The following is a 548,679-nucleotide window of genomic DNA, read 5'->3' as shown; positions in this document are numbered from 1 at the left end:
CCCAAGAGCTGGGTTCTGAACCCCGGTGTCCTGGCCACGTCCCAGCTCCGCTCAGTCCATTCTGCCCCTCAGCCCTGCCTGCAGCGTCAGCTGGACGCCATCCCCTGCACTGAGCCCCGGCCTGGACTCTCGCGCGGTGTTGCTGTGGGCCTGTCAAACAGCTGCCCCTGCCCTGCCCTGCCCTCCCCAGAGGTGGCTGCATTGCAGCAGTGAAGAGTAAAACTGATTAACGACATAGATGTGGCTGCCCCTTTGCAAAGCCCTTTGTGTTCTCGCTGGGCCTGGGGGCTGCAGAATCAGCCGACCGGTGCCCCCCGTCTGCGGCAGGGCTCACACGTCACCCCTTGCCTCAGCACCTCGCTCGAACAGAAAGTCTCTGTGTCACTCAGCCGGTGCTTTTCCCAGCTCTGGTTTCACACGCAGACAATTTGGGCCGGATCCTCCAGCCGCTGAAGTCAGGAAGAGCTGGGACGCTGCCGTCACTGGCAGCAGGGTGGGGCCCGTTCCCCCAGGGGGAATGTAAGAAAAGAAAATGGGGGTGTCCCACCCACACCCCTGGGGCTCTGGCCCCTGATACACCCCCCCAAACACACACACCCAAACACACCCCAAGATCTTTGCCCTCCACATCCCTGGTGCTTTGACCCCACTACAGGACCTCACACACACACACACACACACACACACACACACACCTGGGGCGCTGCCCACCAGCTGGGAGTTCCCATTTGCATTTGGCTTTCGTGTCTTTTTTCTCTCAAAGACGTCCCGGAGTAGCCAGATGAGTCACCTGGCCCCGCCCTGGGCACCTGCCTTCACTTGGCTCTGAGCCGGTTTGCAGTGTGTGGGAAGAGGCAAGCAGGAGGGAGGGTGTGGCTGTGTCATCTGCACCCTGTCCGGGGGGCAGCCCCACCCTTCCCAGGCACCGGACGGAGGGGGGCACAGGGGAGGTGCCCACCAGGCTCTGGTTATCCAGGGTGAAATTGGGGGTGTCGTACCAGTGCCGGGGGGGGGGGGGTGTTGTGAGCCCACTGGGTGGGGTTTGCAACAAACGAACTGTCAACCCCAGATGGGATTAAAGCAACAACGGAGCCTGCAAACATCCCCTGTGTTGCCCCTCAATCCTTCCCCGCAGCCCCCCGCGATCCCAAGGGATTAAAGCTTTTCAGCCAGTTTTTCCACTGAGGCCTGAGGGGACAACTGCAGGGACACCCCCACTCTGCTCTCGGGGTGAGGTCCTGGCACCCCAGCTGGGGGCAGGTGGGCTATGTGGGACCAACCGAGATTTGAACTCAGCTTGCTGGAGTCCACCGCGCCGTACACCACGGGGACAGACGAACGCCCAGGAACAGCCAGCCCCCCCCAGCGCTAGGCGTTCGCCCACCTCCCACCCTGAGCATCCCTCGCCCCAGCCCAGCAGATGAAGAGCAAACAGAGACGTTTAATGCCCAGTGCCTGGGGAGAAGAACGAGAAGCCGGATACGAGTCAGCAGTGTGCCCTCGCTGCCAAGAAGGCCAGCGGCATATTGGGCTGTATAAATAGGGGCATTGCCAGCAGATCGAGGGAAGTGATTATTCCCCTCTATTCGGCACTGGCGAGGCCACTCCTGGAGTGTTGTGTCCAGTTTTGGCCCCCCACTACAGAAGGGATGTGGACAAATTGGAGAGAGTCCAGTGGAGGGGAAAGAAAATGATTAGGGGGTGGGGCACGTGACTTACGAGAAGAGGCTGCGGGAACTGGGGTTATTTAGTCTGCGGAAGAGAAGAGTGAGGGGGGATTTGATAGCTGCTTTCAACTACCTGAAGGGGGTTCCAGAGAGGATGGAGCTCGGCTATTCTCAGTGGTGGCAGATGACAGAACGAGGAGCAATGGTCTCAAGTTGCAGTGGGGGAGGTCTAGGTTGGATATTAGGAAACACTATTTCACTCAGAGGGTGGTGAAGCCCTGGAATGGGTCCCCTAGGGAGGTGGTGGAATCTCCATCCTTAGAGGTTTTTAAGGCCCAGCTTGGCAAAACCCTGGCTGGGATGATTTATTTGGGGTTTGTCCTGCTTTGAGCAGGGGGTTGGACTAGATGCCTCCTGAGGTCCCTTCCAACCCTGATATTCTGTGATTCTAAGGACCCGTGGCTGCCTATGTCCTGGGGGACGCACTGCAGCCCGGCTGGTGCTGCCCGTTCCCAGGGACCCATGCGTGGCAGCTGGCATCAGGGCAGCATCTCCTCCCTGTGCAGCAGATTCCTCTGTGTTGTTTGCTCCTAAAACACACTGGGAAATGATCCCACTGGACCCCCCCGAGACATCGCACCCCCCAGAGCCACAGGGAATACTGCCTGTCAGCCACTGGGCCCAAAGCAGTGAGCCTCCGGGCCTCTGCTCCCACTGCAGCCAAGCGGTGGCTTGTTTGTCAGTATCTCGCCCCCACACAACCTGAGGGGCTTAGCCCCAGCACCAGGCTCAGCAGGAATATCCTTGGGGCTGCCCCATACCGGGACAGGAGAGGCCACGGGGCCCCAACCCTAATGCCAGCTCTGCCACTCATGTGCTCCCTCTGAGCTTCAGTTTCCCCATCTGGACAAAAGGGGGTGACAATACTGTGTGGACAGGAGGAGGTTGTGAAGATGAATTAGCAGAGAGAGGCAGACCCCGGGCCTGCCTTGCAACACTTCCCCCCACCCCCACAGGTCCAGACTGCCCCAGCTCGGCCTCTCCCTATTAGCCAAAGCCCACGGGCCTGGGCGTCTCTCTGTTGACTCCAGTTGGCATCAGGGGGCCCGGGGTTTATTACAGGTGCTCGGAGCGGGGGGGTCAGTGCACAGGGCCTTGGGGGGCAGCTGCACCCGCTCTGAGCCCCTACGTGTGATGGGGACTGGCCTGCCGAGCTCACGGCTGGTGCTAGTGTTTGCTGACACCTAGTGGAGGCACTAGAGCATGGCAGGAGCTCCATTTAATAGTGCATCAGGTGTGTGTGTGTGTGAGAGAGAGAGACCCACTGCTGCCTTCTGCTGGATGGGATCACAACTGCCCATCCCTGTGTCATAGCCCCTATGTTGCAAACAACAGATGGAGATTCTCCATTAGCTCACGCGGCAGGGCCCTGGCTTTTAGAGCTGGGGTTGTGGGCCCGGTTCCCGGGGGTGCCCCATCTGCACCGTGCAGCAACAGCCCAGCGGACTGCGGCGTCTCCGTGGCTTCGCGAGGCCCCGGAGGGCTGAGTCCTGCCGACAGAGAGGAGCCGGGGCCACGCCTGCAGAGCGCCCCCTGGAGGTGTAGAGCTACAGTACGGCTGGAATAGCTGAGTCCAGGCCAGGGTCACGGGTCACACCTCAGGCACTGCAGGCTGGGGGGTGGAGGGGATCACAGGCCCTGCCTGCACCCAGCCTCCCCCAGCTCCCAACTCAGCCCCATGGGCCAGGCCAATAGAAAGCTCCAAGACCAGGCCCGTCTCTCCTGGCAGGAGATATTTAGGCCCTGGCTGTCCCTGGCCTGGTTGTGACCCCACACACACACACACACACATCTCTTGGGGTCCCCCTCTGTGCTGGAGACCCCACATCCTTCCCTGGGGGGACAGAGCACAAGCCCCCAAGAATCAGATGCTCCTGTTCAGATCCCTCCCCCAGCCGCCAGGTCCCGCCTATCCCAGCCCCCCTCTGCGGGTGGGAGCCAGGGGGCGTGCTGCACCCTGGGGATCCAGCCCCCTCAGACTCTGCATTTCCACCTGTCCAGAAGGGAAATGACCCATCGCTCATCAGGCCCCCCATGAAGGGACCGGAGCCTTTATTACCGTTAGTGAGGGGAGTGGGGAGGGGCTGGGAGCCAGGACTCCTGGGTTCCGTTCCCAGTTCTGGGAGGGCAGTGGGGTTGAGTGGGTTAGAGCAGGGGAGCTATGAGCCAGGACTTGTGGGGTCTGTGTGGGGAGGGGGATGGACTAATAGCTAGAGGGAATGGGAGTCAGGATTGAAGGGTTCTGTGCCCAGCCCTGGGAAGGAGCTGATGTCTAGCAGTTAGAGTGGAGGGCTGGGGAACCAGGACTCCTGGGTTCCATCCCCAGCTCTGCCCCTGACTCACTGTGTGACACTCAGGAAATCGCGTCCCATATTGCCTCAGTGTCCCCCTCTGTACAATGGGGGTAACACACGATAATGACCTGGGCTACAGTGTGTGCACCGCTGCCTCCTGCTGCATGGGGCGAGAACTGCTTACCTGTGTGTCAAAGGGCAAGTGTGTACATTGGAGAAGGTTCAGTGACGTGCCAGGAGAACAATGAAAGGATCAGAAAACCGGCCCTACAGTGACAGACTCAAGGAGCTCAGTGTATTTCGCTGCACGCAGGGAAGGGCCAGGGTGACTTGCTCACAAGTACCCACAGAGGGAACAAATATTTGACCAAGGCCTCTTCAGTGCAGGAGAGGAAGGTCTAAGCCGACCCAGTGGCTGGAAGTGGAAGCGAGACGACTCCAGACTGGAAACAAGACGTACGGTTTTAGGAGGGAGGTGGTTACAATTTACCAATTTATGGTCAATTCTCCATCGCTGCCTGTGTTTCAATCGGGATGGGCTGGTTTTTAGCAGCTCTGCACTGGGAATTGGGGTCCGGCCGTTCTCGGGCCTGGCCTATGCGGCTGGTCAGATGAGCCAGTCCCAGTGGCCCCGTGGGGCAGTCCATGGAGGCCCTTTTGGAGCAGGGGACTCTGGGGTCTCGCCCTGCTACCAGCTGAGAGGGTTCTCCGGCACAGCGGGGTCAGGGACACGGGCCCCGGGCTGACGGTGATATTCTCCGACCTCGCGGGCTCAGCTAACGAGCCCTGGCACGGCGCTATGAGCTCCTCGCCCGCCCGGGGGAAGGCAGACACAGACACCGATCCCACTCCAAACTTTATTGTTATGAATTTCACAGTCTGGGTCAAGCGCCAGCCCCTGGAGGGCGTTAGGGAAGGTCAGGCGAGGCGCATGGGCCCCACAGAACTGTTGCAATGGTCAGCAAAGGGGAAGGACAGATTTCTTACCAGCTCGGACGGGTTGCTTTCTAACCAGCATGGGGGTTGGAATCCCGAGCCAGACAGAGGTCTGAGAACGGGAACCATTCAAGTCATAGATGGGGGACAATGCCCTGGAACCCCCATCTGGGGGGCAGCCCGGGGGGGGCTGCAGGAAAGGCACTGAGGGCAGAGTTTGGCACAATGGGTCCAAGAAGGAGAGTCACCAAGGGGCTGCATCCCTCCCTCGCCCCGGTCTGGGCCTAGACCCCCAGCCAGTCCCACGGGGCTTCTACACAGAGTGACACGGCAGGAGACAGGAACGGCTGGGAACTTGGATTGTCCCACTCGGGGCCTTGGTGGAGGGCTGGGGGGAGGATTTTACCCCTCCCTGCCAGCACAGATCTCTCCAGCCTGGAGCCAGGCAAGGCTCAGCACTCAGCTGCAGACCAGGAAGGGTTAAAACCAGCACAGCCTCCGAAGAGCGAGAGAACAAAAGGGCCCCATCCCAGCCCTGCAGGACCCCGGTACACCAGCACCCTGAATCCTGCAGGTGGCTGTGCCCTCCTCCCGAGGGGTTAGCCCAGCCCCAGTGCCACCCCGGGGCGTTTGGCGGGAGGGCTGCAAAGGTCAATACAGCATCAGCGAGCTACAGGGGGAGCCTGGGAAAAGCAGCGACCAGGCTGTAACTGACTGGCATGTGCGTGTCTGTGTGTCTGCGTGTGTCCCTGCTGCCCCACTCCTTTCTGGGACAATGCGAATCTGCTTTCTTGGCACGTCAGACCCACTGCAGCGTGTGTCACATAAGCCCTGTACTGCAGAGAGCCACAGGCGATTCTCCTCCATTACAGCTCTGTGACTGCCAGCACCACGGGCCCTGGCTCAGGGATGAGGGTCCAGGAGGCCATGGATCTGCCACATGATGCAGCAGGTGGCTTGCTAACAAGGCCAGGAGGATGGTATCTCTGCTGCCCTGCAGGCCACCCCAGCAGTGGGGGGAGGGAAGAATGAGCCCCTCGAAGGCAGCTGCCCTCAGTGCTGGCTATTTCCCTGGGCATCGGTGTTAGCCAGGGCAGCGCTGGCTAAGGGGGATGGCTGATGGAGTGGGGGCTGAGCCCCAGCTGGCAGGAGATCCGCTCTCCCCAGGAGGAGCCGGCCTCAGAGGCGTCGTGGGGGGCAGGGGATCACTCATGGCCTCGGGAGAAGCAGCAAAGGAGGAGCTCCGAGCTGGGATCTGGGGGGCTGCCGGCGCCCTTGGGCCACGCTACTTGGTGAACTTGGTGCCGTGTTCCTGCTGGCGGATGAGGCAGGCGATGGGGCCGGCGATGCCGCCGATCAGGGTCCAGTACTCCTCGAAGCTGATCAGCCCATCCTTGTTCTCGTCCAGGTCACAGATGAGCTTGTCGGCCGCGCGCTTGTTCCCGGTGTCCTGGGAAGAGAGCGCAGAGCCGTTCGAATGCCGGGAGGGGCTGGGGAGCCCGGGGGGCGGCACTCGCCAGCCTGGCGCCTAGGTCAGCCGCTGCCGGGGCACCCCCCTCCCGAGGGGCAGGGAGCTCAGCACTGGAGCTGCGGGTGGGGGTCACCGAGGTCCCTCCTCGGGCTGCCAGCAAGGAGGCTGGTTGGGGACAGCGTGAGGTAGTGTTGGGCTCACACTCGCACACTAGGATTCCCCGTGACGGGACCGGGCACTGCCCATGGGCTCACACTCACACACTAGGGTTCCCCATGGCAGGGACTCATGCTGCCCATGGGTTCACACTCACACACTAGGGTTCCCCGTGACGGGACCGGGCACTGCCCATGGGCTCACACTCACACACTAGGGTTCCCCATGGCAGGGACTCATGCTGCCCATGGGTTCACACTCACACACTAGGGTTCCCCGTGACGGGACCGGGCGCTGCCCGTGGGCTCACACTCGCACACTAGGGTTCCCCGTGACAGGACCGGGCGCTGCCCGTGGGCTCACACTCGCACAATAGGGTTCCCTGTGACGGGACCGGGCACTGCCCGTGGGCTCACACTCACACACTAGGGTTCCCCGTGGCAGAGGCTCCTGCTGCCCATGGGCTCACACTCACACACTAGGGTTCCCCGTGACGGGACCGGGTGCTGCCCGTGGGCTCACACTCGCACACTAGGGTTCCCCGTGACGGGACCGGGCACTGCCCGTGGGCTCACACTCGCACACTAGGGTTCCCCGTGACAGGACCGGGCGCTGCCCGTGGGCTCACACTCGCACACTAGGGTTCCCTGTGACGGGACCGGGCACTGCCCGTGGGCTCACACTCACACACTAGGGTTCCCCGTGGCAGAGGCTCCTGCTGCCCATGGGCTCACACTCACACACTAGGGTTCCCCATGGCAGGGCCTTGTGCTGCCCATGGGCTCACACTCACACACTAGGGTTCCCATGGCAGGGCTGGGTGCCGTCCGTGGGCTCACACTCACACACTAGGGTTCCCCGTGACGGGACCGGGCACGGCCCATGGGCTCACACTCACACACTAGGGTTCCCCGTGGCAGAGGCTCCTGCTGCCCATGGGCTCACACTCACACACTAGGGTTCCCCATGGCAGGGCCTTGTGCTGCCCATGGGCTCACACTCACACACTAGGGTTCCCATGGCAGGGCTGGGTGCCGTCCGTGGGCTCACACTCACACACTAGGGTTCCCCATGGCAGGGACTCATGCTGCCCATGGGTTCACACTCACACACTAGGGTTCCCCATGGCAGGGACTCATGCTGCCCATGGGTTCACACTCACACACTAGGGTTCCCCGTGGCAGGGCCTCGTGCTGCCCGTGGGCTCACACTCGCACACTACGGTTCCCCGTGATGGGACCGGGTGCTGCCCGTGGGCTCACACTCACACACTAGTGTCCCCCTGGTCTCACCGTCAGCATGTGGTTGAGCTCCCGGCTCAGCATCTTGCGGAAATCCTTCTTGCTGATGCGCCGGGGTTTCTTGCAGCACCCGCTGGCGTATTTGTCAAAGTTCTTCACCAGCACCTGGAGGGCCCATTCCAGCTCCGACGAGTTGCCCGACATCTCTGTCTCCTTGGTCCCTGCAACGGTAACGGAGCCGATGCCTGAGCAGGGCAGTGGGGGGCTCATTGTCCCAGCACCGGTGCAGCCGGGCATTAGCACCAGTCTGTGCTGCCTGGTGGGCATCGGTCACCTGCTGGGAAAGGCCGAGTGCCGCAGACGTGGCAGTGACCCCAGTTCTATGGAGCAATGGACGCAGGGCTCTCATTTCCAGGGTGTCCCCGTGAGAGTTCACCTGATCTGGGCCGTCTCTGATCTTGGTTCACCCTGGCCCATCCCTGGTCAATATCCCTCTGTATACGGCCCATAGTATAACCTGCCTGCACCTCTCAGTGCTGCAGGGCTCGTTATTCTATGGGCCGTATACAGGATGTGTGCCCAGAAGCTGGGCAGCAGGGCGCTGTGCCAAGCACGCCTGGCAGTAGGAGCTGGTCCCCTTAAAGCAGGACAAGCCCAGTGTGTGACCCGGTCATTACAGGTGGAATACGGACTCAGGGATTTCAAAAGGGGGTGCAGGGATGGACTGTACAGATGTTAGTGGGGAGGCTGCTGGAGGCGTTGGTGGGGAGCAATCAGGGGACATGGGAGATGCTCGGAGGGAGCAGGGGGTGGGAGGCGCTGAGCCAGGTGGAGGTTTGAAGGGGAGAATGGGGCAGGGAGAGGGAAGCAGAGAAGCCGGGTCCAAGCAGCAGGAGAAAGTGCAGGCCCCCACGGTCATGCTGCTGCTCCCAGTGAAACCCCGGTAAATCCGGCATCACCGGTGTCAGGACAGCTGCTTGGCCTGGGAGCAGAGCCTCTCTCAGGTTACTGCCTTTGTCTCCCTCTGCGCCACCCGGCAGATGCAGCCACTGCACCCCTGGATGGCTCAAATGGGAGCAACAAGAGGGGGTCTTTCACCCCCGTACCGTCCCCTTGCCTTATGTCCTTCCAGCCCCATGCCGGAGGCTAGCGTGCGAGCCCCTCCCCAAACCAGGGGGCAGCAAGAGCAGAAGGGGCTTGTCCTCTTTCCCAGTGAGTCTGGTTCTCCTTAAGGGAGAGATCCCAGCCTGACAGCCCCCCCACCCCAGCTGCTGCCCTCTCCCTGGGAGCAGGAGGGGAGCGCCGTCTGGCTCCCATGCGTTGATCTCTTCACCCTGGAGCAGCCCGGGGCTCAGCCAAAGGGGAAAGGGACAAGACGGGGCACATCCGGGAGTTGGGCCTGGAGGATCATTTCCATGGTGCGGAGCACAAAGAAACACCCAGGGAGAAACGGAGTTGGGGGTGGCTCCAGCCTGGGAACTTGGCAACAAGGCTGAGCTGACAACAGGGCCCCAAGCGAGCCGCTGGAGACAGAGCCAGCAGCCCAGGGTGAAATCACTGCTGCCAACACTTGCAAGTTTATCGCGGGTCCTTGGTCCTGCCTCGGGGTGGGGGGCCGGACTAGTGGCCTCGCGGGGGCCCGGCCAACCCTGCATTGCCAGGAGTCTATAATCAGTGACAATTCCAGCCGTTTTTAGCTCTTGGGGCTGTACGGGAGAGTGGGACAATGTGCCCCGGGGGTGCCCCAAAGGCTCCGACACTGGACAGTGAAGAAAAAAAACCCAAATGTGGGGGGCGGGGGGGATTTTAATCTCAGCATTTTTAAGGCAATCCCATGGTTTTGGGATGTTTCCAGCTGGCAGGCCGGGGGAATTCTCCGGCCTGGGTTACACAGGCACTCAGGCTGGATTTTGTTAGCCGTCCCTTTGGGGTTTAGCATTTGATGCCGGGATCTGTGACTGGGGTTCTCTGGCCGGGGTCGTGCAGGTCACACGGGATAATCAAATACTCCCCTCTGGCCTCACCCTTGTGCATGAATCTATGAACTCCTCTGTGCTACAGCACCTCCTCAGGCTGCGATGGGAACAACACCCTGACCCCTTTGGAGCGAGCGTACAGCTCCCAACCCCTGCCGCTGACTGGCTCCTCCCCTTTCCTGCCACTCCCGCCTCCTTTCCCCCAGGGTCCTGCCTGCTCCTAGCTACCGATGACAACAATAATTACCCGGCTGGCGTCACCTGCTGCCCAGCGCTCATCTGAAAGGAACGAGGCTGGTTCCCAGCGGATCAGCGAGGGCGGCAAAGGAGGAGGAGGGGAAGATGCAATGGGCTGTAATTACCCACCAGTCCTTGTCTTGCCACACCGCCCTGGGTGACATCCCACCGGAGATGCTTCATGCCAAAACCCTCCCGCCTGGAACCCCCCGCCCGGCCCGGCCCAGCCCAGCGGCATGGCACAAGGCAGGGCAGGGGATGAGGCAACCCTGATTGCACGGGGGAAGAGGGAGCCGCCCGGGGAATTGCAGCCCTGGCACGGCCCCATTGCAGCCAGCGGAGCCGCCCCTGCGTGCGCAGGGCGAGGGGCAGAAGGCCGCCGGAGACCCAGCTCCTCTCTAGACACTGGCTCACCCAGGGGGAGCAGATCATGCAGGCAGGGGGAAGCTCGCCCTGCCCCTAGTTGGCTGTGCTGGTTTGTCCTGCTATGCGGGAAGTGCAGGGGGGCGGTGCACCGGCCAGGCAGCGTGGCCTCTGTCCGCAGCAGTACCAGCGCCTTGGGCAGGACGCAGAGTCTAGTACGCGAGGGTCTTTACCTGCTGCTGCCAGGCGGCTCTCAGCTAGTCCTTTCGCCTGCAGCCGAGCCAGCGCCTGAAAAACCCCAGCCTCAGCTTGGATCCCTCTGGGGGGAAAGACAAGCCCCCTGGGGAGAGAGCTCCGCTCTGCCCCGTCCTCTGGAGCTCCCGGAGCCCGGGGCGCGCGGCACACTCAAGCCGACAGGCAGGGCTTGCAGCGCGGCGTCCGCATCCAGCACAGGATGTGCGGGAAGGGAAGTGCATCCCAGTGCTCGCCTTTCCTCTTTCCTGCCCGCAGGCAGCCACTGCCAGGGGCCGGCCTGCTCCGGCCAAGCGCACCGCCCGTCACCGGGCAGCACACTGCCCAGCCAAAGGCGTGCGGCCATCCCATGCTGAGACCCGCCGATTGACCCCGCTGAGGATCTGCCCCTAGCGTCCCAGGGCCCTCACCTCACCACTGTCACCCCATTGGCTTCCGTGGGTTTGCTGGGTTCGGCGAGAGCAGGACCCAGCTCAGACGAATTGGGCACAGGAAGGCGGCTAGTCCATTGCCTCTTCCCTGCCGGCACACGGTCGCCCTCTCCTGGCAGTGTCTCCCCCCACTTCGCCCTGCTCTCGCTCCAAACGCCCCATGCGATGCACTCTGCTCCAGGAGGGAATCCTCCCTAGGCCATGGCCTCGCCACGGGGACACGGCTCCAGATGAAGTGCTTGCATTTCCCTTTGCTCTGTTCCTAGGGTGCCTTTTCCCGGGCACACAAGTGCCAGCTCCAGCCCATTCCTGCCCGTTACGTCCCCTCAGAGCCCCCAGGGGAGCTCCCAGTGAGGCAGGAAGGGATGGGGCTGGAGCAGCGGAGCCAAAGCCTGTATTACAGGGGCCATGGTGCACCAACACCTGGCCACCCCCGATGGGTGACAGACAGGACGGGGTAGGAAGCTGTGACATCAGCCCCACACCCAACAGGACAGGGCATGGGGACAGATGCCCAGGTCTGGGCTCAGGGTCGGCTTTATCTCTGGGGCAGGGCTTGGAGAGTCACATGCCAGCAGAGCGCGTTACGACTCCCTCCAGCCTCAGAGGAAAGCCACCCACTGCTGCCAGCAGCTAATGGGCTTGATCCCCCAGCTCCGGTGGTAACGCCCTGGGCTTCGCAGGGAGCGGTTGGGGGTCAGTCCCTGCTGCCAGCCCACCCAGGAGCGGAGAGCAGAGGAGATGTTGCTGCTTTAGAAAACATCTCAGTGAGAGCATCCCATGGAGACCACTAGCACACAGCCTATTCTGGGGTCCCTGCACTTGCTCCCCAGGTGAGGTGCTCCACCCCAGAGCCTGCATCAGAGACACTCTCTGTTAGTGCTGGTCATTCTGCTGCATCTGCCAGAAGCTGGGAATGGACGACAGGGGATGGATCACTTGATGAGTCCCTGTTCTGCTCATTCCCTCCGGGGCATCTGGCACTGGCCACTGTCGAAAGACAGAATACGGAGCTAGATGGACCATTGGTCTGACCCAGTATGGCCGTTCTTATGCTCTTATTCGCCTCCTGTTCGTTTCTTTCACTGCTGGCAGCTGTCCCTTGCTTGGGCTCAGATCTTCTCTTCTCTGTTTGCACCAAACATCTGGGACCAGATCCTGCACTGGTGTAAATCAGCATCCTTCTCCAGAAGTCAAAGACCTGTCGCACCCTGGCTGAAGTCAAGGGAAATATGCCGATTTACACCAGCAGTCCAACTGGCCCCTGATCTTTTATCTTCTGCTTGTCCTTCTCGAGTCCCTATCTCCTTGCTCTCTGTTTCCCCAGCTCTGGTCACTCCTTCGAAGTCTCCAGTTGTCCTCAGCCAAGGCGGGCCATGGCCCCCCAGCTGTCCTGAGCTGTCTTGGCAGCTTTCCATTCATCTTGTGCCCATCCAGCCCGGAGAGTCTCTTGCAGGAGAAGCGTGATGAGGTTTGGGCCGACACTGTCTCCGTCACTCCAGATCTGAAGCTACGCACCAGGATCCCATTCATAAAGGCTTGGCCTTCAGCGGCCAGAAGCGCCACTCACTGGGCTCCTCCTGGCAATGGTTTGATGCGCCTGCATGGCGGGGCTGTTCCAGGTTAAGCCAGCTGGGCGGGCGGGCCCTCTGCCAAACCACCAGGCCTGACCAGAGCCTTCTGGGACCCCTGAAGCAACCAGCGCTCACTTGCTGGAAGTCGGACTTTGGGGTAATTCCCAAACACGGCACTGCCTTGTGGGATGGAGGGAGGGGGACTGAAGTGAGCTGCTCCAGCAGAATTTGGGGCTTGGTTTAACTTCAAACCAGCCCTGTCCTTGGGCAGGAATCACCGAACCTGGAAGGTGGCCAGCTCTGTGCCGTGACGTACCATGTGCCGCACCCAACCGAGAGCACCAGCGTTGGCTGCCCTCTGGCATCCAGACCAGGGGTGGGATTTAAGGCTGCATGGAGCCCTGATCCTGCAGAGCCCCCCTTCCCCCCCGGAAAAAGACTCATCTCTGCAGCCCGCTCCTCCTCCCTTCCTGGGATGGAGTCTGCCTCCCCACCCCATCCTGCCCCCCATGGACTCTCCTCTCCCTCCCGCTCCTGCTTCTTGTGCTTCGGTCCAGCCCAGCAGGCATCCGCTGGCAGATCTGCCACTGACGGCTCGGTGTGTGACTCATTGCCCTGACCGCAGGACCCGGCTCTAAACCAGCCTTCCTTGGTTGAGAGCAGCGAAGGCCAGGCACAGCAGACCCCGGACTGATGGGGCTGGACTTAGCAAAGGCTTTGTCCTCAAGCGCAGGATTCCCTACCCAGCTGCTTCTGCTGCAGATACCCATCCATCTAACTATTGCATTTCGAATGCTTCCTTCGCTGTGCTGCCGAGCCCCCAGTTGCATCCTTACACCAGTCTGAATTAGGCCCACTATTAGCCAGTCTTACCCAGTAGACATTACAGCTGGGCAGAGAAGTCCAGCTGTCACATGGGTGTGGGTGTGGGGGAGCTGACGACTCTAGGCCCCTTGGCACAGTACAGGGGACCCGAGCCGGGTTTCTGAGCCCACCTAGGGCTGTGCCCATGTGGGGTGGCGTGGGGGCACTGGCCAGTGGCAGGAGAACTGTGTTAGCTGGTGGAGGGCGGGGGCAAGCAGCGAGGGTGAATGGACGCCGACAGGACGCGGAGAGGTTCATGCTTCTGTGTGAATTCTGCAGGCGGCGGCGGCGGGAACTAGATCAGATAAGCAAGCTGGGACCTGCCGTTCCCCAGGGGAAGGCGGCCGGTTTCCCAACACCCCTCGTCTCGCCCTCTTCTTCCCGTGCCCGCCTCCCTCTGGCGCCGCGACTCTGTTCCTCCCGCTTTCTCTCGTTCACAGTCCGCTCTGCGAGCGCACAGGACCCAGCCCGGTACAGAGCAGCATCTGCTCACGCCAGGGCTGCGTTGGCACAAACCTCAGCCCCCAAATGTCCCCAGTGTCGAAGGATGGGTCTGGATTTGGTCCCAGAGCTCCCTGCGTCCCGTCCCACCCCCAGTCATACTGACTGACCCCAGAACCAAAGGGTCATGAGGCTGAGGGCACAAAGAAGGGCTCACTGGTGCTGGGGCATGGAGACTAGGAGGAACTGAGGTGCACCGACGCCTGAGGCCCCTGCAATGGAAGGGAAGTGATGGGGGAGAGAGACCCAGGTGATCCTGGGGATCTCGATTGCTCATGGCACCCTGCCCCTGGCCCGCAGCGGGCTGAAAGGCGCTATGCCTCACCTCCCTCTCGCTGCCTCTCACCCCACCTTCCCTTCCAGGGGGGCAGTGTGGGGCTGGGAGCCAGGAGCTGCAGAGCCCCCCGGAGCCCCTCCTGGTTATCACACGGACGGACTGTGCCCTCGGGGCGAGTCACTTAGTGCCTCCATGGCCTGGTGTGTAACTTGGGGAGAAGACAAGGAATCCCCCTGGCTTCCCGGGCTCTGGCTGGGCTAAGGACTGTGAAGCACTTTCGCGTTCTCACCCGCTATCACAGCCAGGGGATTATTGTTCGTTTTCATGCAGACCCATTTCCGGCTCGTGATAATAATGACCAATAGTGAATAAGGAGAAGCTCTTGCTTCAAATTCTGCCTACCCAGAGGTCATCTCATTGTTGCCAGATCTATTGATCTATCACCTTCCCAACATCTGTCTATCTGTCCTCAGACACACCCATCTCTCCATCCCACACCCAGCACCATGGGATCTCAGCCCTAGCTTCCATACACCCCTTCTCGCTTTCGGTCTCTCCCCTTTACTCCTTCCTTCTCTCTCTGCCCCATTCCTGTTCTCTGACGTCTCCTCTTCCCCGCTGCTCCAGAGCGGGGCCCACTCCTGGTTCCACAGGTGCGTCCACACAGCCCGCAGCAGTGTGCCAGCCCGGGCCGAGGGGTCGGGCTCGCGGCCCTCAGGCTAGCACTCTAGGACCAGCTGGGCACGCCGGGCTCTGAACCTGTGGCTCAGGCTGGGGCTCCAAAGCCCTGGTTCAACTCAGAGCACGAGCCCGAGTCCCGCTAGCCTGGGGCGGCCCAGCCAGGCCGTGTCGACGTGCCCGTCGAGCCCTGCGCTGGCACGTCCTGCTGCTGTCGACAGGACGGTTTGCTGCTGGGCCTTTAATCAGGAAACAGGGCAAGATCATTCCTTTTCCTGGCCCCGGCCCGCTTACCTGGCATGGCTGCAGTCTGCCCTGCCTCGCGCAGGGCCCGTCTGCCAAGAGCGGAGCTCGCTGTGGGTCTGGCTCTCCCCTTCCGCCTGCTCCTGGATTTGCAGAGCAGCCAGGCTGAAGAATGTGCCTCCCACGCCTGCTCTATTCTGCGCACGTCTCGCGAGGCCTCGTCTTGGCTTTTAAAGAGACACAGCCCCACTTGGCAGAGGCTGACATTCCGGGGGCGTTCCTGCCTGGCTTTGGGGCTCCCGGAAACGGCTTCAGGAATTCAGCCGATTGCAAAACACAGGCCTAACCGTCTGAGCAAAGCAAGCTCCTTCCCACGGGTGATGCACAGCATCGCTCCCGTGAGGCCCGGAAAGCCTGGTCTGGACACAGAGGTTCCACCAGCATAACTTTCCTTGTGTGAACGGGAGCTACCAAGTGGCCAGACCCATTTCTCCCGTCTGCAGCTCCCTGGCCCTAGATGGGCGGATGCAAGCCATGCAGCTGTGTCTGGGTGGGAGTTGCACTGATCGGGTGGCAAGGCAGACATATCCCACAGGGCATGAGTGACCGCAGAAGAGAAGACAAGGTCAAACTGCTGTTAAGTCAATGGCAAATTTCTGTTCACCTCAGTTCAGGAAGCAAGAGACACTTCCCTAGGACTGCCCATTGTCCTGCTGCTCTGGGCCCTGGCCATGGCTGGTGCTTGGCGCTCCAGAGGAAAACGAGGAAATCCCACAGTTAGAAAGGTTGGCTCAGATTCTGATCCCAGTAACGGAGGGGTGAATAAGGGTAACACCACTGACTTCAGCAGAGCTAGGACCAGCTTCTCATCCCAGTTACACCAACGTAAACTTTAGGCAACACCATCCAACTCAGGGGCAGCGCATGTCAAATTCACCCATGTGAAACTGGAGCAATTCAATTCGCAACAGTGGAATCCCTCTGAATTTGCACTGGTGTCACTGAACTCACAATGGGGCCCTGTGGTTTGAGGACAGAACCAGCCCCAGTCAAAGCCCTGCTCCCCCAGAACCGGCTAAGCCAGACAAACCATAATTATGGGCTTTTTCAGTGCTGGCCATTAGGCAGTTTACAAATCAAAGACTTTGGGTGCATTGGAGTGCCTCTTGGCCGGCATTCGCACTCACAGGCTTGCCTATGTAATTAACTGCATTTAGCAAGTTGTGTCCCTTTGTACGTCGGCTTTAGAAACGCAGAGACGAGATGCTGAGGTTAGATGGGTGAATTTCTTCTGAGATGCAAATTTGTGGGTACAAACTGGGCCACTTGGGTAAAAATACAGGGCTATTAACCTGGGGGAAAAAACAGATTTTGTTTGTGCAACATCTTGCCAGATTTTTATGTGTGACATAAGTTTTAAAGGAACAAAAGCTCGTCATCCTCTGAATGTGCCATCCCATTCATGCAATACACCACAGAAGGGCGGAAATCCTGTCCTGATCCCTCCAGGCAAGCAGTTCACGCCTTGAATCATGAGGTTTCGTTACTCCTCTGTCCTTGGCAGTGTCATAACTGCATCCAGCCCTTTATTTTAAAAGCCAGCCTGGGGTGGGTGTGCTCAGAGTAGTTGCATATGCAATAAAATTCCCAGCCAGCTGGTTGTCCATTGAGAGAACTTTTCTCACTGCTGACCCAATCCACTCACACCAGCTGGAAGGGTCAAAACCAGCTTTGGATTCTCCTCAGTGGCCCTGACATGAAGTGAAGTCAGAGAGGCACTGGGGGTCTGCCTGCCTGGAGCAGTTTGCAGAGCTGGGTTCTTGGGGTGCCCAAATCGAGCCACCAAGGGCCAGGTGTTTGAAGAGCTTGGGGCTAGATGTTCAAGTGCTCAGCACCTAATGTTCTCAGCCCTTGGGCCCTGGTGCATCTGGGCCTGGGACCCCAACCTGCACCCAACTATGAGCTGACCCCTAAGGGACAGGTTTTTCAGGCCTGTTAGGCTCCCCCACCACTCCAGCTGAAGTCAAGGGGAGCTGCAGGTGCTCGGTACCCAGCTCTTAGGGTCAGGGGGGTCCATTAGGGGCTCAGATAGTGCCTGCCACCACGGGGTCCCGATCCCCTGTTGTCATCTCTTGGAAAAGCTACTGCCGTACAAACAGTAAGAAGAATTAAGAGGGCCCTTTCGATCAGTTGCCTCCGTGACCAAAACCGGTTACGGGCAATTTCCTGAGAGCTCCTGGTGAGGCTGAAGGTGAAGCTAAGGGCAGGTGCTCATAGGGAAGTGGATTTGTTATTATTCTTTGTCTGACCATAGCTAGGATTACCATACGTCTGTATTTTCCAGGACATGTCCAGCTTTTTGGTTCTTAAATCGCCATCTGGGAGGAATTTTTAAATATCTAAAAACGTCCGGGATTTTGCCCTTATTATTTTTCCCCAAAGAAGAGTTGATCATTCAAGAAAGCGAGTGAACGTTGATCATTCAAGAAAGAAAGTGAATGCTGATCACTCGAGAGAGTGCCCGCTTTTCCCCCCTCGCTCCCAGCGCTTGCGCTGCAAAACAGCTGTTTCATGCGGCTGGGAGGGAGGGGGGAGAAGGGGAAAAGCGGCGTGCTCAGGGGAGGAGGCAGGGCCGAGGCGGGGATTTGGGGAAGGGATCCAATGGGGCAGGGAGGGGGCGGAGTTGGGGCGGGGTCTTTGGGGAAGGGGTTGGAATGGGGGCAGGGAAGGGATGGAGTTGGGGCGGGGCCGGTGTCGTGAGCAAATACTCCCTCCCCTCCCCCGTGGAGTATCCTCTTTTTTCAATGTTCAAATATTGTAACCCTAACCATAGCACCCAGGGGGCCCCCGTCAGAGACCAGCACCCCGTCGTGCAAGGTGCTGTACAAAGGCCGATTCTGCATTTCTCAAGAGGACGGTGAGTGCGGAATAACAAATGTTCTCCCCATGTTGGGAGACGGGGGCGTAGAAAGGCACAAGAGCCGCACACCGGCACAAGCACACAGCCATTCCCATTAACGTTCAACACACTGAAGTGTCCAAATACGGAGGGCGCGGAGAGCCACAGCTGACTCACCGGTATTTATTGCTTGCCCCCTGACTGGGGCTGGCCCTCATTTTTCATCCCAGGGCCTCCAAAGACTTTCCAAATGTTCCTCACGGACGGCTCCTGGGGCAGGTGACTATTGCTGGAGCCGTTCCTGGAGAAATAACTTGTAAGTAAGTGGCTGAACCAGGAGTAGAATCCAGGAGCCCTGGCTGCTGGTCCCCTGCTCTATCCATTACACCACACTCCCCTCCCAGAGTTGGGAATAGAACCCAGGCATCCGGCCTCCCACTTCCCCCTCCTCCATCTCTAACCATCTGGCACTAGTGTAAATGGCGGATTCTCTGTAGCTTGAAGCCTGTCAATCATTACTGAGGACTTCAGTAACTGAGCCAGAGGTTCTGGGTCTATTACAGGAATGGGTGCATGAGATTCTGTGGCCTGCAACATGCAGGAAGTCAAACCAGATGTTCACGATTGTCCCTTCTGACCCTTCAAGTCTATGAGACACATTCCCTGTCTATAAAAGAAAAGGAGGACTTGTGGCACCTTAGAGACTAACAAATTTATTTGAGCATAAGCTTTCGTGAGCTACAGCTCACTTCATCCGATGAAAGCTTATGCTCAAATAAATGTTAGTCTCTAAGGTGCCACAAGTCCTCCTGTTCTTTTTGCGGATACAGACTAACACGGCTGCTCCTCTGAAACATTCCCTGTCTATGTAATTAAAGATACCCCACACCCTTCTATTTTAAGTTCCATTGATTTATTGTCATGGTAGCAACAATAAATATTCATTCTCATTGTGAAATGTGCCCCGCAGCGAGAGAACAGTCACACACAGCCGGTTCCAGGTGAACTGGGTCACTACACCCATTGACATGCTGCAGGAGCACCCGACACAGGTGTGACCGGCCAACCCTTCCCCAACCCCCTTGGGCTCTCCCATGTGCTCCAGGGAGGGCCTAAAGGGAGTTTCCTCTCCACTGGGATGGCTTTCTATTGTATTGGCATTGGCAAATAATGTGAATATAGTGACTCAACCCCACCTCCTGCAAACTTGGCTCCCCCCTCAGGTGTCCAGCCCCCAAAGTCTGATCTGCGAAAACACCCATCAGTCAATCGTGCAATTGCAAGGTTCACATGGGACCACAAGGGAAGGGTCAGCTCAGCGGGCGAAGGAGGGTGTCTCGGCGGGATCTCAAACCAGACAGCCACGGGGATGGGGATGTTCCCCACCCGGACGCAGTTGGAGTGGCACTGCTCTTCCACAACCTAATTTTGCTGCCAGGGGCCCCATCCTGCTCCCCCCAAACACCAGTGAGGGGGTGGGAGCTGTGGCTGGCCAAGGACGATTCAGCCTCTCACCCTCCCCAGCCAGGACCCAGTTGACCCAATGTGGGCTCGGCGCAGGTTGTTTATTCTGGTCAGTGCTTTGCCCCCCGGTTGCCACAGGAGAGCTGGGCACAGCTCCGAGGTCTCAGGTGGCAGACGCCGGGCACCTTGCTGGGTCTGGGCCCCGTGTGGGGAGGGTCGGGCCCCCTGAATTCCACCCGGGGCATGAATGATCCTGAGACACGGCAGGAACTGGCCCCTCTGCTGGGCTCCATGCTGAGAACACACAGAGCACCGGGCATCACACGGCTCCCCCCTCCGATGGCCACAACCCGGGACTGGGCGTCACCGGAAACTCGGCTCCCAGCCCCACCTCGGAACGCAGCCCCCGGGGCCCGAACCTCACTCACCCGCAGCTTGGAACTCGGGTCCCTGGACGTGGTTTGGAAGATGGGCCCCAGGCTCGCCCGTCCCAGCTCAGGCCCAGACCCTGCCCCTGTCCTAGGGCAGACCCAGACCCCCCCATCCCAGCTCAGGCCCAGACCACCACCCCCAGCTCAGGCCCCGACCCCCAGCTCCCAGCTCAGGCCCCAGGATGCCCTCCCACAGAGCCAGCAAGCCGACCGGCAGCCTGGGTTTTGTTCCCTGGCTGAGGCCGGGGTTACCCCGCCGAGTCCCTCCCCGGGCTCTTCCCCCCGCGCCGGGGATCCTGCTGCAGGCTGGGCTCTGTGCTTCCCGCTCGCCGACACAGACCGGAGAACGGGGCCTTGGCGATTTTTTTTCCAGTTGTTTTTTTTATTGATTTATACAAAAACCTTAGCAAGCGACACAAGCGGCTGCCGGACCGGCTGGGGATGGCAGGAGGGGGAGGTGTTTTCTCCCCAGTCCCAGGGGTAACAGTCCCAGCTCAGGGAGGAACGCTTAATACCAATAATACTGTGCCCCGTGTCTGGAGCCTGATGGTCCCCTCCCCCCGATGGGCTACAAACCAAGGTGCAGAGGAGGGAAGGGACTGGCAAGGCCAATGGCAGAATCAGGAGTAGCACCCAGACGTCCTGGCTTACCGCAGGTCCCCTGCTCTAACCACTAGCCCTGCTAGAGAGGGACTAGAACCCAGGAGTCCTGACTCGCAGCCACCCCCTGTGGTCACCACTGGCCTCTGCTTCCTTCCAGCGGAAAGTTCAACCCCCACCCCCAGGATGCGCCTCGGTGGGGTCTGGGGTCAGAGGTGGTGTCAAGCGTGTCAGGGGTCCGTAGAGAGCAGGGACGCTGGGGTGCGCAGTGCCCCTCCCACCCCGCAGAGCCGTCACGTGCTGGGGCTCTGTTACAATTCTGAGTGTCCAGTTGTCGGGGTGGGGGGCGCTTGGGGGTGTTGCATGCTCGTCGTGCTGCAGAGGGGGGTGGGTCATGCTGCGGGAGGGTCTCCCACCCCCACCCCCACCCCCACCCCTCAACCCTGCATATGGAGCTGGGACCACAGTGTCAATCTAAAGAGCCGGGGTAGCCCCCTCAACATGGAGCCAGCTGAACTGGTAGCAGAGCCCCACACTCCATAGACAAATCAAAGATCCCAGACCCACAACAGCCTCATGTCACACCCCGAGCTGCCCTCCACCCCTCCCTGCCTCCCACCCACCTAGACGCCTGGTCCCACACCTAACCCCAGCTCCTGGCCCCCTCCCCTCTCTTTCTAGCCCCCCTCCCCATAGGCTTGAGTAATAGTTTCCACCCGATGCAGTGAGCTGCCCCAGGGTTGGCAGGGCCAGGTGGCTGTCAGCCGCTTCCCAAACGCCCCTCCCTGGAGATTGGCAGCGACCTGTAGGAATGGAGGGGCCAGTGCCCAGCTCTGAACTGCTCGGGGCAGTGATCCAAGGAGAGATCCTGGAACCAGGGAGAGGAGGAGGAGAAGGTTCCAGGGCTGGGCAGATGGAACCACAGACTCTAAAGGTTCCGGAGTAAAGTAGCTAAACCCCCTGCACTTTAAGGTACCAGAGCTGGGGGGAACCCCCCCCAAGAATGTCAAGGTTCTAGAGCAAAAGAGCTAGAAAATGGCACATTTTAAGATTCCAAAACTGGCAAGGTTCAAATCTAGGGCTTAAAGTTCCTCCACTAAAGGGATTGATGTCCGTGAATTTAAGGTGCCAGAGCTGGAGGACAACACCCCCCCACCCTCCCACCCCCAGCATTTGTAGGTTCTATCGTAAGGGTGAATGAAAAGCTTCTAGAGCAGGTGAGCAGAGGGAGGGAGGTTTCTCGATCAGGCAAGATGGGCCCCAGACTGAAAAGGTTCCAGACTCAGAGGAAGGGAGAGAGAGCCCAGAATGAAGAGGTTCCCGAGCTGGGGGAAGGAGAGAGGAAACGTGCCGCAGAAGGATTAACACTGCATTTTCAACACAACACATCATGGCCGACAGTCTTGCTCGCTCGCTCTCCATGCAGATGGTCTGAGGCCTCACGGTCCGTGTCTCCCCTCAGGCCTGTTACTTCTTCACTCGGCAGCCTTTGGCTGCCTCCCCGATGATGGCCCAGTACTCGCCGAACTCCAGCTTGGCCTCATCAGGGTCCCCAAGGCACTCGATCTTCTCATCCAGCGAGCAGACATGCTGTGAAGGAGAGCGGGGCGAGCCATCAGAAACCAGCAGAGACCCTGGGTGTGGGGAGCAGGGAGCCACCCACCCAGATGGGAAGGGGGATGGGAAGTGGGGGTGCAGTGAGGGAGGATGTTATTGGGGTGGGTCTGCTGGAAGAGATGGGGGCGCAGTATGGTAGAGGTAGTGAGGACGCAGCAGGATGGGGCTGTTGCTCAGATTGTGGGGTTCAGTGGGGAGAGAATGTTGCATTGGGATCTGGGGGGGCAGTGGGGTCAGGGTTCGTAACACCACCTCAACTTAGTGGGCAGCCACGTCCCCCACCCTGCTGCATCACCCCCACTCCACCACGCATGGTCCCCCCTCCCTGAGGGATTTAGCCCCTGGCGTTCTCCACCGTGGCTCTGCTCCAAACCCTGGACATCAGTGGCCTGTCCCAGAACCGACAACCTCCCAGCCCTGCTGCGGGGTGGGGGCGGTGCTGAGGGCTCCCCTTACCTGCGATAGCTGAGGCAGCTGATGCACCACCAGCTCCCTGAGCTCGTTGGGGGTCAGGCACTCCTTCCGCCCCTTCACCGCGTAGCGGTGGAAGTTGTTGATCACGATCTCGATCGCCCTCTCCACGTCGGTTAGCTCCTGGCTGTCCTAGAGCCCACAGGCAGGAGGGGGAGACGTTTAGCGGGGGAGGAAGCAAGGAGACCCAGCTGTGACGCAAGGAGCGGCTCGAGACCAAGGGAGAACATCCCAGCCTCACTCGCTGAGATCCCAGGGAAGATCAAAGGCTGCCCAGATCCCACATCAGCCTGGCTGAGCGATCTGGGGCTGGCTCTGCCTCTTCCCGGGAGCCGCAGTGGATCAGCTCAGTGCTCCGTCTAGGCTGGCATCTCCCCACCCTGCCGCACCACAACCAATGGTCCGTCTTCTCTGACACCCCTCCTCCATGTCTCACCAGAACCATGGCCCCCCTAGTCAATGGAGCTGGTTGACACCAACTGAGAATGGTCCTACCTCCTGCCAGACCCAAATGAGAAACGCTGTCCACCTCGTCCAGCCTGTTGTCCCCAGCAGTGGCGAGTGCTCGACGCTTCGCCTAGCTGCTTCAGGACTCTGCCAGGAGGGAAAATTCCCACCTGCCCACCAGCTGCTGATCAGCTTTGCCCTGAAGATCGAGAGCCCTTGGTACGTTATCCTAGCTCCTGCCTAAGCAGACGTGGTTCCATTGGGCTGCTGCCAAGAGCTGCACCCAGAATTGAGACTGGATCCTTCTGGCTCGCTGTACAAGGAGCAGATGGATCAGTCCCCATAGGGATGTTGGTGCCCATCTGAAATGGGTTTTAGCTTCACCCATGAGTAGGGCACCTAGTATCTACCAAACAGAGCACGGCACAGTAGTCCTCTCTTCCCCCCAGGAGGCTGAAATGGGGGGAGGGGAGCAGTTAAAGATGACCAGATGCATCCCTCGGAAGGTTTATCCGGAGTTTCTTCTGCCGCTCTCACAAATTCCCCAAAGCTGCATGTCAAGGGCAGAGCTGCCGCAGTTTGCTCCAGCATGGAGGTTCTCCCCTTTACGCACAGCTGAGTCCGTATCTACCAACTAAGGGGTTAGCTATTAAAAATGACAGACCTTCAGAACAGCTTTGAGCAGGTCTCCTACAGGGACCTGATCCTTCCTAACAGGAGCTCAGATCAGGGGAGTGGCCAAATCCTCAGCTGGTGTAAATCAGCATGGCTCCTGGCCTCAGCACTGATCCCAGGGCTCTGGGAATAACCCTCCCATTGGAACGCAGAGCAAAGCAGGAGACTTTCAAGGTTGTTTCCTTCGTTCCTTTGGTTAGTTTAACAGTTGCTGAAACAACTTTTAAACCAACCCAAAACAATGTGACCTTTAGCTTTGCAAGAGCTGGGAAATGCCCCCTGATTTGCCATGCTTTCAACTGGCCACGGCAGCCTGGGAGCCCCGCTCTGCGTGGGACTCACGAGAAAACAGCGTCTCAGATTTAAACAGGTATCTAGATGCTGAAGATACTTGAGACCAGACCCTCAGAACAGCTGATCCAGAGCCCACTGGAGTCCGGGGGGTCTCTCCACTGGTTTCAATGGACTTTGGATCAGGCCCCTAGAGAGTTCCTTTTTTCATCCTGAAGTCACAGGAGCTAGAGATGGGAAAGACCCCAGAAGTCCCATCTCCCTGAGCCAGGGCAGGACTGTTCCCAGTGCACTGCTGGTCCCAAGTGCAGGTGAGGATCCAGGTCCCTTCAGATACATCCTCCAGAAAAGCACCCTGCACAGCCAGAGGGATCCCATAAATTTTCCCCATGGGACGCGGGATGACGCAGGACGCGCGAAGGAGCTAATGGCTCTTTCATTGACCTTGCGCTTCTTGTGACAGTGGCACTGGCCCATGCTGCCTCTCTGCGGCACTCCGGTTCCTTAGCTCCCTCTCCTGCTTGGCTTTCCCGTGGGATGCTGCTGGGAGCGGTGCAGGGGGTGGACCGGGCTCCTCCTATGATCCGAGCTGAGTCAAGGCGTTGGGTGAACTCCCAAGAGCTGGCTTCACATCAGGTGCTGGGGCTTTGCTGGTGTGGGAGAGAGAAGGGGGGAAAGCCCCGGTTAGTTCGCAGCTCACCCCTGATCTTCCCTCCGAAGCTGGAGTTTTAGATCTCAGGGCAGGCTGGAAGTGCACAGCAAGGAACCGCACTCTGGGATCGCAGGGAGCTGCTGAAACATGTCCCATGCCTCTCCCCTCGCAATGTGTTGGGGCAGAGCCAGAGGGGAGCATGTGGGAGAGGCGGGGGGGAGGGGGGGGATACCCAGCAGGTGCGATCCCCCAGCCAGAGTCAGGAAGGGGCTGGGAAAGGAAGAGGCCACTTACCTGCTCCAAAGGCTCTTCTGGGACGGGACGGGGCGGGCCGGTCCCCCGCCGGGTTTTATACCGCCGAGAGGTGTGAGTGGGAGACACCTCACCAAGGTATCCGCAAGTTATGGCTGTGGTGCAAGGTGTCTCATTTCATAGCCTGGCACGGGGCCAGCGTGGGGCTGGGGCCCCTCCCACTCCCCGGCCAGGTTTGCCATTCCCAGCCCGAGTCACCACCCAGCACAAACAGTACCAGGGACACGGGATGCGCCAGCTTGTGGGGGCAGCTCACCTGCCCCCACTCCCCCACTGCAGAGACACAAAGGGGAACCTGGGAGCTGGGCCCTGGCCAGCTTCGAGCCCAGCGCCCCGGCCGTGAGCTAGCCTACGCTGGCAGAAGGCGTGTTCCTGGCGTGCAGCCGGAGCACCTGGAGCCGGGATTTCGTCAGTTTTCCCTAGCGAGGTGGGTGGGGCCGGCTCAGGATGTGAATGGGGGACCGCTGGGGCCAGGCCAGGAATGGCCAGCAGGGCTGGGCAATGCTGACCCTGAGGCCCCAGCCCAGGGCTAGGAGGTGCACTGCTCTCAGAGGCAATGCCTTCCATGGGAAACCTAAAACTCAGAGCCACTTGTGTTCACTGAATAGCCCCTGCCACCTGGGTGTTAGCCCCCACGGCCTGGCCAAATACCAGTGTAAGTGACTGCAGCCAAGCTAAAACTCCACATACTTTCCCCGGGCTAAGGAGTCTTCCTGTCCTGTCCTAAGCTGCTCTGGCATGGTGTGTTCTGAGGGGCTGGTAACCAGCTGCTGCCTCCACCCCAGAGACAGCTGCATCTTAGCAGAGGGCGAGGGGTCCCTGTGCGAACAGCTGCCAAGTCCCAGGCCCCAGGCGGCTGCCTTTCGGGCGGTGGCCATAGGGAGCGTGCGGGGGGAGGCCCTGTGGGTTCAGCGCAGTGGGTCAGAGAACTAGCAGGGTGGAAACTGGCTCCTGGCCCGTGGTGCTGGAGGCTCCTCCGGGATGATCGCTCCTCTCAGCACAACGGCTGCCCCAGCAAGCCACTCTGGGGGGCCCCGGTGTCCCGGTCTGCCCAGCGTGCAAAGGGCTGGCTGGCGAGACTTGTCCTTCATGACTTCCCTCTGCTACCCAAAGGCCCCATCCCTCTCCTTAGCCCATCCCCACTGGCACTGCCTCCCTGGCACTTCTCTGTATGTCTGAGGGGCCAGAAGTAGTGGCTAGAGCAGGGGGGCTGGGAGTCAGGACTCCTGGGTTCCTTTCCTAGCTCTGGGAGGGGAGTGGGGACTAGTGGCTAGAGCAGGGGGGCTGGGGGTCAGGACTGATCTGCCACCAGTTCGCTGTGTGACCTTGTGCAAGTCGCTTCGCCATCTGTGCACAGGACAGGGCTAATGGCTCCTGGCATGGGGGCTGGAGGCTGGGTGAATTAGCCAGGCTGAGTCTGAGCTGAGCCCCTGGGCTCTCGGGCACTGTCAGGGGTCTCAGCCCCAGACATCGTCACCCATGGCTCAGTAAAGGTCCCTTGGAGAATGTGGCCAGGACCCTGGGGAGTGGGGGGGCAAGATTGCTGCTGAGGATTTCAGGGAGGTACCGGGAATCTCTGCAGCGACTCAGCGTCCCCTAAGACCTGGTGGGAGAGGCCTGGCCAGGGAAGTCCTCCCCCTCCCCCCTCCCCCAGAGACCCTGCCCTCCCATCGCCTCCCAGCCCCTCCGGCTGCTGAGCTCCGGTTGTGCGGGGCAAGGGCCTTGCACAGAGCCAGGAGGTGACTGGGCCAGGGAATCACAGCCGCCTGGAGCAGGACACCCAGCCCCTCCTTCGCCCTAAGGAACAGAGCCATGCTCAGCCATGGAGGGAACGCTTTATTCATGGCTGGAGTGAGCAGGTCGGCGCCGAGCAGCCCAGGATGCCCCTCCAGCCCTCCCTGCCCCTGATCACTTCTTCTTCCCCACTTTCTCCTTTTTGATGTCCTTGGCCAGCTCCCCGATCAGCCGCCAGTACTCGCTGAACTTCAGCTCCTCGTCGTTGTTCACGTCCAGGCTGCTCATCTTCTCATCCAGGGAGCCCACGTCCTGCGAGGAAGGGCAGGGGAGAGGTGGTCAGCGCCAAGGGACCAGCTGGCTGCAATCGAGCAAGGCCAGGAAGGGACAGAGCCCAGGGGGTCAGACCAGGGTGCACGTGGGGAGGCATGGGGCCTTGCATGCCTTGCTCTGCCCTGCAGCTGGGAGGGATCACGTTCTACAGGCTCCTGGTTGAGGGAGGGAGGCATCTCCACAGCTGGGCACAGCTGCCCGCTGTCCCCAGCCCCCAGCGCTGAGCACCCCAGCAGCAGGGCAGAGCACACTTCCTTTCCTCCGTGCCCAGTGCCGATGGGGGTAGAGCACGGGAGCCGGGGGGCAGGCGCAGGCACTCGCAGGTCCCGTGGTTAGAGCAGCAGGACCGGCGGCAGGCGGCTTCTGGACTCTGGGCTAGGTGGGGTCCCTCTGGTACCAAGGTATCAGTTAGACAGACTGCAAGGGGGATAAAGAGAGGGGTTTGTATGGGAATAGATAGATAGATAGATAGATAGATAGATAGATAGAGGGGGTGTATGGAGATAGATAGATAGATAGATAGACAGATAGATAGAGGGGGTGTATGGAGTTTAGATAGATAGATAGATAGATAGATAGATAGATAGATAGATAGATAGATACTGTCTCACCCTGGTGCCTTCTGAGACCTGGCTGAGAGACCAGCACACGCAGGAACTTTAATTATTATTTTATTAATTAACCTCCCTGGAAACCAGACGCAGCATCAGCACTAAGGGGAAAGACATTAGAGCCCTCACAACCCCACCCCCCCGCAATGCTCCCCATCCTCCCGCCCCGAGCGCCACCCCTAGCGTAGCCGTTCCTGCCAGTAAACGCCCTCCCGCCCCATCACACATGCCCCCATCACACGCACACCGTTGCCCCCCCACCCTCCGCTGGCACCTTCATGAGGTTGGGCAGCTGCAGAGTGACCAGCTCCTTGAACTCCCCAGCCGTCAGGGTCCCCTTCTTGCCCTCCCGGGCCGCGTAGGTGAAGAAGATGCTGACAATTTTCTCAATGGCCGTCTCCAGCTCGGTCAGCTCACATGCGGCCATGGTGCCGAGGAGAGCTGGGCTCCACTGCCCGGGGCGGGCGGGGCAGGTGGGAGGCGGGGGCACCTTCAGCTCAGCCTGGCGCAGCTACTCCGAACGGTTAGTCTCTGCGGGAAAACGGGCCAGACAGAGCCTCGCCTTAGAGCCAAACCCAGAGCTGTATAGCTGGGAGCATAGATAGATACATAGATAGATAGATAGATAGAGGGGGTGTCTGGGGATAGATAGATAGATAGATAGATAGATAGATAGATAGATAGATAGATAGATAGATAGATAGATAGATAGAGGGGGTGTCTGGGGATAGATAGATAGATAGATAGATAGATAGATAGATAGATAGAGGGGGTGTCTGGGGATAGATAGATAGATAGATAGATAGATAGATAGATAGATAGATAGATAGATAGATAGAGGGGGTGTCTGGGGATAGATAGATAGATAGATAGATAGATAGATAGATAGATAGATAGATAGATGCGGGACCGGCTGGCTCTCGGCCCCGATAGGACGTTACCAAGACGTTCCCCTCTCGCCCATGTCAGCAGGGACAGTGAGCCACTCGGATGGGATGGCTCTCTGGCACATGTGTGATGAGTTTGGCAGGTCTCTGTCCGGTTCTGAGCGGGCGGGTGTTGCCGGGGCGTGAGCGGCATTGCGGTCCGGCTCCCAGCCGGGCTGGATGCGCTGGCTGACCGGCGCACACTCACCCAGCCTGGCTCAGCTGCATGCTTACATCATCCCCAGCCAGAGCCAGCCTGGCAGACAAAGGGCCCCAGTGTGCAGAGGGGTCCAGCCTGGTGCAGCCCGACGGGGGGGGTACCAACAGCCTCGCTGGCTGGGCACAGTGCCGGGGGCAGGCGATGGGACATGGCATCTCCGTCCTTGGGACTTAGGAAAGTGCCACTCCTCTGCCCCCCCCCACATCCCCCCAAGTGCTCTCCTGGCCAGCTCACCACCGCCTGGACACAAGGGCCTGGCACAGGATGGCTGTCATGAAGCCAGACGACAGCCTGAGCTGCTGGGGCCCTGGGGCGGGAGTTAGGGTGATTTGGGGGGCTCAGCTCCTGAACTTCCCCTGACGCCCCCCCAGACTTTCCTCTCCTCTTGGAACCAGACACAGTTAAATAACACAAAGGCCCCAGGCCCTGAAGCAGCCGCACAAACACACCCAGTTCCAGGCACCTCTCCCTGGGCAACACCCTGCCTGGGCTGGGGAGGCAGAAGGGGGCGAATCCAGACCAGGGAGGGGAATTGCCACTTACCCTGGTTTGCCGCTTGGGAGGAAGCTGCAGACAGGGAGGGCTGCGTCCCCTAGCGATGGTTTTATACCCGGCCAGCGGGGAGGGGGAGCGGGCAGCTGGCCCTGGGGGGCAGAGCTCACCGTTCCAGTAGTTAAGCAGAGCGGTGTAGTGTTTCCCATTCCAGTCGGACAAACGCCGCCCACGTCCCAACCCGCCCCCCCCTTCTTCAGTCAACATCCGAAGTTTAGAGCAAGTCACTGCCCACCCCAGCGAGCGATCGGTAATATTGTCCCGGCCAGGCGGTATCTAGGGATCTAAACGCACACCCCTTGCCAGAGACAGAGAGAAGGACAGACAGACAGCGGCGTCTGGTGGATCAGGGCTAAGGCCGGCAGAGGCGAGGGAAACGGGAGGATGGGAGCGAGTTAACTCCAGGGACTCCTGGCAAACGCAGGGGAAGGGCTAGTGCCAGGAAACTCTGCTTCACTTTGTGATGCAGGGGGATGTGCTTGCAGCAAGGATAAAAGGCAACCAGTGTTTCCCTGTGACAAACCCCCTCCCCTGGTAGCTGACTACCCCTAGCAGGAGCCCAGATGGACAGATTTCATGCAGACCATTCTTGCTTTTGCTTCTTTTTTTGCCAATGACAGGCCTGGCCCAAATCACTGGATTCAGTTTCCCTAGGTTCTTGTCCTGGCTACCTGCCATCTAGTCCCCAAAACCTCTGAGTTGTTCAAAAGATCCCAGCTCTGAGTCTGCATCGGCCTCTCTCGCATTTCACCTGCCTCCCAGGGCCAGAAGGTGACTAGTTAGCTTCACCTGGGCCTCACTCAGTCAGTTACACTCTCTGGCTCTTGCCAGGTGCCGCCAGGTGCCACCATCAGCTGCAAACCCAGCAGGGGGCACAAATTCAGACCCCAAACCTGAGAGAGTTTTGATTGAACTGGTTTTTGACTCCGTGAAATCACCTCTGTTCATATTAGGCTTTGAAAAATTCATTAGCCTGAGTTAATTTGGGGGTTCAAATTACGCAAGCATTTCCCTTTGATCGTCAGTTATTTATGAGGAGCATCGGCTTGAACGCATTCCCTTCCAGCTCAGGAATAAGGCGCTCTCCCTAACGTGGGGCTTTGCCCCGTTCCAGACGCTGTTCCCAGTGGCGAAGGGAGCCCTGGCGGGAAACGGCCAAAGGACTGGTCTGACTGAACAATAGTGTTCCTCTTGTTGGCCTCCAAGTGCTTGAGCGGGAAAAAATCACTAAACCCTGAAATTCAAAACTGGCAGCCTAGCTGGTGCCCCAGGCACCCGGCAAGAAGATGAGCCACACTGAGGCATGCCCGGAAGAAAGAGAGGAGCCCAGCTGTGCACTAGACTGGGAGGGCGTTTCCCAGTGTTTAATTTGTGCCAGGGCTTGTCAGGGCTGAGCCCTGGTACCTCTGGGCCTGGCAGTTCAGAGCCCCGGCACTGCTGGGCCTGGCAGTTCAGAGCCCCGGCACCGCTGGGCTTGCTGCATCACTGATGAATGTAAACTATTGCTTCAGCCCCAGCCCCTCTTTCATTACAAATTAAGCCCTGGCATTGCCACATCAGAGTGACAGATCCCAGGGTTAGGCCGGCACTGAGAGCTATTTCTGGAGGGCAGGGACTGCTCCTCCCTGAGACTGACTCCAGAGCATGTGCCCAATCCTGGCCCCTGGGGCTAAGGTGCACAATGACCATCCTCTTTGTGAGGGCCGCGGCTCGAAGCCCGGCGCCGCAGAGTGGAAGCTGGACACAGCACGTGCGGCTCGGGCTCAGTAAATAGTCAGTGTGGGTGCAGGCCGGAAAAATCAGGGGGAAACTTTCTCAAGTCAAAATTGACCCAAATTCACCCATTGTGTCACTCGCCCCGAATCTGCATTTTTCAGTGATAAGAATTTCAGTGCACAAAAATTTTGCCCAGCTACAACCATACGCACGAGCCGCCACGGTGTGAGCTAAAGGACTGAGCACCCCCGGGTGGGCTCATCTGTGGGGAAGGCCTGATACACTTCTCTGGGCGTCATATGTGCCCCGTGCGCGTGAGCCTCACATTCAGGGGCGCTGGGCAGAGCCTCGTAGCTTCCCACCCTGGGGAAAAGGTTACCCGGCTGCTAGACCTCGACCCGAGGCGCGAGACGGGAACGTGGGGCCTGTTCTCCGGCTAGTCCATCCTGTTTGAACTTCTCCAGACTGCCCTGACCCAGAGGCCTCGCCCCAGCCGGCAGCCAACTCCCTTAGTTAGAGGGAGTGGAGTCCCTGGCCACTAGCAAATATTCACTGAGCCCTGGGGCCTCCGAATCCCCCAGGGCCCAGCCAGAGGGGAAAGGCCAAGAGGCTGCATCTGAAAGCAGGTTGGCAAAACCAGGCCCGAGGCTGTTTGCTGATCTTATGGAGATGCCATCCCCATAGCCTCTGCTCTGGGCTGGCCATGGGTGCTCTGGCTCCTGCCAGGTGACCTGGGTCACTTTGGCTGGGATTTGCTGGAGCAATGAGGAATTTGTAGCCAGAGATCCCAAGACTGGGCCGTTCCGGAGCTCCCACCTGCTGAGCGGCCGGCTCCAGCCATGGAGAGAAGGGTGGCAAGTGCCCGTTCGGGTGGTGACAGCGCGTCTCAGCTGGGAGGGCCCCAGCGAGTGCCAGGCCAGGGGTGACCCCAGGCCAGAAAGAGACATGGGGCAGCAGGCGTGACAAGGACCTGGGGGTGGGAGAGGAAGGGCAGGGACTCAGCCCTGCAGAGATCCTGGGCTGCCCCATTGGAACACGTCCCCATTGAAGGCAGCGCCCCGGGCTGGGTTGTGATGCCAGTTACCCCAGGGTAAAGCGGGAATCCTCCGGATTAAGTCATTTGGAGCAGAATCCAGCCCGTGGGAGGAGGCGGCGTGGGAGGGGTCACAGCTGGGTGCAGAGCTCACGGCGTGTGGGCGGTGAAGGGAGGTGGCTGGGGAGCTGCCTCTCAGCCTGAGACCAGCAGAGGTGGGGCGGCCCACGGCGGCTGCTGGGGTACGTTAGTGGGGGGCTATTTGCTCGGACACTCCCCGCGTTGCTGGGCCCCAGCAGAGAGCCACAGCCTGGGCCAACTGGGGGAGGGGCGCGGCCCCAAGTCAACCCAGACTCCAACCACGGGAAATTTTCCAGCATTTGTCATCAAGAAATGGAGCAACCGGCCCCTCCTTGCCCTGGTGCGCACGCCCAAGCGCTCGTACCTTCCCACCCGCCCAGGCGTGGCGCTGGGGGAAGGTTCCCCGGCACCTTGCAACACAGCCCATGGCAGCCTGCAGGGGGCGCCACACTGGTGGCAAGGTGGGGTGGCCCCGGATCCCCCACTGCCTTGGGTGGGATCCTCCCCTGGGGTCGATCCGTGTTGCTCCGGTGAAGCCGGGAGCTGGCGCCGCGCAGCGTGAATGTGAAATGCCCCCGGATCCGAACACTCCTCTCGCTCGCTCCCGCACAGCACAGAGGGAAAGGGCCAGCATCGCACGAAGGGCCACGGAGAATCGGGCCCCCGATCCAGGCAGTCAGGCTTCGTAGCTTTCCCCCCAGTCCCCGCACCCCTGGCCATGGCTACTGTGAAATCCTGCCAGTCGCCAGCAAGGGGCTGCGTGGTCAGGTAGCTAAGGACCCTGTACTCGGTCTCAGGAAGGGGGGTCCATACTGGGCCGGTCTCTGTTTCTTTGGGTGTCAGGTCCCCACCTCTAAAACAGGGACCATAAACCAGCCTTTGCCTGCTTAGATTCTTCAGGGCAGGGCCGGTCTCTTGCTCTCTGTATGTGCAGTACTCAGGACAAGGGGGCCTGGCCGTGGCTGGGAGCTCCCAGTGCCAGGGCTTCGTGATACTCAGTGACGGGGCAGCGATTGAAATCCTGAGCCGTGCTCTGATTCCGCGCTCCTTGGCAGGGATCAGGCCTCGCTTTCTCACTGAGCCGGGACACACTCAGCTTTTCCATGAGACTAGGGAAACCCAGACACGCACACGCCTAGTTCTGTGTCCCACACAGAAACCTCGCACACGCACACAAACACACACACGCTGGCTCATCTGGATGCTGGACCCGCAGTCGAGTTTGGCCAGTTGGTCCCCATTCCAAGCAGCCAGCGACATCGGTGCTGGATACGAGACAACGGCATGATCAAAGGGTGATCAGCCACGGGAGAGCTGGCAGTTCCTGACGAAACCCCTGGCGTGAGTCAGAGTCACACGGGACTGGACCAGGTTGTCAGATGAGTGACACCCTGATTCCAGGGCTCACCCCCCGTGAGTAATGCCATCACCCTGTTGGAATGGATGGACAGCTCCCCGGGACCTGACCTGGGGGAAGCTGTGAGCTGTCAGGGAGGGAAGTGACACAATCCAGAAAGGATGCAGCCTAACACCAGGTTAATCTTCACCCCGGGAGGGTCGTGACTGAACCTCCAGGGAGGCTCCGGACATTAGAAGATCCGGGATTTCCCCTCTCCCCAGGGAATCCCCAGGGCGGGGCCAGGAGAGCTGGGCCATATGCTGTCTCTGAGCTTGGCACAAATTCCCTGTGGCCATGGGGACGGATGGCTTGGGCCCGGGGGAGGGTGATGGGCCATGAGGAGTAGCTGTCCTTTGAGACACCTGCCGTCCCCTACCCCGCACCAGCCGCCCTGCCAGCCCCTGCGTGACGCAGTTAATGTCTCAGCCTTCTTCTTGCCTGTCTCCCCTCATTTGGCAGTGGACACCTGGGCCCAGTTCTCAGGAACACCATTCCACCATCGGGGCAGGGAAAGAGCTGGGGGAATATAAGCCACCTTTAGCATGTGCTGTGTCCTGTCATGAAAATGTGCAATCAGCCGTACTGGGTCAGACCAATGGCCCATCCAGCCCAGAGTCCTGTCTCTGACAGGACCGGTGCCAGGTGCTTCACAGGGAAGGAACAGAACAGGCGATTCTCGAGTGATCCGTCCCCTGGCTGTCGTCCAGTCCCAGCTTCTGGCAGTCAGAGGTTTAGGGACACCCAGAGCAGGGAGTTGTACCCCGGACCATCTTGGCTAATAGCCGTTGATAGACCTATGCTCCATGAACTTATCTCATTCTTTTGGCCTTCACAACATCCCCTGGCAATGAGTTCCACAGGTTGACTGGGCATCTACACAACCACAGTCACGCGAGCTGGGGTCAGGGGCTGGCTGCCGTGGGCTGGGCAGCCCCTCCCCCTTTGCCTGCATGACTAGGGAGAAGGCTGTAGGGGGCGATCTCCCTAGGACCCCACCCAGGACTTCATCCTGCACTTTTCCGATCCAGTGGGGCTGAGGGCACAGCCTTATCCCCTCAGCCCCGTCCGTCCCGTCTTCTTCTCCCTTTCCTCGCTAACCCCTGGGCAGCGATGGGAGGAAGCACCCAGACAGAGGCTGTGAGCCAGGGCCCAGCACAAGGCAGGGCCTGCCTCCTACCAGTGCTCGGGGGGGCAGTGGGGATTCCCAAGAGCGGGGTCTCAGTGCCAGGTGGAGGGAGCTTGGTTTAACATACTCTGGGGCAGGAAAGCCGGATGCTGGATGGGGAGGACACTAGGGGGCAGCAAACTGGACCAGGCTGTCCCACTACCAAAGCTGGTTTCTTAGGGGGTAGGGGGTCCAGGGGAGGGCTCGGAGCAGGGGCCCTGGGGCAGGAGAAGGGCGCTGAGGTTGCAGAGAGGTAGAGATCCCAGGCCTGACGCAGAAGCACAATACCAGTCCAGCAGCCGGAGGGACGGGTACAGAGCGAGCGGCTTTGGCCGGAACGTGGCTGCCAGCAGGTGGGCATCCAGTGGGATGAGGCAGTGACCGGGTCGTCTCTGATCATGCTCCAACGGACAAGCGCCCACAGCATTGGGCCCATCAGCAGCCTGACAGGGCCACACAGACTGGTCCAGGGGGTCCTGCTGAGGCAGGGCTGAGGCCTGAGGGGTGCTCCTGTTGCCATTGGCTGCCCTGGGCATGCACCGAGACGTCCATGCACCCAGCACAGCTGTCGGACCCCCAAGAGGAGGGGAAGCATGGTTAATGGATTGCACACAGGGGTGGGCATCACAGATTCCTGGGATCCTTGCCCACCTCGCAGTTTGGCCCTGGGGGAAGCCCTTCTGTGCCTCGGTTTCCCTAGCTGTAACATGGGGCTGAGTTCTAAAGCTGTCAGGAGGGCTAGCGAGGGGATGTTTGCAGAGGATTTTGGCAGGAAAGGAGCTAAGTAAATCACATTATTATTTCCTCCCATCTGCCCTGGAGTCACACACAGAGACACAACCCCTGCCCAGCGTTTGGGGTCTGTAGCTTGTGGGGATAAATAAAGCGGCTTTGTATCGTTTTGCTTCCCTCAGCCATGAATCCAGGGTCTGTTAGAGCCCAGCAGGACTCTGAGGAAAGGGCTGGGCTGGGTTTTCTAAATACACAAATAGGCTGTTTATTTTCCAGCAGGTCGAATGTGAACTCAAGTTCCCAAAAGCCACAAAGGATTCAGCCTCTCATGACCCTCTGCAGCCTGGGGGAATGAGCCTGCCATCCCGGGGCGATATCGGTTCTGGGTCAGCTTCTCCAAGCCTCCCAGGTGTAAAACCAGAGCAAGTGACATCTTGCCTTCCTGGCCCAATCAGCCAAGCCCAGTGCTATGTGACTGCCAAACAGCTGCCGTGTTCCGCCCCAGAGGGGGCTGCACTGCAGTGGTGGGGCCATATGCTGCAAAGCACTTTGGGACCCTTTCTGGATGAAAGGAGTCTAATAAGGATCAAGGTATTTTCCTTCTCTCCCCGGCCCCTTGCCCTAGCTCCTCCACTGCCCTGCAGGCTCCCAGCATCGGCTGAGCACTTCTGGGGCAGTTTAGCTTATTTAGGCCAAAAGAAAACAAAAAGGAAACAAATAAACCTAGCGCAAAGGCACAGTGTGTTCACAGCACTGCCCTCCCCTTCCTAACCCAGAGGAGGGGCCAAGACAGACAGCTCCTCAGCCAGGGTACTCGGGCAAAGTTCGGCTGGTGTGCACCAGGTGAGGATCAGTCCCAGTGTCACCCAAGGACTGCGCATTCAGGCCTCTGACACAGTCCTTCAGCACGAGCGTAGGGCAATGTTTGGGGCCCCGGCCTCCAGCGCCCGCACCTTGACTCATCATTTCCACAAGTGGGTGAAAAACGCTCCCCAGCTGAGCTGCGTTTTACAGCCACTTCGCACGGGCGGGAACGATTGTGCAAGGTGCAAGGGGGCAATGGTGAATCGGGCCTTTAGTGCCAGGTCGCTGGCTGGACTGACCATCCCCAAAGGACTGAGGCTGCTAGAAGTGGGGGCTAGCCCTGAAATTTCTCCTCTCCAAACCCCAGAGCGGCAAAACCTCCTTGTGGTTCAGGGTGTGCATGCAGCCACCCCACTATGGATCCTGCTGCATAACAGCAGCGGCTGCTCCCCACACTGATCGGGGAGCCAGCCAAGCTCACCCAGCCCAGGCATGGGCAACAGGAGCGACTGGTTTATCTGGGTCAGTGCGTAGCAAGGCAGAGGCTAAAACCTGTTCCGAGATACCGTAACCTGCTTGGCACGTCAGGCTGAGCTCCCCCGGGAGCTCACACTGATAATTGCTTCTCCCAGTGATCTGCCAGTGTGGGCATGTTGGGGATGGAGTTTCTGCAGCAGTTTTGCCAGGCTGATGTGCCAAGGCGCTGCACCCTTGGGAGGAGCTTTAGACAACAGCTCCTGATGGGCTGGATCCCGTGGGACAGGCCAGGAAGCCAGGAGACCCAGCACAGGGGCGTGTTTGTTCAAGGTTAGATTCTGAGCTCAGTTTTCCTGGTGTAAAGCCAGAGACATTCCACTGGAACTCAGTGGGGTGAGTCAGGATTTACACCCAGATCAGAATCCAGCCTGGAAGGTTGAACATTTGAGGCAGAGATTTTTCAAATGTGCCTAAAGGGTTTGGGGGCTAAAATGCTTGGGAATCAGGAGACGTCCGAGGGCCTTGGGCGGCTCTGGGACTCTCAGCCCTGCTCCCCGCTCAGAGAGGGAGGATGGTCTAGGAGTTCAGGAACTATCGTCAGACTTGCGCTAAAACCAAGGCTCAAGTCCCTGTGTGCCACTGAATTCCTGCGTGAACTTGGTCCACTCACTTACCTAAGAAAGTATTTAGCTTAGTCTGGTAAAAATTATGCCGTGGTTCTAGGCACTGACCCAAAACCCAGTGCAGACAAGGGGGTTGGGCAGGCCATGGGGGGCTTTTGGTGGGCATCAGATCTGGCCCCTTGTGTCTCTGCAGTTAAGCCCATTTCTGTGTGTGTTGTGATAGGGTCCCCGTTGCCAGGCACTGACCCGTCTGCATACAGGGAATTTCACCCCTCCAATGCCAGGGCATAGGTCCTCTCCCATTCTTCCCCAGCTCCATCCAGCCGCTAAAGGCCGGGACAGCTGTGAACTCGCTGCATCAGAGACAGGTGTGGGGTAAGCCCAGGACATGGAAGCAAGAACCTCCTAAGTTCTAATCCTCACCTGGAAATCCTCCATGGCCGAGGGCGAGTCATTTGACCAGCTAGTGCCTCGGTTTCCCCATCTGTAAAATAATAATAACAGGACGGAACTTTAATTAGTTGGCATCTGGAAGATCAAACACCGTGTTACAATAATCCTCTGCCCCATCAGGTGAAAGGGTTCAGACAAACAGTACAGTACTATCACCTTTCAAGGGAGGGGGGAACAGGCACAGAGAGAGGACGTGACGCGTCCTAAGTCGCACAAGGAGTCTGTGGCAGAGCTGGCGTTAGAACCCAGAGCTCCCAGCATTCCTTCCCAGGATCAGGAAGGGAACCCAGGAGTCCTGGCTCCCAGTCCTGCGCTTTAACTGCTAGACCTGCCCCCTCTCTGCTTTACTGCTCTAAGCCGAGCCTTCCAGCCATTCCAGCTTGGGGGCATTAAGCACTGAGCGGGTAACAGCCTTCATAGGGTAACGCCTGAGTGTCCACCCCCAGCACCCAGCCGGCCGCCGGACACCCCACACCTGGCCTGGGCTCTCCCCTCCTGCATCCTGCCCCCCAGGGCCAGACAGTCGTAACTCTGAGGTTCAGAGGTTCTGGGAGGGTTCCAGTCTCTGGCACCAGCTGGGCCCTGCCAGGGCATTTCCTCCTGCGGTTCCCGGCCTAGCGAAGACGCCAATGCCCCGTATCTGGTTCCCTTTCCAGGGCCGGATTCTCAGCTGCATTAGTCCCGCGAGCCAGGGAGCCGGGCAGTCTGGGCCTGAGACGTCAGCAGGGCTGGGGGCATTGGGGTGCTGGGCTGGGGGGGCCCAAGAGAGAGATTCTCCTACGTGGGGCTGCCGCTGGAACTCCCAGCTCCTGGGCTTCCTCCAGCCCTGCGCCATGCATTGGAGCCGGGCTCCAGGCCGGGAGCGGGACACAGAGCGAGAGTTTTCTATCAAGAAACAGAACGGCTCGGGCTCGCAGGGGTGCCAGCGGGCAGCAGAGCCTGCCAGCCAGGCAGAGAAAGCAGCTGTTGGTGCAGGCTGAGCCAGATCCCCCCCCAGCTCTGTCCAGCTGCCAGTTCCCCTTCTTAGGACATGGGCTGGGACGCGAGGGCGGTGGGAAGGGGGCCGGGGGCCCGCGGCATTCAGGCTTAGCGCACGCCGCAGGCAGGGTCACTCCGGCAGCAGCCTGCTCCCACCCACTAGTAAGTGGCAAACTACGACTCCCAGGCAAACGGGCTGAGGGGGGACGCTCAGGCCCGTGGGGTTTGCGGCAGGACAGGCAGGGGCATAATCCTGCTCTCACTCGCCAGGGGGTGACTAGAGCCAGTGGACTTGGGGGGGTGAACAAGGAGGGGACTAGGGGGCAAACGGGGGGCTCAACTAACTGACGGGAACTGGAGGAGGCAGGCCGGTGGTGTTAGCTGGTGAGGCTGGAGGGCTGATTGTTTCCGTGGGCTGGGGGTGCTGCCCAGTGTGTCTATGAGCCAGGGACCCACGGAGCTGGCGTGGGGCAGGGCCCACAAAGCGTTCAGGCCGCTCCTGCTCCCATGTGTGGCAAAGCCCTTGCTGGCGCCGATGGGAGCAGGAATGTGGCCCCATTTCGGGGGAGAATGGGAGCTGGTGGGTGGCAGGGCCAGGTATGAGTCGGGGGGCAGGGCTGGCAGGAGGAGGCGCTTGCGAATGGGGTGAAAGGAAGGTCGAGGGGGCTGTGCTTGCAGCATGGGGAGAAAGAGGGATCCCCCTGCTTTTGTTCCCCTTGAGCCCCAGAGCTTTGGGTTGGGAGAGTGGAATGGGTCTGCCAGGGAGAACGGCCCCTGGAGTACGATCCCTGGCACCTGCCCACCCTGGGCCCTGGGGCAGGAGCCCCCCTGCCCCCCACTGCCCACCCTCCCTGGCCCTGCCCTGGGGTATGACCACCCCCAGTCCCTAGTGTACTCTCTGGCTGCCACAGCCAGCACCCCCTGCACTGAGGGGGCCTTGTCTCTGGGGGGGAGGCATTCCCAGGGGCAGTTCCCACCCCCCTCCGCTCCCTCTCCTTTGCCCGGGGCCAGTCTCCAAAGGGCCTGAGACCGAGCTCGGGTTTTGCTGACTTCATTCAAGCCACAGACTCAGGGGATACCCCCCATACCCTCTGCCCCCCAGCTTGGATGACTGCAGCCGCCTCCCTCCCACCCGGAGGGTGCGGTTCCCCCCGCACCCCCGCAGCCGCCCCGCCCCTGGCCACACCAGGAGCAGCACCAGCCAAGTGGGCAAGTGGAAAAGCAGCCCAGTGAATGAGCTCTGTGTCAGGCTGCAAACTGCTCCCCTGCCCCCCGCCCCAGCCCCAGGGGGAGGGGGAGGCCAAGCCGGTCTGGCCCCACAGCGGGGCCCAGCTGGGCTGCCCTGGCCAGGGGACCTCCCAGCCCAGATGTGTGGGGAATGAGGGGCTCCATCCTGCCTGGCGCTGAGGGGGGATCTGCTCTGTGCCTCACCCCTATGGTACAGGACACCCAGATGGGGGTCAGCACCCCAGCCGGAGTCCCTGCGCAGGATCCCAGCCACAGGCCCAGGGAGCAGGCTCAATCCTGCACCTCCCAGCCTGGGGACTTGTCTTTAGACCCCTTTGGGGAATGTGTGTGACCCAGCGAAATGCCAGCCGCCTGCTCCTGCCCCATCTGGCCATGCCGCACGCCAGACAGGGCAGGGAGAGGGAGGGTGGGGGGCTCCGGGGGCTGTCAGTCCAGATTGGGTCTGGGGGAGGGGGAACAGAGGCGGAAATTGGGGGGAGTCAGGTGGGGGACCTATCGGTCCCATCTCCTGTTAGAGCCAGAGCCCGGGCACAGCCCAGCAGCCCCTCCTGCCCCCCTGCCATGGGGATCTGGACTTTAACATGTACCCCGCCAGGCAGAGGGGGCTGGAGTCCCCAGACAGACAGCAGGCGTCTCCTACTCCCAGAAACCTGCTTCAGTTTCCCGGTGCTGCCCGTCCCCGTGGTGTCGGAGCTGGTGTCCCACAGCTACAGGTGGGAGGCCGCCGGGGACGATGACGTACGTGGCGGGGGCAGGTTGTTGGTTTTTTAAAAGGTGCAACTAAATATTGTCCCCGTTTGGGCTGCGCCACCCCGTCCTTTGCTCCTCTGCTTCAACTCGAAGCTTTGTGAGGCAGGGGCCATGCCCCCGCTCTGCCCCCAGCCCAGCAGGGCCTCGGGTCTGTGCACCGGTGCCCTCCCCTGCTCAGCTGTGTGTCAGAGTCTCTCTAGTACTAAAGGAGATTCTCCCTTTGTTCCAGTGGCAGCGGCCTAGCCTTACGGGGCAGGAGGGCGCGAGCTGTAACTTGGCTGTCACTGCGACGTTCTCAGGCACCGTTGGGGTGCCGGGAGGTTTGGACGTTGTCTTATGCTGCGGGGTCCCAGAGCACGGTACAGGGAGGCCGGGGGGTGCCGAGGTGCCATGGGGCTGAGCGGGGTCTAAAGAGCCGTGATCGCGAGCCGAGTAGATTAGACAGCAGCGCTGCAGCCGGCTGCGAGATGCAGCCACCTCTGCAGTGGAACGCAGGGGCGGTGCTGGCCGGGAGGAAGCACGCCGTGTGTGACCGAGCCCGCAGGTGGGGACCCAGGATATGATGAGCTCCCAAATTAGTGTCTGCATCGGAATTCAGGCCAGCCAGCCGGTTTCCACCCGGGCTCTTGAGCAACAGAGCCACGGGCTCAGGGCCTCCGGTGAATGTCTCATGGGAAACAACGGCATCTCCTGCCGCACAGCGCCCCCAGCGCCACGCTCCGGGTCAGCACTGACTGCCAGGGGAGAGCGCCCCCTACGGACCCCCACCCCACCCCACTCCCTGCCGCACAGCGCCCCCTAGCACCACGCGCCGGGTCAGCACTGACTGCCAGGAGAGAGCGCCCCCTATGGACCCCCACCCCACCCCACTCCCTGCCACACAGCACCCCCTAGCGCCACACGCCGGGTCAGCATTGACTGCCAGGGGAGAGCGCCCCCTATGGGACCCCACCCCACCCCACTCCCTGCCGCACAGCGCCCCCTAGCGCCACACGCCGGGTCAGCATTGACTGCCAGGGGAGAGCGCCCCCTATGGGACCCCACCCCACCCCACTCCCTGCCGCACAGCGCCCCCTAGCGCCACACGCCGGGTCAGCACTGACTGCCAGGGGAGAGCGCCCCCTACGGACCCCCACCCCATTCCCTGCCACACAGCGCCCCCTAGCGCCACACGCCGGGTCAGCACTGACTGCCAGGGGAGAGCAGGTCTCCCTCCTGGGCTCTGTATTTGCAGCAGAGGGAGAGAGGGGGATCCCCTGCTCTTGCTGCTTTCGACCCCCAGAGCTTTGGGCTGGGAGGGTGGAACTGGCTCCCAAAGGGACGATGGCCCCTGGGGTATGAGCCCCCGTTCCCAGCCCACCTGGGCCCTGGGGCATGAGCAACCCTGCCTCTGAGCATGAGATCAGGTATTGGGGCAGCCCCCCGGGGTATTAGGGCTTGGGGCTCACCCTATAGGTGGATCTGAGGGCAACCAGGGGGCCACCCCGATCCGGAGCGGTGCGACAACCACGTCCCCCGGCAACACCCCTGTGCCCACCCGGCCGGCATTTGTCACAGGCTCCGTGTCTGTAACAGGAGCTGCGCCGAGCCCACTCTAGCAGCTGAGCGCCGGGCCAGGAATCTGGTTTCCTGGCTCTGCTGTTACCGCAGCAACCTTTCAAGCAGGGATTTTTTAATTTGACAAGGGGCCTTTATATAGACATGCAGCACTAGGCCGAGGGGGGCTCGGGCCCGTTACCCGATAGGGCCCCCCCGCCGCACCATGCCGGCTCCCATTGTCCAGCAGGAGCCGCCAGGAGACATCCGATAGTCGGGGCCTTATCAGCACCGGGGGCAGCGTGAAAGCAGCAGGATGGGTTACAGGCGTCTGCGCCACCGCGGCTGGCACCGGTTCAGGGCAAAATCTACCAGAGTGTTCCATGGCACCAAGCCACGGTACTGGAGTAACACTCGGACAAAGTACTGGAGTAACAGTGCTGGGCCGTCTGGCGCAATCACCCCACGAATACAGTAGTAATGCCGAGCCAAGGTACTGGAGTAACACTCGGACAAAGTACCAGAGTAACAGTGCTGGGCCGCCTGGCGCAATCACCCAACAAATACAGTAGTAATGCCGAGCCAAGGTACTGGAGTAACACTCGGACAAAGTACTGGAGTAACAGTGCTGGGCCGCCTGGCGCAATCACCCCATGAATACAGTACTAATGCCGAGCCAAGGTACTGGAGTAACACTCCGACAAAGTACCGGAGTAACAGTGCTGGGCCGTCTGGCGCAATCACCCCACGAATACAGTACTAATGCCGAGCCAAGGTGCTGGAGTAACACTCCGACAAAGTACCGGAGTAACAGTGCTGGGCCGTCTGGCGCAATCACCCCACAAATACAGTAGTAATGCCGAGCCAAGGTACTGGAGTAACACTCGGACAAAGTACCGGAGTAACAGTGCTGGGCCGTCTGGCGCAATCACCCCACAAATACAGTAGTAATGCCGAGCCAAGGTGCTGGAGTAACACTCGGACAAAGTACTGGAGTAACAGTGCTGGGCCGTCTGGCGCAATCACCCCACGAATACAGTAGTAATGCCGAGCCAAGTACTGGAGTAACACTCGGACAAAGTACTGGAGTAACAGTGCTGGGCCGCCTGGCGCAGTGACCCCATGAATACAGTAGTAATGCCGAGCCAAGGTACTGGAGTAACACTGTTGTGCTGGCTGCAGTAATGACCCCAAATACCATCACAACCCCAGTCTGCTGCAGACCCCAGCCTGCTGCCGTCCAGGGTCCCCAGTACTGGAGAACCGTTGAGCTGGCCCCAGCGGCTGGGGATTCGAGCTAGACAAATGCAGGCTGGAAATCTGGTGCTGCTCGTTAACGTTGAGGGTCCATTAGCCAGTGGGACAATTTACCAAGGGCCGGGGAGATTTTCCATCAGTGGCCATCTTTGGGGTGTTTTCCTGGGGGCTCTGCTCTGGTTCCAGCAGGAACAAAGGCAGGGAAATCCTCCGGCCTGGGCTGCACAGGAGGTTGGACAAGAGCGCAGGGTCCCTTCGGGCCTGGGAATCTGTGCAGCTGCCACTTGGATCCCAGGGCGATGGTGGAGGAGAGAGGCCTGTTCCTGCAGAGCCAGCAGGGCTCCTGGGGTTGAGGCCCCGCTTTGAGGAATGGGGTCAGTGGGATCAACGCAGTTGCCTGCGCCCCTCACAGCTGTTAAATGGCCCCAGATCGCTGAGGGGCTGCTCACGGATTAGCCCCATGGAGCCCTTCATGCGCCTTAGTTGGCCCTGGTGGCGGGAGGGGGGCGCGCCTTCAGCGTCAGATGTTTAATGATTTGTGCCCCCATGGATTGTCTTCTCTTCCGAGGCACGTGTGTATTGTCTTCTGAGCCCGACTGAAAACTCGAGCCCCCGCGTAGGCGCCTCTGGGAGGGGCTGAGACGAGGCAGAGCACGTGTGCCCATGCAGGGAGAGGCGTGAAGCACACGTCGCTCCGTGTGCATGCGTGTGTGTGCGCACGCGTGTTACCGGCTGTGCAGCACCTAACACGGACAAACCTCCCCCGCTACAAGCGGGCCCCTCCGCTGTCTCTGTCCCTTTAAATCAGGGGAGCACTGGACCAGCATCGCCAGCCGGGCAGTCCAGTCTCTGGTATCAGATCCTCCTGGAGGGAGGGGGGCTTTGCTCTTATTTAAAGTCACTGACCAGCCAACTCAGGCTCACTCTGCAAGAGCGCTGAGCCAGCCGGCTGTGCAGGGGAGCTCAGGTGAGCCCAGGGGCCGGACGGCTGTATGGGGAGGGGGAAGCCCAGGTGAGCCCAGAGGCAGGTGGCTGTACAGGGGGGAGTCCAGGTGAGCCCAGGGGTCGGGTGTCTCTACAGGGGGGAGCCAAGGTGAGCCCAGGGGCCGGGCGGCTGTTCAGGTGGGGCCCGGGTGAGCCCGAGGCCTGGCGGCTCTACAGGAGTCAAGGGCTACGGCCAGTGATTCCCCACGGAGCTGTCACCCCTGCTCTGATCTGCCCCCCTTTGCTCTGGTTGGGTCAGGGCTTTGCAAGTGGGGCCGGCAGCTGTCTGCCAGCTCTGCACACAGCCAGGCAGGTGGAGACCAATAGCTCTGGGTCAGAGCTTGCTTTGTGCAGGAGGTGGGGACAGGGGCAGCGAGGAGTGGAGGGGGCTCCGAACCTGTTTGTGCCACGGGCGCCGTCTGACCCCTCAGCTCCACAAGGGCCCTGGACAGGAAGGCCCCACCTGGGCAGCTGCCACTGCTGCCCCAAAAGTTGCCCTGGGGGTCTGGCGGGCTGCAGGGCCAGATCCTGCCCTGCCCCCCACGGGCCCTGTTCCTCCTTCCCTGGCACCTTGTGTTGGCCTTTCCGCCACAACAAACCCTGTGGCAAGAGAACGGGGCTGACACCCACGCGGTGTGGGGCAGGGGGTCTCCTGGCCCAGTCCCGGCTCGTGGCTCTTTGGTTCCCGGCAGGCAGGGGCGCCCGTCCCCAGAACCGCAGCCACTACTCAGGCCCCACGTTGGCAGCCTCTGTGAAGAGAGCAGGGGCTGGCTGGGGCCCACAGGCCGCTCTCCCCACCCGTGGGTCCCTCCAGGCATGCTGGCAGGGAGGGGCTGGGCCCCTGCTCCTTGGTAGCCCTTCCCCAGCCCCCCATCTGCGCCACCCAGACCCTGGGCTCCTCAGCCCTTCGAGGTGCTTCTTGCAGAGCCGGCACGATGGCGTCTGAGCTGGAGCGCGCCATGGAGGGGCTGATCGCCGTCTTCCACAACTACTCGGGCAAGGAGGGCGACAAGCGTAAGCTGAGCAAGAAGGAGCTGAAGGAGCTGCTGCAGAAGGAGCTGGGCTGCTTCCTGGAGGTAGGGACCAGCCCCCCAGGCCCTGTGCTAGCCCCGGGGGTGGGCAGTGAGAGGGAGGGAGCAGGCAGGCCTAGGGGACCGCCCCAGGCACTGGGTGCCCCTGCCATTCCAGCACAGGGACCACATGATGGCCTCTCCCCTGGGCCGTCGCTCCCCCGCGGGCGCTGGCCTCCCCTCTCGTGGGTGGTCGCCAGGGGCCGAGCAGGGATTTGAGACGGCAGAGCCATGCCAGGGCCCGGGACAGGACTGTTGCTCCCCCAGGCATGGGCCGGAGAAGATTCCCACATGCCAGGCGCTGGGCTCCCAGCCCCTCCCAGGCTGACGGGTATCTCTGGTATGAAGTTTCCCAACATTCCTCTCGAAAGTCCCTGGCTCCTAATTGCTTCTCCTCCCCCACTGCAGCTCTAAGCCTTCCCCTCCCCGCTGACCCCTGCCCTCTCCTCCCCCAAACTAGGGCCTCTCCCATCCAGGGCCAGGCGGATAGTCCATGCCTCCAGCTTCCCAATCCTTCTCTCTGGCTTGTCCTGAGCACAGGACAGGGGCCTCTCACTGGGGATCCCCCCAGCCACCTGGGCCCCTTTCCCCTCCCATAGAAGCAGCCCCCCTCCCTGGGCCCCACGTGCTAACCCTGCCTCCCCTGGGGGTGTTTCTGCTGCAGACCCAGAAGGACGCGGGCACCGTGGATGGCATCATGCAGGAACTGGATGAGAACGGTGACGGGGAGGTGGATTTCAAGGAGTACGTGATGCTGGTGGCCGCTCTCACCGTGGCCTGCAACGCCTTCTTCTGGGAGGACACCTGAACGGGGAGCCTGCACCTCCTGGAGTCCCCTAGAGCCACACCCCACACTCCACCCCCGTTTTGAGCCAGCCACCGGCATCCCCTCTAACCAGCTAGACAGAGCTACTCATTAAAGGCACCAAACCCACCCCAGTGTCCTGCCCCTTCCTCTGAGCCTGGGAGTGATGCTGAGCAGCATGGGGAGGGGGACACTGCTGCAGTGGGGCTGGGGGAGTTTTGCGGTGAGGAGGACACTGCTGCAATGGGGGTGGTGGGGAACTCCTGGTCCCAAGGTCGACATTATCCCTGGTGTTAGAAAAGGGTGGAGGCCATGCCCTGGCCCATGGGGCTGGGCTCAGGGCCCTCAGCCTCGGGGTTCCCTGCAGGGCATGAGCCATCCATTTCCAGGACAGTGCCAGGTGAAGGAGAGTCGCCCCTCCGGTCACCCCAGCCACCAGTGAGACCACACACACCCACCCCGCCCCACTCTCCACACCCCTCCCCACTGCTCTCTGCACCGGGCCTCTCAGACCCTCCTCCTCTGACCCATAAGCCAAGCAACCACCCCCCTCCCCAGGCCTTGTTTCTTCACTTGCCCCTGCCTCAGTGCTGGGAGCACAGGCCCTAAGCTCTGGTGTAACCCAAGTGCCTCAGCCGGGATCACTGCAGAGGCAAGTTTGGCCCTTTCTCTTCCCACATTCATGCCCATTCGTAGCTGGCACCACATGGCCCAGGGCCCACCAGGCGGGACCCCTGCCCGAAGCAGGCCGGTCTCTGCAGGAAAGGGAGGCGGGAGCCTCTTGGGAGGGAAATGGGGACACAAGGGGGATGGCTAGAAAAGGGGGCAGGAGAAGCGTGGGTGGCTGGACAGCCTCCTGCTGGGGTGGTAGGAAATTCACAAACACAGTGCTGCACCCATTTCCCAGGGGGAAGAACCCGTTCTTAGCTCCTTTCCCAAGGGCCGGGTGCGGCCAGGAGCCCAGTAAACAGCCTCCTCTGACTGGTACCCGCTGTTCCGCTGCGTGGCACACAGCGCAGGGAGTGCCACCTTGTGGGCCTAGCAGGGCTGACACTGAGCATGACGGACGGACAGCTCCAAAGTCGCCCACCCCTTCTGTGGATTTGACACTTCTCTGGGACGGTGCCAAAGCACTTTGCAAACTAGATACCGGTGCTGCTGAACTGCAACCACCTCTGGGGTGGAGGGTGATCATCTGGGCACAACAGTCAGGAACAGAGTGGGAGAGTCTACACAAGAATAAGGCGGGGGGCGGGAATCTTTAGGAAAAATGCCCTGGCATCATTAATGTCTGTGCAAAGCTTACAGGAGCTCAGCATTGACAAGCTCGTCAGAGGCAACCAAACTGCACAGAGATTGATGTGTCTGCGAGCAGAAAGCAAAAGGACTGGAGAGAATCGGGTGGGATTTGAACCTGTGAGCCCAAAGAATCTGTTGCTGAGCTCTGGCACCCCCCGTTCTTGGTAGCAGGTTCTCATCTTCCCTTCCCAGCCTTTGCAAAAGAGAAGCTCGAAGCCTGTGATGCAGAAAACGGCATCGAACTCCTAGCAGCAGATGATAAACTGATCCGTCACAGCCCCAGAGACAAACCCACCCCATTTCAAGGGAACACATGTACTCGGTGGGATGTGATAGTCCTCTGACAACAACGGTAAGCTAGGAGTAAACCCACTCCAGGCAGTGGAGTTCCGAAGCTGAAGGATCAGGCCCACTAAGCAGGAAAGAACGTTATGATCCATTCAAGGGCTTGTTTAAAACTTCTTTTTAAATTGTTTTTCCATAGTGCAAGCAATATTAACCATGATGCCCAAGGCCGTGTTGCCAAGTAGGGTGATTTTATCATGAGCCTCCTGATATTTGGTGTTTTTCTTAAAGTCCCGGCTCCCAGAGTTAGGAGATGGCAGGACGCTCTCAGCTTTCGTTTACAGACAAAAATCCTCGGGGTTGTGGAAAAAAGCTGGAGAATGGGAATCAATGCAACCCTAAAGGCTCCAGAACCAGCAGAGAAATAGAAAGAACCTCACACTGATTATGTTTTAAAATCTCGGCATTTTTAATCCAAGCTTGAGGTTGGCGCTAATGCTGCGTGTGTAACACAGATGACATTCTTCACCACAGCCTCTCACTTCCGCAAATACAAAGCCACAAGCACAGGAGAGGGTGCATTCTCCCAGGAGTGCACAAATCTTGATTAGAAACCGATGTGGCCACTGCAGCTGAAGGAACAGAGCGCCGGAGCACTGACGTCTGCCCACTGCAGTGCTGGTGCACATGTGGAGTAATTCAATGGGGATCAACATCCATGTGAGTAAGCCTTATTTTCTTTTTTGTAGTTGTTACCATTTTGCTGCCAGTTCCACCCCCTTGGCAGGCCCAGAATGGTAAATGGGCTGGCGCCTTTGCAAGTTGAGACTTTCTCCTGATGATTGGCATCTCATGCACCACATTCAAAGCCTTCATTTTAAATAAACCCACGTTGTTTTGAAGAAAACCTGCAAACTGTGAACGGAGTGTAACTGATGCATCGACCTGTGCCTGCGTTTGCAGACAGCCTAAGCCAGTAGCTCTGAGAGAGGTCAGCTGTCCAGCTGACACAGAAGCACAATGAGGGGTTTGTATCAATGCTGCTAGCTGGTTTGCTGCTGAGCTGAGTAGGCTGGAGGAATTTCACATTAGACAGATCTGTACAATCAACTGGACTTATTTTGGTGTCACGAGCGGGCAATGCTTGGGCCAAGGACTTCCAACCCCTGAGCCGGGTAGGGTGAAGGGCCACAATCATCCGTCTGATAGATAACACACAGGAAGCGCAGGCTTCATCCACTCAGCGTGCTAATGACCCAGCCCTGGGGGATCCCCTTCTGGGAGCCCGAGGGGGAGTTCAGTCCCTGAGGCCTCTGCTGATGGTCGTTCTCACCTGGGGCTGGGTCTGAACATGGCCCTAGAGTGAGATCCTAACCCGGCCCCTGACCCTGGAACGGCTGCGGGGGCACGGCCAGAGCCGGGTGCAGGGCAACTGCTGCGGCCAGGTGACCCCGGCCAGAGCAGGGGGACCCCCCTACCCAGCTGCTTCCAGAGGGGCCACACCCCAGGCCTGCCCCAACCAGGCTCCCCCCACCCCACCCCACCCCACACCCGCCTCGGGGCCACAATCCCTGACCCCCCCTTCCAGCCCAGGGTACCCCCCGGCTGTACTGGGGCCCTGCCCTCTGCCCCAAGTGCCCCCTATATCCCACCCTGCCCCCCCCCGGGGCCCTCAAGCCCCCCCCACTCAGATCCAAGGCTCCGCCCATAAGGCCCTCCCAGGCCCCGCCCTCTGCCCCAAGCCCCGCCCCCCAACGGCCCCACCCGAAAAGGGAGTGGTCACGTGGCGCAGCCCCCCCCTCGGGGGAGGGAGAGAGCGGGAGCGATCACGGGGTACACGGCCGCGCGAGGGGCGAGCGGGGTCACGTGGGCGCCTTCTCGCGGCTGCGCAAAACGCGGCGGCCGGTGGCCATTTTCCCCGGCGCGGCGCGCGGGTGGAGTAGGGAAGGAAGCGGCGGCCATTTTGTTTTCGGCGCTCGAGAGTGAGTGCGGCGGGAGCGGGCGGAGGGGACGGAGCCCCACGGAGCCAGCCCCACCCCCGCCCCGCAGCCCCGCCCGGAGTCCTGGCGACCGTCTGCTTCGGTGACAGAGGGGCCGCGGCGGGCAGGGGGGGCCGCGGGGGGGGGATGCTGGGGGCCCGGCTGAGGGGCAGCCGGGGGCTGTGATCACCGTGTGGGGCCCGGCACGGCTCAGCGTCGCGGCTGTGACAGGCCGCGAGCCGGGCTCCGGCTGGGGGCCCTGCCGTGCCTCGCCCCTGGCCTGAGAGCCCGGGGAGATCAGCCCAGCAGACCGACCCCCCCCCAACCACTGCCGCCCCCCCACGCTCGGGGCCAGCGGCCTTCCCGCCCTGCGAACCAGGCCTGGGGCTGGCCTAGGCCAGGCCTCCCTGCCCCCCCCGCCCCCGGTGGTGCCCTGCGGGGGGGCTCCGCAGGTCGCGCCTTGCTCCCCGTCTCCGCGACTCGGGCTGGGCTTCCAGCCTGGGGGGTGTGACTGGGAATTCAGCCCAGGCGCGGAGCCGAAGGGCGGGCCCACAGTCACACCTCCCTTGGAGGCCACAGCCTTCCCCGGGCTTTGGGCCCTGCGCGGGCGATGGTTCAGACAGCACGGGCAGGGGCGGTGAGATGCCAGCTGTGGGGCTCCCCTGAGCCCTGGGAGGGGGGTTTTCCGGTTGGGACCCATGTTGGACTCTTTGTGAACTGCCTGTGTGGGGACCTCAGTATCTGAGCGCATCCCAATCCCAGATGGAAGTAACTGCCCTGCTGCTCTCCGAGAATAGTCCTGGCCAGACAAGCTGTGGAAATAAGCCGTGTTTCTGACGGCTCGTGTACTTCGGATGCAGCGTGGAAAGGGGCCCATGACTGCTCCTATAAAAAGCAGAAACGCTGAATGAGGTTACAATGTGTTTGGTGTGCAGTTGTGGGCCATAGCCTTCTTCTCTGGGCCATCAGCCTCGTGCAGGGACTGCTTGCAGAGAGAGGAGCATTGGCATAATTGGCCTGGGTCTGACGACTGATGCCTCAGTTCCCACTGAGGTAATAACTTGGATAGAGGAACTATTGCATCCAGAGCCTTAATGCCTAGTGTGTCAGAAACTGAATCCAGAATCAGAAAGATTAATTCCTACTGCTCTCCTGCTTAGAAAAACATAACCTCATTTCAGAGTAACAGCCGTGTTAGTCTGTATTCACAAAAAGAACAGGAGGACTTGTGGCACCTTAGAGACTAACCAATTTATTTGAGCATAAGCGTTCGTGAGCTACAGCTCACTTCATCGGATGCAATGAGCTTATAACCTCATTGAAACCAGCCAGTTAGAAATGATAGAGCTTCACCAGGCTGTTATTGGCATACATAGGTGAGATCTTCACTGAAAGTGGAGTTTAATGTTTCTGTGGCATTAGTCTGAGACACAGTTGAGAGATGAGACAGCGTAACTCACTAGTTTATTGAAACTTACCTTTTAGGACATTTCGCGATGCCATGAAACGTCCTGCTAGCGCAATCACATCACTGATTTACGTGTTTCTTGGCTGTTTCCACACACACAAGTTTGGCTTGGAAAATCTAGCCAAATAACTTCATGGGCCCGGTTCTTCTTACTAAATCTGGCTATTGTTAATTTCAGACGATCGTGATCTGAAGATGGCTGCGCAGTCAGCGCCGAAGGTTGTGCTAAAGAGCACCACCAAGATGTCTCTGAACGAGCGGTGAGGAAGTCAACAGCAACTTCAGCTCATAAGAAATTTTTACTTAATTATCACTGTGTCCAGTGTCCAAAACCAACGTGGTTTCTGCCCTGTTTTAACCTAACTAAAAAAAGGCAGGTGGCTATGCACCTCTGTCTTAAGCCGCAACAAATGTGGTACACAAGGTTAAAAGGGCAATTATTCTGGAGGATTTTGTCAGTAGCTGTTAATATTAAACTCTATGAGACGTAAATGTGGTGGGATGTCTTATAAAAAAAAGAGAGAAACCTCGCACCCTCCCTTTTTCTTCCACGTTTTTACATTTTATATAGTTGACACTGCAGCATGGTAGCATGTTACCGAAGCTGCAGAAGGCTTGCTGCTTTGTCCAAGGTAGACACACGCATGTGGTCTGGCCTGTAAGAGGCACGCGGCAGGCCACCGAACCAGCCCAAAGGCCCTATAACAATGTTCTTGGGCCTTGTAAGAGACAAATGCTTTGCTTCATCTCCATCGCTTTCCTTTCTTGGCACTGCTTTCTTTTTTTTTCCTCTCTCAAAGAGCCTTCTGCTCTTTCATGTCATTAAGCTTTTGCAAATCTTTATTGATGAACTAACAGTGAAGCTTCTGATCATATTTCACTTTCTCACTAACTCACTCTCAGATTAAATGTTAATATCATTAAGCCAAGAAGAAATGAAGCCATTTATATGCAGTCCCTATTCCAGTGTGCACTGCAGTGAGCAGTAATCTTAGCCAGTGCTTGCGGTTTATGGCCGGGCAGGCAGATAGTTAGGTATGGTACAGGAGAGTTACCTGCCTTTTAATTTTGTTAGTTCCGGCCAGACTGCATTGAGCACTTCGTGATGCTTAATTTCACTGTCATTTGTAGCTATTGGGATACTGCAGAAACTGATTACTGGTGAGGAAGCTTACATTCCTGGTGGTATGTTCATGCCACATAATTTTTAAAGGCAGAAAAATCCCTAATACACCAAAGAAATTCCCAAATGCCAAAGAAATTGTATTCTAAATGAATGCACTCAAATGGTGGCACCTCTTTTGGTGATAGAACTGTCCTCCTTATAAGTATTATGCCAGACCCTTGATTCTCTTTTGTCAGAGTGACACAAGTCTCATAAATATGCTTACTGCCCTCAAACTATTAAACAGTTTTCCCCCCTAAACTATCTGTCTTGGCTTTTACAGGCAGATTTCAGTTTGCTTTCGTGTTTCTTTGTAATGTCTTCTCCTGTCTCTCATGGCCATTTCTGCTTGTTGCTTGTTTTTCATAACTTCTTCCACCTTTAAAAGCAATAACTTAAAACTTTTGAATTAATATGTTGCACTTATCCAAATCTGCATTTCCTATTCTAGCACGTTTGTGGAAAACGAGGAATACATAACTCGCATATGACATGATCTAAGTGTACCACTTTTTACATAAAGTTCATGGGATCTGGAGCTCCAGTCTTGAGAGCCATGAAATGCCATAAATGTTTGTAATAAAACTTTATTTAAACACCCATTTTGTTCGACCTTGAAGCTTTACTAATATGCTGAAGAACAAACAGCCGATGCCAGTGAATATTCGGGCTACCATGCAGCAGCAGCAGCAACTGGCCAGTGCCAGAAACAGAAGACTGGCCCAGCAGATGGAGAATAGACCTTCTGTTCAGGCTGCCTTGAAGCTTAAGCAGGTGAGAGAAAGTGTCTTATTCCACTGCAGACAGTTGGTGATGCCTGTCAGCAGCTGGTGGCTTTTCAGGATATGAGAATTTTTCAAGATGTCACTTGAAAGTAAGAGCTGAGAATGTTTGGAGGGACTTCAAGAGAATTTCAGATTGTCACTGCAGATAAGCAATGCTTTATATTTATAGCCTGTTAATACTGCTTAGTTCAGTTAGTCGTGTCTTCTGTTGGTTATTGTTTGTTTAAATCTCCTCCTTTGCTGTTTTTCCAGAAGAGAGAACAACCTGAAATTTCACAGCTTTTTCCCTCTCCCCCACATAAATGGTCTGATTCCAGTTTTCTGGATCTGCTGAATTCTTAATGCCTTAATCTAGCTGCTGTTGTGTTGCAACATGCTAGCTCTTGTTCCCTGTTCGTGCTTTTTTTTGTTGTTTTTTGAGGGGGCGTTGTGCCCGTTGTTTTTTTCTTTTATGCTATTGCCAGCAGTTGTCTGAACAAGAACTACACGAATTAAAACTGAGTTCTTGGTTTCTCATAAATTCTTGCTAAGGTAACAAGAATCTTACTGTTCCTGTTATCCACATAGACTGACCAGAGCCATATGCTATTGAGCAGCCCAAAAGTTGGCTTCCATTTGAATGTCCAGTGTGGAACAGCAGATCTGAGAAAGGTGTATTCATAGTGAGTTGTACATCACATTTAAAAACAGTGTGTGTGCATTGCTCTATGCTCAGTGAATGGGGTCTGCTAGATGTGAGCCCTTCTTGATAAGATAGTGATTAGAGTATGGTGCCCAAGAGGCAATTAGCAATGTTACTGGTGCCGAAGTGCTTCTTATCAGAGTATCTTGAACTGTAAAGAATGTACCGTGTTGTATAACCAACCATCTGTTAGAGCAGAGAAAGACTTGGAGAGATTCTCTTGAAATTTGTATACATATGATGCATGGAAATAATTAAAGCATGGGTCTGGAGGGTCCTGCTACACTGCTTTGTGATAGCTTTAAATAGCAGTTCTGCATGACTCGAATACAGTAGTCATTAAATATAATCCCAGACACCTTTGGGCACTCTAGGAGAGAACTGTGGAACGTTCCTATTTGAGTGGCTTTGTCACATAACTGCAATCTTTATCTTACTCTTGTGCTGGAGTTTGGTGTTTGTTCTTTCATGAAAGGAATGTAACTGCATTGCACTCAAGCCCAGGAGCCTACTGTCCCTAAAATCAGAACCAGGTACTAGTAAGAGAAACTTTCTGTCTGGAGCTTCTAAACAAAAGCTATATGTGAATAATTTATGGTTTCCATAGAAGGGGTTTTTAGTATAATCTCATAAGGGCTTCACTAGTGATATAAAAGGATAGGCCAGTCTCATTTTATAAAGTACACTGTCCCCTTTGTTTGCTGTCAGTGAGTGGCTGAGTCTGTGTGAGGAAAATACAGACCCTCTCGCTTTACTTCACTGGCACCTGTTTCACTTTTTCATTGGAACCGTTTACACACATGTACACACACGCTATATTTTAGGATTAAACACTCTTATGGATCTTGCTGAGCTGTTTAAGAACAAAATGTATGTTGAGTTTGAGGTTCATGTTGGAACTTCTGATGGAAAAGAAGTTGAGGCACAGCTCCTTCTCAGTCAGCATAGGTTACGGTGGTCCAAAGCTGCCTGTAGAGTCCTAGAGCACAGCGTGCCTCTAATGCCCTCTCTTGTGTTGAGGAACTTGGGCTGCATGGAGGAGCATTATGGAAATGCATATAAGTAAATCTAGTGTGGAGGTACAGCCAGCAGATCAAGTGGAACATTGCATGCTAGGACTGGTAGCCTATATTGGTAGCTCTGTGTATGACAGCTACAATGTGTTCCTCTGGGAAAACGTGGAGACTCTAGTGTAGTTTAGTAGTGTTAGGGTGCTCTTCAGCAGTCACCACCAATTGACTTTGGAAGGTCTGTTCACTGGTACGTAGGGGAACTGGGACTGTTCCTCTGGAGGAGCATCCTGTGCAGAATATTAGGGTCTTGTGCGCCATTAGGGAGGCCATGCAGTCACAGCTATGAACTCTCAAACTCAGCACCCACGCTGCTTCGCTCAGGACAGCACCATTTCCCCTAATGCATGACCATCCCTTCCTGTGTTTCACCAAGTGCGAACCATTGTGCTTCAGTGTCCTATTCCAATGCAGACAGTATAAGGGGCAGGTTTGGCTGTGCAGGGTAAAGGGTTTGGTGTTGTAGACCTGTTGTGGTTCATCTAAAACTGTGAAATACCTGAAATCTTATGATTGTACTCAAAGACAGCTGGTATGTAACATCATTCTAGTCTCTGCTGGCGACTCTCCAGAGAAGTTGGGCCAAAGCAGCCTTAAAATTTGTTATACCATACATTTGGTTCTTTGTGTCTAACGCAAACAAATCCCCAAATTAAGGCTGAAATATATTGGGCTGTGTGGTATAAACTGGGTCTAAGTGTTTCCTTAACTGCCTTGAACTGAGTTATTGGTCATTTGAGAGGAGAAAACAATCTTGGTCTTAACTCTTGGCTCTTGTGGTTTTTAGGTTGAAGCTTAATGCAGTTGTTTTGGAGAGGGTTAATATTCCTGTTTGTGCTAGCTTATAAAGACAAATATGGAAGGGTTTAGTCTCTGTGGATGTCTGGGGAAATCTAGACATAAGATTTTTCCAGTGAGATCACTGGATCTGAAACTTTAGGCATATAATTATCAGAGGGTGAGTGCAAAGGTCTCCTGGTTGTAGACTATCTAACTTTTTCTCTTAGGAGTTTGCAACAGGCTCATCACTAGTGCCTGAGCACCTTTCTCAAATAGAAAGCTGCAGCCCACCTTGGGGATTAGATGTCTATTTCACTTCATAGCTGGGCTTACACTTGACAGACTGTCCCTCTCTAGACAAGATCTTTCTTGAGACCTAAATACTTTGCATGGATCTTGGGCCCTGTATAGATTCTGCTCCCCCTTTTTCTGGTGGAGGTATCTGCTTCCGTCTATGCCGGTTGCATGATAAGTCCCTGATAGCTACATGACTTTCCTGTTTTTAAAAAAAAATTTCATTCCAGAAGAGCTTAAAGCAGCGCCTGGGTAAAAGTAACATCCAGGCACGATTAGGCCGGCCAGCAGGACCCCTGGCTCGTGGAGCTGTTGGAGGACGAGGGCTACCTATGGGTCAGAGAGGTTTGCCACGAGGAGCCATGCGTGGTGGACGTGGAGCGAGGGCGTTGCTGAGAGGAGGCATTCCCCTCAGAGGTGAGTATATTGTTAATATGGGAAATAAAATATCCCCAGGGGTGGATATTCAGTGACTTCTTGCTAAGTTTGACAGCTAGCTTCTTGTTTTGATTACCTGCTTGACTTTTTTTCCTCACCCTATTAAAGGTCAGAGTTTACTTCGTGGAGGACGTGGTATATGCCCTAGGATGGGCCTGAGAAGAGGTGGCGTTAGAGGTCGTGGTGGACCTGGGAGAGGTGGTCTAGGCAGAGGAGCCATGGGTCGTGGAGGAATTGGTGGCAGAGGTTAGTGTGCTGACATTTGGGAAGGCATGAGGGCATTGTTTAGAGAAGAACCTGAAGCAGCCTTTAACTTTCACCTTCTTGGTTAAAATATAATGTATATAAGCACTTGTGAAGTAGAATCTCCTCCATAAAGATACACTTGTTTGATAATATGCTGTACGCTGGATACAAACACATTCTATTTTCATTTTCTGAATTGTTGGTTTTAGCAGCATTTGTGCTGAAAGGCAAGATCCTAGTTGGTGTCCCTGCTTCCCAGAGGGTTCTGGATAGTGGTCGTGAAACTGACCAGAGTCTTGTCAGTGTCATGCTCCTGCTAGGTGAGGCTTTGAGTAGTGGCAAAGGCACTGGTGCAATTTCTGTACATCTGACTCTGCATTGTTTAACTTTCCACATCGGAATGAAGTGTAACCTTCACAACCATATGGTGCTAGAAACACATTCCTTAAATAAAAGTCTGTTATGCAGAAACGGAGGGATTAGCCCTCCAACCTTTACAGGGAAGCTTCCTACTTGCTGCTTAAGTGGCATTTTTTCAGGCCCTGGTTTTATTAGTTCACTGGGAGTTTGAAACGGAATCTGTTTCTTAGATACTCGGTTCTTTTCATAGTGCAAAGTATTAAATTACGACAGTCCCCAAATGGGATTGGCACTAGAACAAATGTAGGTTGCAATCGCAACTGACCTAGTGGAATCATTAATGCCCAAACCAGGGAATTCTCAAATGGGACATCACAGCAACCAGAGCTCACTGAGCCACATTCTGTGGCTTTTTATTTTAGCAAAAGGCCCACTGATTTCTTTGCAGCACCTGTGTTCCTAGATGCTGTGGCAAATGGCAGGTAAGAACCTACAACTTCCTTGCTTTTGTGAATTAATATTGGAGATTAAACATTATTTCCTAGTCTTCCTGGTAAAATGACATTAATTCAGTCATAGTGGACTGCCAAAACAGGTCCCTCAGAACTAGATTGACACCGAATGTAAATTTGGTGGGATAGATATAGAGCAAGCTTATTCCTAATTGTTAATGGCATTGCTGCTTTCTCTAAAGCTTGGTAGGAGGGTGGTGGGGAATAAAGGCTAATTATACTTGGCTAGTAACTGTCTAATGCATCAAGGCACTAATGTATGTTAGGGATTAATGCCAGGCTAAAATGGTACCAAGCAATGTAAAGTGTACCATAGGGCTACCTTATGGACCCTGCCTTTGATGCTGATGGGCATGCACAGCCCAGTACAAGACTGCGACTTCAAAAGCCATCTTAGTCAGTGGAGTCTTCGCTACTTTTAAAAGTAGACAGTAAACAAAGTACCTACACTGTATGGGCTGCCACTGTCTCCTGGATGACTCGGGCTCATTAGTGCTTTGATATGTAACAGGTATACAAAAAATAGTCCCCACCAACTGTTGGGTCTGCTTAGGCTCAGCTGCAAAAACATTCTTGGTTAAGTCTTGCTCAGTAATTCTAGATTACTGACATTGCAGTAGCCGGGTTGTGTCAACACTAGATTATTTATACTTATTAAACAGGAAGTTTTCCCCTTTGAACGTGACAAATAGTTTGTAACTTGCCCGCAAGTAGGAAGTCATTAGTTCTCATACTACGTAAAGTAGACGTGTATTTAGAGTGCAGTAAACATATGTGGTGCCTTACAAAACGGGTTTAAAGAAAGGTCTCCCCTCCCAAGAGTTCGGTGTGATTTAGATAAACTTGCTGATAGCTCAGGGAGACATGAGAGGCTCTGTGAGAAGGAGACCCATGAAAATGGGTTTAAAGGGGGAAAAGAAGGTGCTTGTCACACCGGAGGAAAGAAAATATCCCATGCCTGGGGTGGGGGTAGCGTGGGAGGTAATAGGATATGGAAGAGTATAATGAGCAGCTGAGGTTGCAGGGTGAACTGAGAGCAGAGATACTTGGGGGAGACAGTTCTCCAGAGATTTGAACAGACACTTGATGCACAAGAAGAGAGACAACCAGGGGAGTGACTTCACCGAGGGGCTGATCTGGTCAGTAGCAGAAGCGGCACCGTTGGCCACCAGCCTGTCTCCACCTTGCATGTGGCTCTCTTACGTACCACGTAGTGCACAGTGTGTCACTCGGTGGTCTCTACACTGAGCATTGTTATGGACCTGAGTGGCTGCTTCAGTGGCCTGCCCACCCAACTGTGTTGCCTTGCCTAGGTAGTATGGGATGGCTGAGTTGAGGGCACACAGGCTGCTGTAGCTAAACTCTTACTAGTGGGATAAGGTCAGATCCTTAATATGTTTGTTGCTCTTTCTGTCTGAGTCTGGTGGTGCATTTCAGTGTAGTACATAACTGTAATCTCGTTTCACTGTAAGGTCGTGGCATGGCAGGCCGGGGAAGAGGGGGCTTTGGTGGTCGTGGCAGAGGCAGAGGACGAGGAAGAGGGTCTGCACGTCCTGCATTGACCAAGGAACAACTGGACAACCAATTAGATGCTTACATGTCTAAAACAAAAGGACACCTCGATGCTGAGCTGGATGCTTACATGGCTCAGACAGATCCAGAAACTAATGACTGATGGTCCTTCTGATAGACTCTCATTGAAGTTAATGTGTATGTCAATGCCCATAAGCTAAAAATGGAAAAACCTGATTCATGCTGGAAGGACCTGCAGGAACAGGGGCGGCCCTGTTCTACCAAGAGATCAGATTTTAGTGTGTTCCTCTTACATTTTTATACTATATGTTGTATGAAACCTTTTTTGGATTGTTTTTTATAATTTTTCCTAACTACTCTGAACATGAATGTGACAGACAAGCTGCAGATACAGCCACTGACATCAGTGCTGGTGTGTGCTCAGCACGCCAGCCCAGCTGCGATGGCACACTACGTTCCTTTGTGCTTATGAAGGGGAAAAGTTGCATGTATGCCACAATCTGTGCTTCTTTAGGTGAAGTGCTCGTTGGTGCTGAATACAAGCTATGGGATCACATGGTTATATGTGCCTATTACTCTTAATGGTTTGTTTCAGGATAGGAGTTGATCCCATAGTGTAGCTAAAGGGTAAATATCTACGTTTGCAGTTTTATTGTTGCAATAACCTCATTTGAAGTAAACATAGCAAAACGTCTCCCTCCAGGACTGCCTAATCAATCAAATTCAGGTTAAGGAAGATAGTGCTTCTTTATTGTAGACATGTCAATCTTTTATTTTGTACCAAAAGTTCATCCCCACTGGTTGCTAGCATTCTAACAGTAGTACAGAGAGGATTTTCTAGGTTAAAGGCTGTTTTTCTGATAAAATTTGAATTTCATTTGTATCATGTTTGAAGGGATGGCACTAATGGCTTCTGTGTACCAAAATCTAGAAAAAGAACGAGCTTTTGTTTTAAGGATCTTGAAACAAGCACATTAATGACGTCTGTGAAAGAAAATCATGGGTAGAATAGTCTCTCCAAAATAGTGGGTCCAAAACTGGTTTTATCAACAAGTGCTGTTACCTTTCAGTGTAACCAAAACTGAATTTTCAATCCAGACCAACTTTGGTGACTTCTATGGCGCATTTAACCTAGGTTGGCTTTAGAAGTTGAGAAGGGGTTTGCTTCTCTCCCCCCTCCCCCCCCCCGGAAGATTTAAGTTCAACCATCCTGTGAACTGTTCCAGTTTCAATGGAATCTTGTATTTCTTGTTCGTTGTGACAAAGGAGAAACAATTATAAAAACAATATGTGGACTTTGTGGATTTTTTTTAGGTGCGGTAAGTTGTAAGAATGGTATTCTCAAGCATTAATTGTTGATCGTAAACTCTGTGGGATGATTAACTTTTCTAGTGGGTATGAGAAGACAATAAACTATCATCCTCTCCTGAATGGAACATCACAACTACGCTTAGAAAACATTCTAGGTTAGAATACATTCCTAAAAGAGCTTTCTCTCCACTGGCTGGCAATCCATTGTAGCTGCAATTTCATTAAATCCCCAGTTCTCCTGGTATAGATTGGAGGGTGGGGAAGTGCCTGGTCCTCACTGCCTGCAAACCTTTGTTATGCATGCTATTGCTTATCTAGGGCTTCCAGCTAACTTGTACAGGATGTCCTCGACGTTCGACTTACAAGACAAACAGAACTTGTAACATTTCTGAATTGACACCCTGATTCAACTTACGACAATAGGTTTTGACTTTACGACGCTCGGTCCTGCAATGGAGTGGGTTGTGGTTATGACGTTTCGACTTACGGCACAATTGTCAGAAACCAGTTGTCATAAATCCAAGGACTGCCTGTATACCAATTCAAAGGAGGAGACTGACACTTCTCTTCAGCTTTCCTTGATTATCCCAGTGTGTCTGGCTGTGATAACTACTATAATATACAAGGGCATTCAGACTGCCAACTACCTTATCACACACATTAATGCTGTGATGTAACTTAGCGTTTGCACTTTCAGCAAGGATCTGCTTTACTAAACTACTACACATGGGGCTAGTACAGATTTCAGTATTGCTATAGGATGTTTCTTCCCTAACCTCCAGTTAGTCCTGTGACCTATTCTCTTGAAAATACTCTGTCCCCATAACTCCTGCTGACTGTGCTTTAAAGTTGCCAGTTGAAGGTATCATATCATTTTTAACCAAGTATCTTAATCATTCATTAAAGGGACACTTTAGGTGCTAACACTACCCCCAAACACTTATGATGTTAGATTTTTTTAACATATTACTAGAAATACAAAATTTTAGAAAACCAACCCTCCTTTTGAGTGGCAGAGACTGCAGGAGAGGTTTAGATGCAACCATCACAGCGCTATGCTGCTTCATGAATGGGAATATGAAACCTAAAAGGTTAAATTGACTGGGTTATGAGAAGGGAGACACTATAAATAAGAAAAGGAGGACTTGTGGCACCTTAGAGACTAGCACATTTATTTGAGCATAAGCTTTCGTGAGCTACAGGAATGCATCTGATGAAGTGAGCTGTAGCTCACGAAAGCTTATGCTCAAATGAATGCTAGTCTCTAAGGTGCCACAAGTCCTCCTTTTCTTTTTGCGAATACAGACTAACACGGCTGTTACTCTGAAACCTGTCACTATAAATAAGAGATCAAACTCTTCACTGTACCCAGTGCATTCTTACTGTTTGTTCCCTTAAATTGTTTGAACACCTAGCTGAAATACTCCATGAACAGAAAGGAGCATAGGGTTCAGAACAACGCTACCGTGCATGAAGAGCAGGCCCCCGCGCTACCCAGAATCTCTGTACATCCCATAAATTCTAAACATTGAAATGATAAACACTGAATGAGCTTGCCTGATTTATTCCAGTCACTAGGTGCTGCTGCAGCTCTGCCAGTCATGTAACATGTAAGAAGGCTTCTCGAAGCTTGTTCCAGCCACGTTGTCCCCACATCTCTGGCTTTCTGAACAATGTTTGTTTCATGGTGGATTGGGTTCATAAGACACATATCCTCCCCCTTCCAAATCTATGTCACATCCGTGCCTTCAAACTGATAGAGTAAATTCCCCTACCTGAACCTCACGAGAGACTTTACTGGATATTTTTAGTTTTCTTTTGAGAGGGCTGGAAGCGAGTAGCTTTAGGGTTTTTGTTTTTGTTTTTTTCATTTGGCAGGGAAAAGGACTTGCTAATGGGCTATGGAGGCTCTGGGTCTACACTGAGAAAAGGAGGACTTGTAGCAACTTAGAGACTAACAAATTTATTTGAGCATAAGCTTTCGTGAGCTACATCCGATGAAGTGAGCTGTAGCTCACGAAAGCTTATGCTCAAATGAATTTGATAGTCCCTAAGGTGCCACTAATACTCCTTTCCTTTTTGCAGATACAGACTAACATGGCTGCTACTCTGAAACCTATGTACAATGAGATTCTGTTGAGTAGTTCCAACCACATAAGGATCTGTCTAGGAGACTCTGGCAGTCTTAACAGGGCTCCTGAAGAAGCAATAGGCATGGGGACTTAGTTATCCCGGAGGTGTCTTCCTGCAAGGCTGGACCTGCCGCTCCTCTTGTTCTGTGGATCAGATGGGCTCACAGGGATGCAGCTCTCATCAGCTCTAGCATTTTTATTTAAAAACAAAAAAGTGAAGCAGGTCGTGCCAGCAGGGCCTAGCTGTCACTGTGTGAACACCACTCTCAGCGGGGGCCAGACGTGTAGAGGAACTGAGGAAGGGCCTGTGGGGGCTAGGAAAGCTGGTGGGTATGGCCATTGTGCCTTTACTTCCATATCAGCCTGCGTATTGGTCCCTGACAGGAACCTGTCCCTTGCTTCTGCTATAGGGCATGGTGTGTTATGGCCTCAGCTCTCCACAGGTGAAATAGAAACAACCACACAGCTTAGCCTGAGCCCTCAGACTTGGAATTGCCAGCCTGGATCAGACCCTTGGTCCATCTAGTCCTGTTGCCCGTCTCTGACAGTGGCCGGTACCAGCTACTGCGGAGGAAAGGTGCCAGAAGACCCAGTGAGGGGATAACCTGCCCCGGGACACTTCCATGCGAACACCCCATAGTTACAGGCTGGCTTTGAGGCCAGGAGGATTCCGAGAACAAGGATTTTTAATGACAAGAGTGGGTCCCTCCGCCCTCCAAACACGAGAAGCCCTGCTGAGCTCAGTGGGACCACTCATGCATGAGACATGTCTGTGCTGGATTTGTGCTGGAAACTACAATGCCTCATCTTTGCTTGGCTTTTACCTCCTGTGTATAATTACCACAGGGGAAGAACATCCTTTGCCGCCTCAGGAAGACCAGGACTTAGGCATGATCTGAAGTTCTCCCACCATAGGCATGGGAGATAGGAGAGTGACTTTTTTACTGCCCTAGCCCGGCGGCAGTTCTGCTCGGTTACTGTGCTGTGCAGATAGATGGACTTTTCGGCAGATGGAACTGCAGCCACAGGGGAAGGTTTCGCAGTGTAACTACCCGTGAAACCCTCCCCGGTGCAGACAGACAGGCCTGAGTCTATAACTCTGCCCTTGTCTCACTGCTCTGAATTATTGGCAACAAAAGTTGCCCAGTGAAAATAAAGTGTCAACAATGTAAGTGGAGAAGCTGAAACTGCAGGAGAAGGGGATAGCGCTGGCCACCACCCCCTTGGGCTCCCTGCTGCTCTCCCTTCCCCTCTCAGCCTTTTGGGTCGAAATCTGGACTAAACCCCACTGTTGTTAGGGTCCCTCTGGTCTGCTGGGGCTTTGGAGCAGCCCAGGTGTTGCCAGCTCTGCAGGGAGCAAGGAGGGGGGTCCTGCCATGTGAAGACCATTCCGGCTCCGGGGCCAGGTGGAAAGGTGACCAGCAGGCGCTAGAGCCAGGCAGCTACAAACTGCTGCTTTCCCCCATCGTTCTGCAAGTGGCCCCTCTCCTGATCTGGGTCCCCTGGCCTAAGTCCCCTCCAGTGCAGCCTTCAGCTGCTCTCTGCAGCCCTGCCCCAGATGCGGGGTCTCTCCCCCATCCAGCCTTGCTGCATGCCCCCCTGTCCAGCTCCAGAGCCTGGGTTCCCCCTGCCTTACCCTGGGTCCCCCACCCAGCCCTGCTGCTAGCCCCTCTCACTGCCCCCCTGCTCAGCTCCAGAGCCTGCCCCCCAGCCCTGCTGCTAGCCCCACTCACTGCCCACCGCTCAGCTCCAGAGCCTGCCCCCCCAGCCCTGCTGCTAGCCCCCCAGCCCTGCTGCTAGCCCCACTCACTGCCCACCGCTCAGCTCCAGAGCCTGCCCCCCAGCCCTGCTGCTAGCCGCTCTCACTGCCCCCCCGCTCAGCCTTAGAGCCTGCCCCCCCAGCCCTGCTGCTAGCCCCACTCACTGCCCACCGCTCAGCTCCAGAGCCTGCCCCCCAGCCCTGCTGCTAGCCTCTCTCACTGCCCCCCAGCCCTGCTGCTAGCCCCACTCACTGCCCCCCCGCTCAGCTCCAGAGCCTGCCCCCCCAGCCCTGCTTCTAGCCCCACTCACTGCCCACCGCTCAGCTCCAGAGCCTGCCCCCAGCCCTGCTGCTAGCCCCTCTCACTGCCCCCCAGCCCTGCTGCTAGCCCCACTCACTGCCCCCCCACTCAGCTCCAGAGCCTGCCCCCCCAGCCCTGCTGCTAGCCCCTCTCACTGCCCCCCAGCCCTGCTGCTAGCCCCACTCACTGCCCACCGCTCAGCTCCAGAGCCTGCCCCCCCAGCCCTGCTGCTAGCCCCCCAGCCCTGCTGCTAGCCCCACTCACTGCCCACCGCTCAGCTCCAGAGCCTGCCCCCCAGCCCTGCTGCTAGCCCCTCTCACTGCCCCCCCCCGCTCAGCTCCAGAGCCTGCCCCCCCAGCCCTGCTGCTAGCCCCACTCACTGCCCACCGCTCAGCTCCAGAGCCTGCCCCCCCAGCCCTGCTGCTAGCCCCCCAGCCCTGCTGCTAGCCCCACTCACTGCCCACCGCTCAGCTCCAGAGCCTGCCCCCCAGCCCTGCTGCTAGCCCCTCTCACTGCCCCCCCCGCTCAGCTCCAGAGCCTGCCCCCCACAGCCCAGAGGCATCTGCTCTCTGCCCCCCCCCCAGCTGCCCGCCCCTTGCAGCCCCCCTGGGGCCCAGCCCGGCGTGGGGCGGGCTGAGAAATGTGTCAGTCTGGGGAGCTGGCAGCAGCCCCGGCTCGCTATGGTAGGTGGGTCGCTATTGGCCGGGAGCCGGGCGACCGCCCGTCACGGCGCCTCCCATTGGCTGCCGGGCTCCAGCGCCTCACGCGCTCCGGCTTCTCCTTTTGTTATTGTAGCGAACAAGTTGCGAAGCGGGGCCGGGCCGGGGGCGCAGCCGGGGGGATGCGGCGGGCGCCGGCGTGAGGCGAGACGGGGCGGCGGTGAGTACCCGGCCCGGCCCGGCCCGGCGCCCGACAGCCGCCCCGGGCCGGGACCTCCTCCCCCCGGGCCGCGCGACCCCAGATCTGCCCCCTCCTGGGGCAGGGACCCCCCCAGATCTGCCCCACCCACCTCCGGGGCAGGGACCCCCCAGATCTGCCCCCCTCACGGGGCAGGGACCCCCCCAGATCTGCCCCACCCACCTCCGGGGCAGGGACCCCCCGGATCTGCCACCCTCACGGGGCAGGGACCCCCCCAGATCTGCCCCACCCACCTCCGGGGCAGGGACCCCCCCAGATCTGCCCCCCTCACGGGGCAGGGACCCCCCCAGATCTGCCCCACCCACCCCCGCGGCAGGGACCCCCCAGATCTGCCCCCCTCACGGGGCAGGGACCCCCCCAGATCTACCCCACCCCCGGGGCAGGGACCCCCCAGATCTACCCCCCCCCCGCCCACTCCCTTCAAGGGGCAGTTTACTCCTACCGCTGCCCAAACACACACACCCTAGGGTCAATGCAGACTCCAGATCTGCCCCCTCCCCCAGGCCAGCCCTGGTACATCACGGCTGAAACCCAGACCCTCCCCCATCACTACACTAATGCATCCCACACGCAGATTGAATGAACCCCCAAACCCAGCCCTCCTACCATGCAGCTCCCAGCCCTGCTCCCCCCAGGTGTCTTAATGCACGCCCAATCCAGCCCACCCCTCCCCCAGGGGTAATACACCCCCAAGCCCAGCCTGGCCCTCCCCCAGGGGTCATACACCCCCAATCCCATCCTGCATACGATGCAACCCCCAGCTCTGCAACGCCCCCCAAAGTGTAACGCACTCCACACCGAGCCCACGTACCATAGAACTTCAGCCCTTGCCAGCTCCTCGGGTGTACTGCACCCCAAAACCAGCCCAAGTACAATGCAGCCTCCAGAGCCTGGATCCCCCCTCCCCCCACACACACACACATGGGTCCACTTCCCCTTACCAGCTATCAATGGGGCACCTGGATCCCTCCCTCTCCACTGGCCCAGGTGCAGCGTGGCTCTCTCAGCCCTGGATCTCCTTCCCCACTGGCCCAGAAGTGTCCCCCAAGACCTGGCTTTCTGTGGCGGGGCAGCCCTAGGGACAGTCCCAAGTCCTCTTCTCCTCCTGCCAGCTCACTGCCTGTAAACAGGGGGAAACACCCACTTCCCGGGCTGCTGGAGCCCAGCCTGTCGCCTATCACCATCCCCCTGGAAAGGGACAGGGCAGCAGGCTTCACTACCAGGTACCTGACAGACCCCACGCCCGGGAGGGGCAAAGTAGCCAGGGGCCCATGGCGGGAGGGTGTCTGGGTCACTTTGGGGAAAGGGGGGGCACATAAAGTTCCAGAAGTTGAGCTGCGTCAGGAGCAGCTTGGTTCCCCCCCCCACAGGCTGTCCCCCTCCCCTCCCCTCAAGTGAGCCAAGGCATAAAGTGTGGGGGCCCCCCTTGGGGAAGGGTATTAGGGTTCACTGTTCAAAAAGGTGGGGGTGTCTTGGTTTCCCCTCCCTGCCCCCCCTCGCCACAGGACCTGCAGGGGTTGGAGTGTGTGTGAACCACCAGCTCATGCTGAGACACTGGGGGGCTGCATGGTATCCCCCCCAGCCCTGTGCCTGTCCCTTTGCCCTTGGGATCAGCTGGGAGTGAGCCAACAGGATTGGGGGGGGTGGGGGGGTCACAGCAGTAAACAAGGGGGCGCCCAGGTGCAGGACCTGGCCGGTTGTTTTCCTTCTGCTGTGGGGGGGAGCAGGGAGGGTCCGTGTGTCTGGGCAGAGACAGAGGGACGAGTGGGGGGGGGGGTTGCATTGCAGTGTTGATATCCTGGTGGGGGGGAGAATGAGCCCTGACAGGTTTGTGCAAAGCCCTGAGCCAAGTCCCCTCAGCTAGGGCAAAAGCCCCGCGCGGCAATGCCATGACCTGCGGGTCACGCTGGGGCTGGGGGGTCCAGTCCCTGTCGGGGTGAGGGGGGACGGGCCCAGCTGAACGCAGAGTTCTGATTCTCCTCCATGCCTGGCCCAAGGCAGCCGCGGGACCCGAGGTCCCGCCCTTGCGGGGCCGGCACAGAGAGCGCACGGTTTACGGGGTCGGCCTTCCGGGCCCCCGGCCGGGATGATCCATCCTCTGGCATTCTGATATTTTGGGGGAGGGTAGGACCGGCTGGGAAGCTACCCCCCTCCCTCTGCTGCCACTTGCAAACCCGACCGGGATGGGGCTGAGCGGTTTGGAGGGGGTTCACTGGGGGCGTTGTGCGTGGAACACCCCTCCCCTCCTGTGTCAGGCTGTGATCCCTGGGGGCAGGGTATCCCATCACTGCAGGGATCGGGCCCCTTTCTCTGCCACTGTCAGAGACAGGATACTGGGCTAGGTGGGCCCCGGTTCTGATCCGATCTGGCAGCTCCTGCTCATGGGTGGACTCTTTGTTTAAAATCCCTTCCTTGGAAAACTGTTACAATTGCAAAGCGTTTGTGGGGGGTTGGGCAGAACAGGCTTGTGCCTCGGTTTCCCCATGTGTAAAACAGGGGGATAATCCCAGCATCGTCTGAGGTAGCGTGATGAGACGTGTGGAGTGGATACAATGGGGAAGCTGGGGCTGGCGGAGCGCAGCAGCAGGTCCCTCTTGGATTCCCTCATTGTCTGGGATCGATTCTCTCCCCATCGCCGGGGTTTGGTGTAAATCTGACCTAGCTCGCACAGTGGAAGGAGCTAGTGCTGTGGTTGTTTGAAGGGAATCTCTGCTGGCCACTAGATCGTTTTGACCTAGAAAGGAGGGAAGCAAGCCCTGGAGCTAATCATGAAGCTTTTAATGTTCACCCAGTGGACGATGGGCCGGTGGAACTCATTGCCACATGGTGTCACCAAGCCAGAGAGCTGAGCAGGATTCAGAAAGGGGTCTGGCGTTGACGTGGCTAACGGGAGCACCTGCAGCTTGGCCGACGACCGCTAGAAACCCACGCGTTAATCCACCAGCCCCGAACGGGTGGGCAGGGTCGCTGGGCGGGTGAGCCCGTGAGTCAGGAGTTCCTGTCTCCGAAGCATGTGGCCCAGTGATCACTGTTCAAAAAGGAGTTGGCATTGGGAGCCCTGGGTTTGATCCCACCTCTGCCCTGCTGGGTGAAGTCACTTCATCTGCCCCACGCTTTGGGGCTCTGCCGTAGTGAGTGCGAGGGGCTCATTCCAGTGGGGGCGAGATAGGCCCCCAGGGAGAGAGCAGCTGGTGCTGGCCAGGCCGCTGGCCTGGCGGCCGTTTGATCGGCAGTTTCCGAGTCGCTCCTGAGCCTGGATTTTTGCTTTTCCGGGCTGATCTTCCCTGCCCGGTTGGGGTGGGCTCTCGCCTGGCGTCTTCCAGACAATCGATGCGGCAGGATCCAGCCAGGAAACTTTGATGGGGGCGAAACAGGAGCTCTGCTGCCTAATGTGTCTGCTGTGGACCCCGGGGCGCCGGCCAGTCACGCTGGGGACGGACGGGGCTGTTGCTCTGGGCTGGGGCCCGGGCCAGCCCTGGCCTCCCTGGCCAGAGGATTCCTTGACGTGCAGTGGCAGCTTGCAAAGCCCTGGTGCCCGGGCCCCTTTACCTGGGTGCCCTCGGAGAGCAGGGAATAGCGCTGTGGGTGAGGTTCAAACCCTTGACGGTGCAGTGCCGGGTCCTGGGCAAAGGCTGCGTCTGCGGCAGAAGCCAGCATCTCTTACAAAGCCCAGCACCGGAGCGCGGGAGGCCCTCGAGTGGGAGCTTCCCCACCGAGACATCGGAGCCCTGGCCTGGGGAGCTGCGGATGGGAGCTCGGCCCTCGGGGCCCATCCTGGGCTCGCTGGGAGCAGGGCTGAAGGGCTCGGTCCTGTCAGATCTGCACTGTGCCGCCTGCTGCCCCGGGGCTGGGCCGTGGTGAGGTCAGAGCGGGGCTGGAAACACCTGTGTTGAGACCCTGGCTCCGGCACTGACTCAGGCTTCGGCCAGGCCGGACTCCCAGCCGCGTGGGCCGAGGCACGGGGAGGCTCCCCCGCAGGTTAACTGGGGCAGCTTGACGGGGGCTGCTGGCCAGCCGCTTTGTCCGGGCAAGAGTTTTAGAAGGTGCTAATTAGACCCGAGGGGGTAGCTGCCCTTGATCCCCCGTCTAGACAAGGCCCCTGTGTCAGCGCGTGTAGGCTGCAGCTGGCTCGTCCGTGCTGGGGAGCGCGCTGCAGCCGACAAAGGGCCCCCCGTTCCGGAACAGGAGCGTCCCCCCGGCACACGCGGAGCAGCTTCTTCCGGTGAACTACCCAGCGCAGACAAGCCCTGACTCCCAGTGCAGACAAGGCCTCGCTCTGCAGCCTTGGCAGGTCCCTGCCCTGCTCTGTGCCTCAGTTTACCCATTTGTGGAAGGGAGATGAGGGGCGCCTGTAGCTAGCGAATGGCTGGGCACTGACTTAGCTCACGTCCCTCCTGCTGTGTCAGAACTGGGGGTCCCCCTCCCCGAATCCCCACCATAGGCTCGCTGGCGGAGCAGGAAGGACGGCCCAGCTCGCTGGGGCTGGGGGGTTAGGGTGGAAGCTCTGGATGGGGGAGTTGCATTGGCAGGGTGCTGGGCGAGGAGGGGAGCTGGGAAGCGTCTCCTTCCTGGAGCAGTGCCGACAGCTGGGGTCCCCCGGGACACCGTCTCAGGGGCATCACTTGTGGGCAGAAGCCCAGCAGGTGACTGGGCAGGGGATGGTGGGCAAGGGGCCATCAGTCACCCCAGGGGGGCGTGCAGGCCGTAGCATGGCAACTCGGGGGATGCTCTGAATACCGGGGCCCGTGGGATCAGAGCATGGGGCCCCCTCACTGAGCCCAGGCTGTTCTAACGCCCTGTCCCACACTGAGATTCGGGTCCCCGTAAGGGAGCTGCAGGGAGTGGGGTGGGTGGTGCCCCCCCCCCGGCACTGACCCCAGTGCCCTGGCTTGGTGCTAGGGGGCGCTGTGCTGCAGGGAGTGGGGGGTGCTGGTAGGGGTCGCTCTCCCCAGCCGTCTGTGCTGGCCCGGGCCCTAGCGGGTGCAGGGAAAGGGGTGGGGGCTGGGTCGGGGGTGATCTCCCCTGGCAGGCAGTCCTGGCCCAAGGCGGTGCAGGGAGCGGGGCCCGGTAGCAGTCGCTCGGTTGCTGCAGGGAACATGTTCTGGTTCGTTGAGCTGCGTGTCCGGGATCCCCAGCGCGTCTCCCGAGAAGCGAGGGGTTGGCCCCGGTGCCCTAACCTATTTCCTGCTGGAGAAATTCCATCCTGCCTTGCTCAGCCCCTTTGCAGCTGCAGCTGGGTACAAGATTTTTCTTTCTCTTCCCCTTCCAGCCCGTGGTGCTGCGTCTCTGTGGGCCGGCGCCCAGCGAATGCCGTCTGCCCCGGGGCTGGCTGCAGTTTAGCAGCAGGTTCATGGTCTGGTAGCGTGCAGCGGAGAGGGCTGGCGCTCTGGAGATTGCCCCGTGCCAGGCGGGGGAAACCCGGGTAGTTCTCGCCTGAGCCAGTACTTAGCCCTGGCCTGGTGCTGTCGGAGGACTCTGCCAGTGCTGGTGTAGCCCCTGGGTGCTGCCCCGTGGTGCGTCGGCTCCCCACTTTACAGTGGGGAGCAGAGACTCCTTCAAGGCACCGCACATCGCTTCATTTCCCTCCACGCAGCACTTGGCTTGTGTGCAGTCCTCCCCTGCCCCCCTCTCACATCGCCCGCCCCCCAGCGCCTCGGGACTAGCCCCCCAAGCATGGATCCGCAAACCGCTCGGGAGCCTGCGGTGGCTGCGGGCGCCGGCTGGCTGAGACCCGTGCATGCCCGCAGCTCGCCTTGCTGCTTGTGCGGAGTGCGTCACTCGCGGGACAGGTGAGCGCTGAGGTGCCAGCACCTCGGGGCTTGCTCGAGACCAGGTGGTTCTTAGGCCGGGGTTAGATGATGGGGAAACTGAGGCACGGGGGGGGGGGGAACGTGACCGGCCTGAGGCTGTGCAGCCGATCGGTGGCAGAGATTGGGCTTCTTTCCCTGCTTGTCCCTTAGCCCATGCAGCAGCCTGGCTGGGAGCTGGGGTGGCCCGAGCCTTGGTGTGGGACCCAGCAGCGCACCCCCCTGGAGTCCAGCCGCAGACAACAGCCCAGCTGAACTTGTAGCGCTAGGGTGCGGGGGGCCCCTGGTAGCTGCGGGGGGCCGGGGGAGGGAGAGCTGGGACACTTCGGCTCCCGTCTCGGACAAGTCGAGCCGAGCGAGGGTTAAAGTTTTGTTATGTCTGCTGCGTGGCCAAGGATTTTCCCAGGGCCTGGAGCGGGGCCTGGGTGCGTCGCGCCCGCCCGTGACTCAGAGCTGCAGGGCGGCCTCGGAACAATAACAAAACTCCTTTTGGGGAGTGTCTGGGGCCGCTGGGCTGGGTCTGGAGCCACGGACGCTGAGGGGCCCCCGGCACCCAGACACTCCCCCCCTCTCTTGGCGCGGCAGGGCTGTGTGCTGCGTGGCTGAGCTACACTCCCCAGGAAACCCCTCGCTGTGGCATTCCCGGGGCTAAGCAGCCCAAGAGCCTCCTATGCAGGGCGTGTGCCGCATGCCCCACGGCGGCTCAGGGCCCAGAACCCGCCCCCCGGGACCAGGGGTATGATCCCCCCGCGCACACTGACACGCGTTCCCTCCGGACCCTCTCTCCCCCCTTCCCCCCTTTCGTCCTCTGCGTCTTGCCCGCGTCCCGTCGGGCAGGGACGCGCCCTGCAAGCTGAGCCCGCACCGGCCCCACTGCACCCCCAGCCTCGATTCAGGGGGGCGAGTCTCACATCTCCCCTGAAGGAGCTGCATCTACTGCCTGGGATCTGCGGTTGGGATTGGGGCCGGTAAGTATCGGCTGAGTCGAGCAATCTGCTCCGGAGGGACAGTTCAAGCCACGTGGTTGATATTCTCTTCCCCCAGGCCCTGGGTGGTTGGGCCCGGCAGCCGGGGTTCTCTCCCGGGCTCTTCCACAGGCTTCCTCTGCCCTTGGGCATGGCCCGTCTCTGAGCCTCCGTTCCCTGTCTGTGAAATGGCGGGATGACAGCCTGCCCCTGGAACGAGGTTCTCACTTCCCTGGGGATGCTCTGCCGTGGTGCTGGCGAAGCGGTGGCCGAATGAGGCCGGGATCCCAGGCTCTCTGCATCACCCCTCCCAGGGGCTCCGCTGGCCAGATCAGGGCCCTGGCAGCCGCGGTGGACCCAAGGGGCAAAGGAACCTCGCTGTTCTCGCTCCCCGGGTCAGCGGGTCAGCCCTGCCTTTAGTCATCTCCTTGTTTGTCCAGCACCAGGCGTTAACCCCTTCACAGCCACTGGCTCGTGCCATGGCAGCCGGCGAACGTCGGCTGGCTGGGCTGGGCTGCCTGGAGGAGCCAGTTAAAGGGGTGCGGATGGGGAGAGACTGGGGAGCTGTGGGGGGAACCCCATGGAACCCCTCTCTGAGAAGCTGTGTAGTTTGCAGGCCTTTCTCCCCAGCCTGGCCCTGTGCAATGCCTGGGGGAAGGGGGGACTTTTAGCCTTAATTCACCTGTCCCGTTGGTGTCAAACTGGCATCACCCTGTTGCTTATAGGGGCACCGCTCCTGATTGGCAGTGGGGACGCCGAGATCCGGGTAAGGCTCTCCGCCTCCAGGAGGGGGCACCGCGGGTTACGCACCAGCCCGGGCTGGAGCGTTACAGGCAACTCTGACTGCACACCCCGGGCTAGCTTCCTCCTGACTCTGGGCCCGGGAAGGTGGGGGAGTCTCTTCCTCCAGGGTGCGGAGCTGTGAGGAGCCCCCCACCCGTCTCAGTCCCTCCTGGCCCTGTGGGCCCATGCGCAGCGGCCTGGGCACAGGTTGCAATCTGACCCATGTGTGCAGGTGGCTAGACTCAGGTGGGGGCTTCCAGAGGCCTTGTGGGAGGCGGGTCAGTGAAGAGATGTTTCCATCTGAGGTCTTCTCTCCCTGCCCAGCAGTGTCTCAGATCAGATGGAAACCCAGGTCCTGATCCTCGGCTGTCGCAAAGGATCCCAGGGCCCTTGTCCCAAATGCTTGAGGTGTGACCTCTCCCCCCACCCTGGATTCCCTCTAAAACCACTGCATTCCCCTGTCCCTCCCTGCCCTGACTGTGGGCTGTTCCGAGCGGCGGCTGCACCTCCCGAGAGGTGACTGCATTACATTGGCAGGGGAAGTATTTCCAGAGCATATTGGGGTGGGGGGTGTCTTTCTGGCTGGAATACGGACGCCCAAGGAAAATGGATTCGATTCAGCTGGACTAGACTGTAAATCCTCAGGGCTGGGATATGGCACGCGAGGACCCCGCTCTTGGGGCTTCTGTAGTGGGAATAATTTATAATTATAGCAGCCCCTTGAGTGCTCCGAAACCCCTTTGCTTAAGGCAGCGGTTCTCAACCCGGGTACACGTACCCCTGGGGCAGGCCGGGATCTGCCAGGGGGTACGTCAGCTCAGCTGGAGATTTGCCTGCTTTCACAACAGGCTACGTGAACAGTCCTAGCGAAGTCAGCACAAGCTAAACGTTCGTACAGACCATGACTTGTTTAGACGGCTCTGTGCGCTGAAGTGTAAGTACAAGATTTCTGTCCCCGGGGAGTCATGCTATAGCTCGGTGGTACCTGAGACCGTCAGCAAGTGTGCGGCCACAGCGCTCTGTGCCACTTCTGTGTTTTCATGTCGGATTTTGTAAGCACCCCCCTTTTCTAAGTGAGGTGAAACCTGGGGGTAGGCAGGACCCATCAGGCTGTGGACACGCATGGCGTGGTGTGTGCTGGGCGGGGGACGCCCCGGCGAAGATCAGGGCCCGCTTCTGGGCAGTAGAGAGCGACAGCAAGACACGGCCCCCCAGCCAATGAGTGTACAGCCCGGGAAGGTGGCACGGAACAGGTGGGAAACTGAGGCGCAGCGAGGTTAAGTGAGTGGCCCAGGGCCATGCAGGGAGTGTGTAGCAGAGCAGGACTCAGACTCCAGCCTGCAGGTCCCAGCCCAGCCGGCAGTGCGTTGTTGTGTTGTGTTGCCCACCCTGCGCCAGGCTGGGGAGGGTCTGAGGGCTCAGGACCACAGCTGCTGGGCCCGTGCAGCAGCTCAGGGGGGTGTGATTTGCTCCTGGTGCGCATGGATGATGTGGGGGAGGCCAGCCTGTCTGTGCCCTTGACTCCTGCGTGAGCTGGGCAGGATCAGCGCAGACCCCGGCGTCCCCCTGCCCTCAGCAGCCCAGCTGGCGGGGGACGTGTGACGGGCACTGGGGGAGCGTCCCGTGCCGGGGGAAGGTGTCTCAGACAGTGCAGGCAAGTGAATGAATGAGCCCTTCCCCCCTCACCCTCAATGGGCCTCCTGGGAACCCCAGACCCGTCCCCTTGGACTGCGGCGGGTGCTGGGGGGGGAAGGGGGTCTTCCCGCTCTGGGTTCCTCTGTTTCCCTGGGATTGTGTTAGCCAGGGGGAGGGGTCCAGCTGGGCCACCTCGACTCCCAGCCCTGTGTGTCTATCAGACGGGGTAGGGGCTGGGAATGTGAGATTTTTTTCATGGGGGGGGGTTCTGCTTAAATTCCCATCTGACAAATAGAATAGAAACATAAAAAGTGCCCCCCCCACAGCAGAAGAGACGGGGCGTCTCAGCCTTGGGGCTCCCTGCAAGAGGTCGTTCCTTCTTAAACCCTAAATCTGGGCCGCAGGCACTGAAAGGCCCGGGGGGGGGAGAGCCCAGCGGGAGTGAGCGAGTGACGGGTTAACGAGCGCGTCCCCCCCACCCCGGCCCTGCTCGCTGTGTTTAGTCTGCGCCCGCCCGCAGCCCTCCCCCCGGCCGAGCAGCTCCATGCGCCGCACACACGCTCGCGCCCCGGCACGGGTTCTGCGGTGGGCTTGGCAGAGCCGACTCCGGCCCGAGGTGAGCGATTTCCCGGCGCAGCCGGCGTCGGAGCATGGCTGCCGGGGGGGCGGGGGGGTGGGTTTCCCGTCAGGGCTTGGCCCGTTTGTGACCAGCGGAACTGGGGCCCCGTCCTGCCCCCGAGGAGCAGAGCTCTGGCTGCTGTCCCGGGATGATTGCAGAACGCCCTGTTCCGCCCACGACGGGGTCCCAAGTGAGCGCATGGAGCTGGGACGGGATGAGACGCCCCCACCCCAGTCGGTGTCCCAGGGAAACGAGGCTGTTGCTTCGTTAGGGAAGACACAGGATTGAAATGCAGGGGGCTCTGCCTAGTTCAGGGCACCCTTGTGCTCTCCACTTCCCCCAGCAGGGCCAGATGCTCCTGGCCACGCACACAGCCAGGCTGGTTCTCTGCCCTGTTCCCCTTGTGCCCACAGGGCGCCCAGCCCAGCACTCGAGAGCAGTGGGGAGCCCTCTGCATGACAGGACAAGGGGGTCGCCTCACACCCTCTAGCTGGGGATAGAACCCAGGAGTCCGGGCTCCCAGTGCCCCCCCACCCATGCTGCTCTAACCACTAGACCCCACTCTTCTCCCACAGCTGGGCAGAGAACCCAGGAGTCCTAGCTCTTAGCCCCCTGCTCTAACCACTGCATAACCCACTGTCCCATTCGGCACACTGTGCCGGAAATGCTCTGACATGCCCTGTACGTGGCCGTCTGTCTGTGGGTGCCGGGGCCAATCCTCTAGTGCTGGGACCCACCCGATCCCCCACCCTGTGCGATCCCTGTGTAGGGGGACGCCCCCCCATCCGCTCCGTCAGGCTGTGCGAGCTCTGACCCGCCCGTGACCTTCCCCGCAGACCCAGTCTCCCTTTTAATGTGGTTAATTCCCGTCTCGGCGTCTCCCCGCGGAGCTGGATGCACTGGCGAGGAGGGGCTGTTTGCTCCTGTTTTCCCTAATTCTTTACAGTCTTTCCTGAGAGCCGGGGCCAGAGACCTCTCCTGGGCCCCAGCAAATCCAGCCCCTCCGGCTGCTCCATCCCCAGAGGCAGGATCCAGCGTGGGCTCAGTGTAACGCCTGGGCACTGTGCTGGTCTGCAGCCTCCGGGGTTAGCTTTGCTGCAGGTTGGCCTGTCCATCCGTGGGTCTGTCTGTGGCTGTCCAGCGCCAGCGCAGCTCATGGTTATCTGTCTCCCTGCAATGTCTTGGGGCCCCCGCCTAGGCCGGGCACCACACAGACCCTGGGCCGGGGTCAGGCCACCGAGCCAGGCTGGGCACTATGCAGACGCTGCACTGGGATCGGGGCCCCTGGCCAGGCTGGGTGCTGGGCAGACCCTGCACTGGGATCAGGGGCCCAGGCCAGGCACCACACAAACCCCACGCCAGGATCGGGGGGGTCAGGCTGGGCACAGCACAGACACAGAGTGAGACCGTCCCTGCCGAGAAGAGCTGGCAGTGTGAATAGATACAGGGAGGGAGAACGGAAGGAGCATTATGGGGAAACTGAACACCAGAGAGGTGCAGCGATGGGCCCAAGGTCATTGGCGGGATGGGGCTGTGGCAGGCTGGGAAGCCCCCTTTGCCCCAGTTCCCTGCGTCCCTCTCCCAGGGCTGGGAGTCGGTTGATGGACATCAGGCAGCCGATCCCTGGCGCTGCAGTTACCTGGGGCGTCGGGGAGGGTCCCGGTGCGGGTTGCGTGTCCCTCGTTCTGTCTGGGGGGCAGAGCCGCAGGGTCTGCACAGGGCAGCCATGGCCGGAGGCTCCAGCACTGAGGGGCGGCCCGGTGAGGCAGAGCTGGGAGTGGAACCCAGGAGTCCTGATTCTCCAGCCACCCCCTCTACCCACTAGAGCTGGGGCTCTGGGAGCTGAAGCTCAGCAGAGGAGCGGGGCTGTTTCCTGGCTCTGCTAGGAGCCTTTCCCCCCATCCTCGGGGCACGGGGCCCTCTCCGGACCTTGCTGGGAGCTGGCACTGCGGTAGCCTGACCCGGGCGGGGGCTTGGGCCCGGCCGTGTCTCCGGAAGGCTCGGGTGTGTATCTGGCAGGGCCCGTGGGTCGGGGGGCTGCCTGCCGAGACTGGCATGTTACCCGGTGGTCCTGGCGCCCAGGCCGCTGCTCCAACCACTCGGCCCCCCTCCCCTCCCGGAGCCGGGCGGCGGTGGGCCCGGGGGTGACGCCTGCCCTGTCTCTGCAGGCCGAGCGGCACCATGTCCCTGAACGCCCCCACCAGCAACGACGCCTGCCTGAGCATCGTCCACAGCCTGATGTGCCACCGGCAGGGCGGGGAGAACGAGACCTTCGCCAAGCGGGCGATCGAGAGCCTGGTGAAGAAGCTGAAGGAGAAGAAGGACGAGCTGGACTCACTCATCACGGCCATCACCACCAACGGCGCCCACCCCAGCAAGTGCGTCACCATCCAGCGCACCCTGGATGGGCGGCTGCAGGTAAGGGGGCTCCCCGCACCGGGAGGGCAGAGAACCCAGGAGTCCGGGAGCCCAGCCCCCCCCCCCCCAACCACTAGACCCCACTCCCCTCCCAGATCTGGGGATAGATCCCAGGAGTCCTGGCTCCCACCCCCTGCTCTAACCCACTAGACTCTACTCCTCTCACAGAATCAGGGAGAGAACCTAGGCGTCCGGGCTCCCAGCCCCCCTGTTCTAACCCACCAGCCCCCACTCCCCTCCCAGAGCCGGGGAGAGAACCCAGGAGTCCTGGCTCCCACCCCCCTGCTCTAACCCACTAGACTCTACTCCTCTCACAGAATCAGGGAGAGAACCTAGGCGTCCGGGCTCCCAGCCCCCCCTGTTCTAACCCACCAGCCCCCACTCCCCTCCCAGAGCCGGGGAGAGAACCCAGGAGTCCTGGCTCCCACCCCCCTGCTCTAACCCACTAGACTCTACTCCTCTCACAGAATCAGAGAGAGAACCTAGGCGTCCGGGCTCCCAGCCCCCCCTGTTCTAACCCACCAGCCCCCACTCCCCTCCCAGAGCCGGGGAGAGAACCCAGGAGTCCTGGCTCCCACCCCCCTGCTCTAACCCACTAGACTCTACTCCTCTCACAGAATCAGGGAGAGAACCTAGGCGTCCGGGCTCCCAGCCCCCCCTGTTCTAACCCACCAGCCCCCACTCCCCTCCCAGAGCCGGGGAGAGAACCCAGGAGTCCTGGCTCCCACCCCCCTGCTCTAACCCACTAGACTCTACTCCTCTCACAGAATCAGAGAGAGAACCTAGGCGTCCGGGCTCCCAGCCCCCCCTGTTCTAACCCACCAGCCCCCACTCCCCTCCCAGAGCCGGGGAGAGAACCCAGGAGTCCTGGCTCCCACCCCCCTGCTCTAACCCACTAGACTCTACTCCTCTCACAGAATCAGGGAGAGAACCCAGGAGTCCTGGATCCCAGCTCCCCCTGCTCTAACCCACTAAACTCTACTCCTCTCACAGAATCAGGGAGAGAACCCAGGCGTCCTGGATCCCAGCTCCCCCCTGCTCTAACCACTAGACCCCACTCCCCACCCAGAGCTGGGGAGACAACCCAGGAGTCTGGGCGCCCATCTACCCCACCGGTGCCCCCCAAACCAGGAGACCTGCTGGGGAGGTCTGGACGGGGGGGTTCAGGGTATAGTTGGGGGGGAAGGGAGGGCGGCTGCCGGCTGGAGGAGCGACAGGGGTGTTGGGTGCAGGGAGGCTCCGTGGCGCAGCCGGGCACCGCGGGGGCCTCGGGCCAGGAGCAGCGCGGGGGCCTGGGCTCTTGCTCGCTTGCCCTGGGTTTTTGTGACTGGCTCTCAGGGTCGGGGGGTCGAGGCCCCTGGGAGCCGGGAGGGCAGGGGGCTGAGAGCGGGATAGGGGGTGAGGGGAGGAAGGGGGCTGGCACTGGGGGAGCGCCCCTGGGGTGCCTTGGGGCCGGGCGGAGGCCACTCTCCCTGTGAGCTGCTGGCTCCGGGTGCCCCCCTCCCCTCCCCTGGCTCTGCGCCGGACCCCCCCTTTCCGGGATGAGTCACTGTCTGGCAGCATCAAAGGCAGCAGGAGGAGGGGGGTGGGGTCTGCAGTCAGCAGCCGCGGGCCAAGCTCATGTGGGGCAGCCCCCCCACCCCGGGGGGCCGGCCAGTGATGGGAGCCAGGCACCGGCTGAGCTGGGAGGCCCAGGAGTCTTTCCACCCTCCCTCCCCCCCCGTGTTTTCCCCCCTCCGGAGGAGATGGGCTGCCCCAAAGCAGACCCCTCATCCCCCCGCCCCCCCCCGCATTGCACTGCCGACCCCCGCCCAGTACAGATGGGCTCCCCTGGTGCAGGGGGGGGGGGACTTGTCTCAGTTTTCCCCTCTTGGCCCCTGGGGGAGGGGCTCTGTAGCCTGGGGTGGGTTGGGGTGGGGTGGGGTTCAAGCAGCGCCCCCTAGTGGCTCTGCCGGGGGCAGGGTGCCGAGGTGCTGTGCCCTCCCAGGGGCAGAGGGGTGGGGGGCAGGGGGCTGCCGCGGGCCCAGCAGAGCTGCAGCCCCTCTGCTGACTGGGGCTGAGGGGTGGGGTCCCTGGGGGGTGCTCTGTGAGGTGTCGGGTAGAGGGGGAGCCACGGCTGTTTGTAGGAGGTGGGAGCAGGGGAGGGGGCACTTGGTGTGGTGGTTGGGGAGGCTGGTTCCTGGTGGGGGGGGGGTTGCAGGGGGCAGAGGAGGAGAGAGCTCTGTGATGGGGGAGGGGCACTGCAGGGGGTAGCAGGGGCCAAAGGGGGAGCTCTGTAATGGGGGAGGGGGCCCTCTGGGGAGGTGTAGGAGGGGGCAGTGGTGGGGGAGGGGCAGCTCTGTGATGGGGAGGGGGCCCTGCAAGGGGGTTGTAGGGGGCAGTGGTGACAGGGGAGGGAGAGCTCTGATGGGGGAGGGACTCTGTGTGTTGGGGGGTGTAGCAGGGGGCAGTGATGGAGGAGGGCCCTGCGGGGGGAGGTTACAGGGGGCAGTGATGATGGGGGAGGGGCACTGCAGGGGGGTTGCAGGGGGCAGTGATGGGGGATGGGCAGTGCAGGGGAGGATTGCAGGGGGGAGGGGCCCTGCGGGGGGGAGGTTGCAGGGGGAGCTCTGTGGTAGGGGTGGGGCCCTGCGGGGGGGGGGGGTTGCAGGGGGCAGTGGTGACGGGGGAGGGGGAGCTCTGTGGTGGGAGAGGGGCACTGCAGGGGGGTTGCAGGGGGCAGTGGTGGGGGAGGGGCCCTGCGGGGAAGGATTGCAGGGGGGGGAGGCCCTGTGGGGGGGGTTGCAGGGGCAGTGGTGACGGGGAGGGGGAGCTCTGTGGTGGGAGAGGGCACTGCAGGGGGGTTGCAGGGGGCAGTGGTGGGGGAGGGGCCCTGCAGGGAAGGATTGGGGGGGGGAGGCCCTGTGGGGAGGGTTGCAGGGGGCAGTGGTGACGGGAGAGGGGGAGCTCTGCAGTGGAGATGGGGTCCTGCCGGGGGGGGGGGGGGTTGCAGGGGGCAGTGGTGATTGGGGAGGGGGAGCTCTGTGGTGGGGGAGGGGCCCCTGCAGGGAAGGATTACGGGGGGGGGAGGCCCTGTGGGGGGGTTGCAGGGGCAGTGGTGACGGGGGAGGGGGAGCTCTGTGGTGGGAGAGGGGCACTGCAGGGGGGTTGCAGGGGGCAGTGGTGGGGGAGGGGCCCTGCAGGGAAGGATTGCGGGGGGGGGAGGCCCTGTGGGGGGGGTTGCAGGGGCAGTGGTGACGGGGGAGGGGGAGCTCTGTGGTGGGGAGGGGCCCTGCAGGGGGGTTGCAGGGGGCAGTGGTGGGGGAGGGGCCCTGCAGGGAAGGATTGCGGGGGGGGGGAGGCCCTGTGGGGGGGGTTGCAGGGGCAGTGGTGACGGGGGAGGGGGAGCTCTGCGGTGGAGATGGGGCCCCGCGGGGATGGGGGTCAGGACGGCGCCACCGCAGCCCTGTGACTGGATGGGTTTTGACACGTCCTCACAATAGATAAACAAAGCCTGGGCGAGGGGTGGGCAGGACTTGGGGGGCGGGGGGTGTCCGATTACGTCTGGAGAAGCGGAGGGGGGGAGTGGGCTGCACAGCCCCAGCTCCTGCCTGTGTCTGCAGGGGCCCTGGGGCTGTACTGGGGGGCGAAGGGGGTGGGGAGGGAGCACCGTCCCATCAGGTGGGGGAATGCCGGGGTCTGTCTCTCCTCCCTGGTGCCCATTCTCCAGCAGCCCGGCCTCCACCCCACCTTGTGCCCATCGCCCGCAGGCAGGACGCCAGGGTCCCCTCGGCACAGGTGCTGCGAGGCTGCCTGGCTATACGGGGGCAGAGGCTGAATCTAGCCCCCAGTGAAAAACATGGATCTTGGTGTTCCACATCCCAGAGCCAGGGATAGAACCCAGGAGTCCTGGCTCCCAGCCCCCGCTGCTCTAAACCCCCCAGACTCCACTCCCTTCCCAGAGCCAGAAATAGAACCCAGGAGTCCTGGCTCCCAACCCCCGCTGCTCTAACCCCCACCCCAGACCTCTCTCCCCTCCCAGAGCTAGGTTAGATCCCAGGAGTCCTGGCTCCCAGCCCCCACTGCTCTAACCCCCACCCCAGACCCAACTCCCCTCCCAGAGCCAGGGATAGAACCCAGGAGTCCTGGCTCCCAGCCCCCACTGCTCTAACCCCCAGACCCCCCTCCCCGCGCTGGGTTAGAACCCAGGAGTCCCGGCTGCCCGGCTCCCCCGCTCTCCGCCCAGGTGGCCGGCCGGAAGGGCTTCCCCCATGTGATCTACGCCCGGCTCTGGCGCTGGCCCGACCTGCACAAGAACGAGCTGAAGCACGTCAAGTTCTGCCAGTTCGCCTTCGACCTCAAGTACGACAGCGTCTGCGTGAACCCCTACCACTACGAGCGCGTGGTGTCGCCAGGCCTGGGTGAGCGGCCGGGTGCGGGGCCTGGCACGGAGCCCGTGCCCCTGGGGATGCAGGGCCGGGGGCACCGGGCTGGCTGGGCCTGTCCGGGGTGGGCATGGCAGGGCCTCCAGGGCTGCTGGACTTCTTGGTACCTGGGTATCAGGGTTGGGGGTGGCGCAGCTCCCAGAGGTTGGGGGGAACATCCCCCCCTTTCACGTCAAGCCCTCTGGGGAGCCGGGAGCCAGGTGTGGGGGGCTCTGGCAGTGGGGGAGCCCACGGTGCTGCTGGGGTGCATGGAGCCCCCACCCGACCATGCGGAGGGAGCCGGGGGAACGGCACCACAGGGCCTGGAGCAGCGGGTGCCCCTTGCACTGGGGGAGGCCGTTCACAGCTGGCCCCCAAGTCGTGCACTGGCTTCCCCCCGATACCTGGCTAATGCGCCCTTCTCTCTCTGCTGCAGGTCTGAGCATCCAGAACACAGGTGAGGGGCCTGGTGTGGGGCTGGGCCGGGGCCGTCACTGCCGGGGGGGCTGGGAGGTCCCTGCAGAGCCTCCCCACCCCTGGCTGCGTCTCTCCTGGGGGGGCCTGGGGTGCCCCTGTGACATGGGGAGGGCAGAGCCCCAGCGGTGTGGAGCTGGGGGTCCCTGTGACACGGGGGGGAGCAGGGCCCCGGGGGGGGGAGGGAGCAGAGCCCCAGGGTGTGTGGGGAGCTGCGCGTCCTTGTAACGCTGTGGGGGCCCCGTGATGGCAGTCACCCCCAGCCCTGCAGGCAGTGACCCCATGGTTTCTCCCCCCACACCACAGCACCCCCTGCCCGCCTGGTGAAGGAGGAGTTTGTCCATGACTGTGTCCAGATGGAGGTGCCCACGGGGCTGGGCTCCCCCGCCAGCGACCATGGCCCGGGGGCCAAGCACCCACCCCGGGGGATGCCCCCCGCTGAGTCCTACTGCCAGCCGCTGCCCCCCCTCCAGCTGCCCGAGCCCCCCCGTGCCCCTGTAAACATCTACCCCACCCTGCCCATGTCACCCCCGGGTGAGTACAGTGCCAGGCCCTTCTGTGGAGGGTGGGGAGAGCCCCTGGGCTGGGAGGGAGCTGCTGGGGGGGCAGGGGGGAGTGTTGGGAGGAGCAGATTCTGTCTCTCTGGACTGGCCTGGAGCCCGGAGGGCATCCCAAGCGCCCCCCATCCCCTGCGTTAAAAGCACAGACCCCAGAAGGGCCGTGACGGGGTCCCCTGCCCAGCGGGTGGCACTCAGGCTGGATTGGGGGGCGAGTCTGAGAATGAGGCAGGGGGGCTGTTTGCCCTTGCCCCCCGGGGTCCCATCTCGGGCGGACTAGGGCAGGTTTGGGGGGACGGCGGCCGGTTGATCGGTGTCTCTCTCCCCCCGCCTCCCCAGCAGTGGCCTCTGGGGGCCCCCTGCTGTCCATGGCACACGGCGAGGGACTGCAGCAGATCGCCTCCCCGCGCCAGCCCATGGCGCCCACCCCACCCCCGGCCCCACCAGCCTCGCAGCAGAACGGCTACCCCATGCCCCCCAAGCAGTCCTACCACAGTGAGTACCGGGCCCCACTCAAACTCCCCCAGGTCGGCCGCAGCGCAGGGGGACCAGCCGGCTGACTCCGGTTGGCAGAGGTGGGGGGCCACCCCAGTGCTGCCCACAGCCAGCAGAGGAATCGCTGGAAAGGGCCTGGCATGGGTGTGCCCCAAATTCCTCCCCCATCTCAGGGGTGCAGCACAGAGGGGGGGTGTCCCCGGGTGGGGGGGGCAGGGCATTGGGCTCTCCTGCATGGGGCGGGGTCCTCACTCTCTGCCCCCTTCTCAGGCAAGACAGCCAGCTGGACGGGCAGCAGCACCGCGGTCTACACCCCCAGCCTGGGGGGCCAACAGCCCACCCCCCGCCGCCCCCTCCACCACCGCCGCAGCAGAACGGACGGAGCCACCCGCAGCCCCCGCTCCATCACCCCAATCACTACTGTACGTCGGGCGGGGGGGCAGAGCGCTGGGGGGCGGGCCCGGGGGGGGGGTGAGCCTGGCCCTGGTCCACGGCAGTCAATCGCTCCCTATTTCCATAGCCCCCCCCCGGCGAGAGAAACGCAGCCACGCCTGGGGAGGAGGGAGCGAAGGGGAGGGGCAGAGCCCTTCGCCTGCCTCTTACCTACACGCCCTGCTGGGGCTGGAACCCGGCACCAAGGCTCAGGCCCTGCCGCTGCCCCCAGGCCAGCCCCAGCTGCCTCCGCTCCCCCTGCCCCCCTGTGTGCCCTGCCTGACCGATTCTCTGTCCCCCCAGGGCCCCCGCACCATAACGCGGCCCCCTACCAGCAGCCCGTCTCCAGCCACCCGGGTAAGTGACACAGCCACGGATCCCCCCTGCCCCCGCCAGGCCTCCCGCCTGCCCCCCCGCCCCCGCCCCCCCCAGGCCTCCCGCCTGCGTGACCTTTGCCCCCCGCAGGTCCGGAGTTCTGGTGCTCCATCGCCTACTTCGAGATGGACGTGCAGGTCGGGGAGATCTTCAAGGTGCCGTCCAGCTGCCCCGTGGTGACGGTGGACGGCTACGTGGACCCCTCGGGGGGCGACCGCTTCTGCCTGGGGCAGCTCTCCAACGTGCACCGCACGGACGCCAGCGAGCGGGCCAGGTGAGGGGGAGGCGGGGGCAGGGCGGCGCCCCCCGGGCGGGGCCCCCCCTTCCCCCCCCGGGCGCCGGGCTGAGCCAGGCTTCCTGTGCCGCAGGCTGCACATCGGCAAGGGGGTGCAGCTGGAGTGCCGGGGCGAGGGCGACGTCTGGATGCGGTGCCTGAGCGACCACGCCGTCTTCGTGCAGAGCTACTACCTGGACCGGGAGGCCGGGCGCGCCCCGGGCGACGCCGTGCACAAGATCTACCCCGGCGCCTACATCAAGGTATGGGGGGGGGGCACTGCCCGGCAGCTGGGGGCGCACAGAGCCTTTGGCCCCCCCCGGGCTCTGCCGCGCCCAGCGTCCCCCCCCCCCCACGTGTGGGGCCATAGCAGCCCCGCCCCTCCCCGTCCGGCGCTGACGCTCTCGCCCCCCCCCCCAAGGTGTGGGGCCGTAGCAGCCCCGCCCCTCCCCGCCCGGCACTGACGCTCTCGCCCCCCCAGGTGTGGGGCCATAGCAGCCCCGCCCCTCCCCGTCCGGCGCTGACGCTCTCGCCCCCCCCCCCAAGGTGTGGGGCCGTAGCAGCCCCGCCCCTCCCCGCCCGGCACTGACGCTCTCGCCCCCCCCAAGGTGTGGGGCCGTAGCAGCCCCGCCCCTCCCCGCCCGGCGCTGATGCTCTCGCCCCCCCCAGGTGTGGGGCCGTAGCAGCCCCGCCCCTCCCCGCCTGGCGCTGACGCTCTCGCCCCCCCAGGTGTGGGGCCGTAGCAGCCCCGCCCCCCCCCACCCGGCGCTGACGCTCTCGCCCCCCCCAGGTGTTCGACCTGCGGCAGTGCCACCGCCAGATGCAGCAGCAGGCGGCCACGGCCCAAGCGGCGGCCACGGCCCAGGCCGCGGCAGTCGCGGGGAACATCCCGGGGCCTGGCTCCGTGGGCGGCATCGCGCCGGCTGTTAGTAAGTGACCGGGGCTGGGGCCTGCCAGCGCTGGGGCCCGGTCCAGACTGGGGGAGGGTCTGGCAGCTGGGTGTGCCGGGGGTAGAGCGGGCAGGGGGCTGCGTGGCCATGGGTCTGGGAGGTGCCACTGGGAATAAGGGAGCAGCTGGGGTCCTAGTGGGTGGTGGAGGGCAGGACTGGGAGCCAGGACTCCTGGGTTCTCTTCCCAGCTCTGGGAGGGGAGTGGGGTCTGATGGGTGAGAGCGGGGCGGGGCTGGGAGCCAGGACTCCTGGGTTCTCTTCCCAGCTCTGAGAGGGGAGTGGGGTCTGACAGGTGAGAGCGGGGCGGGGCGGGGCTGGGCTGGGAGCCAGGACTCTTGGGTTCTCTTCCCAGCTCTGGGAGGGGAGTGGGGTCTGATGGCTGGGAGCCAAGACCCCCGGGTATGGCTCAGCGGTGGGGAAGGGGCCCGAGTCCTCCGCACTCTGGCCCTGCCTGTCTCTCCTTTGCCCCCTCCCCAGGCCTCTCCGCTGCCGCCGGGATCGGTGTGGACGACCTCCGGCGTCTCTGCATCCTGCGTCTGAGCTTCGTCAAGGGCTGGGGGCCAGACTACCCCCGCCAGAGCATCAAGCACACCCCCTGCTGGATCGAGGTGCACCTGCACCGGGCCCTGCAGCTGCTGGACGAGGTGCTGCACACCATGCCCATGGCCGACCCGGGGCCCGTCAACTAGCGGGCTGGCGGGACAGTGGCTTCCAGCCTCTGACGTAAAGGGCCGGCGCTGCCTTCAGTCAATGAGCGTCCGTGGGGCCTTATCTTACCATGTGGGGTGCCAGGACTCCCCCCTCCCCCACGATTCTGCCCCTCCCACTGAGCCCTGAACCGGCTGCCACCCAGGAGCCAAAGCAAGCCAGCCCCGGCTTCAGGGAGTCTCTGGGCTCTGTCGAGACTCTTAACAAGGGAGCAACCGCCCCGATCTGCTGGTCCCCTCTGGGCTCTGCCACGGCTCGCCCTGGAGACGTGGCACCTGGGGGCGTGGGCACGCCGACAGGCCAGGGACTGTCTAGCCTGCTGGGTCTCTTCCATCTCTGTGATCTAGGAGGCGAGGAGCCAGTGACGTTTTATCCTCCCCTTCCCTGCTCCATCCACCCACCCCATCCCTCCGCTTCATCTCACCCCTTTGCCCAGCACTCGGCCAGGCGGTGCCCTGCGGGGAGCGGGTTGTGGGCAGTCACTCTCCCTCCCCATGAAACCCCTCCCGGTCACACTCGCTTCTTGGGGTGGTTTAATTTAATTTGTAATAAAAAGCCAAATAACTAGGGCCCTACCAAATTCACAGCCATGAAAAACGCGTCACGGACCGTGAAATCTGGTCTCCCCCCATGAAGTTGGGTCTTTTGTGTGCTTTTACCCTGACTATACAGATTTCACAGAGGAGACCAGTGTCTCTCAAATGGGGTCCTGACCCAAACAGGAGTTGCGGGGGGGGGGTCGCAAGGTTATTGTGGGGGGGCTGCGGTACTGCCACCCCGACTTCTGCGCTGCTGCCTGCAGAGCTGGGCGGCTGGCGAGCGGCAGCTGCTGACCGAGGGCCCAGCTCTGCAGGCAGCAGCGCAGAAGTCGGGGTGGCAGTACTGCAGCCCCCCCGCAACTCCTGTTTGGGTCAGGACCCCGACAATGACAACACCCTGAAATTTCAGATTTAAATAGCTGAAATCATTAAATTGATGATTTTTTAAACCCTATAACCGTGAAATTGACCAAAATGGACAGTGAATTTGGTAGGGCCCCACAACTAACTAAAAGTACCAAAAATCCCAGCATGGCACTGCCAGGGCCTGGCCCCCTTCGCCCGCTGCAGGGAACATGGTTGTGGCCAGCTCTGTAGGTGCAGCTTATTGGCTCTGCCGTTCCCAGGAGCGCCAGAGGTCGGCTGGGTTTGCACCATGGGGAGCGTCTCACTCACGGGCCAGGCTCGGGGAAGGAGCCGGGTAAGTGGTCCGATTTCCTCCCATGCACTGGGCCCTCCATGAGCTGGAATTCAGACACTTCATGTGGCTTTTTTAATCGTTATTTAAATGATCTGGGTTTTTTCCACTGGTCTCATGTCTGCTCCTTCCCGCCAGGGCGCGCTGGGGCGTGGGAGGGGGAGATAAGCTGGTTTCTTTCCCTGCAGCGGAGGCCGCGACAGGGGCAGCCACTCAGACCTGGTTACCTGGTGCTTTCTGTTCTTGAAGCTCTGTCCCAGCAGCTGCTCCACCACCCTCTCCCCGCTCCCAGTGAGCCACGGCCTAGCTGGGCAGGGAGGCGAGGTATTCGGGTCATGCTGCAGAGAGGGAGACAGGATGCCTGGGTCCCATTCCTGGGCTCAGTCCCATGGGAGCAGAGCAGAGCCTAGGGCTGTCTGCCCTGGTGTCCTGTCTGTGCCAGCGGCTGGCTGGGGGAAGTGCAGGACCCCTGCCCTGTGGGGTCACCTGCTGGAGCCAGGTTCACGCCCTGAGACAGGAGCTTTTCTCTGGGTTATTTTGTGTAACTGGATATTTCTGTTCTCCATGAAACTGTCTGCATCCAGCTGAGTCCCTAGCCTAAATGAGAGCTTGTGGCAGAGAGTTCCAAAGGCTAATTGTGCTAACTCTGCTACGTCAGCCAGTGGCCTTCTTTCCTCAGCAGCACAGAGCGAGCCAGGCTCCTGAAACCTGCCACCCCCTTCCTGCCCCTGGCTGCCAGTGCTCTGTCTACTTTCAGTCCTGCTTGGCTGCAGAGTGGGTCTGACAGGACGGGCCCCGGGCTGGGCGGAATCCGCAGTCCTCTCATGACAGATGCTTATAGAGCCCTGGGCCGTGGGGCTGGTCTGTTGGGGGCTGGAGCTGTGGACAGGCTCTGTGCAGTTTGCAGGAAGCTCCCCGATTCCATGCAGCCTGCAAACATTGCAGCGGGGCCAGGCAAGGAGGCTGCCTGGCCTGAAGGCTTCACTGACTCCTGCCCAAGGATGGCCCCCAACAGGCAGATCAGCCCTGGGGCAAGGAAAGCAGCACCAGCTGTGCCCTGGAGCCAGCCAGTGCTGCACAAGGCCAGCTGGCAGGAGCGGGGACGCGAGGCCTTTAAAACACCGGGGAAGAGGCTCCAGAAATGTTTTCCCTCCTCCAGCCACAGGAGGCTTGTGCCTCTCTCCCAGCCGGGAGGCGCCCTACCGGCTGCACACACCCCCGGCCTGTCCCCCAACAGCTGCTGGGGGCCGTGCTGCATGTGATCAGGCGGCTAGTGTATCAGCGCCCCACGGGCAGCTATGGTTCCTTGCCTAGCCCCCCGCCCACTCAACATGCTATAAAAACTGCACAACCCACCTGTGCCACAACTTTTCCTGCATATAAAAGGCAGGGCCAGCATTTGGAGGTAGCAAGCAGGGGGCCTAGGGTTGCCAGCAGGCCGTTAAAAGTCCAGTTGGCAGCGCAGCAGGACTAAGGCAGGCTCCATGCCTGTGAGCGGTTCCCAGAAGCAGCCAGCATGTCCGGCTCCTAGGTGCAGGGGCAGCCACGGGGGTCTGTGCACTGACCCCGCCCTGAGTGCTGGCTGCGCAGCTCCCATTGGCCGGGAACGTGGCCAATCAGCGCTGTGGGGGCGGTGCCTGCAGGCAAGGGCAGCTCGCAGAACCTCCTGGCTGCACCTATGCCTAGGAGCCGGACATGCCGGCCGCTTCCAGGAACCGTGTGGAACCAGGGCAGGCAGGGAGCCTGCCTCAGCCCCACTGCCGCCCACCAGGAACTGCCTGAGGTAAGCACTGCCTAGCTGGGGCCCGCACCCCGAACACCCACATCCCAACCCCAGCTACAATCCAGCACCCAAACCTCCTGCCCCAGCCCTGAGCCCCCTCCTCCCTGGCCCCACCCCAGGGCCCACACTCCCAGCCGGAGCCCTCGCCCCCTGCCCCAGCCCAGTGAAAGTGAGGGGGGGAGAGTTAGTGACGGGGGGCCTTGGGGAAGGGGCGGGGCAGGGGTGTTCGGTTTCGTTCTGGTAGAAAGTCGGCAGCCCTAAGGGGGCCCCGGGGCCATGCTAAGCTGCTCAGGGGCTTGGCTTCGGCTTTCTGCCCTGGGCCCCAGGGGGCTAATGCCGCCCCCCCCCCAGTAGGGAAATCTGGTAGGGAACCCCAGGGGGGCAGGGCCCAGATGTGAGGGGGGCCTGGGGAGGATGCCTGTGTGCTCAGCGCTGCACTGGGGGGGCGGGGGAGCTCCTACCCAGGGGGGCAGCGCTGGCTCTGGCTGCGGGGGGGGGCGCCCCCCCCCCCGAGGAGTATCTGGGCTGTGAGTTCTGACCCCTGGGGAACTACATTTCCCAGAGGCCTTTGCGACGGGGACGCAGCCCCGGGACTGCATTTCCCGGCGGGCCCTGCGCGGGCACGCCGCTTCCCGGCAGGCTGCGCGGCGGCGGGCGGGGCGATGGCGGCGCTGCCGGGGCCTGGCGCGGGGACCCCGGGGCCCGGGGCTCGCGACCTCTTCGCCGAGGGGCTGCTGGAATTCCTGCGCCCGGCCGCGCGCCAGCTCGACTCGCACGTGCACGCCGTCAGGTGCCTCTTGGGGGGGGCGAGAAGGGGGGGAAGTGCTGGGAGGGGTTGGGGGGCTGGATGACGGGAGGTGCCTGGAGGGGCGGGAGGGGGCCGGGGCCCGGGAGGGGCTGGGGCACTGGATGAGGGGAGGTGCCTGGGGGGGGGGCAGGAAGGGGCTGGGGCCGGGGCCAGGGACGGGGGAGGTGCCTGGGGGGACGTGGGGGGGCTGGATGAGGGGAGATGCCTGGGGGGGGCGGGAGGGGGCCCGGGAGGGGAGAGGTGCTGGGAGGGGTTGGGGGGCTGGATGACGGCAGGTGCCTGGGGGGGCGGGAGGGGGCTGGGGCCCGGGAGGGGCTGGGGCACTGGATGAGGGGAGGTGCCGGGGGGGGAGGGAAGGGGCTGGAGCCAGGGAGCGGGGAGGTGCGGGGAGGAGGGAGGGGTTGGGGGGCTGGATGACAGGAGGTGCCTGGGGGGGCAGAAGGCTGGGGCCCGGGGCGGGGGCTGGGGGCAGGCTAGCTGCAGCTGGGATCTCGCCCCATCAGCGGGGCTGAGCTCAGTGCCGGATGGTGTTGGGGGCCCAGGGTTGAGCCTGGTGCTGGGGGTGTTGCCCAGGCTGGGGGTCACCCAGAGGCTCCCCAGGGATGGGTCTGTGCAGGCCTCACTGGGAGGTTGTTTCTGGCTCCCCTTTGGCGGACCGGGGCCAGGGGGGCAGCCCCCTCTCGGGAGCAGCGCTGACTGATCGCCTTTGTGCTTCCCCAGGGAGAGCCAGGTGGAGCTTCGGGAGCACATCGATAACCTGGCCACAGGTGAGGCCACAGGGCAGCACCCAGCCCGGTGCCCAGGGAACAGCAGTGGGGCTGGCTGGGCAACGGGCGTGTCCCGCTGGGTTCGGTGCCGGCTGAGCGGCCTGAAGGGGGTGCAATCCCCAAGGGGGGGTGGTTTGGCTAGAGTGGGGCACATAGGGGAAGCAGAAATGCAGTGCGGGGTGGCACCGAACACAGGAAGCCAGGCTGAATGTCAGGGAAGGTAACTAATGGCAACAGGTGTTGGACAGGGGACACGCTTCCCTAGGGAAGCCCCGCTGGCTGGGAGCCCCATGCTCAGGCTGGCTAGCCGTAGCCCGGGGGAACGGATTGCAGGGCCAGTCCTGCCCTGGGCCCGGATGTGGCTTAGCAGGGCCATTCTCTGGCTGTGAAGTAGCAGGAAGGGCCTGCTGTGTTCCGTGTGGGGCTGATTCAGGTGGGGTTTGGGGACGGGGGGTTCCCACTGGCAGTTCAGTATCCCTTCCCTCAGAGCTTTGCAGGATCAACGAGGACCAGAAGGTTGCGCTTGACTTGGACCCATACGTGAAGAAGCTGCTGAACGCCCGGCGCCGAGTTGTGCTGGTCAACAATATCCTGCAGAATGCCCAGGTGGGTACGTGGGACCCTGCTGGGCTCTGCAGCTGCGAGGGAGTCTGAGAACAAACCCCCAAGCTGTTGAGGGACTCTGAACTGATCCAGCTGCCACAGGGGACGTTGGAGGGTCGGCCTGGAGTCACTTCAGGCACCCCCCACCCCCGGCTGATATGGAGGGGCTGAGAGTTGCACTGACTTCTCCCAAAAGCTGCTCCACGCGCTCAGCCGTGAGTCTGCCTGGCTGGCTCAGGATGGCATCTGCAGGCCTTGGGGACACCTCTTGGTGTGGCATCTTGACGGAGCACGAGTTACCGTCATCGCCTCCTTGGGGCCCCCCCGCAGAATTCGCTTGCTTCTCCTGCCTGAACAGCCCCACTGCTACTCTCTGAGGATTACTGAGTGGGGGGAGCATCCCCTTGTGCTCGGCCCTGCCCCAGAGCCCCGGGTACTGCACTGAGAGCTGCCTTTTGGGAATCGACCAGTACTTTCAGTCCCCCAGAGGTAGCTATTTAAAGATGGAAATGAGCAGCTCCATGTTCTGAGAGAATCCCTGGCTCCTGGTTATCAGCCTGGGTCACTAGCCCATGTGTTCTAGGAAGTATAGAGGGCGATACCCTCCAGAGCCTGCATATGGGAAGGAATCCATTTCAAAGGGAGTAGGAGACTTCACACTCATGCAGCTGTGGGTCTGGCCAGGGCTACAGGGGAAGAGAGGCAGCGTTTCCTTGGCTTAGGCAACTGACCAGGGGCACGCTGCTACATGAGCATTACCTCCCCCGCCCCCCCTGCAGGAACGGCTGAGGAGACTCAATCATAACGTGGCCAAGGAGACTGCGCGCAGGAAGGCCATCCTGGAGGCATCAGGCGGCTACCCCCAGCAAGTGAAGCGTGGGGAGAGCCTGGCTGGACAGGCTGGTGCTTTGTGACTTCTGCCAAATGGATTCTAGAACTGGTACTATGAGTGGGGGCGGGGGGGTGAGAGTATCTGGCCCTGCAGGAACTGGTCTACCATCTTACATGCAGGGCTGAAGTTACTGGGGGGGACAGCATGGGAGAGATGCACAGCTGGGTGTGGGAGGGGGGAAAGAGAGCTGTTCCTCCTGCTGCTTTCAGGGAGACCTCAGCAAGCTGGGCAGGTGGCCCTTTGCTGGCACTGATGCTTTCGTTGTCATCCACTGGGGTTGGGGGAGGTAGGCAGCACCTGCAAGTGCCTCTTTCATGGTATCAGACCAGCTGCCCCCAAGGTCCATGTGGGTGGCTTGTACTAAAATAAGCGCCATTCGTAGAGCGGAGGGACCCCTGTACAATGTATTGCTAGTCTTGTAGCTGGTACAGTAATAAACTGCCTAGTGCTTACAAACGGTGAGTGATCTGGGGAGTGCTCCTCCGCTAGAGCTGGTTGGTCACGTCCTGCTGTACAGACTGTCCTCTCCCGCCCGGGGGAGGGCACTGCTTTGACAGAGGCAGCATTCTCTAGAGCCAGGTGGCCAAACTTACTGACCCTCCAAGCTGCATACAACAATCATGAGACGTTCAAGAGCTGGGGCCCACCTGCCAGGGCTCAGTGCTTCAGCCCCACACCCCCTGCCCCACCACCCCGCTGCAAGGCAGAGGTCTAGAGTTCCCCCTCTAAGTCTGGTAGGTGGAGAATGGGGGAAGGCATGGGGAGCTCCACAAGCCCCATTTCAACTGTAAAAGAGTCGCACAAACCACAGTTTGGCCATCCCTGCTCTAGAGGAAAGCAAAAGCCTTGCCCAAGTACAGAGTGTCTCAGGACTGTCACAGCCCTCTTAGCGTCTTTTCATGCTGGCTGTAGCCGTGGAGATCCAGCACTAGCTGGGCAGGCTGCTTTCCCAAAGCCCGCAGTGGTGAAATGCAGCTCTTGAGTGGATGGATGGACCAGTTTCAGCTCCTCCAAGATCTGGAATGCCCCCCCTTACAGAAGCCTCCCACTGGGGAGGGGAGAAGGTTGTTTGCCCATACACAAATTAGAGCGGAGAGGCGCTTAAAAGGAGGAACCATTTTAACATAACCTATAAAAACCAAAGACAAAATACAAAGGACTGTTCATGTCGTTCAACGGGACAGGTGGTTGAGGACCTAGACGAGATTCTTCAGGTGCTTCGGCCAGCAGGATGCTTTACAGGTGAGGGTCAACCTACAAGAGCCAAGCAAACACCACATCAAAATGCAGTGAGGCAGGAGCTTGTACCAGCCTTTGCAGAGTGCTCATGTGCAGAAAGGAGTCTTGCTCTGCCCCTGCCTGAGAGGGGCAAGATCTCACTAATGTAAGAGAGCAGCAGCTGGCTGTCTCCAGTGACTTACAGCAGCTGAGATAAGCTTCTGTCACCTCTTTCCCATATGATTACCCAATTCCCAGGGAGCTGGCCTGATCACATTAACTGTGGCTCACTAGCCAAGCAGAGAGAAGTGCCCGATAGTCCTGCATCACAGCCAGTTTAAGCTTAGGGACTTCCCTACAGTGTTAGACTCAGATACTGCAGGTAAGCCACCTGAGCTGGCTTAGATATGTGCAAGCAGCAACAAGTTGGACTGTTAGTTTCCACTTCTTATGGTCTCAGGCATTTTAGAAGTGGCATGGGGATGGTGCAGCCCCAGACACTGGAACCAGGCTGAGACCCTTGAGTTCCAGGTGGAAGTGCCCCCCAAATACATCTGTGTGGGCAGCCTCAGACTGACACCACCTGGCTGTCTTTACCTGGGCAGGTCACTCCTGAGTCTCCATGCTCTCCTCCTCCTCTCCTGCAGCTGTTTCTTCTTGATTCTCCTCTTCCTCCTCCCCTTCCTTCTTCTCTGGAGGCTTCTCATAAGCCTTCTCTGAAGGGGTGACTATCACCCCATCCCAAGTGGACATTTCAGAGGCCAGGTCTGCAAAGCAAACAGAAGAAGTCATGTCAGCAGGCAGCGCAGGGGCGTGCCAGCGTAAGATCGCCAATACCCTAACCCCAGAGCATTCCTCAGAACAGTCCAGTAACAAAGAGGGGGACCAGCTGAAGTAACCCAGAGCCCCCTGCCATTTCTCCTCCCGCTGCAGCTGTTACAGGAAGCTGACAGCAGACCCCTAGTGACTTACACTTACCAAGTGGCATCAGCAAGCCCCTTACATTCGCCCCCTTCTTTCCTCAAGGGCAAGCTGTCAAGGCAAGAGGCTGCTCCCAAGTTCTAGCAACAGCCTCCACCATGCAGGGACCAGGCATATACTTGTCAGGTCACTGGCTGGGTTTGCCTGCATGCTTGATTTGCTGAGTCTGACTAAGTCAAGCCATATGGGATTGGTCTCTTCTGCCAGATGCTCAGGTAAGCCCCCACCCCCGCCAGAATTTCCTTAAGTCTTCAGCCTTCCACATCCTCCCTGCGGTGTCTCCAAATAAAGCCCCAGCACTTCCTGGCCGTGCTGACCAGCAGTCACAAGCCACCAAGCCCCTACTTACAGCTGGCATCCCCCTCTTGTCCAAGAATCTTCCTGTAACCTCCATGCGAGAGGATTCGGACGAGCGTCTGTGCCGTGTAACACACCATGTCCTATGACAGGGACATAGAGAATGAATGCACATGCAGGAGTCCCCCCGCATTGGGGAGTTGAGCCTTTCTGACTTGCTCTCTTGCTGGTCTTGTATATCAGATACATCATCCAGGCATTAGAGCGTTTGGCTCAGCCCATGAGATGGCCTGCGTTACAGGCTCCTGGGAAAGAGGCAGTAGCTTTCCAGTAGTGCATCACGCACTCTCAGCGTGGCCTTGTTTTAGCCATAGGAGCCTGATCTTACTGCCCCATGCAGAGGGACCATGCTGTAGCAGCTCAGCTGGGGTAACCTACTTGAATGCATCCGATGAAGTGAGCTGTAGCTTATGCTCAGATAAATCTTAGTCTCTAAGGTGCCACAAGTCCTTTTCTTTTTGCGAATACAGACCAACACGGCTGCTACTCTGAAACCAACTTGACAGTGGCAGCGCTGTGTGTGTGTGTGTGTACACGTACAGGGCTATGGCTTGGCTCTCCTCTCCCCAGGACGGGGTGATACGAAGACTTTTGTTTGCTCTTCCCTCTTACAGTTTAATTTTAATTAAGACTTGGACTCTGCTGGTCTTTGCTTTTACTCAGTGAGGCATGCTCCTGTCTACGAACTGCGTCCCACCACCAAGACTGGCTGAAGTGGCAGCTTCCCAGACTATTGCCTCAGGGGTCCTAAACCCTCTTTCACGCTGCACCCAGGGTCACAACACCCTCCTGATCTAACCCCAGTGACCGGAAGGGTTGAGCCCCAGGCTGGAAGCCCATGGGTGGCAGCTGAACTAGCTTGAGGGAATAAACGCAGCCAGAAAACCCACTAGCGCACTAGCTCCAGGTCTCTTGGAGTTTTGCCCCTTTACAGAATGCCATGGGGCCAGGATATTCCCACGACCCCAGCCTCAGGGAGGCTGCATGCACAAAGATTAGTTCACCTGTTGTTCGAGGGTCATGACTGTATGGACTCTGAAGTTTCCACTCTCACAGGGATCGGTGATCCCAACAGATCCAGGGAGGAACAGCCCAGCTGCCAGGATCTGAAGGCAGCGCCTGTAGGGCAGTCAGGTGTTAGCAACTCAGACAGTTCTACACATTAGACACTAATCCCCAGCATATTTGCCACAACTGTCTCGCTGAGCCATGGGGTGAGTAGCCAGCATGGCATGGAATAAGTTTAGCACTAGGCTCTAAGGAAAGTGGTCCAAGGTAACACACTCCTAACATGGCATAAGTGTGTGTGTGGCAGCAACTCAAGGTGTTCTCAACAGGCCGTGAGTTTGCTTTGTCACCATATTTGAAAGGATTTAGACCTGAGAGCTCAAGGTAAGAAGTCCTGTGTTGATGGTACTGGCCAATCCCGCAACTGGATACACACAGCAGCAAACTGCTGGTTTCAGGAGGTTCTGCAGAAGTGACAAGGGTGTTCACGCAGCATGAAACAGTCTTGAGAAACCAGAGCCCAGAGCCCAAAGCACCAGCAGCAGAGGCGAGATTTCCAAGCTGACATTCGCTTTATCTGCGGCACACATACCTGTATGCGACGTTGAGAGCTAAGGGCTGCCTGGTAGGGTTGTTCATCACAGCATAGTGTCCCTGAAGGTAAAGGAAGGAAGGAAGGAAGGAAGTTGTTAGACACAGGGAGTGTTTATGAAAGATCAGTTTTAAAGCTCCTGCTCCTGCAGGAAGCGACAAAATCTGTGGGACTTGACTACTTGAGCTGCAGACCCACCATATCCTTGAACATTGGCCAGGGAAGTCACAGTAGCAGAGCAGATCAGGGTGAAAGTGTCTGTATGGAAACTGCTTTTTAGATCAAAGCCCCGTCCACTCACATACCAGAAGGTCGAGGATCCATGGAGTGAGGGGTTCGAAGCCAGGGAATCGGATTCTCAAGTCCTTCAGCAATCGGATTAAGACTTTCACCCTGGAAGAAAACGTTTTAAAGGACAATGCTCAGAGGGTTTCACAGGGCTCGGACCTCTTGCTGGCTGCCAAGGCCTGTCTAGAGTATTAGGGATGGGGCTGCTTTCGGGGCCTGGGCCCATGCACTGCACCTCTGCCCAGCATCAGCTCTGGAAGAACCCAAAGCTTTTCCTCTACCAGTTACTCTGCTAGCTAACACTTCGTTAGAAAGGGTTGGCCATGCAGGAGCAGGGGAGGCAAATGCCCATGCGCGGGGTGGTGGCCTGGGTGGATCCAAGTGAAGGCAGAGTGCTATGTCCCTGCAGTATTAGAGCTGGGCTTGATCTCCGGTGTTATATCCCTGTCTGGCTAGACAGGGCTCCGGCACATCACTACCTCAAGGAGTATGGGACTGGTGATGAAAGCCCCTTCCCCAGAGGGGAAATAGCCTGTTCACTGCAAACAGGGAAGGCTAGGTCAGTAAGGCCTCCCAGCTGCAGAGAAACTTACGTGGACTGAGAAGCGTTCTCTTCAAACCAGCGAGCGTGTCGGATGGCAGCCAGAGCGCTCTGCAGCACTTTGATATCCACTGGAAGAGGAGAGACAGGCAGAGTTTGATTCAGAACATTTGAGGAGTCAGCCCACAGTAAAGCAAGCTCCTCCCCTTGCTCCTGTAAACATGCTCTGGATTGTCACTGCTGTGGGGCACAGAATCATCAAGCAAGCTGTAACCCCCCCCCCCCCGCCCCCCAAAAAAAAAAACCCCTCCAGCAGGTCTCTGGGTAAACAGGGTGGTTCTGCAGTGGACAAATAGAAGCTCCCCATCCCCTCACACTAACTAAGCAGCCAAATAAGTTCTGAGAGGTTTCCTTACAGTGGAGCTCTGGGTCCAGCTTGCGAAGGTTGGGGGGCACGGTGGTAATGAGGATCTTCACCGTGGCATCAGCAGAACTAATCTCAAAGCCAGTCTCGTTGGTTAACATGGTCAGGACTGAGGGAGAAAGAGAGCAAGACAGTTACTCAGAAGGGGTCGTGAGACCCCACACAGCTGAGCCCAAGACACAGAGGGCAAATAGAAGCATGGAGGCTGGTCTCAGCCTTGACATTACACTGGATTTCCCTTAGCTGTCTCAGCTTTGCACTGGTTTGTGCATGAAAGAGCCCCAGCCACAGGGAGCGTCTCCCTATTTATCAGAGAGCATCAGTGTCATTGCTTATCCTGCTCACCTGCGTCCCCTTCATGCTGCAAGTTAAGTTACTGACCTTCAGTAGGATCCTGTGCTCTCAGGCTTTCCACCACTTTGTTTCCCAAGGCTGCAACAGCTTCCACTAGAGAGAGAAATGGAATACAGAGTTACGTTCATTCTGGCCACCACTCCCAATCAGCCACAGAGGAGAAGCCAATACTTACATGTGGGCAAGATTTTCAGGATCACTACCAGATCGGCCACGTTGTGCCCCGTTGTCATGGTGCCCTTCTTGTAGGACCCCACTTGGCGGACTTCTTCGATTTGCTGGTTTGTGGGAGCAAACCAAGAGTTAACAACAACTCCTCTAATTGCATGGTCCCCTGATGCACCCTACCCTCCAGAGGTGAGATGGACTCTTTAATCAGACAGAAGAAAACCAGTTTAATATCAGTTATGCCTCTAATATTCTGATCTTGTACTGAGGCAGAAGCAACTCAATCAGAACATGACAGTCTCCTTGATCTGCCAGCTCATCTTGCTGGATACATTCTCCAAACAAACTCGTCTGACTCACCACTTCGAAAGTTCCTGGTGCTACAATCAGGTTGTCGATCACATTGTTTATTTTAGTCACCAGAGAAAGAATGGAAGCCTGAAAAGGAATCAGAGAAAGTGGTTGTGGCATCAACAGACTGGAGTCTGGAAACACCAAGCTAAATACACAAGCTTTGGAAGGATACGACTTAGACAACCCCAGTACAAGGGATGTAACAGACAGGTTAGTTCAAGTATGTTTAGAAGCCACTTTCCAAATAACGTTGCATTTTCCCTCACCATCATCCTACTGCAGACTACAATACCTACCCCAGGACATGCATCTCCCAGGTTGGGGTTAGAGGAAACAGGCTAGGGAGCTAGCCCTCCCTTTATATGAGGATCATTTCTTGTACTCATTACAACAGTAACAAAGTCAATGCTCTACTAAAAGCAACCTGGCAACACCTTGAACTCTGACATGTTTCCAGTGGCAAGCACCCAGCATGCATGTTTTATTAACCTGTTCAGCAGAATTGGGAGCCAGATCCTGGTTTCTCTTCAGCAAGGCTTCACTGAATGCCGTCTCATCTGGGGCAGGTTTCACACGAGGGAAGGCCATTTCACACTGAAAGGGAGTAAACAGACATCAGACTGGTGTCGTGCCAATGAGACAAGGTCTTCAGAGTGTCTCATTTATCAACAAGAAGATACGATTATTCCATTTAACTCCACTGTTTACATCCATTAGTCACTTCAGAGTGTTACACTGTAGCAGCCAAGTTGGGCATTTCGTTTTTAGTGGAGCACGGAAACCTTCAGTCCTGCCTACATGTCTTCACTGGGGCTCAAACAACAGAGAATCACTAGAACTGGTGCACTAACACCGCAAAGCATGTGTTCTACATAGAGCTGCTTGGGAACCAAAAGCTATGAAAAGAGAGTTGAGAGAGGCTGGATTAAAAAAATTCTGAAGGATCCATCCTGAAAAGCCTTATTATTAAGAGGCGGCAAAAAAGGAAACCGCATCAGCTGCTGTACCCGAGCTCGGAACAAGGGTCCCTGTTTGCATATATCCAAACCTTGTAACTGTTGTGACAGGGTGTACAGCCCAACCTTTGAAGGCAAGGAAACCATTAATCCCTTCTCCTTGGCAAGGACCCCACCTGTGTATCTTTACTGCAGAGGCACTCAAGAGAGGATGGAAACAGCTGTAAGGAAGAGGAAACCTCCCCAATAAAAGGGATGGAGGCAGATGAAGCAGTCCTGTTAATCCTGAGAAGGGCCAAGACTGGGAAGAAGTCTGGAGGATACACTGATTTCTTCTGGGAACTTGGCCAAGGTAACTCATGCTTTGTTTGGACTACAGGCAGCAGAGTTGGGAAAAGATATTTTCTCCCCTGTTTGGCTCTTAACTGGTGGGCCGTATGTCATGATAAGAACCAGCCCTCCCCAGTCTGTTTATCCTTCACCTTGTGTCTCCACTGCCATTTGCCACACCCTGACAGACACACTTGCCACTTATGGTCCCTTTGATTACTTCAAAATTAGCCAAAAATCAAACAGCAGGTCTGGCTTTCAGCAAACTCCCTGTCTCATATTAGACTACTAGCAGTTAAGCTATTAGATGCCACAGCCTGCATGGTTTGTACTGGGAACTTTATGGGTGTGTCTTCACAGCAGTTTGCTCAAGTTACCCCTAACTTGATTCTTGTCCACACACAGGAGTGTCCAGCTCAAATTATGTGGTGTGGTTTGAGCTCCCAGCTAGCCCATGAATGGTTAAGTGCAGTGGGGATGCCACAGCTCAAATTATAAAACAACTCAGCAGCAGCTAATCCAATCACTCTGGGTAACTGAATGTTTTGAAGTGTGGCTGCTCTCAGTCTCAGTAGGGCTATTAAGGTAAACTAGCCCAAGTGCAGTTAACTGCACTTGGGCTAACTGTGCTGTGAAGACACACCTTAAATCAAGTTTATTTTTAAACCAAGAATATAATTGCAATACCACATTCCTACACCTGGTTTATACAGCCAATACCATGGACTGCCTTAAACCAAGCCAGGTTACTCACCACATAGAAGTCAAAGGGGATGTGTGGCACAAAGGGCCTGAACCTAAAAAAAGAAAAAGCCAAAGACAAGTTCTTATTACAACGTTAACCACTCACTGCTAGGTGATAATGGGGCAGACACCGTACACCAGACTGAACCACTAGTCCATCAAATCCTGCTCCCTGGTTAGGAGGGTTTCTAAAGAAAAGTAAACCCTTCTTCCCAGCCTCTCATGGGAGGACTTCTTACTCTGCTGGACAAGCTGAAATTCCTTTTTACCTGGAAAAAGAAAAGGAGGACTTGTGGCACCTTAGAGACTAACCAATGTATTTGAGCATAAGCTTTCGTGAGCTAAGTGAGCTGTAGCTCACGAAAGCTCATGCTCAAATACATTGGTTAGTCTCTAAGGTGCCACAAGTACTCCTTTTCTTTTTGCGAATACAGACTAACACGGCTGTTACTCTGAAACATGTCTTTTTACCTGGGAGACAGGAAGTTGAACACAGTTTAATACATTGGTTTAGACTCTTGCCATAGCAGAGAATGGGGCCATCCAAGATTCACCAGCAATGTGCAGCAGTATTACTAGAGAACATTGTTTGAACCGAGGGGTTGTCAATCAAATGTGTAGCAGTTTAGAAGGGATCCCACCTAAGCAAAGCTCTTAATAAGCTTTAGGACAGCTCTAGCCTGTGCAGTATGTAGTTAGAGGTCTCATCCACACACAGGATCATAGCGTTAGGAAGATTATGGGGTTTTGCTTCATAGCATATGAACAAAGCTCCTCTTTCCCTCTACCTCCTACTGGTTTGCAACAAGTTGGCGGCCGGCCATGAATCCAGAAGTGGCTGGGTATTTTGCCTGTACAGCATGAAGAGCCAGCAGGCCCAAGGGCGAGGACCCACCGCACCTCCCCGCTGGAGGAGGACACCAGATTTCTGGACGGCGATGCTCACAGCTGCCAACCCAGCCCCCCGCCCTCCCCAGGGCTGGTTCCAAGAGCCCCCCCTTCACGCAGAGAGCGGCACTTACCCGCTGCCAGGGCCACCCCTGGAGCCAAAACGCCCGCCACGGCCACGGCCTCGATCACCCCTGGGGAAGGATGACAGCCCCACATCAGCAGGGCGAGGGGCCCGCAGACCCCGCCCCAGGGGGGCAGCCCCGCTTTGGGAGAGGAACTGCCCCCCCACCCATTCCATGGGGGCAACTCCCCCACTGGTCCTCTCCGTAAACTCCCCATGGGGGCAGCCCCTGGATCCAGTCCCCTCCCCCCAGCAACCCTCTCCCTCCCCGGGGCCAGCCCCTCCTCCCCGCCCTAAGCATCTCCCTCAGGCAGCCCCAGGATCCAGCCCCCCCCACCCCCGAGCATCTCCCCTCAGGATCCAGCCCCCCCCGCTCCCTTCCCCCCAGGATCCAGCCCCCCCCCCGAGCATCTCCCTCAGGATCCAGCCCCCCCCCGCTCCCTTCCCCCCAGGATCCAGCCCCCCCCCCCGAGCATCTCCCTCAGGATCCAGCCCCCCCTCTCCGGGCCCCCCGCCCATGGGCTGCAGCCGGCGGGATCCCTCCCCCGGGGCTTGGGGGGGACCCGAGCCTGGCCGCCCCTCACCTCATGGCGCCCGCTGAACCCGAACAATGGAAGCCGCCGCTGTGCAGAGGAGACGCCGCCGGCCTGCGCTGCGCACCCTCCAACAAGCCGCCCGGCTATTGGCTGCGCGTCGCTTCCCGCGCGAGCAGCCCCGGAGGCCCCCCCCCCTCCGATTCCGGCGTTGCCATTGGTCTTCTCACCCATCCGTCGTGACGCGCCGAGAGTCGTCAGAGGGTTGGCCAATCACAGGCCGGCCCGGGGCGGGACCGAGACGGGGCCGTTGGAGCGCTGGAGCGCCGAACACCTTGTGGTCTCTGCGCGTGCCCCGAATGGCCTCGCTCTGCAGGGACGGGTAATGACCGCTAGGTGGGGGTGTGCAAAATAACGGGTGGTGGGAGGCACACAGGGCGCCGAGTGCGCATGCGTGGATGTCGAGCGCTGGAACGCACAGCTATATGTAGAAGTTTGAGGGGGGAGTTGCTAACGCAGCAGAGTGGCGCAGCGGAAGCGTGCTGGGCCCATAACCCAGAGGTCGATGGATCGAAACCATCCTCTGCTAGGTTGTTTTTGTTGGTTTTTTTTTTAGTGCAGGGCAGTAACGGGGCCCTATTTTACTCCCCGGGCGTTTTCTTGTGACGTCACCACCATGCAGGCCTTTGGCTGTGACATCATCGTTTTGAAGGTGTTCAGGTGCAACATCATTGCCAGTGTAACTGAGCTGCGGTGTTTGGATGTGATGTCATTGCACTGGTGTTTGGGTGTGACATCATTGTTCGGGTGTGACATCACTGTGTCGGTGTCGCTGTGCGACAGCGTCTGGGTGTGACATCATTGTTCGGGTGTGACATCACTGTGTCGGTGTCGCTGTGCGACAGCGTCTGGGTGTGACATCATTGTTCGGGTGTGACATCACTGTGTCGGTGTCGCTGTGCGACGGCGTCTGGGTGTGACATCACTGTTCGGGTGTGACGTCACTGTGTCGGTGTCGCTGTGCGACGGTGTCTGAGTGTGACATCACTGTTCGGGTGTGACGTCACTGTGTCGGTGTCGCCGTGCGACGGCGTCTGGGTGTGACATCACTGTTCGGGTGTGACATCACTGTGTCGGTGTCGCTGTGCGACAGCGTCTGGGTGTGACATCATTGTTCGGGTGTGACATCACTGTGTCGGTGTCGCTGTGCGACAGCGTCTGGGTGTGACATCATTGTTCGGGTGTGACATCACTGTGTCGGTGTCGCCGTGCGACGGCGTCTGGGTGCGACGTGGTGGTTCCTGCGGTTCCCGCAGGTGATTTCACCGCAACTGAGAGCCCGCTGGAGCTGCTATACAGGCCATGAAGTGACCCACTGCCACGGTGCCTGGGCTAAGGAGGGAGGGAGGTCAGCGGGACCTGCACTCCATACCAGACGGGGGCAGCACCTCCATTCCCCCTCGCAGAGATCTCGGACCCTGGGATACGAACTCGTGCAATTTTACCACCACAGTGGGTGGTTTTTTTCTTAAAGCCCCAGCTCCTGGAGTCAGGTGATGGCACCAAGCATCTCAGCTTCCTTTTAAAAGTAGTAAAACAAGCTTCTAGCCCTCGTTGCTGAGGAGAAAAGCTGGAAAACACAGCCCAGAAGGCTCAGAACCCAGAAGGCAAATAACACAAACCCAATTTAATTTATTGATTTAAATCTCATGGGTTTTGGAAGCCTTGACTCATGATTTGTGAACACCTGGGGGTTGGAGAAGCTTCAGGCAGGGCCAGGGCAAGGATCCTGGTTATTTATTATTTATTTAGTGGCTGGTATCATGCTGGTGCCTTGGAGCTCCAGCCACAGACCATGTGCCTATGGTGGCAGGCGCTGCACTTTCTGTACATTTTGAATTGACGGCTAAACAAGTTGGAGAATACAAATCTGCTTTGGATGGAGACAGAGCCACTGATGAGAAAGTGAGGGCAGGAGATTAGGGGGCAATCAGATACTTGTAGCATAGAGTGGGTCCCAGATAAAACCGGGGCCCCATTGGGCTGTGTGTTGTACAACCATCAAAGAGAAACAGTCCCTGCCCCAAAGAATCTGCAAGCTAAACAGACAAGACAGACACTCGGGCTGGGCCGGCAGCCTCTTTCCTACCCTGTGAGAATGTTGGAAATACTGAAAAATGTTCCCCTCCCAAACTGGGGCAAAAAAGTCAAAATCTTGACATTTTTCACCAACCAAAACAAATCTGAAAAAAGCCCATTCTATTCCGGTCACTGGCGATGCGTCGATTCAATCGGCGTAAACATCCAAACAAGATGTCGTTGCAGATCAAACGGCTCTGAAACGTTTTGTTTCAGAAAGATCGGAATAGGACATGTCGACCCTTTCAGCGCTTTTCCCCCCACACAAACGTGTTGAGCTGGGAGATCCCTCGCAGCCGGCCCTGTTCTGTCAACGGGTTCGGGTCTCATGAATTGGCCTTTTCTGGCAAAAAAAAGTTTGTCTAAAACTTTCCAACTGGCTGGGATCCCGCCCGCGTAAGCTGTGTGTGTCTGGTGCCGACAGACCTCTGGGTGGCGCCGGGACACCACAGAACATCTGCTCAGTCCAGCCTGTGGATGCCCCTTTGCTCCAGCTCCTGGCATCTGAAGTGCCAGCAGCTGGGCATTGAAAATGGCCACGTTGGGGGCTTCTTCCCTGGGCATCTCCGTGGGGACAAGTGGGACTTGGGAGCATGGGGGACCGTGGTAACTGTGCCGGGGTTAGAGAGGAGCCGCGTAGACGCAGCACTGGGGAGAGGTAAATCGGGGGGGGGGGGAGTGAAGTGCATTGTGTCACCCAACAGCCGCCCCCCCGGCTGGCAGGGAACGACATTCCCATGCTGCACCCAGGGGCGCGCCTCCGGGAGGGGCCCAGGGGCCGAGGGGGCTGGGCTTGTGGAGAGCCGACGCCAGTTGGACAGGGGGGCACCGGGCTGGGCATCTTCGTTCCCCCTCACCCCACCCCCTTTAATCAGGAGGAGAATCTGCTCCCAGCTGTCCCAGGCTCCTGGCCACTGACCTGGGTCCCAGGCTGGCTGTCGGCAGGACCAGCTGGCAGCCGAGCCTCTGATGCCTGCCCCCGTGCCTCAAACTCTCCCCTTCTCCCGGGAGTGGCTCCTGCCTGAGCCCATCTCCCCTGTCCCCGGGGCCCAGGTGGGTTGGATGGGGTAAAATCGGACAAATTCCCTGCTCAATAACCGGCTCCCTGGAGCCGTCTGTCACGGGGGCAGCGCCGGCTGATCCACAAAGCCCAAATAACCAGCTCTCCCTCCCTCAGCCCCCCCCACCACCACCACGGAGAGTGACGTTGGAGTCGTTTATGCCCCCCCCGGCGGCTAATGCTGCAGGCCCCCCCCCAACCCAGCCTCAGGGTCACCTCTGCAGGCTGGGTGGGGGCCACCGGGGGGAGCGGGGCCAGCGACGCATTCTCAGAGCCCATGGGTCTGACTTCAGAGCAAGCAGGGCCTGTGGAGGAATGGGCCACACATCCCACGGCGCACCCTGGAACAAAAGACCATGGCAACCTGACCAGGGATCTCAGAGCACTTGGGAGCCATGACATCACTCCCAGCACCACTCCTGGAAGAAGGGTTTGTGTCGTGAGGATATTTCATTTGTGGGGAAACTGAGGCAGGGGGAGGGGAGGGGAAGGGGCTCACCCAAGATTAGTCAGTGGTAGGCACTCAGAAAAGAACCCAGGAGTCCTGTCTCCTAGTCTGTTACTCTAACTACTGGACCCCACTCCCCATAGATGGGAAGAGAACCCAGGAGTCCTGGCTCCTAACCACCCCCCACAACCACAAGACCCCACTCTCCTCATGCAGTCGGGGTAGAACCCCGGGGTCCCGGCTCCCAACCCCCACCCCATGCTAACAAGACCCAGGTCCCCTCATGGAGACAGGTCCTGGCTCCCTCTCCACTGCTCCTTCCACTACACACACTTTCCATGCAGCATGGGCCACGCTCTTCGAAGCCTGCTCAGCGTTATCTACTCACTCCTCTCTCTAGCACTGGTGCTGCTCAGGGTGCTTTGAGTTCTCCCACTTCCCAGCAGTTTGCAGTCCCTCAGAGGGGAGGGAGCGACTTTATTAACTGTCTCCCAACATGCAGCCCCCCTCTTGAGTGCAGGGTTGAGGTTGCATTTAACAAAGAGCTGCCTTTCTCCACCTGCTTTTCCCATTCAGCCAGGAACAAATTCTCCCCAGACAATACGGACCCGGCGGTAACTAGATAAACGCCTTGGAAACGAATTTACTTCTTTGCATGGAAAGCCCATTTGCATGGCAAACACTCCGGCTGCCCATTGCTGTTAATAACCTGCCCTGACACAGGTTCCGGCCTCGCTGCAATGTTATTGTATCTCTGCCTCCCCCAGCCAATAATTGGCTCCATTAACTCCCTGTCCTCTAATGGGGGATTGGCTGATTACGGCCATATCCGTGCCCCCGCTGAGCCTTGTGGCACATTCCCCGTGTCGCCGTAAATAAACTTCCCCAGGGGGGCTAGTCTCTGGACTGCAGTGGCAGCTAGAAATTCCAGCCAAGATCGGGACGCCTGTTGCTGCAGACACAGCCTGGATAGACTGGCTCTCGGAGACCGCGATGCCCCAGGGCAGGACGGTAAAGGCTCACCCAGCAGGGTTGTGGCAGACCAGAATTACATCCTCTTGAGTCTCAGACCAGGGCCCCTCTGACTTTCCTGGGCTTCTCTCTCTGCTACCTCCTTTTCAGCACACCTGGGGTAGGAGGTAGCCGCCATGTCTGCTTCCTGGCTCTCCAGTCCAACCCCACCCCCCCGCCATGGGGCCCAATCCCCCTCTTCCGCAGCCTCGCTCATCACCAGGGGCGCTCCTGATTTGCCCCGGGGCAAGTGAGCACCAGGCACTGAAGCTGCCCTGTGGTCTGCATGCCGTGTCTGTGTGTGTGTGTGTGGCCCCTGCGTGTCTCTCTGGGGCAGTGCTCAGCCATGGGGGGGCAGGTCTCGGAGTCCCTGCAGGCTGCCTTTGTGCGCGGCTCCCCTTGAGGGACCCCTCCCAAAGACTGCCCTGGACTCAGTCCTGCCAGCCCCCAGTGCCCCAAAGCACCAGCCAGCTCTCCCAAATCATGAAGTCGGCTCCTCGGATTCCCCTTCTTGGTGCTGGGGCTGTCAGGGCTGCCCCTCTTTCCCGTTCTCCAGCTTATTCCCTGCACTCACAAGGGCCAGAACCACACTTGGATTTCACACATGAGCTGGGAGTCTCCTGACTCCAGGAGCTGGGGATTTAAGAGAAAACACCAAATATCATGAGACAATCACAAGAGGTGGTGATGCTGTACGTCTGGGTGCAGTAATAGCCGAGGCGGAGAGCTGCAGTGCTCACCACTGCCCCCAGGAGGCGAAGGAGAGCTGGAACCTGGGGCCAGCGGGGGGGGGCACCCAGCAGGATCAGGCCCCACTCCCCTTCCTGGCCCGGATCGGGCCCCCACTCCAGCCTCCATGGAGGGCTCTGGACGCTTTATTTTCCTCAGCCCCGCCCCCACCCACCCCCCTGGCCCTCCTCTGCTCCCTCCCCCCATTGTCCCCCCCAGCCCCTTCTCCCCACACCCATCCCATTGCCCCCCACCTCTGCTCCCCGGCCCCAGCCTCTGCTGCCCCTGACAGTCTCCATCTCAGGCACTTTGGGATCCTTTGGCTGCTTGCTCTGTGTGAAGTTTTATAAGCAGGGGGAGCCGGGAGCGTCTCCTCGACCCCCCGCCTGAGGCCTGCCACCAACTAGGCCTCTGCTCACCCACACGCTGTCCGTGCCCTCGCCCGGGCCCCGAGAGCCCCAGGGCAGGCGGAGGGACGTGGGGGGCACCAGTTCTTTCCCTTTCACCCCCGGGCGGGAACGCTGCCCACGTGGGAGGAGTGGGGCAAATGGCGGGATCGAGCCACACTCCCCAGTGCGGCTGGGAATTGCCCTTTCCCCATGGGGCCCTCCCCCCCCCGCTCTGTCCCCCCGCCCCCCACATCTCATCCCACCCTGTCCCCGTCTCTGCCCGTTGAGATTTCCCTACACCCCCCAACTTCCCTCCCCCACCCCGCAGTGGTCAGCAAGTTACAGGCAGTGTTCCCAATTTAGTCGTTTTCCAACCCCCCCCCCCAAGCCCTTCCAACACCCCCTCTCATTTCAATTCCCCCATGGGCAATTTCAATTCCCCCATGAAAAACCCCATCCGTGTCCGGCAGCTCTGCTCAGTCCTGGGGGCGACCAGCGGGGGGCCAGCATCCATCTCCTCCCCCCCCCACCGGGCTTTGGAAAATCGCCCCCCCGCACCCCTTCCCTGTCCCCTCCCTCGGGCAGGTGCTCCCTGCCTGCGCTGGGGGGGGTTCTGGGCAGGAGGGGGTTAAGGAGCCGGGCTATGATAACAGCCCTTTTGTCATTGAATGAGGGGAAGGAAAAGACTGCCTGCCTGGGAGATAATCAGTCACTTTCGGCACCGGGAAGCGAAGGGAAGCGAAGGGAAGGGAGCTCCCAGCGGCTGGAGCCCAGGGCAGCGGGGGGGACGGGGCGCGGAGGGGCAGCGGGCGCGGGCAGCCTCGGAATTCCGGCCATGGTCCCTGGGCAGCCCGCCGGGGTCTAGGGGGCTGGAGCTGGGGGCTGCGCCTCAGGGGGCTGGGTCGGCCCGGGGGCAGCGATGCGCCGGTGACGCCATGCGGTGGGCGCTGGTGGTGCTGTGTGGGGTCCTGTGCCAGCTGGGCGGGTCGCAGGGCCAAGGGGCCAACCTGACGGTGGCCGTGCTGCTGCCGAAGCATAACATGACCTACCCGTGGGCCTGGCCCCGCGTGGGCCCCGCCATCTGGCTGGCCATCGACCGGATCAACCGGCAGCCGGACCTGCTGCCGGGCCACACGGTGCGCTGGGTCTTCGGGAACAGCGAGGACAAGCACGGCGTCTGCTCCGACCGGGACGCCCCCGTGGCCGCCGTGGACCTCAAGCTGACCGACAACCCCGACGCCTTCATCGGCCCCGGCTGCGTCTACAGCTCGGCGCCCGTGGCCCGCCTGACCAGCCACTGGAAGCTGCCGCTGGTGACGGCTGGGGCGGAGGCCCACGGCTTCGACAACAAGGAGGACGTCTTCGCCCTGACCACGCGGGCCGGGCCCAGCCACCGCAAGCTGGGCGAGTACGCCGTGGGGCTCCAGCGCCACTTCAACTGGACCCACCGCGCCCTGCTGGTCTACTCGGACGAGAAGCTGGACGACCGGCCCTGCTTCTTCGCCATCGAAGGGCTGTACGTGCAGCTGCCCACCTTCCGCAACCTCACCGTGCTGGACATCTCCTTCAAGGACGGCGACGAGGCCAACTACACCTTCCTCATCCAGGAGATCAAGCAGAAGGGCAGAAGTAAGTGAACCTCCCCGCCCCCCCTTAGAACGGCTGCTTCCAGGGACCCCCCGCCCCACAGTGCCACAAGCCCCCCATGCAACTTCAGTCCATCTCCCTATTGCAACGTCCTCCCGCCCCGCAGCCCTGCCTGCCACTTCCGTGCGACTTCGCCCCCTGCTCTGCGGTGCAGCTTCTCACCACAACACCCCCGGCAACACCCCCGCATGGCACTCTTCTTCAACCGAACAATGCCAGGGCCCCCAGTGCAGCGCCACCGCCTTAACGCACCCCCCCAACGGAAACGCTGCCCCCCTTCTCCCAGCCCCCCACGTGGAACAAATCCAGCCCCTTGGATTCCCAGCAGGCCGGGGAGAAAGTTTTCTCCAAGTTGCTTTGTGTTAACTTTGTGGTGTGCTGCGGCTCCAGCCAGCCCAGCGCAGGGTCTGGTTCCCCAGCTCCCTGCACACAGAGTGGGGGAGCCAAGCGGTGTTGGGGGTGGCTCTGAATTGGAAAAGGCAAGGAGCTTGCTGGGATGGGGCTGACGGGTTCAGCCGCCCCTTTGAAATGTACAACCCTCCCCCCGGGCAGTGAGAGAGGGGAACTTGGACAGGACATGTTGGGGACCCCTCCAAGCCCCAGTCTAGAGCCAATGGGAGTCTGGCTGCAGGGAGATGGGGTGCGTTTGGTCTGCTCCCATCTGGCCCTGGTTTGGGGAATTCTGCTTGGGGGTTTGAGTCTGACCCCAGCCAAAGCCACTCGAGGTGCAATCCACCCGTCAGGTCCCCTCTAATCCCCCAGGACAGGACCCTTCTCAACCGTCCGGTCCCCAGTGGTCTGTCCCAGCAGCAGGGGGCTGGCTCCCCGTGGGAGATGTAAGGGGATGCAGCTCCCGTGGGACAATCCCCCTGCCGGAGCCGTTCCCCAGCTACTGCAGAGTGCAGGGCAGCTCACTAACTCGGGGCCCAGCACACAGCCCCTGGGGCGACCCTGCAGGGCCGGGGGATTTTTGCTGAGCATCTTTCATTCCAAACTCTCCATCTTCACCAACGCCCCAGGCTGGCCACCAGAAGGCAGGTGGGCCCCAGCCTGCTGGGGTGCAGTGGGCAACTGCAGGCAGAGCCCAGTCTGGGGCAGGGGCACCTGCTGGGGAGACAAGCTCTGAATCCCCCCAGTCCAGATGACTCTTGTACACATGGCTCCTGGCTCTAGGGGCCTGATCCAAACCCTGTTACAGGAGGAGACATTCCAAGGACTTGGATCTGGCCCTGACAGCATGGAACTGGGCTGGTGCCTTGGCTCAAACCTGCACACTGGGGAGGTGATCCACAGATGGGCCGTGAAAGTTGTCCCCCCCCACCTCCCACCATGTGTCCAGCCGGACCACGGAGCCCTGGGCATGGGAATGTTCTAACTTTCCAGCTGGCTCGGAGACGCGCTGCATGCCCCGGGCGAGCGTGTCTCTGTGCATGTGCGGGTGCGGAGACAGATTGATTTGCAGGGCGCCTGGAAATCCCTTTGCCATGGAAAGGCGCGGAACTGGGCCCTTGACAGAGAATCTTCAGTTTTTACATTTTGTGAAAAAAAAAAAAAAACCAGATACTGTAGAACCCCCTTTATCCAAGCCCCCGTTATCCGGCGCTCCCTCGGGCAGGGCTCGGGCTTCAGCTGTCAGCCCCGGTTCGGCTCCTACGCAGAGCTGGATAATGGAGGCTCAGATAAACGGGCTTCTGCTGGGTGTCCCTAAAACCTTGTGTTCAGCTGATCCCTGGGTGTACTGCGGCTGGGGACCGTGAGGGTCAGCACTTCCATTTCACCATACGAAAACATGGCTATGCTGGGGTTTGTATTGGAGAATGTTGGGTTTTTTATCACAGAAAACTAGGGTTCCTGGCGATTAGGCAGCCTGTGTGCTACACTGTCTTGCGCGTGTGCATGTGTTTGAGTGTACAGTGCGTATGCGCATGCAGAGGGATGGATTCAGACCGGTGTGGATTTGTGCGTGTGCTTTCCGGGGCGGTTGGGGCAGGCTGATGGATCGCCTCCCTTTTAGGGTTTATTGGACCCGGACCCTCACTGGATTTCTAACCCACCGACTCCTGGGCACCTGGCACTGAAAAATCGTAGCCCCAACCTGCTCCTTGCTCCTGCTGGACAAAGTCTCTGACCCCGTGGCCTGTCCCACAGAGCCAGCTCCTGACCTGGCTGGGACAAAAGGCAGGAGACCTGGCCGTCTGGAAGTCAAAGCTGCTATGGCAACCCCTGGCCTCATCTGCCTGGCTGCTCCCAGAGGCCTGCCCGGCCCGGGGCTGCGCGGTACAGCAGTGAGCTGCGTCAGCACCTGCCCTGGGTTTGTGCCGATGTCATTCAGAGCAGGATCCGGCCCCCGAGGCTGTGAGCTCTGTGGGCCAGGGGCCGTCTCCGTGCTGTGTCTGTACAGCGCCTGGCGCTGTGGGGCCCAATCTGGGACCGGGCATCCCAGCGCTCCCCGAATACACCTAATGACAGCTGGGAGGAGCCGGGGGTCAACAGGCGATGGCTCCAGCCCAGGTCAGAGCAAGGCATGAATTCCTGCGCGTGGGGAGGGGAGTCGCTGCTCAGATAGCCGGCGGTGGGGGGAGGGCTGGGATCAGCAGAGACACCCTTGGCGGGGCAATAGCCTGGTATATTCAGCCTCCCTGTCTCCGCCCAGGTGCCTGGCTCCTGTGAGGCCCGGCTAGGAAGCCTGATCCTGGGTGACAGAGCAGCCCGTGACCCCCCTCCCTTCCTGCACAGTAGCCAGGCAGGAGGTGCGGATCCTTGGAGGGACAAGGGGGGCAGGGATCCCGCTCAGGGAGTGGAGCAGAGTGATGCCCCCCCGCCCATCTGACAGCCGGGAACCCCAGCGCCATGGTGGTGGGCTTCCAGTGGAGACGCTGTGATAGCTGGAAGGGAGAGCACCCGTGTGGCTGGGCCGGGGGGGGGGGGGGAAGAGGGGGCAGAGCCAGGTGATGTTATTCGTGGAGGATTTCCTAAGGGTGCCAGTGGATCACGGCCATTCTAACCCTCGCGTGAGGGTCGCGGCTTCCTCCCAGGGTGCGAAGGACTGAGGACTCTGCGGGGGTGCTAATTTATGTCATTAACCCTCCCAGCTCAACCTCGGGGCTGAGCATCTACCATCGGGGCCAGATTTACCAAAGAGCCTGGCCCCCAGCTGGCCCCCAGCATGCCGGACCCTTCTGCAGCAGAATCGTTTTGAGACTCTGGCCCTAGAACTTGCTCAGTCCCCAAAAAGCAGCCATGTCTGGGGTGGGCCTTGGCAGCTGCGTACCAGCCACATGGCAACACTGCCAGATGTTTTAAGACAGGAAGTGAAGAAGACTCCTGTAGTGGGGAGTCCAGGGAGGCAGAGGCAGGATGCAGGCCAGAATTAGGGGTGATTACCTTGTCTCCAGGAGGAGGGGCACTTCCATGTTTGCAGCTGCAACTTCTTTAGCCTTCTGCTCCCCTGAGTAGGCGTGGCAGTGCCGGATTCCCACCCGAGCTCGCAGAGGAGCACTTGTGCCATTTATACAGGGGCGCAGAGCCCATTTACTCCCATCCGCCTCTTTCTCTGCTTTGTTTCCTAACGTGTGGGGGTTTCTGTATGCCTTCCACAGCTCACCCATGTGTCCTGGGCCCTGTTGTGCAGGTGCCAGGGCTTGTCCAGCAGGAAGTTCCAGGTGGCCCTTTAAGGAGTCCCTGGCCCTTTAAGGGGAGATGGGCACAGCCCCACCTGTGACCCACTTAGTTCATCTCCCAGGTGGATACAATGAGCAAAGTCACATGATTGGCAGGTCAGGTGGCTAACTCAGTCCTCTGGGGGTGGAAATAAAACCAGGTGATCAAGAAGGACCTTGGGGGAAGTGGGGTGTGAACGTGAACGTGAACCAAGTCCCGTCCCGTCCCGTCCCGTCCCGTCCCGTCCCGTCCCGTCCCGTGGGCTTGCAGAGGATTCAGGGTGTAGGCAGTAGGAGCCAGCAGAGAGAAAATTCTCTAGTGGGAAGAAACCACAGCAGGTCCAGGGCTCAGCTGGGGAGGAGTTTGGGGGTTTCTTGGGAACTTTGTGATTTGCCCCAGGAAGGGCTGTGACCTGACCCAGGGAAGCCTGTGGTGACATTATTCAGTAGCTCTAGAAGGGGAAACTGAGGCAGTGCCCAGCCTGGAACCAGAGTGGCTAGGTGTGGTACTGCAGTTCGCTCTGGCAGGCATGGCTCTGTGGCAGGAGTGGGAGAGACCCAGAGCTAGATCCTGATCTCTACTACCCGCTTTAAATCCACAGCCTGGTTCCTGGGTTTGCTCTGGATTTGAACAGGTGTCGCTGAGCCTGGGATCAGGTCTGTTGTGTTTAAAGAGCTGTAGTGAAGCCCCAGGTCCCTGGGCCGGATCCTCAGCTGGGGTCAACAGTGCTGCTCCATTGGCTTCAACGGGTACTGTCTGCCAAACTCTGCCCGACTGTGCTAGGCCTGGGGCTGGAGCTGCCCCGATGGGCATGAGATGAGCAGTGAGTTCAGCGGCGCTGGGCGCGGCGTGGGGGGCCCCCGGGGGCAGGCTGGCTGCCTGAGCCCTGCGGAGCTCTGTCTGTCCCTGGTGTCTGTATTTCACGATGTTCGTTCTGTGTCTGCCTGGGTTTGTTTTGTCTCGTCGGCTGCTATTTCTGGGGCCTGGCGCGCTCCCTGCCCGGCTTCGCGCTCCCTCCAGGGACCTTTCCCAGAGCCTGTCGCTGTTGCTGGAATGGGCAAGGAGCAGCCCCATGGAGCCTTGCTCAGCCCTGCGGCAGGGGGGTGCGTGGGGTGGCCCGGGGCTGTGACAGCCCCGGGGCAGGAGCTCTGGGCTGGCTCTCCCACCTCTCTGCTTTCCCCCCAGCAGGAGGCGGTGTCCTGGGCAGGGTGCTCACCCCCTCCAAAGCTGCCGCCGGGAGCAGCCACAGGAGATGCCCAGCATCAGGGGCACAGGGCCCCAGGCTCTGCCCACAGGGCAGGGCCGCCTTCCACCCACTGCCCTGCCAACGTGCCCTTGCCCCACCCAGGACGGACCCCTCCAGGGCCTGTCGGTCTCCCCGCGGTCGGAACGAGCTGGGACCTTGCCCCAGCCAGTCTCCTCTCCCTGCCCTGCGAAGGAGCCGGGCCCGCGGGGCAGGGCCGGGCGCTGGGCGAGCTCCACGGATAAATCGCTGCCTGGAGCCCGGGCTGGAGGGGAGGAGGCGCCGAGTCAGCACAACAGGAAGCCTCAGGGCTGGCGCCCTGGCTGCGGAGGGGCCGAGCGTTGACTCGGCCTGGTGGGGCCCCGCTGACAGAACGCGCCCCCCTGACCCCGGCCGCGCTGGCTGACCCGGCGGCAGGGAAACAACGCGCCGGGCTGCGCGCGGCCGGAAAATAACAGGATGTTCCCGGCCAGCTGGGGCCTGGGGGAGGGTGGGCTCCGACCCCCTCCCTGCTCCCCATCCCTTGGGTGCTGGGCCTTTCCGCATCTCCGCCAGAGCGAGATCGCTGCTCGGCTTCCTGGCCCCGCGTCTCGAGCGGCCCCAGCCCGTCAGTGCTGGGCGCTCATGCCGGTATCGTCTCCGGGGCGGCCCCCCGGGCTGGCTGGGCTGGGGGCGCTCTGGCCTGCCGCTCGTGGCACGGCTGCCCCCCCGGGCACAGCGGGTGTAAGCAGCGCTGCGGCATTGCATGCCCATGGGCACAGCTGCCAGGGGCTGCGGGGAGTCGGGGGCCCCAGCTCCCCCAGGCCTCAGCCCTGCCCAGAATGGCGGCTGTCCTGGCGGTGATTGGGCTGGGCGGGTGCCACCCTGGCTGCTGGCACCAGTGGGGGACTCTAGGGTTAAGCACCTGGCATGGTGTCCCCGCATGTGCAGCCCACCTCTCCCTTGGCCTGCTGTTGCTGAGACTGGTGCTAGCCACCGGGACAAACACCAGCTGTTGCTAAATAGATCTGGGTGGGAGGCTGAGCAACCGGATGGGCTGTTTCTGTTCACAGCCCTAGGGCTGGGGCTTTGCCTGGGGCCCCACCTCTCCGACCGGTGCCCCCTGCCCGGCCCAGGCGAGGATTGTGCCAACCGGGAGAGCGGGCAGGGGGCTGCTGCCCACAGCTACAATTTTATGATCTACTTAGTCCTGCCAGGAGTGCAGGGGCCTGGACTGGACGAGCTCTCGAGGTCCCTTCCAGTCCTGCGATTCCATCCTATGGGGGCTCCCACCCGCCTTTCAAGGCAGGGAAGTGGAGTTTGTTTCACACACTCATTTGTGACCCTCCCAGCAGTCCTGGGCGTGCCCCCTTCATGGTGGGGGGAGATTGGGGCACATGCAGGGAAAGGGACCTGCCCCCAAATCAGAGTGAGCTGGGGCTAGAACCCAGGAGTCCTGGCTCCCAGTCCCTCCCCTCCCCTGCTCTAACCACTAGACCCCATGTGATGCAGCAGGGAGGGGGGAGTGTTGACCTGGGAATGTGGCAGGGGAGTTTCACTGGGGTGGGAGACCTGAGAGCCTGTAACCTGAGCCGGGAGGGGGAGGGGGAGGTGACACCTCTGCCCGGGAATGTGGACAGAGGCTGCAGGAGGGAGCCTGGTGGGGGGGGTGGGGGGGTTAGTTTCAGTTTGGGGCTGGGTGGAGGAACGCAGGGAACCCCAGGGCTGGGGTCTAAGCTCCCTGCTCCCCCAGAAGGACTTGACTGAGGGGTCCTGGTTGTACCCACAAGCTCTGTTTTGGACTGTGTTCCTGTGGTCCAACAAACCTTCTGTTTTACTGGCTGGCTGAGAGTCGCGGTGAATCCCAGGAAGAGGGGTGCAGGGCCCGGACTCCCCCACACTCCGTGACACCCCACTCCCCAGCCAGAGTCAGGGAGAGAACCCAGGAGTCCTGGTTCCCCATCCCAGTCATTATATGGCACTCACATCCAGCGGTAGGAATAGCACCCCCCACCCCCATTCACCGTCAACCCTTTTGTGGTGTGTAGCTCTGGGCACCTGGACATCCAGGCCCAGCCCCCTCCCTCTGGCGCTGGCTGCATCCTGGGGACCTGGCACAGCCCTGGGCCCTTGTGAGGCGGGCTGGGGAACAGCTCGTTAAGCTCAGCTCCTCCCGATTTCACAACCTCACGTGGTGTGAAGGGCTCCCGGGGGAGGCGGCTCTGGCAGCTCGTGGCAGCGTGGGGGGGCCCTGTTGTCTTTCCAGCTCAGCAGGGGAGGAATATGGAGAAAAGTGCAGGCGAAACCCTGAGGGTTTGGCTTCCTGGCCATGCCTGCCGAGCACCTGGACCCTTGCTCTGGCGGGGGCTAGCAGCCAGCCCTGGTGGCTCCTGGCTACTCCAGCCGTGGCCTCTGCCACCAGGGGGCACCGTGGGACACAGGGCAGGAGGAGGGTGGGTGTGTTGGTCCCAGACCGGCCCCTGCGCCCGGCCATGCCCCACGGGGGGTCCCTGGCTCTCTGCTGGCCAGCCCGCCGGAGGGGGTGCCGGGGCTGGTAACCTGCCTGCCCAGCTCCGGTCCAGCTGCTTCCCCTCTGGCAGCAGAAGAGGGGGGAAGAGGGGAGTGTGAGGGTCAGGGCAGGATCTCGGGGCACATGGGGGTCCATGCATTGCTCCCTTGGCTCTGACCGCGCTGGAGCTAGAGAATCCGGGCCAGGGTCCCCTCAGCGTCCTTGGAGCCACCAGCCTGGCCCAGCCTCCCCAGGACAGAGGAGCCCCGGGCGAGACAGGGCACGTGGCTCCATGCGCCTAACCCCATCCTTCCCCCTGCAGTCGTGTACGTCTGCTGCTCCCCGGACACCTTCCGCCAGATCCTGCTGCAGGCCCGGCGCGAGGGGCTCACGCAGGGGGACTACGCCTTCTTCTACATCGACGTCTTCGGAGCCAGCCTGCAGGGCTCCCGCTTCCCCGACCCCCAGAGGCCCTGGAGACGCGGGGACAAGGACGACGCCAACGCCAGGGAGGCCTTTAAGGTGAGGACTGCCCAGGATGGAGCCCTCTAGCCAGGTACCTGGGGAGGCCAGGTGCCAAGTGCAGAGCCCAGTTTGGCTTGGAGCTGGCCAGGGTCTTTGAGGAGAGGCCAGCACTGGCTGGGCCTGTTCTAGGTCACCACACTAGCACCATGGGCTCAAAGAGTGTTGGGTAGTAACTACTGCAAGGGGCTGGGAGCCAGGATGCCTGGTTCTATTCCCAGGTCCACCACCAATTTGCTATGTGATGTTGGGCCCGGCTCTGCGCCTCGGTTTCCCCATCTGTAAAAGAAGGGCTAGTGATCCTGCTGCCCACTGGGAGTGCCAGGGGTTTTGAGTCCATGCGTGAGGCCCTTGCAGGATTACTGGGGCAGCTCTGCCAGCCCGTAGAAGCAGGGAGGCCCAATGATGCCAGGGGCTCTGCATTCCAGGGTGGAAGGGGGGAGAACCCAGCATAGGAAGCAGCTGAGGTGCAGCCCAGGGGACTTTACAGGAGCCTCGGCCGCTCGTGACCTCCCAGGCTGTTGAGCTCCAGCGGTGGTGGGCACCTGGGGTAGTGCTGGTACCTAGCTCGGGAGCTGCTGTGGTCCCGGGGGCCGAAGCAGCGCGGCTATGGAACTGGCCCAGCTCCCTCCGTCCCCCTTGCAGCCAGAACATGCCGTGTTTGCGCCTGGCACGGTACGGTTACACTGGCCGACGCGCTAAGGTGCACCCAGCTTCACCGGTATAAAGGTGCTGCGGGCAGGTTCCAGGGCAGTGCCCTGCCTGGGGGAGGGGCACTGGGCTGACGGACTCAGTTTGCGGCTCTGGAGCCTGGGTTCGAATCCTGCCAAATGCACTTGTGAAATGAGTTTGCTGGGCCTTGGCCCAGATTGCCCCCTTACCCCAGCCAGGCCCCTCTGTTGCCCGAGAGACCAGGGGCCGTGGGGGCAGCTTGTGCCCCCCACCCTCCCTGCTTCTGGCCAGCCCCTGCCTGTTTGCTCTTTGCTCTCCGCGAATAACGAGGAGGAAGGAAGCAAGATAATTTCCCCGGGTCTGAGCGCTGCCAGGGAAGGCTATTAATAGCCCGGGGGCGGGAAGCTGCCCCAGCCTCCCCAGGGAGCCCAGGCCTGGGGGGGCCGAGGGAGCCTGTGGGCTGCGATTCTGGAAGCAAGATGAGGCGGAGGAAGGGGCCAGACTGGCAGACCTGGAGGCTTCTGCCCACAGCCTAGGGGAGCTGGGCAGTGGCAGGGGGAGTCCCTTGGAGGTGCCAGCTCACCAGCCGGCCCAGCCACCCTCCTGTGGGGAGTCCTGGCACCCGCCCACCTGTGGGGCTGCAGGTGCCATGTGGGAAACCCAGGCCCATCACATCCCACAGGCCTCCTGCCGGGGGGCGGGGGTGCTGCCCGCTCTCAGCCTCTCTCCCCTCTCCGCCCCCAGGCAGTGATGATCATCACCTGCAAGGAGCCCGAGAACCCCGAGTACCAGCCCTTCCTGGAGCAGCTCAAGCAGGGGGCCCACACCCACTTCAACTTCACCCTGCAGGACGGTCTGGTAAGACCCCCCTGCCCCCAGCACCGCCCGCCCCTCCTTGGCCAGAGACAGCAGGGCCGGTCAGCAGCCCAACAGGGAATGGGTGGGGGGGGACAGAGACTCGCCCGCAGTCTGGGCATGGGGTGGCCCAATGCAGAATGGGGCCTGTGGGGCAGCATGGGGCACCCCATCTCCCCCCCCGCCAGCCCATTGGCACCGCCCCAGCGGTTCTGAGCCGGCCCGTCCCTTTCAGATGAACTACATCGCAGCTGCCTTCCACGACGGGGTGCTGCTGTACGCCCAGGCCGTGAACGAGACCCTCCAGCAGGGCGGCACCGTCCGGAACGCCAGCGCCATCACCCATCACATGTGGAACCGCACCTTCTATGGTGAGCACCGCCGGCTGGGGCCCCACCTCGCCCTGGGGGCTGGGCCCTCCTCGGACCCCGCCCCCCGGCCGTATGGATGCAGGAGTCTCCAGTGGCTGCCCCCGGGAGGGCCCAGACCCCCTCCTGCCCGAGCCTCACCCTGGCAGGGGGCAGAGACCCCCTTCGTGCAGCCCGAAGCCCTGGGGAACTGCTAGGGGAGAAAGGGGGTCCTGGGGGGACTTGGCCTGAGACTCCAACGGGGGGCATCACTCCCCTGGTGCTGGGCACAGAGCCAGCTGCCCCCCTGCCCTGCCCAGCACTGCCACACGGATCCTTTCCCTGAGCTGCTGGTTCCTCTGCTCTGGAAATTCCAGGGCTGGTGTCGTTAGGGGCTCGGGGCGTGAGCTGGGCTGGGAGCCGCTGGGCCGGGAGCCACTGGGCCGGGCTACTCGGCAGGAGATGGATGGGCTGTGGAGTGACGGAGCCACTCCCCTCACAGCCCTGCGCCCACGCCGGGGACCCTGCCGGAAAGCATCCCGAATGCCCTGGCCAGGCTCCACATGGGTCCGCTCCCCCTTCTGGTGGGGCCCCTCCGCCGTGGGGCGGAGGAGACGCTGGGCTGCCGGAGGGTCTGTCAGAAGAGCCACAGCCCTGGGGCCTGCACTCTTTGGAGTCAGGCCCCGGCCGCTTTCCAACATGGGGAGGGGGCGAAATTCCCCAGCAGTTCCAGCGGCATGCAGGTTTCTCCTTTGCTTTTTAGCCTGTACTGTGTGGTGTTGCTGCGCTCTACCCCAGAGGCAGCTGCATCTCAGCACCGGGCAAGGGATCCCTGTATAACCAGCCTTTGCGCCCCACCCCAGAAGGGCTGCATCTCAGAGCCATATGGTCCCTCCGATATCCCCTTCTCCATCTGTAGCCTCAAAGCCTGTCTTTTCAGGCCCTTCTGCCCTGTGAGCCCTGGGTGCTGCCCTGCGAGGGGGCTGGTCCCACGCTCTCTCACCCTCCCCTTCCCCGCAGGAGTCACCGGCTTCCTGAAGATTGATGAGAACGGAGACCGGGAGAGTGACTATTCGCTGTGGGACATGGACCCCACGAGCGGCATATTCCAGGTCAGAGGGTGTCTGGGCCCAGCCTCCCAATTCTGTCCTCGGCAGTCACCCCCGAGGCTGGGCTGGGATGGCTCTGAGCCGAACCCAGGGCCCAGTTACCTGGGGGTTATAGCTGGCGGGGGTAGGGGGTGATGGCAGTCTGGGACCCTGGGGGGTTCCTGCTGCTGGCCCCCTCCCAGAGCCCCCCTCTCTCGCCCTCTGCAGATCGTCTACAACTACAATGGCACCACCAAGAAGATGAGCGCAGTGCCCGGGTGTGAGATCCACTGGCCGGGGAAGGGTGTGCCCAGGGATGTCCTGCCCTGCGGCTTCGACAACAGCAACCCCCTGTGCCGCAAAGGTGGGGCCAGCGTCCCAGCCCCCCCGGCCCCGGGCTTTGCAGAGCAAGTTCTGAGGGTTTCATTCCCTGGCCCAGGCCCCTGGAGCGCCGCCAGCAAAAATACCTTCCCGCAGGCAGAATCCAGCCTCCCCCGGCAGGGAGGGGCTGCGCTGGGCCGGCTGCATGAAAACAAGCCCCTCCAGGCAGCCTGGCCGTGTGGCTTCATTTCCCACCCCCCAGCAGGCTTTGCACCCCATACAGGGGTGTGGGGAGCGGCCCCCTTCCCACAAGCCCAGCCTAGGCTCCTCGGCAGCAAAGCCGCGAGGTGGGACAAGTCTCCTCGGTGTTTCTCTGCACCTGGTACCCTGTGCCCCCAGAACGGGCCCAGCAACTGGGCACGCTCCCCCTGCTCCACTTTGGGCTCTGCTGCCTCGTGGGTGTTGCCATGGGAACTTCCCCAGCTGAGACCCCCCCAGCAAACTCCCCCGGCACAGATCAGCACATACAGCCCCTGGGCTGGATTCGAACTCAGGACTCCGAGCCAGCCGCTCCCCGCCATCGCCCTCCTCCCTTGTTTTGCAGCCAGCTTAACCACCCTGGAGATCCTCTCGCTCATGGTGAGCCTCGTCCTGCTGAGCATCACCATCACCTCCTTCTTCATCTACAGGTGCGGGGGAGCGGCCCTGCACCCCAGGGCTGGGCCAGGGGATGCGTCTGGCTGACCTTGGCCAGGATGCAGGGACGGGGATATGGGGGGATCGAAGTGATGCTGGAGAAATACTCCTGCTTTACAGGCAGATGTGGGGGGAGGGGACACCAGGGGGTGGAGGTGGGCTTGGGGCTGGGAGGGGGTATTTGTCCTGGGGTGGGGCAGCACCTGGCCCAAGGGGGTGGTTGGCCATGGCTTGGGCAGGCGCTAGCACTGTACAGATACCCAGCAGCGTGGGGGGTACTGGGCATCGGGGGGCACTGGGAGCTGGGCTGGTGCCCTCTCACACTCCCCCCCCCGGCGTGTCCCGGCGCAGGAAGCTGGAGCTGGAGAAGGAGCTGGCGGCCGAGCTGTGGCGTGTGCGCTGGGAAGACGTCCAGTCCAGCAGCCTGGAGAAACACCTGCGCAGCGCCGGGAGCAAACTGACCCTGTCGCTGGTGAGCCCCCCGGGGCTCGGCCAGCCTGGGGGAGGCGGGTGTGGATCTGAGCCCGCCTGTCTGGCTGGGACCCCGGGCCGAGCAGCCCTCCTGAGAGACCCCCTCTCCAGCCGGCACCGCATTGCGGGCATCTCTGGGTGAAGGCAGCGGGGCCAGGGCCCCTGGTTACAGCTGTGGATCCAGGGCGGTTAATTAAAAGCAAATCCCATCAGGGAGCCCTGAGCAGCTGCTGAGCCAGGCCAGGGGTTGGAGGGAGCCACAGGAGGGGGCGGGTGGGGCTGGCTCTGAAGTGGTGATGGGGGGGGGGTCCCCACAGCCTGGTGGGGGGCCCCCTCCAGCCACTGTCACCCTTCCAAGCCATTGCCCTCCGCTCCAGCCCTGTCCCCCTAGCAGGCCCGTGGCCAGCAGGGCAGTGGGGGTGAGATGGGAAGGAGGGTTCCGCGAGGGCTGTGAGGGGGGGTGCCCCAGAAGTCCTGGGGTTCCATTCCCCACAGGAGGGGGTGCGTTGGCTCTGCCCCCTGCCCTGCCGTCCCCCCTCACACCGGCTCTTGCTTCCGCGCAGAGAGGCTCCAACTATGGCTCCCTGCTGACCACGGAGGGGCAGTTCCAGGTCTATGCCAAGACGGCCTATTACAAGGTGGGTGCGGGGATCCCGCCTGAGCACACGGGGAGCAGCCAGGAACTGCGGGGAGCGGGGCGGGGTCATGGGGGCACTGCGCTGCAGGGAGCGGGGCGGGGGTCAGTAGGGGACATGACGCTGCGGGGAGTGGGGCAGGGTGCGGGGTGCTGCACTGCGGGGAGTGGGGGGGGTGTGGGGTGCTGCACTGCGGGGAGCAGGCGGGGTCAGTAGGGGGCATGGCGCTGTGGGGAGTGGGGCAGGGTGCGGGGTGCTGGGGGTGCTGCACTGTGGGGAGCAGGGGGGTCAGTAGGGGGCGCTGTGGGGGGCGGGGTCACGGGGGCACTGCGCTACACGGAACGGGGCAGGGTGCTGGGCCTAGTGGGGCGCTGGGGGTGCTGCACTGCGGGGAGCAGGCGGGGTCAGTAGGGGGCATGGCGCTGCGGGGAGTGGGGCAGGGTGCGGGGTGCTGCACTGCGGGGAGTGGGGGGGGTGTGGGGTGCTGCACTGCGGGGAGCAGGGGGGTCAGTAGGGGGCATGGCGCTGCGGGGAGTGGGGCAGGGTGCGGGGTGCTGCACTGCGGGGAGCAGGGGGGTCAGTAGGGGGCATGGTGCTGCGGGGAGTGGGGCAGGGTGCGGGGTGCTGCACTGCGGGGAGCAGGGGGGTCAGTAGGGGGCATGGTGCTGCGGGGAGTGGGGGGGGTGTGGGGTGCTGCACTGCGGGGAGCAGGGGGGTCAGTAGGGGGCATGACGCTGCGGGGAGTGGGGCAGGGTGCGGGGCGCTGGGGGTGCTGCACTGCGGGGAGCAGGGGGGTCAGTAGGGGGCGCTTTCCCCTGGCAGTCAGTGTCCATAAATGTTACAGCTGCCCGGGGGGGTACAGGACCTACCCCCATCTGAGCCCCCCATGCCTTTCTCCAGGGGAACATCGTGGCGGTGAAGCACGTCAATCGGAAGCGAATCGAGATGACGCGGAAGGTGCTGTTTGAGCTGAAACACGTAGGTGCCCGGCCAGCGCTCGGCAGGCGGCTGGGCTGAGGGGCTCGGCGCGGCTGGCTCTGGGCTCAACCTGAGCGGCATCGTCTGGGGCTCAGCGGGGGCTGCCCGGCTCGCACGACGGAGGATCCGGGCGGGCTGGCACAGGGGCCATGTTACCCACCTGCCCACATGCACGACAGGGCCTCCCCGCCGAGCAACCCTGAGCAGGAGGCTGGGCTGGGCTCTCTTCCCTTCCTCCCCCTGCACAGGCCCCAGCTTGCGGGGGGACCCGGACATGGCTCCCAAATTCTCTGGAGGGGAGGGGGTTGGTGGGACCCCTCCCTGCCCTGGGGCCCAGCTCCCCACTCCCCTGCAGCAGCTATTCACTGCCAGAACGTAGTGTGTGTGTGTGCGGGGGGGTGAGGTCTGATCCCGCGGCATCTCCATTGCTAACGATGCTTCTGCCTCTCGTTAGCGCCTGGGCCTGTGTTTGGAGAGAAGAAAAATAGCTTCCCCCCACCCCCAAGCCTCATGCCAAGAGCCTCTTGGCAGCCCCAGGCCCAGGCTGCAGCCACCACGTCCGGAGCGGAGCCTCTGGGCGCGAGTCCCATCCCCACCCCGGGGGCTGCGTGGGGGAGGAAAAGGGGGAGCGCGGGAGAGACGTGCACTGGGAGATGCTAGCACCCCTTGCTCTAGCCCCCCGCGCCACGGGGCCGGGGCAGGAGCTCTGCCCCAAGGCGGAGAGGGGTCCAGCCTGCCCTGTGCTGGCTGCAGCCCTGAGTGAGCCGAACATCGGGCCTTGCCCTGGGCCCTTCCCGCTCCGCCGGGGGGCCCAGCCCAGAGCCTTCCCTGGCTGCGCACATGCATGTGCGGATTCACACGTACATGTGCAGGGTCACACGTGCACACACTGAATTCTCGGGCTCCGACTGGCCCCTCCTGTTAGACCTGGCAGCCTGCTGCCTCCTGCGGGCACCCGGAGGGCGAGGCAGGTCTCTGGCACTTGCAGCTGCCCCCCAGATCCATGGGGCCAGTCCAAGGCACTGGGAGAGCCCCCTCCAGCCTCTGTGACCTGCCTCTCGGTGCGGGTTGATCAGTCCCTAGCGGAGGATCTGGGGCGGGAGGGGTCAGCGCAGTGTCCTGGCCCGTTGCTGACCCTGCAGCCACTGCCCCTGGGGAAGGCAAGAGCCTGGCGTGTCCTGCACCCCTGGCTCTGGGCCCCGTTCTCCTCCATGTGCAAGGGCTCTCCCAAGCTGCCCTGCCTCAGAGCCCCCACGGGCCAGGAGAGCTATCCCCCTGGGGGTCCCTTTCACTGCTGCTGCTCCCTGCACCCCCTGCCACCCCCCTTGGCACTGGCCATGCAGGAGGCTCTTAATGGGGATGGGTGGGCGCAGACAGACCCTGTGGTTCCCCCCACCCCCGGATTCTAGGCTGCCGTCCCCAAGGAGGGGCTGACTCCCTGTTGCCCTGTCTCTTCCACCCCTGTTGACACCAGGGTGCAGGGGGGTGAAGCTGCTGTAAATGGCTGTGTGAGGAGCAGGGGGCCTCAGGACAAGGCCCCGGGGGGTGAAAGGCAGCGCTGCGGGTCCACGTGTGGAACTCACTGCTGCAGGACACCTGGTGAGCTGGGACTGAGCCAGCTTGGCTTCCAGCCCGGGGAGGTGTGAATAAGCAGGACCTGACCCCGTAGGGACACGGCTCCGTGGGAGGTGTCTCGGTGCCAGTGCAAAGCCCTAGTGTAGACGTGCGACGGCACTGTGAGGCGTGTAGCGTGTGTGCACTAGGGGGATGGCGTCTGTGCAAAAAGGAGCCAGGGCACATGGACCCTGTCACTAGCAGCTGCTGCTGGCATCACAAGGGCCATCGAGGCCCCGGCCCCCGGTGTCAGGACGGATTGTCCCGGCACTGCGAGGTGCGCTGGGCCGAGTGCCGGAGCAGGGGCCATTCTCAGCTGCAGCCCGAGGCAAAATGCCCCCCCTGCACCCATCAGCCCAGCAGGGCCTGGCCACTTGGCCCAGTCAGTCTGCCAGTGAGGCTGGCGGGAGACAGGGCTGGGCAGGCCAAAGGACTGTCTTGGATGGCAGCCACTCCTAGGCTTCCCCCCCAGCCCCAGTAAACTCCTCGGGGCACCAGCAGGAGGTGTCGTCGCACAGGTGGGCACTTTCTGCGCTATGTGCTGAGGGGAAGGACCCGCTCCCTGGCAGGCAGGCAGGGCTGGCTCAGGTTATCTAGGGGGCTCTGCCACGCACAATTAATTACTCGTTAGCAAGGAAGCAGCAGGGAAGCCACTGTCCTTTGCTCGCTCATTAGAAATCAACCTGAGCCACGGTGCAGCAATGGCGGGAGGGGAAGCGTCCTGGTTGCCGTATGGGGTGCTTGCCAGGCCCCATGCGGGGGCAGTATCCTCCCCACTTCTCAGATAGGGAAACTGAGACACGAGGTGGTTAAGGCCCGACTTTTGCTGGGGATTGAGGCTGGTTACTAACACTCCACTTCGGGCGCCTGGAGTCCAGCTTCCCTCCCTTCCTCCCCCGCTCAGACCCATGGGAGCTGCTGGGCGTTATGAAAGCTGGTCCCTGGGCCCGGGCACCAGGCGCTCCTGTCGACATCAGCTGGAGCCCTGGGTGCTCGGGACCTGTGAGTTGCGAGGTGCCCCTCCCCCACGCCACACAGCCTTGGCACCGCAGCTGGGGGTCTGGGGCCAGGGCAGGGCCGGCAGAGTCTGCAGCTGGATGGGACTTCACTGGGTGGACGAGCGCTGCCCAAGTGCAGGGCAAGGCCTGGCCCCTCAGGGCTCTGGCCCGCTCGGCAACGACCCAGCAGGCCAGGCTAGGAGCTGGGCTAAACAAGCCCTCGGCCTTCTGTGCGGGCTGGTCTCCCCCAGAGCAGGCTCCTGCACTGGGCGGGGGGCTGTCCGTCCCACTCGGGCTCCGGAGGATGGGGATGGAGACTCCATAACCCCTGGCCAGGGCCTGAGGGCGCTCTGACGATGGATCCTATCCAGACTCGGCGGCTGTGTGACCCATCTGGCCACCCGCCTCGGAAAGGGGGCGCATGGGATATGGATTTGTAACTGAGGTGGGGCAGCGCTCTGGCCTGGGGCAGGCAACGTGATTACAACGCTTCCCCCTGGCCTCAGAACCGGGATCTCTGCTGCTTTCCCTGCTGAGCTGAGGGAGGCCACGTCTCAGCCCCTTTGCAGGAGCTCATGACCCCTGTGCGGCCCTAGAGCCATGACTGCAGCTTATGGGCCCTGTTCCCTTTCGGTCCCGGCTCCGGGGGAGACGCTGACCATGGCGACACGGCTGTGGGGCGGGGAGAGCTCCCATGTTAGAGCCACCCCAATCCATGGGGCGTCCATCCGAGTGTGGCGGGTGGGGTGAATTCCTGCAGCTTCTCACCGAGCCGGGATGTTCCCTCTGCCCCCGCACATGGAGGAAGGTTTTAGCACATCGGGTCTTTTTAAATGTATGGGCTGGCCGGGGACCCTCTGTCCCTGCGCCGGCTGTGGGGAAAGAGCATGCAGGGGTTGAGCCAGAGGGAGGGGTGGGGAGGTGACAGGCCGAGAGGAAACTGGCCACGTGTTCCACAATCCCTGTGTCCTGTGCACGGCCCAGCTTGCAGGGTGCTGCACTGCATCTCTGGACATCTGGCTGCAGCTGGAGATGGGGCAGGGGGTGGACGTTGCATTGGGTCATTCCTCTGCTTTTGGGACTGGAATTCAGCACAAGAAGTTGGGGCTGCTGATCATGGAGCGACCTGGGAACCCACCCCCACAGCCCCCTGCTCGGCTCGTAAATATCACGCACTTGGATGCCGGCCAAGCAATTTCCTGCCCACCTGACTGGCCTTCTGAATCCTTCATTAGGCTGAGCAGAGGCTTCCACCGCAGCTTCTGCCTTCACGGCTGTGTGGCTGTTAAACAGCTGCTGAGCCTCACCCCAGAAGTGGCTGCATCTCAGAGCCAAGTGAGGGGTCCCTTGTATAAAGAGCTGCCATACTCCCCCTGCCCCACACACGCCTTTCAGAGGTGGCTGCATCCCAGGGCTGGGTGAAGCAATGCCTCTGAGTGGCCTGCAAAGCACTCTGGGATGAAAGACCCTATGGACTCCAAGCGGCCTTCCCATAACCCTGCCTTCTCCATCCCCCTGCAGATGAGGGATGTCCAGAATGAACACCTGACCCGCTTCATCGGAGCCTGCACGGACCCTCCAAACATCTGCATCCTGACGGAGTACTGCCCCCGTGGGAGCCTCCAGGTATCACCACACAGGAGCTATGGGGCAGAGGAGATGCAGTGGGGTGTAGTGGATGGGACTGGGAGCTGGAACTCCTGGGTTCTCTCCTGGCTCTGGGAGGGGAGTAGGATCTGGTGCATTAAAGCTGGGGGGGAGCTGGGATCCAGGACTCCTGGGTTCTCTCCTGGCTCTGGGAGGGGAGTGGGGTCCAGTGGGTTGGACCAGGGGTCCTGAGAGCCAGGACTCCTGGGTTTTCTTCCCCACTGAGGTGGGGGGGCGGTTCCGTGTGGCAGCTGGTGAAGGTTTGCCTGGTGCTGAGCAGAGCCCGGAAGGTGTTGGGGCAGCAGGGGAGGGGCCCGAAGGAGCCCCCGGCCCGATGCCCAGCGCCCTGCATGCTGCCGTTCTCGGGTGGGGTCGCCAGGCTCCGATCTCCTTGGCGACGGGGGGAGGAGAAGGGCTGCGACCCCTGCCTCCAGGGTGTACTTGGTGCCCGGCGTCGCAGCAAACGTGCAGAGCCGTGGGCAGGCCTGTCCGTGCCCCATCAGTGCCCACGGGAGGGGGGCCCAAGCGCGGCGGTCACCGCATTGGGAGGGTCACGCTTTGCAGCAGCGATGGCGGGGGGCGGTGTCTGAATTGAAAGGAGGGGGCACGGCTGGGCTTCCCCCGTCCCCAGGGCCCAGCGAGTGCTGGCGAGGGGCGCGGGGGCTCTTTCCAAGCGGGATGATTTATGGGGGGAGGGCGCTCCCCTCCCCCGTTTCCTCTCTCGTGGCCGGCCTGGATTGCTGGCTGCATGCTCCAGCGCAGAAGCAGCTCCTCTAATGACTGAGAGAGAAGCCCCCCCCCATTCTGGGGGTCCCTGCTGGGTACCCCGCTTGCTGTGGGGGTCCCTGTCGGCCAACCAGGCGCCATGGGGACATGCCCCCTTATTCTCCAGCTCTCGCTGTTGAACACGGGGAGCCGTACAGTCCCCCCGGCCCCTCCGCCCGGCCTGCCACGGAACCGCAGCGGCTGGCCGAGCCCCGTGCATGCCACGGGCACTTTGCACCAGCGCAGCCCCCCGCGCCGGTCCCGGCTGCACGTGGCCCTGGTTCAGTTCCAGGCCCAGGCCAGGGGGTGGCCCCCGGATAGACCCGCCAAGCCAGGTCCGGTGCCCACCCCCACCCCCATTACCCCACCAGTGCCACTGCCAAGGGCTGGTGGGGAGCCAGGGCTGTCGGCCCTGGGGGGCGGTTCCGGAAGGATCCAGAGCCCTAGTTGCTCAGGAAGAGGGCTCGGACCCCTCAGCTGGGAGGAGGGAGAGTAGCTCAGCGCCCCCCCGTGCTTGTCCCTGTGCTGTGCAGGACATCCTGGAGAACGAGAGCATCACGCTGGACTGGATGTTCCGGTACTCGCTCACCACTGACATCGTTAAGGTAACGGTCGGCCCCCTGCCTGCCCCCACAGCACCCGGCCCCCTGCCTGCCCCCACAGCACCCGGCCCCCACAGTGCCCAGCCCCGTGCCTGCCTCTGCAGCCCCCAGCCTGCCCCCACAGCGCCCTCTCCAGCTCTCTGCAGCGCCCAGTGCCCACACCCAGTCCCTTGCCTTCCCCGTGGGGCCTCTGACCCATGCACCAGCTCTGCAGCCCCCGTGCTGTCCCCCTGGCAAGGCCTGGCAGGGGATCTGGACCTCGCTGCAGAAGGTCCCAGGCTGAGGCTCCGGCATCCCTCCCCCGCTTTTCTGCCCCCCCAGGGGATGCTGTTCCTGCACAATGGGGTGATTGTCTCCCACGGCAACCTCAAGTCCTCCAACTGCGTGGTGGACAGCCGCTTCGTGCTCAAGATCACGGACTACGGGCTGGAGAGCTTCCGCGTGGCCCCCGACTCCGACGACTCCCACGCACTCTTCGCCAGTGAGGGCCGCGGCGCCCTGGGGGCCCCTGGAAACGGGGGGTCCCTCGGGGGTGGACACAGCCCCAGCTCTAGCCTGCTCACCCAGCCTGGACCCCACTGGGTCTGGCCACTGGCTGCCCCATTTCCCCCCTGCTGGGCCCAGCCACGGTCCCTCCCATCCCTCCCTGCTGGGCCCAGCCATGCCCGCCCCCAGCCCTCACTGGCCACCCCATTCCTCCCCCCCGTTCGTCCCAGCCACTGCCCCCCTCACTGGCCACGGCCCCCAAACCCCATCGGGTCTGGCCACTGGCTGCCCCATTTCCGCCCTGCTGGTCCCAGCCATGCCCCCCGACCCTTACTGGCCACGGTCCCCCCACGCCCTCTGACCCTTGCCAGGCACAGCCGCGGCCGACCCCCGCCGGGCCCACAGTCGCAGGGGGCAGCTAGTCCCGGGGAGCTTGCCCCAGGCCCTTCCTCTGAGACAGGAAAAGGGCTCGGCTCCAGGCCAGGTCAGTGGTTCTCTTCCCCCCCAGCCCCGGGCTGGGGGAAGCCCTGCAGATCCAGGCCCTCCAAGCCCCAACCCGGCTGGAAGGCCCCACAGCGCAGGAGGGCAGCCAGGCCAACCCAGGTGTCTTCCCTCCTGCCGGCCTGGCCATGCCCCTCTCCTGTCTCCACCCCCCGCCCTGCCTGACCCTGTCTCCTCGCCCCCCAGAGAAGCTGTGGACGGCGCCCGAGCTGCTGCGCATGGAGGTGCCCCCAGCCCAGGGCACCCAGAAAGGCGACGTGTACAGCTTTGGGATCATCCTGCAGGAGATAGCCCTGCGCAACGGGGTCTTCTACGTGGAGGGGCTGGACCTGAGCCCCAAAGGTGAGAGTTGGGGGAGGGGAGCCCTGCCTGGGGGGGACAGACCCCAAAAGTGAGAGTACTTGTCGGGGAGGGCTGGTGCCCCAGAGCAGAGGGAGTGCCCTTTGGGGGGCTCACTCGTCTGGCTGTGTAAATGGGGCGTTTCCCCCCTCCCCGGCTTGCCCGGCTAGGGGCAGTGTGCTGGGGGAGGCCGGGGAGCGGAGTGCCCGTGGGGCGGGTGCTGGCTGGAATCCTGGGCTGAGGGAAGCTGGGCTTGGCCCCCCCAGGAGAGCCCATATGTGGGGCAGAGGAGGGGGTCTGTTCCCTGGACAGGTGCCAGGAAAGCAGGGATGAAGCAGAGCAGGGGGGTCAGCCAAGAGCCCCAGCCTGCCAGCCAGCTGGAAGGCAGTCAGGAGGGGAAAGCGGCAGAGCCAAGCAGGGAACCCAGGAGTCCTGAGTCCCATCCTGTGTGTTCAGCCCTAGAGCCAGGTGGGGCATTGATGGGAGGCTGACGCGGGAACACATGAGCCTGGGCCGTGGCCTCGGGGGGGGCATATGGGGCCTGTGCCATGGGGCCCCTGGCTCACCCCCCTCCACCCCCGGCCCACAGAGATCATTGAGCGGGTGAAGGGCGGCGAGCGCCCCTACTTCCGGCCCTCCGTGAACGTGGCCTGCCACATCGAGGAGCTGGGGCTGCTCATGCAGCACTGCTGGGCCGAGGACGTGCTGGAGCGGCCGGACTTCAACCAGATCAAGATCCTGCTCCGCAAGTTCAACAGGTGAGCGGCCCCCCCGTCACTCCCAGCCCCCTCTCACCGGCCACATCACCCCCCCCCCGTCACTCCCAGCCCCCTCTCACCGGCCACCTCAGCGACCCCCCCGTCACTCCCAGCCCCCTCTCACCGGCCACATCACCCCCCCGTCACTCCCAGCCCCCTCTCACCGGCCACATCCGCTCCCCCCCGTCACTCCCAGCCCCCTCTCACCGGCCTCCGCTCCCCCCCGTCACTCCCAGCCCCCTCTCACCGGCCACATCACCCCCCCCCCGTCACTCCCAGCCCCCTCTCACCGGCCACATCACCCCCCCCCGTCACTCCCAGCCCCCTCTCACCGGCCACATCGCCCCCCCCCCGTCACTCCCAGCCCCCTCTCACCGGCCACCTCAGCGCCCCCCCCCCGTCACTCCCAGCCCCCTCTCACCGGCCACCTCAGCGCCCCCCCCCCGTCACTCCCAGCCCCCTCTCACCGGCCACATCCGCTCCCCCCCCCCCGTCACTACCAGCCCCCTCTCACCGGCCACATCACCCCCCCGTCACTCCCAGCCCCCTCTCACCGGCCACATCCGCTCCCCCCCCCCGTCACTACCAGCCCCCTCTCACCGGCCACATCACCCCCCCGTCACTCCCAGCCCCCTCTAACCGGCCACCTCAGCGCCCCCCCCGTCACTCCCAGCCCCCTCTCACCGGCCACATCACCCCCCCCCGTCACTCCCAGCCCCCTCTCACCGGCCACCTCAGCGCCCCCCCCCGTCACTCCCAGCCCCCTCTCACCGGCCACCTCAGCGCCCCCCCCCCGTCACTCCCAGCCCCCTCTCACCGGCCACCTCAGCGCCCCCCCCCGTCACTCCCAGCCCCCTCTCACCGGCCACCTCAGCGCCCCCCCCCCCGTCACTCCCAGCCCCCTCTCACCGGCCACCTCAGCGCCCCCCCCCGTCACTCCCAGCCCCCTCTCACCGGCCACCTCAGCGCCCCCCCCCCCCGTCACTCCCAGCCCCCTCTCACCGGCCACATCACGCCCCCGTCACTCCCAGCCCCCTCTCACCGGCCACATCCACTCCCAGCCCCCTCTCACCGGCCACCTCAGCGCCCCCGCCCCCGTCACTCCCAGCCCCCTCTCACCGGCCACCTCAGCGCCCCCCCCGTCACTCCCAGCCCCCTCTAACCGGCCACCTCAGTGCCCCCCCGTCACTCCCAGCCCCCTCTCACCGGCCACCTCAGTGCCCCCCCCGTCACTCCCAGCCCCCTCTAACCGGCCACCTCACCCCCCCCCCGTCACTCCCAGCCCCCTCTCACCGGCCACATCACCCCCCCGTCACTCCCAGCCCCCTCTCACCGGCCACATCCGCTCCCCCCCGTCACTCCCAGCCCCCTCTCACCGGCCACATCACCCCCCCGTCACTCCCAGCCCCCTCTCACCGGCCACCTCAGCGCCCCCCCCCGTCACTCCCAGCCCCCTCTCACCGGCCACATCACCCCCCCCCCCGTCACTCCCAGCCCCCTCTCACCGGCCACATCCACTCCCCCCCCGTCACTCCCAGCCCCCTCTATCCGGCCACGTCAGCGCCCTCCCCCCCCCCAGTCACTCCCAGCCCCCTCTATCCGGCCACGTCAGCGCCCTCCCCCCCCCCGGTCACTCCCAGCCCCCTCTATCCGGCCACGTCAGCGCCCTCCCCCCCCCCCCGGTCACTCCCAGCCCCCTCTATCCGGCCACGTCAGCGCCCTCCCCCCCCCCCGGTCACTCCCAGCCCCCTCTATCCGGCCACATCAGCGCCCTTCCCCCCCCCCCCCGTCACTCCCAGCCCCCTCTAACCGGCCACATCAGCGCCTCCCCCCGCGTCACTCCCAGCCCCCTCTCACCGGCCACATCCGCTCCCCCCCGTCACTCCCAGCCCCCTCTCACCGGCCACATCAGCCCTGCCACAAGCCACAGACTCCTCAGTCAGACCCTCCCCACTGCCCCCGACGCCTCCTCCAGGCACAGGCCCCGCTCAAGTCGCCCAGCCCATAGAGGGACAGGTGGGACTGGGCTGCCCCCCCCACCCAGGGCTGCAGGTCTGGCCCTGCCCCTGGAGCCTGCCCCCTGCTGGCTGGTCGTGGGGTGTGTTGCAGTAGCCCCGGCCGCTTCCACCCCGGTTATTCCATCGAGTCCCTGTCCTCGGGTGGGAGAGGGAGCAAGCGGGGGGCTGTGCTGGCTGCATGGCTGGTGTGGGGTGCCCCACCCCGGCGAGCTCTGGAGGAGAGAGGGTCATTCCCGCGGCCCAGCATCCTCACGGCCCGTGCGTTGCAGGGAGAACAGCAGCAACATCCTGGACAACCTGCTGTCGCGCATGGAGCAGTACGCCAACAACCTGGAGGAGCTGGTGGAGGAGCGGACGCAGGCCTACCTGGAGGAGAAGCGCAAGGCCGAGGCCCTGCTCTACCAGATCCTGCCCCAGTGAGTGACGGGCCGGACCCGCCCGCCTGCCCCAGGCAGGCTCCTTAACCCCCCGTCCTCCCGAGGGCACCAGGCACGTGCCAGGCCTCGCGCCCGAGACCAGATCCTAGACTGCCCCATTGGCACCCAGGCTCCACCCTCAGCCCCCCCAGCGCTATGGGGGCCTGCTCCTCCTCCCCCAGCCGGGGGGGGTAACCCCACTGTTTGCCAGGGAGCCCCCCAAACACCTGGGCATCCAGGCCCCTTCTGCCCCCGTCCCTCACCCCGCTCTCCCTGTCCCCCAGCTCCGTGGCCGAGCAGCTGAAGCGCGGGGAGACGGTGCAGGCTGAGGCCTTCGACGTCGTCACCATCTACTTCAGTGACATCGTGGGGTTCACAGCCCTGTCGGCAGAGAGCACCCCCATGCAGGTAACCGGCGGGGCAGGGCACGTCCCCGTAGGTCGCTGGGGGAGGGCTGTGGTGCTCCCCCGGGGTCTCTGGCCCAGCCGCCTGGGCACAGCCGCTGGTTAGCCCCCAGCGGGTTGGGAAGGGGAATCCTACCTGCGATGACAGTGCTGGGGAGGAGGAAGGCAGCAGGAGAGAACTGGCGGAGCTTGGATCTGGCCAGGGCCCCCCGTCCCGGGTTCAAAGCCTGCCCTGGCGGGAGAGCTGTGTGGAGGCTGAGGGGCCAAGCACGGGGCTCTAGGCGCAGCAGGGCTGGCGGTGCTTGGAGCCCTGGCTCCCGCCCCCACCGGCGGGCACAGCCCTCTGCTTGGGCAGAGGTGCCAGGCTCAGTCTCCAGGGTGCCCTGCCTGCATCCCTGCTTCATCCATCAGCAGCCCGGATCCCCTGGGCAGGAGCCTGCGTCCCAGGGGAGGGCTCAGCGCCACCCCCCGCCCCCGCCTGTCTGTCACATCTCTGGGGCTGGTGCGTGAGGGGCGGAAGTGCTCACTGCCCTGGGGGTGGGGGGGATCAGGCCAGGCCCTCTCACCTCCCCCTCCCACCCTGCTGCGTGCGTTGCAGGTTGTGACCTTGCTGAACGACCTGTACACCTGCTTCGACGCCATCATCGACAACTTCGATGTCTACAAGGTGAGGGGGGGGCTGCGGGGGGCCTGTCGAGGTGGGGTGGGGATTGCTGGGGGAGGGGGGTCTGGCCGACACCCGCCTCCACTGAGACTGACGGTTCTGGCACGAACAAAGAGCTGCTCCCCTGCCCCGGGACAGCCCCCCTCATGCTGCCGCTCTGGTGGAGATGCCATCGCCATTGCCGTGACGTGCCCCCAGCTCTGCCCTGGGTCTGACGCCGCCCCCTGCTGGCTGGATCTGCCCTCCTGGCCCTTGAAATCCTCACTCCGGAGGCTGCTCCACGCCCCGCAGTCGTGCCCCTGCTGCTCTGTCCAAGGAGCTGGAACTGCCCCCGAGGGCCAATGCCAGTGAGCAGAGGAGCTGCCAGGCCAGCCCAGCCCAGTCTCCTGTCGCTGGGAGGAAGGGGCAGTGCTGGGGTAAGGGGGAGTTTCCTCCAGACCCTGTCGGCTGGGGGCAGCTCATGGCCAGAGGCAAGAGGACGCATCAGCCGAGTACAACGCTGGAGGCTCCTGGTCTGCTGAGGTTTCCTGGGCACAGGCATGCACATGCCCATGCACACACACGCACACGTGTGCACCCCCTCATTTCCCCCGGGCTCAAGCCTCACAACACGGCCCTGAGGGAGAGGCATCCGGGGAGGCGGGGGCAGCGTGTGCAGCTGGTTTGCCCCAGGGCTGTGCTCTCTTCCTCCCCTCCCCCCCCCGCAGGTGGAGACTATCGGCGACGCCTACATGGTGGTGTCGGGGCTGCCGGTGCGCAACGGCAAGCTGCACGCCCGCGAGGTGGCCCGCATGTCCCTGGCCCTGCTCGATGCCGTGCGCACCTTCAAGATCCGCCACCGGCCGGACCAGCAACTCAAGCTGCGCATCGGGATCCACAGCGGTGAGCCGGGGGGGAACCGGCGGGGAGGGCCTTGAGCAAGGGCAGCATGGCCCCAGGCAGCACCAGGCAATGGGCTGCAGGGAGCCCCTAGGGTATCCCCCCCTCACGCACACACTGGGGAGCACAGAGGGCAGCAGGTGCTCCCTCCTGCCCCTCCCCTTGCCATGCAGCTCTGCAAGAGCCTGTCACGCTCTGACCCTAAATAGACTGGGCCATTTGCATGGGACTTGGAGCCAGGACTCCTGGGTTCTATCCCCGCTCTGGGAAGGGAGTGGGGTCTGTGATGGGTTCGGTCACAGAGACTCCCCTCGAGACTGTCACTTGATGAGCTGGGGTACCACTGAGAACAACCTTCCTGCCAGAACAGGTGCTCTCCACTCCTGTGCTGTACTGTGCTGTGCTGGAGCTGACTGACACTCCAGTCAGCTCCAGCACAGCCCCAGAGGTTGAGCCACGCCTCTCTGCAGTTCACTGAAACTGACATTCACTCAGCTCAGGGGCTTCTCAGTTAACAGGGACTTTCCCAGCGCCCAGTGTTCAGCCTTTCTGGGAGCCTGAACCCCAAATAAATCCGTTTTACTCTGTATAAAGCTTATACAGGGTAAATTCATAAATTGTCCACCCTCTATAACGCTGATAGAGAGAGATGCACAGCTGTTTGCTCCCCCAGGTATTAACCACTTACTCTGGGTTTATTAATAAACAAAAGTGATTGTATTAAGTATAAAAAGTAGGATTTAAGTGGTTTCAAGTAATAACAGATAGAACAAAGCAGCAAAGAGCCCTGTGGCACCTTATAGACTAACAGACATATTGGAGCATAAGTTTTACGTCTATTAGTCTATAAGGTGCCACAGGGCTCTTAGTCTGGATCTGTAAAAGCGGCAAACACGGCTACCCCTCTGATACTAGACAGAACAAAGTAAGTCACCTAGCAAAATAAAGCAAAAACACGCACTCTAAGCCTAATAAAGTAGAAAGCTGAATTCAGATAAAATCTTACCCTCAGAGATGTTCCAATAAGCTTCTGTCACAGACTAGTTTCAGAGTAACAGCCGTGTTAGTTTGTATTCGCAAAAAGAAAAGGAGGACTTGTGGCACCTTAGAGACTAACCAATTTATTTGAGCATGAGCTTTCGTGAGCTACAGCTCACTTCATCGGACTCCTTCCTAGTCTGGGCCCAATCCTTTCCCCTGGTACAGTCCTTGTTAGTTCCAGCAGACATCTCAGGGGGTAAGCAGGGGTTTTCTCATGACTGGCAGCCCCTTTGTCCTGCTCCACCCCCTTTTATAGCTTTGGCACAAGGCGGGAATCTTTTGTGTCTCTGGGTCCCCACCCCTCCTAAATAGAAAAGTGCCAGATTTAAGATGGATTTCATTATCAGGTGCCATGGTAAGACCCCTAGTCTCCATTCCCCATGAGCTGACCCACATGTTACTTGAAAGCCTTCCTGTGTACTAAGGCCATTTACGACTGATTGTTTCTGGAGTTCCCTTAATGGCCTCCAATTAATATGTTTACATCAGTGATACAACTTCATTTCTTATTCTCCTAACTCCAGACACAGAAGTAATACACACAAACAAATAGGATGAACACACTTAGTAGATCACAGGCTTTCTAATGGCACCATACAAGGGGTATTTAGCATAAAGCATATTCCAGTTCTGTCATATTCATAAGCATATTTCCATAAAGCATATGGAGTGCAATCTCACAGGGTCTAGTGGTTAGAGCAGGACTCCTGGGTTCCGTTCCCAGCTTTGGTAAGGGAGTGGGATCTAGTGGTTAGAGGTTGGGGGGACTGAGGGCCAGGACTCCTGAGCTCCAGTCCTAGCGCCACCACCGGCTGGCTGGGGACCTTCCCTGCCTCACCCAGGGAGCCGCTAGCGTGCGAGGCCCTTTGTACAAGCCCAGCACTATCAGTGCAAGGGCTGGTTGATTTGAATGTATGTGATCCGGGCAGGGGAGGGGTGAGCCCTGGTGGGGGACGAAGCAGCCCTGGGTGCAGCCTTCAGGGGGGTGCCCAACACTCTCTGTCCCTCCTGTCCCAGGCCCAGTCTGCGCGGGGGTGGTCGGTCTGAAGATGCCCCGTTATTGCCTCTTTGGGGACACGGTGAACACAGCCTCACGGATGGAGTCCAATGGGGAAGGTAAAGGGGCCAGGCACAGGACTGAGCTGTGGGGGGCAGAAGGGGGCACTGCGTGGGGAGGGTGGTGCCAGCAAATGGGGGGCAGAGGGGAGGACTGGGTTGCGAGTGGGGAGGGGTGCTGGCGAGCAGGGGGGCCACCAGAGTGGAGGGGTGGCTGGAGCTGGCTGGACTGGGCCAGTCGTCCTCCCCAGGAGCTGAGCTGAGGCCGGGCAGGTGGCTGCAGGGAGCTGGAGGGGGCTGTGTCTCTGCCCGGGGGGAGACGGGGACGGCAGAGGGGCAGGGCGGCCGTGTCCCTGCACCACCCACAGCCCCATGTCTGTGGTTCCAGCCCTGAAGATCCACCTGTCGTCGGCCACCAAATGCGTCCTGGAGGAGGTCGGATGCTTCGAGCTGGAGCTGCGCGGGGACGTGGAGATGAAGGTGACGGAAGCATGGCCTCCCTCTGCCCCCACCAGCCTCATCGCCCCCCACTGGTCCCCCTGCCACTGTCTTCCCCTGGGCACTACTACCCGCCCCATGGAGTCCCGTTCTTGGGCACTGCCATCTACCCCCTCCCAGGGACACGTGCCCCCACCCTCGCTCCCCTCCCTCGAGCCCCACCTGGGTCGGGCCAAGCAAGGGGGGGGCTGCCCCAGCCCCAGCACCAGCCACATCTCCTAACACCTGCCGGAGCAGACTCTGCCCCTGGTCTGCACCTTCCTCCCAGGCCAGACTGCCCAGGGCCCTGCCTGGGGCAGGCATGGGGGGGGATCCCCCCAGGGTACCCCCTGAGCTTCCTCTCCTCCCGCAGGGCAAGGGCAAGATGCGGACATACTGGCTGCTGGGTGAGCGCATGAGCAGCACGCGGGGCTGACCTGCCCGCCGAGGGACCAGCATCCACCCGCGCGCCGGCCCGTCCTGCTTCTCCTCCGGGCACCGGCCTCTCCCACAGACGCCCCAGCCTGGGGCTGAATGGGGCCCTGCAGGGGGGGCCCCGCTGATCCCAGCAAGACACGGGGGCTGGGTGTGGACCCAGCCCTCCTAGGGGGCCTCCAAAGACACTTCAAACAATCACCCCCCGCCAACAGTCTCTGCTGCCCGACAGCCTGAGTCGGGTGAGGGGGAAGCAGAGAATGGTTGGACTGAACCCTGGGGGGATGATACCCCTGCAGCAGCATGGCACCCCCAGCCCCACCCAGTGCCCACGCCCGCCTCCCAGTGCCACTGGCTCGTGAAAAGCCCTGGAGTAGAATCACCGGCCCATCCCCATTCCCAGCCCTGAGCCCCGGTGCTGCCCCTGCCCCGCTCTCTCTCCACCCCTGAGGTGAGGCCCCTGAGCCGGAGCCACATCTCAGGAGAGGATCCCACCCCTGTGAGCCCAGAGCCTTGCACCCTGGTGGGCCTCTCCCCCAGGCCTCGCCACGCTCATCCCCGGAGCCGCGGGTGGGGAGGAGCTGTGGGCCAGGGAAGGAGCCGGTGCTGCCCAGCACCTGCCCTTTCACGAAGAGTGAGGGGGGCGCACACAGCTGGGCATCACCCCCCACACACACCCGGGGTTGGGTGTCCCTGTCAGGGCCTTGTCACCAGAGCTCTACTCTTTGTAATAAAGCCTGTGTATCTCACACTCAGCGTGATGGCTCCCGCGGGCCCTGGGGGGAGGCAGGGCTAACCGTCTGGAGCGGGGAGGCTCCTGGGGGGAGGGAGGGCTAGCTCTGGGGCCTGGGATCGAGGTGTCCTGCCTCACAGGGAATGGGATGAACGGGGGAGGGGGCAGTGGGACACCCGCCTCCACCAGCTTTGCAGCACCCCCACTCCTGCCCAGCCAGGGCCCTCCCCGCTACACCTCCTACCCTGATGTGTCAGCGCCCCTGATCCTGACCCCCCAGGACTGTAGGGGCACCCCTCTGCAGAGCCGATCTGGGAGGCTGGCTGGGCATGTGGGACACTGCGGGGAGGAGGGGCTCAGCCCAGTCTTGCCCCAGGAGGGGCAGGCAGCCCCCGCTCAGAGCCGGGAAGCCCTGGCCTCTGCCAGGAATGCGAGGGAGGCAGCGGGACTGAGCAGGCACCTCCGGCCCTGCCAGGAACGCACAGGCCTGAACGGGCCGTTCCCTGGGCTCGTTTGTCAAAGTCAGCAGCCAGGCCAACAGCAAAGCGCCCCCCCTTCCCCCGCCCCGCCTGGGTGAGCGCCCGGCTGGCTCGGGGCCTGGGGCTCAGTGTTCCCATTCAAGAGCATTTGTGCACTACGGGTCCCCAGGACTCTGCCCTGTACCCCCCCGCTCCCACCATCTACCTGCTCCTGTAACCTGCCCCCAGTAGGCACACGGAAATCCCGTGAGAGTCTCTTAGCTCCCCCGACTGGTCACTGGGGTCGTGGCAGGAAACCGGGACGAGTGGCGAGGGCGGCACGTTTGGCACCAGGACTCCTGGGTTCCATACCCAGCTTTGGGGTGGGAGGGGTGTGCGTTAGAGCAGGCGAGGTGGGGGTGGGACTCCTGTGTTCTGCCCTGGTGCTGGGTGAAAGAGGGCTCGAGTGGGGGTAGGGAGTCAGGACTCCTGGGTTCTGGCCTTAGCTTTTCTGCTGACTGACTTCTGTGCTTCGGTTTCGCCACCTGTAAAGTGGACTAATGACGCCTTCCCCTGAGGCCTGGGAAGGCTTATCCATCAGCCTCTGGGCCCCAGCCACGTGGGCTGCAGCGTGATGGGGAGCTGTGGCAGCCCACCCCGCTCCCCTGCAGGCCACCGCCTCAGGCACTGGGCAGCAATTCCCGGGAGCCCTCACCCCAGCTCAGAGGCAGCCGCTCCCCCATCCCAGGTGGGGCCCCGGCAGTTAAGCAGGGACAGGCTGCATGGAGGACATCGTGGGGGACAGCCTGGGGCCTGGAACGGCCAGAGCAGCCCAGCGAGCGAGCACCGAGGTGGGGACGAACCCTGGCCTCGTAGGGGCAGCGCTGGGCACCAGTGGGGCCGGACGCGGCCTCCCCAGCGGCACCCGGCAGGCTGGGTCTGTAACACGCTGTACCTGCCGAAGGGCAGGGCTCGGGTCCCCTGGCCCAGACCCATCCAGGGGTTGCCCTTCTGCTGTCCTCAAGCAGGCTGGGATGGGGAGCCTGACCACGCCTGGGGTGGGGCGGGGGGAACCGCCAGGGAGCTGTGGGGCTATTGTGCCGCCGGAGGGTGAGGGGAGAATGGGATCTTGAGGCAGACAGACAGACAGCAGGCGGCGGGGTGGGGGTGGGGGGGCGTTCCTGGGAGCCTGGGCAGGTCAGAGGGTGAGGGGAGCTCAGCCAAGGGGAAGAGCCTGGCCCCTGGGATCTCAGGGCTCGCCTGCCCTAGGGAGCGGGTCCTGCTGAGCCGCAGCTGAGCTGAAGGGACCCAATCGTGCCCAGCACCGGCCCAGCCCAGAGCCTGTGGGCCCACAGCAGGCACTCGGGGGGCCCAGGGCTCTAGGGTGAGCCGGGAAGGAAGTAGCTTTGCCAGCCATGGGCCCCTGACACCGGGCAGAGAAGAGCCACCCGCTGACCCTGTGACAATGGCAGGAAGCCTGGGACCACGCTGGGGGAGGCTGGCTGGGGGAGGGATGGGCTGGGGGCTGTGATTCTTACAGCTGCCATGGGGGAGTGATTGGGGGCATGATCCCAGAGCCAGACTTTTGCTCCCACTGCAGTTTGCATCACAGCCAGGCCGGGGTCCTGTGTGGGGAGGGGGAGGCAATGAATTGCCCTGATGGAGCATGGCTGGGGCCAGCACCCCGCCAGCTGCAAGGGGGACCCTGCCTGGGATCATGCTGTGACTGGGCCCTCCTGGGACATGACGTCCGCTGGGCACTGGGGCCTCCTGGGATGTGGCCCTAGGCCTACTGCAGCATCAAGTCTTCTGGGCCCAGGAAGACGGGCACGGCCCTTGGCCAGGCTCAGCCTGCCCCAGGCAGGCTCCCCTCATGCATGGCCCCAGCTTCCAAGGGGACGGGGCTTGGTCTCCGCGGCCCAGGCAGGCTCTGGCCTCTCTGTGGAGGCGGCTGGCAAAGGGGCCAGTCGGCACCAGCAGTGATGGTGGTTCAGGTGACATGGGCACTTTGCCCCCCAGGAAGGGGGCTGAGACCCACACAGGGCCACCAAGCGGCTGCCAGACAGGCCTGACTTTCAGCCCCTATGGGCCTGTTCCGGACTGTCCTGGAGGCGAGGCGCTGCACCCTTGGACCCCATCTCTCCCCCCACCCCCAAACAGCTATAGTTTAGGCCCTCATGGTCAGATCTCCCTCATGCCTTTGCTGTCCCTAAGCCCCCTCGAAGTCCCCCTGTGCCCACCCAAGGGAAAGCAGGCATGGGTCGGGCAGGGACGCAGCGGCCTGCGATCGGGTTTATCGCCCCGGCTGTGGTGCTCTCTGTTGTGCCTGGCCTCCTCCCGCACTGAGTTGTTCACTCCCCTTCTGGCTCCCACTTCCCTGCACTCCTGTATCTGATCAGCGCTGGGACGGAGGGGAGGGGAGGGGAATGAGGTTATGTGCAAAACAGGCTCAGCTGGCTACCCTGGGAGGGAGCCAGGTGGGATCCAGCGAGAGCAGTGAGTTTATCCCTGCAGCCACTGTGCGGTGCCAATAGCCCTGCCGGGGGCAGCCCCATGTCCCATGAGGCCACAGAATTGTGGCATGTGGTGAAGAGCCATGGCTGAGAGCTGCCAGGGAGGGGGGGTCAATGCACAGCCCTGTGTGGATGGGCGTGGGTGAGTGCAGAGTGCTGGGGAGGAGGGAAATGCAGAACCCTATATGGGCAGGGGTCGTCAATGCAGAGCGGTGTGTGGGCGGGGTGCGGTCAATGCAGAGCCCTGTATGGATGGGGGGATAGGGGGTCACTGCAGACCCAGGGTGGGGGGCGTCAGTGCAGAGCCCTGTATGGATGAGGGGATGGGGGTCACTGCAGACCCTGGGGGGGGTGTCAATGCAGAGCCCTGTATGGACAGGGAGATGGGGGGTCACTGCAGAGCCTGGTGGGGGGTGTCGGTGCAGAACCCTGTATGGATGGGGGGATAGGGGGTCACTGCAGACCCAGGGTGGGGGGCGTCAGTGCAGAGCCCTGTATGGATGAGGGGATGGGGGTCACTGCAGACCCTGGGGGGGGTGTCAATGCAGAGCCCTGTATGGACAGGGAGATGGGGGGTCACTGCAGAGCCTGGTGGGGGGTGTCGGTGCAGAACCCTGTATGGATGGGGGGATAGGGGGTCACTGCAGACCCAGGGTGGGGGGCGTCAGTGCAGAGCCCTGTATGGATGAGGGGATAGGGGGTCACTGCAGACCCCGGGGGGGGGTGTCAGTGCAGAGCCATGTATGGATGAGGGGATAGGGGGTCACTGCAGACTCCAGGGGGGGTGTCAGTGCAGAGCCCTGTATGGACAGGGAGATGGGGGGTCACTGCAGAGCCTGGTGGGGGGTGTCGGTGCAGAACCCTGTATGGATGGGGGGGGTTGTCAGTGCAGAGCCCTGTATAGATGGGGGGATAGGGGGTCACTGCAGACCCAGGGTGGGGGGCGTCAGTGCAGAGCCCTGTATGGATGAGGGGATAGGGGGTCACTGCAGACCCCGGGGGGGGTGTGTCAGTGCAGAGCCCTGTATGGACAGGGAGATGGGGGGTCACTGCAGAGCCTGGTGGGGGGTGTCGGTGCAGAACCCTGTATGGATGGGGGAATAGGGGGTCACTGCAGACCCAGAGTGGGGGGGCGTCAGTGCAGAGCCCTGTATGGATGGGGGCGGGGTGTCAGTGCAGAGCCCGAGGGGCGGGGGGGGTCGTTGTCAGTGCAGAGCCCTGTATGGACGGGGGAAGGGGGGTTAGTGCAAAGCCTTGGGGGGGGGCTGGTGCAAAGCCCTGGGGGGGCAGTGCAGAGCCTGTGGGGGGGTCAGCGTAGGGTGACCAGCCAGCAAGTGTGAAAAACCAGGACGGGGGGGGGTAATAGGAGCCTATATCAGACAAAGCCCCAAATCTCGGGACTCTCCCTGTAAAACCGGGCATGGGGTCAGGGGCACGGAGCAATGGGGGGGATAAGCATACAGCGCCCTGCACGCGGCGGGGGGGAAGGGCACGCGCTGCGCTGCGCGGGGGAGGGGAGGGGGAGGGGCGCTCAGAGCCCCAGCCCCAGCCTCGCGCCTCCCCCGTCCCCGGCCTCGTCGAGCGAGACGCTTCAGCCCTACGGAAACCCCGCCCCTCCCTCCCTATTGGCCAGACCGCCTCGCCGGCCCCGCCCCCAGCTGTGACGAGACGTTGGGGCGGAGCCACCTCCCTCCCCCGTCACTCGGGGGCCTCTCCCCGCTGCCATTGGCCGGCGAGGGGCGGAGGGGGCGGGCCTTCCGGCGCGTGAGCCGCTTCCTCCCCCGCCCCCCCCCCCGCTCCTAGTGGCTTCCGGTCTGTGCTGTTGGGTGGGGGGTGTGGAGGCGCCTGCCCCCCCCCGGTCCCCTCAGAGGAGACACCCCCCCTCGGGGAGAGAGAGCCTCTCCCCCGCCAGTCCCCTGCTCCTCCCCCCCAGCCTGGGGACCTGCCCCCTGCGGGCCCCCGCCCCCCATAACGCCGGCCCAGCCCCCCCGAGCAGGAGCTGAGGGGCGCCCCAGGCAGGAGAGAGGGGACCTGCCCCCCCGCAGCCCCCCCCCGCACCCCCTTGAAGGTGCCAGGCAGGTGCTGGGAGGAGTCTGGGGGCTGAGAGAGGAGCCCCCCCATCCTGCCAGCGGGGGAGGCGGGGCAGCCCCCTGCAGCCCTCACCCCCTTGGGCAGAGCTGCGTGGGCCCCAGGGCTGTGAGCGGCAGAGGGGAGCCCCCTGCCAGCCATGGAGAAGGGGAAGGGGGGAGCCGCCGCCGCAGGCGGAGGAGGGAAGTTGCTGCTCTCCACCATCCTGGACGCCAAGGATGAGTTAGAGGAGGTAGGTGCACGTGGGAGAGGGGCCTGTGCGGGGCGGGGCGGGGGCTGGGGGCAAGGAGCTGGGCGGGGGGGCCTGTGCGGGGCGGGGCGGGGCGGGGGCTGGGGGCAAGGAGCTGGGCGGGGGGGCCTGTGCGGGGCGGGGCGGGGGCTGGGGGCAAGGAGCTGGCCGGGGGGCCTGTGCGGGGCGGGGGCTGGGGGAAGGAGCTGGCCGGGGGCCTGTGCGGGGCGGGGGCAAGGGGCGGGGTGGGGGCTGGGGGCACGGAGCTGGCCAGGTGGTCGGGGCGGGGCAGGGGCTGGGGCTGGGGGCAAGGAGCTGGCCAGGTGGCCGGGGCGGGGCTGGGGGCAAGGAGCTGGCCAGGGGGCATGCTGGAGAGGGGGCTGTAAAGGGTGGAATGGAGGCTGGGCCTGGGGATTTGCTGTGCTTGGACACAGTGGTTCTCACTCCCCAGTGCGGTTCCTCCACCTCAGCTTTTCTTTGAGGAGAGAGTCAGCTGGCAGTAAGTTGCAGTCTGAACCCAGTGTGTATTTGTGTAAAGCCCCCTCGATCTTGTCTCCGTTGCACTGGTGGGCAAGCGGTAGCATGTTGCCTGCTAATGTTCCCAGTGGGCAAGTGGTTCTTCACTTCATCTTTGGTTTCTCCACCTTCACTGGGGGCAGGCCCTGCTGCTTCATGTGTGGGCACTTTGGAGGGACAAGGGCTGTGGAACAGGATCATAAAGTCTGCTTCGGACTTCAGCGTTGACAGGATTCCTCATCTTTTCTTTCTGATAACAGGAAAACTGTGTCATCCCGGAACGTATTTCTACTGACTGCCAAAGCATTTTGGAGCCCTAGCAGGACCCAAAATATGAGACCTTGAAATCATGTCATTCTGCTCATTGTCTTGCTTTTTTCTCCACCATGGATAGGTGGTTAGAGAAGCAGTGGGAGTCAAGACTTTTGGGATCTGTACCCGGTGCTGAGGCATTGTAAATAGTGGTTAGAACAGCTGAACAAGTTCTAGGTTTTATTCCTGGCTCTTCTTTCAGACTTTCTGCCTGAACCTTGGGCACATAATCTCTCTGTACCTCAGTTTATTCATCGGTAATGCAGGTAACTATTATTGTACCTGTCTCACATGGGTGTTAATTAATGTTCATAAAGCATTTTGAGATCCTCTGAAAGGAGCTATTGTAGGGTGAAGTACTATCACTTTAGTTGTGACATGATTTGAGCGGCTAATGTCTCATGAACTACTGGACTTGCAGAGCCAGCTTTTATTTACTATGAGCCAGGAGCAAATGTGTTAAGGACTGTTGAAACAGTGCCAGCTAAAATCATATTGGAAATCAAGTAGAAAAGAAAGACCCAAAGGTATCTGGAATTACTTGGTTTCAGGTTTATATCAACTTGCTGGGCCTGGAAACTCCCGTACCATTGGTAAAACTCTCAATTGTCCCTGTATATTCTTGGTACTAGTCCAGATCTGAATAAAAGATCCCAGTCCTCAGAGCAGTGCCACTTTTTGTGCCTGTCAGAGCTGAAAACTCAAATTCTCCTTGAAACCTCACCAAGGACTCTCTCCGGTGCTTGTCTGGAATCCATGTAGCACTATTATTTAGTGTTCTGTAGTGCCTCTTCTCCATGGATCTCAGGGCAGTACAACTCTCAAACCTTGCCCATCCAGTGAGGTAGGTATTGCTATTTTACAGCTGGGGAAATTGAGACATGGACAGGTGAAGTGACTTGTTCAAGGTCATAAAGTTGGGTAAGCACCAGAACTAGGAAGTGAATCCAGAAGTCCTGACAAATGGTCCCCTGCTTTAATTGTTAGGAATCTCTCCTTTGTGCATGTATTTTAAATCACTAAAACAGTTAAAGAGACACCAACTTGAAATTCAGTCAGTTTGTAAGAAATGAGTTAAAAATAATGTCAGGTATTACACCTGCTCCTGAGTCCCCCAGCCAGTTTTAGTGGTTTTACTATCACGTTTTCATGTTTTGTTTTGTTTTTTCAAAAAAAATCCTCTTCCATGCAGCGGCATGTAAGACTCTCACAAATGGGGAAACTGACTATAGGGGGGAAACGGGGCTCACATGCAGTGCTGTCAAATGTCCAAAGTCAATATGGTGGCAAACTCGAGAAGTGTCTTTTCTCATCTTCTCATTATAATAATGTGAGATGCTGATTATAACAACAGTAGGTTAAGCAAAGGTTTTGGAGGAGTGTTGTTTAAGGTGACAGTGTTCCTCCAAAACATATTACATATGGTATCATAAACTAAAACTCAGAGAGAAAGCTGACCTCTTGCCAGCCTGCTGTGAGTTCTGATAAAGGAAACACAGCTCATCACTGGACAGCATGCTTTTAAAGTTGCTTTAAGGTAAGGGTAACATCTTTCTTTTAGACTAACCATTTAGCCACTCTTCAAGTTTGTGTGTCTCCTATTTATTGTGACAGGGAGTTTCACTCTCTGTGTCTTAACTCTCTTCTAACACACAGTCTAGTGAGGTATCTGCAAAACGTCAGCTCCTGCTGAGAGAGAAATACCAAGACCCTTTCTCTGCTATGGAGATACTGAAACTAGGGGTGTGTGGTGGGGGAGGGGGGCGTATATACACGCACACACAGGTTTGTGTATATGCACTTTTTTCTGTAGCTAAAAAAATGACTCTTCTAATATTGATTCTGCAGTTACTCCAAAGTGTATAGTCACTTCCCTGGTGACCTATCAGGGTAGAGAATAACTGTGTGAGGTGTAACCATATCTGTTGTCTTTTCTTTAAGATTGATCCCCTAGAGTTAGTTGCTATATGTATTTGTTGTTTTAGTGTCTGGACAGCGCTAGTCTTCAAAAATATTCATGGATTTTAAAGCCAGAAGGGACCACTGTGTTCATATGGCCTGATCTCCTGCATAGCAGAGACCACAGAATTTCACTTGGTGAATCCTGCACTGGAGGGAATTATTCTTCCTCCTGTATAAGTGACATTGTCAAGCCCAGTGACTTGGGGTTCAACTGGAGCATACTGTTAGAAAGTCAATCAGTCTCCATTTAAAGACTGAGTGATGATGAGCTTACCCACTCCTTTGGGAAGCTGTTCTGGTAGCTAGCTACCTGCACTGTTAATATTGTCCTACTTGCAGTGTGAATTTTTCTGACTTCAGTTTGTGCTCACTGGATCTTGTTCTGCCTTTGCAAATAACGGAAATGAGTCTACCTGAGATCTGGGCTTTCAAATTTTTTTGGTCCTCTCTGATAGTTCTGTAGATCAGCCCTGAAAAAAGCCTTACTGAAATGCAGTGTTACCCTTCCGCACTTGTTGGCCCATGTGTGTTCATTTGCATCACCCTAGAAGGCAGACTGTGAAATGGAGATGTTCCCCTTTGCCAACAGCTTCCTCCTCATTCATATTAGCACATGGGGGAGGGGGGAGAGTCATTAGCCTGTGCCATAATTAGCCTGGCAGATTTGCATTTTAAAATGGTGCTAATCCGAAAATGATTGTGTAGAAATAACCCCTTCAGATCCTGCACATCAGCTCCTGGAGTCGCATCTGGCAGCTTTCCCTGGCACAAACAAGTCATTACCCGGCTAACTCTGCAGGAGAGTGAGACAGGGTCCTTTTGTCTCACTTCTCACAGGTGGAGTGGGTGGCTGTGTTCCAGTTGCAGGGTCTCTTGCCAGTGGTGATGGCAGAGCCAGAAACATTCCAGCTGGGTCTTCAGATCCTGCACTGAGTTTGTGGCACTGGTAGTTTGAATGATTGGGCCAAGTGACAAGGGGCACATCTGCCCTTGAAAGCAATGCGCCTGTTTATGCCAGGGTTTAATCTACAACTTGCACAGCAAAATACTGGGCTGGAGAGATGACAACCTTAACTGCAGTGGAGCTGCCTCTCCACTATAGTAAGAGCTGAGGCTTAAGTAGGGGGACCCTGCAGGGTCATTTTTATACTCGGGCTGTAGCTACACTGGCCAAAACGGGAACCGGGTTTGCCCACCTGTATAGCTCCCTGTGCAGTAACAGCTTTTCCTGTTGTCGGTGGAGCTGCGCTGCTGGGGCCATTATAGACCTGTCTCGTTCTCTAACTGCACATCATTCCTGTTCCACTGCTCAGATTCTTCCTAATTCTCGGTCACTGACCTGCTAATCAGGCCCTACCGGCACTACAAAAATAGCCATGTGAACATGGTTGTAGCTAAAACATGCTGCTCCTTTTCTGTGTGAACAGGAAAGAAATGCATTAACCGTATTCTAGCATAGGTAGGACATGGTTTCTGAAGGGTGGTCATAGCGTGTGTGTGGTTCTGTGTACCTAGGCAAGAATAAAGGATGTTTGACGATGGTGGATCTTGTAGTGTGGACGGGGCATAATCCAGCACTAGCTCTTCCCCTCTAATGTCTGCCTGGTTACTGCAGACGTACGCTCGGAAGGATCTGTTGTCCTTGTGGCACGTGCCTGGAGCCCCTCAGGTGAAGTCAGTGAGCGGCTCTGCACGTGCACTGGGAGGTACCTACAATTCTTACATAGTACTAGTTGGAAACGCTGGTTTGAAATGAGAGCACGCCAGCCTCCGGAAGTTCACGTCCAAACTACCCCAAAGACGTCAGTCAGTTGGTGCTCTGGGAGGATTAACTTGCAAAAATCCAATTAAAATAACCCCTGTGGATTTCTCTGAGGTCGAGTGGAAGCTCTTGCCACTCATGGCTCAGACTTTTGCCTCTTGCACTGTTATAGCTTCGCAACAGCAAGTGGGTCTTATTAGGCCATTCCAGTGCAGTGCCTTGTTCGGGAAGGAAGGGAATTGGGTTTGGTTGTGATCAGTGGCAGCTGTCTGGGGTGCTGCAGAGCCAGCATGCTCTCTCCTTCCCTCATCCCCACTCCAGCCCAATGCACAGAGTGATTCTGAGGGTGTGTCTACACGGCACACTAGGTCTAGGTCTGTGACCCAGGCTTGTGGACTCGGTGTTTCCAAGCCCCTGCTTCAGTTTCCACACTGCATTATAAATTTGGGTTTACAGGTGCTGGACCTGTGTGTCACAGCTGTGCTAACACATCCATACTGCACTAAGCAGCCCTCCTGACTCAGCTCTGGGGCTTGACCTGCATCCACACTGCAAAATGACAGGGCTTGGACCTGAGTCACAACAGGACTCGGGGTCTGATCCACCCCCCGGCAGGTCCCGAGTTCTTTCTGGTGTGACTATTCTGATGTGTGTAGCCAGAAGGGGGGCTTAGGCTCAAACCTGAGTCCGAGCCTGGCCTTAGTGGGCAGTGTAGGCACTCCCTGAGTGGCTCCAGAGTGGGACCCATCTGTCCCCTCAGTCAGAGCGATGTTTCACTGGGGTGTGTGTGGAGGGGTTAGGAAGGTCTGAGCCAAGACAAACGTCCTTCCACTCAGAACCCCTAGACCTTGTTTAAATTCTGAGGCCTTGTGCAACAAATGGGAGCGCTTAGCCTGGCTTTGTTCATAATGGAATCTGCACCTCCCGTAGACAAGCCCCTGTAGAAAGCCTCCACTTGAGGGCACCCGCAATGTCCTCCGTACAATCTTGTCATGTCTCTAAAGAGCCACCCCCATAAGAAACAGGGCTCTTGTTGCCAAGGCAGGGTTCATGGGCTCTGCTTAGATGCCACCTACCAGACTAACTGAGCTTTGTTCACCCCAAAGTCTCTGCTTTTCCAATGTTTCTAGCACCTTGCTGGCTGTCCAACTCCTTTCCTGTGGCAGAGAGTCGTGCACACGGCTTGAGAAGCTTACGACACTTACAAGCCAGTGTTCTGAGTTCACTAGACACTGCCTTTGTCAGATGTTTGTCCCTTTCCCCAGTGCTGACTCCTTTCTGTTGTTAAACGTTATTTGAGCACTAGGAAAATAGTTTCATGTACTAACCTGTCCCCACTTCCCTGGCTAGTTCTTGCAGTTTTACAATCACATTTTGCTCTATTTTAAAATGCTTTCCTCTCCCCTGTTGCTGTATACAAGACCCACAGCAGCAAAGGAAGCTGACTGGCTGACTACAGAAGGCTGTGCACCCAATGCTGTCAAACGCACAAAGTGAAGTGAAATCACTTGTCGTGATTTTCAGCAAGTCACAAAAGTTCCGACGCAATCATCGCACTTTATTGATGTTCTCCCTTGAGCTGCAGTAGATCTGTAAGGCCTTTTCACCTCTCACTCCAATACCAGCGTGAGTGCCATGGAAGTGCCTGTCTTGGGGATTTGGAGTGGGCCAGGGTGCTTAGCCAGAGCTTCTGCACCGGACGTGCAGAAACTGTCGTGACGCACTTACCAGCCGAGTGCCAAATGCTCCTGCCCTCTGTTGATCATGACGACAGGAACAAACAAATGTTTTACTTGCTTGGGGTGAGCAGTCTGCTCCTTTCCATGGATAGGCAGGTGAGCGGGGCTCAGCGGGCTGTGGATGGCCTCAGAGAAGGATGGTGCTGTGGGTGAGGCACTGGCTTTGGACTTGGAAGAGCCGAATTCCATTCCTGTCTTTGCCACAAACTCCCGAAGTGACCTTGGGCAAATCACTTAACATTTCCATTCCTCAGTTCCCCAACTTCAAAATGGTGACAGCGGTGCTCTCTTCTGCGCCCTCCCCTCCCCCTGTCTTGTCTACTGAGGCTGTAAACACTTCTCCTGAGGGACTGTCTCTGACTGTCTTCACTGGGCCCAGCGCAGGGCCACCCTGCTCTTGGCTGAGGCACGCTACTGTAACACAAGCAAGAGGCATAACAGCAGTGCTTGGAGCAGGGTACGTCCCACTGGAACAAAAGTCCTGAGTGTCACTCAACGTTGTGAGCGGTGGGCAGTGGTGGTGGTGCATATGTATTTATTTGTATTTCAGTCATGCCTACAGGCCCCAGTCCAGGGTCAGGGCCCCATTGTAGTAGCTGCTGCACCACACGTGAGAAGCCAGTCCTCGGCTGTTGTCGTAGAAGACAGTTGTGACAGCTGCTAGAAGACCTTGTGGTGCGTTGAGAGGACATGAGCGGCTGACAGCCCCCTTGGAGGTGTGCGTCTGCTATGCTTTCGTAGTCAGACTCTGCTCCAGAGTTACCATCAGGGTTTTGCAGTGGCAAATTAACCGAGTTTTGCCATGTGCTGGGCAGTCTGGCTTCGAGTCCTTCTCGCTGTCATTTCATTAGCTGGGACATCCGCATAGAAACTTTTGCTCCTGCGGTTTCTTCGCACCAGAAGCTACTTACGAAGTTAGTAATTAAAATGGAGGCCCTTGGACTCCGGCACCTTGCCTGAGTGCTAAAGTCACATAAAATGAAAGCGTCTTGTCTGTCTGCAGTGGGTCTTCAAGGGAACTCCACTTGCCGCTCAGTAAGGGGCACAGCTCTACAGTATATGCCCAGAATAGTCTTTGCCACGGTCCGCGAATTGTAGCTTCAGAGAGAATTGAACGTGTGAGACTATAGCTCTGCTCTCAGAATGGGGACTGACGTCCCTATGTCACCTTGGCCTGTGTGTCATGTTTGTTGGCCCAAATCCACATGATGCCATTAGCTGGCTCTGCAGGTGGGGGAATGGCAGTGGAGTATTTCCAACACAGACTAGGAATAAATGAGCAGCTATGAGACAGTAGCTTCTCCAGTCAGCGGCTGCTTCTGGGGCCCTGGCGCAAGGGGAGAATGATTATCATACTGGTTTTACTCTCCAGCCCCTGTGGCCCCCATCGCTGGTGTATATGTGGTGTCTTGAGCATAGATGGCAATGGTCTCCCATCGCCTCTCTCATCACACTTTCCATGGCAGCAGGAAGTGAGAGGGCCCAGGTTTTCAAAGCTGACTAGTGATTTTGGTGCCCAACTTGACACGTCCAAGTGGCCCTGTTTTCAGAGACAGGAAACCAGTGTGTTTGGAAAGTTGGGCCCCTTAAAGGCGTCTCAAATTAGGCTCCCAAAATCACTCCTGGGACTCTTGGCCCCCCTGTTTTGTTACTTGCACAAGGCACCCCGAGTGGCCGAAGAAACGGGGGCTCTGAGATACCTGTTCCTGCTAGCTGGTGTATGGATTTGTTTTCTCTTTTTCAGAGACTAGAGAGGTGCATGGGCATTGTGACATCACTGACCAATGGGGTGTCGGAGAGGGAAGCTAACGATGCCCTAAATGCTCACGTAAGTGCCAGATGTGGTTTTCCATTATCTGTTCTGGGGTAAGGCAGGGCGGTAGATGAGGGTTTGTGGGGGGGGCTACTCCTTCCAGTTTGGCGATGACCCATTCATGCAGCATAACCCCACGTAACTAAGTTTTACTCCAACTCCATAAAGCACGCGTTCAATATAAATACATTATTCCTTAAATATCATCCACACATACATCTCGCAGTGATTGTGTCTTGGCAAGTTACAAGCTTTCTGTAGATACCTTACATGTTACTCTTTACGGATAAGTATTCTGTAAGACGTGTTTGGTGTAGTGAGTTTGTCAGGTCTGAGATGAGAGTTGTTTGCAAAGAACAGGGGACCCTTTGCCAAGGGGTTTCTTTGTCACAGAAGTTAATCCTGACAAGAAGAAATAATTCACCCAGAGGCACCTCCACGAGACGGCAGCCATGGGGGCTGTCGGCCAGCCAATGTGTAACCCTGCTCAGAGTAGTGGAGCGGGCGCTGTGCCACCTTCACCAATCTGAACACTGACCAGAAGTTCTCCAGAGTTTTTTTTTTAAGAAAAACGCTTACTCCATGTGTAGTAAAATTCTCTGGCAGCAGTGCCCCGCTGTGTTTCCTTGCTGAAACCTGGCTGACTTTTTTTCTCTTCCATCATAAGCCCACCCTGTAAGGTTGCTTGTGAGTGCTGGACAGCTGGTACTGATCTACCACGAGAGAGGTGCATATGCATGTTTGTGAATACACACTTGCTTATGTGGTGATGGTGAAATGCCTGTGATTGCAGTTATCATGCACTTTTTTGCACACTCCCTCTTCATACATAGTTTCTCTGCTTGAGCTCCTTGGAATCCCCATTCCCAGTGGTACAATCTTCCCACTGCACTTGCTTCTAGTCCTGAAAAGTTCCCACATCATCGCCTGCTCCCTGATGATGTTGCTGTGAAGAGAACACTCCGGTAATTTTTAGAGGTTCTAAAATGTGTTGGCTGCAGTTTTCTCCCCCTCTTTGGCTAGCTGGAGTCATGGCACTAGGGGAGCCTGGCTTAGCAGGAGGAGGGATGCAAACATGGGACCTGCCAAAGCCCACTGGTGCTAGTGGGAGCCTTTCCCATGTGGCTGAGTGAGCAGTAAAGTGTGTCTCACACAATCCTGACACACCTCTTGTGAAGCCCCAGGTGTGACGAGGGTGCCTCACGGGGTGGCCCTGAGGCCTTCAGGGTGATCCTATGGAGTAACCTGCATCACGCAGGTGTGGCCTCGCTGCTTGTGAGTAATGTGGGCATCCAGAAGTCCTGCCAGTAAAACCTTCAGACCACTCCCCACCGCCATGGAGTCTCTCACTTAGGAAGAGCATTGAAGCATTGCTTGAACTACGTATTTTAACTCCAAAATATGTGTGCGTGCAGGAGATACAGGCACAGGACTCAATGGACTTTGCCGATATGAACGATGGGGAAGCTCTGTAACTTTCTGCTGCTGAATTCCCTGGGGGCGGCTGTGCGCTGGTATGGAGCGTCCCTGTCCTAGAACTGAGAAGAGCCTCTCACATCGTCAACACCCCACCTGAGCGAGGCCTAGTGTTGCTCACCCGTGTTGCTTCCCTTTCCCCTTGCAGGTGTGTAAAGGAGCCCCTCAGCATGAGGAGATCTGTCTGGGCCTCTTCACCCTGGTCCTCACGGAGCCTACTCAGGCACAGAAGGTAAGGCACGGTATGCCCAGCTCCTGCCTTGGGATGGCTTCTTTCACTGGGCGCTCTGCTTACCAGACAAGACATTTCTAACTGTGGCAGCTTTCCAGAGGTGCCTGCAGGCACTGAGGGCTCCCTGGGCTGGTGTCCTCAGCTCAGTGAGCGATGCTGATGGTATGGAGGAGATTACTCTGCTCCTACTGTTCTACTTTCAGTGTGTTTACATGGCACAAACATTGGCCTTTGTATTTCAGCAACAGCAGCTATGCTGGGGGATGCTAATGCTGTCGTACCAAGGAACGGAGGCTTGGTGGCAGTATCTTTGGCAGCTTTTGGGTTAATTGTTTTTGGTGGGGATGGTGGTGTCCTAAATAAACGATGGGAACTGGGGAAGGCTGTTACCTCCTGTCTCTGCGGTTCCAGAATGGAGATGTTTCTGGCTGGCCAGATGTATTTGCGTACAAAAGTAATTATCTAAAATCTAGATAATAAACAAATTCATTTCATAAGCAAAACTGTGTGTGAGAAGCCCGGCTCTAATAAGTTGGCAAGCTGGATTTTATTTTTAAATATCTTTTGGAATGAGCTGTTAACAGCTATTTAATTTCCTGGATGCAGGTTAGACAGTGTTGCTGCAAACCAATGAAGCGTTTTGGGAATGAAATCGAGCGTGATTTTTTTTTTCTTGTAGAAATTGTGACTGCGTTGTAGGTAGAAGGATTTAGTAAAGGGATTTGCCCTGCTTTGCAAATGCAGTGAAATGCCATCCAAATACTTTGAGATGCAGATTGCGAACAGCTTCTCAGCAGGAGTAGCTAAGGCACAAGATGGGCAAGTGACACTGCCAGAAACACCGGGTCATGTGGTGGTGTTTGAAACTCCCATCCTGGGCTTCTCTTCATGCAGCCTTTTGCACTAGCCACTGACTGGCACTGCCTTTCTGCTGTAGCCTGCCTGCCTGGCCACCGTAAGCAGGGACCTGGAGGTAAAAACAAGAGTACAGCTTTTTGCTGCATTATTCGTGTTACAAACACACAGTAAGGGACAGTCACTTGTTCTGAAGAGCGCAGTCCAAGTGAAGATGAAAGGCAACAAGTGTGTATAACAGACAGAGAGAAGAGGGGAAGGGTAACAGTGCTGGGGAGATCTGATTAGAGAGCCGAGCTATTAGCTGTGTTAATGAAATGGGTTTGCTGTCTAGTAATTGGATTGACAGGGAAAGCAGCTCCTTGTTGAACCCAGTCAATCATTTCCCCCTTTTCTCCTGTCACTTCTTTGGAAGCCTTGGCTGTCATATAGAAATGAAGAACATGAGTCAACAGTGTGTGTTTTGTTTAAACATGGTCCTCTTGTTTGTCGCTAGAACAGCCCGAAAATGGGTTTGAAACTGTTTTCTGGTTTAAAATCAGTGTACACCTGAAATTGCTGGTGTTGCTGGTTGCTTGGGGAGGGAGTTTTCGGATGCAACCCCTTGGAGATTGTGGTGGTTCTCCTGAACTTGAAAATATTCCAGAGCATCATGATTCTCCACGAAGTGAGGTGGCCAGTGGATGCCGTGTGAGTGAGTGGGGAGGTTCCCCTCTGAAGTACCTGAGGTACCTGGAGTGACCAGCGCTGGAGTAGCACAGAGGCCCTGAGCCAGTTGAGAAACGGGAGCAGTGGAGCGTGTGCATGTTCGGGGGGAGGAGGTGTCTCTCTCCAGCTCGGAAAGGTTATTGTTGCTGCTGAGGTTTGGCTGCATGACTGGATCAGCGGGTGTCCCAGGCCTTTCCCTGGGGTCCTGGAACGCTGGCACGGGTCCTGCTGGCTGCACGTTTGGAAACGGGTCATTGGTAGTGTTCTGTCATGGAGTCAGGGAACTGCCCATTCTCTCAGTACCATGACACATACCGAGGGCTTTCACTTGCTGCATTGGCTCAAAAGCAGCCCTGGAAGGGCTGGGAGTCAGTGATGCTGAGGGGTGTTTGGTTCGAATGCTGTTCAGTGGATAGGCAATGTGCAGCATTTAAAGGGATTGAAGTAAACTCTTGAGGCAAGGGCTCTTTGTGGTCTGGTGTGAGCAGGGCTGAGTGGCCAAGTGTTAGGGATGCACTGTAATTGGACTAAGGGTGACTCATGCAATTTTCTCTCTTCACTGAGCCAGTGCTTTAAGGCTCGGGCTCTCTAAACCAGGGCCATAGCTCCACCTTCACCACTGACCCAGGACTGCTAAGCGGGGGGGGTGTCTCTTTCAGTGGAGTTGTAGTTATGTCCCCAAAATGACTCTTCTTAAAATACCAAACCAAACAACTTCCCTCCCTGATCACTAGACCCCCCCACACACACACCCACACTCTTTGCTGATGCAAGCAGGCTTCCCCTCGGCTGAGCTGGGTTCTGTTCCGCCTCTCCCATCAATCACCAAAGCTGCTTCCAAGTCCTGACTCAGGAGTTGCTGGTGCAGCAAGGACACAAACCGATTCTCCCCGTCAGGGCTGCACATGTGGTGCCAGGGCTCAGAAAAATCTCGACCAGGCTGGTTCTGAACTAGGCCCCAGACAGCTACTGCAGTCTCAAATATCACGTAACTGGTGCCTGCCTCCCACAGCTTCTTCCTCTGCTCCAGCTCAATGGCCACCCCAAAGTGTAGGCTAAGGGCTCACCGCAGTCCGCATGCTCTGGTGTGGAGACTATGTAGTCTCTTAAAGGGTTAAACTCTTCCAACTGGAGTGAAATCCCTTCTGGTGAGTTGTGATAAACAATCACTCCGGCAGGGCAGGGGTGTCGTGGCACCTCTGCCACCTGTACCCGGTCGAAGGGGTCTCCAGTCAGACTCTTCCTTGTGCTTGCAGCACCAGTGTCCTCCTTCCCTTTAATCTGTGCTGTGCCCATGGCTGCCCCACTGCGCGGGGCAGAGCGACACTGGGCAAACAGTTCCCACCTGCTCTGTCTTCTCCGCGCGTTCCTTTGTGGGGAGGGCAGTGAGGGGCAGAGCCTGCGTCTGTGACACCGTGCTGCTGACAGGCAGTGAATCGCTCTGCCTCGGCGGTGGCAGTGGAGGGCACAGCTGCTGCTCATGGCCCTACTCATTAGCCACCTGGCTGGCTCTGCTGCTTTGGTCAAGCACATCCCTGTTCTTAAGGGATAATTGGATCAGCCAGCGGGATGGGGGCGGGGTTCTGTTGTGGTCGGTTATTGCCTCCTTCCTTCCCCCCGACCTAGTCCCCAGCAGGCATCTGGAGCCAGGACTGCAGAGTTTTATTTCTGGCTTTGCCACTGGCTCACTGCATGACCTTGGCAAGGACCCGCATCCCTCTGTGACTCCCATCTCTGTCTGTAAAGGGGGGATATAGCTTGCCCAGCTGATAAGGGACTTGTGTGGCTCGCTGCTTGGGGCAGGCTTTGAGATCCTTGCATGAGGGGCAAAGCTCCCTTCCCACAAAGCTGACAGGTTCAGGAATCCCTTCCCCCATCACAGAAGCACAGTCAGCTCTCGTGGGGCCTGTGACAGCTGCTCACCAGAGCCCTGCAACTGCTCAGGAGGGAGAATTGGCCCGGGAACCCCCTGGGGGAATTGGTTGGTGGAAGGTAACTCCTGGCATGGAACGTGGCCAGGATGCCAGGGTTAGCGGCCACAGAAAGGGTGTGGGGTCTGTAATGATCACAAGAGCCAGGGCCATGGTATCGTGTCCCCTGCAAAAATGGGGATGTGCTGCCTGAGGATTTCTGGGTGCTAAGGCCGAGGGGCTGGAATACTTTATTAATGTCTCCTGCTCTTTATCTGCAGTTTGACCCCCCGGAGACTCCACCCCCACCCCACCCCACATCTCTCATCTTCGTTTCCTTACTCCCAAATCTCCTTGGTATCTGTTGACACCTGCGTAGCCATGGTTGGTAATTCCTGAGCTCCAATGGGGCTGCGGCTGGAGGCGTGCAGCTGCGGCTGGAGGCTGGCTGGGCGCACGGACTCTGGCCGTTTGGGGGGAGTTCAGACACCAGTGGGGCTGATCTGCAAGTCTCACTCATTTAATTTGTGTTGGCTGGAAATGTGGCTGACATGGTACTTGCCATTCGTTGCCGCTGCCTGAATTGGGCATCCTGCGTGCTGGGGCCTCTCGCTAAACTTGTTTTGCTCCCCATTCCTCCCAGCGTCCCATCCACCCTGTTCTCTGATGACAGTGCTTCTTTGTGCTGGCTCCTTTGGTCATCCCTTCCTGCGTCCCAGTTCCACGCGTTGGTATCCCTTTCTCTCCTTCCTCGCTGCAGCCCCAGCATTGGCTGGTGAGGAGACAAGCGCCAAAAGCGGGCTGGACCTACAACTTCCCCTGCTTTTTGTGGAGACCTTGTTAAAAGACAGCTCTGTGCCTCCCACTGCTGGCGTGGGAGGCTACCGACACCTTGTTGGCTGATTAAGAAGAAATGGGATCACAGCCGCCCCCTTCCCAGCCTGCTGAGGATCAGCTGAGGGATGCAGCCCCCCACGCTGGCAGAGTTTAGCCGTGGTAAACTTGTCCAGCTGTGAGCCAGGACACTTGGCCCTTCAAATATCCAAGTGACAGCGGATGATGTGTAAGAAGCTGCCTCCTCCGCCCTGTGCCCTTTTGCTTTAATTAACTTCTGCTCTTGGACAAGAGGGCAAATAGAACCTCTCCCCCGAGTTTGAAGTGCCCATTTTCCCTTGGGTCTCCATCACGCGCCCCCCTCCTGCTGGCAGGGGAGGCTCTTCTGCATGGCCTGATTTATCTGTTTAAACTGCACATCCATCAGGCTGTTCCCTTCCTATTAATTAAATGGCCTGTCTGAGGGGGTGGCTCTGACCCGCCGAGAGCAGGGACGAGATGATGAATCACTTGCATCCTTGAAACTCATCTGGCGATTCAGGTTCCCTTCCCTTGCCATCCAAGCAGGGTCGCTTCTCCTCATGCCACACACCCTTTGCTCCCCATCCTGTGGTCAAGACAGGTGAACAAGGATCCCATCTCATCTGCTTGGGTCTCTGTGGGTGAGACATGGAACTCCAGGGACTGAGTAACAGTGCAACTTGTACTTACCGTCCGACTTCCAGTTCCAGACCTGCTCTTAACAAACAACTTTCATTTCCCCAAACCCTTTGGGACCCATGTGGGGTGAGAAGCTGAAATATAGCAGGACCCGTTGGGTGGGCCGGCTGCATCCTTCCCCACGGCACCAAAATACCCAGCGCTCAGGCAGTACCTTCCGAGTCTCTGTTCTTGCTGCTCCCCCCTCCTCTGGGGCCTTTTAGAAACAGGCCCCCGTCACACAGAATGTCCTCCTCCAAGCTTGGTCCTCCCATTTTTAGAGAGTCAGGAACCGGTCAGGGGTCTCTTGGGCTGGGCTCCATGGGTGTCACGTCACAGTCCAAGTGAAGGCTCCCTCTGGGCTTGCACTGCGGAGCTTCGAGTGTGTTACCCCCCTGGAGCATGGCCACAAGGTAGCTGTCACAGGGAGCCGTAGCTATATGAAGCCAGCAAGTTCAAGTCCTGGAACCTCAGCAAGTTTGTCTTTCAGAGCAATTCTTTGAACCCCACTGTCCTTGGGTGTCATGGTAAGGGTTTCCTTGACCATACAGCTTCCTTGGGTCACTAAGTCAGCGTGCCCGGGGTTAAATGCAGATAGGCCTCACCTCTGGGTGCGGGGAGGGGAAGCTCACAGCAGCAGGAGTATACCACACAGGAGAGGAGTCTGAGAAAAGCAGTTAGACGTTACTGACTGAGAAGGAAAGATACTAGAGAGACAAGGCGGGTTGGGTGATATCCTGAGACAATGCTGCGTACAAGGAAAGGCCAGATGTGGATCTCATGAGCACTACTAAGGACACGGGGACATAATTGTCTGCGAGGGGAAATGCCAGGGGTCACTGAAGGCCTTCAGGGGACTAGTAGCAGAGTGTCATGGGCTGTAATCAGTGATGAGCTGCCAAAATCTTAACAACCGGTTCCCTTCTCACCCCATGAGGGGGTGGTGGCCCCCCCCTCCACCCCCCAGGACTCCTGCCCTATCCATCTCCCTCCCCTGTCCCCTGACTGCCCCCAGAACTGGGCAGGAGGGTCTTGTGGGCCACCGTAGGGGGTGCCCACCCTGCTCCTAAGAGCCAGAGGGACCTGCCAGGGGGCGAGGTGGGGAGTCCCGGTGGTGCTTACCTGGGGCGGCTCCCAGGAAGCATCCAGCGGGGCGGGGTAGTGTAGCTGGGGGGGAGCAGGGGGAGCGGCCACTCCCCCCACTGATCACATCAAAAGTGGCACCTTAGGCACCGACTCCGTGGGTGCTCCGGGGCTGGAGCACCCACGAGGAAAATTTGGTGGGTGCAGAGCACCCACTGGCAGCTCTGCGCCCGGCCCTAGCTCACCTCCGCTCCGCCTCCTCCCCTGAGCGCGCTGCCCTGCTCTGCTTCTCCGCCCCCAGCTTCCCGCGAATCAGCTGTTCGCGGGGGAAGCCTGGGAGGGCTGAGAAGCAGGCGGCGGCTTCGTGCTCAGGCCCAGGGAGGCGGAGGTGAGCTGGGGCGGGGAGCGGTTCCCCTGCGCCCCCACCTCCCCTGGGTTACCTGCTGCGGCGCGGGCGGCGCGTTCAGGGGAGGAGGCGGAGCAGAGGTGAGCTGGGGCCGGGTGCGGGGCGGGGAGCTGCCAGTGGGTGCTCTGCACCCACCAAATTTTCCCCGTGGGTGCTCCAGCCCCGGAGCACGCACGGAGTTGGCGCCTAAGGCGCCACTTTTGGCCGGTTGTTAAATTTAGAAGCCCTTTTAGAACCGGTTCTCCCTCACGGGACAGCCAGTTCTAAAAGGGCTTCTAAATTTAACCGGTTCTAGCGAACCGGCTCCAGCTCACCACTGGCTGTAATTAAGGACAGGAAGAGGTAAGATCTGCACCAGGAGGGGTGCTGACTCTGGCATAGTCCTGTGGGAAGAGGTAGCAGCCTGGTCATCTGAGACTGGACAAAGCAGTAGGGAGCTTAGCGTGTAGTGTAGTCCCGGACCAGCGGATCCCATCAGCCCCTTCCATCTCTGCGACTTGCAGGAGTTGCAGTGGTGTGTGTTAAGTTGAAGCCAGCGAGGCAGCTGCCTGAGGTTGGCGTTAAAGGCCAGTGTTCCCTGGGGAGGCAGCAGGCGGCTCAGCGGGCTGGGCCCTGGCTCCTGTTTACGGAAGCTCCTTCAGCATCTCAGATTGATAAAAAGCCACACGAAACCTCCACCTGTTGCGTGAGTGTTTTATCCCTTCAGGTGCTGCATGAAAGGGGGGGAGCACCTGAGCGTGGGGAGTCCAATCAAAGAGCTCTTCCCGGGCCTCATTAACTCTCCAGAGGAGAATGATGAGACCACAGCCCTGCTGTCCGGAATAGCATGACATTTAACAGCACAAATGAACATTCATGTGGAATGACTTAGCAAATTACTTCCTAATCACCCCCATCCCACTGCTCGGAGAGGAGGCAAGAGGAAGCCAGGGAGAGCTGTCAGAGTTGGTTACACCTTGGCCGCTTGCTTTTGGGAAGGCCCTTCCTTTGCTGAGAATGTGACGCCTAGAATTGGCTGTCTTCAGGGTGTGCCCTGGGCGAGGGGGGGTCAGGATTTCAGTGGTATGGGTTAGTCTGTGAACTGAAGTTAGGCTAATTTAACAGCCCATCCCCTGGTCTCTGCTTGATGAGTGGGAAGCCATCCACGGCTAGCAGTGATGTGGGAAGGAGCAGGTGGCATGGGAGTAGCCTGCTTTCGCTGCTGCAACTCTGGGCACCACTGGTTAGCCAGAGCCCTGTCGTGCTTTGAGCTAGTTACCCTGACTGATGTAGGTGCAGCATCAACTGGGGCTGGTGTCTGAGATCCAGGAGTGGTGTAAGGGGGGAGGCTTTGGGGACTGGGATGTGTGGGGTTTTTTTTACTAGGCCAGACCTCCATATGCGCTGTCCTCTGCGCCACAAGTGGAGAGGCTGAGGACTAAATGGGCCACAGACTGAACTCCCGTTTCACTTCTAGCATTGGTCTCAGCAGGGCAGGGCAGAACGTGGGGGGCAAGAAGCGTGGGTGTGGGGCGCTGTGGGCCCCAGCTCCATCGATCCAGCAACTTTCACCATCATTGTGAACCAGCCTTGCCTTTGGGGGGAGTTCTGAGTGCAGGAGAACTGGGCTAGCCCATGAACCAGTGATTAAAGGCACCAGCACAGAGGCTGAGAGGGGACTCGGGTGGAATAAAACTCTAGCTTGGTGTGACAGCAGCTAGGCCAGGTCTGAGGGGAAGGGAGCTTGGCTCTCCAACACAGAGACCCGGGTTATTCCCTCTGCCTGGATCCCCGGGGATGCTCCTGCTTTACGTGCCGATTTTGGTGCTAGTTTATTGAGTGTCCCAAGCCCTCAGCCAAGATCAGGGGCTTTATAAATCAATCCGTTCGTTATGCTGCTCAGGTGGAGTCACCTGTACCCATCTCCCCCCACGTTGTCTCTGCTGCAGTGTTACCGGGACCTGGCGTTGGTGAGCCGAGATGGCATGAACATTGTTCTAAACAAGATCAACCAGATTCTTATGGAAAAATACTTGAAGCTGCAGGATGCCTGTCGGACTCAGGTGAGAGGGGAACTGCCTTGGAGTCGAACCTGATATCGGCCCTGGTGAGAGCGGAAAGGGGACAAGGGACTCAGCATCTTGGGGTTTGGTGACAGGATTGGAACCATAAGCAGGCAGGGAATGTGGAGGAAAGAGCAATGTTAGATGAGTGTGTCCCCCCCCCCCCCCCCATGGCTGCTAACACCCTCTTAGATGTGACCCTAGTGAACTTGGGGCTGTGGGGGTCTGTCTGTCTTGTGCCACAGAGGTGTAGTCATGGCTCTGTGGCCAAGGCTGTGCCGGGATCTGCGCTTGAAGCCGCATCAAATTCCCCCTCTCATGCTGGCTCTGTTCTTCTCTGTCTCCAGCTGGTGTGGCTGCTGCGGGAGCTGGTGAAGAGCGGGGTGCTCGGGGCAGATGGCGTCTGCATGACCTTCATGAAGCAGATTGCAGGTGAGTGCCGCCTTGGGCCGGGTTTCTGCAGCAGTAGGGACTGGCCCCCATTGCGCTGCACTGCCCCAGGGCCCTGCCCAGCTATGGCTGCACCAGCAGGGGACCCACCCCATGGCAGCTGGAACACAGCACGCTGCCTTGCTTGGGGTCTGTGACGCCTTGCCCGAGCTGGGCTGGGTCTGGGCTTGCAATGGAGGCAGCTCACGCCCAGCTCTCAGAGCCTCGCTTTGCAGCAGCGGTGCATTTCCAAGAGCCGGCTAAACCTACCTGTCAGGGGATGGAGAGGCTAGTGGGGCTGCTGCTTAGGCCTGGGAATCTGCGTCCTCCCTGTGAGGGGTTAATCCCTGGGTTAGGCCAGCAAGAAGCAGGGTGAGGTTAGGCAGCCTAGTGCCAATAAAGTCTCTGGAACAGCCAGTGGGCGTGTGGATTCCTCAACTTGTCAGCATCTCAGCTCCTGTGGCCTGGCACAGTAGGACCACTGAGACCAGCTCTGACCCATCTCTGACATACGGGCAGCCAAGGGGGGTGCTCGCATCCCCTGAGCTGGGACTCTCCCATGCAGGACCTGTAACGCTTCCAGAGGGGCAGGGCCAGGGCCTGGCCATGTGGTAACAGCTCGTTTGCTCCCCCTGGTTCTCCGTGTAAACAGCCCCCTCTGTGCCATTCCAGGTCCACAGAGCAGTACCACCACACGTCAGCGCTAGGCACCTACGTCCAGGGAGGAGGAATTTGCATTGCATAATAAAACTTGACATTTCATTTTTATTGTCTACATCTATGACATGGGGCTGGCCCAGCTGGCAATGGAAACCATCCCCTCAGCTGCAGGGAGGGGGAGGGCAAGGCTGGGTTGGAGGGGCCAAATGCTGAGAACGAACCAGCCCCCCCCACCCCCCATCCTGCCCCCTTGCACAATGTAATAAACATGGTGATGGTGTCCCTGTTTCCCTTCAGTTGAGACTCCCTGTGCGGGGCCCCATTCTACTCTGACGCTGCTGTCCTGCATTTTGCTATTTTTATGATGCCTTAATTGTTATGATCACATTGCAATTGCTTGCAGCGTGCCTCATATGCGCTTCTGTATTTCCAAACATCTGAGTACAGCTCTGGGCTTCTAGCACCGTTAGCAGAGTACTCCAGCTTCATGCTGGCGACTTGCTGGGGATCTCATTTAGAGGGGAAGTGAAGGCAGCTGTGAAACATGTCTGGAAGAAAGGGAAAGTTGATAGTAAGGACTTTCCCTCAGGAATTGTGGAAAATTGATAAGGGAAGCAAAGGGACACAAGGAGAAATCTGTGGCCCCAGAGTTAGGGACAATAAGGTGTTTTTGAAATATATTCGGGACAAATAGAATCCTGACAATGATATTGCTCCATTACTAGATGGAAATGGTAGAATTATCAATAATGATGCAGAAAAGGTAGATGTGTTCAATAAATATTTCTGTTCTGAGTTTGGGGAAAAAATAGGTGTGTCTCATCATATGGTAATAATAACACTCTTTCCATTCCACTAATATCTCTGGAGGATGGTGTACAGAAGCTACTAAAGTTAGACATTTTTAAATCAGCAAGTCCAAATAACTTGTATCCAAGAGTTTGAAAAGAGCAGGCTGAAGAGCTTTCTGGACTGTTAACATTGATTTTTAATTAGTCTTGGAGCACTGGGGAAGTTCCAGAAGTTTGGAAGAAAGCAAATGTGCCAAGTTTTTAAAGAGGGTAAATGGGATAATCCAGGTAATTATAGATTTAGCAGCTTTACGTTGATCTCGGAGCGGCTAATACGGGATTCAGTCAATGAAGATAGCACGCGTTAAAGGTATTGAACATTGGCTAAGCATTAGGTTTCGGAATGACAAGGTGGGTGAGGCGATATCCTTTATTGGACTAATGACTGTTAGTGAGAGAGACGAGCTGTCAAGCTACACGGAGCTCTTCGGGTCTGGGAAAAGTTCTAAGAGTGTGTCAGCTAAATACAAGATCAAAGAGAGAGGTTAGCATAAGTAGCTAGCTCATGTTCTAAGAGACCAGTGTGTGCTAGCTGTTTGATCTTGTATTTAGCTGTGACACTAGTGCCTTTCCCAGGCCTGAAGAAGAGCTCAGTGCTGCTCAAAAGCTCTCCTGTCTCACCCGTGGAAGTTGGTTCAGTAAAAGATATTACCTCGGCCACCTTGTCTCTCTCACATCCTGGGACTGACCGGCGACAACAGCACTGCAGGCAGGTCTCAGAATGTACTTGCCACTGAGCGGGTGTGTTTCCAGGGGGGTCTGGCAGGGATGAGTTCTTGGCCCTGCGTTTTTTAACATTGTAATCAATGGCCTGGAAGAAAACATAAGTTGATCACGGAGAAAGCTTGCTAATGACATACCAATTGGGGGAGTGATAAATAATGCAGAGGACAGGTCACTGATTCACAGCGATCTGGGCTGACCAGCTTAGGATGGCTAAATATAAAAGTATACATCTAGGAATAAAGGCCAGGCTCTCTCTCTCCCGGGAAGCAGTGTCTCAGACAGATTTGGGCATCGTAGTGGACAGTCAGCTGAACCTGGACTCCCAGTGCGACGCTGTGGCCAAAAGAGCACGTAAACAGGAGAATCTCGAGTAGGAGCAGAGAGGTTATTTGAGCTCTGTATCTGGCACTGGTGGGACCATCGCTGGGATCCTTGGGATCCAATTCTGGTGTCCACAATTCAAGAAGAATGTTGATAAATTGGAGAGGGTTCAGAGAAGATCCCCGAGAATGAGTAAAGGATTAGAAAACCTGCCTCGTAGTGAAAGACTCAAAGAGCTCAATCTATTTCAATTAACAAAATGAAGGTTAAGGTGTGACTTCATTAGTCTGTAAGTACCTACGTGGGGAACACGTGTAATAAGGGGCTCTTCAGTCTAGTAGAGAAAGACATAACATGATCTAATGGCTGGTAACTGAAGCTAGACAAACGCAGACTGGAAATAAAGCGCAAATTTTCCACAGTGAGGGTAATTAACCATTGGGGCAATTTACCAAGGGGTGTGGTGGATTCTCCATCACTGGCGATTTTAAATCAAGACAGGATGTTTTTCTAAAAGCTCTGCTCTAGGCATTATTTTGGGAAGCTCTATGGCCTGTATTATCCAGGTCAGACTAGATGATCACAATGATCCCTTCTGGCCTTGGAATCTGTGAATCCAAGACAAGACTTTGCACTCCCATCAGGCCTTTAGCTGAAGATCTCAGAGCGCTTTGCAGACATCCGCTAAGCTTTGCAGATTTTCTGGCCCAGAGAGAGGTGACTTGCCCAAGCTCATGAGGTGACTCAGTGGCAGAGCTGGGAATAGAACCCAGGAGTCCTAGTCGCCTGCTCTACTCACGATCCTACATTTATGCCTAAATACATGGAGCAGTGTTCCCCATTTTCCTACCCGACCGATTGCTTTCCTGTCCCAGGCATTCTCTAAAGTGTCTGGTTCTTACTCCCCCTCTCCCCTAAACACCAAATCTCTTTCCTTTCTGCCTCTCGCTCTGTTTGCCAGAAAGGTCAATATTGACTCTGTGTTCCAGAAACCGACAGTTCCTCTCTCAAGCATGCTCTAGGAACAAGACCCCCTCCATTTTTTGTATACAACAGAAAATGCTGGCAATCACCATGCTTGTTTCTGGGAACATGCTGAACACGTGCTTGGAAGCAGCCAGGTACTTCTGTGGCAGGCAGGATGGGCCAGATGCGAGGCTTGTACTGAGCTGGGGAGGAAAATACTGTCATTATGGTGCTCTGCCTCGCAGGGGCTGGGGCAGAGACGGTGGCTGGTTGGGATAAAGCTGACATCACAGACAATTACATCAATTAATGTAAGTAGCTGTTTGCTCCCATGCTGTGCTCTTGGTTGCAGGTGGGGATGTGACGGCAAAGAATATCTGGCTGGCAGAGAACGTCCTTGAGATACTGACTGAGCAAAGGTATGGTGCGGTGGGAGGCAGCAGTGTTGCTGGGAGCGGTTTTCTGACTGGTGGGAGCAGCGGGCTGGCCTGTGATGGGGAGAGCTGGGGAGAACTGGCTCTTTGGTCATCCGTGGGGCTAATGGAGACCTCCCTGCTTGGGCATGGCAAGGGGTGTGTTAGGGGTTTTGTGTGTGGGGTGGGGTGGGCGGGGACATGTTGATGGCTTTTCACATAGGTTGGCTTGTGGGCTGTCAGCTGGGTGATGCACTGGGGTTGCAAGGAACTGACCCTGCCCCTCTGGACTGGATCTGGCCAAAGCAGAACATGGCTTCGCCTTGAGTCCATGGCAGGGCATGGACCTTGTTCTCCTGTCATGAAATCCACCGCATGGCTGCAGCACGCCCCGTAAGCACGAAATCCTCGTTCCCAAGCGCTGGGGCCGGCAGCGTGCACCAGCTGTTGGTGTGTTGGCTGCCTCCCGGGTGTCCCGCTTGGCACTACTGGCTGTTACCTCTTGGGTGTTTTGTAATGCAGCTGGCAATGCCAGGCAGGATCAGACCATCAGTTCTTCTAGTGTGGTGGGTCACAGAAAGCTGATATCCCATAATGCTCCTAGCCAGTTGTGCAATGTGCTGCCATGATGCCTTCCCCCTGTATGTGACCAGCTTCCCCCTGAAACAATGGGACTTGGTCACCTTGTGCCATGGACAGAACATCCAGGACTCTCTGGGGCAGTTTCCTAGCAATATTTTTCTCCTGACTTTCCAGAGTCCCGATGGAGGGTGTTCCTCTTAGAGGAGTGGTTTGGAATTCATTGCCCAAGAGCTGATCTTTGTCAGCTTCCTGTGCTTAAACAACAGCTCCCCGCTTCGCTGGGGCTGCAACCTTCAATGACTTGCTGTGGCCAGGCAATGGGGAGACGTTGTCCTACGGGTTCTGCATTGTCCTTTGTTGGTAAAGCGGGGGCTAGTTGATGATAAACAGACTTGGTAGTGTAGCCCTTAGCTGGGCGGTGGTGTTACTTTTAAATAAATGATTGATTTTCACAACTCACTGTTTATAATAACAGCAGTTCTCCTGAAATTACTGATTGCTGCGCTTAGCAATCATGGTTCAGCTCCCGCGTACCACTGTGCAGGCGGCCTTTCCCTACACGCTGCCACGCAGTGCCATCTAGCGCATCTGCTACAAACCTGCAGGGCTGGAGGGGGCCGAGGCCCGGGACTTGTTGCTATGGCCTAGAAACCAGTTGGGAGTTCTTAGTCCGCGTGTTTATGTAACCATTAGCGGTCAGCACTTCTAGGGCTTCCCTCTGCCAGCTCAGCTGATGCACCTCAGTCCTGCCCCTGCCCCCAACCCCTGCTGTTCTGTCCTTGGGCCCCAGCATTGCCCTGCCAGTTCCTGTCCCAGGCACTGTGGCTGCTCTGCTCCAGGGGCTCCTCTGAAGCAGGCTGCACATCTTGCCAAATTATGTTATGGTTTTGCTTGCGAACAAATGACTAGAAAATGTTTGCAAGGGGAAAAGCAACTTCTCTCCCATGTGATTCAAAGCCACATTTGGACTGGGATGTGCAGGAGCCAGCCCAGCACATTAAATCACAGGAGATTTCCCCTGAGGGTAGGAGTTTGTCAGGGAAACGATGTGAGGGGAAAGGCTAAGCCCTTTTTGGAGGCATTGCTTGATTTTCCACAGCACACGCAGGTCAGAGAATGTCTGAGCACAAACAGAGCTGAGCCCTGGGAGGGAGCCTGCAGGGAGAACCTGCAGCTCTTTGCTGGGATTTATATCCTTTGATTTGGGGGAAGCCAAGACTTTAATTAAACAGCACATGAGAAAAATCTAATTCTGCATTCAGAATGTCGACTGCTTTGTTTAATTAAATACAGCAACAAGAGAGCCACTCCCTGGGCTCTGGCTGGCTTGGAGAGGAGGCGAGCCCGCCACTGCTGCTACACTGGATAATTTAGCCACTGGCCGCTAGTGGCCAAGCGAACGTGACGCTCATTTGCTCTGCCTGCCAGATCCATTAATCCTGGGGCTGCTGGCGGCTTCTTGACCCCTTTTGAGAATGGTTTTATATTCGTCCGCATCTTGGTTGGGCGAGGGGAGGAAACTGACCTGACAGCCTACCACGCTTCGTTCCTTAATGATTCCAGGCACTGCCCAGATGCAACCTCAACCTCCGCTTCTTGCTGCCAGTCCAGACAGCTCGACTGCCTGTTTAAGCTGTGTGCGAGCACAGGGGTTAGGGGCAGTCTAGAGTGCCTGGGAAAGCAAACACTAGTCACATCTTCCGGGGCTCTTCCCCCCACCCCTCCTGGGTGATTTAGGGCAGCTGACTCATTTGCCATTGAACCATTATCTCCTGGAGTTACAGCTGCAGCATACGCAGTGACCCTTGTGCAGGGCTCTGATTTACAGCTCTCCGAGCTGAGCAATGGGGGTGATTATCAATCACGCTAAAGGCACCGAGCTATTCTGGCCCATTCCCAGTTCATGGCTGCAGATAGCAAGGCTGGGTAATTTACTGGCCGGCAGTGTTTGTCATTGTGTTCAGGGAATCGGTTCTGATGCTGCAGGGGTCCGGAGGGAATAGTTCACTCTAGGTAAATGGCAGCATTATGGAATTACAGAAACGTGGTTCTTTGTGGTGCTGGAAGCAGGCAAGAGCGTGTGAGGGGACAAAGGTCTCAGTCCCAGAACTCCTGTGTGCCTGTCCTCTAGAGCCTGTTAGGGCCCGGGGCACTGCACAGGGAGAGTGGTCAAAGTAACTAGCTAGATTGGCAGCAAAACCTAGTCAGCTGCTGGCCTGGCTTGATAGAATGCATCTGCTTCTGGGAGACTCCAGCTTTGGTCCCCCCAGGCCCGGCAGACCAGGAGTGTCACTGTCTGTGCAGCATGCGAGGGCCCATCCTTGTCGGAGGCTGGAGCCGGTTGCCCGGGTTAGAGACCCGGGCGCTGTGAGTGGGGCAGGTGCAATACACAGCTAGGACTTGCACTGGAGGGAAAGGCCTGTTTGGTCTCCCAGCCCCTCCTGCTTCTCTGGTCCCTGCAGCACTGACTCCAGTGTGTTGCCCAAATGTCTCTCCTCTGATGCTGCTCCCAGCCGCTCTGCTACAACCTTGTGCATCTCCCTGGTGGTTACGCCGTTCTCAGACACAGCCGCTTACTCCGAGTCCTCCCCCGTCCCCTCGGTGCTCCCACCCTCCTGTTCGTTTGCCTTTCCTTCTCCTCGCGTTCTTGCTCAGCCAGGTGAGGAGGGCACCTAGCTTGGTAGCTGGCGTGTTACTGAAGGCTGCCGGAGCCATTCTCGTTGTGCTCACTGAAAATACGGGGACAAGCACAGCCTGCTCCGGTGCTGCCACTCATCCCATAGCCCTGGGGATCCGGGTCTTTCGGCAGCGCCACATTGTTTACCGTAGGATGCACGTAGTCCGTGAGCGGGGAGGCAGCCCAGAACTGCAGCCTGACGAAACGAGGAGCTGCTGTTCGAAAGCTGATGCTTCGTTAACATCAGTAGCATGTGACTGTCTGGTCTGGACCCTCACAATGTTTGCTGGCTCCATCTGCTCTGACAGGCTGAGCTGGGAAGAATGAAAGCTCATCTTGTGCGATCTAATGCCGGCATTGGATGTCTCTAGTTCTGTTTACCCTGCGTTGTGTGCACTGGGTCCTGGCTATTGATGCCATGAGAGAGCTGCTGGGTGCAGAAAGTTACACTAAGGCCAAGTTTCCCTATGGCCCAGCAGCTGATTCCCCTTGTCACTGGCATACCCAGTTACCCTGCAGGGTGCCCCAGCTGGCCCGAGGTTGCATGGCTCTGTCAGTGTATGCAGAACTGCACACACAGGGAAACCCACCCTGCCCCAGCATGCTGGCCATGAAGATAGGAGAAGCCAGGCAACAGCTTGTGAGAAGGCTCTTGGCAGAGAGGGGAGGGGTTGCTGGCAGGGCTGGGGTGTGGCGGAGGGGTAGCACTTGGTGGATGAGGGCACAGATTCATAAATCCTAAGGTCAGAAGGGACCACTATGATCATCTAGTCTGACCTCCTGCACAATGCAGGCCACAGAACTTCACCCACCCTCTCCTGCGAAAAAAACCTCTCACCTATGTCTGAGCTATTGAAGTCCTCAAATTGTGGTTTAAAGACTTCAAGGAGCAGAGAATCCTCCAGCAAGTGACCCGTGCCCCCTGCTACAGAGGAAGGCGAAAAACCTCCAGGGCCTCTTCCAATCTGCCCTGGAGGAAAATTCCTTCCCGACCCCAAATATGGTGATCAGCTAAACCCTGAGCATATGGGCAAGATTCACCAGCCAGATACTACAGAAAATTCTTTCCTGGGTAACTCAGATCCCACCCCATCTAACATCCCATCACAGGCCATTGGGCCTATTTACCATGAATATTTAATTTCCAAAACCATGTTATCCCATCATACCATCTCCTCCATAAACCAAGACCAAGTGGGAAGCATGATGGAAGGCACAAAGCTGGGGCCGGGAGGAGGAGGAGGTACCGATGTTCTAACACTAGCTAAAGGCTAGCTGAGCATAGGGCTGTGCCATCTGCTCTTCATGCGGCTTTAAAAAGGCCAGCTGTAACTCAGTCCCCAAGTGGGGGACCCTGCACACTAATGCTGGATAAAAAGCCTGTATCCCTGTGTGGTGAGTGCTTCCCCTGGGGGTGAGCCAGGCTGAGCGTGCGCCAACTCCTGGTTGGGAGGGGGCTGGGAGATGCAAGAAGCTGGATTTGATGGGCCTGGGGTCCTAACAGATAACGGGTTGCAGGGTAGAGGTGACTGGCTCTCGCTATAGTCCGGGTAAGTTGTTTAGTCCTGCTCCTGACCCCTTCCGGGAAAGCGTGTGATCCAGTGTTTAGAGCAGGGCTGGGGGGTCAGAACCTGCTGAATTGTGTGACCTAGGGGAAGTTGCTTCCTCCCATGCCTCGATTTCCCCATCTCTGGGATGGGGATTAATGCTAACAGAGCGCTTGACAGGTCTTGGGTGGAGAGGAGGGTGGTGCTGGCTCAAGGTGCTGTCCCTTGCTTGCTTCCAGAGAGTGGGTGCTGAAGAGCAATATCCTGATTGCCATGGCTGTGTACACGTACCTGCGGCTCATCGTGGACCATCACGGCACCTCGCAGCTCCAGGCCCTGCGCCAGAAGGAGGTGGACTTCTGTATCTCCCTGCTCCGGGAACGGGTGAGGGGCTGAGTGATTGGGGTGCTGATAGCGGGAGAGGTCCCCCTCCGAGGGAGTGCCTGGGTGCAGTTGTGGGGGTGGGGGGGACCTGTTTGTCCCAGCAGACACCTGGTTGTGGTCCTTCCTCTGCCAGGAGCCTGAGCCCTGCCAATCTGTGTCCCTTTTCAGCTTGTCCCATACAGTTGGGGGGTGTCTGGGGTGCAGGCAGCGGCACCTGCAGCTGCTGTGAAATCAGAAGCGGTGGGCTCTGCTCCCTGCATGCCTGGCTGGAAGTTTGCCCATTGGTTGGCGTGTTCTCAGCTCAGCTCTCTTCCCCCTGGCACTGAGAACAGCTGGTTTTATGGGGCTAGTTCCTGTGGGGCCTCTGTCCCAGGTCCAGGCCCATTTCCCTCAAGCTCATCACAGGCACCGATGCCTTCTCATCGTCCAGCTGCAGCCCCCCAAAATGCCAGCATCTCTGTGGTGTGCAGCCAATCCCCACCCGTGCTCTAGAAGCCACAGAACCCCCGGCTTGGCAGAGGAGGCTGGAGGACTCCGGGGCCATGCTTCCCTTCAGGGTTATCAGTCCTGCTGGCACGAATGGCTCTCTGCAGCAGGTAGGGGTCAGCCCCTGTGCCCCACATCTGTCTCCCCTCCACCCCCCGCCTTCTCCTGATGCTTGAGCAGTCACGCCAGCTCAAGGGCTGAGCTTCAGAGACTGTCCACAGTTGTGGAGATGAAGCGCTAGATTTACGGCCCCGTTGTTTGTTTTACACCAGAGAACATTTTAAAATAGCCATTGACCTTCCCTCCTGTCACCCAGCCCCTTTAGAACCTGCTATCTTCAAAAGCGGAGCAGCCTGCCAGGGCAGGAGAGGAAATGTTGTGCAAGAGTGAACCATCCAGAGCCTGCTCCCAGGTTCAAGAACTGAATGTTCCCGGTGCCTCCCCCCACCCCTCCCCACAGCCCCCTCCTCAGGAGCAGGTAAACAATACATGATCTCTCCTCTCCCTTCCCCAAGTTCATGGACTGCTTCATGATTGGCCGGGACCTGGTGAGACTCTTGCAGAACGTTGCTAGGATACCCGAGTTTGAGCAGCTCTGGAAAGACCTTATCCACAATCCGCAGGCGCTGAGTGCCCAGTTCACAGGTAGGTGGGGCACAGAGAAGGTTACCCGGGCACAGCCAGCAGCACCTGGAGCTCTGCCGGGGCTCTCTGGCTGCAGGTCAGCTGCGCGTGACATCCCGCATCTGTGCGTACACACCTTTGCATCCTCTTAGATGCACACAGCTAGGCACAGCCAACCACGAGGGGCAGGCGATTGTGAGTGAGGACTGTCAGCACCGCTTAGCCTGCGCTGCTGGACTGTGGGCAGAGCAATGTGGGGAAAATCCAGTGCAGAAGCTGGACGTCCCGGTGTCCCCCAAGGGCTCGTTCCCCTCCAGCAGATCCCTCCTCCTCGGGGCTCCATGACTCACCTGGGGCCGAACGTAAGTCCTCAGCAGAGTTCGAGCAGCTGGCTGCTTCTCAGCTCCGATATCCTGGTCTGTTCTGCTGGGCCCTCAGAGGAGAGGGTTCCCCTGCGCGCACACCTCTAAAAGGCCATTCATGAGTCCAGCTCTGGCAGAGCCAGATTCCCCTCCAGAGCCACTCTTGGCCAGTGCTTAAACACAGTAAGTTGTGCCCTGCCTGCTGCCCCCTTGGCCGTGGGGATTACGGAGCTGGGCTGCAGCCTGGGCTGGGTCTCCTGCCACAGGCTTTGTCTCCAAGTGGCTTCCATATTTCCTTACATACCGCAAGGGCCTGGTGCACATCTGGGCTTTGAGTCTTCCAGATGGCATGATCAATAATTCAGCCAGCTTTAATTACAAAGGCAGCCAGACCCCAGGAAAACATGGTGCAGTTTGATTACATGTTCTGGACTTAAAGCGTCCTTCATTGTAATTAATATTTTTAATTGTCTGAACTGAAAACAAAGCTGAAGGTGGATCCCAATGATAGAAAGCATCTGAGTTCTGCAAACTCCCCGGGACAGAGTCCTGGGGAACCTTTGAAATATCGAGCGAGGGCAGCAGATGCTGCTGTGATTATCTTTCCCCAGTATGCTAGCACACCTGACGAGCAGGAACACTCCGTTACAGAGCTCCCTGCACAGGCCGGATTAAAATAGCCTTGTTTTATTTTAGATCTTTATATGTCTCAGTATAAATTATTCTTTGCTCTGGAGGTCGTCTCCTCGTTAGCTGTCTGCAGCAGTTCTAATGAGCTTTCTGAAGGAGGACTTGAAAGTCCGCTATCCCAATGCCTTGTCCTGGGGGGCCGTGTTAATGGCACTTTAAAGAACTCTGGTTCCACTCAGGCAAGCTCGCAACATGTGTCTTCTAATCAAAACCTCATTAAGCCTCCTGATCCCAGCCTCCTTCCCCTTTGGCAGCCTCGGCAGAGAGGCCAGGGGCTGAAGGGGGTCCCATAACTGAGCTCCCCTCACCCCTGAAGGAGGGTCCCTGGGTGTCAGGGCTGGGACGCTGTGCTGGAGGCTTTGGTGTGCGCAGCCCTGCCCATCCATAGGGTAGGGAGAGGTCCTCAGTCTCCAGGTGCTCAGCCCTGCATCTTTTTTCCGCTCTAAACTCCCTGAGAATTTACCCCGACCACCAACTAGTTCTCCCGCTGAACATTGAGGCTGTTCGTCCCTGGAGGGCCTGGGCACTTCACAAGCGCTACTCCAGCTTCCCAGCAACTCCCTCCTCACCCAGGGAAATCAGTCAGCAACTGTCCCCATTTCCATCTCCTCTCCACAGCAGCCACACAGCTGGCGCCTCACCATAAGGTGTGTCCCCCGTCCTGCCCCGCCAGAACCTTCCTACTGCAGTTTGCCTTGGTGGGTGTTTGGTTTTGGACTGCTGCTGTTCTCTGCCCTTGTGCGTGCTGCCGAGAGCCTGGCCTAAGCACTCGGCAGGACCGCAGTTCCCTCTGGCAGCTGGCTATTTGCGTCTGCTTTCGCATTTGATACTGACTCAATCCCTTGTGCTGCGAACCTCACCCCCTGACTAGTGCAGGCTGGCCAGGCCCAGGAGAGCGTGCTGCGAAGTGCTGGGGCTGGCAGAGAAGGGAGGTCTTGGCCCTGCAGGAGAGCTGGGGATGCAGGGAGCTGCGCTCGTTCCCTCCCGAGCGCCTGGTGGGTGCTTGGAGCGTTTATTAAGCAAGGCTTTTTTGAGGTTGCCTTTCCCTGATGTGCAGCTCACTCCATGCAGAGCTCCTTCTCTCCGTTTGGGCTCTGTGACGATGTGACGCAGCAGGGAGGGGGGAGTGTTGACCTGGGAATGTGCCCTGGGGACGGGAGACCTGAGAGCCTGTCACCTGAGCCAGGAGGGGGAGGGGGAGGTGACACCTCTGCCCAGGAATGTGGACGGAGGCTGCAGCAGGGAACCTGCTGGGTGGGTTTAGTTTCAGTTTGGGGCTGGGTGGAGGAACACAGGGAACCCCAGGGCTGGGGTCTAAGCTCCCTGCTCCCCCAGAAGGACTTCACTGAGGGGTCCTGGGTGTACCCACAAGCTCTGTTTTGGACTGTGTTCCTGTTGTCCAATAAACCTTCTGTTTTACTGGCTGGCTGAGAGTCTCAGTGAATCCCAGGAAGAGGGGTGCAGGGCCTGGACTCCCCCACACTCCGTGACAGGCTCTGAGCTTGTAAGCAGGCAAAACTTTTCTCCTCCTCTCCACCCGCCCTCTGGAGGTGAGGACGGGGTTTTGGGTGTATTGAAATGGTTTCAATGCCAATAGACCAAAGTGCACCTGGTGTCCGTAACTCTGACCCCTTGCACTCGCATCAGAGCGAGCAGATCTGTAAATCAGTCAAGTCCTGCCAAGGAATGACAGGCCTTCTCTGCTGCTATCACGGCTCCCTTTCTCACACCTCGCCTGGCTCTGGCCTTTGGGACCTAGTTCATCTATACCTCTCTTCCCCCTTTGTCTTCCGGGGGTTCCTCTCCCGTCTAGCCCTGAGGACAAGCCGGGGTTAAACTGGACCCACATCCCCAGTGCTATGGGACAGCCGTGCTGTAGGGTCCCAAATGAATGCTGGTGGCTGGGATTGGCAATGGAGCAGAGAGCTGCTGTCGGCCTGCTGGCTTGTGGGCAGCTGAGACAAGCTGGCGGCTCTCATGGCAGACAGGTGGCTGCGTCCCAGCTGACAGTCGCTGGCAGCCTTGGTGGAGAGGGGTCAGAGTGAACGGGCTCCGGAAACAGCTCAGCAGTGGAGTAGGTGGAGCTTGCAGCCCTTCCGGCCCTGCCGTGCTTGTGCTGTGGCTGACCCAAACCCTGCAGTAGGCAGGCTGTCAGCATCTCACTGACCTAGGAGCACGAGTTCCACTCGCAGTCCACCGCACGCAGCCCCTGGAGAATGCCTCCGGTCTGTGCCGGGACTGACCTGCGTCAGTGCTGTGGTCTGAGAAAAGCCAGTGCTCTTACGTTTGTCCTTGTGACAGGGAACCTATTTACCCCGGTTAAAACCCAAACTGTCCTCGTGCTTTCTCCCAGGGGTGCTCTAGAAGGGATGGGGAATCTGCTCTGCTAACAGGACTTCTGAGTTCCGTTCCCAGCTCTGGGAGGAGCATGGTTTAGTGGTTAGCGCAGGAGCCTCAGCGAAATCTCCACCCCTTCCCGATACCCAAAGCTCTGGTCTAACAGGAACTTTCGGAGCCACTGCAAGGCCAGGAGTCAGTGCGGACAGTGGGATCGGCTCTCCACAGGTGCCATGGTGAACTGGCTGGGTGTGCGCAGGTACAGACCTCTTGGCTTTTCTTCTTCTTAGGTGTCCTGCAGCTCCTTCAGTTGAGGACCTCTCGCAAGTTCCTGGCCTGTCGGCTCACCCCTGACATGGAGACGAAGCTGCTCTTCATGACGTCCCGGGTAACAGCTTTGCTCTTCCAGAGGGATCCCAGCCGGCGGAGAGGGGAGGGGGAATCAGGGTACCATTGGTCACAGTGGAATTGGGGGTGCATGAGCTCTAGAGGGTGGGGGCCCTTGGAGAGCTTCTATCCTGTCCCATCCATCCTCCTTCCCCAGTTGCTCCTGGTGCAGCCAGCTGGGTGAAGGCCAGTTTCTGTGCAGGTGAAGTTGCAGGCAAGTAAGTTTGACCTTAGCGCTGGGGAAGGTGCCAGATTGACAGCTCTGGAAAGCAGAGGCCTCCGGTAATCCCCAGAGCCAGCCCGGTAAGAGCAGAGTCCCTCCAGGCTGTCCTTTGGAGCGGTTCAGCCCTGGGTTGAAGAGACCACCCTGGGGTTGGGAGGGTGCTTCACAGCCTGGGACCCAGGTAGTCCCCTCTCTACAAGGGGGCCAGGGCAGAGGTTGGACGGGACGGGGAACAAGAGATCAGCTGCCCCGGCCTGGTCTGGATTTAACCCAGTGACTGAGCGACAGCTGCTGGTTGCCGTGGACCCACTGGGGTCAGCAGAATGGGGGAAGTGGCGCCCCCTTGGCTGGGCCTGCTCAGCCTTTCCCTTTGTTTTCCAGGGAAGCTGGTTCTTCAGCCAACTCCAGCTTCCCCTGAGAGAGGGGTGTGGCAGGAGGAGAGCGGGTGGACCAGCTGATTTGCTCATTGCCAGCCATGTAAATCTGGAGTCACTCCTTATGACTTCATTGGCGTTGCTCTGGGGTAAACCAAATGTCGCCAAGAATAGAATTTGGCCCCAGATATAGAAAGGCTTCCCGTTGAGTGTTTACTTTGGCTGTCTGGTTAAGTGGCCTTTGATTGGGCCAGGCATAGCCTTCTAGCCCCTTGTCAGTGTGTGATGCCGCGGGGCGGGTGGAGGAGAGCTCATCCCTCTGCAGCTGCAGTTGTTTAGCTGGTGCTGGTTTCTGCATGGCTGGGGTAGCAGGGCCCGGAGTAGCAAATCTCTGCAATGGGGGAGACATGGAAGCTGGAGTCAGGAGTCTGGGGTTAAAAACATGAGCCTTCTCCACTCTGGCCACCGTATGCCGGCGGAGGGAGGGAAGGGTGGCTGGCCAGTGCTGAGCGAAGCATGCCCGAGACACTCATTAAAAGGCATTACATTGGTTTGGCAGGGGAGCTTTGCTGCAGGCTGGCTGGTTTCTGGGGGGTTGCTTTTTCTATATGGTTGCTGTGTGGTGGGTGAGCTGAGCTCAGCCAACCTGCAGCCCCTTCCCAGAGGGAACAGGAACTCCACAGTGACACCAGGGTTAGCCTTTCTTGGTGCGCAAATGCCAGGCAGGGTTTGTTTCCCCTTGGAAGCGAAGCTCATCTCTTCCCCGTGCTGCGGCAGCTTGCTGTGGGAAGGAAATGAACTTTGAAGGTCTGAGTGCTGGACTTGGGTCCTGGAGGGTGCATTGGGGTGCAGGGCGTGTCTTGGCAGAAAGCTCAGTTCTGTCCTTCCTGTTGGAGAAACCTGCCCTTGGTGCATGGGGGATGGTGGCTGGAGTTTCTCTGGGGCCCTTTTGTTCTTCAGTTTCTGCTGATGCTGCCTGGGGGGAGGGGGGGGGGCTGTTTGTGCTGGAGAGTCACTGCAGCTACTGTTGGCCACTCACAGCCTCCACTGGATTGCAACTGAGGCAGCTCCGAAATGAAGGCTCTGTGTCCCAGGCCTGTCCTCCCAGATACTCGTGTCTCTGAACCAGACTCCGTGTGTCTGCCCCTACCTGTGTTTCTCCTCCCCCTCCAGGTGCGGTTTGGCCAGCAGAAGCGGTACCAGGACTGGTTCCAGCGGCAGTACCTGTCCACCCCAGACAGCCAGTCCCTGCGCTGTGACCTTATCCGCTACATCTGTGGGGTGGTCCATCCGTCCAACGAGGTGCTGAGCTCCGACATCCTCCCTCGCTGGGCCATCATTGGCTGGCTGCTCACCACCTGCACGGTAAGCGTGTGGGGCAGGGCCATGTCCCCCACTGACTCATCCACGCACCAGGGAGGAGGGGGTAACATACCCAGTGCTGATCAGAGAGCCCAGCCTGCTCATCGCTGTCTGGGCAAGTAGCTGGGGGAGTGTGCATGACAGAGACATGGGTTGGATTTTCCAAAAGGAAGCTGGATCTCTGTGTCCCAGCAAGGAGGGCTAGGATTCCGGACTCCTGGGTTCTTAGCCTGGTTCTGCCCCTGCATTGCTGTGTAACTTTGGGCAAGTCACCCGCACTGCCCACTGCACTCCCGGCCTCATTCATGCCATGTGGCATTGCTCTGCCTACAGTCCAGCAGCCATTTCTCCAGGGGCTTTGCGGGATCCTGCCCAAATAGGCACTTGTGTGGCTCTCTGTGAGACGCTGGTAAGGCCCAGAGCGCTGCCGGGAACATACCATCCTCTCCCCTCAGCTGCTCGCTGTTTGTTATCCTGGCCAGCACCGGGATTGAGCATGTCAGACACAAGCCATGACGGGACAGCTGCTGGAGGGGAGATGATTATCCTTTCGAAGGGGGCAATGCAGAGAATGAACACGGGAATGAAAATGTACCCACTGACCTGTCCTGGTGGGGCCTGGTCATGGAGCCGCTCCTGGGGGAGGCGGGGTAGCAGACTGCAAAGAGCTCCTGGCCCCACTGGCCCTGTCAGGTGCATCTGGACGTGCTGCCGGTGGAAACGGGGGTCTCAGCTCTGGCTGAAGGCAGCTTCAGAGCAGGCACGTTCCCTCCAGGATTCCCCAGCCGCAGCTCTGGCCATAGACCCCAGACCTGACCTGCAGTGTCAGCTCTGCTGCTGGCTGCCCTTTGGGCAGGCACTGTCATCTCTCTGCCTCAGTTTCCCTATCAGGTTAGTGACCTGCCGGGGAAGCCCTGGGAGCTCCCCTGCTGGAAGGGGCTGTAGAAATGCCGTCTCGCTCCCAAAGCAGAGCGAGGCCTCCTCTCTGGGTGGCGGGGTGGGTGTGGAGATTGGGGAGGAGGGGCAGGGAACAGTTGCCTTTGCCCCAGGCCCATGCTGCAGTTATTAACACAGAACCATTCACCTCCAAGCACTTTTCAAGCTTGAATCCTCCCACCCCCTTGGGAGGGAGGGGATGTGACCCCCAGCTCCCAGACTGGGGAGCTCTGTGCTGGGCCCAAGGCTGCAGAACGGAATGAGAGCCTTGGAGCTAGGAACAGAACCCAGGAGTCCTGGCTCCAGCCACCCTTCCTTGTTTTAAAACAAGGCAGGGGCAGGGCCTGGCAGAACCGGGGCAGCGGAAGATAGGTGGGGGCGTGGGCCAGGGGAACGCTGCTGCTATCCTGATCACGTGGCTTCTCTTCCCCTAGTCCAACGTTGCTGCTTCTAATGCCAAACTTGCCCTGTTCTACGACTGGCTCTTCTTCAGCCCCGAGAAGGACAACATCATGAACATAGGTACCGTGTGCTCGCTGACTCCCCGCCCTCCTCTGGGGACAATGGACCAGCCCTCTTTCCCTCCCCCCCTCCCAGCGCTGAACTCTCCTGCTTTCCAAGCCAATATTGAACTTTCCAGAGTGGCCTGGCTCCACAGAGCCTCTAACCCAGAGCCAGGTGGGGTCTGGCCAGCTCGAGGGGGTGGCCTGGGAGAGGGAATCTTCCGCCTCTCCCTCGTTAGGGACTGACAGCTGTCCCCAGCGGTTCCGTGACCCTGCCTGAAGTGAGTTCATTCGTTCTCAGTCCATTCCTAGAGGGACAGGCGCCTCTGCAGCTAGCCCAAAGTGGGTCCCATCCCACATGCCCAGTGTCTGTGGGGAGGAGCCCCCTCGACACAGGCCTCTACTCTGCACAAAGCAGTAGGAAGGCTGGTGAGCACAGGATGGTATCTATCTCCCCTGGCAGTGTGCAGCCCAGTCCTCTCCGGAGTCCGGGCCCCTGCAGCCAAAGCCAGGAGCTCTCCGCTTGGACAGCGGTCAGGGAGGGAGTTCCAAAGCGGGCCATGATAACGGGGTCTGTTAGCTTGCTAGAGCCTGATAACTTGTCTCCAAACAGCCCCACTCCGCCCCCCGGCCCTGTTTGAACTCCTGCAAGGCTTTGCAAGCTGGCACGAGAGCTGCTTTGATGGAGCCGCTTTGAGCGGTGGTTTCCATGCCTGCAGCAGCAGACGTCTCCTCTGGGCTCTGTGGCTGGCCAAGGAGCACCCCTGCCTGTGTGGGCCAGAGCGTGGGGGAGGGAGAGAGGCTGGCTGGCTGGCTGATCACACAGCCTTCCACTTGAGCCCCAGGGTGGGGGGCTGCTGGGATCCACTGGAGTAAGGGCAGGAGTGACAGCAGATGGCACTGCTCTGCCCTTGGTCGGGTCAGGGCCTGCTTGGACCCGAAGCACACACTCTAGGGAGGTGGGGAGTGCAAATGGGGTTGGGGTGTATAGGAGCCAAATGGGGCATCTTGCCCTCATTCTGGGTGAGTGGAGGGGAGGTTTTGCTGAGCCCCGTCTGCCGGTGTCTCCCGTTCTCAGCGGGGGCCCGTGGAGTACTGGCGCTCAGTGTGGAGTGAAGGGTGACCAGTTTCCTGCTCTCTGCCTTCCAGAGCCGGCTATTCTGGTGATGAATCACTCCATGAAGCCCCACCCTGCCATCACAGCCACACTGCTGGACTTCATGTGCCGGGTAAGCTGCAGAGACACCCTCCCCCAGCTCCCTGCACCTGTGCTGCCCGGCTGGTACAGTGGGACTGGGCTTGCAAGGGGCCGCTGTGAAAGCAGCTCTTCTGACAGGCTCAGTTCTACCCCCTGCCCGCCCTGGGACCTTTCCTAGCCACTGACAGGACAGAGAGGACCCTCACTGCATTGACAGCGATGTCCTTGGGCAGGCAAACCAGCCGAGCAGGTGTGTGGCTGAGCCGTCACCCGCCTCTGCTGAAACCAGCCCCAGCCCCGCTCAGTGGGGGGCTATTGGGAAGGCCCCTGCTCCCAAGAGCTTAAAGCAAACTCAGGCCCCAAGCGGGGTGATGACTCAGACCCAGGAGGCCCCCTGAGGATGGTGTACAGGAGAGGCACTGGGGAAGGGGGGAAGGCAGGGGGTTAGTGCTTGGCCCACGGGGTGGGAGGCTGATCTTAGCATAGGGGACAGCTGGAGAGGTGTGAAGGGGCAGCGAGGAGAGCAGTGGGGGAAGGATGCAGAGGGGTGGAGGGCACAGTCCAGACACCCTTGGAGCTGCCATTCTGTCTGGTCACTGGGGCGGGGGGATTCCCTGATGTCCCCCCAGCCTGTCACTCGGATTCTGTGAAGGTTCCCGGGGGCTCCCTCTGAGAGATCTGAGTTGTGGCCCCTCACTGCACTGTGATCTGACCAGCTGCCAAGGCTGGCAGCGCCTTGGCACTGCCCATCACTGCCTGGGGCTATTTAGTGGCACTAATGCATCTTAGCGCAGGTCACCGGGTTTGCATTTAGCCCCAGAGCAGAGGCCGGCAGCAATTACAGGAGCTGTCATCCAGCTGGAGAGGCTGCTCTGTGCTGTCCTGCCCTTTGCGTGCAATTAACCTTACTGTCCACGCCTCGCCTCGTTAGGGAGTGCAGGCTCAGCCCCTGCAGAGAGTGTTGTCTCCAGGGGGTGTCGGGATAGGAGGAGGCTGAAGCTCCATCCCCCAGAGATGGGAAGGATGTAAAAACCTAGAGGGGATCATGGAAGAGCTGCCGAAGTGCCCAGCTGGGTAGCCGGTGGGGCAGGCAGCGCTGGCTGGGTTCACGTGGCATGTGGACACAGCAGTGAGCCAAACTTTGCACATGGAGTCTCCACACTAAAGCTCGCCAAGTATTTTCAATCCAAGGAGCTGGTGTAGAGAGGGGCCAGCCCGGGGCTGCAGAGCAGCTGTCTTTGTCACACTGGCAGCCCCGGGGCAGAAGGAAAGGGGGGAAATGGGTACCTGAGAGGCTCAGAGTAATGCCTCCCTCTGGCTATTGTTCCCAGCCCTTCGGTGGAAGCATTGGGCTCTAGTGGGTAAGGTCAGGATGTCTGGGTTTGATGCTCCCTCTCAGCCTGCTGTCGTGGCCACGATCCACAAGAGCACTTGCCAAGCATAGCCTATGTGGGTGTTTGCCTGTCGCTACCGTCACCACTCCCTGTTCTGCAGATTCACTCCCGACCCCAGGGGCCTGCCCCTCAGAATGCTCGGCTCTGCAGTAAAACCGGCCGAGAGCAGCGAGGGGCAAATTCCTACATGGGGTCAGGATATGCTGCTGCAGAGTCACCCAGCCAAGTGCCTCTTTACTAACCTGGCATGGGCGTTGGGATGGGCGAAGGAAGGGGAGATGGGAGTAAAACCCTCTCCTGCTGCCTCCTCTCAGTTCAACGGGGTGTGTTCGTCTGCTGCTCATGTGGCCAGGGCACTTTGATTCCAGACAGGCAGTGAACTGGCCTCATGACAAGCTGCTAACCCCCCTCGGCTGGCGGGGCTGGGTCTGCGGCCTCCCAAACGGCGGGACCAGCCCAAGGTCTCGGGGACCTGCACTAACTCTATTTTCTCCACCCCACTTTCAGATCATTCCCAACTTCTACCCGCCGCTGGAGGTTCACGTCCGGCAAGGCGTGTTCAACTCCCTTACCCACATCGTGGAGAAGCGAGTCCTGGCGTAAGGAGTCATTCGGTTCAATACAATCACAGCTGCGCTGCCCTGCCCTGCCCAGGCTCCGTCTGTCTCTCGCCTAGCAAAGACAAACCTCTCACGGCTCCTCGCAGAGCAGGGGAACTGATTTGGGTTATGGCCTGTGGCGTAAGACACAGCCATGGATTTATCCTGCCCCGGAGCGAGGGTCCTGAGATCCACAGCTCAGGCCAGGGATGGGTTAGATGAGCTCCCGCCCTCTCAGGGGGACACAAATGTCTCCAGTAGGCACATGCCACTGTGCTGCCAGATGAACACGCATGCAGGTACCTTCCTCACATCTGCTGCCAGCCTGCAAACATTGTAGCCATTAGCAACAGCTGGGTTCCCCTGCACCTGGCGAGAGCCCCCTGCCCTCCGAGCGGAGTTACAAACCCCACCGGATCCATAGGCAGGAAGGGGGACATCCCAGGCCTGCAGCTCACACAGCAGAGCGGTCTTGTGGAAGTGAGGCTACACCCAGCCCCAGGGGGGAATGAACCAGCCCAGGCCCCTGACTCGTCCCCCGACCAGCCAGCTTGTTCCTAACGAGGGAGCTCCTGTGCGGTTTGTCACTGTGGGGACTGAAAGGCCCTGAGATGGGGTGGGCGGAGCTGTGTGGGGGGTGGGCGTGCTGCCCTCAGTACAGAGCAAGGGGCAGGCAGCAGGGGTGGGAATGGGCTGCTGCTAATCTTGCTGGGGGGCAGGGAGGGGATGCTGCCGGACTGGATGAGGCATCTCTGGCAAGAGAGCTCTGTGGCTTTGGCCGAGTGTCGGGGGACAGAGCTGGGCTGGACCCATTGCGTCCATGGCAGAAGCAGTCCTGAGATGCTGCCAGAACTGGAGACCTGTCTGTGCCAGGGCCTGGGGCTGGGAACTCAAGTCCCCCAAGCTGGAAGGCCAAACCAAGTGGCCAGAGATCAGCGCAGAGTTGTGAAGAGCCAGTACCCAGTGCTGTTCCCTGTGCTCTTCGCTCCTGCCCTCGAAGGCAGGGGACTCGGTGGCCATGGGGCTACAGCAATGCAGCAGCAGTTACACCAGCACTGTCTCCTTCCTCCCCCTCCCCAGCCCGCCCTGGGAGCAGATGGTGGTCGCCAGCAGCAAATGCCCACCGGAGTAGTTTTCTGAGTGTGTGGGCAGTCGATTCTCTCTCTTGGGGAGTGCCCAGGGCCGAGCTAGTGGTCTCAGGGCATCAGAGCTGAAGTGTGTCCCCAGGCACGCCGGGTGACCAGCGGCCAGGCAGGAAGGGCCAGTGCCAACTGATCCTTCTTCTGCACTGAAGTCTGACCTTCCTCCAGGGCAAGGGAGCCTGGGCCTCTGCCACCAGCCGCAGGGCCTGGGGGCTCCTGCTCTGGGCTCCCAGTTCCAGGTGGGAGGTGTGGGGAGCCAGCTGGTTTGGTGCATGGGCAGGATCGGGGAATGCATCTTGGCTTGGACATTTCTCATCCCTTTCCTCCTCCCCACACAGACCCCTGGCCCCTCTGTTTGACAACCCCAAGCTGGACAAGGAGCTCCGTGCCATGCTGCGGGAGAAATTCCCGGAGTTCTGCAGCTCACCCTCACCGCCTATCGAAGGTAGAGCACCCGGGTCCTACAGGAGAGCGCCTCTCGCTGGGCGGGGCGGGGAGCTTTCCTGGCCAGGTCATGGCTCTTGGAGCTGCAGACTCACTGAGGCAGCTCTACACTGGGTGGCTGGAGCTTTACAGCCATGAATCTAGGAACCCAAGAGCAATTTTCAGAGGTGCCAAGCCCCAGAGACCAGCTGAATGCCATGGGAGCTGCGGGAGCTCAGCACTGCTGAAAGCCAGGCTCTTGGGTCAAAGGTTTCAAACTTGGGTGCCCATCACTGCCAGCCCTTTGCCCTGGATTCCACTCTGCCTCGCGTCTCATTGGGCACTGCCAGCCAGGACTGGCCTCGGGTTCTCCTGCTGGCCTGGGTGATGGCTAAGCAGGAAGGGTGGTGCATGGTGCCAGTACCTAAGAAAACTTCTGTGCTCTGTGTGGGGCTTCGAAATAGTGTCCCTGGGTTGGGAGCACCCCCAGGTAAACTGCAGGGTCTCTCACCAGCACTGCCCTCTTCCCAGAGAGCTGCGGCCTGGCCCCAGGACTCTGCCCTGCCCGCAGGGCGCTATGAACGGCCAGGGTAACCCAGCTCCCATTCTGACTCCTGTGCCTTCATTTTTGCAGTCAAAATTGAGGAGCCAGTTTCCATGGAAATGGACAATCACATGTCTGACAAGGATGACAGTTGCTATGACAATGCCGAGGCTGCCTTTAGTGATGATGAAGAGGACTTGAATAGCAAAGGTGAGAGGCTGTGGACGGCAGGGCCACCTGCACCAGGAATTGGCCAGTAATGTCCTCCAAGTGCTGCTGTATTTACTCAGTGCAATTAGCGGCCTCTATGCGCACCGTTGTCTCCCCAGCGCACTCACTGGTTCCTTTCCTTCCCAGTGACCTGGCCCTGAGAACAAGCCGTGAGCACGGTTCCCAGAAAGCCACTTCTCCCTGCAAACAGCACGGTCGCTGAGCCCAGGGCAAATCTGTCCCTGCAAACAGGGCACGGGGGGCAGAGCTGCTCCTCTGTGCAGGGGGCCCTGGGCATTTACCGAGCGCTCTGCAGTCATAAACCAGTGCCGGGAAGCTGACACCTGCAAGCACTGGGGAAGGTCACATGGGCCTGGGCTCCTGGGGTCCCTGTTTCCTGAGTCTTAGCGTCCCCAGGGCTAGCATTTCCTCCGCTTTCCTTGGAGGCTTTCCTAGGCCCTCCTGGCTCAGGCTCGAGTGCTCTGACTGGCTTCTGAGCCTCCCGCTGAAATGGGAACCAGGCTGGGCCGAGCCGTGGTGCGCTGTTTGCTGGGGAACCGGCTCACTCCTTTCTCAGGCAGCCCTTTCCGGCCCCTGACAAAGGCTTGCACATGTGGTTTTTGTTACACGCGCGGCAGGCCTCTCTGGGAATCTGGACCTGGGCCATGGGCTGGCTGGTCTGTTGGAGGCCAGAATTGCTGCTCTCAGAAGCTGCAGGCACCTGGGATCATTTCTTCTGCTGGCCGTTGGTGGAACAGCTCTGCAGTCTCCCCAGCGCTCTGATTAGAGAGATGTGTTGGGGTGGGGCGGGGTCCTGAGAGAGAGGGGTGGGGCAGCCCAGGCTGAGAATAAGCCGGTTGCCTTTTGCCGTGCCGCAGGCTGGTGCCCCACAGAGCGCTGGGCATGCTGGCCCCAAATCCACACACACAGGAAGCTTGAAAGTGCGATCAGTTCCCTTGGACCATCTGATCCTCACAGCTCCATGATGTACCATCTCTGCTGCGGCCTTCGGCGATTAGAGCCGGACGCTGGGAGTGCTGGGCTCTGTCCCTCACGCCACCGCTGCACGCTGTGACTTGGTGCACGTTGCTGAACGGGGTATGGGTGAGGGGCAGCTGGGATACCTCAGTTTACCAATCTCTGAGCACTCCCCTTTACCTACCCTAGGGGTTGTGAGGCTTCTGACTTAATAAAGCACCTGGGGGTCTTTGGATAACCAGCAAAGTGCCAGTATTTGGGGATGGGCCTGACCCAGAGCCCCAGCTCTGAATGCCTTGGGATCCAGGTCCCACCTCCCACCCGCGGTGTCGTAACACCTCGTACCCTGCTGAACGTGGCGTGCGCCTGTATCCAGCAGTCCCGCTCTGAGCACAGGGGTGGCACGGTGGTTTCCTTTGGGTCTGGGTGGTGGCTGGTGCCCACCTCTCAGGTTTGCGGTGGTGCCAGCACGTTACAGACCTCGACACGCAGGCAGCTCGGTTAAACCTCAGTTGTTTTCTCCACTGCAGGGAAGAAGAGGGAATTCAGGTTCCATCCAATCAAAGAAACCATCGTTGAGGAGCCCGTTGACATCACCCCTTTCTTGGACCAGCTGGATGAGTCTTTGAAGGATAAAGTCCTGTTACTGCAGAAGGGAAGGTGGGTCTTGGCCAGTCGCTCTCTGTTCTGTGTCGGTCTCCTCATGCAGCAGCATGCGGGATGCTCCAGCCCTGTTGAGGCAACGCTGCAGACACTTGAACCAGAAGCCCTTGTGGGGCATTTATCTCCTCTGCGATGGAGGGCTTGTCAGAAGGAGGTGTGGGGGTCAAGTCTGTGAGCTGTCTTTTATTGGGGGGTCTCCCTCAGGCACTGGGGTCCTGTCCAGGCACATCAGAGCAACCGTCTCGGAGCCACTCTCTGTGGGAGGCAGCAAGGGATGTTGGCTGAGAACCCTGGAGTCTCTGTCCCCAGAACAGGGGCCGCCTCAGTGCTCTCCTGTCGTGCCTGGAGCCTGCTCCCTGTCTCCAGGGCCACACGCAATCCTTGGTGCCCCTAGGGAGCTGGCTAGTGCCAGCTGTGCTGGTTTTTCTTCTGTGGGCAGCACCTGCCTCATAGGGCCTGGGTTTATCCCCCCGCCCACGTGTCCCAACCGCCGCAGGGCATCCGGGGCTTAGGAACCCGGGGCAGGCGGTGAAAGGCTCCTGCAATCCTCCATGCAGATGAGGTGCCATGGTGGGAGGTTTGATTTTTCCCTGGTTAGCTGGGCGTGCTGGCCGTTGGGGGTATTGCTCCCCAATCACTGCAGATACTGGCCGATCCGGGTCCCAGATAGCCCTCTGTCTCAGGGACAGTGCCCGGGGCACCCCTGGGAGAGCAGCTCCCTTCCCTCTGTCCCCACGCCCTGCAGAATGCTCTGTCTTTCCTTTTGACCTCAGCGTCCTTGGAATTAGCTCCATCTCAAGCAGGCTGGTGAAGCTCTTTGCTTCCCAGACCCAGGCTCGGCGTGCTGATCTCGCTGGCAGCTTTAAGTGCATTTAGTCTTACGCTGTTAGTCAGCTCATTTGTATGCCTTTCCATAAAGTGTCCAGAATGCTTTTGTAGCTAGGTCTTGTAGCAGTGTAGCATGTTCTCTCCCTGCTGGCCTCTGCAGTGTGCGCTTGTAGGCATGCCTCCCTGCCCGTGCTGGAGCAGGGCCTCTGAAACTCCCCCTTCCAGCTCTGGGGTCCTTTGGCCCCTGCGCAGAGCCGGCTGGGTACAAAGCACCATTGTCTCCACTCTCGCTATCTCCCGCTGTAACTTGGATTGCCTCTTGTTTTTGTGCTGCAGCGATACGGAAGCCCAGTGTGAGGTCATGCAGGAAATTGTGGATCAAGTCCTGGAGGTAGCTGCACAGAGCCGGACGCGACGCTCTACCACGGGCTGGGTGACATGAGAGCAGCTGGGGGGTGGGCCTCAGAGATGTCGCTCCATGATCCAAGCAATCACGTTTCCCCTTGGAAATGTGACTAAGCAAAGACCTCCTGGAAGCAGCACCATCCTGTGGGGGAAGCACGCCTGTGTGAAGGTGTCTCGGTCCCGCAGAGCAGCGCGGGGGCCCCGGGCACGCAGCCAGAGGCTGGGGGGATTGCACTGTGTGGGAGGTGAGGGTAGGCAGCCTAGTGCCCAGATGCCCTTGTGACGGGCACACTGGCAGTGCTTGAACAGCTTGCGTCTCAGAGTGGCGTATTTACCACCCTGAATGCTAGTTATGGCGAGTGCCCCTGGGCGCTGAGCCAAGGGGGCGTCCTGTCAGTTTTGCTTATCTCAAGGATCCACATGATAGATCCCCCCTGCTTTGATAGTGCTGGGCTTGGGGCACATGTCTGGGTGAGAGCCCAAAGGAGCTCCCAAGGGGCCTCAGCCAGCCTGGGGTCATGCTGGCCACTTGCCAGGAACCTAGCACGTCCTGAATGGGGCAGATTTCCTCCCCCTCGCCTTCAGCACACAAGGCTCCATGCCAGTGCCTGCTGCAGCATCTGCAGGCCACGTCTCTGACCTACTCAGGGAGGCTGTGTTCGAGAGCCTGGTGTGCTGAGCCCATGCAGGACTGGAGAGTCCTCTTGCCCACTGCGTGGCTCCGTTTCCGGTCGCCGTTTGCAGTGGTGGCCTGAATTACCAGCCATTAGTGGCTGAGTGTCTTGCAGTGATATTGAAGTGCTGCAGACCCAGGCGTCTGTGAGGGGCTCGTCTCACTGGTAACCAGCTCTGACAGCCGGCTCTTGTCACTGTGCCTTGGCAACAGAATGGATCTGGTGGCACTCAGGCCACGAGTTCCCGGCAGCCAGTATGTCTTGCCATGTACCGCAGTGCCAGGCCCTCCCCCTGCCCCTTGCGACTGGACCTGAGCTGGTGGGTGACGATCAGAGATGGCGCTTCGTTTAAGTGACTTTTTCTCTTTTTCCTCCTTTCTTTCCCCCAGGAGGACTTTGACTCAGAGCAGTTATCCGTCCTAGCATCCTGCCTGCAGGAGCTATTTAAGGCTCACTTCCGCGGGGAGGTCTTGCCAGAAGAAATCACAGAGGAGTACGGATTTATTTTTCTCTGTCTCATCCTTTCACGCTGGCAGTTGGGTTTTTCCCACTATAACTTCCGCTGCTCCCACTGACTGCTCCGCAGGCCCCAGCTTCATGGAGCAGAGGAAACCCCGTCGGCGTCTGGCCCAGCGTGCGCCACCAGAGCTGTCGCAAACGGCACAAAGGCAGAGCAGACAGCTGCAGCGCCCAGGGCGTGAATGAGGCCGTTCTCCCGAGTGCACCACGTACCACCCCCCACCACGCTGCTTAGCATGAGCGACACGTGGCAGTTAGCACCACACCACTGGGAGTCCCCCAACTCTTGCTGCCTGGGGACCCCAGATCCAAGTACCCCACCTGCCACCTCCTAGGCTGGGCCCGTAATTCCCTAGTCTTCCCCCTGGTTGTAGGAGTCAGGACTCCTGGGTTCTATTCCCTGTTCTTCCAGTGGCCTCTAGCACCTCCCCTCTCTGTGCCCATTCGATGGGGGTTACTCCACTGGCCAGGGGTGCCAACGGTCAGACCCGGAATGCTTGGGAGGGCAGTGAGGTGCCCTTGAAGGGCAGTGTATTAGACTGTTAGCTTCCTCTAGCCCCAGGTGACGGTTGCCAAGTTGTCATGGCCAGCCGGCTGACGATGCACTTTCCATGCAGGTCTCTGGAGGAATCGGTGGGGAAGCCGCTTTACCTAATATTTAGGTGAGTCTTTCTGAGTTTTAACTGATCGTGGTTAGGGTTTTCTCTGGTGTCTCCCACAATTCTAGCTGAACTCTGCACAGCTGGGTTTAATACGGTCACTGCTGCTCTCTGCCCCCTTGTATCCCAGAACTGTAGGGATTTCCTGCCACGTGCTCTCAGGCCAGGACAGCTCCAGGCGCTGTCTGCAGAAGGCCATGCAGAGGCACCCAAGAAGAGGATGCTGCGTGGCAGTGTGTGTCACGGAGCACTTGGGCCAAGCCTCCAGCTCACGGCCACAAATGGCAGCTGAACAGTGGCGATATCCTGGGCCACTGCTGACCCAAGGCTGCATCTGTGCTAGTTACCCGCTGTTGAAAATGCCTCATTAAGCTGCAGTGATGCCAGCCCAGGGATTCCTGGCTCTTGGAGCTGTGATTAAATAGCAGCTGTGTCCTAATAGCCCTTTCCCTCTGAGTGGGGACTTCTGGGGGCAGGGGGTGAGCACCGTGGAGTCTCCAGTCCCGTCGCCTCCCCTCAGCCCTTCACTACGGGGAGAATTTAGCTCCGTGGATCCTGTTTAGTGAGGAGTTTTCAAACAAGGCCTTGAAATCCCAGCTCCTCCCTGCTCTGCACAATGTCAGATTCTTCCTACGAGTCAGGCCTTGCCCTGAGTCTCCCCAGGCACTGTGCCGCATGCCAGCAGCCACCCTGGGGGGACAGTGTCCTAGCGGGGTAAGACCTCCCCTATCAGATCAGGCCTGTGGACCGTGCAGGACCAGGAATCGGGGTTCCCTGTGCCAGCTGCACAGGGGAACCCTTGCGCTCGGCACAGGGGTCTCTCACATCTGAATGTAACTGTTCTCCTCCCGCCCTGCCCCCCGCAGGAACCTCTGCCAGATGCAGGAAGACAATAGCAGTTTCTCTTTGCTGCTGGATCTCTTGTCTGAGCTCTATCAGAAACAGCCGAAGATTGGCTACCATCTTCTCTACTACCTGAGAGCAAGGTAGGGGCGGCCGGGCAGGCCAGAGGCAGGCTGCGTCCATCATGGGCCCGGCTAGGAGTGCTGTGCGGGTGGCTCTCACTAAACAATCTTGCTGTCACCCGGGGAGCGTGCTGCGGGGATTCCCGCCCAGCCAGGCGGCTGCAGGGGCTTCTTGTCTTTGCAGTTCAGCTCGTGTTGGGTTCGTCCTGGGCCCTTCCTCCCCTCCCACCCCAACCCCTGCTGAGCAGCCTCGTCCGCAGGCACAGCCTTCTGCGGGGCTGAGTCGAGCTGCTCCTCGCCCAGCCCCAAGCAGCAGCCAGACAGAATCCCTCCCTGGAGTCCACTCCCCGGGGCAGCTCACTCATGTTGCCCTGTGGCCCCTCTAGCAAAGCAGCAGCAGGGAAGATGAACCTGTATGAGTCGTTTGCCCAGGCCACGCAGCTGGGGGACCTGCACACCTGCCTGATGATGGACATGAAGGCCTGCCAGGAGGATGACGTGCGGCTGCTCTGTTACCTCACCCCATCCATATACACCGAGGTGAGAACCCAGGCCGGGTGGGGGGCCCCCCAAGGTCTCCGCTGCAGGTCATCCCGGTTAGCTCAGGGGCATGAGGCGGCCTGAGCTAGGATCTTGTTAGGTCAGCGGGGCCAAGGCAGCCCTGGGCCACACGGGATAATTCATCCGCCGGGTGCTTGGATAGGGGCTGCAAGCAGAGGTGCTGGCAAGTCGGTAGGGAATGGTCTTCTCTCAACTGCAGAGCCACGCCCGGCGCAGCGAGAGGGCTCAGTGCTCCTGCAGGAGCGCTGCTGTTTGAACTAGACCTTCAGTCAGAGTCCTGACGGCTCCCACGTGCGTGAAATCCCCTGGTGCTTTTCGTAGGTATCAGGGTGTTAATCTTGCACTCCTGAAGCTTTCCAACTAGACACAGTTCTGTTCTGCACTTCCTGTCTTACTCTGTGTTGTTTGGCTGTTAGCAGCTGCCATGTTACGCCCCAGAAGTGGCTGCATTTCAGCTACGGGTAAATCGCTTGCTTACACTTGGCAAGGTTTGCGAGTGGTGTGGGTAAAGGTGCTGTAGAAGTGGAAGCTAATTAAGAAGGCTCACTTCCCTCCTTGGCCTTTCCCAACCAAGTCTAGCCACGGAAAGGTGAAACCTGCCAAGCTGCAAGTCCCTGGCCGGTCCCTGTCGCACATTCTCTAGGGCAGTGTTCAGGCCTTGACTTCCTTTTCACTCTGAACCCAGGGAGCGAGTTTTCTCCTGGCCTGTCCCCATGTCCTTGCTGTCAGCCAGCTTGTGGTTCTAAGCAGGCGTCTCTGCGGGGCTCGGCTGTGGGAGCTCCAAGCTGTTACTTCTGTCGCTCAGCAGCACGGCAGAGCTGGTCTGTTCTGTGGGATTCCGTGGGACAGTCAGTATCCGAGACGGGAGCTGGGCTTCTGCATGGCCCCACGTCTGTGCCAGCTAGGTGGGGCTCAGGCTTGGTTCACACGGCTCATCCCAGGCTTGGCCAGCGCAGCAGTTGCCTTTCCCCTGCCAGGATGATGATGGGGGTTTGGCTCTCGGCTCCAATCCCTAGACTCTGAGGCTGCAGTCATTCATTTGAGCTGATCCCAGGGAGCAGAGGGTGAGAAACCACGGGGCTGGAATCCACCCAGCATCCTGCTCCAGTGCTGCAGGGAGCTCTGGCTCAGCACTCAGCGGGGTAACTTGACACGCTGAAACTGACACGGGTCACATTTTTGAGTGTGCTTTTTAATTCCCTGGGAGGAGCAAGCTGATCGCCCCCCCGCCCCCACCCCAGCCCCCTGCTGGCTGACAGGTCAGGAACATCTGCTGGGCGTTAGGAAGGGACCAGCCTGGGGAGAGTCCAGCCCACGCTGTTCTGTGGGGAAGGGGGCGTGAACGGGGGGTGAAATGTGGCCAAGGGAGAGGAGAGAAAAAATATGGAAAATAACAAACCTTGGGGAGGGGTCTTGTCTCTCACTCACTTCCCTGTGCAGCGCCCCTCCCCCAGCATGCTCAGAAAGGGGGCCCCGCACTTGTGATGACAACCAAGGAAAACCCCTTGTGAATCCTGTGCCCCAGGGCTGCTGCGGGCCAGTGTGTCTGCTCAGATCTTCAGGCCCTGTCCACCCTGGGGTCAGACCCATTCTACTCCAGAGAGGGGCATGGCCAGCACCACTCGGGCACAGCTGCCTTGAAGCAGTGGGCCAGCTGCCATCAAGCGGCCAGGGCCTCTGAGCCGTGCCAGGATTGCTTGCTGCTACCCGCCATCTGCCCCGCTCACTTCTGCCCTTTCCTCGTGGTGTGTTTTCCCTGCAATTTCACACACACACACACACACACACACACTGCCTGGGAGCTCTGGAGCAAACGAAAGGCTGTGACACTAGCAGATGTAGGGGAAATATGGGGCTTAACGAGATGCCTCTGGCCCAGCTGATTTCCCCAGGCAGCCGCATGTCTGCTCGGGTCAGCGCAGCCAGGGTTGACGTTAGCTGCTCCTTGGGAGAGCTCCTCTGAGCCATGCTCTGCAGCCTCTGTGCTCTCCCAGGGCCTGGTTTGCAGAATTTAATGCTGAGCGAACCCACCTGCCTCCCATTCTGTGCAAACCCAGACAAAAGGATCAGCTTGTCTCTCAGCCCTGCCGCGCTGCTTTGCTAACCCCTTCCTGCTGGCCGTCCCTTGGCCTGGAGCGCCCCCTGCTCTGCTCAGGGAGGGACGCAGGCAGCGTTCTCCCCTGGGTGCAAGGTGGGGCGATGCTGCCGTGAGTCGGGGTGCCGGTCTCTTTCAGCCTCAGCCTGGACCCGTGAGCCAGCCAGGGCCCCCAAGAGTTTCGTGCAGGTCCAGTCAGCTCCTGGTCTGCACAGGAGCAACATCCAGCCCAGCTGACTGCAGGGCATGAATGTGGGGTAACTGCATTGTCCTTGGACAGGGGCGATCTCTCCCCCTGCTCCTCTCAAGGCTGCAAGTCCGCTTCTCCCTGGGCTCCTCTCCTGAGCCCCTGCTCTGCTTGCAACTCTTCCAGTTCCCTGACGAGACCCTCCGGAGCGGGGAGCTGCTGAACATGATTGTCGCCGTCATAGACTCGGCCCAGGTAGGAGCGGGGGCTCTGCACTGGCGGGGAGGAGCGCCAGCTCTCAGAACTGGGGCAGGGAAGGGCAGCATTTGTCTCCTTCTCTGTACCAGGAGCACATGGGCTGAGCTCAGCATGGAGCTGCAGAGAGGCAAGGCGGGATGTACCATTCTGGGAGCCAGCTGCCATCTCCTGGGGAGCCTTTTGCACCCCTTCATTGTCGGGAGGGGCAGAGCCCTGGGCTCTGTAGCAGCCGTTCTAAATCCACGGGGCTGCCTCATTTCCCTGAGGGGCCGGGCCGCAGCTTGCAGGGTCGGTCTGTTAAATCCAAGCCACGTCCTTCAAGGGATTGTCAAGGCCTGGAGCTGCTGCAGGGAGGCGGGGGTGGGAGCGTGGAGAGGGATTTGGCTGGATATGTTCTGATCCCTGTTGAGCTGCAGCTGTGTGGGAACGGCGGGTGAGGGGGCGGGAGGAGAAGGCTGCTGCAGAGCTAACCCTCCTGTGAGAGGAGAGCTGAGCGAAGGGGAGTCCCCCAAAGGGGCAAGACATAGGAGACTGTTGGAAGCCTCCCATAGATCCCGTGGGAGCTCTGGTAAATGTGGCACCCCAGCCAGCCCTTCCTAGCGCTGTGAGCGACAGGCCGTGGGGCCTCCGCTTGGCTGGCGAGCGCTGCGTGAGGAGCAGGCGGCTCTAACCCTACAGCACTGGGGCGCCTTCACACAAGCTTGTGCTGCAGACGCCAGGATGTTTCCGCACACCAGAGATAGGTCGCCGTAGCCTTGGGTCAGGGTCCCCCCAGCCGGCCGGGGCCCATGATCTGCAATGAGATGGCCCAGCTGCCGCTCCTTCCCCTCGCCGCTGCCTGGATGAGGCCTAGGCCGCGTGGTCTGCATCCCTGCCACCTCCTGGTGCCGCTCCCCTCCCAACGCAGGCTGCAGCAGTACGTGGCTGGGAGATGGGAACCGACTTGACTGATGCAACTCGGGTCCCATGCAGCAGCACTGGGGGGGCAGTGCTGCTGGGAGACCATCGCTCCAGGCAGCCGCAGGCTGGGGGAGCCCACTCTGGTTGGGTTTGGGCCCGGGCCATGCTCACCCCTGGCCAGAGCTGGCTTCCCCCGTACTGATGTGACAATCCAGAGAGCTGAGCCCTGCTTGGAGACCCTCTCCCAGCAGCAACGCTCAGGAGTTGCCATGACATCAGTTCAGAAGAACCCAAAAATAGTCCATGGGAGGCCGGCTGGGGAGAGGGAGGTGGGCGCAGTCGCTGGCGAGAGCCAGGCACTGAATACTTCTGCTGTCTGGGTGCGTCTGGAGCGCGATCTGCTGATAGCCCTGGAACTTGCCCTATTTATACATCAGCTGAGTTTTCAAAATGGCTCGGTAGCTGCTTTCCTGGCCAGCTCTGCCTTTCCCAGCTGCAGCAGGGCTGGCGCTTCAGCCAGGGAGTTTTGCTTGGCGGGCAGCTAGATGGTATCAGGTATGGGAAAGGCTTGAGTCATGGTGCCCGACCCTCCTGTGGCTCGGCTCGACTGGCTCCTGTCACTGCTTATGGGCTCCGTCGCTGTCTGCAAAGCACAGCCCTGTTTTCCCAGCACACGGTGGTCGCATTTCCTCTCCCCTCCCTTGTCCAGTTCGTTCATCCCTTCCTCTTATTCTTCCCTGCTCGCTTCATCTGTTTCCCTGCAGTCCCTGGGTGGCCCAACCTGTCTGCGAAGGCAGCCTGGCAGGCAGAGTCCTGGCCTCTCCCTTGGAACTCAGCACTGAGAAACCTCCCAGCCGACGGGGATTCGTAACACGACAGACAGGGCCTCTGACGGACACGAACGCAGCAAGGGGCAGGCGGGGAGAGGAGGGAGTGCTCTTGGCTCTCCTAGGAGGCCGCAGGGCCATGGCTGCGACCAGCTGCAGCCCTTTGTCTTTGGAGAGCAGCTTTCCCGGACCACTGTGCGGAGCCAAGCAATAGCATGGGGAGAAGGGGCATCAGTAGCAAGCGCGTGAGGCGTAGGGGGAGACTGCAGGCATGGCAGAGGAGAAGGCTCTTGCCCCAGTGGGGGAGAGGGGGTGGGAGAGGAGCTGGGGAGTCGTGCTGGCAGCTTGCTGTAAGTGGGGCTAAGGGAAGGGCGACTTGCAGTCGGACCGTGAGCCGCTGTCCGTGGCCAGGTTCTGCCCATGTGCTTGCATGTGAGTGTTCCCGTGGGTTCCTGCTGCAGACAAAATGGGCGGGGTCCATGTGGCCCCTGGGGCTGGGCTGGAGGCCCATCTCTGTCTGCACCTAGCGGGGACCCAGCCCTTGAGAGCGGGAACGACGTGTGATTGATTCCCGCCATGCCCTGGGGTCCAGCTGTGGGTCTCATTCCCTCCCCCAACTGCTGGTCCCCCTCACCCCTGCTGGTATCTGCCATGTTCTGTGCAGCAGGCTGGCTCCCTTGGCTCTGCACCGCCTGGGGTTGAGGTGTGAAACCATGAAGCTCTCTTGGGTCTCCCTGGAGCTGCCTAGAACGGCTCTGATTTACGAGCCACCTGCGCTCGGGAAGGTTTCCACTGCGCTCGGCTGGATCCCTGTTTTCGCTGGGGGGCCGTTCGTGTGTGCCAGATGGGCTGTGCTGGGGCTGCAGTTCCTCTGCCGCTTCCTGCCATCTGGGCTCTCCAGGGCTCATCTCTGTACGGCCAGGGCTGATGGTGCTGCACCAGGCGAGCACCGTCCCCCGCAGCTGACTGCCACGCCACCTGCTGCTGCTGGGAAATCCCACCACTCCAGGGTTAACGTCATGCTGGCCTGGCCCCCTCCTGCACACAGCGCTCTGGCTCTTTGACACCCCCCTCCAGCTCCAGGCCTTCCTGCACTTACCCCGCTGTGCTCTGCTTTCCAGCTGCAGGAGCTGGTGTGTCACGTCATGATGGGGAACCTGGTGATGTTCCGAAAAGATTCGGTGCTCAACATCCTGAGTGAGTAGGACCCCCCTCACCCAGGGGTGGAGGTGGGCGTGGCTGTATGGGGAGGGGCGGGGCAGGGAATGAGGTAGGGTGCCATACTTGGGAGGTGAACACGAATGCAGCTTAAACATTCACCAGCAGCCGCTCATCTTGTGCGGCAGACTCTGGCCCCAAGCTGGGCAGAACAGAGATCTCTTCTCCCTGCTGCTTTACTCTGGGCTGGCAAAACCTCTCGCCACCTTCCCATGACCCCCAGGAGCTGAGCCAGCCTGTGGCTCCTTCCCTATTGACATCACCCTGGGCATCGTGAGTCCAGACGCGCTCTCTCTCATGCCCAGCCCTGTGGTGTCGGCACCAGGCAGCACCTTCTGAGCTTTCCTGGGCCTCTTTCAGACTGGAGATGTGCCGGCCAGGGCTTGGACCATGCTGGGGCGGTTCAGCTGATGTCTCCCTGCTTCCTAGGCAGCAGCTCCAGCAATGCACGTCCCGAGGCTCTGCTCCCAGCCAGGCAGGGAAGGGTGCCTGGTGCATGGGCAGGTGGGGCTGTTGTTTCTGAAGCCTGTAAATCAGCCTCCACTCGGCAGCGTGTAATGGAGACGTGGCTGGCCAGTGCTGTGCTCTCGGGACCAAGGAGGAGGTGGCTTTCTCCCCTGGCGCTGTCAGACCTTCGTGGGTGGCTCTTCGTCCGGCGCTCCCTGCAGCTCCCTGGAATGGCATGCTCCTGCTACTTGCAAAAGCCCCGGCCCTGGGAGCGCTGAGTCCCCTTCCCAGCTGGGAGGGCCTGCTCACAGATCAGGACCATGGGCGGGCAATGCTGGGAGCTCCAACTGGACCCAAAGGTGGCATGAGGACAAGGGGCCGGAGCCCTCGCTGACCTGGACTAAAGCAATGGGGGGGTGCCCCCCAGGTGGGGGGAGGAAATATCCCTCCCCTCTGCACTGCAAAAGTCATACAGTCTGTTATAACACTGCAGGTAACAAGGTCCTGGTAAAGAGATGCCCAGGCATGGCCTGCCAATGCAGGAGCCTGGCAGCCTGGGGCAGCTGCGGGCAGCTCTCAGGGCTGGGACCGTGGCACCAGCTGCCCGGAGATTGGCGTTTCCTCCTCAGATCCATGTCGTCTTAGCTGCACTCCTTAAAGGCTCACTACCCCGAGCAGGCTTGTTGGATTAGTTGTTTGATCTGAGCTGTGAGCTGTGCTGATGGGTTTAACCAGGCTCGAGACAAAAGGCTTGGCTAGCCCCGATTCTTTGCAGCGCCAAGCCCTCGGTAATTCAGAGACATGCTGAACGGCATGGGGCAGGTTGTTAGTACCGGCTCGGCATGCTCTCCATCGAAGGCCTGGGCTGTGGTCAGCGAGCTCGGATCATTCTCTCTCTCTCTCTCTCTCTCTCTCTCCCCCTCCCTCCCTCCCTGCGACAGGCTGCCAGAGCCTTTCAGGGGAACGTCAGGGAGAAAGGAGGGAAGGAAAACCCCTCCGCTAGTCCCGCCATCTCCACATGTGCACTCAGCCGCGGGGTTTCTAGGGGGCTCAGCCTGTCCCCTCACAGACCCGGGCCGGAGCCAGTGCTCGGAGTGTCCTGGACCTGACTAGCCCTGTTTGCAGTAGTCTGCCCCCATGATGTTAGCAGCTGATAAGCTCTAAGTGCCTGGCCGAGGCTTTCCATTGTATATGGTATCAGCTGTTAGTTCTGGGGGGTCCCCAGACAGCAGCTGTCAAAACCCTGTCAGGCTGACAGGTGGTGGGAACAGTCAGAGGTGGACCTGTGGTCTGACCCTGTGCGTCAGGGTCTACTCCTGTGAAGCATGGGGGCTGGGGTCCCCCTCGTGTTTGCTGTAGGACTCAGACGTATTCGGAAAGGCCAGCAGGGACACTGCATATCCAGTCTGACCCGTGTGTACAGCACGGGCCCGAGGACTGCCCTGATTTAACTCCTGGGCACCCTGGAACAGAGCTTTCAGAAAACCACTGCTCTGGATTTCAGATTGCCAGGGCTGGAGAATCGCCTGGCTGGGTGGGTCCAGGGAGCATTTACCCTCCGTCCCTCCCGGTTAAAAAATTGCACCTTAGTTTGATTCTGAATCTGTCTCGATTCAACGTTCAGCCGTTGGTTCTTTTTCATCCTGTGTCTGCTGGGTTGACGAGCCCAGGGTTGTGTTCCCCACTGAGGGAGTCGCCCCCAAGCCTGCTTTGTTAAGCTGAGACTGAGTCGGTGACTGAGAGACATAGTCTGTGGCTCTGCTCTGAACCCTCTGCCAGGATCCTGACCTCACCCCCCCCACACACACCCATTCGCTCCTTGGAGCCCCCTGAGCAGCGGGAAGGGCCCTGGCCAAGGAATCACTCTCCCTCTGGGGGACTCCCCTGGGGGGCAGAGAAATGCTGGGCCCAACAGTCCCACCCTCCTTTCCCTGGGCTGGGGTTTGGGGCTGGGACACTGACCGTTCCCAGCCTTTGCCTGTAGCCCAGCTGGTGGCTTCCATGCCCAGACCTCACCCCGCAGCCCCAGGGCTGGGTGCTGGATTTCTTGGGAGGCTGAGACTGTTCCTTCATCACTGCAGGAGCAGGATGTCCTGGTACCAGGGTCATCGCCAGCCCCTTCCCCAAGCCTCACCCCTGAAGGGTCCAAGCCCCTTTGTCACCTGTAATTAACCCTCATGCTCCTTGCGAGAGCTTTGCTCCTGAGCGACTGGGGTCGGTGCGATCTGCCCAAACCACTCGGCTTACAGGGCCTTTTTGCACTCTGCTGAATATTGCATTTCACACACGCCCCACCTGGCTCGCAGCCAGCAGGCAGATCATTAGCATTCGGAACATTGCACAGCACAGGGACGATCTCCTGGCTCATCTGCCGCCTGCACCCTGTCACGGGGGCCTCTTGCGCTTGGCTGGGAGTGCCTGCAGAGCCCTAGTGTCCAGGCTGGGACACTGAAGGGGTAAGAGGTTCCCGCAGCAAGTGCCTGACGAGGAATCTCTCCCGCCCCTCTGGTCTGTTTAGCTCTGGACCTGGCACAGCAGGGAAGGCTCCAAGCAATGCTCCAAACCCCCGGATTAAAGAACCCCATTCATTCCCTCCCTCTGAGACCCTGGGGCTTTGAGCCATTCAGAACTGCTTGAGTGACCCTGCCTGCTGGCACCCCGTGTTTAAGCCAGCACAGAATGCTCAGGCTCTGCTTGGCTGCTGGAATCCTGGATCCCTCTGCCAGGGCGTGGCACAAACAGACAAGGAAAGGGCCACCCACACTCCCCTGCGAGACTTCCCTGCAGCATGCAGCCCCCTCAGTCACATCTCTGCCCTGCAGCTCATGCTTGTCCTAGGCCCCTGCTGCCTGCTGGAGCTGTTTTCCCTGCCTAGGGGCAGGGCCCTCCCCCCCTAACGAGTGCTCTGCTTCCCCCTCTAGTTCAGAGCCTGGACTGGGAGACGTTTGAACAGTACTGCACCTGGCAGCTCTTCCTGGCACACAACATTCCCCTGGAGACCATCATCCCCATCCTGCAGCACCTCAAGTACAAAGGTGAGCCTGTGCCCTGCATGTGTCAGAGACACAATACGATCCCGGGGTCCGATCCCAGCTGGGTCCGTCCAGCCTGTTCCCCTGCTCGGCAGCGTGTGCATGCCTTCGGGGAGAGGAAGCGTGCAGCCCTGTGGCCCTGCCACAGGCTGAATGGGCGGACCTCCCGAGGGGCCCTGGGGGCGGGTGACAGGAGCTGTGGGCATGTCTGCTCAGGTACTGGGCGTTCGTTCCCGATACCTGCAGCCAAGGGTTCTGAGCCCCTCAGCATTCACCGTGGGTCCCAGCTATCGGGAACAAACTAAGTCCCCTTGGTTTTCTTTGCAGAGCACCCAGAGGCACTGTCCTGTTTGTTGCTGCAGCTGAGGCGAGAGAAGTATGTATGCAGTGTGGGGGGTGGTATGAGCGTGCTGTGCCATGTTGGGGGGGGGGGGGTGTATTTTGCTGGGCCCTTGAACTGGGCTCTCTGGGGTACTTCGCTGGGCCCTTGAACTGCAGAGGGCAGGGGTTCCCAAAGGAGAGCAGGCCAGAGCAGAGCGGCCTCTCTTGGCTAATGCTGGGCAGGGCCAGGCATTACGTGGCCCCGGGTGCAGCAGGCAGGGGGCGCTGGGGGACACCAGGGGGCCCTGCCCACATGCAGTTTGCTGCAGGATCAGGGCTTGTGTGTAGGGCTCATCAGGCTGCTTGCTGGGACCACATGCATTGAGTCCTGCCCGTTCTGCTCTGGGAATTCCTGGCTGGGTCGACGCCGGGTGGCAGCAGCAGCCATAAGGGCAGGGAATCGCAATGAGCACACCTGTTTCCTTTTGCATCGGAATGACCCTTGGAAGACGCGCTAGAGGGTTCTGGGGAGGAGGTACTCCCCGGGGCACTCCTTATCCCCAGCCTCCCCTGCCCCGGTGCGTTGGCCCACAGCCGCCCCCCCGGGCTGAGGGTCCCTGAGCTGGGCTGGAGTAACAGGCAGTACCTGCTCCGGGGAGCGCTGGTGAGGAAGCCGCACCACTCCTCCATTCATTAATCAGAGTGTGCGGAATGATGGTGACAGATGGAACATTTAATTTCTCCAGCACATGGGGGCTCCACTCCCTGCACTCCAAGGAAGTGATTGCTCCCCTGCGGCTTGGCTCTAATCAATCCAGATTGGATCAGCGCAAGAGCTGCCGCCTTCTCATGTCTTTAAGGTGGTCCTGAAGAATCCTGCTCTTCAAGTGTTCAAAATGCCGGTCACAGGCTTTGCAAGGCCAGGCAGGGTCCAAGCAAGGGCTGCAGGCATGTCCTGGCCCTCCTGGGCAGTGAGTGAGGCTGCATACTGTGTGCTGCAGTGTCTAGGGCGGGAGGTGGGAGGACAGGCCCTGTCCCTCCCTCCCTCCCTGAATTCCCCCCTCTGGCCCCCTGTCTTTGGCTGCTCAGACCCGCACCGTCAGTCTGATCTCTGCCTGCGGATTACAGAAAACCCCCTGGCTCTTCCCTGGCAGCCCCAGTCTCCAAGCCCATTACCCTTCACAGCACCTCTGCAGTGGATATCCTTCCCATTTGCAGAGGGGAAACTGAGCCCCGGAGAGGGGCGGAGACTTTGCCAGGGTTGAGTCGGCAGCATAGCTGTGATTTGAACCCTGGAGTCCTGGCTCCCAGGCCCTAACCCCTCTAAGCACCAAACACCTTCAGTTTGTGAATGCTTGAGACCCCAGGCAGGAAGGATTAGCAAGAGGGAGGCTTCCTGGGGCCAGCCTGTCTGCCTGGGGCGGGGGCAGTTGCTGGCCACTGGGGAGTTCAGCTTAGTTGACATTGGGCTCAGGTGCCGTGTCCCAGTATCCCGGCCAGCGCCAAGGGGGAGAGGGGTTGCCTTCTGCCCTCAGAGCTGGAGGTAGGGTGCAGCTGGGGTGGGGGGGTCCAGCCCTACCCACCACTGGCCCTTCCTGTCACAGCCCCGCCCACATGGCTGATGTGCATGGACCGCTCCAGAGAGGCTCCCAGCTGGGGCGGCAGAGGGGCCGCAGGTCCGTAGTGACGTCTCTCGGGAGAGCTCTGTATATTGCTGGAGCTGGAATAGCAGGGTGCTGCAGGCTGGGATTGACGGGCATCAGCAGGGCGATGCGGCTGCCCCTGGGAGACTGATCCCAGACCAAGCTGCAGGGCCACTCTCCTGAAAGGTCCTTGGGGTGTCCACCCCCGGCTCTCTCTTGTTGGGGGTTTGATCTTACACTTGTCCCCAGTCTCCTCTGCGTGGGAAGGCAAACAGCCTCCTGCATCTGGGGGCAGAGGCTCTGTTCTGGGCTGTCCTCTCCCCCTTGCTCAGCAGTAATTGGCAATGTGATTCTGCCCAGCCCTGGGGAAGCATTATCACTGGCTGCATTCCTCTTGCCTGCTTCTCAAGGGACACTTCCCCCCTCCCCCCGAGACCGCTTTCAATTTCCTGCGCGGCTGGCGCAGCGTTCACACCGGAGGACCTGGACGGGCAGTGCGAATGCCACTGGCCGCTCCTCGGGGCTCTCGGTTCATACTGGTGATCCTTGCTGCCGGGCACCCTTAACCATGGGGCTAACCCAACTGTCGTGCCAGCCAAGCTGCCCACTCCCTGCCCTTCAGTTCTGTGGCAACTTGGCAGGTCAGGGAGACTCAGGCAGGACTGGGGAGAGGTGCTCTCCGAAGGGAAGGGGCAGCAAGGTTACCTGCCCTGTGCCTACAGAGTGGGGCTGGGGCTTAAGGGTTCCTGCCATGCTGTCAGCACCTGAGCGGGGCCTGCTGGGGCTGGGCTGGGGCATGCAGCAGAGGTCGGAAGCTTGGCTTTGTCAGCGTCGTGGCCTCCACCAGACAGGACCAGTCTCCTCCCTTCCCATCACACTGGGGCTGGCACCTACTTGGCACCAGACACACTGCCTGGTAAGGCTCATCCTGCCCCCAGCGTCTCTTCTGGAGGGCTGAGGACAAGGCACGGCACAGCTTGCGCTGAGCCTGCACATGAAGCACGTCTGGCACTGGGCAGAGGGCGTAGAGTCAAGTCCTGGCTCAGGGTTGATCCGCGGTGTGACCCTAGACAGTCACTTTGCCCCACACCTCCGTTTGCCCATCTGTAAAATAGGGGCAGTGGTAATTTCCTCCCTGCCGGGAGTTGAGAGGCTGAATGAATACTGAATGCATACCACCGGCAGCCAGATGCTCCCCTTTGCTCCAGAAAAGAAGCACCTGAGGCACCAGCAGTGCTGACGTTCTCCTGGGTCTCCGTGTCAGTGCTGGGCCGTTTCTGTCACCGGGCACCTCTCAAAGCCGGAGAGCCACCTGTCTGCCTCCCACATGGCGCAGTAGTAACCCTGCCTGGACACTCATCTCTCGGGCTCCGTGCCTGCTCTGCTCACCTCCCATCACTGAGCGAAGAGCACTTTATTCCTATTCATTAATGCCGCATTTGGAGCTGGCTAATCTAATCCCGGCTCTAACTTGTACTAGCCCAGCCCAGCAGTCCCGAATGCACAGGCGCGGCAGTGGGAGAGCGTGTTGCAGCGAGGCTGGCGCAGGGATTCTGGGGAGGTGCCAGGCTGCTCCATGGGGGCTGGTCTCTTCCGTATCTCAGGGAAAAGGGCTGCGTGAACTCCCTGCCACACAGCTTTGCGTCTAATGCACCTGGTCCCCGCCCAGCTGGAAGTCTTGGAGCCAGAGCTGAGCTGGGGAGCTCTGGACTAGGACAGCAGGGAAGCCCGCCATCCCCTGGAAGCCCTGGGACCTCAGAGCCAGAGGGCCATGCCGAGTCCTAGGGAACTAGCAATGGTCAGGGTTAGTGCTCCATTGATGGGCAAGGGGTGCCGGCCGCCTGCCGCGTCTCAGGGCGGCGGGGGTAGGATTTGATGTGCCGAGGCTTTCCAATCACCCCCCTTTCCCTTTCCCTTTCCCTTCCCGTGGCAGGCCCAGTGAGGAAATGGTGAAGATGGTGCTGAGCCGGCCATGCCATCCGGACGACCAATTCACCACCAGCATCCTGCGGCACTGGTGCATCAAACACGACGACCTGCTGGCTGAGCACATCAAATCCCTGCTGATCAAGAACAACAGCCTGCCGCGGAAACGCCAGAGGTGAGGGGTGGGGGGGGGGTCTCGCTTCAGGGAGCCTGTGGCCTGGCCAGGTGGACACGGGCGCTTGTTTTGGGTGAGGAGATGTCCCCCAGCCTGGGCTGGCCCAGCAGCATGGGCAGGGCATGTCCCCATGTTTCAAGGGCCTGTCCGGAAATGCCACCCGCTAAGAACAGGAGAGAGGCCCCCAGCCTGCGCTGGCTTGGGACAGCTGTCAGGGGCATGCTGCGCTTGTGGCTTCTACAGACACAGCACCGGCTGGGAGGGCTGCATTCTGCCGCTCAGCTCCTGTTGGCAGCTTGCAGCGCCCGTGGGGCATCGCTCCCATCGGCAGCAGGACAGCTCCTGGCGGGCGTGGACACTCCACTGGTATGGAGGGACCCAGGTCCATGGGCTGCAGGGTTTCCCTTCTCCCAGACTTGCTCTGCCCTTCGTCTCAGCGCCCCAGCACACCCTTCTAGGAAATCCCTCTCCTCCAGCCTGCCCTGCAGCCAGGGGCAGTATCTGAGCTGCCGTTAGCAGGGGTCGCTGCAGGGATGGCCCCTCTCCACCGGCCCTTCAAGCCAGGCTGGGCTGGCCTTGCCGGTGCTGGCTCCGCAGGAGAGCAGGGTGAAGTGGGTCAGGACATGCTTCACAAGCACAAGAGCCCTGGAGTGTGTCTGAGATTCAGGGACACGCAGCTACGTCCCTGAGCTGGCTGGCGTGGAGAGAGCAAGGCCTGGGCCGGCTTGGGGAGCAAAGGCCTAGCGCAGGTCGCACCAACGCTCCCTGCAGTCCCAGCTCAGGAAGCGGCTTATGTGAACCCAGTGGGGCCGAGCCTCTGCCCTGCCTTCCAGGAGAGTCTGAGCTGCGTCCCCCTGGGTGGAGCTGAGCCAGGGTGGCTGCAGAGCGGTGACCGGGACAGGGCTCAGACCAGGAGCTCAGTGCTCAGCCAGCCTCGTCGTCGTCGTTGTCCAAGAGCGAAGGCAAGCCGTGGGAATACCCTCCCCACACCCTCCCGGCTTGCCAGGACCCCAGAACCTGCCTCCACCTTCCCCGCATGCATTCCCAGTTGCCTCCAGGCAAGGCGGAGCGCAGCCTGGCCATGGTAACCAATAACTAAACTCCAGGCAGGTATTTACAGCAAACAACTGGCTGGCGTGCTCGGGAGCATCCCAGCGCCTCCAGGCGGGTGGGGCTGCAAGGTACCGGCCAGCCTCCCACTGCTGTCCTTCCCCGCAGCTGCTCGGGGGTTCTCTTCCGGGGCAGAACGACCCCTTGGTTCTCGCTGGATTCCTCTGTCACAGAACAGCCCCCTCCGGGTGCAGCTCTGTGCCTGTGTGGGGGGAGCAGGCTGCAGCACCAGAGCCCACGCAGAGCCTGCCTCACTCTCCTGTGTGACCCAGCCCCATATCCGGTGCTCTTCCTCCCTCCCTCCCTCCCTCCCTCCCTCATTCCACGCTGGGTGAGCAGCCCGGGGGGCTTCCTGCCTGTATCTGCAGCCTGGGCAGGCCTGGCCCACCATAGGCCTAGCGAGACCCCTTTGGTGGGCAGCGAGATTGCTGACGCTGTTGCCATGGTGCGGGATTAGACTAGAGGTGCCAGGCCTTGTGCAGTCAGTGTCCTGAAGCCAGCGTGGGCACAGCTGCCGCTCTCCAAGGCTTGTCCTGTGGCCACCGCATGTCGTGCCTCCACCCAGCTGAGCCGATGTGCAGCTGATGCCCAGAATGAGCCGCTCTGCTTTGCAGTGGGCAGAGAAGCTGCTCTTTGATCTCGCTCCCTCTGCCGTCAGCCTGCAGGGCCTTTTATCCTGAACTCATTGCCCGCCTCGTTTGGGGGAGAGTGTTTGTGACGAAGCGGGACTGTTCTTAATGTTTCCTCTGAATATTGTGGGGGTGCCTCAGTTTCCCCTAGGCAGTTCTTAAGTATCTAGGGGGTGGGATAAGGGGGTATGATCATTGCAGAGCTCTAGAGGGCAGGTGTGTGCAGGGGTCTGGAGATAGAGAATGGCCGACACCCTCTTTCCTGGCACCTGATGGCCTGGGCCCTTCCCCCCTGCAAGGTGAGAGCTAAAGTGTTGGAGAACAAAGGAATCCGGTAACCTCCTGGCCGGGGAAAGGGACAAAGCCCAGAGGAGGGGGGGCTGGAGAGAGTTTCAGTTTTGGGGCTGGCTGAGACATGGAGTGAAGGGCAGAAGTGGTTGTCTGGCTCACTGCCCCACAAAATGGACCCGGCTGAGGGGTCCTGTTCTCTGCACCTACAAGCTCTGTGTTAGACCATGTTCCTGTCGTCTAATAAACCTTCTGTTTTACTGGCTGGCTGAGAGTCCCGTCTGACTGCGGAGTTGGGGGGCAGGACCTTCTGGCCCCCCCAGGACCCGGCCTGGGCGGACTCGCTGTGGGAAGCGCACAGAGGGGCAGAGGAGGCTGAAGGCTCTGAGGTCAGACCCAGGAAGGTGGAGCCGGGTGAGCTGTGTGTCCTGCAGACAGGCTGCTCCCCGAGATGAGGCTCCCCCAGAGTCCTGCCTGGCTTCGTGGGGAGCAGCTCCAGGGCATCGCCCGGGGACACCGTGACAGCGTTCCGCTCCTGGCAGGGGAGGCAGTGTGCCGTGCTCACATTCGCTGTGTCACAGGCTGGGCCGGAGCTCAGCGTTCTCCAGCACCGGCCGGTCATTCCCGAGCATTCACTAGCTAACGGGTCGCTTGTCCTCCAGAGGAATGCAGCTGCCTCGTGGGTGGAACATGGCAGAAGTTGAAGAGTGCACAACGGTTTAGGACAGGAAGTGAACAAGGACTACCAGTCCCATCCCCCCTCCCACCCCAAAACCCAGAGTGACTTGGGCCCAGTGCTTGTGTGTCTGTTCACACAGCTTTTCTCAGCCTGGCTGGCCCCCAGCAGCGTGCCTCCCAGCAGCAGTGCCCTTCCCAGCCAGAATCTCTCAGCCTCACTTGCCAGTTCTGCCCCCGTGGTGTGGGGTTCTCCTGGGCTGGCTCAGGGCGGACCCGGCTTGTGCTTGGAGCATTTACATGGAGAGGATCCCATGGGGCGTGCAGGCCCCATGGGCGCTCCAGAGAGAGACTGGTGCTTTGCAGATGCCCTGGTGAGACCTCCCCTTGCTGCAACGCTCTAGCAGTCCTCACCTCTGGCAGCCTCAGCTAGGGAGTGGAGAGGAAAGCAGCAGCCCTGCGATGCTCCCTGCACAGGAAGTGGGTAACCCTGGCAGGAGGCCATCCTCAGGGTTGGGGGGCCGGGGGCCTGGCACTGCTGCAGGGAGTGGACGCACCAGGCTGTCACTACTGGACACCATGGTTCAGGCTGCCTAGTGCAGGCATGACTGAAATGAGCTGGTTGATCTCGGTCCTTTGAGAATATTTGTTGTGGCCAAAAACAATCACATGGTGGAGATTAATTCTGTGCCTGAAACTGGACTGTCCCGGGGTGCTTCAGGTCAGGGCTGAGTTGCATAGGTGGGTTGAGAGTATCTGGGCTTGTTGGGGTCCAGATCTGGTGCTGCGGGGGGGGCATGTCAGGGCTGAGGTGTGGGGGGGGGCTCTAGAGGGATGCTCTGCAATTAGAACCCAGTCTGAGGAGGGAATCCTGTGAAATGCTCCCAGCACATCTGAGTGAGTAAGGGACGAGGCTCGTCTGCATTGGCAGCAGCCTGCATGCAGCCACCGTCCCCAGGTCGCTGCGGGACCACACTCCCCACAGAATGCAGGGGTTGGAACGGAGCCCTGCTTGTTTTCACAGGCGCCGGGCCCTGCAGCTGCCTCTCCCCTGTCCCATGTCTGGCATGCGCTGGGCTTGCCGGCTGGATCTGCTGAGTGCTGGTGTTTCCTCTCCTGCACCGTCTCTCCCAGGGCGGCAGAAGGGGCCGTGGTTCGTGCGTGTGTAACGGACATGTGTCACTGCCGTGTCCTGCAACCCCTCTGAGCTGGGCATGGGGTCTGGACCCAGCCTGGCCTTTCCCATTCGGGCAGGGGCACAGTTTGGAGATGCCTGGCAAAAGCTCCATTCTCTAGCCCAGGCAAAGAGCTCTTGGGATTCCCATCCCCCAAGCGCCAGCACTGGAGAAAGGGCCTGGCTAATAGGCTGCAGGCATCACCTCCAGGGGGCCCAGCCCTTCCCTAGCCACTCCACTCTGGTTCTGGAGGGATCCACTCGAGGGGAGTTGGGTCCCATTCAGTCCTCGGCCCCTCCAACACCACGAGTGCCGAGAGCAAGCCTGAGAGCTTGCAGAAAGCCCCCAAACAGCCACCAGATCAGCTGGAAATACCGTGCCTGGGCCAGGGAAACGGGCAAATGTCCCCTTGTCCAGTCCTGCTCCCCGGAGCCAACCCCCACCTCCAGGCCAGCTCCTGACGAGGCGGTTTGGGGGTGTCTCTGTTGGGGGAGAACAGTGCCCTCCACTGTCCTCCCCGGGCTCTGCGGGCGCAGAAGGGACATCTAGTGTCCTAAAGAGGCACTACCGCGGGGCGCAGCTCTGAGTCTCTGGACCCGCTCCCTGCAGTGCGGGGCACGGTCCCTGGGCTGGTGCCGGGCAGCGCTGCTCGGGGAGTCTGGCTGCGTGGCCAGGGCATGGTGCTTGTGCTCCTGGGAGGAGAGAGACAAGCTCCCAGTTTCACAGCTCTCTCCCCTTGTCATGCCTTGATCAGTGTCTGTACCGCAGAGGCTCCAGGCCGCCCGCTCAGGGACCCGCTGGGCTAGGCGCTGTATGGCCCCCGCTACCCCCCCTCTATTCCCCCCCACCCGAGGAGCGGTTCCTGTGGAAATCTCCAGCTCCATCCGTTCAGTTCCATTTCCCCTCGTTAATTAGCAGTGTTTGATAGGTGATCACCAGGGCGTTTTTCATTATTTTTTCTGGGCTCAATAAATTGGCCGTTCTAATCCCAGCTAGCGAGCTCGCCAGCCAGCTGCCCCCTGCGGCTGTGATACCAGCGCGCTGGCACTGCGAGGGACACTGCATCCCCCGGAGCCTGGCTCTGAGCACAGGGGTGCTGCCAGGGAGCTTTGGCCCGGGACCCCAGGGCCCTGCTGCAGCGCCAGGAGGGGCCGAGACTGAGCCCCGGGGCAGGATTAGTTCCATGGTTGCTGGGGTGCAGTGGCCTGGCATTGAGCAGCCTCTGGGGATCAGAAGAGCCTCCAGGCGCCCCAGCTTCACAGACCAAGCCCTGGGCTCGGTCTCATGCCAGGTGCTGAGCCTGCCTTCTCCCCCACCCCTGCCTTGGGGCTTCTGCAACGGCCTGGTATCTGAGCGAGCAGGGAGCAACCTGGTGTCAGAGCAAGGCCCTGCCCCACCCTCTTGGGGGACATGGCCTGCCCTGGCGAGGGAGGGACCCCAGCTACAAGCGCTGGGCAGAGGGGGGATCCCCACGGCGCCCTGAGCACTCTGGGACAGTGGGTGGCTCTGGGGCCCCCCAGGGACTAACTCTGCCTCTCTTACCCTGTCCTCAGCTTACGCAGCTCAAGTAGCAAACTGGCCCAGCTGACGCTAGAGCAGATCTTGGAGCACCTGGACAACCTCCGGCTCAACCTGACCAACACCAAACAGAACTGTATGTGGGCCGGGCCGGGCTCTTCTCTGCGTCCGGCGGGAGGGGCTGCCTGGCCACCGGCGGGCGGAGCTGGGAGATAGGGGGCAGGCGACAGGTTGCAGCATGGTTGCTCCTGAGTGCCTGGGATGGGGTGAGGCCGTCAGGGTCCGGGACCCTGTGGTGCTCTGTGCCGTACAGACACGTTGCTGGAGCCCTGAGCCGCTGCAAGGTGATGGGCAGCGATGCTGCAGGGTTTCCTTTCTTAGCACCATGGCTGGAGGGGCACTGCCCTCCCCTTCTCCCCCCATGGAATCGCTGGCCCCAGCCTGGCTCGGGTCAGCAGAAACTGGGAGGGACATCCAGGCTCTGGCCTCTGGTGCTGCCTCCTGGGACAAGAGCGCTTCCTTCACCCACTGAGCTGGGATTCTGTGCTGTGGGGCTTGGCCCCTTCCTCCTCCACGTAGTCACCCAGCCCTGTACACGTGGGGAGCCAAGGTACAGAGATGGGACGGAGCCTGGCGGGTGGGACCCAGCCATCGGTCGGTGCTGGAAGGATGTCCCTCCAGACTCGGCCAGGCAGAAGGGCTTGCTCCATGCCACTGGCCAGCAGTGGGGCTGGTAGGGTAGGACTCTGACTGCCTTTCCTCTCCCTGCCTTCCAGTTTTCAGCCAAACGCCGATCCTGCAGGCGCTGCAGCACGTCCAGGCCAGCTGCGATGAAGCCCACAAGATGAAGTGAGTGCAGCCCCGTCACCGACCTGCTCACTGCCCCCGGGTGCAAAGCAGGGTGGCTCAGTGGGGTGTGCTGGGAGTGCACCCAGTCGCAAGCTTCAGCAATAAACTCAAGCTGTGCGTTCCAGCCCAGGCCCCCTCGTGCAGCCAGGCAGGAACCAGCCTGCGTGTGCCCCGTGTGTTGCTATGGGGCCTGGGGCTGTGCTGCTGGCTCTGGGCCTGGAGATGCGGGGCGGGGAGAGTCCCCGAGCTGCTGCCTCTGCTTGGCCCAGAGACATGGGCTGGGCCCCGGCATTGCTAGCCCGTTCCCCTTGTGCTCTCCCAGCCTCAGGACCCAGGGCTTTGCGCTGTCCCTAGAGTCCGGGGCTACGCACTGGGCTTCACGCAGCCTGTCACCCGGGGCAAGCGGGGGTGACGCGGGGTGTCCAGAGAGCTGGGGCAGCACGGGGGAGTGACAGGCCAGGAGGGAGCAGAGCTGGGGAGCTAGTGCAGCTAAGGGGACCTGAATTGCTCTGCCCAGCTCTGGGGTGGGCTGGGGGCGCCCAGAGCCTGACCCCACCCTGCTTGCTCTCGGTCCAGGTTCAGCGACCTCTTCTCCCTGGCAGAGGAGTACGAGGACTCCTCCAGCAAGCCCCCGAAGAGCCGCCGGAAGGCTGCGTTGTCCAGCCCCCGCAGCCGGAAGAACGCCGCCCAGCCAGCCAACAACGAGGAGGAGTCTGCCTCCAGCAGCGCTTCGGTGAGTGCCGCCCCAAGGGGCCCTCTGGAGAGCTGGGGCACGGCACCACGCGGGGTCCCGGCCATGGAGCAAGGGACGGCTGGGCACGTCCAGGAGCCCTCGCCCCACTGGGCTCCGGGGCAGGGCTGCAGCGCGCTCAGCGGGGTTCCTGTGCTTTCCCTGGCTCCTTCCCCTGGATAGGGGGCTCCTGCTCCCCTGTACCTTCTTCCTCTGGTAGGGACAGGTTGGCACTGCCTTCAGCCATGCCGACTCCGGGGGCTGCTGCTGGACACGGCCATCGCGGCCCCACAGCTCTGCCACAGCCCTGCACAATGGGGCAAGGATCCCACTGACCCCAGCCTCACCGGCAGCACCCACGGAGGGCCACCCCCACCAGGCCCTGCCCCTCTGCCCGCCCAGCAGTGTCCATGACTGCTGCCAGCACCCAACTGGGCCCTGCCATCCCCACCCCCACCGGTCCCTCCCCCTCTGCCCTCCCGGCAGTGCCCATGACGGCTGCCCCCTGCTCTCCCTTTCAGGAGGAAGAGGACACCAAGCCGAAACCCACCAAACGGAAACGGAAAGGCTCGTCCGCCGTGGGCTCGGACAGTGACTGAGGGGCGTGGCCCCGTGCCCAGCAGCAGCCGCCCCTGGTGGTTGTGGAGCAGCTGGGCAAAGCTGTCCCCAGGCTGGGAGCGAGCGAGGCGCCCGCTGCGTGTCTGTGGCTGCACCCGCCACGTGACTGCAGCCTCCTGCCAGCAGCACGACGCTGCCAGCCCGGCCCCACCGGGCGTGACTTCAGTCCCTTTCTAACGGAATTGTGGGGTGACCGGCTGGAGCGAGCGCCCCTCTCCGTGGCCTCTGGGCGCCAGGCCGAGGGGCACGGCCCTGAGTCCCCAAGAGGGGGCAGCCAGGGTGATTCCAGCAGCAGGCGTGCCAGGCCCCTGCGTGCCGGGGGCTGGACAGGAAGCCAGACAGGCTGCAGAGCAAAGGTCTCCTATTTTCATATAAGTGTAAATAAATAGTGAGAACTGGCTTGCTGCTCCGAGACGCTTCCAGGAGAGGACGGCCTAGCAAACCAGCAGGGAACCCCAGGCTCACCTGTGCCATGGCAGCCAACGGCCTGGGGCACCTGCCCACCGTTCCCTGGCCATGCTGGGTTAGTTCCCACCTGTGATTTTCACCACAATCCAGAGCCTGGGCCCCGCAGCAGCCTTTAGCTCCTGCCCCGGAGCGGGCACTGCCCAGGAAAGCACAGCCGGGGGGCAGAGACCAGCACCCAGGGCCCATTCGCTGCTAGTGGGACGAGCTGGGGCTGGGAGTCCAAAAAGAGCCAAACCCCATGAGCAGCCACTGCCCCCCAAGCTCTTCCCTGCGAGCCAGGCCCCCCAAGCTGGGAGAAGGAGCAGAGCACAGACCCAACCCCAATGGGCTGCACCGGTGCCGAAGACACCTGCTCGGCAGCACTGTTCACAGGCAGGTGGCCAGGACGCGAGGCTGGTGATTCAAAGCTCTTTCCCCAGAGAGTTTCACCTTTTAAAGTGTTTTTAAAACTACAATAAAACTGTCAAATGTTTTGTACCAAGTGCCCGTCTTGCCTGATGGTTTGTGCCTGTGGGCAAGGCAGAGTGGCTGGCACAGGACAGGCGAGTATTGTCCTCGCCGGAAAACCCACGGAGGCCCAGCCAGCTTGAGGAGACTTGCCCAAGGTCCCGCAGAGAGGCCATGCCAGAGCTGGGAACAAAACAGTCATCCTGGCTCCCAGCCCCTTGCACTAACCACTGGACCCCATTCCCCTCCCAGAGCTGGGGAGAGAACCCAGAAGTCCTGGCTCCTGGTCGGTGTCCTGCTCTAGCCCCAGGACGCTGCTGCCCGGCTTTGGCAGGCACAGGAGACAAGCCGCTCCGGCAGCGCATGGGGTCGAATGGCACCAGGGCAGAGGCCCTCGGTGGGCACTGCGCCGCCTGGAACTCAGCCTGTGAGTATTGCCACTTCCTTGCTGTGTGGTGGGTTTAGACGTGGCAGGCCCCTGTGGTGCCCCCGGCCCATCCCTCGGGCCGCTGGCCGTAGCCCTGTTGTTAGCCCAGCCGTCACGCCACGCATGTGCCATCTCTCCCCTCCTCCCTTCCAGGGCCGCTGCCCAGCCCAGCTGCCAAGGGGAAGAACGTGCCAAACTCCCTGCTCAGGACAAGCCAGCCCCTTCCCGGGGCAGGCTAGGCAGGGACTGCCCGGGCCATGGGGGGAAGCGGGGCAGTGGAAGGCCTGGGTACGAGGAGACTCTGGGCTGTGGGGCAGGGAGGGAACACAACTGGCCTGTGCTGGGGAGGTTCTTGGGCCTGTGCAGCCCGCTGCAGCTCTGCTCGCAGCTATTGCCGACATCAGGGCCCGGCCCAGGCTCCCTGGCAGCCCGAACTGCTCGAGCGTGGGCTGCTCACATGTTTCCAGCTGTGGAAGCCGCCTAACCTTTCCCCTACTTCGTCTGGTTTCAGCTCCAAGCCACAGACCTCCTGGCGCCCGCCACTCGTGTGTTTCTCCTGCGAGCAGCAGACGTTGGGAATGCGGCAGGAAAACCCCCACGCTGCCTTCTCCTGCTCAGCCCTGCTCCGAAGCTCCCCCGCCCGCCCCGGGGTCGCGAGCTGCGGCTTGTCGGCCCCCCGCAGAAAGGCAAAGGCGTTTTTCACCTTCCCAGCCCCCTCCTCCCTGCAAAGTCCATCTGGGAATCAGAGCTTCAGAGGACAGGAGCCTAGACGCAGGCAGACCGAGGGCAGGGACACGGGGGCGGCCATGGCCATTTGCACAGCGCCTGCCTTGGGGGGAGGCTGCAAAAGCTGCTTGAAACCGACTGGGGGAGGAGAGGCGTAGAGATGCATCAGCAGGCACAACGCGGGTGCACCGCCCAACCCGGGGCCGAGGGTGGCCATGTGGGGGGGGCCTTGCTATAGCTAATCCCGCCTGGCACCGTGCCCTCGCGGTTACCCCTCTGGTTTGCACAGGGGTTACTTAGCCACCCCAATCCACGAGGCAGATCCGCGTCCCCAGCCACGAGCCGGGCATGGACAGCTCGCTGCAGCCAGCCAGAGATTTCTCATGTGGCTCCCATTAGGAAAAGCTGTGGGAACCCTGGGCTTTGCCACTGAGCCGAATGCAGCCCCCAGGCCGGCTGGGCGTGAGCTGGGGAAACGTTCCCTGCTTTCCGCTGACTCACAGGGCTGGGCTTGGGGCTGGCCGAGGAGCTGGGAAGGGTGCAAGGGCTGTTTGCTCCCAGCTGGGGCTGCACGTGTGGCAGTGACTGGGCCAGGGTTCAGGTCAGCCCAGCCTGTGCTGCAGGGGGTGCCTGGAACTATCCCCTCGGCCTGGCTGCGTCGCCAGCATCTCGCTGGGCCTAGCTCGATGCTGGCAGGAAAACGGCCTGGAGCCAGGGTGAGATAAGGGCCCCTGACGCCACCCAGACAGTGCAAGACGGTCCCAGCCCCGAGGAGCTCAGCCCTCGGATGCAGGGCTCCTGGGCCTGCCCGGTTTACAGCCGGAGCGCTGCTCCCCGGGGCAGCTCTGTCCCTCTGCAGGCCCGGGCTGGGGCCGCCTCCCCCTGCTCAGACCATGCGCTTGGGCTCTGCAGCGCCTCTTCCGCAGGGTTGGTTCCCCTGGCTGCCCGACAGCCGGACTCCCACATGCCCCCAGCTCCCGCTGAGCCCTCCTCCACGGCAGGCCTGTGCTACTCGCTGTCTGTAGCCCTTGGCCCTGCTGGGTTTGGCTGCTCCCAGAGTCCTCTAGCGCTGGGCCAAAAACAAGGATCCAGGACTTCTTCGCAGTGCAGGGCCCTGTAAGGGGCCCAGACCAGCCCCCTCCCTGCAGCGGGGCCGGGGCCGGGCCCAGCCCCACTTCTCGGGCCAGGGCAAGATGGGGCAAAAGCTTTGCCCAAAGTTTCCTTGTTGCAGCCAACCCAGTGCAGCACGGCTGGTACCTGGGCCCTGCCAGCTCCGGCTCTGCAGGGGACGTGGGTGCTCTTCTCCTCACGTTGGCACCAGAGTCAGGGCGCCACATCCCTTCCTGTCAATGCCTTGGCAAACCCCTGCCCAGGCCAAGCACAGAGGGACACTAAAGCAATTGGGGGCCGGTTAAATACCAGGATTTTGCTGGGCAGAGGAGGGGAGGGTCTGGTGTGGCCCCATCTCCACAGTAGCCAAGTCCTTCCCCATCTTCCCAGTGTTTAGTACCTGCCCAGGGAGCTGGGCTGAGCCGAGCCCCTGTCTCCCAAGGACTCCCAGTGCCCATGGGCAGATGGCACAGGGCGCAGAGGGGTTACAGGCATCCCCTGGGTCTGGGCGTGACAGACCCCTCCCAGAAGGTCTCTGAAAGCCAGCATCACATGGGTCACCGCAGGCACTGCCTGGTGTCTGTGCTGCTAAGGTGGCAGGAGACCCGTGTGCATGCTGGAAATTGTGCGCTCGGGCCTTGTGCTTAAAGGGAGCTCAGGCCAAAATCCCAGGCCCTGAGACAGGCTCTGCCAGCCGGGAGCTAAGTACCGACCTGGCTGACCAGGGTGTGGCATGTGGTTTATGCAGGAGCCTGGCTGGCCCATGGAGTCAGCTGCCAAGGAAGAGATGGCAGGGGCCTCCGGCAAAGAACGTACCTGGCAGGGACAGATGGTGGGGACCCTGGTTGCAGGTACAGAGCAGAGTTCTGGACCATCTGGTCTAACGGAGCAAGGGGTGCAGAGAGAGGCCCTGCCACCCGGGAGCGGCTCTAGGCCCCAGGAAAGCAGGCACGTGCTGGGGGTGGCACATTTCCAGGGGCGGCATTCCAGCCACCCCCTCTTTTTTTTCGGAAAAATCCACCAATGTACGGAAAAAAAAATACAGGAAGATCAAAACCATCTCCAGTAATGCGATAGGAGCATGACGTAAAAAATATCGTGTCACATCTTGACACGGTCACTCATAACGTGAATATGTGTAAATGTGTAAGCGTTAATGGTTCTTGATCAACTAAATCAGGAATCACAATTACTTGTGTGTACATTCGTGCCAATTTCCGTGTCACAGCGATGCCAGCAGCTAAAGGGCTCAAATGCTGGGACGAAAACGACTTTCCGGAGCTGCCTACTGGCCACAAAGAGAGAAACGACAAAAAGCATTAGAAAAACTCTTTTGTACTCCAAATAAGTATTTTTTAAAAGTCGACAGTCAAGGAGAAAGCTCTAAGCAATGCCTTGAAAGTGATTCTTCACCAACTGATGAAGACCAATCGAAGCAAAGATTATCTTTATCAACTGATAAAGTCGAACAACAATCCGACCAAAGATTATCTTCCCTACCTGCTGAAGACGGATGTTTCTATTGTATTTTGGAGGGTGCTGTAACTTCCACTGCAGAATGATTTTGTCAGTTACACGGTCACTGTGAAACTTTTGCGTTTTTATAGGATATTGGAAATATTAAAAATCAGTTTTCCCAAGAAGACGCCCTGAAGCACGGCCAAGGCCTGCGTTTCGCGCTCGCTGCTGCGGGGGGCCGGGGGGAGTAGACCTGTGTGATGAAGCAATAGCTTTATCTGAGCGAATAAGCCCTAAAACTTCTCCTCTGAAAGTGTGAGAATTTCTAGCCCGAAATGATTTTTTCTCTCTAAGCACCGCGCTAGCAAACAGGCCCTCACAATTCTTTTCATCGCTGAGACGCTGGGTGCGGGGGAGACGCTCACGGGTTTCATTACAGGGTATCGTTGAACCCTAAGTGTGAGTACGCTAGTTGGAAATTGTTTTATTTCACTAACTATAAATTCTCGTTTTTCATTTTAAACACCACAACACTGCAAAGTGCAAACTGTAAAAGCCACACCAAGCCTAGAGCCAGCCCTGCTGCCCCCCACCCGAGGGAGACACTGCCCGCGGGCAAGGCCGGTGGAGAGGAGGGTCTCAGCCAGGCTGGGGAGAAGGACTTGGGGGCAGGCAGGACCCCAGTAGCCAAGCGGGGTTCGGGGCCCTGTCTGGGTAGGATTGGGTTTGTGGGTGCCCCAGGGTTTCCATTAACCCCCCTGGCTTTTCCTCCCCTCTCTGCTGGGTGTGGAAACTGGATTCTTGTTTTCCCTGGAAGTCCAGCTGGGCGCCAAGTGGCCGGGGTCGCCCCGAAGCGGCTGTGCTGTCCCGCTGGCCCCAGGGGAACGGGCCGGGCCAGGCCGGGGTGGCCCGTGGCTGGCGTGTATCTACAGCGGGGTACGGCAGGGCTGGCACTGCCCAGGCAGGGGAGTTGGGGCACTGCCCAGCCAGGGGGAACCAGGCGCCTCCCAGCCCTGTGCGCCCCCGGGAGCTCTCAGCTCCCCCCTTCACAGCTGGGACCCGAGCCCCCCAGATCCCCGGGGCAGCGCTAGGCCCCTGCCCTAACCACGGGGCCCCTCTCCTGCGCCAGCTCCCGCCGGGAACGGGGGGCGCAGAGCCGGCTGGCTACTGGAGCGACCCCCGCCCGGCCCTGCTCTGAGCCCCCCGGGGGCGCGCCCAGCCTCCGGCGCGGGGCCCGGCCCCCTTCTCCTCCCGGGGCGCGCAGGCTCCTGCCCCGCCCCTGCGCGCCCCCGCGCCCAGCCAGCCCCAGCCCGGCTCCGGCGGCGGCATGTACCTGGCCGGGGTGGCGGCGGCCGCGGCCGCGCTCCTGTGGCTCCAGCGGCGGCTCTGGCCGCACCTGTGGGCGGACGCGCGGTTCCTGCTGCGGGCGCTGCGGTGCCAGCGCCGGGTGCTGCGGGGCGCGGCGGGCTCCAGCCTGGCCCAGCGCTTCGCCAGCCTGGCGCGGGCGGCGCCGCAGCGGCTCTTCCTGCGCTTCGAGGCGCAGAGCTTCAGCTACGGGCAGGCGGAGCGGGCGAGCCGGCGGGTGGCGAACGCGCTGCGCGCCTGGCGCGGCCCCGGGGGGCCCCTGCTGCCCGGCCAGACCGTGGCGCTGCTGGTGGGCAACGAGCCCGGCTTCGTGTGGGCCTGGCTGGGGCTGGCCCGGCTGGGGGCCGTGCCCGCCTTCCTGGGCACCGGCCTGCGCCGCGGGGCGCTGCTGCACTGTCTGCGGGGCTGCGGGGCCCGGGCGCTGCTGGTGGCGCGCGGTGAGTGGGGGCGCGCGGGGGCGGGGGGGGCCCGGGGGGCGCGCGGGGGGGACCCGGGGGGCGGAGGCGGGAGATGGAGGAACCAGCCGTGGGGGGGAGGGGTGGATTGTGGTTCTCTGGGGGGTGTCCCAGAGGTCACTTGATAAACTAGCCTCACCCAAAGGATCATCGTGGGACGGGACCCCCTGCCCGGTCTGGGTGTTATGGGGAGCAGGGGAGCAAAAAGCTGCCCACCCCGACCCTTGCCACGGGACCCGGCTTCCTGCTGTGACCAACTGCGGGCCCCTGGGCAGCTGCCTCTGCACCCTGTGGCCCGGCTGGGGACTGGACTGGCTCCTCCCCACCCGCCCAGCCGGGCAGCCCCAGAGCCCCGAACATGGGACGTAGTTGGGGCCAGGTTTTGGAGAGAGCCCAGCGTGGGGCCAGGCAGGTGCCCACTGAGTGCCGGGGAGGTGTTGGGTGCTCTGTACCCGCTGGGTGCCGGGGAGGTGTTGGATGCTCTGTACCCGCTGGGTGCCGGGGAGGTGTTGGGTGCTCTGTACCTGCTGGGTGCCAGGCAGGGGCTGGGTGCTCTGTACCTGCTGGGTGCCAGGCAGGGGCTGGGTGCTCGGCCCTTGGAAATCTCTCCCCAAATGAGGGGCGAATGCTGGGTGCTCTGGGGTCCGAAGGGGGGACAGGCAAGGCCCGTGACTCTGCAGGGGCCCCCATGAGCCCCACACCGCTGGGGCTGGGCCTGAGAGGCGGAGCAGGCAGGGTCTCCAGCCAGCGCTTTCAGCAGGGGCTTTGGGCTCCCAAGTGGAGTCAACGCTGCTCCCTGTGCAGCCTCCCTACCTGGGCCCCGAAACCACAAGGCCTGTGTGAAACCCTTGGCCTGAAACCTTGGCATTAAAGCTCCTGCGGGCGCTGCTGCCCCTGGGCTGGCTGGGAACTGAGCCCCTGCGGTGGCTCCTTGGCCTGGCTCTGAAAGCCCCAGCTCCTGCGGGGCCAGGTGCTCCTGGCATCGCCCAGTCGGGCAGGCAGGTCTCTCATGTGTCCCTGGCTCCCCAAAGGCCCCGGGTACAGAGGCAGCCTCCTCACTGGTCACCATGGGCAGGGGCCCAGGGTCTGGGGCCCGGTGTCTGCACTGCGTCGATAGGGCCAGGGCCTGTGTGGTGCCATGTTTGCAAAGTCGCCGTGCCACGGGGGATGGGCACTGGCTCTGTCTGTGCAGCACCCAGCCCAACAGGGCCCTGCAACCTCCCCCGGGGCCCAGCAGCTCGGCCTGGCCGGAGAGGGCCCTGATCCGGGCTGACGCCTCTTGTGTTGCCTTGCTATAAACCTAGGACTTGACCATGGCTCTGCTCAGGCCTGGGCAGAGCCAGGATCTCGTTAATGTCACTTCTGCAAACTCTTCGCCAGGCTGGGCTGGAAAAACCTTTTAAAGGAAGTTTGAGGGAAGTTCTCCCGTGTGCCCCTCCCCCCACATGCCCCACCCTTCCCCCGCCAGCCGCTGTGCTGTGGCAGGAGGAAGTTTTTCCAGGAAGATGAGCCCCAGCCACGTTGTTTGACTTCCTTAAAGCCGAGAGCCCCAAGTGGGTGGATCCACAGTCTGGCTCCTTGGACCCACAGCTGCCTGGGCCCAGCACAGAGCAGGTCCCGAGCGCTGGCCGTGCTGGGGCTGGGGCTGCTGTGGGTCGCTGGCGTCCCACAGCCCCAGATGGGTTTGTTAGTGCTCCTGTCCCTGTGAAGTGGGGCGCTCTGTGCAGGGAGCATGGATGGGGGGGGGAGCTGGCTTTGAGGGGAATTCGGTGCCTGGAGGCCCAACCAGGACGTGCCAGGTGCGGGGCGTTAGGATGAGCCGGCTGGGGCAGGACAGAGTCGTGCGGTGTTTGCTGTGGGGCCGGGTCTCGGCGTAGGCAGAGTGGGGTATCCCTGGGGGCCGCCTGGCATCTGGGTCTGAAATCAGGGCACCCTCCTGGCATTGGAGCTGGGCCAGGAGCCGCATTAGCTCCGCGATCGTATCGCCCCTCTGCAGAGCCCTGCCCCACCTGGGAGCAGCTGAGACCCCCCAGCTCGGTTCACACGGACAACTTGAATAACTGCAATTAACGCAGCAACATGGCGCCTGGCCCGAGCCACCCTCTGGCGTTGCCTAACGAGCTGGAAGTCATCACAGTAATTGCTACCGCTCCAGGGCTTTAATGATGATTTAATTGGTGACAATTTGGCATCCTCCGTGGGGCAGGGAAGGCAGCCGGACGGGACCGGCGGGGGCAAATCCTGCCACGGCTCAGCCGGGCGCAGACGCTGCGTGGCCTGGAGCTGAACCCGCGCTGGGGAGCTCACGAGAAACACGCGGCTCCATTGCTGGGGGCAGACAGGATCCCGAACCCACTCCCCTCGGGTCAGGAATGGCCGGATCTAGCCCTGAGCCGGGCCTGGGCCAAATCCGCAGCCGGTGCAAATCAGTGATGCCCTTCGGCCTGCAGTGCGCCAGCGGGGCGGAGACCGCGGGGACGGAGAGTTTAGAGGGGAGAAGCCTTTGTCCCACTGAGCTAACCCTGCTCCAGCCTGGCCTGGCGCACTGGCCCCTGCCCTGCTGGTGGGCTCTGGTCCCCCTTGCCCGCCCAGCCCCTCGTCCCTGGCATACAGCTCTGAGCACAGCCTCTCTCCTCGCCCTTGCGAGACGGCCCATCCCTCCCCATGTCTGGGTCCGGCTCCGTCCGCCCGTCACTGCTTCATGGTGCCATTTTCCGGCCCTCCCCCCATGGCTCATTACTCTCCTTTCCCCTTAACGACGGGGCACCGCAGAGGGCGGGGGTCTCGCCCCAGCCACGGGGCAGGGCCCCTGGCCTGTGAATCGGGCATTGTCTGCAGCCCTGTGCGGTGTCTGCTCCAGTCATTGGGTGGGGTGAAGGAGGCCCCATCTGGGGCAGAGCCAGCCGGCCATGACTTTGGCACCGGGCTGTGGCCGTCTGGCAGCTACACCCCAGGACAAACAGATGGCCCTGCCCCGGAGCTCATGCTCTCCCCCTCCCCACAGATCTGTGTGACGCTGTGGAGCCCCTGCTGCCCACCCTGCAGGAGCTGGGCATTGTGGTGTGGGTGTGGGGCCCGGGCCCCTGCCCGCCGGGGGTTACCAGCCTGCAGGAGCTGGTGGAGGAGGCATCCGAAGAGCCGGTGCCCCCAGACTTATCCACGCCCAGGGACATGATGGACACCTGCCTCTACATCTTCACCTCGGGCACCACAGGTGGGGCCCCACCACTGCCCCCAGGCCCAGGGCTCCCTGCAGGGCAGGGGCTGTGGGTCCAGAGTGAGGGGCATCCACAGCGTGGGCGGGGGTGGGAAAGGGTCAGCCTGGCGCTCTCTGGTGCCTGCAGCCTCTGCCCCTTCCCAAGCCCTGAGGTTGCAGGAGCAGGGCCCAGGGGCTGTCTGTGCCCACTCCGTGCCCCGATGCAGGGATCCCTGCTCTGGCTTCTCTGTGCATCTGGGGAGCTCCCTGGCATCAGGTGGCTGTGGGGCTGGGATGAACAATGGGGACGGCGGGGGGGGGGGCTTCGGGGCCCCGGCTCTGCAGCTGTGGGGGGATGGGGCAGTTTAAATGCAGACCACTCAGTGCCATCGGGGCTCAGGCCAGCTGCTGAGCAGGGCCCGAGGGGAGCAACAACTGTGCGGCATCCCTCAGGGTGGGAAGCCGGGGGGGGGGGCGTGTGCCCAGCTTGAGGGGGCCCATCTGTGGGGACTCACCCGGAGCAGCTGGGGGCGCGCTGACCTGACCCCACTCCCCTGTGGGTTGGGCACCGGGGAGCCAGGAGCCTGGCCTGGGGCATGGGGCACGGAGTGATCCCCATCTCCCCCCACCGCAGGGCTGCCCAAGGCTGCCCGCATCAGCCACCACAAGTCCATCATGTGCCTTGGCTTCTACCGCCTGGTGGGGGCCTCCAGCAAGGACGTGATCTACGTGGCTCTGCCTCTGTACCACATGTCGGGCTCCCTGCTGGGCATCGTCGGCTGCATCGGGATCGGTGAGCAGGGCAGGAGGGGGCCTGTCTGGGTCTGGGCTTCCCCTGGGGGCGGGGGGGGGGGGCTTGGCACCAAGGGGAAAATAATCCCAGCTGTCCATACCCGCTGGGGGGGGTCTGATGAGCTGTTCCCTCGCAGGAGAGAGGTGCCGGAGCTGCGTAGCTCCCTGAGCAGGGACGCGAACGGTGTTAGGAGCAGTTGGGAAAGGGACAGATAAATAAGTCGGAAAATATCCCAATGCCACTGTAGAAATCCCTGGGCCACCCACACCATGAACACAGCCTGTGGGTCTGGTCGGCCCATCTCCACGAAGATGCGTTAGAATTGGAAAAGGTGCCGAGCAGGGCAACACCACGCTCCGGGGGCTGGAGCAGCTTCCATCTGAGCAGAGATGAGTCAACCTGGGACTGTCCAGCTCAGAAAAGAGACGGCGAAGGGGGGGATATGCTAGCGGTCTATAAAATCATGGCTGGGCCGGAGACAGTGACTAGGGAAGTGTTATTTACCCCTTCACATAACACAAGAACCAGGGGTCACCCAAAGAAATTAACAGGCAGCGGGTTTAAAACACACATGGAAATACTTCTTCAGACAGCACACAGTTAACCTGTGGAACTCATCGCCAGGGGATGTTGTAAAGGCCAAAAGTATAACTGGGTTCAAAAAAGAATGAGAAGGTCATGGAGGATACGTCCATCAGTGGCTGTTCAGGGATGCGGCCCCCTGCTCTGGGTGTCCCTAAACCTCCGACTGCCAGAGGCTGGGTCCAGGTGACAGGCAATGAGTCACTCAAGACTTGGCCCGGTCTCTTTGTCCCTCTGAAGCGCCCGGCACCAGCCGCTGGCGGAAGACGGGGCACGGGGCAGCTGGACCATTGGTCTGACTCAGTCTGGCCGCTCAGATGTTCTTAAGCTTTTGAGGCTCATATTCCAGCAGGAAGGGGGGCCCCTGAGACTGCGGGGGCCCATCTGGGCCAGGGGAACGGTGCTGCAGCCGTTAGAAACAAGGCCACTGAGCTCAGCGTATCCATCCCTGGCTGCCTTGGGACCCGCCGGGCACCAGCCCCGCAGATCACCATAGTGGTAACAGTGACACTTTGCCTGTCCCAGGGCGCTGGGCTCCTCGCCAGCAAGGCAGGGTATGGGCATCGAGAGAGGCTGGGACAGAACCCAGGAGTCCTGGCTCCCAGCCCCTCCCCCTGCCCTACCCCACTGGAGTTCATTCCCCTCCCAGAGCTGGAGACAGAACCCAGGAGTCCTGGCTCTAACCAGTAGGCACACTGCCTTGGCCCGGTGTCACTGTGGCCTGAGTGGGGAGGGTTGGCACCTGGGCCGTGGTTAGGCAGGGCCTCGGGGCAGCTCTCTGAGGGCGCTCTCCCTGCCAGGTGCCACATGCGTGCTGAAGAGGAAGTTCTCAGCCAGCCAGTTCTGGGGCGACTGCCAGCACTACGGGGTGACTGTGTTCCAGTACATCGGGGAGCTGTGTCGCTACCTCGTCAACCAGCCCAAGGTCAGCGCCAGGAGCTGGGGGACCACGCGGTGCCAAGGATCGGGGCCCCCTGCTGGTGCTGGGCAGAACTGCCCCTGCTGGGATTTGTACCCAGTTCCCTCCTGGATGCCCCCTTCTTAACGGTACTGACCCCCCGAGCACGGCCTGAGGCTCCCCAACCTTGGGGTGGGACGGGGCAGCTGGTCAGCACAGGGCCAGCAGGATGCCCAGAGCTGCGGGCACCATACGAGCACAAACCCTCCTGCCCACTGGGGCAGACGGGCAGCAATGGAGGCCTGGTAGCGACAGGGCCAGGATCAGACCCTGCGCTGGCAGCAGGGCTGGGAGCCAGGATGCCTGGGTTCTGTCCCCGGCTCTGGGAGGGGGGTGGGCACCAGAGGTTAGAGCAGGGGGGGCTGGGAGCCAGGGTTACTGAACAGGTTAAGATCCTGCATTAACCTCTGGTCTGGGGGGGACGATCCCCTCGCTGAACCAGAGCCCCCCACTCCCGCCCCAGAGAGAAGGGGAGCGGAATCACAGCCTGCACCTGGCCGTGGGCAGTGGGCTGCGGCCCGACGTCTGGCGGGAATTCCTGCAGCGCTTCGGCAACATCCGCATCGTGGAGACCTACGGCATGACCGAGGGCAACATCACCTTCTTCAACTACACCAGCACCCTGGGGGCTGTGGGGCGCGGCAGCTTCCTCTACAAGGTGAGCGGGGCAGGGCCATCGCTGGGCAGGGGCTGCGTGTCGGGAGTGAGGGGCACCGGCAGGGCAGGGGGGGGCAGTGGCTGGGGGCTGCGGGTCGGGAGTGAGGGGCACCGGCAGGGCGGGGGGCTGCGGGTCGGGAGTGAGGGGCACTGGCAGGGCTGGGGGCTGCGGGTCGGGAGTGAGGGGCACCGGCAGGGCATGGGGGGGGTCTCTGACTCTCTGCGCCCCTTTCAGCTCTTCTCCCCCTTCGAGCTGGTGCGCTACGACGTGCTGCAGGGGGCGCCGGTGCGGGATGCGGCCGGGTGGTGCCAGCGCGTCGGCCCAGGTGAGTGGCAGGGGCTGGCCGGAGGGGGGGGAACCGGCCGGCTGAGGCCCCTGCTCACCGCTGCCCCCCACAGGCGAGACGGGGCTGCTGATCGCGCCGGTGACGCCCCAGAACCCCTTCCTGGGCTACGCGGGCGGCAGGGAGCTCTCGGAGCACAAGGTGCTGCACGGGGTCTTCACCGCGGGAGACGCCTACTTCAACACGGGCGACCTCATGGTCCACGACGCCGCCCAGTTCGTGTATTTCCGGGACCGTACCGGGGACACCTACAGGTACCCCCCAGAGCAGCCCCCCTGCGCCATCCAGAGACCCTCCCTCAAGGATCCAGCCCCACCCTGTCCAGAGAGCCCCCTCCCGGTGCGCGCACCCCCTGTGCAGTTTGGGGAGCCCTTCAAACCCAGCGCCCCAGAGGGCAGGGCCCGGAGCCGCTGGTGTTTGTCCCTCTGGGGCCTGACGGGCCTGCTGGGTTCGGCCTCGTGCACAGGGGACTGACCCAGGTGGGCCCAGAACCTGGCCTGGCAGGATCCAGGTGCTTCTCCCAGTCCCCCCAGCGGGGGGGTCCCCGGGCGTCGGGGGCTCTGGCTCTGCCCCGCTCAGGCTGCGCTTGCCCCCAGGTGGAAGGGTGAGAACGTGGCGACGACGGAGGTGGCCGAGGCTCTGGCCGCGCTGGACTCGCTGCAGGAAGTCAATGTCTACGGGGTCGCTGTGCCAGGTACCCCCCCAAGCTGGGTTCCCCTTTCCCCCGCTGCCCCTCCCCTGCAGGCTGCTGCCAGGGGCTCCCCAGGAAAACGGGAAGCTGGGGGCGGGGTACAGCTGCCTCCTGGAGCCCAGTGGGAGAATGTCGGGGCGGGGAGGTTCTGTCCCTTCTGCCCCCCCCCGCACACACCAGTGTTCATTGCTCCCCCTCTCCCCCAGGGTACGAGGGCCGGGCTGGGATGGCTGCCATTGTCCTGCGGCCAGGCTGTGAGCTGGATGGGGCCCGGCTGTACAGCCACGTGGTGGAGTTCCTGCCCCCCTACGCCCGCCCCCGCTTCCTGAGAGTGCAGGTAATGCCCGCTGGGCACCAGGACCATGGCGGGGGGAGTTCAAACACCACCAGCCTCCCTGTCAAAAGCTTGGAAACGGCACCCCTGGGGCAAGATGCGACTGCCTCTGGGGTGGGGTATGAGGGCTGTTTGGGACAGGAAGTGACAAACATCCTAAATCCAGATGGAGCTGCAGCGGTCACCTCATTAAAGCCCCAGACAACACATAGCAACTGCCCCTCCCCCCCGAATTGCCAGAGCGCCCCCCCGCCCCCCAGGGCACCAAGCACAGCAGCTTGGGCAGGGTGAAGCTGTATGGGGGGGGATTCTGGCAGCTTAAAGACCTGAGCAAAGATCCAGGAATCCAGGCCAGGGGGGTGTCAGCCAGCAGGAGCCCCCAGCCTCTGGCACTCGCACCCGGGAGCTCTGACGCCCCCTTGCCTCCAGCAGTCCCCCCCGTCCCTGCAGTGCATCCTACGCCAGGAGCAATGCCCCCTGCCCCCAGCCGCGCTCTGACATGCACGTCTCCCCGGCAGGATCACCTGGCCACGACCCAGACCTTCAAACAGCACAAGGTGCGTCTGGCCAGCGAGGGCTGCGACCCCACGCGCCTCCCAGACCCGCTGTACCTGCTGGACGACGCCTCGGAGGCCTACGTGCCCCTGACCCCGCGGCTCTGGGAGGGCGTCATCTCGGGGGCTGTCCGGATATAAGCCCCCCGCCCCACCCGCCTCGGGTGCCCTCTGGCTGGGGGTCACCTGGGGAGACTACAAGTCCCAGCATGCACGGCTCAGCACCGTTGCATGTTGGGAGCTGTAGTCCCCCCTGGCCGCACCTGGGCGCTTTGCTCCCTGCCGCTGCTTGACCAGGGCCAGGGCTCTGGGGTGCTGCCTGCCCCCGGGGGGCAACAGGGGGAAACAGGGCTCAGGTGGCTGCAGGGAAGGATTTTCCCCCTGTTGCTCCCTGCCCCCACTGCACCCCATGTTTTTCACCTCCTAGCCCCCCATCCCCTGCGCACACCCCACTCCTCTGCCCCAGGGGGCTGGAAGCTGGGAGCTTGGCTGTCTCGTCCTGGCTCCCCCATGCCTGTCTCCAGCGGGGCGGCTCCATGGGTGCCGGCTGGGAGCTGTGCCTGGGATTTGCTGGGCGGTGCCCTCCATCCCCCCTCCCCGCACTCGGGGGCGGCTCTCCCCTCACAGGATCTCGGCTCCGGACGGGCTCCCGGCCTGGGGTGTTGGGGCAAGGGAGCTGCCTGGGTGCCGCAGGGTCACACAGCGTGGGGGGCGCTGGGCGGGGACCCCAGGGATCTGGATTCGGATCCTGGCTCCACCGTGACTTGGGGTGGCCTCGGGCTGGTAGCTGAGCTCCCAGCTGGGCCTTGGGGGAACGGCGCTGCCTCCCCGCAGCCGGATCTGGCTGGGCTGTTCCGACTGCGAGATGGGCCGGCAGGGACCGACACTGGCTGCAGCCTGGACACTTTGTGTCCGAGGACTCGCCAGGCGTCCTTTGCTCGGGGCCCTGGGGTTGGGGAGGGAGATGACCAGGGTGGTGGGAGGTGCCAAGGGGGGGAAGTTTGTACTTTTTATACCTTTTGGCAAATAAAACATTTTTAACAAAGCTTGTTGCTCTCTCGTGCCCCCCCCCCTTTGCCCCTGGAGCTGGGAGCCCCCCTTTGCCCCCCAGTGTCTCCCTCTGGCCCCAGTGTTCTGACCCCGCAGCTGTGGCTGGGTAGGGTTAGGGTGCTTCAGTTCTGCAGGTTTTGTCTGCCTGGGGTCAGTTTAGGGGCCCCCCAGAGGCTGCCCAGGGAAGGGGGATGCAGAGAAAGGACCCAGGCCAAGCCCAGAGCCTCATCCCGGGCACCTGCATCTCCCCCATGGCCTCCAGTCTCCGGCCTTGGACCCGTGGGTGGAGGGGGGCTGGAGCGTCCCCAGCAACCCCCCCCCCTCCGTGCCCAGCCCGCCCACGGGTGGCAGGCAGGGACGTGATCGGGCCACCCCCATGTTCCAGGCACCCGCCTGCACATTGAACCTGCCCTGGGCTGGGCTTGGGCAGTAGGTTGCACCCTGGTCCATGGGACACAATCTCCTCCCCGGCAGCCTGCTAGACACTAGAACTGAGCCCCACGAACCTGGGCCCTGCCAGGGCATCACTAGGGCTCCATGGAAGTGCCCCCTCCCCCAGCCCCTGCATATGCACTGGGCCTGCTGGCTGGGTCCACCCTGTGGAACTCTCTGCCACTGGAGACATGAATGAGCAAGAGCCACGTGGCAGTCGGACCGTGGCCATCCCCAAATTAGCCCCTGTGCATGCCCCCCCGTCCCACCCACCCTCCTCAGCTGTTCGGACTCCTGCAGGCTCGAAGGGGGGGTGTCTCTAGGCCAGGTACCCTGATATTCTGTGGCCATACGTGCCCCAGACAGATAGAGGCCTCTCCCCTCTGGAAGCCTCAAGGGGGGGAAGCTGCAGAAGGGGGGGCCAAGGAAGCAGACACGAACTCCACCCCCCCTCTGCCCCAAGGTTAAAGCTGTTGGCATGAGCCCCGCTGTCCCCAGAGGGAGGGAAGAGGAATCTGCCCCTTGTCCTGACCTCAGCGGCCTGGGGTGGGGGTCCCTGCTCGCCCCCCCAGAGCAGCTCATGCAAATGCTGCCCCCACCCCCACAATCCCCAGGATCCATGCCCTAGGCTGGGTAAATCCCCTGATTTCAACCCAAACTGCGAAGTGGGGTCAGGTTTGCTGGGTCTGGGATAGCAGGGGGCTGTGGGTCGGGAGTGGGGGCACTGGCAGGTCCGGGGGGGCGGGCAGGGGGCTGCGGATCGGAAGTGAGGGGAACCTTTGGCCGGGGTGACAGCTCCTGGGGTAACAAAAGAGGCTGGTTCTTAGGGGTCCCGCCAGAGAGGAAGCGTCTCCCCCTCCCGCCTGGCTCCTGCAAGGAAAGTTGCGGGGGGGGGGGGGTGTCAGTGTCCCCACGAGGCCGCAGTTCCCCAGTTTCCCCACTAGAGGGCGCCGGAGGCTGTTTGCGAGGACCCTGGTTTAGTTGGGTTTGATGGGGGGGGGGGGGGGGGAGGTGCAGGGTCCAGGTCAAATTAATCTCAGGCAGAACCCGGGGCTGAAACCTGCCCGGGAAACTCCCACCCGCCGCCCCGCCGAGCCCCTGGTGCCCATTGCAAAACCCACCAGGGCTGGGGGGGGGGCAGGGCTGGGCTGGCGGGGGCTGCGGGTCGGGACTGAGGGGCACCGGCAGAGCTGGGGGGGGGCAGGGCTGGGCTGGCGGGGGCTGCGGGTCGGGACTGAGGGGCACCGGCAGAGCTGGGGGAGGGCAGGGCTAGCAGGGAACCGTGGGTCGGGGGGAGTCTGTCACGTGCCCCTCTTTCTGCTTCTCCAGCGCAGCGAGGTTTGGGGGTGCGGGGTCTCTGCAGAGAAATCCCCCCCCAGGAGCCTAGCGGGGTTGGGGGTCCCAGGCAGTGGCGCTGCGGGAGAACGTGGTTGTGACGGGGCCTGGGGCAGCTACTGGCCTGAGACCCCCCTCCGGCTCCCCCCTCACCCCGGTGTCAGGTGGGGCGGGCTGGGGGCGCCCTGGCCCTGAGGGGGGGCGGGGGGGTTGTTGCTGTTGGAACAACTGAGCTGCGGCACAACCGCTGGGTGCCCCCCCCGTGTCCGTCCCCCCCCCGCAGGCAGCGACGCCCCATTGCATGAGTACCAGACGGGCCGGTTCTCCAAGCCCCTCGGGGGGGACGAGTCCAGCACAGGGGACATCTGGCAGCCCCCCCACTCGGTGAGATGGGGGGCGCGGTTCTGAGGTCTGGGGGGGCAGCGGAGTCCTCCCCTCCCCCAGCTTTCGGCAGCCCCCCTAATCCTCCCGGCGTTGGGGGTGCGGGGGGCCGAGGAATAAAATTCACCAACTGGCCCCGGCGGCGCCCTGCAGCCTGGGCCCCAGGGACGGGGGGGGGCAGTATGGACCCCCCCGTCCTTTATCCCACTCTGGGGCCTCCTCCCAGAGGCTCCCCACACACACCCCGCCCCGCTGTCCAGAAGCCAGAGTGAGGGGCACAGGGAGGAGGCGGGGCTGGAGCGAGGGGGCGGTGGGCAGCCCCCCCCCCCGCCGCCGGCTCCCTGCCATAAAGGGGCCAGCGGCCCCCTGCGCCCCTTTGTCCGCGGAGAATGGAGCTAACCGCTGGCGAAAGTGACACCGTGAATGGGGCGCGGATTAGGGGCGGGGGCCCGCCTCCCTGGGTAACTGCCGGGGCTCGGAGTGCAGCTGATGGGATGGGGGGGAGATCCGGGACAGTGGCTCCCTGAGCCGAAGCTGCTGGCGAGGGGGGCGCCGGGGGGCGCCGGGGGGGTCAGGCCCAGCTTTGAATGGGACCGAGCCCCAACAGGGGGAGACCCCTCCCCTCTTCCCCCCCCCCCCGAGCCTGGTTCATTGAGAGAAACGCCCCCCCTCCCGCGCCGGCTCCCTCTCTGGGATCCTGACTCCGGGCCTGATTTCCGGGGTGCTGCAGCCCCCCACGCCCCCCACTCTGGCAGGAGCCGGACCTTGGCTGCGGAGCTGAGCTGGGATCAAGGGTTTGTTCTGAGATTTGCGTCAAATCCACGGGAGCGCCCCCCTCCCAGAGCCAGGGACAGAACCCAGGAGTCCCGCCCCCGCCCCCCCAACATCCTAGCTGGGCCTGAGTATGTGTGCCCCCCCCGCCCCCAGCTGGGGCCAGGGTCCCTGCAAACCGGCCTGGAGCCGCTGGTGGCCGGGCAGACGGAGGGGCTCGGCCAGGCCTCTTTCACCCCCCCGGGCCAAGCAGCCCCTGGGCCGGCCCATGGCCCGGGGAGCGCGCGGGCGGGGCTGGGGGTCGCTGGCTGCCTGGAGCGGCGGGGGCGGGGGAATGGTCCCCCCCACCCCCCAGCAGCACCTCTCTGGGCCAGGGCAGATTTCAGCACCTGGGACAGCGGCCCTGCCTGGGCTCCGTCGCCAGCGCCCCTCACCAGCGCCCCAGGGCTGCAGCGGGGCCCCGTAGGGAGGATCCACCCCCCCTAAATCCCCACCAGAAACGGGACCCACAGCGGACGGAGCCGGTGGCCCCCTCCATCGGCTCTCCAAACACAGAGATCAGCTTAACGCCCGGAACACGGGGTGGGGGGTGTTTACTCCGCCCCCGCCCCCCCAGCCCCGTGGTTGGATTAAGCCAAACAACTAGAAAGGGCCTAGCCCGGCGAATCTTGCTAAAGTCTTGGCTTTAGAGGCATCCCGTGGCGGTGAGTTCCGCAGGGTAATTTCGAGGTTGCGAAGACAGTAGTAACTCCTTGTGCGGCCTCTCTGCTCTCCATCGCCCGGCCCCTGCTTCCAGCAGAGCAGGAGAGATCGGGGGGGCTCCGGACCCCGACCCCGGACAGTTAGTCCCGAGTTTGTCCCTAAAATACCCCCCGCCTCTGGCTTCCCCCCATCCCGGGCCCCCGCGGCCCGCCTCTGCACCCCGAGGCCCTCTGCAGCTTTGGGGGGGGGGAGGCTGCCCGGGGAAGGCTCCTCCTTCACTCCGCTGTTTGTTTGCTCCCCTCCAGCCCTGGCTGCACCCCAACTTCCCGGGGGAGTCTGAGCCTGGGGCGGCTCCAAGCTGGGGGCACCGGACCGGGCCCCCTCCCCCGCCAGCCCCCGGGGACGGCAGGCTCCGGTGCCGAGTGAGAGGCGCAGCCGGGGTCCCCCCCGAACCCCGAGCCTCGCAGATCCGGACTGGGGCGGGGCGAGCCCAGCCCGTCACCTGGTGCCGCGCTGCCATTGGGCGGCCGCTCCCTCCCCAGCCCCCGTCCCGTCCCGTTCCCCCCGGCCGGCCCGCGGGCGGGTCAGTGGGCGCTGGGCGGCTCCGCCAGCCGGCGGGGAAGTTACGGCGGCGCCAGGGCGGTCGGGGGACCGGACCGGACCCGAACCCGAACCCGAACCGGAGGCGGCGCGGAAAGCGGCAGCGGCGAGTTGGAGAAAGTTTTCCCGGCGCGGGTCCCCAGGGCCCGGCCCCCCCGCGGCCCCGGTCTCTGAGCCCCCCGGCCGGGACCCCCCTCCGGCCGGGCCATGGCCCGGTGGCGGCTCTGCCTGGCCGGGCTGCTGCTGCTCCAGGGCTGCGGTTAGTGGCGGGGGGAGCCGCGGGACGGGGCCGCCGGGGGCCGGGCAGCGATTGCGGGGGCAGGGCTGGATTCACCCCCGTTCACCGCCCCGAGCCGGGGTCTGAGCCCGGGGCCTGTGGGGCAGGATCGGGTCCCAGGGGGCATCTCTCCCCGCACACCCAGGCCGGTGGGTCCCGGCTCGGCCCCGGCCGCTCCACGCCAGGGGCCTTGGCCAGCGCTCAGGGGCCCGTCTACACTAGTGCCCGGGGCCAGCCAGTGGGAAAGCCCCAAAAGACGGGGGGGGGGCTTTAAACCGCGTGAGCTGGGGGTGACCCCTTGCGGGCCCCGGAGGCCGGGGGGGCGCAGCACTAGAACAGAGGGAACAGGTGCCCCCCCCACGCGCTGTAGGTCTGACCCTGTGCTGTGGGGCAGCCAGCTGGGTCCGTCCCCAAGCGCCCACCCCCCGCCCAGAGATGCTGTCTCTGGCTGGATCCCCAGGCTGGGGACACCTGGGGGGCAGGGGGCAGGAGCCTGCCTGGCTCTAGGCAGAGTGTGGGGCAGAGGGCGAAGGGGGCCGGAAGCCAGCCGGGCTCCCCTCACCCAGAGACAGTGGGGCGCTGCCTGTTTGTCCGCGGTGTAGGTTTGGGGATCCCCCCAGGCCCATGAGGACTGCTCAGGTAGCCGGAGTGGGGGAGCAGTACTCTTCCATGGACCCGGGCTCTGCGAGGGGAGCGGGGTCTAGCAGTTAGAGCAGGGCTGGGAGCCAGGACTCCTGGGTTCTCTCCCCGACTCTGGGAGGGGAGTGGGGTCTAGTGGGTTAAAAGGGGGGCTGGGCACATTTATGAGGCTGGTATTAGTTAAGCAGCTTTGAGCCCCTCAGGTGGCAGGCACTAGAGATGACGAAGTGGGGGTGGGGCCCCACTTTTTTCTGTCACCCCATAGTTCTCAGTGTGTTTGTACTGGGGGGCTAGTTTCCCCCTTCCCCCAGCCTGTCTGATGTGGCAGCGTTAATCCATATCCCATTGTGGCCCAGTGATGGGGGGTCTGGGCTGGCTGAGCCCCCTTTGGATTGGGGGGATGCTGCAGCCCCAAGTCCCCACCTGTGCTCCCTCTTCCCCTGCCCCCCACAATTCTCCACTGGTGCTCGGGACCCCCAGCCTGGGGGCAGCGCCAGGGTGTCGGGGAGGGGACAGGGCGGTGATGGATTGGAGGGAGGGCGAGCGCCTTTGAGTGATGGGGCGAGTCATGGGAACCTCACCCCGAGTGAGCTGGTCGCGTGGGCCAGGCCAGCCAGGCAGATGGGCCGCCGGGGCCCCTGTCAGGCAAGGTGGGGGTGGGGGCTATTGTGCCTGCCAGGAGCACAAAGGAGGTTGCCTCCACACCCTCTGACCTGCCCCATTGTTTCCCTCCCAGGCGGGGGCCCAGCCCCACCACAGGGCCTCCCTGCCCCCAGCGCAGTTGCTAAGGCCAGGCTGAAAGGCAGCATCCATCAAGATGTCAGGCTGGCAAATCCCTGTGTCCCCCCCCCGCCCACTCGCAGCTCCATTGTCACCGAGAGTTACCTGCCCCCTCCCACCCTGGGAGCAGGCGCGGGCACCTGGGGACAGGAGCCAGGGGCTGCCCAGCAAGAGTCGAGAGAATCCCAGGGATTGTGGAGCTGGAAGGGGGGCACGGCGGCAGAGATGGGCCCCGGGGACGGTGAAAGGCCCCGGGGACTCGGAGCACAGGCCGGCGTACTCTGCGCCCAGCAGTGAATGGCCCACAAGCCCCTCCCCCGAGGAGCCGGGTCTCTGGTGGCAGAGTGAGAGCCTGGGGGACTCCTTGCCACAGGGCCCCAGCGAGGCCGGGAGCTGAGCAGGGCTCAGAAATGGCTCCCACATATCAGCGGAGGGCAAGGCACCCAGAGGAGAGCAGTATCTGTGGTCTCATCCAGGCATTAGCCGGGTGGAGAGGCAAACACCCCCTGGCACACCCTTACAGGGCCTCCTTCCCATGCCTGAGGCAGATGGACCGGCCCGCTTGGGTGCCAGGAGGGGCTAGGGTGCAGCTGGTCGTTACGGAAGCACCTGAGTGTGCATTGCTCCAGCAGAACGGTTACACGCTCCAGGCTGGTCCGTGCTGCGCACACAGCTGTGGCTTGCTCTTGGGGGACGGGGGGACGGCAGTGGCATGTGTATTTTGTGCACTTGCATGAATTACACAGGTGTGTCATGCCATGTGCATGGGGGGGTCACTGACCCCTTGAGCACGGCTCTTGGGGTGTTGTGTCTGGCCTGCCCATTGGGTGCACACGCTGCGAAGGTACGTGTGTGCATTGCACGCCGATGGGGGGGTGCATGTTCATGCCACACATGGGCAGACACTGCATCCGTGTGCTTGGTGTGTCAGTGCGTGAGCTGGGCACGTTTCCCTGGGTGCCCCAGGCCAGCTGGTCGGGGCAGAGTGTGGGGCTGAGCTGTGGGTCTGTGGGAACCCCAGGCATCGACTCTTGGGCTCCAGCGCAGGCAGGTTTGGGTAGCTGGGGGGTGGGGGGGCGCATGGAGAGTCCCACTTGGAAACCCTGGAACTGCTGCTCTTGTGGCCCAGCTCTACCCCAGCGTCACGCCCCGCCCAGCCCTTCAGCCAGGGCTAAGCAGCTGGGGGAGCCTCAGCCCCGGGGCCACTTGGCAGCCAGGCCAGAGGCAGGGCGGGGATATGCAGGGGATGAGGGGGGGCCGGAGGGTGGGGCTGGGCCAGGATCTTTCACTTCCTGGCCTGTCCCACTCTCTGGCTGTGCAGCGTACAAGCAGCTGCCACGTCCTGCCCCAGAGGTGGCTGACAAGGCAGGCCTGGGGGGCGTGAGACTCCGCTCAGCGCTGTGGGGTGACTCAAGGGGGAAGCTGGGCTGGGCACTTAGGGAGAGCCGGGGGGAGGGCGGGTGGGTGGAATCTCTGGCACTAGACGGAGGGATGGCAAGCAGGTGAGGAGGTGGGTGTGTGGACGAGGGGAGCTAGCCACGGGCTGTAGAGATGGTGGCCAGAAGGAGGGGTGGAGGTGTCTGTGCAGACCATGGGTGGAGGGAGGGCTAGCCGGGCAGGTAGGCGGGTCCTGGATGGAGGGATTGAAAGGTGCGGCTGGATGGAGGGTTGGCTGCAGGGCTGTGTATGGTGCTGGAGGGGGTGGATGGAGGTTACAGATCGAAGAGAGGGAGGGGAGGACAGAGGGAGGGGAGGGGATGGAGGTGCCGGCGGGAGGGGTGCGTGTGACTGGAGAGTAACAAACCCACCCTGGGTTGATCCTGCTCCCAGCGGCCCAGGAAGCTAGGGCCCAATCCTGCCCCATTGCGGGCATTGCCTGAGAAGTGCTGGCCGTGGGATCCAGCCCCTGGTGCTTTGCAGGCTCCGTGGGGCCCTGAGGTCTAACGGCTGCTCCCCACAGGGCTGGGCCGCCCCTCGGAGCTGGCGTTCCTGCTGGAGCCGGCGGACGTCATCGCGGTGCAGGAGCGGCCCCTGGTGCTGCACTGCCAGGTGGAGGGGGAGCCGCCCGTCAGCATCTCCTGGCACAAGGACGGGGCGGCTCTGGGCAACGACAGCCACACGGCCGTGCTGGCCAACGGCTCGCTGCGCATCGAGAGCTTCCACCGCCGGCCCCGGGGCGGGGGCGCCGCCAACCAGACCAGCGTGGGCGACTACAGCTGTGCTGCCCAGAACCGTGACGGGCTGCTGATCAGCCGCAAGGCCCGCGTGCAGCTCGCCAGTGAGTCGGGGCCGGGCACGCGCCAGCCCACAGCCCGGCTCTCAGTGCCACGGGCCATGGGCCAGCCCTCGCGGCTCCAGTCGCCACTGGTGGATGTTGCACGTGGGCCCAGCCCTCTCAGACCCTCCCCAAGGGTTTGGGGTGCAGGGCTGGGAGGGGCGGGTGTGTCTGGGCTCCAAACCCACTCGGGGGAGGGGGGTCCCAGCTGAGCTGACTGAAGGCGGAGCCCTGGTCCCACCCCCCACAAGCTTAACATGTTGTGGGTGCCTCAGCCCCCCTGCCTGTGGGTACATGGGGTGGGGGGTGAGCTGGGGCTGGACCCTCCTTTGCTCCTTCCTGCCTCTGCCTTCTGCCATGTGGGGCCCTGAGAAGCCAGCTCCCTGCTGGGTGCCCCCCAGGCTCAGACACGGGTCAGCCCCCGTCCCCTCACCTGGCATGTGGCAGCCGCCCCAGAGTCCTGCATCGGGATTGTGCAAGGCGGGGCCTGGAAGGGCACTGCTCTGAGGGAGAGCGCAGTGGGGGGTGACTGCAGAGGGGAGATGGGGGGCCAGGACCTGGGAGGGGGAGCACCTGTCTGTTGGGGTCAGTGTCCAGAGAGGTGCCCGGTGGGGGGTGTCTCTGCCCTGACGGGTGCCTCCCCCCACAGCCCTGTCCACGTTCCACATGCACCCGGCGTCCATGGCGGTGGAGGAAGGCGGCGTCGCCCGGTTCCAGTGTCTCATCCAGGGTGTGCCCGAGGCCACCATCACCTGGGAGCACAACCGCACGGCCCTGCCGCACGGCGACCACCGGTGAGCCCAGCTGGGGGGCTGAGAGCCACGCCCGGCCCAGCTGGGGGCGGGGGGGGGGTGACAGTGGGACCGGGCTGGTCCAGCTGGGGGGGAAGGAGGGGCTCTGCGAGCTCTGCACTGCGCTCCCCACACAAGGGACTGGGGCTCAGCTCCCTGCCAGGCTGCCCCAGGTCTTAGCCCCTGCCCTGGGCACCGGCTCCGCTCCTTGACCTCTGCACTCCCCCGCAGGTTCACCCTGCTGCCGGCCGGCATCCTGCAGATCGCCGGGGTGCAGCGAGCCGACGTGGGCTCCTACCGCTGCGTGGCCAGCAACATCGCCAACAGCCGCTGCAGCCAGGAGGCCCAGCTGGCCATCAGTGGTGAGCGCGGGCCCGGCCGGGTGCAGGGCCACCAGTAGGAGCCCAGACAAGGGGTTAGAGCAGGGGGGCTGAGAGCCCGGACTCCTGGGTTCTCTCCCCAGCTCTGGGAGTGGAGTTGGGGCTGGCAGCCTGGACTCCTGGGTTCTATCTCTGGCTCTGGGAGGGAGGTCTGGGGGGTTAAAGCAGGGGGGCTGGGAGCCCGGACTCCTGGGTTCTCTCCCCACCTCTGGGAGGGGAGTGGGGTCTGGGGGGGTTAGAGCTGTGGGGGCGGGCTGGGAGCCCGGACTCCTGGGTTCTATTATCACCCTCTCTCCCTAGTCTCAGCCCCCAAACTCTACAAGGAGCCCATGATCCTGTCGGGCCCCCAGAACCTGACCATCACAGTGCACCAGACGGCTATCCTGGAGTGCATCGCCACCGGCAACCCGCGTCCCATTGTCTCCTGGAGCCGGCTCGGTGAGGGGGGCGCCAGGTTGCTCCTGGGGACATGGTCGGTTTGTGGGGGAAGTTTCGGGGGTGGGGGCTGGAAAGAGCCCTTGGAGATCACAGGGTGACACGGGAGAGGGGGTGAATATTGGGGGAGCTGAGGGGGGGCCCGTGGGGCTGAGGGATGAGTGCCTGGGGGATGCACAGATCCCCTGGCTGACAGACCACAGGGAGGGGAAATGGGGCCTTTCCCCCACAGGGACATGGCCCTGTCCCCCCTCACCCCGGCTCCCCCCACTCCCAGATGGGCGCTCCATCGGCGTGGAAGGGATCCAGGTGCTGGGAACTGGCAACCTCATGATCTCAGACGTCTCGGTGAAACACGCCGGGGTCTACGTGTGCGCTGCCAACCGGCCTGGCACCCGCGTGCGCCGCACAGCCCAGGGCATCCTCATGGTGCAGGGTGAGTCTGCTGGGGCTGCGGGTCGGGAGTGAGGGGCACCTGCTGGCCTCCCGGGACGGGGGCTGGTGAGGGGCAGAGGCCCGCAGGGAACAGACGGACACAGGCCAATGGAGGACAGATGGCTTACAAATGCCTGGACAGACAGTCAGCCCCCGAGCCGGCAAGAGCAGATGGGGGAGGGACGGGACAGGACAATTCGCACTTGGCTTTGTGTGAGCAATGGGGCAAAGGTCGTGGGAGGCGTGACCCTCCCGTCCCCTTCCTGGTGACCTCTTCCTAGCCACCCCCTTCCCCAGGCTGCAGAGGGGCTGGGAACCTGCCGAGCCCCTTCCCGCAGCGGGGGGCTGGCATGGGAATAAATCACCTTCAGCAGCTGGCCTGGCCGGCCAGCCAACTACTCCTCCAGCCCGGGGTGGGGGGCTGGGACTGACTGGGACCCACGGCTGCTTCTAGGGGCGTGATGCTGGGATCAGAGAGCCCAGGGCTCTGGCAGGGGAGGGGCCCCAGGGATTGGGGGCTCCCCCTGCCAACCCCAGCTGGGGGGCAGAATTCACAGCACAGTGGGGGCAGGAGCCCCCCCCACACACCCCAACTCGGACAGGGCTGGGGTCCGATTCCAAGCAGAGCAGGGGAGGTCAGTCCAGTGATCTCCCCCATGGGCAGGGACCCTGTTTTGGGGGGCAGGTCCCAGGCTCAGCCCAGCCCCTGGCCCCTCTCCCAGTGCTGGTTGGTGGAGCAGGGCTGAAGCCCAGGGCGAGGGACACAGCCCCCCCGCCCCCCCCAGAAGATGGGCCCCGACCTGCTGCCGCTGGCTTTGTGCGGCCCGGGCTGCTGCCTTTGCTGGCGCTGATGAGATGCAGCCCTGTCACAGCGGCTTAGGGGGCCTTTCTCGGCGCACCAGCTGGGCCCTGCGCCGGTCTCACGGCAGCCGAGGGGCGGCTATTGTGGGGCTGAGGGGCTCAGATGATCTGGGGGAGGGACGCTCGGCAGCTGGGAGCCAGGGGCTGCAGTCGGGGGGTGCAGGGGGATTTCTGCCCGCCCCAGGCCGATGCCTTGATGGGCAAGTCACCCAGACAGGCCAGGGCCCACGGGCCAGTGCATGAGATTGGAGGGGGTCCGTGCTGCCCTCCCCAGGCCCAGCCCCACTCCCTGGGGTGCCAGCGGCTTGCTGGGGCTGGGTGTTGGCCACAGGTCACCGCCCGGCCCAGCTGGGGTCACTCCAGGCTCTGCCCAGGCCCTGGCCGCATGGCTGGTACCTGTTCGGCATCTGCTGGGGTCCTGGGGGGTCACTGTGCCAAGGCCAGGGGTGGGAGTGCGGGGCTCCCCCCACGGGAGGTAGGTGGGCGGGGCAGGGAGACTCAGGAGCTGGGGTGGACGGGGGGGAGGCAGGGGCAGCTTTCCCCAGTCCGCTCCCCACCCAACACCCCCCTTCCCCGCAGCCCCCCCGGAGTTCGTGCAGTGGCCCCTGTCGGTGTCCAAGCCGCTGGGCAGCCACGCCATCTTCACGTGCGTGGCAGAGGGTGTCCCCGAGCCCCACCTCATCTGGCTGAAGAACGGCAAGATCCTGGTGCCGAGCGAGAACATCAAACTCACCCACAACAACAGGTGAGGTGGGGTGCTGGTCCCGATCCAGCCCCAGGGCAGGGAACTAGCTAGCTTGGGGGGTGGGGAGGAACTGGGGCATGGTGCCCTGGCCTTCCAGGGGGTGCTGGCTCCAGGGCGGGGAACCGGCTGGCTGTAGGGCAGGGAATGGGGCACCGTCCACAGGGCAGAGGACCGGCCGGCTCAGGGAGGCAGGGAATGGGGCACCGTCCACAGGGCAGAGGACCGGCCGGCTCAGGGAGGCAGGGAATGGGGCACCGTCCCCAGGGCGGAGGACCGGCCGGCTTGGGGGGCACGGAATGGGGCACCGTCCCCAGGGCGGAGGACCGGCCGGCTCGGGCGCCAGGGAATGGGGCACCGTCCCCAGGGCGGAGGACCGGCCGGCTCGGGCGCCAGGGAATGGGGCACCGTCCCCAGGGCGGAGGACCGGCCGGCTCGGGCGCCAGGGAATGGGGCACCGTCCCCAGGGCGGAGGACCGGCCGGCTCGGGCGCCAGGGAATGGGGCACCGTCCCCAGGGCGGAGGACCGGCTGGCTCAGGGGGGCAGGGAACGGGGCACCGTCCCCAGGGCGGAGGACCGGCCGGCTCGGGGGGCAGGGAACGGGGCACCGTCCCCAGGGCGGAGGACCGGCCGGTTCGGGGGCCAGGGAACGGGGCACCGTCCCCAGGGCGGAGGACCGGCCGGCTCAGGGGGGCAGGGAACGGGGCACCGTCCCCAGGGCGGAGGACCGGCCGGCTCAGGGGGGCAGGGAACGGGGCACCGTCCCCAGGGCGGAGGACCGGCCGGCTCAGGGGGGCAGGGAACGGGGCACCGTCCCCAGGGCGGAGGACCGGCTGGCTCAGGGGGGCAGGGAACGGGGCACCGTCCCCAGGGCGGAGGACCGGCTGGCTCGGGGGCAGGGCTGATCCCAGCCCCCCCCCCCCCCCGGCTCCCCCAGCACCCTGCTGCTCCAGGGGCTCACGGTGGGGGATGAAGCTATCTACCAGTGCATGGCTGAGAACAGCGCGGGCACCAACCAGGCCAGCGCCCGCCTGGCCCTCACCCTGGCCCAGGAGCTGCCCAGCTCCCCCGAGGGCGTCCGGGCCGCCGCGCTCTCCACCACCTCCATCCAAGTGTCCTGGCAGGAGCCCCCCCCGGAGGTGACCGAGGGGCTCATTGGCTACGTGCTGCACATCCGCAGGGCGGGAGGTGAGCGGCCCTAACCCCCCACCCCGTGCCCCCCAGAAACGCCCCCCCGAGCCCTCACTCCCCCCCGGGCTCCCCCCAGTTACATTCCCCCACCTCCCACCCCGCGTCCGTCCCGCCAAGCCCCCAGGCTGCACCCCCCAGCCACCGCCAATTCCATGCCCTGAGATGACCTCCAGTGAACCCCAGTGCCCCCCCGGCCCTGAGCCTGACCCGCAGTGAGCCCCCAGCCCCCGCCAGCCCCCAGGCCGCGGCAGCCCCCAGCCCCCGCCAGCCCCCAGGCCGCGGCAGCCACCCCCTACCACCTCCGCCTCCGAGCCTGCTCGCCGCTGGGGGCCAGCCAGGCCTCGGAGCCCGTCCTGGCCACCACCATGGGCAGCAGTAAGAGCCCCCCCGCCGGGGAACCCGAGCTGCCCCCGTGCCCCAGCCTGACCCTGGGGGGCACTGGGCTGCAGGGGGCGGGGTGGGGCTCAGCAAGGGGTGCTGAGGAGTGGGGGCGGGGCTCAGTAGGGGGTGTTGGGGTGGGGGTGGGACTCACTGGAGGTGCTGAGGAGCGGGGGTGGGGCTCGCTGGGGGGCCCGGGGGGCTGCAGGGGGCAGGGGTGGGGCTCACCGGTGCTGGCCCCAGTACGGCACTAGGGGGTGCTGTGCTCCACTAGGTGCCCCCTTTCCTAGGTGCGCTACACCCCAGTTCCTGAGCCCTGGTCACAAAGGCCAGGGTGCCCCCCCACCCCAATGCCTGGCCTAGTCCCACCGTTGGGGGTCTGGCTGCTCCCACACTGAATCCCCCCTTGTCACGGGGTCCCTGGGCGATGCTCTGGAGCTGCTCCCCACGAAGCCAGGCAGGACTCTGGGGAAGTCTCCTCCCTGGGAGCAGCCTGTCTGCAGGACACACAGCTCCCCCGGCTTCCACCTTCCTGGGTCAGACCTCGGAGCATTCAGCATCCTCTGCCCCTCCCTGTGCTTCCCACAGCCAGTCCGCCCAGGCGGGGTCCTGGGGCAGCCAGAGGGTCCTGCCCCCCAACTCCGCAGTCAGACGTGACTCTCAGCCAGCCAGTAAAACAGAAGGTTTATTAGACGACAGGGACATGGTCTAACACAGAGCTTGTAGGTGCAGAGAACAGGACCCCTCAGCCGGGTCCATTTTGAGGGGCAGTGAGCCAGACAACCCCGTCTGCCCTTCACTCCATGTCCCAGCCAGCCCCAAAACTGAAACTCTCTCCAGCCCCCCCCTCCTCTGGGCTTTGTCCCTTTCCCGGGCCAGGAGGGCACCGGATTCCTTTGGTCTCCAACCCTTTAGCTCTCAGCTTGCAGGGGGGAAGAGCCCAGGCCATCAGTTGCCAGGAAAGAGGGTGTCGGCCATTCTCTGTGTCCAGACCCCTGCACACACCTGCCCTCTAGGGCTCTGCAGTGATCATACCCCCTTATCCCACCCCCTAGATACTTAAGAACTGCCTAGGGGAAACTGAGGCACCCCCACACTATTCAGAGGAAACATTAAGAACAGTCCCACTTCGTCACACCCCTTCAGCTACAACTGGCCATAGGATCCTGCTTCCTCTCCTGTCCCAGCATGCTGGGCAGCTAGCCAGCAGCTGCCATGTTCCACCCCAGAGGTGGCTGCATTTCTGTGCTGGATGAAGAGCTGTGAATAAGCGCCCTCGCCCTGCCTCCTTGAGGGCTGGGGGGGGGGCTGTCCCAGTACCGGGTGCTGAGCCCCACAGTCTGTTCAGTCCCCGCAGCCCCCAGCTTCTTCACCAAGGTGCTCAACACCAGCGCGGTGCAGGTCTTCTGGGCGCTGCCCCCCCAGCCAGGCCGGATCGAGGGCTTCAAACTCTTCCTCCGCAAACTGCCCAGCCCCCACTTTGAGGGGCCGCAGCTCCTGGCCAGCACGGCCAACTCCTACGTCTACAGCAACCTGGGTGAGTGTCTCTCCCCCCGCAGGCCTGTGCCCCCCCCAAACCCCCTGCATGCAGCCCTGTGCCCCTCCACAGCCCCTCTGCCCTGTGCCCCCCCCATCTCCCTCCATGCAGCTCTGTGCCCCCCCATGGTCCTTCCCCCCTGCAGCCCTGTGCCCCACCCCACAACTGCCTCCATGCAGCCCTGTGCCCCCCACAGTCCCTCTGCCCTGCAGGCCTGAGGCCCCCCCATTGTCCCTCTCCATGCAGCCCGGAGCACCTCATGCCCGCCACCCAGCCCCTTTGTGAGGGTCCCCTGGGTTTCTCTCTGTGTTGGGGTGACCCCTGGCACTGCCCCACCCCCATCCTGGAGCAGGGCTCTCCCCCACCCCCCCCATGTCCAGCCAGCCCAGTGCCCCTGCGGGAGGCAGCCCCTGCCCCCTGCTCACGCCCTGCGGCTCCTTCCCCACAGAGCCCTCGGCCACCTACGAACTCCAGCTCCAGGCCTTCAACGGGAACGGAGACAGCAACAGCACCGTGCGGGTCATTCGGCTGGAGGGGAGCGGCCAGACACTGGGTGAGGGGCCGGCGGGTGGCGGGGCCTGGCTGGGCCAAAGACAGCACCCAGCTGGGAGCCAGGACTCCTGGGTCTGTTCCCCTCTGCTCTGCACTGCCCTGCTGCGTGCCTGGGGGAGAAACACCCCCCCCCCCAGCAGGAAGCAGCCAACTGGGGGGCCTGGCCATGGCGGGGCAGGGGGACCAGGCCCATGGGCTGCTTGTGGTTGTGGGGGGGGTGCAGGGGACCCAGCCCATGGGCAACCAGTGGTCATGTGGGGTAAGGGGGGACTGGGCCCCTGGGCTCCCTGTGGCTGTGGGGGGTGCAGGGGGGACCCGGCCCGGGGCTGTCTGGACGCTCTGTGCTTTCCCTCCCTGCAGACGCTGACCCCGTGTGCCACTGTCGGCCGGAGGAGAGCTCGCTGGCCGGCGTCGTGGTGGGCGTCCACATCGGCATGGCCTGCATCATCTTCTGCCTCCTCTTCCTCGTGTTCGGCTACCGCAGGAGGTGAGGCCCCTGGGCAGCCACTCTCTCTGTCCGTCCCTCACACCAAGCGCCCGGCATCCCCCCTCCGGCCCCTCGCATGGGCCACGGGTCTCAGGGCTCTGCCCTCCCTGGGCTAGCCCCGTGCCTGGCCTGAGAGGGTCCAGCTGCTGGGGGCCTGGGGCTGGTGCCCCCCAGGCCTCACTGCAAGCCCTGGGCTTTTCCCATGAGCCGTGCAGCTCCCCATGCTAACCCGCCCCCCCCCGCATTGCAGCCTGTTCTGCGGGAACGGCACTCAGGACAGCTGGACGGTGCCCCAGGGGGCAGAGCCGGCCCAGCCCGGTGCCCGCCATGCCCCCCGCAGCCTGTGCACCCAGCCCGGGCAGGACAAGCCGGTGGAGATGATCGACCTGGTCACCCAGGTGAGGATGTGGGGCCCAGCCTTGGGGGGGGGGTACTGACAGAGCACCAGTGGGGGTGGACACAGTGCGGGGCCACGTTTCTGGGGCAGGGCAGGGCAAAGCCAGCCAGCCCCAGCAGCTGGCCAAGGCCCCAGGGAGGGGAGGGATGGAGGAGTGGGGCAGTGGTGATGTCAGGACCAGAAGGGCTGGGCTGGGCCATGCCCCAGAGCTGTTCCAGGGGAGCTTAGCGCAGGAGGTGGGCACAGGTCCCAGGTGGGGAGAGGGCCGGGCAGTACCCCGGGCACAGCATGACCCTGCCCCTCCTTCCTACAGATCCTGCCGCGCCCAGATGTGCCCCATGTCGACGTCCCCATCGAGCGCTACCCCCACCCGCAGCCCCCGGGGTAGCACCACCCCCCGGCCTGGGGGCCCAGCCGGGGGGGGGGGGGCGGCCATAACTCAGGCCCACCCCCAGCTGCAGGGACTCTAACCAGAACCTCCAAAGACTCTACCTCACCCCCCCGGCTCAGGAGATCTATTTTTGATACACAAACCAAAGCTACCTCAGCCACGTCCTGCCCGCAGTGTCCCCCAGACCGCCCCCCACCCCCCCTGCCGCCAGCCCAGGCCCCCAGTGCAGGGGCCATTGTACCAAAAAGCCCCTTGGGGCAAATTGAGAGGGGGGGTGAAATGAGCTGGGCCGACGGGCAGGGGGCTGCAGCCTTTCCCCAGCCCGGTGCATGTGGGCAGGGGATTCGTCCCCCCCCACTCCCCTGCCGAGACAGGACCGGGCCCCTCCTCCACCCATAGCCCTGGGCGGGGAAGCAAGGAAAACTCCAGATCTCCCTGAGCTTCCACCTCTGAAAGAGGGGGTTCAGCTCCCTAGTTTGTCACAATTCCCCCCCTGCCAAAATACACGGGGGGGGGGGGGGGGGGGGGGGGGGGGAGGGGGAGGAATTATCCTACCAGCCTCCCCCAGGTGGCGCCTGCGCCATGATGCCAAATAGCTCCAAACCAAATGGGAACCAGTGGCTGGGCCTGGGGACCATCCCATAGGGTGACCCCCCCCCAGTGTGGGGGAGGCCAGGCGCCCAAACCCCCACCCCCGATGCGGGGAGCCAGGCACCCAATGCCGCCTCCTCCCCCATTCAAACTCCCTTTGCTGCTTTGCCATTTTTGTCTCTATCCAAATATTTTTTTTAAAAAAACAAAAGCCAAAATTGTGCCCCAGACGTGCAGCTTTAAGGAGCCGGTGCCCCCCCCCCGGTGTCCGGCCTGGCTGTATCTCACCACTGAGTTGGGGCACCAGGCCCCAGAGCTCTTTTCTCCCCCCGCCCTCCCACACCTTAGCTCTGTCTTCCCAATACAGGTGGCTCCTGTCCTGCTGCCCGTGGGCACAGGCCCCCCCCAATGCCAGGCACGGGGCAGTGCCATGGGAGGGCTGTGTCTCCGGTAACTAGGGCATGCCCGGGAGGGGGGCACAGAACCACTCCTCCCGCCCCCAGGAGGACTAAAGAGCTGCAGAGGCAGGAGCCCCAGCCCCTTGGCAAAGCAATAATGTCTGCCCCCCCGCCCCTCCGGAGTGCTCCAGCTGGAAGGGGCTGGGGGGGGGGGCAATGACACAGGCCCCTTGGTGCCAGTCCCACTTCCAGCCCTTTAAACATGGGACATGGCATGAATCGGGGAGGGGGGGAAGAATATCTCCCCCCCCCCCCCCGAGTAGCCGGAGCCACTTGGAACCATCCTTTGGGCCGACAGTCTGGGCCCAGCGCTTGTCCCCCGGTGCTGTCTGTCCGTCTGCTTCCATCTGGCCTGTGCCCTGCAACGAGGCCGGGCGGAAAAGGCAGCTTCTGGCACCGGTGCCAACAAGCGCCCGTGTGTGTGAGTGAAAACCATGCTCCCAAATGTTGTGTGTGCGCGAGCCGGCTGGGCCGCCCTGCTCGGCCTGTGACCAAAAGCCCTTTGGGTTGACTGGGGGGGTGGCCAGTGCAGTGATGAATGTAGATTTTGCTTTGTTAGACGGCGGCTCCATGGCAGCTGGGCCAGCGGCTGCCTCTGCCCTGGCGTGCCAGCGGCTGCTGTTTGCAAAGGGCTCCTGAATCCCGGGCTTGTCACCCCCCCGCCCCCGGCAGCATGTGACAGACACTCCAGGCCCAGCCCCCTGCCCAACTTTGTCCAAAGATGCCCTGTGCCACTTTCTCACCTCCCAGCGCCACGGTCCATATGGCACCAGTCCCCCCCGCCCCCCAAGTATTAATTAGTGCTTTTTGCTAGTACCATAACTCACTCCATGGTGCAGGGCGCCCATTTCACTGGCAGGGGGCTGGCTTGAGCAGACCTTGCCCTGTGGGTTCCCCCTCCTTCAGCCAGAACAGGCTGGGGTTAGCCCTGTCTTTGTGCCCCCTCAACCCAGCACCGCTGCTGCTCTGGCTCCTGCCAGGCTCCCGGGGGAAGGGAGCGTGTTTGCCTCCTTCTGCCAGGGCTTAAATGCCAAAGATTGCCCTGGCCCCGGGCCTGCTCCAAACTCCAGGCCTTCCCCCTGCAGCCCGGATGCCCATGGAGCTGCTGTGCCCTGTGGCAGTGGGCTCCAGCCAGGAAGCTCTGCCGTGGGCCAGGCACTGTGATCCCTCCTGGCCTTGAAATCCCTCGGCCAGCCCCTGCCCCAGATCCCCCCCTGGAGCTACCACCCCAGCAGCAGGACTGAGCCCCTCAGTGGGGGTGGGGGAGAAGAGGCTCTGCAATGGGGTGACCCATGTTCAAGCTCCCCCCCCCAGGGGCCCCAATCCCCAGCCCCGTGGAGCCGCTGCCCTTATGTGTCGAGACACAAACGCTAGAACCAATGAGCAGATTCTGTCCGCGCGTCTGTCTGTGTAACGTGCTGGGGCTGGAACCGCCCCAGAAGCTTTAATGGGCCGGGCACCGCCGAGCAGCCAGCCCGGAGACACTACCGCCCAGCCTGCCGGGAACAGGAACTGGGCCAGCGCCAAGCCAGGACCTCCCCCTGCCAGAGGATGGAGACAGGAGCACGACCTGGCCCCTGCTCCCCACGCGCTGCATCCAGAGGCTCAAGGGCTTGAAACGCGCAGTTGCTGCCCCTGGGGCTCTAGGCAATGGGAGCCCTGCATGGGGCAGGGTTGGGAGGAGGCAGCCCCTGTGGGGGGAAAGCCCCAGCTTGGGCTTAGAATAATCTCAGCTCTAGCCCCTTAGCTCCACACCCTTCCTGCCTTCACCCCCTCACAGCCTCCATCCTCTGCCCCCCACCGCTCCTCTAGCACCCCCAGCCGGTGCATTTAACAGCCCATAGCTCTCCCCAGCCCCAGGGAGGAGCACCCTGTCCCCCAGCTGTGGCTGGGATGGGGGGCAGTAGGGCCAGGGCAGCAGCTGGGTGTTCAGCCGCGGGAGCTGGAGCACAGGGCCTGGCCCTCTTTCTTGACTGTTAAAATGAAAAATAAAATGGAAAAAGGAGCCTGGCAGCAAGTGGGGTCCTTGGGGGTGAGCCATGCATCTGTTACGGGGCCTGGTCCCATCCAGCCCCGGCTAGTAACAGCAGTTACCTGCCCCGGGCCCAGGGGAGACAAACGGGGCCTGTGCTCCTCTCACAGGTCTTCCAGCCCCTCTGGAGAGGCCAACGTGCAAACAAGGCCCATAGGCTGAGCACAGGGGGGTGGTGGGGGCAGGGCTTGCCTTCTAGCCCAGCCCAGCCCTCCCCTGGGGCAAGGGGGGGGCACAGTCCCACCCAGCTGCCATCAGAAGCAGCCCCTAACTTCCTGCTCAGGGCGAAGCCTAGGCCCCTCCCTGCAGGTAAGTGGGGCACCTGCTGAAAGGCCAAGAGCAAAATCCAGGTGCTTGTTCCCCCACCCCTCAATTCCCCCAGGCAGGACAGACACCCCTTAGCTGACCCACAGAGCCTCTGGAAGGTTTGGGCTGCCCGCACTCATGGCCAGGAACTGGGTTCTCCCCTGCAGCCCCATATGCAGGGCTACTGGGGCCATCTAGCCCCAGGGACGGGGCAAGAACCCACTGGGGGAGCTGGTCCCCAGGCCCATGACTCAGGACCCAGCTGCAGCAGGAGCTATGCCCTGGCCCTAAATGCAGGGGCTGACGCCCTGGGCATGTACCCCTGCCGGCTGGGAGTCCATTTTTCTATTGCAGTTGGGGGGAGGGGGCTGGCCCTGATCCAGAGCTAGCCAGCCCCTTGCCTCCTCACCACCTCACCCAAGAGCCTGGGGGTACACATGGGGTAGAAAGGAGCTGGCCTTTCTTCCCTCCCTCCTGCCATTTCCCGCTGGCTGGGGGCGGAGGGGCTTGGATTCTCTGTGTCAGTAGGAGCCCAGCGGAGTTATGGAACGCCATGCCCCGGGGCAGGCTGGGTACATAAGAACGGCCCTATGGGGTCAGACAAAAGGTCCATCGAGCCCAGTGTCCTGTCTTCCAACAGTGGCCAATGCCAGGGGTCCCAGAGGGAGTGAACAGAACAGGAAATCATCACGGGATCCATCCCGTCACCCATTCCCAGCTTCTGGCAAACAGCAGCTAGGGACACCATCCCTGCCCATCCTGGCTAATAGCCATCGATGGACCTGTCCTCCATGAACTGATCTAGTTCTTTTTTGAACCCTGTTATGGTCTTGGCCTTCACAATATCCTCAGGCAAGAAGTTCCCCAGGTTGACTGTGTGCTGTGTGAAGAAATACTTCCTTTTGTTTGTTTTAAACCTGCTGCCTATTCATTTCATTTGGTGACCCCCTAGTTCTTAGAATCATAGACTATCAGGGTTGGATGGGACCTCAGGTGGTCATCTAGTCCAACCCCCTGCTCAAAGCAGGACCAAGCCCCAATTTTTGCCCCAGATCCCCAAATAGCCCCCTCAAGGATTGAACTCACAACCCTGGGTTTAGCAGACCAGTGCTCAAACCGCTGAGCTATCCAATTCTTGTGTCATGAGAAGTAGTAAACAACACTACTTTATCCACTTTCTCTACACCAGTCATGAGTTTATAGACCCCTATCATAGCTCCCCTTAGCCATCTCTTTTCCAAGCTGGAAAGTCCCAATTTTATTAATCTCTCCTCATACAGAAGCCGTTCCATACTCTTAATTTTTTTGCCCTTTTCTGAACTTTTTCCTATCCAATATATCTGTTTTGAGATAGGGCAACCACATCTGCATGCAGTATTCAAGATGTAGACATACCATGGATTTATATAGAGGCAACATGGTATTTTCTGTCATATTGTCTATCCCTTTCTTAATGATTCCCAGCATCTGTTCACTTTTTGACTGCCGCTGCACATTGAGTGGATGTTTTCAGAGAACTCTCCACAATGACACCAAGATCTCTTTCTTGAGTGGTCACCGCTAATTTAGACCCCATTTTATATGGGATTATGCTTTGCATTTATCAACATTAAATTTCATTTGCCATTTTGTTGCCCAGTCACCCTCTTTTGAGAGATCCTTTTGTACTCTTCGGAGTCTGCCCAGGTCTTAACTATCTTTAGTAATTTTGTATCATCTGCAAATTTTGCCACCTCACTATTTACCCCTTTTCCCCCCAATCATTTATGAAGTTGAATAGGACTGGGCCCAGCGCAGACCCCTGGGGGACACTACTATTTACCTCTCTCCAGTCTGAAAACTGATCATTTATACCTACCCTTTGGTTCCTGTCTTTCAACCAGTTACCAATCTATGAGAGGACCCTCCCTCTTATCTTGTGGCAGCTTACTTTGCTTAAGAGCCTTTGGTGAGGGACCTTGTCCAAGGCTCTCTGAAAATCTAAGTACGCTATATCCACTGGACCACATGCTTGTTGACTCCCTCAAATAATTCTAGTAGATTGGTGAGGTATGATTTCCCTTTACTAAAACCATGTTGACTCTTCCTCAACAAATTATGTTAATCTACGTGTCTGACAATAGTGTTCTTTATTATAATTTCAACCAACCAGTTTGCCTGGTACTGAAGTCAGGTTTACAGGCCTGTAATTGCCAGGATCACCTCTGGAACCCTTTTTAAAAATTGGCATCACATTAGCTATCCTCCAGTCATCTAGTACAGAAGCTGATTTAAATGATTGGTTACAGATGACAGTTAGTGCTGGAATTTCACATTGAGTTCCTTCAGAACTCTTAGGTGATACCATCTGGTCCTGATGACTTATTGCTGTTTAATTTATCAATTTGTTGCAAAATCTCTAGTGACACCTCAATCTGGGACAGTTCCTCAGATCTGTCACCTAAAAAGAATGGCTCAGGTTTGGGAATCTCCCTCACATCCTCAGCTGTGAAGACTGATGCAAAGAATTCATGTAGTTTCTCCACTATGGCCTTATCCTTGAGTGCTCTTTTAGCACCTCCATCGTCCAGTGGGCCCGCGGGTTGTTTAGCAGCTTCCTGCTTCTGATGGACTTTGCGATTTTTTAAAAAAAAAAAAATTACTTTTTGAGTCTTTGGCTAACTGTTCCTCAAATTCGTTTTTGGCCTTCCGAACTGTATTTTTACACTTCATTTGCCACTGTTTATGCTCCTTTCTGTTTTCCTCCCTATGATTTAAACTTCTGCTCTTTAAAGGATGCCTTTTTGCCTCTGTTTCTTTTACTTTGCTGTTCAGCCCCACTGGCTCTTTTTGGTTCTCTCAGTTTTTTAATTTGGGGGATATATTTAAGTTGACCCTCTATTATGGTGTCTCTAAAATTTTCCAGGCAGCTTGCAGAGGTTCCACGTTTGGCACTGGACCCTTTAATTTCTGTTTCACTAGCTCCTCATTTCTGTGTAGTTCCCCTTTCTGAAGTTAAACGCTACAGTGGTGGCCGCGGTGGTGTTTTTCCTGCCACAGGGATGTTAAATTTAATTATATGATGGTCACTATTACCAAGCAGTCCAGCTAGATTCAGCTCTTGGACCAGATCCTGTGCTCCACTTAGGACTAAATCAAGAATTGCCTCTCCTCTGGTGGTTCCAGGACCAGCTGCTCCAAGAAGCAGCCATTTAAGGTGTCAAAAAACTCTCTCTCTGCATCCCGCCCTGAGGTGATACGGACCCAGTCAATAGGGGGATAATAATAAATAATGGGGATTTCAATTATTATTATTATTGAGTTTTTTTATGTTAATCGCTTCTCATCTCCCTGAGCATTTCCCAATCACTATCACCATCCTGATCAGGGGGTCGGTAATAGATCCCTACTGCAGAAAGGGAGAAAACATCCACATGTCCGCAGGGCAGAGCTGATAAATTCTTCCGCACAGCTTTCTGAAAGAGACAGTTTGAAATTGTCCGAGTGTTTTGGTGCAGGGCGTTTAAGCCGCAGCACGCCGGAGGGGAACGCCCCTTCCTGTGGCCCTCGCAGCTACAAGGAGTAAAGACAACAAAGGGTTAAAGCCCAAATGTTTCAGTTCAGCCCAACCCAACTTTTGCAGCCCTGCGGTGCTGGACGATGGCCCTGGGCTGACGGGACAGGGCTCCTTCAGCACAGGTCTTTCCCAGCACAAGCCTGAGTAACCCAGTGGCATGGTTAGGCCAGTTGTAGGTCTCTCCCCAGCTCTGTGGCACAATCCAGCTGTAAAAGGAGAAAGATGCGGGTGTCTGAGCAGGGGGAGTGGAGTAGCAGAGAGGGCAGGATCTGGGACACCTGGCTCAGCTGTTCATGCCCTTTTCTCCCCCGTGGAAGCCTAGTGGCAGGTTTAACCCTACAGTGACTCCAGTGTTTGGGGCAGGGCTGGCACAGGAGTTCTATCCAACCGCCAGGCAGCAGCGAGGGCCATGGTTATGTCAGGGGAGGGCAGGGGCAGGGGGCCACCCCTGCACTCTTCGCTGCCACTTCCATTTTGGGTGCCATTCTCCCCTAGGCTCCTGGCGGCAGCCCTGGCTAAAAGGTTGGTGGTTCAGTGGTCGGCTCGAGGCCCCTCACAGACAGGAAGGTGAGGAAAGATGTTCAGATGTGTCCAGGATACTCCCACAGGGGTCTGGGTCAACACGGGAGACGAGGCTCTTGGTCCTGGGGGTGGCAGTAATTTGGTGCAACCTGAAAAGGCTTTTCCATCTCTCCTGCTATTTCCATAAGGCACACAATTAGACTTTGGAACTCATTGCAACATGTCATTGAGATCAGCTGTTAAAAAAGGCATAAAGGGAATCACCCAACTAGAAGAATATCTAGTTATAACAGTCGAACGGCAAACAAGGATCCAAATGTTCCTGCTTCAGGACATGAGCCAATCTCTGATCGCTGGTGCAAAGCAGACATTTCCCAGGGAAAGGCAGGCAGGCCATAGAAAGGGGATTGCTGTCTGGCAGGAAATTGCAAGATTTTGAAACATGGTTTAATCCCAAATGGGGATGAAGAGTCCACATCGGCATGGCCTGCATCATCTTCTGCCTCCTCTTCCTCGTGTTCGGCTACCGCAGGAGCCTGCCCCCCCAAAATATTTTTTTTTGATTTAAACAAACAGTTCTGTCATTTCTCACTAAAACTGATGAATGGTTCATGGAAATAGATTTGAATCAGTGTTTTCTGAAGGAAAAACAATTCCAATGGAAGTGTTTCCATCAGCTAGAGGAGCATTGACATGTTACAGGGGGCCCTGCTGCTAGGTGAGAGCTGATCTCCCACGCCCCCTCTGGGACACCACCCAACCCCAAATGCAACGCACCAGCCTCATAAAAAGTTATAAATCATTCCTTTCTTTATTAAACATAGCTTGCAAGTGATAAATATTACAAAGTTTTTTTTAATCCTTTCTCCAAAAATTAGCTTATTATTTTTAACCAGTCACTGCATAATCGCTCGGCAGTATTTAAACAGCTTTTTTTTTTAAACCAGATTTCAAAACACAATGCAAAAAAAACTTAAAATTGTGCAAAAGGCCTGGTTTCCCGCACCCCTCACCTCTCGATTAGCTAGGCTGCAGGTGTGAGGCTGGGATCCCCTCGCTTTGCCACGCTGTATCCCTTGCTATCCACCCAGACTGCTCCCTCCCCTCCAAGCTCTGGGGGCATCACTCAGTGAGGATGAAGGTGCTGTGCAGCCAGGAACCAGGGCAGAGCACGGTACCAGTGCCTTTGCACAAAGTGTTTGGGGGATGGAAGGCTCTGCTGAGAAGTTGGATCCAGCAGCACCCCTCCAGGGACGTCGGGCACTCAAGCCGGTGACTCCAGGCCCTGAGCAGCCAGACTGGATGTAGCTACAGAACAAAGTTTGCAGAAGTGGGTAGCGATTTTGCGTGCCCAGTCTGAGATGCCTTAAAGGGGTGTAGACTTTCAGGAAGGGCTGCCGGAAAAGCCAGGCCCCTTTGAAAGGCTCCAGTTGGGCCTCTAAAATTACCTGTGAAGATTTGGGCTACACTTGAGGTTGCAGGAAGGGACACAACACCTGGGCCAACCCCGGAAAGATGTTGAGAGGTGAGGCGGTTTCTGCTCTGAAGTGCCCTGCTAACTGGGAGCCTCTCGCTCCCATTCCTGAGCAAAGCTTGACTGCCTTTCCCTCCGTCAGAGCTAGCCACAGCTAGGTAGAGCGAGCCGGATTCCAGCCTGGCTGGAGAACTCAACCTCCCGCTTGGTTTCAGCCATGCAAACTGGGCGCAGACACAGTGAGAACACGCTAGACGGGGAGGGCAACGACCCAGCTCCCAGTTTCTGAATGAGTTTAGCAAGAATTGCTGATCTGGAGTCTTTCCAGAGCAGAGCTGCACATGCTGGTGACAGAGTGCAAACAGCTGCTGCAAACAGAAGTCTGCTAAATGCACTGGAATTGCCTCTGACCTCCTAAAGCATGCTGGTGCAGCCCTATGCCCAGACCGTCCCTATCACAGCACCCTGAGGGAACGGGGTCTGCTATGGAGCTGCTTAGCCCACTTCTGAGCCAGCAAGTCAGCTCCATCAGTGTAATCTCTTGGCCACATGAACAGCTGAAGGGGCTCGGGGTGTTTGTGGGAGGGAAAGCATGGAAGTGAGACACTAACACACCCTTCCCCATTCCCAGAACAGAGAGGGGCTGTAGCTTCCCACCCCGCCCAGTCCATTTCAATCCCCTCCTGTCATCCACAGACGGATGGGGCAGCCTTCGCTGCTGGTACCAGGAGCCCACTCCGGGAAGGGGCTCAGTCCCTTGGTGTTCCAGTGCCATTGATCAGCTGGGAACCTGCCAACACCAGGATGCTTGTGGAGAAGCAGGTGGGTGCATGTGTGGACGTGGAAGGCTTCAGAGGAGCCAGGAACTGGCAGGCAGGGGTGAGGGGGACTGGAGAGAACAAGCCATTGCCAAGCCCTGCGGAGCAGACACACCACACAATGGGCCACTCTGCAGTGTTCTACGGGCCCCCATTTTGCCAGGCTGAAGGGAACGCTATGGCAGCCCTAGCACGATGCTGCTCACCGCATGGGGATTTGAGAACAGGTGCAAATGCTGAGAGGGTTTTTCCAGCAGGGCAAAGGGTAGGCGAGCAGGTTCTGAGCCTGGGCTGGTCGGAGCAAGACCCACCAGGCTGCACCAAGAGGAACGCACCCAGCTGGGGGGTGAACGGGAGTCTTCAGGCAGGGTCAGTTGCACAGAGCACTACAAAAAGAGTGTGCAGGGAGTGTAGGTGTCAGCTGGCTTAGACTGCAGGGAGAAAGAGACGAGAAGCCGGGACTCCCAAGGGCTCTGGATCTTACAGGTGCCGTTTGCTCTCTCAGATGCACACAGAGAGTAAGACACTCGGAACCCAGGGAAGGGTTACACCAGCACCTAGTGCCAGCACCTTTATGTCTGACCAACAACTGCTTACGCTGCCCCTCCCCGGGAGGGGCTAACGACCACAGGAATCCTGGGGCAGCCGTTCTGAGAGCAGCCACAGTCGCACAGTGCTGGAGACCACACGTCTCAAGCTCTTTGGATTGTCATCGCTGCTAGGAACAGATGTTTCTCCCTTCCCCAGCAGCCAGTCCGAGAAGCTCTATCATTTCATCCTGGGGCCCTGCCTGTTTTGGGCTCTGCTGAGCGTCTGCACAGGCTCTGGCAGACAGAACATGAAGGAAGCCGCACACCGCAGGTTGTTATAGATGTATATTGTATATATGCCAATGCAATAATAAAAACAGTGCAAATACAATTACAGTTCATAATACTTGTCCCCACCCCGGTCCCACTCCCCAAGATCCGGATGCTCCCCACAGGAATGCACCACCACTGCGGGTTAGAGAGACATCACGAGCTGTAAACCTAACGCTGGGGGAAGAAACTTCCTGCCTCCACTGCACTAGGGGGTGCTGGTAACTTGTAGGGTCCTTCTTTGTGTGTGTGAAAGGCACAGATTTGGGAGGTGGCAATTGCCACCAGTGCATTTCTGCAGGCTAGCAGTTCCCGCCCGGACAAGAGCGCCAGCCCCTGGGATCTTCGCCCTCTGCAGCCATCTGACTTCGCTTCCCTCACCCACCCGCCGGAAACCACCCCTTTTGCACGTTTCAGGTCATACACAAAAGGTCACACTACAAAAGGACGTAACAACTTTCACAATATCCATGGCGAGGCTGTTTTTTTGTTTTGTTTTGTTTTCTACACAATGTACAATTGTTTTTAATGTGTCAAGAAATAGCTTATATACATGAACGAGTCCTTGTTATAACATTTCGGCCGCAATATCGTAAGCTAATTAAGATCTTGTCAGGGTGGGTGAGCGGAGGTGGGCGAGAGTTAGAGAAGGAAGGGGGAGGGATGGGTTATGCCTTTGGAGGAACAAAAAATAAAACCCCACTAAGCGTTCACAAGCAGCTCTACATCTAGCTGTAAAAGAAAAGCTAACCGAAGCGGGGAAAAAAATCCCTATTTCTGTATCTAAAAAAAGAGACGATTTTCTACCGTACATCACATCCATAAAGGGGGAGGGGCACTTTACCAGGGATTGGGAGTGGTCGCGCGCTGTGGTCAAGACAAAAAAAATTTAAACCTGTGCAGATCACAGACAAAGCAAGCATCTTAATTCCCCTTCGACACGGAGATCAGCAGGCAGAGGGGTGGGGTGTCAAATACTGCAATGAACCAAACTGCTGTCTGTAGAGCTGGACACTCCACCATCCCCAGCAGCAGTGCAAGGGTCTAGGCAACAGAAATTCCCTGGGGATTTAACGAGACGAAGCCAAGGAGATTCCCCAGTGGAATGGGTAAGGTGCCCAGGGCAGCAGGAGTGAAGGATGGGCTCTGATGACTGGGGGATGGAAACAGCATTGAAACACAAAGCAGGTGCCCAGTTTTTGGTGCTCCCAGGTTTACCAACACGACCTGGCACCTGCCAACTGCTGCTGGATTGCTGTGCAGTGAACCCAGCCCAGGGCCCAAAGGGAGCATTTGCTCTGTGCTTTCTAACTTGGGGTACCCCTCTACGAAGTGTGGGAAGAACCCTGCTTGTTGCAGGAAGTGTTTACAGAACCAAGGAACAAAACCCCAGAGATGAGGTTCAGCCCCCCAGTCCTGCTGGAGATGAGAATTTCTGTTTCACGTGAACAGCTGGGGCTGCACGCAGGGAGAGCGCCCCGCTAATGGTTCCCTCTCCCCTTAGCACCACAGAACCCATCAATGTGCGGACACACACTTCCAGGACAAGAGTTGGGGGAGAGGGGAGATTCATGAATGATTTTACAATTCAGCAACCGATCGGCAGGAGTGTGGAACCACGGAGAGAGGGGAACTAGGCAATGAGCAGAAAACAGCTGCGGGCCGAGTAATACGACTGGCTCCTGTTGCTGGCTAGGGCTTGAAAACAGCTCACAGAGGACATCAGCCAAAGGGAAGGAGCACCTCGAGGCCACAGTCAGCAACAGACGGGCCAGCAGGGCTCTGAGCAGGGCCTCACCTGTCTCAGTAAAGACACTGTGCACCTCCAGCACTTGACCGACACCCAGCAGCCCACACAACCCCCTTGTGAGGCAGGAAAGCATCACCTCCAATCTACAGCTGGGGAAAGAGGAAGGTGAAGTGACTTACCCAAGGCCACAGAACTGGGAGTAGAACTGGGGAGTTCCTGGCTCCCGGACCCATGCTCGGACCATGCTGCCTGCAACAGAAGCAGGTCAGCCTTCACTGCACTGGGTCAGACAGGGTGATCTGCGAGGCCCGGGCTGCAGGACGGAAATAAATCTATAAGCAAGCGACAGGGACGTTTTCTTTCACCAACCACTGCAATAATCAACCTGGGGTGGTTGGGGAACCCTGATCCCCTTCCCAAGAAATTTCACTTAGCACCATTATTGTTAACTTGCTCTCCGACAATTAACTAGTGCATCAGGCCCCAGCGGCAGGGACTCATTAAGTATTGCACATTTTTAATGTTAATCTCAGCCAATCTGCTTGGGCCACCTCGTACCTCTCGGTAACACCCACTGGGGGAATGGGGGCAGGAGACAGCAGGACAAAGCCAACTCCATGTCAAGAGGCAAGTGGTGGGGGAACGAAGAACAGGCTGATAATTTCTCGGCTTTATCAAAGGAGAAGAAACAGTTAGTCAGAGTGCTCCCCTCCAAGCACAGCAGGTTGATAATCAACGTCCCAGTGGGTGTGGGAGAGGAGTGCCACGCCAGCTAAACAGTGAACCACAAAAACAAAAGAAAAAAGCCACTGCGCGTTCCACTACTTTCCAAAAAAATCCTTCACCCCTGGAGGGCCCAGGCACGCATCCACGCCCCTCGTTTATTAAGTGCTCACTGAATAGAGGGAGTGGGGTGCACCAAACCAAACAGCGAGGAAGGGCCTGTTGTACCAGCACAGCCCTCTCCTCCCCCCACTTTGAGATGATCGGGAGAGGGAGAGGAGAAGTCTGCACAGGAATCGGAGTAGGCAGGGAGGGCCTAGTTCTTGCATTGATACAGACCCTCCGCTCCAAAGACAGGGGCAGGCGCGTTGTGCCTCTTTGGGAGAAATCCTGCTGGCTTTCAAAGTAAAGGCATCAGACCTCCTTCTCGGCCACTCGGCAGCTCTCCATTCAGACTATGGCAGTTCAGGTATTGCAGCTGCGGCTATCACCCAGAGACGGGGGGGACAGAGCCGACAGGAGCCCAAGTGTCAGTGTCGACGCAGCACGGGGTCATGCTGAAAAGAAGGGTGCCTCTTCCCAGACAGCAAGTACTGCCGGGCACCCCGACAACGACACTCCATGCGAGTGGCGACTTAGCACTTCATTGCACAATTAATGTTCCATCAGGAAACGCTGTCCAAGGAGGGCAGGGTTTTTCAGAAGCAGCAAATCAAGCATATTCGCTTCGTTTTGTAACAGTTTGACCAAGGAGGTTCCCCCCATTAACATAATTCAATCAACAGCAAGCGGGAAGGCTCCACACCAGCATCCTGCTCCCAAGACTGCAGTTCTGCTGGGCCTCTTTCCAGGCTACTGGCGAGGAGGTGGCGCCCTCTGCTGTCAGGAGATGGTTCTGCTCTTTCCGGGTTCAGGTGCGGGGCGTCTTGAGGCAACGGTAAGTGCAAATAGAGCGATCTGCAGACGACGACTCTCAGCTTGCTCTTGCTTTGGGTTTGCTAACTCAATCCAATCCAAGCTCCTACCACAGCTCGGTCCACTGTGCCCTGCAACACTCTGTTTGGCAGCTGCTCTTGAGAGCACAACAGCATGGGGGGGGGGGGGTTCAAAAGGCATGAGGCCACTGTGCCCTTTGGTAGTTCATCACAGTCCCTTAGAGAACTTCAACTTCTAAACAGGGAGCATCAGAATTACTGGGAGACGGAAACACACACGGTGGCAGCACGGGTCAGCTCCATTTCTGCTGCACTGCATTACGGAGTCTGGTAGCCCAGCTGCATCAGCACAACTGATGGGATTCCCTGGCACAACCCATCAGCCCTGCCATCCCTTGCACTGCTCTTCAAGCACAGAGATCTGCATCCAGCCACATGTGCACTGCACTGAAACACAGCTCCTTCACACACAGGGCTGCCTTCCTCCAGGGAAAGGCATCATGCGCCACTAACATATGCACGTGGGCCAAGCTATTACGGACCAACCCCCCAGCAAGATTCAATTGGACGCATCCACAGAACTTCTGTCCCTTACCTCTTTTGGTGAGCAACTCAAAGAATGCAAGTCTTAATTCGCCCTACTAAGTGCATAGAACAGCTGTCCAAACGCCAGCACACGGCCACCTCTCCCCCCTCTTCCCCTTGAGTCAGCACTGACCACCCTGTACAAATGGTCACTTGGAGTAGAGTGGATGCTCTTAAAAAAAATCTCTGGAAAGGAAAAAAGTTTAACCATCCATTTAGCAGAAGGAAAAATAAAACAATTAAAAATTCTATGCTTTGTCATTACAAAAAATAGCATAAAACGAGCATTAACACATGTATAGTGCTGATTTCAAGCAGACAATTGTCCTGACCTCGGGCAAGGGGAATGACCTCACTGCTATAGAAAACCAAAGAGAAGAGTTAGGTTTGGGAAAGGACAGGTCGCTGAAGTTTTGAAATGTTTTTTGTGTCTTTTCCCCGTGTATCGTAGGCACCAGTACAGGCACTGCATGCGACAGAAGTGGGGGCGGGGGGGGGGAGGGTCAATAGGCGTTATTTCTGTCCGCTGATGGACTGCGATATAGACCGGGGTGGGATCATATCTAAAAGGTATTCCCGCTGCCGGTCTGCCAAGCTCGATGCTTTGTGGCCTCCAATCCCAGCATTCAGGTATGCAATGTTAACACCTAGAGGGGAGAGAAGAGCAAGTGGGGACAATTACTCCTGTAACACACGTGACACACCCAAAACCACCCCGCCCTAGAGAGTGCAGAGGGGGCCAGCTTAATGGAACTCACGCCATCGACTCTTACTGCCACTCCCTGAAAGAGAAGGCTCCACGCCCCACCCACGCAGTACAGGTCTGTCCCCTACACGAGCCAGCATCCTGTCAAGCCACAAGGCTTCCACGCCTTCCTTTGGGAGCATGCACCAAGTCAGGAGCAAGTATGTGCCAGGAATAAATGACGGCTCTACAAGGTCCATATTGTCCTTGACCGATCATCATTACACTCAACGGTAATTAGTACAACTGACCCCCCGCCACTTGTTTTAAAGGCCATTTGGTTACAGAATCAATGAAAACACAGGCCTAGCCTTATAATACAAAGCTACTGTCCCAGAAGGACACACAAACTGTGATGGGCTCTCTCGTGTTTGTCAGAGCACTGAGCAGCCAGCCGGGCAATATTAGCACCTGTGCAGGGTCTCCAACTTCCATGCACGTGACAGACATGAACCTGTCCTCCCAATGACCCTCAGGTCAGTGGAATTATCTGTTTTAGAGATGAACGAACTGAGAAGTGCAAGCTCCTGGCCCCGGAGCAGGTCCCCGTCAGTACAGCAAGTTCCTCCACTCAGGCCACTGGCCACGCTCTGAGGAGAGGACTTCCAGCCTCTGACCATGTGGTTAAGGGTCTTAGTCTAGTCTGCAGCCCAGCCTCTCCTTCCCATTCCACAGACCAACATTTGACGTTACCTGGCATACCGAGGAGACCACCCGCAACAGACAGCTGTGGCGCCTGAGCGAAGTTGGACAGCATCGAGCGGGCAGAGGTGGGGATGCCACGCTGCAGAGTGCTCTGGGGCTGTGAAGCCTGCGGGCAGAGAGAGCAAACAAGTGGAAAGTGAGCAGTACACACACACACACACACACACCACCTTTTCCAGAAGCAGCACCAGCGAAAGAGCAAGGGCCACGAAGGGCTCTGGCCATAATCCACACGTACCAACACACACATCCTGACCCAAAGCCCAGCTCCGGCATGGAGAAGTCAGGCAGCTTTGGTTTCACCAGACAGGGACAGGTGATGTATTCAGAGCTCCCATCTCTGTTGGAATGAAAGGCAGGAAGGTCCCAGACCAGCATCAGAGCAAAACGGTGACCAGCCTTGACAGGTCATTGACCGTCTGGCAGTAGGTGCTAGTGGAAATAGCAAGTGGGCAGCAGCCAGAGACGAGGGGAGGGACTGCTCTCTGCCTGCATCCACCATCCTGAAAGCCCAATGCTTGCCAGTGATTGATTTCAGGCCTTAGGCAGCCTTAGCAGGCTGAGAGCTCACTCCGGTGCCTGCTCCCCCTGCTGGCTGATCTGGGAGTGACAGGGGAGGCGACCGAAAGGGGGTTATACGCCTTCCTGGCAGATGGCACTGAGGTGCCAGGGGAGCACCGCAGGGCAGGCAGCTCAGGAAGCTGTCCCCATCATCTCTGCTTGTAGACCAGGTGCCACCCAGACTCAGGATCACTGCAGTAAGTCTGACTACCACAGCATGTGGACGGGGGAAGAATTACAAAGGGATGGTAATATTGAGAAGGAAAGGGCCCACAAAGTACAAGGGATGGATGAGAAACGGCCCCCCGCTGTTACAAAGAGCTGCTTGGAGGCAACAGGGTAAGTCTCAAGGCAGGCTGGCTGCTGCCTCTGGTCTCACACAGCACTGCAGAGACTCAGCACCCCAGCTGCATCGGCGTGGGCTCTGGCCATCTGGACAATGCATTCCACCAACTGAAAGGGCTAACCCCTCCCCTGCCAGGGCCACCAAGAGGCTGGCGGGCTGCTGTCTCACACCGCTGGAGCTGCTCACCTGTCGGAGTGTGTGGTGCCTCATGATGGTCTCCTGTTTGCCGACACTGGACACGGCAGGAGCTGCAGTGGGAGATAAGGCTGCCTGCTGCTGTAGCCTCTGCTCAATTTCCTGCAGGAAGCAGAGGCATTTTAGAGCCACACACAAGGGGCCAATTTAGGAGCATTTACCCCAGTGGCTTTTGTCAGTGATACGCAGGAACAATTCCTTCTCTGGGACCCTTATGGGCAGCAAGGTCAGTGTATGGCAGAGAGAGTCCAAATTAATCTGCTGCCTATGCTGGGGGGCTGGGGAGGGAGTAGAAGAAGTGCCAGGGAAAGCCAGCCTTGGGATCCTTCTGCCCTCAAAGCAAGAGGAGCATTTAGGCTCCTTTCTATATGCAAGCTGCATGTGATTTGGTTACTGTGGAGCCTTCACTGACCCTCCTCTTCCTCCCATTGCTCCCAACACCCCTCTGCCTGAATCATTGCCCAGGGTCTGATGTTTGCCGGAGATTTTAAACTGTCCATCTAGGTCTGGAAAATGCCTTGCGTACCAACAGCGATACACAAGGACATCTAATCAGCTCTACCCAGAGGAAAGGGCCTCAGTTTAGTCCGCAGTGTGGACTGCCGGACATGTGACAGCAGACCAGACTGGCACTAGAGGGGGGCATCTTAACTTACACCCCCCAGCCTGGACCAGGACAAAGGGGCTAGTTGGAGTCCTTGCAAAGGAAGTGGCTTGCAAGGGCCAGGCCAGCAGAGCAGCGGCATCAGGGGATATTCCCAGTATTCCAGCATTCCCACCCCACAGGGGTGGAGTCACAGATAAGCCATCCCGGTGGATCTGGGCAGCCCAGAGGATGTGGGTCAGGGCAGCCCATTAGAGACCCACTGGACTTTAGGGGAGCTTTTCAAGGAGTGCCCAATTCCCACTGGCCTCCACAGGGGCTGGGCAGCTACCATCCTCAGGGGGAGCTTTCCGAAGGCACAGAGTGACCAAATGCTGCAGCTCAGAAGTAGCTGGCAGTTTGTCCATTGCTGAATTACACATTCCCTGGGCCACGAGCCGGGCCACAGGCCACTTCCCTCATGGACCTCAGTTGACTGAAGTCTGTTCACCTTGCCCCAAGTACTAAGGGAGGGAGGGAGAACTTAGTCAGAGTCTCCCTGACATCAGGGCAGCTTCTCCCCCTGACCTTGTTCTCAGCTCCCGCCCCTAAGCTCGAACCCCCACACTGTGGTCACCATCCATCTAAAAAGGGAGTTGGCAAGACTTCAGAGCCGCCCAACACTACTCCCCACCTAGCTGCTCTGGGGGGAGCACAGAGCTTCCCAGCAATGACAGCAGCAGCTAAGTACACTGCATCTATAATGCTCCCAGCCACAAGTGGAGGGATGAATCCTACTCCAGGCCCCCATGATGTTCAGCCGGAATCACTCCTGTGGCCCGGCATGGTCTCAAAGCACTCTGCAAACACCAAGTGTGGAGGTAGGCAAATGTCCCTATGTGACAGTTGAGCAAACAGGTACTGAGGGGTTAAGCAACTTCTCCAGTATTACAGGAAGGCAGTGGCAGAACTGGGAACAGAAGCCAGTAGCCCTGACTCCCAGTTCCCAGCCCACTTTGCCTCCCACTGCCAGTGTGGCGAGCGAGTTATAAAGCCATTGGGAGACCATACACAAAGGAAAAGGAGTAACGGGCCTCAGGAAATACTCCATTCACTGCAGGAGAGGGTATTTTTAGATACCTAGCACTGGCTTTTTTTAAACTGTAAGTACTGCACTGACACAGGGCACCCCTCCAGGAACTGGTCACAAGACTGCGTGGAGGAAAGGGAACACAGATTGCCTCTGCACGCATGGCAAACCCATGCGCTGCTGGGGAAGGGAGAAGCAGAGATTGGAAGCAGGACTGGAGCTGGAGGATGCCTGCGTCTCCAGCAGGTTGGGATGCCAGGATGGAACTTGCCTGCTCCTGCTGCAAGGCTTTCACAAAGGCGTTCTTCAGCCGGTTGGTGTGCTCTGCCTTCAGCGCCTTCTTCTGATTGGAGGTCATGCACTGCTCGCACAGGATCTTTCCGTTCTTCTCCTGCTTCCAGTGCGGGGTGAAGTCAGTGCGGCACTGAGCGCAGACAAAGGGCTCCATGCGCAGAAGGGATGCGCAGCCTTTGCCTAGACATCACCAACAACAGGGGTTAATGGGGTGGTGCAGACTCCCCCAACCTTCCCCACAATCATGGAGACAGAACCAACCTGCACCCTTAGGTCAGTGTAAGTAAGGGGCACTCTGCACGTTAAGAGTCAGCATTGCCAAAGAGAAACTTTGGATGGGAGCGGACTAGGCTTTGCCATAAGATATGCTCAGGATGAACGTAAGCCTGGGTCCTCCCTGTGCAGCTATGCATGAGATTCCAGCCTGCTCTCATTCCTGGGCTCAAGGGAACCGCAACACCAGGAGGCTCTCAGGTAGGGGGCTGCCGAGGTACTGCCCGCAAGGATGGAAGTTGCCAGTGGCCAGCTTTAAAACCAAGAGTTAAACTGTCAGGCTCCAAACAGGGGAGACGCTAACATCTGCCGAGTTCTACCGGAGTTCGGCAGGACAAAAGCCAGTAAACAGATGATTTTAAAGAGACCTCATCTGGAACCTGAAATTCCCTGATGCAAACAACTCTACTCTGCAGAGTAAGCGCTGGTACAGTGCATCCCTGTTCCAAGTCAGTTACCCTACAGACAGTATTTGCTCCCCCTTTCCAGATACAGATTGTATCTTGCCTAAGAACATTGCAGAGGGATTTACATAACCGAGTTCTTACAACTCTGTTCCCATGGTAACAGACAGAGCACTGAAATCAGGGTGAGGTGCTTTTAAAACAATTATTTCAAAAGAAGGTGCTTTAAAAGACAGGCTGTTGGTGGAGATTCAAAGTCCATTTCCATGGGAATGGAAAGTGCGGGCCAGACACAGGAGCCCTTGGCAATTTCAGTGCCAGAGAAGAGGGACTCATGCCATTTTGCATCTGAACTCCAGAGATTTGTTTTGTGGGTTTTCCCAGGTAAAGGGCTGGGGGAGGATTCTTTAAAAAAAAAAAAAAAAGTCTCCCCTTTACCCCCCCACCCAAGGATAGCGTGAAGGGGGCTAAGCTGACCAGGGACCCTTCCAATGCTTGCTAACCAATCAGCAGTCGTCTCTCAAGGACCACGCCTTAGTGTGTGCACACACAGGCAGTTCCTCAGCCTGCTCACTGCCATTAGCACAGCACGAGGGTTTCACTGCCCTGGGCACTGCAATGCTAGAATTATACTTCGCACTGATCTTCGAAGCACTTTACAGCCATTAATCCTCCCAACACCCCTGTGAGACAGGCAGCCAAGCACTGCCAGTTTTTCAGATGGAAAGCTTGAGGTGGAGAGGAAGTGACAGAGCCAGACTCCCATGCTTTAAGCCAAGGATCTCAGCACTATGCAAAGGTAAGTATGACCCCTTTTACAGAAGGGGAAAAGAAACAGAGGGGAAGTGACTCGGCCAAAGCTACCGTTCTAGAAATAGAACCCAAGCGTCCTGACCTCAGGTCTAGCCACTGTGTCTTTGTAGTAGTCGTGTCGCTCACCTGGCTTGTGCTGCCTTGTAACTCACCTTGACTGTCAATAACACTCTGTACCACCTCCTCCAGTCCCACCATGTAGATGAACTCGCTGTTGGCTGCGCTGGGCAGGAAATGAAGCAAGGGTGCTGGCGGTTTCGGGGGTGGAATCTCCAGCAGCGTTTTTTCCAGTTGCTTGCGCAGGGCAAGCTTGGCAGCTGCCTGGGAATTGGCGGCATCATTCAGAGCACTGGGGCTGGGGAGTGGGGACGACACCCTGTTCACAGTCCCGGGCTGGATATGAGAGGCAAGGTTCATGTAGATGGCTGAAGAAGTCGTACGCTGGCAAGGAACAGAAGAACTTGACTGCTGGAGAGAGAAAAGAGAGGGTTAGGGCGGGCGCCTGATGGCCGTGCAAAGAAAGGTCAGTGCAATCTGACTGATGGAACTTGAATCCCTCTAGGAGGACTTGCGAGAACACTGCACTATGGCTCTGGGTAGCCTGCTGAAGATAGGTACGGCTCAGTGGTAGAGACTGCAGTCACTACACCAGAAAGCCAGGGGCCAGGAGTGACCTGGGTCCCAACTACAGGGTATGTCTTAGCCTCTGCTATTAACTAATCAGCAACATCACAAATGCCCCAAGAGACATCTCTGGAGGAATTAAATCTGCATCAGAAAAACCTCTTCTGCAACATCCAATGGTCTAATGAACCCTACAGCCAGTTTAAGGAGACCCTGGCTAAATGAACACAAGCTCAAGCCCTGCACTCAGCTGCCTGTGCCACCCTCATCTGGAGCGTAGGCAACACTATGTGCTGTGATTCTCTAGCTGGCACCATTGCTCACGGTCAAGTTGTGCTCCTCCACACCTTTCGCCTCACTGATCTGGCATGTGCCCAAGCATCACCACCACTGGCAGATGGTGTCCATCTCCTCCCACACAGGTGCGCAGAATACACAAGCTACCTCTTCTTCCATCCCCAGCAGCTGTCCTCCGTATCCTCCATTCGCTTGGGTTCTCAGGCCTTGATTCCTTTGGCACACGATAGTAACAAAGCACCTCACACAATCCCCTACTGACTGCAGATACAGTATTCAGCACCACTTCCTGCAAGAGTCCAGATCCACGCAGGCAACCAAAGTGCGCTCAGAGGCCTTGGCTGCCAGTCTTCCCCATTCCAAGTGGCTCTCATTTCATATGGCTGAACATTGCAACATGGCCAAACAGAAGACGGTCCCAACCAGTAACAGAATATGTATTTGATTCTTCAAGAGAGTTAATTTCCCAAAGCTGTGGAAAATTATGAATTAAACTGATTAGAGGAAAAATTTGGACATCCAGTTCAGCTATCCAATTTTCAAAAGAATTTTGAAGATTGGAGAGGGTGCAGAAAAGGACACAAATTATTCAAGAACTAGAGAAAATGCCTCAGTGAGAAACTTAAAGAGCTCAAATTGTTAGGCTTCTCAAATGATTGAGAGGTGACTTGATAACAGTATCTAGAGATCTTCCTGGGGAGAAACAATGGGTAATAAAGCACTCTTTAATGTAGTGGAGAAGGGCAGAACAAGAACCAATAACTGGAAGCTGAAACTCGACAATTAGAAATTAGGCACAAATTTTTAACAGGGTGATTAATCCCTTAATAGTTTGTTCCAGTGAAGTGGTGTATTCTCCATTGCTTGGAGTCTTCAAAATTGAGACTGGATGCCTTTCTGAAAGATAGGCTTTAGCCAAACCATTGCACTCAGCACAGGGGTAATGGGATAAAATTTAACAGCCTGTGATATGCAGGTGGTCAGACCAGATGACTGAGTGGCGTGTTCTGGCCTTAAACATGCCAAGCTCCACCCCACGTCATGAGGCATTTGCCGTCCTATCAAGGGCAGCAGCTGACTTAATGTCTTCACTTTTCAGCAGTTCACAGCACTGTGCTCACAAAGCATCACCATCTTGGCCTTTTCACACTCAGCCCCAGCCGAATCAGGCACAGGTCCAGAAGACGTTGCCTGTGACTTGGAACGTACACGTCAGGCTAGCATCGAGTCACAACAAACAAGGCCATTGGGCTTAAGCGACGACCACGCCCAGCACGGCCTCTGAGTGTCTGGTTTCCCCAACTGCTGTAATGGAGCTGGCACCAGCAGCCCTTTCTCTAGATCTGTAGGTGACATTAAAGCCTTGATTCTAGTCAGGCTTTTGACACAGTCCCACATAAGTTTTCATAAGCAAACTAGCAAAACATGGTCGCGATGAAATGACCAGAAGGTGGGTACACTACTGGCTGAATGTGAAGTTACCAATGGCTCACTGTCAAACTGCAAGGGCGTATCAAGTGGGGTCTTGAGGTCCATTCCAGCCCTGTGTGTCTGTGAAAGTACCATGCTGTACTCTCTTTATCCACTCTCAGCCTTAACGGTCTGACTTCCAGATGCAGCCCCTGTGCATCCTGATCTAGGACAAATGATGGCTGTAAATTTCTTGCCCTCAAACTGCAAGGAATATTCTGTGATCTTCAGGCTCTTCCTTTGCCTTTGAAAGGAAGGGTAGATGCCTAGACTGCCCTATATCAGTCCTCTGATCATTTGATTTGTTACATATTCTTTAAATCTTGCAGGGATGATGGTTCTTGCTCCTGTCAGTAGCTAGAACTTATTCATAAGTGACAAAATTGCCCCAGCTGACTGAGATCCACAACATCCTCCTTCCATGTATATCACAATTAGACTTGCTCTGCTGTGGACCCCCACCTGTAGGATCAAAGCCTTCTGTAGCCAACATTATAGAAAGTTTCCCAGTTGAGGATGTGGGGAAGACCCCACCCCCAAGCCATTCTTTTTAGGTGACAAATCTGATAAACTGTCCCAGAGTGAGGTGTCAGTACAGAAAGACTTGGAACAAACTGATCAATTAAACAGTGGTAAGCCACCAGGACGAGATGGTATCACCCAGGAGCTCTGAAGGAACTCAAACATAAAATTGCAGAACTACTAACGGTGGTATGTAACCTATTGCTTAAATCAACCCCGGTAGCAGATGACTGGAGGACAGCCAACGTGTAAAAAACTTTTTTAAAAGGTTCCAGAGGTGACCCTGGCAATTACTTGCCGAGGAACCAAACTTCAATACCAGGCAATTAGCTTGAAACAATAGTAAAAAGAGAATCATCAGACACACAGATTAACAGTTTGTTGGAGGAAGAGTCAACACAGGTTTTGTAAAGGGAAAGCAAGCCTCACCAATCTATTAGAATTCTTTGAGGGCAAACATGTGGACAAGGGGGGATCCACTGGTTACAGTGTACTTGGACTTTCAGAAAGTCTTTGACAAGGTCCCTCACCAAAGGCTCTTAAGCAAAGTAAGCAACCACGAGATATGAGGGAAGGTCCTCTCCTGGATCAGTAACTGGTTAAAAGATAGGAAACAGGAATAAGTGATCAGTTTTCACAATGGAGAGAGGTAAATAGTGGGGTTCCCCAAGGATCTGTACTGGGACCAGTGCTGTTCATAAACTACTTGGAAAATGGGGGTGAACAGTGAAGTGGCAAAGTTTTCAGACAATACAGAACGTAGTTAAGTCCAAAGCTGACTGGGAAGAGTTAAAACTGGGTGACTAGGCAACAAAAAGCAGATAAAATTCCATGTTGATAAATGCAAAGTAATGCATGCTGGAAAACAAACCAAGCTATACATACACAATGATGGGGTCTACATTAGCTGTTACTACTCAAGAAACATCTTGTCGTTTTTGTGGCTAGTTCTCTGAAAACATACGCTAAACGTGCGGCGACAGTCAAAGAAGCTAAATGTTAGGAACCAGTCAGAAAATATCATAATGCCACTATATAAATCTATGGCACACCCACACCTTGAATACTGCCTGCAGTTATGGTCGCCCCATCTCAAAAAAGATATATTAGAATTGAAAAAGGTGCCGAGAAAGCCAACAAAAATGATGAAGGGATGGAACAGCTTCCATATGAGGAGAGAAGACGACTGGGACTGTTCAGCTGCGAAAAGAGACAACTAAGGGCAGATATGATAGAAGTCTGTAAAATCATGACTGGTGTGGAGACAGTGACCAGGGAAGTGTTATTTACCCCTTCACATAACACAAGAACCAGGGGTCACCCAAAGAAATTAATAGGCAGCAGGTTTAAATCCAACAAAAAGTATTTCTTCACACAATGCACAGTCAGCCTGTGGAACTCGTTACCAGGAGATGTTGTGAAGGCCAAAAGTGTAACGGGGTTCAAAAAAGAATTTGATAAATTCATGGAGGATATGTCCACCAATGGCTATTAGCAAAGACAGTCAGGGATGCAATACCCAGGCATCCTGCAACCCCTGTCTGCCAGAAGCTGGGACTGGACGACAGGGGATGGATCACCCAATAATTGCCCTATTCCGTTGACTCCCTCTGAAGCACCTGGCCCTGGTCACTCTTGGAAGACTAGCTCAGTAGCCTGATGGATCATTGGTCTGACCCAGTACAGCTGTTTTCATTTACCCTTCCACTTCTCACACAGGTTAAGGATTTGTGCCTTTGTCCGTGCTTCAGACAGAAACACCTACTGGCATTTCCCTTCTTGTCGCTACCGTACTGAATCCAATTTTAAGCAGAAGTAAGAGGTAACTTACCGGCTGGTAATTGATGGCTGGATTCATGCTTGGAGTTGTAGTGCGAATGAGGCCAGGTTTAGGAGGAACGCGCTGCCCTTGTAACTGGGCGGGGTTCGGAGCAATCACACGCTGTGACATAAGCATATGGGGAAGGGTCGTGTTTGTGGCAGACCTAATGACACTGTGACCCTGTCCAGGGGAAAAAAAAATAGAAGACATCAGGCAAACTGGGATTTTTAACAGAATATGTAAAATATAAATGGGTGTAAACATTAACTCAAATTAACTTCTCTCTCAATAATCAATTAATCCAACTTCCCCTTTAATCGCTTCGTGTATTTTACATAACCTGGTTTTGCTTTGACTGGAGCAAGGTCTGCTATAAAGTTAAAGCACAAGCCTCTCAGGTGGAGAGGCTGGGATTTCAACTGCAACAAGAATGGATCTAATCTCAGCTGCCAAATTCCCCAGAATCAAGCAATGCTCTCTGGAAACTGGATCTGCATTATCTAGCTCTGGTGGACGGGTTCAGAAGTTTCACATCCCAGAAACGGAAGCTTCCTAGGAGACCGAGTGTTCCGTCTGCCTTCATCTACCCGCCTCCGCTACGAATTGACGGAGCTGGTCTAATCCACGTGCAAAGCTGCAAACTGAAGAAAAAAGTAGGCAGTGTGCCAGTTACTTGGAGGCTACGACACTCCGGTGTGAGTCAACTCTGCAATGGTTGAACACCGAACAGCTGTGTAGCCAACAGGGCTTATCTGACTAGTGCTGAAGGGGTTTGGTCTGTGACGTCATTACAATAAAATAAACGTCCAATAGAATTTTGGGGGGGCGGGGGTGAGGTGCGGGGGGAAGACTGTTCTTTAGCCTAGGTTGCCTAGCAGAGTTCAGAAAGAAATATCCTCGTCCATCCTGGTCAGAGGAACCATGCTACCAAGACCACTAAATAAAGTGCTTGGTATGGGTTGAACCACAGCAAAAGGTCAGCAACTAGCTTTCCAGACTAGAGTTCATGTGCAAGGTTCCGCGTTCTCTACATTTCTGGGAGCCACGACAACGTTCAAACAGGAGGATGGGTGTGTACTGAAGGGACAGATCTCATTTAAAAAAAAAAAAAAAAGGGTAGATTAAAAAAAATGCGAGTGCCTCATCCCAAAGGCGGCTACTGGTCCACAAGTTTCTCATGTCACGAAGAAGAAAACCTCCACAGAACGTGCAAACCATGTGCTTCCTCCTTCTTAAAGCCCATTTCCTTTACCAGCCTGATCCTGCTGTGAAGTCACAATAGGCTTGACCCCAGAACGGTTACCATAGCAGGGAAACAAATGCCATCAACACACGGGGACGGCTAACAGGAGGAGAAACCGATCAGCGAGATTTAGACTGAACCCTCAGAGATAGCAGGCAGTAAAACGGCTGACCCTCTAATCCATGCACCCCAGGACACAACGTCGGCTCTCTCACCACCTCTCAGCCATGATTTAACGGAGCGTTACTGTGAGACTGCATTACCGAGACTTCCCTCTATACTGTGGAATATATTGTAAGTGCAGATGAGTACAAGTGAAAACCACGCTTGTCCAATAAATAGATGAGGCACATTGTAATGCACTAGCCTGGCTTTTGCACGGCACACAGTCTGAGACTCCTCCATGGGCTGCGTCAGTCAGGGTAAGCTAGCAAGATTCTACTGTAGATGGATTGGCCAGAGTCAACTCAACTGAACGTTGTGCAGACTCCTCCAGGGAAGGGAACAGCAGCCCACAGCGGAAGTGGGAGGGAGGCAAGGGGTAAGTCAGGAGGCTAATCTGCAAGCATTTTCAGATATGATAGTTACTGTAGAACTCTGCTGGAGGCACGTTTTGTAGCAGATGCTTTGATCTGGCTACCAGGGGCCTGTCTAGATTTATAAGCAGTGTCCATCACTACATATTGCTCTGCTTCACACTAAAGGGGGTGGCTGTGTAATCCGTGCTGGGGAGTGCACAGGACAGCCAAAGCAGAGGGGGTTAATCTGAAGCTGTCTGCTAGTGAAGAGACACATTTCTGGTGGGAGTTCTTCAAGATGGCAGGAGAGCACTGGGCTCTACAGCAGGGCCGGGTGAAATGCCAAGAAAAAAATCCACATCGCTTGTCAGCGTAAACACCCTGCTCCACACACGCACACTCAGTCCTTGTTCCAGTGAGCTCACACTGTTGGCTTTTCGTTTATCTCCATAACATTAAACAACGTGTGACATCTAGGATTAGCATTTTTCCAGTAAGCATACATGAAGGCTCTTTGTTAAACAGCATCCAGCCTCTGTCTATATTTACCTTCTTTGGGAAACAGCTATTCCAGCTTGACATTTTGTTTGTGTTTTCCTTCACCCCCTTTCCCAGGCACACTGCAGTGTCTCAGGACCTAGTTCCACTGGGAGTAGCCATCCTTGTTGCTAGACACGCTGGTGGATTTCTTTCAGTAGTCTATATACCAGTAACCCTGCGACTCTCATGAGACACTTGCCACTCAGTGTGCAATACCAAGCGGTGACCAAACACAGCCTTCTTCAGTACCATCATCATCACCCACATCTTGCACTGTGCTAGCCCTTTCATCCCGCAGGACCCCAAAACAATTTGTGCTATTAAACCACATATCCCTTTACTGAAAAGCATCCCATTCATGGCATGCATTGCAATGCTAGAGAAGGGGAAATCTGCCAGAGACACAGGGTACACTAGAAATCTTAATCATGCAGAACAGAAAATGTATCTTCCAGCACCTCTTTCAAGAGACTGTCCCATACAGAACACAAGATAGATACTGCCATCTAGTCTTTATCTGGTCTGACAGTGGTCACTGCATCTGCATTTTGTGACCACACACAAAGAACAAAAGTAGTTCTACTCACAGGGCTCAGAAGTGTCAACATTTATTTATTGGAAAAGCCATCATCTGCAATATGGATAGAAATTATTTGCAAAGAAGAATTTTTTGGCTTTTGGAGGAAGCAGTATGTGTGGTGAACAAAATTTTAATACTGCACATAAAAAGTCTCTGATGTCACTGACAGCAGAGAGTGTTGTCTCAATGATGCTTACCTGTAATGTTCTTAAATTCTGAGGCTCAACCCCCTGAGCTCCAGGCCTGGAGGGAAGCTTGGACAGTCCCTGCTGTCCCACATGGGCAGGAGATGGCTGAACAATAGATGCAGCATTCTGCACCACTGGAGTCTAGATGGAGAGAGAAAACATGGGCATCATGGTGGAGCACTTATGAGAGGAAATGCACAAATGGACTGATCCTGAACCAAGCTGGCGTATGCTAAATCAGATGCTAACACTTCAGTGCTACCTAGATTTATCCTTTGCTGGTCTCAAGAACCATGAGCTGGTTTCGCCACAAGGAACAAATACTGCCCAGGCTCTGGAACAGGCACCTACAGGGAAGCCAGTGTGAAATAAGGGGCTAACTCGAACGCAAGCATCATCCCAAGAGACCTATTTGGCCTTAAGATGTACCACCGAATGGGCTCCCACAAGCCTGATTGAACACAATTCCATGCACCCACCCATCTCCCAGAACTTCACCTTCTGTACAACATTCTCCTTTTGCAGTTGACTTTGCCTCAGCTTCTTCAGCAACACCAGCCTGGCCTCTTCCAGTCTCAGCTCATCCCGGAGTTGTTTGATAAGCTGCTGTCGCTCCTCTATGCCTTTACCCTGCACAGACAGACTCGCTCAGGACTCTCATGGTTACTCTTTGGTAGCAAGAGTTCGTTAGTGAGTGTTAACCAACCTGGCCCTCACACAATAATTTTGTGCTGTACTTAAATCTGAACTAAGGTGGATTCTTGGGGTGAGCTGGAGCATTATCAACAATGTCATTGTACTGCCCACTATTCCCCTGCAGCTCCCAACCCTCTAAGAGCTTGTGCCCCCTTTCCCGTGGTAGGGCTCTTTACTGCACCAGACTCCAGTTTCTCAGTGAGCAGGTTGGATGCTCCTTACCTTAAACATTTCAAGATTTGCTGCCTTAAGTCTTTCTTCCATGCGAGAGCTGGAACGTGGACTTGATGCCTCATTATCGGAAAGGACAATTATATCTGGTGAGGGGGTCAATCGACCCCTGTCCTGGTCACTGCACAACAGAGGGAAATGAGAAAGTTGAACTGAAATGCTGTTCCAAATGTAGAGACATTTAGAAATCCGTGACCAGTATAACCCCCACCCGCTCCCCCACGCCAGACAGAACCATTAGAGTTTTACATTTCTCCTTATAGCCGCACATGTGAAGCAGCATAAACTATTGGCTTCAAAAAGGAAAAGACTGCTCTCTGCTCACAAATGTTCACATTTAAGATAAAAGGATTCACTCCAAATGCTTTCTTCACTAGCAGGTTTCTCTAGGGACAAGGTTAACACACAAGCGCATGTCTGAGACAAACCTGCACATGTTGTTAATAAGGAGCTAAGTATTAACTAAACAGGGAAATGACAAGCAATGAGGTGCTGAGGCTCTGGATACAAATTAAGGGGGCATAGGCAAGCATAACTCCAGACATCTTTGCCTGTTGTTATACAGACATATTGAAAAAGTCACTGTTACTCACGTGATGCTTGAGATAAAGGGGGAAGTGCTCAAAGTTTAAGATACATGTAAATACCCCAAACCTATATTCATACACATCTGTTTGAAAAAGGCCATAAAGAAAAAGCTAGACAGAAATATTCTGTCCACAGTCAATAGACCGAACAGCAGAAAGGAAGAGGAGCTACAGCGGCCTGTCGCTAGGAAATCAATGCTATAATCCAGTGGTAACCGAGCAGAGTTACATTCATTGTGACATCATTTGGAATAAGGTGGTTACAATAAAAGCCCTTCAGCGTCACCAATTTAACGTAATGGAGCTTGGGGAGGCTTGCAAAAACACCACGAAAGTCAAGATGCTAACTAGTGAAAGCACGCTTGGTGTAAGGCCCTCTAGCACTGAGTGGCAGACTGACAACTCTCAGGACTTTAGTTGGAATCCACTGCCATGACTGAGGTGGGGCTGCAGATTAGTTTATCTGAAATTTAGCAGGTGAAACCCAGAAAACAGCATTAGGTTAAACCAAAATTCATTTCTAGGCCTGACTGCTCTGTAGCCTTTGATTTCAGACAGGACATTAGGCTCAAAGGGGCCTTTACACACACATTACGAGACACAAATGCTTTAGAAGAGTCAGATCAGAATACTTGGATTCAGCCTCAGATTCCCAGGTGTCACTGGCAGCTCCATGCCGCTAGGACACACTCCGACAGCATTAGAACGGGGCAGTCAACCTCTCGCAGCACAACCGGAGGCTGCAGTTTGCACAGGCTCTGCTGTCAGACGATGGTTTTGGCCTTCGCAACTCCCTGCCGCCATCATCTTCTGGCCGGCTCACCTTCTGGCCACCAGCGAGACTGGGAAAGCTTTGCTGTCTATCCCCATTTCTTATGCGTCTTCCAGCACTAAGGGCTGGTTTCAGACTGTGGGATGGTGCCTCGACCATGCCTAATCCTGACACAGCGCTACTGGATGTTTATCCGCCCACAGCACAAGCACAATGTCCAGTCGGGGAATCATAAGGTGTGGTACTCATCTTAGATGAGAGAATCTCTGCTGGTGTATAACCATGGGAGAATAAAATGGCAAAAGGGCAAAGGTCAGGAGGAAACGAGGGTGTGTGTGTCAGACAATAGGGAGGAAGAGAGGGCATGAAAAGAAAAATATGCACCATAGATTGTTCTCAGAGGCAAGTGGTACAATCCCCAGAAAAGAGCGATTCAGGCATTCAGGAAATGGAAGGGGCTCTGTGGAAGGAGGGGAACACAGCTCTCTCCTGACCCGTGTAAACGAATTGGGGCACAACCTTTTATCTCCAAATTACTGAAATGGACTGAGGGTCAGTCTCTCTTTTCCTTTGAGCCATTGCAGAGATACTGCAAGGGTTGCATTCTGGTCTCACTTCTGCACACCTCTGCAATTCCTGCCAACCCAAGTAAGGAGGCTAGCATTTGGTACACCTTGGTACGTATTAGCCAGTTCAGGCTGTGTCCGTGTGATCTGTTACCAAAAGCCAAGCTCATTGCTAGCCGTGACCAAGATAAAAGCCGATTGCAGAGTACTACGGAGATGGGCTCTTGCATCCGCTGCCGTCCTACTCATCAGAAATCTAGTGTGTTAAATTACAAACTAAAAATTATGATTGACAGCTCATGGATGGCTGTATATCTAGAAAAACTCCAACAGCCTGCTCCCTAAAAATCAAAAACAGAACAATAAGCAATTTGCTGACACTGCAAGCACTGGGACATTACTATGTAAGATCTTAAGAACTCTAAAATCATTATGGCAATCAATACCCTTTTCGTGGGTCATTACATCCTTGCAGCCTCATATGAGTACGACACTGCACAACAGATAGGATGCTCAAAAGAATAAAATCCCTAACCCTGTATAACGAGACAACGTGACTTAGGGCTTGTCTACATTACCCACTGGATCGACAGGCAGCGATTGATCCACCGGGGGTCAATTTATTGCATCTAGAAACGATAAATCGACCGCCGAGTGCTCTCCCGTTGACTCTGGTAGTCCACCGGAGCGAGAGGTGCAGGCGGAGTCAACAGGGGACCGTTAGCTGTCGACTTACCACAGTGAAGGCGCCACAGTAAGTAGATCTAAGTACCTCGACTTCAGCTACATTAGATCGATATTTCCCGCCCCCCCCCCCCGTAGTGTAGACCAGGCCTTCATCACAGGACCAGAATCCTGGAGCTCTTGATCAGAATCCCAACACTCGCTTTATGGCCTTAGGAAAATATTTATTTGCCTCAGTTTCCCCATCTGGAACAGAGGGGAAACTCCTACCTTGCGGGGGGGGGGGGGGGGAGACTAAGTATGATATCAAGGCCAAGTATTACCAGCTTGAGTAGATACAACACAACACAATACAAACTGGTACCACAGGCAGACACAGGACTATGGGATCAATGCAGCTTGAAGGCTTCACAGAATAAGAGGCAGAATGCATTTATGACGATTTGGCTCCATGTTACTATGCGCTCAACCACCTCCTTTAGTTAATACTGAGGCTTTTGATGTTCAAAATCTTGCATACTGTGCACACACACTGCACGGAGATCTGGTCTGGCTTGTTTCAGCAATCTGCTGTGCCGTATGTTTTGAGCAGTACCCTCAGGTCTACTGCAGCTGGCCTATTTGTGACTCATCTACTGGTGGGATCTCTGGGGTGCACCTTGGAGCTAGGATTCCTTGTTTATGACGACTCAACTGACAATTTCAACTTGCCTTATTAGTTTGGCTTACCATCAGCCTTATTAGCACAATTACCGAATCGGGCCCAGAACATCCTAGAGGCATATGGTGGCTTTGATCTGTTCCAGGCAGATGAATCTATACCCACGGTTTCACATTTAGCCAACTGAGGTAGCTGCTCTTTGACGCATCTGAAGTTGTCTCCAATGCAGCAGTTATGGGTGACCCATCTCTGTTTAAGTGTAGTGGAACTCTGCTACAAAGAGCCACCTGCTTCCAAACATACCTGTGGCCACATTATTGGGAAACTGGGAGTTAGGACTTGCCTCCACACAGAGCTACTGAAGCACCTGGCATTGGCCACTGTTGGAAGACAGGATTCTGGGCTAGATGGACCTTTGGTCTGACCGAGTATGGCCATTCTTAGCTCCATGTGTGGATGCTCTTATTCTGGTATAAGAGTGCCTTGTTCCATTTAAGTATAATGCACTTTGAAATGGGAGATGTGAGCAAAGCAACTATGTCCATGCCTTTCAGCCAGCACCTGGCTCAAAAGCTCTCTCCCTCTCTCAGCACCAGGCTCCCACTGTTTCTATTGCTGGCTGGTGCTTCCTTTCAGGCTGCCTTCTCTTGGTGTTTCTCCTGCTTTTTTACAAACACACATTGTGATAGCAGATTAAGCTAAAGCAGAACAAGGCACACTCATTCTGGAATGAGTATGTCCACACACACCATTAGAGGAATAGCTGTTGCACTTTAAATTTACACCCTACCTTAATCCAAATGAACTTTTAATGTAAATAAGCCCTTATCTGATCTATTTGTGATTGGGAGGCTTTTTTGCATGTGTAGGATGTCTGAGGCTAAAAATAAGAGGCATCTCAACTCTCTCTTTACTGGTAAGTACCAATATCTAATAGCTAAGCTAGTTCTCACCTTTCCCAGTATGGCCTGTCCTGGCTCTTGACCATCAGGGCTGATCTACACACAGATTTGCACCACTTTACCTAAACCAGTTACCGAAAACCAATTTAGGTATTTTGATGCAAGCCTGTGAGAAGATGCTCTTATTTTGGAATGAAGGGGCTTAAGTCAGTAACAAATATCCCCACGCAGACTTTGCACCACTATAAACAGATTAATTCACACCTTTTGCTATTTCAGTGAGAGTTCATATGTAGACTAGCCCTCAGACATCTCAGGTGGTCTGTGTTCAGGTGCAGAATGAACCTCTGTTAAAAAGACTGCTCAAAACATCCATTTGTCACAACAGGTTGCTGCTTTCCTCATCATTCCTGTAGTCTTTTCATGGTAACTATATAGCTGTTTTGCTTGCTCCGGGAGGGTTTAACTCCTCATATCTTTGGCCTCCACTTGCCACACAGGCACACTCCAACTGATTAAAAAGCACCATATTTTGGCTCCTTTGAGATTTTCCTAAATTCAGACAACTGATATGATTTCTTGCAATTATTTTGGACAAACGTTCAGATGTGGCTGGTGCATTTTATTTGCATTCCATTGCCTTTGACATTGATTTTTGTCAGACGGGGGAAACGGGGCCATCTGTAAAGAATCGGTAAATGTGTCAGGACTGTTTTATTTACTTTTGTCAAGGCAAGAGCAGAATTGCAACAAAGCCACTGGAAGAGAAGCAGCATTGGGCATGCAAGAGACTGGCAGAGGTGGAGGTGGATGAAGCAGGCCTTCCCAAGCCAGCCCTTGGTCTTTCCAACAGGACAGGGAAATTGAATAGCAGACATATTTCTATTGCTACAGAGTGTTTTTTCCTAAGTTATGCTTGAAATTTTTGGAATATTTTCTCCCCTCTTCTTTAGGGCTTGTTCTGTTTGATTCATCAGTATTTACTTTTGAAGCCACTGTCTCTCTTTATGGTTATCTTCCACTCCAAGCTCATCTGGGAAAATGCATCTTTGGTAGAAATTTAGAAACTTCTTAAAGAGACAATGCCATCCCTACACATTGTGTGGTTATGTCTGGTTTGGTCCAATTCTGGCACTTGGCCAACTAATCTCAAATTCAACTTCCTCTCCCTCTCCCCACAATGACAACTGAAAATTCAAAACAGGGACTCCGAAGGAGAGAACAATCCCCCAGCCATGCGAGGCCTTCACTCTGTCACAAACTGACCCACTGGTCATTGCATGAGGAAGAGACAGGAATACACAAGTTAATAGCCCACGATAATGCATCATATAGAGCTGCTATTATTCCTGATACACCGTGCATCTATATTGAGCTTTAACACTAATCTTATAACCCTGGTAAGGCAGCTAAATATTGTGTCACATGTGCCACAAATGAAATGAGTTGCCCAAGGCTGCAGGGCAAATCGGTCACAGAGCTGGGATGAGAACTCCCCATTCCTGGTTCCCTGTCTATTGGGCCATGTGGTCTCTCCCCCAGATGAAAAACAGTATGAACCTTGAGTGACCTGACTAACTAATGGCAACTTCACAGATCAGAGTGGCTGTGGAACTTGCTTGTGCCACAGATCAGGCCAAGCCCAGGGTCTGCAAGGTTCACCCATTAGATCAGACGATTCTCCAAAGAATTAGTGGGATTGCAACGACACTCCTGAACCAAACCCTCCAAGTAAGAGTTTAAACAAAGGGAGACCTCTTGCTCCATCAAAAAGTGTTTCTTGTACATGAAAATATTTCTTGTAACAATAAGGGATGTAAAATATTATACAGTTAACTGGTAAGTACTAGTCTTACTGTTAAGCCACCCTCACAGTTAACCCCCTGTGCGTGGGTCTCAAATCAGTTCTCCTGCCCCGGGCTAGCCGATCCCAGCCCTGGCTGGCTCCAGAGGCTTCGCAGGGGGCAGCCAGCCGGGCAGGGGGAGTGTGTTTAGGCCATGGGGGCAGGCAGGGACTGCAGGCTCTGTCGGCGGGGGTGGGGGGGGGGGGGAGATATAAAAGTAGTCATCCGCCTCCCCTTGTGCTAGTGGAAGGGGTTTGGCTGCAGAGGTGGACAGCCCGCTGGTCAGTGAAGGGAAGGGAAGCTGCAGCTGGGGTGGCATGGAGCATCTGTGGAGGCCATATCGGGACAAACTAGGTACCTGGGGCCCTTCTCCCTTTAATTGGTTAACCAGTTAAACAATATAATTTAAAAAAGTAACTGTTTAAACTATTAAAATGATATCTACATCCCTAATAACGATTACCAAGACTCTACAGTGATGGATACAATGTTTCCGCTTGTGCCCAAAAGCGTTTCTTTGTGATAAAGGAAACAAAATCAACAGCAGAGGCAACCAAATAGATGGAACACACATGATGGGTTACTGCTAGCCAAAATGAAATAATCCAGGCAAATGTACATTAGAAAGACTTTCTCCCTCCTGCTATTGGTGTCTCAGGCCTACTCACCACCCATAACTCTTTGCAAGTCAGAATCTGACAGATAAGCGAGTGTCTAAAAGCATTAACTTGTGTAGTACACACCCACATACTGTAACAGCAAGGGGGGACCCAGAATACATGTAAAACCTCCCACCCCTGCACACCAGCTATCCTGAAGAACCAAGGAGTCCTCCTTAAATCCAGAGATTACTCTTCAGCTAAAAAACTAACACAAAGATACTTGGAAAACAGTAACTAAGACAGACCGTTAGGGTTTTCCTGAATCACAACCCAGTTGCTTTTTAACTCAGAATGGGAAGAACAAAGCCCTGGCCAGAAAGCATCCCATCACCAAACGAGACATCTTTATTGTTAACAGAACCATTAGGAGGAATTTTTCCTGTCTGCTGTTATATGCAAAACAGTTCCATTAACAAAGCCACTCTGCTAGTCCATGAGTAAAGAACTATTCTGCCAACCGGGAGGTTCAAATCTGGCTAGCCCATAAGGAAAGCTGCTAGCATAACAGGTTGCAGTTATTCTTGAGGTGGCAGGAATTTGGCTTTTAGGAGCCCTGCCTCCTTCAAAGAAGTTTCATTCCAAGTCACTAACAACCGGTTTCTGGATGCAAACCAAGCCCCTCCTGTATACCATACCAATTTTATTTTATTTTTAAACTACATGACATCTACACCCAGCAGTGGATTGGTTAGACCAGCAAGCAGCAATCTGAGGACCAAAATGAGTTCATAGTTAAGTGTCAGAGAAAACAAAAAACCTGATAGTCCACTTAAAGAGTGTTAAAACTTCAATACCCCGGCTCCCCACTGGTCTGAGCACTGTACTCTTTAAAATAAGAATCTCCGATTCAGTTTTTTGACCACTCTTGTCACACAGTGGGTTAACTGAGCATCCAAACCATAACAGAAAATCAGACCCATTAACACTTCCCCCCACAACCCCCCAAGAAATAGAAGGGATATTTGCTGTATGGTGCTACTGCCTCTCTTAGCTCACAAGTTAACTCACATGTGGATATTCGATCTCAAACTTCCTTAATATTCGTCACCAGCCCACCCTCAGGGGATGCCTGAAGAGAATTCAATAACTGGAGCTCAGCTGCAGCAAAGCAAGTCGGCAGGTACTGAGCATGTGCACAGGAGGGAAGTACCTGCTGTAAGGGGTACCAACCCTCCCCCTGAAAATGGACGCAACTCACCAGTCACTGATAGACCGCCTGTGAAAAGGTTATGGGCTTCTCTACACAGCTGGCCGGATCGGCGGGCAGCGATCGATCCAGCGGGGGTCAATTTATCCCATTGACTCCGGTACTCCACCAGAACGAGGCCCGCAAGTGGAGTCGATGGGAGAGCGTCAGCCGTCGACTTACCGCAGTGAAGACACCGCAGTAAGTAGATCTAAGAACAGCGACTTCAGCTATGCTATTCACATAGCTGAAGTGGTGTATCTTAGATCGACCCCACAGGGTAGTGTTGACAAGACCTTAGACTCTGCTAAGAAAACAATTACCTTCTTACTCCTGGAGTCACCAGTTTCTCCGAAGTTAGGATCAAGATTGATTATCCATGCACTTATACCATACTTTACCTTCAGCTAAGTATGTAGGCACTAATAAAAGACTAAATGGAGTGGGATTGTTTTTTTAAATGCCCAGCCACCACGTTACTGCTGTAGTTTATATACGATACACAAGTTTATCAGTAAAGGAACAAAATCCACTTGTGTGTTGAAGGGGGGTGGTTCGGACAGCAAAAATAACGGGTAGGCTTCTGACAGCGGGAGAACACGGTTACTGTTCCCAGAGAACCTCTGCAGGGAAGCACAGCAACTGCTCCTAGCTGAGCCTGCCAGAGAGATTGCACAAGCAGAGATTCAGATGCCATGGAAGATCCCCAGGCAGCCCCACAAAATGCTGCTCTAATTCCCATGACTGTGGACTTCCTATTTGGATGAACAGAAGGTCAACAAGAGTCTGTGCTGAGATGTAACTGACAAAAACGCCAGTTGTTCAGTGGCCTACCTTCTCCTTGCGCTCATATCTACCGGCTCATCATTAATGTTCTCCTTGCCCGGCCGCCCTGCAGTCCTGCCATCTGCATGGGGCCTCAGGCTCCCATTCAGCTTCTCTTCATAGACTTTAACACCGTCCTGCTTCACCGGGAGCTCGTGGGGCACCTCGAGGCCAGAAAGATCCTTCCTCTTCAGCAGCGCCAGCATCTTCAGGCGCTCCATGGCCTCATGCCCTTCCATTTTCAACCTCTTTGCCAGGACATCCTCCCGGTCGTCCGCTTGGTCCAAGCTCCGTTTTAAGAGGTTCAGGCGCAGTGCATCTTCAGTCATTCTGTCCATCCTGTAGAGAGAGATTGGCATAAAAGCAGGGTCAGTATCAGGGCAACAGGGAGGAAAAGCAGCAAATGCAGCCAACTAAGAGTCTCATGTGTGGAATTAGGAGACTGGTGAGCTCTGACTACAGACGCTCTCTTTGCAGGCTGATAACTTGGGAACAACTAAGCTCTGGTGCAATCGCTGGCATTCTTCCCCTTGCCTTATTGTGTCCTTCCTCCCCTGAATCCTGATGCCAACCACTTGGCCCAGCCACTCTACTGGGCACTGGTGCCCCACTGATATGGCACACAGATGGCTGGCCTCCTTCTCAGGGTGCTTTTGTTCCCAGCCTCTCACAACCTGGCGTGTTCCATGATTGGATTTTCCTTAAGTGCTATGGGCTGGAATGCACCCAACAGAATACAGGGGGTGTGGGAGAGCTCCAGCACAGTGGGGTCCAAAAACAGGGAATGGAGCTGTAAGGGGACAAGGCTGCTGGCTACTACACCTGAAGTCTTAGCCAAATGGGAACCAGTGGTATAATACATGAAAACCATTCAGACAGATTACCCGGGAGGTTCAACCACTTCCTCCAATACGTACTTGGGCTTTCCTAAGAAGCTTCCTTTCAGTCTTCTTTGCAAAAATAGCGTATGTCTGGTAAAAAACAAGCCAGGACCCTTGTCTACACTAGAGAAGTGCCCTGTGGCAACTTGACCTGCTGGAATTGCATGCACCCAAGGTGCCCAGTCCAGGGTGCACAGCGCACCACATCCACTCCCAGCACCCCCTGCCAGTATTGCATGGTTACCTCCAGACTGCTGCACCGCCCCCACAAAGCCCAACAGGTCCCTGGAGCAGGTGCATACTGTCTGTGGGCTGTTTGTTTACACCCGTTCATAAATGCATCAAATGGTTCCAACCCATGTGGGGGTCTGTGCACAGGTCATGAGGGAGAGGGGTTGAGATGCATCCTGCTATGCACCCACAATCAATATACCATGGCAGAGACACAGAACAGCAGCCTTGTGCCAGGCCCACGGCTGTATTATCAGCACCATCACTTTCAGAAGTTTGACATTTTCATTTGTGCACATAAAAGTTTTAATAGGGTTAGTGTTTCATCCCATTCTCATTTTGTAGCTGAACTAAGTTTCTCTCTCTTGTGCTTTCCCTTCAGAAGCCAACTGGGAGTGGTCTGGGCCAGCAGGGAAGTTGTCCCTCTTTGCCCCTCCATGTTGGTCACTGAGTTCCACCGCACTTCCTCGTAATATACTGGGCCACTCAAGGGTGTTCTTGTTGCCCAGGGGTAGGGCGGAGAACAGCAGGATGTCGGGTGTCTGCACTGGAGCACCATGGGAAGGGGTTGTGCTGGATGGGGGTGGGGCCTTTAGTCTTTGGAAAAAGACACTCAAATCAAGCAAAAAGTATTTCAAGTCATCAGGTCAGAGACAGAGGAGCAAAGTTTTTTCTCTTTAAAGAATAAAGTCTTCTGTAAAGTGTCATTTTTCTGCAGTCAGCTGCTTTCAGTTAAGTTACCCTGTTAGTCTAAGGAATGTGATGCACTTACAGTGACAAAGCTGCATCTTACCAAAAAAGGTTAATACGAAACAAGACCATTCCCACCCACTCCCTTCACTTTTTTCTGCTCCAGACACTGCCATGCACTCCAGGTGCAAAACCCCATGCAGTGCAAATCAGAGTGGATAATTATTTAAATCAATGTATTAAAATTTTAAATTACAGGTTTACTTTTCAAAACTTAACCTATTTAAAGTTTAAAAAGGACAACCTGTATTAAGGCCTAAACCTACTATAATCTATTAGTATCATTTAAATTAAATACAAAGATATTAAGCAATACATGAAAGCTGTGAAGTTTCAAAAGAAATTCAACCCACCGATCTGGTAGAAGTCAGTGACTAAGCACCCGGAACCGCAGGTTTCTGAAGTGCTAAACCAGCTTTTGGCAGCAGTAGCAGAGAGAATGAATGATTTTCTTCTGCTATGGACACACCACAGCTTACGTCGGTATCAGTTAGGTCGTTCAGGGGGCGAATCCGCCACCCCCCGGAGCGGCACAAATTACACCGACCTAAGTTCTGGCAGGTACAGCATTACGTTGGCAGGAGCGCGTCTCCCGCCAACACAGCTACTGCCATTTGTGGGGGCTGGAATAACGAAGTCAATGGGAGAGCTCTCTCCTGCCAGCTTCGAGCACCTGCGCGAGCAGCGGAGCCGCATCGTCGATGCGCTGCTGTCAGCTCTGTAGCGTAGCCACAGCCTTCGTTTCAGTTCATTCTCCTAGTTCAGTTCAATGACCAGCTCATTCAAAGTTAAGAAAACAAATGGAAGTTGAAAAAGCTCGTTTTTCTCTTGCAATCTATGAATAGAAGCTCAGTGTGAGAAGCTGAGATCTACTAGTTCCATAATCTTGAAGGACACGGTTACCAGAAACAATCGTTAACTACAGATTATACTTCCTTTTTTTAAAAAAAGCAGTTAGTTTTAAATGAAACTTTTTTTTTTTTTAATCAAAACATGCTGATCAAGAAGTTCAAGTATGCAACATTTAAGGTAGTTTTATTTATTAAAAAAATAAAATACTGTCTGTGCATTTAAGAAATGCATCATTCACCACTTTCTTAATTTTTATGTTAGCATCTGAATCATGTAAGTTAAGCCATATAATTGCTTAAATAAATGCATTTAGATATATTGTATCCTCGTGTTAGCAAAAGGTAGCACCGAAGTTAATGTAAAGGCTGTACTTAGCTGCAAACATGTTTTAATGGTTATCAGCTAATGAGAACCAACCTGTTTTTAGGAAAAGAACTAAAATGTACAAACAAACAATTTTAAATCAAGGTTTCCTGTCCGATTAAAATCAAAGTGATTTAAACCCCTGATTTTAATCACCCATATACCCTGGTGCAAACGGGAATGGAGCATCAAGTTAGCTGTAATCTGTTATCCCTTAGGCCCGACAAAAAGCTCACTACACAAGCCAACAAAAATCCTTTTGGAAAGGAGGAGATCAGTTTACTGTGGTCACTCAGAGAAAGGTCAGTTTAACAGGATCTTCACCATTCAAAAAGTGGTTTGGAAGAAATACAAGTTATGGAGGAGAATCTACTTTAACAAAATATATTAAAATTTTCGTGCATCCTCAAAATACCTCCTGTGTCTAAGTCTTGATGGCATAAGGAAGATGCTGGCAGTTTATTTCAATGGCCTTTTTACATCAACAATTGGGTAGCAGCATGTAAGACAACACAGCAGAATAAGACCACATAAGCACGAACTATCAAGGGGTTTAGCAAAATGTCACAAGCACAACAGTAAGAGTCAGTGGAAGCTGTCCCCCTGAATTTATACTTCTCCTCTGTACCTAATTGCACATGTCAGGACCAAAGAACTTGCAATTTGAAGTTCCTTGGCATTTGCCAGTTATGATCCCAATGATTTAAATGTAATCTATAATGCAGCACCAAGGGAGCTGGGTAGGAACGCCAGACTAAATGTTAACTACTCTCTACCAACAGAAATAACCCAGAAAGCTGATGCAAAAACTCCACAAATCTTCACTGGCCCTTGTCTACTCTACTATAGAAGTCTAGTCACACAGCTCCCACACGTCACTTCTGGACTTCCCACCACCATGCGGATCACTACAGGCACAGTAAAACCACCACAACTGTCGCGTTCTGTACTGACGCACAGCCACACTCCCCAAATCTGCTGCGACACAAGAATCCTTTGTGTCACATCGTATTTGAGGGAACAACGATTTTCCAGTACAGGAAGCCCTAAATAACATATCAAGATTCTGACTGAAATCTAGAAAATCTTGTTCCTTTGCAGTGCAAGAGCTCAAAAACTCAGGGTTCTTCCCCAATCATCAAGATGAAAGGCTGCCAATGTCCCAAACACACAACTCACCAAGGACCCAACTAAAGGATCCTGTGGCTTCTCAGTCTCATGGAGACTACGGTCCACTTTGAACAGCATCTGCGTATCACAGGGTAAACGCACCTAGCTCCGCCATAAATGGGGACTGAGACACTCCTATTTGTGATTGGAGAAATGAACTTCAAACTATAGAACATCTGGTGAAGAAGTGTCCTAAAATGATTGCGTCCTGATATATGCCACCCACTTTGTCACCTGACGCAACTAGCTGGATTGCCAACCTAGACTTGGACATCTAACAGTGCTGTTTTTAAGCCATAGAAAAGGAACCTCTCTCTTCCCTATTTTCCCTTTTTAAAAATCAAACTAGTTTTTGTACTCTTTGAGCCCTGAAACATGGCCAATATGCACCAAGCTCATATACATGAACTCAACCTTAAAGGGGGAAAGAGGTATGACTGTTTCTAAGTGTTGTTTTAAGTCACTCATGGGCTGAAGTTTTGAAAGCTAAATTTCTGCCAGGAATAAGTTTTGACTCTTTTATACATCCCTCATAATTCCATGTCTTTAAAGTAGAACCCTAATACAAGCTGAACTAGGCTAGAGCATCAAGACAATGCTGTGATATGGGTGCAGAGGTATCCGCTGTGCCATAGAAGCAGTGTTCTGTTAAAGCGGTACAACCACTTTACACAGCAAGGAAAACGTGGAAATCTGCACTGCAATAGAAAAAGTCCAGCCTGTCTACTAAGGCAGGTCTGATCTCGAACAGGTTCTCTTACTAAAGGTGAACACCAGCTAGAAGTCTTCCTAGTTTATAATTGGGCCTTGCTGTCAGAGCATTAATGTATACTGTAACCAGATACAGAAAGGCAAGCACAAACAAGCAAAGAACGTGCTTTGGGAAAGGTGTGAAATGCAGATCCCTGATTTAACTTGGGGTCACTTCAGAGAGAGAAAACAGTTATTTAAGTCCAGGTGAGTCACATGACACCACATGCAGACACAAACTCATCACACCTAGAGTCCCAGCACAGCTCCAGCTGCTTGGAGAATGCACAGCTGCAGTTAAGTCTGCATGAAAGGACTTCAGCAAAACTTTCCTGGTTTTGCTAGTCTTGGGAGTCGAAAAGAGGAGGCTACAGCTGAATAAGAGGGCTATATACTTGGCAAAGGCTGGCACAGGATACAATGGTCATGAACAAAATTTCCTCCTAACTTTCTTCACACGCAGTATCACTGAATGGCAGTCCTCACTATTTGGTTTAGAATGTCTGAAGTTCCATACCAAACCTCACTAAGTACAGTACATCCCACCCAGGAGGAAAGGCATCTTGCAGATTTTCCTTCTGAACAGAAGGCCATTATCTTGCATATTAAATGTGCTCCAGTTTGATATATAAAGAAGAAGCGCCACTGTAAAAAAAAAAAAAAAAACAAACAAACAGGAAAATAGATGCCACCTTAAGTGAGAAGCAATCTAATGCAATTTCACTGAATTATGTCCTGGTACTCAAAAGCCTTACACTGTTTCATGCACAAAGATCTTCCATGTCGCATGACCTGGCACCAAGACAAATGCAGCTATAATATTTGCTAGCAAAAAAAATAAAAATACCAGCGTGCATAAAGGAGATTTAGGCCTCCTGAAGACACAATGGTCTTCTCCTGGACTGCAGAAGGGCAAGAAGCCCATCATTCACACTGACAGATTTTCACTCTATTCCAGTACTTTTCCATGCTAGCTGCTTTTTCTTTTTTGGGGGGGAAGGGATGCAATAATCTTTGTCTGCACCTGAAGTATCTCCATTGTCCACAGTGATTCTATGAGCATGACACAGAATAATGCTGTTGTATTTAACAACCAAGATCTACCTATTCTAGGATTGCACTTTCTGAAGTGTAAAAGCCTTTTAAACAAAAAATAAAGGTAAAGTTATTGTTAAAACTGCCAGACTTTAAACTCACCAGCAATGTTCCCTCTAATTTTTGACAGGCCGTGTGCACAAAAAAATTTTCTGTGCAAATTTTTGTGCTTCTGTGAAAATTTGTGTGCATGTGGTGTTTTGCCATGTGCACGGGGTTTAGGATCTGTGTGTGCGTGCACAGCTTAGAGGGAACAGTGCTCACCAGCTGTGTTTGTTTGGCATCTCAGAGGCCCCTGTTAGTTCAGACCACTGGATTGGAGAAGTAACCTCTTCCTACTAGTAACTGTTTTTCCAGAGTTGCGCCTGGGCATTCACAGAGATGGGATTCAGCATCTCTAGTGCTGAGCTGCAAAACTATTCAGAAAAGCTGTGTCCACAGAGATCAGTAGCACTCTTGTGCTATATCACATCACATCACACCAGGAGCAGTTTGTTGGCTCCACTTACATAAGGGTGTGCACCTCCACCCACTTCCTAGATGCCCTTCTTTTCTCCCTCTTCACCTTATCTGGTCAGTCTTATCTGCAAATATGAACTCAACTACCATCTCTGTGCCGATGGTTCTACTTCTCTACTCCAAACAGAAATCTCAGCCTGTCTCTTTGACATCTCCTCATGGGTGTCTGGCCATCAGCTCAAGCTCAACATGGCTAAAACAGAGCTCTTTAATCTCTCCTCCCAAAGCTTGCCCAATTACCACATTTTTTGATCACAGTGGACACCATCACCAGCCTATTACTCAGGCTTGTAACTTGTGTCATCTTTGACTTGGACTTCTGTCTAGGGCCTCACATCCAGGTTGCATCTAAGTCTTGCAGATTCTTTCTGCATAACATTTCTAAGATACAGCCACACAGCTGAAACTCTCATCTCACATCTCAATTACTGCAACGTTCTTCTTTCTGGCCTTGACAAATGCAATCTTGCCCCACTGATGTCCTTGCAGAACACTGTTGCAAAGATCATTTTCAAAGCCCATCACTTGGCCTATGTTATCCTCTCTTCACCGGCTCTACCTTCTATCATATCAAAAACTAATTACTTTCACTTTCAAGGCCCTTCATGACCTATCCCTACCGACTGCCTGGTCTAAGTAACAAAGGTTGACTCCAGTTGGCCCAGGACAAGCATCTGCATGTTTTCTCCCATTCTTCCCCTTGTGTCTGGGACAAGCTCCCTGTAAACTTTTGCCAAGTTAACTCATTATGCTCCTCAACTCCTTTGCTGTGAGGCCTACAAAAACATTGACAACCATTAGGCTGCTAGTGTGCTGAGACCACAGCCTACCATGCTGACCATACGTGTTTCCTTATACTCCCTCGACAATCAGCATCCATCTATTGTCACTTGTCACACTTAGACTGTAAGCTCTTTGGGGCAAGGACTGTCTTTCTTCTGTTTGTACAATGCGTGGCGCAGTGGGGTCCTGGGCTCTGAATGGAGCTCCGAGGTGCTATGATAATACACATAATAAACAGCAACTTCAGTTCCTTCTCCCACATCTGCAGAGTGCCAAAACACAAAACTCCAAGGAAGAGGCAATGGTGGGTGGCATAAATACAATAGTCACTAGTAACCATGGGTGGTGGGTATAATAGGCCAGGGGAGGCCACGGTCGCCAAACCCCCAGTTGCAGGGTTTTGGGGGAGGAGAGAACTATTTGCTTTATTATGCTCCATGCAGTTTCCAGGGTGGCTGAGACAGCGGTATGTGTTATTCAGCCTCCTGGGTTCATCAGTAATCTCCCTGAACTCCAGAGAGATCACTGGGGACTCCAGGAAGCCGAGTAGCAAATACACCTCCTTAGCCACCCTGGAACCTACATGGGGCATATCAAAAGCTTCTTTGCAAGAGTGAGACACTTTCATCCTGGGCAGCTTGAAGTCTGGGAAGGGGAGGCATGGTATGGCTGGCCTGGGGCTCCTCCGGGCGGGTGGGGCAGGGGGGACCTTGGGGCACCTCCAGCCAAGGGTGGGGAGCCACGCGCTCGGGCCTCCTGCTAGCCTGGGACTCCTCTGGGCGGGGGAGGGGCGTGCAGCTTGTGGCTCCAGCCAGGCAGGGGGCAGAGGGTCATGGGGCTCCGGCTGCAGGGAGCTTGGGCCTGCGGCTGAGGGGGGGTACTCGGGCCTCCAGCCAGACTGGGGCTCCTGCGGCCGAGGGTAGGCACCTGGGTCTCTGGGGGGTTGCGAGACTACAAGAGTGGGGCCGGGGGCTAGCATCCCCAAAAGGGGGCTCCACCCACCGCCCATGCTAATAACCAACCTCTCTTCAAGGGCCTGTGTGAATACCCACTAATGGAAGATTAGCAAGCAGTGCCCACATCCGAGGACAGCAGGGGAAGAGTTCAAGGCACAAAAACCAAAAAACAAGAAAACCCCACAACAGACTGTAGTATCACTAACAAAAACAGAATCAGAACAGGATGGCAAGTCCAATGAGTGGTGCTGAATGAGAGCATGAACTGGACTCCACGTTGCTGCTTTGTAAATCTTTACCAGGGGAGTCTGTCTTAAACAGGCCATAGAAGCTGCTGTGGGCTTAGCAGAATGTGCCTTAGCCCCCCTCCCCCCGAGCACTGGCTTCCTGGGTAAGAAGTAGCGTGTTCAACACATCTCTTGTTACAGGGGGAAAGAAAGTCTGCTTTTAATTGGTTCCCCCTACATCTCCCCTATAAACTACAAACTGTTTGATCTTCAAAAGGGTTTAGTCTCTCCTAACACAAGGCTCTTTTAACCTCCAGTGATTACAAATGCAACTCCCCTGGATGAGCTTGAGGTCTGGGGAAGAAAACAGGGAGGGAGCTGCACCGTGACAAGTGAAAAATCAGAGAACCTCAGGCATAAAACTAGGGTGAGCCCTTTTGACAACTTTATCTCCCTACCTCCAGGCAGCAAGCTCACGAACCCTCCTAGAAGAGCTAACAACTATTAGAACACTGCTTATTCGAAGATGCCTAAGCCAGGGGCCTGTAGGGTAGACAGCAGCACAGTGACGAGATTCAAGTCCAGGTAGGGGAGCCCCTCTCAGGGGATAGGCATTCAACATTCTCAAGGAAAAATGAAACTGAGGAGTGAGAGAATATAGGTTTCTCTCTGACCATGCTGCGATGAGCAGAGATAACTGCTACATGAACCCTGAAGGAAGCCACTGCTAACTCTGTGATTTCAAGTACAGTGGATATTCTAATACCCAAGGGATACTGGCCCATAACAGGGTTAACCCTTTAGTCCGCTTCTAACACAAACCATGTCCATTGCAAACTGGAGGGCAGAGTTTTCCTGAATTGTAATAGTACCAACTGGACCCTTTGTAAGCAAAATCAGCCTCCACAGTGACCAGCAGATTATTCTTCCTGCAGCCAGATGACGTGTGTCTGCGTTGGAGTGACTACTTCCTTGTTGCTGGGAAAGGAAGCCTGGAAGGAGCGGAAGACAAACCTGCAGCTCTCTGGACAGCTGGAAGTCTGTGTACCGGAGATACTGGGGCCATACCGGCTCCGCTTGGCTGATTTTCCTTCGGACTCTGTGGATCAAGGGAATGGGAGGGAAGGTGTAAAGCAGATGACTGCTCCAGTCCTGCAGGAATGTGCCTGATAGTAATTTTCTCTCCCTGTGAGCCCTGAAGTACTGATGGCAGTTGGCATTCTGTCCGGACTCAAACAGGTCAATTAGTGCTTGTCCTGACCTGAAGAAAATGAGGATTTCACAGAGTGGTTTAGGAATTAATGCAGAAGTGTTAATGGACCACTTTACCTTGAATGGTCTCTTAGAATGTGTTTACTTACATTAAATATTGGCTGTGTCACTGAGTACCTTTCCCAGAGCTGAGGAAGAGCTCCACATAGCTCAAACTTTGTCTCTCTCAGCACCAGGAGTTGGTCCTAGAAAAGCTACCACCTCTCCCACCTTGTCTCCAGGATCCCTTGAATGCAATACAGGACCAGGATCCCTGGACACATCTTTTTATAGGAGCCATTTTAGAAGAGGTTGGTATCGCCCCTGAGGCTAGGTGCTCTGGTGATGCTGAACTGTGGGGGGCTGTCTCTGAAATCAAAAAGATGTACATCTCTCTCCTAAGCAGCAGAGGCAGACTTGCAGAGTCTGGAGACCACTCTTGGTCTTGATCTCTTCCAGAGCACCGCCTGTCTTATCACATATACACGTGGAGCCAGGAGATCGCTACCACACCCCCGAGTGGACACGGCTTTTCTATACAGTCCCACAGCTCAGCACTAGAGGTGCTGAATCACATTAATGGGAATGCACAGAGGCCCTTGAAGAAATAAGGATTTAGTTTTTGACAAGTTGGAAGCAGAAATTCAGCTGCCCTGGCACCCTGAAAATGAAATACCACCAGAAATAGGACACTTTGCTTTGAGCCATGAAAACTAAAAATGCTTCAATTCCAAAACCACCTTGGCTAATAATCAGCTGGGTGTTGACTATAATATCATCGTTTACATAAAGTAGTCCGCTTGATGAAGGAGAAAAGCTTAAGTTAGCCTACTACGGATAACATCCTGACTCTCCCTGCCACAACCCATCCGAGGGCCAAGAGACCTAAAACGCTGCCGATTCTTTACAAATCCCCTCTTTGCTAGAACAAGAAACCAAACCCACAATCGCCATAATCAGATATCGTAACATTTTAATCCTCTCGACAGCAGACGTTACTAGCTTGGTAAATCAACATGCACTTTGAGCCAGATTCAATAAAAATTAAATCAGGCTTCAGACAGACATTTTACTGACTGGAGCCCTTCAGTGTTGTTAATTCAGTTGCAAAAGCAAGCATGGGGAAGGAAGAGAAGAGGGCTGATGGGGGTGAGAACCTGCAGCTTTATTAGGATTTATATGAATTTCCAAAATACCCTCCCTCTTCCTTAACTGCAGGAAAGAAGGCACCGTGGGAGTAGCTAAGTATTTTTTCATCTTAGGAGGAAGAAACTATTAATACTCAAGTAAATCTGAAGGTCAGACAGTCATGAACTTGCAAAACGCTTCCCAGTTTTGTGTCAGACTAACCCAAGAAAAGTAAAAAGCAGCTAAAAATAATAAAAAACCACGCATCCGATGAAGTGGGTATTCACCCACGAAAGCTTATGCTCCAGTCTATAAGGTGCGACAGGACTCTCTGCCGCTTCTAAAAAATAGAAGCGCTTCCAATTTGACTCAGCTTTGAGAGCTAACAGAGCATGCACAGATTCAGGTTTACCTTTATAGTAGCAAGCTGGAACTAAACACCAAACAAAAGCATAAATATTTTTACTCCTAACTTTACATCGATATAGACTAATCTATCAGAGGAAGTCATCTGAGTGTTTAGCAGTGAAAAAGTTGGCCAACAATAGGATTACTTTAAGATGGATAGATACATATACAAACACTCTGAATCCTATCATTAAACAATATATTTCATTTCAGGGTCACACCTGAAAGCCAAGACATGATGGGCTTTACAACACATCTTCATCAGAAGATAATACAAACCAGATGATTCAGAATTTTCTCCTGCTACCTAACACAGCAATTCCCCTGTAAATTACTCCCAGCAATTCTCCACATCCAAGGAAGCGGATTCTCCATTTCACTTCCCTAAAGAAACTCACGGTGAAAAAAAAAAAAAAAAAAAACAACAAAAAAAAAAAAGAGAAACAAAATCCTCAAATGGTGGCGAAGTCCCCTAAGGGAAAACAAAAGAGCTATAAAACATGTTTTGTTTCAGACTTGATAGAGACTGTAATTATCTCCAACTGTATCTCTGTAGGTGAGCTAGCTCTACTGACTGGATCACAAAAGTGCTGGTGTCAGAGTTTAGAACCAACACTTAGGAGTTAACAGACCCCTAGGGAGAAGGAGTACAGATGAGAAGCAGAGAGGATACCTCCATTACACCCCCACCCCCATGCAGTTTGAGAGACAGTAAATACTTTGATATACAGGGGAAAACTTCCCTCATCAGTTGGAGCCTACTCCTCTCTCTTCCCAACTACCCAATTCCTTCTCTTCTACTTCTTATCAGTCATCTTTCTTTTGGGGGGGTTGAAGCCCACTCTCTGGAGCGGCAAGGCAGCTTCTCGGCTGGACAGTATGTGACCTGGACCTGGGCATGCTGCTGCCACACCAGGTTTCTTTTTCTCCAAAGGCTACAGTACAAACTGTTTCTTTTTGCTCAGATCCCTGTAAGGCAAAGCTGGGGACAGAAAGACCCTCACCACCCTTGTTCTCCACCTACCGTCAGGTTTCAGAGTAGCAGCCGTGTCAGTCTGTATCCGCAAAAAGAAAAAGAGGACTTCTGGCACCTTAGAGACTAACAAATTTATTTGAGCATAAGCTTTCGTGAGCTACAGCTCACTTCATCGGATGCACCCAAGCAAGGTGCAGAGACCAGAGATTCCCACTGCCCCCAGTTACTGCAGCTCCCGTCTCCAATACGGCAGCATGTCCCAGCTCCCCAGACTGCCTCGTGTGCCAAACTCCGTGCTGCCAGGACCATCACGGACTCATTCCAACCCCTCCTCTTCTACTCCCCTGCCCCCATCCCACACCCTTTACCCCCACCTAGAATCAGCCTCCCCACTGAGCCCCTCCCCAGTTTCTCAGCAATGAGTGCAAGAGCCTTCTTCTGTGCATCTCCTGCCATCCTGAATGGTTTTGCAGCATCTCTGCCTTGACAACTCCCCAGCTCTTCAATTCCCATCTGCACCCATTCTCTCTTCCTTGATTGGGCCTCTTGGGATAAAAGCCCTGGAGCATGGCCACAGCAGGCTCAGGTCAGCTGACTCAGATTCATGGGACTTGGGTTGAGGGGCTAAAAATTGCTGTGTAGACATTTGAACTCAGACTGGAGCCTGATCTCTGGGACCCTCCCCCATTGCAGGGTCCCAGAGATTGGGCTCTAGCCCGAGTCTGAATATCTACACAGCAATTTTTCAGCCATGGAGCTCAAACCCCGTGAGCCCCATTGACCTGGGCAGCCACAGGTTTATCCCTGTGTAGGCACACCCTTAATTTCTCTCCCTGCCTTGGATACTATTTATCTCTAAATTAGTTCACTCTAATGCGCACTGGGGTACAGTGCATATAAGAAATGCTACATAAAGTGTTGCATTGTTCTGTATTTCAGTTCAAGAAAAACATGCAACCACAGCTACAAGATTTACAGATGAAGAAAGGGAAGGATGAGCAGTGCTAAAAACAAAGCTTGGAGTAAAATGTGTGTGTTGTAGCTTGGTGCAGAAACAGCCAGGAAGCCAACCTGTTACTAGGCTCACATCATTTAGCTGAAGTTCAGGGCAGTCACTGGCAAGACAGAGCTCTCTCTCTAATTTGCTCCTTCACATGTCTCTTTAGCTTTGGGCTGTTTCACTTCTCTGGTACTAGAAATGCCGGTTTTCCATTCCCAGACACTGAAGAAACAACATGACCCAACTTCTCATTTCCATGGCATCCTTGTGCTGCACAGATTAAGCAAAGAAACAAGAAAGATTATTTGAAAAGCTACATATGCGTTGTTAATTTAGACAATCAAGGGGTGAATAGTGGACCAGAGCTGCTAATGTGTCTTGGGACTGATTCTATGAGACATGCACATATGCACCAGCCATTACACAGTCCGCATGTGGGAAAGGGACAAGTGCTGTTCCGAGGCTGAACTGAGAAGCCTCAGAAACAGTCAGTAGTAGATCAACAAAATCTCAGTTACAACTGAAGCTATTCAGTAAAGCTAAAACAGTGTGGCCAAGCTACACAGTGTGTATTGAGATGGTTTTCCTCCAAAGTCAGCTTTTACATTCCTCCAATGGCTCCTTCGCTCCATGGCCCTCCCTTGTAAGTGTCGCAAAACATTCTTCTGTGCTGGAGCAGCTCCAACCTTCACCCAAAAAGCCGAACTTCCACCAGTCCAGGCTGATGGGTTACAACTCTTGGACTGACACTCAGCAATGCCAAAGCAAGTTTGTTAACATTGTTGCCCCTTGGTCAGGATGTGCCATCCTACATGCCTAACACCACATAACTCACAAACACAAAGAGGACTCCTATGAGAAAAACAGCAAGGCCTGTGATTAAACAGATTCTCCTAGTAAGGAGATGATAAAACTTTAACCATCACTCAACAACAAGGAAGAATGCCCCAGGCTGGGGTATCCAGGTGCAGAAACACAGCTGTAGCTAAGTTCTGTGCCCTCAGAGCTGACCCAGAGGGATGGAACGTGAGTAGCACTGCCTCCCCTGCAGAAACAACAGGGAAGATAGCTTGGAACCTGGTGGTAAGGCTACAATGCCCAAGTGCCACAGAAGCAAAACAGATGTTTCCAGACCTAAACTTTACACGTTTCTATCTCTACAAAGGCCTCCAGTCTACACACAAGCAGCAGCTACAGTAGCAATGACAGCAAGCAGGCAGCAGTAATGGTGGCTAACATATCCCGAAAGTTTAAGTCCTCCTTTTACCAGCCAGATCTCTGGCCTCAATTATACAGATGGATTATCGAGGACTAGACAAATTCTGTTGCCCCATCCCCTACCTGAAGCAGGGCAAAAGGAACGATTTTGCTGGTATCTTCCCATACTGACTATGCCACGGGGAAAGCTTCTAAAAACGACGTTTTTGAAAAAAGGTCCAGATGACTAAGAAAAGCATCTCCCCAGTGAAGAAGTAGAACCTCTGTCAGAGATACTTCAGCTGCATTATCCTTCAATACCTGATCTGGTACCACTCAAAAATATTTAATGCTTTTTTTTGCACTTTTGATCTAGCAATCTTAAAGCATTTTACAGAGGTAGGCAAGCCTTATTCCTCTTATACAGATGGGAAAGCTGAGGCATAGTGTGGTTAAGTGACCTAAACTTTGTTTAGTCCTCAATAATCCATCTATGTAATTGAGGCCAGAGATTTGAGCTTCTTGGGTCACAAATCGGTAACAGAAGAGAACCAAGGAGTCCCCACTGCCAGTCCCCTGCTATTAAGAACAAAGAAATTGCAGAGTGGATCAGATTTGAGACTCACGCAGTCCAGTATCCTGTCTCCAACTCTGGCTAGCGCCAGAGGCTTCAGAGGAAGGCAGAATAGCTCTGCAGTAGGCAGATATGGGACAATCTATTACTCCCCTATTAGTTAGAAAACCACCTCAGGATTTAAAGCAAAGGATTCATCTCTCTTGCTATTTTTTTTTAAATGAACTCTGGGTATTCTTGATATCCATATAAATGTCCAATTCCTTTTTGAGTCTGGTCAAGTTCTGGGACTTAATGCCTTCCTGTGGCAATGAGTTCCATAGTCTAATTATGCATTTTGTAGTTCCTTTTATCCATTTTTAATTTGCCATCTTTTATAACCTCATTGAATGTCCCCTTGTTTGTATGTTTTGATAACTTAGGAAACAAGAAAAAAAGTTCTCACTACCTTCTGCCTACAATTTATCATTTTATACACTTATATCCCATCATCTTCTTAATATTATCATTAAAATTACACTCTCCCACACTTGCCATTAAACCCAGAAGAGTCTTTCCTCTGTGGTGCTTTGACCACCACTCTCCTCCATATAAAAGGAAGTCCGTTGACTTCAGGACTGCCCTTCAATCCCACTGAGACAGAAAGTTTGTCTGGTTCTTACATGTGGAAAGCTATTACCTTCCGCAGCGTTTCATTCTACACGATGTCCCAGGAATCACCTTTTGAAGGACGCTATCATTACTCCACATTCAACAAGAACTCTTGCTGTATACCAACCATAGATTAAATTAACAACCTGTGTCAGATAAATTAAAGGCTGTTCCTACCTTGCAGGACCTTCTTGATATGACAGATGAGGGTTATCACTGAGAACAGCAATGCCATCATGACACAGGATGCCTCTGCTAAGTATACGTGGGTGAGATTCCCTTTATGCTGAATCAGGTACTGGATGGCCTAACAGCTTGGAAAGCTGAGGGACATGGGATGGCAAAGCAGGTTTGCTAACAAGAGTCTGCTATGTGTCTAGATACTGCAGATAATCTGGCTTTCTAGTTAAAGCAAGGGACTGGGAACCTGGGCTCTAGTCACAGGTCTGCCAGCAACTCACTGTGTGCCTTGGGGAAAGTCACGAGTCCTGTGACAATTTCCAAGTGTAAAACGGTAAAAGGGTAAGGCACGTATTAGTAAGTTATTCTTTAACATATGTACATGATTCTTCCTGCACATCTCGAAGATCAGCCTCTCTTCTCCATCCTGTGAGAGCTCTCATCCCAGATCTCAGTCACATCTTGACTACTTCAGCACCCTCCTCTCACCTTCACAAATCCATTCTTGCCCCCATTCAAAATACTGCTGGAAATATTTTCTTGTCCCCTCACTTTGACAACTGTCACCCACTCTGTGTCACTCCACTGCCTCTCCCTACTCAACTGCACCAAACAACTTCTCTTAACTTTCAAGGTCCTTCACAGCCAATCGCCATAGAACCGACTCCTGCCCTCCACTCTGCTAACAATGCCAGACCTTATTGCCCCGTTCTTAAACTTTAAAAAAGCACCTTTGTGCTTTCTCCCACGCTGCCCCTCAAGCATAAACCATCACAAGGTTACCTCACTGCCCTCAAACTCTCCTTTGCCACGATGCCTACAGCAGAATTGGTAATGGTTAGGCAGCTAGTGTGCCATGGCCACTGCCCATCCTGCTGACCAGTACTTTCTCCCCGTTACCTTCATCTCCAACCATACAAAGACTGTAAGCTCTCTGAGGCAGGAGCCACCTTTTTGTTCCATTTTTGTACACCACCTAGCACAATGGGGCCCGGGTCCATGACTTGCGATAACGCCCTGACAAATAACTTTGGAAATGCTCTACTAAACTGATGAATGGGGGGCATAGCTTTGTTGGTCCCTTCCTCCACAAGCATGGAGCCTCTAGCATGAATCTTTGGGTCTAAACGAGTGAGAAATAGATTTCTAACTAAACAGATGCCTCTATCTTCTTTGGCTCAAAGATTCTACCTCTTTATCGCAGTGAAAATGATTACAGGCATGAAAAAAATCTCCGATGGAGATTGCAGAGGCGGGATGTTTGTTTTACTGAGGAGATGTGCTAAGGGCACAAAAATAATGGTCTGAAGATAAATCAGGACCTCCTATTCACCCTGAGATGAGATGGAAGAACAAGTGGACATTCAATTAAACTAAAAGGTGGCAAATTCAAAGCTGTTAAGGGGGAATTTTTCTCACATAGACACTGGAACTCCTTGCCCCAAGAAATCATTGGCAGGATTCAAAACAGGATAGGGCATTTATACTATAAGAATATCATCCAGAGGTTCTAACTGAAAGGAATTAAAAAAAACAAGCATTTTGGAAGGATGCAAACCTTCCTGCTTCACAGTTTAAGTCAATCTCTAACTAACAGGGGTTGAAAGAACTTTGTGGGCAGACTACTCCAAAATGGCTTTCTTCGGGGAAGGTGCAAGAAACCCTGCAGCAGCTGGTACTGTCCACTGCTGGAGATGGCATATTCGGCTAGATGGACTGTTCAACTGATCCAGTCTGGCATTGCTTAAAGGAAAATTTCCCTGGCCAAGTTAGTCTTCAGCAACACAAGGCCTCTCATTACCGCCCCCTCTCTCACCTGAGAACAAGCAGTGTCCACATTCCTTAGTCATCTTTGCTTCAGCTGCCCCAGAAGCTATTCTGAAGTGAGCTACCAGGGAGACCCAGTTGGCAGCACCTGAATAGTCGGGGCAGCTCCCTGGGCTCTTTCCCACCAGAGAAGAAAGCATGACAATACCAGTGAAGAAGAAAGGAACACATCAAAATTGGCCCCAGCTCCTGTTGCTCATGGAGCTGCTCATCTTTCATAAAGTCAAAGACGTATGACTCATCCAGCATGCCCTTCTGCTATTGCCTTGGCAGTTGGTCCACAGTGCCCGTGTACCGTTGCACACTTGTCCTATTACTGAGCACAAGGGGGTGGGAGTTTCACATGCAAAACTTCCTTTTTTTGTTTTTTTCCTTCCCCATCCTTCCATTTAAAAATCTCAGTTCCCTAAGCAGCAGACGTGCTGCTGTGACTACTGACTTCGGGAGACAACGTGGGACATTCAGTCCCTGGAAGCAACACATGGGATGTCGTTTCATTGGTGTGGCTGTCCACCACTCACACAACAAGAACTACAGTCCATCAGCCTGGATTCAAAAGGATGTTAAAAAGCCAGTGTATTTATGGGTCACCCTAGATTGAAAGCTCACATACAAATACTATCACACTAAAGTACCTTGATACATCAAGAGCAGAAAGTGTTTCCTGAACAAGGTGGTAGGGTCCACCTGGGGAGCCAATGCACAAACACTGCATAGTCTGGGGCTCATTCTCTGCTACTCATTTGGAGAATATTGTGCCCTAAGTTTGATTAAACGCTTCTCACGTTACACTAGTAGACACTAAGCTTGATCATACCATAAGAATTATCACAGGCACACTGAAACCAACAAAACTTGTGCAGTTACCAGTCCTAGCCAATATTCCTCCACTTATCATCTAGCGTCAGAATGCGGCCAGTAAACTGATTACCAAGGTAAAGCAAATGCCACACTTGCCATTGTTCAGGGATATCCGAGATGCATTCCACCACCACCTGTGCAAGAGAAATCCTCCACGGACAGTGCTGCGTGCTCACCATCCAGCTGGTATCAACAGCTCACTGCTGACAGAATGAGACAGCTGCTGCCATTACCACAAGCTCCCATATCACCAGGCTGGACAAATGGCTACCGGGCTTTGGGCTCCCATGCCACCTTTAATGCCAGCTTAACAGATTCAGGTGTGGCACGGTTCACTGTGCCAAGACCAACCATACCTGGGGCATCCATCCCACTGTGCATCTGTGGAGGATGCTGCACACACACTGGATGGTTGCTCTTTTTGTGTTGGGCTCCCTATGGGTCTTCCCAAGTTGAACCCTGCTGACTGGCTCAAGACCATTTAGGTTCTTCTTCCTCTTAAACCTTGCCTTGCCCATACCAATTGCTATCTATAGAAAGAGTCTGGACTGGTAAATGAAAGGCACGTTGGCCCTGCCAACTCATACCAGAGGACTAAGTGAATCTCACAGCCCTTCTCCAATTCAAGAAATTCATTAAAATATTACACAAATTAAATGTATTTGATTGTGTCCACTGAAACCCACTGTAGGGGATAAGCGAAGACCTGTCAATTAAGGCTGGTGGTGAAAGGCTCAGGGAGTCTATGCCTCCTGTTTGAAACAGGTCTGAGTCTCAGCAGGACCAACTCTGCCCTCCAATGTTTTCAAGGAATAACCACCAAGTTTTTATGAGGGGGATTTAGTAGGGGAGACCTTAGAAGCAGTTTGCATTTGTTTCAACTACCTGCAACATTGGTACCAAACACATTTAATCTCTCTACAGACCTCAGCTCTGCTTCATCTGCACCTTCCTTTCCCCTCTCATTAAAATTGTATATTAGGGAAGTCTGGGACCTGAGGACAAGGCAATTGAAATGCAAGATGTTACCAGGCACCAGCTTAAACATACAGGGAAGCGACAGCACATCAGCCTCCACCTCAAACAGCTCCACTGGCTCCCTATTCATTTCAAGATACAGTTCCCAAGAGACCTCCTCCTTTACATAGGCTCTCCATGGACCTGTTCCCCTCATCACCAAAGACCTTGCCTCACTACTCCCATCTCCCTGCTTGTCGAAACTTTTCCTCCAGTCTTCTCCACTCTGCACACACCGTATCAACCCAAAAGCTTTCTTTGCACCTTCCATGATCTAAAACGGGGTTCTCAAGCTGGGGGTTGGGACCCTGAGGGGGATCGTGAGGTTATTACATGGGGGACTGTGAGCTGTCAGCCTCCACCCCAAACTCCGTTTTGCCTTCAGCATTTATAATGGTATTAAATATATAAAAAAGTGTTTTTAATTTATAAGGAGGTCGCACTCAGAGGCTTGCTGTGTGAAAGGGATCACCAGTACAAAAGTTTGAGAACCACTGATCTAGAACATTTGTAAAATGTATCTGACTATTTGCAACTCATCTAACACCTCTCCCCCCTTTGCTTATAGAAAGTAATTAAGCTAACTCCTCTACAGGGAGTAGGGGGGTAGGTGGAAGGGGAAGAGGCTGTCCTGGTGTTCTTGACCAAAACTTGACATCATCCTGTGACACAGGCTACTTTACAGTCCACCTACCTAGGGAGGTGGTTGCATCTCACTGCAAGTGAACCGATTCCTGGCATATGGAGACACAGGTCACTTGTCTTGAAGGCCAGTAATCTCAGATCCTGTCAGTTGTTCCATACCAGAGCCACACTGCTTTAAACACAGACATATGGCAGACCCTATGGCACTCATTGAGATTTTGCTGCATAGCCATATTTGTAAAGTGAGATCCCTCAGGACAAAGATGTTAGAAAAGATTCTAAATGAACTACAGTAAGGGAAAGGACTGTGCTAAAAGCAGCGAAGTAATACTCAAAAGGGGAATAAGTCTGCATAGTCCTTTGAAAATGAAAAATGAAAATGAAAATCTGACAACTTTTCAGAGTAGGAAGTTGTGGTAAAAAGACAGCTAACATTGCCACCAATAATGCGAAGCAAGAACAGAACTAGACTGCCATCTACAATAACTGAAGGACATTTAGAAGCCTCTTTAATGTTAGCTGAGAAGCAAGAAGATTAGCTTGTGTTCTCTTCTTCCCAAGTGGAAGGCAAACAAATACACCTACATGACAAACTGACCATGTCCCTGCACAGGAGGCCTCAGGAAACAATGAGAACTCCCACCACCATGTGAAAAATAGAACCAGTGAAGAAGAGAAGCCATCCAATCAACAGGGCACCGCAAACAGAGTGGCCCAGCTACAAGGGTTCCAGTTAGCTAAAACCAGCCTTCATGCAGGCCACACTCAGGTTGATTAATAAATAAAAGAGACTGATCATTCTCCCACTCACCTCAAAATCTCAACTCTTCTAGGCAACCCAAACTGTTTCTCTACCCGCACTACTGAGCCAGACCCAAGGTCCCTAGAACACAGGATCAAACTAATGAAATCCATCTAAAAAACTGGTAGAGCATTATTCTCACACAGGTGTATGTAACCTTCACCACCACCCACAGGGAGAAGAACTTGCAATCCTTTAACAATGTCTTTCCATTGATTCCCATCTCTTATGCTGTGGTGTACCTTAAACTAGACCTCTTACTAAAGCATACAGGACCTTACCCCATCTCACCAGTAGGAACTCCAGACAAATGGATTAAATCTCAGGGACCAGAGGAAGACAGTAGAAGCAACACACACACACACACACACACACACACAAAAGCCACACTAAAACAGATTCTTCAAACAGAAATCAAGAATAGTTGAAGCTGCGTTATTTCAAGAAAGCAAACAAGATGGTTTACTAAAACAAGTTTATAATCCATAAGGTTTGGGGATAAGAAAAAGTGTGAGCCCACTCAGAGGTATATAAAATTTAACACCTAACTGTAGCAGCTTCTTGGTCTGGCATCACGTGAATGAAGTTACGTACTGGTCCAACTTAAAGAAAAACACATGACATCACATTTGAACAGAAAGAAAACTAGAACTAAGCATTCAATCTAACCACCTCAATGCACATTAAAGCTACAGGCAAATTAAAAATGCTGAAGTCTTCTTACTTCCACAAATCCAACTGATTTTAAACAGAGGAGTCAATCCAAAAAGCCAATTTCCACCATCTTGGTATCTACAATTTCAAAAAACAGAAACCCTGCTACATCCTAATTAATGTATTCAAAATAAATACCTCTTTTGGACAAAAGAAAATATTAAATCAATCTTCTATTGTTTACTGGTATTGAAAATTCTTTATACACACTAACAAAGCAAAGGTCCTGCTTACCTTAAGACTCTCCACTCATGCTACCCAAGAGCCACTTTAAATTCAGACATGCTAAAGATTCCAGTTTCACCCTCAAACAAAAAACAAGCCTATATGTAAACTAAGGATTTTACACAGATTTTGGCTTCTCATTCTGAATCTGCTGGGGCAGCTGACCATCAGCGTACGATGAAATCATTTGTCTAATGACTCAAAGGATCCTGACATATGCAATGCTACAATGTCTTAACTTCCATCTATGCTGAATACAAACCAACATCTATGTCGTAAAATGCATTTCAACACAGCACACACAAAATGGCTGGCTCCCAAGATGAGCATTTCCATACAATGCTATAAAAAGGATAACAACCTAAAAAGGTAATTATGACTTAACGGCTAGGCAATCAGAAGAGAGATCTGCAAGAACACCGATACCAAACACTAACAAATAACACGCTGCTCTTCGAATCCTGATGCTTCAGCTTGTAAGTTGTCAAGGAATATTACACTCAATTCACGTTAGTGTGTAACTTGCAAAGAGATACTATGGTGTGATTGGATATTTGTGGATGGGGGGAATTTCATGCAGCTAAGGAGGAAAAGTAGGCCTATCACGTAGGTTTTATCATGAACAAAAAATGCATCTTTCTTTAAAAGAAAGAATCCTAAATCCTCCTTGACAAAGGAAAAATTGCAAGCAAATAAATATTCTTAAATATTCCAAATGCTGAAAGTGAGAAGAGCCATTCATAAATTAGGGATTCAAACTAGGTTTTTATTCATAATTTCATTCAGATTGTGCAAGAGTTAAAAAAAAATTTTAAAAGACAAACCGTAATGCTAGTTCTCAACAGAATCAGGGAGCTGTCTCTAGATTGCAGCAGACCATAAATTCTTATAGTCATTTCAGCGCAAACTCACTAAACAGTTCCACTGTTTTCCCTTACAAACCAGTTCTTTAGATCTGAACGATCACAGCAAATATAATCACAGCAAATATAAGTACTCACATAAAGGAAACGGTAACATTACGACAGCTCTATTCATTAATGTGCATACATAATTCTCATCTCTCCAACACAAATTCGGGGTCTGTGCAGTACAATGTATCTAGAAAGCAAATTAAAAAAATGAATGCAAAAAAATTGTGGTCAGTAAGAAAAAATTACAACTTCTAAATCAATTCACTGTCTCACATAACAAAATGCCCATCACTGCAACGGAGTATAGAAACCGTACAGCAGTTAACACACCACCACCCCAGCCGGAACCCAAAACTGCAACTGTCCAGATGTGTGGAAGCTCAGAACATTCTACAGTTTTGCTGTCATGTGTTTGACTTTTGTACGGTACAAACCCAACTGTGTGTAGCAGATGGCATAAAAAAAAATATTTCTACTACCATTTGTCAGGCTCTACCAAGAAAGAGGAGCAGAAGGAGCAAAACGTTAGTATTTGCTCTAGTATCTGACATTTATTTTTCAGGTGTGTTTTTTTTCTGAAAAGCTAAGTTATTAAAACCAGTTTGGTATTAAAACAGAGACCTTAACTAACTTCAGCCGTTAGATACATCAGGGCATTCTGTAGGTTTCCCCACTCAAAATCATTTAAAATATGAGGCGACAAAAATATAAGCTGCTTCCCTCTTTCCGAAAGCCAAAGGGGGTGGATGGAGGGAAGAAATCTCTTCCTCACAAGGAATGTGGCTGTAATTGAATGTTTGGGGAAACTGGCCCTGCAAGGCTGCAGACATTATCCATTCTCAATGAACTGGTCATTTAAAAATAAAGGGGGAGTTTTCCTCTTAACAATCCTCCTCTAGCTCTACTCCCCATCCGTCAGCCTGAGCAAGCAGAGATGACGCAGGCTGCCTTATATAATAGCCTGTGATTTCCTAGACTGCAGGCCTTCCCTTTGTGCTCTGTATACACTTACACACACGCACACACAGATTCACAGCCCCTGGCACCGTGCCAGCACTAACCCTCGTCAGCTGGTTGACTCCATTCACAGAGAGGGGTTGGAGCTGACATGAAAAGAAGGGGTGGGGGGGAGCTATTACATCAAGCCATCAGCGCTACAGACAAAAGAAAAATTTTTATATACCCAAAATAAGCCTTCCCTTGCAGCTTTAGATCAGGGAGAGTCGTACTTAGTAATTCCACAAGAACACCGCACTCTGAACAAGGAACCTGAACAGAGGTGAGGTTTTTTGGGAGGTAGGGGAGGGAATCAGTCCAACAGCAAACACAAGCAACAGTGCAGTTCTCTTTAAATATAATGTAAAAAACATTACATTTAACCTTCCAACTCATGTTAAAGGAGAGAGAAAACAGCCATGATATAATCCATAAAGAGCCTTTTGTCTGTTAAAAAGGACAGTCTAAAGAATACTTACAGGTAAAATATCCTGCTGCCTCCTTTAGTTGTCAAGAAAATTAGAGACAGAGAGAAAAGAAGGGAGGAAGAGAGACAGAAAGAAGAGAAGACAGAGTGAGAAGGGGGAGGGAGGGAAAGAAAGACAGATTTTTTTTATGAGAAGCCCTCTCCGTAGAACATGGGCGGCCCCGCGTGCCATCCCCCTCTAGGGACCTGCAGAAACCCTGTCTCAAAACGGGCACTTCCCTGCCAATCATGCGCTGTACTGTTATATTAAACAAAAGAAAAGGGGGATGCTTACTTTTACCCATGATGCCTAGCGGGGGCAGGGGAAAAAAACCAGTTGCAGCCGGTTTGTAACCTCAGGACATGGAATTATCTCTTAATTTTTTTAAGTCGTTTGTGGTATAAAAGTCAGTTAGCTGCCTCCCCCCCCCCCCCCCCGCCCAGCAGATTCTGGCATCTTGCCAAACTTTGTCTTCATTCATGAGAGCTCATTTCCTCCAACGCTATTTTAACTGTTTAGTTCCCAAAACAAATTTTAAGGACATTCCATCAATGTGGAGAAGCAATTAATAAAGACGTATCCACAAGAAAGAGAATGCCAATAATCTCATTCTTCTGCATCTCACCAACACACAGGCTTACCTCCCTGGTGTTAGGAGTCAGGGAATAGTCAGTGCAGGAAAGATGGGGATTTTTGTAGCATTCCTGAAATCCAGGCGTCAGACATCAAGGCATCAACCCCTTAATTTTTCCCCTCCAACACCAGTAACTTGATTATAACTGGCGTACTCTCTTCCTACAATCAATTTGTTACAGGTGTTTCACAGAGGTGATCAGTTACAGCTCTTGTACATGTTCCAGCCAAAACCAGGTAGATCACCATACCCCACATTACTCTACCTTTCATGCATGCCACACCATCAACGGAAATGAAACCACTTCTTCACAGCATCCTCACTGTCCTAACAGCAGCTTTATCCCTGACATCCTCACCATGCATTTCACCAGACTAGGATTATGACTGATATTTTGTTGGGGTTTGATAACACACTAAGAATGTACCCAAAGGTTCTGACCATGGCATCATGTTTTTGTAGGAAAGGTGGTGGTGTGCAAAAAAAAAAAAAAGTTACTTTGTATTCCATCTGGTGGTCATGTAATATAATATCTCTTATTCCAATACCTGTGCACATCAGCAGGGCTTGGAAAAAATGTATCCAATCCTTACTAGTCCAAGTCTAAGCACTCAATTTATTGTCCAGGCCAAAATACCCAAAAACCCTCCCTCCACCCCACCGCAAGTCAGTTACTACTACCTACAGAGAGATAAAACAGTGCATGTGCTTACAGTACTCAGGAGTATCTCCCAAGAGCAAGGGAAAATCAAATCAAGTGGTTTTAAGTCTAACCTACATGCTTTTTCCCCTGAACCCCCTCCATTTGTCTAGTCTAGTGCCCATCCCCAGATGGTCTGACATGTTCAGGCTGTCCATCCCCAGAGTAGGTCTGGTCTCATATCTTCCCTGACTGGCTGAGCTCAAAGGCTCTGGCCTCCTGCTCTCAGTTTTCCTTATCCATCCTTCACTGGTCAGCCATCCACTACACCCCTGGACACCCCAGACCCATAGTAGTTGGGGGCCCATCTGCACAGTGTCTCCTGCTCATCAGGCCTTCCCATGACTTGAGGTCCCAGTGGCAAGATGTTGGGTCTTCCCCTAAAATTTGGGCCTGAAAGCTCGTCTTCCACAAGCTGTTTCCTCTGACTATATCCCCATGAGGCCTAGGCCTTGCCTAATGGACTGGACTCAACACCACTAATCTCTCTCTGGTCTGTTCCCCACAGCAATATTGGTCCTTTGGAGCACCGCTGTACCATTCTGGTATACCCAGTCTTGCTCCTCTTGGACTTCTGCTACATACTACATCTACCTCCAGGCTCTGAGCCATTCCTTAGCCCTCTCACTCAGACTTTCGCACACTGCCAGGGGACGGGTGATGGGGGAGACAGCAGGGCTGAAGAGCACCACTCAAATGCTATAACTAGGAACTGCCACACCTGCACTCCTCAAGCCATTAAAGCAGACAGGATACCATTCAGCCCCAATCACCCAACCTAATTATGTTTGGGGAGAGTAGGTTTTTCAAGTCCTACACTGATGCATTACAACTGTGCCAAAATAAAGCAATTTCAAACTACAGATTCCTGCAGCTCTATATAGCACAGCATGTGTACATGGCACTTTATAGGTACACAGAAAGGCAAGGTCCCTTCCCCCAGGAGAATTTAGGTCTAGATTATATAAGTGCAATCTAACAACTAAGGATCAGGTGCAAGAGTGGAAGCAGACGGCACCAGAGGCTTGAGGAGAAAAGTCAGATGCAAGTTGTGAAGAGTGATTTGACAGAGGAAAAGAAGGTTTGGTTGGTGCAACAGAGATAAGGCAGATCCATTATTAGGGAATGGTGTGAAATTGGTGGTAACTGAGGAATCTCATGATCATGAGAATTTTGTTCAGTAGTACAGAAAAACCTGCAAAAAAATTGCTCAGTAACCATAATGCTGGCTTCCTTCAGCCCAATTAATGCCCATCAGCTCTGGGTCTCTGTACTGAGATCATTTTGAAATATTGCCATGAACTAGAATTAAGACCTATTAAGATGACAATATTCTACACCTATTTGCTGCAAAAATATACTGAACTACTACTAAGAATGCTCAGCTACCATGAGGCAACCCAATTCAAACTAGCTTTTGACAGATGTTCCTAGCAAACATCTGCTGGCAGCTTGAGCCCTTCAAAGCTTTTTGTCCTAGAACTGGGTGTGAATTTAGCAACACTAAACAAACACTAGATAATAAGAGGGTATTAATTTATGTTGCATTTACAACAGAGGCCTATGGAAATCTGTCACTATCAGAATACCCAAAAAGTTCAAATATGATGGGGATGATTACAAACTGATAGTAAATAGCAGACCTTTCTTAAATGTTACCCTGAAGACTTCTGAATTCAAACACTGATGCCACATTGTTGGAAGGTGCAAGTCATTAATTCATTTGGTCTAAATGACAGAATGTCTCAGTTAATGTTTCTTCAGACATAGGTACTCAATTCCATTGATGTTACAGAGGCTGAGCACCGAATACCTACATAATAGCAGAATTTGGCCCATTATATTTAACTCTTTAGTTACTTGTAATATTGATAAAATATATACTAGTTGTATGGAGAATTAACACTTGTATAGCACTTTACATTTTCAAAGCTATACCTGGACTACCTTACACCTGCAAGATTTATAAAATGAGGAACAGACATGTTAAGTGGCTTTCTCCAAGGTCAGTGAGTCAGCAGAAGAGCAAAGAAGAATACCTAAGAGTTCCAACCCCTGCCCTACCCTCTAGAGAGACTGCTGCTCACACTCCAGTTCATGTGCCTTTGAAAGCCAAATCCCTGCACCCGCAGAGAGGCTTCTGATCAATTCTCAAAGAAATTCAGCTAATAAGCAAGAGACTTGCTGCACTTTGGAAATTCATACACAGCTTTCATCCAAATATATTGAATGCTTCAGCACTGAGTGCCTACACACATTATACACACACCATTTTATCCCTGATGCAAACACACAATACTGAGCTTGTGCCCCTATTTCATGTCTTGTCTTTTTTTTGTTTCAAGTAAACTTATATAGGAGATAAAATGTTCTGTACAACTTTCATATAAAGTATCGCCATATGACTTTAGACCTCACAAGCAAGACTACACTAAGGATACACACATCATCCTACTCTGTTTGTCGTGATCTCTAGTGAAGTTTTCAACCATTATATTGTGTGTGTGTGTTGGTGCATTTGTTGCCCCAGTCTGACCCACTCTAATACCAAACTAAGATACACTTGTGAGCTTTAGAAGTGTGGCGTTGAGTTCTTGTTAAGGAATCAGATTCTGTTCTAAGCTTTGTACAGTGCAATTCTTCTAGAAAGTGACAAGGACAACAACTCATATTTGACCCAGAGATTTAGATTTTGTTAAAAACCACCAAATATTTATGAAATCTGGACTGATTAAATTTTAAAAATAATCCTGGAAATATTTCTAATCCAGACAGTTTTTACACAAAATCTCCCCTGCATTTACATTCCAGACAGAGAATTAAAGAACGTGAAAGTGAAATTCACCAAGAACATGAAACTAACTTAATTTTCATCACACAAGCACCATATAAAAAGTTGTATTTTTAAAATTTTCCATTTCAATCATTAATGCATTAACAACACAGGCTAAACACTTAAAAACAGCTAATGTTTAAATTCGTATGCAGGACTGTTGTCTCTAATATCCTGGGACCAACACAGCTACAAGATGGGTGAAGTAATTTGTTACCTAATACTTATCTATTTCAAATATCCTATATATTGGACCAAAGAAGTTCTTCGGTCCAATAACCGATATTACCTCATTCACCTCGTATTTCTAAGGTTTAAACAGACAATATCTCCTTTTAATTATATATCATTTTCAACTCATTCTGTTATGAACAGGATTAAAGCTCCTCCACAATATTAGACAGCTAAAAACTACAGGTTAACCCACTTCTCTGTACCATCTATTAGAAATGGACTGTTCGAGACTGTTTAATTCTAGTAAAATCTAGTCCATTAATGAATGTTTTAGTATGTTCCAAAGCTGATAAAAAACAGATTACTTCAAAATTTAGCACTACATTCTGTTCAGAAAACACAAATTAAGAATCCAATGTGTCAGTCAAAAAGGAGTAAATTGTTTATTGTGTTAACGCACAGCATAAATATCTTGCAAAATAGGATGTTTCCATTTTGGTGGCAAGTTACAAAATTACAATAATCAAAGGTTAACAAGAGCACTATAGTAAATTTGGAGATACTTAGTGCATGTAATTAGTACTACATTTAATTTATTTGTGGAGCAAGCATAAATATGACCAACTTACAAATTACATCTTTTACAAGATTTTGCATGCAAACCACTGAAACCTGCATGAAGTATCCATTCTTATAAAAATAAACTATTCCACAGTGCACAAATAACCATGTAATCTATAATACAGAGTTACTATCATGAACTTAATCCATGAGGTGCAGAGAATCTGGTAATTATACTAGCGTTCCCATGCCATTCCAAGCATTGGTACCATCTGATTTAGCCTTATTAAATAACATGGAACAATTTGGTTTACAAAGGGAGAAATAACTAATTAGTCTGTAATTACATAGTAGTTACCATAGAATGATGACCTAATGAGGTGGGTGGTTGGGCCCAACAAAATGTCACCGCTAATCGTTTTCAGGATGTGCGCACTGAACATGCTACAAACAGCAAGTGATGAAAGGATGCTCAGCTTTAGAAGCAAGGAAAGGAAGTGGCCAAGCACTTGTGTAGACTACACAAGTGAAGGAGGGATAAATAAATAATATGGAGCTGAGGAGTAAGAGAAATCAAGGCTAAAAAAGGAATTCCAACACAGCCGTCAAGCAGTTTGCATTGTGTAGAGTGCTTCAGAGTTTTACGGAAGATCCTGAACAAGCTTTGTCGTATTGCCTGTGGAAGCAAGCCTTCTTCAGGACGTACGAAGGAAATCTCTCTCCTATCAGGAGGGGAGGCTTTCTGAAGGAACACATCCGCTCACTGTAGATGGCTTGGCCAAAAACTGTCTCTGATCATGAAAGTTCATCTACTCAAAGCAGGCAGGTTTCTTTAGACACGCCCATGGGTAAGTGGCAGCAATTTCTCTTCACTCAGGTGAAGGTTTTATTAACTTGCCTTTCACTAGGTTCACAATCTAGGAGTCCCTGTTTGGATGCTAGAAATTCAGGAGACACCTAGTTAGCAAATAAGTCCAAGCGTGCTTCCTCTCAACCACCATCTCCAACCATATTTACTTGCCAAAGCGTTTGTAACTTTTCCTTTTGGATGCATGCTAAGTTACCATCCCCCATTCCGTGGTTGCTCCTACACCAATTCCTACAGAACACTCTGAGGTTACCCTTGAAGGCCACTAAGAAAATTCAGGTAATGTCAGATGCTACCTGCTTAACTCGCAGTGTTTCTTGCATGGAGTACATCACACGCATCCCACAGACTGCACAAACTTCCGATTCATTTCCAGGTAATGCCTGCCTTGATTTAACACACGCTATATAGTTTGGGGGTCATGATTAGGTCTGAGATTGCCCCTCCTCTCCTTAGGCTTAATCTCAACAGTGTAGATGCTCTTGCTGATCATCACTAGATGGGTCCACCTGGGAACTGGGTATTCTCAGTTGAGGGCCTTCAGATCTGAAATTCACTCCCAACAGAGCATGTTTGACCTTCAAGCTTCACCTTCTCACAATGCCCAACACTTTTGAAGCCAGGTGCTTAAAGTTAGGCGACTAAGTACAAGTGGCCTGGTTTGTAGGAGTGATAAGAACCCACAAAGTCAGTGGGAGATAAAGGTATTCAGCACCTCTGAAAGCTATGCGGCTGTTACTCAGTGCCTGAACAGAGATTTAAAAACAAATTTAGGCACCTAGCTTTGCAAGTCTCAGCCACAGGCTTCTGTGTGACTGAGTCAGTTGGGAGGGATTCTTTGAGTTGGCATTGTATCAAGTTCAGTTTTAATTCATGGGATTTTACAGTTTGTGTACCTGAGCCTTGAGGTCATCAGGCATATTTTGTAAAATGCAAAGCATCTTGAGTTAAATAAGGTCAGACCACTCATACATCTGTTTCCCCATCATCCTCTCACCGTGGCTTGCTCCAAATCACTGGTTTACTTCTCTACAGGGCATCGTCTTCCCAATCCGGGAGTTCTAAGCCAGTAGTTTCTCCTCCATGTGGTAGACAGTAGTGAATAAAGGGTGTTTACCCTTCTGATACTATTGTCCCCTAACCCATACCCCCACCCCCCATCACAATCCAGTCTTCTCTTCACCTCATTTCCTGGTCTGCAGTAATTGGTAGCAATTGACCCAAAACAGACAGTTTAATAGTAATTGCTACCTTTATACACCAATATTTCTGAAGATGCTTTTATTCTTGTCTGCATTCCTCATCAGTGTCCAGCTCTTTAAATCACTACTTTGAGGTCTCTTCATGATTCTGCTCCAATCTGTTCCTCTACCTCCCAACCAGGACTTCTGAAGATTCTCTATAGCGAGAAGGCAAAAGGTACTGGTAGTCACAGGACCATTCACTTAAACGCATTTTAGGATCCTTTCCTCTGGATGCTTCTATTTCCACTTAGTGAAAGGCCTTTTCATAGTCTACAAGAGTGGTAACAATAACTGGTTGTATGCAACACTCTTTCCAGAACCTGATTATCTTCAAGTGATCCATGGCTGAGAAATCTCTCCTGAATCACGTTTGCTCTGCTAGGAGATTAAAGTCTAGAAGTCCTTGCATTTTCTTCACTTGTGCTTTTTAAAGGATCCTTATATAACTCAAACGGCCAGTGGCAGGAGTCTATAGCATGAGAGCCTTCATGTTACCTTTCTAATTAGTTATCTGAGGAGTGAAACAGGCAGCTGACCAGAAAGGTAGGAAAGGATGGTATTTATGTAATTGCTTTGAGTTATTAATTTAGATTTATTGGGAATCTATCCAAATTTCACACAAATTAAGATTTGTTGCTGTCACTTTTTCAAAGGCAGAATAAATCATGCACATGTAAGCAATGACAAGACAAGATGTATGGCCTAATATGGCCACTGCACACCAAACCAGAAAGCTGGGCTGAGAGTGCAGTCCCACAACAATCAATAAAGGTGGCTAGGGCCTTCATAACATTTGGGACAAGTGCCAGACAAGTCTATTAAATGTAGCCAGGCAGGACAAGGGTTAAAACAGGCACAAGGAAAATGGCAGCCAGGGGTGAAGACATACACTGTTGTGTTGAACCTTGCCCTTGGTTGAAGTCTTCTATCATCTACAGTAGGCGAGACATGGCAGAAGGTTATTTTAACCAAGAAGCATGTTATGAGAAATTAGTGTTGACAGAAATCACAGAACTGACTCTCCCCACAAACACGATATTTGATGCCATTTGAGACATTCATATGAGAGGGGGAAATAAGGGATGTAATTGAAATCAAGTCCTTGATTTTTAAACAGTCAGTATTTTAATTTTTCTCCCTCCTGCACTCTCGGTGTGTTTGGTGGTGGGGGGAGGAAGGCTGGGTGTAAAATTCTAAGAACTTCTTGTTTGGTGGCGTTCCACAAGCAAAACCAGCTCCCTGGCAACAGAATATCCGAGCACAAGTTTGTTAGTGTTGTACACATAAGAAAAGCAACAAACAAAGCAATTTAAAAGCAACATCCTAATAACAAAACCTCATATCACCAATACATAGCAACGTGGGCACTATTAAGTTTTCATGGTACTTCATTCTAGGTGCTCAGTCCAAGGTTTGGCTCAGAGGACTGGAAGGGAACTTCTGGTCATCAAGTCCTGTCCTTTGCTATCACCAGCAACCCCGTCATAATCCCATTCATAAAAAAGTACTTCCAGGTCCTCTTGAAGCTACCATGTGTAAATTGGGGAGGCCGAGCTGATGAATCCAGGTAGGAGATGTAGCCTCATCCACCTAACAAGACAGGAACCTCGGAGTCATTTACATTTTATTTTTTTAGATACAGTGCTTTAGTGTCAGCACATACACCTGGCATGACCAGGGTCATGGAGGTCTCAATTATAGCAGGCTCCCCACACCGAAAGAAGGACATCTTAAACTCAATCTAGCATTTAGTTAGACAATGTAAAAAAACTGCAGGGCTGACACAAGATGATCAAGTTTGCCACAATGGGTGGAATGGGCCATTTCTACTGATCTTTGTTCTCTTATGATCCTTTGCTTTCCTGTGCAATATTTGAGTGAATAATTTGACCAAGCATTATAAGGACTGAATCATAGACTTTAAGGTCAGAAGGGACCATTATGATTGTCTAGTCTGACCTCCTGAACAATGCAGGCCACAGAATCTCACCCACCTACTCCTGTAACAAGCCTCTAACCTATGTCTGAGCTATTGAAGTCCTCAAATCGTGGTTTAAAGACTTCAAGATGCAGAGAATCCTCCAGTAAGTGACTCGTGCCCCATGCTGCAGAGGAAAGTGAAAAAACGCCAGGGCCTCTGCCAATCTGCTCTGGAGGAAAATTCCTTCCTGACCCCAAATATGGCGATCAGCTAAACCCTGAGCATGTGGGCAAGACTCACCAGCCAGCCACCCAGGAAAGAATTCTCTGTAGTAACTCAGATCCCACCCCATCTAACATCTCATCACAGGCCATTGGGCATATCTACCACTAATAGTCGAAGATCAATTAATTGCCAAAATTAGGCTATCATATGCATGTGTCTTTCAGAGCAGGTTTTTCCATTCTCACAGTTGGCAGCAACTACCAACTACTCTCTGAAGTAGAAAGGTGAGAGCTCTGTTTCCCTATAAATCTGTACCTTGACGCTAGATATGAGTGAGGCAAGAGGCTTCTAGGATCTTGAGACAGACTGTGCACTGCATATAGTCTGAGGCTTGTAGCTCTATTAGTAAAGGCATATTTGAGTAACACCTAGCAAGACACAGCGCATTTTAGGTTTCAAGAAGTCACAGTGATTCCATGACTCCAAGAATTACTCCAACAAGGCTAAAAGAAAAGGAGGACTTGTGAGAGGACCTTAGAGACTAACAAATTTATTTGAGCATAAGCTTTCATGAGCTACAGCTCACTTCATCGGATGCATTCAGTGGAAAATACAGTGGGGAGATTTATATACACAGAGAACATGAAACAATGGGTGTCACCATACACACTGTAAGGAGAGTGATCACTTAAGATGAGCTATTACCAGCAGGAGAGCGGGGGGGAGAAAACCTCTTGTAGTGATAATCAAGGTGGGCCATTTCCAGCAGTTGACAAGAACGTCCGGGGGGGGGGGGGGGGGGAAACGACTCTCATTGGAGTCTGTTTTTGAAGTTTTTCTGTTGAAGAATTGCCACTTTTAGGTCTGTAATCGAGTGACCAAAGAGACTGAAGTGTTCTCCGACTGGTTTTTGAATGTTATAATTCTTGACGTCTGATTTGTGTCCATTTATTCTTTTACGTAGAGACTGTCCCGTTTGGCCAATGTACATGGCAGAGGGGCATTGCTGGCACATGATGGCATATATCACATTGGTGGATGTGCAGGTGAACGAGCCTCTGATAGTGTGGCTGATGTTGTTAGGCCCTGTGATGGTGTCCCCTGAATAGATATGTGGACACAATTGGCAATGGGCTTTGTTGCAAGGATAGGTTCCTGGGTTAGTGGTTCTGTTGTGTGGTGTGTGGTTGCTGCTGAGTATTTGCTTCAGGTTGGGGGGCTGTCTGTAAGCAAGGACTGGCCTGTCTCCCAAGATCTGTGAGAGTGATGGGTCGTCCTTCAGGATAGGTTGTAGATCCTTAATAATGCGTTGGAGGGGTTTTAGTTGGGGGCTGAAGGTGACGGCTAGTGGCGTTCTGTTATTTTCTTTGTTGGGCCTGTCCTGTAGTAGGTAACTTCTGGGTACTCTTCTGGCTCTGTCAATCTGTTTCTTCACTTCAGCAGGTGGGTACTGTAGTTGTAAGAATGCTTGATAGAGATCTTGTAGGTATGTGTCTCTGTCTGAGGGGTTGGAGCAAATGCGGTTGTATCGCAGAGCTTGGCTGAAGATAATGGACTGTGTGGTGTGGTCTGGATGAAAGCTGGAGGCATGTAGGTAGGCATAGCGGTCAGTAGATTTCCGGTATAGGGTGGTGTTTATGTGACCATTGCTTATTAGCCCCGTAGTGTCCAGGAAGTGGATCTCTTGTGTGGATTGGTCTAGGCTGAGGTTGATGGTGGGATGGAAACTGTTGAAATCATGGTGGAATTCCTCAAGGGCTTCTTTTCCATGGGTCCAGATGATGATGTCATCAATGTAGCACAAGTAGAGTAGGGGATTAGGAGATGAGAGCTGAGGAAGCGTTGTTCTAAGTCAGCCATAAAAATGTTAGGTTTCAGAGTGACAGCCGTGTTAGTCTGTATTCGTAAAAAGAAAAAAGAAAAGGAGTACTTGTGGCACCTTAGAGACTAACCAGTTTATTTGAGCATGAGCTTTCGTGAGCTACAGCTCACTTCATCGGAAAAATGTTGGCATACTGTGGGGCCATGTGGATACCCATGGCAGTGCCGCTGATTTGAAGGTATACATTGTCCCCAAATGTGAAATAGTTATGGGTGAGGACAAAGTCAAAGTTCAGACACCAGGTTTGCCATGACATTATCGGAGATACTGTTCCTGACGGCTTGTAGTCCATCTTTGTGTGGAATGTTTGTGTAGAAGGTTTCTACATCCATAGTGGCTAGGATGGTGTTTTCAGGAAGATCACCGATGGACTGTAGTTTTCTCAGGAAGTCAGTGGTGTCTCGAAGATAGCTGGGAGTGCTGGTAGCGTAGGCCTGAGGAGGGAGTCCACATAGCCAGACAATCCTGCTGTCAGGGTGCCAATGCCTGAGATGATGGGACGTCCAGGATTTCCAGGTTTATGGATCTTGGGTAGCAGACAGAATACCCCAAGGTCGGGGTTCCAGGGGTGTTTCTGTGCGGATTTGTTCTTGTGCTTTTTCAGGGAGTTTCTTGAGCAAATGCTGTCGTTTCTTTTGGTAACCCTCAGTGGGATCAGAGGGTAATGGCTTGTAGAAAGTGGTGTTGGAGAGCTGCCGAGCAGCCTCTTGTTCATATTCCGACCTATTCATGACGACGACAGCAGCCCATGCACATCAGCAGAAGCACTCTATGTAGAAGTCCAATCGGTTGTTTTGACCTTCAGGAGGAGTCCACCCAGAATCCTTCTTTTTGTAGTCTTGGTAGGAAGGTCTCTGTGGGTTAGTATGTTGTTCAGAGGTGTGTTGGAAATATTCCTTGAGTCGGAGACATCAAAAATAGGATTCTAGGTCACCACAGAACTGTATCATGTTCGTGGGGGTGGAGGGGCAGAAGGAGACCCCGAGATAGGAGAGATTCTTCCGCTGGGCTAAGAGTATAGCTGGATCGATTAACAATATTGCTGGGTGGGTTGAGGGAACCACTGTTGTGGCCCTTGTGGCATGTAGTAGTTTAGATAGTTTAGTGTCCTTTTTCTTTTGTAGAGAAGCAAAGTGTGTGTTGTAAATGGCTTGTCTAGTTTTTGTAAAGTCCAGCCACGAGGAATTTTTATGAGAGTATCCAGTTTTGAGAGCTCATTCTTAATCTTTCCCTGCTTGCTGTAGAGGATGTTGATCAGGTGATTCCGCAGTTTCTTTGAGAGTGTGTGGCACAAGCTGTCAGCACAGTCTGTGTGGTGTGTAGATTGTAATGGATTTTTTACCTTCAGTCCTTTTGGTATGATGTCCATCTGTTTGCATTTGGAAAGGAAGATGTCTGCCTGTATCTGTACGAGTTTTTTCATGAAATTGACAGATTTCCACTCCAACAAGGCTGATGCAGCTTCGTAGACTCCTGCAGGCTACTTAGTAGGACCATGACACTTGAAGCCATTGGAAAGCCTTTTTTTATTAAAGCAACATGGATGAGAACAGGGTGCATTTCATGAGGGCTCATCTGCTCCCGTTGCTTATTCCTCACCTGAGGTTTTCCTAGGTTACGAATCTTTCACTTCAGCAGTGCAATGCTCTTATCTTCCAGACCAGAGATCCTGAAGCACATTCTCTTCTCTTATTTTAAGTGGGGTTTTGTGGCAGTGTTTTTTTACATTAACAGTCCTCAGTTGCAGTCAGAAAATGGCACAGTTTAGGATCAGTGCTAAGACATTTGGAGAGGCTTTCAACAGAGGTGGGTCACAGTTTTGCTAGGAAAGGTGAGAGAAACTTTTTAAACAGGAAGCCCAAGCTCACATTCAACACAACTTCAAAAACATGCTCTGACGCAATCACAGCACAAGGAAACTGATTATGCAATAACTGGGTGTTACCCCCAAACCAGAATGGAGCAGAAGAATGGGGATAAACAGGAACAGGCAGTAAAAAGCAGCTCAGTCTAGGTCAAAGACTTGGGAATGGGAAAAATGAAGGAGGAAATCACAACTGGAATATAACCACCTCACGCAGACTTCAGGTCAATTTGTGTCTGGCATTAGCCACCCTGAAGTTATGAAGTTTCCCAGTAAATAAAATGCAATTAAGGATTTACTGACTTAAACATGCCCTTGGACTTGTTCATCTCCTCAGCAATTACACTGTAATGCTAATGGGAGCTCCCCACCCCACCAGTTCTTAATATCAAGACAATTTAGATCTCAAATTAAAAAAATAATGGACTCTGGTTACTAGTCTGTGTTAATGTACCTTACCTGCACAGGAATATTTTTATGACTGTTACCCAATTGAAAAGTTAGGTTACAGCTATGCTATTCGATAGATTCCAAGGCCAGAAGGGATAAGAACATAAGAACAGCCATAATGGATCAGACCAAAGGTCTATCCAGCCCAGTATCCTGTCTACCAACAGTGGCCAATGCCAGGTGCCCTAGAGAGAGTGAACCTAACAGGTAATGGTCTAGTGATCTCTCTCCTGCCATCCATCTCCACCCTCTGACAAACAGAGGCTCGGGACACCATTCCTTACCCATCCCGGCTAATAGCCATTAATAGACTTAACCTCCATGAATTTATCCAGTTCTCTTTTAAACCCTGTTATAGTCCTAGACTTCACAACCTCCTCAGGCAAGGAGTTCCACAGGTTGACTGGGTGCCGAGTGAAGAACTTTCCTTTTATTTGTTTTAAACCTGCTACCCATTCATTTCATTTGGTGGCCCCTAGTTCTTCTATTATGGGAACAAGTAAATAACTTTTCCTTCTTCACTTTCTCCACACCACTCATGACTTTATAGACCTCTATCCTATCCCCCCTTAGTCTCCTCTTTTCCAAACTGACAAGTCCTAGCCTCTTTAATCTCTCCTCATATGGGACCCGTTCCAAATCCCTAATCATTTTAGTTGCCCTTTTCTAATGTCAGTGTATCTTTTTTGAGATGAGGGGACCACAACTGTACACAGTATTCAAGATGTGGGCGTACCATGGATTTATAGAAGGGCAATAAAATATTCTCTGTCTTATTCTCTATCCCTTTTTTAATGATTCCTAACATTCCGTTTGCTTTTTTGACTGCCGCTGCACACTGCGTGGACGTCTTCAGAGAACTATCCATGATGTCTCCAAGATCTTTCTCCTGATTAGTTGTAGCTAAATTAGCCCCCATCATATTGTATATATAATTAGGGTTATTTATTTCCAATGTGCATTACTTTACATTTATCCACATTAAATTTCATTTGCCATTTTGTTGCCCAATCACTTAGTTTGGTGAGATCTTTTTGAAGTTCTTCACAGTCTGCTTTGGTCTTAACTATCTTGAGCAGTTTAGTATCATCATAAAAAGAGAAACACAAGAAGTTAGAGCGAAACTAGACAAAGCAAGGAGTCACAGCATTGCATGCCAGGACATTGTATGAGGGAAGCCCATCCACCAACCCCCATCAGAAGGTGGGGGCTCCAACACCCGCACAGGAAGGTCAGGAACCACCATCTGATGCTCAGCACTTTGCAGGACCAGTCCCTCAGTGATCTCAATGAGGGCCTGGACCTCCCATTGTTGCTTTAACCCATTTTTCCACTTGAACAGACAGAGTCCAAACCTCACTGAAACATTCAGCCTTAACAAAACCACCGAAGTACTTTAAGTAGATGGACAGAAAATCAGAAACTGACATTTTGTTAAAGCAATCCTAAAAGAGTATTCCAGAATCTCCTATTTCAAGGTACTGTAATGGATATACACCTTCTCATGTGCTCTTGCTATAGGTCTTAGAAGGCTAGTAAATATAAATTGTTACATTAAACTAAGCAGAATTCTAGAAAAGATGCCCCTGAATTCAAAGCAGAGATACTCCATCGACTGTATCTGTGCATATTTCAGTGCCACATTCTTCCATACTGCTGCTAGTTTGTTGAAAATTATTGTGAAGATTGACACAATAAGCTATTGAAATACCTATTCAGAATCACATTGCACTAGTAGGTATTTAAAACTGTGAAGTCTCCAAGATTAAATTAGAATCAGGGACTTTAACAAGCAAGTAAGTTAAGGAATGATTCATTGGGTGGCGGGGGAGCGGGAAGAGGAGAATGCATTAGATTTGGACTTATTCAACAACAAGGGACTATTACTAAGCAACCATTTTGAAACTTCCTGAAAGTCTGCATCTGTCTGATTTCCTTTCACTCAAGATTTCCTTTTACAAACAAAATCTGAAGATTACTATCTCTGGCTTGTTACAAATGTATTCAAGAAACTCACATGCATAGCCACAGCTCACATTAAATCAGAACAGTAAATTTGTTTAGCAAACAGACAATCTCTTTTCAAACGCAGGAGTAATCATCTTCACCTGCACATATAACAAGCTACCCCCAATACATTAGAGTCCCCGGGTGCCTCACTGAATATTTACCAGACACAGTTTAAAAAGAGAAGATACTCTCAACTTTTAAGTTAGTCAGCTTTTCTGATCTAAACACAAGCCTATAGCGGATACAACCCCACCACCCGAAAGCCATACAGAGGACTTTTATTTAGCCATATAACAAAAACAAAGGGAATTTGGTTCAAACATATCACATTGTTACTCCTTACAGAATGTACTTAAGATTTCCCAATGGCTTAAACACCAAATTACTTATAGTATTAAGGTTAAGAGGTGTAACTTTTTCACAAATCCTTTTAATCCATTAGGTAACAGAACAGAAAACTGCCAGGATTTACAATGGAAAGTATAATATTCCAAAAAGAAAAGGAGTACTTGTGGCACCTTAGAGATTTCACATACATTCAGTTAAACAGTTTCTTAAATTCTATGGATCTGCTTTGCCTCTGGATATATGTACACAACTTTAATTGACTTTAAATGGGAAAGCAAAGACAAGATATCCAAACAACACATTGAGGGGGCCATTTAGGGATCTGGGGCAAAAAATGGGGATTGGTCCTGCTTCAAGCAGGGGGTTGGACTAGATGACCTCCTGAGGTCCCTTCCAACCCTAACTTTCTATGAATATATAAGATATATCAGTTTTAAATGGCAAAGTGAAAGAAAATCTGAACCCTCCAAAACGTTACGATCACCATAACACGCGTGTCTTACCATACTCACACATGCCCCTCCCCACCCTCCCCCAAACTCACTGGCAAGTAGTTTCAGTCTCTGAAAGGGAGAGTTAATCTAAGTGAATTTTATTCTAGTCAAACAGTAAATCTGCTGAAGAAAAAAAATGACGACCCACTGCAATGAAACAAGTTTTATAATTTATTAAAGTGAATTATCTTTTTTCTCAAACAGTATTAGGCAGTCGGGGAAGGAAAAAGAAGAAAACTATTAAACCAAGAGCTAGTCAGCAGTAAAAATCTTGTCTCCTGAAGAATTTGAAGTTATCCATCTCACTTTATGTCCCCCACACTCCTTGAACGTATTAAATATCACCATTCAATACCACCAGCCTACTGCATTGTACAATCTCACGATGACTCCTCACACAGCAAATGCCCAAAGATATTAATGAGAAAAGCTTACGTTAAACAGTTTGTTTGTTGTTTTGTTTGGGTTTTTTTTGGGGGGGGGTTAGATTTTAGGCAAGAACTGTTTTTAACCATAGCAAGAACATGCCCCCTTGCCTAGCAGCAGTGCCAACATAACTTGAATAGAGAACTCAACTCCAGTAGTTTCCTTGTGGGAAAAGACTGATAAAAGGTATTCTGGGGTGGACAAAGGAGAGAAGGGGATCACAAAGTAGCACAAATCAAGTAGATTATTTTACCAACACAAATTCAAGGAGTGCTTAGGTTTTTACTCCTTTTCTTTGGGATCAGGATGGATAAAAATCAATTATTTAAAAGAAAAAAATTTTAAATCAAATTTTTTTATTTAAATCGGATTTTTTTGATAAAATGCTTTGAGGAAAAAAACCTTTCTAAAGATAAAGATACATTATAGCTGAAAGATCTCATCATGGAATAGGGATTATCAATTCTAATTCTATAGTATGAAACAATATATTAATGTAATGTTTAAGACAAGTTTTGTAAATGAGTTCCAATAGTTCATGGATTAGGGACCCAATCTCATGGGGTTCCAGGGGCTTATGTATAGATTTAGGTTAATCCTTCTCTCTACCCAATGGGACTCAGTGCTCAGTCTAGAAGATACCATCAGAGATGCTTCGTTTTGCAGTTCTCAAACTGTGGATTTGTGTCTCCAGAGGTAACATACTTGTTAACAGCAAAAATGTTTTTAAATAAATATATAGACGTGAGAAATAACAGACCTCAACCCTATTGTCCCTCTGCAAATGTGTACACAGAGTCAATCCCTTACCTCTCTCTACAAGTGCAAAGTTTCAAAAAGTTCAATGAATAGAAGACTGTTGGGGGTGGCATTTATCTGGACAAGGAGAAGAAAAGTCTGGAGATAAATGTGAGAAGGGAGGGACAGGCAGTAGAAACAAAAGTGAAACTGCTTGAGCAGCATGTTCCAGAACTATTGAGGTCTGTGTAGCCTTCATTGATTTGAGATCTGCCGTACCATTCTCTCACTAGAAGGGAAAACCTATAATGGCAGCAGGCCGTAAAAGAGACCCAGTTTGGGAATAAGAAAGGAAGTACTCGTGGCACCTTAGAGACTAACAAATTTATTTGTTAGTCTCTAAGGTGCCACAAGTACTCCTTTTCTTTTTGCGAATACAGACTAACACGGCTGCTACTCTGAAACCTGTCATTTGTTTGGGAATAAGAACCATTCAAGAAACATATGTTTGCTGATGATGCTTTAAAGAAAGTCACACCAGTGAACTGGAGGAAGTCATTTAAACACTTGGATTCAGAGTCTGTTAAAGTGATAATCTCACTTTTAACAGCAGTAGCTTCTTCTGCCGGTGTAGAAAGAATATTTTCTTCCTTTGGGCTAATTCATTCCAAATTGAGAAATTGTTTGGGACCTGAAAAAGCAGGAAAGCTTGTTTTTCTTTTCCAGATTATGAACAAACAGGAAAATGAAGGTGAAGAGGACTGAGTTAGAGTGCAGAAGTCAATATTTTAAGTTTCTCGTGTTGACCTAGCTGACGGTTGATTTAATTTTTGTTTTCCTAAAAAAAAGTTTTCTAAAAAACAATTTTAACAAAAAAAACCCTAATTTTAAAAAAAGTGAATGTTTAACTAAATTAAAAAATTCATGCTTGTTTTGTTAAAATTTTATATGTTTGTTGTTGAAGAAAAAAACCAGAATACATAACGTTTTAGTTAAATAAAACAATTTAACTGTCTGTCTGGTGATGTTCTCCTCCTAATACAGCATGGCAAGAAAATCCTCCAAATATTAATGATTAACCTGTTGAATTGGAAATAGTTCACCTCCCAATGACTTCATAAATATCTCTTCAATTACCTTTGGTAAATGAATTAACCATTCATTTTCTGATATAGCTGTAAAACTAATCTGAAGAGTTTTCAAAATAAAAGTCACTTTAAAAATGTATAGTGTGTACCTTGTAAAAATGAAACCTACATCTCTCTCTGGAGTTGTGAAGAATATGTATTAAGGTTATAACAACCAATGAGAATGCACTTTTATGTAGAAATCCACGATTAAACTGAGTCTTCCTGAGCAGGAGTGGGTGGGTGAGATTATGTGGCCTGTGTTGTGCAGGAGGTCAGACTAAATGATCACAATGGTCCCTTCTGACCTTAGGATCTAGTATCTATGAAAAATCAAATCCATCCTGTTTGGAGTCTTAGTCCAATTATCCATTTCTTAGGATTCATCTGCTGGGAAAAGGGCAGATGCTCCTATCTGCTCCCACCCTAAAATAAAGAATTACAAGGAATTTCAAAGCTTCCGTGTCACCCCAAACTTGGGCCAACTGGGATTCAGACACATTTGGGTCTGTCTCCACAGGCTAGCATATCCATTTGAGAACAGACTTTACAGCTCAAACATTCTGCCACCTGCCAGTCCAAAGGAGTTGAGAGACTAAAGCTGAAATTAGAAGGTTTGCTTGTTGATTAATCCTGTTCTCTCTCTTTGAAAGGTCACATATACCCTTCCCCTCTTCATGCTCTTCAGCACTCCAAAAGGTTAATAGTTGGATGGAGGAAGCCATCACCCGAGATAGGCAGCATGGAGAGAGGGCTTTTCTATTCCCTTCCTACTGTCAACTTGCAGTCTCTCCTCTTTGGAAATAAAGATATTGCGATAAATTTCAGTGACTTTTACATTTTTGTTGCTATGGGCTCACTTATGACACTGCAACAGTGAGATCATCTCATGAAACGTGAGGCCTCAGATCCCTGCATCCACATGGAGACCCAGTGAGTTCAACTGGACTCCACATGAGCGCAGGCCTACATGGATCAGAATGTGGTAGCAGGGCCTAAAATGTGTACTCTTTGGATTAAAGGAGAGGACATCATCCATTTTACAGTTTAAAATAGTTTCAGATATTACACCTACCCCAAAGTCTTCAAGCCAACTGTGAGCTTCTCACAGTTAATATAAACAAGCGTCCCTCTCCTCTCTTGTGGCTGGCTGTGCTTAAGACCCAGACAAGCAGCAGGAAACTGACCAACTGACTACAACAGGGGAAACACTGAAGCCAACCATATACAAACTGAAAAAAAGAATTCCAGGCCTCTCCAATCCCTTTTAGATAGAGTAATTTTGGCTCCTCCTTTTAACAAGTGTAGAGAGACTTTTCAGACAGATGTAGAATTTTTAGACTGGCTCTGTCTCTTAAAAACCTCAGTCAGTTATTTCGTAATATTATTGGCTTTTACTTCTGGCTTTGATACACCTCAATATCTGAATAAAAACAGCACAGATTAACTTTGACAAAATGCACTATTTCATGCTTTATCTATACATACTGAAAAACGTAGGGGCTTTAGTCTAATATTTAATATGATATGACAACAATCAGAACCCAGAGATGAGAAGGCGAATGAGGAATAATGGGTAGTTCTCATTTTCCTGAATGGCAGACAAGACTCTGGTTGGGCATGTTCTGCCAGAACGAATGAGGCCTTTCCATTCTCTCGATAAGGCCTAAGGAGACAGAGGTCTGGTGCCATGACATGATGGCCACAGGCATATCTCATTCACCTACAACATATAGGGTGCTGCGGATGAGACCTGATCTAGCACCCAGACGGAGCCATCTCCAAGGTCTAGGTCTCTGCAGCATGGCTCTGCCGAAGCACCCTCTACTTAAAGGCATTCACACCTGAATGGCTTTGCCATTCTGTGCTGATCTGTATTTTCCTCTATATTTTGGAATTACATCATTCCTGAGGTTTGTTATAGAACCTCAACATGGCCATTTGAGAGTTAACTGTGTTCACAAAATTCATTTAGTAATACAAATTCTAGCCTATATTAGTTACTGCAAGTCTGTTCCCTTGGTACCATAATGATGGGGCCCTTTAACTGCACAGAGTTCAGAAGTCTAAACCCAGAAGAAATAAGTTTGGGGACAGAGAATGGAACTGCCTCTCTCCTCAGGAGCAGAAAGGGGAGTGCATACCACACAAAACAGAGTATTGGTTTATCACCATTTAATACATTTTAAAAATTCCCCCAGTACCCTTCATATTACTTCTACGCACAGTCTCCTTTCTATCACCATTGGACTATCCATTACTTTCTTACAGGATGCATGCATTACAGAGGTAGTTGCTTGAAACCCTGAACATTTGTTTCTAAAGATGTTCAGAACAGGACACGTCCACAATGGCTCTCAGCTGTTTTAACATAGCTACCGGCCCAGTTATTGACAAGTAGCTCTGACAATAAGCATGCTGCTCAGAGAAATCACACACCACCACCATCTTATGCCACCTATGTACAGTACGTTTACATATTGAACAGAATGACGTTTGCCTTTTTTTAAAAAAGTAATGAAAACTTGACATAGGAAAGGAACTGCCAGGACCATACCAACTGCTGTGATGAAAACCAACAAAAGCAAGGAAATGTATAGTTAAGGATGAAATCTACCACATCTCCTCCAATACCTCTGCACGCAATGGGGCATCTTCCACTCCTTCCTTAGCGCTCCCTGTGGGCTGAGTACTGGTGGAGATACAGCTCATTTCATCCCTAACTGAGAATTCCTTTGGTTTTCATTTTCTGTTGCAGCCCTGATGTTCTTTTAATGTATTTTTCCCCCCTGTGACTCTTTCAGTCATCCTGCAAGATACTTCAACTTTGAGGAACGAGACAGGTCCCACGGACACTGTAAATGAGGACTACTGTATGTTAGTATTGGACTGGGATTGCTTTCTCAAGTCATTTAATAAGGTTTATCCCCAAAACTGGGCCAACTCCCACAAATGAGGTAAGCAGAGAGGATCCAACATTTTACACGAACTACTAAACCATTTAGCCACCACCTAGCTGAAACATACCAGCCGACGCTGTGAATTTTAATGAAAAATGAAAAATAAAGCAAAATGGATGGGGCTACCCAGACATTCTAGACCCGACCTTATGATTGATAGTCAACTGTCATATTGACTCTCAAGTTGCTAAAGGCCCCTAAGGTTCTTTAGATTCCTCTGCAGTTCTAAACAATGCTTCATTCTAATTTTAGACAGAAGCTTTGTAAACAATTCTTTTAGCACCCTTACATTTAAATGGGCTTGAATTTCCAAATGCTGATTTTTACTCTTATTCAGGAAGATTTCAGCCATATTCTGGATACTGCTTTGTGAGTAGCCAGTTTAATGCTCCCTTGTTTTAAGCTGACTAGATTTTAAGGTTCACACTCTTGTAGCCCTATTGGTCCCACGAGATGAGCGAGACAAGGGGAGTGAGGTAGCAGTTTTTATTGGACCAACTTCTGCTGGCGGAGGAGACAAGCTTTCATACGTCACAGTTCAAACCCTAAGGTCTGGAAGCAGCTGCCTTATAAGAAACAGTCCCTGGAAGGCTGGAAGCAGTAGAAATGAGAGCCCTTCTGAAGACAGCAGGTATAAAGGAGAAATAAGTGAAAATGAAAGTAGGCTGTGAAGTCAGGGTACAGGATTGGCTGCCATCAAAAGAGATTATGACGGTGGTGACGCTGTAGAAGACAAACAGATGACAGGATGCCCAAGAAAATAATGCAAACTCAACCAAGGTCAGTCAGACCTAGAAGCCGACCACCAACTAGATGTCGGGAAACTGGACACGAGGGCATGACCTGGCTGGGCTTAGTGGAGGACAAACCATGGAGAGGACAGAATGGCACTGGTGTACTGATCCCCATGTCTATACAGATGCTTTGGGATGAGAAGCTGTAGATGGCACAGGAAAAGAGGGCCTTCAAAAGGAGTTATTTACTACATGAGGAAGACACCAGACTGCAGCAAAGGTTCTTACTGAACCTTCCAGCATCACAACTACAACTGTAAGCAGCCCTCCCTCCTCCTCTCAATAACCTCATAGGCATCCACATCACACTAAAGATCCTGCCCTTACATTAGTAAATAGTAAAGTTGTGTGTGTTGTAAGTAGTCTCATTGAAGTTAATAGACCTGCTTATGTGAGTAAAGTGGTACACAGGACTGCGGTCTAGACATACACAACATGACAATGTCAATACAACCTGTATCCCCTGCCTCATTAACAGAGGAAAGTACTGTATTGGTTAAAGCCAAATCCACGGTACTTACAATACAGCAGTGTTTGAAGCCCACATTTCCAAGGAGTGTTAAAACACACTTCCCAGCTCATGCATCCACCACACAAGTAACACCTTTGGGTATGTTCTATTAAGTTTGGAATGCTGGGGGGGAAATTAGCATTGCCCTGGGTTATTTTTAAATAACTAGAAAGCACCAGAACTATCATGAGGTACACAGCTCTGTTTTAGGTTAGATAAACATTATATTCATTAATCTCCACAGCATAAGAAAAACATACATTCCAATTCCACATCCCTAAAGATTTTCTATCTTCTGTGCAAGAGATGGAATGGAGGCTGAAAGATTTGCTGTCTCACTGGGCCACCAGCATCTCTCCGGAAATGAAGTTTTTGTTGCTCCTGGCCCAGATTCACTGAGAGTTGAAACCTTAACTCTCCTGCTTCCACTGTGTCAAAAGAAAGAAGGTGGGGCAGGAGTTCAATTACACCAGACACTCAGGGAGAGAAAGAAGAGAGAAGCCCAGGCCAGCAGCAGTAAAAACAACTTTCCTGTAGAGACATCACTGCTCCGGAAATAGTGTTGTCACTGTAAAAATATGGCAGTCCACCCCAATAGCACTGGAGCACACTGCACAAGTTTAGATGAATTGAGAACACTCCTATTGCATGCCGTCTGATTCTTACATTATACTGATTTAGGAACTGAAATATTTCAGACTCTACACATTGTACAAGGGCTTTAAGATGCCATTTTCAAAATAATGATGTTCCTTAAGGTTTACAAAAAAAATTTTTTTTCCCCCACTACTCAGATAAGCATGGCAACTCCACCTCTTCAAGCAGGCACATATTATGCCAAGACTGGCTGCTCTTTCACAATATTTAGGCCTTTTTCCCCTCCTGGAAAACATGTGACTGTTGCCGACACCAGCACAGCTCCATGCATTTTCACTCCTGTTCCTTGCAGAACTCCTTGCAACAGGTTCAGGCACACAGTGGTTAAAATGGTTCCAGGTGACTACTGCCATCTCCTAACTGCTTTGGCACTACCAACAGTAAGACAATCTCAGAACAGAGTCAGTACAGAAACAGCCATAGAGAGCTACCCCATTATTCCAGTGTTACAGAAACTGACTCTCTGACTGCCTCATCTAACACTTGTTAAACAATAAAAGGTTTGGTGTGTGGTGGCAAGGAACAAATTCATCAAGTTTTTTTTTTAAATTGCCAAATTATCCCCAACTATTATGCTGATGTTTAAAACTGATTAGGAGTAACAACTTACAGTTACACAGATAATAGCGAATGCAAGAAATATGGGAAAGAAAACAACAACATTTTATTTTCTGAGAGCCATTGTTTGGTATATCACACTGAGCAGATGTAAACTAAGAACATTTGTAGAATGGCAATCATCCTGCATGTTTCAAAAGGCTACACCACGCAGATACAGTACGCAATATACATGCAAGAGAAATGATTCAAAATGAAATGCCAGTACTCTTACATTGGGCATCTCTGCACTAACCTGAGGTAAAGGACCAAACATACAAGAGTAGGATTGTTTCTTTTATTGTTTTGGATGTAACCAGGAATCTGTCCCTTTTACAGGGAGATTGCTGGAAGTGTTCTGAGAGCTATATTAAAAGGAGACAATAGAACACAAACGCTCCACGTGCAAATACAGAAGTACCAGCAAGGTTTCGACACAAGAAAACGTACTGCAGTTATGTGCAAAAGTTTCTTATGCATCTTAGAGTGGGTTTATCCAATGCTATAAAACTGCAACTACATGTGGCATTGTCTGATAGGTTGAATTTTTGTGAGCAAGAGGTGGATAGCTTTACACTTGGATTAGATTTATAGCCAGGGGTTGGTTTTTTTCCCCCTTCAACAGAAACATTTTGCTGTTGTGCCTCAATATGAACATGATGCAGAGCTTCAAGTTCAATACTTATTAGATAAGAGCAGCTTTCAATGGCACCTTGCAAATCCTAAAGTAGAACAGCACTTTTTGAACCAATGGTTTTTTTTATTAATATATGAAAGAGTCCATCGTCTGCCGGGCTGTTGGAAGCATGAACTTTTAAAACAAAAAAGACATTTTGACAGTGACGTTACAATTTAAACCTCTCTCTTCTTCCAGTGGCAGTGAGCCTCATGGCTTAGGAAAAAGAAAAGGAGGACTTGTGGCACCTTAGAGACTAACCAATTTATTTGAGCATAAGCCCGATGAAGTGAGCTGTAGCTCATGAAAGCTTATGCTCAAATAAATTGGTTAGTCTCTAAGGTGCCACAAGTACTCCTTTTCTTTTTGCGAATACAGACTAACACGGCTGTTACTCTGAAACCTGTCATGGCTTAGGCTGGCCCAAAGTTCATTTTCCTTCAGTCAGGATGCAACACAACAGGGTTCTTCCCACCAGCTGGGGAGCAGAGGGGCTACTTGCTAGACAAAGGTTTGCATTTCTCCTAAACTGGGCTTCTAAAAAGAAACATGTTCAAAGTCTTATCCTAGCTGTAAACACTGCCTCACCCAGTTAGCAAGTGAGGAAAAACAAAAGGAACCGTAAATAATGCGAGGGGTAAGGTTTATTTTAAAAAACGTTAGTTTTTTAAACTGCAAAGCAGATTAAAGAAATCAAGAGACTGCATCCAGAAAATACACTTCCTTAACACTGTGCATTTTCTAAATAGCTCTTCTCAAGCACCATGTCTCCTCTCCAGAAGAGGACATTGGCATAGATACAAAAAGGCAGACAAGACACTTCTAACAGCACCTAAATTTAATTCGTTCTTTTAATCATGTATCCTCCTGCTGCTCCTAACAGTGTTTAAGTGGAGACATGAAGAGCCACAGCTCTTTTGTTTGAGGAGCCTAACAAAAAAACAACAGTTGTTCCAAGTGAAATATCAGAATTCACAGATACCATTTAGACAGCTAAACAGGAAGTCAGACCATGCTAGGTAAAGGCAAACCACAGTACCACAAAGATGGATGCTCCCTGTCAGCTGCATGTCACATTCAGTTTCACACAACCATGTGATCAGGAAAGCAGAGAGGCAGAGGTTCCACCTGGTTTTGCAGGCCTTAGCTAGTCAGAAACCAGATCATCAGTCCAAAGAGACCTTCTGAGCACCTAGGGCCTCCATTTTCTGATACATCTCAGGCAGCCAGGAGACCAAGGATGCAATCAACCCCAAACACGTGCCTACATCAAAGCTCATACACACAAGGGTTTCCTTTACACAGCTGTCCAGGTCAGGATCTCAGCTGTACTAGGTGCAACGTGCTACAACCACGTTTACATATGTTTTCGACCTGAGGGTGGATAGAGCCCAAACACCTTTGTTTCTATGGTACATGCAGCACCCTTTGCCACCTGGCTAAAAGAAGCTCAAGTAGTCTATCACTCAACACCAAAACCTACAGGAAGATTCTCGAACTGAAATACTCTTGGTCACTAATGACAGAGGACACGGTCCATTTAAAACAAAACATGCTATTCACTTGAGCAGAACACAGAAGGCACAACTGTCTTGGATAAACAGGGTTTCCAGGGGAGGGGAGCCTTCCCAAAGCACCTAGACTAATAAAGAGCTCCGTCAGTCCTTTCCTCCATGCACAATTAGAGGACAGAATAGACTCATTTGCCTGCAATCAGTCATGTATGATCCTTAAAAATCACTGTCCCCCTTAATGCTTGTTTGTTGCAGCCACCCTCCAGAACTGCTGCAAAATAAGAGTCAACCTCCCACACCATCTTCAACCAGGGCACAGTCCCCCACCCACCCCAACGCCCCACTCCACCCCCAGCCTGTCAGTATCCAAGCATGGCTCTAAAAATTCTCTTTTGGGGATATGCAAAGCAAGTAGAATGCAAAACTGCAGAACACTAAGCCAGCATTTGTACGATGCCTCTTGCTCCCCCGTTTTCTTCTAAATTCCCCCTCCCCACAACACCACCACCTCCACTGCTCAAAGCCTCAAAACCAAGACTTGAAGTTTTAGACTGGGTGCACAGGAAGGACGACAGTGTGGTTTAAACTGCTTGCAAATAAAATGTCCTCTCCTAGGGAATCGGGTGAGGAGCTGTACCACCACCACACAAATTTCCAAAGCCCAGGATGAGAATTTCTTGGGAAGGGGGAGTCTTCCAGGGCTTTCTAAAATCTAGACTGAGAAGGCCTATGAAGCCAAGAGCTCAGTGCACCCTCTCTGTTGCGCAGCTTCCCCCACCCCAAACAGGAAACATGGGCATGGACATTACTGCTCAGACCACCCACAGGGGAGGCAGCAGTACCTGGGCAGAGGAGGAGAAAAGGCAATTACTGGGCTCTCTGTTCAATGCACCGCATGAAAGCATGTGTGTGGAGGTGTTCTTGGCACATTGCCTTCTCCCTTCCCACTTCCAATGTGGGGAACCAGCATGAGGAGGGCGAGGATGGTGAAAGTCTCAGGCAAGAGAACCTAGATTTCCAAGGAGAAGGTGGATTTCAAGAGACACTCATCGTACAGACACAGGAGAGTAGCAGAAAGCCCAAAGGAAACGCAATGGGAGGGAGAGAAAAATAAGGACTGTTCCCTGAGACCCCCTGAACGGGGCAGCAGGAGGCAAAGGAGAACGAGCACCCCCCGCCCCCCCCGCCATGTCGCCCTGCCCCGGCGAGCAATGACAACCAGCTTTCCTGGGAGGGGGAAGCGACCGGCTCTCACCCCCGCACCCCACTGGGGAGGCGCCATGGCAACAGCACAGAAAGGGGGGCCCGGCCCGGCCCGGCCCGGCCCGCCTCGCAATGAGCGCGCTGTGGGGGAGGGGATCCCGCTGCCCGCCCAGGGGTGCGAGGGGCGGAATGGAGTCGGCGGGGGGGGGGGGGGGGATGTTCCCGCTCCATTCCTCACCCAGCCCAGTCACTGCTCCCCGGGGGGGCCGGGCCCAGCCGGGCCGGGCCGTTCCTCCCCCGGGGGGGGCTGGGCGCCCCCCTCAGCATGAGGCGGCCCCAGCCCCCGCCCCCCTTTCCGAATCCAGCGTCTGCCCCTCCCCCCAGGCCCGGCCTAACCGCCCCCCGGCCAGTCCCGCCGGGCCGGGCCGCCCGCTCCCCGAGCCGGCCCCGCTCCCGCTCCCGCTCCCGCTCCCGGCCCCGCTCACCTCGGCCGGCAGCGGCGGCCCCGCTCGCTCCCCTCAGGCCGGGCCGGGCGGGCGGAGCAGACGCTGCGCCGCAGACACCAGCGGCAGCCGGCACCACCACAAACAATGATGCTGATTGGGCCGCGGCCCCGCCGCACCGGCTCCGCCTCCCGACCTGAGCAACGACGCCTGTTGGTCGAGACGACAGACCGACGGAAGCCTAGACCAATCGAAGTGGAGGCTACACCCCGACGCCCGCCCTATAGCTCCCACTGGCTGATGGCACCGTTGATTGGCGTAGGCCGCGACCACTGGGAGGCGGCAAAAGCGCCCCGTGGGGCGCCTTTAATGGGTCTCTTAGCCTGGACATCCGGGTACCCTGTGGCCCTATTATATGTCGGCGGGCAAAAAGCAAATTTGGCCCTCCTCGGGCGTTTTGGGCGACGGCGGCCACCGTACCTCGGTTACCCCAATTATCTTCCTCCCTTTAATCTCCCCCCACTGTACCTGGGGGGGACACCCAGCTAAGGCCCCATCACCAGAGTGGGTGCTGGGCACCCAGGCCAGGCCGGGGGCGCCGGGAGAGGGGTGCCCAGTCTGGTGGGACGTATTCCTGGAGGGTTCATCACAGGCCCCTATTGTCAACTCCTGGCGACGCCAGGACCCCGACGTGGGGCTGGTTGGCGCAGGTGATGGGGCGGGGCGTGGGGCAGGTTGGCGCAGGTGATGGGGGAGGGGTGGGGGGAGGATGGCACGGGTGATGGGGGAGGGGTGGGGGGCAGGTTGGCGCAGGTGATGGGGGAGGGGTGGGGGGAGGATGGCACGGGTGATGGGGGTGGGACGTGGGGCTGGTTGGCGCAGGTGATGGGGCGGGGCGTGGGGCAGGTTGGCGCAGGTGATGGGGAGGGGTGTGGGGGGTGAGGATGGCACGGGTGATGGGGGCGGTGTGTGGGGCAGGTTGGCGCAGGTGATGGGGGAGGGGTGTGGGGGGTCAGGATGGCACGGGTGATGGGGGCGGGGCATGGGGCAGGTTGGCACAGGTGATGGGGGAGGGGTGGGGGCGTCAGGATGGCATGGGTGACGGGGGAGGGGCGTGGGGCAGGTTGGCGCAGGTGATGGGGCGGGGCGTGGGGCAGGTTGGCGCAGGTGATGGGGGCGGTGCGTGGGGCAGGTTGGCGCAGGTGATGGGGAGGGGTGGGGGGGAGGATGGCACGGGTGATGGGGGCGGGGCGTGGGGCAGGTTGGCGCAGGTGATGGGGGAGGGGTGGGGGGAGGATGGCACGGGTGATGGGGGCGGGACGTGGGGCTGGTTGGCGCAGGTGATGGGGCGGGGCGTGGGGCAGGTTGGCGCAGGTGATGGGGAGGGGTGTGGGGGGTAAGGATGGCACGGGTGATGGGGGCGGGGCGTGGGGCAGGTTGGCGCAGGTGATGGGGGAGGGGTGTGGGGGGTCAGGATGGCACGGGTGATGGGGGCGGGGCAGGTTGGCACAGGTGATGGGGGAGGGGTGGGGGCGTCAGGATGGCATGGGTGACGGGGGAGGGGCGTGGGGCAGGCTGGCGCAGGTGATGGGGCGGGGTGTGGGGCAGGTTGGCGCAGGTGATGGGGGAGGGGTGTGGGGGGTCAGGATGGCACGGGTGATGGGGCGGTGCGTGGGGCAGGTTGGCGCAGGTGATGGGGGAGGGGTGTGGGGGGTGAGGATGGCACGGGTGATGGGGGCGGGGCGTTGGGCTGGTTGGCGCAGGTGATGGGGAGGGGTGCGGGGGGTGAGGATGGCACGGGTGATGGGGGCGGGGCATGGGGCAGGCTGGCGCAGGTGATGGGGAGGGGTGTGGGGGGTCAGGATGGCACGGGTGATGGGGGCGGGGCGTGGGGCTGGTTGGCGCAGGTAATGGGGGAGGGGTGTGGGGGGTCAGGATGGCACGGGTGATGGGGGTGGGGCGTGGGGCAGGTTGGCGCAGGTGATGGGGGAGGGGTGTGGGGGGTGAGGATGGCATGGGTGATGGGGCAGGGTGTGGGGCAGGTTGGCGCAGGTGATGGGGGAGGGGTGTGGGGGGTCAGGATGGCATGGGTGATGGGGGCAGGGCGTGGGGCTGGTTGGCGCAGGTGATGGGGGAGGGGTGGGGGGGGCAGGATGGCACGGGTGAGGAGGTGCCAGGGTCAGGTTGGTGCAGAGGATGTGGGGGAGTGCTACCGAGGTCTGGTGGCCCAAGTGTTCGGGGCGGGCACCACATCTGATGACTCTTGGAGCTGCCCCTCACACAGCTCTGGGAGCCACGGGGAAAAGTGGGGGGGTGTAGAGGAACACTGGGGCACATGGTACTTGGGTGGGCTGCACCCACATGTGGAGTTGGCCACATGGAGGTGTTTGGAACGTGCGCAGGGGATGCAGGGGCATGGAGCTGGCACAGAGAGGTACAGGGAGGCAGCATGTTTTCATGCTGTTCCCGAGGATAACGTTTCAGATTCCCCCAGGCCTGGCAGTGAGATTGTGAATTATCCCCTTTAACATTTATTGTTTGCACTGTGGTAGCACCTAGGGGCCCTAGACAGGGATCGGGGCCCGTGGTGCCAGATGTTGTGCACACACAGAACAGACCCACAGTCCTTGCCCTGCAGCACTTACGTCAGAGTACAAGAGCTGACAACAGGTGGCTACAACGCACAAAGAACGAGGTAAGTCATGGAGAATACGTCCGTCAATGGCTGTAAGTCAAGGCAGTCAGGGACGCAACCCCATGCTCCAGGTGTCCCTAAACTTCCAACTCCAGAAGCTGGAAGTGGACGACAGGGGATGGATCACTCGATAATCGCCCTGTTCTGTTCCTTCCCCGTGAAGCACCTGGCAGCGGCCGTGCTCAGAAGACAGGATGGTGGTAGCTGGCCCATCGCTCTGCCCCACAATGGTTGATCTTATATGCTCACAACAAAAGGTCAGCAAAGCACCAGGTAACAATGAGAATTATGAACATCAGAACACTCCCTGGGCACAGCACAGCCGGAGCCTAAAACGAGGTCTTCCCCATGGGTGGCACATGAACTGCCGGCTTGGGGAGCCTAGCCCCCAGCCCCACCCCTTCTGCCCGAGGCTCTGCCTCATCCACCAGCACCCCCGCACAGCCACTGGCCCCCACCCCAGGCTAGCACCCCCAGCCCCGGAGCGCCGGGAGGGAGGGCAGTGTGGCCCCAGCCCCTGGAGCCAGGCCACAGAGCAGAAGCAGGAGGCCTGGGGGCAGAGCGTGGGCAGGGCCATGCCTGGCTGTTTGGGGAGGCACAGCCTCCCCCAGCCTATGGTACCCGCTACCCATGGTCTTCCCTGTGCATTGCACAGCAGCCCGAGGGAATGATATTCCATCCCAGCAGTGTCACGCTGCGCCGCAGAATCCAGGTGTCCTGCTGCCCCATGGCATCGCACTGGACACACTGATATTTTGGCACAACGTTGCATCGCTGTTTTTCAATGCACCAACGTCCCATGGCTGCCTGAGGGCGCTTTGATGCGACGTGACTGTTCCGTGGATGCGGTACAGCCCTGCTCGCAGCGTGACCGTGCTGGGCTGCAACATCAGCCAATATTGCCTCACTGTTTCCTTGCAGCTCTCCCTCCCGTTGGTCTGTCTGTCTCTACTTGTCTCAGAGGCAAACCGAGTCCCCTCCTGCGTTCCTCACTTCAGCCGTGGAGCAGCAGCCCGCCCACCCTGCCGGGACAGCTTAAAAATCCACCGAACTCGCAGTTTGCGCGAACTGTGCTGTGAAGACACCCCCAGGACTGTCGGCTTCTCTGTTCACTGTGCACAGCGCCTGGTGCCAGAGGCTCGGTGGCGGCACCACCGTGCGGTCGCATCACAGCAGCCCAGGCCTGCAACACCAACTCTGCTTGGTTACAACGGCACCAGGGTGTAAACATCACCGCGGTGGCTCAGCGGAATTCCCCCTTCCAGCTCTGTGGGACCCGGAGAACGGTACGACTGGCCGCTGCTGGAAGCAGGGGGAGTCGGCCGTTGGCTTCGCCGGCCTGGAATACGTCACACCAGCTCCAGGTTGATCAGTCTCCCTGCTAGCAGCAGCGATCCCAGGTGTGTCCGCCCCACGCACACAGCGATTCGCTGGTGACAGCGCTGCCAGGCCCCTTTCTCCTTTGACATGGCAGCCGTCGATTAGGGGCAGCTCCTTTTTCATTCTTTTGGTGAGAGGGAATTTCCCGTCGCAAGCCGATGGCCCAGAGGCCGGGTGCGCTGCCGAGTTCGGGGGGGTGGCACAGCTCTCGTGGATGCCAGAAGCTGGGCCCCGGGAACAACTCAAACTTTGCCCTCTGCGTGCAGCCGCCTCGGGAGATCGCGTCACAGAAAACCACAGAACTTCTGAACGTAAAACGACGTGGCCCAGGCCTGGGAGCCTGATGCCAGAATTCAAGATGGCTGCCAAGGGAGAGAAATGGAGCCAAGCCAACACTCTAGCCTTCCTTGTCCATGATCGATGGTTTATTAGCGCCTCTCCCACCTCATTGGCTAACCGCAGGTGATTGACAAGCACCCTGGTGCAGACGCAGGGCTCTCCGATTGGCCGGGACTCTCTCAGGCCCGTAACTTGTACACGGCCCAGCCAATAAGCAGGCAGGGACGACAACCCAAGCCGTAACCTATAGCTTCCCCCCCGAGGCTATTTGTGGGGCGCTGAAGCAAAGCGGCCGTGAAACGTCTGCACGGGCGTCCCGGGGGAGGCTGGAGTTCCCAAGCCGGAGAGTCTGGTTTCCGGGCGCGGGGACCGGTGGCGGCACGTCACAGCCCCGGGAATTGCTCTCGTCTTGGCCCCCTGCGTTTGATCTCCTGCCAGGCTGCGCGCTGGCTCGGGGCAGTCTGGGGAGGAGACGCCCCGGAGGCCAGGCAGGCTGGGGGGGGGGTCACACAACACCAGGGAGGCTTTGCCAGCCTCCGTCTCGCTGGCTCCTCAAACAAGAGGGTTTAAAGTTCACAGCAGAGGGGGCCAGGCGTGGCTCCCCCCCCCCCCCCCCGGCTTCGGCTGGAGCTTCGCAGGGACGGCTCGTCCCCCTTCAAAGCGTGGGGGGGTGGCAGCAGCCGGCTGAAGCGCAGATGCCCTGCAGCCGTACAGCACGAGAGCGAGCACTCTGCTCACGGGTGCCCTTGGCTTCCGGCCGGCCAGCAGCTGGGCTGCGTGGGATGAGAGGGCCCCAGCCTGTAGGGCCACGCCGGCGTCACCCGCCCCGGCACGAGGCTCGCTCAGAGGGGAGGTTTTATTGGCCTAGGGACAGGCCCCGAGCCTGTGGGTCCCCACTTAGCTCTCCCTGCACCACAGAGGCCCCTGGGCCCAGTGCGTCCCTCCTTGGCGGGCAGCAGACCAGCCCCAAAACACTAGTAGGGCCTACACAAAAACACGGGCTATGTTCTAATCAAAGATTGTTTTTAAAGTCTTGATTGGGGGTGGAGGTCAGGAAGGGGGTGGGTGACACACCACGCTCAAAGGGTCATGTTAGGGGCAGAGCTCAGGCTAACACTCCACATGTGCTCTGGGGGCAGGCGGAGCCACACACAGCCGGAACGTGGGCTCCGGATGGAGGTGGCCCTGCCCATTACTGCAGGTGGGATGCCCGTGGGCAGCTGCTCTACAAGGCAGCCTTGTGGATGACAAGGCAGCAGGAGCCAGGTTGGGCTGGCCCCGGGCAGGGCACCCGCTCTGTTTGCAGCCCCCGGCCCCGCTGCTGCTCAGTGCGTCGTCTGCAGCGCAAGTGCCGGATGGATGGAGCCTGCCCCATGGCATGGCCATGTGTTGCCGCCAGCGGGGGTGCCCAGGGCGGCAGTGATTAGCTCATGCCGGCCTCCTGGACAGATCTCCTCCGTGAGCGGCTGCTGTGAGGCCGGAGATGCAGAAGGTGCAGCCTGCAGGGAGCAGCGAGGGGGACTGGGGCGGCCTGCACACAAGGGGTCAATTGTACACACAGGCCCCAGCTTCCTTCCTTGGCGGAAGCCACCAGCGAGCAGGGCGAGGAGGCAGCTGGGCAGGGCAGGGCAGGGCCGCCCCAGCCCCAACCCAGGACCAGCCTGTGGCACTGCAAAGGGAGGCTGCAGCAGGAGGTTTGGGGTTCCCGCCGGCTGCACGGGGAGGGAGGGGCTCTCACCTGGCAGTAGCAGAGAGGTTCGGCCAGTCCTGGAGCCGCGAAAGGAGCCAGCCGGGCTCGGAGACACAACCCGGCCAGAGCGCAGCAGCTGTAATGCGCCGGGGCCTGTACGGCTGTCGGTGCTGTGAACCTCGCTGCAGAGCCCCGCGAGCTCTCAGCACATGCGCCCCTCGCTGTGGGGCTGGGACGGGCTCTGCACTGCCCAGGCCACGGGCCTCTGCCAAGCAGGGGCTGTGAGAACAGGACAGGGGCCAGGCTGCTCCAAGCCGGGGTGATGGGGGGCACCTGCTGGGAGTCAGAGGTGCCCGGGGAAAGCCCCAGGGAGGGGAGATGGGGCGAGCGCTGAGGGGGGCCTGGGGCGCCCTGTGGTACTGAATGCCTCCAGCTGGGCAGAGGGGCGGTCTCACCAAGCCCTGAGTCAGGCCTCAGAGCTCATGAGATGCTGGTAAGGGCCCGTCCTGGTTTTTCGGTGTCTGAGCCCCCGCCCCACAGCAGGGGTGACGATCACAGCCCTGCCGCTCCCCCAGGCAGGCGCCGGCAGGACCCAGCTGGGATCTGCACACGCAGTCTGTGGCATGGAGCGCCCAGCTCCCTGCCCCCAGCAGCCCCCGGGATCCCCCTGCTGCGAACAGGGGCTCTGCTCCACCCTCCCTGCCTGGCTCCTGCTGTTCCCCCAAACTCCTCCCAGCTCAGCCTCACACTGCTGCTGCTCTGATTGGCTGCTCTGCCCAGGGAGGCAGGATAGTGGGGAAGGCAGCCAATCAGATGCTGGGGGGGGGGGCAGGCCCAGCCCAGACCCACGCTGCCCCTCGCCACCACACCCCACTTCGGCCATGGGGGCTCCTCTCGGCCACCCAGAGCCGGGGCAGGGGCAGGGCAGAGACAGATGTGTGGGGGAGAGGGGCTGAGGCTGCCTCCTTGCAACCCCCCCCCCCACACACACACACACACACCCCTACACCACGAGGCAGAGAAAATACTGAAGCGGTTTTATTTACAGACCCAACAAAAAACCCAAACGAAACAAAGGGGTCGGGAAGGGGTGACGCCCTATTGCACAGTTTGAACCCCAGAGATGGGGGGGCACAGGCACCAGCGCATGGGGAGCCCTCAGCGTCCCCTCCCCCTCAGTGCCTACTGCCCCTTTCCCAGCCACAGGGGAGAGAGAAACAGCTTCCTGGGCAGGCATGAGTGAGAAGGGGAGTGCACAATGACCCAGCCCCACGGCAGCCCAGGGTGTCCAGCCGGGGGCACGCAGGGGGTCGTGGGGCCCGGCTTGCATGGCACCCGCTCACCAGCACAGCGGTTACAGCACAAGCTAACGGTGGCCACGGGGAGAATAAATAAATTACAAAATATATTAACACTGACGTTAAAAAAAACCAACCACCAACTGCCCTGGAGGAGGGGCCGTGCCCCGGGGGACCCCCCCAGGACAGTGTCCAAAAACAGAGAGAGCTCTGGGGATGCAGGAGCCGTGGGCTGGACGGATGCTCACCCGTCTGCGGGGCCGGTTCACTACCAGTGTCTGGCTCCAAACAGCACCGGGGTCTGGGGGGAGCCACCAGCCAGGCTGAGCAGTGCCGACCCCCCCAAAACATACCCGTGGCTCCTGGGGCCCCTCCCATCCCTCCAGCACGGGCAGCCGCTGAGAGCTGCCGTCAGCAGGGCCTTGAAGGCCCCAGTCCAGTCAGCACAGGAGGGGCTGGGCTATGCCCAGAGCAGGATCTCGGCCCTGCCCGACCAGCCCCCCACTTCTTTGCCCTATGGCTGGGCAGCAGCTGCCCCTGCTTCTCCTCCCAGCCCAGGGGGCGGGGGGGGCAATGTAGAGCTACGGCCCCCAGGGGGAGGACTGGCTGAAGTGCCGGGGGCAGCAGGGGCTCTCCAGGTCCCACCTGACTCTGCCTTGGCTCAGAGGGCACCAAGTGCTGCCCCCCGGCTCCCAGAAGAACCCCCGGGGGAGGTGGGGGTGGCATATGGTTTGGTATCAGCTATGCCCTGCCCCCCGCCTGCCGTGGAGTTGCTCGCTCCCCCCCCCCACCGAGACCCAGTTCAGTCCCCAAATTCCTTCCTGGGGGGAGGGGTCCTGGGCTCCCGGGCGGCCTGGCATTAGCACTCCAGGGTGGCGCCGAAGCTCCGGCGGCAGTCGATGGCCTTGGAGCTGGGTGGCTGTGCCCGCCGCCGTGTCAGCTCCTCCTTGCCCAGGCTGCTGGCCACCTTGGCGTAGGCGGCTTTGTACTTCTTGTCGAAGGCGGCTGCGGGGGAGACGGGGATCAGGCACTGAGGGGCCCGGGGCCCAGCCTGCAGCCAACCCGTGCACCCCGGGTCCCCCAGCCCCTCCACAGGCCAAGCGAGTGTGGTGCCCCCCCGCAACTGGCTCAGACCAATAGGCCCGGCTGGCCTGCTATCTGCCCCCCCGCTGACCAATGGGCCCAGCTGGACCCATATCTCCCCCCACAGACCAATGGGCCCGGCTGGCCCAGTATTCCCCCACACCCACGCGGACCAAATGGGGCGCCCTGCCCAGCCAGGCCAGTATCCCCCCCTCCTCCCCACCACTGGGCCCGGCCGCAGGCTCCTCTCAGTCCCTGTTCTTTCCAGTGCCCCCCCAGCCCCATACCAATGTTGACGTGGTCCTTGCCCAGTGCAGCCAGCATGAGGAAGAGGATCTCCCGGTAAATGCTCCTGCAGGAGGACGGGGAGAGAGTGACACTGAGTGGGGGAGACAGAGCAGAGAGAGGGAGAGCACAGGGGGGCAGAGTGGTGAACAAGGGGCAGAGCCGCAGCGGCCGGTACCTCTGCAGGGGACAGAGCCAGGGTGCGGAGCCAGGGGCGGGGGACCTCTGTAGGGGGCAGAGCCAGGGGGTGGGGCAGGGGGCGGAGTCAGGGGCAGTACCTCTGCAGGCCAGGGGGCGGAGTCGGAGGCAGGGGGCGGACCCGAGGCGGTACCCCCGCAGGGTCTGGGGGGCGGAGCCGGGGGCGGTACCTCTGCAGGGGCGGGGGGCTGGGCTCCACGGCCAGGGTCTGCAGGAAGAGGGCGATGGCCTTATGCATCTCGCCCAGCCCCACATGGCTCAGCACGGCCTCCAGGAAGGCCAGCGAGAAGGGGCTGCTGGGATGGCGCCAGGACTGCAGCCGGGCAGCACTGTTCCCTGTGGGGAGAGAGTGGGGGTCACTGCACAGGCCGTTCCCTGCCCCAAGCCCCACAGACACCCCCCCAAGCCCCCCGTGCTGACCCACAGCACCCTCCCCCACCCCACCCCTGTGCCCCCGCCCCAGCTACTCACTGTGGATCCTCCAAAGCACATAGAGGGGGGGGCAGCTGTGGGGGTCTGGGGTCAGGACGTCCCACAGCAGGCGCACACACACCGGGGGGGCCTCCAGGGGCTGGACCTGCAAGAGAGACGTGCGGGGGTGCGGGTCAGAACCAGGGGGGGACCCCCCAGCTCCCGGGCTGCTCGCTGGCGCACGGGGCAGGTGCCCCTCCCGCTCCCGCAGGCCCCGTACCTGGGGCGTGGGCCTGACGTGCTGGGAGGCCAGCACCAGCTGCAGCAGGTTGCTGGGCAGGCCGAGGCGCCGGAAATACCAGACCAGGTTCCAGTATATTATGGGATGGCTGTCCACCAGCTCCGGCTGGGCCAGGAACTCGCTGCCCTCGTTCTCCAGCAGGCTCTCCAGCTCCTTGCGCAGCACCAGGGGGCTCAGGTAGGCGAAGGTCACGAGCTCCGAGCGTGGGGCAGGGCCCCCGGGCCCCTGCAGGGAGACGGGCTGCACTCAGGGCCCACTGACCGGGCTGCCCCCCGCCCAGCTCTGCCCACGCCCCTCTGCCGGGCCATGGCTCCCCGCCCAGCTGTGTCCGCGCCCCTCTGTCGGGCCAAGGCTCCCAGCCCCCCACCCAGCTCTGCCCACGCCCCTCTCCCAGCCCCCCGCCCAGCTCTGCCCATGCCCCTCTGCCGGGCCACAGCCCCCTGCCCAGCTCTGCCCGCCCCGCAGTCCCAGCCCTCCCTCGGGCAGGGGCGGGTAACCCTTGGGCAGTGCAGCCAGGTGCCTGGCGGAGTCAGGACTGTGGGGCTCTGGGGGCAGTGCCCGCAGCGCCCCCTTCTGGCCGGCTCTGGAGGGAGCCTCGCTCAGCTGCAGGGGGCCGGTCTCAGGACTGATGGGGCAGGGAATGGGGGGGCCGTACCGAGGAGTCCGCGCAGCCGTTGCAGAGCGACGGGGGGTCCCCTGGCTGCGGCTCGGCCTCGTCCAGAGCCAGGCACTGGGAGCGGTCACTGAGCACCGGGCCTCGGGCAGCTGGCGGCTGCTCCCCGCGGCTCTGGGGAGACTCCGAGGGGCTGGGGAGGGAGGGAGCTGGTTACTGCTGGGCTGCTCGGCACCAGCCCCCGCGCCTGGGGGGACACGGCCCCCTAACAGCCCCCCCATCAGCCAGCCCCCGCCCAAGGGCGGTCGCCACCCGACGGTTCCCATAACGACGGCGCGCCCGGCGAGATCCCAGAACAAGGCAGGTTCCAGACCCCTGAATGATGTGAGCCCGCCCCCCGGGCCATCCCCCGCCCCGAGATTCCCCGCCTATCACCCCCCCAAGTCACCCCACGCCCCAGACTTCAGAGGGCAGAGCATGGCGCGGCAGTGGGATTCCCCCCACCAAGGATGGGAGAGCTGCAGGGCGGTTTCCTAATGGGGGGGGGGACTGCAGGGGGGTCCCCCTGAGGGTGGGGGGACTGCAATGGGGTCCCCCACGGGTGTGAGGCTGCAGTGGTGTCCCCTACAAGAACAGGGAGAGTACAGGGGGACGCCCATGAGGGCGGGGGGTGCAGGAGGTTCCCGCCGAGGGCAGGGTCTGACCTGGGGGGCTGCTGGAAGTCCTGGATCTCGATGCTGAGCAAGGGCACGAAGGGGCGGGCGCAGAAGGGGCAGCTGGTGTTGAGGTTGGAGTCGTCGGGCGTCCAGCCGGCCATCACCTCCTCGTCGTGCACCAGGGAGCCACATGCCTGACACCGCGAGCAGCTGGAGAGCCGGATCTGCGGGGGGGGACTCAGCTCAGCCCCACCACCTCCCCGCAGCTTGTGGGGGGGGGAGGGGGAGGAGGAACTCTGCTCAGCCCCACCCTGCAGCTCGCCCTGGGGGGACAACTCAGCTCAGCCCCACCCCTACCCCCAACCGCGAGCTCGCCCCCGGGGGAGGAACTCGGCTCAGCCCCACCCCCACCCCGCAGCTCGCCCTAGGGGGCGGGGGAACTCGGCTCAGCCGCACCCCTACCCCCAGCTCGCCCCAGGGGACTCCCACCCAGCAGGCATGGCCTCAGGCAGGTCCCGGGGGGGCTCATCTCTCCAGCCCAGGCCTAGGGCAGGTCGGGGGGGGGCCTCACCTCCACAGGGGGCAGCTCCGTCCCGGCCAAGGCCTCGGGCAGTGGATCCGACGACTTGCGCAGGTTAAAGCTGCCAAGCGATGTGTCCGACAGGTCAAACTCGCTGCCCAGGGAGACGGAGCTCTGGGGGGAGAGGAGACGTGAGCCCCAGGGGACCCCCCAGCTCCCCGCAGGAGACGCTGATGCTGCTCCCACCCATGCCAAGGTCTCCAGCCCAGCAGCTCATGCAGGGGCACCAGGTCCCTGCCAGTTCCAGGAGTGCAACACCCCCAGCCCCAGAGCAGGGTGTGGGGGGGTCCTGCCCACAGGCCTAGCCCAGCAGCTATGGGGAAGGGTCCCCCCAGTCCAACCCCCGCCCAGGAGCAGTGGGAGGCGCGTCCCAGCCCCTACCTCTGAGGCGGTGGAGTCGGGGCGCTCGTGGGGGTGCAGCAGGCTCTCCACGGGGCTCTTGCGCGGCGGGGGCTCTGTCTGCTCCGAGGCCCGGCGCAGGGAGCCGGCGTCCCACCGGGGGCTGGGCTGCTCCACGCTGGCGGTGTGACGCAGGGAGGGGCGCTTGGCTGGGGATAGCAGCTGCTGCAGCTTGGCGGCCAGCCCCCGGCGCGGCGTCCCCCCCAGGCTGTTGTGGTTCTCGTCGCGCCGGCCCGGCTTGGAGCCCCGGGCGCCCGGCCCCAGGCTCAGCTGCACCTCAGCGCTGTCCGGGGCCGGCCGGTCGCCCTCGTCCGTCTGGAAGCTGAGATCAGACAGACTCCCGTCCTCCGAGCTGCCGGGCCCGTCCAGGAGCTGGCGCAGCCCGGGGGGGAGGGCGACGAATGAGTCGCTGCCGGGCTCCAGCACCCCCAGGGCCTTGATCACTGGGGGGAAAAACAGGGTTACGGGGGCGGGTGGGGGGGGCGAAGCCGGGTCCCTCACAGCTCCGAACCCCAGCACATCCCCCAAGCCCGGTGACCCCCACACCCCTAGTCCCTGAGCAGGGGCCCTGCCCCCAGGTTTCGTCTTGCCCACCCCCTCCCGGCGAGCTCCCTGCCCCACCCCGCCACGCTGCGACTCACTCTGGGCCACGCCGGTCTCCACCGCGGAGGTTTCGCTGCAGGGGAAGGTGCCGCTGTTGCTCTTCGCCAGCTGGGGGCCCGGCAAGGGCTCGTGCAGGCTGCGCCCGGCCCACGTGGTCTGGCGCTGAAGGCTGGGGCGGGGCTGGGGGCCCTGGTTCTCTGCACAGCCAGGGGAGAGAGAACATGGGCTGCCGGCCCCACCCCTGCCCCAGGGGCCCGGCCCCCCTACCCCCACCCCGGCCAGCCCCACCCCTGCCCTGCCTGGCCCCCCTAGCCTCGCCCCATGGGCCCGGCCGGCCCCACCCCACATGCCCCACACACCTGGCAGGGTGCTGCCGTGGGCCTCGCTCTCCAGCTGCCGCTGCCGCAGGGGCTGCCGGAACTGGGCGGTGCCCAACACCACGTTGCGCAGCTTGGCCCAGCGCAGCCGCCCGCCCTGGGTGCCCGAGGGCCACTTGCTCTCCAGCACGGCCTGCAAGAGAACGAGCCCCCCGGGGCCACGGGTTACCTGGGAGATCGGGGGAGGGGGCCCCCCATGATCCCCCCCCAGCAGCAGACACCGCCAGGCTCTCGCCCCCAGGGCACAGCATCACCAGAGGGAGCCCCCCGCCTCAGCCCTCAGGGCCCGCCCGCCCCAGGCCGATACCTTGTTGTAGTAGCCGTAGGTGACGGTGTTGGGCACGATGCCAGCCCGTTTCATCTCGAGCAGGACGCGGACAGAGAGCACCGGCTCGCCATACTGCCCGCACAGCTGCATGAGGCTGCGGTAGCAGACCTGGGGGGCAGGAAGCACAGGGCACCGTGAGGGGGGTGGGGGAACCCGGGTGCCGCCCCGTGCAGTCAGCCGGGTGGGCACTGCTGGGTCACGTGGGCAGGGCGCAGGGGGCTGGTGCTGGGGCACGGGAGGCAAGGGGGTCCACACCTCGTCTGGCAGCACCACCTTCCTGCTCTCCATCTGCTTCAGCACTTCGTAGGCCGTCTGCAGCGCCCGCACCTTGGAGGGGGCAGCCCGCACGTAGGTGGGCAGGTAGATGAACCACAGCCCGTAACAGTGCCCCAGTAGGCACCGCGCCCACATGTCGGGCATGGACGAGTACTTCTGTGCCACCCGCTGCGCCATCTTCATCTCCTGGGGGGGGACAGCCAGGTCAGGGGCGCCAGCTCTGCCCAGGACAGGCCTCCCCACAGCCTCAGGGGGCTGGCACCCCATCAGTTCCGCCTAGATCAGGCCCCACCCAACTCCACCCAGGACAGGCCTCCGCCACCCACCCAGGGCCTGGCACCCCACCCCAGCTCCCCCAAGGACAGGCCACCCCCCCAGGGGCTGGTTCCCGGTGCTCGTTCCCGGTGTTCCCTGCAGGGAGGGCTGAGCCCAGCCCACTCGCTGCACTAGTGAGCCTGGGCTGTCACCTGCTTGGTCCTGCGCGGTGCGGGGCTGCTGGGGGCGCTGCTCTTGGGCTGGCACAGCAGAGCCGCCAGCTGGTCCTGGGGGCGCTCGAAGAGCTCGGACCGCAGCACAGGGAAGCTGTCATAGCTGTGGGGGAGGAGAGGAGGTGTCAGGGGGCGGCTAGGGATATGGGGGGGACTGGGGCGCTGGGGGGGTGGGTCTCACCAGTACAGCGCAGGCAGCTCGGCGCCATCGGGGCCCAGTGGCTCTTCGGGGGGCATGATGAAGACCGTGTGCTCACTGCCGTGTGAGTCGTCCAGCTCCATCAGGGGCGTGTCCTCGGCCTTCTCCAGATCCACCTGCACCTGGGGAGGGGAGGGCGGCTCGGGGCGGGCCAGCATGTCCCCCAGAACACCCCCCAGCTGGGAGCTCCCTGCCCCAGAACAGGGCCGCCTTGGTCTGCCCCCCCGCCCCGACACTGGCCCTGATCCGGGAGCTGCCTCAGCCCCCGCCCAGTTCAGTCACAGGAGTGGCCTGGTCCAGGCCCCCCAGCCGCATGGGATGGGGCCTGGGGGTGGGGGTGAGCAGGATCTGTGGCTGAGCAAGTTGCAGGGACAGCCCTTGGGTGGAGGGGCGAGGCACTGCAGGGGGCGCCAGAGGGGGGGTGTCATCAGGGTGGAGGGAGGGGGAGTTAGGGGCATCAGGGGGCAGGGGCGGGGCATTGTTAGGAGTGTCAGGGGCAGCATGTTGCTAAGGGCGGGGGGGGGCATTGCTAGGGGTGGGGTGTTGTCTCCTGGCAACTGATGGCCTGGCCCTTCCCCCCCCTGCAAGGTGAGAGTAAAAGGGCTGGAGAACAAAGGAATCAGGTGGCCTCCTGGCCCGGGAAAGGGACAAAGCCCAGAGGAGGAGGGATGGAGAGGGTTTCAGTTTGGGGCTGGCTGGAGACGAGGAATGAAGTGAAGACGGGGTTGTCTGGCTCACTGCCCCCCAAAATGGACCCGGCTGAGGGGTCCTGTTCTCTGCACCTGCAAACTCCATGTTAGACCATGTCCCTGTTGTCTAATAAAGCTTCTGTTTTACTGGCTGGCTGAGAGTCACGTCTCACTGCGGAGCTGGGAGGCAGGACCCTCTGGCTTCCCCAGGACCCCGCCTGGGCGGACTGGCTGAGGGGCAGAGGATGCTGAAGGCTCCGAGGTCAGACCCAGGAAGGTGGAAGCTGTGTGAGCTGCTTGCCCTGGGGACAGGCTGCTCCCAGAGAGGAGACTTCACCCGAGTCCTGCCTGGATTCGTAGGGAGCAGTTCCAGAGCATCGCCCGGGGACTGTGACAGGGTGTTGCTAAGGATGGGCCAGGAGGACCAGGAGCAGGTGTGACGATGTGACGCAGCAGGGAGGGGGGAGTGTTGACCTGGGAATGTGCCCTGGGGACGGGAGACCTGAGAGCCTGTCACCTGAGCCAGGAGGGGGAGGGGGAGGTAACACCTCTGCCCAGGAATGTGGATGGAGGCTGCAGCAGGGAACCTGCTCGGTGGGTTTAGTTTCAGTTTGGGGCTGGGTGGAGGAACACAGGGAACCCCAGGGCTGGGGTCTAAGCTCCCTGCTCCCCCAGAAGGACTTCACTGAGGGGTCCTGGGTGTACCCACAAGCTCTGTTTTGGACTGTGTTCCTGTTGTCCAATAAACCTTCGGTTTTACTGGCTGGCTGAGAGTCTCAGTGAATCCCAGGAAGAGGGGTGCAGGGCCTGGACTCCCCCACACTCCGTGACAACTGGTGGCAGCGGTGGGATCTACTGCACCCCGTGAACGGCGCTTCCTGCAGTAAGTGACTGGGGAACAGTAAAACGAAGGGGGATTGACGGGGACCAGGCGTGCTGAAGATTCAGAGAGAGAGACGGTTTCAGGGGGCGGTTAACCCCTGGGAGTGTGTGACCAGAGAGAAGGACTTTTGCAGTAACAGGGTCCCCCGGGGGATTGCAGCGAGCGGTCCCAGGGGCGGAGGAGTCTGCAACTCGACCCTGGCAAAGAGGTGGTGACCTCAAGAAGGACTGGCACACTAGGGGCTTTTCCTGGAAACCGTGGACAGCTGCCCGGCCTGCGAGTGGCCAGCCGGGAGATGTACGCTAAACGCCTTAAGAGCGACCTGGTGGAGCTGTGCAGGCAGAGGGGGCTGCGCGTCGGGAGGTCCACCAAGGAACAGCTGATTGCCCAGCTGGAGGAGAGGGATCGCTTGGATGACCCGATCCCTGTCCCTGAGGGAAGCCGCCCGGCGGACGCAGCGTGGGCCCTGGGGCCTGACCAGGCTGGGAGGGGTCAGACTGCTGCCCAGGACACCCCGAGACCCTTCCTACCTATGCCTGGGGGAGGGGTTGTGGGAAGCCCAGCGAATACCGAGGGCCCCCTGACCCCAGCAGCCAGCAGGGGATCCTCCCAGCGGAGCTCCCCATCCCTGGAGCGGATGCGGCTGGAATGGGAGAGGGAGAGGAAAATGAGGGAGCTGGAGGATCATGAAAAACAACGTCAACATGAGGAGAAACAACGTCAACATGAGCAGGAGGAGAAGGAGAAACAACGTCAACATGAGCAGGAGGAGAAGGAGAAACAACGTCAACATGAGCAGGAGGAGAAGGAGAGGGAGCGTCAGGAGAAGGAGAGGGAGCGTCAGGAGAAGGAGAGGGAACGTCAGGAGAAGGAGAGGGGGAGAGGGAGCGTCAGGAGAAGGAGAGGGAACGTCAACATGAGCAGCAGGAGAAGGAGAAACAAAGACAGCATGAACTGGAGCTGGCCAGGCTGAGGAGCAGTGGGGCCCCGGCTGCGGTGAGTGAGGGGGGACCCAAGACTGCAAGGAGCTTTGATAAGTGCTTCCTGGCCCAGCGGAAGGAGGGGGAGGACATAGATAGCTTCCTGACGGCCTTTGAGAATGCCTGCGAGCTGCACAGGGTTGACCCTGCAGACAGGCTCCAGTTCCTCACCCCCTTACTGGACCCCAAAGCCGTGGAGGTCTACAGCCGGATGACAGGGGCAGAGGCAGGGGACTATGAACTGTTCAAACAGGCTCTGCTCCGTGAGTTTGGGCTGACCCCCGAGATGTACCGGAGAAGGTTCCGGAGTCAGCGTAAAACGCCTGAGGTCACCTACCTACAACTGGTCAACAGGATGCAGGGATATGCCCGCAAGTGGACAGCGGGGGCCCAAACTAAAGAGGACCTGCTTGACCTGTTTGTACTGGAGCACCTGTATGAACAGTGCCCTTCCGACCTGAGGCTGTGGCTGGTGGACAAAAAGCTCGCGAACCCCCAGCATGCAGGGCAGCTGGCCGACGAGTTTGTGAACAGTCGGTCAGGGGGTAGCCGGGAGGAGTCCCAAAAGAACAGGCCCCCCCCGATGCAGAGAGAGAGCCACCATGGGGCCTCCCAGCGGGGAAATAGGGAGAACCCCCTCCAAAGGGGAACGCCTGGTGTCGGGCCCCTCCGACCCGTTCGAGGGGACCAACGTGACCTGAGCTGCTATCACTGTGGCCAGAGAGGCCACGTACGGGCCCAGTGCCCCGGGCTCAGGGACAAACTGAGCAGACCCAACCTACCCAGGGTTAACTGGGTAGGGACTCAGCTGGACGAGGGGCAGGCGACCCAGGAAAGGGGGGCTACCAGTTTGCCACCTGCTCAGGAGGGAAGAGTACCCCCAGCCAGCCCCGCCAGAGGGCTGGAGGCTCTGGACTCAGGGTGCTCGGTTTACAGGGTGGGTGCGGGGCTGTCCCTCCGGAGAGAGTGCCTTGTTCCCCTGGAGGTGGATGGGAGGAAGGTCAATGGATACTGGGATACGGGCGCGGAGGTGACGCTGGCCCGGCCCGAGGTGGTGGCCCCAGATCGGGTGGTGCCCAACACCTACCTGACCCTGACGGGGGTGGGCGGGACCCCATTTAAGGTGCCCGTGGCAAGGGTACACCTGAAATGGGGGGCCAAGGAGGGCCCCAAGGATGTGGGGGTACACCACCATTTGCCCACTGAAGTTTTGATGGGGGGAGACCTAGAGGACTGGCCAAGCGACCCCCAGACCGCCCTGGTTGTGACCCGTAGCCAGAGCCGGCGAGGGGCACTGCGACCTGACCCTGGGGAGGGTACCACACTGGAGGCGCGAGACCCTACTCGGGTGGGGAGGGAGCGCCGAGGGGCACGGCTCAGAGAGGCTGCGGCCTCAGACCTGGCCACGGAGGGGGAACCGGGCCCCATCCCTTCCCCAGCCGCTGAGTTCCAGGCCGAGTTGAGGAAAGATCCCTCCTTGCAGAAGCTCAGGGACCTGGCCGACCTCAGTGAGGGACGGACCATGAGGAGAGGCTGCCAGGAGAGGTTCCTGTGGGAGAAGGGGTTCCTGTACCGAGAATGGGCTCCCCCAGGGGAAGGGGAGTCCTGTGGGATCAGGAGGCAGCTGGTGGTCCCCCAGAAGTACCGCCGCAAGCTCCTGTCCCTGGCCCATGACATCCCCCTCGCAGGGCACCAGGGAATCCGGCGCACCCGGCAGAGGTTGCTACAGAACTTTTACTGGCCCGGGGTCTTTACCACCGTCCGGCAGTATTGCCGATCCTGTGACCCCTGTCAGAGGGTGGGGAAGGCCCGGGACAAGGGGAAAGCGGCGTTGAGACCTTTGCCCATCATAGAGGAGCCTTTCCAGAAGGTGGCCATGGACATCGTGGGGCCTCTCAGCAAGACGACCCGGTCGGGGAAGAAATACATTCTGGTGGTGGTAGATTTCGCCACCCGCTACCCCGAGGCAGTGCCCTTAGCTTCCATTGAAGCAGACACCGTGGCAGATGCGCTCCTGACCATTTTCAGCCGAGTGGGGTTCCCCAGGGAAGTCTTGACAGACCAAGGCTCCAACTTCATGTCGGCCCTGCTCCGGTGCTTGTGGGAGAAATGTGGGGTCCGGCATGACTGGGCCTCAGCGTATCACCCCCAGTCCAATGGGCTGGTGGAGAGGTTTAACGGGACGCTAAAGATGATGCTGAAAACCTTTATGAACCAGCACCCGCAGGATTGGGACAAGTACTTACCTCACCTGCTGTTCGCGTACAGGGAGGTGCCCCAGGAGTCTACCGGATTTTCGCCTTTCGAACTGTTATATGGAAGGAGGGTGAGGGGCCCCCTGGACCTGATGAGAGACGAGTGGGAGGGGAAGGCCACTCCCGATGGAGAGTCAGTGGTGGAGTATGTCCTGACCTTCCGAGAGAGACTGGCTGAACTCATGGGCCTGGCCAGGGAGAATCTGGCCAGAGCCCAGAGGAAGCAGAAGGTCTGGTATGACCGCACGGCGCGGGCCCGTGCCTACGCCACCGGGGATCAGGTGATGGTTCTCATCCCCGTGAGAAAGAACAAACTACAGGCCGCCTGGGAGGGCCCGTTCAAGGTCGTCAAGCAGCTCAATGAGGTAAACTATGTGGTGGAGCTGTCGAACCGGGCCCACCACCGCCGGGTGTACCATGTGAATATGATGAAGCCATATTATGCCAGGGGGAATGTGGTGTTAGCTGTGTGTGGTCAGTGGGAGGAGCAGGGAGATGACCCTTTAGTAGATCTATTCCCTGGGACCAGAGCTGGTTCCCCCCTGGAAACAATCCCCCTCTCGGATCAGCTCACCCCTGCCCAGCAAGCTGAGGTCAGGGGGGTGCTGCATCCGTACCGACAGCTGTTTTCCAACCAGCCTGGACGCACTAATCTGACTGTCCACCGGGTGCAGACAGGGTCGCACCCGCCGATAAGATGCTCCCCCTTCCGAGTCACAGGGAAAACTGCTCAGGACCTGGAAAGAGAGGTCCGGGACATGCTGGCTTTGGGGGTGATCCAGCCATCGGCCAGCCCTTGGGCCTCGCCGGTGGTGCTGGTCCCCAAAAAGGATGGGTCAGTCCGGTTCTGTGTGGACTATCGGAAGCTCAATGCCATCACTGTATCGGATGCCTACCCCATGCCCAGGCCGGACGAGCTCCTAGACAAGCTGGGAGGAGCTCGGTACCTTACCACCATGGACCTTACAAAGGGCTACTGGCAAGTGCCGCTGGATGCAGATGCCCGGCTGAAATCGGCCTTTATCACCCCTCTGGGGCTCTATGAGTTTCTGACCCTGCCTTTCGGCCTCAAGGGAGCGCCGGCCACCTTCCAGCGCCTGGTGGACCAGCTCCTGAGGGGGATGGAGAGTTTTGCCGTGGCGTATATTGACGACATCTGTGTCTTTAGCCAGACCTGGGAGGACCACGTGTCCCAGGTTAGACAAGTGCTGGACCGACTCCAGGGGGCTGGGCTGACTGTCAAAGCGGAGAAGTGCAAGGTGGGGATGGCTGAAGTATCTTACCTGGGCCATCGGGTGGGGAGCGGCCGCCTAAAGCCGGAACCGGCCAAGGTGGAGGTGATCAGAGACTGGCCCGCTCCCCACACCAAAAAGCAGGTCCAAGCCTTTATTGGGATGGCAGGATACTACCGAAGATTTGTGCCCCACTTTAGCGCCATAGCCACCCCCATCACTGAGCTATGCAAGAAGGGGAAGCCAGACAAGGTGGTCTGGACCGAGCAGTGCCAGGAGGCTTTCCGGGCGCTGAAGGAGGCTCTGGTCAGTGGCCCAGTTCTAGCAAACCCAGACTTTGACAAGCCCTTTGTGGTGTTCACCGACGCCTCCGACACGGGACTGGGGGCGGTGCTAATGCAGGAGGATGAAAAGGGGGAGAGACACCCCATCGTGTACCTGAGCAAGAAGTTGCTACCCCGGGAGCAACACTACGCGGCCATCGAGAAGGAGTGCCTGGCCATGGTGTGGGCCCTCAAGAAACTAGAGCCCTATCTCTTCGGGCGACACTTCACCGTCTACACCGACCACTCTCCCCTGACCTGGCTGCACCAGATGAAAGGAGCCAACGCCAAGCTCCTGAGGTGGAGCCTGCTCCTGCAGGATTACGACATGGACGTGGTCCACGTGAAGGGAAGTGCCAACCTGATAGCGGATGCGCTGTCCCGGAGAGGGGGCCCCGAACTTCCCCAGGTCACTGGTCACAGTGACCCCGCTCAGTTCAGTCTCGAAGGGGGGAGAGATGTGACGATGTGACGCAGCAGGGAGGGGGGAGTGTTGACCTGGGAATGTGCCCTGGGGACGGGAGACCTGAGAGCCTGTCACCTGAGCCAGGAGGGGGAGGGGGAGGTAACACCTCTGCCCAGGAATGTGGATGGAGGCTGCAGCAGGGAACCTGCTCGGTGGGTTTAGTTTCAGTTTGGGGCTGGGTGGAGGAACACAGGGAACCCCAGGGCTGGGGTCTAAGCTCCCTGCTCCCCCAGAAGGACTTCACTGAGGGGTCCTGGGTGTACCCACAAGCTCTGTTTTGGACTGTGTTCCTGTTGTCCAATAAACCTTCGGTTTTACTGGCTGGCTGAGAGTCTCAGTGAATCCCAGGAAGAGGGGTGCAGGGCCTGGACTCCCCCACACTCCGTGACAGCAGGGAATTAGGAGGGTCAGGGGCGGGGTGTTGCTAGGGGCGGGGTGTTGCTGGGGTGCCGGGGCAGGGTGTTGGGGGCGTCAGGGGCAAGTGTTGCTAGGGCGGGGCGTTGCTGGGGTGTCAGGGGCAAGCGTCGCTCGGGGCGGGGCGGGGCGGGGCGTCACCTTCTCGACGCAGGTGTCGAAGAACTCCAGGCAGGCGTGCCGGTCGCTGACGAAGGAGCACTCCTGGATGAACTGCGTGAAGAGCTGCGTGCGCAGCAGCTGCCCGTAGAACTTGTGGTAGGCGCGGTCCCGGGATTTGAGGAAACCTGGGGGGGATGGGGGAGGGGGGTCACATGGGAGCTCAGCCCCCTCCCCCCATCCTCCCCCCAGGCGTGCCCCCCTCACCCTGCAGGAAGAAGAGGCTGCTGGAGTCGTGGGTGGTGTCGCAGGGCGCCCGGGTGATGGGCAGCAGGAAAGAGCGGTATCCCTTCAGCACGCAGGCCATGAAGCGCAGGAAGGAGGCCTGGATCTCCAGCTCCAGCTGCTTGCGCCGCCCGTACACCAGGTCGTAGTCGGTGAGCAGGAACTCCAGCGACGCCTCCTCCACCGGCTTGTTGTACACTGGGGGGAGCAGTGGGGTTAGCACAGCCCCCCCAGACGCCCCGCCAACCCCCCCAGCTCCCCACTCACTCTCATCCAGCTGCTGGAAGTGGGCGTGCAGTGCAGCCAGCAGCACCTTGCAGGGCCGGCGGGGCAGTGAGCGGGGCGACAGCAGCTTCCTCTCCTCACTCCTGGCAGGGGAGACAGAGACAAGCACAAAGCCGGGCTGCCCTCACCGTTAGCGCCTCCTACGGGGCTGCCCTGGCCCCCCGCTCACCCTCCCCGGCCCAGCACCGAGACGCAGCCGCTTCTGGGCTGGAGCGGGGGCGGACGCCACGTCGCACGGCGCTGCGAGGGCCGCGTTAGGGGAGGGCCGGCCAAGGACCAGGCAGGATACCGGGGTTCCCCCTGGGGACATGCCCAGGAATACGGACGCCCGGGGCCCGCTCTCCCAGAGCGATGGCTGGGGCGGGGACCGGGCCCAGGGCAACTCACAGGAAGATGGTGTTGGTGTCGAGGTCGACACAGATGACGTCGCGGGGCGGGTCGTGCAGGTCGAAGTAGCTAGAGTGGATGCCGACGATGAAGGGCACGGGGGCGCACAGCACATCTGCCAGCGTCAGCGGGCACAGCGGGATGTAGGGGCACTGCCAGCACAGCGGGAAGATCATCTGGGGGCGGGGCAGGGAGAGAGGAGTCAGCGAGCCGAGGGGGCGAGCCCACTGCCCTCCCCACCCCTGGGCCAGACTCACGGAGACGAGCGCCTCGCTCACGCTGGTCAGCACGTCGGGCCGCAGCGAGTGGATCAGCAGCTTCTGCTCGGTCAGCACGGCCAGCAGCAGCGTGACAGCGTTCTCGGGGCCCAGGTTCTGCAGCAGGGTCAGGAAGCTGGCTCCGCTGTGGGGCGGAGGGGGGAGAGGATGCAGCATCCAGACAACACAGAACCCCCTCCTCCCCCACCCACAACACAGCCATGGCCAGAGCGGCCACTGCCCATCCCCCCCAAATCACCAAAGGGATCCTGAGCCCCTAATCCTCCCCACAAGGCATGAGCACCCCCCAGGATGCCCCGACCACGCCCCGGGGGCTGTACCTGAGCGGCAGCGGGGAGGACACAGGCTGGCACAGCAGCAGGTTATCGTAGGGAGACATCTGGGGGGAGACGAGATTGACGGCATGGTCGGTTTTCTCACCCTGGGCAGACATGGGGCAGCCCCGGGGCAGGGATGGGGCGGGGGACAGCCCAGGGGGCAGGGAAGGGGAGCGGTATGTGAGGGCAGGGGGAAACCCCAGGGCAAGGATGGGGAGGAGCGAGGGGCAGCCTAGGGGGCAGGGATGCGGGCAAGCAGGGGGCAGCCCAGGGGGCAGGGATGGGTGTGAGTGCGGGGCAGGGTGAGGGACAGCCTTGGGGCAGGGATTTGGGGGGCTCACAGGAGCCTTGGGCTTTCATAGACATGGGCTGGGAATCACTGACCCAAAACATCAGCTGAAGGCCAAATGTGAGCAGAGTGGCCAGCATGGAGAAAAGCAGGGCCAGGGCCAGGGGGCCAGGTGTGACGAAGCGGGAATGTTCTTTATGCTTTCTCTGAGTACTGTGTGGGTGCCTCAGTTTCCCCATGGCATTTCTTAAGTATCTAGGTGGTGGGATCAGGGGGTGTGACTGTTGCCGAGCCCTAGAGAACCAGTGTGATGGTGTCTGCACAGAGAATGGCCGACACCCTGTCTCCTGGCAACCGATGACCTGGGCCCCTCCTCTGCAAAGGTGCCAACTGAAGGTGTGGAGAACAAAGAGATCAGGTGGACCTCCTGGCCTGGGAGAGAGACAAAGGCCAGAGGAGGGGCTGGAGAGTTTTCAGTTTAGGGCTGGCTGGGGAAATGGAGGGAAGCCCAGAACTGGGGTCTAGCCTCCCTGCCCCCCAAGGTGGACATGATTGAGGGGTCCTGTTCTCTGCACCTACAAGCTCTGTTTTAGACCATGTTCCTGTCGTCTAATAAACCTTCTGTTTTACTGGCTGGCTGAGAGTCACGTCTGACTGCGGAGTCGGGGGGCAGAACCCTCTGGCTTCCCCAGGACCCTGCCTGGGCGGACTGGCTGGGGGAAGCGCACGGAGGGGCAGAGGAGGCTGAATGCTCCCAGGTCAGGCCCAGGAAGGTGGAAGCCGGGTGAGCTTCTTGCCCTGGGGACAGGCTGCTCCCAGAGAGGAGGCTTCACCCGAGTCCTGACTGGCTTTGTAGGGAGCAGTTCCAGAGCATCGCCCGGGGACGCCTTGACTCCAGGGCAGGGCTAGCAGCCCCAGCAGAAGAGCATCTGCCCAGGGCAGGGGCCACTCACCTGCACTAGGATGCGCGGTCGCTGCGGAGACGGGAAGGGGACGTTGTGCATGAAGTGGGAGACGTGCCTGGGGGGAGAAGAGCCCGTCAGAGAGGGAGGTGGGGGCTCCCTAGCCCCTCTCACTGGGGGGACTTTCCTCCTACCCACCATCCGTTCCCTGCAGATCCACCCTGGGGTCTCCACCCCCCATCGCCCCCAGCCCCTCCCCCCATCGCCCCAGGCCCCCCGGCGCTCACGTCTCCAGGGGCAGCACGTGGGGCCCCGAGATGGAGTAGCGATAGATGAACATGAGGAACTTGCGGAAGACGTCGAAGAGGGGCCAGTGCGACAGGACGCAGATGCTGCGGCGAGTCTGCACCGACTTGCTGGCGATGGGGCACCGGTCGACCACGCTGAGCAGGCCCAGCCGCAGGCTTTGCTTCTCCGACAGCCGCTCCCGCGGGTAGGCCTCATGGAACTGGATGGCAGCGCCGTACACCTGACGGGGGGCCCAGTCACTGAGGGAGGCCACAGGCGTGGGAACTAGGGGGCGGGGGTGCTGCAGCACCCCCAGTTTTTGTGGGGGTCCTGCCCGCCACCCAGGGCTCTGCTCCCGGCCCCACACCTGGAGTCTGCACACGGGGTCCCCGCTGCTGCCGGCCCAGCCCCAGGGACTCTTCTTCCAGCCCCATACATAGGGTCCCAGCCTTTGCCCCTTACCTCTGTCTGTGTTCCCGGCCCTGTCCCAGAGCCATGGCCCTGCTCCCGGCCCCGGCTCCGGGGAATGGGGGGAGGGGGGCACGGACAGGAGTAAGGGGGCGGGAGTGGGCCCACTGGCTTTCAGCACCCACACTGTAAAAAGTGTTCCAGCGCCACTGGGGGGCAGGGGTGGGAGACAATGGAGCAGGGGGCCCGGTCATGAGGGGACGACAATGGGGTGGAGGCCCCGGGTATGGGGACAGGGCAGGGGTGGGGCTGGCCATGGGGGGAGGAAACAATGGGGCAGGGGGTCCCGGTCACGGGGGGAGGAGACGATGGGGCAGGGGATGTTGGGGCAGGGGGTCCCGGTCACGGGGGGAGGAGACGATGGGGCAGGGGGTCCCGGTCACGGGGGGAGGGGATGACAGGGCAGGGGGTCCTGGTCACGGGGGGAGGGGACAATGGGGCAGGGAGTCCCGGGCCATGGGGGGAGGAGGGGAGGTCGGGGCAGGGTAAGCAGCACCTTCGTTCACCTACCAACAGGAGGAGCCTCCACACAGTGAGCCTGCAGCTTCTGCCTTGGAGCCAGGCAGGACCCCCTGATTCTGGGCTGTTCACCCCGTTCCAGGTCCCCAGAGACTCCAACCCACTGGGATGGCCCAGGCCCCCTCCCTTAATACCATCTCTCCCCCTCCAGACCCTCCTACCTTGTCCCCTGAAGCCCCAGTCAGCACAAAGGTGGAGAAGACGGGCAGCTGGTACTTGGTGTTGATGGGCCAGCTCTCGATGGTGGCCCCCATGGGCAGGCAGAAGACGGGCACTGAGTCGGGCAGTGGGAATGACTCACTGTCCTGCTCAGGGTAGCGGCTCAAGAGACCTGGAGAGAGAGACGCACGTCACGCAGAGCGCTAGGAGAACCAGGGGGTCTGGGCTAGCAGGGGCTGTGGGTCAGGAGTGAGGGGCACTGGCAGAGCTGGAGGGTGGAGTGAGGGGAGCTGGCAGTGCTGGCACTGCTCCTGCCCACCCCATACCTGGTGCCATCAGGTCCTCACTACATGTCGCTGGCGGGGGCCAGGTCTCCCCTACCCCCAGGCTGGGGGCACAGCTTCCCCCTTCTCCCCAGGCTGGGGGGGCAGCTAGGGCCAGGTCTCCCCTCCCCACAGGCTCGGGGCACAGCATCTCCCCTCTCCCCAGGCTCGGGGGGCAGCTAGGGCCCGGTCTCCCCTCCCCCCAGGCTGGGGGGGCAGCTAGGGCCCGGTCTCCCCTCCCCCCAGGCTGGGGAGGCAGCAGGGGCCAGGTCTCCCCTCCCCCCAGGCTGGGGAGGAAGCGGGGGCCCGGTCTCCCCTCCCCCCAGGCTGGGGAGGAAGCGGGGGCCCGGTCTCCCCTCCCCCCAGGCTCGGGGCACAGCATCTCCCCTCCCCCCAGGCTGGGGGGGGTAGCGGGGGCCCGGTCTCCCCTCCCCCCAGGCTGGGGAGGAAGCGGGGGCCCGGTCTCCCCTCCCCCCAGGCTGGGGGGCAGCGGGGGCCCGGTCTCCCCTCCCCCCAGGCTGGGGGGCAGCGGGGGCTCTACCTGCTTCGTAGACCAGGGTGTTGGCTTTGGACATGGCCATCTTGTAGCAAAGGAACACGGCCGGGCCCCACTGCGAGGAGAGAGCAGAGCAGGGTCAGTGGGGCTGCGGCACAGGGCAGAGGGACCCGCCCCGCCTCCTCCCGGGAGGGACAGCTGGCACCAGGTCAGAGAACCCAGCACAGCTCTGCCCTGCCCCCCTGCCCGGCACTGGCCCAGCTGCCTTCACTCCCTGCCCAGAGCCGGGGCCGCCAGGACCCACCACGCCAGCGCTGAGGTTCCTGTCCACCCGGCAGAAGGCGTGAGGCGTGCTCTCCCCCCTGCTGGGCACGACCAGGCAGATGTCGGTGATGCCCAGGGTGTCGTGGCCCTGGGACTCAGCGGCCCGGCGGTAGGTGAGGAAGGTGCGCTGGTGGCTGGCGGCGCCCGAGCTGAGGTTGGCAGAGCGGCTGTAGGGCGTCGTGCGGATGATCTCGTAGCCCGGCTTCAGGCGGTCCTTCCCCTCACAGTGCACCCTGCCGGGGATGGATGGGGCTAAGCAGGCACTGCTTTGGGGGTGGGGGCACCCCACACCCAGAGCGGTTTACCCAGCCCAGGGGGAGGGGAAGGGGAAGGAGCCCTGCCCAGCCCTGGGGAGGGGAAGGGACCCAGCCCAGCAGGAGGGGGCAGAGGAGGGGTCCAGTCCAGGGAGTAGGGGGAGGAGCCCCGGGGAGGGGAAAGGGAAGGGCCCAGCCCAGCAGGAGCGGGGAGGAGAGGGGTCCAGTCCAGGGGGAGGGGGAGGAGCCCTGCCCAGCCCTGGGGAGGGGAAAGGGCCGGGCCCAGCCCAGCAGGAGCGGGGAGGGGAGGGGAGGAGCCCTGGGGAGGGGAAAGGGAAGGGCCCAGCCCAGCAGGAGCGGGGCGGGGAGGGGTCCAGTCCAGGGGGAGGGGGAGGAGCCCTGCCCAGCCCTGGGGAGGGGAAAGGGAAGGGCCCAGCCCAGCAGGAGTGGGGAGGGGGAGGAGCCCTGCCCAGCCCTGGGGAGGGGACGGGGCTCCCAGAGACGGGCTGAGCGCGGCCCCCATGCCCACCCCAGCTCGATGAGGGGCGGCTTGCCGCGGCCCCGCTTGTAGCAGAGGTACATCTGGGGGCTGTTGAGGAGGGTGGCATTCAGGTCCACGGGGTGGCCGGACGTGCTGTTCTCGATGCAGGTGAAGCCCTGGGGCACGTCCTCGCCCTGCGAGCGGATGACCACGGCCACGTCGGTGATGGGCTCGCTGGGCCGGGCCGGCCGGGGCTGCTGGCTCTCCTCTTCCAAGGCCTTGGAGGAGTCGGTCAAGCCGGCCACCACAAAATAGTCCACGAGCTGCGGCGGCTTCTCCTCCGCCATGGCAGCGGGGCTCACGGCATCTGGGGAGGGAGCAGGAGGGCATCAGCGGGGAGGAGGGTAGGGCCAGGATGGCAGGCTGAGGGGTGAGGGACAGCCCCAGAGGCGTGGGGCCAAGGGGGAGGGGCGGAGGCCGGGGGGGACGGCGCCACAGGGGAGGGGTGGAGGCCCGCGGGGGATGGCGTCAAGGGGGAGGGGTGGAGGCTGGGGGGGGACGGCGCCATGTGGGAGGAGCGGGGGGGACCAGACCCCACAACAGACCCACAAGGTGACCTCACAGAGGCTGGCCCAGCGTGGCCAATAGGAGCCACAGGATCCAGGACAGAACACGCCGTATGGTGACATCATGGAAACAAGGCTGCCAGCAGCCAATGGGAGCAGCTGCTCCTGCTCCCTCCCCGGGGGAAGAAGGGGACGCGCTGGGGCGGTGTCACAGGGAGCATGGGGGCAGGGCTGTTTGGGGGGCTATGGGCAGGAAAGGGGTGGGGTGGGCTGTTTGGGGCAGGGAAGGCAGAAGAGGAGGCTGTTTGGGGGGATATGGGACAGGGAGGGGCTGGGTAGGAGCTGCCCCGGGGCCAAGCTGGATTGATTTAGGCGCAGAGTCTGAGAACCCAGGGTACCTGGGAGGCGCGACCCACTGAGCCCTCGGGGCTGAGCTGACAGAGCGAAAGTGCCGGGAGGAAGGGAGGCAGCTTCCTGTTTCCGGCTCAGGCCCAGGCCGGCTCTGACATCAAGTCACCCGCTGGAACATCAGGGGGACCCGTGAGGTTTTTGGGGGGTGACCCCTCCCGCCCCGGGATCCCCACAGCACTCCTGGTTTCTCAGGGCCTTCCAGGACTCCAGACAGGGCTCTGCCCAGGGCCTGGTGGCAGCCCCAGCCTCCCTTCTCCCTTCCCCCTTCTCCTGACGCAGGCTTCCCGCTCAAGAGCCCCGCCCCGGCCAGCTGCTGGGCCCCCAAGTGACCCACACACACACACCCCGGCAGGGAGAAAGTCACAGACTCTCAGAGGCAGGAAGAATGTTCCCAGGGAAAGACCCGAAAGGGGAAGGAAGAGGCTGAAGGCGCCAGGGCACGTTTCTGCTTCTGGCACAGGGCGAACGGGGTTAGTCATGGCCGATGCAGGTGCACGACTGGGCGGGGGGTGTGATGGGGGGTTACAGACGGAGATGGAAGAGAACCGAGAAGCCCGGGTCACGCTGTGTTCCAAATCGATGGGGCGCCCACCTCTGGTCACTGCACCCAACGCTGGTTCCTGTCTGGGAACGGACAGGACCGTCCGGGGAGGGGAGCCTCATGGAGCAGCACCGGAATGCACACACTTACAACCCAGAGAGGGAAGCCCCATTTCACACCACACACCAGCAGCCAGAGGAACTCCCTACCACAAGGTCCCAGTGAGGCCCAGAGCTGGGCAGGGTTCAGGAAAGGCTCTTAGGTGGAGGGGGAGGGCACTCAGCGGAGAGCAGTTTCTGAGGGCTTGAGGCCTGCACAGGGGAAAACATCCTTCCCAGGCAGGGTACCCCAAACCAGGGACTCCTGTCCCATCCACGTGGCAGCTGGTAGCAGCCCCCGGCGGGGCAGGGGGGAAACCTGGCTGGCTGGGCCCCTGGTCAGATTCGCTCTGGCAATTCCTGGGATCCTGGATGCAGGGTCCTTTGGGTGAATCAAACCAATCCCTGGCACAGCCCCCGACCAGCCGGGTCCCCCAGCTGCTCCGCATGCCCCCAGCAGGGTCACACCAGGCCAGTGGGAGCCAGTTCCCTGCTCACAATACTTCATTCTCTCCCTGTAACGGGCACCCTGGCACTGCGGCCGCCAGCTCCTGTCGGGGGGCAGGCTCACAGCTGGCAGACTAGGCAGCCCCCTGACACGGCACAGGCGAAAAGCTAAACCAACCCAGCTCCTGCAGTAGGGTTACCATGGCGAGGGAGGCACGGGGCCCAAAGGGGACCCCCCTACGCCAGGGGCGACCTGGAGAGGAGCCAGGGCCATGTCAGGGCTCACCAGCAAAGGGCCACGAACGCGCCCCTCAGGCCCGGCACAGCACAAGGGAAGAGATGCTGCTCCAGGATGGGGAGCACATCACCTGTTCCAACTTCCCCAGCGGCTCTTGCCCCCTATCTCCCTCTCTGGGGCACAGCTGCCCCCAGCCCACACCAGGGTACCCTGCTGCTGGTCTAGATCCCACCCCTCCGCTCTGAGCAGCTCCCCCAGCCCGTCCTGGGTTTAGGGCACAGGGTGAGTGAGGGGGAAACAGCTGCCCCCCGAGAAGATCATATAACCTGCTCGCCCATGCAGCGGGGCAGGGGGGTGTTACACTGTCCCCCGAGACCCCCCATGCCCCTAGTGCTGCATGTCATGGACTGGCCTGCCCTGCTCTGGCCCCCCAGTGACAGGCACTGCCAAGCTACCACCCGCCCTATATTTAGCCCCGGCCCATGTGATCGCTCATGCTGCAGCAGGAAGAGATTCAGGCGGCTCTTAATTTAGCTTCCTGTAACATAATGCAGGCCAGGGAGAAACTGCCCCTGCTGCCCCCCCAAAATCTACCCCCACAACTTGTGGCTCAACCTCCATCCCCCCCACCACCCAGCCAGCCTGGCAGGTCATCTCGACTCGGGGGCTCAGTGGGGAGCCCCCCACTCGCTACACTCTGGCACAGACCTAGGGCTTCCCACCGAGCCCCACAGGAGGGGCCCTGCTGACCTGCCTCGCTCGGCCCCCAGGCCTCCCTAGCAGGACCCTGCACCCACCCCAGCCCCACCCCAGGGGACAGCAAAGGCCAGGCCTGCCCGGGGCGTGAGAGGTGGCGCTAACCGAGGCTGCCTGGAGGCCGGGCACAGCCCCGGGGCGGATGCACCAGACAGGCCGAGGGCTGCGTGGGGACAGCCCAGAGGCCTCCCGCAGTGCTGGGAGCTGCACAGACGTATTTACCTCTGATCTGCTGCCAGCGCTGCCTAAATAATGCACAATCCTCCCTGTTCCAGACAGCTCAGCCCCCCGGCCCTGAGCGCACCACTACCTGGCCTGCCTGGCACCTGCCGCTTCGGGGACACCCTGCCCCACAGCTAGGGGAGCCCAGGGGTCAAGGACAGCAGCAGGTGCCTTTAACCCCACTCTCCCTTGGGCTCTGTTTCTTGCTCTGGGAGAAGAGCAGGTGTAGCAGTCAGAGCAAGGGGGGCTGGGAGGCAGGACACCACAGCCGTCGTTAACTAGCCCCCAGGCCACAGACAGCACGCTCCCCGTCCCCTGAGTGGGAGGCCCCTCGGGGCCAGCGGGGAGCTCGCCCCCCTGGCCAGGGCTGTACCTGCTCTGCAGACGCACAGACACCTTTGCTTGGCCAGCACGTTACACCACCACCTCCTCGCTGCTCCGGAGGGACCCGCCGGATCCCGTCTGCCGCAGGCAGGGGCTGCGGGCAGGGGCTGCCAGCCTCCCTGCAGGCCAGGCAGGGAGAGTGGGACTTTCCATTCTTGTCCGCAACTGCAACCAGGAGGCAGCTGCCAGCCAAAGCAGAACTCAGAATGAGGAAGCCGAGAGCTCCCTGCGGAGGGGAGGGGCGGGGCGGCACCCCAAATCCAGCATGGGCGGCTCAAGGCCCGTTTCCATGCTGCCCTCTTGGGGGGGCCCCCGCGGCGAGACCGGAGAAGGGCTGTGGTCCTGGCGCGTGTACATCTAACAGCACGGCTCTGGGGTGGCTTAGAGCAACGACGGGTCCAGCTGCGGCCCCTCCCCGGCCACAGGAAACCACCCCAACCCTTCAGAGCCCGCCTGTGCGGGGGGGACCCACCCAGGGGGTGGGCTGCAGGGACCAGGCCCTGGCACCAGCGTGGGTGGGGCCATCCCAAGCTGCCAGCCAGACCCCTCGTCCCAGCCCAGCTCCCCTGGGAACCCCCCGACACACCCTGAGCAGGGGCTCAGCCGGCCACAGGGACAGAGTTCCCTGCTCGGGGCAAAAAGCCCGGCTGCACCTGCCCCTTGGCTGGACGGACGGGGCCCCAGGGGTGGCAGCTCTCACCCGGGCAATGGGGCAGCCCCCGCTGCCAGGCCAAGGTGGAGAGATCACAGGGACACAGACCCACCCGCCGCCCTGCCTGGGGCGAACCTGCACCCACCGGCGGGGGGCAATGAGTTTGGTGCCCCCCCTTGGGGCACCGCATCATGGCATGTGGGGGGGGCTGGTCTTTACAGAAACCCCAACATGGAACTGGTTTCTGGCATGACCGAGTCACCTGCCCCACTGCACCTGCACCTGGCCTAGCCCCCACCTGCCCCCCCACAGCCCCTGCACCTAGCCCGCCCCCCACATCCCCTGCAACTGGCCTGCCCCACACCTGTCCCGCCCCCCACCTGCCCCTCCACACCCCCTGCACCTAGCCTACCCCCCACATCCCCTGCAACTGGCCTGCCCCACACCTGCCCCCCCACGCCCCCTGCACCTAGCCTACCCCCCACATCCCCTGCAACTGGCCTGCCCCACACCTGCCCCCCCACGCCCCCTGCACCTAGCCTACCCCCCACATCCCCTGCAACTGGCCTGCCCCACACCTGCCCCCCCACGCCCCCTGCACCTAGCCTACCCCCCACATCCCCTGCAACTGGCCTGCCCCACACCTGCCCCCCCACGCCCCCTGCACCTAGCCTACCCCCCACATCCCCTGCAACTGGCCTGCCCCACACCTGCCCCCCCACACCCCCTGCACCTAGCCCGCCCCCCACATCCCCTGCAACTGGCCCGCCCCACACCTGCCCCCCCACACCCCCTGCACCTAGCCCGCCCCCCACATCCCCTGCAACTGGCCTGCCCCACACCTGTCCCGCCCCCCACCTGCCCCCCCACGCCCCCTGCACCTAGCCTACCCCCCACATCCCCTGCAACTGGCCCGCCCCACACCTGCCCCCCCACACCCCCTGCACCTAGCCCGCCCCCCACATCCCCTGCAACTGGCCTGCCCCACACCTGCCCCCCCACACCCCCTGCACCTAGCCCGCCCCCCACATCCCCTGCAACTGGCCTGCCCCACACCTGCCCCCCCACACCCCCTGCACCTAGCCTACCCCCCACATCCCCTGCAACTGGCCCGCCCCACACCTGCCCCCCCACACCCCCTGCACCTAGCCCGCCCCCCACATCCCCTGCAACTGGCCTGCCCCACACCTGCCCCCCCACACCCCCTGCACCTAGCCTGCCCCCCACATCCCCTGCAACTGGCCTGCCCCACACCTGCCCCCCCACGCCCCCTGCACCTAGCCTGCCCCCTACCTGCCCCCCCACACCCCCTGGCCCCCACCTGGCCGCTCAGCGCCCCGCGGCCGCGCAGACCCGGGCTCGGCCCCTACCTGCCCCGCCGAGGCAGCGAGCGGAGGCTGCCGGGGCTCCCCGCACCCGCGGGGCGGGTCCTGCCGGGCGCGCGGGGGCCGCGGGGGGGGCCGCGGGGGTTCCGGGGGGCGGGGCGCGGGGGTCCCGAGGGGCAGGGCCAGGTCACGCCCCGCCCCCTACCTGCGCTCGGCCCCCAGGCCCCGCTACCCGGCTCCCGCCATGGCCGCCCGGCGCCGCCCCGCCCCCTGCCGGCCCGGAGGACGCGCTGCAGCTGGCGGGGCCCGGCCGCCGGACGCCTGGGTCCGTTCCCGCCCCGCGTGCCCCGCAGCCCGCCTTTCCCCGCTCACCCTCGCGGGCCCGGGGCCCCGGGGCTCCGGCCCCAGCTCGGGGCCCCCCGTCCCACGGCTCCGGGGCACCCCCCCAGGGCAGCCAGCCGGTGCTGGGGGGCAGCGCCCCCCCAGGGCCCCCGCGGGGGTGGGGAGCGGGCCGGGCCCGGCCCAGCCTGGGCGCAGAGGGAGAAGAGGGGTCCGCGCACCCCGGCACCTTTAGCTCACCAGGACTCGTGCATTCACCAGGGCTCGTGCATTCCCGCCGGGCGCCTGGCCAGCGCTGGCACCTTGGCAGCACCAGGGAGGAAAGTCGCAGCCCGGCCCGGCCCCCCGGAGCCCAGCCACGCCGTGACCCCCCGGCCCCCGCACCGGCCCCGTGCAGCCGCTTTGTTCGAGGGCCCGGGGCCACCTGCCCCCTCATCGCTCCTGCGTTCCCCAGGATCAAACCCGGGGGCTACCAGCCGACAGGGGCCAGCCCTGGACGTGGGTTGGCGGGTAGCCAACGTCCCGGTGATTGGCTTCATGGACCCTCCAGTGACGGGGGGTACAGGCCCCAGACAGCCAGTGCCAGCCCCACTTGCCTCACCAGGCCTCCTCAGCGAGCAAACAGCTTTTTCCCGCCCCCTCTAGCTGACAATGCAGCATGTGGGGGAAACTGAGGCACACTCAGTCTTCATATAAAATATTTACAAAAAATTCCCCCTCTGACCCCAGGGTTATTCTGCAGCTTCTAGGCAGGAGTGTGAAGGCAGCTGCGGGGTGAGGTGGGGGGTCAGAGGTGACAGTAAGGGCACGGGGCTTCGCTGGAGGAAGAGTGGGACCCCAGGGGGCCAGGGCTGCCTCACTGAAGGGAGGCTCCTGGACACCAGTCAAAGGCTGGGGCCATAGCACCAGTTCTGTGGATCCCTCATGGGCTGCGGGGGGGAGTGGGAGTCTAGGTGACCTTTCTTTGGGGCCTCCTCAGCACAGAGCTTTGCACAGCAGGGTCAGGCTAAGAGCCAGAAGGGTCTGCAGGGAGCAGAGGCGGGAGCGGGGGTAAAGTACGGAGCAACAGGCTGAAATTAATGGCAAGAAAACATCCAGTGAGCAGGAGCAGTCACCAGGATTGCCTGGGCCAAGGAGCCTCTGGCCACGTGTGTGCATGGCAGGCAGGGACCACGGGCCTCCTGCTGCCTAACCCAGCCGTGGGGAGCAGTGCTGAGGCAGCCAGGCCAGGCCAGGGGTGCTGCAAAGGGCAGGGAGCGCTCCGGGTTCCAGTGCCAGGGAAACGGGTGAAGCAGCGGCTGTAGAAATGCAGATGACAAAGGGCAGAACCTAGTGCAGTGGCCTGCGGTGGGGGGCGAGGGAGCGCAGGCCCCAGCTGGATCAGGCCCAGGATCTGTCCCCATTCTTCTGGAGAGAGAGAGAAACAGCAGGGCCCCCACGGCTCTGCACTAGGACCAGGCCTGTTCCAAGTGATCTGGAAAAAGGGGTAAATAGGGAGGTGGCAACGTTTGCAGACAATACTAAATGACTCGCGATAGTGCTGTCCAAAGCAGACGGGGAAGAGCTCCCAGAACTGGGTAACGGGCAACCAAACGGCAGATGAAATTCAATGTTGATAAATGCAAAGTGATGGACATTGGAAAACACAATCCCAGCTACACCTACAAACGGATGGGGTCTCAGTTAGCTGTTACCGCTCAAGGACGAGATCCTGGAGTCATGGTGGATAGTTCTCTGAAAACATCCACTGCGTGTGCAGGGCAGGCAGAAAGCTCACAAGGTGGAGAGGGCTACAGCTAGTAACACAGAGCACAATGCCACCAGATACGTCCATGGGACACCCACACCTTGAATATGGCCTGCAGGCCTGCTTGCCTCCTTTCCAAAAATCATACTAGACTTGCAAAATGTACAGAGAAGGGCAACAAAAATGCTTAGGGGGCTGGAACATCTTCCATGTGAGGAGAGAATAAAGAGACCGGGACTGCTCAGTTTGGAGCAGAGCCAACGAAGGGCGGCTGGGGGGATATGCTAGCGGTCTATAAAATCATGGCTGGGCTGGAGACAGTGACTAGGGAAGTGTTATTTACCCCTTCACATAAGAACCAGGGGTCACCCAAAGAAATTAACAGGCAGCGGGTTTAAAACACACACGGAAATACTTCTTCACACAGCGCACACAGTCAATCTGTGGAACTCATCGCCAGGGGATGTTGTAAAGGCCAAAAGTATAACTGGGTTCAAAAAAGAATGAGATAAGGTCATGGAGGATACGTCCATCAGTGGCTGTTCAGGGATGTGACCCCCTGCTCTGGGTGTCCCTAAACCTCCGACTGCCAGAGGCTGGGACCGGGTGACAGGCGATGGATCACTTGGTATTTGGCCTGTTCTGTTCTCTCTCTGAAGTGTCTGGCACTGGCCCGTCAGAGACAGTTAAAGAGCCCCTTAGCCAGAGTCAGTGGGCCTGGGCCAGCCAACACACCCTGAGGTACCAGCCCGGCTCCTCCACGCACCTGCATGGCCCATTCACTCTCCTGGGCCCTGCTTCAGCCAACCCCCGACCCCCTTCCCCTCTGTGGGTCCTAGAACCTTCTCCTCTGCACGCCTGGCCCTGGAGCAGCCTCCCTGCTTCTCGCTGTCCTGCCCCGAGCCCCTGGCCCCGCCGCCAGGAGAGCTGGCCGGACGCTGTGCACGAGATGCACTGGACAGGCCTCTCCCCTGCCACAGCTGGGGGGGTCCCCCACTCTGCTTCCAGAGACCACCCCCGCTGCTCAGGCTGCCCATCCCAGCGGGGATTTGGAAAAGCTCTGTTGGCTGCAAATGCCTTGTGACGAAGTGGGACTGTTCTTGGTGGTTCCTCCGAATATTGTGGGGGGTGCCTCAATTTCCCTTATGCAGTTCTTAAGTATCTAGGTGGTGGGGTAAGGGTGTATGATCACTGCAGAGCCCTAGAGGGCAGGTGTGTGCAGGGGTCTGGACACAGAGAATGGCCGACACCCTGTTTCCTGGCAACTGATGGCCTGGACCCTTCCCCCCTGCAAGGTGAGAGCTAAAGGGTTGGAGAACAAAGGAATCAGGTGACCTCCTGGCCTGGGAAAGGAACAAAGCCCAGAGGAGGAGGGGCTGGAGGGAGTTTCAGTTTGGGGCTGGCTAGGACATGGAGTGAAGTGCAGACGTGGTTGTCTGGCTCACTGCCCTCCAAAATGGACCCAGCTGAGGGGTCCTGTTCTCTGCACCTGCAAGCTCTGTTTTAGACCATGTTCCTGTCGTCTAATAAACCTCTGTTTTACTGGCTGGCTGAGAGTCCCGTCTGACTGCGAAGTTGGGGTGCAGGACCCTCTGGCTTCCCCAGGAGCCCCGCCTGAGCGGTCTCGCTGTGGGAAGCACACGGAGGGGCAGAGGATGCTGAATGCTCCGAGGTCAGACCCAGGAAGGTGGAAGCCGTGTGAGCTGTTTGCCCTGCGGACAGGCTGCTCACCGGAAGGCGACTGCCCCAGAGTCCTGACTGGCTTCATGGGGAGCAGTTCCAGAGCATCGCCCGGGCACTCCGTGACAACTGGTGGCAGCGGTGGGATCTACTGCACCCCGTGGATGGCGCTTCCTGCAGTAAGTGACTGGGGAGCAGTAAAACAAAGGGGGATTGATGGGGACTAGGCGTGCTGAAGATTCAGAGAGAGACGGTTTCAGGGGGCGGTTAACCCCTGGGAGTGTGTGACCAGAGAGAAGGACTTTTGCAGTAACAGGGTCCCCCGGGGGATTGCAGCGAACGGTCCCAGGGGCGGAGGAGTCTGCAGCTCGACCCTGGCAAAGAGGTGGTGACCTCGAGAAGGGCTGGCACACTAGGGGTTCTCCCTGGAAACCGTGGGGAGCTGCGAGCACACAGGCCTGTGAGTCCACAACAACTTGGGAAGAGCGGAGTGATGGTCTGTCACCGTCTCCTTAAGAAGGACATTGTAACCCTGTGCAGAAAGAGAGGGTTGAGCATTGGTAAGTTCACCAAAGCACAGTTAATCGTGCAGCTGGAGGAGGATGACGGCTCTAAGGGACAGATTCCTGACCCCAAATGGGGCTATAGCAGGATCTGGGAGCAGCTGGAGTAGTAGCCAGGCATCGCCAAGACTCCTGTCCCCGACCAGACGAGGGTCTTCACGATCGGGTTCCCCATCCGGGGATCGGAGATGGACGGGATTGGAGCTGAGTCCGAGAGAGCAAGAGGACTGTGAGAGACAGCGAGAGCCCGAGAAAGAGCTGCAGAAGCAGCAGCAGCATGAACTGGCGGTGGGGGAGCGGAGAGGCCTAGGGAACCCCCCCGGGGTGAGTGGGGATAGACCCCGGGGGGCCAGTTCCGCAGGGAACCTCGAGACTAAATTGCTGCCCCTGGTTAAGGAGGGGGGGGGATGTGGATGCCCACCTCACTGCCTTTGAGCAGGCTGGAGATTTGAACCAGGGGGACCCTGCGGAAAAGCCCCGGTGTCTAGCTCCCTTGCTGGGTCCCAAGGCCATAGACTCTGTCGGCCAGATGGGTGGGGAGGTGGACAGGCTCCCACTCCTGACCCCAACCTATATGTCTGTGTGGAGTTTCCTGGGGCCAGGCCCCTCGGACCCCCAGTGGGAGCGGAAGGTGATGGTCAATGGGGAGACATTCCTGGGGTGGCGAGATCCTGGGACAGAGAGAACTGTTGTCAGGCCCTGGGTGGTGCAGCCTCAGAGGTTGAGGGGCTGTGTGAGCTGGGTGAGGGTCCCAGGGACGAAGCCCCTCGCCCTGCCTATGGCCCAGATCCCTGTGCAGACCCAGGAGGGGTGGGGCTGGCTGGTCTTTGGGGTGCTCCAGGACACCAGCTGCGAGACCCTGTTGTGGGGCAACTGTGTCTCTTTGGGACAGGATCCAGGCCCTGCTCCTGTAACGGCCAAGGGTTTGAATTTGAATCCAGGGAACCAATCAGTGGAGAGGGAAACGGTCAGTGAAAATGCAGATGACCTGGCTGGCAGCAGGGAGGAGCCGCTAGGCTCAGGCTACCTGCCTGCCTGTAAGCAGACCCCTGGGGCTGGGTGGGACAGAGAGATGCTCCCTGCGCCCTTGCACTCGGAGAGGGGGCTCACGCTGGCTCTGATGCAGTGAGGAAAGCAGCGAGCTCGCTGCCTACCCCCACTGGCACAGCAAGGGCAGCGCTGAGCACAGTGGGAGCTGAGACCCCAGCTGAGTGGGGGGAGACACAGGCAGGGGAGGGGATCTGTGGGGAGTGGCAAGGTGCTTGGTAAGGAAAGTTTGGATGAGCCTAGGCAGCCTTGTGATCTGATGGCTTTGTCCAGTCAGCAGGGTGGGAAGGCGAGGAGAGTGGAAGATGAGTGTCCCTGGACCTTACCTGTTAGCTGGGTGGAGAATTGGGACAGTGAAGGAAACGTGCCTGTGCCTGTCAGAGGTATTGACTTGCCTATGGAGGGAGCTACCCTGATCTCCAAGCAGGTGTCTGTGACCAGCCTTGTGTGCTGGGACACGGGGAAAGAGATCCCAAGCTGTGTGTCTGGTAAAGGAGAAAGTGTGTCCGGCTCTTCTTGGTCTGTGGAGCAGACAGAAGGGGCCTTGCAGCCTGTGATGGTTGAGGGTCGTGCAGTTGTCTCAGAGTTGGTTCTGGATTCAGCTAAAGCCCAGGAAGGGAATGGTCCTAAGTTTGTGTCTGCTCAGGAGAATGGCCCTGTAACTAGGTCGCATCCAGTTAGTGTCTATGTAAAATCCCAGAGACCAGACAATTCTGGTGCTTGTATTTTGCCTGTTGCTCGTGTGTGGTTGGGAAAGGGTGTCGCAACTCTGTCTAATCAGGGTGAGATCCTAGCCAGGGCACAAGGAGAGCGTGAAGGTGATGTGATTGTGTTACCTATGGAGGGTGTGGAAACCTGTAGCAAGAAGGAAAAGATTCCTGAACTTGTGTGTGGCAAAGGGAAGGAGAATGCTTCTGACCATTTATCTAGGAAATCTGTCAGTTTGCCTGAAAGGGGATTGTGTAGGAATCCACCGGACGGGCCATAGGTAATTCTGGATGTAAGGGAGACCCAGAAAGAGTCTGTTGTTGCTCAGGAACGTGTTCCTCTAGAGCAAGCCCTAGGTAAAGAGGGTAAGAGCAGAATTTCTGGGAGGGGTGAATTGTTGCATAGAAAAGCCCTAGGGAAAGGAATCCTCATGGAGTCTTTGCAAGCAGTTTACTGCAACTGAAGGGTGTGAAAGTGATTTAATCAAGAAAGTTTCAGTTCCTAACAGCCAGAAATTTTCTGTTGTGAATGGATCCACTGACTGTCCTGTTGAAAGACCCAGTGTGGATAGCTTTGAGAAGGTCTCAGATGGAGTGAAAGCTGTTAAGAAACTTAAACAGTCCTATAACCAAGTGGCTGTGTTTGGCCAGCTTGTTGGGGAGAAGACCCAATCCAAGTTTGACCCCCTGGGGTTTTGGGGTGGCCAAAGGGCGGGCCGCAGAAACCTTCCCACATGCGGCCTGCGAGTGCTATCGACCACCCCCGACCTAAGGGAGGGCGTGAAACTGGAAGGGCCTGGTGTAACTCCTACCAAGGAATGGCAGAGACGCTGGGGCATCCATGGGAACGTTGGTGGCTTCGAACTTCCCCAGGTCACCGCCTAAAGTGACCCCGCTCAGTTCGATCTCGAAGGGGGGAGAGATGTGACGAAGTGGGACTGTTCTTGGTGGTTCCTCCGAATATTGTGGGGGGTGCCTCAATTTCCCTTATGCAGTTCTTAAGTATCTAGGTGGTGGGGTAAGGGTGTATGATCACTGCAGAGCCCTAGAGGGCAGGTGTGTGCAGGGGTCTGGACACAGAGAATGGCCGACACCCTGTTTCCTGGCAACTGATGGCCTGGACCCTTCCCCCCTGCAAGGTGAGAGCTAAAGGGTTGGAGAACAAAGGAATCAGGTGACCTCCTGGCCTGGGAAAGGAACAAAGCCCAGAGGAGGGGGGGCTGGAGGGAGTTTCAGTTTGGGGCTGGCTAGGACATGGAGTGAAGTGCAGACGTGGTTGTCTGGCTCACTGCCCTCCAAAATGGACCCAGCTGAGGGGTCCTGTTCTCTGCACCTGCAAGCTCTGTTTTAGACCATGTTCCTGTCGTCTAATAAACCTTCTGTTTTACTGGCTGGCTGAGTCACGTCTGACTGCGGAGTTGGGGGGCCAGGACCCTCTGGCTTCCCCAGGACCCCGCCTGAGCGGTCTCGCTGTGGGAAGCACACGGAGGGGCAGAGGATGCTGAATGCTCCGAGGTCAGACCCAGGAAGGTGGAAGCCGTGTGAGCTGTTTGCCCTGCGGACAGGCTGCTCACCGGAAGGCGACTGCCCCAGAGTCCTGACTGGCTTCATGGGGAGCAGTTCCAGAGCATCGCCCGGGCACTCCGTGACATGCCTCCAGTGCACAATCCCCACCCCCGTGCAGGCCCCAGGGCAGCGTCAGTGTCCCCCCAACCTGGGCCCAGGCTTGGAGGGATGTGAGCGAGGGGACCTCACTCCGCCAGACCCACTGCCCCCCCAACCACCCCCCAACATCTCTCCAATCACCCACACATTAATGCAATGTCGTTAATGAACAGAGAATATATTTAAAAAATAATAATAATAATAATAATAATAATAATAAATCACTCTGGCTTCCTCCTCCACAGCAAGGGGCCCGTCGGGGAGCAGAGAGGTCTGGGGTCCCCACCTCCCTCAGCCCCACGGCATCTGCTCCCCCCCCAGGGCCCCCCTAACACAGACGCAGGACGTGACCTCACAACAGACAAGGATTCAAAGTTACAAGTGCTTTATACATAGCCCTGTCCTCCCCCGCCCCCGGGCAGGGCCCCCGTACACGGCTCAGCAGGGGACGGGGTACACACAGCTCAGCGGGGAAAGACGGGGGGATAAATTTTGTCTTTAAACATCATGATTCGCAAAAACAAACCCCAAACCCAAACCCCAGCCCGGAGCGCTGGGGCTCAGGTCACTAGCTAACAGAACAGTTACATACCTGGCCAGCCCCGGGCTGCACATGCAGCCATGCCAGCCTGTGGACAGACTGTGCCCTGGAAGCTGGGGGCTCAGAGCCCTGGCCGTGGGGTTAGGGGACCCTGGACTCCCCCACCACAGGCCCACTCCCTCCGGCACGGGGACACTGGATTCATCACCACCCCTCATCTAGTTGGAGGGTCGAGGTCCCTGGACGCAGACTCCATCCTTCACAGAAGTAGAGGTCCCCTGGACCTCTGGCACAGAGCGAGAGGACCCCACATTCTCCCCTGCTTAGTGGGCGGAGAGCCCTGGCCACCTCCCAGTGCAGGGCAAGGGGTTGCTGCTGGGAGCAGAGGCTGGCACTGGCCCGGCTTCGAGTGATTCTTGGCGGAGTCCTGGCGCCTGGGCCCAGCTGCTCAGTGCTCTTGGCCCTGGGAAGTTTCATGTAGAACGGGGCAGCGAGGGTGGGCGCAGCGCCAGGGCCAGGGCTGGCGGTTTGTCCCTGGAAGTCAGGCTTGTTTGCGATGCTCAAAGTCTGTTCTCTCCTCCCCCACACTCCTCTGCTGCCTGCCCAGGGCGGGTCCCCTCACTGCAGCCGGTCCGTCCGGAAGGAGTCCTCCACCGCGGGGTCCGTCAGGAGGGCGTAGGGGTCGCTCAGCATGCTCAGGCCGTCCAGGGTGAGGGGCTCGATCTTGAGATCCTCCTCCAGGCCCAGGGACGTGTCCACCTCGAAGCCGGGGACCCCAGCCAGCGCCGACGCAATCTCCTTGGAGATGCCGGGCGGGGAGTCCCCTGGGGTTGGAGAGGAAGGGTCAGACCCAGGGCAGGACAGTGTGTGGTGGTGGGGCAGCCAGGAGAGCCCATCCTGCCAGCAGGGGGGGCCTAGCATCCTGGGTGGCCCTGGGAAGTGGGAGCAGTTTTCCTTCTGCAAAGCACAGCCACCCTCCCAGCTGGCTCCCAGCTGCATTCCACTAGCAGGGCAAACTCCTCCTACCCACTGCCCAGGAACCTCAGCCCAGCCCTGGAGGAACCACGTCAGGGGGGCCTGGCCTCCATGACCCATGCTGTGCCTGGCTCTGCTGCTGGCTGCTGACCAGCGGCCAGCCGGGATAGTCTTTGGGCCGGGGGCGCCCGTCCCCCCGCAAACTGGGCTGAGACCCAGCAAACTCACTCCACCGCGCAATCCGCACGATGCCAGGGGGCCCCGCAGCGCTTGGTGGTCCGGAGGGGAAGGTGCCCAGCCCCTGAGCCGGGGTGCACCCCAGCCCAGGCCCAGCGCCTGCGACACACTGGCTGCAGGGCAGGGCAGCGCGCTCCCGCACCCACACACCTGTGAGGACGATGTTGGGGATGGGCCCATGGCGGCTGCAGTTGCTCAGGTTCTGCCGGCTGAGGAGATGGGGCTCGTGGAAGCTGCTGCCGCTGGCCGAGAAGCCCAGGCTCTCTGCCGAGTGGTAGTTTAAGGCACCCAGGTCCTCGGGGAAGGCGTTGTGGTTGAGCGGGAAGCTGCCCGGGGGGCTCTCGCCCATGCTGAACTGCTCTAGCTGCAGGGAGAGACGGGGCGGGGGACTCAGTGACTCGCCCAGGAGAAGGGCCCCGGCAGCCGCTCCGTGGGCAGAGACGGCACTGGGAGCCAGGATTCCTGGGCCAAAAGGAGAACGTCTCAGAGCAGTGGTGACCGACGGGTCGATCGCGATCTCCGGCGGCACAGCGGGGCTGTCGCTAAGACAGGCTCCCTGCCTGCGCCAGCCCCACGCCGCCCCCGGAAGTGGCCAACACAGCCCTGCAGGTGGAGGGGCGGGTGTCTCCCTCCCAGTGCTGCTCCTGCCTGCAAGCACCGCCTCTGCAGCTCCCGTTGGCCGGGAATGGGAAGATGTGGCCAATGGGAGCTGTGGGGTCAGTGCTTGCAGAGAGGGGCAGCGTGCAGAGCCACACGTTGCCCGCCCCCTACAGGGGCCACAGGGGCACGTTGGCCCCTGCCGGGAGCAGCGTGGGGCTGGGGTAGGCAGGGAGCCTCCCTTAGCGGCAGCCACACTCCACCACCAACCAGGAGCCACTGGAGATGAGTGCTGCCCGGCAAAAGGCCGCACCCCAAGCCCCAGCCCTGAGCCCCCTCCCGGAGTCAGCACCCCAAACTCCTTCCTGCACCCCAAGCCCCAGCCATGAGCCCCCTCCCGGAGCCAGCACCCTGTACCTCCCTTGCACCCCAACACTCTGCCCCAGCCCCCTCCTGCACCCAAACTCCCTCCCAGAGCTTGCACCCCTCGCCCCCTCCTGCACTCTAACACTGCCCCAGGCTCAGCCCAGAACCCCCTCCCACACTGCAAAGCCCTCGACTCCAGCCCAGAGCTCGCACCCCCTCCCAAACCCTAATCCCCTACTCCAGCCTAGTGAGAGTGAGTGAGGGTGGGGAGAGCGAGTGATGGGGGCGGGGGGTGTGCGGAGTGAGTGGGGCAGGGCTTTGGGGAAGGGACAGGGTCTCAGGGAAGGGGTGGGGTAGATCCTGGGTTGCCCTTAAATTCAAAAAGTGATCTTGGGTGTAAAAAGGTTGGAGACTGACTTAGAGGAACCCGCTGCAGGGACCAGTCAACCCGGCAGCCTCCTCTACCCCTCAGCGTCTGCGGCCACAGGTGAGGAATCGCCCGCGGTGGGGGGCGGCAGCAGGTGTGACAGAAATCCCAATCCTGCAGAGGGGGCTGCCCTGCTCCCACGGCCTGTGCCCCCCGCTGGTGCAAGCCAGTCCTGCCTCACCCTGACTCCACCTCCCTTGCCATGAGCTGGAGATGGTGCCACCAACCTCTCCCCCCAGGAGCCCCGCAGGCTAGTCATGGGCAGGGCGGGCACTCAGAACACAGCTCCCAAAGATCCCAGCACTGACTGGGGGGCAAGGCTAGAAACTGGGGGAAAGCAGCCTAGAGATGGCAAAGAGCAAACTCCAGAAGCAGCCTGGAGGGCCGGGAACCAGGCTGGCACCAGCAGCCACTCCAGGAGCGTGGCCCAAACACAGCTGGTGTCGGGTGGGCTAGGCCTGGGCAGCTCAACGGCTACGTTACTGGTGACTTGGAAGGAGCCCGTCTGGCGGGGAGCATCCCCAGCCCCATGAGGGTCTCTGCTCCTATCGCTCCGGGGTGGGAGCCAGGGCCCCCCAGCAGACTCAGCCCACGCTGGGACTCACGCTGCCCACACTGAAGTCGCCCAGCGGCTGGCCAAGCTGCTGCTGTAGTGAGGAATTATGCTGGTACTGCGAGAGGTATGGCCGCTGCGTGGGCGCGCTGGGCTGCTGCTGCCGGGCTGGCTGCGTCTGGTGCTGGGGCTTCTGAGTTTGCTGCAGGGGCTGCTGGGATTGCACGAGCAGGCCGGGCTGGTTGTAGGGGTATGGCGGGAGTCTCTGGTCGGCTGGCAGCTTGCTGGTGTCCAATGGCACGCCCTGCAAATACCCAGCACGGCAAGGGTTACAGCCAGGCACCAAGGCTGGCAGGGATCAGGCCCAGGGGTCCCACTCTTTCTAAACTGCAAGGCTATTTGCAAGACACCACCCGGCCCCCACCTCTGGAGCGAGACGCTGGCCCACTCTCCTGTCCCTGAGTCATCAGCACCAGCTGCTTCAGGGACCCTTCTGAGATGAAGGAGCCCCGGGCCTGTCTGTTCAAGGCCCAACCAGGAGGGTGCTGAGCCTTCCCCTTGTTCCCTACCCTCCACCAGGACCAGGGATGTTCTCAAGGTCCTTGGATAGGTCTACCCCCTTATATCTTGGGACTCAATGAGATCCTGTGGCAGAGAGTTCCACCGGCTAATTGTGCAAATACACCCCCTGCACCTGACAGATAATCCAGGCTTCACTTCTCTGGCCAGCCATCTGTGGGCGGGCAGGGGAGGGAAATGCACCCGTTTCCCTCCCCTGCCTAGAAGTACGTTCGCTTGGGGCATCAGACCATTCCAGCAAGACTGGGGGGCGGAAGCTCAGGAGAGGCAGAATTAAGAACGCCCTGGCCAAGACCAATCTCCAGGGACACAAGGATCGAGGTCCCTGGGTCCCATCAACCCCTGCCACTTCCCTCTGTGGGGAGGTCTGTGCTTAGATCCATGTGCAGGGGGAGACCCCCCTACCTCCAACCCCACTGCAGGGTATTTCTACCCCGTCCCCAGGGCACAGGGCGCCAGTGCTACTCCCCAGCCTGGCAGCAGCAGGAGGCCATGCTGCCCCAGGGTTCAGCTGGAGCCGAGTTCTGTGCACCCCCCCACAGCCTGCGGAAGCCTGGTTCCTGGGGCGCAGCCCAGCCATCGCCCTGCTGCTAGCGCCTGTGGCTGGGGAGAGCGCGCCGGCCCCCGTCTGCCTCAGGAGCAGGGGGCAGCAGCCAGAGAAGCCTTCACACCCAGCACCACGTTGAATCTTCCGCGCCTTGAGCAGCTGCGGCTTCCCCGATTCCCGGCCCCACCCCAGCTGAGGGCCCTGTCCCAGAGCACGCTCAGGCCCCTGGGGCTGTCTCCCTGCACAGCTTGGCCCAACAGGGGGGTTGCTCTGCCCTGGGACCGAGACCCTCCAGACTGGCTCCCAGCTAGACTGGCTCCCTTCAAGCCAGCTGGAGACTACCTCAGGCCCACAGGGCCAGCGGAAGAGCTGGGATTCGGGACAGGAGGGTCCTGCTCCCAGCTCCCTGGGCTGGTCAGTGCATCTCTCTGGGCCTTGGTTCCCAGGCTGTGACTAGGGAGAACAAGGCTTCCCTTTCCCCACCCTCTGACTTGTCTGTCGACCACAGACCATCTGTGCAGCACCCAGCCCAGCCCGAATTCACACAATCATCTCTGACTTCTCCGAGCACCCCATGGAGCAGGGACCTGCGAGGGGCCGGGACATCGCCGGGCGCCAGCTCCCCGCTCTACGGCTCCCAGTCTCCCACTGAGATGAGGATGGCAAAAACAGGACAACAGGAGGAACTGAAAGAGGCGAGGGCGGCCCATGATGATGGATCATGCATACCTGGGTGATGGAGGACAATGTGGGTGACATTGTTGGTGAGAACTGTTTGGGGTGCTGCCTTCTCGAGTCGCCGCCCATTGGGAGGGTGAGGGGGCTGAGCGGGGCCCTTCGGCGGGGCGACGTGTTAATGGACGCCTGCACCAGGGGGGAGTAGGAGGAGCTGCTAAAGCTGGCCTGCAGGCTGGGGTTGCTGGGCGAGGACTGCATGGACTGGCTGCTGAGGGAGGAGGGGAGCGAGGGGGTGCTGAGGGAGGAGGGGAGCGAGGGGGTGCTGAGGGAGGAGGGCAGGGACTGGTTGCTCATGGAGGAGGGGATGGAGGAGCTGCTCTGGGAGGACTGCAGGGAGGGGTTGCTAAGGGAGGACTGCAGCGACTGGGAGCGCAGGGAGGCCTGCAGGTTGGGATTGCTAAGCGAGGACTGCAGGGCGGGGTTACTCAGGGAGCTCTGCATAGGTGAGGTAAGTCCTGTGGGGACAAAAAAAAAAGAGACACCACCGTTACCCATGGCAATCAGCACAAGACGAGGCTCCGCCCCCTGGGCGGGATGGAGGGGGGGGGGAGACCAAAACGATGGAGACGGCAACAGAAACAAACAAACCCAGCAATGGAATCGGATCGTGGCCCAAGACCCCCTCCAGCGGGCGCCTGGCTCGAGGGACGCAGCTCCGGCTGGGCTGCGCGGGTCCTGCTCACCTGACAGCTCCCTTCTGCAGGGCAAGCACTGGGGGTCCCGGGGGCGAGCGTACCATGAGGGGGGCTCAGCTCTTCCCTCATACGATGCCCCAGCTCGTGTCCTGCTAACCCTGACGCTGAAATGACCCGAGAGGCTGTCGTGTGTCCAGATGCTGCCGGGGGAGGAGCCCAGCTTAGCCCATTCTCCGTCCCCACCTGGGACAGGGGCAAGGCAGGAGCTTGCTGGAGGTGCAGAATCACCAGCCCCACTGCAGCTGCTCAGTAACATCCAGGCTGCAGCCCCAATCCCCCCTGACCTCCCAGCACCAGCAGCCCCCTCCGAGCACATGCTCAGGGACCCCCTGGGGCCTGCTCATCCCCCCAGCTCTGCTCCGCGGGGATCCGAGACACCCACCACCCTTGGCCAAGCGGAGACTGAGGGGCAAACTCAGCCCTGGCTAAGTCCCATGGGCCTGGGCAGCCCGGCTGATGTCCCATCCTCAGCACTGGGCTCTGAGGAGGAAGGAGCCCAGCAGGAGTCCTACGCAGCCCTTGCCCGCACAGCCACAGGTCGACTCCTCTTCTGGGCAGCACGACTGCTGTGGCTCTGCCAGGAGGCCAGGCAGCAGCCCGGAGCCCTCACCTGCGGAGCCGTAGCCCGTCCCAAGTCCCATGCCGCTGCTGATGCCCAGGTGCGTCATGGTGTTGGCCAGGTTACCGGTGCTGCTCCCTCCGCTCAGGCTGGGGTAGTTCGACTCGTCGGGGTCCAGGGGGGTGGGCAGTGGAGAGGGGAAGTGCAGGCTGGTGAGGTCGGGGAGGGAACCGCCCGTGTTCAGGGCGGTGGGGATGAGTGGGACGTTGGCAGGCTGATCGGGGGATGGAAAGATACTGAAAGAAAGAGAGATGCTGCTCAGCAAAGGCAACACTCCCGAGCACCCAGAGTCAGAGATGGGGACTGGGAATCAGGACTCCTGGATTCTGGGCCCAGCTCCGGGAGGGAGTGTGGCCTAGTGAGCGAACAGAGGACTGGGAGGCAGGACTCCTGGTTCTGTTCCCTGCTCCGCCATGGACTCACTTCTGTTGCTTTGGGCAAGTCCCTGTGCCTCAGTTCCCCCCCCAGGTGAAAGGGAGACGACAACCCCCAGACTCTGTCCCGAGGGGCCGAGCAATGCGCGAGGTGCTGGGAGATCTCTGCAGCAGGACTATGATGGCAGCGTCACACACCCGGGCACAGGACTTACTGGATCCCGGGGACTTCGCAGGACCTGGGCCTGGCCGAGGACGATGAGAGCTGGGAAATCAGAGACAGAGAGTGGGGGTGAGCCTGGGCAGGGCGTTCACCTCCCGCCGCCCTCACCCCGCCCCCCGACCAGCACAGGTGGCCGGCAGTTTCTGGCCAGGAGAGAGGTGAACACACATTGCAACACTCCAGGCGCCAGAGGCAGGCACCCACAGCACCAGCCAAGATGAACTGTGCGGGCACTGGGAGCGGCACGGCCCCACTCCCCACCCCGGGACCTCCCACCCCGTCATACAGGCCCAGCCCCGCCCCACGGGGAGTCCTCCCACCGCCACATACCCCTCACTAGTACCAGGAACCCACTGGGGCATCCCCCCGGACTCCCCCAAGAGCAGCGCAGTCCCTCCCCAGGACTCCCACACCCACCTTCTTGGTGTCCCAGGGCTTCAGTAAGTGCTTGTTGTCATCCAGGAAGTTCTCCTCGATGGGAGGCACTTGGAAAAGAAACACTGGCAAGGGGAGAAGGGCAGGGGTGAGCCTTGTGCAGAGGGGGCCAGCCCAGCACCCAGCTCCGCCAAACCCCAGAGCGCTGGTGACTGGGAGTGTTGTTAAACAGTAGTCATGCCTGGCATTAAGAGGGCAATGGGCCCAAGAGACTACGGATCCCAGCATGCAATGCTCCATCCTGAATGAAGCAGTGCACACTGGGAACTGTAGTTCTGTCAGGCCTGCAGGCCCCTTAAGCGATGTGATGCAGTTTCACTCACTCATGAGCTCTCCTTCGCTGCCCCTGGCAATGAAGCAGCATGTGCCACCCTCCCCTGGCAACCCTAAAGCTCCCAGCCCTGCAGTGGCCAGGAGCACTGCCCCCCTCCCGTGGGCTGGGATAAGACCTCTCTCCATGCCCCACTGTGACTGCCAGGCAAGGTGGGCAGGGATGGGATATTTACCTTTACTGTCCACGTCCCCGTCCAGAAAACCTGAAAGAGGGATGGTGACATGGTTAGCTAGGAGCAGGGGGATGAGGGCAGCTCTGCAAGACAGAGAGGTTTGCTGGGGACCTCCCATGTGATCCAACGCCCAGCCACACCCCTGGGGAGAGAAGGCAGGAGACCCGACCAGCTGGGCACTGCAAGAGGCAGAGCACCAAGTAGCAGAGCTCAGACCAGCTGCCTGACGGGCGAGCCATTGTGGAAGGAAGGTGAGGATGAACGTTTGGGGTGACGCGGTGCAGCAGGAAAGGGGGTGCTGAGCTAGACATGCCTATGGGGGGACGTGGTACAGCCGTTCTCGGACCAGGCTAGGAGATGGACCTGGCAGATACAACCAGGTGGGGAAGTCTGCAGCTTTCCTGGCCTGTGGGAGCCAGCAGCAAAGAGTATCCACCTGCCGTCAGGCTGGCGCCCCAGGGCACCGATTGTACCAGGCGGCCCAGCGATCAGAGCTGCCCTCCTGGGCTACCCCAAGACTCAGCCGGCCTGCACATGGTCCAGGGTACAAAGCAGCAGCAAGAGGCTGGGAAAGGAGGGCAGGGAGAGGCAGGGAGCCAAGACATGCGCCTGCTGCAGTAGCCAAGGGAGCAGGGCTGGGGCGCTACTCACCGCTCCTGCGATTGGGAGGGGGGACACCCTGCGAGGGGCCCAAGTACATGTCCTGCGGGCTGGGGTTCATCACGCTCGTGTGAAGCGCCGAATCCGAATTTGTTCTAATGGCAAAAGACAAGGCCCCAGTCAGACCCCCCTGGGCAGAGACAGGGCCCAACAAGGCTGGTGCATCCTGGGAGGAGCGCGAGCTGCCAGCATGCCTGCTGCAGCAGGAACCCTCCCGCCCTCCGGCTCGGGAATCCACGCGCCCCTCCCTGCACGCGCTCAGCAGGAAGCTGCCTGGCTCTCATGGTGTCAAAAGCCGCCTCCTGCTTCTTGAGGCTTGCTGGGTCGTTCTCAAGAGAGCAGGCTGGTGAGATGATGCGGGAGCAATCGGAGCTCAGACCGCGCGGGGATCCCGGAGGGAGGAGACCCCGGCTGGGACAACGACCGAGGACGGGACAGCACAGGGCAGGGGACTGTTTTCAGTGAATCACAACAGGTATCTACAGGGGAACAGCCCTGGGGGAACCCCTTCCCGAGCCAGCAGCTGCCCTGGCCCAGCTAAGCTTTAAGGAAACTCTAGGGCACCGCAATGTTCTGCTCGCCGTCCCTTGGGGGAAAGGCCAGGCTGGGGGGCTGTGAGGTGGAACCGGAGGGGACATCTCTGCTCGTTTCTAGAGGCAGCTGTCAAGTCCCCACCAAAGGACCCAGACCCTTCCTCAGGACAAGGGCCACCCTGGGCCCTTCCCAACAGAGGGGGGTTTGCTCCAGCCCAGAGGCAGCTGCGAAGCAAAGGATCTGTTGGGGGAGGCGCTGTGCACACAAGGACTCATCCTGAAGCCACCCCAACCCTAGGCCCTGGAGCTGCTTTTCCTGGGGTGGCACAAAGCATGTGCTGCAGAGAAGGGGCTCCCCGAGGCCCCAGGGAGACGCACGCATTGTCTTCCTAACGAGTCAGCCTCGGGCACTGGGAGGGGGCAGGGGAAGGCTACTCCCACTAACGACACACAAGGGGGATACTGTTCAGCTGAGGGGCCCAGCCTGCTCCCAGGCAGGAAAGTCTCTCCCACTCCCCACAGCCCCCAAGGGCCAGGCCTTCCTCCCACCAGGGCGCAGCCTCCACAAGAACGAAACCCTGCGCTAGGCGAGACGGCAGCACTGAGCCCCACAGCGGCACCCTGGGAGCACGAATGGGGACGTTGTCCTCGCTCCCAGCACTGAGCCAGTCCCCCAAAGCGGGGCCACAGGACAGGGCGGCTGGGCTCCCTCAGTCCCCCCTTCATTTCCTGTCCTAAACAGCCCGGGATGGTAGCAGCTCAGGAGCAAAGGGGCAGGGGCTGTACAGCACCCTGGGACCCATTCGGGGGAAAGGCCCTGTAGCACAGAGGCTAACTGTTACCCCACCACACCCCGTACCTCCTCAAGGATGGCTGGGAAAACAGCGGCTGGAGGCCGCCCTGCTGTGACCTCAGGGCAGCTGCACCAAGCTGGGGAAGGGCAAGGCCTGATCAGCCAGGGGCAGATCAGCCTGTAGCATATGGGGAGGGGGGCGCAGGGGACACAGACCAGCTGGGCATGGGGGGCACAGATCAGCCTGGAGCAGGGCGGTAGAGGGGCAGGGCAGACCAGCTGGGGGCAGGGGGCATGGATCAGCCTGGAGCAGATACAGGGCGGACCGGGGTGGGGGGGACAGAACAGCCTGGAGCAGATTGGGGGCGCACAGGGCAGATCAGGTGGGTGCAGGGGGCACAGATCAGCCTGGAGCGGGGGGGGCAGCGCAGACCAGGTGGGCACAGATCAGCCTGGAGCAGGGCGGTTGCGGGGCAGACCAGACCAGGTGGACGTGGGGGGCACAGAGTGCTGGCAGGGCAGGGGCCAATCAGCTGGGGGCAGGGCAGGCTGCCTTCAGCTCTCGCTGCCTGTGCCAAACTCCCCCTTGGGCCGGTGACGGTTTCCTTCTCCCCAGCCCCTGGGGCGCCCAAGGCCACTAACTGGCCCATTCCTCCCACCCAGGGCCTGGTGGGGGAGGCAGCTCCCCAAGGCCAGCCTGCCCGACACTTGCAGGATTCCAGCCGCTGCAGAAGGCCCCTGGAGCTGTAGCCTCCTCCAGGCTCGCCCTGGCAGAGCTCACACCCAGCCAGCCAGGCACTTGCAGGAGGAGCAGGGCCTCGGCTGCCAGTTCCCACCAGGCCCAGTCACCAGGTGGCAGGGGAGAGGAGCTGGGAGGGGGGCCCAGCCCCCTGCCCACAGCACAGCCCGGCTCTGCCAGGCGAGGGTGCAGAGTGCAGCTCCTTGCCAGCCACACCGGCAGGCTGCAGGAGGGGCCAGGGCTTTGGCAGCACGTTGCAGCCTGTTGCTCCATGGGGGTTGAGCAACGCTGCCTGCGGAGGGTTTCATAACTGCAGCCCTTGAAAGGCCGGGCTGCAGGCCCAAGCTGGCATTTCTGCCTGCTCAGGAAACGGGACGCCCGGCAGGAGAGTTTAACTGCCCTGGGGCGGCACACAAGCCATTAACCTGCTGTGACAGGACGAGCTGGGTCAGGGCCTCGGCAGCGCTGCACTGCTGATCGCCCCTTCGCCCCAGCCGGAGGTGGCCACGGCCAGCAAGAATCCTCTTCTCCTGCCAACAGGCTGGGTCTTCCCTGGCAGATCCGGACTCGTGACAGGTGCTGGCTCTGTAGCGCAGGCTCCACCCCAGGACATGGCCCCCAGCCCCCTTGCGCCCAAGGGACAGACCCAGGGCTCTAGGGCCCACTCACTCCCTGCTGACATGCTACCAGGGGGCACTGGGTGCTGGTTGAGAGGTCTGGGCCGATTCGTTTTTCCTAAGCCCATGAGTAGGCACTGGGCCCCCAAGGTCTGCACTAGAGAGGAGCCAGCAGAAGGCTCCCCCCCACCCCAACAGCTGTTCCATCCCCTCTGAGCAGCATGGCCAGCAAGACCTGGCTGGGGCACTGAGTGGGCTGACCCGTCACTGCCTGGGCTGTGTGCTGCGTCAGGCCCAGCGTGCCCCCCCTCCCTGCCCAACAGGCTCGCGCCCGTGCTCAGAGGGGCAGAAAGGCCAGGGACGCATGAGCCCTGTTACTAGATAGCTCCGTGTCTTTAAAGGGGCATAGCTGGGCATGCGAACCCGGTAGAATCTCACAGAGGGCACTGCCCTGAGCCCAGAGAGCCGTTCGGGAGCCCCCTGCCCCCTTGGCAACAGACACCTGGCACAAGCGCCCCGGCCACTGACCCCTCAGCGGGCTACTGAACCCACCGTGATCCCCGACAGTCCAGGTGGGGTGGCCACATGAACCAAGCTATGAAGGGCAATGGGACATGGGACAAATCCTCAGCTGGTGTAAATCACCGCAGCTCCACTGAGCCACCCCAGCCTGAGCATCCCAGTCACCAATCGAGGAGGAGGGGGTCAAGATCCCCCTGACCTCACCGGACACTGGCCATTGGACCAGGGGCCATCAGCACCTGCCCAGCCCCCTGGGGGCTGCGGCATCGGACGGCTCGGGCATAGAGAGGGAGAGAGAGAGAACGGAATCAAAAACCATTCACCTGTTGAGAGCCGACGGCAGCCTAAACAAGTGTCCTTTCTCCATGGGAAAGTTACCCCAGGGCATGGTCCTTTGTAACGAAAAACAGCAGGTTACTTTGAGGGGCAGGGAATGGGCACAGGGCCCCACCCGGGCAGCGGGGAAGGGTTAGTAACGCAGGCGGGCAGCAGGGCGAGGTACCAGCTGCAAGTGGGGGAGGAGGCAGTCTGGAGCTCTGGGGCCCAGATGGGAGGACATGGCCAGGGAGCCATGCAACGCTGTGCCAGGGGGCACGGCTGACCTAAGGGTGCCCCATGGCAGCCTCCTCTCAGACACACCCTAACAAGGCAGCGCCAGCCAAGCAGCCCCGCCCTCCAAGGACCATGGCAGCTCCCGTTCAGAAGAGAGGGAGCCTGAAACAGCTTCATGCAAAGCTGCCAAAGGTCCCCAAGCGTCAGCCCCATGGGGCTGGGGTGGGCGGCCGCATGCCCTCCTTGGGCAGGTGGCCCAGTATCGCCACCCTCACTTCTCTCCCCTGGGCAGCGCTAAGCTCTCTGCAAAGCATGAACAGTGCCCTGCCCCTGGAGAGTCCCCCCACGGGGGCACTAAGGGGTCTCCCCTGGGCTGGATTGTGACATGCCCAGAACCCACCACCACTGGGCCCCGCAGCGTAGCAGCAGAAGGGACCTCGGCAGGGGGGAAATGGCCTGGCACCACACCACAGACAGCTACATTGAACCTGGCCTGGGAGCCAGGGGCTCCTGGTCCAGAGGCTCCCCGTGTACTGCCAATCCTGAGGGGAGCCAGAAGCTTCTATGCCAGGAGCTGCCCCTCCTCCCGCGGTCCATGAAGCGGGGCAGGTGCTGAGTAAGGCGCAGTAGAGGGGTGTCAGGTGATCGGCAGAGAAAGGACTGAATGCAACAGAGCGGAGAGGGAAAGGCTCAAGCCAGGGGGGAGTTAGCAGCGGGATGCGCAGCGAGTGGCAACCCCGAGCCAGGGCATTAGGAAGGTGGGGGGGAGGAGTCCAAGCTGCTCTGCGTGCAGGGGGGAATGACCCTCGGTGCAGCACCTCCTGCTGCCACACCCCCTCCGGGCACCCGCGAGGCACTGGGCGTTTGCCCAAGCAGTCCTTGGGTTGCACAATTCAATGGGCGGGGCCAGCACATGCCAAAGGGAGCTGGACCAGTGCTGGGCACACATCCCACTGCAGAGCTGGGAGCACTGCTGGGAGCTCCGCACCTAACTCCCCTAGGCCAGAGATTCCTGCCTCAGTCAGCTCTTTTGGGTGCAGGTGGCATCCAGGGGCCCTGGCGCCAGATGCTCCTTCGGACCTGGGGCTGGATCTGCTCCACAAATGGCAAACCTTGGCTGGGGCACCCCATGCCCATGCCCCACAACAGAGCAGGCACCCCCAGATATCTGGCTGTTGGAGGGTGATCTGAAACCCTCCCTAACCCTCTGGGCTCAGGGGGTTTCACCCTCATGGGGCCTGGCTCTCAGCGCCGGCTGGGACAAGCACTGGCAGCCTCGGTGCCACTCCTGAGGGGGCTGCACGGCCTTCACCAGAGAAACAGTCAGTCTGGGCCGGTCCCTGGGGAGAGCCCCGGCCGGCTGCAGTCCCAGAAGGCACTTTGGGCCCCAGGGCTCACGAGGCCTCCCGACAGAGGCAGCACAAGCCCCAGCATGGAGCTGCTGACAGGCCCCCCCCAAGGTCCAACTGTCTGCCCCGACCCACTGTCTTTTCTGCACAGCCTGGCCCCGTGCAAGGGAGGCTGTGGCCAAAGGGAACAACCCCTCTCAGGAGCAGTTCCAGGCTTTGAGGCCTCCTTTGTGTCCCCTGGCACAGCCAGTGTTTAACCAGGAGACATGCCAGCGGGAAGCATCCTGGCAGCTGCCCCCCGGGGCGATCTGCAACCGGCCTGCTAGAGGGGTTTAGGCCAAACCACAGCTGCATTTGAAAATGCTGGTCCCTCCACCTTGGAAAGGTTCTGGCAACCCAGGGAGAGGGGGGACTGGCCCCTGGCTGCGAGGCTGGGGTCCGAGCCAGGCTCTGGGAGGGAAGCGGCACACGCAGATCTGTCCTCCACCAGTGCAAGCACAGGTGAGCCCCACGTCTGCACATCACGCGTGTCCAGAGACAGACAGAGCCCCCCAAATTTATCCTGCACCAGCCCCACAAGCCATCCAGCCCCTGGGACCTTGTGCCACCCCCACCCGCCTCCTGCGGGACTTGGGGCCACCCGCAGCCTGGATGTGAAGTGCCCAGAGCTGCTCTCCGGCTGACCGTGAGCCATGCAGGCTGCTGGGGGGCTGGGGAACGGGCTCAGCAGCAGAGCTGGGAGGAGCCCGCACAGCTCTGCGCCTGCCAGTCTCCCAGGCAGCCCCCAAGTGATGCACCATCTCCACCAGTGGGATCTCAGGGATATAAAGGGCACCAAGCCCAGGAACCCAAGACGAACCGTCTCCCCTACACACCTGCTCCTGCAGGACAAACAAGCAGCACGAAAGCCCCTGACGTGCACCACTGATGGAAGAGGGGAGGGGACCAGGTACATGTGGAAGCTCCCTTCCTCTCCAGGGAACCAGTGACCAGTCTGGCCCAGGAGAGGGGAGTGGCTCTGCCTGGCCATCGCCCGGGATGGCAGCCACCCGCTGGCACTGGGGCACCAGGGCTTCCCGGGGAAGATGCCCCGGCACCTGCCCTCTAGATGGATCAACAGAGAAGCAGATCGAGGTGGCCAAAGTGCGAGGAGCAGAGTTAACTACTCCCCTCCAGCAGGGAGACAAGTCCCAGCAGGTAACATGCTGTCCCGCAGCCTGGGCCACACAGGAGCACTGCCCGCTGGGACTTGGGGCTGCAAACAGCTCCATTATCTACAGATCATGGGCTCCTGGCAAGTCGCCGGTGCAGCCTGGGCGGGGCCCACCTGCAAAGCGGACGCTGGCAGCTGTGGCAGGCTCCCCAAGGCCAAAACACTGGCTCTGTCCCGAAGCCATTCACACCCAGTCAGAGAGCAGCCCAAGGATCTGCTGTTCTGCATCTGATCCTGGCTCCGGCCAGCCCTTGGTGTGTCACAGACACCAAGCTCCAAGCCCCTGGGAGAGCCCTGGAAGGTCCCTGCTGAGTTGCAGCCCCTCGGCCAGCTGGATGCCTCTCGCCCTCAGCTGGAGCTGCTCCCTGACTAGCCTTGCTGAGTGCCCAGCGAAGGACCAGGCCCCTCCCCATGGCCCCACGCCTGGCAGGGCTCTCCCAGCCCCTCCGGGATTCCAGAGGACACATGCTGGGACTGCCACTGGATGGCAAACAAGGGGGCCTGGTCCCTTCCACAGAAAGGGCCTATTGGGCCGGGCCCAGCCCAGCCGTCCCTCCCCCTGCTGCTGCAGGAAGCTCCGGCCTGAGCAGCCCTCTAGAAACTCTACGCCCAGAGGAGACCACGAGCTCCGCTCAGGAGCGAGGGGACCCCCAGCCCCGTCCAGTCACAGAGGGCGCCCAGGCAGCTGGCTCCGGTGGGAGCTTACGGGGACGGATCGCGGAACCCAGGGTCATGGCAGGTAACTCCTGAGATTACTGAACAGGAGCGAAATCAGCCCAGCTTCCTGGTTTTACTCTGTGCATTCGACAGCCCCACGTGTTGTGTCAGTCTCAGTCGCTCCCTCCCACTAGCCCCTCTCTGCCTGGCTGAAGAGACCATGAGACACACCAGCAGGGAGCAGGAAGCCTGCAGCCAGCTACCCGGGAGTTCGGGCACCGGGCAGGTTCTGCAAAGGAGATTTCGTCAGCGACTCTTCAGCTGCAGCTGGCATCCCAGGGCCAGGGACCCTGTGGGCTGGGGGAAGGGGTAAAGACCTGGCAGCCCCGTGATCCAACAGGGCTGCTCCTGCGTCAATGGGCGCCCCGGGAGGGCGTGGGGGGAGGCGAGTTACCTTCTCCAGCTGGGCTCAGGGGGAGGCGACAGGTAGGCCGGGCTGTAGGGAGAGCTGTCGATGTGAGCAAAGAGTTAAGGACCAAGCCAGGAGTGCCCATAAAGAAGCAGTGGAAGGGCACATGTGATCATAACAGCCACAAAGCAGCCCCACCGAGAGGTTAATGTTCTCTAGCCCCACCGAGCCGAGCGCTCTGGGCCCCTGGACCCATGCAGGAGCCCGCCGGGAGGCAGCCCCGGAGCCGCGGGCGCCGTCCCACAGAGCAGGCAGCAGCGCTGCTAAAGGATATCTGGCGCACGTATCGGCGCAGAGGAGACATCATCCGCCGGGGGTCTCGCTGCACTCGCTCCACCAGGCCGTGGTGCCGGGTGCTGCGTGCAGAGTCCAGAGGCGAATGCAGGGGGCCCTGCAGAGACACAAGGGCGTTCGCTCGGACCTTCCCCGGGGGCGTGTCGAGGAGAGCCAGAGCGCGACGGGGCTGGGGTTTACAACCCTGCAGTGCTGGCCCGGCTCCGCTGTCCCACCTGCCCCCACAACAGCTGGCGACCGGCCCCAGCACACGCCCCCCGACTCCCATGCACTGTGGGGCACTCAGAACCAGGGCCTGCAGCCAGGAGGTGAAGAGACTCCACACATGCAGCCTTGCAGATGCGGGCGCCCCAAGGGAGGGGGGTTTCTTCCCAGCCCACTCAAGAGGGCTTGGTTGAAGCCTGTGCATGACGGAGAACCAGCATTACCCAGCCTTCCTCTCCCACTCAGTGCCTGGTATCCCAAGCAGAGCATCACGCATGCTGCCCTGTGTTGACGCTCCCCTGGGTTTTCCCAGGACCCTTTGCTCCCATGAGCCCCATAGCCGGGTGGGGTCGCTCCCAGGCGATAGGACAGGACCCTACGGATTGGGGAGGGGCATGGAGCCGGCCTGTGCCCGCAGGGGGAGCTGTCGCAGGGCTTCTGGGCCTGTTACCTGGAATTCGGAGACGCCGCTCCCGATCTGGTTGACGTTGGGCAGCGAGCCGCTGTAGTAGGGTCCCCGGCTGTGAGCCAGACGCAGCTTCTGAGCCTGCAACTGGACCAGAGAGAGATGAGGCAGCGTCAGAGCTGGCTGGGCAGCCCCCAGGAGAAGGAGGGCAAACCCCTTTACGGTCAGGGACACTCCAAGGGCTGGAGCAACATGTCTGCCAGCAGCAGAGCTAGGACTATGTATCTAATCCCTGGGCCTCTCGGAGCTAGGAACAGAACCCCCAGGCCCTGTTCTTGCCACTAGACTATGCTGTTATCAGGGGGGCGCTGAGTGTCCTGATTGGCCCGGCCCTCCACACACAGCCCCCAGCTGGCTTTTCCAGCCCATCCTGAGCACCTCATGCCTGTCAGCCAATTCGGCGCTACAGCTGGGAACATCCCGCTCTCACGGCTCCTTAACCCCCACTCCTCTGCCGTCCTGGTGGGCACATCTCTGTGTGCCCCTAACCCTCCGACTGCCAGAGGCTGGGACCGGACTCTCTGCACCAGTGACTGGAGGGTAGCGAATAGAACAGGCTCCAGACATGATCCTGGCAATGACAGGCCAGCAAGCCTCACTCAGCACCAGAGAAACTGGTTGAAACTGTTGTGAAGAAGTTATCAGAGACGTAGCTGCACAGTCGGGAAAGAGTCCACCCGGCGTCTGTGAAGGGAAATCATGCCTCAGCACTATTAGAAAACTTGGGCCGAGAAAGCATGTGGACAAGGGGATCGGTGGTTATAGTGAATTGGACTTTCAGAAAGTCCTTCACAAGGTTCCTCAGCAAAGTAAACACAATCCTAGGATAAAAGTGAAGGCCCTCTCCTCCATCAGTAATTGACAGGAAACAAACGATAGGCACCAAGACACCTGCGTGCCCGGGCGCCAAACACCCCAATCCAGCCGCACACCCGAAGCTGGGTCAGATCCCCACACTTGGGACCCATCCCAGGCCCGGGCAAACACATTCCAGCGACTCAGAGCACCCCTGCAACACGAGTCGCCTGACCAGCAGTCGCCAGCTGACTGCAATGGGTGGCTGGACAGTTCACGCCAAGCACTGGCCCAGAGCCAGTGTCCACATTCCCTCTCTGGCCTGAGGCTTCCAGGCCCAGGCCAGCTCCCAGCGCTGCAGCGCTCTGGGGAAGCCCAAAATCAAGGGCAGGGGAAGGAGGGGAAGTCTGGCAGGAGAGGCTGTTATTGCAAAACTGCAGGCTGGAGATACCAGGGTGCGAGCAGCCCCGGGGAGGGGGAAGCCCAGAGGAAGTTCCTGTGCCCGCGGTGCTGAGCGGCACAAGCTGGCATGGAGGTGCAGAAGCCGCAGCACGCTCGGCAGTGGATGCCCAGGCAGAGAGGCACCCGCTGGACAGGCAACGAGAAGGGAAGCCCCAGGTGGCAGCTTGACGCTGCCGCCCTGAGAGCCCCCCGCTGGGGCAGCTGCTCAGATCCGCAAGCCACATGCTGGGGGCCAACCTCCCCAGCCCTCTCACTGCTGGCATGGCAAGGAGAGGAAGCATCTGCCAGCAGCCAGGGGCAGTGCCTGCCGCCTCCCCCACCCCGGGGGCATGGGGCTACTGCCACGACCACCAGTGGAGCGAGCTCAGCTCCCAGGCAGGCTCCAGAGCAGAACCATGGGCATGTTTCCCATGCCCATCGTGGGGAAGGCAGGGCTGCAGAGCTCTCACTAGCGATCCAACTCCCACTGGGAGCCAGTCCGCCAGGCTGGAGTCAGATACGCGGACACAGGGACCAGCCCAGCCTGCTTCTGCCCAGCATCTGAAACAGACACGGAGGGCCCTGGGACGGGCCAGGAATGAAGCTTGGCCCAGACAGAGACAGTCTGGGGTGGAGGGGCACGGAGCATGCCGGGGCTGAACTCACACCCCCCACTTCACAGCTTGCCCAGCTCCACAGCACCCCCTCTGGATGAGCCAGGAGCAGCAGTGACCTGCTGGAGAAGGAGACACGGGCTCCCCAATAATAAACTCGGCATCAGCTGCAATGGGCCGTCCTCGCCGGGTGAGGGGCCCCCTGGGACATCAGAACAGCCAGACGGGGTCAGACCAAAGGTCCATCTAGCCCAGGGTCCCGTCTTCCAACAGCGGCCAATGCCAGGTGCCCCAGAGGGATTGAACAGAACAGGTCACCACTGAGTGATCCATCCCCTGTCGGCCACTCCCAGCTTCTGGCAAACAGCGGCTAGGGACCCCATCCCTGCCCATCCTGGCCAATAGCCATCGATGGATCTATCCTCCATGAATGTATCTAGTTCTTTTTTGAATTCTATTATAGTCTTGGCCTTCACAACATCCTCTGGCAAGGAGTTCCACAGGTTGACTCAGCGTTGTGTGAAGAAATACTTCCTTTTATTTGTGTTAAACCTGCTGCCCATTAATTTCATTGGGCAACCCCTAGTTCTTGTGTTATGAGGAGTAAATAACACTTCCTTATTTACTTTCTCCACACCAGTCATGATTTTATAGACCTCAATCATATCCGCCCTTAGTCGTCTCTTTGCCAAGCGAAAACTCCCAGTCTTATTAATCTCTCCTCATACGGCAGCCGTTCCAGACCCCTAATCATTTCTGTTGCCCTTTTCTGAACCTTTTCCAATTCCAATGTATCTTTTTTGAGAAGAGGCGACCACATCTGCACGCAGTATTCAGGACACGGGTGTACCACGGATTCAGATAGAGGCAACATGATCTTTTCTGTCCTATTCTCTCACTTTCTTAATGAGTCCCAACATTCTGTTCGCACATGGAGCAGCTGCTCCAGCCCCAGCCTTGCCGCAGAGGGGGGCGCGGCCAGGCCCAGACTGGGAGAGGGCTGCGAGCCAGGTGCGAGTGATCCGCGGCACAGGATGCTCAGGCTTGCGAAGGGCATGAGGCTGGAGAGCACGGAGTCTCCTCTCTGCCAGGGAACTGGAGATGAGACGCAGTCACACAGGGGGACGAATCCTGGGCTGACGTCAGATTCATATCACCATTGCCTAGGACCAGCTCAGAAATAATGATCTAGAGCCGGGATCCGGAGCCATCCCAACGAGGTCGTGTGACGGGAGCAAAGCACAAGATCCCACGCCCTGGGGACAGCCCCCCAGCAACCCCCAGGGGCACACGGACCCAGCACAGACCTGCCAGCTCCTTGGCTCAGCACGGGCAGCTCTGGGGAGGTGCCTAAACAATCAAGGCTCTGGGCTCATGAGCCATGCGCTGGTGGGAAGGGCGGGCAGAGGGGCCGGCAGCAGAAGGGCGGGCAGAGGGGCCAGCAGCGCAGCGGGCGCGAGGCAGGTGCTGGTGGGAAGGGCGGGCAGAGGAGCCAGCAGCGGAGTGAGCACGAGGAAGGCACTGGTGAGAAGGGCAGGCAGAGGGGCTGGAGAGGAAACTTCTGGCTCCAGCCGTCAGCAGATGAAGCAGCCGGGCTGGCACACGTCTCTGCTGCCGGTCCTTCAGCTGCGAGTGCACTGAGGCATCTTGGCTTCAGCCCCGGTGGGGCTGCAGGCCAGGCCGGGCCGTCATGGGGACCCGGAGACAGCCAGCTCCTTGGGAGCACCTGGGGATATTTTATCATCATCTCTAAAGACACCTGGCCCCCAAGCGCCACGGCTCAGCCAGGCTGGGTTCCCAAGATAGGCCAGCCACTGGCATCGGCAACCCAGTTCACCAGCCCAGCTCCGAGCATCCCCCTTCCCTGCCTAGGGGTTCAGAGAAGGGGTGCAGGGCACTACCCTCCCTCCGGCGAAGGGGACCAGGGCGGTGCTCAGCCCAGGCCAGGCCAGAGCTGGAAGGGCAGGGAGCCCCCTATATGGGACCTGGAAGCTTCTCTTCCGGCCCAGGCCTGGCACGGTGCCCACCCCGCTGCCCTCTCAGCCCTTCCCGCTGGGGGCCGGGGACACACCTGCCAGGAGAGACCCAGACTTCCTCATCCTTCTCGTGACATGAGGAGCAGGAAGATCACCGCTGCAACCCACACGCTGGGCAACGGGCCAACTGCCACTTCCAGGACAAGCTCCAGAGAGTCAGGATCCTGCTGCCAAGCCACGGGCCAACTCCCCGCCCCGCAGTCCCCACGGCTAAAGGTCGGCGCGTCATGCTGCTGCCCTGGGAGAGCTCCGCGGGGGCTGCCCTGGGAGAGCTCCGCGGGGGCTGCCCTGGGAGAGGAAGCAGAGAGCAGGTTCCGGGGATGAGAGGAGACAAAGGATCTCTAGGGACTCATCTGCCCTGAGCAGGGTCCCAAAAGCCCAGCCAGGCTGGTGCCCACAGCGCTTGTCGAGCTCTGGCCTGTGAATATGACTCGCCGGTGCCCAGGAAGCAGCTCATGCCCTGTCCCCAGGGGAGGAGAGAAATGGGCACCTGCAGGGAACCAGCACCGAGCTCGATTCAGGGCAGCCAGCAGTGCAGGCCCCAACCACCTCGCGGCCCTGGCACAGGGGGCTGCCATGCTGCACCCTGGTGAGGGAGGGGGCCGAGTCAGGGAGCCGGCTGGGATAGGAGTGGCGGGCAGAGCAGGCACCACAAGGACACAGCCCTCTCCTGGCCAGACAGCCCCCGTGCTCAGGGCAGAAAGGCCGACACTGTCAGCAAAGAGGCCACGAGTTGGAATCCGAAGCGAAGCGGGCATCTGTGAGGGGGACACGTCAGCTAGAAACTGACCCAGACCCCAACACCCCCACCCTCTCCCCGGCAGGGATCGGTGAAATTCCATCTCAGCCCCACAGAACTGGGAGGCAGAGATTCAACCCGGCACCACCACGTGCCCAGTACCACCAACAAGCACCAGAGTCCAGGCCATTGGGCTCCACTGCAGAACTGACTGTCAGCCTGTCTCACGTCACCCCCCCAAAGGCCAATTCTCACACACAACTCCAACAGCTAGCACCTTGGCTGTAAGGTCTGCTGGGGGACAAGGCCGCCCACGGTAGCAGCAGAGACACCAATGCCAGTTCGCTCATCGGACCCCCGCCCCCGGCCCTGGCTGAAGAGCTGCCAGAGCAGAGCAGGTCAGAAACCCCTGCAGCAACGAAGCCCCCCGATCGTAAATTCCTGAGCTTAAAACCAGCAAAATCCAGATCCCAGGAAAAAGGGAGATTTGGTCACCAGCTGTCTCTGCAGCGCTCTGGGATTAGGGCTCCGAGCCTGCCTGGGTTTCGGGCTCAGGATTTCAGCTCCATTTCCCAATGTCAGGGCCCCTGGCGGGAGAAAGCACGCTCAGCCCCAGGGGCTCTGCACGTCTTCAGCTGAGCCCTTTCTGAACAGGGAGGGCCCGGGGACATGGGATGCTGCTGTGCTGGCTCCTTCCTGACCCCTACAGCTTGTCCACTCCCCACCCAGACACCGGAGCTACGACTCCCCCATCTCAGCACAGGGCCACAGATCCCGACCAGGCTCTCTGGACAGGACAGCACCAGCTGGAAGAAACCAGCAGTGAGACAAAGGCCCTGCACAGGGCACTACAGATAGTGCCAACACCACAGCCACAGACGGGCACCAAACACGGCCCCAGAGGGGTTTGACAGCTCGTGACAGGAGCCAGCGTCCAGCAGCTCGGTCGAGGCCCTGGAGACGGAACTCCCCTCTGCACCCACAGGTGGGGGGCTGAGAGCGAGGCTGAGGTACAGGAAGTTGCCACTCCACACAGCGCACCTGATCTGGGAACCCTGCAGGGCTGCACACCTGGCACCTCTCCCCAGCACTGCCCAGCAGGAGGCGGGAAGGGGCTCCCAGGGATCAGGTTCCTAACATGCAGAGACAGGGCAGGACTGGTCCCTGCAGCACGTGATCCAAGGTAGCATCTCAAACTACTTGGTCAGCAGAGAGCCCTGACTCCTGCCACGCTCCTTGCCAGTCCTCTTCTAGCTGCCCTGTGCTTCTGCTGCCCACACAGCCCCTTGTCCTCAGCCAGCGCAGGGCAGCCCGGAGGAACGCCTGATGCCTGAGGGAACGTCGGAAGGCACTGCCTGAGCCACGAGCCAGCCCTGGATCTCTCACCCGTTTCCTGACCAACCAGTTCTGGGCTCATCGGGCATCACTGCAGGGCATGGATCGCAGGGAGGGTGGTTCTGCCCAGGTCCCCCAGCTCTGCTGTACATTAACCAGCTGTTTACTATGCAAACACGGCTCTGGAGTCTCTCAGCCAGGACCACGCTTAGCAGTGATGCGATGGCTCGGCTTTTCCCTTAAAGCGTTCCAGCACAAGCCAAACGGGTCTGAAAACGCCAGGCAAGTTGACATCCCACTTGTTAATTTCTTATCTGCATGTCTGGGGGCAGGGCTCACTTGGCCCATCAGGGAGTGCTGGGCTCAGCATATAGAGGGACAAATCGCTGCCTGGACCCAAGAAGCTGGCTCAGGAACTGCATTACACCCGGCCTTGGAGCAGTGACCCTGGTGACGGACGCCCCTCGAGGCATCTCCTTTCTACCACCATGTGGCCTGCACTGCGGCCGCCCCAGCCCCACCTCCGCTCCCCGGGAGGGCTGAAACCCCCCTACGCCAGACCTCCCGAGTCCCTGGAGTGCAACCCACTCAGAACTCTGCTCCCAGGTTTGATCATCTCACTGCAGCCTCACTCAAGCCCACATGCTCCCCATTCAGGAGCCTGTTCAACCCCCCCCCCCTTCCCGCTCCTTTTCAGATCCCACCCACCTCTTGGAGCTGGCTTCCCCACTGCCTAATGCCAGCCTCTCCCTGTCCCTTCACTGCCATGAGTGAGATCCTCTGCAGCTCCCGCCACCTGGAAAGGCCCCCCTGGATCTCTCAGGTCTTGTATTTCAAATTGCAGCTGCAAACACCTGTCCGCCATGTGCCTGCCCCCCACTCTGTCTCCCTCAGCAGCTCTTCTGAGGAGGACATCTGGTTGGAGCATCATATGTCCCTATGAGTTGATGGCATTCTCCTAGGCTGCAGCCCGGGACAGTAGAACCAGAGACTCAGGCAGCCAGCTGCTGGCCAGATCCCAGGTTTGGCAATGTTCATGCATCCCCATCGACTTCGTGGGGGGCTGGGCAAAGGAAAATGGGAACCTGTCTCCCTCGCTGCTGGCAGAAGGCTTCTCCTGCACCCGGAGCCAGGTCAGTGGAGGCATGGCACTGCCCGTCCTGCTTTGCCTCCCAGCCCAGCCCGAAACATCGCCCGACCGAGGGCTCAGGGCCTGGCTTTACTCTTAGCCACTTCAGAGCCTTTTCTGAAAGCTTTGGACATAGCACTGATTGGAAGGGTCGGTCCCGAGCCTCTGACATCCCACAGGGAGGGCTGGCTGCTCTGGAGGGGACCTCCCTGGTCCCATTTCCCAGATCACACCCAGGCCGGCCCCTCTGGCCAGAGCAGATTTGTTCTCTACATGACATTTTCTCATGCTTTACCCAGTCTAATTTTAAGCCTCTCTAGGGATGCGGCTTCCACCACTCCACTCCTCGTGGGAGACTACGGCAGGGTGGTCCAGAGCATGCAGCCGGGAAGGGTTGCCTGGGATTCAGCCTAAAGCTTTCGGGGCAGAGAACAGGAGACGGCAGTGACCCAACCACGAAGCTGCCGCAGGATGGCTCAGTCCGGCATGTTTCCTACGACCCACGCTGCTCTCACGGGTTCAGGCTTGGAAACCACGTTCCCGTTTCGTGGCACTCCCGAGGCGAGCCGGCGTGGGCTGAGCTGCTGGGGCCGCAGGCCACGTTCCCAACCACAGGGCCGGCCGCCCCGGCCCCACACACAGGAAGAACCCCCGCCAGGCCCCCAAGGCAATGGAAAACCAGCCGCCACCCACGACAACCTGTCAGCCCCTTCCAGCAGAGACCAGGCCTCGGCCCGGGGTCCCCGGCGGGGACGACACCCCAACCCGGCAGCCCAGCCAGATCCCAGGGGCTGGCGAGACACCAGCCCCCCCCCCCCAAGAGCCAACGCGCCCCTCCCTCGGCTGCTGCCTGGCACTGCGGGGCCCCCCCACGCCCCCTCCCCGGCCAGCCCCGCTCCCCGCGCCCCCCCACGCAGCTCAGACCCCTCCCCCAGCCTGCCCCGCTCCCTGCCCCACTCTCGGGCCCCCTTCCCGGCTCAGCCCCACTCCCCGCCCCCCCCCTCGCGGGCCCCCGCCCCGCCGCCCCACGGGCTGACCTAACGGAGCGGGGACGGGCGCGGGGACACGCCCCCGGCCCCACCTCCCGCCCCGTGACCTGCGGGGCGACCCCGGGGCTCCCGCGCCGCCGGCCCGGCCCCCAGCCCCCGGCCCCGGCCCCGGCCCGGCCCGGCCCGGCCTGCTCACCCGCGTGGAGCCGATCTCCATCATCACCTCCTCGAAGGCCGCCGTCTCCTCCGCCTGCCGCTGCTTCTGCAGCGCGATCTTCTCGCTGAACTTGCGGGGGTTGGAGGCGCCGGCGCCGGCCGAGGAGCCCGGCCCGGCCCCGGCCCCGGCCCCGGAGCCCGACGCCGCCATCTTCCCTGCCCAGGCAGCTCCTGCCGCCGCCTCGCAGGCCGCAGGCCTCGGCCGCACACCACGGCGGCGCGGGGCATCACGGGAGGCGTAGTTTATTTGTCACCTCGCCCGCCGTTCTCCCCCTAGGGGGCAGCGGAGAGAAACGGACTACCGCTCCCAGGGCGCCGAGCGCGCCACGGACGGGGGCGCCCGCCGGGGTTGCTGGGAGTTGTAGTCCCGCGCGGGGAGGAAGCGCGCGCTCTTCAGCGGCGGACGAGGGGCTCGGAGACTGCAGGTCCCGCCGTGCACCGCGCTGCCTATCACTCAGGGCCCAAGAATGCATCGCAGGCGGCCTGCCCCGCACGGGCCCGCTGCGGCCTGTCAGGAATGGGGCGGGGAGGGAGGTGGGCGCCGAGGACTCCTGGTTTTGTTGCTGCTAAACGGCTTCAGCTGAGGGTGGCTTTACACAGATACAACAGCAGCGGGGCTAGAGCACCCCGAGAGCTGTTGGATGCTTGCAGCTGGAATTGCACGGGGCACTCGCGAACCTGGCCCCTGACTGCCCTTTGCACCCCTGCCTAGTGCAAGGAAAGAGAACGCTGCACGGGGCACTCGCGAACCTGGCCCCTGACTGCCCTTTGCACCCTTGCCTAGTGCAAGGAAAGAGAACGCTGCACTGGGCACTTGTGAACCCGGCCCCTGACTACCCTTTGGACCCCTGCCTAGTGCAAGGAAAGAGAACGCTGCACGGGGCACTCGCGAACCCGGCCCCTGACAGCCCTTTGCACCCCTGCCTAGTGCAAGGAAAGAGAACGCTGCACTGGGCACTTGTGAACCCGGCCCCTGACTACCCTTTGGACCCCTGCCTAGTGCAAGGAAAGAGAACGCCGCACGGGGCACTCGCGAACCTGGCCCCTGACTGCCCTTTGCACCCCTGCCTAGTGCAAGGAAAGAGAACGCTGCACGGGGCACTCGCGAACCTGGCCCCTGACTGCCCTTTGCACCCCTGCCTAGTGCAAGGAAAGAGAACGCTGCACTGGGCACTTGTGAACCCGGCCCCTGACTACCCTTTGGACCCCTGCCTAGTGCAAGGAAAGAGAACGCTGCACGGGGCACTCGCGAACCCGGCCCCTGACAGCCCTTTGCACCCCTGCCTAGTGCAAGGAAAGAGAACGCTGCACTGGGCACTCGTGAACCCGGCCCCTGACTACCCTTTGGACCCCTGCCTAGTGCAAGGAAAGAGAACGCCGCACGGGGCACCCGTGAACCCGGCCCCTGACTGCCCTTTGCACCCCTGCCTAGTGCAAGGAAAGAGAACGCCGCACGGGGCACCCGTGAACCCGGCCCCTGACTGCCCTTTGCAACCTGCCTAGTGCAAGGAAAGAGAACGCTGCACGGGGCACCTGTGAACCCGGCCCCTGACTGCCCTTTGCACCCCTGCCTAGTGCAAGGAAAGAGAACGCTGCACGGGGCACTCGTGAACCCGGCCTCTGACTGCCCTTTGCACCCCTGCCTAGTGCAAGGAAAGAGAACGCTGCACGGGGCACTCGTGAACCCGGCCTCTGACTACCCTTTGGACCCCTGCCTAGTGCAAGGAAAGAGAACGCTGCACGGGGCACTCGCGAACCCGGCCCCTGACAGCCCTTTGCACCCCTGCCTAGTGCAAGGAAAGAGAACGCTGCACTGGGCACTTGTGAACCCGGCCCCTGACTACCCTTTGGACCCCTGCCTAGTGCAAGGAAAGAGAACGCCGCACGGGGCACTCGCGAACCTGGCCCCTGACTGCCCTTTGCACCCCTGCCTAGTGCAAGGAAAGAGAACGCTGCACGGGGCACTCGCGAACCTGGCCCCTGACTGCCCTTTGCACCCCTGCCTAGTGCAAGGAAAGAGAACGCTGCACTGGGCACTTGTGAACCCGGCCCCTGACTACCCTTTGGACCCCTGCCTAGTGCAAGGAAAGAGAACGCTGCACGGGGCACTCGCGAACCCGGCCCCTGACAGCCCTTTGCACCCCTGCCTAGTGCAAGGAAAGAGAACGCTGCACTGGGCACTCGTGAACCCGGCCCCTGACTACCCTTTGGACCCCTGCCTAGTGCAAGGAAAGAGAACGCCGCACGGGGCACCCGTGAACCCGGCCCCTGACTGCCCTTTGCACCCCTGCCTAGTGCAAGGAAAGAGAACGCCGCACGGGGCACCCGTGAACCCGGCCCCTGACTGCCCTTTGCAACCTGCCTAGTGCAAGGAAAGAGAACGCTGCACGGGGCACCTGTGAACCCGGCCCCTGACTGCCCTTTGCACCCCTGCCTAGTGCAAGGAAAGAGAACGCTGCACGGGGCACTCGTGAACCCGGCCTCTGACTGCCCTTTGCACCCCTGCCTAGTGCAAGGAAAGAGAACGCTGCACTGGGCACTCGTGAACCCAGCCCCTGACTGCCCTTTGCACCCCTTCCTAGTGCAAGGAAAGAGAACGCTGCACGGGGCACTCGTGAACCTGGCCCGACTGCCCTTTGCACCCCTGCCTAGTGCAAGGAAAGAGAACACTGCACGGGGCACCCGTGAACCCGGCCCCTGACTACCCTTTGGACCCCTGCCTAGTGCAAGGAAAGAGAACGCCGCACGGGGCACCCGTGAACCCGGCCCCTGACTGCCCTTTGCACCCCTGCCTAGTGCAAGGAAAGAGAACACTGCACTGGGCACTCGTGAACCTGGCCCCTGACTGCCCTTTGCACCCCTGCCTAGTGCAAGGAAAGAGAACGCCGCACGGGGCACCCGTGAACCCGGCCCCTGACTGCCCTTTGCACCCCTGCCTAGTGCAAGGAAAGAGAACACTGCACTGGGCACTCATGAACCTGGCCCCTGACTGCCCTTTGCACCCCTGCCTAGTGCAAGGAAAGAGAACGCCGCACGGGGCACCCGTGAACCCAGCCCCTGACTGCCCTTTGCACCCCTGCCTAGTGCAAGGAAAGAGAACACTGCACTGGGCACTCATGAACCTGGCCCCTGACTGCCCTTTGGACCCCTGCCTAGTGCAAGGAAAGAGAACGCTGCATGGGGCACCCGTGAACCCGGCCCCTGACTGCCCTTTGGACCCCTGCCTAGTGCAAGGAAAGAGAAGGCTGCATGGGGCACGTGTGAACCTGGCCCCTGACTGCCCTTTGCACCCCTGCCTAGTGCAAGGAAAGAGAACGCTGCACGGGGCACCCGTGAACCTGGCCCCTGACTGCCCTTTGCACCATTGCTGAGGCCAGGGCAAAGCTGTGGAACGAACTCTCACAGGATCCAAGAGCTGCTAAGATTTCCCCCAGCTGCCATTCCAAGCACAAAGTGCATTTCTTTGATCTGCCTCCGCCTGTGAAAACACGTCGCACCGCCGACACCTCAGCCAGCATTATTTTTAAAACTTGCCAAACGAATGGTCAGGAATCAATTGCACGTGCATGGCTCCGCCTGAGAGGGAAAGGAAGGGAGAAGGAGAGTACCACGAGAGAGTCCTGTCAAGTGACTGACACAGCCGTCAGGCACGGCGGCGCTGGCTGCAAGAGAAGAGCCTGTCAGACTGAACGGCAAAGGCACAGCCCGCCCGCTAAACAATTTCCCAGCTCTGACTTCCCAGCCCTGCCTGGCTTCTTTGCTCTGGAGGCCCAGGCGTGCGTTACCTGGCACCAAGCATGGCCTTGGCTCTAAACCCATTTCAAAGCACTCTACAAACATGCTCTAAGAAAACCTCGTAAAACCTGCATCAGATGGTGAATAATGGCATCCCCTCCTCTCTGTTCTGGATGGGGCAAGAGGCCCAGAGCAGCGAAGTGACTTGCCCTAGGTCTCTTAATGGCCAGGAGGCCTGGAGCCACTGGGCGCGTTAGGCCCTCAGCACTTCCAGGCAATAGCCTTTTACAATCCAGCCCTGGGGGAAGCAGAGTGAAATTAGCGACTGGGCTTCTTTACAACCCAACACCCTTCTGTGATACAGTTAAACCTAAAAATGCCCCACAACAAACCTCCCCATCAAACCAAGCTCTGCTTTCCCATGAGACACCAGAGCCTTCCCCATGGACAACAGACTCCAGCACCAGCCAGGCTAGCATGCTGCCTCCCTGGCAACGGAGCTCCGAGCTGGCAGGCATGGCAGGTTTGCAGCTGAAAGGCCCGTACAAGTGCTAAGCGTGACTTGCGAGGTCAGTAACCCCGGAGCTTTGTTCTATCCCAGAGGGCTGTGAGCCGGGCTCATTCAGTACCAGCCAAAAGACCGAGGCACTTCTTGCTACATCCTACTGCAGACAGGCAGCCTGTTGCATGGGGGCTAGTGGAGGTTGTTGGTAAGTCACTGCTCTCCGCTAGAATGCGTCGTGGGCCTGCTTGGCACTTCTGTGAATTTCTCTGAGAGACAAAGGCCCGAAATCAGGGACAGGCACAAATCATTCATGCAGACAATGTAAAAAGCTGGGGGATCCCTTCCCGCAGCATCGGTGAGTTTCATGGGTCGTCATTTCTGATGCAAACATTTTTTAACTGCAGGTGTGAGGGGCTGGGGCCAAAGGCACAGGGATCGTAGGCGACGTCAGCACTAACACGAGCGACATTCATGCCCCTCTGTTGCTCCAGAGTCTGGCTTTGTCCTGCCTCATGGAACTGACCAAGCATTGGCCCAGGCTCCCTGCAGAGGGAGCAGGCCGGGTACGTAGCTTACGCCAGAGGGGACTGGGCCAGGATGGTGCTTTGAAGTCCCAGCCCTGGGCTGAGGGGCTAGCTGTACACGTAGGAGCCGGCTCGTGTGAATGGGGGGGACAGAAGAGGCAGGATTCAAACCCCATTAGCAGCAGAGGGGCTCACGCCTGGCCCCAAGGGCTCTGCTCTCTCACTGACCAGCTGTGGACCCAGGACCTGCTCGGCCCTGCTCAGGCAGGAGTTAAGGATGAACCCGCTTACTGCCGCGTGCAGGGAGCATGCAGAGCGGCGCCTGGCCAACGGCTCCCTCTAGAGGCGACGTGGATGTTCCTGTGCGGCTGAGGGTTCTGCCATGCTAAGGTGTCCCCCCAGCACCACCACCTCGCTCAGTGGGGCACGAGTCCCGCTCCAGGAGGCACACAAAGCGACCTGCCAGTCTGGAGCCCCCACTTGGGTACGTCCAAGCAAATAGCACGCGCCAAGCTGGGATGTAGATCGCCCTCACTCGAGCCCACTGCCCCTGTGCCGGCACCCCGAGGGTCCCATAACATGCTCGGACCTCCAGCTTTGGGCCGAGCGCACCAGGGCCCTGTCAGGACCCACACGGACATGGCAGGCGCAGCTGGCTGGAGCCACGTCCCCTGGGCACGTAGCTAAGCCCGTCTGTGCACCCTGGACGTATGCAGGTCCAGGCCTGGCGCTGGTTCTGTGCAGTGCAGGGGGAGGGGGAAAGTCACCCATAGAGAAATGGTTCTTTAAAAACCAGGAGCCGTCACTGCCCTGGAGATCGGATCCGGGGAGAAGGGGCGGGGTTAAAAACACAGCACCCAAGAAGCTACAGAGTTTAAAGTCATTTTATTTTTCAATTCGAAAAGTTTCTCTGTCAGTCTGTTAACGAAACAGCTGCGTTTCCACCAGCGAGGCGGAAAAGAGAAATGGGCAGTTAGTAAAATAGACTCTCTGGACGGGAACCGGCTGGGTCTGGGTTTCCTACCACCTCCCAGGCTGCTGGAAAGAGGCTGTTTATAAAAATAGCGTTGTGGCCTCACGGAGCTGGAGGGGTTAAGGCGATTCGACCGTTCGGCCCAGGAAGCCAGGTCTGCCACACCAGCTGGGAGCACTTTAGATGCCAGAAGCTCTTTGAGGCAGGCCCATCTTTTCGTTCGGTGTCCACGCAGCTCCTGGCACCGTGGGGTCCCGGCCCAGGGTGCTATGGCGACACAAGTGGCTCCATTGGAAGACTTAATGCAGGAAAGGGGCCATGCTGGATGGCGCTAAGGCACTTTTATACCGGTACGAGCAGGCCTCCTGCTGGGGACTGCCGCGGCACTGCTCCTGTAGGGACATCCCCCCCACAGGTACAAGAACTGGTACCCTCCAGCGGGCATGAACCGGCGCCATGTCGCTGCTCTCACTGACGCTGGCCCGGTGTGTATAAAATAGGCCGCAGATTCAGTCTTTACTCTGTATTCCTTAAAAAAAATAATTCGTCATTCCCAGCTCCTCTTCCCAGCTGTTGCACATTACCAGGGTCAGGATCACAGTCCCCATGTTACAGATGGGGAAACTGAGGCACAGAGGGTGAAGTGACTTGCCCAAGATCGCCCAACGGCACGGCCAGGAACAGACCTCCAGGGCTCCTGAGACCCAGTCCAGTGCTCTAGCCACTAGGCCACACTGCCCTCCAATTGGCTGAAAACTGCGGTGGGAGGGGAGCGGAAGGAGGCATTGGCACTGCAGGGCTCCTCTGGCACAGGGCGAAGGCCCAGGCCCAACCCGATACCCACCCCAGGAACAGCCCGAGCAAAGCAGGAGCATGGAAGACTGCAGGGGCAGCAAGCCCCGTCCCACCCTGCGCTCTCCTGGACTGGGGGCTCTGGCTAGAGGAACACACCATCCCGGCCTTCCCGGGGAGGGGGAGGGAAATGCTGCCAGCTGGGCAACCATCCCCCTGCAGAGGAGCTGGGGGCAGTGAAGCTACCACCATCCGCCCCTGCCCCCGCAGGCCCAGCTCAGCCACGCATGCTCCCAAGGGCTTTGCAGACCCAGTGCCCGGCTCTGCGGCAGGGTTATGGGGCAGCGCTCATACTGAGGCATCCTCTGACTCTCCCCTGGCGTGGCCAGGCTGGGGCCCTGGAGGAGCCATACCAGGGTCTAGGAAGCTATCCTGAGCCCCAGGCAGGTTTAGATTCAGGGGGCACTGGGATCAGTCCATGGGTCCTGGGCAGCAGGCAGGGTGCAGGGGCCATGTCCAGCCCCACATGGGGGGTCCCCAGAGGGACCAATCAGCACCCTACCAGAGCAGGAACCCCCAGCATTTCCTCCAGTGCAGGGCCAGGCCCCGGCCCCGCAAGTCCTGGGATCCATCTCATGCTGCCGGCGGCAGGGGCACAAGGTGGGGGAGGGGTCTGTCCCTGGCAGTGGGGGCCCTGGGCAGCTCAGATCTTGATGAAGAGGATGCTGGTGACCAGGGCGAAGCCGGCGAGGAGCAGGATGATCTTAAGAATCCTCTGCTCGGAGGAGCTGAGCTCATGCGGCAGAATCTCCAGGAAGGTGATGTAGATGAAGGTGCCGGTGGCCAGCCCCTCCAGCACGCTGCGGGAGAGCTGGTGCAGGGCACCCGAGGTCTCCGTCAGGGCCACCCCTAGGCCGATCCCCAGCGGGGACATGAGGGCGAAGAGCAGCAGGCAGCCGACCACGGCCCGGGGGCGCAGCCGGCCCTGCAGCAGCTTGAGCGAGAGGCTGAAGGCGATGATGCACTTGTGGATGAGCAGGGCCAGGCAGATCTCCAGCACCTTGGCACTGGCCTCCTGCAGCCCCACGGCCAGCCCCTCGAAGACAGAGTGCAGCGAGAGCGAGAAGACCAGGATGAAGGAGCGGATGGCCGAGTGCGCGTTGAAGTCGACGTGCAGGTGGGGGCGCTCCTGGGCCGGGCCCCAGGCAGGGTGCAGGGGCCCCTCCTGCCAGTGCTGGGACTGGACGGTGCTGTCCTGGGCCGAGGCCCCCAGCAGCGCCCGCGTCTCCTCCAGGGAGCCAGACTGGTCCTTGTAGGCCAGCACAATCTGCTCCATCACCAGCACCAGGAAGAAGCCCATGGCCAGGATGAACTCCTGCAAGGGGAACTGGAGCTGCAGAGGGAAGAAGCAGGTCAGCGAGGAGCTCGGCACCTCCCCCTCCTCCCCGGGCCCACAGGGCTGGTGCCAAAGGTCCCCAGGGGCGAGAGCCCTCCCCCCACAGCAGCCTCGCAGCCATCTCACTGCTCAGCATGCAACGTGCCCCTCAGGAGGTGGGGGCATTGAGCAGGGGGCTGGAGGCAGAGAAGGGGGGCCCCCATTTCCAGCTCCAGAGGGTTCAGCGCCGCCGGTCACAGGGGACACAATGCGCTGTCCCCACCTGCATGCTGCAGCTCCCCCCACCACAGTGAGGGGCATGGCTGAAGCGCGGGGGCCTCCCCCCAGCAGGGAGCGGGGATTTGGCTTTTACCTTGGCAGGTTCCTGGGGCCAGAGGGGCATTGCTAGGATTTTAATCAGACCTCTGCCCAGCCTAGCCCCCGGCTTCCCCCACCCTCTTATGAGTGCCACGTCCCCGGCAGACCCCAGACCTGACCCCCCAGCGATGCTTAGGCAGATCCTTCAGGGGGTGGGGGGAGGCTCCCTTCTTTTTGGGCAGGAGCATCTGGAACCAGCCTGGGCAAAGCACTAGAGGTGGCTGGGGCTAGGATCGCCTGCAGTGTAGGGATTTGGGGGGTCCACCCACACAGCCAGCGACGGTGGCGCTCCCAAGCCCCCTATGCTGGGGGAGGCAGAGCCGAGGGGCTGGAGCAGAAGGCATCACTGCCGAGAAGCTGGGCCCGCCGGCTGCCAGGAAGCCGCGTGGGAAGGCGGGGGGGAGGGGGGGGCGCGGAGAGGAATGATCGTCAATGAGGCAAGCGGCTCCAGTGAGTCACCACAAGCCCCTGCTGTGCAATAGGCCAGGCTCTGCCCAGCCCAGCCCCACCACCCCCCAGCCATTGCAGGGACACCGGGTTTGCAAACAGCAACAGGTCCTGGCGACGGGCAGCCTTGCCCAGCCCCCGACCCCCCACCCCGCCCCGGCCAGGAGCTCTGCATCTGAGCACACAGAGCGACCCCACTCCCCACCCCAAGCCATCCCCCATCCATAGCCCTGAAAATCCCACTCCAGTCAGAGCCTCGATGCTTCCCACCAGGGTCCCCCACAAACCACCCACCCCAGGCCTGTGTCCAGAGCCCCACAGCTTCCCCCCAGACAGCCCCCAACCAGACCTGAGCGTGCAGTATGGCAGCAGCAGGGGGTGCAGCCCCTGCCCCAGGGGCTAGGTCTCCCACAGAGCCCACCAGGGATCATAGCAGTGCCCAGCCCGATGGGGACCCTGGCTCTGGCTGCTCCCATTACACATACAGACTCCAGACCAGAAGGGACCATTGAGCCCATCTCGTCTGGCCTCCTGCATCGCACACACTTACTGTGACTCTCAGGGCAGCCAGCGCTTCGTTGATGCTCGCCAGGTAGTCGGGGACCAGATCGAGGAGGCAGGTAGCCAGGAACACGCCACCCGCAAAGCAGCTCACCAGGCTCAGGACCTTTCTGCGCGTGTCTGCCGGGGAGGGAGGGAGGGAGACACAAATGACAAGCCCAGGCGGGGAGATGCATGGCTCTGCTGCTCTGCCAGGGTGCCAATTTGTTTGGCCAGCCAACCGGGAAGCGAGCTGGGCTCCGAGACTGGACCCCTTCAGGGCCTGATCGTGCCTGCGGGTGACTAGCAAAGCCACGTGCCGCCCAGCGAGTTACGAACGCACAGTCTGGCCCAAACCCTGCCCTGCCAGTGAGGTTTGGGTGCAGGACACAGGCACAGCAGGGCGCCTATCAAACTGAGGCCCTGTCCTGGAACGCCAGTGCATTTCCCTGGCCCCATCTGGCTCCCCTCCGGCCCCAGGTGCGACTACCCATGAGGACACCCAGACTCCGGCTCAGCGGCGGTGAAAGGCTGCAGGGTTCTCAGTGCTTCCACCTGCCAGCGGCTTCGCCCCCAAACTTCCCCCTGATCAGAGCTAATCGCTCCAGCCCCAGCTGTGCCCAGCTGGGCAGTGGAAGGGGCAAGCAGAACCCCTGGCGGCCGAACAGCCAGCAGGAGCTTGGTCCTGTGGGGAAGGCACTGGCCCAGATCCCAGGAGTCTGGCTTGGATCCTGCCTCTGCCACTGGCCCTGGGTGAATCTCTCTGGTCTCAGCTGCCCCCCCCCCCATACCCTGGGGGTTATCGTGCTGCCCCCTCCCCACCCTGGGTCTGGATGTTTAGTCACCAGACACTTGGAGCCGGGGTCAGGGCCGCCACTCCGCCTCGCTGAACAGCAGCTGCCCCGGAGCCTGGCGCTCCCCACAGGCCGGGCCTTACCCAACGAACCAGCCCTGCTCCCGTGGGGCCGGAAGACGCAGAGCGGAGCTAGGCCGCACAAGATGGTCAGCAGCAGCAGCGTCACCAGGGAGCCCAGCTTCACCTCCAAGCCCATGGGGGACGGGAGCACAGCCATGCTGGACCCAGGGCTCCAGATCATCTGGTCGGGGTCGGCCCCGGGCCCCGGCCACTCAGCCATGGCCCCGGAGCGGCTGGAAAGGCCTTTCCTGCTCCCTGTGTTCCCCTCAGGGGTGTGCACGGCCCGTCCAAAGCGTGGGAGCCGAGAAGCTCAGCGAGCAGGAGTCTTGGCCTGCCTCCGAAAGCGACGGGAGAGAGTGTCCTCTACGAGCAGCGTCTGCCCTGCGAACGCAAAACGGATGTCAGGAGCCCCCGCCCAATGCCACAGGGGCGAGTTAGCTGGGGAACCAACGCACCCCGTGCTCCAGGGGCTCGCACGGACGATCCCACAAAGAGCGAAGGACGGAGCCAAGGGGCTCTCCCTCTTGCTGGCACTGGAGGCCGGACTGAGTCATATGGACTCCAGAACCCCAGTTCAATTACAGGTTTAACCGTAGCCCCAGAACAGCTGCTGCAAGATGGCCCCACATGTGCCACGGAGCTCAGGGGAGCGGTGCAGGGCGGCTGGGATGGGGTTCCTAGCTGGGGGCTTTTCCCCAACAGGAGACAGGGCACCAGCCCCTTTTGTCAGTTGCTGCCCCAGAAGAGGCGATCCAGGAAGGATCCCCCCGAGTTCCTCCCCCACCACGCCAGGAATGGATGAGCTTCGTCCCACCCCCCCACTCACATACACACACAATCTCCTAGCAAATCTTAGCTCCCAGGCACTTCCGACCTCTGGTTACCAGCATGTGACTCATGCAGTTCAGCCACCCCATTCCCACCACATTCCTCCTGGGTGAGGCTGCCCTGTGGGACCCCAGTGGGACCCCCGTGGGCCGTAAGCCCCTGGCCCCCACAGTGGGGCTGGCACCAGCTGCGGAATACAGGCTGCATTCGGCGCTGGCGTGACCCGGCTAACTCCTGGGGGCTGGACCAGGGGGAGCTTGGAAAAACGAGATTGAAGGACTCGAGCCAGCAGGCATTTAGCAGGAGGGCTGGGATCCCAGCCTGCCCTCAAGCTAGCCGGGAATTTCAGGACTCCACGTACCCAGAAAAGGAAGCCCACATGCCCGCCCGGGTTTGCCCAAAGCATCCTGAGGTGCCAAACAGCAGCTGCGGGCACGTTATCCGGGCTCTGAGCTCTGCTGCATCATTCAGCCAACAATGAAGGGAATTTTGAGCCCTCTCCCAACCACAGACAACCAATGGTCTTAAGATCAAAGTCCCCTTGGGAGTATTTATAAGCGGGTCTGCAGGGCACAGGCTGGTACTTCCCACCTTCCTAACGATCGGGTCATGGTCGTGGCCTGCGAGCCACCCGAGACAGGCAGCAATTCCACTCAAGGAAACTCCCGTCTCCACTCAGGGAAACCTTCGCTCTTCCTCCCAGCATGCTCTGGCAAGAGCTGCCACCCGGTGCACGGCTCTCCGTAGCTTCGCCCACGTCACCTCCTCGCAGCAGCTCTGCTGTGCCCATCCCAACAGGAGCGGGACCCACACCTCAGCCGGCCTGAACTACTAAGCCACACGTGCCTTGGGAGGGCACCGCAGTTAAGCAGTGTTAGCCCGTTTCCTGGAGAAACTGAGGCACGGAAAGGCAGCTGCCCAAACTCACAGGGCACCAGGCCTTCCCAGCTCCCAGTGTTCACCCCACCCCGGCCCCCCAGCAGCGCCACCTTCTCCCAGCCCTCCGCAGTAGCAACCCCACCCTAGTTATCATGACCGAGGTCGAGGGCCAGCAGAGTAAGTGACAAGGGGCCATCGCCGCCTCCAGCTGGGGGGCTTTCCCGAGGGGGACCCCAGGGGCCAGCGGAGAGAAGTCCCGGGAAGCTGTTCACGGCCCCCCCGGGGCGCACAGCTCCTGGCCTGGACACGGCTGGGTCCGACCCGGGACCTCGCCTCTCCCCGGCGATCACACGCCGCGGGTCTAAAAATACCAGTCCCCGGGAGCCAGCGGCCGGTCCCGCCGGCGAAGCCCGGGGCGCTGCCACGCTGGAGCCAGGTAGGAGCAGCCGCCCCGGGGCCCCCCGGGAGCCCCCCGAGGCCGGGCCAGGGGCGAGCTCCAGGGGCCGGTTTTAGTAGCCCCGGGCCGGCCGCACAAACACAGACCGGGGGGGGGGACACAACCCCCCCCCCCGAAAACCAGCCCCGCTCCAGCTGGAGCAGGCGGGCGGGGTCATGCGGGCCCGGGGGGGGGGGCCTACGGGGTCCGGCCCGGGGGTGCAGCTGGAGTGGGGGTGGGGCAGGGGGCGGCTGGAGGGGGGGTCCCTCCTCCCGGCCCTGCCGCGGGAACGGGGCTACTCGCGGGGGGGCGGGGCTCAGCCCCCAGGCCCCGCCCCGCCCGGAGCCCCGAGGCTCCCCCCGCCCGGACTCACCTCCGGGCCTTCGCTACTTTGTCTCCGGGCCCGCCGCGGGCCGTGGCTGAGCGTTCGGAAGGGGCGTGGCCGGGGAAGCGCTTTCCGCCAATGGGGACGGGGAAGGCCAGCGATTGGCATCGCATAGAGGCCAATGAAAAGCAAGGAGATTCAGAGCCCGCCCCCTGCCTCCTTCCCCCCCACCGTGCCCAGGCCAGGCTCCTGGGCCATGTCTACACTAGGGGTGGTGACCCTGCACACTCCTTATGGCACACAACAACCCGCAGCGTGGGGAGAGGGAGGCTTAGGGGGGGTGGAGGAAACAGGGCAGAACTTTGGGGTCTGTGTCCCACGCGGCTCCCGGCGCGCCTGAGCCAGGCACAGTGTCCCACTCCTTTGCCCTGCCAGAACCGTTCACCCCCGGGTGCAGATACCCACTGCAGGGCGGGCACCCGGCTCTGCACCGGAGCCTGAACCCTCCGCGCCACTGCCAGTGTGGACGAGGCCTCGGCAGAAGGTGCACTGCTAAGACGCTTCGATCCCAGAGCAGACGGGGCTGCTGGAGTTCTCAGGCCTGCTGCCTGGTTGAGGTGAAGCCTAGAGTTTGCCCCTGCCAGCTAACCCGGGTTACGAGTGACAGCTGGCAATGGCAAATCCTGCAGGCACGCTCCATCCCCGTGCCCTGGTCACCCTGTCCCAGGATAACTTCCCAAAGCTGCAGCCAACCTGTTCCAAAATGTCAGGGAAGGCTCTAGTCTTCATTGGGCAAAACCCAGGTGATTCTGGAGAAAATCAGAGCAGGGAAATGGAGGATGCAGGGACAGGGCCACCCAGGGGGGAACCGGACAATTTGCCCCGGGCCCCAAAACCAAGCAGCATTGCGATCTGGCGCAGGGGGTCGCAGCACCACCCACGTTTGGCCTGGCTGTCCTGTGACTGGGCCAATCCTGAGCGGTGCTGCGACTCTGCACACCAGGTCATGATGCCTGGAGCAGGAGCTCCTGCTGCAGGGGACATGCAGGGCTCCCCTACCCATACCCCAATACAGGGGCCTTCCCTCGGGGGTCACTTTCTTGGCAGCATGGCAGGGGGCTTCAGCTGCAGATTTTGCCCCTGGGCCCTAAAAACCTCTGTGCGGCTCTGAAAGCGCCAGACAGTTGATTAGCAAACCCAACAGCTGATGGCCCCATAACACCTTCCAGCAACATCCTGCATCTCAGCTCTGTCCTGCCCCCCACTAGAGGGCAGCACGCTGACCCCTGAATGACAGCTCCCAGCCAAAGGAAAAGAAGCAGTAATGGCAGGGGGGGAAAGAGTGAGACTGGGGGTCGGGGGAGCCTGTTCTCTGCTGTGCCTTGTTCCCCATCAGTAACTCCGCTGGGATCCGGGGCTTGTCCAGCGGTGAGGGAGTTATAGGCAGAGCTTCATTTGTAACGAAAGAGGCTCCGGGGATTGGAACTGCCTAGCCCAGAGGTGCCGGGGCTACAAAATGCCAGGCCCAGAGGTGCCGGGGCTCAGCCCTGGCAAGCCTCGATACAAATTAAGCAGTGGTTTTAGGCGGCTGTCCCGGTACCACTCCCCAGGTCTGATCCAGCCAGGCCCCTCCGCCTGCCCTCGATTGGCTCCAGTGGGGTCACTCCTGATTTACACCCGCTCGGTGGAGTGAGAGGAGGATCCGGCCCTTGGCAGGATCATGCCAAGTGCAGTTGCATCCTGCCGCCAAACCGGCTCCTGGGACAAAGCACTTTTCTTCGCGCTGGCTGCACAGGGCTGCCTGCAACCCCACCTCAGGCGGGTCAATGTCCAACCTCCTCCGCCCGCCTGCGAGCTGCTTAAAAGGGCAATGCCAGCCTTCCCTGGCACAGCCTGGGGCCAGGCGCCCAGTGTTTGCTAAAGGGTGCGGCCATGTGCCAGCAGCACAGTGCCCCACTGAGAGGGGTCTGTCAGCTTGTCCTGGGGGCCAGTGACCACCCAGCAACTTCCCAGCACTGGTTTTAGTGCACGCTCCTCATCCTCATCTACTGTCATCTAATTTATCCCCCCCACCTGTCTGTCTGTCCATCCCTCCCTTACACACCCAGCATCTATCTATCCCCCCCAAATGCCTGTCTGTCCATCCAGGCCTATACACCCATCACCCAGCTAGCTAGCTATCCATCGCCCCAAACGCCCGTCTGTCCATCCAGCCCTACACACCATCACCCAGCTAGCTAGCTATCCATCGCCCCAAACGCCTGTCTGTCCATCCAGCCCTACACACCATCACCCAGCTAGCTAGCTATCCATCGCCCCAAGTGCCCGTCTGTCCATCCATCTGAAGTTACACTGGGGGGACCAGCAATTTCAGCAGGGTGGGTCTGAGTGTGGCACCAGAGGTGTGTGTGCATGCGCACGAGACCCTGTTTGTGTGTGTGACAGAGATCATGTGACTCTATGTGTGACCCTGTGTGTGTGTGAGACCCTGTGTGTGAGCGATCACGTGACTCAACGTGTGACCCAGTGTGTGTGTGTGTCTGTGTGAGAGAGAGAGAGAGAGCCAGACCCTGTGTGTGAGCGATCACGTGACTCAACATGTGACCCAGTGTGTGTGTGTGTGTGTGCGCGTGTGCGTGAGAGAGAGAGCCAGACCCTGTGTGTGAGCGATCACGTGACTCAACATGTGACCCAGTGTGTGTGTGTGTGTGTGTGTGTGTGTGTGTGTGCGTGAGAGAGAGAGCCAGACCCTGTGTGTGAGCGATCACGTGACCCAGTGGTGCATGCCAGCAGGGTGGCTGGTGCTGCTGCCCGATGGGCTGGCCATGATGCGGGGCCCTGGTTAAGCGTGGGAGGGCGGAGGAGCAGCATGAGGCTCCCCCAGCTCACTGGGCCTGGCTTGAGCTGGCCGAGCGCTGTCGCGATCACACAGGCAGGACACCACAACCTGGCCTGTTTGCTTGTTCCCTCCAGGATCTGCTGCTCCAGCCAGGAGGGGACGGGGCGAAATATCAGGGCTGAGCAGCACCAGGGGACAATGCCTAATCAAGGGGCAGCCCCACACTGACGTGCCTCCGTTTGCCAGAGGGGGCGCTGGAGAGCACTACCCAAGGCCCTCTCCCCACAGCACCTGCCCCCCTCTTTGCAGGGCTCCCCACTCCCCTCCGTAGCCCCCCAGGCAGAGTCCTTGGGCTGCAGCCCTGTGTCTCTGGGCCCGGGGCCCTTGCAGGGAAATCCAGTCGCTGAATGCCAACAGCCAGGCCCAAAGCCTCCACCCGCACACACGCTGGCGGCTAAAGCCCCTGCCTCGGCTGGGTGCGCTGGGGTGCCAAGGAGCCCTTTGCCCTTTTAAGGCCCGGGGGTGGGCGTTGGCTGGGGTTGTCCAGGATGCCGGAGATCCTGGTCGGAAGCAAAAGACTTCAGTGTTCGGTGCCGACCGGCCTGGCTGGGTAACAACCTGCTCCCTGGAACAAGGCGAAGGTAAGTTATGCGACATAATCGCCCCCGGCCCAGCCCTGGGGGCCCCGCGCCAGGGGCATGGGGCCCCCGGCTGCTCCCAGCTGGCGCCTGGCGCTCAGTAACCAGGGCTGTTGTGGAAACGCAGCGTTCTCAGTGGGAACAGGGTCTGACTTCCCCAGGCACCAGCCCCGCGTTGTCAGCACAGGTGAGGCTCATGCAGGTAAAAGTCAAGGCCTTAGGGATGGGCCTGGGCGGCAGTGCCCTGCCCCCTGCCCAGCTGGGCTGCCGGGACCAGCTGTGCCCAGAGCTGGGGCCGGCGCCAGAAGATGGCATCTTTGTTTGCTGACCGGCTCGCCCTGGGCCCGGCTGGATTTTCTCTTCCAGCCCCGACACGGGAGCCGTTCTGAATCGCTGGGTCCCCAGGGCGCAGCCGCCTGGGCATCGGAGGGTCGCAAGGGGACGCCCGCACTCAGCCATGCCCGAGCAGCTGGCCCGAGGGTGCGCAGGGGACCTCCGGCCCTGCCTGCCCAGGTTCAGCTGGCCTGGTGCTCTCGGAGCAGTGGGGGGGTAGGTGGGCAGGGACGCTGTCTGATGCGCTCTCTGTCTGTCTGTCTGTCCCAGATGGGGGAGCCCGGCAGCCCCGCACTCCGGGCTGTTCTCTTCGAGCAGCAGAAGGAACTGTTCCCCAGCAGCACCCTACCAAGCCGAGATCCCCCGTTCGCGCTCCTGGAGCCAGCTCCCGCCCTGGAGAAGGGCTTTGAGGAGTGGGCGGTCAGCGGGGGCAGCGTGAGTCGGGGGCCGAAGGCAGAGGTGGGAGGGGAAGAGCAAGCCGGGGGCTCGGACACAAGGTCCCCAGGTTACTGTAGGACACCTGCTCTGCAGGAGCATAGTGCTGGTCTTTGCCCCACAGGAACCGCGTCTGTGCTTCCCAGGGCCCTTCCCCAGTTCCTTAGCCTCCCGGGGGCCTGCCTGTCTCCTCGGGGCGGGGGTAAGGCTGGCCTTGCCCCTCCCGCCAGCCTTCTAAGGCAGCCACCTTTGGGGAGGGAGCCAGCAGCTGTCCCACCACGGGCAGCTGCACTGCACGGGCCAGGGGCGGGAGAAGGGTCCCATTGGGGCTGCAGAGATGGGCTTTGGCCCGGGCAAGGGTGGTCATGCCCCCATGCACAGTGGACGGGCCCTGGCACTGCCGAAAGTGCCAGCAGGCAGGGCCTGGCCAAGGCAGCAATTCCAGACATCCCAGCCCCATTCTGAGGCACGGAGACTGGCACTGCCCACAACCCCAAGGTGCCCGCTCCTGGGCATCTCCCAGCCGCATACCAGCCCAGCCTGGACCTGCTTCCCAGGCCAGGCAGGCCAGGGCTGCCGGCTCCAGCCAACGTCCCCGGTGACCGTTGCAGGGGCTGAACGACAGTGAGCCCGAGGACTTCCTCAATGCGATCATCAACCCCAACGAAGTGTACAGCCCGGGCCGCGCGCAGGCCTCCCCAGGCAGCGACAGTGGCATCTCGGACGAGCCCAGCACGGACAGCCCCCAGCCCGGCTTGGGGGGCCCCACCACCTTCTGCGCCGTCATCTGTGACCAGAGCGACCCCCTCCACAGTGACGTGGTCTCCATCCAGCTGGGTGAGCGGGGCGGGGGCAGCCGGCCCTCTGCTGCCCGGGGCGGCTGGCTCTGGGGCACAGCTCCCTGCCCCTCCTCAGGCTGGTGTTTAGTGGGGGAGGAGTGCAGCCTTAGGGCGAGGGGAGTCAGTCATCCCCCCGAATCCTCCATGCTGCCCCACGGCTGCCTATGGGGTGGCCGGCGGAGATGAGCGCTTCCAGCCTGCAAGGGGGCAGCTTCAGCCGTGTAACCATCCATGCCCCTCTGTCCATCCATTACGCCCCCCCCCCATCTCTCTGGCCGTCTGCACTTTGTACCCCTCAGCCCCGATGTCACCCCGGGCTTTGCCCCTCACCCCAGGAACAATAATCAACATTTTAGCCCCTGCTGGCCCCAAGGCCCAGCGGCGCCTCCCCCCTCACAGCTGTGAAGCAGAGAGGTAGGGGGTCTGAGGGCAGCGTCTGAGGCCCCCACGCCCGGGGACACTTGGCCAGGTGGAGGTGGGCCGTGGGGGTGGGCCGGAGGAGCAGAATCCCCACTCAGTCCCAGCCTTAGAGCTCCCCCCACTCCTGCCCCGCCTTTCCCAGGCTCTGCCCCAGGGAAGGAGCCATCCCTGCCTCATCCCTGACCCCTGTGCTGTGTTCTTGGCCCCAGGTGACTGGTCGCCCCCCCTGCTGATCCCTGATGCCTGCATCGTGAATGAGCTACCGTCTGCACCCCCGTCTGCCGTGGCCAGGCCTGGCACGGTGCCCGTGGTGGTGAGCGCTGGGGACATGCAGCCAGCTGTGGCCCTGGTAAGTCAGCTCAGGACCCCCCTCCTCTCACACTGACTGTCCAAGCTGGCTTTCCAGCAGGGGGTAAAGGCCGGGCAGGGCTCGGCTCCCCATTGCCCACAGCAGCAGGGAAAACACTTTGTGAGAAGGTGGCAAATGCCCCTGGCCCCCGCCCACAGTCCCTGGGGAACTGCCCCCCATGCCCACCACCAAGAACCCCTGTAGCTGAGCAGCTGCCCACAGTGACTGACGTGCCAGCCCCGTTCCCCAAGCCCTCGCTTGTATCCTGGTCACTGTGGTTCCCGTCTGCAGCAGAGAGAGAGTCATGCCCCTCCCCGGCCCCGAGGGATGTGGGAGGCTGGAGGAAGGGGAGGGAGGATCCTGCCCCGGGCTCTGCAGAAAGTGATTCTCTCCAGCAGCTGCAGTTCCCGGATCTGTTCCTGACGGACGAGGAGAAGCGGCTGCTGTCGCAAGAAGGGGTCTCCCTGCCCAGTAACCTGCCCCTCACCAAGGTACAGGAGCCAGCTGACGTGAGTGTGCAAGTGGGAGGCCGCACCGGCCTGAGTGTGCCTCCAAGTGTGCAAGGAGCGTGCAAGCCTGCACGAGGGCACGTGAGCGTATCCGTGTGCGCAGGCCCAAGCAGGAGAGGGTGACTGCTGGTGCCAGTTTGCAGGGCAGAGCGTGTCCACGAGGGAGCCTGTCCTGGCTCCAGCATGCGGCCAGCAGGTGCCAGCCCCACCAAACTGGTGCAGCCGGGCCCAGGGCAGGGAGGGGCCAATCCAGCTCCACCCACCTGGCCCCACCCGCCCCTGCGGGCCCTTGGGGTGCCCAGGGCAGGCGGGGCTCGGCCCTGGAGTGCAGAGCTGCAGCTGTTCACCCCCGGGGCGGGGGAGCCCTGGGGAGGGTCAGACAAGAGACAAGAACAGGGACTTGCCCCACCAAACCAGCTCCCTGCAGCTGGGACCCCTGAGCCCTGGGGGGATGTGAGCCTGCCCCGCTGAGCTCTCAGGCTGTGCCTGCCCCCCAGGCCGAGGAGCGGCTCTTGAAGAAGGTGCGGAGGAAGATCCGGAACAAGCAGTCGGCCCAGGACAGCCGGCGGCGGAAGAAGGAATACATCGACGGGCTGGAGAGCCGGTGAGAACGGGGGCCCCTTCGCACACACCGCGGTGGGCACACGCACGCACAGACCCCCTGCAAGGGCACTGCCTGCCCTGCTCAGAGCCAGGCACTGGGCTGCCCTTCTCCAGCAGATCCCGTGCCAAGGGCGCCAGCCGTCTGCCCTGACAGCCAGGTGTCTGTGCGTCCCGGGGGCAGGGAGTCCCTGGGCTCTGGTCGGGCAGCTGGCAAGGACCCGAACCCCCCTTGCTCTCTTCTCCTGGCAGGGTGGCAGCATGTTCAGTCCAGAACCAGCAGCTGCAGAAGAAGGTGCAGGAGCTGGAGAAACACAATGTGTGAGTGCAATGTGACCACGAGCCCCTATGCCCCTCCCAGAGCCAGGAGAGAACCCAGGCGTCCTGACTCCCAGCCCCCTTTTCCCCCCTGAGGATCAGGGTGCATTAGCAGACCTGGGGGGGAGCCATGGAAGGTGCAGGGTGTCACAGAGTCCCCGGGCGATGCTCTGGATCTGCTCCCTATGAAGCCAGGCCGGACTCTGGGGAAGTCTCCTCCCTGGGAGCAGCCTGTCTGCAGGACACACAGCTCACCCGGCTTCCACCTTCCTGGCTCTGACCTCGGAGCCTTCAGCATCCTCTGCCCCTCCGTGCGCTTCCCACAGGGAGTCTGCCCAGGCAGGGTCCTGGGGAAGCCAGAGGGTCCTGCCCCCCAACTCCGCAGGCAGATGGGACTCTCAGCCAGCCAGTAACACAGAAGGTTTATTAGACGACAGGAACATGGTCTAACACAGAGCTTGTAGGTGCAGAGAGCAGGACCCCTCAGCTGGGTCCATTTTGGGGGGCAGTGAGCCAGACAACCCCATCTGCACTTCACTCCATGTCCCAGCCAGCCCCAAACTGAAACTCCCTCCAGCCCCTCCTCCTCTGGGCTTTGTCCCTTTCCCGGGCCAGGAGGTCACCTGATTCCTTTGTTCTCCAACCCTTCAGCTCTCACCTTGCAGGGGGGAAGGGCCCAGGCCATCAGTTGCCAGGAGACAGAGTGTCGGCCATTTATGTACCCTGGCCCTTTGCTCTGCAACAATTACACCCCCTTATACCACCACCTAGAGACTTATGACATGCCTAGGGGAAACTGAGGCACCCCTACGGTATTCAGATGAAACATTAAGAACAGTCCCACTTCGTCACACAGGGGTATTGGAGGGTGGCTGGTGATGCAGGGGCCCCTGACACGATGGTGGCTCAAAGGCCACTGGGTGAGTGAGCAGCCAGCCTGGCTTCGCTGCTGGGTTGTGTGCCCCCTCCCGCCCCGAGGAGCCCAGCCCCTCGAACGCTGTCTCCTCCCCACAGGTCCCTGCTGGGCCAGCTGCGTAAGCTGCAGGTGCTGATGAAACCCACGTCCAGCAAAGCAGCGCAGACCAGCACCTGCATCCTGGTACGGGCCGAGCTCCCATGCCTGCAGCCCCACGCATGGCCCACTCCCAGGGGGCACAGAGCACCCGGCCCCACGCATGGCCCACTCCCGGGGGGCACAGAGCACGCGGCCCCACGCATGGCCCACTCCCGGGGGGGCACAGAGCACGCGGCCCCACGCACGGCCTGCTTCCAGGGGGCACAGAGCACGCGGCCCCACGCATGGCCCACTCCTGGGGGGCACAGAGCACGCGCCCCACGTGCGGCCTGCTCCCAGGGGGCACAGAGCGCACGGCCCGCTCCAGGGGGGCACAGAGCACGCGGCCCCACGCACGGCCCGCTCCCAGGGGGCAGAGAGCACGCGGCCCCACGCACGGCCCGCTCCCGGGGGGCACAGAGCACGCGGCCCCACGCACGGCCCACTCCCGGGAGGCACAGAGCACGCGGCCCCATGCACGGCCCACTCCCGGGGGGCACAGAGCACGCGGCCCCACGCATGGCCCACTCCCGGGGGGCACAGAGCACGCGGCCCCACGCATGGCCCACTCCCAGGGGGCACAGAGCATGCGGCCCCACGCGCGGCCTGCTCCAGGGGGCACAGAGCACGCAGCCCCACGCATGGCTCACTCCCGGGGGGCACAGAGCACGCGCCCCACGCGCGGCCTGCTCCCAGGGGGCACAGAGCGCACGGCCCGCTCCAGGGGGGCACAGAGCACGCGGCCCCACGCACGGCCCGCTCCCAGGGGGCACAGAGCACGTGGCCCCACGCACGGCCCGCTCCCGGGGGGCACAGAGCACGCGGCCCCACGCACGGCCCACTCCCGGGAGGCACAGAGCACGCGGCCCCACGCACGGCCCACTCCCGGGGGGCACAGAGCACGCGGCCCCACGCATGGCCCACTCCCGGGGGGCACAGAGCACGCGGCCCCACGCATGGCCCACTCCCGGGGGGCACAGAGCACGCGGCCCCACGCATGGCCCACTCCCGGGGGGCACAGAGCATGCGGCCCCACGCGCGGCCTGCTCCAGGGGGCACAGAGCACGCAGCCCCACGCGCGGCTGACTCCTCCCCCCACCGAACACCCCCCCCACTCCCCGCTCCTGCACACACCCGCAGAGCCAGGGCTGTGCCCATGCTCACAGACACACACAGCCTGGGCCCAGCTGTGCCCCTCCCGCCCCCCCTACTCCCTGCTCCTGCACAGGGGCTGGGCTTTGACCCTTCTCCCTCCTCCTGCAGATCCTGATCGTCTCCCTGGGACTCATCATCTTCCCCAGCTACAGCCCTCTGCACAGGGGGTCGCGGGGCAGCCAGGACGACTATCAGCCCACTGGAGGTGACAGCTGGGATGCTGGGAGGCGGGGCTGAGCTTCCCCATAGACCCAGAGAGGGGTCAGCACCAAACACCCCAGCCCCAGGGCTGACCCTCCCCATTGAGCTCCCCAGAGGTGTTCTCCCTCAGGGCGGATCCGGGACCTTCCTGGTGCTGCCTGGCCCGGCTCTGCCCAAAGGGATCTGTCCAGAGACAGGGCCACAAACAGCATCTGTCTCCTCCTGTCAGCCTCTGACACAGGGCACCCCCCCGTGCCCCTTCCCTGCTGGCATAGGGCCCCCCCAGCCGAAGGTGCCCCCACCCTCCCGCCCTGCCAGCACAGGGTACCCCGCCCCGCCGACCCCCATCACAGGGCACCCCCCATGCCTCCACCCCACTGGCACAGGGCCCTCCAGCACAAGGGGCCCCCTGCACCACCACCCCCGCTGACACAGGGGCCCCCCCACCCCCCAGCACAGGGCACCCCTCATGCCCCTGCCCCACCGGCACAGGGCGCACCCTGCCAGCCAGCCCCTAATCCTGCCCTTCCTCCCACACCCCAGTGATCTCCAGGAACATCCTGAACCAGGGGGAGTTCTCAGAACTGGCCGAAGCCCCCGGCCCCAAGGAGCCGTCGGCCCCAGAGCCTGAACCACCCCCAGGGGAGCAGCTGGGGTCTGAGGCTGCAGTGGAGGAGGGAGTGGAAGGAGCAGGCGGGGGCCCAACCCTTCTGGGTGCCGGGAGCCAGAAGAAGGGCACAAACACGTCCGCTCAGGCCCAGCCAGAGCAGCAGGTGGCTCCCAGGGGGCTGCCCCAGGGGAACGGACCCGGAGCCAGCAGGAATGCAGCTAAGTCAGTCCACGCCGACGAGATGTGAGGGGCAGCAGGGACCAGACTGGCCGGAGAGCTGTTTTCCCAGGGTTGGCTGGGGGGGGTACAGCATCTCCAGGGGTCCCCAGGACACCTGCCGTACCCCTCTCCCCACAGGCCCAGTTCACACTGGTGTCAGGGAGCCAGCCCCAGCGCACGGGGCTCTCAGCTCTCACTCCCTGCCCAGCGTCTCTGCAGCTGGGACATCCCACTCCGGTACCTCCTGCCGAGTCAGCTCCGGGGGCCCTGCTGGGGCGTCTGGAACGGCAATAAATCCCGTCCCTTCTGCCCTGCGGGGGCATTGCCAGGCCTGGGACGAGGGGGGCCGCATGCAGCTCCCCAGCTGTGCTCTGAATGGCCCAGAGCTCCCTCCCCAACCCTCAGCCCCTGGGTCACACCAGGCTCCCCACGCAGGGGAGAGCCCTGGCCCACTGCTTCCCTGGGATGGGCAACGCGCTCGCAGCAGCCACGCTGCCTCTCCTGCCTGCCCCATGCCGCCCTTCCCACAGGACGTTTCAGAGGCCAGGTAGCCCCGGGCAAGCGGACCAGCTCATTGGATCACCTACAGGGCTCGGATTGAGCCACCCATGCCCTTTCCTGGGCTACCTGAGAGAGTCACCAGCCAGTGCTGGGCTACAGGCTCCCCAGCCGCTCCCTGCCCTCTGTGCTGCTGGGTCGTCCCCAGCCCTGGGGTCCTGCTCTGCACGGCACCTTTGGAATCGGCTCCAGCTGCCTGGCCGGGGCATCTCCCCCTGCAGTGAGGTTTGTAGCAAGCCCATTTCTCCTCATCCCCGGCTGTGAGCCCCCAACCCCCGCTTCCAGCCTCCGTTGGTGCCACTCCCCCGTCAGCCACCCCAGGGCGCTGCCCCCGGCCAGCCCTGCCCAGGCAGCCGACGAGCCGCAGGAAGCTGCCCCCCCGGATGTGGTTAATCCCAGTGCAGACTGGCAGGATTACGGGGGGGGATTAGCGCTGCTTGCCCATCACTTACATAACCTGCCACATGGCGCGCGAAGCGGGGGACAGGGCTCAGGGCTCTGCTGATTTGGATTCATGGAGGGGGCTGGCGCTGGGCCAGTGTGGGGAGCGGGGGTTCCCTTGGGCCAGCGCCTCATACTCGGGGGGTCAATTTGGAGAGTGACTCGTTCTAGCAGCTTGTGGGCAGCAAGGCACCTGTTAGCACCTGGGGAGAATTCGTGCAGTGATGCCAGGCTGGCGGGGCAGGGTTTCTCCCCCCTCCCCCCATTATGCCGGGCGCTGCCCAGGGCCTCCCAACCCCCCATGACACCTCAGATCCACCTGCTGCATGTGGGGGGAGCTGGCAGGCCCCTACCTCCCCACAGCACTGGGCACAAATCCAGTGTGAGCTCACGGGGATGGGCGAGGCAGCGGGTGCCAGGCAGGAGCCGGGTGTGACGATGTGACGCAGCAGGGAGGGGAGAGTGTTGACCTGGGAATGGGCCCTGGGGAGGCGAGACCTGAGAGCCTGTCACCTGAGCGGGGAGGGGAAGGGGGAGGTAACACCTCTGCCCCGGAACCTGGGCAAAGGCTGCAGCAGGGAACCTGCTGGGTGGGATTTAGTTTTTCAGTTTGGGGCTGGGTGGAGGAACGCAGGGAACCCCAGGGTTCGGGTCTAAGCTCCCTGCTCCCCCAGGAGGACTTGACTGAGGGGTCCTGGTTGCACCCACAAGCTCTGTTCTGGACTGTGTTCCTGTTGTCCAATAAACCTTCTGTTTTACTGGCTGGCTGAGAGTCGCGGTGAATCCCAGGAAGAGGGGTGCAGGGCCTGGACTCCCCCACACTCCATGACACCGGGCTAACCTCCAGAGAGCATTAAAAGCCCCCCACTCCCAGTGGGAATCCGCCTGCCACGGGATCCCACTGGCTGCTCAGAGCCATGAGGGGAGCTGAGCTGGGGCCCCCCTGAGACCTGATTCTCCAGCGCCAGCATCCCAGAAGCCAGGCCACACCCACTGTGTGAGTGAGGGCAGGACTGGAGGGGGGGTCCAGCCCCACGTGCTCTGGAGCAGAGACTGACCTGAGACCTGGTGCCAGGGCTGGCAGGGAGGGGGGTGCTCGGTGGGGGCTCCCAGGGGCCCCACCTGGGGAGAGGACTCAGCTCTCCTAGGCACAGGACTGGACCAGGCCCAGTCTTGGTGCTCGTAGTGCCAGGTTTGTGGCCGAGGGGCCAAGGATCGGGCTGCCTGGGGGTGCAGGACTAGGGTGTGGGGTGAAGGAACGCCAGGCGCCGGGGGATGGGAAGCAGGGAGGGGAATTGTTAGGGAGGGATCTTTTTAACAAGGAGGGTGCGGTTTGGCTGGGCTGGTGGAAAAATCACTGGGCTAAATTCCCCCCTGGTGTAACTGTGGCGTTGGGATCCCATTCACCCCGGGCGTCCTGGCTAGGTGCTGTGATTCTCGTACCAGCCTGGGCCCAGCTCGGGTGCTGCCCCGGGCCCCGTCTGCCCAGAGCTGGACTCATGCTCTCACGCTTACATTACCCGAGCGAGGGGCACGACTGAGCTTGCAGCCATTGTGCCAGGCGAGGCCAGGCCCTGCCCCCAAGAGCTCACAGCCAGAGCAGGGCAGAGGGGCAGGGACTGGTCCATTCCCAGCAGGGCAGGTGCCCTGACCCCCAGCCCAGCTCCTTAGGCAGCGGGCGGGAAGCTGCCGAGCTCCTGGCTCAGGGCAGAGCCTCCTCCGGTGGCTTAGAGGGAAAAGCCTAAAGCGCTGGAGCTCCCAGCGCAGTCAGCATCTGCCCAGAGCCTGGCAGGGGCTGGCGGCTCCAAGGTGCCCAGATGCCAGCAGCCCTGCTCATGGCATGGGAGGGCAGCAGCTGCCAGAGGCACAAGGGTTAGCGTGTAACCTTGCGACGGGGTGCATTCGGGGACCCCCCAGTCTGCAGCAAGAACTTATCACCTGGTTCCACTGGACAGCTGCAAACGGGGCCCAGGCCCTGTGCCCACAGGCCAATTCTGACACGGGCCAGGGTAAAGCTGCCCAGCAGACGCCCACCTGGCAAAGTCAAGCACAGCTGGGGCGGGATTTTATCTGTCCTGGGGCCAAACCAAGCAGGGAAGGGTCCATTGTCCCCACGCTGGCTCCAAGCCCTGCAGCAAACGGACAAAGCGCGGGTCCAGGGAGAGCCCCGGCAGCCAGACATCTCCTCTCTGCTCAGGTGCTGAGCAATCGCCGAGCTCCCGGCCCCGGCCAAAGGGATTTGGCCCGAGCTCAAGCTGTCACCAGGATGGAGAGGTAGACACGGCCGAGCCGAGAGCCGGAGCCCTGGGGACGCCAGCCAGAGGCTGGGATTAGCTAGATGAATGCACATGGGCCCAGCCAGAGCGCTCTGCCGACAGACGGATGAGCACTGAGGGGATAGATACCCAGACACCGAGATTAGCTGGATAGACGGGCGTGGGGGGGACAGACAGACACTGACAGAGAGATGTTGCTGCTGGTTGCCGGGGGGAACCCTCGGGAGCTGGCAGACGAGGGATTCGTTACATTTAATCCCCCTCTTCTTCGCCAAACACACTGTAACTCTCATCAATATTAACGGCCTCTCGGCCGCCTGGCTCCAGCCGCCCCCACCCCCCCGACTCCTCCATTCATCCTAACTCAGCCGCAGCCTGTCTGGCAGCAACCCCCGCCCCCTCAATGGGAGAGGAGGTCTCAGGACCAGTCCCTGCCGTGTGCCCCCAGCCTATCAAGCTGCAGCCCCCTCCCAGTGCGTGGGCTGGGCGCGCTGCTTGCCAGGCCAGTCTCACTCTGCGCGCGGAGAGGCACATTGGCAGCAGGCACCCGTCCTGCCCCAGCGCCGAGCACAGCTCCCCACTGATTCCCCGCCATGCAGCGACCCACCATGCTCCTGCTCTGCCTGGCTCTCCTGGCCCACCAGCAGGCAGATGTGAACGCCCGGCTACCCCAGGACTTTCCCCTGAAACACTCGTACCAGCCGCAAGAGAAACAACTGGTGAGTTCCTGTCTCCGGCCTGGTGCGGGCATGGCCCCCAGTGTCTCCCACGGGCCAGGGCATTCACCCAAACCTGGCTGCCTGTGTCTTTGCAGACACGCGCCTCCTGGTGCCACCCTGGGCTCTCTCACGGCCCCGAAGGCTGAGAGAGTCTGGAGAAGGGCAGGGCAGCCCCGATGCACACCCGGGAGGAAAAGACTCTTAGAGGCCAGGAGGACACCCAATGAGGGGGGGGGGCAGCGTCACCCCATCACTGCGAGGTTCTTGCTTTTTCCTCTGAAGCAGCTGGTGCTGGCCAGTGTCACAGCCGGGCGGCCGAGCTTGGCAGCCAGTCCCTGTGCTCCCATGTGAAAAGCTGGGTGGGGCTGGCTGCTGCAAAGGGGAACAGAGGGGAGAGGGACTGGGCAGTCAGTTCTCTGCCCCTCAAATGGCTGTGTCAGTTTCACGAGAGGGTGAAGCTGGGAGCCCTGAATCAGAGCTCCCGGCAATGCCCAGATCAGGCGGAGGGAGGGGGCAGGGTAACTAGCTGTCACACCCGCTCCTTTAGCAAAGCAGCAATTTCCAGCAGGCCAGCTCCCCCCAGCCAGCCCTGGGGGCAGGGCTTTGCACTCACCTTCCTCCTTCTCCTTGTCCCACGCCGCACCCAGCTGGAGGAGCTGCAGGACGTGCTGGAGAAACTGCAGAGCAAGAGGATTTCCACCTGGGAGAAGAAATATAACCAAGTCCCCAAGGTACCATCCGGGGCTGTCCCGGCCCGTTCTGATTCCGTGGCTAAAGGATCCACGTGGGTAACGAACGCCCCAGCTGGGCAAGCCCAGTGCCCAGCAGTTCTGCGCTTCCATTTCTCCGCCTGCCCAGCGGAGTTTGCTGCTCGTTCCTCTTCCAGGTGCAGGCCCGGGGCAGCTCCCTGGCTGGTGGGCCCCTGTGCGGCCCTGCTGTGCTCCCTGGGGACCAGTCAGTGACCAGCCGCACTCCAGGCCAAGGGCTTGTTTTAGCAGTCTAGGCACAGGGTGGGTGTGGTGGGGGCCCTCCCCCTGCCCCAGCAGAGCCAGACCGGAGCATTTTGGAGCCATTAGAGTGATGGGGAAAGGTCACGTCTTTGCCTTCCCCCTCATTCCAAAGCTGCTGCCCCCCCTTGATTCCACGGCATACCGGGGCACACCGACGGGCCAGCTGGCCCAGTGTCCTGTTGCTGGCGGGCCGGTGCCAGGTGCTTCACAGGGAAGGACCAGAACAGGTGATTCTCGAGTGATCCGTCTCATCGTCCAGTCCCAGCTTCTGGCAGTCAGAGGTTTAGGGACGTCCAGAGCATGGGGCTGCGTCCCTGGCCGTCTTGGCAAACAGCCATTGATGGACCTGCCCCCATGAATTCTCCTTTGATCCCAGTGATACTTTGGGGCTTCACAACACCCCTGGTGACGAGTGCCCCAGGCGCTGTTGGGTGGAGAAGAAGCCTCCTTAGGTTTGTTCTAAGGCTGCTGCCGAGTCATCTCGCCGGGTGACGCCGGGTCCGTGTTACGTGAAGGGGTAAATGACACTTCCCGTGCCACTTTCCCCACACACCAGCCCTGAGTCACAGCCCTCTGTCCTTGCCCCCGAGTCGGCTCTCTTCCAACCTGAACAGCCCCAGGCTTTATACTCTCTCCTCCTGCGGAAGCTGTTCCACTCCCTGCTCATTTTCCTTGCCCTTCTCTGCACCTTCGCATGGCAACGGGAGACCCGTGGCCAGAACCTGCAGCACCCGCTGTGCCCGCCAGCCTGAGGTGCCTCCTTCCGCGAGGGGGCTGCCTCTCCCAGCAGCGTGGGCTGATGCTCACCCGGGAGCTGCTGTTCTTGGTGCAGCTGGAAGGGCTTGGCTCTGAGCTCATGCTGCCCTCAAACAGCTGACGCCCCTGCTCTCCTCCCCTGGCTTCACTGACCCAGCCACGCCCGGCGCTAGGCGAGGCCTCTGGGGGTGGGCTGGGCTCAGCAGCAAGGGTGCCCCTCTCTGCTCCAGGGAGGCGGGATTCCTCTTAACACAGAGGGCCCAGCTCCCAGGGCAGCCCCCGGCACCTCAGCCTTATGCCACCAGCGCCGCAGCCTTACCCCCGGCCGCACTGAGGGGGCTGATGCGGTACGGCCACAGATCTGGCTGGGGCAGCAGCGGGACCCAGAGTCTGTTGCTTCTGGCAATTAACCAGAGGTGCCAACGCTGGGACCGGGCCCAGCCCCCACTTGGGCAGCCAGTGCCCAGCCTTTGCTCCCCCAGCGAGCTGCAGGCCCGCATACAGCCCCTGCCCCTCGGGGGGATCGTACTGACCCCCCGAGACCCTGCTGCCCAGAGGGGTTTCAGGGGCCCGGCTGGAACCACAGGGTCAAAAGGCACCTGCCGGGGGGAGCCTTGTTTCCAAGTGCTGCCCGCTGGCACAGCCCCGCCCTTCAGCTGTGCCTCCCTTGTCCCCGCAGTGCTCCATGGGCCAGGCGTGCGCGGTGAAGAAGGGGGCCCGCATCGGCAGGCTGTGTGACTGCCCCCGCGGAGCCACCTGCAACTCCTTCCTCCTCAAGTGCCTGTAGCCGCTGCCCGCGAGGGACCCCAGCCGCAGATCACCCTCCCACGCTGCCGTGTGTCGTGCTGCACATGCCTCCGCTCCACCTGGGCGGGGAGCCAGGCCGGCTGGCCGTGGCCACGCTGCTCAGCAGAGCCCGGAGGAAGGGGGTGGCAAGAGACCGTGGCATGGCCAGCGTCTGCCCCAGGAGGCTGCCGCAGGGCTGGGGTCTCCTGCGGTCTCCAGGGCAGCCCTAGGTGCCGGGCACACCCCCACCTCCACCTTGGCAGCAGAGCAGGCTGCAGCTGCCCTTTGGACTACGGAGACGTGGCCACAGCCCCTCCTGGCACCACTTGGCCCTGCTGCACTCCGGCCCGCAGAGCCACCCCCCTCCCGGCCGCCATGGCCCAGCCTCCATGTCCCCTCCAGCACCGAGAGGGGGACACTTCGAAACATGGGCTCCTGCGATCAGACTCCTAAATCCAGCTGTGAGCAGCCTGCACTCAGCACAGCTGAACCAGCTCTATGCCCAGGGCCCCAACCCTGCCAAGACCTAGGCCCGTGTGCACCCTTATCCGACTGCTCCAGGGGGCTACTAGTTGCCCCGGTCCCTAAAGCACTTGGCAGGGCTGAAGCCCCACGAGGGATTCAGGTGCTTGACCCCAGCCTCCTGCTCCTCCAGTCCCTCACTTCCCAGGGGTGCTGCTCAGCCACTTGCACGTCACCCATGAGATGATGAAACCAGGGCCACGGGTTTTGTCTTCTTTCAGTTGCTGCCTGCAGCCCCCTAGCACACCCCGCTGCCCGCCTGGCTCCCCCACCGCTTGCTCCCTTAGCCAGAGGCCTCGACCTTACAGCCAAACCAAACCATTGCATTGAAAGGTTTTTTAATGACATTCCTGGTTCCATTCAGTTTTGTAAAAGCCTTTTGAAGAAAATAAACCCTGACTGTTCGAACTAAGCCAAGCGTGGCCACCTGCAGCCTCTTTCTAGCAGGCAGGCGACACCTTCCCAGCGAGCCTAGACCTCAGTGTGACTAGATTTGAGGGAAAGCGGAAGGGAGGATTCGAGCCAGCCTGCTACCTGCTTTTGGGAACTGCCAGGCCTGGGTGCGGGTCTGCCCCAGAGATCCCATGGCAGCAGTGGGTCCCAGGGCACCGGCTCTGGAGCCTGGCGTTGCTGGGAAGAGGAACCAGCCTGGCACCAAGGGTCAGTCACCTCAGACCGACAGAGCAACCGAACAGGGCTCGGCCCCAGGGCAGCACTGCAGGGATCGGAACAGAAGGGATCCGTGAGCTGTAACTCTCCCCTCATGGGGAGCAGCAGGAGCCCTGCAGGGCTGGCCGGGCACCTCCCTGGGCCAGTCACCCAGTGAGCGACACTAACTGCACCGGGGGGGCTCCTGCTGTTGCTCCGTCAGGGGGTCCTGGCCCAGCCCCAGCGATAGTTGTGGGGTGCTCTTCTGGGGGGAGGTTGGAGGGTGCTGTGCAGCAGTGCACTGGGCTGCTCTCCACCAGGAGTGGGAAGCAGCTGGGCACATGGGAGGCCAGGCCCACCCGGAGCAGTGACACGGAACATCCCTCAGCTCACGGGCAGCCCCAGGAGACAAGCCTGCCTCCCAGCTCCCAGTTAGCACTGCAGCTGCCTGCTCATTGGCACCCACACGCTCCCCTCCCTGCCGATGTTCGGGGCGCCCCAGGGAGGGTTTGGCCCCCTGCACCTTCCATGCACCAGGACGCTTCCCGGCTGGTAACGCCGGAGACGGGCCAGCTCATGGGAGGGGATGTTTAAATGGCTCTCCAGACCCCAGCCCAGGCTGGGGCAGGGACAAGCAGGCTGCTGGGAAGCTCCTAAACATCCACTCATTCGTCTCGTTGGTCCCCATGCAGGGCTGCCCACACCCTGCTGTTAGCCCAGGCAGCCCAGAGAACACGGCTGGGAGCTTTCACCCCCCTCGCCCTTCACGAGGACTGAGGTGCAGCTGCGAGCAGGCGACACTCAGCACTTTAAAAAATGCTACTCTAGTCTAGGGCGTTTAGGAGGAGCTGGCCCCAGCCTGCGCTGGAGGGAACCCACCTGCAGGGGGCATGGTTCCCTGACCTTTGAAGGGGGGTAATTAGTGACAGCTGTGCTGTGGGCTCCCTGGCACGCTCAGATCATTGCCCGCAGGGGGCATCCAGCAGGATGGGACAGGAACATGGACCACTGGTCTTCTGGCATCAGTCTGAGCTAACGCCCAGTACCAGCACCAGAGACATCTCCTCCATCCCCTCCCCATCCAGCCCCTGCCCAGGCTCTGGCTCAGCTGCCAATCGGGGCCCGCACTAGAGCGGCAGGGCGCAGTGTGACAAGACCCTTGGTTCCCAGGAGATGGGCCGGGGGAGCGGGAGGTCATTGCTGGGACTTACCCCTGGAGCTGGTCACAGATCAAAGCCCTACATCCATGGGGCATAGCCAGGTCCCCGGGGCAAATCTTTGCCCTGCCTGTTAGCTCCAGGCCCTCAGCTGGGAGAGGCACTGAGCTTGACAAGCTTCGAGACCCAAGAGACCAGCCCTGGCATTAGCACGGAGCAGCAGGGAAGTGTGTGCCAGGACCTGGCCTGCTGCTCTGGGGTCATGGGAGGGATGCACACAGGGCAGGGAGAGGGCTGGCAGGACTCCCTGAGCAGACAAGCCAGCTGCCCAGGAATACGCATTACCCTGAGGGAACGGAGGAGCTGCTGCCAAGGGCGCCCCTCCTTTGGCTGAGGGGCAGAGCAGCCCTCAAGCAGGCAGGGTCATGCTTCACTCCAGCAGTAACGGGACAGCAAGTCCCCCACGCCCCGCTGGCCGCCCCAGTCTGGGGCCTGTATTAACTAACAGCCCTCCCTCCCTGCACCGGGGTGGACAGCCGGCACTGGCAGGCTCAGAGGCTGCTCCTGCATCCAGGCTCGGGGTTTATTGTCTCAGAACCTGTGTAAGGAGAAGGGCTGGGTGCTGTGTTAATTCCAAGGGATGCAAGGTGGCAGCCCTCGCTGGGCACACACCCCACATCCCACCAGGCGCTGCCAGCCACAAAGGGATTCCTCGTGTGCACTGATGGCAGGAAAGAAGGAGCCAAGAAGGGATAGGACCCTGGTCCTCCGCATGGCAGGTGAGATTGACAGAGGGGAATCCCCAGTGCCTGGAGACCCAGCCGGCTGCCGAGTCTCCAGGGAGCAAGCAGAGCGGCGTTTGGCGTGGCTCTGAGTTGGCTGAACCGCGGTGCTCTCTGCCAGGACACAGCAGATCTCAGTCTCTGATGCCCGTCCCCTTCTCCTGCAGCTCCCTGGAGCGGGAAAGGGGATTAGCATCCATGCCCCAGTTCCCCGCACAGGACACAGAGGAGGTGGGCAGCACCAGGGCTGCTGGGAGTCAACAGACACTAAATGGACTCGATCTGCTTGCGAACTTTCTCCAGGGCCTTCCTGTCCAGCACCCTCTGGCGGTACATGACCAACAGGGCGAAGGCCACAGCGACACAGATCGTGGCCCCCTCAAACTTCCAGAAGCTGCGCGCTTCCGTCACCACTGAGCGGCAGCTGCAGAGAGAGGAGAGAGTCGACAGGGCTGGGATCCGAGCCAAGGGCAGGAGTGCTGCGCGACCGGGCAGCAACCGCAGCAGGTCCCAGCACACGCTGCCCAGGGCAGTCCAAGCGGCTTAGGCAGTGGATGCTGGGAGCTGCCCCACTGTATTACAGGGGAGGCTGGCTGCAGCGGGCCCCATTATAGCCATGCGAGGTGCAGTCTTGGGGCCCTCCAACAACACTGCCCTGGCTGCCCCCCCCAAGCTCAGGTGCCCTGGATACAGCATGAAGCAGCCATACCCAGGAGCCCAAGATGCCTTCCTAGGCTCTGTCCCAGCGAGCCCTGGCTGCCCCATGCTGCGCCCGAGACGAACCGCAGGGTCCCGGGGCTTGGCTCACCTCTTGTACTCCTCCTTCTTGGACACGGCGCAGCTAATTTGCTCGATGAAGCCAGTCATGCTGCACTCGGGCATCGTCTTCTGCAATCAAACAAAACCCATGTTCACACACTCTGTGGGGCAGGATGTGTCATTCCCCCCACCAGTCCTGAGAGGTCTCTGCTCTGCAGGGCATGACACCTAGTGTCCCGTCCCCCCCCACCCCCCCCCCAACTCTGAACCTTCAGCCTGACCCAGGCAGGGTGCATCCCACTCAGCACTCCCCAAGCAAGGGACCAGAGCAGGGTGTAACCACCAGCACTTGTCAGCGAGCCCCCCCCCCGGTCCCCACTACCTGGCTGCAGGGCAGTTCATCTCCACACTTACTGCTTGGAAGGTTGTACACAGGGCACAATCCTGAACAACGACAAAGTCTTCCGCTTGCCAGCACGGCGTGGCCACCAGCGGGCTCACTGAGAAGAGAGGGGAGAAAGGTTCAGAGCCCAGTCCAGCCACCCAGGGCCTGCAATCCGAGCAGCCAGGCTGCAGATGGAAGGGCAGCAGACTCCCAGGCAGAAGAAAGATTTTACTGTCAGCACTCGTCAGGTTTCCACTGAGCCTAACAAGCTCTTGAGTGACACTGACTCTTCCCCAGCTGAGCATGCACCAGGGCACCCCAAGAACAGGGTCTTTGATACTTCCTGGCCAACAGCCTCCCCCCTCCTGCGATGTCACCAAAGGAGCCTGCATCACACCAATACTTAGGGTGGGGAGCCAGGAGCTCCAGGCTCTGCCCCCAACTCGCAGACAGCGGGAGCCCTGCAGGCCAGACGCGCCAGCTCTCCACGAACCGGGCCCCACAACCATGGGCACGCTAGCCACGCCGTGGCGGCTGCACCGCCCCAGCACCCACCTGAGCGCTTGGCCTCGCTCGACACCGTCGCCTCTGCCAGCCTGCAAGGAAATCAGAAAGGAGCTGGCCTAGTAAACCAGGGGGCTCCTGGACTGAGCAAGGGGGCGGCTCCGCCCCAGGGCCCTGCCCAGCCTGGGGGCCCAGGGCCGCTCACAGGCGGCCAGAGCCACAGGGGCTTCACCGCAGCTCCACCCGTTTGCCAGGCTGAACCCGCAGCCCCGCCCTGCACCCGGGGCTCCAGGTGGCCCAGGCCGGGGGGGGCCGGGCCCTGGGGAGGGCGGCAGGGGGCTCCCTGTGGGGCTGGGCAGGGGGGCGGCGGAGGGTCCCCCAGGCAGGGGGGCCGGGCCCTGGGGAGGGCCCCAGACGGGGGGGGGCAAATGGGGGGGCACGGCGGGGGGGGGCGGGGGGGGGCCCGGGCAGGTTGGGGGGCCGAGCAGTGGGGGCACGGCGGGGGGGGCCGGCGGGGGGGGGGCCCGGGCAGGGGGGCACGGCGGGGGGGGCAGGTTGGGGAGGGCGGGGCGGCCCCGCTCACCTGAGGCCCCAGGCCAGGGCGCCGAGCGCGAGCAGGACGCGCGGCCCCATGGTGGGGGGGCGGAGGCGGTTCCCGGCCTCGCTCTCAGCCGCCTCGCCCCGCCGCCATCTTGGCCTGCGCGGGGCCTTCTGGGAGCGGCGGGAGCGGCCCGCAGGAGGCGGGGCCAAAGTGGCGGCGGCGCGGGGCATGACGGGAAGGGCGCAGGGGGATCCCAGCCCGTGACGGAGCGGCTCGCGGGGGCGGGGCCTCAGCGCTTGGGGTAGGGGGCGGGGCCTGGCTGGGGGCGGGGACTCGGCTCTGGGTCTCAGCCCCTCAGGCCAGCGCCGGGCGCTGCCCCCGGGGTCCCCCTTCCTTCCCCGCAGGGGCCAAGGCCGGGACGGGCTGCCTCCCGCCCCTTCGCAGCCCCATGGCCGGGGGGGGACGCTGCTCCGGGGCCCCGGGGGGGGGGGCGACGCTGCTCCGGGGCCCCGGGGGGGGAGGGGACGCTGCTCCGGGGGCCCGGGGGGGGAGGGGACGCTGCTCCGGGGGCCCCGGGGGGGGGCGACGCTGCTCCGGGGCCCCGGGGGGGGAGGGGACGCTGCTCCGGGGGCCCCGGGGGGGGGCGACGCTGCTCCGGGGCCCCGGGGGGGGAGGGGACGCTGCTCCGGGGGCCCCGGGGGGGGGCGACGCTGCTCCGGGGCCCCGGGGGGGGAGGGGACGCTGCTCCGGGGGCCCCGGGGGGGGGCGACGCTGCTCCGGGGGCCCCGGGGGGGAGGGGACGCTGCTCCGGGGGCCCCGGGGGGGGGGCGACGCTGCTCCGGGGGCCCCGGGGGGGGAGGGGACGCTGCTCCGGGGCCCCGGGGGGGGGCGACGCTGCTCCGGGGGCCCCGGGGGGGGAGGGGACGCTGCTCCGGGGCCCCGGGGGGGGAGGGGACGCTGCTCCGGGGGCCCCGGGGGGGGGGCGACGCTGCTCCGGGGGCCCCGGGGGGGGGCGACGCTGCTCCGGGGGCCCCGGGGGGGGAGGGGACGCTGCTCCGGGGGCCCGGGGGGGGAGGGGACGCTGCTCCGGGGGCCCCGGGGGGGGAGGGGACGCTGCTCCGGGGGCCCCGGGGGGGGGCGACGCTGCTCCGGGGCCCCGGGGGGGGAGGGGACGCTGCTCCGGGGGCCCCGGGGGGGGGCGACGCTGCTCCGGGGCCCCGGGGGGGGAGGGGACGCTGCTCCGGGGGCGAGGGGCCCGGCCCAGGCTGCTCTGTCTAGCCCCTGGCGGAGCACTCGCCTCGGGACCCAGGTCTTGTCCTGCCCTGGTCCCTGCAGGCGGCTCCGGGCCAGGGCCCTTCCCACCTCCGGCTCAGCCCTCGGCGTCTCCTTGGCCCAGGCAAGCCTGCGCTGGGGCTGGGGCGACAGCCGCTCCTGTGGGCCCGGCGAGAAGGCGGGCAGGGCTCCTGGCTTAGGGGGCTCCTGGCTTAGGGGGCCGGGAGCGAGGCCAGAGCCCAGGGCTGCCATGCAGCGGGCACTGCCGGCAGCCGGCCCCACGGCAGGGGTCACGTGGCAAACACGAGGCTGTGCAGCTCAAAGGCTTTTCTCGGCCCCCAGCAGACGCTGGTCCAATAAAAGGTCTGAGCTCGCCCAGCCTGGCTCTGGGGATGGCAGCTGCCTTGGTGGGGGCTGGACGGGCCGGCCAGGAGCATGAGACCCAGGACAGGAAACAAAAGAGACCCAGGTGCCCATTTTCACGGGCTCAGCTGTGAGAGGCCCAGGAGGAAAGCAGAATCCATGTGCGGGGTGTGTGTGAAATTTGCCCTTTAAGGCTCTTCGTGTCGATGATCTCGGGCTGCTGGCTGGCACACGGGAGGGTCTTTGACACCACACCAGCCTGCCAACCAGCCTCCGCGCTGCCCATATTCAGTGCCGTCAAAGAAACACCCCGCAGCCGAGAGCGAAGGCACAAGCTGGGGCTTTATGTCGTTAATTAAATAGCGCCGGGCGCCCGAGATACAAGGGGGCTCTGCCGGTGCCTGGGAGTGGAGACACTGGGCCCCACATTGGGCTTGGGGGCCCTGGGTTTTCAGACAGTCATTCCTACACGTGATGGAGCAGCGAGTCCGATTTACAGTGTTTGCCTGGCCCCCGGGGGACCCGCAGGCTGGTTTGGGAGAAGGGATCCTGGCTTGCCAGGGCTTCGAATCAACGCGCCCCTGGGAGCAACAAGCAGCCGAACCCTGCACCGTGGCTGCAGCACGGCCAGGTCTCCCCCACATCACTGCCCTCTCCCCCTTCCTTCCTGTCTGCAGCCCCCCCTCTTCTCCAGCTCCCCCCTCTGCTCCCTTCCCCTCCAAATCAGCCTGCAGGTCGCCCCCGCTCTCCATTCCTCCTCTCTCGGAGCATAGGAGCAGTGGAAAGGTTGACTGGCTGTGGGCCTGGCCCCTCGGAGACACCAGCTCCGGAGCTCAGCTCTGCCCAGCCGCCCAGCTCCAGGGCGCTGCCCGGCCCCCGCTGTCACAGAGGAGCAGGAGCATGGCAGAAAGGAGAGGAGTGGCACAGTGGCTCCGGCGTGGCGCCTGGTGGGGGGCACTATGGGGTGCTCCAGCGGCGTGGCTGCTGCTAGACCACGGCGCATTTACTGCTGCTTCTCTTCGGAGAACTTTTCAAGTCCAGGTGCCCTTTGGGGATTTTACCCTGAAAGAGAGAGTGAACGAGTCACTGTCGGGCGCCCCTTGCCCGCTGCTTTGGTGCCGGGCTGGAGGGAGAGCCGGGTCACTCAGTGGGGGCGCTCTCGTCTGAGTCAGGGCGGTCCCCATGCCCAGGGTGGGCACCCTATGAGCAGTATGACTGAGCCAATGCCCCAACGGGGTGCTAGGCGGCACTGTGCTGCTGGGAGTGCCGTCTGGGGTCAGGCTTCACCACCAGGGGTCATTAAAGATCCCAAATTACTGTCCTGGCCATGTTCCAATGTGGGGAGTTTCCATCCACCTTAGATACCATAGCCCCACCAGCATCCTGACCTAGCCTGGTGTATAGTACGGCAGTGTGATGGTTAAACAGCCTCTGTGCCCCTCCCCAGAGGTGGCTGCCCCTCAGCCCCTGGCGAGGGATCCTGTATAACCAGCCCCCACGCCCCACCCCAGAGGTGGCTGCACCTCAGGCCCAGGCAAGGGATCCCTGTACTGGGACCCTTCAGCGAGGAAGGTGCTGGAGAAAAGCAAGATCATTCACGGGGAAAGGCAGATTCATGCTGCTTTTCTGTCCTCATCTCAGCGCCTCCTGCTGGAAGGGGGCTGAGCTGCGCAGGTCCCCTCTCACTCGGGGGGGGCTCCCAAGGCTGCCCAGACCCTGCATGCTTACCAGTTTCTTGGTGGATTTCAGCAGGATGTCCTGGGCCAGGGTGTTGAAGGCCTGAGGGGAGAGAGGAGCCGGTTAGGGGCGTCCCAGCACGCCCAGCCGGGAAGGCCCCCCAGGGACACGGGTGGGGGCTGTGGGCTGGCTGGGGGAGGGGACGCTTAGCAGTGGGAAACAAGAGCCTCTAGGTGAATCTTACCGTCCCCCTCTCCCCGCTTCCATGGGAACACATGGGAAGGACCTGCCTGCCGGGGGGGCAGAGGTCCCCAGGGTGGGTCTCACAGCCTCACTGGAGCCCCCCACCCCATCCACTCCAGGGACAGGGAAGGGATCTGCCCAGGGTACTCCTACAGCCCAGATACTGGGAGAGACCACTGGGAGAGACCTCTCCTCCCTCCCCACGGGCACTGCACCACCCACCCCCTAGCAGCACCCCTCGTGGGTTCGCCTGTGGGCTGTTTCTCCCAGGCTGCCCCTAGGCAGTAAGCGCCCAGTGCAGGGGGCTGGTGGCACGACGGGGCAGGGCCCAGGGACCTTGGGGAGCCGCCCCATGGCAGGGAGCCAGAGCCTGCCCCGCTTACCTCCTCCACGTTCACACTGGACTTGGCACTGGTCTCAAAGAACCGGATCCCATGTTCCTTCGCGAGCTGCCAGGAGAAAAAGGGGCATTTGAGCCAGGCACCCAAAGCCTGCCCCCTCCCCCCCCAACCTCCTTCTCTCTCGCTAATGGCCCAGACCCGGCACGGCTGCCTCTCCGTCCTGGGGAGACACGGTCAAGGCCTCAGAGACACCCCAAGATGGGGGGTGAGATGGGAGGAGCGGGGCCTGGCCCTTGGGACTCTGCTGCATTCAGCGCCTGCTGGGGGCTGCCACCTTGTGTCCAGCTGCCCCCACCCCCAGATCCAGCCATGAATGACAGCATCACTCGCAACACCGGCCTGAGCTTGCCCCCCCGGGTACCTTCTCTGCACGCTCCCGCTGCACCTTGCGCTTGGTCTCCATGTCACACTTGTTCCCCAGGAGGAGGCGCTCCACCCCTGCAGAAGCATTCTGGAGGAGAGAGCAGATCTGGGGGAGATGCCTATTTCCCCTGGGCCCCGAGCCCGCCATCCATCCCCCTCCTGAGTCCCCCTTCAGCCATCCTCCAGGTATCCCACCCCTCCCTCACTTCCCCAACCAGACCCCAGTCCTGCATTCCCCATGGTCACAGCTCTGCCAGCGCCCCTCACTCCCGACCCGCAGCCCCCCACCCCCCCCCGGCTCTGCCGGCGCCCCTCACTCTCGATCCGCAGCCCCCCGCTCCCACCCGGCTCTGCCGGCGCCCCTCATTCCCGACCCGCAGCCCCCCGCCCCCACCCGGCTCTGCCGGTGCCCCTCACTCCCGACTCGCAGCCCCCCGCTCCCACCCGGCTCTGCCGGCGCCCCTCACTCCTGACCCGCAGCCCCTGCTAGCCCAGCCCTGAGCAACTTGTAACCCCACATAACACCTCATCTGGGTGGTGACCAGACCATGGCCCTCGCACAGTTCCCCTCCCACAAACCCCCCGCCATGACACAGCTGCCCCCGCCCGTCCCCCTCCCCCCCACACCTCCCCCCAGCCATGACACAGCTCCATCCCCAGCCCCCCTCTCCCCCACCTCCTTGATGCTCTTCATCCAATTCTGGATGTTCTCGAAGGATTTCTCATCTGTGATGTCGTACACGAGGATGATTCCCTGGAAGAGACGCTCGCTCAGTGAGGCTGGACCCGGGGCTGGGGTGTGCGGGCTTTAGGCCCCAGCTAGCCTGGCCCTCAGCAGTGTTTGGGTCTCTCCCTGGGCTGGTGCCCAGAAGCCCCCCAATCGTTAATGGAGCAGCTTGGACTGAGCACCCCCACACCCTAGTGCCTGGCAGGGGCCCCTCTCCTGGGCCCCAGCTCCTCGGGACGGCCCACCAGAGCCCCAGCTAGCCCCACTCCCTCCAATGCGGCCTGCTGAGATAGAGGCCCTGCCCGCTCCCAGTTGTGCTGTGTGTGTGGGGGAGCATGGGCTCCTCTGAGGCCCCACATTTCCCTCCTTGCTTGGCAGGCGCCTGCTGCCAGGAGAACTGGGTGAGACTCCCCTTCCTGGGGCTCCTGGGCACCATTCCGAGCTTGCCCACGGGCGGGGGGGGGGCTTGCAGGTCACCACAGAGTGCTCCTGCCCCACTGGGCCTGAGGGGGGAGAGACACCGTACCATGGCTCCTCGGTAATACGCCGTTGTGATGGTTTTAAACCTCTCTTGTCCTGCCGTGTCCCTGCAAGAGAGGAAGGGAAAGGGGGTTAATGGAGTCAGCAGTGTCTCTGACCCCCAGGGCTACCCTGGGATCCACAGGGGTGGGGGGGTGGCGGGGATTCCTTGGGCAACCACCCTGCCCAAGGGGACCCCAGTTCTGCCTCCACAGCTCACCCAGCCTTGGCCCCCCCTGCCCAGGTGGACGATGGGGGCTGGTTGCTGCTCCATGGGGCGGAGGCAGACTGGCAACCCACACGTTCCTTCCACACCTGCAGCAGGGCACAGCCACCATCCATGGGGCTGCCAGGGCCTGAACCAGCAGCTCAGTGCGGGCAGGCTCCGGATCTCCCCTTCCCAGCCCCGGAGCCATGCCAGTACCCCCCATCCCACCCCGGCTCTGCAGGTGCTAGGCAGGGCTCGAGCTGTGGTTCAGCTGGAGAGGGGGGCTGGGGGCAGGCGGGAGGGGGCGGCTTTGCTGGGGTCCCACTTACCAGACCTGGAGTTTGATCTTTTTCCCCTCAATTTCCACTGTCCGGATTTTGAAGTCAATCCCTGGAACACAAGACGGATGACGCCATCAGAGCTGCACGGGGGTGTGCGTGCGTGTGTGTGCGTGAAGGGGGTCCAGAGGCCCTGGCACGACCCCCACCCCGGGGCCAGGCAGCCAGGCCAACGGCAGGGCTGCTGGACGCAGTGGCGCTGGACTGTGGGGGCGGGAAGGAGACCCCTGGTGTGACTGGACTCACACCTGCCCCCAGCACAGATTGGCCGGGGGGGGGGAAGAGGATGGGCTGGGGGCAGTGCCAGCCTGGGGCTGTATCCCCACTCTCCTGCCCTGCAGTATTCTCCCTTCCCCCAAACACAATCCAGCCCCCCCGACCCCCCATCTCCAGTCTCCCAGAAACAGCTTGATGCCCCTGGGAGCAAAGTCCAAGGCGGGGGCTCTCCCGCCGTGGTGAATAAACCGGCTGCAGGCGGGTGGGAGCACGGAGCCCTCAGCTTCCCACAGCAGCCGCTCAGGATCCCTGGGCCACGGCCTCGCGCCCGCACCCCCCACCGTCCAGCTGTTGTCTGGCTCACTGCACATGGGGGCGGGGTGGGGGGAAGCCAGACAGATGGAGCCTCTGGCGCATCGTGCAGCCCCCACAGCCTGGCCCTCCCCAGACCCCCCCGCCCGCTGTGCCAGGGACACTGCGTGTTGGGCTGGGGGGCTGCGCTCGGGCGTGGGCAGGTTCCTGCCCCGTTTCCCAGGGTGGGCAAAGGAATGACGCAGCCCCGGCCCCACTCTCAGCCTGGCACCAGGGAACTCACATGCAGCATCCCCAGTGCGCCCCCCCACAGCACCACGGAGCAGGCTGTAGACTCAGGAGGGGGGCAGCTCCAAGCAGCCCCCCCCTAGGGAAGGAGATTTGTGGTCAGTGGGGTTCGGAGTTTCCAATGGGGATTAAAAATTGCAGCCCCCCCCCACTGCCCCCTCACCCCACTCCAACGCGCCCTAATGACTTCCAGCCCCACTGCCCCACCCCTCTCCAGCCCTGCTCCCAGGCATCACCCCCTGACCCCCCGGCACATGGGAAGCGAGGGGACGAGGTGCATTTGGAGCTGTCTGCCGGGGCACGAAGCTGAGCTGGAGCCAGGTAGGGACTGTCCTGCCTGAGCAGCTCTGTGGGCTGGCAGCAAGAGGGACCCACTGCAGAGGGAGACTCCCCAGAACCACAGCGGGCAGAGATCAGTGTAGTCCCGGCTGCTTCCATGGAGTGACGCTGATCTACACCAGCTGGGGGGTGTCTGGCCCTTGGACCCTAGTAATGGGGGTCTGACGAAGTGGGAATGTTCTTAATGTTTTCTTTGAATACTGTGTGGGTGCCTCAGTTTCCCCGATGCATTTCGTAAGTCTCTAGGTGGTGGGATAAGAGGGTGTGATTGTTGCCGAGCCCTAGAGGGCCAGTGTGATGGTGTCTGCACAGAGAATGGCCAACACCCTGTCTCCTGATGGCCTGGGCCCCTCCCCTGCAAAGGTGCCCACTGAAGGGTTGGAGAACAAAGAGATCAGGTGGCCTCCTGGCCGAGGAAAGAGGCAAAGGGGCTGGAGAGTTTCAGTTTGGAGCTGGCTGGGGAAAGAGAGGGAGGCCCAGACCCCTGGGGTCTGGGCCTCCCTGCCCCCCAAATGGACCTGACTTAGGTGTCTGGTTTCTGTACCTATAAGCTCTGTGTTAGACCATGTTCCTGTCATCTAATAAACCTCTGTTTTACTGGCTGGCTGAGAGTCACGTCTGTCTGCGAAGTTGGGGGGCAGGACCCTCTGGCTTCCCCAGGACCCCCCCTGGTCGGACTTGCTAGGGGAAGCGCACGGAGGGGCAGAGGACGCTGAATGCTCTGAGGTCAGACCCAGGAAGGTGGAAGCTGTGTGAGCTTCTTGCCCTGGGGAGAGGAGGCTTCCCCAAAGTCCTGACTGGCTTCATAGGGAGCAGTTCCAGAGCATCGCCTGGTGACTTCGTGACAGGGGGGTCCGGGGAGCGGTCTGCATTGAGGGGGGTCTGTGGAGCCCAGGCAGCCAGAAACAGACCAACCACGGGGCTCTTGAAGGTTTGGCTCTGTCCCTGCAACCCCCATGGGAAACACCAGCACCCCCGGCCAGCTGCACCCCTCCCGCCTGCCCCTGGGGGTTTGCAGACCTTGCCGCTCCCGGCCAGGAGGTAGAATCCGATCGGCCCATAGGCCTGGCTGTAGCTCGGGGTCCCCACCCGCTGGCCCAGCCTGCACCACTCGGAGCAGGACACATGTTTGTAACAGGCAGGACAAGTGGCTGTGAGACCTCGGGGGTGGGAGGAGGCTTCCCGCCAGCAGCTGGGGCACATCCCCACCGACCCACTGGGTGCCCAGGACACGCCTCCTGGGAAAGGGGGCGGCCCAGGGATTCGGGGCGAGATGGAGCAAAACCTCTCCCCAGTGGAATTCCCTGCCAGCGCCTGCGTGCAAGTCACAGGGATGTGTCAGGCCGTTTTACGGCTCTATAAACACTGCGGGGCTGGCGCCCTCACTCGCCCAAGGCCTAGGAAACTGTTTCACCATCTCAGGGGCAACTCCCCTGCTTGGGACAGGAGCTGCCAGCTCCAGAGGGGACCTGCAGCCCCAGCGATGCTGCCCCCAGCCCCCATGGCCCCTCGGCTGGGGCCAAAGTCTCTGCCCGAGGATCACTAATGCCCTCGCCGGGTTAAAAGGTGGTGGAGTCTGATGGAGGTGCCAGGTATGGTGCCCTCTGGGCATTGCACACACTCACCCAGCCCTGGGGGGCAGGGGAGCACTCGCAGGGACTTGCCCAAGGCAGCCCAGTGCGTCACATGACGGAGGCACTGCTAGAACCCAGGCGTCCTGCCCTCCTGAGCTTGGGACACGGCTCTAGCTCCCTGCGCTCACCACTAGTGCAGAGGGGCCACGGCCGAGGAGCTCACCCCGAGCCTGGGCCTCTGCACGGGGTGACCTGCCCCCCTCCTGTGGGACAGAGCCAGCCTTCCATCCCTAGCCAGCCCTCCCGCCCCCTCCCTGTCTGACCCACGGAGGGGAGGGACGAGCCTTCCATGGCTGGTGCACAAAGCAGCCAGACCGACTCCCTGAGTGGAGCCGCCTGCACCACGAGGCGCAGGGTGTGGGGCAGTGCCCCCCACGGGGGCAGGGCACATGCATGTACATGCACACGCAGGCCTGTGCCATGGGGTGCAGGGTGGGGGGCAGTGCTAGGTGCGCACACACACGAGTGCTCAGTGGTGCAGAGGGCAGGGCACTAGTGAGCAGGATGCCTGCAAGCAGTGTGGGGGGTGGGGGGCAGAGCTCACCAGTGAGTGAACCAGGCCGGGGCCATCCCAGGGGCTCTCAGCTCAGACCAAGCACCGGGTGACGTTAGTACCCAGGGAGGAGGCATGCTGCGTGCCCCCCCGCCCTCAACGGGCCTCGCCTGCCCACCCCTTGCTGTTCTGCACTCAGAGCTGCCTGGGGCTGGAGAGAGACCAGACAGATGGACAGACGGGGGGTTATCCAGGAGGGTCGGGGGTTCTGGGCTGGCGCTCGACCCGAGGACCGACCGCTCTCCGGGCGCCTCACGATCATCAGTGGCTTTGCGGGGCATGAGTCTGCCAGGGCAGGAGAACAGAGCCGTGTGGAACAAGACGTCGTCCTGTTTGTCGGGGGTGGCGCCGGCCCCTCATACACTCCAAACCGCTGCCATGGGGGACCCCGCTGCTCTGTTCAAACTGACTGGCCAAGGCAGGGCCCGGCTCGCACTCTGTCTCTGCAGCACCCCAGAGGCCGAACACCCCCACACACTGCAACCAGCGCTTACCGGGACGCATCGCAGAAGGGCGGCACCTCGAGGCCCCTGACCTGGCCCACGGGCAGTGCGGATTCGGAAGGGGCAATTCTTTAACTCCAGGGGAAAACAGGATTTTAAAGCAGTAAGAAGAAATGGAGTTTGCTGCTACATAAACGAGCCAGAAACTACCTAGAAACAGCGACCCCGACCAGAAACCAGGAAGAGCACTGGCTGGCCATGTTCCCCGTGACTGTAACGGTCTGCAACTGGGCCATGTGGGGCTGGCCTGCATCCGTGTGTCTGTCTGTAACTCGGTCACGCGGGGCTGATCTGTGTCTGCGTGTCTGTCTGTACCGTGTGGGACTGACCCTCGTCCGCGTGTCTGTCTGTCCCTGGGCTGTCTCTCCCCCAGTTTGGGGCTGCTTGCCAGGGAGACGGGCTCATAGGGTGTAACAACTTCCACTGCCAGCTCCTCAGGGCAGAACCCATTTGTGCAGGGCCTGGCGCAATTGGGCTCCCACCCCCAGTCCCGAGACCATCATAATACAGGGGATGGGGAAGTGATGCTGTGGGGGGCGGATTGACGTAGAGAGCTGTTAGTTTAGGGGTGGCCTGAAGGCTGGGGGAGGTAGGCACTGGTGAGGTTGGCATGGGGTTCACCCAGGATGGATGGGGGATTCCTAGGGGGGAGGTTCCTGAGGAGGTTTCAAGCAGCACACACCAATGGTATGGGGGGGCTTCCCAGGGGGCTGGACTGAAGGGTATCAGGGGGCATTCACCAATGGGGGCTTCCCTGGGGCAGGGAGGGTCCCTTCCTCCCCAGCCAGGGGGGGCAGACACTCACCGATGGTGGAGATGTAGGTGCTGGTGAGGTTGGGGGGCTGGAGGGGTCCCCCGGGGGGTTCCCCAGGCAGGGAGGGTCCGGGGGGGCCCCGGGGGCGAGCACTCACCGATGGTGGAGATGTAGGTGCTGGTGAGGTTGGGGTGCTGGAGGGGTTCCCCGGGGGGCCCCGGGGGCGGGCACTCACCGATGGTGGAGATGTAGGTGCTGGTGAGGTTGGGGTGCTGGAGGGGTTCCCCGGGGGGCCCCGGGGGCGGGCACTCACCGATGGTGGAGATGTAGGTGCTGGTGAGGTTGGGGTGCTGGAGGGGTTCCCCGGGGGGCCCCGGGGGCGGGCACTCACCGATGGTGGAGATGTAGATGCTGGTGAGGTTGGGGGGCTGGAGGGGTTCCCCGGGGGGCCCCGGGGGCGGGCACTCACCGATGGTGGAGATGTAGGTGCTGGTGAGGTTGGGGGGCTGGAGGGGTTCCCCGGGGGGCCCCGGGGGCGGGCACTCACCGATGGTGGAGATGTAGGTGCTGGTGAAGTTGTCCTCGGCGAAGCGGATGATCAGGCAGGTTTTGCCCACCCCGCTGTCCCCGATCAGCAGCAGTTTGAAGAGGTGATCGTAGGACTTGGCCATGGCCCGGCCGGGCCGCTCGGCTCCTGGGCAAAACTTTCCTGCAGCCGGGAGGCGCCAAGGGGCGGTGCCGGCTCCGCCTCCGCCCGCGCCCGGCGGGTGGGGGAAGCCCGGACCCCTCCTCCCGCCGGGCCCGGGAGAACCGGCTCTTGCGCGGGGAGCCCGGCTGGGGAAGCACCCTGGGCAGGGAGGGGTTAACCAGCACGGGGGCAACGGCCTCCAGTTGGTCTGCAGAACCCCCAGCTGGGCTGGCAGGGGCTGCGGGTCGGGAGTGAGGGGCACCGGCAGAGCTGGGGGGGGGGCAGGGCTGGGCTAGCAGGGGGCTGTGGGTCAGGATTGAGGGGTGCCAGCAGAGCTGGCGGGGCGGGGGCAGACCCCAGGGCTGGGATATGCTTGAGCTGAGCTGGGTTTCTCTGGAATTCCTGCTAAACAAAGTGAGGCGAGGGGCAGGTTTTCACCATAATTTACTGAAGCTGTTTTGTCTAAACGCAGCCAACTCTTAGTCGGGTGGGTCCCACGGTGGGGGAGGGTCAGTCCTACCCTCTCCCTCCTCACACACCGGATGCTTTTCTCCTTTACTTCCTCTCTTGCCCTAGGGCTGGGAGCCCCTGAAGCAGAACAATACTGATGGGGTCCGGTTCCTTTCTCCACCCTGCTCTGCCGTGGGAAAGCAGGAGCCCTTAAATCACAGCGGGTCCGGACTCAGGACTGGGATGCGGCATCAGCAGGTCTCTGTGTTTGTGTGGAGCCCGGGACTGGATGAGCAGCAGGGACAGGCTGTGGGTGGAGATTGAGGGGCCTCTCAGGGCTGTGTTGACCTGTGGGGAGCCCAAGCCTGAAGTAGCAGAGGGGCTGCAGGACTGAGGGACACTGGCAGAGCTAAGCCGGGACTCAGGGCTAGGATAGCAGGTGGCTGCAGGTCAGGAGTGAGGGGCACCCACTGAGCTGATGGGGGACCCAGGCAGGGATAGCAGGAACGGCGTATCAGGACTGAGGGGCACTGGCAGAGCTGTGGGGGGCCGTTGTGGTGCAAACATGCTCCAAAAACTTCTTGACATTAATTCATGGTGTGACTAGTGTCCCTGGGTCACAGTCATGGTTTGCTGACACCACATAAATCCTAATCCTGCAGCTTGGCCCTTTATCTGTGTCATCAGAAAGGTCCTCCCTTGAAGGGGCCGGCAAATGGGGTGGCTAGGTCTGGCTCCATGCCAGAGAGGGTGAATTTTTCTCCCGGGATGTGCAGGAAGGAAGCAGCAGAAAGGCCTCTGTGATTCCAGCTGGGCAACAAGCGCCACTCATGAGCACTGCCTTCCAGTGACCAAACCACAGGGTACCTCGCTCTCGGCCCGCTGTTGTTCCCTCTCTGCCCTGGTTGTCTGCAAACCTCTCTGAGGCGGAAGCCCAGGTTCCAAGGGGAGCAAGAAATCCAGATGTGCGGGGCCCGCACCTCATGCCTGTGGCCCCGCAGGCTTCCAGCTGCAGAGGAGCCCCGCACTGGACCTGCTCCGGGCTGCTGGAGATTAGAGAGCAGGGGCCTTTGAGGCCTTTTCTAGCGTTCGCGCAGACTCGCCTAAGTGCCTGGCTGCTCTCGGACTTGCCCCGCCGACGGGGGCGCTGGCTCGTGAGGAGGCCACCGTTAAGCTCCTGCCACATCCACGTGTGCACTGAGGAGGGTCACTTCCGTGCCTGTCGCCCGGGAGGGTCCCAAAGCCTGGGGCGGCCGGGGCCACGGGGCAGCCTGCGTGTCGGACGGGGCGCGGCGGAGGAGCCCGGCTCCGCTCGAGGCCCTGCCAGGGGTTCAGAGGGTGACCGGAATGAACGACATCGGGGCCCATCCGCCTGCACGGGGCCCAAGCCCACCGGCCCGGCGCTAGGACCTCAGCGTGCCAGGCCCTCGAATGACAGCACCTAGCGCCTCCTCCCGCCGCCTGCTCCCGTCACCGTGGCACCCATGGGGATGATGTCATGCGGGACCGCGGAACAGGGCCAATCCCGGGGCACCTCAGCAGCGTGGGGCCTGTGGGGAGGGATCTCACGGCTCATGCCATGGGCCTGGGTCCCCAGGGACCTTCCCAAGATGGCGTCATTTCCCGCCTCCTCAGCCCCTGGAGAAAAGATTGACCCTCTTATCATGGCCGCTACTTCCGACTACAGGATTTCTTCTGGTTGAAGGCAAAGACCTTTTCAACATGGCGGCGCTTCCGGTAGTCGGAGCACTTTGTTGGCCTGAACGACCTTCTCAAAATGGCGACACCGCCCAACTCTCCTTGCGCATTGGGTGGCAGCTTCGACCTTTCCAACATGGCAGCAGGGCCGTGCCAAGCGCTCACTTCCGCCCGTGCGGGGAACCCCGGAGCGGATATAGCGGCCCCGGTTTCCGGTCTAGCTCCTTTTCGGCCCCGGCTGCCTCCACGCGAACATGCCTGTGAGTGCGGCCGAGCGGGGGCCGGGCCCGGGAGAGGCCCCCTCGCCCGGGGCGGCCCCGCTCCGCCGTCCGGGCTCTGCCGGCGGGGGGCGGGGTCCGGGGGCGGCGATGGGGGGCCGGGTAGCGGGAGCCGGGCCCGGAGCGGGGAGATGGCGGCGGGGGGAGGGACCAAGATGGCGGCGGGGGGCAGGCCGGGAGGGGGGCGCCCCTCCGGAGGGGGGCCGGGGTGGGGGGGCTCCCCCCAACGTCCCCCGGGCCGGCCTAACGCGCTGTGCTTGGCTTGCAGCTGGCGAAAGACCTGCTGCATCCCTCCCCCGAGGAGGAGAAGCGGAAACACAAGAAGAAGCGTCTGGTCCAGAGTCCGAACTCCTATTTCATGGACGTGAAGTGTCCAGGTGAGGCCCCGGCCCCCGCGGGCCGCTCCCGGCCTGGCCCCCCAGGCGGGCCTTGGAGCTCAGGGCGCTTGGGGAAGGGCTCCCCCAGGCTGCCTCCCACCTGCTGGCAGCCGGCCTGGGCGTCCCGCTTAGCTCCCAGGCAGGAGCCCGAAGGTAGCTTGGCAGCCCACGAAAGCTTGTGCCCAAATAAACGTGTTGTCTCTAAGGTGCCACAAGGACGCCTCGTTTTTGCTGATACAGACTAACAGGGCTGGCTACCCCTCTGAAACTCGGTAGCCCATGTAGTCAACATTTCCTGACCCTGGGCCTGTAAGAGTTGGTGGGGGCAGAAGTTGTCCTACTCCAGAAATCAAACGGAAAGCTTGCACCTGCGCAGCATTGTAAGGCATGTTTTCTCCTCGAGCTGTGCAGGGGATACGCCGGGGTTCTCGGTAGGCAGACTGCAGGCCAAATCTGGACCACCAGGTGCTTTTAAAGGGATCCTGGAATCTTACCTTTTGCTAAATTTTCTCTGAAGCCTGGACCTTGATTATACTTTGACAGACAATAATAGACTGTCACTAGGCTAGACCCCATGCGGGAGGAGTCCCTTAATGTGTGTTGACTAGTACCCTGCCCAGGGGATGCCCTGGGATTATCTTGTCTCAATTTAGTTGTCTGATGTTAGCTGAATTCATTATTGTAGCTAGCGGACAACTGATGATTCCCCCCCCCGCCGGGACCAAGTTCTTCAGTCTACTGTACCTACCCTTAAAATGCAAACTTAAAATGCTTGCTTTTGAGACCCCTTTAAAGCCCCACTATGGCCAGAGCAATGCAAACTGTTTGAACATTTTTCACTGTCGCCCTTAGTCCTCTTCTTTCTCCAGCAGATTAAAGTTTCATTTGCCTGCTGAAAATGTCAAAATAGTCTCAATAACATGCCAGCTTTGTCTTTTGCTCCAACAGTGGAAATAACCCTGCCCCACGTCTCTTGTAGAGAAATAGGCTCACCTCAAACTTTTGCTTTGTTTCAGGTTGCTATAAAATCACCACTGTATTCAGCCATGCTCAGACTGTAGTTCTGTGTGTTGGCTGCTCAACTGTGCTGTGCCAGCCCACCGGAGGAAAGGCAAGGCTTACAGAAGGTAAACAGCAATTTGTACTTTAAAACACCCAGGCAGCTAATATATTTTTCCATGTCATCATAACCCCCTTACCTGTTTTGTCTTGCTCTTGTCTGTCTTGAACGAGAGATTCCTCAGGACAGGGAATGTATATCAATGCACTGTACACAGTGTTATAATACCCCGATCCAGAATTTCACCTTGAGTGGCACTTCAGAAGAGTCTCAGAATCTGTCTAATATGTGCCTGAAGTGCTTGCAGGGAGTGGGTTTGCTAAGTATAATGAAATGCCTCTTAAGTGACCAGCAAAAATTAGTCTCCTAGAGCAGCTGGCAGGACAGAACTACTAGAAACCTTGGGGATTCTTGAATGCTTAGGCTGGATGGCTATTTACTGGTGTTCCTAAGAGGGTCATTGGGGATATACTTTGGCCTTCCTGGCTTTGAGCCATGCCTGGACTATTTGAGCTAGTTCTGTGTTCTGTTGGCTCCACTACAGTTTTACTTCTATAATGATGGATCTGACTTAGTGGATTTTGGAGCTGTTGATACCTGAGGGTTTCACTCTTCCAGTAGTCGTCAGTCCTTGTTGAGCTATGAGAATAGGGTCTGCCTCCCTCAACCTCTAGAGGCCTTGTGGTGCTGTTACCCTCCTGTGGACTGAGTTAACGACTCACCCATCCCCCCCCACAGGCTGGTAATGTGCTTGGGATTACCTACTGTTCTTTCCTTATCTAGGATGCTCCTTCAGACGAAAGCAGCACTAAACTAAAGTGTCTGAGATGGGTGGGACTACCTGCGCAGTTGGCTGCACAGACAAATACAGATGGTTCAAGAGCATGGGATTCAGCCACAGAGCAATATTAAGTGTCCTGATGTGAACAGAAGGCTTTAAACACGTCTCTGGAACGTGAGGGGAGAACATGACTTTCATACTGTCCCTGTAGCCTCACCCATCTGACTGTCAATAAATTTTGGATAAAATACAGCTTAGTCTATTGCTTTAACTTGATACTCACTGTCAACTCACATAGTGCTCTTTTTGGGTGATATAAGCAAAACGGTTCAACAGGAGTGAAAACCAGCACTTTCTGGGCAGAGTTTGACTCTGCCCTGCCTGTAATTGCAACAGATACTATGATGACCCTCAGCAGGGAAAGAATATGCATATGCAGCGAGCCCCTGTTCACCTTAGAGTGAAACCGGAGTTCTTCTCTAATTCCGCCCTCTCCTGAGAAGTCAGTGTAATCTGACCGTTCTTAAAGTGGAAGTTTCAACCACTGTGAATCCTAACTTTGCCCTGCTGGCAGCACAAGCTTTTACAAGTGACTCCAAAATATTCCTCAAACCACAGTAAAGTACCTTGTTAACCTTCCAGTGCTCTGATCTGATACCCTACTGATACAGGCAGGCACAAGAAGCCTGCTGTATCATACGTTACTGGCCCGAAAAAGGTCTAAAAGTCAAATGGCCGGGTGGCTACTGGACTTTATTCTGGCCCAAATCATGAGGAAGTTTTCTTGTTGCAGGATCTACCACACTGATCTCTTAAAGTAGAAGGGCATGAACCCTATTGTGCCTTTGGCAACATGATAGTGGGGCCCCTGTCCAGTACCCATCACTGTGGCCTGAAGATTCTAGAGTCAGACTGTTGTCCCAGAGAACCAGGAAGGTGCTGTGACTTCCAATTAGACGAGTTGGAACTACACCTAACATCATGCTTCACTAGACATTTATTATTGTACAAACAGGTACTTCCTTCAAACATGCCTTCTCCGTACACTCCAAAGCCATAGCTGCGTCCTGTTTCTTTCATTGTGTTGCTGAGTACCAACAGGAGGATATGAATACCCTAAGTGTAGGGAAAAAGGTTAGTCAGATTAATACTGGGCTGCCTGGATATCCTTAGGACACAGGAACAAAAAGGACAGGGTTTTACTTAAGACAGCTGCTGCCATCTAACCTTGCAATTTATAGAAAATAGTTCCTAAAACTTCAAGCCCTTTCCTGTACCTGAGACAAGGTAGGGGAGGGAATATCTTTTATTAGATCAACTTCTGTTCTTGTCACCAACAAAAGACACTATCTCACCCATCTTGTCTCTTAACATCCTGGGATCAACACAGCTACAAACAAAAAGTACCTGGGGTTCAGGGGAATTCAAATTCACTTTTCCAGGTTGGCTATTCTGCCTCCAGAGAAGTGAGTCTGTTTTACAGCAATGATAGGCTGGGAAAGGGAGCAACCAGGATGAGAGAATAAGTCCTGTCTTAAGTAAGTGATGTTTGCTACTGACCTTTGTATACAGCTGTTCAAACAAATTATATACAATGTTACAAGTTTCAAAAAATTCCAGTTTACCTGTCTGAGGTGTAGCTGAGGTAGGAACATACACAATAGGTACAGTCTGCACTCTGGTCAGAAAGGCATTGTATGCTGCAAAAATAACAAATTATGTAACACTGGTGGAACAGGTGTGAAGGTATAGTCCAGGGGTCCCCAACGCAGTGCCCGCAGGTGCAATGGCACCCGCCGGGGCAGTTGTGTGCGCCTGCAGGACACCATGCTGCCAAAATGCCACCGCCGAGCGTGGCCACCTGAGAACCACCTGCCCAAATGCTGCTGAGAAGCGTTGCTGTTTCTCGGAGGCATTTCGGCAGCAAGGCTTCTTTCCGCTGCCACTTCTCGGCGGCAGGATGTTTGGCGCCCGCCACAGTGTGCTGGGAATAGGAATTTGCTATTCCCACAGAAAGGTTGGGGACCACTGGTATAGTCTCATTATGCTAAAAGTTTGTGTACAGTTACAGCAGTTTAAGGTGTGATTTAAACCAACACAAAGCTGCGTGGCCATTTAGGAGTCCTGAATGATAGTACTGGGCGGCTAAGATGCTCTAACTTAGAGGTTGATGTCACACGTACTGATTTGCTTTAACTCTCCTGAGTGCTCTACAGAGAGATGGGCTGTTTAGCTTCAGTCAATTAGTATAGGTTTAAGACCAAGTGCAATAAGCCATGCAAACATAAGCATGAGTTTTTCCACAAGTTTAACTAGACCCATGCAACTTTGTCTAAAGGCCAAACTGGCAAATAAGATATTCCCACTGAACACAATTTCACAGCTTGTATGGGTCGAAACCCGACCCGACACGCTCCCTGCCGTGTATGCAGGGGTGTGAAGGAGGAAGAGAATATGCATTTTGGTGCTGCTGGAAAAATCTGATCCATCAGAATTGTGGGGCACCGAATACCAAAATCATCAGGCAAAATGGGCAGAAATGTTGCAGTATTTAGATACCACTGAAAGTGTAAATAAACTTCATATATTAAAGGTTAAATCAGTAGTGCTCAAAAGGTACCCCTGTTGGGGCCAATAATCTTATCTAGCCCCAGAAGAGAGACAGCATAAGTAGCTACAGGGCAAGTTTCCACCACACTGCCTTTTGCCAGTACACCTCAGCCCGGCTCCAGAGTGACCATGTCTAGAGAGGTTTTAGAGTAACAGCCGTGTTAGTCTGTATTCGCAAAAAGAAAAGGAGTACTTGTGGCACCTTAGAGACTAACCAATGTATTTGAGCATAAGCTTTCGTGAGCTACAGCTCACTTCATCGGATGCATACTGTGGAAAGTGTAGAAGATCCTTTTATATACACATAAAGCATGAAAAAATACCTCCTCCCACCCCACTCTCCAGCAGGAGAGTGGGTTTGTGGGGGGGGGGGGAGGGGGGGCGGTGAGAAAACCTGGATTTGTGCTGGAAATGGCCCAACTTGATCATCATACACATTGTAAGGAGAGTGATCACTTTAGATAAGCTATTACCAGCAGGAGAGTGGGGTGGGAGGAGGCATTTTTTCATGCTTTGTGTGTATATAAAAAGATCTTCTACACTTTCCACAGTATGCATCTGATGAAGTGAGCTGTAGCTCACGAAAGCTTACGCTCAAATAAATTGGTTAGTCTCTAAGGTGCCACAAGTCCTCCTTTTCTTCATGTTTAGAGAAGAGAAAGGAATTGGGCTTTTCCACAGGGGAAGCACATTCTTTAGGAAGTGGACTTGTTTCATGCAGGCCACTGAGCCTGCTGCTGACTTCTGGTTTATTTCAGGCTCCGAGTAGAAGAATCAAGCTCTAGCAGTGACAGGCTCCCTGTATATACCAGTGCAAAGAACCAGCAGTGCTTTTTTTACCCTTAAAGTTTACCCAAAATGATTTTTAAGACCCAGAAGGACAGGTTAATAGGAAGAGTAGGGGCCTGGCCCTCACATGGCCAGCAGCCTAAACCTCAGGAAGGACAGGTTCTGACTGCAGTAGCAGGGATTCAGCCTGTTATCCTTCAGAGGCAGATTCACTAAGTTACATGGCATTTACTATGGGTGGCTGGGTTTTTCCCTCCTGAGATTGTATAAACTGAGGGCCTGTCTGCTTTACATGGTCATTAAAGATGGTAGGTTACTTTATCTATCTTTCTTCCTTACTGGCCAAAATGCCATTTCCTCATTGGTGGATACTTGTTGGTATCTACATGAAAGGTGGCTGCATCCCTGTACAGCAGTATGTACACAGGTTCTTGAAAGGCATTACAGAAATAGGACAGACACCAGGATGATCTTTTGGGGGTTAAACCTTTGTGTGCTAGATGTATTTTATTTTAGGACATGGTCTGAAATGTGGTTGTTTGTGTTGTGTACAGTTTTTTTTTTTTTTTTTTTTTTACAAGGTGCTTGTAATATTCAAACACACTCAAAACAGTATTGTACTCTTAAAAATATACACAAAGTATAACAAATGATTGTATTCAGTGACAATGAACACACAGGTAAAGCTCTCTGTTTACCCCTCATTTAATAATTAGCTGCAAACCTCTCTTGTGTTTTCACTTACTGAGAAAGATTACAGCTGTTGATGCTAGAACAGCAAAGAGGGTGAAGAGAAGGATCTGGTAAGAGCCCATAAGCTGCTGGACAATTCCTGCTTCATTGCACTGACCTAACATTTTCCAGAAAAATGAGGTAATATTTAGTCTTGGGTGTAGGCAGACTCCTGGTTTCTGTAATAAATGATACTGTAGAGACATACATCTAACCACTCTGCAGCTTTGTTGCAAGAACTAACTGAAAAGAAGTATTAAATAAGCTGTTTCAAAATCATTTATCCTTTTAATAGGAATTTGGTGTTGGAGCCTTAAGGAATGAAGTTCTCTCCCTAGACCAGGTGCAGCGCAAATAGCTGCAGTGAAAGTTTCCTGGCTCCGGCCCCCTCTCAAAGTGCCTCACTAGGACTCGGAGGGACCACCTTATGGATTAAGGGCAATTCAGTCTCCCTCTTCTATCAGAGACTCCCCTCTGTTCACTAGGAAATAGACCCAGACCACCAACTCATGTAGACTATTAAATAAAATCAGATGGAAACTGCTTTGCATCATTATTAACCCGCAACTCCATACAACTCCTCTTCTCACCCCCACCAAGTTCAGCTGTCCACACCTAGGGAGTAAGTCTCTTCCTTGTGATCCCGCTGAGTCTTCAGTGTGAAATGAACAAAACAGGGACCCCTTGTTACTGAGTTAGCATTCAAAAGGACCAATGCTGTGTGCTGCGGGACACTGGACTGCCACTAAGGTCAATGAGAATTAAGATACCGCACAGGTTCAGGCCTAGACACAGTAAGGTAGACTCGTTTCACTTTCTTGCAACAGGAAAGCAAACTGGGATGGTGAAGAATGAGGATCCAGTAACTAGCAAACCACTTTGATGCACTATTGCATCTTCTCATACAAATAAGACCAGCTGATACTTACTAAACAGATGCTGCCCTGCCAGAACTCTCACGGCTATGGCAACTCTTTGGCCTGTGAGAATACAAGAGACATTGATAAAGACGGGGGCTGCCATCTGGTGGAGAGATGTGAGATTGACCACACTAACGGGGTAGAAGACAAGTCCAGGCATGTTGGGCGAATGTTCAGGCTGCCTCACTATTATCACAGGGGAGTTGGGGTGGACCTTTGAAAACAGACAAAAAGCAGTTATTTCAAAGGAAAACAAAAACAGCATATGCCAGTTCTGTATAATATTACTAGGGCTCTACCAAATTCACGGTCCATTTTGGTCAATTTCATGGTCATAGGATTTTTTAAATCATCAGTTTCATGATTTCAGCTATTTAAATCTGAAATTTCATGGTGTTGTAATTGCAGGGGTTCTGACCCAAAAAGGAGTTGTGGGGGGTCGTGGTCCTGCTACCCTTACTTCTGCGCTGCTGCTGACGGCGGCTGCCTTCAGAGCCGGGCAGCTGGAGAGCGGTGGCTGCTGGCCGGGATCCCAGCTCTGAAGGCAGAGCCGCCACCAGCAGCAGCACAGATGTAAGGGTGGCAATACCGCGACCCCCTTAAAATAACCTTGCAACCCTCTTGCAACTCCCTTTTGGGTCAGGACCCCCAATTTGAGGAATGGTCTCCCCTGTGAAATCTGTATAGTACAGGGTAAAAGCACACAAAAGACCAGATTTCACAGTCTGTGATGTGTTTTTCATGGCCATGAATTTGGTAGGGCCCTAAATATTACACACCCAGACATAGAATAGCGAGGTTATTTATGACAATGCAGTAGTGATAACAAGTATTCCTGTAATTACCATCATTCACAGTGGGTAGCAGAATACTGGATGTGCTGATACTTCCAGAAATGGCCTGGGCCTGCTGGTATAACCTTGCCCACACAGTGCGCATGAGGTTACGTGGCATAGGAGGTGCCATTTTGAAGACTCCACCACCCTGCCCTGGCGGGTGTGATGTCGCATGTTGTGTGTGTGTGTGTGAAGTCACTTCAGTGGGGGAGGAGTGGCGAGCTCTTCATTATAACATCCCCCATCCCGTTTTCTTTCAGTATCAGACAGGCGAAAAACCACCCCAAAAGAGGACTGTCAGGTTTCCAACTGGACAAATGGCCTGCCTAGCATTGGGGTTACTGTAACCTAGGTTCTCCCTTGTCTACCTGCCCACCACTCCCCCCCTCCTGATATAGAAGAGGGGGAGTGCTCAATTACTGTAAAAAAACCCACTACTGTTTCCAAACACAGAAGCAACTCAATCATCACAAGGGACCAAGGGACTGCTCACACCGCACCTCGTGTACCGGGATCAGAGTCTCCCTACAGATACATGCTAAACAGAAGAAGGATTGCTATGTGTATTCCCCAGGAACGGAGGGGCAGCGAGAGCTTTCTATGTACCTCCAGCTTTTCTAACACTTTCTCAGCTCCCAGCACTCTGATCTTGCCATTTAGTTGTTTGCTGCTAAAAACCAATTCAGACTGGTTGAGGTAAAATGCAGGGAGGAAGGGAACTAGGATTCTTTGCATTCCATCCTTGCTTTGTTCACTGAAGAGACAGACCATCACATATACAGAGGCCTCAGCAAAACTCAAAGCCAGCAGGACTTCATCAGACTGGGCTTTAGCAGTGATTATGCAGGCATAGAGACCTAAATTCAAGATGGGGAAAACCAAAGAATAAACATTCAGAAGCCTTGTGTTTGACTGTTTTTAATACATAAGCCATCTATCACTGGAAAACTACAAAGAGTGAGGGGAAGGGAGAATTCACTACGCACATTCTTACCCCTGCTAACAAGTCAGCAGAAACAATGCTTGTGAAACACCACCATGTTCCCAGTGCGGTGGAGAAATGGGAATTTTGTGGGAAGGAAAAAAAACAATCAAAAATGAAAAATCCCCCCAAATCCCTGACCCTTTCCCTTGAAAGGGGCCAGCGTGCCTACCTTTTTCAATACTGAAGTGTGACCGGACATGAAAGACTTTACTTGCTGGAATATCCAGCACTGTGCTGCTGAACTCAACTTGACATAGCAGGTGAGACTCTGGGCGAAGCAGATGAGTGACTGCATAAACCTGACTAGGGCTGCATGGGCCTAGAAGAAAGAGAATTGGAAGAATGAAGAATGCATGAGCTAGTATTATCACAATGGATCTTTCTATCAAGCCCAGGTGAGGAAGCTTTCTCTGGTGGATAGAGCAGTTGAGAGGCCAGTCTATAATTTCCATCCAACCTACACCTCCCAGACAGAAGATTCTTTCCCAGTAGGTCACTGACACCTACAATCATTTCAATAGCAAAGTACAAAGCTTTGTTTGAAACAGACAACACGTTTTTTTACTTAAAACCTAAGGCTTGGAAACTGAAATGTTTATTGACAGCATAAGAATAGGCCTTGTCCTTTTTTAATCCATTATGGTGCCAATTCCATTCACTGACATCTGAGCTGCACTTGGAGGGAAAGTAAGCCAGACAAAGCATACATTAAAAGAATTTCCTATTTTACATAAGAAAATATCCCTAATTTTGATATTCTTGGAAGGACACATGGGATGTACTGGTAATCTGTAGTCTAGCAGTTACAAAGGTTGAGCTGTAGTTTCACCTCATTTTAGGGTTATAAAGCCTGCATGACTTTGAATAAAGTGCAAGAGGACCAGTTTATAAACTGCTTTTATACCTGCAATTCAGTTTCTCTCAAATATGAGGGCTCCTACAGAATAAATACATTTGCTCTCCCATGGAACAAACACTAGAACCACCCCATTAACTGCAGTAGTTCAGTTTAGGCCAAGCTGGAGGAATTTAGAAGAAGCCAGCAGTAATAGGTCTTACCTCTGAGGCTTGTTCCTGCCCTGCCTGTGGCAACGAAAACCCAGACTTCAGAAGAGTTAGGAGTATTGGTTAGGTAGCTTTTGGGACCAAGGTGGAGGCTTAATCTTGATGAACCATTGACAACTACCTAAAACATAAAACGGGGTAAAAATTTGTGTTCGAAAGACTGGTGTGTTCATATGGACAGTGGGGAGTTTTATTGCTGTAACTATTTCTCTGCTACTGAACATTCTTCCGTTCTCCAGAACCAAGCAATTTTATTACCTCTGGGACCAGACTAAGTCCCCTTTACACTGTCAGAGTGGTGTAAAGACACAAGCTCTTAGTGTCTTCTTTTTAAAGACCCTATTAACTTACTTACAGGACTGTTTTTCCTACATAGGAACTGAATCCAGGTTTGCAAATTATCCCATGTCAAGTTACAGTAAAAACTCTGCTTTTGCAGCACCATAACACAGACTTCAGCCACGATGCTAATGGTGCTGCTTTCAGTTTCTAAGTCTAGGCCGTGCAGTCTTATAAACAAAAGGATTCCAAGATAAATACAGACTAACTGCCAGGGGTGCAGCATGCAAGTAATTTATGGGAAGAATTTCCTTGGCACAAGCAGTAGCAAGCTGGTCTCGTATAGGAGAGTGTAGCAATAAATACCTCTCTGTATGTTTTCACTGTCCCTGGGATGTCATGAAAGATTGTAGCTGTCCCAGCATTCTTCACAAACGTTGCTCCACTCAAAGGGTCTGTCTCAAGAATGCCAGTGGGGGAGACTTGCCACAGCCCAGGTTCACCTATAAAGGCCAAGTCATAAACCAGATTCCTCTGGTCAGTCTCCACTTCATGAAAGGAATCACTGAATGTGCTGGGAATAAGTTTCAGGCATCACTTCCCCTATAGCACGTTCACAGAGTTCATACATCGTAGGCCACACTCACAGATCTTGTATTTTTAGAGCTCAAAGTGAACCTTTCAGATAGTCACACTACACAAATGCCCCCCACCCAGTGGAATACACGGAGCTAACTGCCTGCCTGATTGCAAAGGCAGTCTATAAATCATATTTACTTGAACAAAATAGAACCATAAGGCTGCAGGTTAATTTTTAGGGTCACTGAGTCAAAAGAATGCGCAGAAGAGGTTTTATAGGATGAAGGAAAGGGTTTGGCATTCCTGGCCATGCTCTCCGGTTACCTTTTGTTCCTAAGACCCTGTCAAAGCTTAATGATGAGGAGACAGTAATAAAACTGGAGCTGCAGGAGCACTGACTCTTGTGTATTGAGAGTTCTAATGCAGCTGCAGAACCCTTGGTATAAAGAACACCGGTCACTAGCCCCTGTGCGGCCTGCCCTCTTGGATGGTTGTGAAGTGCCACACTGGTGAGTGAGGAAAAAAGAGAGGAAAACAGCAGCCCTGGAATGAAAGGATGCAAAATACTCCTGTGGAGTTAAGGCCAGGGACAGCAAGGTTGAGCCCACACTTGAATCCTAGAGCAGGGGTTCTCAATCTTTTTCCTTCTGAGCCCGCCTCCCCCCCAAGCTATAAAAACTCTACAGTCCACCTGTGGCGTAACAACTAGTTTTTTGCATATAAAAGCCAGGGCCGGCATTAAGGGGTAACAAGCAAGGCAATTGCCCAGGGCCCCATGCCACAGGGGCCCCCATGGAGCTAAACTGCTCAGGCTTTGGCTTCAGCCCTGGGTGGTGGGGCAGCTCAGGGCCTTGGGCTTCACCCCCATGCAGTGGGGCTTCAGCTTTCTGCCGAGGGCCCCAGAGAGTCTAATGCTTGGCGGACCCCCTGAAACCTGCTCGCGGCCCCCCAGGGAGTCCCGGACCCCTGGTTGAGAACCACTGTCCTAGAGCAGTGAAGAAGGGAGGAGGCTTTCTATTGACAGCAGAGATAGGCCTGATACTCCTTTGACTTGTATTGGTGTAAATCCATAACAGAGCCGGTGTAGGTGTAAGGAGAATTAGGGTCCCTGTCATTAGACGGTGAGAAGCAGATACTCTCCTTTGAGGACCCACTAAAGCTGACACTTTCTGGTTCTGGGCTAGACAGGAATTGCCACTGGCAGCGCTTCACGGCACTAAGCTAGGCTCTAGTAGGAACAGGATTTCCACCAGACCCAACAGAGCTCCCTTTGTGCTCCATCCCAGAAACGAACCTAGTGCAGAAGTCATGCCAATCCCGCTTTCCCCACGTGCAGTGGAGCCAAAGCCAGAGCCGTGCAACATGCTTCATCTCCTCCTTCTTACTACTGGATGCCAAAATAAGCTAAACAGGCTCTTCCTGGTCTGGCAAGCTAAAGCTGAGAGTACTTTAACATGTCCAATATTAACTCCTTGGTGCCAATAAGCATTCAAACTCCCATCGCTGAGCAGTTATGCATTTTACACTGGCCCTTATCCTGTCTGTCACAGAGTTAATGGAGAAATTAGAAGCCATACAAACTTGAAATCGGACGACTTTATGAAAGTGGAATGTGTCTGGATTAGAATTTGGCCAGGAAACTGGAGTAAACACCCCTCCCACAGCCACAGTTTTACGTTGCCTTCAAGTCAATACGTTCAGCTGTGCAGAGAGCCCTACCTCCATGCTGGGACACCAGTTCAGTTCTGCCTCTGGGGAAGATGGCCCCCTATTAAATCCCCAGCACCGCTCCACTGTCCCTTAGCGGTCTCTCATTCAAGTATGGGCTCCCTAGCTCTGCTTAGCTTGTGAGATCTAACGTGGTGACTGGAACAGGTCATGTTAACACCACAATAGATAGAGACTACACCAGGAGCAGAAAAACAACATACAAACCTTCTTGGTTTACAAGGGGTGTGCTGAAACAGATCACATCTCCTACTGCAATGGGCTCTGAGAGGTCTGGCTCAATGACATGCTCCACAGGCACGTGGATATAATCAGCCATGCCTGGGTGCTTCTCATCCCAGATTCCCAACAGTGTCACTCCTCTGTTCACAGCCTGAGCAACGTATGTGTAATTCTTATTCCCAGGTCTGATTAGCAGCAGGTCATCTCTGAAAGCAAACAAGCCCCAGTCAAAAGAAAACGAGCAGAGCTTCGGATGCCCAGAAGAGATAAGCAGCATATTTCAAGTATAAAAACCCCACAGCTAACATAGCCCAGTGAGTTATGTGAACCAGCTTTTCACTTCTGAAAGCTCCCTTCAAATCTGCTTTAGCCCTGAAATACAGAACCTTTCACCTCTCCCACCACGTGTAATGCTAAAATTTTACCTGTGAGTTTTAGTCACCCTAGTCAACTATGTGCCAACCTCCTCTGGACTGTACCTGTTCAAAGCCAGGTAAAGCTGGGTGTTCTGGGCATGGAATTTTTCCCCAATATTGTCATAGAACTGGACTGTGAGAGTAAGAGCCATCCCCAGAGGAAATGCCATCAGAGATGTGCTGCTAATGGTGTAGAGTTGGGGACTGGTGCTTATCCTCAGGTATGACACTGGAGCCACCTGTAAGAGACAATGCTTCCTTTGGTTCACTTTAAAAAAAAACATGAAATTTATGTCTTTCCCACCGAAGCAGATCCACGTATTATGTACAATGGTTCATAACTAATTCGAAGAAAGAGCACCACCTACTGAACCATCTCTCTTTCTTCCTGCAGGACCTAGGTTTTGCTTGGTCTCCCATCACTCAAAGCATTTAAGATTGCTCTTAAATTATCAATAGCACATGAATAAATGAAAAAGCATACAATATATTTATGGCGAGAAGGTCAGCACTGTTTCTTAGCCCTTATTTTAAGCCCTAAAAAATGAAGCAACAGATAAAGATACTTTGCACTTCTGTGGGGCCTTTCACACAATAGGGTGATTTACAAACATTAAACCTCACAACACATCATCCTCCCCCATTTTACAGATGGGTAAATTAAGGCTCAAAGAAGTGATGTGACTGGCCTCCAAGGTCACACTTGGAGTCAGTGGCAGAGCTGAGGCGGAACCCTGGAGATCAGGGGTCCTTACTCGCCCCTCCGAGACACTGATCCTGATCCAATGAATAGTACGTGATCTCTCAGCATCAGCAGGTTTTCGTGATTTGAAAAAATCAGACACTGGTGCTCTTTCTTTTACTTGCAACAGTTCTTACCCGGACCCCGGTTATGACTGTCTGGTTGACTCCAAAGAGTTCTAGAGAAGTTACTTCTAGCACTGCAGTGCCTGTTACAGCTCCTGCTCTCAGGAGTCCCTGGCCATGCTCCTCAATGACGGAAGAGTTGGGGAAACATTGCAGGATTTGAGAGCTCACAAGCGCCGCCCCCTCCCTAGGTCAAGGACAGAGTGAACAAACCCTCGGTTAGACTCTACCAGGCTGAACATTTCAGTCTAAATGGAGGGCAGTGAAGCTATGAGAAATCTCAGCAAGAAGAGCTTTTCTCAGACAAGCCATGTATCCAGCAATTTCAAAACTCCCCCAGGAGAGAGTGTGCCTCCAAGCTTTTCCAGTTCACAGCTTACCGTATTTTATTATTATTTAAATGAGGCATGAAAGTGCTGAGCCAGTGGTTTAGTGACAGCACCACCCACTCATTCACAAGAGATCAGAGTTTGGGCCCCAAACTCAATCTCATTCCCTCTGCTGACAGACTGAGAGCAGGAGGAAGGCACAATATTCTCCAGATGGTCAGACCCAGCTCTGCTCAGGGTCACTCAGATATGTTGCACATTTGAGGGTGGTAGGGTACCAGAGGACACCCCTCAGAAAAGTGCATATTATATTCCCAACAGAAAAGAACACATCTGGGAGTGTGCATAATCTAAGAACCACAAAAACTACCACCCCAGATTTCATTTCTCGCACTGACAGTGGAGCTCAACCTGGTCTCAATACTCATCGGATAAAATTCATCCCTGCGCTGGGGGCTAGCACAGGGCCTATGCAACACTTAAATTTCACTTAAGCCCTTCTGTGCCAGGCTTGAGTTTCACTTAATATGCACAAAGTATGGCTTTAAAGACTAATGTTCAGGCAATTTCAGAGACTGAGCATGCCCAAAAGTGGTCTCCCATGCAACAGAATTCTGCAAGTCTGTGCAGCTCTTAGAAAGAAGATAAAAAGTTGACTGCAATGCAAAGAGGCAGACAGCTCCCTGCATTGAAAGGAAGAACACATGCTGTAAACCGGTGGTGCCCAACCTTATTACACAGGAGGGCCACGTAAATCTTGTGTGGGCCAAACAGATTCTACATATGTTAATGACAACTGTACTGATTTATCTTTTAAGTTCAGCTTGTTTCGTACATATTTAGACAGAAATAACCTATGTCCAGTATTGTCTATTTACACAATTGTGTAAACTAAATGATGTAAACATGATGACAAAACACTGATGAATCAGCTGTTAGTATATTGTGTTGAAGCAGGCTATGGGCTTTATGAAATGCTCTGGTGGGTCACATACAACCCACGGGCCATAGGTTGGGCACCCCTGCTGTAAACGGTTTCTCTGTCCTATATTTCCTGCGTTCAGAATGGAATGTCTTTTCTTTGTTTACCTGTTTGTATACAGCTTGAGCTGTGAGTTTGTGGACATCAGAATCTGCTCTGCAGGGCACTCAGGAGAGAAAAGTAGAAGCTTATCGAACACCTGTAGGAACAGAACAAATCATTTTATAAAGAGAAATTCAGAAAAATACATCTGGATTAAATTAAATAGCAGGTACTTTTAGAACCAATGAAAGAAAATGCTTTTTCACACAGCATGTAATCATCCTGTGGAACTCCTTCCCACAGGGGATCAGAGATTTAGATGTTGTGACTACAACGTAGAGATTGCATAATTTTTCTATCAATAACTTTATACGTGACATAGTAGGGATTAACACATGCAAGCTGATTGCTGTCTGACAGAATCCATCACCATCCATATGTACGGTGGAGAATAACAGGACTGAAACATATGTTTTTTTTCCCCTCCCTTTTTACTCCTAGAGCATCAGGTATTAGTCACTGCCAAAGTCAGAATACAAAAGTCAATTGACCAATAACATGATCCAGTATGACAAATCCTATGTTCTCATGTAGGTGGTTAATAAGAAATCAGAAGAAAGCCCCTCAATATGGGGGTGGAAATGATAATGGCTGCCTGGAGAGCAATGCACATTGCTCAGCAGCAGAGAAAGGCACTTTTATTGTTGGGAACCTCTTCACACAAGGAATATACAAATACAAAACATAGTAAGAAGAAAAGGAGTACCTGTGGCACCTTAGAGACTAACAAATGTATTAGAGCATAAGCTTTCTTGAGCTACAGCTCACTTCATCGGATTCATGCATTCCGATGAAGTGAGCTGTAGCTCACGAAAGCTTATGCTCTAATACATTTGTTAGTCTCTAAGGTGCCACAAGTACTCCTTTTCTTCTTACGGATACAGACTAACACGGCTGCTACTCTGAAACAAAACACAGTAAGAAAGTACAGAAAGAAACGACTAAGCATTCAACATCCATCTCCAGCGGCTGTTATGTGAGCTGTACGGTTAAAGCCCTTCACATTGCACGGAAATGAGGAACTTTCTCCTGCTTACTGGCTGATATGATATTTGCTTTTATTCTGAAAATGCCAAGACTGTTTGGCTCCAGGCTCGAGAGCAGTCACTGAAACTGCCGCTGTGCAGGGGGTGATGATTTCTATTCCAAAGGCTTCAAGAGGCAAGTCTCAATGAAAATCCACAAAATCCATATCAAAAGTGTGGGCTGGACATTTAGTGTGGGCAGGCCAGCTCATTAACAGAACTCTCCCTTGCTTTGCGGCAGAAACAACACTGCAGAAGGGGGGGCTGGAGTTACACACAATCTATATACACCCCATGGGGCAGCATGAATGAAGTCACCACTAACCAGGAGTATCAGTTAGCGAGAAATACAGAGACATGCAGAGAAGGGTTTACACATCTCTGTGCACACTATGACCACAATACATCTTTTGTGATGCACCTGTTCGTGGACAGCCCGCAGTGTACTCCTATCCATGGCACACCTGCCAGCTTGACTTGGTATCTTGCCTAGGCTTCATTTCTTTTTTCCTCCTTGCTTCCGATATGAAATCCTGTCTTCTGCCTCTTCCCATGAAAGTAAGAGATCCCATTTGGAGTGACCAGGGCAACTTACCAATATTTGTACTTCATCTGAGAGTTCAGCCATGTTTCCTTCAAACTGACCGGCGGATACATTCAGACATTGCACTGTCACTTTAATACTGGTTCTCCCAGCTGCCTTAGTATGTACAACCATAGCAAAGTTATTCTCGGGTAGAACCTGCAGGGAAACCTGACAGAGAGATGGTAGGGTTGTCATTACAGGCTGCTCAGGCCTTTCCGATCAACTGTTCATTTATAGTAAAGGAAAAATGCAGACAGATGCCATATGTAGGGTTCAAGAGGTCACTTTTCCCTTGCATTTTCTTCTTTATGATGAGAGATGCTATTATAAGTTAATTGCCTCTAGGTAGAATGGTTAATGAGTAACTCCCTCAAGAGCCTGGTACTGTTCCTCTTAAGATATACAAAGATAAGCATCCAGCTCAGTGCAGCTCCAGCTGGCTCTGCTTGGACAAGGAGACAGCTAAAGACAGTCCCTGTCTCAAGGAGTTCACAATCTGAAACATACACACAGCAGACATAGTATAAGGAAGTTTAAGGCAATGTCACTGAAGAGATCACTGTAGAAGACTTTGTGAAAGGCTTTCTCTGTTTCAAAGAAGGACTAGGAGGAGGAAGGGGAGGTCATTTGGTGTCCTAATTTATGAAGGCAGGGTGGCAGCGATGCTGGCACTCAAGCCATATGGTCTGTAGAGCAGTGCTAATCTGCCCAGCCAGGAATTCTAATGCAGCTTGCCTTATCCCCAATGCCTTTAGCCACCACCTGGCATGCAGTGGGTTTTAATCACGTTCTTGTGGACAGCTCCATACCTCTGAGTGTCGGGGGAGAAGGTCCAGAACATCCCGTTTACTCATTGACCAGTGGAATATCAGCCCTGGGTTGGCATTACCAAAGGAAAATGGAGTCAGAGTGCTGCTCAGCCCCATGACATAAACAGGCATCTGCAAAGTAAAAATACTGTCACCATGGGCACTCAGGGTATTGCTGATGTTTTCTACATTACAGTTTGGGCATCTAAGCTCAATTCTGGATGGAAAGCTTCCACAGGAGGAGAGATTAAAAAGCCTGGGACTGTTCATCTTAGAAAAGAGCCAACTCAGGGGGGATAGGACAGAGGTCTATGAAATCATGGCTGGGGTGGAGAAAGTGAACAGGGAAGTGTTATCACCCCTTCAAATAACACAAAACCCAGCAGTCTCCCAATGAAATTAATACGCAGCAGGTTTAAGACACACACCAGGAAGTACTTCTTCAAACAATGCACTGTCAACCTGTGGAACTCATTGCCAGGGGATGTTGTGAAGGCCAAGACTATAACCAAGTTCAAAAAAGAACTAGATAAGTTCATGGGGAGAGGTCCATCAATGGCTGTTAACCAAGATGGTCAGGGATGTAATCCCATGCTCTGGTGTCCCTAAACCTCTGACTGCCAGAAGCTGGGACTGGATGACCTGGGATGGATCACTCAACAATTGCCCTGTTCTGTTCATTCCCTCTGAAGCATTTGGCACCAGCCACTGCTGGAACTCTGGGCTACATGGACCACTGGTCTGACCCAGTATGGCCGTTCTTATGAACAGCAGACAAAGAAATGAATAGGACACAGACTATGAGGAGTTGCCAACATGGTGACACAAGAAATTAATTGTAAACTCTTGAAAAATAGTTAGGGTTTGTAGTATGTGTCATGAATTTGTTACCAACAGCATATTCTCTGAAGTCCCTTAACATTACTGTAAAACATACAAACAACCTAGCTAAATGCCTAGCCCTAGAGAAAATATAACAACCCCTTCTGACAGTGGCATATCTTTGTGTGCAGAAGACCCAGGTTCAGTCCCCCACGCCCTGGACGGGTGGAAGGAGCTGTGTATGGCAAATAGAGCAAGCATATTCTACCTGGAGATACTCAGATCTTCGGCAGCAGCCAAGCAGTTCCCTTTTCAGTGTGCCTTCCATGCTGTCCTGCACATAACTTCCTTCTCACTTATACACACAAAGCATTTGAGAGCCCTTCTAAATTCCAAGTATGAGAACGTTTCAGAAACTATCTTACAACAGTGGACTAGATGCATGATTCTCCACTAGCACGGTTTCTTGAGGCGTTTGTGAAGATATTCCAGGCTCCCTCTCCCCACTTTAATGATTTGTCTCTGCTGGGCCTTAGGGCACTGTCATTTCCCAGCTCCCATCCAGTGGAGCACAGAGCTCTAACCCGCTGTAGGACTTAGGTTGCTTATCATTGTGAGAATGGGGTTTAGAGCATACACAGTAGAACAGGAGTCAGCTAAAGTCTCCATTTGGTAAATTGGTGCCATTTGCTTGAGAAGGTTGGAAGTTACTGGTCTAGATGACTAAAGAAGTCCGTTTTCAGTTACTACATCACTTTAGTAAACCCTATCTCAGGATTTTCAGCACCATTTGGATTTATACCTGCAATCAGAAACTCCAGCTAGAGCTAGAAAGTCATTCACCACTTGCAGGTCACTGTGGTTTCCGACATTAGCTACAGAACTAACCTTGGTGGCTGTTATAAGCCTAGTGGCAGGAGCATGAATTCTTACTGCTCTCAGCTGAACTACTTCCAATCCCACTTGACCCTGCAATGTAAGGCAAATAACATGCTTTGAGATATAGGAGTAAAATGGACAATCTGAGGAAGGAGACTGGGGACCTACCATCAAAATAAACAGTGTGTAGGCTGGTTAGGGGCTCAGTTGGTAGCTTTAAAGGAGAACTAGACTTGCATGCAGTCCCAGAGCTTAGCAGAATTGCAGAAGTGACAGTCCCTGAAGAACATGAAGAAAACATGGCACTATGGCCACCACAGGCGCCAACTTCTGTCGGCACCAGTCGGTGCTCGTGCCCCCCCACCCCCGGCCCCACCCCAACTCTGCCCCTATTGGATCCCTCCCCAAATCCCTGCCCTGGTGCCGCCTCCTCCCCCAAGCGTGCCTCATTCCCCCTCCTCCCCCCTCCCTCCCAGGCTTGCCACGTGAAACAGCTGTGCACTCAGGGCCCAGCAGCGCATTCGGGAGGAGGTGGAGGGAGGGGAGGCAGAAGTGAGCTGGGGGGAGGGAGCGGGGCTGGAGCTGCCAGTGGGTGCAGAGCAGCCACCAATTTTTCCCCGTGGGTGCTCCAGCCCCGGACACCCACGGAGTTGGCGCCTATGATGGCCACCAACACAGAGGCTGCAGCAGCTTATTTGCTAGCCAAGCAGGGAAAGTTTCTGGTTGGCAGAGAGTTATTTGATGCCCCATTGCTTTCTCCCATGAATTAAACATTTACTTTGTTTCAACAATGCACTTCCCACTGAGGGTGCAACAAAGCAAGAATCACAGAGATGTAAGAGCTGATGCCACTTAGTAAGGCATTTCTCCCTCCAACAGGCAAAGGCCTTACCTCTCATTTCAGACATAAAACCAAAGAACAAACTACAATAATAACCCTACAATAACCTTTACTCCTGTCTAGGCACGACATGCATATAGTATGGGATCTTAGAGACGATGGGAGTTTTCTCCAACCAAGGATTTCAGGATCACTTCCACTGAGATGCCCAAACCCACGTGCAGATGTGCTTCCTCAGCAGAGGCCAGTGCAAGGAAAATACATCAGAGAAACAAATGAGGAATTACAAAACAAGCTAGGAAGATACCTTTGAGAAAACTATTACTTTTCCTGTGTCTTCACTGACCGCCTGAATGGTACCCTGTATTATGGCTGTTCCAACTGCCTTAGCCATCACCTGGCCCAGCCTGTTAACTACAGCCACAGTCTGGTTACTGATAGAGAAGTGAATGATGGACTGTGGCTGTGGGCCACCTTCTGACATCACCTGCAATATATTTAAACAGGAAACTGTAGCCCCAGAAAATGAGGTAAACTCAATTGAACCACATACCAGATCTGCGCTTTTCCTTGTCCACAAACAGAAAGCGTATCACATATTGGAAAAAACGCAGTGTCTCTTCCCCGGCTTCTCAAGTGAGTGCATCAGATACACCTCACAGTGCAAATATATTCAAAAGAAACAGGAGAAGCTAGTCTGGAAATGATCTGGAGGAGAGAGTCTGAGAGGGAGGGGAAGAGAAGGCCAAACATACCTGATGTAATTTTGAGTTCTACTGCTTAGGAAAGAGTGGGGAAGGTTAAGTGAGAAAGAGGTAGCAAAGTAGGAAACAGGAATAGGACCAATAATAGGATATAGAGCCTTTACCACCTGCTCTATCAGACATTTTTTACCAGTACTATACTCTTTTAATATGGCAGGAGGAGTGGGGTGGGAGGGAGAGGAAGGAAGAAAGAGGCAAAGGGGACTGGGAAAATCTTATTTGTCTCTGGAAGAACTAATATACTTTAAAGCTCACCTGCCTCATGTTGTGTGGAATGAGGGTCATTTCCTCTGGGTTGAGTTTGAATGGAGGAAAGACCTAGCAAAGGGAAAAGGAGGGAAAACTTTTTCTGCTGCAGGATTTCTTTTTAAAAAAAGACAAACCATTAATATTAAAAATACTCCTTGCTTAGTGGTGCACTACACAGGGCACCTGGCCAGTCTGCACTTAGTCTTGAAGTGCCACAGACATTCTACCAGCGCCCCCCCCACAAAAAACCTCACAAGAGCTAAAATTACCTATATTTTAGAGAACAATGAGATTGATGGTAGCTCAGTATTTGAATTCTTTGCTACAGCATACAAAATAAATCACATGTGCACTTTTCTAAGCTGATTATGCCACATCCCTTTGAGATCTCTATAACAGAGAATGGGACTCCCAGTTAGCAAACACCCTCTGTTTTGTAAACATCAGGACAACACAGATTTTTATGGAAAATGGGTTAATTTGGTAAAATAAACAAACAGCAGCATGTTGCCCTTATAAGAAATCTGTGATTTCTTACAAGATCTTTCCATTCTTTTATGACTGCCAAACCCATCTAAACGCCAAGCTTTTCAGGCCAACATTATCCAAGTGGGTTTTTTCACTGCACTTTGAAGGAAATGATTCTACACCAAGTGAGAAACATCTGAAGATAGACAGGCACAAATGGTGAGCATTCTTACTTCAACCTTCCGAGGAGAAGAAGTGAATTTTCTTCCCATCTTGTCCCAGGCTGTAGCCACCAAGGTTGTCTGGCCTATTGCGACAGCTCGGAGTACGTAAACTTCAGAGTATTCATCCACTTCCTCCATTAGCCTGCAAAGATACTTAACAGTTTTTTCACTTTTCCCAGCTTGAATTAAAATGATATGCCTTTAACTAGTTGATGTGTTTAAAATGAGTCTCTAATACTGAGGTTTGTGTTTCTAGACAGCCAGCACAGTCTTAGACTTATGTTACACAAAGCTCTGAGAGGCAGAATTCACAATCTGTGATAGTTGTGAGAAAGTCTGTGGCCGTGTTCAATCATGTTAATGCTCTGGAATCTATACATTCCAGGGAAATTAATGTCTCTTTCCTCATGCACACACCATTTTTGTCATGCTGTGGCAAGGTTTAAGTTATATAATCCATTAAACGGTCCTTCATTTTCTCTGACATCATTGCTGAATACTAAGATATTTGTAAATAAGTACATTTATTTTCATCTGCCTCCACAGTAGGCAAGCCGAACAGTATTAAGATAATACAGGGATTCCAAGGAAAATTATTTCAATCAAAAGAGCTATACATTTATGGACTAACCATGCCAGAAATAAACACTGTAAACATATTTAATACACAGCTATATTTTCCTGTGGCAAGGGGATTCTGTAGCAGTGTAGAAAACCGAGTGATGGGAATGGAAATCAGCACTTTGCCTTCTGCATCACTTTTCATTGAGGATCTACACTGAGAGGTTTACAAATATGAATTAAGCCTGGCAACCTACCCTATGAGGTACTTATGTATGATCCCCACTTTACAGAAGATTAAACCTCAGACATGGGGAGGTGAAGCGACTTTCCCAAGAACACACACAGAGACAGTGACATAACTGGAGAGAGTTTGGATATCTAGTCACCACAACACTCCTTTAGCCAGGGGATGGATAGGGTGCTGGATTTTGCTCTGTAGTAATCAGTTCTATTTTGCAGTAGACAATGGATATTATCAGCTGCTACTTGAGGTGGAAATGCACCAGGCTGCCTACTGTAGTACTCACACAAGTGTAACAATAGCAGATGCTGCCTGCAGTTTGAGCTTCATGTACTTGAAATATTTACTCCTGAATGGATGTCGATGAAAACCAAGGACTCGCACGCTGACTAGGACAGATTTGCCAATCTCGATCTAGGTAAAAAGAGCACTTTTACAATTTTTGGTGGTGTCTTTGTACCTATGCTTAACCTTGGATGGGCTGCAAAAGGACACCACCCACCTTACCTCTCTTAAGTTCTCTTTCCTACCTGCAGAGAGATACTCACATAGGCAGGACACTCAAGAGGATGCACGCAGGCTCCCTCCCTCTTCTTTCAGTGTCACTTCTTGATCAGAAATATAGGGTTGTTGCTGTTAAAATTAGAGGCTCATCTCTTCTAGGAGCTGCTGTGGGGCTGCCAGAATGTATGGCAGCCCCTACAGTATGAGGCACGGATTCACACTGGGTCTTCCATTGTGTAGCGAGTGACGTTATTATTGGGACACTTAATGGCCTTAAATACATTTTTTAACCCAGGTAAAATAAGATTTCACATTAATAAAGTGTGAAAAAAAACAAAAAGACTGGCCTGGTCCTTCTACAGCAGTATGATTTACTGCCAAAAACAAACCTCTGAAGCGGATGCAAGATCTCATAGTTTATCACCTAGCTAAGACACTGCACTCAATCTTCAACATAAGCCCCTTGCAGCTCAGTTCCAGAAGAAGTTGTTCCTCCCCCAAGGAGGAGGAGAAGAGTGGGTACTTGGGCAGGAGTTGGTAGTGTCTAACCAAGTACTGAAGAAAAAAATACAACTTCTCTTGCAGTCCTGCGTACAAATCTTGCACCAAGTGCATCAAGCCCAGCTATGTGGCTCATGTGAATTCTCTGTGCTCCACAGGATTTGAAGAAAGAATCATAAGAATGATAGAACCAAAATGTAACTCATATATTTTTGAAGCCTCAAACTCTCAAAACCGCCACCCATCATAGTTAAGAGTCTATCGTCTTTACTAAGCAACCTAGAGAAAGATGAGTTTCTTCATGATGGCGGGTGCACGAATGCACGTTGTGCAGTGACATTCTTTGTCCTTGGGAGCCAACAGCATAGTGGAATAGCCAAGAATTATGTTCTCGGATGCCTAGGTGAAAGGCTGCCACTGACAGTGTCTCTTGTATTTAAGAAGATACGTTCACACAGATTTCTCTAACAGTGTGAAAATAAAACAAATGTCTCTTGAAAGGAAAATTACTTCATAGATGGCTCCATACAATGCAAACAAAACAAACAAAGAACAGAAATAAGAACAAAAAAAAAAAAATCACATCCCACCAGGCTAGGTTTTTTACAGACATTTGAGTTTCCCTAAGATTGTCTCACCTTATCAATGAGATCCACCTCCAACTCATGCATATCAGACACATGTAGATAGACTGTAGCTGGTCCCAGAAATGCCAGACAAAGATCGTAGACCTCCAAGGTTAGAGATCCAGGATGCAACGGGACAATCTACAAGGAAAGTGAGGAGGTATTAGCCATATTATCTGCAGTGGATACCGATTTAATTTACATCTCTGTCACCAAAAAGCTAAAGCTAACTCGTAAAAGTGACCAAGTCTAGCATTCTGCTGAAAAGTCATTGTTCAAACAACATGTAAACAAAAGAGGGAAAAGCTCTGTTAGGGTCAACCAGAAGCCACCACAGGACTCTTCCTATAGCACAGTTACTGGAACATTGTCCAGTCTAGTTTTAAGTGTTTTCATCACTTCCCCTGGAAATTATTCAACAGTCCAGAAGGTCACACAGTCAGGATGTTTCTTCCTGATATTCAGGCTAAATTTCTCTCTACAGGAAAGCAAAGCTGACTCAAGTTTGATTTTTGACCCCACTGCTCACTCATGCCTCTGGGCCAGTTAGCACCAAATAGTATATTGTATTATATTTATTGTTACAGGAAACAGCAGCAAGGAAAACTACAGGAGAGAATTAATTTTGATCGAGCAACTATAATGGTTGAAAGTGTCACCCTATACAGGATCTGGAAGTCAGCGAAGTCCCTAAACGTATAATAAAACCCCAAAGGTAAATTAAATCTATACATAGTAACTGATACAGTGTATTTTGTACCATTTGGTGACAGGTATTCCTTAATTCATTATTCTAATGTTTTCTCTTATTAAGAACCTATTCCAACAAATATCAGGATCACTTTACACACTTGCTGGCAATCAAGTAATCCAGTGTGTTAAAGTGAACTGCATAAACAGTTCTGAAGGTAAAAAGAAATGAGAGATGGAAAGTAAGAAAAAAATATCGATTTCTTTCCAGGAGGGTGAATCTCACTGTGAGATTCTGAACCCAGGCTGTTCTCCAGGGGAGAACATCTTGAATGTGCTCACCTCGATGGCACTCTCTGCTTCCAGGTATGTAGTGTTTACGATCTCCTCTTTGCTGCTGTTGACCAAGAAGTACCCAGATCCTTCCACTAGATCAAATATTTCCTAAAATGGTACAGAAAAAGGAGTAAAATCCCAGTGCACTCACTTCTCTAGTAACTCAGAGTGCTGGCTCACTGACTGAGGGGTTTAAATCCTACAGTCCTTACTCAGCTTTTACTCAGTCTCCAAAGGGAGTTTTAGCCCAAGTAAGAATTGAGAATTGCAAGCTGCATGAAATATTTTTAAAACACTGTAATAAAGGCTCAAATTATAGGTGTACCCCAACTAAAAAAACCCAAACTGTAAGAAGACCAAAAAAATGCCACCGTGGCTAAACAGCAGAGTAAAAGAAGTCAAAGCCTACTGAGGAAAACAGAAAGGAACATACATTCTGACACATCACGTGTAAAGGAATACTTCAGCAGGCCAAAAAAGAATTTGAAGAGAAATTAGCAAAAGACACAAAAACTAACAGCGTACATCAGAACCAGGAATGCTGCCAAACAAATCAGTGAGGCCACTGGATGGTAAAGAAGCACTGAAGGAAGACAAGGCCATTGCAGAGAAGCTAAATGAATTCTTTGCATCAGTCTTCATTGTGAAGGATGTGAGGGAGATTCCCAAACCTGATCTAGTCTTTTTATGTGACAAATCAGAGAAACTGTCCCAGCTTGAAATGTCAATAAAAGGAGGTTTTGGAACAAACTGATAAATTAAACAGGACTAAAAGTCACCAGGACCTGATAGTATTCACCCAAGAGTTCTGAAGAAACTCCAACATGAAGTTGCAGAACTACTAACTGTGGTATGTAACTTATCGCTTAAACCAACCTCTTTACCAGATGACTGGAGGTTAACTAATGTAACACGGATTTTTTAAAAAAGGCTCCAGAAGCAATCCTGGCAATTACATGCCAGTGAATCTAACTTCAGTACCAGGGAAATTGTAGTAAAGAACAGAACTGTAGTAAAGAACAGAATTATCAGACACATAGATGAACATGATTTGTTGGGGAAGAGTCAACATGGCTTCTGTAAAGGGAAATCATGCCTCACCACTCTATTAGAATTCTTTGAGGGGTCAACAAACATATGGATAAGGGTGATCTAGTCGATATAATGAACTTGGACTTTCAGAAAGCCTTTGACAAGGTCCCTAGCCAAAAGCTCTTAAGCAAAGCACACAGACATGAGATAAGAAAGAAGGTCTGATCAGTAACTGGTTAAAAGATAAAAAACAAAGGTTAGGAATAAATGGCCAGTTTTCACAGTGGACACAGGTAAATAGCAGGGTCCTCCAAGAATCAGTACTTGGACAAGTGCTATTCAACATATTCATAAATGATCTGGAAAAAGGGGTACAGTAAGGTGGTCAAGTTTGCAGATGATACAAAAGTTACTAAATACAGTTAAATCCAGAGCTGACTGCAAAGAGTTACAAGGGGATCTCACTAAATTGGGTGACCGGGCAAAAATGGCAGATAAAATACAGTGTTGATAAATGCAAAGTAATGCACACTGGAAAACAATCTCAAGTATACATACAAAATGATGAGGTTTAAATGAGCTATTACTGCTCAAGAAAGAGATCTTGTAGTCATTCTGGATATCCTCTGAAAAATCTGCTCACTGTGCAGCAGCAATCAAAAAAACTGACAGAATGTTAGGCACCATCAGGAAAGGGACAAATAATAAGACAGAAAAGTATCATAATGCCACTATATAAACCCATGTTACACTCCCATTTTTGAATACTGCCTGCAGTTCTGGTCACCCCATCTCAAAAATCATATAATTGGAATTGAAAATAAATATTGAATTGGAAAAAGTACAGAGAAGGGCAGCAAAACCGATGAGGAGGATGGAACAGCTTTCATTTGAGGAGAGACTAAAAAGACTCTGACTGTTCAGCCTGGAAAAGAGACGACGAAGATGGCATATGGCAGAGGGTTGTAAATCACGACTGGCATGGGGAAAGCGAAGAGGAAAGTGTTATTTACCCCTTCACATAACACAAGAACCAGGGTCACCCAATGAAATTAACAGGCAGCATGTTTAAAAAAGCATAAGGCAATACAGTCCTTCTTCACACAACACACAGTCAACTTATGGAACTCATCGCCAGGGGATGTTGTGAAGGCCAAAAGTATAAGTGGATTCAAAAAAGAATGAGAGAAGTTCATGGGGAGAGGTCCATCAATGGCTATTAGCCAAGATGGCCAGGGACACAACCCCATGCTCCTGTGTCCCTAAACCTCTACTGCCAGAAGCTGGGACTGTATGACAGGGGATGGATCACTCAATAAATTGTACTGTTCTGATCATTCCCTGTGAAGCATCAGGCACTGGAAGACAGGACACTGGGCTAGATGGACCACTGGTCTGACCCAGTCTGGCCACTGTTATGTTCTTATAAGTAAAAACCAAGTAAAGACCTCAAATTTGGCCCTAAGTGATGAGGTGATTAAGAATAGCCAGCTGTAATACACAAAGTCATGATTCCCCCAAGGAGACCCTGCTGACCCAACAAAGAAAGGAAGCTCAAGGGCATCAGCTAGTACCATGTATCCAATTAAAATAATTGTGAATGGTCCAGCCTGGGGGTTAGTGCTTTGGATTTTCAAATGGAAAACCCAAGATTGATTTCCCATCACTCACTGGCCAGTGGGCAGGGATTGGGAGTGCTACAGAGACACTCAACAGAAGGGCAATGAACAGTGATTCCTCCACTAATTGCACTGTCTCTTCAGTTTCACTGAAACAGACCAGGACAAGCCTCATTATGTGTATTGTGAAGAATACTTGCAGATCATCTCTCTTAACACTCATCTGGAACAGTGGCCTTCTTTTCAGAAGCACCGCTACCCTTGAACATAAGCAGCACTTGCAGTCCAACACCACACTGTATTTACATTTCATTGAGCAGAAAGAGGAAGATCAAAGCGTTTATCATTCCATTAAGCGATGATCAGTTTTACAACAGATGGGCATGAGCTTTATGCAGGGACACACATTCACTGTCTTCTAAATATTCATGAAGGCAGTTGAGGGGAAAAAAACATCTGATGATAAAATCCTGCGTAATATACAAAAGACTGATGTGATATGATTTAGCCATACCAATAACCTTCTTACCTTCACAGCAGGATGATTATAGAGAGTGGCATTGTCTGGCACCACCGTCACATCCTCTACCAGTAACAACTCCACAGCCGTGGAGGTTGGCAAGTTAGATACTTCCTAAGTACACAACCAAAACCAGAGAGAAGTTACATTAGTATTCCTTCTAGTCCCGAAGCCCCAAACCTTCTCTTTCGCAGAAGGAACTAATGATTGCAGTGGCAGCGCACTAGCCCTTCTCCTAACTGGCTGTGATGGCAGAAATAGGACTTTCCTCTTGAAAGAGGACAAAGCCCAGTATTCAAACCTGAAGATAAAATTATCTGCACAATCCTAACCTACTCAGCTCAATGTGTCAGTAGACTGCAACAGTTTGCTAGACAGATCAGTCAGAGATTAAGCAATCCATACTACACTCATCTCAGAAGCGTTTGAAAATGTGCCCCAAAATGTCCTCTTTCACTCACTCTTGGACTGCCTCTCTCTGAATACTTCACAAAGCTGACTCCAATCAGAATAGTCCCTTTGATGCGGTGCACCTCAAGGAGCTGATGCCCTATAAACAATAGAGAGCAGAAATTTCACTGGAAACGAGATAGAATTTGAAAAGGAAAAACGAACAAAAAACAATTCCACCTTCAACTAGGAATAAGAGTGAGTAGGATGCAGTATTTGCAAATGAGGTAAATGGGCAAACTTTTTGGCCTGAGGGCCACATCTGGGTGTGGAAATTCTATGGTGGGCCATGAATGCTCACGAAATTGGTGACTGGGGTGCGGGATGGGGTGAGGGCTCCGGCTGGGGGTGTGGGCTCTGGGGATGAGGGGTTGCGAGTGCAGGAGAGTGCTCCAGGCAGGGATTGAGGGGTTCGACTGGGGGAAGGGGGATCAGGGCTGGGGCAGGGGTACAGGAGGGGGTCGGGGGTGCAGGCTCTGGGTGGCACTTACTTCAAGGAGCTCCCAGAAGCAGTGGCATGTCCCCCATCCGGCTCCTACATGGAGGCGCGGCCAGGCAGCTCTGTTTGCAGCCCTGTCTGCAGGCGCTGCCCCGCGGCTCCCATTGGTCGTGGTTTGTGGCCAATGGGAGCTGTGGGGGCAGCGCTAGGGGCAGTGTGCAGAACCCCCTGGTTGCCCCTGTACGTAGGAGCTGGAGGGCGGCGTGCTGCTGCTTCTGGGAGCGGCGCGGAGTGGGTCAAGCCCCGGACCCCACTCCCCCGCAGGAGCTCAAGGGCCAGATTAAAATATCTGGAGGGCCGGATGCAGTTTGCCCACCTCTGATCTAGTGAGTGGGCTGAACAGTCCTTAGGGAAGAACCTAGGAGGAGCCCAGCCTAGGGAGAAAACTTGAAGTTTGAGCTTAATTTATGTTAAATTCTTTATTAATAAAGCCAAAATCATTAGAGAAAGTGAAACCCAGATATCATGGTGATGCACAGATACAGAGATTATATTAGGAGGAAGGAGAGAGAGAGTTTGAGCTAAATTCAGTGCTGGGGTAAGCAGGAGCAACTCCGACTGACTTCATTGGAGTTCAGTGTACAAAACTGAACAGGTACCGTGCAATCTGGTCTGTCCACTCCCATCATCCTTTGCTACCATCTGCATGGACTTTGAGTCAGTAAAGTGTGCGAGAGTTTCATTGGCTGATTTCCACTCCAGCACCAGGGAGCTAAAGTTGTCAAACTTCCGCCGGTGCTGATCAAACACGGCCAACTCCAAAACTGTATTCCTCAAACTGGACACGGGGATCTACACCCAAAATAACAGAACTCGATCTTATTAGTAACTCGGAGCCTGATTCTAGAGGAAAAGCATCTTGCAGCCCATAGCCACCTTTATCTGAATGAGAGAGGCATTGGCCACTGTTGGAAGACAGGACTCTGTGCTAGATGGACCTTTGGTCTGACCCAGTATGGCCATTCTAAGAGACTACAGGGCCCAGGATGCTGTGACTCCTCTTTGGAGTTTTCTTATGCAGAAAGTGAGTTACTGCCAAATTACACAGTAATTTGATGTAATTACTCAGCCAGTTTGATGGGAAGAGGAACTGAGCAGAGATCATCAAAGTAGTTTAATTTGACAGAGGTGATTCCATCTTCAGATAATGGATTTCCTGGTAACAGCTATTAAATTATCATATAGTTAGTGCTACACAAGCTTCATCTGGACATCAAACATATAACATACATCATGGGTTTCCAATCATCCTACACATGATTATAGAGAGGAGTGTTATTCATTCTTTTTAAAACATATAAAGTCTTACCAGCTGTTTGTTGTGCTGAGGCAACGGGCAAGGCTGAGCACCTGCAGCTATCTTGTACACTGGAGTCACAGACATACTGGCTGGATGAGCACAAATGAAAGTCACCTGCACAGTTTCCACGGCAGGACTAGGGTTCAGGACTCCTGGCTGATTACCTACTTGGAGCATAAGCACCTTCAAGGACATGCAAGGGAGATGGTTAGCCAGCAGGCTTTTCAATTTCAGCTATATCCATGATGTCATGTTGAACAGCATCCCAAAATGGGTTTATTTACAGAAAACAAAAACCAGACCATGCCAGGGCGTCAGGGGTTGTGATAAAGGTCTAGTCTATAAGCAAAATAGTGAGACTCAAAAACACACACACACACTCTAGGGGAGACTCTCTAGAGGCCCAGCGTGTCCAGGGAGCCCCCCTCACTAATGGGGCACCTCTGCACTGAATACTTTTAAGTATCAGATGCAGCAATACACTATCCCTTTCTCTATTTCCACAGCTAAGTGGACAGTAGGCGTTTCTAAACTGATTTTCAGGTACACAAGAGTCAAACTGTCCCTTAGTTAGGGTTTGCTGGTGCAAGCCATGAACTTTCCTGGCAGGAGAAATGGAACATGTTTTTTTTCACACTGTATTGCTTTATGTGTGAGAGATTAGCCAATCTGTTGCCAGCTAGTTATTACACTGCAGAAAATGTAGGTGTGTTTCCCTACCTGCTCCCCCAGCTCCAGGCACAAAATCCGGTAAATGTACTGGTTCTGTTTCCTTTTAGTTGGCAGTTGGATCTGTGTAACCTCAATTTTTTCCTCATGCTCCACAGTCAATTCCAAGAAGAAACGAGATGGTTCCAAAACCCATGGCCCCGGCCCGCCTTCAAATACCATCTGCTTCACTGACTGCCAAGTCACCAATGCCACCTCCACTGGGTTTAGAGCCTGATCACACAAAGAGAAATGAGCAGACACTGCTATTTGAATATATAGTCTCAGCAAGGGCATACAAAAGGTAATGTCTATAATACAACCAATGGGCCTAATTCTCAGTTACACTCAGGCTCCTTCATACCACTCAGCAGTGGGAGGGGCCTTTAAGTGGAGCCAGCTGGCCACTGTTTGCCAGAAGCTGGGAATGGACAACAGGGGATGGATCACTTGGTGATTCCCTGTTCTGTTCATTCCCTCTGGGACACCTGGCATCGGCCACTGTTGGAAGACAGGACTCTGGGCTACATGGACCTTTGGTCTGACCCAGTATGGCCGTTCGCATGTTCTTATGCAGGCCTGAAAGGTTGAGAAACTACACAATATTATAGAAAGAGGCCATTTGCTATTGGATCTGGGTTGGACTATATTGAGCTATCTGTAAGAAAACTAATACTTTATATAATAATCTGCACCAAAAATAAAAAAGACACCCTACTGGGGCAGCAGAAAGCTCAGCTAACAGGAAAAGAAAAATTACTACTGCAACAGAGGACCTGCTCAGATGCATTTGATGGTTTTTCACAAAAAGAATTTATTCAATCCTCTGAGTCTGGGAGGATGGTAGTTGAAAAACATGGTTTCAACTGTGGGCAGGTGTAATGACAAGGAAAAAGACATATGGGAGGAACTTTCTCCTCCCAGAGAAAAACATAGCAATATTTCAGGGTGATATACATTAAACTCCCCGCTCCAAGGGACTTGCCAAATGTTAATTAATAAAACCTCACAAATCCCTCAACGGGGCAGGGATAAAGTGCCCTCTCTTTCTGACCACAATTCCATGACAACATGAATACGGGCAGGCAGTCCACAACAGAAGGGAAGTGTGCACTAGCATCGCTGCCTCACGACCATCAGTGGGTTCGCTCCCGAAGCAAATACAGGAAAACAGCAAAGACAAATGAAGGACTCAAATAGCAGGGAACAAAGTAGAGAGAGGGGAGCACCTCCTCACCTTGAGAGGCTCATAAGCAGCAAATGTGGCACTGGTTTCAAAATACTCCTGGTACACTGTCGCGCTCACCGTTACTAAAGTGTGTCCCAAGGACTTCGCTGCTAACTGAATACTGGAGCAGAATGTCAGGCCAGGTTTCTCATTACCTGTAAATTTGAGAGCATTTTTTCAGCACTTTCTACATCTCCAATGAGCAGGGCTGATGTCTGGACACAGGGTTACGGCTGTAATGGAATCCATGACTTCCCAAATTTTTCCTAAATGTTTCCGAGACTGTCACCCTCTCGCCACTCGTCCTGTCCCCGTTAGCTGTTGGAAGACTTAAATTATACAGTTCCAGACATTATGACAGGATGACTAACCTTCTATCTAGACCTTGTGACTGATTGACACAATACTCACACTGGAAAACGAGGAATGACACTTTGGGAAATAAATTATAAATGGACTTTGCAATCAGGTATTTTAAAAAGTGATCAAATTTGGAGCTCATCTATCTTACCCTCTTCAGCAAGGATGAAGACTCCTTGCTTATCCATGCTTATGTCCAGGGCTAAGAGGGAGCAGTCAGTAAAAGCAATGGTCTCCCTTGTCTCCCTATCGGTGTGGTACATCATGAGGGGAACTTCCAAAACTTGGCCAATCTCAATGTCTGCATGAAATGGCAAAATCTCCATCTTTGTCAGTTTCAAGACATACACCTGCGCTGACAAAGAGTCTCAGTCAGCAAAGTAGGAAGGGTTAGATCACCCAGGGTTAGAATCACGTCACACTGCAAAGTGCCACCGGTTCAAGAAGGAAATCTAGAATCTCTCATGACAGGCAGGCAGAGTACATAAAAGTGGAAGCCACCTCTGGCTTAGAAGCTGAATTCCACTTGCAGCCTTAATCGTACAGACAGAATTCCACTATACAGGTTTAAGAGATTCAGTTACAGCTGATTTTATAGTTACTGTACAGCACCAGACACCCTGACTCAAATAAATCTTAATATTGTTGTGCTTAGCAGACAATTGTTAATATGTTGATAAGAAGTCTGTGCTTAACAAACAAACAGCAACATCACTGGGGGGGTGATTCTACTCACTCCCTCCAGTGAGTATCAGCAGTAACTCGTCTGAAGTGTTGAACTGCAGTATAAGTCTGAGGAGAATCAAATCCAACATTTCTAAGCAGGTGCCCATCATCAACTTTGCTCTTCAAATATGAGTTTTAGATTCCTAAATGTGGACAAGCAACCCCCTCTGTCACTGAAGCAAGATTTGTCAGGAAAAGGCTTGCCTTTATTTCTCCATAATGGAAGGGGTTCTGCACATCTCTGGCCTGTACTGTGCTCTGCCCTCTGACCACCCCTGCAGTCACTACTCCTTTGATGGTGACTGTGACTACAGTCTGATTAGAAGAGGTCCACGTGAAATTGCCACTGCCTCCTTTTACCTAGGAAACAGCAGAGGATAGAAAAGGGAAACAGCTCAGATTACCATCAATGAGAGTACTAGAGCAGGAGGAGGACTGTGTGCAGGGATCAAGATTAGTGTTAATTCTTTGGCAAAATGTGTGCTTGAGCTGATTTGGCGGTGGAACAACATGCTAATAGGGTAAAAAATAAAGTAATAACAGTATTTCTTCAGTTCCCTTCATCTGAGGACCCCAAAGCACTTCACCTGCATGCATTAAGTCTCACAATCCCCCTATGAGGGGGATAGGAAAGTATAAACTGTACTGACACAAATGAGACACAGGAAGATTTTTTTACCTAAGGCAAGTCAGTGGCACAGACAGGAACAGAATAGAGAAAATAAGTTTGTCTCTGCCCCCTTTTCTAGCTGCTTAGAACTTACAATACAACTTAGAATGATTCAGAAACCCAGGGGCTTGAAGTGCCATGTAGCCAGACTAAAGATAAGCGGTGCTGGAAACATGGGCGTATGATCAGTAAAGAAGGGAACAAGAAGAGATGACAGAGGAAGACAAAACCTTGGAGAAACAGGACTCAAAAAGAGCAGTTTAGGACAAATGTAAAATGTGACCACCTGTGAGGGAGGGAAAGAGCAAACAAGCCTGGTGAGGAGGGGTGGAGCTTGCAGGGGGTTAAAGGAAAGCACTAGTCATCTGCCTGTGATGTTGCTAGCATGGGGGCCTGCTCCTGTCCCCAGTAAATTCAATGAGCATTTTGCCCTTTATTTTAATGGGCCAAGATCAGGCTAGCAAAGAAACAAAGGCTGTCGTGCCCTCTCGCTCACTAGTGAGGACACTCTCAGGGTGTCTATTTGGCTGGAAGTAATTAATAAGCTTTTTTTCTGGAAGGGGCTCTCATATCAAAGAGGTCTTCTTCCTGATGTTCCATGCCATATATACTTCACCTGAACTTTGTACCGATACAAGATTGCCATCGGATGGTGTGGAAATGCGAGGAAGGAGGGTGTCAGCTTGATGGGGAAGTAAATCTTCACCTCCTGTTCATGGCTGATTGGGACAGGCAAGTAACCCTCAGAGCCAGCCTACAGGCACAAAAAAAGGAACAATAATCTTTCAAGCAAAGAGGCTGCCCCACTCACAAAAGTGGTAAACTAGTGTTTAACTGGTTTCAGAGTAACAGCCGTGTTAGTCTGTATTCGCAAAAAGAAAAGGAGTACTTGTGGCACCTTAGAGACTAACCAATTTATTTAAGCATAAGCTTTCGTGAGCTTATCCGATGAAGTGAGCTGTAGCTCACGAAAGCTTATGCTCAGATAAATTGGTTAGTCTCTAAGGTGCCACAAGTACTCCTTTTCTTTTTAGTGTTTAACTGCCTGTGTACAAGGAGGTGGCAGCATGTGCAGACAATGCATACCATGCTCCTCCCTTCAAGCTGCTGACAGATTTGACACTTTGTGAAGAAACAATGGTTCCTATTTGTATTGATTACCTGGAAAACAAGGTGGGAATAAGGAACACTATGTTTCTGCTTTAAGTCAATTGTTTTTTTCTTTTTTGTATAAGCATAATCAAAATTCCCCCAAAACAGCAGTAATACCTCCAGCTGTTCCCAACAGCTGTTGCCTCACGTGTAAAACTATAGGAGACAGTCAAACACTACAGGACTGAGAAATTTACAGTATGTCATCAAACAGAGGGAGAGGGGGAAAAATCTAGATTTCATAAAAGGAAGACTGCTGCTACAGTTATAAAAACAAACATATAATACTATATAAAAGCAGCCCTTAATGCTCCTGTTTGTATGGTCTATAGGACAAGTAAGCACACTGCAGGCAGCAGAGAATTAAAAGAGAAGAAATAACACTAAACTGCACTTTACATCAAGTTGAGAGCAAGGGTGGAGGAATCCCAGCTACTTAGTTACACCTAGACCTCTCACTTGTTCAAAACCATTTGAAAGAGAACATTACAACTGGACAGAAACAACCGGCCAGCTTAGGGGGCTAACCCAAGAATTCATTGTAGTCAAGCCTATTAATCCAAGAGACATATACTGTCCTCAGTGCCCACTCAGTTCAGTTAGAGATGTTCTCCAAATCAAGGGCCACATGTGGCCTTAATCTGTGCACATTAAGCAGACTTCTGCAAAATCTTCCCTATATAACACATTTACTAAAGCCTGGAATTGAACAGAGAAAAATGTTTGAAACATTAAAAATACATGCTCCCAAAAACTAACGCTTAATAGGTCATTTTCTTTTACTTATTGTCTATCCACTGATTTTAAGTAAGGTTCTTTATAGGGGAAGTACAGCCTGCTTCTTTAGTCAGTTAAAACAGTATCCTGGGAGTTACAAATGGAAAAGGTCTAACAGGGTCCACATCTTGTCCATCCTATAACCAGCGCAGGATAGTTCCCTATACTATGTTCTCAAGGGCTGTGTCCAGTTCAGTTTTGAAATGTCCTGAGAAATGCATCTTCCATCATTTCCCCGGCAGACAATTCTATAGCTTTTCCTGATCTTCAATGTACATTTTCTTTTTCTTCATTTCACCCCCTTACTCCTGTTTGTAGCCCCTAGAAAATTCAGAATAGTGTAGGAAAGGGTGCAGCACAAACAAACTCACATGAGCAGCTTAGTGAAGCCTATTGATCTTCAGCACTACCTAGTTCAATTAGTCATGGCATTTCTCTCTAGTCCTTAGATTTCATGTCTCTGAGGAAATCACACTGTCCTTTAGAGAGAGCTTGCTATCCCCAGAGCCCCAGGAGGAGACGCTTATCCACACAGGTTTTATAGGACAACCTGCTACGATTCAAAGTAAATACGGCATTAGCAATACTGCCATAACTTGAAACATACAGGAGTTCAGGTTCTACATTTGTGAACAGTAATATCATAGGGTCTGAGTCAACGCCCATTAAAATCAATGGGAGTCTTTCCACTCACTCTAGTGGGCACTGGATCAACTCTTTAGACAACAGCAAATTCTGGAAAGGGAAGGGTACAACCTTCACTTCTTACCTGTAGAAGAACTGATACTAGGGCAGCTTTTATTACTGTGATGCCCTCCTTCAGAACTTGAACTATTTGATAAGAACCATTAACAGAAGACAAGAACTCTTCAAAATACTCCTTGGGAAACTGGTGAGTTATTCTGAGGTTCTGCAAAACAAAAACCAGAAATAAATGAAGGAACCACTTCCCAGAGAAATTGGATCCACGTTCTATCAGAAGAATTGCAAGACATACAGACAGAGAAATCTGCAAGGCCACAAGCATGCGAACACACACGTTGAGTGTTCCCGGAATTTGGAAATGAACATGGTTATGAAACAACTATAAACCAGGAGTGCATTCTGGATACAGCTGGTAAATGAAGGGCCCAGTCATCCTACTTTGGTTTCTGTATTGGACTGAACATTTTTCTTAAGGAAATGACCTTTTAGGAGAACAAGCCTACAAATCCCCAGGAGTTAAGGAAACATTGTCATTGCTATTTTAATTACATTGAAACAAAGGCTCAAGGAGGTTTAAGTGACTTGCATAAGGTACCTATAAGCCACTGGCAGACAGCTCAGACTATCACCAATAAGACCTAGCTCTTATATAGCACTTTTCAATTAGTAGATCTCAAAGCACTTCACAATCTTTAATGTATTTATCCTTACAACACCCCTGTGAGGTCAGCCAGTGTTATCACCCCGTGTCTGACAGATGGGGAAGTGTGGCACAGAGAAGCTAAGTGACCTGTTCAAGGTCAAACAGGAAGTCTCTGGCACAGCAGGGCACTGAACCCAGCTGTCCTGACTCCTAGGCTAGTGCCCAACCACTGAACCTTCCTTCCTTTCAATAAACCAGGCTGCCTTTCTCCTAGCAGACTCTCCCCACGTGCTGAAGCTGCCCTAAATGTAAAGGCATATGAAAAATTACATTTATTAGAACACTACAGCTTCTAAATGAAGATGGTAGTTTAAATTTGAAAATAAGTTATCCTCTCTTTAGTAACATCACATTAAGCTGAATTCCAGAGACCTGAATACTTCTCAATCCTAAACATCTGAATAAGCTATTTCCAATAAGACTTTGAAAGGATCTGAATCCCTCAATTGTTGCAGCTGCGGGTATGTAAAGAATAAAGCACAACAGACCCTTCCCACATACTCACATCAGATAAATAAACTTTAGTGCTGGATTTATCATACACCTCAACAGTGATTGTATATGCTCGCTTCACTTCTAGAACCCACCTGTCTCCTGGCTGAACAGTGAAACCTGAAATAAAATGTAAAAGAAAGTGGCATATTAAAAGAAAGAAAATCATTTAATAAAAATCCAGCTAGGTTTCAGTTTCATGAATTCAATGTTGGTGAAAGGTGCTACATTAACAGCTTTGAAGACTGCAGCCCCCTTTTTATTCCCTAAATGGTAGAACACAGGCAACAGTAAATGCAAATTTCTCTGCAATGCTTCTTACTCCTACTCTGGACCACTTATAGAAGCAAGAAGGAAGTGTACAGTAAATTCTTTCCTGGGACGGCAAAGGGGCAAACCAGTGCCAACAGAGGTGGTGAGTTTTGTGAAGCAGGCATCTGTTCGATGCAAAGCGAACGGAGATTCGACAGCCAATCAGGTGGTGGTAATTTCATGGTCACTATGCATTTATTTTGGATGACAATTTGTGACACAAAAGGGTTCATTACCCATCCCTTTAACAATCCAGTCACTCTTCTCAATATTTCTTGAGCTCCAGACAACTCTCCTATGGGAAATAGCTCTGTAAACAGCGTAGTTACTTTTAATAATGTAGCACGACTGCATAGGTTCATAAGGCAACTGAGAACAGTTATTTCAAACTCCAGTGCCCATTCTGTGCCATTAGTCTTTAAGTTTCTGTAACTTCTCTAAATTACAGAGCAGGCAACCAGCTAGATTTCTGGGTTGTGAATATGCAAGATTGAATTTTCAAGCTCATGTACCTGGAAGGAGACAAGCAAAGTCTGCTTTTTCAATAAGACATAGTCTCATCCTCCTATCGTGACCTGTTTCTTTCACAAAGTGAGACTAACTGATAATGATCTTTTCTTTTACAGAAGGCATTTCACTCCTAAGTTTCAAAGTGCTTTATACAAAGCAATCATACAAATTGTGCGTGCACATGTATATACATATATCACTTTGCCTGTCAATTAATGCAGTCATGTGCAAAACATGGCAAGTGTTGGAATTTTACCATAACATAAGCTTTTAACCCTCTAACACCTAATTATTTGAAAATGGCCCTAAATGAGGTATACAATAAATAAAAATATGCAAAAATTAACAAGGGGAAGCTTGAAATAGCATAGGGTTATTTTCTTTAATAGATATAAGTTTTCTGAAAACTACATGAAGAATTTATTTTTACATTTATTATAAAACAAAACATGTATTATTAAAAACAAAAAGAGCTGTAAGCTTACACAGCACTTTACAAACAAGAACAGCAGGTTTCTGTGTGATGGATGTAAAACAGATTCTAACATGAGCAATGCTATCTATCATATAATTAAGTCACTTTTTTAAAAGTCAAACATTTTATTGTTCAATAACATGAAGCAATAAGAGTTTAAAAATCAAGCTTTTATCTTCTGATTAATTACCTAGAAACCCAGCTTCTACAACATAGACAGTGCAGTTTGGAAGTCCAGATGCAGCTCGCATGTGAATATCTTGGTTTGCGTATAAAGAAGGAATTCAGTCTTATTGTGGGGGGGGGGGGGAAATAGGAGGGACATATGGGAGCAACAGAAGCCTTTAAATAAACCATATATCCTTGGACTCCTTAAGCTCTGGGGCCTGAGCCAACTTCCACTGAAGTCAATGGGTGTCCTTCAATGAGAACTGGACTGTGAACCTGGCAAGGAGGCTCATTCTCATTCCAGAAACATCACAGGTGATGGAGTTGAGCTAGGAGGTGAGTGATGGGTACTGGCCAAAAAGAACCAACGATATTAACCTTGAAGTGGATGAATGAGTATGTCATCATGCTCAGCTCGAAGAAGGAAAATCCATCTTCCTGAAGGAGGGAGTTACCCTAAGAAGTTATAGAATTCTCTGAGGTGTTGCAGGGTGGAGCCTAACCAAATCTGCTTTCTGAAACATGGTTTTACTTAATTCAGGTCTGACATGCTTATGAAAGAGAATGGCCACAGTAATAAAGAAGGCTGACATGGTTACAACTTTATTTAAAGGATACTTTTATGAACAAAGACCAGACTAATCTGTCCTAACTGCATTGCTGTCACAGTGGCTGTGTCCACATCCAGTTTGGCCACCGAAATAAGATCAGATCCACCAGGTGCAACAATGGGGTCACGCAGTTCAAGCTCATAATGTTCAAGAGGCAACTCTACTTCTGCAGGAAATAAGTTACTTTTTCAAACAGTTATTTCACAATAGTCTACTTCTGTCTTATACAAGATTCTTTCTTTATAAAGGCACATATTTGGGTTCCTGGCAACCAAAGAAGTAACCCCCCCCCACACACACACACACAGGGGAAGAGGTATGTTAGCCCTGAAGACTATCAGATATCTGTGTGCAAGCTTTAACAGTCTTGGTTGGTTAACACTGAGTGCATCCAGTGTCTGGAGTTCAAATGTTCTACTGCCACAGACTGAAGCACTGTTCCACACAATAGTCATTGGCCTGTATACAGAGGCATCCACTGCTATCATGATTTGAGGTTTTCTGTAGGACACAGACCCACCACAAGGGACATTAGACATGCAGGGGAAATGTCTGCTCTGTTGGGTTTCAGGGTTAAGTTTAACCCTGGCTTCCCCAGGAGTCAGGAACGGCCACTGCAGGAAAGTGAAATACCACCTTGCCATGAAATTTTAACTTTTGTAATTTCACTTAGAAAAAAATTCTGAAGATTTTGGGAAACTTGGAGGTATTAAAAAAAGAATTTACCTGTGATCTTTCCCTGTACAATTTTAGCAACTTGGTACTTAATGTAGGCTCCAACCAGAAGGTAAATGTCATAGGATGGCATTAGGAATATATTCTCCAGAACCAACAGACGCACCAGTGCAGCAGCTACTTTCTAATGGAGGATGGATAAAAACCAGAAGCTTACTATCACTCTGCAAAAACTGGATAGAAATGTGTGTGAGAGGACAGCTCCCACAAGGCTTCAATATAGGTTTAAACAATCAAAAGTAGAACTTTAAAAAGAATTATTTAAACAGAATTCTTGGTTTTAATGAGCAAAAGATTTGCCATGGTTATGAAAGCAGCCAAAAGCAAGAGGGAAACTAGTTTTAGAGTTTGACATTGACCAGACATCCCACCCTGTCAATATCACATTGTCATTTTTCAGCAAGAGGACCACCAGCAGCAGGAGATTTCAAAATTAAGACTCTATTATTTAAAATATTATTTTAAAATAAATTTCAGTTACTCATGGGAAGAAGTGTCTCACCATTTGAACGTAGATACAGTAAAATGTGGCAATTTTCTGTTAAAGGGATGGTCAGCTTGAACTCTATAGTTTATTAAAACAAAGGTTAAAAGTAGTTTCAGATACTACATCTGCCCAAGTCCTCTTACTAATTATTGTGGTTTTACAATCACTTATTCCTATTTTTTAAATGTTTTTCTTTCTTCTGTTGCTGTGTGAAAGACTCACAAAACCAACAAAAAATACAAATTGAATTAATCATTTTGGGAACATAACAGTGAAACTGACTATCCATCAAATGCTGACAAATGCAGTAACCAAAAAAAAAAAAAAGTATTTTTCTCCAACCCTTTAGTTATAATAGCCTTAGGTGTTGTTTTTTATCTGCTGTTGTTACAGGCAAGTTCAGACAGAAATGTGAGTTTTTTAATCGAGTGTCCTCCTAACCCGCTCTACATGGGTAGGTTATATTTTAGGGATTTATATATCAATATATTTCTCAATACTGTATTATCAAAACTGACCAAATTTATACACTTTAAATGGAAAATGGTTTGAATGGTGTCATTGCCTGTAACTTCTGAAAGACAAATAATGGTATTGATGGTAAAGAAAATATAATTTTAAGAAGCATATGCCTGGAACTGCGATCTACCTAAGGCACAAGTTTCATTTTAAAGGTGGGAACTCTACAGTAAGAATTCACCTTATAAGTTGGTTCCTGAATTCGGACCTTTATGATAGCTGCACCAGTTTTGATACCTGATACCAGAATCCTATCCCCTTGTTTTCCTGCTCGTTCCATCTCGACAATGTAGTCTGGTGGGGAATACTCTGCTTCAGAGTATTTTAAAATCCTAAAAAGACCAAACTAGGCTTTTACAGGCAGAAAAGCATCTCCATGATCATTTCAGAACATATTTTCAGTGTTAGTAAATCGAAGGACAAACTTTACAGGATTATGTGGAACGAGGACCTATGTTAGCCAGAATAAAGGGACAAAACCCCTGTAACTTCTATGTTGATATGTGCACATCCATTAATCACCAAGTCAGGGAGACAATATACCTCCCCCTGGTGTACATGGCAATAGAACAGAGTAAGGTAATGTCTACACAGAGAGCTTAAACTAATCCACTACAGAACCCTCCACCCGCACTCCGTGTCTACTTATTACAGACATGCAGACCACAAGTATTCTGTATTCTTTCAGCCAGCTTCCACTGCATCTGACTTTACCAGCAGCAGTACTTCTGTGTGCCTGAAGAGTCAGCCCATAAACCTGGAAATCAGAACTCCTGGGTTCTATATCCAGGTCTATCACTGACTCACCGTTACCTTGAGAAAATCAATTCTCGTCTCTGCATTCCCATTTACCCACAAGTAAAATGGGGATAATAGTACTTCCTACCCCATTATGAGATGCTGGGACGAAATGCAACAAATGATATTTATTAATCATTCTAAATATAGTTACCTAATTTTGCTAGACAGTTCTAAGCCTTCCATGTCATCATCCTTAGCAATGCTCCACTCAAATGTCATTCCTGACAAACTACTGAATGTGTTTCCTGAAGACAGAAACCAGACAGACAGATTCAGAAACATGTGCTGGTGAATACATATATTTTTAAGTATGGAGTTCTACACAGCTACATGGGTTAATCTATCTTCTACTGTCTACTGCTGTGAAAACAGGAAAAACCCGGCATTATCACTATGCCACCACCAACTGTCCTTACGTTGCCTTGCTCCTCACATCCAGTTACAGAACTGTGAACAAACAGGCCACAGGCCCATATTCCAGGTGTTGAATATTTCTGATGACAACTCTCCCTTCTTAATCTTGTATACTTGCCCATGCCCGTTATATTCCAAAATATTTCTGACCATATCCAACTTCTCCCTAAACACAAACCCATGTATACGTAGACAAAAAACAAACTAAGATGAAAAGAAGAACATTATTTTATTTTCATGCTTGAAATTAACTGGAATGAGCATATAACAGTTTTAAACAATTATTAGTAAATCAGCTCTGTGGTTGGGGATAACAGCAAAGAAAACAAGAATTCTGGTTACTGTTATCTAGGTTTTTATACCAGTTTTATTAGTGTGGCATCTGAGAACCTTGCAATGTCACAGTTGTTACGCTTGCACTAAGTGGGATACTACTTTTACTCAGCAGTCATTATATGCACTCCAAATGAAAGATAAACAGAAGTACAATAAATTCTCATGTTGCTCATATTAAAACATTTTAGGAACTAGTTAGAAACAGGCATATTTTCTCTACCTGAAAATTACATAGCACATGAAATATAGGATTTTGTGATACACGCAAAAGTTGCTACATTGGGGGTGGGAACAAAATTTGCTACATATCATAATACATTCTTTAAAAAACTCAGATTAAGGAATGTCCTTGTTTCTCAGGAGGTAGAGTTTAATCCTGGGAGTTGCCCCAAAAGTTTATCCTATATACAATACCTTCAACATCCAGAGCTCTCACGGTTAATTCAAGTGGAGAATCTTCCACATATATTTCTCGGGTTCGGGAGATAATTTCAATACTGTTTATCATATCGACAATGATGTCACAACGCAGTAAATGGCCTGTCACTAAAATGTGAGAATAAATGAGTGTGCCTTAATTCAACATCCCATAAATCTATGTTGAATTCCCAAATCTTGAGAAGGTAGTACTACTGAAAACAAAAACAAAACAAAGAAGTGGCAATTCTTACATCATTGGGAGGAGGAGGAGGAAGCACCTTTGTCAGAAAGCACAAATTCCTCAACAAAGTCCCTGATAAGCTCATTCTGGGACTAGGATGGGCATGGATGTTACACTGTTATACTTTCTGTTTTTGTCCTTCCTTGAGCCACAGGCAGACTGTGGTGTGCCTACTATACGTCACTGTTATTTTGCATGTACATCACTCAAATCTGTGATTTTGAAACAAATAATGAAATACACCGCAGTTCCATATCTTGCATTATTAAAATCAGATGGGACAAAGCACTAGTACCATAGTGCCCAATCCTGTGTGTCTCTCTTTGGGAAGGACTGGGTGATTTCAAGAGCCTATTCTATCTCAGCCCTGGAAGTCCCTACTAGACACCCAATTCCTTCCCTATCATGTTGCTCTTTATCCACCTACCAAGTTCCTCAGCTATAACAACGCTGCTTAGCTTTGTGGCCTGTGTAGACTGAGTAGACAGCAAAGCTTTTCGCGAACAAGTGGTACCATTCTCGTAAATTGGCTCAATGGTGACTGTATCATGACGTGTGGAATACCTGGAAAACAGAGAGATTTGGATTCTTCTATTCATATTTTTATTATCTGGGCAAAATAAGGGAGGTGAAGATTTTTTTCAGTTTATTACACATGGATTCAAAATCAGATGGATCTGCAACGCAGAATAAGGAAGTGTTTTAGGGAAATGCTACCCTTGGTATGAGTGAGCTGCATGCTATCGGAGAGGATACATAGGAACTGCCATATTGGATAAGACTAGCGATTCATTTAGAAAAGTACCCTGTCCCACCACAAAGGCTGGTAAGATGATGTTGCAACAGGCAGTCATGGAATGCCCACTCCCAGGAAATGTTTCTTCCTAACTGGCAACAGTTAGAGGTTGGCTTAAGCCCTAAGGAATAAGGGTTACATCACTTTCAAAATTTGTGCAGGTTTATTTATTTTGCCGGGAGAGGGGAGTTAGTATTCACTATTGCCATTCTGTAAATTCTTGTTATCCATATAAACGTCTAACGGTTTCTCAAATCCCACTCACGGTTTGGTCTTACCAATATACTGTGCACTGAGCTCCGTGGGATAAAACCAATGATGTGCCAATGATTAGTTTTGAAATTCACAAGGACCTACATGACTGAGAAGGGCTCAGCAGGGTAAGGAGGCCACTGAACCAACCCGATACCAGATCATCCGGCCTGTCGCAGAGCTCTGACCAAACAAACTAAGAAGGCAACCCTGCTTTCCCCATGGTCCCTGCCTTCCTCACGGGCTGTGATCCCTCTAACCCTCCAAAGGCCCATAAAAAGAAAAAAGAAAAGGAGTACTTGTGGCACCTTAGCGACTAACCAGTTTATTTGAGCATGAGCTCCGATGAAGTGAGCTGTAGCTCACGAAAGCTCATGCTCAAATAAACTGGTTAGTCTCTAAGGTGCCACAAGTCCTCCTTTTCTTTTTTCTTTTTACGAATACAGACTAACACGGCTGTTACTCTGAAACCTGTCAAAGGCCCATATACTCCTCCCAAAGAGTGGAGCCCCTCCGTCCATAACTTCCCCCAAAATCCTTCTTGTCCCCTCAGCACAGGCTCAGCTGCTCCCCTCAACGCAGGCTCCTCCGGAAGAGAGATCTGGGCCCCTCTCTCCTACCGCAGGCCCAGCTCCCTACCCCCTAAGCACCGCCATAGACCCACCTCCTCCTCGTCTCTCGGGGCTGGCACTCACTGAGCCCCAAGGCCAAGCTCCCTCCAGCCCAGGCCTCTCCCCTAGGCCAACCCTATGCTCCCCTTTTCCCCCAGTAAGGGCCTCCCCCCCCCCCATCACCAGGCCGGGCTTCCCCGAACCCCACAGCCACAGTCCAAAAACCCTGGTGCCCCCCATCTCTACACCGACTATCCACAGCCCCTCCCCCATTCCCACAGGCCCCGCCCATCCCTGCAGGCCCCGCCCCCTCACCAGGAGTAGCAGCCGCCCTCGGCCTCCAGCACGAAGGAGACGTGGAGCTCCCGGCTGAAGGGCAGCAGCACCTTGGGCACGTTGAGCTTGAAGGGGCGGGCGGGGCCCAGGAGCAGCAGGAAGGGGAGGGGGAGGAGGAGCGGGGGGGGCCGGCCCCGCCTCGGCAGCCTCATGCCGAAGACGAGGAACGGAGCGGGGACAAGATGGCGGCTGCCGTAGGGCTCAGCTCCCGCTCGCGGGCACGCAGCCACAGCTCTGCGCATGCGCCTCTCCGCGTGCGGCGCGGCACCCGCCTCTCCGCGTCCCACAGCGCGTGCGTCGGCTCGCCGCCCGCCGCTCCTTAGCCCAACAACTGCGCATGCTCCGCTAGGTTCGGGGCGCGGGCGGGTGGGGCACAGCGTCTGTCCACTGCGCCTGCGCAGGTTGCCCGCGAGGGGCGGGCAGGGCGTTGCAGCGCTCCCAGGGCCAGCGCTGGCGTGCTGGCTGCAGCCCTAGGTCCCACCGGGGTCGGGAGCAGGACTAACTTAGACCGGGGGCACCGGCTGCTCGGCCTGCACCTGGCACATCCCGCTGCCATTTCCGGGGCCGCAAAGTCACCGACCCCGCCGGCTGTTGGGGCGGCTCCTGGCGCGCAGCCGGTTCCACACCAGAGCCAGCTGCACTGGAAGGTCTCAGGAGGACCCAGGCATTAGGAGCCCAGAGAGGAAGGGGCCGGGCGAGGGTAGGGGCGGGAGAGGACAATGGGGTGAGGAAGGAAGATACGGGTCGGGGGCAGAAGCTGGAGCAAAAGGCTTAAGATAACTAGATTGCCAGTCCTCAATAGCCATGAGCCAGGCCCCCCAAATCATATATTTTGGTGTTTGCTTTCCAGATGGGCACATACAGGTCATGGCTCCAAGTTTCTCTACAATTGTGAGGCCTAAAAATGTTTTTTTTTTTAAATGACAGCTGAGTCTCCCCCCGTGGTGTGCCTCCAGGTACTGGGGTGTTGAGAAATACCCCACAGCTTGGAACTTGTGATAAAAATCTTCATAGAGTTGGCAACAATGATTTTACCCCACCCAGCAAAAGCCAACCCCAAATGTCTTGGAGGGATCCCCAGAGCAGCCTCTAGGTGTCCCCATACAGCAGAAGGAAAGCACAAGCTTGGAGAAACCAGCTGGGCTTCGGCTCTTTCCTAGTTCATTGAGTGGCTCGGTTCAGCGAAGTGCTTTATTTGGTGAGCACTGATGGCACACTTACACCTACCCAAAGGCTGAGTCCCTCTCCCAAGAGTTTACAATGCAAGGAAATGGGTTCCACTGAAGCACGTGAGTGTGGGAGAGGCAGAATCAGGCCCTTGGGCATGGCTTGTGAGAATACAGGCAAAAGTATACAAAAGAATACAGGCGGGAACTAGGGGGTGGTGCCGCTGCAGGGGCTGGCTTGAAATGGTTTCCATACTCTCTGGGTTTACAGTTTGGTTCAGTGGCTCTCAGCACCCCTGCATGCAGGAAAGGTGCCTAATGGAAGGAGTACTCCTGAGGGCATTCTGTGCCAAAAAAATTTAAAAATTCTGCACACATTTTAAAATTCTGCATATTTTGTCAAATAAATGTGGAGGCTCCAGCATGGCATTGTGGACCACAGGCCCGTGGCTGCACGGAGGTGGGTGATCACTGTGCAGCTTCCCCCTCCTGGGACACAGACTCAGCGGTGAGGCTGGACGCAGCCCTGACACAGAGCAAGGACTGGGCCTGCCCAGAAAACACCCCAGAGCCCTGCCCCTCTACAGGGGGTGTGAGCAGGCAGGATCCAAGTGTGAAGGGGCTTTCTGGGTGGGGCAATCTGGGTTCAGGCAGCTCAGTGGGGGGAAATCCATGTGTTTGGGGAATCTGGATGCACAAGGGCTTGTTGGGGGGTTCTGGGTACAACAATAATGGGACTCTGCAGGAGGGGGGGTCCAGGTGAAGGTGGTTAGGGCTCAGCAGGGGAATCTGGGTGCAGGGGGGCTCAGTTGCTGGGGGAGTGGGGCACAGTAGTGTTGGGATCCAGGTGCAACTGGTAGGAGCTTAGTAGGGTGGGGATCTGTTGGGGTGGTACAGGTGCAGGGTAAGTGCAGCTCATCTGGGGGGGTTCTGAGTGTGGGGGGGATGAAGCTCAGTGGGAGGGACTGGGTATGAGGGGGTCTGGACGCATGGGGCTTGAGCAGATGGGGGAGCAGCTCCCTGTACAGGGATCCCTCCCCCTGCAGCTGAGAAGCGATGGGTGCAGGAAGAACAGGGTAGTTTGTAGCGCTTCCTACAGCCAGGGGAGAAATTTGGGAGTCAGTCTAACTCAGCCCCGGCTGCCATGCAGCGGAAGAGGATGTCCTATCCTGTCCTGCCCAGCCAGGACTAGCAGCTGAGCCCATCCCATAGTAGGAGCCACCAGGTGTCTTCCCTAGTCCTGCCGCCACCCCCCCAGTAATTTATCTCTGATGGGTGCCCTGTGCACCCAAAACATACTGCCATGGCGGCTTCTGTGGCTTCCCTTTGCTTCCCCCTCAAAGTCATTTTTCTGCAGGAAAACAAGCAAGCATAGGAGTCCTCAAGTGGTCAGGCACGAGGTGGTGGCAGAAATTAAATGGGTGGAGAGATAGGGCAAAGACTAGTGATGAAGAGCAGGTCTATGCAAAGGCCTAGAAATCACACCAAGGAGCTTGAGCTAGAAGGCAAGCAGAAACCAGCACAGCATAGAAAAATACCCTCTGTTCTATGATTGTGTTTCCTGTGCTCTCCAACACCTAATGACTTCTCATCTTACACTGGGACTGAAAGCTCTTTGGGGGAAAGTGCAGCTTTGTCCAGGGCCCAGGAGGCTGAGGCTTGGGCCTGTAGCTACAGCACCAAAATTCCTTGTCCTTTGATCCTCAGAAAGCTTTGGTGCAAGTGGAAACAGAAGCAGAGCCAGTGACATCTGCCCCATTTAGCTGAAGGGGCTTTTTCCTCCCCTCACCCCCCCTTTTTAAAAAAACTTCTGCAGCTGATCAAATAAGGTTTTGGGGGGGTTATTTTTACTGCACCCAGGGCTGTAATGAGAGGGGGTGGAGCTCTGCACTAGGCAAGTCACTGCAGCATCTCCCCAGCTGCCCTTCCTCACCTGTTGCCCTATAATTGTCAGATCTTTAGTTTCAGAGGCTGGTGCCTATGCCACTTGCTCCCCACTCCCCTGACATGCCTGCAGGGAGGCCAGACAAGCCCAAGCTGGAATTGTTTAGCTACAGTGGAAGCCAGTCTTAAAATCTTTTTCTAATTTACTCTCCCTAACTGGATTTCTACATACACTGACAGAGCTTCTGCCTTGCAGTTTTATGTACAACAGCTGGTCCAATTTAGCTTATTTTTCCACAGCCATTTTAGGTCCCAACTGGAATTTAAAGCCAGCTGTAGAACTGCCATAATATTTGCTCCTTATATTTTATTAGACTCCTGCCTAGTCTAGTTAGAGCTAGGGGCTAGAGAGGAAAGTGACTGCCCTATAGGTTTAGTTAGTGCTACTGCTCAGGCCATAGACTTTGTCCTCTCTCAAATTTAAGGGAAAAGCACATTGTACAGGCAGAGGATAACAGGAGAGACAACCGACAGAGTTAAGGTAGCTGTATAATTAGATCAGAGCTTTTAAAAGTTTGAGTCTCACTACAAACATTTACATGTTTCAGGAAAGAAACAAGTTGTTCTAGCTTAAAATATTTGGCACAAACTGCCCTATCTGTTAAAATCCTCACCACCAAGATTTCTTGAGGGGGTTTAGGCTACATATTAAAGGAAAATGTAGATGGGAAAAGCAGCGTCCCAGATCACTGCATTTCTATAGGGGATGAAAAATGGGTTATTCTGTGGAAAAGGAAAAGACTGAAAACAGCAATACTTCACACTAAACACTTTCTTACAAGCCTAGAGCTGTCCTCTGCCATGCACATAGAAAGCTGCAAACAGCAGCCATTTTAGTTAACATTTCTTCTGGCAGTAGCGATCAGGTAGTTCCACTCCCTGTCTTAAGGCTAGTTGGACTTTCCTTTTTTTGCAGCGGGTGTTGGAAATATTCCAAGGGGAGCTGGACTCTGTCCCTTATGGTGTTTATCAGCTATGTGAACAGGTTTTGCAGGGGTGGTGGGTTTTGGTTTGTCTTGCCTTAAAGAGGAACTTCTTCCTTTAACTCCTGAAAAGAGAAAAAGGTTCGATAGATAACATGAGCTCAGATTTGGTACCCAAAAAAGGTAGGCTTTTGGGCAGGGGGCTAAGCTTAACCCTGTGGAAGATACAGCCCTTGGAAAGAGGGATGATTATACATTGCTGTAGCTGTGAGTAAAATAGCTACATTTCCAGAGAGCTCACTTGTGGCAAGGTCTAGTTTGGCACCTTGCTTTAGTTACTGACTCTGGGTGCAAAGGAGGCAGAGAGTCATTACACAGTTACCATCTGGTTATCTGGTGCAAGCAAGAAGTTAATTGTCCATTGAACTGCTTACCTGTATCCAAGTGCCCCCTTCCCCACCAGGTCAGCTGGGACCCTGAAGTAGCTTACAGAGCATCAGTTGAGCATCTAGTAGCACCACCAGAAGTTTTGTATGGGGCTGTGGTCAGCTGCAGTTGACGGAAGAACTAGTGACCAGTTCATGCACATCCCAATCCTTAAACATAAACGGCGCCCGTGGGTGTACAGCAGCTTTATTTCAATCAAAGCCCATTATGTCTAAAACCAGCATGGTGGGAATGGTTTTTATTTCAAAAGACAATTGTCAATTTTAGTATCAAAACACTTGATATAGGTTCTCCTCTAACTGGCCCCTAAAACCACCACAACCAACGAGCCTCTCTCAAGCCTAAGCTACACGATGCAGACCTCTCGCAGATCTCACTACTGTGCCTCACAAACAGAACTTCAACAGTGCACTGCAATGTGGCTTGGACCCGATTCAAGACAATAAGAGTACTCCTGGGTAACGGGGGACTGAAGGGATCCCCTCAGTGTAAGCAAAGCTCTTCACACAAGAGGCAGTTTTATAGATGAGCTGTTACAATTGATCAGCAATGAGTGATAAAGCTCAGTGCAATAGCACTTAGTGAAGGCAGATTCAAACCCAGTGGCAACAATGGGTTAGAGGGGCTGCTTCTCTAGTCAATGGCCAAAGGGGTGTGACTGGCACATACAGGGCCAGGAGGCCCCTGTGATTAATCCTTCCATTCATGAGTGTTCAAAGAGACCAGGTTTGGTCTTTTAGAAAAAGACAGACCTCTCCTCTTTGCTCCAACGGCTCTACCATGCAAGGAGAAACTTTAAGGCTGAGAAACTGAATGTCCCTTTTTGGGCCATCTGCTCCTGCAGGAGTTCCTGTTATGACAGGATGCATTAGTACCCAGCAGAAAGGCTCCCTGCATTCCTAGCCAGGCGACTTGAACTTAACAGCCAGAGCCAGAACTGTCCCACCTCTGCTTCTCCCTGGGAGCAAGGCAAAGGGGACCAGAGCTGATGAGCTAAAGAGGTCAACATCAAATTTTAAAGCCAATAGCTTCTTTTAGGTGCAGCTTGTGAGCCCCAGAGTTATTTGGAATGTTTACAATGGTTGCTACAAAAAAGGTAGTTACAAAATGTGTACATCTCACACGTTCTCCAGACATTATTGCATTGGTTTGTATTTCCCTTAATGATGCTGTTTAAGGCTCTGCCCAACCTGGTGACCTTTAACCCTCAGGTGACTTGGCAGAAGTTGGTTTGGTTGAATTGGCAAGAGAAGGTAACCCTTGGGGTTAAAGGGCAGCTCTGGCTGGGCTGGCCCCCAGCGAGTCGCTGGGTGGGGCAGAGGCGATGGCAGAGATCCTTTACATGTCGTTCAGGTCCAGCAGGGTCTGGTCCAGCATTCTTTGTGTGCAGAGATGCTCCTCTTTGGTGGATTTCAGTTTATCTAGTGGGAGGAAGAGTTAGACAGGTTAGCAGGGGCTGTACTTATGTGACTGGTGAGACCTGCATTAACTCTTCCCCCAGCACACTGCTTTGGTTAGCTCCTCATTAGACTTTGGTGCAGGGCCACTTGCAGCCACAAGCTGTGGAGTTCAAAGTGTTGTTCCCGGCCTCTGCCTCTTGAGCTGCTGGTACTTCCTGAGCAGCAAGATCTCCAGAGTCAGAACTTGGCATGCAGATGTGTCAGACTGAAGCTAGCCTCCCCCAGATCTCCCATTGCTTCAGCAGTATGCCTCTTACATTCCCAGATCTCAAAACCCAGAGAGTTGCTTTGTTTGCCTAATGGTAGTGTGCAGAGACTGCTGCAAACCCAAGTCAAAACATAATGAGCAATTCCTTTCAGCCAGACTAACTGGTCCCCCTCCAGGTGATCACTGGCAGATATTAAAAGCCTGGTCAGAAAGGTCATGGGACCACCTGCTAACAGCCAGACTCTTTGGGGGGAGAGGAGGTGAGTCCTTGAGGAAGGAGAGAGACTAGTCTAGGTCAGTGGGCAGTGGGCTAGCAAGACCATGGGATGCTGGTCTGCCCTGGAGGCTAAAAATGTGTTTCAGAAGCCAGGAAAGTCGATCCCCCACAGCTGACCTGAATCAACCTTATTCCAAGGGTGGCCCTGACATACCAACATGCAGGACCACTTCACAAGCTGTCGAGCTGTTTGCTTTTTAGACAGCTTGAAACAGGCTGCCCACTTACCCCCACTGCTGTACACAAACCTAGGGTCTCCAAAGTGTAATCACTGCTGATTAGCAAGAGAAATTGTGTGCATTACTCAGACCTTCAGGGCAAGGCATGGCACCTTGCTAGAGACTCCAGAGGCAGCTCTGCCCAAGACACATGGACTGCAGGATCTATGGGCTTTTCCCAAGCAGGCTCTCAAGGGGGGTATTTCCAAGCTTACGCATGCTTGCCATTACAGTGGCTGCAGTCACAGCCTCCAACTCAGTAAGTCCTTGGACAACAGCAACTCACTCCCAAGATGCCTCTCCACACCCCAGGCCATGTGGTCTTAACAGTAACCAGGCTTCTCCACAGGCCTTCCGAATGGAGCTTGGCTTTAATAAAGCAGCACAGGTTTGCATTTTGTCTTACAGACCACAAGGCCAGTGGTTTATCATCATCAGAAACAGCCATCAATCCATGCAGCAGGAGATCCTACAGACATTCAGCATATAGTAAGGTGGTCAGTCACAGCACTTACAGACATCGGATATTGTCAAAAGCAGCTTCTACAGCAACTCATCTAACAGATAGGTCTCCAATGTAGCCAGCCCCCACATCACAGTTGGCTGGGGGAGCCAGAGCAGCAGCCCCCAGGGACTCCCTGTGGCACTAGTGGAGTGAGACTGCCCAGACTGATCAGAACCAGGAGGAATTACACTCCTGGGGAGGGTTAGGCATGGAGAACAGGTTACCTTTGAAAAAAATAAGTACATTAGAGGATAGACTTTAGCTGCCTCATTAAATAGCAGTAATTGCACAAAGTCTGCTAATCTGCCAGTCTGTTAAGAATGATCAGATTTCACTGTGGTCCACAGCCCTGGTGCTCACAAATAAGCTTGTTTAGTGTCATTAGTGGGCCACCTTCTCAGTCACACAGATCATGCAGCGTTAACTTCAGCTCGTTAGAGAGCAGGCGATTTTTCTCAAGCTGGCTGTACAGGCGCTCTGCATCAGCAACAGGAGGATTAGGGGAAACAAGAGGAAGAGAGAAAAAGAGAGAAAGGGAAGGTTAGTAGAGTACCAAGATGAGCAAGTCATACAACCTGTCCCTAACATGTGGGGCTTAGAGAGAAGTCACAGCTTGTTTTTACGGACGGACGGAGGCATGGAGACAGGAGACCAGCACTGCTGACTTGCTTTTCAGCTCAGAAAGCCTGTGGTAGAAGCCAAGTGTGGCCAGAGTAGGAGTCCTATGAGGGCTTATGGAGGCACAGGAAGGAAGATGGATTGTCCCTGGAAAATGAAGCCTGAAGGGTAATGGGTGTTCTTTATGCCCAGGAACAGGAGAGCCTTTGGATACACCCTTTGGACTCTGAACAATTCAGGAAGGACATGGCTAGATCAAGACTAGCACTCAGGCAACCCCATTTGCTTACAGTGCAGCCATGTGACCAGAAACTGGGGAGCTGCCAGTGCTCATCAGTGTCCCTCAGAAAGGATGCAGGACAGCAGTCATGGTCCATGACTTTGCCAGTAAGTCATGCTTAGCAACTCATGATGGGTTTATAACATGGACACAGGACCAAAAGCCTCATCTGCTTTCAAAGCTAACTGAGGAGCAGAGGTAGATTCCAGGACCCTGCTGCTGAACACAGAACCAGTAGCAGGATGATCCACCACAGAAGTGCCGAGGGAGACCTGCCAGCCCTGCACCCAGCAGCACCACAGACTGAGATGCTCGAAGTCTCCGAGCAAGGGTCTTGGATCTTCTCAAACAGCAGCCAGTTCATGGGAGCCTGCCAACTTTCCAAAACCAGACCAGTGGGCTCCAAAGCTGTGCGCTATCAGAGCACAACTAGCCAAGCTAACCACCAGACTGGTCCTGTGGGTAGCAAGGGAGCCCAGCTCAGGCATAGGTCCTTCCCAGTAACTTAACAGCCTTCGCTCACTGCTTTCTTGAGTCCCTCCGATTAAACACCTTCCCACCCCACACACAGGACAGTCATCTCTTGATAGACTGCCTCAAGGGACTCCTGTGCTCCCAGTACTCCCTCTTGCTGGGGGAAGGAAGGATGGATGGAGGGGGCATGGTTTTGTTCAGCTGCACTGTACCATTAAGATCACACAGGTGTGCACTGGTCAGTAGAAGCTGCTAGCCTAGTACAAGTGCAGGCCCTTAAAATGTGGCCCTTGCAAAGAGGCAAGTCAGCAGGCCTGACAATGGCAAGCTCCTCCTAGCCCCACTGAAACCCCACCTTGAGAATGGAATTCCAGGTTCCTGTCAGCATCCTGGGGTCAGTGGGAAGTCACTAGCTATCCTCTTGCTCACCTCCTGAATCAAGCAACATGCTTCGGGGGAAACTGTTCTAGGGGTTTACAGGTGTTCTCTGCCCTCAAACTGCTCTTTGAGCTAGTTAATCTTCAGCCTAATGTTAGGACATCAAGACCATGGAGACGGTTTCATAATGGCTCTGGCCTGGACAGCCACTGTGGTGGTCCCCAGTACCCAGGCACTTGGACCAGCAGATGGCAGTAGCACAAGAACCTCCCACTTTTAGTTAATCGGAGCCTCTATAGATGCCACACCTGGAACCAATACAGCCAGTTCCCCCATGACAAGATTTCTGGGGGCAGGGCTGTGTTTGCTGTGTGCTCTGGTCTTCTAGAGGGGGCCTCTAATAGTTAGAGCCTAGACTACAGGTCCCAGCACACTGACACCTCCTTCTCGGAGGAGGATGGGGAGCTGGGACCCACTCTGCCAGGAGCCCAGACTGCCTTGAAACAGAACAGGCTGCCACTTCAGCCCTTGGTTGGGCAGACTGGTCACCCTGGTCAGGTCTGAGTGCGCCCTGGTGAGCAAAGCATGAACATGTAATGCCAGTGTGAGTGTAACTGCCTGTGGCCTTCAGTTGAGCCAGAGAAGGGCTTTACGGTGACTGCCAGAGCCATCTCCATACTGGGGAGCAGAGGGAGGAACCAAATGGATTCCTCCCCCCCCATTTATTTACTGCCCAGACCCAAGGGAGGAGAATCCAGTAGCTAGACAGCACTTGTTCTTGAGCCCATGATTTCAGCTAGACTGGTATGAAACACCCCCAGCCTTGCAAGGGTGGCCTTGTGGCTCTCACCAGCATTGCAGGCAGCTTTCAGTCACTTTCTCCACTGGCCACTGTGGAGAGCTGCTGAGCCTGGTCCTCATGTCAGCCTGCCTGGCATGTGCCAACCAAGCTGGTTGGGCCACAAAGCTTTCACAAGCCCAGGCCAGGAATTGCAGCACCCAAGCATCCATTCAGAACACTACTGGCAGGTGTTATCTAGCATGACTGGCCGGGAGGGGGCCTGCTGACACCCCAGTCCCTGGAGGTTTCAATTTACATTGAAAAGTCAGACCCCAGGGGAGCTACTTGGAGCTGTTGATTTCAATACAAGTTATTGGAAGTAGCGGTTTCTTGGCCTCCCAGCCCAAAGTGAGAATGTTTAGGTCAAGGGCAGGAAGCCATAGCACTTTGAACCTCATTCCTTCAGGAGTGGTGACATCAGACAAGCGGGGAATGTTTCCAAGGGCAAAAATTTCAGTGCGATGACTAGTTACTTGTGCTTTATTACACTGGGGTGGTGGGAAATGTGTTTGAGAAACGCTAAAGGTGGCTTCCATGAAGGTTATAAGTGCCAATGTCTTCATATGATGCAACAGGCAAACTTCAGCATCTCAGAGCTTCAAGCCACTACAGCTGCTTCCCAACAAGTCAGCATGTAGCCTTTTCAGGGCAGGGACTCTTACTGTGTTTGCACAGCCCCTTGCAATGGTACCATTCTGACTGGGAGCTGCTGTAAGCCAGCTGAGTGAACTGGAAGGGGCTACATAGCTGAAGAGTAGAGTAAAGTGAGAGCAGGCTGGGGCAAGTCTTCTGGGTCTTCTGAACTACAGAGTACATAGCCTCAGTTACCAAGATCTGGCTCATGAAGGGTTATGTTTGGACTTTACACCAGGACTTCCAGGACAAAGTGAAAATTTGAGGAACAGGAAAGGAGAGAGATTTGGTGAGCCACAGACACGATTATGTCAACCTGGGTAGTGTTCATAATCCCCAAGAGTTCTAGTAACTTGTGCAAGTCAAATGACAAGTCTGTATGCAGCACAACTGGTTCCTACCACCAGCTGTGAACCCAGCCCTACACTCCCCCATATCTGCAGTCCAAGCACTTTGGCCAAGAGGCATGTATGGATTTCCTACATTAGCTTCTACACCCCTCAGATGGACATTTTGCACTACAGAAGCCAGGATCTTGGTCTCCACACAAGTAAAATTTGGTACAGCTTTAGCATCTGACCAATCCTGTCCAGCTGGAATTCATATATGTGCTTTCCTATGTTTGTTAGCTTTTGCATCCAGCCAAGTGGATCACTGACCAGGGTAAAGCAGACAAGGTGTACATAGTGACTTTACAGTGAGCCAGCATTTGATTGCTCCAATGCTGACTGCATCCTAAAGGGGAATCAGGTGTGATCCATTAACTACCAAGACCAGGATACAAATGCAGCTTCAGATTTCCTGCTACAACTCCAAGGAACCATTCAGTCCTTTGGAGCACTCAGCACTTTGTATTGTTTGCAGATATGCAATTCAGACATGAGCCAAGAACAAACAGCAGAAGAAAGAACTTCGTGCATCAATGTCTATATATTCCACGGACACAGGGGAGTTACATGGGCCTGGAGGCAACACAAACTGTTTCCATCAGGCAGCAAGTCCAGAAATCCATGGCTCAGCAGCACCAGCCATTTCACTCATCATCAATGTATACATCAAGTTGTTCCTTAGAGTGACATCATGCTCAAGCAATAGGAAGTACAAAAGGAGCTTTATGACTCTACATGAAATATGCAGATGAGAACAAAAACACCCCCTGCTACACTCAGCCCCTGTACCCAGACATACTGAAACAGCAGCCCCTCTGAGCACAGCAGTGTCTGGCACAATAGGTCATACAGAGGAAGCTTTGTTTGAGGGCAAATGCAGCACAACTGCTCCTGAGTTTCAGTGCATTCAGTGTTTATTCCCAGGGATGCCCTGCATACAGCCTAACTGGACAAGGGCACTGGAATTCAGAGAGTAGCAGAAAGAGCATAGTGAAGAGTGCAGATGCAGAACAAGCCACCAAGCAGAGGCAGAGGCAAATCCAAAGTGGAGTTTGGAATCACAGATTTATCTGTATGAAATAGAGAAGGAGACACTTGTTTTAAGAGGCCCTTAAGGCTTTGTACACAGCAAACTGGGTTTATGGAGTTTTCAGATGTTAGAAGCAAGAATGCTTACTTCTGAGTGAGTATCAGCCCCTTCCTCGGTTAGTGGGCAAGGGAGCATGCAGAGTCCACAAGCCACAAAGCTAGAGTAACAAACTAGTTTTGGCTATCTTCTCAATCCCAGGATCACGTATCCCTGAGATTTGACTAGCACTAACTGCAGCTTCTGCCACACTAGATCTTGCAAAACAATGGCACATTGTCACTCCTGCAGGAAGCCTTCTCTGAGTAACTGGGAACTGCATTACTTGGCACAAATTAAATGAATTCACACCCATCCTGGTTCATTCCCAGCTAGCACTGCATCTTACTAGTATTGTACATGCACATCACAATCTAACTTAAGAGTTAGTCACAGCATGCTGACAGACACCACTGCATTAATCTAGAGGCAGAGACCTGCAGGAAACACTACCAGTCTGTGTAAATTATCAATCACAGCAAACCAAGCAAGTTCTGGCTGTTTAGCCTGCTCAAGCAGAGGCAAACCCCACACCACAGCCAGCTGATATTTACATGGAAGTCATATCATTGAGGGCGTGGTCCAATTCCTCACTAATAGCTTTGTACTTCAGTTTCTGTGCATAGAGCTCATCTAAAGAGGTTTGGAGGAGAACAAAGGGAAAAAACAATAAGAAAGGAAGAGGAATATAGTCCAAATACCCAGATGCAGGAAATGCAGCATGGAATCCAGGAACAGGAGAAAATGAAGTCAGAGGTGAAAAAGCTGCAACTCAATGTAGTTAGGAACCCATCTATTGATTTTGTTTAGAGACAGGACCCAGGTTTGGTCTAGTTTAATCAAGTGCCTTGCAGATTACAAATACAGGTTCCTTGAGAAGGCCAATAACTTCAAAGCAATGCAACTTAAGATGTGTTGACTCACAACGGTCACCTGCCTGACTGGATCTGCAGTAACCAATGATGAGAGGTTTAAGCAATGAAGCAAGAAACTGCCCCCACCCCCCATTTTGTGGGGGAGCTGAACTGGTTTCCTGAGCTAGAGGACAGAGATCAGCTAAGTGTTTTCATCTCAGTTTCAATAGGAAACCCCAAGGTCACCATGCTTAGTGGCTTTAGTCATCTAGTCTAAAGATGTAGGGAATTCCCATTACAGAGAGAGCATGTACAATTAACAGGAGAAATCCTAGCATGCAAACTACACCTGTGTTACCTGTCTTAATTGGAGGCTTGGAATCCAGTCTTATGAGAGTTTTAGTACTGATCTTTCCAGCTCCACTTAATTCCAAGGAAATAGGACTTCTGGCTACAGTACAGCTGTTACATTATTCCACAGAGTGCCCAGAGGACCATGTCTGGTTCAGTCTTAAACTGTCTCTTCAGCAGCAGGCTTGTAGATCAGAGCCAACTGTCTCATGATCAATGTTTCAAGCAGTGCATGCAACAGATATTTTTGCAGTTGTAATGAAGTTACCCCATGGAAGGCTTAACTGGCTTACCATGAAACATCTAGATCTGTTTGTGGCTGAAAGTACAGCTCAGGTGGTAGTATTCACTGTGCTGACAGCATGATTTCTAGACTGAAGCTATCTTTGCAAGAGTCTAGCTTCTTGGCTACATCAGAGCTTGTTAGACCAAAGTCTTCACTATTTTGAGCTACCAAAAGCTAGGGAATCAACAGGAGACTCTGACTGCTTAAGTCATTGAGTCAGGGCAGGTTGAGTTGTGGCCTCCCACCACCCTTCAAGACTGTGAAAAGTCATAGTTGAGATTTCATCTAAGAGGAATTTAAATGGGTTTTAGGGTAGTGCTGAAGACCAGAGAGCCATTCCATGTGTTGGAAGTTGCTATACTCCATGGCTGGCACCACCTAAGCAATGGCTTAGTGGGTCTTGTATGACTACTTGCTTGTACCTAGTTATAGAAACCTATACCATGGGTTTCAGCTACACTAGCCTGACAAACATCTTACTGTCCCTACCTACTGAGGTTCTCAGGACACCATACAAAAGCTTTTCCCAATCCCACTCCAGAAATTTCAGACTCAAGAATGAGTTATCCTGTCAACACAAATGCCTTTTAAGCAACAAAATGCATGGAAATCCCAGTTGCTTAGTCTGGAGTGGCCAGGTGACACCTGAGTGCCAAGCAGTAATCTAGGAACATGTTACACCAACACTTATTCAGCCTCAGTGCAGAGACTGAGCTGGGTTGTTTAACAGTAAATACCAGGTCCAGAGTCTGACTCAGCAGCTCTAGCTTCAGCTCACACCACTTGACAGCCAGCAGGCTGAACCAGAATAGGCCATGCCCATGAAGTGAGTAATCAAGAGAATATTCTGATCAGGGGTAGCCTGTCAGCTCCCCTCCCATAAGCTCCAGCACCACCCATGCCATCTTGGGCAATAGACTCAGCTGGCCCATCTGAGTGATCTTTGCCACACCAGTCCTCAAAAACATACCTTCCAAGTCATCAATGGTCTTCTCCAGTTTGGCTACTGATCGTTCAGCAAATTCTGCACGGGTCTCCGCCTGACAGAAAACAGCCAATTAATACAGAACTAGTCAATGGTTCTTAACTTTGCATCTGTAGACACATGGGGCCCATGACACTGATCTAGGAGGAGTCTACCACAGTGAAGTCAAGCTAGTGTGGCCAGCCTCAGAATGAGGTGTCCTGGTCCTGGCATCTAGACTCTGGTGGCTGACAGCCCCTTTCAAGAGGTTTATCCAAATCCCACACCCCTGGGAACATGCTTTCAGACCCTGGAGAAGTGGCCACTCACCTCTTTAAGTTTGTCTGTCAGGATCTTAATCTCCTCTTCATATTTATCCTCTTTTTGAGAGTACTGTGGAAGAGGCAGAGAGTCAAATCCCAGTGCCACTAACTGCTATTAACCACCTCCCACAAATAGGTCCTGAAATCTGAGAGTCACTAGGTCCAGACCTCAGCTGCAGAGGGGAGGTTAGAGGCTCACTCTTGTACCACAACACAAAATTCCTGCCTAAAGATGTTGCACCAAGTGGGCCAGCCACAAGGAGGCTGGCTCAAGACAGTAATTCACACCATGCTTATCCACCAGGAGGTGGTTAGGAAACCAACCCCAGACCCATGTGTCTGACATTCAGCATTAGGCACATGGATGAATAAGTCTGCTTCACAGCCAGGCAGCCAATGCCTTATACTCATGTTGCCTGTGAAGCTTCCCCGCCCCAACCTTGGAACAGCTTAAGACAATGACCACCACGACCCCCCATACACCAACAGACATTGGACCAATGGGAGATTACCTCACCCACCTTGTCTCTAGAGACAAGGAGTCAGACACTCATGACTACTAGCTCTGCATTTCAAACCATTGGCACACCCATGTCTGCAGCTCCCAAGGACATGCAGACTGATTCTGTAACAACTCAGCCTCATGCTAAGGCCATTACAAGTTCCACAGACCAGGGAGCATTCCCATCTCACTGGGTGCTCTTTAGTCAGAGGCCCATGCAGGAGTGCCTGCAGGCTTCTGGCCCTTTGCAAGGCAGGCCTACCTTCTCAGCCTGAGCCTCAAGAGACTTGAGATTGTTGGTGACATTCTTCAGCTCCTCCTCCAGCTCGGAACATTTACTGTGGAGGTTTTACAAAAGGCAGGAGAGAAGGAAAGAAAAGTGGGAGGGAGACAACACAGGAAAGATGAAAAAAGTGAATCCATGTGCAGAGGAGATTGGAGAGCTATTTAGGAGACAGATCTCACGTGACCACACCAGGTGAGATTTCACTTCCAGGCTGTCAGGAGAGTTTAGAGGCAGCTTTGTATGAAGTGAACACCCACACAGGCACTGACTACAGACACCTATTCTTAGTGCCTTGTCCACACTACAGCAATAGCAAGGCCTTAAAACTAAGCAGCTGGATGCAGATTCATGCTGGACCCAAAGGCTCACATGTAAAAAACTGAACATTAGTAAGTATGCTGTGGGGAGGGAAGCTGTCCTACTATGAGGCAGCTGCAGCTGCCACCTGCTCAGAGAAAGGGAGGTCAGTCAGCAGGAGAGACTGGAGCATTCCAGAAGTGAGAAATGAAGGAGAGAAATGCTATTAAGGAGCAGAGGGCAGGAGTGTGATGAGGAGGCCACAAGACCTGTGACACTTGAAGGGTTAGTACCTTTTCTTCAGCAACAGCCAGACACTTCACATTCTGGTCCATCAATCGAATCTGTTCATCCAATTCCCGGCAACGACTGTTAAGGACGATCACATGATGGCACAAGCAAGGCAAGGGGGGCAAAGGTCAAAAGGAGCAGCATCACCACAAACAAAGCCGAGCAAAAGAAGAGGGAAGGGAAGGGGAAAAACAAAGAAAAGTCATGGTCACGACATGCACATCTGGGTGGGAAGCACAACTGTACTTGCTGTACATGCACAAGTGACTGTTATACAAGGCCTAAAAGATGCAACGGAAAGGCTCTCGCTTCCCCCTCAAAGAGGAATTAAAGCAGCCACACTTGAGGAAATAAAAGCCCTTACATTGCATCTCTTCATGTTCTGGATAGAAACTAGCCAGCTACCCAGCAACGCTCTGTTCAAGAGTCTCTAGTACTTCTGGATAGTATCTTAAAAGCCAGATCAGACTCAGGCATGATATTCTATGGTTCCATGGGCTGCTTTAATTCCTGCTCCAGAGGGCCTTTGCAATTGCAGTAGGGTGCATTGTGTATGTGCCTCAGTTTCCCACAGCAATTTAAAGATAAGCTAGTAGACACCAGCTGCTCTAGTGACCAACAAAGCAGTGCTGGTGAAAAGAACTAGGCTGAGAGGGACCTTCTGATCCTGCGGGTACAAAGTCACTCCATGCAAAGAGAATGGGCATGTCCACTACAAGGCAAACGTTTGATTGTGATATGCATATTGCACTCCATGCCCCCAAGTGTTGATTTTCCCCTGGTAGGAGTGAGAGATCAAGGAAGTAACAGCTCCTTTGGCAGAAGAGCTAAGCCTCAGCCCACACTTCAGGCCTTGTTTAACAAGGTTTGGGAGGTTTCAGTCGTGTTAGTTCCCATGCAGAGGGAGTCATGCAGAGGAGGTCCAAGGTAAAATACTCACGACTCTGCAAGCTCAGCCCTCTCCTCAGTGCGCTCCAAGTCTCCTTCAATGATCACCAGTTTCCGGGCAACCTGGAGGAGAGAAAGCCACAGATAGTTGATGAGGCAAGAGATTCGTTCTTGGGGAAGGAGCTCACAATGGACTGCTGTCCTGAAGCCCAGCTGGCCAGTTTCCTTACAAGAAAAGGATGGCATGATCTCAGCTGGGTGAAACACCAACTCCTACTCTCACTCAGGAGAGCACTTTGCACAACAGGATCCATTAGGAGAGCTACCTTGCACCTGGGTGAAGCCAAGAGAAGCAAGATAGCTTTGAGAGCCTCACCTCCTCATATTTCCTGTCAGCCTCTTCTGCAATGTGCTTGGCCTCCTTGAGCTGGATCTCCTGCAGTTCCATCTTCTCTTCATCCTTCAGGGCTCTGTTTTCAATCACTTTCATGCCTCTGCCCAAGACAAGAGGAAGGGAGGTGATGAACAGAACTGTGACCTTGAACTGGCATATTACACACTACAGCGTCTTTATGAAAGTGTTCTTGAAGCAGGGCTGACCGCAATCAGGGTTTATACCTACTCTACGTATTAGGGGTCAGAAGGAAGTTCACCCTCATCCACCAATGTTACAATTCAGTCTCAGATAACATCTCTGGAGAGTCTCAGGCCATGTCTACACTACCACTTATGTCAGCAACGCGTGTCTCTCCAGGGTGTGAAAAAATACAGCGTGCTAAACAGCTTTGCTGGCATAAATGGCAGTGTGCACAGCCCTGCCGGCAGGAGAGCTTCTCCTGCTGACAGCCAGCTCACCAAGTGTTATGTTGATGGGAGAGCTCTCCCATCAGCAGAGGGCTTTACAAGCCACCTTACAGTGTGCTGCTGTAAGCTCACCCACATACACTTGGCCTAAAGCCCCACCCATGATGTTAATCTTTTTACACAGAGTGTAGAGGCAAGAGGCTGATCTCCTTGCCTGCAAGGAGGATTGATACATGGGCTAAATAGCATCCATGCTCATGGTAAAATACAGAAACCCATGGGGCCCTAAGCAGCAGCAGTCTAAAGCATGACCCGCCAAGAGAAAACCATGAAGACTGGATAAAGCTGGAGGTTGTGACAGGGCAGAGGATGGACACCTGAAAAGACATCTAAAGGGATGTCTGACCATCCATCTGAGGAGCTGTCTCCTAGACTACACACTTTACCCCAAGATCCAGATACACCTGGTGGGTTCAGTGTTATTTTGCATTAATATTCAAGAATACCTCCACCACACATCTGCAATATTAGTGTAGAGCCAGAGAAGAGTGGTATCTGCAGGAAGCCTCCTGCTTCTGTAACGCAGCTCACCTTTCACTCTCATCTGCAGCTTTCTCTGCCTCCTCCAGCTTCTGCAGAGCTGTGGCAAGACGCTCCTGGGCTCGGTCCAACTCCTCCTCTACCAGCTGGATACGGCGATTCAAGGATGCAACTTCTGCCTCAGCCTAGAGAGTTGATCACACCATGAGCTAGTCTACAGTGCGTCTAGCACTGACAGCAAGGGAGGGCTCCTGGGATCAATTTCTCAGTCCACCATTGACTGAGATGGAAAAGGAAAGCAGTGCCACATCTGGCAAGTGAAGACTGCACTCCCAATGGTGGTGAGGGACAATGCTGGAGTGTCCTCTGACAGGCAGAGTTTCATGCAGTTAAGCTGCTCCACACAAGGGTTCCCAGCATACCTCAAAGAACTAGGATTTCAGCTCAAGCAGACTTGTGACAGATACCTGCCCAACTAACCTCTGCTTGCATGAGCATCAGATCTGCCAGAGGATTTCCAGTTAACCAGAACTGTGAGGACACAACTCCCTTGATCCTCAACTGAGGCCTGCCAGTCCATGAATGCTGCAGCCAGTCATTTTACACAGACCTAGTGGCATTTGCGTGGCTGAGCCGTGACTCAGCGTGGCTGGAGGAAAGTTTCAAGCAAGTCAGCAACTGTAAGTTTATCTGAACCACATTCGGAGGCAGCAGCTCTTTGGGATCCCCCGACCATGAGGGGCAGCACCAGACTTCCAGGGCCGATCACCGTGCCTAGGCCAGCCAATGCACATCACTGCCGGCCTCCAGAGACAGGTTTCCAAGGACACCTTGGAAACACTGAACAGCAGCTTGATTTTGCTCAGTCATTTAGCAGGAATTTGGAGCTAGAGGGGAAGTTTGGGGAGATCCTGTCTCTAGAACAGTTTTGGGAAGGGAATTTTACAGCTATAGCAACAATGCAGCCCCTAGCTTCAGGGTCAGCCTCTCAATATGGGAGAGTGGAGAGCCACTGCAGCTATAAAAAGCTTTAGGCCTGGTCTATACATTGAACTTGGTCAGGCTAGCTCTAGCACTCAGAGCTGTGAAAAAGTTCATGCCCTCTGTGCCCCTTAGATTTGCCTAATGCCCACTGTAGATCCTGCTCGGCTGCCAGAAGAATTCTTCCTTTGACTTTGCTGCTGCCTCGGAGGTGGGTTTACTACAGTGACAGAGGAAACCCTTCCATTGCTCTAGTAAGTATCAGCTACTGCACTGCAGCTGGGCCATGGTAGCCCTTGCAGTGTACCCATAGCTCATGATCCAAGATAATATGGTCACCTGGGTCTGTGCTGTGAAACAAGCCAGCTGGGAGCCTGGGAAAGGGAGTCACTTGAGCTTTTGCTCTGTCAGCAGGGAGACTTGGATCTCCACTCAAATCTAGACACATTGCTTTGATAGCTACAACAGTTATGCAAGCAATTACTCTAGTGCTAGACACACCTTATGGGCTTCTGTGACACTGCAGGTAGGTATCCTATGAACATTACAACCCAGCCTGAGGCTGCAGATGAACTAGTACACTTGGCCAATGCCCATTCCTCCCCTTTCCCACCATGGGGGGGGTCTCTACAGCTTAGGGATGTCTGCTTGCCACTTAAAGGCACTAATAAGAACCCTCCCCATCTGCCTTGGGCAATCGGATTTCTTCCCAGTAGCTTAGAAGAAGTCATGCTGAGAGGAAGTGCTACCAAAGAGCTGCAGCTCACTTCAGTGCAGCAGTGAGGAGTCTGGCAGGACCGTTCGATCTGAAATACCCTAACCACTACATGTAACACAGCCGCCTGCAAGTTGATGAGGCTTCAAAGGGAGCCAACTTGAGCCCAGGGAAGTAGAAGTGCTGTACCAGCTGAGCAATGGGGAAAAAAGCTAGTGTTAGAATAGGGCTCAATATATTTGGAGTTAAAGCTTGGACATTCAGTTCTTCTCCTTGGCTGGACCATTAACAGATGCATGGTGCCCTGATGAGCAGGGGTGAGGCCAGTACCACCCAGTGGCAGGTTTCAAGGAGTGCATCATGGGAAAGGGACTTTTCAGTGAGCACTTCCATGCAAGTGCACCTCCAAGCCTCTTCTGTGGATGCCTGAAGGGTGCTGTCATGGACCAAGCCCTGCTGGAGGAGTTAGAGAGGAAGGGGGGTTAAAACTGGAAAGAGTTCAGCTAAAGGTCTGGTCTAGTTGCAATCAGTGCACAGCCTGAGGAAAGCGAGACAGTCGGACCAACAAGAGAGCACTCTCCTCCCCAGCAAGTCCAGAGGAACACCAGAATGGTAAGGCCCATGCCCTCACATGCAGAGTAGCTGCAGAGGGTAGGATGCTGTCCCCACCATGGCTGTGGGGGAGAACCTAACAGTCACTTCAGTTTCTGGCTATGTGGTGTTTTAAGCTGGACTCAGCCCAGCTGTGGTAGGGAGAAGGCTCCTTCACTGCTGTGGAACTGCTTCTCTACCCTCTCCCTCAGCCACTGCAAGGGGGCTCCCCCTTCTACCACTCACTTCACTGCTAGTTTTGGCTCCCTGCAGCTTTCCCCAAGAAGTAGGGAAGTGAAATTCCTGACAGCTTTGCAGACGCGACAAAACCCTGCTTGGTTTCGTTACCTTCTGCAGAAGGGTGCCCCCCCCGGTCACTTCACACCTGCAGCATGAGCAGCACCTCAGGAAGACTGCTGGCAGTCTTAGGAAGGCAACCCCAAGCCAGCTTGAACACAGAGCACTTTGCAATCCTCAGGGTATAGGAACTTGCATTTAGAATCTTCTACAGAGTACTAAGCCAAACAACTTCCCTCCAGCAGCCAAGAAGGCTCTTCACAGGAGTAAGGGAATTCTTTGGCCCTGTTAGTGGTAGCCTAAACCAGAAGACACCTGTGCCCAGCCCCCAGCTCTAGAGATCTATGCCTCTACCCAGAGATGTGAATGAACACTATCACAGGGCTGCAACAAGCCAGGGTGGCAGTGTACATGTTTCCATGACAACTGCTGGCTGAGCTTTAATATGACAATACCTCAATTACAAAAGAATTTCTTATGAGGCTGCAAATGAAGAGCAGAACCAAGACCTGGGCATGGCTTCATTTTATTGCACTGCAGTGTCTTTCCACTGCCAGATGTGGACTGGAGCCAGCATGTAGGGCTGCCCCTGGACTCTCAGGTAAGCAGTCAGCACTGAAGCCAACAGGGCACCTCCTTAAATTCACACGTAAGGTAGGGGTGTCTTCCAGGCCTGAAGCCCAACTGCCTCATTTTAACCATCCTGTTCTTCAGCTTAGACTTAGCAAAGCCACTGCATTGATCCTGCTGGAGCAGGCCATGGTGACAGCCAGCAAGACAATCAGTGCATCAGATCCAACCCTCAGCCATTCATGGGCAGGCTATGCTATCTGGATCAGACTCTTCATCCCTATGCACCCAGGATATCAAGCAAGCTGTCTGTTTTCAGACCAGCTTGGACAGACTTTAGCTCAAGTGTCAGGGATCAATATGAAAATTGAAAGGTGGATAAGGAACTGGTTAAAGGGGAGACTACAACGGGTCACACTGAAAGGCAAAGTGTCAGGCTGGAAGGAGGTTACTAGTGGAGTTCCTCAGGGATCGGTTTTGGGACCAATTTTATTACTGACCTTGGCACACAAAGCAGGAATGTGCTAATAAAGTCTGCGGATGACATGAAGCTGGGAGGTACTGCCAATACAGAGAAGGACCAGGATCTCATACAGGAAGATCTGGATGACCTTGTAAACTGGAGTAATAGTAATACGATTAAATTTAATAGTGAAAAGTACAAGGTCATGCATTTAGGGATTAAGAATTTGTTATAAACTGGGGATGCATCACTTGGAAGTAATAGAGGAGAAGGACCTCAGAGTAATGGTTGATCACAGGAGGACTATGAGCCACCACACTGGCCCTGAAAAAAGCTAATGTGGTCTTGGGATGCATCAAGCGAGGTATTTCCAGTAGAGATGAGGAGGTGTTAGTACTGTTATACAAGGCACTGGTGAGACCTCATCTGGAATATTGTGTGCAGTTCTGGTCTCCCAGTTTGAATTATCTTTCTTAAACATGGAACAGGTACAGAGAAGGGCTACTAGGATGATCTGAGGAATGGAAAACCTGTCTTATGAAAGGAGACTCAAAGAGCTTGGCTTGTTTAGCCTAACCAATGGGGAGATAGGATTGCTCTATAAATATATACCACGGAGGGAGAAGAATTATTTAAGATCAGTACCAATGTGGACAAGAACAAATGGATATAAACTGGCCATCAGGAAATTTAGACTTGAAATTAGACTAAGGTTTCTAACCACCAGAAGAGTGAAGTTCTAGAACAGCCTTCCAAGGGAAGCAGTGGGGGCAAAAGACATACCTGGCTTCAAGACTAAGCTTGATAAGTTTATGGAAGGGATGATATGATGGGATAGCCTAATTCTGGCAATTAATTGATATTCAACTATTAGCAGTCGATATGACCAATGGCCTGTGATGGGTTGTTAGATGGGTGGAATTGAGTTACTACAGAGAATTCTTTCCTGGGTGGCTGGCAAGTATTGCCCACATGCTCAGGGTTTAGCTGATCACCATATTTGGAGTCTGGAAGGAATTTTCCTCCAGGGCAGATTGGTAGAGGCCCTGTGGGATTTTCACCTTCCTCTGCAGCATGGGGCACGGGGACACTCTGCACCTCAAAGTCTTTAAACCACAATTTGAGGACTTCAGTAGCTCAGACATAGGTTAGAGGTTTGTTACAGGTGTGGGAGGGTGAGATTCTGTGGCCTGCGTTGTGCAGAAGGTCAGACTAAACGATCATAATGGTCCCTTCTGACCTTTAAAAGGTATGATTCTATGACTCTGACCTGCTCAGAGCCAGAGCTGTGCAGGGTAAGGCATAAAGAACTTGGAGCCCAATTCTATGGAATGATGGCCCTTCCAACTCCCATTGATTTCAGCTTATTCAGGATACTATTCTGCAGAGTCTGGTAGTTCAAAGAAAGCAGTCCCTCTCCAAGCTGAAGAATGTTAACTCAGTTTGTATTTCAGTCCACTGCAAGTGTCACTTAGGTGAGTGGGAGGCCAGTGAGTAGAAGGGCAGGGAAATCCATCCACCTTTAGAGTTAGTTACATATGCTACTGCTTGACCTGAAGCCAGTGTAGGCAACTCCGTACTGCCACTTCTGGGTCACATGATCCCTTACTAGCCTCTGTGCCTCAGTTTCCCCATAAATAAAATGTCACCATGGATGCTGCTTCCAGAAAGCACCTGTGGTCTACAGAGAAGTGAAAAGTGTTTGACTGCCATAGGTGTCCTATGAGCCTGAGCAAGTCTGCTTCTTAACACTCCACTGTATTGCAATGTGATTGCGAGACTAAGTGGCCTCAACATCTTGATGAAATACACTGTAAGGGCAGAGTATTTGCCAGCTCAAGGCCTGGTCTACACTATAACGTAGCTCCCACCAACTTAACTCCATCTCTGCGAGAGGCATAGCACTTGGTCGACACAGTGTCAGCGTGGACACTGCATTGCTAACTTGTGAAATGCAGCAACAGTCAATGTAGTCCCCAATGCCCTACATTAACAGGGAAATTGGTGCATGCATTCCTGGTGAGGATGCACACCGCTGACCCAAGGTGTCTAGTGTGGACACAGAAAAGCAATTTAACTACTGTGGGGCCCGTACTTTGACCTAAGTTACATCAGCTTAATTTTGTAATGTAAACATGCCCTAAGACATAACGGACATACTGGGTCAGACCAAAGGTCCATCCAGCCCAGTATCCTGTCTGACAGTGGCCAATGCCAGGTGCCCTAGAGGGAGTGAACCTAACAGGTAATGATCAAGTGATTTCTCTCCTGCCATCCATCTCCACTCTGACAAATAGAGGCTAGGGACACCATTTCTTGCCCATATTGGCTAATAGCCATTAATGGACTTCACTCCATGAATTTATTCAGTTCTCTTTTAAACCCTGTTATAAGTCCTAGCCTTCACAACCTCCTCAGGCAAGGAGTTCCACAGGTTGACTGTGCACTGAGTGAAGAAGAGCTTCCTTTTATTTGTTTTAAACTGGCTACCCATTAATTTCATTTGGTGGACCTTAGTTCTTATATTATGGGACCTTGATGTGATTGCTTCTTCCTGCCCCTGTTCTAGCAACTCCAGACCAGTGTCCATACCCAGCCCTGCCTTGAATACCGAAGTCCTTGTTATGAAAGTACTCAAGAGCACCATGTACTGAACAAGTTAGTTTCTGATTAAGCCAGTATTTGAGCAGGATGGAAAGTCTGGGAGTTTTCCACAGAATTCCTGCACTGGCAGCATCATATGTGATGTCACTTCCATTCTCTCAGAACACTTCAGTTCATGCCAAGTGCCACTTACTTATACCTATGTGCTTATAGCACTGAGCGAGCCAACATGGATGAGCTCTTCCCCCACTTCCCCTTTATGGTTCAGGATGGAGTCAGAGACAGATAAGACAACCCATCACAGCTTAAGCCCCAAAGCATTTCAAGTCAATGCTGTTTCTGAATGACAAGCTAGTACCACTAGACTCGAGAGAGGAGAACAGGAAAATCCACTAACTGTCTGTTGGAGAATCCTTCCAACAGCTCCAGTTAATTTACACTGTCAGCATGTTTAGACTTCAAGGGAATCATGTATTTGAGGAGCTGGGAGAAGGCTGCGTTTATGTCAGGGCAAACTGATTCAGGGGCAAGCATGAGGCATTACTTTGTTCCCCAGTGTAGATTCTCAGTCCCCTGCTCAAAGAAAGTTTCAGTGAAAGGGCAACAGCGGTAACCCAGAGAAGCCAATTCATCACTGCACACCAAGAAATCAGTGAACCAGTGACTGAAATGCAAGGAGCACAAACAAAACTGCAGTATGACATTGGATTAAAACCCACCCTTCCTTCCTCAGAAACTATTCCTTCTCTCAAACACTGCTGCTCCTATTCAGGATATCCTGAAGTTGAATCTCCTTAGATGGAGGCAGAAGAGTTTCCCTGGCCAGGTAAGCTGCTGTCCAGAAGGCCACCTGGCTGAGTGATCCATGCCAGCTCCAGTTCAGAGAGAAGAAAGCCAAGGCGAGGTGGAGTTGACAGACACCATTTTGGAGTAGCAGTTTCCAAATAGTTGTGTGCTGAGGTCATGCTGGACTTTATAAAAAACCCAGACTAAGTTTACACAGATGTTCAAACGGGCCCAGACTTCATCTGAGTGCTGCTGTACAGATCTGAGCTTCTAGTACAGTCAGTCATGCCAGATAAACTGGTGGATTTCTTAGCCAATCACTACAACTTCCTGAGACGAAAGTGACCTACCCTAAATTGCCACAATACCCAACCTGAGTCACTACTGCCTCATGATAACAAGTCAATAATACAGTGAGCAAAAAGATAATCAGTATTCTAAATATCACCTGATATTAGTAGGAGTGTCCAGCATAGCATTGCTGTAGACATGGGCAGCCAGCCTTTCAGCAAGGAACAGCCTGGAATGTGAACATGCAGGGCTAACTACACACCTCTTCAAATAACTACACACCTCTGCAAACAGAGCCTGGGAGACAAAGGAGGAAGGCAAAAGAGGCAGTCTCAGCAAGGGAAGATTGTAAAGGGAAGGTGGGACCAGATCCCTGGGACTAAGTAGGCTCAAAACCTAAAGAAAGTCTTAAAATGCTGCTCTGTAAAAAATCTTTACCACCTCCCACAGGAATCTGTCAAGCCTGTCTTTCTAAAGACCTAGGAACAGAGCAAAAAAATTGGTCTACAATCTGCACATTCCTATTGCTATCTTTGGATGGGGGCAAGTCTACAGCATACAGCACTGGAGGGAATACAACTGCCGCTTGTTACACTATCGCGACATGCAAGTTGTATCTGTAGGTCAGCCAAGGGCCATAAGGAGTTTGTGCAGACCTGACCATGCCTGACACTACATGTCTGACCAGAAGCAAGGTAACCAACTGAGGAGAGTTCTGCTGCAGGACCACACCCCTCCAGTAGCTAGTTCCAGTGCAGCTGGAGAAGTTGAACACAGAAGTGATTTAAGTGATACAAGGAGGGTGATTTAGGGTAATGGCTTTCACTTTGGAGACTGGCACACCCACTCCCTCTGTTTGGTATGAGAGGGGGCAGAGGGCTTCAAACCTAGTTAGTGAGCTAGTAGTGTTCCAATAACTGCAAAGAAATTTTGCCTAGCCCCACTAGCCAAGCATGGATATTTACACAGTTGCTTATTCTACTGGAGGAGAATTGGGAGTGTTCCTTGGCATCTTTACTCTAGCTGGAGCATCCTCCAGAGAGTTTTAGCAGCCAGGACTACTTTACCACCACTTCCCAGCATGTAGGGTATGGCATTGTTCAGCCTGCCAGCACCCTTCCTCCAAGCTGGCTTCAAACTAGTGCTTCAGTGGAGGTGAACAGATCGTATCTTTCTGCACGTACTAAGTTTCCCATGTATGTCTGAGGGTGGTTAGCATAGCTCTTAGCCTACTTGGCTAGAATCCCACCAGTAAGCTAGATTTTCTTCAGTGGTTCAGGATCCCTTCCTGCACACCATCCTAGGATTTAGGCAGTGATCAGATTTGCTAAATTAGCATCAGCTTCTGCCATGTTTAGCATGTATGCCAACAGTCAGAGAGCTCACCGCAAGATGAGCTGGCTTATAAAGGCTACTTCTGGATTTAATATATCCCCTTGTTATTATCAAGGCAAGAAAGTTACTAAAAACAGTAAGGCTTTTAATTTAGCTATATGCAAAGCTTACTGAAGTTAAACGCCTCCAGGAACCAGGGTATTAAGCCCTGGAAGTTGGCACAACTAGTATTCAAGGCACTGTTCTGATCTGTTAGAGTGAGGCTGAACTGGGTTTTACCAGTGACAAATCAATCCTTAGCAACGCCACAATTTCAGCCTGTCAAAGGTTACTGGACCAGCACCACTAGTAAATTACATCTTGAGCAGAGACTAGTCTCTACATTTGCTTTCAGGGCATGCTCACAATAAAGCCAAAGGGCACAGTAACAAAACCAATCTGAAGACTTAGTACCATAGGAGATACTGCTTCCATATGCGCTCACATCTTTGAAATATCAAGCCATGATGCTTTCAGCTCTAGAACAAGCTTCCAACAAGCCTGGAACTCACAGCTTTGGCTGCAGTACAGTAAGTGGCTTCCCATTTTCCAAAGTCAGATCTTTTTCTGGCCACAAACCCAGTGCTGGGCTGAGCAGCAGAGTTATTTCTTGAGCTCAAGTTATGAGTGGCTGCTTCAAGACTGAAAGCCCAAAACATCACCATGAGCCAGCTGTATACTCAGGGCACTCAGCTTGTAATCTTCACCAAAAATAGGCCTGAAACTCCAAGTCACAGAACTGACACATTTCAGAGTAACAGCCATGTTAGTCTGCATTTGCAAAAAGAAAAGGAGTACTTGTGGCACCTTAGAGACTAACCCATTTGAGCATAAGCTTTTGTGAGCTACAGCTCACTTCATTGGATCCATACTGTGGAAAGTGTAGATTATACACACACAAAGCATGAAAAAATACCTCCTCCCACCCCACTCTCCTGCTGGAGATAGCTTATGTAAAGTGATCACTCTCCTTACAATGTGTATGATAATCAAGTTGGGCCATTTCCAGCACAAATCCAGGTTCTGACAAAGGAGCCTGATGGGTCACCCCAACAGCATCAGACTTCAGCCACATCTAAAACAATTGTGGCATTTTCTTTAACACCCATCAGCATCTTATGTAGGTGCTCAGCAGTCACAATACAGTGATTGTTGCACTAGAAGTGCTTTAGCACAAATAATGAATTACTTAGTAAGGCGGTTCCTCTTGGCCGATCAGGAGGCTCCCAGAACCTCCACCGTACAGCAGCAAAACGTAAAATCCACATGTACAGCAGTTACAGGCCTGCTGCCTCACCTCTAAGCAAGGAGAGCACCAGATGCCACCACACCCAGGCGAGGAAGCAGAGCTCACAACCCACTCACTCCAGCACACAAGGAGGAAGGGGGATGCCCAGCACTACATGGTGCAAGCAAGCACACAGCACCAACGTGCCCATCCCCCTCCCAAGCCTCCCTACAACGGATCCCTCTGGGGCTCTCCCAGCACGTGGGCAGGAGAACACCCACCGCATTACCCCCCTCCCCAGGCTCCCAAGCCCGCGATGGGGCGGGGCCCAGCCACGGCAGAGCAGCCCGCACCCCGTGGAGCACGCGCCCCACCGCGCCGCACACACGGGGAGGGAGCGTTTCCTCGGAGCCAAACTTGCGGCCTCATTTCCTGAGCGGGGAGCGGAAGAGACGCGGCCCCACCCCCGGCCAGCCCGGCTACGGCCGGTGACCCCCCCCCCCCCACGGAGCCCAGCCCCCGCCAGGCCAGACCATGCCAGTGACCCCCCCCCGCGCCACACACACCCCGACGGCCGGTGACCCCCCGCCCGCCCCACACACCCCACCCAGCTGGGCCAGGCCATGCCAGTGACCACCTCCCCCGCCCCACACACCCCTCCCCGACGGAGGGTGACCCCCTCCCCCACCGAGCCCAGCCCCCGCCCCACCGGGCCAGGCCAGTGACCCCCCCCCCGCCCCACACACCCCTCCCCGCCGGCCGGTGACCCCGCCCCCCGCACCGAGCCCAGCCCCCGCCCGCCTCAGGAGCCCGCGGACGCGCCCCCGGCCCGGCCCGGCCCGGCCCGGCCCGGCGCGCGGGGGCTGCGGCCTAGTCCCGGCGCGCGCTACCTGCTCGCGGTTGCGGCGCTCGGCCTCCACCTCGCGCTGCAGGCGGTCCGCCCGCTCCTCCGCGTCGTCCGCCTGCTGCTGCAGCACCTGGATCTTGCGCTTCACCGCCTCGATGGTGGTTACCCCGGCCATGGCTCCTCCGCCGCCGCCTCCCGCTCCGACTGCAGCCCGCTTCCGCCGGCCCCGCCCTGAAATACCGGAACTCGCCCCTCCCCCGCCCGGGACGTGACCTCACTTCCGGCCGGACGCGCGAGGACCCCGCCGGAGTCCGCCGTCCCCGCCCGCTCAGGGGTTGCCATGGTTACGAGGCAGCCGGCAGCTCCTCCCTGCTTCACGCTGCCCCACCCCCAAAGCCACAGCGCCCCCCCCGCTCCCCCCCAGCCCGCCAGCCCCCCAGTCTGAGTTACAGCCCAGAGCCACAGCGCCCCCCGTTCCCCCCCGACCCCCCCAGCCCCCCAGTCTGAGTTTCAGCCCAGAGCCACAGCGCCCCCCGTTCCCCCCCGACCCCCCCAGCCCCCCAGTCTGAGTTTCAGCCCAGAGCCACAGCGCCCCCCGTTCCCCCCCGACCCCCCCAGCCCCCCAGTCTGAGTTACAGCCCAGAGCCACAGCGCCCCCCCAAATCCCCCCAGTCTGAGTTACAGCCCAGAGCCACAGCGCCCCCCCAAATCCCCCCAGCCTGAGTTACAGCCCAGAGCCACAGCACCCCCCCAAATCCCCCCAGTCTGAGTTACAGCCCAGAGCCACAGCGCCCCCCCAAATCCCCCAACCACCCCAGCCCCCCAGCCACGACCCCCAGCCTGAGTTACAGCGCAGAGCCACAGCGCCCCCCAAATCCCCCCAGCCTGAGTTACAGCCCAGAGCCACAGCGCCCCCCCCGCTCCCCCCCAGCCCGCCAGCCCCCCAGTCTGAGTTACAGCCCAGAGCCACAGCGCCCCCCGTTCCCCCCCGACCCCCCCAGCCCCCCAGTCTGAGTTTCAGCCCAGAGCCACAGCGCCCCCCGTTCCCCCCCGACCCCCCCAGCCCCCCAGTCTGAGTTTCAGCCCAGAGCCACAGCGCCCCCCGTTCCCCCCCGACCCCCCCAGCCCCCCAGTCTGAGTTACAGCCCAGAGCCACAGCGCCCCCCCAAATCCCCCCAGTCTGAGTTACAGCCCAGAGCCACAGCGCCCCCCCAAATCCCCCCAGCCTGAGTTACAGCCCAGAGCCACAGCACCCCCCCAAATCCCCCCAGTCTGAGTTACAGCCCAGAGCCACAGCGCCCCCCCAAATCCCCCAACCACCCCAGCCCCCCAGCCACGACCCCCAGCCTGAGTTACAGCGCAGAGCCACAGCGCCCCCCAAATCCCCCCAGCCTGAGTTACAGCCCAGAGCCACAGCGCCCCCCCCGCTCCTCCCCAGCCCGCCAGCCCCCCAGTCTGAGTTACAGCCCAGAGCCACAGCGCCCCCCAAATCCCCCCAGTCTGAGTTACAGCCCAGAGCCACAGCGCCCCCCCAAATCCCCCCAGTCTGAGTTACACCCCAGAGCCACAGCGCCCCCCCAGCTCCCCAGCCTGAGTTACAGCCCAGAGCCACAGCGCCCCCCAAATCCCCCCAGTCTGAGTTACACCCCAGAGCCACAGCGCCCCCCGTTCCCCCCCGACCGCCCCAGCCCCCCAGTCTGAGTTACACCCCAGAGCCACAGCGCCCCCCCCAGCTCCCCAGTCTGAGTTACAGCACAGAGCCACAGCGCCCCCCCAAATCCCCCGACCCCCCAGCCCCGACCCCCAGTCTGAGTTACAGCCCAGAGCCACAGCGCCCCCCCAAATCCCCCCAGTCTGAGTTACAGCCCAGAGCCACAGCGCCCCCCCGCTCCTCCCCAGCCCGCCAGCCCCCCAGTCTGAGTTACAGCCCAGAGCCACAGCGCCCCCCCAAATCCCCCCAGTCTGAGTTACACCCCAGAGCCACAGCGCCCCCCCAGCTCCCCAGTCTGAGTTACAGCCCAGAGCCACAGCGCCCCCCCCAAATCCCCCAACCCCCCAGCCCCGACCCCCAGTCTGAGTTACAGCCCAGAGCCACAGCGACCCCCCAGCCCTCCAGTCTGAATTACAGCCCAGAGCCACAGCGCCCCCCCAAATCCCCCGACCACCCCAGCCCCCCAGCCCCGACCCCCAGCCTGAGTTACACCCCAGAGCCACAGCGCCCCCCATTCCCCCCCGACCCCCCCAGCCCCCCAGTCTGAGTTACAGCCCAGAGCCACAGTGCCCCCCCAAATCCCCCCACCCCCCAGCCCCGACCCCCAGTCTGAGTTACACCCCAGAGCCACAGCGCCCCCCCAAATCCCCCCAGTCTGAGTTACACCCCAGAACCACAGCGCCCCCCCAAATCCCCCCAGTCTGAGTTACAGCCCAGAGCCACAGCGCCCCCCCAAATCCCCCCAGTCTGAGTTACACCCCAGAGCCACAGCGCCCCCCCGCTCCCCCTAGGCCCCCAGCCTGAGTTACACCCCAGAGCCGCAACACCCCTCCAAATCCCTCCGACCCCCCTAGCTCCCCAGGCCCGAACCCCAGTCTGAGTTACACCCGAAAGTAACAACAGCACCCCAGCGGGTTACACCCCTGCACCTCAAAGCCGCACCCTGAAATCACCACCCCCTGGACCCCAAAGTCTGAGGTGCTCTCCCCCTGACTCCCAGACGAGCCCCAGAACAACCCGAAAGGCACAAACGCTTATGAGCGTAAAGGTCAGAATCCCTGCTAAGGCCCCAAAAGCCACAAACACCCCAAAGAACCTGCCCCAAAGTCCCAGTGTCACAACCTTCCCACAACCCCCCAAATCCCAGCCACCCCTTGTAGGTCAAAACACTCTACTGAAAATAGACCTAGGACCCGCAAACTCTGCACACTGGCAAGCTGCAAACAACAGTCACCCCTGCACACCTGTAGGGCTGCCACCTGTCCAGGTTTTTGCCAGGATCCTCCACTTTTTTAGGGAGCTGTCCTGAGAAATCCCAAGCTGCCAGCTGGCCAATGTTATGGGCTTAGGATCATCCTGTACGTCCACGTTTTTTGTATCTCAAACGTGGCAGCCCTACGCCCAGGAGTCACCAGTCCATCCCCACAAGCCCCAAGCCCAGGAGACCATATACATATATGGGCATGAAGACTATAATTCATGATCTTCACCTCCCAGAACAACAGCACAAGCCTTTGCGGGTGCAGCTAGACATTCCACTCAGCTGAGATCACCCAGCACATGGCTCCCTCCTTTCCCGTTTCCCCCCAGCATGACAGCATTGCTCAGGCTCTGACCAGCATTTTGTCCAGGTTACTTGAAAAGTAACTGGGTTAATACTCACTAGCACATTTTTCATTTTGAAATATCTTTAGCTTTAGGGAGAGGTGCCTGATCAGCCTCCTGGAAATCAACTGCCTTTATTCTGGGCCTCTGCCCCTGACCTAGAAGGACCCCCCGCCCCAGCCCAGATTTTCTGCTGGGCACAGTAGAGAGCAGGGCTTTCAGGGAATGAGTTACAGCTCCCTGACACTGCCCATCCCCACCACTAGGTGTAGGTTACAGTACCCCTGGGGTTGCACTAAACTGTGCCAGATGACTGTGATCCCCAAAGGACCATATGCCAGCTGGGGATAACTGAAGTGCATTGTACACTCCCCCGTCTGCCCTTCTCTGTCCCCGATGTGCCCCCTATGCTAGGGGCAGTGGGGAAGGAAGAATAGGAGATTACAAGCAGGCAGGCAGCAAAATAGGTGCTTAGCAAGGTAAAGAATCTGTCCCCCTTCTTCACAGGGTGAGAAGAAAGTTCATACTCCTTGACCCATTCAGCTCTTGGCCTCTTTCGGAGGCTGCCAACCTGTGTGGCAGTTAGCGCTGTCTGTGACGACAGGGGAAATATGTCCACTAAGAAACGGGCTGAGGTGCCCACCTCATTTCACCCAGGCCGCTGAGCAGCCATTACATTGGGACTGAGTTATGAGCCCAGCTCCCAGCGTTGTACGGCAAGTCTCATGCTGTTTGGTGTTTTCCATAAAGCCCCGACTCCCAGCGTCATGTGATTAGCTGGGACTCTCCGCTGTCATAGTTTCTAGCCCTCGGATTTGGAGAACAGTTTGTAAATGTGAATCCCGCAGCCAGACTCTACTCTGAAGGCAAATAGAAAGAGCTCGGAACAGATCACTTTCCCTGTCCCAGGGCTTTTACGCCACCCTTCTGATTTTTGAGGCTTGATTCATTATTTTTGAATACTTGGTGTTGGCAAGATTCCCAGCAGCTCAGTGAAGCTCTGACAACTTACACTAGCTGAGAATCTGACCAGGGTCACTTAGGACCTGGGCTGCATGGAAGGCTCCAAAGCACATAGACACTCCCTTGAGCCAGTTTCTTCCCCTTCCACGGTTACATTTTTTTACAGTAACTCACTGCTACCAGTGGGTCCTGTGCTTTAAAGTGCTGCAGGGGTTTCCCCATAGACATACCTGGAAGCCCACTAGTTTTAGCTGGAACTGAATACTCCCCCCACACCTCTAGCCCTGTGTGCTAAGCGATGCAGGACGCTTTAAACAGCTTTCCTGTGTTGTGAATTTGGCAGAGTCCCAGGAGAGATTGCTGATTTGCTGCTTATTTTCAGCCTAACTGAAGTTCCCTTTTGTTTTTACTCATGATGATAACTCCTGCTTCGCACAGTTTGCACTATTGCACTGTAGAGCTTTACAACAGAAACACAATTTGCACTTCAGCTCCAGCCAGTCTGCTACTGCAGCTGCTGCCTGATTGCTGCTAGCAAAGGACCGCACACCATTCCCTGGCACTATTTCTCTTCCCCTGACAGTGCGCTGTGACCGTCCCATGAGGTCGCATGCTGTAGCCTGCCCACATGTGTGTGGAAGCTTTGGCACAGGTTCAAGAAGCCATGTCCGACCATGCTGCGGCCAGAGCAGCCACCGTTCAGACATGCTTGCCACACGCAGTGTCAGGCTGGGAAGCGTGAAATACACCTGACTCCCCAGCCAAGGCCTGCTCTCCACACAAAGCTGCACTGGGGTAATTTCACAACGATGTAGTTATGTGCGCATGGACTGTCTTAAATCGACTACAACCCAGCTGATATCGGTTCAGCTCGCACTGGGAAATGTACAGGTGCAAGTCAAGCCACTAGAACCACTTTTAAACCGATATAGGTGTGTCCACACAGAGGTTTAACTATACTGGTTTTCAATCTGATTTAAATTAAACCAGTGCAACTTCAGTGCCTGTGTAGATAGACTCTAGGGAAAGTGCCCTTTTTCTGCTGGGTAAAACTGACAGGCAGTTTTGTCCTTAGCTGTACTTTGCATGGTCCAGGTCCTGAGCTCTTTACTCCATCCATACTCAGAGAAAATCCCTCCTGACTCAATGGAGAGATCTGCCTGTGTAAGGATGCCCAGATTTGAATTTACTGTGCGTGGTGAGACCAAGCCCCTGAGGACCTGGAGAGCCCAGAAAACTATAGCAAGAGGGGACTGGAAAGAGGGGCTGGGGGAAACTGGAAAGAAAGGGCAAGATGGAGAGGAAAGAAAACCCCAGAACCCACTGACAAAAGAGGCCTTGTCTTTATTGCTTAAGGCACCGATTCAGAAAGGTCCTTAAGCATGAGCCAAACTTTAAGCACGGACATAGTACACTGGGATTACTCACATCCTTAAGTACCTTGCTGACTTGGGGCCTAAAGGAGGAAGCCCTGAGCAAAGAAAGCCACAGAGGTTGAAGAAACATCCCCGGCCTGGCTGCGGCTGGTGTGGAGCCAAAGTGTTCCTGTTTGCACGCCCATTGCACCAGCGCTATGGCTCTGCAGCCTGCCCCTCCCCAAGGGCTTTACCAACCATCTAGGCTGCTCTTTAATAACTGGCTCTCCAGGCTGGCCTTCAGAGCGGGGGGCTCTGAGATCACCCTGCCTTCTTTGTCCCATATCTCCCTGCAGTGCCTGATTGACCAGCAGGGCTTTGCACTGAAAGGTGCATATTCCTAACACTCACTGTCCTGGGGAACCCAGCTGCACCTCCGCGCTGAGGAACTATCAGGGGACTCGTTTCTGGTTCCCATCGGCAGGGGACACTTTCTCCTCCTGGTTTCAACTCAGGCATTCTCCCATGAGTCATCACGTTCCCACCATGGCCGGGGGGCAGAGGGGAGTGAAAGGTGGTGAAAGCTCCTTCATCCCTCAGATCTCTGTGGAGGATGAATCTGAATAGCTCATCCCCTTCTAATTCCATGCAGCAGCTGCGCGGGACTCTGATGGCCCTTAGCCCCACGATTGATGGGAGGACGACAGCACTGAGCGAAACCCTATGCCACTTGTGCCATTGTTTTCCTGGAAACCGCCAACAACAATAGCAGCGCTCTGCAGTTGTCGAGAGGGCCGCAGAGCTTCCACCCTGCCCCAGCCCAGGCCAACAATGGCTTTTCTGTTTCCACGGGACCGAGCTCCTTCCACGGCACAGGGGACACAAGGATTCCTAAGGTCACGGAGAGGTTGTAGTTGGCCTGGATCCCGGGCACAGGTCTCAGAGCCGTATAGCCCACATCTGTCCCCCGTTGTCTTGGCTTTCAAACTACAGGTTCTCTCTCTACCCCCATCAACGGCAACAGCATCCTCAGTGCCACTTCCTCACACCACGGCTGTGCAGGAGCCTTCTCCTCTGCAGCTCAGCTCACCTGGGAGCTGCCTCCCTGCATCCCCCCAGCCCATCAACTCTGCCCCTGGAAACACGCCGCTCCCCACCCTGCTGTCCTCCGGCCTGGCACCGTTTCCTCTCTAACTCCCCAGCCTCGGTTGCCTGGAAGCTACTCCCCCAAAGGGAGCTGTATTAGGCTTGCAAGGGAGCAGAAGGGAGTGAGTCTAGCCCCTGATGATGATCTGGATCCCTGCACTGGATGTGGCCACGACCGTAGGCTCAGATTCACTCCTGAGCCAGCCCTCGGAGCAGGAGTTCAATGGAGGGAGTTGCACCTCCTCTATTCAGGAGCTGCTGGAGCCTGGTTCCAACAGCCCCTATGGGCCACTGCAGAGGCAGAGTCTCTCTGGGGCACAGGACCATCCAAACCACTGCCTTTCCCGCCATGGACATGCCCTCGATCTTCCCTTGGCCTGCCCCAGAACCCCTTGCACCTGGGCCTCCTGCCCAGGGGATGCAGGCTGGGCCATGCTTCCTGCCCAGGGCCTTTTGCTCTGGCACTATTTCCTGGGAGGCTCTTTCTGCCCCTTTGCATCCATGTCCAGGGCGTGGAGCAACAAGAGCAAGTTTCCGCCCTGCTTTCCTGGCTGCTCTGTGAAAGCGGTGAAATGTGCACACACCACGGCAGGCTGCACAGCTCTGATCCCTGCCTAGCAGCAGGGGCCGGAAGAACCGAGCAGCTGAAAATATCCTTATCTCTCCCTGTTGCTCATTGTGCGGTCAGTGACTCCACATTGCACATCTCTGCAGCTGCTTTCCCTGCCATGCCGCAGGGCTGCCCTGGGCACCACTGACCAGCACAGGGAGCCGGGGACGCCCCTTCCTGCGGCTGATTTTGACTGTGCACTGCACCACCACGCTCTCACACACACAGGTACACCCACTTCCTCTGTGTGTGCACACCCTCTCACACCTGTGCACACTGCACAGCCCTGTGCACACCTTGCACGCTGCACACCCTCTCACACCCTGTGCACACCCACTCACCCCGTGTGCACACCGTGTGCGCCGCACACCCGCTGTCAAGTTGGCACGGCAGAGTCTCTTCAAAAGGGGTTTTCCTGCTGGTGAGAGGTGCCCTAGCAGAGGCCCCTTTATCCACAGGAGAAGGGCACCTTGGGTGCAGGGCGAGCTTCCCCACACCCGGGCTCCCACCTGCCACCTCTAGTGGTGAGAGGGTAGTTCAGGCTCCGAGCCCCACCCAATCCTTGGCCTCTGTTGAGACCCACAAAAAGAGGCTTGGGTAGGACACTGGCCACGCTTTCTCAGTTCTCCGGTGACGATTTGTGCTCAAGGGCTCGGGATAAGCACCCTTATTCCCAGAGCCAGACAGCCCAGCCTCCGGGCAGGAGCGACCATCAGGGCTAAGGAGAAAATCCCGGGTAGGGTGTCATCTCTGTGCCGTCAGCCTTCCCTGCCGTCTGTCCCCTCTCTGATTATCACCTTCAACTGCTTTAATTGAGCAGAGACCAGCGGAGAGAGAGTGTAAAGCACCCTGCACGCACACCCAGACACGCACGGGCCCATAAGTGCACACACAGACACATGCACACACATGGCTGTGCACACGCAGCCTCACACACACACACACACACACACACACACACAGAGCCATTCACTGCTGCTCCTGCCCCTTCTCTTCGCTCTCCCTCTCCCCTGGGGTGGTGCCACCTCCAGTCCTCTCACCTCTAGAGCCTTCCTCACTCTGTTGCTGGGCATGAACCCAAGCCCAAGATCCCCGGGTGCGAGCCCTCAGGTGACTGCATGGGGTCTATCTCGGGTGGCTGAGGCCTGGCCTACCCTGGGGTTTGCTTCAGTTCCAGCCCTGGTACAGCTGCCTGGGCACAGATCCCTGGTGTGGACAAGATAAAACCCCTTTAGAGCAAGATCTGCACTGGGGCAGGTTAGGCCGGTTTCCCGGAGGGTGTAAACAGCAGCTGGATCACGGCTGAAGCTCCCAGTGCGGGCAAGGCCTTTAATGGGGGAAGGTGACTTCCTCTCGCTCCATCCCAGGGTGGTAGTGGGTGGGGGCAGTACAGAGGCCATTGGTAAAATCCCATCTGCATGAACAAAGCAGCCCAAAGCAGCATCCTGCTTCCTGTGAGCATGCCAGGCCCCGGAGGGGCAGCGCTGAGCTAGCTCATCTCATGTGTCAGCCTGAAACCCAAGCTCTGCCTGAATAGACAGGTATGTGGGCAGCCTATTAATACCCCTGCGTAAGCCTGGCGCTCGCATGCCGCTGACGCACAGACCCAATGACATGTTTTTGTCAGGCCGTGTGCCCAGGTCCCTTTGTGAGGGCAGCACCTGGCTCCTGCCTGGGGAAATCCTTGGATGGCATCAAGCTATTGTAGCTGTTCTTATGTGCCCCCCCACCCCAGCCTTCAGCATGTTATGGGGAAGGGAGACACAGCTAGAGTGCCCCTGTGCCCCTCTGAGCTCTGGCTACCAGAACGGCCCCTCAGCAGCTGGGTGTTAGATAGAGAAGCCCTGAGGCTGCTCTAAGTTATGCTAGGTAAACTAGATAAATTCATGGAGGATAGGTCCATCAATGGCTATTAGCCAGGATGGGCAGGAATGGTGTCCCTAGCCTCTGTTTGCCAGAGTCTGGGAATGGGTGGCAGGGGATGGATCACCTGATGATGACCTGTTCTGTTCATTCCCTCTGGAGCACCTGGCATTGGCCACTGTTGGTAGACAGGACCCTGGGCTAGATGGACCATTGGTCTGACCCAGTAGGGCCATTCTTATGTTCTTAGGGACCAACGTGGTCCCAGCCACCCCCAGGACTGGGGAGCATACAGGTGGAATAATGCCACCTTTGGCCTCCTCACTTCAGCCCTCTGATGAGCACAGCTCAGCCAGCTGGGAGGCTCCAGCCCAGTGACCGCAGTGGTGTAAGAGAGCCGGATCTGACCTCTGGTGCCCAGCCCGGGGGCTCCCTCTCGCCCCAGAGAGCTGCTTGCTGAGGCAGGGGCTCCGGCACTGCTTTGGTTGATGCTGGTTTGTTTCTTCTCTAAAGAAGCAGGAGCAGACGGTAAAGCAGAATGGCTGGACAGAGCCCAAGCCCGGGCTGTGGGAGGTGCGGTTTGCTCTCCATGACAGCAGTTCTGCTGTGTGTGTGTGTGTGTGTGTGTGTGTGTGTGTGTGTGACCTGTTCCTGGGTGTGACTGTGTATGTGTTATGCAGACATGTGTGTCACCATGCGTGTCTGTGTCACTGTGCGCATGTGTGTCATTGTGCGTGTGCTCCCAGGCAGGTGGTGGGGCCTGGCACTGCCATACGTACATCTGCTGCCTTCTTCTCAGCCAGCTCCAGCTTCTCCTGGGCATCTTTCAGGGCCTCTGAGTATTTGTCCAGCTCGTCCTCTGTCCCCTTCAGCTTCTTCTGCATGGCCGCCAGCTCATCCTCCAGCTGCCAATGGCAAGAGGTGTCACGTTACGGCTGGCACCTGGGAGCTGCTGCCCACCCAGCCACCCCACCTGTGCCCTCCGGGATGCTGCGCACCCCCAGCTGGGATCCCTAAAGGAGGCAAAGTCCTCCGTTTTGCTGGGATCCCCCCTGGCTTGCCCAGTTTATGCCCAGTGCTGGCCTTAGGCACAAGCAGACACTGCCTCCCATCTCCTCCCCCATGATCCGGATCTGCAATTCATGGGCAGTGGGATGAGTGGGGACGGGGGTCGGTTCTACATGGCACGAAGGGCCTGACTCAGCTCACTGAGGCCAGTGGGGCTCCATTGACCTGGGTGCAGCCGCTCCTGGTTTGTAGCAGGGCAAGCGAGGGGAGAATCAGGCCCCAAGTGGAAAGTTTCTTCTGCCCGGTGAGTGGGGAGCTACATGGGGCCCCGGTTTAATGGCTCCTGCAGAGCTGCCCTCCTGAGTCATCTCCCTGGTGCGCTGTGGCAGGATGTCAGAGGCCAGGTTCTGCTAACCCCCAGCACGGCACAAACCCACCTCCCATCCCTCCAGCTGCGACTCTGGACTCCACAGCGGAGCCGCTGCTGCATCACTTCCGGGGGAAAGGCAGGGCTGAGCTGGGCGGTGTGTGAAAGGCCTCGAGGGAAGCTGCCCTTGTGGAACTGGAGCAGGATTCAGCACTGGGCACACAGTTTGTGTTTGTGTGACCCACAAGCGATGGGGGTGGGTTTGTGAGTGTGGTATTTAGGGGGCACACAATCCATGGGGTGGGTGTGCTCAGGACACACAATCTGTGTGTGTGTATGCTGTATATTGGGCACAGAAGCCGTACCGTGCGTCTGGGTGCGGTGCACACGCCACGTACCACATTCTTCCCCCAGGTATGCAGCTCTGCATTGTGAGTGACTCCCTGGACTCCAGCACCGTGCATGGCAGTGCGTGGACCTGTGTGTCTCAGTGCTGGCACGTGCGTGTTTGCCAGGCTGGCTGTGTGTGTCATGGGTGTGGATGAGTGTGTCTGGAGCAGCGTCTGCGTGTGCCCAGGCATCCGGGAAATGACGGGCATTCCCAGTTTGTGGACCTGTCCCCCCCCAGGGCTCGTGGCAGCACCACTTGTACCCACAGACTTGACTCCAGCATGTCTGCGCCCAGGGCTGGAGGAGCCGAAGGCAGGTCCCGCTCCGCACCCCTGAGGTCGCTGACACGCAGCACTCCTCCTGCTCCGGGGGATATGGGACGAGCCCCATCCCCGGCGGAGCAATAGGAGCCTCCCCAGCCTTCGAGTGAGTCTCCCCGAGGGGGAGCCGCTGGGCTCCTGGGGGCAGCTGCCTTTCCCTGGGGTAAGTGCCACTCTTGCCACGAGGGGGGCGAGGGGCTACTAGGTCTCTGGCCAGGGCAGGAGTCCACGCAGGGAGCCAAGGCAGGAGTCCAGGGCAGGGAGCCAACCCCGGGGAGAGGGGTGGGTTAGGGACAGCGCCGGCCTCTCTTTCCCACCTGTTTGCTCCTCTCCTCTGCCTGCTTCTGCTCAGCCTCTGCCTGCTCAGCCCGGTCCAAGGCGTTCTCCTTGTCCAGCTTCAGCATCTGCATCTTCTTCTTGATGGCCTCCATCTTCGCCTGCGGGGCTGGGGCGCCTCTGGCTGGGAGGGACGAGCAGCAACGTGGGATGCGCCGGGCTGGGGCTGCCGAGTGTCTGGCCCCCTCCCTGGCCGAGGGTTTTATCAATACGCCCCTGACAGGTGGCTCGGGGCCTTTGCCTTTCTTGGGCTGAGCCGCCTCCTCTCACTCCCGAAATGTCTGTCCACAGGGCCCCATTGTCTCAGAGCCCGCCTGGGGAGCGTGGGGGTGGGGGGATGCCTGCTTAGTGACTTCATGGACAGGGCCATATTTGGGCCCCCATGGGACAGCTGGGAGATGGTTATAAAAAGCACAGGCAGCTCTGTGGGCTTGGGGTGATGGGAGGAGATCCCCTGCTCTTCTGAGAGTCACAGATCCCAAGGCCAGAGGCTAGCCCAGGCCAGAGACCTGCCACCCCCCCCAACTCCATGGGCAAATCTTCAGAAAACAGCCAATCCGGAGTCCAAACGCAGCCATGATGGAGAATCCCCCCAGCCCCCTGCCTTGGGACATTGTTCCCGGGGATAACGCCCTTCACTGACGCTGTCCGACATTAACACCTTGGGTCCAGGGTCAACTCCCAGCCCTGGGATTGTGTCAGACCTTTGGCAGGTAGACTGAAGGGCGCGACATCACTGATCTGTTCCCCGTATTGGTTCTTGGTGCCGGGCAAACTCATGCTCTCCTCCCCAGGGAGAGCTGCTGGGTGAATACGGACCTTTCTGGCCCTCTCTACAGGCAGCAGTCTGAACAGAAGACTGGGAGCCAGGACTCCCGGCTGCAATTCCCAGCTCTGGGAGGGGAGGCCAGTGATTAGAGCTGGGGAGCCCAGGAGCCAGGATGCCTGGGTTCTAATCCCAGCTCTGGATTGGAGTCTAATGGTTGGGTGGGGGTGGGGGGGGCTGGGAGCCAGGACTCCTGGGTTCTATTCCTGAACAAGGGACTCTTTCTGTGGCCTTAGGTGAGTCCCTTCCCCTCTGAGCCTGACCCTGGCTGGCTTTCCAGGGGATTCTCCCATTACCAGATAAAGCCCTTTGCAGATGGAAGGTGCCATATGAAGGCTGAGCGCCATGGGGCCCTCTCCTGCTCTCACGCACCCTCAGTGGGGTTGCGCCACGCTCACCCCACTATTTCCGTCCCACTGGGGGGGAGCCAGCCACTCCACAAGCTTTATAAAGGGATGTGGCAAAGTGGCCCGATCCCGCTCCTTTCGGCACCAGTGGGGAAGCTCCTGGGGGGCCTGCAGGGGAAAAGGGCAGGGAGCCGCATAGCGAAGTCTGCAGCTGGCGAGACTCGCTACCCACGGGGTCTCCCCGGTTCTGCGGGCAGCACAGCTCCTGTGTGGGGCCTGAGCCAAAGCCTGTGGGAATGACTCCGGCTGACCTGAACGGGCTTCGGCTCAGTCCCAGGAGCAGGTGCCCCTCTGCGCGGCCCTGCCCGCCCAGGCCTGACATTAGCGCTGGCCCCTGGGCATGGCCGAGGTGCTGACCTCCCTGAGATCAAACAACAATGGCATGAAGGCGGCCCCACAGAGAGAGCTGGGCTTAGCCGCAGCGCCAGGCTCCCTAATTACAATGGAATTGTCTGGCACCGGGGGGGAGGGGGGCGTGACCGACTGGGAAGCAGCTCCCAGGGCCTTGGCATGATGGGGAGAGAGGGGGCTGGACCCGCTCACGGCACCTGCCCCTGGAGCACAGGTGTGGCCTGCAGCTGCTGCCAGGGCCCAGGGGAGGGCAGCCCGTGAGACAGGTGTGCAGGGGCGAGCCTGCGTTGCAAGGGCCTTGAGATGCTCTATGGGGGCACAGGAATGGCACCCTCAGGCTGACTGGCTGAGCCACTGGGGGCTCCGTGCCCTGCAGGCTGGTGGGTAGGAACGCGTGTCCACGGACGCATATCTCTGCTGCCCACGGTCTGCCAGGCCCCATCTCCCATCACACGGCGGTGCGCTCCTTAGCTCACAGCGCTGGCCTTGGGGGGCAGAGGCCTGCCCGTGCCCTGAGCAGGAAAACACCCTCTCTCAGTCCCATGCCCACCGGTTCTGCACCATCCCATGCCCCCGGGGGGTGGATGGGGGCAGGAATGTCTGAGACCCGCAGTCAGTGAGGAACCTCAGTCCCTGAGTTTTATCCACATACCTGGAGGATTTGCAGTGTCCCAACCCCAGGCCAAGCCCCTGGCTGTACCCCACTCCCAGGCCTCGGCCCAAAGCACCTTCCTCTGTTCATGAACAGCTGGGGAACCTCAGAGAGAAAAGAACGGGGCGTGGCCGCGTCTGTGTGGGTGTCAGAGGCGAGGGGACTCCCGGGGGCTGGGAGGGAGGAGGGCTGGATGGGGAGGGGTGGGGTAATGAGGTCTGTAGTAGGGCTACATAGGAGAGGACTCTCTCAGGCAGGCCTGGGAGCAGGGGGTCTGTGCTGGGGACCGATGGACAAGGTCTGCCTCAGGCTGGGGTCAGACGGGGTGCACTCCTCTCCCTGGGTGCTTGGCCCAGCGGACGCCTCTCTCAAGCAGCTCTGGAGGCTGGGGCAGGCAGATGCTGCGGGAGAGAGGAGTAAATCCAGGGGCTTGCTCTGCCCAGCTCAGGAAAGAGAAACTGGGAATGTCTCGGGCTCCCGCGCAGCCGGGCGCTTAGTGGGAGCCCTGGAGCCTTGCCCAGACCCACCCAGCGTGGCACAGAGGTGTCCGATGGGGTGGCGTGGTGGGGGGAGCCACTCTGCTCTCCATGGGGGCCTGCGCAGGGCCCAAGAAGGGGGTGCTGGGCAGGCAGGTCTGATGGCTTTAGGAGGCTGGTGCCAGGAGCTGGGGGCCAGCGCGCTGCCCAGACAAAATCTCAGCAGCTTCCCACCATTACTGCTCTGTGCTCTTCAGGGGGGCCCTGACCCCCATGCCTGAGGGTGGATTCCCCAGGGACGGGCGTGAGCTGGGAGCTGAGCTTCCGAAAAGCTGCCCCTTGCACGGCCAGATCCCCGATGCCCAAGCAGAGCCAGGCCAGGCCTTGCCCACCGAGGACCAGAAACGTGGCCTCCGTCAGGCCAGCGTAGCCTCTGAACCACAGAGCCATGGGCAGCATCACCAGTGCGGGGTGGGGCATGTCCCAGGCTCGGGGGAGCTGGAGGGACGGGGCGGGCGAGGCGAGCGGCCCGCACAGAGCACCCCCGGCCCCCAGGCCCTTTGTTCCTGCAGCGCCCGACTTCAGAGCTTGAAATAAACCCCAGGCGCCTCGGAGAACAATCCTCCCAGCGAGGGCGGCGGGCGCGGGGCCATGTTTATTCAAGGCCGAGTTCATTCCATTCCTGAAACCGAAAGCTGACAGCTGGCGCGTGTGTGACACCGCTGCCATCCCAACCATCCACCCAGGAGATTCCAGCCGCCCAGCCAGGAGGTGGGAAGGGGTCTGTGCCCGGCCTCATGCCCCCGCCTGTGCCCTGGGTGCCATGGACGACAGGTGCCTGCGGGGGCCAGGTAACCTGACCCCATCTTGGCAGCAGGGCCAGGAGAGACGGTGCTTTGTCTGTGAGCGGGGACGGGGGCTCAACTCAGCCCGCTGGACTCCAGGGATGGGGGCATCAGTTCTCTTGCCCCGGGGGGCAATGAGCCCCAGGGGCTGCGCCACTCCCTGCCCCATAGCCAGGCAGCACGTTACTGGTGCCCATGGAGAGGGCCCATGTCTGGCTCAGAAATGCCTGAGGCCGACAACTAACAGGCGTCTCGTCTCCTTGGGCAAAGTCCTGGCTGTGCATGGCCCCCTCGGTGCTGGGATCCTCCTGTTTGCTTTGGCCGGGGGGCCTGATGCCTCTGCTCCCCATTTGGAGCCAGAGAGGGAAACGATGGCCGCTGATGGGGAGAGGATCTGAAACAGCTTTATTGCAGCGGGGGGGGGGGAAATAACAGGAGGGGGAAGGGCGGATCCGATCGGAGGGGGGCTGCCCCCCACCCCTGGCCGGTGTCGCGGATGGTCCCAGGAGTGGGGCTTGCTGGAGGCTGAGCCAGGCAGGCGGAGAAAGCCGGCGGCGTCTGCCCCGGGGCGGCGCTGAGCGGCCCTGGCGCGGGAAGAATATGTTTGATATTTAGTTGGTTTTCCAATAAAACAACCTAATATCAAACATATCAGCCAGCGGCAGGGGCAGGGGCAGGGTCCGGCCCTGGCATGCTGCGGAAGAAAAGAGGGAGAGCGTGAGGGTTAACGCCCCCCCCCCACCCCGGCTGGGTCTGGGGCCTGCTCCCCCGGCTCCGTTCCAGTGCAGCGTAGAACCGGGGGGAGAGAAGAGCGGACCCCATCCACCCTTCCCCGCGCCCCCATCTGCCGGGCTCCTTCCCTGCCCCCTCCCCCATCGGTTCCATCCTGCGCAGCCCCTAGGGTGGGCTGCTTCCCTAGAGGGAGGGGAGCGGCGCTCACTGAGGCAGGGGGGAGACAGGACTCCTGGCTCTTGTTCCATTCGTGGGCAAGTTCCTGCCCCACCCTGTGCCTCAGTTTCCCCTTCTGTACCTTGGGGCTAAGGGGCCTGTGTGGCTTTGTTCATTGCTGTTTGTACAGCACCCTGAGAGCCCCGTGGGGAGGGGGCTAGAGAAGGGCAGGGGGTCCCTGGGCCGCCTCTGAGGAGCCACGTGCCCCGTCACCACCCCCCACTCAGCCCCCTGCCCCAGTGCACTGGGCTCCTAGGGAATTATTCCCAGTGGGAGTCTGTGTCCTGCCCCCTGCGGGCCAAAGCCATCCCCGGTGGAGCTGGCAACCACGGAGTCACCTGTCGGGGAACCTGGCCATGAGTGTGGTCATTAGAATTGGGAATGCTGCATGCACTGATACAGACCCGCCCCCATGCCTATATCCCCCCCATGATCTCCCTGTCCCCCCACATCCCACAGGCCCCCTCCAGTTTCCCCATGACCCTCCCCCATCCCCCCATCCCTCCCATGCCCCCCTCGCCCCCATGATCTTCACACACATTCCCCCCCATGCACACCCCTTCCCCCTACACCAGCAGGATCTAGGCCAGCAGGACCCTCTCTCAGAAGCCACTCAGCTGCTGGTTCCCAAAGCTCCAGGAGACGAGAGGGGTTCCTGAGGCCTGGCCTCCCCCCACTGGCAGGGGGCCTGAACCTCCAGCCAGCCGGAGGGGTCCTTTTCTTGTGTCCATCCTGGCTCCCCTCTGTACACACATGCCCCCAGCATGTGCCCACACCATTGCGCCACCCCATAGGTGCTCCCCTGGCCAGCGCGGCTGCAGCCACCCACCCTGGGGCTGAGTCCGGCTCCAGCTGCCCACCTGTGCCATGGTGACGAGGATGCAGCCCAGACCCACCACCCAGGCGAGGGAGCCCCACAGCTGGCTGCACAGTGCAGCACACAGCTCGCTCCTGATCACGGTAGTGACCAGTTCACTGATTGACACAGAGCAGATCAGGTGGGTCATGTAGCTGGAGGAGTCCAGTGGGCTCAGCCTGGAGAGCTAATGCCTGGAGGAGCCCAGAGGCTATGGTGATGGGCACAGGACGGGATGCATGGACAGGCAGGTCTGAGAGCCTTGTGGGAGTGGCTGTGTCCTGTGGATGGAGAGAGGGTGTCCAGGGCCAGATCTCTGTGACTCTCAGTAGCCAGAGAGACAGGGCTCAGAGGTGGGGCCTGGCCCCTGTTATTCAGCCAGGGAAGGGCTGGTGGGAGCTGTCAAACCCCCCCACCCCCGCCCGCTGCACTGAGCTCCCCCCGTCACAGAGAGGAGCCACCAGCTGCCCGGGGATTGGGGCCCAAGGCAGGAGCACAGCCCCTGGAGAGCAGCCGAAACAGCATGAGCTGGGCCGGGGCCCGTCCTCCAGCACCAGCGGGAAGGGCAGCTCGCCCCACGCCTGTGACTGGCCACACACCCCCGGCCTGCTGCGGGTGGCAGGAGGGTTCCCCAGGCTCCTTGCCCATCTCCCTGCCCTGCAGGTGCTGGCAGTCCGTCCCCAGACAGTGCTGGAGCCGGGGCCTTACCTGAGCCGGGCATGCTGGCCGGGCGCTCCTCGTGCGGCTCTGGGTCGGGCTGCAGGCGCGGCTCCGGTTTATAAACGCACTTGGCTGCGTCCGGTGGGGGGAATCGCACACTCGAGCGGCCGGACCACACACACGTGTCCTCGTTCCCAGTAATTACCACCCATCAATCCCCACCCCCGCCTTCCGAGTTAAATTATCCCCCGATCAATGCGGTTCGATCCACCCGCGCTGCTGCCGGCTGCCCCCGAGCCACGAGCCGCTAGCCTGCGCCCGGTCGATATCAGGGGCTGTTTCCAAAGAACTCCCCCCCCGTCCCCCACCACCCCAGCCCCGCTCCCCGGCCCGGGCCAGCGCCGTCGAGACACCTGAGCATGTGGGGCCAGAGGTGTGAAATCCACAGGGGTGAAGCCAGCTGGGGCATGACCCCCCCCAGGACAGGGCTGAATCCTGCTGTCCTGGTGCAGAGGGTGCTCCCCGCCCTGCGCCCCCAGCCCCAGCAGGGTGAACTCCACCCTGCTCCAGCAATCGGTGGCTCAGGCACCCGGCCAGCTTGCGAAGGCAACACCAAACTCACCCCACCCGGGAACATCTCCCTTTGCCCCTGTCAGGCCCCAGGCTCCTTCCCCTTGCGCTGCCCCGCAGGCAGCAAGCTCCAGCAGGGGGCGCTCACGCACACAGCAGCCAAATGAGATAGCAGGCCTTGCCCCCCCCCCCAGATGTGACCCCCCCGACCATTGGCCCCTGTGCAAAGCTCACCCCATGGGCGCCTGTCACACCCGCATGGCAGGGCTGCCGGTGGGGCAGGGTGGGCCCAAGGTGGGTCTGGCGCAAGTGCTGCGGGCAGTGGGGTGGATGGGTCAGGACTGACCCAGTGGTGCGATGCTCAGGGACACGGCCCTACTGGAGGTGGCATCTTTCAGCTAAGGACCATCATCAAGAGAAGGAATTCATTGAAACGCTGCGTGCCTGCCGCCCATGGTCACTAGAGTCCTTGTGTCCCGGCTCCCCAGCATGACACTCCACCGCATGAATTCCCACTTCCTGGCCCAAACTCTTGGGAGGCTGTTCAGCTACCCTTGTGCCCCACTCCAGAGGCAGCCGCATCTAGCACCGGGTGCGCAATCCTCATATAACTAGCTGCCCATGACCCACTCCAGATGTGGCATCTCCATGGCAGAAGCAGGCCCAGTAAGAGCCATTTGGCCCCCCCCATTTCACTTTATTTACACATTACAGATGTTGTGGGGGCCCCCTGAGCGTGGATCCCCAGTACAATTGCCAGCCCCCCCCTGCCAACCCGGGCTGGAAGGAGCAAAGTCTGGCTCTCGTGTGCTTTTATGGCTGGAAGGAGCTTCGGGCTGCCTGAGGAAACCGGGGTGCATTATTGGCCTGGTGCGACGGTGTCATGGAGTCCCGGGGCGATGCTCTGGAGCTGCTCCCCATGAAGCCAGTCAGGACTCTGGGGAAGTCTCCTCTCTGGGAGCAGCCTGTCTGCAGGACACACAGCTTCCACCTTCCTGGGTCTGACCTCAGAGCATTCAGCATCCTCTGCCCCTCCGTTCGCTTCCCACAGTGAGTCCGCCCAGGCCGGGTCCTGGGGAAGCCAGAGGGTCCTGCCCCCCAACTCCGCAGTCAGACGTGACTCTCAGCCAGCCAGTAAAACAGAGGTTTATTAGACGACAGGAACATGGTCTAAAACAGAGCTTGTAGGTACAGAGAACAGGACCCCTCAGCTGGGTCCATTTTGGGGGGCAGTGAGCCAGACAACCACGTCTGCCCTTCACTCCATGTCTCCAGCCAGCCCCAAACTAAAACTCCCCCCAGCCCCTCCTCCTCTGGGCTTTCCCCTTTCCCCGGGCCAGGAAGTCACCGGATTCCTTTGTTCTCCAACCCTTTAGCTCTCCCAGGCCATCAGATGGCCAGGCCATCAGTTGCCAGGAAAGAGGGTGTCGGCCATTCTCTGTGTCCAGACCCCTGCACACACCTGCCCTCTAGGGCTCTGCAATGATCATACACCCTTATCCCACCCCCTAGATACTTAAGAACTGCATAGGGGAAACTGAGGCACTCCCACAATATTCAGAGGAAACATTAAGAACAGTCCCACTTCGTCACAGACGGGGACGGTGTGTTGGAGGGGAGAAGCTTGGGGGGGTTGGTACCTGGCTCGCAGGCTAAGGCCTGGCGGCTGCGGGGGAGTGGAGGGCAGGCATGCTCTGGGACAGCTCCTTGCCGCGTCGCTTCCCACTGGCTCGCTGGCTCCCATGCAGCTCAGGGCCAGGTGTCCGTGCATGCAGGCAGCTCCTAGCAGAGGGGATCTGGCCAGGTCACTGGGCTGCTCCCCACCCACCGGGGGCCGGAGCTCTGATGGGCTGGGAGACCCTGCGGGGGGCAGCGGGGCCTGCAATGTTGAAGGGATGGGTGGAGAGTGGGAGCTACAGCATCCATGCCACCTGGAGCCCCTAGCGTGACCTGTTCTCAGCGGGGAGCCAGAGAGCTGTGCCTGGTTCTCGAAGGGTGGGCTTGGCACCTGGACTCCTGGGTTCTATCCTGGCTCTGGGAGGGGAGTGGGGTGTGACAAAGTGGGACTGTTCTTAATGTTTCCTCTGAATACTGTAGGGGTGCCTCAGTTTCCCCTAGGCAGTTCTTAAGTCTCTAGAGGGTGGGATAAGGGGGGTAATTGTTGCAGAACAAAGGGCCAGGGTACATAAATGGCCGACACTCTGTCTCCTGGTAACTGATGGCCTGGGCCCTTCCCCCCTGCAAGGTGAGAGCTAAAGGGTTGGAGAACAAAGGAATCAGGTGACCTCCTGGCCCGGGAAAGGGACAAAGCCCAGAGGAGGAGGGGCTGGAGGGGGAGTCAGTTGGGGCTGGCTGGAGACATGGAGTGAAGGGCAGACGGGGTTGTCTGGCTCCCTGCCTCCCAAAATGGACCCAGCTGAGGAGTCCTGTTCTCTGCACCTACAAGCTCTGTGTTAGACCATGTTCCTGTCGTCTAATAAACCTTCTGTGTTACCGGCTGGCTGAGAGTCACGTCTGACTGTGGAGTTGGGGGGCA

General features: G+C 57.2%; 23 protein-coding genes, 1 long non-coding RNA gene and 1 other non-coding gene across 60 annotated transcripts; 13 read left to right on the top strand and 12 right to left on the bottom strand.

Moving 5' to 3' along the window:
- Positions 1-4,870: 4,870 nt before the first annotated feature.
- On the bottom strand, positions 4,871-15,431 carry S100A16 (S100 calcium binding protein A16). 2 transcript variants are annotated; one of them, XM_074939042.1, is made up of 3 exons: positions 15,273-15,431; positions 7,877-8,046; positions 4,871-6,407 (listed from the first exon to the last, which is right to left on the bottom strand). In XM_074939042.1, the coding sequence occupies exons 1-3, from the start codon at positions 15,277-15,279 to the stop codon at positions 6,243-6,245; spliced, it is 342 nt and encodes a 113-aa protein (XP_074795143.1). In that variant the 5' UTR covers positions 15,280-15,431; the 3' UTR covers positions 4,871-6,242. The 2 variants fall into 2 exon arrangements, with proteins under 2 accessions (XP_074795143.1, XP_074795144.1); XM_074939043.1 differs by lacking the exon at positions 15,273-15,431 and adding an exon at positions 10,635-10,853.
- A 6,364-nt stretch (positions 15,432-21,795) lies between these two features.
- On the bottom strand, positions 21,796-24,969 carry S100A14 (S100 calcium binding protein A14). Its single transcript, XM_074938397.1, has 3 exons — positions 24,561-24,969; positions 22,689-22,835; positions 21,796-22,205 (listed from the first exon to the last, which is right to left on the bottom strand). The coding sequence occupies exons 1-3, from the start codon at positions 24,591-24,593 to the stop codon at positions 22,083-22,085; spliced, it is 303 nt and encodes a 100-aa protein (XP_074794498.1). The 5' UTR covers positions 24,594-24,969; the 3' UTR covers positions 21,796-22,082.
- A 1,945-nt stretch (positions 24,970-26,914) lies between these two features.
- S100A13 (S100 calcium binding protein A13) lies at positions 26,915-29,598 on the bottom strand. 2 transcript variants are annotated; one of them, XM_074938406.1, is made up of 3 exons: positions 29,448-29,598; positions 28,033-28,289; positions 26,915-27,126 (listed from the first exon to the last, which is right to left on the bottom strand). In XM_074938406.1, exons 2-3 carry the CDS (start codon positions 28,183-28,185, stop codon positions 26,989-26,991), a joined length of 291 nt encoding a protein of 96 aa, XP_074794507.1. In that variant the 5' UTR covers positions 28,186-28,289; positions 29,448-29,598; the 3' UTR covers positions 26,915-26,988. The 2 variants fall into 2 exon arrangements, with proteins under 2 accessions (XP_074794507.1, XP_074794508.1); XM_074938407.1 differs by lacking the exon at positions 29,448-29,598 and adding an exon at positions 28,700-28,893.
- Positions 29,599-39,000: 9,402 nt separating this feature from the next.
- Positions 39,001-46,693, top strand: S100A1 (S100 calcium binding protein A1). 3 transcript variants are annotated; one of them, XM_074938390.1, is made up of 4 exons: positions 44,593-44,675; positions 45,618-45,768; positions 46,427-46,608; positions 46,643-46,693. In XM_074938390.1, the coding sequence occupies exons 2-3, from the start codon at positions 45,628-45,630 to the stop codon at positions 46,568-46,570; spliced, it is 285 nt and encodes a 94-aa protein (XP_074794491.1). In that variant the 5' UTR covers positions 44,593-44,675; positions 45,618-45,627; the 3' UTR covers positions 46,571-46,608; positions 46,643-46,693. The 3 variants fall into 3 exon arrangements, with proteins under 3 accessions (XP_074794490.1, XP_074794491.1, XP_074794489.1); XM_074938389.1 differs by lacking the exon at positions 44,593-44,675 and adding an exon at positions 39,001-39,079 and having other exon boundaries at positions 46,427-46,690; XM_074938388.1 differs by having other exon boundaries at positions 46,427-46,690.
- Positions 46,694-50,203: 3,510 nt separating this feature from the next.
- CHTOP (chromatin target of PRMT1) lies at positions 50,204-60,768 on the top strand. 2 transcript variants are annotated; one of them, XM_074938163.1, is made up of 6 exons: positions 50,204-50,233; positions 51,777-51,858; positions 53,384-53,537; positions 56,608-56,791; positions 56,921-57,058; positions 59,403-60,768. In XM_074938163.1, exons 2-6 carry the CDS (start codon positions 51,794-51,796, stop codon positions 59,603-59,605), a joined length of 744 nt encoding a protein of 247 aa, XP_074794264.1. In that variant the 5' UTR covers positions 50,204-50,233; positions 51,777-51,793; the 3' UTR covers positions 59,606-60,768. The 2 variants fall into 2 exon arrangements, with proteins under 2 accessions (XP_074794264.1, XP_074794263.1); XM_074938162.1 differs by having other exon boundaries at positions 50,207-50,233; positions 56,605-56,791; positions 59,403-60,767.
- Positions 60,769-75,599: 14,831 nt separating this feature from the next.
- On the top strand, positions 75,600-87,509 carry LOC141976976 (mothers against decapentaplegic homolog 4-like). The gene is made up of 11 exons (XM_074938159.1): positions 75,600-75,690; positions 77,862-78,111; positions 82,337-82,511; positions 82,951-82,971; positions 83,295-83,522; positions 83,885-84,040; positions 84,776-84,829; positions 84,938-85,121; positions 85,216-85,384; positions 85,912-86,050; positions 86,549-87,509. Exons 2-11 carry the CDS (start codon positions 77,875-77,877, stop codon positions 86,758-86,760), a joined length of 1,575 nt encoding a protein of 524 aa, XP_074794260.1. The 5' UTR covers positions 75,600-75,690; positions 77,862-77,874; the 3' UTR covers positions 86,761-87,509.
- Positions 87,510-90,450: 2,941 nt separating this feature from the next.
- Positions 90,451-93,495, top strand: SNAPIN (SNAP associated protein). Its single transcript, XM_074938449.1, has 4 exons — positions 90,451-90,588; positions 91,327-91,373; positions 91,861-91,979; positions 92,756-93,495. The coding sequence occupies exons 1-4, from the start codon at positions 90,461-90,463 to the stop codon at positions 92,888-92,890; spliced, it is 429 nt and encodes a 142-aa protein (XP_074794550.1). The 5' UTR covers positions 90,451-90,460; the 3' UTR covers positions 92,891-93,495.
- A 483-nt stretch (positions 93,496-93,978) lies between these two features.
- On the bottom strand, positions 93,979-102,876 carry ILF2 (interleukin enhancer binding factor 2). Its single transcript, XM_074939049.1, has 15 exons — positions 102,780-102,876; positions 102,206-102,265; positions 101,194-101,236; positions 99,643-99,747; positions 99,160-99,237; positions 98,807-98,909; positions 98,659-98,724; positions 98,270-98,386; positions 97,906-97,984; positions 97,330-97,417; positions 97,025-97,086; positions 96,429-96,543; positions 95,417-95,507; positions 94,684-94,853; positions 93,979-94,122 (listed from the first exon to the last, which is right to left on the bottom strand). The coding sequence occupies exons 1-14, from the start codon at positions 102,782-102,784 to the stop codon at positions 94,693-94,695; spliced, it is 1,173 nt and encodes a 390-aa protein (XP_074795150.1). The 5' UTR covers positions 102,785-102,876; the 3' UTR covers positions 93,979-94,122; positions 94,684-94,692.
- A 369-nt stretch (positions 102,877-103,245) lies between these two features.
- TRNAM-CAU (transfer RNA methionine (anticodon CAU)) lies at positions 103,246-103,317 on the top strand. Its single transcript has one exon. It is a non-coding gene; the product is annotated as a tRNA-Met (tRNA).
- Positions 103,318-109,412: 6,095 nt separating this feature from the next.
- NPR1 (natriuretic peptide receptor 1) lies at positions 109,413-139,961 on the top strand. Its single transcript, XM_074938344.1, has 22 exons — positions 109,413-110,133; positions 117,865-118,064; positions 119,481-119,594; positions 119,827-119,962; positions 120,959-121,050; positions 121,255-121,390; positions 121,952-122,036; positions 122,395-122,515; positions 123,078-123,152; positions 124,050-124,127; positions 128,261-128,365; positions 129,685-129,756; positions 130,075-130,234; positions 130,927-131,082; positions 131,669-131,837; positions 134,125-134,271; positions 134,556-134,679; positions 135,274-135,342; positions 136,047-136,221; positions 138,277-138,375; positions 138,704-138,795; positions 139,166-139,961. Exons 1-22 carry the CDS (start codon positions 109,440-109,442, stop codon positions 139,226-139,228), a joined length of 3,162 nt encoding a protein of 1,053 aa, XP_074794445.1. The 5' UTR covers positions 109,413-109,439; the 3' UTR covers positions 139,229-139,961.
- A 5,051-nt stretch (positions 139,962-145,012) lies between these two features.
- Positions 145,013-214,399, top strand: INTS3 (integrator complex subunit 3). Of its 2 annotated transcripts, none has more exons than XM_074938345.1 (30): positions 145,013-145,251; positions 153,284-153,367; positions 154,977-155,060; positions 163,484-163,597; positions 163,945-164,029; positions 167,903-167,969; positions 173,009-173,153; positions 174,155-174,284; positions 177,943-178,040; positions 179,810-180,001; positions 181,369-181,456; positions 182,587-182,666; positions 184,537-184,628; positions 186,109-186,215; positions 186,828-186,947; positions 188,456-188,585; positions 189,753-189,807; positions 190,885-190,988; positions 191,632-191,676; positions 192,540-192,659; positions 193,025-193,178; positions 195,668-195,736; positions 198,588-198,663; positions 202,053-202,166; positions 202,491-202,539; positions 206,061-206,228; positions 211,659-211,759; positions 212,400-212,472; positions 213,049-213,205; positions 213,724-214,399. In XM_074938345.1, exons 1-30 carry the CDS (start codon positions 145,159-145,161, stop codon positions 213,799-213,801), a joined length of 3,072 nt encoding a protein of 1,023 aa, XP_074794446.1. In that variant the 5' UTR covers positions 145,013-145,158; the 3' UTR covers positions 213,802-214,399. The 2 variants fall into 2 exon arrangements, with proteins under 2 accessions (XP_074794446.1, XP_074794447.1); XM_074938346.1 differs by lacking the exon at positions 145,013-145,251 and adding an exon at positions 146,903-146,920.
- Positions 214,400-219,783: 5,384 nt separating this feature from the next.
- On the top strand, positions 219,784-228,668 carry SLC27A3 (solute carrier family 27 member 3). The gene is made up of 10 exons (XM_074938347.1): positions 219,784-220,258; positions 223,281-223,490; positions 224,107-224,265; positions 225,648-225,772; positions 226,269-226,463; positions 226,698-226,788; positions 226,862-227,060; positions 227,403-227,500; positions 227,704-227,834; positions 228,350-228,668. The coding sequence occupies exons 1-10, from the start codon at positions 219,784-219,786 to the stop codon at positions 228,524-228,526; spliced, it is 1,860 nt and encodes a 619-aa protein (XP_074794448.1). The 3' UTR covers positions 228,527-228,668.
- A 5,195-nt stretch (positions 228,669-233,863) lies between these two features.
- Positions 233,864-246,202, top strand: LOC141977397 (immunoglobulin superfamily DCC subclass member 3-like). The gene is given in 15 exon segments (XM_074938862.1): positions 233,864-233,915; positions 237,313-237,630; positions 238,277-238,421; positions 238,650-238,792; positions 238,795-238,833; positions 239,099-239,236; positions 239,511-239,669; positions 241,109-241,274; positions 242,210-242,460; positions 242,698-242,838; positions 244,190-244,378; positions 244,827-244,931; positions 245,291-245,417; positions 245,668-245,815; positions 246,128-246,202. Coding segments are annotated over 15 exon segments (2,196 nt in total).
- Positions 246,203-254,478: 8,276 nt separating this feature from the next.
- On the bottom strand, positions 254,479-336,688 carry GATAD2B (GATA zinc finger domain containing 2B). Of its 8 annotated transcripts, none has more exons than XM_074938349.1 (12): positions 336,551-336,683; positions 307,279-307,378; positions 284,254-284,583; positions 275,547-275,676; positions 275,127-275,258; positions 274,638-274,769; positions 271,569-271,739; positions 266,977-267,292; positions 265,312-265,514; positions 263,359-263,469; positions 262,254-262,371; positions 254,479-261,462 (listed from the first exon to the last, which is right to left on the bottom strand). In XM_074938349.1, coding segments are annotated over exons 2-12 (1,779 nt in total). In that variant the 5' UTR covers positions 307,281-307,378; positions 336,551-336,683; the 3' UTR covers positions 254,479-261,328. The 8 variants fall into 8 exon arrangements, with proteins under 8 accessions (XP_074794450.1, XP_074794451.1, XP_074794452.1 ...); XM_074938350.1 differs by lacking the exon at positions 336,551-336,683 and adding an exon at positions 308,667-308,881; XM_074938351.1 differs by lacking the exon at positions 336,551-336,683 and adding an exon at positions 307,813-308,046 and having other exon boundaries at positions 307,279-307,360.
- A 2,013-nt stretch (positions 336,689-338,701) lies between these two features.
- On the top strand, positions 338,702-341,534 carry LOC141977192 (uncharacterized). 2 transcript variants are annotated; one of them, XR_012636186.1, is made up of 3 exons: positions 338,702-339,203; positions 339,367-339,460; positions 340,125-341,534. It is a non-coding gene; the product is annotated as an uncharacterized LOC141977192 (long non-coding RNA). The 2 variants fall into 2 exon arrangements; XR_012636187.1 differs by having other exon boundaries at positions 339,367-339,476.
- Positions 341,535-343,642: 2,108 nt separating this feature from the next.
- DENND4B (DENN domain containing 4B) lies at positions 343,643-369,955 on the bottom strand. 3 transcript variants are annotated; one of them, XM_074938317.1, is made up of 28 exons: positions 369,949-369,955; positions 364,152-364,470; positions 363,349-363,601; positions 363,090-363,159; positions 362,228-362,397; positions 361,079-361,320; positions 360,843-360,909; positions 359,604-359,662; positions 359,263-359,407; positions 359,006-359,181; positions 358,601-358,701; positions 358,316-358,531; positions 358,091-358,236; positions 350,690-350,829; positions 350,488-350,611; positions 350,000-350,206; positions 349,724-349,852; positions 349,399-349,549; positions 349,078-349,236; positions 348,419-348,879; positions 348,029-348,151; positions 347,506-347,681; positions 346,844-346,994; positions 346,168-346,413; positions 345,948-346,053; positions 345,647-345,812; positions 345,281-345,345; positions 343,643-344,915 (listed from the first exon to the last, which is right to left on the bottom strand). In XM_074938317.1, the coding sequence occupies exons 2-28, from the start codon at positions 364,448-364,450 to the stop codon at positions 344,770-344,772; spliced, it is 4,494 nt and encodes a 1,497-aa protein (XP_074794418.1). In that variant the 5' UTR covers positions 364,451-364,470; positions 369,949-369,955; the 3' UTR covers positions 343,643-344,769. The 3 variants fall into 3 exon arrangements, with proteins under 3 accessions (XP_074794418.1, XP_074794417.1, XP_074794419.1); XM_074938316.1 differs by lacking the exon at positions 369,949-369,955 and adding an exon at positions 369,789-369,858; XM_074938318.1 differs by lacking the exons at positions 363,090-363,159; positions 364,152-364,470; positions 369,949-369,955 and having other exon boundaries at positions 363,349-363,481.
- Positions 353,177-428,193, top strand: CREB3L4 (cAMP responsive element binding protein 3 like 4). Its single transcript, XM_074938315.1, has 10 exons — positions 353,177-357,478; positions 419,999-420,163; positions 420,775-421,000; positions 421,632-421,771; positions 422,170-422,262; positions 422,778-422,884; positions 423,133-423,201; positions 424,213-424,297; positions 425,516-425,612; positions 426,152-428,193. Exons 1-10 carry the CDS (start codon positions 353,471-353,473, stop codon positions 426,463-426,465), a joined length of 5,304 nt encoding a protein of 1,767 aa, XP_074794416.1. The 5' UTR covers positions 353,177-353,470; the 3' UTR covers positions 426,466-428,193.
- On the bottom strand, positions 377,821-403,441 carry CRTC2 (CREB regulated transcription coactivator 2). Of its 4 annotated transcripts, none has more exons than XM_074938504.1 (14): positions 403,246-403,441; positions 394,957-395,058; positions 394,282-394,398; positions 393,993-394,054; positions 390,091-390,159; positions 386,555-386,658; positions 385,904-385,933; positions 385,380-385,462; positions 384,955-385,004; positions 384,357-384,601; positions 383,043-383,506; positions 381,240-381,491; positions 379,395-379,608; positions 377,821-378,856 (listed from the first exon to the last, which is right to left on the bottom strand). In XM_074938504.1, exons 1-14 carry the CDS (start codon positions 403,414-403,416, stop codon positions 378,651-378,653), a joined length of 2,169 nt encoding a protein of 722 aa, XP_074794605.1. In that variant the 5' UTR covers positions 403,417-403,441; the 3' UTR covers positions 377,821-378,650. The 4 variants fall into 4 exon arrangements, with proteins under 4 accessions (XP_074794605.1, XP_074794607.1, XP_074794608.1 ...); XM_074938506.1 differs by having other exon boundaries at positions 394,957-395,052; XM_074938508.1 differs by lacking the exon at positions 403,246-403,441 and adding an exon at positions 398,893-399,016 and having other exon boundaries at positions 377,822-378,856.
- On the bottom strand, positions 408,943-416,045 carry SLC39A1 (solute carrier family 39 member 1). 2 transcript variants are annotated; one of them, XM_074938682.1, is made up of 4 exons: positions 415,967-416,045; positions 413,472-413,831; positions 412,545-412,675; positions 408,943-411,187 (listed from the first exon to the last, which is right to left on the bottom strand). In XM_074938682.1, the coding sequence occupies exons 2-4, from the start codon at positions 413,668-413,670 to the stop codon at positions 410,498-410,500; spliced, it is 1,020 nt and encodes a 339-aa protein (XP_074794783.1). In that variant the 5' UTR covers positions 413,671-413,831; positions 415,967-416,045; the 3' UTR covers positions 408,943-410,497. The 2 variants fall into 2 exon arrangements, with proteins under 2 accessions (XP_074794783.1, XP_074794784.1); XM_074938683.1 differs by lacking the exon at positions 415,967-416,045 and adding an exon at positions 414,870-415,237.
- Positions 428,194-430,124: 1,931 nt separating the features above from the next.
- Positions 430,125-433,904, top strand: LOC141977088 (cocaine- and amphetamine-regulated transcript protein-like). Its single transcript, XM_074938385.1, has 3 exons — positions 430,125-430,431; positions 431,079-431,162; positions 432,877-433,904. Exons 1-3 carry the CDS (start codon positions 430,306-430,308, stop codon positions 432,982-432,984), a joined length of 318 nt encoding a protein of 105 aa, XP_074794486.1. The 5' UTR covers positions 430,125-430,305; the 3' UTR covers positions 432,985-433,904.
- JTB (jumping translocation breakpoint) lies at positions 433,833-438,487 on the bottom strand. Its single transcript, XM_074938383.1, has 5 exons — positions 438,324-438,487; positions 437,792-437,832; positions 437,266-437,351; positions 436,901-436,980; positions 433,833-436,516 (listed from the first exon to the last, which is right to left on the bottom strand). Exons 1-5 carry the CDS (start codon positions 438,371-438,373, stop codon positions 436,360-436,362), a joined length of 414 nt encoding a protein of 137 aa, XP_074794484.1. The 5' UTR covers positions 438,374-438,487; the 3' UTR covers positions 433,833-436,359.
- A 2,131-nt stretch (positions 438,488-440,618) lies between these two features.
- On the bottom strand, positions 440,619-449,785 carry RAB13 (RAB13, member RAS oncogene family). 4 transcript variants are annotated; one of them, XM_074938378.1, is made up of 9 exons: positions 449,539-449,785; positions 448,229-448,312; positions 444,384-444,444; positions 443,854-443,914; positions 443,277-443,354; positions 442,599-442,688; positions 442,220-442,285; positions 441,645-441,695; positions 440,619-440,978 (listed from the first exon to the last, which is right to left on the bottom strand). In XM_074938378.1, the coding sequence occupies exons 1-9, from the start codon at positions 449,660-449,662 to the stop codon at positions 440,904-440,906; spliced, it is 690 nt and encodes a 229-aa protein (XP_074794479.1). In that variant the 5' UTR covers positions 449,663-449,785; the 3' UTR covers positions 440,619-440,903. The 4 variants fall into 4 exon arrangements, with proteins under 4 accessions (XP_074794479.1, XP_074794481.1, XP_074794480.1 ...); XM_074938380.1 differs by lacking the exon at positions 449,539-449,785 and adding an exon at positions 449,043-449,061; XM_074938379.1 differs by lacking the exon at positions 448,229-448,312 and having other exon boundaries at positions 449,539-449,761.
- Positions 449,786-451,971: 2,186 nt separating this feature from the next.
- RPS27 (ribosomal protein S27) lies at positions 451,972-454,544 on the top strand. Its single transcript, XM_074938386.1, has 4 exons — positions 451,972-452,087; positions 452,374-452,482; positions 453,499-453,609; positions 454,326-454,544. The coding sequence occupies exons 1-4, from the start codon at positions 452,082-452,084 to the stop codon at positions 454,352-454,354; spliced, it is 255 nt and encodes an 84-aa protein (XP_074794487.1). The 5' UTR covers positions 451,972-452,081; the 3' UTR covers positions 454,355-454,544.
- A 596-nt stretch (positions 454,545-455,140) lies between these two features.
- On the bottom strand, positions 455,141-499,100 carry NUP210L (nucleoporin 210 like). The gene is made up of 40 exons (XM_074938387.1): positions 498,838-499,100; positions 497,291-497,427; positions 496,617-496,748; positions 495,604-495,697; positions 494,833-494,983; positions 493,637-493,769; positions 492,918-493,076; positions 492,322-492,390; positions 490,848-490,954; positions 489,704-489,844; positions 487,622-487,759; positions 486,540-486,695; positions 485,761-485,959; positions 485,259-485,404; positions 484,034-484,255; positions 483,323-483,496; positions 482,613-482,805; positions 481,526-481,614; positions 481,074-481,178; positions 477,900-478,001; positions 476,880-477,008; positions 475,523-475,650; positions 474,441-474,573; positions 473,746-473,808; positions 473,034-473,213; positions 471,895-471,975; positions 470,185-470,316; positions 469,385-469,543; positions 467,770-467,861; positions 466,364-466,538; positions 465,548-465,723; positions 465,054-465,274; positions 462,906-463,042; positions 462,255-462,381; positions 461,365-461,514; positions 460,817-461,067; positions 459,384-459,588; positions 458,468-458,572; positions 455,949-456,023; positions 455,141-455,439 (listed from the first exon to the last, which is right to left on the bottom strand). The coding sequence occupies exons 1-40, from the start codon at positions 499,098-499,100 to the stop codon at positions 455,348-455,350; spliced, it is 5,721 nt and encodes a 1,906-aa protein (XP_074794488.1). The 3' UTR covers positions 455,141-455,347.
- A 4,437-nt stretch (positions 499,101-503,537) lies between these two features.
- Positions 503,538-539,858, bottom strand: TPM3 (tropomyosin 3). 13 transcript variants are annotated; one of them, XM_074938367.1, is made up of 10 exons: positions 539,534-539,858; positions 537,911-538,036; positions 517,183-517,316; positions 516,164-516,281; positions 515,840-515,910; positions 514,902-514,977; positions 513,531-513,593; positions 513,207-513,276; positions 511,300-511,378; positions 503,538-504,759 (listed from the first exon to the last, which is right to left on the bottom strand). In XM_074938367.1, exons 1-10 carry the CDS (start codon positions 539,645-539,647, stop codon positions 504,756-504,758), a joined length of 855 nt encoding a protein of 284 aa, XP_074794468.1. In that variant the 5' UTR covers positions 539,648-539,858; the 3' UTR covers positions 503,538-504,755. The 13 variants fall into 13 exon arrangements, with proteins under 13 accessions (XP_074794468.1, XP_074794467.1, XP_074794464.1 ...); XM_074938364.1 differs by lacking the exon at positions 514,902-514,977 and adding an exon at positions 514,288-514,363 and having other exon boundaries at positions 504,712-504,759; positions 539,534-539,852; XM_074938365.1 differs by lacking the exons at positions 503,538-504,759; positions 514,902-514,977 and adding exons at positions 510,671-510,689; positions 514,288-514,363 and having other exon boundaries at positions 539,534-539,852.
- Positions 539,859-548,679: the final 8,821 nt, after the last annotated feature.

Source organism: Natator depressus, chromosome 24 (genome assembly GCF_965152275.1).
Source record: "Natator depressus isolate rNatDep1 chromosome 24, rNatDep2.hap1, whole genome shotgun sequence".
Lineage (NCBI taxonomy): Eukaryota > Metazoa > Chordata > Testudines > Cheloniidae > Natator > Natator depressus.
The sequence above is the reverse complement of the archived record's forward strand: the minus strand, read 5'-3'. Positions and strand labels throughout refer to the sequence as shown.

What these genes read in the sequence shown, in the direction of transcription:
- DENND4B (XM_074938317.1), bottom strand. Translation starts at nt 364,450, where the DNA reads ATGGCGGAGGAGAAGCCGCCGCAGCTCGTGGACTATTTTGTGGTGGCC. An exon ending in CACCGCGCAGGACCAAGCAG is followed by an intron (nt 350,207 to 350,487) that starts GTGACAGCCCAG and finishes GTCCCCCCCCAG; the next exon opens with GAGATGAAGATGGCGCAGCG. An exon ending in GGAGACCGGCGTGGCCCAGA is followed by an intron (nt 348,880 to 349,077) that starts GTGAGTCGCAGC and finishes TTTTCCCCCCAG; the next exon opens with TGATCAAGGCCCTGGGGGTG.
- INTS3 (XM_074938345.1), top strand. Translation starts at nt 145,159, where the DNA reads ATGGAGAAGGGGAAGGGGGGAGCCGCCGCCGCAGGCGGAGGAGGGAAG. An exon ending in CTTCATGAAGCAGATTGCAG is followed by an intron (nt 164,030 to 167,902) that starts GTGAGTGCCGCC and finishes TCTTGGTTGCAG; the next exon opens with GTGGGGATGTGACGGCAAAG. An exon ending in GAGATACTGACTGAGCAAAG is followed by an intron (nt 167,970 to 173,008) that starts GTATGGTGCGGT and finishes GCTTGCTTCCAG; the next exon opens with AGAGTGGGTGCTGAAGAGCA.
- RAB13 (XM_074938378.1), bottom strand. Translation starts at nt 449,662, where the DNA reads ATGGCCAAGTCCTACGATCACCTCTTCAAACTGCTGCTGATCGGGGAC. An exon ending in CGTATTACCGAGGAGCCATG is followed by an intron (nt 443,355 to 443,853) that starts GTACGGTGTCTC and finishes CGTCTCTTCCAG; the next exon opens with GGAATCATCCTCGTGTACGA. An exon ending in AGCGGGAGCGTGCAGAGAAG is followed by an intron (nt 442,286 to 442,598) that starts GTACCCGGGGGG and finishes TTCTCCTGGCAG; the next exon opens with CTCGCGAAGGAACATGGGAT.
- LOC141976976 (XM_074938159.1), top strand. Translation starts at nt 77,875, where the DNA reads ATGTCCCTGAACGCCCCCACCAGCAACGACGCCTGCCTGAGCATCGTC. An exon ending in GCCCGTCTCCAGCCACCCGG is followed by an intron (nt 84,830 to 84,937) that starts GTAAGTGACACA and finishes TGCCCCCCGCAG; the next exon opens with GTCCGGAGTTCTGGTGCTCC. An exon ending in CGGCATCGCGCCGGCTGTTA is followed by an intron (nt 86,051 to 86,548) that starts GTAAGTGACCGG and finishes CCCCCTCCCCAG; the next exon opens with GCCTCTCCGCTGCCGCCGGG.
- SLC39A1 (XM_074938682.1), bottom strand. Translation starts at nt 413,670, where the DNA reads ATGGCTGAGTGGCCGGGGCCCGGGGCCGACCCCGACCAGATGATCTGG. An exon ending in GAGCAGGGCTGGTTCGTTGG is followed by an intron (nt 412,676 to 413,471) that starts GTAAGGCCCGGC and finishes CCTCCCCGGCAG; the next exon opens with ACACGCGCAGAAAGGTCCTG. An exon ending in TGGCTGCCCTGAGAGTCACA is followed by an intron (nt 411,188 to 412,544) that starts GTAAGTGTGTGC and finishes TTCCCTCTGCAG; the next exon opens with CTCCAGTTCCCCTTGCAGGA.
- JTB (XM_074938383.1), bottom strand. Translation starts at nt 438,373, where the DNA reads ATGGGGCCGCGCGTCCTGCTCGCGCTCGGCGCCCTGGCCTGGGGCCTC. An exon ending in GCCCTGGCCTGGGGCCTCAG is followed by an intron (nt 437,833 to 438,323) that starts GTGAGCGGGGCC and finishes ATTTCCTTGCAG; the next exon opens with GCTGGCAGAGGCGACGGTGT. An exon ending in AAGAAGGAGGAGTACAAGAG is followed by an intron (nt 436,517 to 436,900) that starts GTGAGCCAAGCC and finishes CTCTCTCTGCAG; the next exon opens with CTGCCGCTCAGTGGTGACGG.
- SLC27A3 (XM_074938347.1), top strand. Translation starts at nt 219,784, where the DNA reads ATGTACCTGGCCGGGGTGGCGGCGGCCGCGGCCGCGCTCCTGTGGCTC. An exon ending in CGTACCGGGGACACCTACAG is followed by an intron (nt 227,061 to 227,402) that starts GTACCCCCCAGA and finishes GCTTGCCCCCAG; the next exon opens with GTGGAAGGGTGAGAACGTGG. An exon ending in CTACGGGGTCGCTGTGCCAG is followed by an intron (nt 227,501 to 227,703) that starts GTACCCCCCCAA and finishes CCTCTCCCCCAG; the next exon opens with GGTACGAGGGCCGGGCTGGG.
- NPR1 (XM_074938344.1), top strand. Translation starts at nt 109,440, where the DNA reads ATGCGGTGGGCGCTGGTGGTGCTGTGTGGGGTCCTGTGCCAGCTGGGC. An exon ending in CTCCCACGCACTCTTCGCCA is followed by an intron (nt 130,235 to 130,926) that starts GTGAGGGCCGCG and finishes CTCGCCCCCCAG; the next exon opens with AGAAGCTGTGGACGGCGCCC. An exon ending in CAGAGAGCACCCCCATGCAG is followed by an intron (nt 134,680 to 135,273) that starts GTAACCGGCGGG and finishes CGTGCGTTGCAG; the next exon opens with GTTGTGACCTTGCTGAACGA.
- CHTOP (XM_074938162.1), top strand. Translation starts at nt 51,794, where the DNA reads ATGGCTGCGCAGTCAGCGCCGAAGGTTGTGCTAAAGAGCACCACCAAG. An exon ending in AAGATGTCTCTGAACGAGCG is followed by an intron (nt 51,859 to 53,383) that starts GTGAGGAAGTCA and finishes TCGACCTTGAAG; the next exon opens with CTTTACTAATATGCTGAAGA. An exon ending in AGGAGGCATTCCCCTCAGAG is followed by an intron (nt 56,792 to 56,920) that starts GTGAGTATATTG and finishes ACCCTATTAAAG; the next exon opens with GTCAGAGTTTACTTCGTGGA.
- GATAD2B (XM_074938349.1), bottom strand. An exon ending in AGGAGAATGTTGTACAGAAG is followed by an intron (nt 274,770 to 275,126) that starts GTGAAGTTCTGG and finishes CTCTCCATCTAG; the next exon opens with ACTCCAGTGGTGCAGAATGC. An exon ending in CAGCCATCAATTACCAGCCG is followed by an intron (nt 267,293 to 271,568) that starts GTAAGTTACCTC and finishes TTCTCTCTCCAG; the next exon opens with CAGTCAAGTTCTTCTGTTCC.
- CRTC2 (XM_074938504.1), bottom strand. Translation starts at nt 403,416, where the DNA reads ATGGCGGCGTCGGGCTCCGGGGCCGGGGCCGGGGCCGGGCCGGGCTCC. An exon ending in TGCGAAGTCCCCGGGATCCA is followed by an intron (nt 384,602 to 384,954) that starts GTAAGTCCTGTG and finishes TCTTTCTTTCAG; the next exon opens with TATCTTTCCATCCCCCGATC. An exon ending in CATTGTCCTCCATCACCCAG is followed by an intron (nt 381,492 to 383,042) that starts GTATGCATGATC and finishes GGGTATTTGCAG; the next exon opens with GGCGTGCCATTGGACACCAG.
- CREB3L4 (XM_074938315.1), top strand. Translation starts at nt 353,471, where the DNA reads ATGACAGGGGCAGAGGCAGGGGACTATGAACTGTTCAAACAGGCTCTG. An exon ending in CGTGGTCTCCATCCAGCTGG is followed by an intron (nt 421,001 to 421,631) that starts GTGAGCGGGGCG and finishes TCTTGGCCCCAG; the next exon opens with GTGACTGGTCGCCCCCCCTG. An exon ending in GAGCTGGAGAAACACAATGT is followed by an intron (nt 423,202 to 424,212) that starts GTGAGTGCAATG and finishes TCCTCCCCACAG; the next exon opens with GTCCCTGCTGGGCCAGCTGC.
- SNAPIN (XM_074938449.1), top strand. Translation starts at nt 90,461, where the DNA reads ATGGCGGCGCTGCCGGGGCCTGGCGCGGGGACCCCGGGGCCCGGGGCT. An exon ending in CATCGATAACCTGGCCACAG is followed by an intron (nt 91,374 to 91,860) that starts GTGAGGCCACAG and finishes CCCTTCCCTCAG; the next exon opens with AGCTTTGCAGGATCAACGAG. An exon ending in ATATCCTGCAGAATGCCCAG is followed by an intron (nt 91,980 to 92,755) that starts GTGGGTACGTGG and finishes CCCCCCCTGCAG; the next exon opens with GAACGGCTGAGGAGACTCAA.
- NUP210L (XM_074938387.1), bottom strand. Translation starts at nt 499,100, where the DNA reads ATGCGCAGAGCTGTGGCTGCGTGCCCGCGAGCGGGAGCTGAGCCCTAC. An exon ending in CAGTCATAACCGGGGTCCGG is followed by an intron (nt 465,724 to 466,363) that starts GTAAGAACTGTT and finishes TGTCTCTTACAG; the next exon opens with GTGGCTCCAGTGTCATACCT. An exon ending in AAGTGTTAGAAAAGCTGGAG is followed by an intron (nt 459,589 to 460,816) that starts GTACATAGAAAG and finishes CTGTTTTCAAAG; the next exon opens with GTCCACCCCAACTCCCCTGT.
- ILF2 (XM_074939049.1), bottom strand. An exon ending in CACCAGGAACTTTCGAAGTG is followed by an intron (nt 98,910 to 99,159) that starts GTGAGTCAGACG and finishes CCCACAAACCAG; the next exon opens with CAAATCGAAGAAGTCCGCCA. An exon ending in TCATGACCCTCGAACAACAG is followed by an intron (nt 95,508 to 96,428) that starts GTGAACTAATCT and finishes TCCCTGTCATAG; the next exon opens with GACATGGTGTGTTACACGGC.
- S100A1 (XM_074938390.1), top strand. Translation starts at nt 45,628, where the DNA reads ATGGCGTCTGAGCTGGAGCGCGCCATGGAGGGGCTGATCGCCGTCTTC. An exon ending in AGCTGGGCTGCTTCCTGGAG is followed by an intron (nt 45,769 to 46,426) that starts GTAGGGACCAGC and finishes TTTCTGCTGCAG; the next exon opens with ACCCAGAAGGACGCGGGCAC.
- TPM3 (XM_074938367.1), bottom strand. Translation starts at nt 539,647, where the DNA reads ATGGAGGCCATCAAGAAGAAGATGCAGATGCTGAAGCTGGACAAGGAG. An exon ending in CAGAGGAGAGGAGCAAACAG is followed by an intron (nt 538,037 to 539,533) that starts GTGGGAAAGAGA and finishes TGCCATTGGCAG; the next exon opens with CTGGAGGATGAGCTGGCGGC. An exon ending in TGACAGACAAACTTAAAGAG is followed by an intron (nt 513,277 to 513,530) that starts GTGAGTGGCCAC and finishes GTTTTCTGTCAG; the next exon opens with GCGGAGACCCGTGCAGAATT.
- LOC141977088 (XM_074938385.1), top strand. Translation starts at nt 430,306, where the DNA reads ATGCAGCGACCCACCATGCTCCTGCTCTGCCTGGCTCTCCTGGCCCAC. An exon ending in AGCCGCAAGAGAAACAACTG is followed by an intron (nt 430,432 to 431,078) that starts GTGAGTTCCTGT and finishes CGCCGCACCCAG; the next exon opens with CTGGAGGAGCTGCAGGACGT. An exon ending in AATATAACCAAGTCCCCAAG is followed by an intron (nt 431,163 to 432,876) that starts GTACCATCCGGG and finishes TTGTCCCCGCAG; the next exon opens with TGCTCCATGGGCCAGGCGTG.
- S100A14 (XM_074938397.1), bottom strand. Translation starts at nt 24,593, where the DNA reads ATGGGCCAGTGCCACTGTCACAAGAAGCGCAAG. An exon ending in ACTGTCACAAGAAGCGCAAG is followed by an intron (nt 22,836 to 24,560) that starts GTCAATGAAAGA and finishes TGTGGGCTCTAG; the next exon opens with GACAGCCAGGAGCTAACCGA. An exon ending in AGCTGCCTCAGCTATCGCAG is followed by an intron (nt 22,206 to 22,688) that starts GTAAGGGGAGCC and finishes TCTCCTTCACAG; the next exon opens with CATGTCTGCTCGCTGGATGA.
- RPS27 (XM_074938386.1), top strand. An exon ending in CATGGACGTGAAGTGTCCAG is followed by an intron (nt 452,483 to 453,498) that starts GTGAGGCCCCGG and finishes GCTTTGTTTCAG; the next exon opens with GTTGCTATAAAATCACCACT. An exon ending in AAAGGCAAGGCTTACAGAAG is followed by an intron (nt 453,610 to 454,325) that starts GTAAACAGCAAT and finishes TTCCTTATCTAG; the next exon opens with GATGCTCCTTCAGACGAAAG.
- S100A16 (XM_074939042.1), bottom strand. An exon ending in AGCTCAACCACATGCTGACG is followed by an intron (nt 6,408 to 7,876) that starts GTGAGACCAGGG and finishes CTCTCTTCCCAG; the next exon opens with GACACCGGGAACAAGCGCGC.
- S100A13 (XM_074938406.1), bottom strand. Translation starts at nt 28,185, where the DNA reads ATGGCCGCATGTGAGCTGACCGAGCTGGAGACGGCCATTGAGAAAATT. An exon ending in AGCTGCCCAACCTCATGAAG is followed by an intron (nt 27,127 to 28,032) that starts GTGCCAGCGGAG and finishes CCTTCCTCGCAG; the next exon opens with GACGTGGGCTCCCTGGATGA.